Source organism: Ceratotherium simum, chromosome 16 (assembly GCF_057802395.1).
Source record: "Ceratotherium simum simum isolate JZ-2026a chromosome 16, ASM5780239v1, whole genome shotgun sequence".
Taxonomy (NCBI): domain Eukaryota; kingdom Metazoa; phylum Chordata; class Mammalia; order Perissodactyla; family Rhinocerotidae; genus Ceratotherium; species Ceratotherium simum.
In genome coordinates, this window is record NC_141915.1 from 60,252,538 (window position 1) to 60,726,711 (window position 474,174).

The window sequence follows — 474,174 nt, forward strand, 5'->3', positions numbered from 1 at the left end:
GGCTGTCCTGCTGTGGTTTGACATCTCCAGCCCTGAAGACCCACAAAGGGACAGCCTCTGCTATCAGGGACCCTTGAAGGAGAGCCAGTGCCCGTGCCTGTGTGCTTCCCGGACACACTCAATCTGCCTTCTGAGAGAAAGACCCCTCAACACCATGCCGCACTGTGTCATCTGGCCCCAAGTGGCCCTGCTCATGCCAAGAATCCCCAAGTCCCCCCAGTCCCAGCTCTTTCGATTGGTAACCTCCCCCATCTAAGTTTGGACTTAGGTCTGCTCCAAACAGCTAGGAGCAAATACCAGGCCCCCATCCTCTTCACCTCCTCTGTATTCCCAAATTAAACTCTTCCCAACTTCCTTGGTTTCAAATAGCAGCTCCCGTGTGGCTGCAGAGCACAGAGACCAATGGTGGGAGCACCTAGAAGCTGGGATGCCTCCTGGCCTGTGTGCCCTGGGCCTAGACTGGTGGAGCCAGAAATGTGGGAGTGCTCTCTGAGTCCCCCTCTCCCCTACCCTCAGCCAATCAACTGCTGGGCCCCCATCTCACCTCCCCAAAAGCTCCAGACCCCGCCCCCTCTTCCCTACCCCCAGCCAATCAACTGCTGGGCCCGTGTCTCACCTCCCAAATAGCTCCAGACCCCGCCCACTCCCTCCTCCCCCACCCCATGCCCAGGCCTGGCCCACCTTCATATTTTACCCCGATTACCTCAAGGGACTCCCAAACTGTTGCTGTTAGCTGTGGACAGTAGGAATGTTTTGATTTGGGGATGGGGGAGATAAAATTGGAGGGCTGGCATTCTTCCCTCCTCCACTCATCATTGGATCCAAGACTGATGGTCTCCCTTCCTCCTGGCTGCCCTCTTTAACGGCCATGCTGTGGCCACAGAAGTGACTGGGAAACTCTGGTTGGCTCAGAGAGGCTTCCCTGCTTAGGGTCCTCCCATCACTTCCCCTTGCCCTGAGGACACGACCACACTCTCCACCTCCTCAGGCCCACTTCCTCTCCAGCAGCCTCCCTCTCCTCCCCTCCCAAGCAGAGCCACCTGCAGGCTTCCCAGACCCCCAGTTTGGTGAGGTGCCCATCTTTGGCCACCCCAGACATGCACTGTGGCCCTCCTCACAGTGTACCACTAACCCCTCTCCCCTCTGGACAGGGGCCACGTCTGACTTGTTGATGCTGCGTCCCTGCAGCAGCTTCTCAGGGAAGCCTGAGGGACGTGTGCAGCACCGTCGTGCTGACTGCCAAACTACTGGGGCAGGCCTGGTCAGAATCTTCTCCATTTTGTGGGGATTATTTTCAGCACCCCAGCTGCTCCATGCCCCATCGGTCATTCATCCAGCAGATACTTACTGAGTGCCTACTCTGTGACAGACACCAGGGCTGGAGCCAACCAAGACAGACCAAAATTCCTGCCCTCACCAGGCTTACCTTCCAGAAGAGGTTACAGGCAATGAACAAATGAATGATAAATGTGAAATGTGCCAAGTGGTAATGAGGGCAACAGAGAGAGAAAGCAGGATGAAGGGACAGAAGTGGACAGATGGTCAGAGATGGCTTCTCTGAGTGGTGACATTAGCAAGGACCCTGAGGAAGTGAGAGCATGAAGCATGCTGGCATCTGGAGTGGTGTGTTCCAGGCAGTGGGAACAGCAAGTGCAAGGCCTGGAGGTAAGAATGAGTTTGGCTTGGGGTGTCCCAGGAGGAGCACAGAGGTCATCGTGGCTGCAGCTCAGCGGGAGACCATGAAGGACATGGTCAAAGAGGTAACAGGGTCAGATCCTGTAAAGCTTTGGGGGTGATGTGAGGACTCTGGATTTATCCTGAGTGAGATGGGGCTGTTGGAGGCTTTTGAGCCCTGTATGGTCCCTAATCTGATTGAAGCTTTAAGAGAATCACTCTGCCATGTTCCTTCTAAGCCGTATCTCATTGCATCCTCACAACTTGGTGCCCTGGGTTATCTCATCTTTCCCCATTCCACAGATGAGAAAACTGAGACTCAGAGAGGTTAGGTAACTTGCCCGACAGTGGCTCAGAGCTTGTGAGTGGCAGAGCTTTGCTGGAATCCAGCTCTGTCTCATTCCAGAGGCCCTGCTCCGGCCCTCCTGCAATGCTTTTTCAAAGGCCAACAGACTGGATAGTGTCAGGCTCAAAGTGAATGGTTTTAAGGTCCTCATGTCTCTATGGAAGATAAGTTGGCTCACAAAGAATTCAGCCTTCTCACCAGATCTCATTTCCTTTGAGATGTAACCAAGTGCTTGGGGGGAATTGTGTGGTGGTCATGTCTGTGTTGAAAGGCTAAGGGAAGAGGGAGGCACAGGTAGATCCTCTGTGCAGTAAACTTGGACCCGAGATACGGGGGGTTCTAACTTTTATTCTGTTGTCAACTTTGGACAATTTAGGTCAGTGATGCAGCCTCTGGTTCCAGAAGTGAGTCTCTAAGTCTACCTATAGCCCACCTCCAATCCCTCATCATAAAGATCTTTAATTCAGTGGAAATCAGCTTGACAGTTACATGCTTTTTTTTTTTTCTGTTTCAATTTCATTCTATCAACTGCCCTGCTCTGATGATAGCTGAGGTTCTCGGGTTTACTTGGGAGTGGTGGAGGGGATTCTTTACCCACCCCACAGGAGCAGAAAAGAGAGACTGTCTCTTTGGGGACGCTATGACAGTGACAGTGTGCTGCAAGGTGAGAAGCAGGCTCCCCTGTGTATCCCAGCTGCCCCTCCCACCTCTTTTGGGAGTACGGATTGAAAGATGGATAAAAATTCAGACCACACTCGAAATAAATGAAAGGAAAATATATATTCAAGAAGGAGATAACCATAGCAATCACTTTCACTCAAAGGTAATAAAAATACGTATCATAAACATAAACTTGGAGATTCGAGGCTGCACTGGCTGCCAACATTGGCTGCCACAAGAGAGAGCACATTGCCAAGGAAGGCGAAGACTTTCAGATTCACTCTTGACATATCCCTCTGATTAAAAACTCGAGAAGGGAAAATATGGGAGGAAGATGGAGAGTTATGAGGGAAAAATAATGACCCAAACTATGACAAAAATTGAGAACACAAATTACATTTACAAATTTTTCCCTGGCTGACATTCTGCCTGGAATGTGATCACATATCATAAGGTGGCTGGTATGAATAATTCACGGAGGCGGAGGTTATTCTGGACTAAGCACAGAGTGTTCTGATGTGCGGCGGCACCCGTAGCCTCCAGGAGCTGCTCTGTGGATGGCTTACTCTGAGCGTCTGCGGCCACGTTCGTCCCCTGCAACCATCAGACCGAACCTGCCACTGTGACAAGCAAACCAGACGAGACTCTCCCAACAGCGGCAGCCGGGCTGTCTGCAGAAAGCCATCCAGTCCTCCTTGCTGGAAACATTAATTTCAGATGGATAAATGGAAATTTTTGTCCTCTCTGCCTTCTGATATCCACTTTCTGCAAGAAGAGAACCATGAACTCAGCGTCTATTACTGCCAGCTGAATGTTCCTAAATCCCTGCTTAGGCTGCGTCCTGTGATGGCCACTGCCTGCCCAGCAAACACAATCCAGTGCCCGAGCCTGCACCGAGGGCTCCGCACACACTGGCCAAGGGCTCTGCCCCAGCCCTCGGTCCTGACTGTGCGCCATCCTTCAGTTGTAATGGATGACGTGAGTCCTGAGCACTTTTACACTTTTTGCATCTCTCCTGAGTGTCTATCAAAACAAAAATGAGACACCATTGTTCACTTATCAAATTTACAAAAATCAAGATAATAAAACTAAGGAAGAAAACCAGAACCCTGCTACTTAGTTTGGGGAAGGTAGAATGGTACCTATACTCGAGTGCGCTTCTGGTTTGTATGCACATTGGAATGATCTTTTCGGACGTAATGTGAGAATGTGTCAGAGGCATGACTCAACCCATAAGAAACACAGGGCATGAAACCTCGGCTTCCCTCCCGCCACTGACTGGCTGGAGCAGACATCTAGCAGAGGACCCCAGGGCCCTGGTGGTGGGACCCATAAGTTGAAAAGTGTGTGTGCCCCTGAGGTCACCCCATATACCTGTATCGAACTGTTGTGTGGGTGAGCAATGACCTTCTGTTGAGGTTGGAGGGCGCCGCACTGAGCATAGCTTGACTAACACAAGGAAATAATCAGAGACGGAGAAAAGCAAAGATTCACGGGCAAGGATGTTCCCATGTCCCGTTTTACTCGCTTGGGGGTTCACTTTTCATATTCAGGTCAGCATGGCCCCTAGTCTTGGCCCTTTAAGTCTCTGGGCAACCATTCTTAGGGTGGGGATGGAGTTCTCAGGTGTTCCCCAGGTATGTCCTCTCCCACTGCTCACTCCCTCCAAAGGGTCAGTGGCCACTGCTATGGCCCTACCGTTCGGGTCAGTGTGCCTGTGCCCTGAGGCTCCTGAGCAGAGCGATCTGAGCTGTCCACGCTGTGCCCTGGCCCTGTTTCTGCTTCTGGCGGGGGCTCCCTGGGGTCCTGCTCATCTGAATCATTCCACAAATACTCCCTGTGTGCCCGCTGCTCTACCAGGCTCTGTGCTCTCTGCGGGGCCGAATGAGAAGACACAGTCACTGTTTTCATGGGGTTTCTCTTTAGCTGGGAAAAGGGACATTAGGACAAACAGATGTTTGATTGGAACAATGATGTACGCAATGGGTAAAAAGTATAGGTCTCATGAGAATGGGTAAAAGGTAGGTGACTATAGTTTATTATCCAAACCAGGACATTTTCGAGACTGTAAGAAGGCACCATTAATAATGTCAGTGCAGAAGGTGAAAACCAGGACTGCCCCGGGACGCACGGACACCTGGGGAGACCTAACCTAGCCCACCATGAGCCTTCTCTGACCAGCTTGCTCCAGCTTTCGACCCAGCCTCGCCCACAGCTAAGTGCAAGATTGCACAGCCTGGACGAGTCACCACAACAGCACGTTTCTCCAAGACGCGATGAAGCTCGCTTTTCAGGAACCATGTCACCCACCTCCACGTGCGTCTGGCAGGCTGGAAACAACCTCCCTGTGTACGATCAGCACAGTGGTTAAGAACACAGGCCTCAAAGCTGTGGGTCCCACTGCCCTGGCATTGGGAGCGCCTGGGATTCCAGGCTACCATCCGGCTGTCATCCCCTGACATTCTACTAGTGAGGGTGCGGCCTGGGTTTCCGGCCTTTGAAGCCCCCCTGGTGATTCTGATGTACAGCAAAATTTGGGAACCTCAGCTTTGAATTCAACCCGTTGGTTTGAATCCCAGTTCCACCACTTACTAACTGTGTAACCTGTGGCAAGATACTCAATCTGTGCCTCAGCTTCCTTACCTGTAAAATGGGGACAGTAGGCTTGTTGTGAGTATTGAGTTACTACGTCTGAAGTGCTTAGAACAGGGTCCGGTTCACAGGAAGTGTGCTAGAAGTGTCAGCAATTGTTATTACAATAATTATTTTAATTAGCACTCAGTCGAACACTTAAGAGCCTTCCAAAGGCTCTGCATGCATGTTTAAGGTCCCTCAGGATGTTTTCGAAATGAATGAGAGGGTGTTCGCCTTACATCTTTGTAACCAAAGGTCTAGCCTGTTCAATTTCATTAAACCAAGCGACGGTCACAGCTTCATGGAGCAGCCCCAAAAGCTGTGCCCACAAAAAAAAAAAATTAACAATGAAAATCTTTCTCTATGGGTCACTCTTGCAGTTTCTCTCTGCACTAGGGGCACACATAGCCTCTCACGGTGTTGATGTGGAGAATGCTGGGAAGTGAGGACACGGGAAAATGCTCCTGCTGTTAATGAAAAGATAAGACACAAATGAAATGTTTTGTTAAATAGCATTGTTTATATAAGATTGAATGATTCTTTTTCGCAAAAACTATACAGATAAACATGTCTATAATACATATTTATAATATATACTGGAAGGCTATTCAAAGAAATAGTAATAGCAGTTATGTCCGGGAAATGGAATTAAAAGTGTTTTTTTGTTCTTATCTTCAAAATAATGTTTCAGAATAACGTTATTTTTTAATGTAAAAGGCAAATAGATTTTTAAATATATAAATGCCAGAAAGAAAAGGCAGAAAGGAAATACACAAAATGGGAGCAGTGGTTAATGTGGGACTGTCGGGACTGTGGTTTGAGGCGTCATTTTTATTTTTTTTCTTCATTCTTTTTGACATTTTCCAATTTCCTCCGGTAAGTATTAATTACTTTTTATTTGTTAAATTTAAGAAAAATTGTCAAAGTACTAGGTTATACTGTTGAAAATGTAAAATAATATTTCTGGGATTATAAAGCAGGGAAGGTGGCAGTCCTTGGCCCCCGTCCCATGTCACCCACCCGCTGGAGCAGCTGGTCCATGTGTTTGGCTGTTTCTTGTCATATTCGCCTCAGCATTTCTACACGGCGTGTTTACAATCTCTTTCTTCACTTTTTAAAAATGAGTTTACGGCCTTATCCACTGACATCTCCCGTGAAAAACCAGACATCCCCTCTTACATCTCCCTCCCACCCCACATGTAAGGCTTTTATTTAGAAAAACAATTAGAATTATTCAAAAAAAGGAAATCCATTTTTGAGGCTCAGGCACACATGCTGTGTTTTCCGTGAAGACTTTTTAATCGACCCAGATGGAATTTATCTTTTACAGCAGTTTGTTAATAATAATAGCCTTTCCTGAGTGTTTGCATGTGCCTGGCATTAGCTCATTGAATACTTACAACACCTCTATGAATTAGAAACTATTAATTTCCCTATTTTGCACATGCAATTAGCACCTCTCCCAGTGTCCCAGGACACGAAAAGGCCAGAGCAGGGATTTGAACCTAGGTCGGCGTTACTCCCAGGGGCACGAAGAGGTGCTTGTGGGCTCCCGGGTCCTCGCCCCAGGCTGTGCTGGTTGGTCTCTCCCCCAGCCCTGGCCAGCAGAGAGATCTTGAGAAAGCTCTTTAATCGTTGTGTGTCTCAATTTCCCTACGAGTAAAATGGACCCAAAACAGGAGCCTTAAATGGGTTATTAGGAGGATTAAATGAGTTAATTCTCATGAAAAGGGCTTGGCTCACTGCAAACATTCACTCTCCGGATTATACTATTTTAGTTACAGGCACAGTCTCTAATCCGCCTTATTAAGGCAGAGGCAATGGCTGTGCTGGCCTGGGCTCCCCCAGGACCTCGTGTTCTCTGAGAACCTGAGAATCATTGATGAGATGTGAATATTATATAAAATCACAAATGAGGAGTTTAAAACGAGACAGCTGGTTATATTATTTGTATTTTCATAAAGGTAGAATCTTATTGTAGGCAATGCTATTAAAATAAAAGATTATAAAATTCAGTTTGCGTATTTTTTTTTTTTTTTAAAGATTTTATTTATTTATTTTTTCCCCCCAAAGCCCCAGTAGATAGCTGTGTGTCACAGCTGCACATCCTCTAGTTGCTGCATGTGGGACGCGGCCTCAGCATGGCCGGAGAAGCAGCGCGTCGGTGCGAGCCCGGGATCCGAACCCGGGTCGCCAGCAGTGGAGCGCGCTCACTTAACCACCAAGCCACGGGGCCGGCCCCTGTTTGCGTATTTTTTATTGGATAACAAATTTTCTCAATATAGTCTCTATCATAAAAGCTTTCCTTTTCTTTTCTTTTTAAACGCTTTGTCTGCACTGGGCGTAGACCACTTCTCAGTGAATTCTACCTCCAGGGTCCTGGGGGAGGAAGGAGGGTCCTCACTCTAATGGAACTTGTGACCTGGGAGAGACACTGGCCTGCGTTCCCTCTCCACAAAGAATTCCCGAGGGCCGTGGACATCGGTGTCTGATCCAGTGAAGGTATGGAGCTGGGTGCACCAGGCCATCCAGACTGACCACTCGGAGGGCCTGTGCCGGAAGCCAGGCTCACTGGGAACTGGGCCTGGAGCACTTTTGCTTCAGCTCCGTCACTCCCCACCTTGCTCCAAATTCTAGGCTCCCCAGCAGGCTCTTCACTGCCCTACACAGAACAGCCGTCTGAGCGGGGAGGAGAGGGCTAGGGGTGCAGGCACAGTCCTGTGAAGACTCCACTCTGTTCTCTTACCTTGTGCGTTTCCTGATGGGCTCTGCCTTGCGGCCGGCTCTTTAAGGCTGAGGCTATGCAAAATTCTCAATTCTGAAAGAACTGTGGATAGTGGGTGAAGTTAATTTAATGAGCGGTGCTTTTTACTATAGTCCCATGCTCCTCAGGGGTCACCCCCTTTTTAAAATGGAATAACATTGTTGTTTGTTTCTGCTTATCAGAACCATACATGCTCAGTGTAAAAAAAAATTATAAATAAAATAGAAAGGTATACCGTAGGGGTGACAATCACGTACACAAATATCACTATATTTTTAGATGGATGAAATGGGAGGAGAGGGAGGCAGACTCGTTGAGGCCTGTTATTTCCCTTTCTTTCCTCTCCTCACTTCACTGTCAACAAAACATCTGACCTGCAGAGGGGGGTGGCTTGGAATTTGCTAAAAACAGAAGTAATGATGCTCAGACAAAAGCAAAGTACTTTATATCTATTTTGGTTTCTTTTAAGCTAAGCACAGATTTCTCTGGAAAGAACGGAGCTGGCTGGTCTCCCTGTGTGGAAAACAATAGCTCAGCGAAGCACCTGGTTTTCTCCAGTTGCTTGACCTCCAGTCTCGCTCCTGATTCTTGATGACAAAACACATCGAATGCCCTTGATTGATTTAGCAGAGAAACTGCAAGATTGGAGGAGGACGGAACGCAGCCGGTCCTGCCTGCAAATGGAATACCTTGGCTGTGATGGTCTTGTGTTTTGAGAGAAGATAAGGTCGGTTGCGGGTGGGCCAACAGCTGAGCTTGGAAGCTGTGAAAATCCAGCCACCATAGTTCTTCCTGGGCAACATGCTCGGTACCCAAGGCATTTATTCAGACCCTCTCCCTGCCCCAATTCCCCCCGCCACGTTTACCCCAATTTCTGTTGTATTTGTCCAACACTCTTAGGTTTTTATATTCATTCTCTGCTTACTTTGCTTTATCTTTGCCAAATAGCCAAAGTTTTAGGGCTGGAAAGGGCCATATGGTCTCCTTCACATTTCAGGAACAGGTCCCCGCCTCTCTGTACTGGCAGGTCAAAAATTGTTCTGCTGTTTCAGATCAGAGCTGGCCCTTAAAGCCCTTCCTCTCTTCTAGTTCTACATCTGCAGCCTGGTGTTCACCACCAGGAGGGCATCAACACCCTCCCCCATTTTCATAATTTGAAAATCAGACCAGGTTTTGTGCATTTTTTGAAATTCATAAAACTTCTTTTCTAGATTAAATTATTTTATTTAGAGGTTTTGTGGAAAGCAGGAGCTGTCCTTGCTTGTGAAGAACTGGAGACATTGGAAATCGGAACTGCAGGCCCAAGTGGCCAGCAGATCACACAGCGTGGTAATGAGATCACCCAGGTGAGAAATATTAACCCTTGATTTTCCAGCCTATCATTAGTCACAGATGCTCACTGCCCTCCAGAAACCTGGAGCTACACTTCCAAATGCTTATGTGGGGGGCCAGCCCAGTGGCGCAAACGGTTAAGTGCGCTGTGTGCTCCGCTGCGGCGGCCCGGGGTTCCCCGGTTTGGATCCTGGTGCGCACCAAATGCTTATCTGGGACTTGAATAGAGTCATCCAGGACACACTAGAATGAGGTTTCTTTTAAATGTCATGATGCCGTGAAATGATTCAAGCTCAATCTTGAAACTTCTAGTTGGGAGCTGGGCTGTCACCAGCCCCTTTCTGGTTTTTACATGAATCACAGAACTTTGAACCTGAAGTGTCCTTAGAGATTCACCTTCTTCAAGTTCCTCCTGTTACAGATGTGGAGACTGAAGATAGAGAAGGGCAGAGGTGTTGCCCATGTCTGCAGGATTTGGTGGTGGGCTGGGGACTGGAATATGTGTATGCTGACCCTCAGTTCAGGACATGGACCCCAAATGGCCGCTTGGTTCTGGGGTCACATTGTAAAACAGTAGAGGGTGTGTTTTGTTCTGTAGTTTGGGGGAGAGGGTGAGTCTTGTTCTGATTTATTAGATGGAAGATTGCATAATTGCTTTATAGTATTCATTTATTCAGTACAAATATTAATTGAGGGCTCACCATGTGGCCGGAATGGAATCATTGGAGGAGAATATTGTCTAATATCCCTAGAGAGACTATTGTCCAATATTCCCAAATCTGGCTGATGTTAAGCTGTCATCAAGGTTACCTGACTAAAAAATATAGATCCTGAATGCCTGTCTTCCCACTCCCTGTGGTTCAGTAGGTCTGGGGTGGGACCTGGGCATCTTTAGTTTTAGTTTCCCAGGTGATTCTGATGACCTGCCAGGTTCGGGTTCCATGGGCTCCTTTACTCCTTTCACTTGGAATATCAGACAAGGTGAGTGGATTTCCCAAGGTGACACACACTTTACAGGTGAGGAAACTGAGTCTCACACAAATTAAGTGGGTTTTCCCAGGTCACAGAGCTAGTTAGGAACGAGCGGGTTTAAGGCTGTTGCTTTTCTGTAGCTGTGGCTTCCTGCGAGAGTGCCTGGAGCAAGGTTCTCTGCAGCCCAGGGGATCATGGTCTTCACTGCTGTGTGCTGCAGGGGTGACAAGGCAGCAACAGGAGTTATGTTATTGACTTCAGGTGAGAATAGGGTCTTCTCAGGACCCTGCAGTCCCACAGCCTCTGCTGGTCACTGTGGGGATATTTTGCCAATACAGAAGGCAGGGAAAAGCAAGGTTTTAGCCTCCATCTGTGTTTTGATGAATTTGCTCTGAGTTTTAGTGGGAGAATTGGGTCCACTGCGATGTAATAACTGAATGTTTGGGATGATAATTATTTAACCCAAGAACTTTTATTAAACACTTGCTATGTGCTAGGTGGGAAAGATCTGGGATTGCACTATTCACTTGGATGTTGAAAGGAACACAAATGCTATCAGGATTTTGATATGGACTGCCCCTTGTGTCAAAGCCCTGTTAAACCACAGTGAGAAACAGTATCTTCTAGAGCCCAACCTGAGGTTTTAGATTAATAAAGCGCATAGGGTTGCTAAGTTTCAATGGCTACAGAACCATCACTGCTAGCATTGTATTTGGCGCTCGCTATATACTAGGCACCTTCACGGGTTAATTTTGTCCTTCAAGGTGGGTATTATTACCCTAGATTTATAGCTGAGGAAATTGAGACTGAGCTAATTAAGGGATTGACCAAGGTCACAGAGATGGAAAGGATACAGCTGAGATTCAGAACCAGGTGTGCCTGACACCAAAGCCCAAATGCAGAGAGGAAGGCGAGCCTCTTTGGCCCTGCTTGGCTTTATCTAAAGGTCACACGTGCATTTCACTGGATACTAAGTTTATTGAAGGCAGGCACTGCATGCTGCATTCATTCGGTTTTATAATCCCTCTTGCACTGGACACAGTTCTCCACACATTGTAAATTAGCAGTGTTTACCGAATAGAGAAAAAACGCAGGAGGCATGCCTCCACGCATAGAAATCCGCAGGTTTTAGTTGTTTACACATGAAGCTATCTCAAAACAAAAATCAACTGCTGAGAAAATAAGGTGGATTAAACAAAAAATTGTAATCATTGAAATTAAAATTTTCACTTGGTGTTCCCTGAAAAAATCAAAATCTGATTGATACTGTAGAGGATACTACGTGCAAAACAACCCACAACTCTATCTTTTTTTGTAATATTATCAATGATTCTTTCTGAAGCTTTTCCTGCCTTTTCAAAGTCTGGAAGAAACAAGAGGCTTGATTCCTTTAATTTCAGAAGCATGTAGGTCCATTTGTAATAATAAAAAGATTTTATCAAAATTAATTAAATGAATATAGTTTCATTTGTAGGATTGACTTTGATATTATGGATCTATTGAACGAATGGCGACAAACTCTGGAAAGCTAGATTGTGGCAGCCATGGTAACGGGGGACGGGGACTTCTCTCGCCGCATCCTGGGAAGCGCGGCCAGAACGCTCTGAGGAAGGTTGGCCTGTTAGCCACGCCGTAGATCGCGATGCATGCCGGGTCTTGGCAATATGGCGTCCTCCTTGATGTGCTGATGAGAGAAGTTTCACTGTAGCTTCAAACCAGAGGGCAAAACTCCCCAAACCCAGTAAGCCTACATTACTCGTTTTCTCCGCGGCTCCAGGTCGCTCGTTTCTCAGGACTCGTTCTCGGGCAGGAGGGAGCCACGGGGCCGAAGGCCAGGACCGGCGAGACCGCGCGGACCTGGGGCTGAGGAGCCGGCTGCGGGCGAGCACGATGGGCCGGTCCTGGCTCTGGTTGCAGCAGCTCCGGCGATTGCGGGACCCACAGGGCTGAGAGTGGCTGGAGGAGACCCGAGGCGCTCTGAACTTCTTCCCCTCGGCCGGATACCTCAGCCCAGTCGGCGAACCGGCACCAAGAGCGGGCGGCCTGCCTGTCCTCGAATCGGCTGAGGCGTTGGAGGCCGAGAGCAGGGTCATCGTGAGGCCTGGAGTCTCACACGCCTTTGACAGCTCCGCTCGCAGCCCCTCCGGGGACGTACAGCCTCAGAAGCAGCCAGTGGCTTGGGATCTGGGGGCGTGTGTGTACGTGCGGAGCTCCTTGGGCTGCCCCATTTCCCTCCAGCTTTTCCCAGCCCCTCCGACTTCCCGCGCAGAGTTAAAGAGAAGGATCTCACACTTTTTGCCTGAATAAGGGTCTCCGCATACTCTCATTTCTTTTTCTACTCCCTCTTTTTCTGTTATTTCACCGATTCTGGTATACGCTAGTTTTTAAGGCTGGAGGTTCTCGAGCGCTTGCTGCCAAGGACTCCACCACCCCCTCCCCCGCTGATGGAGTCCGAGATGCTGCAGTCGCCTCTTCTGGGACTCGGGGAGGAAGATGAGGCCGACCTTACAGACTGGAACCTGCCTTTGGCTTTTATGAAAAAGAGGCACTGTGAGAAAATTGAAGGCTCCAAATCCTTAGCTCAGAGCTGGAGGATGAAGGATCGGGTAAGTGGATTCCAACTGCGCCCCTTGGAACCTGGTAGTCTTTTCACGGAAGAAAGTTCGGAGTTAGAAGAGTGTCCTTGGGAAAGCGGCGATATTTTTCCCAGCCACATGTTGCAAGTTAACTAAAAAGCACAAAAACCATTTCAGACTCCAGTTTTTGGCTGTAAATGGAAAAGCGTGTTTTGGTTAGTAGTTATTCACTGGATAGTGTTAATTCCGTTCAAACTTAGTTCTAATTCAGATAATAAAGGTTAAGTAAGTTCGAAAATACCGCACTGCAAGTATTTACACGCTCTTTGATACACTTAGTGCTGTTAACACGTGGAGGAAAGACAACTTAAGATATAATACTTGTGTCCACGTGGTTAGTCTACTTTTGTGGTTAGTTTACTTTTTTTGTCCATGCTAGGTGAAGTGCAGAAGTCTAATATAGCATGCTAGGAAACGAGATTACTGACAAATGTTTAGCTAGTAACAAATTAATGCAAAGTTGTTTTAAAGTTACAATGAACTTTATCTAGCCTTCTAAACAATTTGTCTTGAATCCAGACTTTCCTCCTTTTATGTTGTGTTATGTTGCTATAACTTGGAGACAGAATTTCTCCAATCTCTCACTCCCGTAGTGGAGTGAGAGTATAATGGGTTGGAATTTGAATCCAGCTTTTAGGAGGTCCCCATGGTGTTGGAGTGTGGACAGTGACTCACAAACAGCTAGTAGGAAGGAAAACAGCCAATTTTGTTGAATCTTCGCTTAATCAACCACCATCTATTTCCTGTTCTCCAAAAGAGCGGAGCTATCTCGTCTATGCACACTTATAATTTGTCTTTTTATGAATTATTTTCTCCTTCAAAACTGTCTTTATTTATTTGAACGTTTTAGTGGTATCAGAGGGGTAATTGGTGTTACAGTACAGTGTGATTGCTCTGGGCTTATGAATATGTTTATGTAAGATTATTGTTTTTATTATATGATGTTGGACATATATAAGATTACTCTATGGTAATTCTAGTTAGTCACTAGTAACCAGTGCTTCAGTTAGTGATTTGGCTTACTTTTAAAAGGTTAGGAAAATTTGTTTCCTCCAAAAGTAGTTTAAGGAGTAAAAGAGGTGATCATTGGAAGAGATTGTATAAAGTCTGTCTTATGGACATCTTGAGTACAGATTATATAGTTCAAAACTTTTGTGGTTGCTATGCATATATGAAAAGAAATTTATTTTAAAGTAACCATCTAATTTTTTTTTCATTCTATTAGGAGGGCATTTTTTTTTCTTTTGAAATGTGATTCCCTCTGCTACCCTAAACCCATGCTCAAACTGTCCAAAACTGATTAATGGATATATTTTTGACCTTTTAATTAAAGCATTAATTTGTTAATGATCAACATTCCCTGATAAGCTCTTCATAGGTTAAGAGAAAGAAAAGTTCTATGAGTCTGAGTAATTACTGAGATTACTACTTAGAAAAGAGCCAAGGGAGAAAGTTTGCTGTATATGACCTTTGCAAGTTGTTGAATAAAGAAGAGAATCAGCAGCTAATGTTTTTAGTTAAGTTTGTGAGAGCATGGCATCTTCACAGTCTTTGGAGACTCTTTCCCCTGGTTAGACCCTGGGGGTACCTTTTAGGTACACCCAACTAGGATGAAGGTTGCAAATTCCAGTGATGCTAAGAGTTGGAAGGTAGCATAAATGAATGAAACAGGCAGGATATAAGAAGAATAATGGCACAGGTTCAAAGCCGACATTTGATTCGTGTGTGATTTTCTGGAGGGTGTGAACAGCAGGGCTCTGACGAGCACATGCCGAAGCAGCTAAAGGGGCAGCTGGGCCTCGGCCAGATTTCTCTCCCTTTCTCTTGCTCTCTTTTTCTTTGAGAAGCCAGAAAACTTTTTTTTTTTTTTTTAATGTGAAGTCTTTCAATTTTAAAATATTGGCACTAATTCAGATATTACAAACACAAAGTAGTCCAACACTGTAGGCCAAACAAACCCAGTTTGTGGGGTTGGTTCTGGCCGGTGGGTTACCCGTGTGTGACTTCTGCTGTAATATGGCAGCTCCAGGCAGCTGCTCTGACTCGAGGAATCTTGAGCACACAGGCTTTCAGGCCAGATTGTCTCCCTGTGCTGGAGGTGGCCTCTAGCAGTCTGATGGAGCAGCATCTTTGTAAAGCAACACGTGTGGGCCCAGTTGTCCTGTACTAGGACCTACACAGACCACTTTTCTTGGTGGGCTGTTGACTGCTCTTTTTTTTTAAGAATTTTTTTTTTTTAATTAATTTATTTTTCCCCCAAAGCCCAGGTAGATAGTTGTATGTCATAGTTGCACATCCTTCTAGTTGCTGTATGTGGGACGCGGCCTAGGCATGGCTGGAGAAGCGGTGCGTCGGTGTGCGCCCAGGATCCGAACCCGGGCCGCCAGCAGCGGAGCGCGCGCACTTAACCGCTAAGCCACGGGGCCGGCCTGGCTGTTGACTGCTCTAACTGAAGTCTGCTCCTTCCTGTGATTGATGTACAGATCCATGTATGTTTATTTTGTGTATATATTAGTGGTTACCTTCTGGTGTCCTATTTGGTGGAGTTGTTAAGGATTCCTGAAATTGACATCTTTACTGAAGTTGACTGATGACGCCAAAATGTTTTCTACCACTCAACATTTGGCATCCTTATAGAGCTACAGCACATGCCCACTCTCAGTGGGGATTCCCATAGTCTTTGTTTTGAACCAGTCCTGGTTTTCAAATGCCACTATTTTTGCGTTTTAATTACTAAGTTACTGTTAATTTAATACTGTTACTATAAAATTAGTTTGTTGTTTGGTTAATTCCTCTGTGTATGGTGAATGATACGTATATGCATCAATAGCATTTTTGTCTTGTAATTTTCAAATAACTAAATTACATGAATTACAGTTCAAAATGAGTCATTCATAGACCTATGGCTGAAACAGATGTGTATATATCTCCCCCATTTGTGTTTTACTGTGATACTTTATAGTTGTCACAGAGTTCATTTTCCCATTGGAAAGTGGGCATGTGGGGATAATTGGATGGATCTTTTGCCTTGCACATATGGAATGGAATCACGGAAGCTTGAGAGCTATTTCTCTGAAAGAAAACCATCGACAGACACACTATACCTACATGTGTGTAGAAGATGTAGCTATAAAACGATGAAGCCATTTCCCAAACCAGTCTCTAGGCTTAGTTGCCTTGCTTTGTAAGCTGCACTTCAAATAAACCACGGAGGAAGCCAAGTAGATACATTAAACTAATATATGGACCAAAAAAGGGTAAATAGTAATACTTTATAATCCAACGTTACTCCCTCTATAGATTCCTTACCTTGCACCGTCTAGCAGTCTACTCCAGTTAGGCTCCCTTCCTGGGCTCTGAAACCACCCCCAACATGGCCATAATTTGTTGCTAAATATAAAGGTCACTTCTCTGTCATTATCTTATTCGATCTCCCAGCAGCATTCCACAGTGGACCACTCCCTCCTTCATGAAACTCTTTCCTCACTTGATTCTGTGTCTTCCCAGAACTTCACTTCTTCCTCTGAGGTCTCTAATCGCTCTTCCTCAGACTCCTTTGCTGTTGTTTTTTTTTTTTTTTTTTTTGAGGAAGGTCAGCTCTGAGCTAACATCCATGCTAATCCTCCTCTTTTTGCTGAGGAAGACTGGCCCTGAGCTAACATCTATTGCCAGTCCTCCTCCTTTTTTTCCCCAAAGCCCCAGTAGATAGTTGTATGTCGTAGTTGCACATCCTTCTAGTTGCTGTATGTGGGACATGGCCTCAGCATGGCTGGACAAGCGGGGCCTCGGTGCGCACCCGGGATCCGAACTTAACCGCTAAGCCGCGGGGTTGGCCCTCCTTTGCTGTTTGATGGCTGAGTGTGGATTGCTCCGGGACTTGATCTTGGACCCGTTTCTCTTTTCTATGTACGCGCCTTGCTAGCTGATCTCATCTAGGCTCATGATTTTAAATGCCATCTACATGCCAGGGACTCTCAAATCCCCATTCTTGATTCTGCCCTGCCCCTGGAACTCCTGTCTCAGATACCTAATTGCCTGCATTTTCTCCATCACAGCACACCGCCACCACCACCCAGTCAGTTGTTCAAGCTGTAAATCTAGAATTTATCCTTAATTCTTTCTTCTTCCTCTCCTCATTGCCTTGTCACCAGTCACCAGTAGAACCTGTCAACTTTACCTCCAAAGCGTATCTTATGTTGGACCACCTCATTTTGTCTCCACTGCTGCAAGCCCAGTCTGGGCAACTACCATCTTTTGTCTGGAAGACTGCAGTTGCTTCCTGACTGGTCTCCCTATGTCCACTCTTGCCCCACAATTGATTCTTCACGTAGTGGCCAGAGGGATCTTTAAAAAGTGTAAATCAGATTTCGTTACTTCCTACCGGCCCTCTCCACTGGCTTCCTGAGTACTTGGAGTAGAATGCAAATTCCTCACCCTGGCTCACGGAGCTTCATGATCTGGCCCTGCCTGCCTTTTCTGCTTCTTGAGTGGAAAGGCCTGGAATGCTCTTTCCGCTGATCTTTGTACACCTGGCTCCTTCTTGTCCTTCGCACTCAGCTGCTTGGTCACTTCCTTAGAGAGACCTTCCCCATCTAAAGCAGCTCCCCAGTCACTCATGATCACTCTTTATTTCTCTGATATTTTTCTTTATTTTCACACCTCCAGAACTGAGCTTTTCATCATAAAGCAAGGACTTTGTTTATGTCGGTACAGAGGACAGTGCTTGGCACATAGGAGGGATTCACTGAAAACATACTGATGAGAAAATAGATAGTTTACAAAGGCTTGCACCTGGATTATGTCTCTTAAGCCTCCATAGCACTATAAATTAGTTAGAGATCCTTATCTCTATGTGACTGATGAGGAAGTTGAGGCTTTAATTAAATGGTTTGCCTACAGTGACATAAGTTACATAACTAGCAAGGAGAGGAAGTGGAACTTGAGAAACAAAGCCTGGTTAAAAACAAACAAAACCGTATCACAGTATCTTGACTGAAAACTTCATATTGAGAGGCCATGGAGTCTAAAACAAAATGTATGGGGAGATGACTCGGCTATGGTGGCAGGGCTACAAAACCAGACGGAACAGTGCTGGTGGCACAGCCCAGCTGTTTGCTCCTGGGCTCCAGGGCTTCCCTCAACACTGTCAGGGGGTCCACGAAGTCGACACTGTTTTCATAATAATGGAAGATGTCATTGGCCTTTTCCACTGTGTTGAGATCTGCGCTGATGGTGCAAAAGCCACGGTGGGTAAAACTGCTGGTGCCTTAGCACGAATCAAGATGGTGACACCAAACTGTGCTGGTAGTTATTGTTTTCTTCACTGCCATGCACTCGCAGTAAAAAAAATTTCAGTTTCACTTGAGAATGCCCTTGATAAAGCAATAAAGTTTATTAGTTTTATTAAATCTTGGCTCTTTAGCACATGCCTTGTTAATACTTTGCTTGATGACTTTGCACAATGACGCTCTGCTGTGTGCGTGGTTGTCTTAGGAAGAGCACTCGTGGGCTGCAGGCTGAACTAGCTGTTGCTTTTCATGGAACACAAGCTGGACCTGTAAGGTGCTGATAGGCCAACTCTGGGCACTCAGAGGCTTGGGTATTTGGCAGACATTTTCTCGAAAATGAATGAAGTGAGCTATCACTTCAAGGAAAACAACTGACAGTATTTGTTGTCAGTGATAAAATTTGAGCTCTCAGTGAAAATTAGAGTTTTGGAAAACCTGTATCTGCCACTGTGAGCTTCACAGCTTCCCAGTTCTCATAGACTTTTCTCATGAGCTCATGGTGATACTAATGACTCTGATTTTTTTTTTTTTTTTTTTGATATTGTAGAATGAAATGTGTCCCCATTTGGAACATCTGCATAATTCAGTGAACCAATATTTCCAAATGACCAATCCATGTTATTACAAAATCATCCATGGGTAAAATATCCATTCAGAGTTAGGCTAGTGCGTTTTAACATAACAGGGTACAAAAAGTTCATTGCTGTGGTTTCAGATAGATGAGATATCCCGTTTTATATTCTATTCAGATAGATTGCAGCAAACCTTTAAGAAACTACAATTTACTGAGTTTTGACGTCGCATCAAGGAAGGTTCTCAATTATTTGGACATTCTGATACCTCTGCCCTGTCCAACTACATGTCTTTGTGAGGCCAGATTTTCCTCATCTACTTTAGTCGAACAACATATCACAATAGATTCAATGCAGAATATGAGAGGCCATCTGTCTTCTATTGAGGCAGACGTTAAAGAGATTTGTAAAAAACAGTGTCACTCTGACAATTTTTTGAAAATATAGTTATTTTTCATAGAAATATTTATTTGAATGTGTAATGAGTTTATAATTTTTAAATGAATTAATAAAGAAATATGTTACTTTTTTTGTTTTAACCTCCAATATGGAAAATGCTGATAAATGTAACTCTTTGGTAGTCTTCAGTAATCTTTAAGAGTGTAAAGGTGTCCTGTTATCAAAAGTTTGAGACTTGTTAGTGTAGTTAAAAGAGAGTGGGCATCAAACTTAAATTAGGAAGAAGGGCTTGAGGATGTCAGGTGGTTGGCCAAAAATATCAAGCAGTGACTTGACCAGAAATTAGGTAACAGACCTAAAAGTGATCTGTTACAATTTTTCCATTCTCTGAGCTTGTGCTGGGGAAGCGCCTATGTGATTGTGTGGGTAGCTGCCTTCTGTGTAGCCATATAGCCATCAGTAGGGCCCCCTGTTGCCCCAGACTTCTTCTTCTTTTTTTTTTTTTTTTTTGGTGAGGAAGATCAACCCTGAGCTAACATCCGTGCTAATCTTCCTCATTTGGCTGAGGAAGACCAGCTCTGAGCTAACATCTATTGCCAATCCTCCTTCTTTTTTTTCCCCCCAAACCCCAGAAGATAGTTGTATGTCACAGTTGCACATCCTTCTGGTTGCTGTATGTGGGATGTGGCCTCAGCATGGCCGGAGAAGCGGTGTGTCGGTGTGCGCCCGGGATCCGAACCCGGGCCGCCAGTAGTGGAGTGCGTGCACTTAACCGCTAAGCCACGGGGCCGGCCCTGCCCCAGACTTCTAGTGTGTGTCCTGTGAGTGGAGGAAATCGATCCAGTATGGCAGGTGAGGGTAGCCAGAGGTCTTTACATCAGTTCAACAAAGGTTTATTGCTTACTTACAGTGTGCTGTGCTCTCTAGGACTCTAGTGTCTAGTATGACAGACAGACAAGTCAACACCTAATTATAATACACTGATATATGTGTGTTTACAGGTGGGAAGGACATGATTATTGGGAAAATCTTGAATTTATATCAAATAAGTAAATCATTTGCATTGAACTACATTTATGAAATGTATAAATCAGTCACACTGACCCAGCATTAAACTCTCAGCACTAATGACTGTTGTGGTCGGTGATGGGGAGCTGCTTAAGGATTTGAGCAGGGGAATGTCATAATAGATTTGTGTTGTGAAAGATCTTTTTGACCGTGGGTGGAGTGGAGGGTTTGGAGTTGGGTGAGACTGAAGGTGGGAACACCCACTGGAGTGCGGAGTTGTAATCCAGGTGAGAAACCATGAGACCCAAAACCAGGCGACTGCAGGAGCGGTGGAGAAAGGGCATGGACTCTGCTGATGCTGAGGAGGTAGAATCAGTAGAGTCTGGCTCCATGTGGGGGTTAGAGAGTGGGCGGAGAGTGTGGACCGAGCGTGAGTGTCGGCTGCAACAGTCTCTCTCTGCGCTGGAAGCGAATGAACTTTCTGCTGGCATTCTTCATGTGAGACTCAGGAGCCACAAAGGGACTGTCTACATGGATTTTTTTTTAACCTGCTTTAAAAAACATGCCATGTTCCATTTTGAACAACGTGCTGTGGAAGAGTCCTGAAATGGATGAGAACATTTCCTCCTCATTATCACCTTGTAGAATTCTAAAGCTAGAGTTTTTAACAAGATAGCATGTGGATTATATATAGGTGGTATCCTCCAGGTTTCTGACCCCATCTTCTTATTCAGAAGACATTACCCAAGTACTGCAAGTGTCTACCATGCTTGTTTCAGTAGGGCTGATGCTGGACACCTTTTTCTTTTTGTAAATCTAATTAAATGTATAGAAAATACCATTCCTGTAAATATTTGGCATGATATGTTAATGCTTTAATCTGCATTAATTTAATCTTTAATGTTCTTGAACCTTAAACTTGACAGGTGGGTGCCACCGCAGAGAGTGTCTGGCCTTTAGAGGTGGGGGAGGAGATGAGCATTGAGAGTGAGTTGTACTTTTACCCAGGCAGCACTCTGCTTCTCATCTGTGCCTTTTGTCCTTGACTAGTACTATTTTGTATTTTTTAGTTTTGATATAGTTTCAAACTTACAGAAAAACTGTAAGAATAGTATGATGAATTCCCATATATCCTTTACCCCGATTCACAGTTGTTTATATCTTGCCTCATTTTTTATCATTCTCTCTATTTATAAATGTAAATATGTATTTTTTTCCCTGAACTATTGAAGAGTAAGTTGGAGACACTGTGCCCCTTTATGCTTTAATGTGTCTATCTCCTGAGAACAAGGACATTCTCTTACATAACCACAGACAGTTGTAAAAATCAGGACATTTGTCAATGATATATTACTATTATTAAGCTACAGTTCACATTAAAATGTTGCAATTTGTCTCAACGATGCCCCTTTATTAGCAATTTCTGCCACCCCCCCAGCATCACTCATTGTGTTTACTGATTTTGTCTGTGTAACCTCCTTTAATCTAAAGGAGTTTCTCAGCCTTTCTTAGAATTTCTTGACCTTGACAATTTTTGTTATTGTGGTAAAATATAAATAATATAAAGTTTACCATTTTAACCACTTTTAAGTGTACAATTCAGTGGCATTAAGTACATTCCCATAGTTGTGCAACCATCACTGCCATCCGTCCCCAGAACTTTTTCATCTTGCCAAACTGAAACTCCATACCCATTACACAACAGCTCTCTCCCCTGGCCCTTGGTAACTTCCATTCTACTTCCTGTCTGTATGGATTTGTTGACCTTGACATTTTTAGAGTACAGGGCAGTTTTTTTGTAGAATGTCCTCAAGTTGGCTGTGTGTGTGTGTTTCCTCACACTCAGATTCAGGTTCTGCATTTTGGGTGGGATACTATTGAAGTGATGTGCTTTTTTCAGAGCATCATATCAGAATATGATAGGATGTTGCTTTGTCCCAGTATTGTTACCTTTGATCATTTGATCCGTTACTGTCATTATTTATTTTCTTTTTTTTAAAGATTTTATTTATTTATTTTTTTCCCCCCAAAGCCCCAGTAGATAGTTGTATGTCATAGCTGCACATCCTTCCAGTTGCTGTATGTGGGACGCGGCCTCAGCATAGCCGGAGAAGTGGCGTGTCGGTGCGCGCCCAGGATCCGAACCCGGGCCGCCAGCAGCAGAGCACGAGCACTTAACCACTAAGCCACGGGGCCGGCCCAATTATTTATTTTCTTGCTTCGTAGAGGGCCTCTTCAAGTTGTCGCCTTTGCCCTTTTGACATGCCAGGATTTGCACTCTTCTTTACTTGATGCTCCAGGCTCATCTTATATTTTCCCTGCCTCAGCCCTGGAATCAGTCTTTTCTCCAAGGATCCCAGGTTATTTTTAGTGGAGAATGGAATTTAGAAGCAAGATCTGGGCGTTAGGTTTGCTTATTGCTGCTGGAGTGCCATTGTTTGTAGGCCCCCTTGGCAGAAGAGATAGGGTGAAGACATCCATGTCTGTCTTTATTTATTTCTCTATTTATTGCTGTACATTGAAAACCATGAATGCACAGAGGTGTCTCCAGAGCTGGTGATTGCCACAGGGCACATTCTCCTTTTTCCTCCTTTTCAGGTTTGTCACTTCCTTCCCAGGAGTGAGAACCTGGCTCCTTTGTCCTCATTTAGTCATTTGCCCAAGGCTGGAATGCACAGAGGGGAGTTTCTGAATTGCTAACCCATAGCACTTGGAGAAGTAAACCTACTAAGAAGTTGATTACATTGTTGTTTGAGGCAAACTTTACACAGAGTGAAATGCACAAATCTAGCTGTTAGTGTATGCTACCTAAAAGTAAGTTTCAGAGTTTCCCAATGTTTTAAGGGGAAATAATGGTTTTTATAAGCATTTAGTACCATTTTCATTTATGACACTGAGCTTGGGATTTTGTGGGCTATAAGGAGACGTAAGACATGGACAGGGCCCTTTTAGAATTTATATTTTATTAGAGAAAAATGACATCCTATGCAAAGTTTGGTAAAAGCACAATGCAGTAATTATGTATCTGTGCTTGAGTAACAAGGTAGTGATTTAAGGAATTCTGCTTGCTGGACATTTCTATGGTGTCTGTATGCCCGAGGCACTCGGCCCAGCCCTGTGCTGTGTGTACCTTTTAGGGTGTCCCTGACGGGTAAAGTCAAGTGGTGGGGGCACAGGGAGGGGAAAGAGTAGTTAAGTCACAAACAACTGATTTAGAGAATTCACTAATTCAGCTAATATTTGTTGAGTGCCTCTATGTGCCAGGCACCATGCTAAGTGTGAATAACTCCTGTTTTTAAGGCGTTTACCAGTTTATTGGGGAGGATGGGTTGACTCAACATGGGAGGCAGGGCATTAGGGTGGTGGTGGCTGCATGCAGAGCATGGAGAAGGCCTCCCGGAAGATGAGCACTCAGGGTCAGTACCTGAAAGAGAATACACATTAGCTGGCAAAGAAGGAGAGGGTGGGAGGGCCGGGCTGAGAGAGCAGGGTGTGCAGAGGTGGCGAGGTGGGAGGTCATGGTCTTGGGCGAAGGCCCAGGTGAGGGCTTTCCTCCTTCCTCCCCAAGGCAGTGCTCCAGCCACTGTGCAGCCTGACCTGCTTTATTTGCCCTAGCACTGCCACCACCCTCACACCAGGCTCTGCTTTTGTGTTGTCTCCCCCACTGAAACAGGGACTTCGTGTTGTCCACTGCTGCGCCCCCAACTTCTCAGAGTGACTGTGCTCAGTAGATATTTGTTGAGTGAATAGGTGGAGCAGAGAATGTGCGAAGAGAAGTGCTGAGAGATCCATGAGGGTGGAGGGGTGAACCCGGCAGGTCCTGAGAAGCTTTAGAAGGCCCTAGGAATTTGGATTTTGTCTTAAGGACAATTAAGAAAGGTTTTAAAGCGGGGTCATGACATGATCACGATCGCATTTTAGAAAAATCCCTCTGGCTGCAGAGTGGGGAGAGAGAGAGAGTGTGTGTGTGTGTGAGAAAGAATAGGTGTGTGTGTGAATAGTTGTGTGTATGTGTGTGTGTGAATGTGTGTGAGGGAGGGGGAGTGGGTCAGGAGCATCCTGAGGATGAGGAGGTGGGAGCCGAGGAAGAGCTGGCTGCCCTTTGAGCTCAGGTGGTGTCAGTGAGACTTGGGTGGCCTGAGAGCTCCCTGGAAGGAGGGTTGATCGCAGTTGGTCATTGATTGGGTGCAGGAGGTGGCAAAATGACTTGCAGGCTCCTGGCTGCATGTAGGAGAGAGAGGAACAAGCTGCTCTGGGCATCTGGGAAGGGAAAGAGCCCGTATCTGGCTGTGGGAATCAGAGAACATTTTCCTTAAGGAGTGTTTCAGTGGGAAATGTTGACAGTGTTGCTTAAAATGGTTCCCAAGTCCCCTCTCCCCTTGGTGTCTGGTCTTCATTCATCCCTGCCCGGAAGTGTTGGTGATGAGCTGTGCACAGTGAATATCGTTCAGTTTGGTGTTTTCTTGGATAACTTTTCTTTTATCCTTAAAAATTGACCAGACAAGCGGTTTAAAGATATACCAAAATTAAAAAGTACTGTTGGGCTGGCCCTGTGGCTTGGTGGTTAAGTGCGCGCGCTGCGATGCTGGCGGCCCGGGTTCGGATCCCGGGTGCGCGAGGCACCACTTCTCTGTCCAGCCTGAGGCCGAGTCCCACATACAGCAACTAGAAGGGTGTGCAGCTGTGACATACAACTATCTACTGGGGCTTTGGGGGCAAAAAATAAATAAAATCTTTAAAAAAAAAAAAAATAAAAAATAAAAAAATAAAAAGTACTGTCAAAATGTTAAATCAAACTTTTCCTTTTTCTCTGTTCCCTCTAAACAAGTTTAGAGGCCTGGCCTTGGTCCAGATTTGATTTCTGCAGAGGTGAAATCATCACACAGATACAAGGTGTCTCTGTTTCTTTGCTACAGCGGATGTCCTGAATACCTAGCCTGTTGGTGCGTGCCATCTCGCTGAGTAGATGACCATGATGTGTGAGAGGAGACTATGAGTTGTTTCCAGTCTGTGGCTGGCCTGGCTGGTGGGTTGTGGGGCCCAGATTAGACCCGAAGTCTGGCTTCAGGGCCTGGCTCCAGAGAAGTGGTCCTCAGTCTTTGATGTCATACACACAACTTTTCTCCTGAAAACTTGGTTTGACTTGGTCAGCAGGCATGAATATTTTCTCTCAAGAGTTTTTGTTCTTTAAGTAAAACTTTATACTGAAGATGGTCTTAGTACTTGAAAAATATTTTAACATTTTTTATTGGAGTAACTGAATTCCTTGAAAATTTGTTGTTTTCCTTCAGATTATAAAAACAATACATCATTGTAAAATAGTTAGAAAATGTGGAAAAACATAACAATGAAAATAAAAATGATATAAAATCCTGCTATGCCACTGTTAATATCTTGGTGTATTTTCTACTACTCCATCTTCCTTTTCCCCCTTCTTCACAACCAGGATTATAGTGTATGTGTCGTTAAAGGATTATTTTGAATTATCTACTTTTGATATCCTTGCCCTTGTGAGATCTGAAGCATGACGATAAAATAAACCCTCGGAAGCCCCACCACACTCAAGATCTAGCTCAGCATCAGTGCCAGTGTGGCCTCCGGCTTTTAACATCTTCCCTGCCTCTGGGAATATAAGAGCAATACTTGCTTAGTTTTAAGTCGTACTGACTGTGTGCCAGGCATTGTCCAGGCTTTCCATATTGACAATCCCGTTAATTCCTGAATAACCCTGTGAACAGGTGCTGTTATACCCATTTTACAACTGAGGAGACTGAGGCGAGAGAGGTTGGATAGTCTCTTAGCTAGCCAAAGTCCCATAGCTAGTGAGCAGTGGAGCCCAGATTTGGGCCTTGGTGTCTGTGCCCTCATTATGCTCGGCTATCCTGCGTCTGGAGAATGTGAGCATTAATGGAGAACCTGGAGACCGCAATAATGCTGACATCTCAGGAGTGCCATCATTTATTTACCTGCTCACTCATTGTTTATTGACTACCGAGTAAGTGCCTCTGCTGTACTAGCTCCACTGTGGGGATGAAGAAGGAGTATGACCCAGTCCCTAACCCCAGGAAGAGTTGTAAAATCAATGTGAGTGCAGGCCAGCTTAGGGGATCAGAGAGAGAATCTTGAAACATTTAACTAGTGGTTCAAGACTGTTATCACTCAGTGAAAAGGAGCAGTATGGCTAGTAGCTGGTGAGGGATTTCGGAAGGGGAGTCTGGTTGAGGAAGTCTTCTGGAGGAGGTAGGACCTGAGCTGGACACAGAGACGAGAAGGATATGGCTGGTTGGAGTGTAGAGGGAAAGACCTTCTAGGGAGGTGGATAGACGGTGGCTAGTTTAAGTGAAAGGATGGCCTTTTCAGAATACCGTGGGAGATAGTGCTGGGGGTGGGGGAATGGTGGCATACTGTGATGCTTTGAGTGCCCAGCAGAAGGCTTGGCCCTTTTCCTTTAGTTACAGAGTTGTGAGGAGGATGATAAAGGTAGCGTTCTTCAGAGGTTAAGTGGGCATTTTGTAGATTGACACACATTTATAGAAATACCTGGCAGTCTAGAGCTCCGCCTCGAGTAACATGAGTTGGGTCTAGTTCAGACTAGCCTCTGCTCTTAAGCAGCTGATCCCCAGGAGGGGCCAGTGGAGACTAGCACACAGGTGAGATAGGCAGAAGAAAGGACCCTAAGGGAGGTTCACATACCTGGTGGTTAGAGGTAGGTGGGTGTCAGGGGACTGTGGAGGCAAGAGGGGTTTGGAGGATGGAGCAGGATCTTAGCAAGTGGAGTTGAGAGACCAGCATGGAGGTGGGAAGGGAAGGATTTGCCCAGAGTAAGGAGGAGGCCTCTGGTCCAAGGAGTAAGAGGTACTTGGAGCCAAATCTTGAAAGACCTGAATGGTAGGATGAGGAAATGGCATTTATTTGGAAAGCAACAAAATCTTTGAAGGTTTTATAGTAGGGGTGGGGTGTGGAGTAGTAACATTCTGAGAGAGATGGGGAGAGAATTGCGGGATTTGGTGAATAGTTAGGAGGAAGAAAAACTGGTGGTTTTTTTTTTGTTGTTTTTTGAATGGACTCTATTTTTTAGGATAGTTTTAGATTTGTAGAAAAATTGAGAAGGTAGGTAGAGTTCCCATACACTTGGTACCGAGTTTCCCCTATTGTTAATGTCTTACATTAGGGTAGTACATTTGTCACGACTAATGAATCAATATTGATACATTATCATCAACTAAAGTCCACACTTTATTCGGATTTCCTAAGTTTTTATCTGTTATCTTTTTTTTTGTTCCAGGACCCCATCCAGGATCCCACATGACATTTAGTCATCATGTCTCCTCAGGCTTCTCTGGGCTGTGACGGTCTCTCAGACTTTCTTCTTTTTGGATGACCGTGACAGTTTTGAGGAGTGCTGGTCAGGGATTTTGTAGAATGTCCCTCTGTTGGGATCTGTCTAATATTTTTCTCATGATTAGACTAGGGTTATAGGTTTTCAGGATGGGGAATATCACAGAGGGAAAATGCCCTCCTTAACACATCGTGTCAAGGGTTTATGCTGTCAACATGACTCATCTCTGTTGATGTGACCTTGATCACCTGGCTGAGTTGTGTTTGCCAGCTGTCTCCACTTGTTATCCCCCTGCTTCCATCCTGTGTTCTTTGGAAGGAAGTCACTCTGCCCAGCCCACACTTAAGGGGTGGGGGATTGGGCCCTCCCTCCCTAAGGGTAGGGTATCTACATACATTACTTGGGATTTTTCTGTATGGGAGATTTATCTATGCTCCCCCGTTAATCTATTCAATCGTGTACTTATATCAGTATGGACTTCTGGATATTTACTTTATGCTTTGGGTTATAATCCAGTACTACTTCATTCTGTTCCTTAAATTGCTCCATCTTTGTCCACTGGGAGCTCTTTCAGTTGGCTCCTGGGCTACTTTGCCATAGCCCCATCATTGTGGGTTTTTTTGGAACACCTCCTTACTTTCTGGCACTATGGGATGCTCCAGGCTCATCTTGTACATTTCCTGTCTCAGTCCTAGAATCAGCCATTTCTCCACGGAGCCCTGGTTGCTTTTGTTGGAGAATAGTGTTAGAGACCAAGATCTGGGTGATGGGTGTTGGAGTGGTCATTGCTACTGGGGTGTCATTTCTTTTAGGTCCTCTCAGGTGACAGAGCAAGGAAATATATGTGTGTATACTGACCCCTGTGTATATACACATGTCTATAAATTCTATATGTAACCATCTCTATCTACATTAAGCTAAACATACTGCATTCATAGTGATGTCTTCAAGTCTAAACTGTTTCGTTTTTTCTGTTTTTTGTTGTTGCGTTAAATCTGGAACCAAGACATTAGTAACATGAAGTGAACTCAGAGAAAGGGGTGCTTCTGGAGGAAAGCTAGTGAGTTTGGTTTTAGACAGGTTGAGTTTGAGGTACACTGAAATCTGAAGAGATGAGTCAAGTTTGGAGAAATAAATTTGGAAACTGACTGCATGGGGCGGATGTTAGATGGTAGAAGTTCTTGGAGAGTGAAAAAGGGAGGTTGTCCATCAGGGGAAGGCCAGTCAGAGATGAGGAGGATGAGAACCACGTAGCTTAAGAGAGGCTAAGGAAGAGAAAGGCTTTTATTTATTTATTTTTGAGGAAGATCAGCCCTGAGCTAACATCCATGCTGATCCTCCTCTTTTTGCTGAGGAAGACCAGCTCTGAGCTAACATCTATTGCCAATCCTCCTCCTTTTTTTTTTCTCCCCGAAAGCCCCAGTAGATAGTTGTATGTCATAGTTGCATATCCTTCTAGTTGCTGTATGTGGGACGCGGCCTCAGCATGGCCGGAGAAGCGGTGCGTCGGTGCGCGCCTAGGATCTGAACCCGGGCTGCCAGTAGCGGAGCGTGCACACTTAACCGCTAAGCCGTGGGGCCGGCCCCAAGAAAGGCTTTTTTGGGAAGCAGTTGACGCATAACATTTCGTAAGTGCTGCGTTTGGTGTCTGCCAGTCCATAGCCCCTTCCAGTGAACCTTTTTGCCCTTTTAGTCCTTGTCCCTCCTGAAGGGGCAACCCTTTGTGGACCACAGCATCCTGCCTTTTCCTGACTGCAGCCAAGTGGACCAGGGTTGGATGTCTGACCCAAGGGTATCCACTTCCCAAGGCCAACAGTATATCGCTTGGTGGGCATGGGAAGATGAGCTGGACCAATCTGGTTCTCTTGTAATAATTTGAATTGGGACACATCAGTGGGAACAGAGTTAGGTCTGGGTTATAAGGGGTCATGGCATGCTCTGAGTTAGTTATGGGTAAACATGACCTGTGAAGAAGCAGTTGGTTCAGGGACAGAAGGCAGGAGATGCAGCGTGGAGCTGAGTCATGGCAGCAATGCAGAACGATGGAGCAGCTCATGCCTGGGTCCTTTTGCTGCCCGGCCCTCATTGTTCCTGCCCTTTCTGAGGTTGGGGCCTTTTGTTTTTTTCTGGGTCCTGTGCTAGGTGTCCTGAGAAAGCATAGTTGCTTAGGGTCACTTAACTGAGACTCACATTTTTAAGTTTATTTTTAGTAAATTTCATTGAAGCCTAACAGAAAACTTCACAGCTAAAGTGCGCCATGAATTGCCACAAAGTGAACACATGTGTGACCAGCACCCAAATCAAGAAACAGAATGTGACGAGTGCTACCTGCCCCACTGAGGTTCCTCTCCTCTGTCCTTCTTGTCACTTTCCGCCCCTCCTGCTGGGATGCCACCCTCCTGATGTCTGCAGTTAGACAGCTGGACTCTTGTTTCTGCTTTCTTTCACTTAGCATTGTCTCTGAGATCCACTCCTGTTGCTGTCTGTAGCTGTACTCATTTGTAGCTGAGTGTAGTGCTAAATTTTATTCTTCCCCTGTTGGTGGACATTTGGGTGGTTTCCAGTATTTGGGCTATTAAAATTGTGCTGCAATGAACATTCTTTTACATGTCTTTTGGGGAACATGTATACTGATTTCTCTCGTATATAGAAATCTAAGAGTGGAATTGGTGGGTGTTAGAGAATACATGTAGTTCGCCTCAGTAGATGTTGCCACACAGGTTTTCAAAGTAGTTGTGTCGATAGACATTCCTGCCAGCATTGTGTGAGAGTTCCAGTTCCTCCATATTGTTGCTGACACTTGGAGTACATGTTATCTTGAAAGCTTTGCAGAAAAAACACATACAGTCCTCCCTTATAAGGAGCTGACTTCCTAATGTAGAGGGCGCACCCTGGACAGATAGTGCTAGGAGATATCTGTTACATAGTAGAGACTTCGTAAATATTTGTTGCATGACGGAGCCTGGGCCATTGGTGACTTTTGAGAGAGAGATATCTTGGTCCAATAGGGAATTTAGTAGAAGCTGAATTTCTGGGGAACAGTTGTCAAGGAGGTGAGAGGAGAGCGAGGCAGTGGTCACATAGCTGGGGGTTTGGGAGGAGAGGAGTGGTCAGCATTGGGAGCAACAGCAAATAAATGTTTGCAAGGCAGAGGAGCCAGCAGAGGGAAAGATGGAACTCAGTGGAAAGGACAGTGAAGGAAGAGGCCCTGTGGGTGAGATGCACAGGAGGGCCCAGGGAGGGGAGGGAGGCAGTGAAGGCAGGAACTCTACTGCTCCCACTTTATCACTTTACGATTTGCAAACATTTTTTTCACATGGATTAGTCTATTTAATCCTGATGACACCCCTAGCAGGCATCTGTTGTTACAGTTGAGTGAACTGAGGCTACGTAGAGAGGGCAGTCAACCCTGCGGAATTCATTGGCTGCTAAGGAGCGGAGCCAGGAGTCCAAGCCTGTGATCTGACGACTTAGGAGTCCCGGCCTCCACCTTGCTTCTTACCCCATTGTCAGGGCGGCCTTGTGCGAGATTTCTTGTTGGTTTAAAGTCCTTCCTTGTAGAGACTTAGAGAATCTTTTTTTTTTTTTTTTGATTTGGCATTAAAAAAAAATTTTTTTTATTGATGTCATAATAGTTTATAACATTATGAGTTTCCAGTTGTACATTATTATTTGTCAGTCACCATATAAATGCGTCCCTTCACCCCTTGTACCCACCCCCCAACTCCCTTCCCCCTGGTAACCACCAAACTGTTCTCTCTGTCTGTGTGTTAGTTTATCTTCCCCATATGAGTGAAGTCATACAGTGTTTGTCTTTCTCTGTCTGGCTTATTTCACTTACCCTAATACCCTCCAGGTCCATCCATGTTGTTGCAAATGGGATGATTTTGTCTTTTTTTATGGCTGAGTAGTATTTCATTGTGTATATATATACATCTTCTTTGTCCAATCATCTGTTGATAGACACTTGGGTTGCTTCCACTTCTTGGCTATAGTGAATAATGCTGCAATGAACATAGGGGTGCATAAGCCTTTTGGGATTGTTGATTTCAGGTTCTTTGGATAAATACCCAGAAGTGGGATAGCTGGATCATAAGGTATTTCTATTTTTAATTTTTTGAGGCATCTCCATACTGTTTTCCATAGAGGCTGCACCAGTTTGCATTCCCACCAGCAGTGAATTAGGGTTCCCATTTCTCCACATCCTTGCCAACATTTGTTATTTTTTGTCTTGGTGATTATAGCCATTCTAACAGGTGTAAAGTGATATCTTAGTGTAGTTTTGATTTGCATTTCCCTGATGATTAGTGATGTTGAACATCTTTTCATATGCCTATTGGCCATCTGTATATCGTCCTTGGAAAAATGTCTGTTCATATCCTGAGACTTAGAGAATCTTGATGGACTTTTTCTAAGAATTGAAAAGGCATGAGTTTTTATCTAAGAGAATGGACATGGGTGTGAGACTGACCTCGGCCCAAGGTGGTTCCTTCTCTGGCTGTCTGCTCTTAGCTAAATCTTAGTGTTTTCATCTGTCAGGTGGGTCGAGGCTCCCTACCTCGTAGTGTGGTGGTGAGGAAATGTGAGAATATTGTGAAGCACTGGGCCTGCTTGATACAGGTCAGTGCTGGGTGGATGACAGCTGTTCTTGTTTTGAGGGGGTAACTTGCACACCTGTGCATTTCCATCTACATGCTCCTTACTGCAACAGCTACTAAGGAGTTATATCCCATCTTTGTGTGGTAGCTTAGATTTTGCAAATGATTGACTATTTGGAAGAAAAAGAGCAGAAATTGCCCCCTGTCAGGACAGCAAGCTGTGCTTGCAATTTTCATCCATTGGTAAGGGGCAAAAGTTGTTCAGGTGACCACTATCCTAAAGGGCTCCAAACTGAGCAGGCTTAGATTTCTTTTTTGTTTTTAACCCTTTACAAAGCTGACCCTTTCATACATAGGATGTGAGCCCTCCTGAGATCCATGCTCCACAGAATTTGTTTAAGTGAGGTTCTGGTAAGTGTAGATTTATCAAAAACTAGACTTCATGACACAATTTCCATAAATCAGCGTTTGTGAATCCCACAGAAAATGAATTGATTCTTGCAAGCCATCATGGCAAATATTACGTGTTCAATAATAGCTCTTACATTTTTTTAGACATCAAATCCATTTAATTCAGAACAAATATTCTCATAAAAACAATTCTGGGAATCTACCAAATCAGAATGGGAAGGAGAGGTTGTTGCTTCTCCTTCTTTCTGGTAAAAGTGCTCTGAAGGTGAAATGCTTTATTCTGTTGTTATCTAGTCTGTGAGGCAGACTGCTGGATTTAGCAGTAGCTGCTGTGAGAAGTTCTCTGAACATGTGCTGGCTGCAGAGTCCTTCTTTGCTGCTGGTAACATCCCTGACTCTCCCTCCGCTGCCTTCCCAAAAGTGGGCTCACTGGCCTAGCGCTGTCCCAGGTCCCAGGAGAAATGGGCCAAGTAGGAAGCCCTTCAGCTCTCCTGGGGCTCTCTTTCTCTTGTAAGGATATGGGGCTGACCCAGAAGTTGGGGGCTTGCCACTGACCACTGGACTTTGGAATTGTGCCTGAAGCCACATTTCCTGCGACCCAGATTTGGTTCTTTGTCTCTGGATGCTGATCTCTGGGCTCCTTCTTTATTCTGTTCAGTGACTCCCTGCTCTAACAACAAACTAGGCACTTGCTGTGAGTTCCAGAGCTTGAGTTTCCTCTGTGAGTTCTGGTTTGCTTCACATTCCTCTGAGTTTCGGTTTTGGGCACCTGACTGGCTCTCTCTTCTTGGATTTGGCTGGGTCCTGCCGCCCAGCATGATCCAGCAGTGACCCCTGAGTGGTGTTGGGCTCCACGTGCTGTGTCTACCTCAGATACTATCCAGGATCCCAAGTGCCGAGAGTATGCCTGAAGGGGGCTTGGAGATTGCCTGACTCCCTTGGCTCTACCCCAGTGCCACCCTTGACTCTCATCTGGTCCTCCTGGGCTGGGTATTGACCATGAGCGCCTCTGCCCTTGTTATTGTAAGCCGTACCAGGACACGCTAGTTTATGATAGATTTACTAGTGCCATATTAATGGCTTATGTTACTACATTTAACTTTAGACAGTGGATCCTAATTTGTTATCTATTTTATTGCTTTATTAAAGTTATTGATAGTTTTCACTCAGCTAAAATTTGTTTTCGCATAAATAAATATATTTGAGAAATAGTTGCCAGATTATCCCTGACAGTATCTTTTTTCTTTGAGAAGAATTTCATGCTAAGTAGATTACAGTTGATTCTATAGATCGTTTTTTCCTTCATTTAATGGCTTCCATGTAGAGATGTGTTAGGTTATGCTAATATTTTCACAAATGAAATGACTTTGTGGAATTGTCTTTGTAGAATTATGAGCGTATTTTAAATCTAGGAATAGTAAATCCAAGCAAATGTAGAAAACTGTCATTTTAAGATTATCCCAGTTTTCCAGAAGAATATTCATTGCAGCATTCATTCACTCATTCACTTAGTATAACCTAATGTCCATCTGTAGAGAACTGATTAATTAAATTATGGCACATTGCACACTAGACTTGCGTGCACCTAGTAAAGACAGTGAAGTGATTCTATATGTGCTATCATGGGAAGGTTTTCAAGATATATTCTTAAGTAAAATAAACAAACCCTAAACCCCCCCCAAAACAAGGGACAGAACAGACTATATGATATGATCCTATTTGTGTTTTTAAAAAGCTATATATACCTACAAAAATAAGTGCTTATCTATGTAAAAAATTTACGGAAAGGTACACAGTTATGGACAGGGATGGGAGGTAGGCATAGGTAGAATTATATTTATAAAAATTTATATTTTGTACTTAATACTATACTTAATTTTTAAACCTTCTACATGATTATTTTAATGCTAGTTTTTTTTTTTAAAAAAAGATTACGCTGATGATATGTCCTCTCTGGGTTTATTAGCTATAGCTCTTTGTTTTATTTTTTTGGTGATGGTTCTAAGGTTTGCAATATTACATCTTGAACTTATCACAGTGTATCTTCAAATAATATTGTACCACCTCATATGTAATGTAAGAACCGTACAGCAGTATATTTTCATCCCCCCCATCCTTTTGCTATTAATGTCAGACATCTTACTTCCATATTATAAACCCCATACAACATTGTTATTATATTTTTTAAAAAGTTAATTATCTTTTAAAGAAATTTTAAAAAGAAGAAAAACATCTTTTATATTTACCCACATATTTTTGTTTCCAGCCTTCATTACTTTGGGTAGCTCTGAGTTTGAATCTGGCATCATTTTCCTTTAGTCTGAAGAACCTTAACTTTTCTTGTAGTGCTAGTCCATTGGCAACACATTTTCTCAGCTTTTGTTTGTCTGGGAATGTCTTATTTCACTGGATATAGAATTCCAGGGTCAGTTTTTTCTTGTTGAAGATGTTCTGTTGTCTTCAGGCTTGCATGGTTCTTGATGAGAAGTCTGCTGTCAGTCTTGTTTTTGTTCCCCAGCGTATAATGTGTTTCTTTTTTCTTCCAGCTACTTAAAATTTTTATTTCTATATCATTGGAATGTAGCCGTTTGATTGTGATGTGCCTTGGTGTAGTTTTCTTTGTGATTAGCCTGCATGTGGTCTATTGAGATTCTTGGATCTGTAGGAATATAGTTTTCATAAAAATTTTGGAAAATCTCCTGCCATTAATTTTTCAGTTTTTTCTATCCCTCTTCCTGCTCCCCTTCAATCTTCAGGAACTCCAATTACATTTATTTTAGATGTTTGATATTGTTCCACTGAGGCATTCTCTCTCTCTTCCCACCTTTCTTTTTCCTCTTTGTGTTTCAGTTTGGAGCGTTTCTGTTGTAATGTTCAAGTTCTCTCATCTAGTCTTCTGCAGTGTCTAATATGTTGTTAAGCCCATCCAATGTATTTTTCATTTCAGATATATTTTTATTTTCTAGAAATTCTATTTGGGTCTTTTTATAGTTTATCGTTCTCTCTTCTTTATGTTTCTGTTCCCCTTTAAGTCCTTGAACACATTTATAATACCATTTTAAAGCTCTTGTCTATTATTTCTACCATCACTGTCATTTCTGGATCATTTTCTATTGACTGATTTTCCATCAACTCTTATCTCTAGCTCCTCAGCTCAGGGACCCTACCATGTTCTGCTCAGGGCAGAGAGGCTTGGTGATCGTGGGGCTCACCTCATTTGTTTGCTTTCTTTCAGGAATTAGGTTTCCCTACTGCATGTTGTTTAATGTCTGAAAAAGTGTTTTATATATTTTGTTCAGCTCTCTAGTTGTGTATGGTGGGAGTACTGGTCTGGTACTAATTATTCCATCTTTCTTGAAAGTGGAGGTCCTCCTAAGTATGATATGGAAGAGCCAAATCGAAAGACAGGAAGTGTTGGAGAGGTTACTGATCACAACTGGCTTACCTTTTATTAAATAGATTTGCGTAGTTGATAGTTGATTCTTTACAATAATTGTTATGTTTTGGAGATGTTTTTTCGCTGAACCTAATGTTTCCTCCAGTGGAGTTTCACTTTCCAACTTAAATGTGGCATTAAAATTTAAGATTACAGGGGCTGGCCCTGTGGCGTAGTGGTTAAGTTTGGCACACTCCACTTCAGCGGCCCAGGTTCACGGGTTCAGATCCCAGGCACGGACCTACACCATTCGTCAGCCATGCTGTGGTGGTGACCCACATATAAAATAGAGGAAGACTGGCACAGATGTTAGCTTGGGGCTAATCTTCCTCAAGTAAAAAAAGAGGAAGATTGACAACAACTGTTAGCTCAGGGTGAATCATCCTCAGCAAAAATAAATAAATAAATAAAAATAAAATTTAAGATTACAAATCTTCCTGGGCTTACCATGGGTTTACATCCTGATAAACCCATCATAAGTTGAAGATATTATAAGTCGAAAATGCATTTAATACGCCTAATTCACTGAACATCATGGCTTAGCCTAGTGTACCTTAAATGTGCTCAGAACACTTACATTAGCCTACAGTTGGGCAAAATCATCTAACACAAAGCCTATTTTATAATAAGATGTTGAATATTTCATGCCATTTATTGAATACTGTACTGAAAGTGAAAAACAAAATGATTGTATGGGTACAGAATGGTTGTAAGTGCACTGGTTGTTTACCCTTGTGATCATGTGGCTGACTGGGAGGTATGGCTCGTTGCTGCTGCCCAGCATCACAGTCAAAATTCAAAATTTGATGTACGATTTCTACTCAATGCATATGACTTTTGCATCATCATAAAGTCAAAAAATTGTAAGTTGACCCGTCGTAAGTCGGAGACCGGACCATCTGTACATTGGTGTTTCAAATTAATAGTACAGATTAAAGTTTGGAAGAGTTCAGCTTGCGTGATCCCTAGACAAGTAATTTACAAGTCTAGATTTAGAGTTCCTCCTTCCTCTGATAGAACATTTGCATTTCATTTGGGCTTTATAAAGCAAGGTAGGTCAGAGGTTGACGATGAAATAATTGTTAACATGTAAGAGGATTTAAGAACAAAATCCTTTCCTGTTTTGGTGTTACAGATCTAAATTGGGCACTTTGTCATGCGGTCTTAGAGTACCAGATTTGACTTGCTAATGGCAAAGGTTTAGTTATTATACAGAAGTCCTCTTCAGGTGTTGATAATCATTAGAGCCCTATAAGGAATTGTCTAATTACTCTTTTCATTTAGCTGTTTTATTTAAGAAGGTTCTTTCTAGTCTTATTTGATTATTTTTCTTTTTAAAAAAATTATGAGGTAAAAAAATGCATAAAGCATCTCTTTACAGTTTAATCAATATTTATAAAAAGAACACTTGTTTACCCCTACCCAGGTCAAGAAATAGACCATTTCAGCACCCTGGAAGTCCTTGATGTGTCCCATCCTCATCACAGTTACTCCCTCCCTCTGAGAGACAAATATTATTCTTCCTTTTTTGGGTGTATTTATTTCTTTGCTTTTCTTGATGGCTTTCCTATGTATGCATGCATCTCCAAAAATTGTACTTTAGTTTTGCCACTTTGAAGTTTATATGAATGATATACTGCATTTATGTTTTGTGTGTTGCTTCTTTCCTCAATATTACATTTGTAAGATTCACGAAGGTTGTTGAGTAGATGTGTAATTAATTCATTTTCACTTCTGTATAATATCTCATTACATGTATATATCACAATTTATTTATCTGTCTTACTCCTGAGTGATGTTGAAGTGAGCATTCTTATATATTCCGGTACACCTATGCAGGCATAGGGTACAGGTGTGGGATAACTGTATATTCTCTCTCTTTTTTTTTTTTTAGTAAAAAGCCTGTTCAGATCTTTTACCCATTTTTCTGTTGAGTTGTCTTTTGCTTTCTGATTCTAGGAGCTTTTGTATATTTTGGGTATGTACTGTAAATACCTTTCCATGTGAGGCTTGTCTTTTCACTCTGTTTGTGGGGTCTTTTGACATTGTCAGTTTTAATGTTGTCAGATTTCCCTCTTTCCCTTTAAATTAAGTGCTCTTTTACGTCTTGGTTAAGAACTCCTTTCTCACACTGATGGATGAAGGTGACCTCCTGTGTTACCTGTGGAGGCTTTGGACTGTACCTTCCCTGTGTCGGTCTTTATACACTTTGTGTGTCATATAAGGTAGGGGACCAATTTCCTTTTGTTTTTCCCACATGGATATCTAGTTGTCACAGTGAATTTTGCCGAAAAGCTCATCCTTTCCGTCAGCTGCAGTGCTCTGTCGTATGTCAAGCGTCCATGTCGCTGTAGGTCTGTTTTGGGCTTTCTGTTCTTTCCCATTGGTCTGTTTGTCTCATTGGTCAACCCTTGCACCACTCCCCTATCTTAATCACTAGGGTCATTGGAAATCATGGGAAGGAAGTCCTCACACTTGTGTTTTTTGAGTGTCTTGGCTCTTCTTCTTCTTTTGCTCTTCATGAAGTTTAAGAATTAGCTTGTCAAGTTCAAAGAAAGAAAATTTGTTGGATATTTGATTGGGATTGCATTGAGCCTGTACATCAGTTTGGGGAGATTTGACAGCTTTACAAAATTGAGTCTTTTAGTTCATGAACCTGGCATGTGTTCATTTATTCAGATCTTTATTTTCCCTGAATAACGTTATATACTTTTCCCTGTAGAGATGTTGCCTATCTTTTGATGGATTTCTTTTAGGTACTTGATGTTATCTTGATTCTTTCCTAAATAGCATCTTTTAAAAATGTAATTTTTTGGTTGTATTATTTTTTTTGCTGGTGTATAAGAGTGTAATTTATTTTTGTATATTGTGTATATGCAGCATTCACAGCATCTACCATCTCATTGGCAGCCCTGACAGCCCATGCACATGACTTTCTGCCCCCTACCTTCCTCCACCTCCACCCTGTGCCCCGTGTGTAAGGCTGCTGGGGATGAGATGGGGGTGTGTGTGGACACAGAGAAGCCGTGCCTTGGTTTCTTACTGGTTTAATGCCCTTCTAGTCACAAGGCTACTTGACAGCTCTCCTGTTTCAGGTCCTGTTCCACAGATAGAAGAGTCGCAAGAACCCGGACAGATAGCCAGCTCCTAGAACCAGCCTTCTCCATTTATCTTACTGGGTACATTTCCAGGGAATCGGTGCTGGGAGAAGTCAGCCCTACTGAGGTGTACCTCACCTCGTGGCTCTGGGTTCAGGCTGTATGGTAGCTCTCGAGCCACAGAGAGTGATCCTTCAACATTGGAATTATCTGTTCCGTGACTGCTTGGTAGAACCTGCCAGTGAAGCCATGCAATCCTAAAGTTTCCTTTGTAAAAAGATTTTTTAAAAGTTATGATTTAGGCTTTTAAAATGATATATATATATTTTTAAGTCACTTTTGCTAAGTTATATTTTTTAGAGAATGTTGTCCATTTCATCTAGGTTTCAAATTTATGGGCTTAGAGTTGTTCATGATATCCTCCTGTGATCTTTTAAGTCTATAGAATTGTAGTAATGTTCCCAGTAAGATTCCTGACATTGAGTATTTGTACGTCCACTCTTTTTCTCAATTCTTGTTAGAGGACTGTCCATTTTATTAGTCTTTCAAATAACCAGTTCTTGGCTTTGTTGATACACTATAGTATGCTTGTTAATATTTCATTAGTTTTTTCAAAATATTATTTCCTTTTTTCTGATTTCCTTGGATTTATTTTATTGCCTTTACCCCCCATTCTTGAGGGGGAAATTCTTGAGATGGATACAGCTTATTAATTTCCAGTCACTTGTCTTTTTTAATATAGGCATATTATAAATATTTAAATTATAAGTTATATAAATTAAATGCTTACCTACATTCAAAAAGTTTTGATATATATTTTTGTTATTGTTTAGTTCAAATTATTTTCTAAATTTCATTTTGATTTCATTAATTTATGTTATTTAAAAATGTGCTTTGTAATTTTTTAAACATAGAAGAATTTTCCTAGGATTGGTTCTTGATTTCTTGCTTAATTGCATTTTGATCAGAGGACATTTGTATGATTTCAGCAGGGCAGTAACAGATGCACTGCACATCTATAGGGGAGCTATTTACATTATTGTTTTGTGTGAATGGCGCCCCCTAGTGTTTTGGATCATGCGGCTTGCACAACGCTGCGTGTGCACCTGTTTGTCTTTACACACTCCAAATTGCAGTCCTTTGAAATTTGTTGAGCTTTGCATTATGGAGCTGTATATGGTCAAGTTTTGTAAATGTTCCCTGTGCGCTTGAACGTCATGTGTACCTACAGTTGCTGGGCGCCACATTCTGTATGTGTGCATTAAGTCAAATATTTTATTTGTGGTGTGCAGATCATCTACATCTTTACTGATTTTTTTTATTTCTCTCGGTAACCGAGAGTGGTGTATTAAAACCTCCACCATGATTGTAAATATGTCTAATTCTCCTTATAGTTCTGATCATTTGTGCTTTGTTTATATTTTGAGGCTATATTATTATGCCATACAGATTTAAAGCTGTGTATCTTCCTGGCGAATGGGAGTCTGTGTTGTTAATGAAGTCACTCTCTTTATCCCTAATAATGCTTTTCACTTTAACGTCTATTATGGCTTATTAATACAGTTACAACAGTTTTCTCTTGCTTAGTATTTGCGCTATTTTTCTATTCCTTTATCTAAGTCAATCTTTCTGTGTCCTTATGTTTTTTATATGTCTCTTGTAAACAGCTTGTAGATGGAGGAAAAAAAATCTAGCCTCGGATTTTTGTCCTTTAATTGGAGCATTTAGTCTGTTTACATTTATTTGGGCTTAAATCCGCTGTTTTATGTTGTGTTTTCCATTTGTTCTGCCTGCACTCTGTGTTTTTAAAATTTTATTATTATTATTATTTTTTGTGAGGAACATTAGCCCTGAGCTAACATCTGTTGCCAATCCTCCTCTTTTTTTGCTGAGGAAGATTGGCCCTGGGCTAACATGCATGCCCACCTTCCTCCACTTTATATGGCACGCTGCCACAGCATGGCTTGATAAGCGGTGCATATGTCCACTCCCGGGATTCGAACCTGTGAACCCCAGGCTGCCGAAGCAGAGCGCGCGAACCTAACCACTATACCACCGGGCCAGCTCCTGTTTCTTTTTTTTTAAAATGCCTTTTTAGAGATTGAAAATATTTACTATTTAATTTCCTCCCCTTTACTGTTTTTAAAGTAACATACTGTTTCTCTTGTAATAGTTTCCTCAAAATTACAGTAGGAATACTAAAAAAAAATGTATGAAGTTAAGACCTTTATCCTTTTCCTGGACGACTTAAGACTTTGGAAAATCCACGAGCCCTTTTGTTTCTGATGTGTTAGTATTGTTGTGTATTTTATTTCTGTTTTTTCAGCACCACAAATAATTGTTGTTATTCTTGTTTTATGCAGTCAGTGCACGTATTTATGACTTTGTTCTTCATTCATTTTGGATCTCAGGTATTCCATATGGAATCACTATTATTTTGACTGAAAGATTTTAGAATTTCCTCTTATGAGGGTCTGCTGATGCCAAATTCTCTTTGTCAGTCTGAAAATGTCTTTATTTAGTCCTAATCATTAGTGAATATTTTTCCTAGGCGTGGGGTTCTAGATAGACATTTTCTTTCATCATTTGAAGATATCATTCCACCACCCTCTTGCTTCTATTGTTGCTTAGGACAAGTCAGCTGCCAGTCAAATTGCCAATAGGACCCCCACACACTATTTTTGAAACTCTAGTTAGATATTTGTTCACTCTCTTTTCCATATTTCTCTTCCATATTTTCTTCCTTTTTGTCCTTCTGGGCTGCATTGTGGACAGTTTTATCAAGTTCACGTGGTCTGTCTTCAGCTATGTCTAAGCTGCTAGTAGTCATCCACTGAATTTTCCCACATTCCGTATTCTGTTTAATTCTCTCAGTCCACTGAGTTCTTAACATTATCTTTTGTGTTTTTCATTTTTTAGAACTTTATTTGGTTTATTACTTGGTCACATTAAAAAATTTCCCATTCTCTTCAGTTATTTTCAATTTGCCTTTTAGTTCATTTGAATATATAAGTATAGCATTTTATTATTTGCTTAGTATTTCAATTTGAAGTTTTTTGGCTCTTCTGTTTGCTGCTTATGTTAATCATTGCCCCTGGTAAGGTGTTTACTTGTGTGCTGTGTTATTTTTTGTTATTTGCTGCTTTTGCCTTGGGAAGTTATTTGTGAGGACTGGGCAGGCCCCGGATGAAAGCACCTTCCTCCAGGGTGGGTTCTCGTTGGCTTCTGCCAGGCAGTTGGTCCCAGTCTGTGACCACTTTAATTCACGTTCGTTGTTTGAGGTTCACTGGGCCATCGAGGGCTGGGAACCCAGCTTGCAAAAATGCATGAACGATGCAGAAGACCACATACTATGTGATTCCATGTGAAATGTCCAGATTAGGCTGGGGTAATGTGATGGAGAGTGACTTCAGATGGGCACGACTGTTTCTTTTTGGAGTGATAGAAATGTCCTAAAATTAGATTGTGGTGATGGTGGCAAAACTCTTTAAATATTCTAAAACCCTCAGTTGTATACTTAAAACAAGTGAATTTTATGATATATGAAGTATAACTCAGTAAAGCTGTTTAAAAAATGCATGAAGGCCACCTGTGGCTGTTAAGTCCTTAGGGCTATGTTTTGTTCCCGTTCTTTTCTGCTCCTGTCTTTGCCAGGTTCCCTGGGGCTGGTTGTGGAAGGAGGGGAGGTGATGCCTAGTTTACTTCCGTGCCTTGTGGGTACAGACCATGGGGCTCCCTGCTTCTGTGGGATCCTTGCCTCTTAGTCTTCTGCTCTGTGCTGCCTGGGCTCCTTGGCTTCCCTCCCCCTCACCTGCAAAGCCCTCTGGTTCGCCACTGCCTCGGGTCCCCACTTTCTGTGAGATGTTGACCTTGTGGTTTCTCACCATCTTGACAGCTCCTCAGTGCTTTTAAGGAGATTCCAAATCAAAAGAAGGCAAAACATTTGACCCAGGTTGCCCCTCCTTGTGTGCATTGCCCGTCTCCCCACACTGGAAGGCTAGGTCTGGAAAACCTTGCCCTGATGTGGAAGTCCTCCTTCATTTGCTTGTTTCCTACACTCCTATTAAACATTTTTGGTGCTTTTAGGCCCCTTTCTCTTTCATTATTAATCCAACTAGTGATATAAAATAGTTCCTTGATTTCAGTGGGTCTTGATACTGGGGGTGATGGCTGGTGCCGGAGACTGGAGGCAACCTGTCTGATTCTGAACTTCTGCATATTATTTTTACCAGAATAGTTTTAGAAATTGAGTTGATTTTGGGGGATAGGGAGTGGGGGAGCATTTGAAATAATTTGATCACGTTTGTATGCTAGAATTTTTTTAATAAGGAAAGTAATTGTTGGAGTAATTATTTTTTTAAACAGTTATTTATTTATTTATTTAGTTAGTTAGTTAGTGAGGAAGATCAGCCCTGAGCTAACATCCATGCTAATCCTCCTCTTTTTGCTGAGGAAGACCCGCTCTGAGCTGACATCTATTGCCAATCCTCCTCCTTTTTTTTCCCCAAAGCCCCAGTAGATAGTTGCATGTCATAGTTGCACATCCTTCTAGTTGCTGTATGTGGGATGCGGCCTCAGCATGGCCGGAGAAGCGGTGCGTCAGTGCGTGCCCGGGATCCGAACCCGGGCTGCCAGTAGTGGAGCGCGCGCACTTAACCGCTAAGCCACGGGGCCGGCCCATGTAGTAATTATTATTATGGATAACATTATTTCCATTCTTTTTGTTTCTTAGAGTTTTTGCTTAGATACGTTAAGCTTTGGATTTTGTGACTCGCCCATAGCTATTTGCTTTTCTTAGTAAGGACAGGAAAGGAGTGGATATAGCTTAGTAAAGACACCAGATGTATGAAAAGTGAGATGGGAGAAAGATCTCAACTTAGACATTAACAATAAAATATATTAAATAATACTTTTGCTAAATTAAAAATACAAAAAGGCGGGGCTGGCCTAGTGCCGTAGTGGTCAAGTTTGTGCACTCTGCTTTGGTTGCCTGGGGTTCGCAGGTTCGGATCCCAGGCGCAGACCTATGCACTGGTGATTGAGCCATGCTGTGGTGGCATCCCACATACAAAATAGAGGAAGATGGGTATGGATATTAGCTCAGGGCTAATCTTCTTTAGCAAAAAGAGGAAGATTGGCAACGGATGTTAGCTTAGGGTCAATCTTCCTTACCAAAACACCACTACCACCACCAACAAAAAAGGCCGTATTTACTGAGTTAGTGAATTAAAATGAGGATAAGTATTTGAGTTCAAAATTTATAGTGCATTAACTTGCATATAAATAGTCATGATTTTAAAAAGTGGTATTACTTTTTTATTTGCAGTCTTTTTTTGTTCTAGGCTTTCCACTTATTCCCCAAATTTATATCCCTGTGTGGCAAAAGGTCATAGGGTTAGGAGTTAACATGACTATTGATAAGACACATACATACACACACACACACCCCGTTTGAAACCACAAAGTATATAAAAATGTGATCACAGAAGGTCGTGTCCCTGCTTCCCAGCCCTAACAAACCTGTAGCATCTTTCAAGTCGATTTCAGATGCTGACATGTTCCTGAATTCTTGTCTCCACTTCCTCCTCCTTCAATCCCATGGCATTTTGTACCTCTTTGTAACCTAGAGCATATATTACCTTCATTTGATAGTTTGCTGTTTTATTAGTTTTACCTTTTTAAAAAAAATTTATAGAAGAAAGCAATATCATAAAAGATTTTGAAAAATCAAAAAATATATAATAAAGTAGTAGAAGTAATAATAATGAAATAATACTAAAGGCTACTTGAATGAATTTTGGAGTTTCCTTCTGGATTATTTTTCAAGTGCATATATGATTACATTGTTGCCATCATGATATTCATACAGTTTTATGTTTTTTTTTTTTTAAGATTTTATTTATTTTATTTTTTTCCCCCCAAAGCCCCAGTGGATAGTTGTATGTCGTAGCTGCACATCCTTCTAGTTGCTGTATGTGGGACTCGGCCTCAGGATGAACGGAGAAGCGGTGCCTTGATGCGCACCCGGGATCCGAACCCAGGCCACCAGCATCGCAGCGCGCGCACTTAACCACCAAGCCACAGGGCCGGCCCTATGTTTTGTTTTTTGTATTTACTTTATCATATGCAGTTTTTCCATACTGCTAAATATTCCTTTTACTAATTTTTAGTGGCTCCTTGTTAGGCCATACTGGAACTATTCGCCTGTTGTTGGATTTTCAGGTTTCATCTTGTGTAGTTCCCTTCCCCGCGTGTTAACGGTTATTTCATTGTGTAGATTCGTGGAACTCAGGTAACTGGGTGAAAGGACACAGAGACGGAGTGCGAATGAAGGTAGAAGAGACCCAGGCCCTGAGTTCACATCTCTGCTTCTCTGTGCTTGGAGTTTCTGCTGGCCCTGTCTGTTCTACCTGAAACAGTCTCTCTGTTTCCCAGACTGTTCTCATTAGCACACTTCTTCCTTTCACTTTTTTTTTTTCCCCAGAGGTGGGGACATGTAAGCTAGAACCCATAGATTCATGACAAGGTGCTCCTGTCAGAGTTTGCAATGAAAAAGTATTCATACTTACATTTTCAGATAAAAAATGTTTTATTCATGGAATAACAGCTAACTCATGCTGCTATGCAATACCACTTTTTAAAAGTCACCTTGCAGCTGTGCGGCCAGGAGTGCAACTGTGATAGTGGCTTAGTGCTTGCCCTGGGGACTGAATGAACTGACAAGTGAAGCTGATGTTGGCCCAGAAGTTTTTGGACTTTTAAGTTTTTGGCCCAAAAGTTTTTTCTCACTTGTTAGTGTATATTCATTTACTTGGTTTTTATCATAGGAATTCTTGCCAGGTCTTAGTGGGAATATTTACTAAATATTCTGAAGTGTGGATATTTTTCTGCCCTTTCTCCCTACTCCCAGCTCTGTCCCTAAGTAAGGGAGGTGGCATGATATGAAGTCACAGTGGCCTGGGGTGGGGGGCCAGCTTCACATCTTGCATCTACTACATAACTAGCTGCCCAGCCTGAGCCTCAGTTTTTCATCTGTGAAATGGGCATAATGTCAACCATGCAAGTTTGCAGCAAAGTTTGTTCATTTTAGGACAGGGGTGGTTGTGGTGTGTAAGCTAACTTGTATGTTCTTTGTATGTCTTAAAGTGAAGAAAGCAGACTCGAGGAATATGTATAGTGTCATTTAAATTGTGCTTAAGCTACATGTGTGTGTTTGTGTGTGCGTGTGTTTGCACAGGTAAGGCAGGGAGCCAGGAGGAGCACACCAGATAGTCTACATGAGGGGCACGTAGGCTGCCTTCACTTTACTTTTACACACTTCTCTATCATTTCAATTTTTTACTAATCATATTTGAGATATTTTCCAACCGAAGTACATTTTTATGTTAATGTAATCAATACCGAAAGCTCTTCATTTGATCACTAAATTAAATAAATGTATTTTTCCTTAGTGTGCATTGTGTTTACACACCACTGATTTTGCTGTAACTATTTTCACCTTTCAGGTGAAAATAACTTTTCCTAAAGATTTTGATTTACTTTTAAAGACATAGGAAAATGCTTACAGCATGACTAAGTGAGAAAAAGTTGGATCTAATACCGCCTGTACTGTGTGGTATAGAGAAAATAAGAGTAAAACATGAATATACAAATGGTGGTTATTTCTGTTTTTTCTTTTATAATCAGAATTACTATAAAATTATTTTAGAGTTATTTGTAAATATAGTGATCAGAACTGAATGCCACACTCAGGTGCTGGTTTACTGGAGAAGAGTAGGTGGAGTCACTGCCTTCGTCTGGGTCCTGACGTGTCTCTCGAAGCAGCCCAGAGTCCCTTCATCTGCCTTGGAGGTCTCCTCCTGCTGGGGATTCATGGTGTGCTTTCTACCAAAAAACTCCTGAAGCATCATTTCACACCTGTCCCACCCCTTCCCCATACAGTTGGTTTCTGCTGGGTGCAGAACCTGGGACTTAATCTTAAGTTTTATCTCATTAGTTTTAGTCGCTTTGCCAGATCTTTTTTGGATTCCTGATTCTTTTATCCAGCTTACTTACAATCCTTTCCAGCTATGCCACTCAAGAATTGGATAAGCATACATTCTAAACCTTTCATCAAGTAACAGATAAAAATGTAGCATCAGGGGCCGGCCTGGTGGTGTAGTGGTTAAGTTCGTGTGCTCCGCTTCTGCGGTCCGGGGTTTGCCGGTTCGGATCCTGGGTGCGGACCTACGCACCACTTGTCAAGCCATGCTGTGGCAGGCATCCCACATATAAAGTAGAGGAAGATGGGCACGGATGTTAGCCCAGGGCCAATCTTCCTCAGCAAACAGAGGAGGATTGGCAACAGATGTTAGCACAGGACTAATCTTCCTCACCAAAAAAAAAAAAAAAGAAAGAAAGAAAAAAAAATGTAGCATCAGGCATGGCCGAGGTATTATGACTTCTGGAAACTCCCTTCTATAGTCTCAGCCCTTTGGGTTCCAGTGTAATCATTGCAGCACGCGATCTCAATTTTTAAATTTTGTCCATAGGTTAGTTTGAGAAAACTTGTCCAAATGTTGATGGAAATGGCAGTATTATTGGTAGCTCTCTTTCTAGTTAAGAAGAACCAACATTTTTGTAAACTAACTATCTGCCAGGCACTGTTTAAGGGCTTGGTATATATGAATTCATTTAATCCTCACAGTAACCCAGTGGGGTGGATACCCATCTTACAGATGAGGAAAATGAGACATGGAGCAGTTAGGAAACTTGTTCCGGATCACTCAACTGGTAAGAAGTAGAGCCAGTGTTCAAACTGGAAGTCCGTCTGCAGAGGCTGTGCTTTCGTTACTGTGCTGTAGTTCAAAATCACGTCTGTCTCTAGTGCCATTCTCAGAAGGGCCTTGAGGGTAGAGCCCTCCCAAGAGCGAGGGGGAGAATAGCTAAAATGCATGGTTTTCATTCATCACCTGGAAGACATGCACTTAATAAAATGGTAGTCAGTTTGAACACCTTTCATGCCTCTGAAAACATATTTAGGTGTTTTAGTTGATTGAAGGCAAAATATGTCTTAACGCTGTGATGTGCTGCCGAAAACAAGCGAATCAAAACTTGAATGTCATCTTTTGGCTGCAGTAATAGAATGCAGTGTCCCGAATGAGGGAGGAGATAGTTTTCCTGTTTATGAGCTGTTCTTTACAAGCACTATCTTTAAAAAGAACGTACATTAAATTGGAATTTATTGCAGGTGTGCGGCTGAGATTGTGAAGGGGTTCAAAACGATGTCAACTGACGAGCTTCAGTCAAGGAACCATATGTGTAGCCTGGAGCAGAGTGTTCTTCTGTGGGAGAGCGGGGAGGGAGTGAGCGCCATCATAGGTGTCAACAGTCCTATGCGATGCTGACGCCGCTTTTATCCCAAGTTTACAAAGGAGGGAATTGAAGGTGTGAGAGGTGAAGTAATTTGTACGAGGTCCCTTGAACTCAGGCCTGGCTCTCTCCCCAAGTGGCTGGTGAAAGAGAAGGGACATCTTCCACTTACAGTTTCTGATCCGCAAACTGAGCAGCTTCTCGATGTTGCCAGGCGACAGGACAGACTTCGGTACATTCCGCAGTTTCTGTAACTCGCACGTGATTATATGCGTCTTTTCTCTTTGAGATGAAGGTGTATCAGGCAGGATCCAGTGAAGGAAAGAGAACACATCCTGAGTATTTCAACAGAGGGGTTTAGGTAGAGAACTGGCTTCAGAGGAGCAAAAGGGCAAACAGGAAAGCTCAAGGTCTCACGGATAGGCAGTGACCCAGGAGGCAGCCAGCACCCCTGGGGCTGGGGGATAAAGAGAAGGGGCCCAGGGAGCTGGAGCTCAGGGTACTGAGGTAGAGATGCGGGCTGCTGGCACCTCTGTGGGGCACACGCTGAGGCAGGTCCTGGGAGTGCAAGCAGAAAGAGAGGCTCCATCTTCTTCCTGTCGTCTGTCATCGCCCTCTAGTGTCCCTAATGGAAGAACCTGAGAGAGCTCCTTGGGGAAGGAGAACTGGGGCTGGCAGCCCTGGTGCCTGCATCCCAAAGCAGAGGCCAGGAGGCTGGGTGTGGAGCTGAGGGCAGCAGCTTGATCTCCAGCACAGGCCACTCCTCAGGGGTGTTCAGCCTTTGGTCGTGCCCTTCTACACGTATTTGAACTGCCACACACTAACAGTGGTTTTAGGATTTGCTTTGTAAATATGCAGCTGTTCTTTATCTGAAGTCATTCTGCAGTTGGTTATTCTTCGTATGCTGAATCTTGCTCAGTTGTAGTGAGCGTATTAGCCTCCCCTAAATAAGAGGCCTCAAGAACTTTGTGGACCCCTTCAAGTCACCACCCCCACATGTCACCCATCCAACCAGAGCCCTGGAAGCTTGAGGTCACTGTGGATAGGGGAGGAGAAAGATCTAGCCCTTTCTCTCCAAAAGAAGTGGGAGTCAGAGCCCAACCCGATATCTGTGTCACCCGTAGTAAGCCTACTGGCCTTGCCCAAGTGCTGTTGTTTTAAAGTGAGAGAGAAAATTGAGCTATTTCAAAGAGATCTTTAATCTACGATCAACCTTCGTTGTAAACCATGTTACTAGAATCAAGAGCATTTCAGTACAACTTGAAGTTTGAAGTGTTTGAAGTTTTTAGGTCGTTAACTCTTTATTTCTACTCATGGTTTTCATTCCAAGATTATGTCTGTGGCATCGTTTCTGACGCAATGCTGCCCGGGAAAAGGACCCACAGCTCTGCATCGGTAATTGGCTATTTTGCTTCTGTAATTTTAGAAAGATAATCTGAATTTTAAAGTAGTTGACTTGTAAATGTTTAGAAAAGAATTGATCACTCAGAAAAGAATTGATCACTCGGTGTGAGCGTAGCTTCCTTAAGCGCAGGCTGTGTTTCCTGATTTTATTTCCTTTTTCAGGAGAATTACACACACATATTTTTCTTCCCCCCCTTTATACAAAAATTGAGATTGATATTCTAGATACTGTTTTGCATCCTGCTTTTTTCACTTAACATCAAATTGTATTTCCCCTTCTCATTTATTTACACATTCCTTGAAAACATGATTTTTACTGGTTTCATAGTAACCTAAAGTTATTTAAAGTTATTTAATATTAAAGTTTAAAGTAACTGGGATGTACCTATAATTTAACTACTTTTCTACTGTTATTTAGGCTGTTTCTGGTTTTTAGTATTATAAATGTTATGATGAGAATCTTGGTATATAAATCTTTGTCCAAATTTCTAGTTATTTTCTTAGTATAAGTTTCTAGAAGTTATAACTACTTGGATATGAACATATTAAGGGGTATTGACACATTTTGCAAAATTGCTGTTCAGGAAGGTGTTTTAAAATATAGTGTATTGATGGAAAATTTAAGGTATAGTAGGAGATCAGGAGACTATCTTTGCCATTGAAAAGACAGTTTATTATTCATAGTTCCCAAGAGAAGGGGGCCATGGGGAAGCACTGGGGTTGATCATGCCATGCCACAGGGGGCCACGTGGGGAAGCACTGGGTCGGTCAGGAGGCAACTGGTGGGAACTGTGGGCAAGAGCCTTTCCTGGAAGGAAGGGGAGAGGCAGGTAAACAGGCTTAGGATTGGCCAGTGTGGGTAATTTCAGCAGGCTTTGTGGCATAAGGGCTGTCCTGAGTTGTTGGATACCTGGCCCTGAGTGTGAGAGATGATGAAGGAGGTGGTTAGGGGTGTGAGCTCTGAGGGAGTTGTGGTTGGTTTGTATTTGAAAGGCGAGTTTACTGTTTCCAGGAGTTGGCCAGTCCGGGGAGGGGCAGTGGCTCCAGTGTTAGTGAGGCCCCAGAAGTCAAAACGTTGAACATAGAAAATAAAAGAGGTGGTTGATACAGGTTTTACTGTCTTATGTGCCCACTGGTGGGTCTGAGAGTGCTGGTTTCCTAGTAATGCTGCCAACTCTCGGCATTGCTGTGAAAAATATCTTTGCAATTAAGTAGATGCCTTATCATTTCATTTTTAAATTACACTTTCGATTACTAGTACAGTTGAACATGTTTACACATGTTTATGGGTCAGCTGTATTACTTCTTTTATTGATTGTGCCCTTTGCCCATTTATGGGTAAGACAGTGCACCGGGGCACTGCAGGGCATCAGTACTGGGCAAGTCTGCTGAGCCACACTCTGAGGACTGTTCTGAAACTCTCCTACAGCCTAGAAGGAGGTCCCCATGGGAGTGTGGCTCAGGCTCAGGCATTGACCTTGTCCTGCTCAGCGTTTTTGTCAGCGCCTTGGATAAAGATTTGGAAAGTGTACTTACCAAGTTTTTTGATGGTACAGAATTGGGAAGGACAGGTAATAATGTAGCTGACAGAATCAGGATTGAACATGATCTTGAAAGGATGAAATGCTGGTGGAATGTGATAAAATGGAACAGGGATTCATTACAAGTCCTGCATTTTGCTCCCTCCCTCCTTCCTGCTGTCCCTCCTGCCTGCCTTCCTCCTTCCTTCCTTTCCTTCTCCTCCCTTTTTTCCATTCCTATCTTTTCCACCAGTTGCGTAAATTCAGATGAATGTTTAGCGATTGATGTGCAAAGACCTAGGATGTAAAAGAGCTGGCTGTTTTACTGCCTTAGAGATTTCCATTCATGGGCCTGTGTGTGCCTCCTTTACTCTGGGCATTTGAGACCACCACATGAGGAGTATCTTAATTCTGGATGTTCTGTCTTGAGAGGCATTCACAGACCAGACCAGACATAGGATGGCTGGAGGAAAGGAACTAAGATCCTGAGAGACCTGGAAGCAGAGGTGCCTTAGGGTGAGTTGGAAAGAGTGGGGATGGAATGAGGAAGGGAAGGCCGAGAGGGACTTGGCCTGCTCCCTTCCAACCCCAGAACGGCTGCCTCTGGGCATTGGAGAGGGAGTAGACCAGCCAGCAGCTCCTGAGGGTTACTGGGGACAGACCCCAGTGGCCCAGTGTGGCAGAATTGTCCCTCCGTGGGACAGCCAGCCTTGTCATCTCCCTCCTATTAGAAACATTCCGGAAGTAATATTATGGCCATCTCCTGGGATGTTAGGATTTCTGTGTTGCTAGGAGGATGCCTCATGTAGTGGAAGAGGGATATCAGATGAACTGAATTCATGGTACAGCTTGCCGATTCCTGGCTTTGGGGCCTTAGAATGATTGATTCTTTAATCACTCAGAGCGTCGTTTTCTTGTACAGTGGGGTACCGATACCTGTTTCTCGTGATGGATGTGAGTATCTAAAGAGGCACGCTGGGAAGTCCCTGGAGTGCAGCTCCTGTTTCCTTCCTGGAAAAGTTGCACTGTGTGGATCTAAGACCCCTGTAGCTCTAAACTGCCACTCTGTGATTCTCTTAATGCATCTATATGTATGTATATCTGACACACACATTTATTATGAACGTGACAACAAGGCAGATGGGTTGTTTTAAATCTGTGGTTGTTAAATATTTTTATTAGACAATTTTTCAGAATTTTTAGCTTCACTTATACTTTCAATGCATGTAAGAACATCTGTCAATAAAAAAACAATAACTGGTCATCCTTGTCCATTGCTTCTTCCTGAGGCACATTTGGTACCTAGTGAGGCGTCTTTAGGGTCGAGTGGTCAGGGGCCTGTTCTTCTGACTCCCATCGCTTGTGCTTATAGGAACCATTTAGCTAATCTCTTTTCTTCAGAATTTTCATCTCAAGAATAATAATATTAGACTCCTAATTCTGGTAGTGAAGCGGAGGAATAATTAGGTACTCTCTGGAAAGTGCTTTGAGTTGCTCAGAGGAAGGAGACTGTATAATAGAAACCAAGAGGGAGCTGGCACAGAGACGGAACAGTTAAGTTGGCACATTCTGCTTCGGTGGCCTGGGGTTCGCGGATTTGGATCCTGGGCGCGGACCTACTCACTACTCATCGAGCCATGGTGAGGCGGCGTCCCACATAAAAGAACTAGAAGGACCTACAGCTAGGATATACAACTATGTACTGGGGCTTTGGGGAGAAAAAAGAAAAAGAGGAAGATTGGCAACAGATGTTAGCTCAGGGCCAATCTTCCTCAAAAAAAGAAAAAGAAACCAAGATATCAGCATCGTAATTGGCTCTGCTGATGAATTCATGATCAGATGTTTTTCAGCCTGTTGTTGGTCATGGATAAGCAAAGGACATTTAATTTTTTCTTTTTTGGACCATATTGTGGAGAGAGTTAGACCTTTGCCTAGTATCTGTTTTACTGAAGGGAGCAGCCAGAGAGGATGTTTTCTTAATTCTGAGGACCTGTTGTTCACTACTTCCTGTCTTTGCTAACCTCTTGGACCTTCATGGCTGGACACAGCTTCCTGCTGACTATGAGAAGAGGAGAAAGTGCTGTTCCATTCTTTTTATTCCTAACACCTCTGGAACATGGCCCTGACTCATTTTGGGGTGTGTGTATAAGTCAGGTTCTCCAGAGGAATAGAACCAATAGGATATGTGTGTATAGGCTCACTTGATTAGGGAGGCTGACATGTCCAAGATCTGCAGGGTGGGCCAGCAGGCTCAGGACCCAGGGACTAGTGTAATTCAAGCCCAAAGGCTGTCTACTGCAGAATTCACTGTTGCTTGGGGGAGGTCAGTCTTATTGTTGTAGTTAGGCCTGCAACTGATTGGATGAGGCCCACCACATTATGGAGAGCAATCTGCTTTACTCAGAGTCCACTGTTTTCAATGTTAATCTCATTTAAAAACACTCTCACAGAATAATGTTGGACCATATATCTGGGCACTGTGGCCCAGCCAAGTAGACACATAAAATTAACTATCACAGGGAGTCTTTCTGCAGAGTGTTAGTTTCTTTTAGCTGTTGGGCCTGGTGAGGAGGCTGCCTGGAGGCTGTGTGTTTTGTGCCAGGTTAGATGGAGCCAGGCAGATCCCCATTTTTACATCTTTAACTTTTTTCGTCCCAAGTGCAGTGTTCTTTCTAAGTTGTAAAGGGGAATAAATTAGCATTGTGAGTTGCAGTTTAATGAGGTTTATTTTTTGTTGGTTGGGATTTTACCGAGAGCTACAGAAAAAGTACTCACCTAGGGGTTCGGAGAAGGGTTGTAGAGTGCTGAATTTTTCTTTGAGCTTTTAAGGTCAGAACTCATGGGAACTAAAAAAAATATGTAAAAACATAAACATTTAGTCTTTATAGGGTGACTCATAAATAACTGCCTTTCAAGATGAGTGGAATTCTTGTGGGAAAAAGCACTGTAGAGTTTTCCTGCCCACATAGAACAGAGGGCCGCTACTGCAAGACCCTGTCTGACCTTCCCTGGAGTGAAGAGTCTAGTCCTCTGTGTGTTACTGTATTTACCACGTCCCACTGAAATGACTAAGTCCTTTTCCATGGTTTCATTTTTTTCTTAGCGTTCTCCCCCACCACCCATTTCCTTGTAATTTCTCCCTTTTCCAATGATGCGCTGACTGCAGACTCTGTCGTCTCAGTTCTCTGCCTGTGTGGCGTATGGCGCCATCAGTGTGGTACTACTTTGATCTATTATTTATTTAGAAAAATTTTTTATCATGAGAAAATGGGAATTATGTTTTGAACTTGGAATTAATTCAATTCTTTGGTAGCTCGTGAGTCATGAAACTTTATTAAAATAAAGGATCTCAGATGTGTTGGATATTTATTGACAAGATGCCGCCAGAGTTCAAACTTTTAAAAAGAACCACATATTATTTATATCAATTCAGAAATGTAGAAGGAGCATGAACAGGTTGTATAGCTGGATTTTGTGTTCTTTCCCCCGAATTCTTTACACTTTTCCAAAAGAGAATGAGAATTTGCTTTTATGTGAATAGTAATACAAAGCTGGAGAAGGGGGTCAATTGGAAATTGAATTAAAACCAAGTTATGTAAGAATGTTCTTAGTTTTATGATACCCTGTTATTGTTCCAATGCTTTAGTTTATTATTGTGTTCCTTGGCATTCTGAAGCCCACGGAGCTGGTGTGTCCGTACAGCTCCAGGGGTGCCGTTTATGTCATTTGTATGCGTTGCTCTTGACACCCAGGTTTATGTGCTTTAAAGAATTGTGTAGTTTAAGGACCATGGTGTTCTCAAAGTGAATCTTATTTAGGGTTATTTGCATAAAGTTTAGAAATAAGCCATTTTTATCATGTGTAATTGTGAAGAGGAACCTGGAGATTTACTTCATCTAGAAATTGTTTTTGGATTGGGCTTTAAAATATTTGAATGCCTGTTAAACAAATTCTATAGTGACTAGAGTTTCAAAAATTGCAGTATTTATGAAAAATGCTCATTCTAAATCTGCTTCCTTTTACACTCCAGGCATATACGTAGTCTATTCAGAATCCTTCAGTACAGTGCATTAAATTTTCTTTTGAAGTCTTCTGAGTCCCCCATTCTCAACTGTGGTTGTGAACTAACGTTTCCAGCGTACATCCTAATGTTGTTTGCAGTTTGTCAGCAGGTGCTGTGCAGCCAGGCAGATGGAGGGGCCGAGAGGCAGGATGCTGAGAATCTGCGAGGGCATTAATCCTCTGTTTCTGGCACAGATTTAATTGTTTGGTTCAACTGGGAAGCCATACGTTAACTTTTACTTCAACCCATCCTGGTCTCTTCTACAGATGCTAGTTTCATACAGGCCTATTTTTCTTTGAAATTGAGCCTGAGAGACAAAAATCCACACTTGTGTTGTCATAGATTCTGCTAAATTGAGACTTGTGGAACTGATTGGATGCTTTCTACCTGCCCTGGTGCTCCCTTATGTAGTAGTCACGTCACGATCACAGGTGACATACTAGGGAGAGTTACCTTCCAAGATGTGGATGTCTGTTTTCATTCCACTTTTTTTTTTTTTTGTGTGAGGAAGATCCGCCCTGAGCTAACATCCATGCCAATCCTCCTCTTTTTGCTGAGGAAGACCAGCTCTGAGCTAACATCTATTGCCAATCCTCTTCCTCCCCGCCCCCCCCAAAGCCCCAGTAGATAGTCGTATGTCATGGTTGCACATCCTTCTAGTTCCTTGTATGTGGGACGCAGCCTCAGCATGGCTGGAGAAGCGGTGCGTCAGTGCGCGCCCGGGATCCGAACCCGGGCCTCCAGTAGCGGAGCGCGCGCACTTCACCGCTAAGCCACGGGGCCGGCCCACATTCCACTTTCTATATGGCCAGAATTGTGCACTGAGGTTTCCTTTTTGAGAAAGTAAGAATTAAAGAATGAAAAGGAGAAAGAACTGTGAAAAGGTTTGGGCAAGCCTAGTGCTATGGTGCCCTCCTATATGTTTCTAAGGAGTTACTCTGATCCCTGGCTCTCCCTGCTTTGTCAGAACTCTCCTCACCTTTAGCCTTCAAGGGCCTGTGGCTAAAGCTCCTGGGTGGGTACAGGAGAGCAGCTCCCGGTGATGTCACATGGGCCACCCTCAGAACAGCTGAAAGGCCTGTCCCAAGGCGGTAGCCCAGGTGCTTCCAGCTCTCTAAGGTCTAGCTCAAATGTCCAGTGTTTCCTCTGCTGAATTTTATGTTTCTTATGATCGTTATCACCTTTTGCCATGTATTATAGTTGCTCACGTTCCTCAGATTAGATTTTAATATTCTCGATGGTGAGAAAGTCCTCCCTCTCCCATGACTGAACAGAATGTTTTAACTGGTCTTTAGAAGAACCAAAAACTGGTTCTTGGAGTTTTTGTGTATTATTTAGAAAGTGTTTGTTGAGTAAAAACATGAGCCAGTCATGTACACTTCATCTATGTTTTCTTTAACTTTCATAAGTTTTTAAAATGTGCTATATATACAGAAAGATATATAAAACAAATATATAGTGAAATGCATACCCAGAAGGCAACACTGGTACATCAGGTCCGGAAAGGTGCCTTGCCAGCCCCGTGTCAGAAGCCCCTGCAAGCGGAACACCTGGGATAGGTCCATGCCATTAGGTAGCAATCGTTGATTCCTTCTCATTCCTGGGGTGTGCCTGTCACTGAAGGAACAGACCACAGGTTAGTCATTCATGCCACAGTTGTTGAGTATTCCGGTTCTTCCAGTTTTTGTGTATTATGAACAGTGCTGCTGTGATCTTTTTAGATACGTCTTTTGGTTAGCATGTATATGGATTTTTTGTGGGGAGGTAGATGCCTAGGGGTAGAATTGCAGGCTAATAGGCTATACAAATGTTCAGTTTTAGGAGATACCACCGAGTGGCTTTTCAAAGGGGTTGTTACACTTGTGCTAGCAGTGTATGCAAGTTCTGGCCAACACTGCTATTTTCATTTTAGTCATTCTTGTGGGCACGTATTTTATCGTGATTTTAATTTCTTTCATGACTAATGAAATTGAGTACCTTTCATATACTTACTGGCCATTTAGTTAGCCTCTTTGTGAAATGCCTGTTCAGGGTTTTTGCCCATTTTTCCGTTCAGTTGTTTCTTACTGATTGTAGGAGTTCTTTGTATGTTCTAAATTAAGTCCTTTTTGAATGTGTTTGGTGTGCGGCACTTTGCTTTCCCTACTCTTTAAGGTGATTTTTCAGTCTTTTTATGGACTCTTTTTTATTTTGGTGAGGAAGATTGTCCCTGAGCTAACATCTTTTTGTTTGAGGAAGATTGTCGCTGAGCTAACATCTCTGTCAGTCTTCCTCTATTTTGTATGTGAGACTCTGTCACAGCCTGGCCTGATGAGCGATGTATAGGTCTTTGCCTGGGATCTGAATCCACGAACCCCTGGCTGCTAAAGCGGAGTACGTGAACTTAGCCACTGCACCACTGGCTGGCCTGGGACTTTTCTGATAAACAGAAATAAGTATACTATAATTGAATGTATAAATATTTTTCCAGTAGTTCATGCTTGTGTTGAAGGCTTTTCCTACCCTAAGGTCAAGACTTTGTCCTATAATGTATCCTAAAAGCTTTATAGTTTTGCTGTTTATATTTAGGTCCGTAAGTGGGGTGATCATAAGTCCCAGTGTGCTGAGGGCAGTCCTAGTTTATACCTACTGTCCTGGCATAATTATTCATAGCATCCTTTTTCACTCTCCAAAGTGTCCAGCTTAGATGATAAATTAAATAATCAAACTGTCTGTTGCCTACCCAGCATTGGTTTTTGCATATGTGTGAGGTAGGGGTCCAATTTCCTTTTGTTCCTATGAACATGAATATATGAAAAGGTCCCAGCATCTTTTATTGCCGAGGACTACCGTTCTCCTCTCAGTGCTGTCTTTATTGTAAATCGAGTGCTGTGTATGCTTGGGTCTGTTTCTGGTCCCTTGATGTTGTTCTGGGGGTCTGTTTGTCTCTGCACCAGCATCACTTTGTCTGTCTGTCTGTCTGTCTGTCTGTCTCTCTCTCTCTCTCTCTGTGGCTTCGTGGAATCTGAAAAGCAAATGGTCCCATCTTTTTTTTTTTTTTTTTTGTGAGGAGGATCAGCCCTGAGCTAACATCTTGCCAATCCTCCTCTTTTTGCTGAAGAAGACTGGCCCAGGGCTAACATCCGTACCCGTCTTCCTCCACTTTATATGGGACACTGCCACAGCATGGCTTGACAAGCGGTGCATCGGTGTGTGCTCGGGATCCGAACCCCGGGCCACCGCAGCAGAGCGCGTGCACTTAACTGCTACGCCACTGGGCGGGCCCCAAATGGTCCCATCTTGATCCTCCTCAGAATTATCTTGGCTCTTCTCGTCCCTTTACATTCCCATATAAATTTTAGAATCAGTGGGTCAAATTCCACTGAGGGGGCAAAAAGACCTGTTGAGATTTTGATTGCGATTTAATCAGATCTGTAGGTCCATAGATCAATCGGGCAGAGAACTGACATCTTTCAGTATTGTTTTCTAATTTTCCATATAGAAGTCTTTTATGTCTTTTGTTGAATTTATTCCCAGATATTTGAGTTTTTAAATGCTGTTTTGATGGTATCTTAGACATTTTATATTGTTTGTTCAGGTGCATGGGAATGCAGTTCACTTGATACACCGCTTTGGTATCCAGCAGCCTTGCCGAGCGCTCTTCTTAGTTTGAATGTTTATCCACGTATTCTTTTGGATTTCTGTAAACATAATCATAGTCTTCTGCACATAATGACATATTTGTTTTTTCTGTTCCAGTCCTTATACTTTTTCTTTTCCTTTTCTCTTTTTAACTGTGCTACACTGACTAGGACTAGTGTTGAATAGAAGTGAGGCATCTTGAGCTTGCTCCTTTTCTCAAAGGGAGAGCTTTCAACCTTTCACTATTAAATATGATTTTTGCTATAACTTTTTGTAGATAATCTTGATCAGATTAAGGAATTTTCCTTTTCTTGCTAGAAGAGTTGTTTTTATAATGAATGGCTGTTGAATTTTATTAAATACTTGTTCTGTATCTATTGAGATGATCATGTGCTTTTTCTCCTTTAATTCGTTAATTTGTTAATGTGGTGAAGTGTGCACACACACACACACACAATGTTTTAATGGTCGGACCTGTCTTGCATTTCGGATATAACTCGACATGGGCATTGTGTCTTAGGCTTGTTATGCATTGCTAGATTTGGTGTGCTTCAGATTTTTGTAGGAAATCTGTGTTCTTAATGAGAGTGACCTGTATTTTTTTCTTGTACTTTTTTTTTGCTGTTGGATTTTAATACCAAGATTAAGCTACCATAAAAATATGTGTTTGGGGGATTTTTTTATTCTCTGCCTTTCAGTAAGATTTGTAGAACTTTCTGGTTACTCATCTGGATCTAGAGGTATCTCCATGGAACAATTTTTGGTTATGATTTGTTTTTTAAATGGTTATAGGAATTTCATGTTTTCTATGCTTTTGTGAGTCAGTTTTGGAGAGTTGTTTTTTCCTGGGAATATGACTTTTTATCTAATAAGTTAAAAAATTTAGTGGTATAACATTCTTCAGAGTGTCCTCTTGTCTCTTCAGTGTCTGTGGAGCTTGCTTTTTTATTCCTGATAGTGGTTATTTGTGCCTTTTCTCTTCTCTGGATTAGTCTCACTAGACATACATTCTCCACAGGGGCGGTACTGCCTCAAGGGGGGAGTTGGTTCTTGGTGGAGGGGACAGAGGAATTCTTCCTCTTTATGCATACAGCTCAGATGTGCATACAGTACACAAACAGATACGCAGTGTACCTGCAGTGTTAGAATTTCATGGGGAGGGCCATTAGGGAAAACTGTCTAAAAAGCTCCGTAAGAGGGGCAATGAAGGAAAAAACTGGAGAGACACTGCACTAGAGGTTAGTCTTTTTTAGAGAACTAATTTCTGGCTTTGTCGATCTTCTTTTTTGTATGTTTTTTATTTTTCATCAATTTCTGATCTTTATTTCCTTCCTTTTCCATTCTTTGGGTTTACCTTCTTTTTCCCTAACTTCTTGTGATGGATGCTTACTTATTTATTCTCAGCTTTTCTTCTTTTCTTCTCTTTGTGTTTATGGCTATGTCTCCCGTGTGGCTTTACTCTGTCCCTCCACCTGTGATCTATCCATTTACTTCCCATTTAAAGGCCCTGAGGCCAGAGCAACTGTGGCCCAGGCGAGGAACAGAAAGAAGGCTGGATTAGCTGCAGTTGGTGAGGAGAAGGAGGGAGAGGCCTGGGCTAAGTCATGCGGTGGCTGCAGACCCGGCTAAGGAGTTGGGTTTTATTTGTTGGGTTTTATTTTACGTGTGTGAGGGATCCATCGTTGGGTTTTATCAGGGGAGTGGTGTAGGTTGACTTCTGTTTAAGAGACTGGAGAATGGATTGTAGGGGCAGCGGTGGACAGGAGAAGAGACTCAGAGGCTCCTCTGGTCTGCAGGGAAGAGGGGCTAGTGGCTCACCCTGGGGTGGTGGTGGCGAGACGGCAAGAGGGCAGGGTCAGGATGTGTACTGTGGAAGAGGTAACAGGACAGTGCTGCACAATTGAGCAAACTGTTTAAAAATAACCTTTATTGGACAGACCATTAATTGCCATCTCTGGCCCAATATCTTAGTAAGCTGTGGCGTTGTAACTTGTTATTTACCTCCGTGATTATTTAGTGTCCTAATAGAATAGGAGATTTATTGGGGCAAACAGTTCCCTCAGAACATTTACTTTCACTATTCCTGCAATTCTCATGATGAATAAAGAAGATTCAGTGCTGTTTTCACATTCCTATAAATGCAGTAGTGCAGTTCTCAAAGTGTGTTTGCAGACTCCTGGAGAGTCTCCAAGACCTTTCAGTGAGGTCAGTTACTGAGATGTTGTTTGCCTTTTCCCTGTGTGGACATGTGCACAGACAGTGCAGAAGCAACAGTGGGTGAAGCCACTGGCCTTAGTGTAGGTCAGGCAGTGGCTCCACCCTGGACTGGTCATTGTGTTCTTCATAGCCTCACATTTGCAGTAAAAGCTAATGCCACTTTCAGTTAAGATGAGGCAGGAAGAGATTGTTAGATCTTGACTGTTGAGTTCACTTCTTTACAAGATGCTGAAGCACTTCTGTTGCATGTTGAGATCCATGGTTGTCTCGAGGAAAAGCGCTTGTGCCATCAAGTTGTGAGCTGAACTAGTTTTTTTTTTTTATGGAACGTTGTTTTTCCTTGAAAGAACAACTGTAAGAATTTTCTCAAAATTGAACGAAGTGAGCTGTCACTTCAAGGAAAACAACTGATGATATTTGTTGCCAATGATAAAATTAGAGCTTTTGACTGAAAATTAGAATTTTGAAAAACTTTTATCTGTCACTGTGAACTTGATAGCTTCCCAAGGCCTAAAGCCTTTTCTGATGGTACCAGTGGTGACGTAATGAGTGTGGCGGTTTGATATTGTGGAATGAGATGCATCAACATTTGGGAGGTCTGCATAACTCGGTGAACCAGTCATTTCCAGAGGATCAGCACGTGGTGTCACAAAATCACATGTGGGTCAAAGAGCCACTTAAAGCACAAGATGAGGGCTGGCCCCGTGGCTTGGTGGTTGAGTGCGTGCGCTCTGCTGCTGGCGGCCCGGGTTCGATCCCAGGCGCGCACTGACGCACCGCTTCTCCGGCCGTGCTGAGGCCGCGTCCCACATACAGCAACTAGAAGGATGTGCAGCTATGACATACAACTGTCTACTGGGTCTTTGGGGGGGAAAAAAATAAAATAAAATTATAAAAAAAAGGACTCTTTAAAAAAAAAAAAAGCACAAGATGAAACTCTAGATTTTAATGTAACAGAGTATGAAAAGGGTCTTCAAATCAGTTCAGATTCTACACTGCAAATAACCTTTGAGAAACTACCACTTGTTGAGTTTTGGTGTAGTATCAAAAATACTGACAATTATTTGAAAAGACTATGTATAGATATGCAACTACATATCTCCATGCGGGTGGATTTTCCTCCTATACTTCAATCAGAAGAACATAGTGCACAGACTGAATACAAAAGCAGATATGAGAATCCTGCTGATCTAGTCAGTCAGACATTAAAGTGATTTGCAATAATGAAAAACATGGCTACTCAGTAAAGTTTTTTGTTTGGGAAGATAGAGTTTTTTATTTTGTAATAAATGTACATCATTTATGTTAACGTGTAACGGGTTTGTAATTGTTAACTTTATTATTTATTTATTTTTTGTGAGGAAGATCAGCCCTGAGCTAACATCCATGCTAATCCTCCTCTTTTTGCTGAGGAAGACCGGCCCTGAGCTAACATCTATTGCCAATCCTCCTCCTTTTTTTCCCCAAAGCCCCATTAGATAGTTGTATGTCATAGTTACACATCCTTCTAGTTGCTGTCTGTGGGATACCGCCTCAGCATGGCCGGACAAGCGGTGCGTTGGTGCGAACCCGGGATCCGAACCCGGGCCACCAGTAGCGGAGCATGTGCACTTAACCGCTAAGCCACGGGGCTGGCCCCCTGTAATTGTTAATTTTAAATGAATTAATAAAAATGAAAAAAACTCTCAGTTTTAACTTGTAACATGATAAATATTGATAGTTATAATTGGCAAAGTCTCTTTGAGATCCTCCATAATTTTTAAGAGTGTAAAGGGGTCCTGAGACCAAAAAGTTTGAGAACTGCTGGTTTGTAGAAACAAAAATGATATTTAGTAATCTTTCAGTTCTTTGAACGTGGGAGGTGAACCTTGGCTTCTCAGTTGGGCACTAAGTTTTCCTACCCTCAAAGGCAGACTTCTTTCTGTGTTGATGTTTTGCAATGTGATGTTTTACATGAAGTATTTGCGTTTGGGCAAAATCATGCCACTTAGCCATGTGCAACCAGCTTGGGAGCAACAGTGTTACAGTATTTTCCTTCTGCTACTTAAATCAGGAAAGTATTATGCCCTCTCTGTGGGTGAAAGAGCTTGTCTGAGGGCTGTGAGCACAGCACAAGAATAAAGCCTGTAAAAATCAGCAGAGAGAACCAGCCATTACTGAAAATTGAACATTTTAATTAAAAATATCCATCACGAGGTGGCTCTTCTCTTCCCTTATTTCTCAAGTGTGGCAAATGTTAATAAACAGTGGTTGCACTTCGTTCTGTGGTAAATTGCCAGTTGGTGAGTGGGATTTCTTCCCAGGACGCACTTAGAGATAAAACCCTGCAACTTCTGTTCTTGTGACAACCATCCCTTTTTTATTTTGGCTTATGTATATTTCAGAAGTTAGAGATAGGAGGTTATGGGAATCTTCAGGAAGAGCTCAGTAAATGCTGCTCTGTTGTGTGTGCCTGCGAGTCAGAGAAAGAGGAAATATGCACCCAGCACGATTCATTGGTCCTCCTCTCTGTTCTCCTTGCTTTCACCTGGATTAATTGGATTGAATGGTTATTTGGGAGTGAGAGGCTCCCAGGTGCCACCACAGGCACTAGTTCTGTGCCTTAATCTTCTACCTTTGAGAGCATGTCAACTTTTTTTTCAAAATTATTTTATTGGAATAGGCAAAAGGGTTAACGTCATGATTCTTTGTTCTCCTGTTCATATAATTTTTTAAATAAAATAAGGTAGAAGTTGGGCTTGGTCTTTCTGCCTTTGAAGATCTTGTAGCCTAAAAGTTACTCAGATTAGGGGAGGGATGCTCAAATTTTAAAACTTTTTAAAACTTATTAAGTGGGCTGATTTGGGGTTTCTACTGCAGTGGAACAGTGGGATTCAGATGGACTGTCTGATAGTATAAAAAGAAATCGACCCTTATATACTAGCCCCCAACCTTTTTCTTAAACATCTAGTTTTATTAGATAGCAGAAAAAAAGCAAAAATGCAATAAATAGAAGACTGGAAACCTGCGGTAAACACTAATTCTCCGCCAAGAATACTAGCAGTGTGATAGCCGGTCCTTAGTACACATGGGGTGTGGGGTGATTGCTGAGGTGGCAGCACCTTCTGGGCAGAAGTGTTTTTATAAGTATGGACATCCCCTCTGCTTAGAAGGCGTGTGGGATTTGGTTTGGGTTTCCATGTTTTCACCACTATTGTCAAGCTATTTGGATTTTTCTCGTAAGGGTTCTAGCCATCAACCAGCTGTCCTGTCCTGTCAACCAGCTGTGTTTTGGGGGTGCATTGTTTTGGGGAGATCTTGCTGGGGACTTACTAAAATATAATGGAAATATTTTCTTTTGGACTGATGAAAGTTTAAGTCTTGATAACTTTTATGGTTGTTACAGTTTTCATTTTATTACCATTTAAAACTGAAGGCTGGGGAGATTAGTTTGAGTGTTAGTGCATGCTTTCTTGGGTTGAATGGATTTGTTAATGTGGATGCGTGTTGGCAGAAAAGCGCATTGGAAACCATGGTCTTCTAGGAGCAATTTGTGTGGGTCAGCTATTTTGTTTACATTTTGTATCATTGATATTTACATTTATGGAAATCTGCTTATTCTTGCCATGTCCTCATTCTCACATCTTCCTTCTTGGGATTGGAATCAATAATAGAGGATTGACCTATCAGTACTTTGCAAAGTTAAAAAAATAAGTCAAAAAGAAGTATGTTTATCTTTTTGGCTACATCTGTTATAAAGTTTTCTTCTTGAATTTCCCTTTTTCCTCTCTTTCCCTAATTCTCCAAAGGCTGGCAGCCACTGTTAAGCCCCAACTTTTTGTTTTAAATGTTTGTCTTAACAGCTACGGTCCTCTTATGGGCTGGCACGATTGTGGTCATTGAGAGGGATGTGGGATACCTAGGGTTTATGGCTAGTTATGGGACCATATGTAGTGCTTTTCTGTGATAGGGAGGATACTCAAGCTTATAGTTTATTTAACTTATTTCTTAGATTGTGTAATTTTTTTTCTTGGTGAGGAAGATTGGCCCTGAGCTAGCATCTGTTGCCAATCTTCCTCTTTTTGCTGAGGAAGATTGTTGCTGACCTAACGTCTGTGCCAATCTTCCTCCATTTTGTATGTGGAACGCTGCCACAGCATGGCTTGATGAGTGGTGTGTAGGTCCGCACCCGGGATGCAGACCCTGTGAGCCCTGGGCCGCCGAAGCAGAGCACGTGACCGTAATCACTGTGCCACTGGGCCGGCCCCTGTAACTTTTTAATTTATACTTTTATCCTTGATGATGGTGTTGGTATTTAGGCACTCCTGTCTAGAAAGCATTTTGGAGGAAAACCCCACGCAATTTTAATTTTGATGATGTAGATACCTTTTCCTCTTATTTAAATAGACTCTTGCAGAGGTTGAGTTGGGATTGGTGGAGTTCAGCAAGGGACCTGGTCATTATATCACAGGTTTATCAGATGTTTTCTCAAAGCACAATGTAATTTGCTCTTACAAGAGGATGAAGATTCTGGCATTTTAGCATCTCTTGTTTTGGGCCCCGAAGCTTCGGTATTCCTGGCTCCTTTTGAGAGGCACTCAGGTAGTGCAATAATAACAGTTCAGATTTCTGCAGTGTTTAACAGTGGATTCATTCAGCAGATATCTATCACATGCTAACTTTTGTTGGACACTGTGTTTGGGTTGGGGGGGGATTGCAAGAAAGTTAAAACATAGTTTTATGTCTTGGAATCAAGTGAAGGACTAACGCACCCAAACCACATAAGCAGAAACATGTAAGGCAGTTTGTGACTGAGCCTTGGAATTTGCAGCAGAGACACTAAAGCTGAGGTGCTCAGCGGTAGGAGCAATGCAGAAGGCTGGGTGAGGCTGTGTGGAGGAGTGGCACTCAACTGGGGCCTGCAGAAGGCTAAGCAAGGGAGACACAATGCTAGGTGTCGGAAGGACATTGACAACAGTTTCCAGAGGAGACAGAGCATGACGTTTACATGGGACAGTGTGAGGGTCCATGTGGCTGGGAGTGGGAGCTGGGTAACATGAATGGGTAACCCCAGGCCAGACTGAGTCTGCTGGAGGACCAGGTCGAGGAATTTGGCCTTATCTTATAAAGGCCTTGGGGAGCAGTGGAAGTTTTTGAGCAGGTGAAAGCTAGGTTTTCTAAAGATTAATCTGAGTGGGGTGTGTGGAGTGAAGTGGTGCCAGTAGATACGATCAACCAAAGCATGCCAGGTAATCCAGGCATTAGATGGTGACATTTTGACATAGAGGACTAGAAATGGGAATAAAGATGAAGAGACTAATGTAGAGAGGCATTTAGAAAGAAGAAATCAAAGGCTTTGACAATTTGTTTAATAGAAGTGATAGGGTGTGGGGGAGCCTAAAGGGACTAAAGTTTTCCTACTTTCAAAGGAAATTCATCCAGGGAAGAAAAATAAATTCAGATTTCTGGATTGAACTGTTTTTGATATTGTATTCTTCCATGATCATTGTTTCTTAGTAGGAGCCAAAAAGGAATTTAAAAATTAAAAGGCCATGTAGTTTATTGGCAGGAGAGAATCCTCAGTAACGTTTTCATATCAAGATGCCTAGGAGTGTTGAGTCAGTGATTGCTTATCTTTTCAAAGCTTGGTTCTGCCATATTTTTTTAGTCCTGATTTCTGAGGTCCTTTAAAATTCAAAAGTTCAGTAATCATGCTAACTGACAAAATGAGTTCTTTCCGCATTTGGAATTTGTGTATCCCCTGCATGGAGCAGTGAATGAGAACACTGAAAGGTGCTGAATGAGGAGGCTGATGGAGTCACAGCAGAAATCCAGAAAAGCTGTTCAGTAAAGCAGTCTCCACTAAACATTCAGAGGTTAGAAAAAGCTTGTATTACTTATTGACCTTAAACTTTGTTTAGAAGCTGTTTTCATCGAGTAATTAATGAAAAACAGGACTCGTGTTGTGTACCGATGTACTTGTAATGAGATTTCTTGCTGCAATTGTAGGACTTAGAGGTGAAAAGAGAGACAGCAGAAAATAGTGAAGACCCTGCTTCCGGCAGGTTGTGTTTTCTCCAGCCACAATGACTTGACACTTCTCCCGTTGAGAGTTGGGATCTCTGTTCCCTTCCCTTGAATCTGGGCCACTTGTGATCATGGGCCGTGTAACTTCCAAGGCCAGGTCATAAAAGGCTTTCCCCATTTCTGCTGGGATACTTGTTCCTGGAGCTGCCACCTTGCTGTGAGGAAACCCTGCAGCCGTGGAGAGGCGTGCAAACGGGACCTAGCCCCCAACTGATGCTCATTCCGAGACTTAAGTCTTCCCAGCTGAGGCCCCAGACGTGCGCAGTGGAGATAAGTGGTCCCTGCAGGGCCCTGTCCCAATTCTTGAGCTGCAGAACCTGTGAGCATAATAAAATTGTGGTGGTTTTACACCACTACATAAGGGGAGTTTGTTAAACAGCAGTGGATAACTTGAGCACATTTTGGAAGCTGGAAACGGGTGTTGCCATAATAAAATCCTAAAGCCTTTGGCATTGGCTTTGAGTTATGGTGGAGGGCAAAAACCTAAGAGCCTCGAGGAAGCTGCTAGGACTGGGGGGTGGTCCATGGTGTCTGTCTCCCCTCCTCTGCCTTGATGGCTGAGGAGGAGCTGTGGATGATAAGTAAGCACATGCGCGGGGCCGGATTTGGCCAGCACCCCTGGAAGGAAAGGAGGGAACATGTTATTGCCACCAGAGGAAAGGGGTCCCTTGTTATGTGGTGGTGGCAAGTTTGGTGTTACTGTTGTTGTATAAAGTGGAAAGCACACAAGACGTATTTCATGAACCCAGTCATCTAGTTCAGGAGATTTCTAGGCGGAATATTTAAAGTGCCACCTGGCTTCTCCTTCATGCCTATGAAAAAATTTGAGGGGAGACAAGTGAGCTAAAGAACAACTTTTTGGTATAAAGAGACGGGACTTGCGGGGTTCAAAAAGAAAACTTTCTCATTCCCAGCCTCTTCTCGAGGCACAGGCTCCTCAAATGAAGAAACAGCTTTAGGCGGGTAGCAAATCTACCCGGTCTGTGAGAGCCTTTGCTCCCCTCAGATCTAGGGTGCTGCAGCAGCCAGCGTTTCCAGTGGATTCAAGGCCTCCAAGGATGCGCCCTGCAGATCCTTCCATTCAACAACCGGTCCTCTGAGGATCCGAAGGGCACTGTCCTTCAGCTTCTAAAAGGGAGCAAGGGAGAAAAGGGCTTGTCTCTTTATAGGTGGGGTTTTGTCTAATGGAGTAGATTATAAATTGATACACAAAAAGCCCACAAAGTTTGTAAAGAAACTATGCATCTGCTTGGACTGAAGGAAACAGAGATAGTACAAAATGAAAAAGGGCCTTTGGAACCTTCAGTGGGCAGTAAGCAGGAGCAGTAAGCAGGCTGAGAAAACTACCCAGCTTCAAACATGGGCTACTTTTTATGGAAAATGTAGTATATTTGAGAGGGTGGAACCAAGAGCTCGGGAGAACAACCGCCAGGCAGCAGGCCACAGCCCTAGTCAAAGTGCTTTCCTCTGTGGGCCCACCATGCAGATGGGCTGTGCATGTCTCTAGTTCACAGGTCTTTAGATTGGAGGGAAAACATGAGAAGCCTTGTCCTCCTCTGGACATGATTTAGATGATAAGATCCTGGTCTTCAAGTTGAGGTGGTAATCCTGTGGGCCATGGGGAGGTGTCAAGTGCATTTTGTGTGTGGAAGGATGTGAACTGTGGTCAGAGGGTAGACTGGTGGATTGTTTTTACCGAGGAGGACCACACAGCATCTGTCATCCCACATGGTGACACTGCACTGTGGTAGTGACACTCTTCCCATTGAGAGGCCATGTCCCTTTTCCCTCCCCTAGGGTCTGGGCTAGCTGTGACTGTGGTAGAAATGATGCTCTATGTCTTGGAGGCTAAAGATGACACAGCTTTGGCCTGGTTCTTTTGGGGATGCCCACGCTTGGAACCCAGCCACCAGGCCATGAGGAAGCCCAGACCAGCCGCACTGGGGAGACCACAGGAAGAGGCCATGCATTGGTGTTCCCATCCACAGCCGAGCTGAGGTCCCCACCCACAACCACCATTGACCACCAGACATGTCAGTGAGGGAAGCTTCCAGCACAAGTCATCACTGGCCTTTGTATCTTGCCAGCTGAGGCCCCAAACATTGTGGAGCAGAGACAAACTGCCCCCTCTGTCCGTTTCAGAATTCCTGACCCGTCAAATCTGCACTGAGTGGGGTAGTTTGTTGTGCAGCCGCAGGACCTGGAGCCCCCCTCACCACATGGCAGCAAGCACTCGTGTATGGGTACTGGAGGTGGCTACTGAGACTCTGCAGAGATTCAAGACGTTTTCATCTCATGCATTCCAGTTTTCTTTAAACTTCTCTGGCATATTATTCCATAGTCCTGTTGCTGTTGGTGAAGACCACTGAGTTTTCTTGGGTTGTTACATCTGGTGACCATCACAGGTGGGATGCTTTGTACTTTGCTCCTTTCCATATTTGTTTGTTTTTTGTTTTTTTCCTGAAGCATGGTGAAAGGTAGGAACTGTTATGGTGGTTGGATTTGCTACCTGCCTCACTCATCATGCTGTTTATTTTAGTTATGAAAAACATTTCTATCAACAAGAATCATCTCACTTTTATCCAGGCAATCTTATCTCTGGACTTTGTTGAGTAAATTTAAAATGATATTAAACCTAATTTATCCTGTTGTCACACCAAGAGAAACCTATTAAGAAACTGTTGAAGCAGTGAAGGCTTACGATGAGGAGGATTTGGCATAAATGGTTACTTTTCTGAGAGCTTAAGATCTAGTTGAAGATCTGATTTGTAATCAAGTACTAATATGCATTAAATTTAGAGGCCTGGGGAGGAAGATACATTTCTGACCCATTCAGTGCTATTTGTAGGAAAGCTTGTAATTGGTAGGCATAGGTGTATCCTTTGAAGGGTTGAGAGAATGATGGGGAGAAAAGTTGATTATTGTTTCGTTGTACAAATGTGGTACCACGTCACAGGTCCCCAGGACCACCCCCTCCTTCGATGGTTTTCTAGGAGGACTCGCAGGACTCAGCACGTAGTATACTCGTGGCTTTGATTATTACAGTGAAAGGAGACGAGCCAAACCAGACCAGGGAAAAGGCACATGGGGTGAAGTCTGGGGGGAACCAGGCACAGGTGCCAGGGGTCCTCTGCCAGGGGAGTCCCACAGGACACACCCAATTCCCCCAGGAACAAGTTAGGGCCACACGTGTGGAATGTTGCCAACCAGGGAAGTTTGGTAGAGACTTGGTGCCCAGGCTTTTTACTAGGGGCTGGTTGTGTAGGCAGCCACTGCAGGCTGGACAGGTACCAAAATTCCAGACTCCCAGAATAAAAACAGGTGTTCAGCATAAAGCCAGTTTCAACTGAATACTGAAATATAATATAGTTGTAGCCACAAAAGGCAAGTAGCAGATATGTCGGGAGAAGAAAAGACTTAGTTTTTTAGAATTTCACATTAAGAATTGGATAGAAACTGAACTTTCCTGAGTTTCTGTTTTGTGCAGGTACTAAATACTGGCAGAGAGTTGCTTTTATGAGAACAGGATTGAATTTTAACTAAATATTAAATACCTATAACATATATTTGCATTACAAAAGTGGTTAAAATAATTTTCTCTATGTTCGTCAATTTAGAGAATATCATTGAGCAGAGGAATGAGCTAGTCTTTTGATGGAAGAGAAGCAGAGTTGCTCCAGGAGTAGGGTTGCTAATGATGCTCTTCCTCTTGGTCCAGAAGGTAAAACCCTGCATGCTGGCCTTGCACTCAAGGCTTCTGTGTGCATAGGAAACACCCACATCCGGCCACGCACGGTTGGGGTTGGGGTAGCCCTCTGCGAGTTCTGTCAACCTCTTCTGTCCTGCTCATGCAGGGCTTCCCAGTCTGTGCCTGAAGTGGACGTCCATTCTTGGTGTGGGGTCTAATAGAAACATGACTTTGGTGGACTTTTTTTCTTATGGATTTGAGTAAAATATGGCTAAGTATATTTTACTGAGTACTTTTAGCTCAGTATTTTGGAGTGAGGTTACTGACAGCTTGGGATTTGGTCTTACTCTTCTACTAAATAATAGTTTTGTGATGAAAGTTACATAACCTCTCAGGTTTCATTTTTTGGAAGTTAAGAAAAAAAATATAGGGAGGTGGTGGATGACAGAGCAGATGATATGTAAAACCCTTTCCCAGCTGTTAAGAGTCAGTGAAAATAGGTTGATTGGCTCTGGAGAGCATTGGGCGGGTCCTTCTGTAACTGTGCCCCTTAGGGGTTACTAGAGAGGAGGCCCTGTGTTTGGATCCAGGGAAGGAATGCCTTAAGTCTCTTATCTAGTGATGACTCAAAACAAATGGGATGTGCTGCCTGCAAAATAGATAGCATGAGGTTTCAATCCTGGTTGGGCTCATTTGGGCATTTCTCTTCCTGAGCTACAGTTCCTGAAGTGTAAAATAGAGGCGATAATATTCACCTTCGTTTGAAAATAAAAAGTTTTGTACATACAGCACCCAGCACAGCACTGACACACAGTGGGCACTCTCAGATCATCTGTTCAGTTGTTCATGATGAGGGCCTGTCATGTCCCAGGCCTTGGGTCCATAAGAGTAAACCAGTGGTAGCTAAATCAGACAGATGGTGGGTTTGCTCTTTGGGAACTGGTATAACTCTGGATCTGATTGTTCTCCGTGTTATCCAAGTTTTTGAAATGCAAATAGTTGTGTGAAGTTCAAGGTTTTCGTAAGTAGGAGGTATGTCCAGCGTGGTGCTGTTGTTTTCTGTGGGTGTCTCTTACCAGTACATTTTTTAAGGAGGTGGTTTCCTTAGCTACTAAAAAATTTTCACGTGATCTTTAAAAATGGATGCGGTTATGTAGCAGTTTTCTTAGTGATTGACAGTTTTTTCTCTTATCTTTCTTTAGTCGAAGCCCTTGATTAATTTACTCTGGGAGTAGTCCTGTTATTGCTTGTGTATTTGCATGATTTGTTTTAGTGATGACACTGTTGAAAATTATTTGCCTGAGGCAAATTTCAGGCTTCTATTTGAATCCATCTATCTGTCTGTCTGTTTATTTTACCTACTTACCTACCCAGCCATTTATTTACTCATAATCTACCTTGTCTATCAATCTAATCTAATCTAATCTAATCTAATCTAATCTCTTTACCAAGTCACCCACTTATTCATTCATTTTCTATTTCTCTATCCACCTACCTATCTCCTCATAAGCTATTTACCTACCTACATATCTACCTGGCCATTCATTCATTCCTTTAAAGGTCTTTTTTTGGAAGAGAGGATTACGTTGCATATCTACCTATGAATATTACTCTTAGCAATCAGTACGGCCATTCTCTGATGGAAACTCAGCTCTGGATTTCTAGAGGGAGCTACTGAGGTTAAAGATTCATTATCTAACACGGAAAATGACCCATTAGAGATGAAGCAAATGAAAGAAGGCCACAAATTATATATTGGCAACCGAGTAGGATGTGTATGCAGCATAAGGTGAGATGCCTGCAATCCTGGGGTTTTCTTCAACTTTTTCCTGTTGGAAACTATGTGAAAATTTTATTACTCTATGACTGTTGACAGTATCATATTTTTGTTATAATTGAAGGCAATTTTGGGTCTAAAATTATAGTTTTGATAGTGTTTAAAAAATCTTCGATGGTTTTAGTCTCACATATCAATAAAATGTTTTCAAAGATTTTTAAAACATTTGCTATATATTTTGGTCTACTTGTTGATTATTTTTGTAACCTTTCCTGCTTTAATCTGGCCACTTAGTGGTTGGATCAGGATTCAAACTCAGTATGCCTGACTCCAAAACCAGTGTTCTGCCCATCACTTTCCTCAGGTTTCTTTATGTATGTATGTATTTGTGTGTGTGTGTATGTTTTTTTTTTTTTAAGTTAAATTTGATTTTGTATCCTCCCCAATCTTTTTGGCATTGCTTGGTTGGGGAATTGGGCAACATGTTTGACCCCTGGATGCTACAGAACTGGGGGTAGATGTCAGTCACTTGGAGACCTCATCCTCATGGGGGGCTGCTGCTTGCACTTCCCTGTGTCACACATATAAGTGCACTCCATCTTTGATTTTTTTTAGGTTAATCAAACCGTTGTTTAGAGTAAGAAAATGTATTTTTTTTATAATGCTGCTTAAATACATAAAACCTAAAGCTAGGTGTGAATTCCTTATGGTTAAGGAATTTTATGCACCTATAAGTCCAAAACCAGCATACAAATGAAATAGAAATCCTACTACAAAACCAGCAAAATCCAAATGAACACCATTAATTTAATATGATAAAATGATGTAGTTTTGCTGATGGTAAATTGCTAATGTTGTGTTTAATGGTAGAAAGATCATATTTGTATTTAAAAATTTTTACTTGTTGTCACTTAATTCCTTTGATTTTGAAAATGATAGACAATTTTATCAGTTTACTTTTATTTTTTTGAATAGGTAATACATTCATGTGGTTGAAATGTCTAGATGCTATGAAAGGGTAAACTGAGAAGGCCCTCTCCTGTGTCTGGCCCCTCCCTCCACCCTGTTCTACACCATGGTACACAGTTTCTTGTGTGTCCTTCTAGTGCTTCTTTGTGCAAATGCAAGCAAATAAGAATATATAGTCGCATTTCCCTCCTTTTTTTTTTTTTTTTTTTTTTTTTGTGAGGAGGACCAGCCCTGAGCTAACATCCAATGCCAATCCCCCTCTTTTTGCTGAGGAAGACTGGCCCTGGGCTAACATCCATGCCCATCTTCCTCTACTTTATATGGGACGCCGCCACAGCATGGCTTAACAAGCGGTGCGTCGGTGCGCACCCGGGATCCGAACCGGCGAACCCCGGGCCGCCGCAGCGGAATGTGCGCACTTAACCGCTTGGGCCACCGGGCTGGCCCCTCCCTCCTTTTGTTAGGCAAAAAGTAGCATTCTACATACGTTGTCCTGCAGTTTCCTTTTTTCATTTAATGGAATATTCTCAAGATCTTTTCCAATCAGTTCATGGAAAACTTTGTGGACCATCATTTGAGTTGCCATCCTCACTGCTGTTGTGCTCGTCTTTAACCTCTTATCCACGGTTTTTCCCATTTGGCCCTCACAAGAACCCTATGAAGTAGGTGGGGGCGGTAATAGAGGAAGAAAATGAGACTCACAGAGGCTGGCGGATGCGTCCAAGGCTAAGCACTGATGCGTGTGAGGACAGGGTTTGATCGTAGGTTTATTTGACTCTACAGGGTGTGGTCACTGCTGCCTTCTCACGGCCACTGCGGCCTGCTATGAGTACTGCAGTGTCTGGGACTTTTCCTCCCCTTTTGGCAACAAAGTCCCAGGGTCCAGCCACAACCAATTGCTGACTGTGTTTCTCTTCTGATTCAGTGTTAAAGTGTCCTAGGTTACAGGTGAGGAAGCTGGTGCTGCTTCATGTGGTTTTGATGGGACCACTACACTCTGCAGATGACTTGTAGTCATGGTCAAGTGCCTATAACTGCTAGAATTTGCTGCCTTTTATGCAGTGGTTTATTGCATACAGTACAGTCGCTGTTTCTAGTTGTTGTTTTCTCAGCAACATTGGGGTTACTGAGATGGGGTATAGTAGTTCTTCTGGAAGGGTAGAAAGCTATCCTGAAGTGCTTGATTCAGATTTTCCTGTGTACCGCCTGTCCCTGCTGGCCATATTCTGTGATGATTTCATGGGTGGGATACTTGGCTTCCTGCAGTCAGAAGAGTCAATTCTTTGTGCTGCCCTTCACTTTCATAGCTTTAGTAACATCTCCAATCTTTGCATTCATCTGAAAACACATGGAAATATTTAGGGCCTAATTGATATCTTGTAGAAATCATTCATTCATCACTTGTGGATAGTGTTCTGCTCTGTGAACATATGACACATTGTTGGACATTTAGGTCGTTTCTAATTTTTTTACTTCTTAAGGCAGTCCTTCTGCATGCATTCTTTTGCACAAGTGTGTGAGTTTCTCTAGGGTGTTCGCCTGAAAATGGAATTGAGTTGTAGGGTGTGTACATTCTTCAACTTTATCCTGTTGCCAAAATTCTCTCCAAGGAGGTGGTACGTTTATGCTCCCACGTCCAGGAGTGTCTGAGAGCTCCTGCTGAACCACAGCCTTGCTGATATTAGGTATTGTCAGACTTGAAAAATTTTTTCCATCCTACGATGTGAAATGGTATCTTGTCTGTATTTCCCTGAAAATAGTGAGGTTGTCTGTTTTTTAGTATATGTGTTGGCCATTTGCGTTTTTCTTTTGGAAATTGCTTGTTTGTATTTTTTGTCCTTTTTCGTATTTTTTTTTTTTTAAGATTTTATTTATTTTATTTAGTTTTTCCCCCAAAGCCCCAGCAGATTGTTGTATGTCATAGCTGCACATCCTTCTAGTTGCTGTATGTGGGACGCGGCCTCAGCATGGCCGGAGAAGCGGTGCGTCGGGGGGCGCCCGGGATCCGAACTCGGGCCGCCAGCAGCGGAGCACGCGCACTTAACCGCTGAGGCACGGGGCCGGTCCATTTTTCGTATTTTTTGATTTTTGTCTTTTAATTTTTATTTTAAACAAAATAGATGCTAATACTTTAGTTATGCATATGGATGGCTATTTTCCCTAAATCTCTATGCAGTGTGGGTGTGTATTTGTGTTTGTCTTATGAAAGTTTAAACTTTAAGTATAGTCAGCTTTGTCGTTTTTTTCCCCTTATGTGCTGTTTATATATTTGTGGATTCTTTTTTCATGTTTGTATATCCTTCCCTACCCTGGGGTCATAAAGCCTGTTCTACACTATATTCTTCTCAATGTTTTGAAGTTTTGCTTTTCACACTTAGGTCTGTAATCTCTCTGAGGTATAAGGTAGGTCTAGTTGTATTTTCCCCACATGTATGGTCAGTTATCAAAGCATATTTTTCTGCTTGGCTTTATATTGCCACATCTGTTATATCTACCGGTTTCTCACACATGTGTGGGTATTTCTAGGCTTCATAATTTTCTAGAACACTTAAAGGTCTTAGAGTAGATGATGTGCAAATGTAAAACCATAATTTATAACCCCACTGATAGCTATCAAAGTGGTCATCGTGCTAAGTGACCTGTGACTCTGGCCTGCTTTGTGCACAGTATGGAGGGATGTCCAGCCCCAGGCCTGGGTAGCCCTTCTCTGCCATGGGGCATGTATTCTGGCCTTTCCAGTGGTTCACCAACTTCTCTCTCCATAGTGTGCTGGGAGACTGTAGTGTGCTCCCAGCAGTAATAATAGCTCCTGTGCTGTGAGTCTCATGGGTGTGTGCATGCATGTGCACACGTGCATCATAATCTCTGGAGAGTGGTGCTTGTATGTAATTTGTACAGAGTCTCTGTCTCCAGCAGGTGCTCTGCCCCCAGCACACCAGCATGGCTCTCTGTGCTCCAGTGTGGATCCAACATGGGCTCACACGTTGTGCTAGGGCTTCGGGGAGAGTCGTTGCTTTGGAAGAACAGACCAAAGGCAGAAACTCAGGCTGGGCAAAGGTTTTCAGGAGTTAGTTAAGCAGATGGTGAAGCGAAGGGCATTCTAGGCGGAGGAAAGGCAGGGAATGTGAGAAAGCATTGTATGTTTTGGGAATTGTCAGCAGCGCATATAAATGTAAAGGTGTGATGGCAAATGAGGCAGAAGCTAACTCTTGTAGGCTCTTAAACCTCTCCAAGGAGTGCTTTCCAGGTGATGGGGTTGGTATGGTTAGACTGTCAGTTTAGAAGGCACATATGGCATTGAGATGGAGATGCATTGAAGGGGGTCAGATTAGAGGGGAGCAGTTAAGAATGTGTCGCAGTCATGGAGGAGAGACACGCTGAGGCTTGAACTCAGGGGGTGGAGAAAGTGCAGAGTGGATATCAATTTGGAGGTAAAAGTGCTAGAACTTGGGGAAAATTAGATTGAGCTGAAACCTCCAGATCTTAGAGCTGGGTGATCGGCAGTGCCCTTCACTCACGTAGGTGATGACATGAGTGGAGCAGATTTGGGGTGGGTGGGAGGCAGGGGATGATGACAAGGACAGGTCAGAGGACGGAAGGCACTAAGCCGCAGAAGAGAATTTTGAGGAGGAAGTGGGCTTTCCGCCTCCTCATCTTCCCCCCGCTCCTCCCTCTCCCCACTCCCCTCTACCCCCTTCTCCTCCTTCACCTCCCGCCCACTCCTTTCCCCTCCTCCTCCCTATATTTTTTCAGTTTTACTACTTTCATTATACAGTCAGCTAAGCAGAATGTAAAACATTTCCCATTCCTGATAGGTACAGCAAAAGCTCAATTATATAACATGATATAGACGGAAAGCATTTCTGAATTTTGTTCATGTAATGTATAATGTTCCCATTGTTGTCAATTATCATAGCTCATTAAAGTGAGCAAGTATTTTGTTGTTGTTGGTAGGAAGGGTTCAATGGGCTTTTCTTGACTAGTAATTAAAAAATGATGGGGCGGGGCTGGCCCCGTGGCATAGCCGTTAAGTGTGCGTGCTGCACTGCTGGCGGCCTGGGTTTGGATCCTGGGCGTACACTGACTCACCGCTTGTCAGGCCATCGCTGTGGCGGCGTCCCACATAAAGTGGAGGAAGATCGGCACGGATGTTAGCCCAGGGCCAGTCTTCCTCAGCAAAAAGAGGAGGATTGGCACGGATGTTAGCTCAGGGCTGTTCTTCCTCCCCCCCCCCCCAAAAAAAAAAAAAAAATGATGGAGCTATAGTGCTGCCTGCCCTCTCGGTGGCGTGGTCAGTTAACAGAGCAGGGAGGGAATTCATTTGCCATTTTGGCGTGGAGGGGCCAGCTATGAAGTCTTTGCCTGGGGAAAGGGCAGAAGATAGTGGTCTCGTAGCTGTATTCCTGGATGGTTCTTGTGTGGCTGCTGTCACCGAGAGTAAGTGAATGTGAAGTCATTTGGCTGATGACAGAAGCACACAGAAGGAGCGCCCTGTATTACTGATAAAGAGAAGGCCAAAGGAAGCATTGCTTTCCCTGACCTGTTAGAATTCACTCCTGCAGGAAAACCCAGAAAGTTCTTGGACTTACAGGCTTAGTATTGTACTGAAGGTGCTGTCATGCTCATACCAGTTTAGCAAGAATGGCAGAAAGTGTGTCTGACATTTGGGTGTTGTTGCCCCTCTGCTTTTCTGTTGATTTTCGGGGCGGTGCAGATGTTTGTGCCGTCTACTGCGTAGAATGGTTTTCAGAACTTGTCCTTTTGTGGAAACTAAAATACCTTTTATTACCTGAAAAGTAGCTTCAAGCAATAGAATATATTTTTTGCTTGGATTCTTATTGTGATCAGTTTTGTTTTTTTCAATGTAGGTTGCCTCCAAGTCTTTAGTCTGAAAAACTTTTGTACAACTAGAAGAGTTGAAAGAAGGGTACAGTGAACAACTTTCTATCCTCCACTAGAGCCAACAGTTGTTTACATTTTGCTGTATTTGCTGTTTTTCTTACATTTTTGTTTTTGAATCATTTGAAAGTAAGTAGCACACATCATGACTCTTTCCTCCTAAATTCTGCGTACATCTCCTTCCTAACCCCAATACTGACATCACTCCTGAGAAGATCAACACCACTTCCACAGTATCACCTAATATCTAGTCTGTATTCATATTTCTTCAGCTGTTCCATTACATCTTTTATAGCGTTTTTTTTTTTTTGTTAAACTAAGATCTACCCATTACATTTGCTTACGTCTCTTTAGTCTTTTCTACATTTAGAACTTTTTTTTAAAAAAGCAACGTTGACTTTTTGAAGAAGGATCCAGGCTGGTTGTGTTGGGGAATGTTTAGGTTTTGCTGATTGTTTCTTCCTGGTGTCATTTAACTTGTTTCTCTATCCCCTGCAATTCTTACAAACCAGAAGTTTCATCCAGAGAGAGGTATGATTATATTCAGATTAAGCCTTTTGGGCAAGAATGCCTTATAAGTGTTGATTACTTCATGTTGCATTACTGAGGTGATCAGTTTTTAACTTAGAAAAGAACTCTCTATCATTCCACCATAGGACAGTTTTCTATATGAGTCTTAATTTTACTCTGTCATCACCCTTAACTGACTGTCTAGTTCTTAAATTCTAGGTTGGAAATCTTCCATGTTGGGAAATCTGAAGCTGATTCCCAAACTTCTCTGTGTGACTAATGTTTTCTCTGAAGCCTGTGTCATGTTATAGATAGAAGTGCTTTTCTTTGAACTTTTACTTTAAGCTGATTTGAAAATCATTGCCAAAGATGAAAGATCATAATTTGGGTGGAAATTTTAAGGGGGAAATAATATATATTAGTGCATGTGTGTATTAAGAACCAAAAAGCACTCAAATTTCACAGTACATAAACATCACCACGATTCCCTAGAGCCAGGGACCCTCCGTGGACCCCATTCCTATAGATGAAGCACACCTCTTCTGTGTGGCACGCAGCCTTCTGGTCACCACTCCTCCCGGGGAGCCTGGCCATGTGCCCACCTCTGCTCCTGTTGGCCTGTATTGCCTGACACTTCTTATTGGCCTGTGAATTCTCTCTCCAGACTCAGGTCAAAATGTCACTTTTCCTTGCTTGGCCTTCTCCGGTTCCGTCAGACAGGGTGAGTTCTAAGCCTTTCTGTTGGGCATTTCTGGAAGGAAATCTTACGTGTATCTCCCTTTCCCTGGAAGAGATACTTGTTTATTGCAGTATCCCCTGAACCCGTGACTACCTCTAATGCTACAGGTGTTTGATGAAGACATTTTGAAATGACTATTCAGAGCCCCTATCTCTTGTGCCTTCTTTTTTATAAGCATAAAATATGCATATAAAATATGCTTATAGCATGCTTATAGCATTTATATATGGACACTTTCAAGAAGAAAAAGTGGATCTGGGTGATTCTCTGTGGTTTCACAGTGGTGAGCATTAGTGAAGTGGTATTATGATTTCAAAGCTGATGAGCTGTCCATCTCAGCACTCATCCCCCTGCCCAGGGGTGGCTGTGTTCCTGGATTTCCTGTCACAGAACTTGAGGAGGATGTTGACTTTCTTCCTAGTGTTTGTGGAGGGCCCCTCAAAGATACTGCTGGAGTAGCAGAGGGGGTTCTTGATTGACATTTAGCTTCTGAAAAAGCCCAGCACTCCCTCTCTCCTTCCCACGTTTATCCAGGACCACCTTCTTGTCAGCAAGGGCCCCAGGTCCTGGGGCTTCAAAGATGACGATGCGTGGTAGACACGCCCGCAGTCCAGGAGGGGACCACCCAGGAATAAATACTCACTGAGCCTGGTGCTGCTCTCTGAGAGGCTTGCTTGGTGGGCAGTGGTTGGGACAGAGTGATGGCCTCCCTGAGGAATGGACACACTTTCAGTGGTTCAGAAGCCTCGCCTTGATTCTTGTTTGAAATGTTTCCTGAAGGATGTCATTTTTGAAATTGTTTATGCTGTTTGTTTTTTTAAAGAAAAAATAACCAATCTAAATATATATATATATATATTTTTTTTGGTGAGGAAGATTGGCCCTGAGCTGTCATTTGTTGCCAATCTTCTTCTTTTTGCTTGAGGAAGATTGTCACTGTGCTAACATCTGTGCCAATCTTCCTCTATTTTATATGTGGGATGCTGCCACAGCATGGGCTGATGAGTGGTGCATAGGTCCGTGCCCAGGATCTGAACCCACGAACCCTGGGCCACTGAAGCAGAGTATGCGAACTTAACCACTACCTCCAGCAGGCTGGCCCCTGAAAATTTTTTTTTTTTTTTTTATGAGGAAGATCAGCACTGAGCTAACATGATGCCAATACTCCTCTTTTTTATTTTTATTTTTTGCTGAGGAAGATTGGCCCTCAGCTAACATCTGTGCCCATCTTCCTCTACTTTATATGGGATGTTGCCATGGCATGGCTTGACAAGTGGTGCATTGGTGTGCGCCCGGGATCAGAACTTGCAAACTCCGGGCCGCCGAAGTGGACCACGCTCCTGACTGCTGCGCCACCAGGCCGGCCCCCCCAAATGTATTTTTGAGGCTCTGCGTGGATTTTTCTTTCAAATTACTATATCAAGAAGAGATTTTTTTTTTGTCACTGGCACTAAATCTAGTTTGCTTTCTTTCCTTTTCTTTTAAATAATAAGTTTTGTTGGAATTACTAATGATTTTTATAGCTCCTTCGGGAATATTTGATTCTTATGCTTGGTTGTCTTTGGAGAAAAACCCATCAAATCTACAGACCCCTGTTTATAGATGAGGTTTTGCTTTGTTCAAATGTGGCACCAAGGTGTTGATGAAATGTGGCCTTCTTCATTTGGGTGTGCTTTGTGTTTTTGCTTTTGTTTCTGAGATCAGAACAGATAGAGAATGTTAAAAAAATATTTTCGGCAGTCAGAGTTCTCAAGAGCATCAAGAAGAAATGCACGTGGTGAATGATGATGGTGGGAATGGTGATGCTGGTGATGGCGGCTGTAGGAAATACCTCACCACTCAGATCATTACAGCTGCAGTTTCCCGAGGCTTTGAAGCAGCTGATGAAGAGGTTGTGAGCTGCACTGCGTTTTGTTAAATTCTGGGCCATAGGCTTAACTATAGACCGTGGTTTGCTGTCAGCCTGGTTTAGGAGTCGATAATTCCTAAAGGGTATTCCTATGTGCTGTCACCTTTATCAGCATGACTTTGAAAGAAATTGAAATGTTACTATTTGTTATTTCATGTTTATAATCTTTTCCACCTTTGGCCCTGTGCTGTGGTAATTTCTCATTTAGAATTCCTTTGAATAATTGGGCCGTGGGAGGAGTTCTGACATTATTTTCTTAAGATGAGGTTTGCTCAGCTTTTGTTCTTTTGTAGGTGGCAGAAAAAGCCATTGACGGCCTGCTGCAGGCAGCCTGTGGCCCCGCTTCTCCCTCCCCCGGCTGCTGCCTCTGTTCCTGCTCCTGGAGCTTCAGGCCTGCTGTTGGCTCTCTTGGATGTGACTTGGCCCTCTTGTAGGAACCTCCTGAACCTTCCCACCTCCAGACCTGCCATCCAGAAGTAAAGGAGTTGCCAGCACCAGTTTTAGATCCAAATTAGCATGAGGTCAAGATGCTACTTTTGGTTCTCTCAGACTGAGTGTGTTCAGGACCTGGGAAGATTCTTGATGGCGATGGTTCAGTGATGGTTCAGCTCTGACCTTTCGTTTCCTTCTTCACTTCCTCAGACATAGTCGGCTAGTCTGCATGAGACTGGAGGTAACAGTCCCACTTGGTGGGATAACAGCATCTTAGCAAAATCTGTGTGTATCTTCAGTTCCCTGGTTTGACAGTGCCTGAGTTGGTAATTATTACAAGATTCCCATACAGTTAAATCCAGCGACAATTTTGGTTTCTGAATGTTTTCTCCCCGAAAAACCCTTAGGGATTCTTAGCTACAGACTTACAAAATCCATGCTGGCTAGGTTAAGCAGAAAGGGAATTTGTTAAAGGCTCTCTGGGAGGACCCAGAGCCAGACCCTGAAGTTACGAAGACCCCAAGGGGGCTTCTGTAGCTGCTGAACAACTGGGACATTGGGAGGAACCTAGAAGTCCTCCTGCTGCCACCCTCAAGAGCCAGGTGCCTCTGCCATGCAGCTCCCTGTGGAGCGGTGGCCCAGCATTGCCGGATTCGCAGCCTGATTCTTGGGCATGTGACTGGAGGAGCCCAGGCCACATGCTGGCCCCTGAGCTGCAAGAGAGTCTGAGACACTACTGTTTTTCTTTTCTACCTTGGGAAGGTAGGACCTGTAGCGTAGGAAGTGAGCAAGGTGTACGCAAGGTATTAAAGAGGTTATAGGGAACTACAGGTGGCAGGTGTCTCCTGCAGTTCCCTGTGGGCGCTTATTACGGAGTTTCAGCCATGTGGGAGCTTTGATTTACTTGTCTTTCAGCTCCGATACCTCTTTAGCAGCACATGCTATCACCTATTCTCTTTGAAATAGGGGCTTCTTTCTTTCTTTCTTGTCCCTTCCCACTCTTGCCCCACCTAGTGCAGCCCTTCTTATATCACTAAAACAGCTTCCTGGCTAATTTCCCTGCCTCCATTCTCTTCCTTCCCACGTAAATGTTAGCGATTGTCATGAGTCTTCTTGAAAACTTCCGTTTAGCCATGCTTCTCTCTTGACAACTTTAGTAGGGCCTACTTGCCAGCTGGTTGCGATCCTCTTCAGGGCCTCTGTTATCAGAATCCACCTTACCCCTCCACTTGGAGCTGTGGGACCTTTGAGAATGCTTCATAAAATAGGTTAGCCCACCCAAGAGGGAAGCAGAAGAAAACAGCCACACTTAGCATCCTCAGACTTGTACATTGTGAATTGCCTGTTATCAAGGTGGTCCAGTCACCGAGGGTGTATTTCTTCAGCCAACATGGGAGCTCTGTGTGGTTTTATTTGCCTTGGGATTGTTTTTTATGAAGTCTGTACCATGGGTAACATATTGCTGGATAATGAAGAGTGGAAGAAAAATTAGTCCTGAAAGAATGACTCAGTCCCATGCTGTGGCTGCTAATTTTCATTTACATTAAGAGTAGTAAAGCAGTGGTCCAGTGTTTTATCAAATAAGAGATGTCTCTAAGCAGCCTTGAAATCAATCCATTTATTTTTTTTTATTATTATTTTTTTTTGTGAGGAGATCAGCCCTGAGCTAACATCCATGCTAATCCTCCTCTTTTTGCTGAAGAAGACCAGCTCTGAGCTAACAACTATTGCCAATCTTCCTCCCTTTTTTTCCCTAAAGCCCCAGTAGATAGTTGTATGTCATAGGCGCACATCCTTCTAGTTGTTGTATGTGGGATGCCGCCTCAGCATGGCCGGAGAAGAGGTGCGTCGGTGCGTGCCCGGGATCCGAACCCGGGCCACCAGTAGCGGAGCGCATGCACTTAACCGCTAACACACGGGGCCAGCCCTCAATCCATTTATTGAATTGGAAAATCTTGTTCCCTTGAAAGAAATTTTAGCAATGGGCTTTATGTTGTGTCCTACCTAAACTGTGAAGGAGTGGAGAAAAAAACAGATTAGAGCCCTTTGCTGTACTTGTTTTGCCAAGACCAAGTATTTGTTGATTATGAGGGCTGTGTTCAGTTTGATGAGGAGCGTTCTCAGGAGGAAGTAAACACATGGTTCTGTCTCTGTGAGCCTCTTGGAATCACCTGCACTGCATTTCCTCACATCAGCCCAACTCACTCATTGCCTTGGAGACTAATCTAAGCTTTAGCTAACGGAACAAGTTATTTTCTATATCTTAAGAATATAATAAAAATTATATATACATACATGCAGACATATTAAAAAAATCCTTGACTATTGTGATAAATCATTTTTATAACTTTTCTGCCTGCTTATAGAAACAACATATGTTTATGGTAGAAAATTTGAAAATATTCATACACAAGGGCCAGGTAGAAAGAAGAGAGGAATCATCCACATTTTCTGTTCCTCAGAAATCACAACCACTTGTGACATCTTGTTTTCTCATTCTGTGTCTTTTTTGTTAGTGCCGTCAGGTGGATTCCAACTCCTAGCAACCCTGTGTACAGCACAGTGGAACCCTGCCATTTTCATGTTCAGTTTTTTTGGAAGTGGATGGCCAGGTCCTTCTTCCTAGTGTCTTAGTCTGGAAGCTCTGCTGAAACCTGTCCACCATAGGTGACCTGCTGGTATTTGAAATAACTGTGGCATAGCTTTCAGCATCACTGCAACATGCAGACGCCACAGTATGACAACCAACAGATGAGTTGGCTGATTCACTGACCGGAAAACGAATCCCTGCTGAGGCGGCAAGCGCCAGTTCTTAACCACTGGAGGACCAGGGCTGGCCCTGTGTCCTTTGTGTATGTATATTTACACATTTGGAAAAATAATTATGGATACGGTTTTGTACTCTCCTCTTTTCACTCAAGTTATATTTGGGTACGTCCCATGCCATTTAACATTCTTTGAAAACATGTCTTTTTTAACAGCTTAGTTGTGATATAATTTACGTACCACAAATTTCACTCATTTACCAACAGGGTTCACCAATAGACTTGTGCAACATGAAAATATGTTTGTAAAGACGGTATAATATTCCATCATATGCCATCATTTAACATATGCCATTTAATTATGCCTTTCGAATCAAACCCTTAGGCTTCAATAGAATAAAGTTTACCGTATTTAGACTTTATATTATCGAATTATTTAGAGTTAATTTGTAAGTATACATACAGTCATGCACTGCATAACGATGTTTAGGTTGTCGACGACTGCATATACTGCGGGGGTCCCATAAGATCAGTACCATGGAGCCTAAGTGTGTAGAAGGCTGTACCAGCTAAGTTTGTGTGGGTACACTCTGTGATATTTGCATGACCACAAAATGGCCTAATGACACGTTTCTCAGAACATATCCCTATTGTTAAGCGATGCATGACTGTATCTTCATATCATCCCTCTGTGACAAATAAGTATTTTTATTTTCACTTTTTAGGTAAGGAGACTGAATAGTTGTGTGTTTTTTTTTTTATTTCACCTCATAAGGTGTTAACAAGAAAAGGCAAAGAAGTCATTCTTGTCCCTCACTCAGCTCATTAGTGTAAGTAGCCTGGCTTCTCCAGCTGAGCCTCGAGGGTGTGGGCGTATCCTTGACAGAACCCCTGTCACAGCAGGCCGGGTTTGCCACGGTGGTGCCAGGGAGGCTGTTTGTTTCTGGAAGGAATCACAAAAAGATTCAGTATAGACTTCCTTTAGGAAGGGATTTCTTTAGTTTGCTTAAAACAGTTTGGATCTCTCTAGTAAATCTATTTTGTATGCAGTTCTTTAGTTTGGTTTTTAGAAACCTAAATTTCCCTGTCTGTGATGTTAGTGTCCTGAGCAATTTGGATGGAGTAGGAAGGAGTGAGAAAGGGGGAACGCTACATACATTTGAGAAGATAGCAGTAGACGAGACTTTCTAATTTTCACTGTTGAGAAGTTACCTCTCATCTCTTCCCTTTTACAGGAATGGAGGTAGATTTTAAAAGCAGGGAAATCTAGACAGAATTTGGCCTCAAAAAAGAGTGCTTAAACCTAAATTAGGCTTCTGGCTCAAGGTAACAAACTGAGCTCATGAATTCCAGAACCGCTCCCCTCATTTCCACTTCCCATTGAAGTGAACAAAGAAATATACAAATGGGGAATTGCCCAGGTTCTCCAATAGCTGTTGGTGATGAGGATCTTGTTTTGTATCACAGATTTTGGTTGCAAAAATTCCGTTTGATGTGCTTCTTGCTAGGTTGACTGTTCACTTCTTTCTGGCAGTCTTTGGGATGGGAGAGAAGGCGAACCAGTTTTTCCTTTTCTTCAACAACTTGATCTGCCTGCCTCCCCGCCCCCCGCCCGGCGCCTCCTGTGGTGTATCTGCTCTGTCTGCTATATGTGCTAGTTTCTGACTTTCTTTATAAATTATGCATTTGTATAGCTTCGGCTCTGCTCAGAGTTTTTGCTTGATGCTCAGAATCTTAATGAGCACTGCTGGGAATTGGGTGGCTTTGCCTCAGACAAACGGGAATACAGAACATTGTGGCATATATGGCAAACCCCAGTCTTGCTTTCTGTTTATTTTCTATTATGCTCAGTTGTTTATGTTGGGAGGAATAAGGAGTGAGTCACGCTCTCAATATGGGGAGCAGAAAGCAGTAATTGACCGGCGTAACGTACGTAATTTCTTCATTTTGCATAACAACTTGGATGTCACTGCATGTCAGCCTGTGAATTTATATTCAGGTTTGGTTGTGCCACTTGATCAATTGTATGTTTTAAAAAATATATGGTTTATCAGATCGATTAAGTAGGAAGAAAATAATAAAGGAAACCCTTGTGATTTTGTTTTGAATCCTTTGAATGGTGACAGCATTAATGTATTTTTAATCAGTGAGGTGACAGGCGCTTGAGTATACTGGGGCTTTCAAGTACCAGTGGTGATCTGGGTCCACAGGCCCTTCTCTGCAATTCTGAAATGCAAAAAGCTCTGAACACCGGAAATGTTTTCACAACTCATTTGGTGGCAAAACTAGACGTGGACTGGTGTGAGGCTGTTGGTAGTCTTTATTTATTCCATGGATAGTGGATATTTTTGCGTCTCCCTGTGGAAATTTTAATGGTTTTGAATACTGGATGTTGCTCTGGACCCTCCTGGGTGTGTTATATGAGATATAGAATATGTACCATATCATCCTTTTGTAAATCTGAAAAATTCTGAATTTCAAAACACAGTTGACACCAGAGGATTATACGGGAAACTGCCCAGGCTGTTAGAATAGCGTCAGGCCTCTGCTGCCTGACTGTCCCCAGCCTCTCCCAACTCTTATGCAAGGTAGTGTGGAGACCTTTGGGTTGGGCCCAGAATCATAGGGCAGCATGCTCCATGCCTTTAGGAGTGCTTCCAGCACAGCTAAAGAGACCGGTCCTGGAGTTAAAACTTTAGGATTGGAGAAATCCTAAGGGCCCAAGATATCACTGCACCCATCCCTCTCTTTCAGGATAAGGAAATTGTTCAGGGGAGATTGGAGTTAACTGACATGTCCAAGGTCACACATTTTCGGTGATCGCTTAATGTTATATAGCTTCTCAAAATGATACTCTTTTCAAATTCCAAATTAACCTCTGGGGATATAACTCTGTCATCTTCAATTATATTGCATTGGAGAAGAAATGTTTTAGAGTCCAAAATGGTTATTTTATGTACTATTAAGCAATTTTTGGCACATTAAATTTGATAGCTCTTACATTTTCTTAATGCTATAGCTGTATTATTAAAAAACATTAATCCAGAATTTTTGGAATGAGGTTACCAAAATAAAATACCAAAAAGACACGTTAAGGTATAGCTAAGAATTTAAAATTCAGGGGCTGGCCCAGTGGTGACGAAGCAGTTAAGTTCGTGCGCTCTGCTTTGGCAGCCCATGGTTCGCCGGTTTGGATCCTGGGAGTGGACCTACTCACCGCTCATCAAGCCATGCTGAGGTGGTGTCCCACATAGAAGAGCTACAACTCTACAACTATGATACACAACTATGTACTGGGGCTTTGGGGAGAAAAAAAGAAAAAGAGGAAGATTGGCAACAGATGTTAGTGCAGGGCCAATCCTCAAACAAACAAAAAAAAGAATTTAAAATTCACCACATTTGAAATCAGGCCAACACCGTTACAATTTGCAGGGGACACAAGGCATATTTGAGTGGTTTAAGGATCTTTAGTGGTAATGTCTTTTGTTCACTTGTGGGATTAAATTGGTAGTTAGGTGTTAGGCCAAATGTATTTTTCTAGTTCATGTGTCAATATATTCTTGAGACTTTTTTTCTTGCTTTCTTAAAAGGTATAATGCAGGATGTAGAGTTTGCTTTTTTGTATAAGCAAGCATGAATCAAATGAATTCTTTTCATGTCTTCATTTATGGAGGGTAGCTGATTTCACACTTTCTGACTGAGGGCCATGCTCTCCTTTAAAGCAATCACCAAGAAATGGTTGCTCTGAGTAGCACTTGGTTAGTAATGAAGGCCTCACATGGAGACAGGAATGGGGAGGTGAGGCCCTTTATAGCCATCTCGTAGGACTAAAGAGTGGTTCTTGTGCTTCCATTAGTATTTCTGTCTAAGGACTTGGAGAGCTTCAGAGATAATAGTTTTTATAATCAAATCAGAAATTATTTATTTTACTGAGAATTTTTATTTGTTTATTAACTGCAGCTGTAGAGGTGGAGGGAATGCAATTTGTCTAGCGTGTCAGCTGAGGTAGAAGAAATAGGATTATGATCAGAGATCTTTGGAATGCTGCATAAGTGCCCTGCCTCATCCTGTACCGCCTCCCTGACCCCAAAGAGGTTAGGAGGAAAAAGCAGATACGCCAGCAACAGAGCTGTGAAATCCCAGGGACCTGGGTTTAGTCCTGGTGCCTCCACCCAAATTCCTTCCTCCCTCCATGCCTCCGTAAAGTGGGGACACATCCACCTAGTTCGTGGCCTTTTAGTAAAGCGTTAAAATAGACGGAGAGCTCCAACGGCATGGCACAGTGCCTGTTAGGGAGTAAGCATTAATAAGTGGGGGCCATTCTTACTCAGAAATGATCAGAAATGACCGAGCATGAGACCTGGCCGTAAACTTCCTGGAGGTCCGAGAAGGAGAGAGTGTGGTGAGTTACTGAGCACTCATAGCCCAGAAGCCCCTCCCTGTCTCCTGGGGTGCTTATGGGGATACCAGATGCAGATGCAGGGAGAGAAAGCACTTCCACGCCAGCTCCACAGTAGGTGTGGAGGGCATTAATGCAGCGAGACGTAGAACTTGACCTGAGGAGTAGCAGAGTAGGCTGTCCCTTAAAGTAGACCTTCTACTGGACTTTGTGAAAGGAACATAACAGTTTAAGAGTATGTTCTCTTTGCAGATTCAGGACAAAAGAAACTTTGGAAACTAGTTAAGCTATGGTAGAGCAGACAGTCTGTTTGAAAATTAGGGAGACCTGCTCAGTATAGATAATTTTCTCCGTGGAAGGCTTCCCTTCCACCTAGAGGGGCCCTAGGGATGACTGGAAGCAAAGCAGCTTTTTCCTTAGGAAGCAGCTTGGAACTTGCTCCAGAGTTTGCATCAATGCCTCACTGAGACCTGAAGGTTTCCTGTTACAGAGCATGGAAGAAACGCCCTTCATTTAAAAATGGTGTAGGGCATGTGTTAATAGTTATTTGCCATGACCACAGGAAGACCACAGAAATGTTTCCACGAACTTCTAGTTTAAGCAGCTTGTCTTCCAAGGCTGAGATTTCAATAAAATGATTGATCAGCTGTGTGTAATTATTACCGATCACTGAAATATTGGAAAATGGCTAACAAATACAATAACTTTTGTTGTTCTCTGATCTCAGCCTTTTCTCCTGACAGTAGGTAAAGGGATTACTTGTTTCTTATGGTTCATAAAAAGAAGATTCTGGCATTGGTATATGGGAAGATATTGCTCTTTAGTTTGTCTCTGGAGGCAGGGGTACAGTTCCTTTAAAAAGTGATATTATCATTAATAAATACTTTTTTTTAAGTGTTGATAGAGGAAAGAGTAAAATACTTCCCTTTTTCCCACACACAACTTTATATTCTGTTTTGAACAGATGAATCTTTTCTTGATGTGGTAAAGATTATATTTCAAATCAGTAGCCATCATCATTCTTAATTATGAACCATTTCTGACAATTTCATTAAACAAGTGCAAAGATCACTACTGTCATCATTTTGTAATTATTAGTAATACTATTTTGGAAGTTCTGGGCAATGCCATAAGACGTAAAACAGAAAAAGAGGAATGGTCTATTGGAAAGAATGAGATAGACTCATCATTATTCATAGACACTATATTTTTATTTTTATTTTTATTTTTATTTTTATTTTTTTATTTTTTAAAGATTTTATTTATTTTATTTTTTCCCCCCAAAGCCCCAGTAGATAGTTGTATGTCATAGCTGAACATCCTTCTAGTTGCTGTATGTGGGACTCGGCCTCAGGATGGACGGAGAAGTGGTGCCTCGATGCGCACCCGGGATCCGAACCCCGGGCCACCAGCATTGCAGCGCGCGCACTTAACCACCAAGCCACAGGGCCGGCCCTATATTTTTATACTTATAAAACCTGGAGAGAATCACCAAAAAGCAATTACATTTAATTAAGAATTTAGTGAAGTGACTAAATGAAGATATCAGCAATTATCAACAAGAAACTTTTATGGGGAAAATACGTGTATAGAACCATATTTCCCCCAAATATTCATGAAGTATCTAGGAATAATCTTAAGAGAAACATACAAGACTTGTTGGTGAAGAAAACTTTAAACTTTAATTGCTGAGAAAAATTAAAACAGAGGTTCATACTATGTTGCTGTACAGAAAAATAGAATATTATCAGGTTGTCACTTCTTCCCAAACTTAATTTATGTTTAATGCAATTTTTTTGTATTTTGAATTTATTTTTATTCATTTAACATTATAAGAATTTAATCTAAGCATCATTCCATTAAGAGTATATGTAATGCTATGCTTAAACATTCCCTTATTTGCTCAAAATTTAGGTTGTTTCCACTTGTTTTCCCTGGTGAGAAATGCTGTGAAGGAAATCTTTACGCATTGATGTTTCCCCCTTATTATTATTATTTTTTGTATTTTCTATGACAGAGTCTCATATGTGGAATTATTAGATCAAAGAAGACGATTTGAAATTCTCAGTCTTATCATATGCAGTTTAATGCAACTTGAATCAAAATCTCTATGGGATTTAAAAGCTTGAGTAACTGATTAATTTGGGAAAAATTAGATGAATATAAATATAACTAAGTAAAAGTTAAAAAAAAAATTGTGAGGAAGAAAAGCCGGCCCTTCCAAGTATTGTGAAATGTTGTAAAGATAAAGTATTTAAATCAATGTGGTACCAGTAGAAGTATTGGTTGATAGGCTAATGGGATAAATTTGATTATCCAGAAATAGAATTTTGTGTCTATGGGAATTAATATATGCTAAAGGAGTCATTGCAAACTTGTGAGTTTGGGGGACATTATTTAACAGGGGGAATTGGCATAGTTGGATAGTTTTTTGAGAAAAATTGATCTTCATCTTGTATCATGTACCAAAACATCTCGATGGATTAAAGGGTGAAATGTAAACCAAATTAGAACTCTAGGAGAAATCCACGTATTCACTCACTGAGTGGATAGGTACTGAGCCCCAGTCTGTGCCAGCTGTTTGCTCCCACGAGGCAGCCCTAAGCTTGGAGGAGCCGTAGGTCCCCGGAGGAGTGCGGACAGGCCGCAGCTCTGCCAGGAGGAAAGCACAGATGGCGTGGTAGCTTTGACAGAGGGCGCTGCCCTGACTGGGATTCAGGGAAGGCCTCCCTGAGAAATGGATATCTGAACTGAGACCTGGGGAGAGAGTCCGAGTTGGTGAAGCTGGAGGAGGGAGCCTTCCAGTTGTTGGGAACTGTGTGTTTGAAGGCCCAGTGGTCATGCCGAGTGGACCGAAGAAGTGACCAGAGTGGGGAGCCGCAAAGTGGAGCACCTGGCAGGAATTGGATCTTACAAGGCTATACTAGCATGTTGAGAAGTACCAACGTAAATCTTGAAGGTTTGAGGACTGATTGAAAACCAGGCAGTGAGCTGATGTGTTTAAAAGCATGGTTCTGCTGCAGCATGGAGCCTGGAGAAGGGAAGGCAGACGGCGTCCCCGGAAAGCGAATTGTAGCACAGGTCACACTTGATGGTGGTTTGGAGTAGGGGGATAGTGAAGTGGACTAGTCAGGAGGCTTTTAGGATGAAAAAGATGGAGTGCTGAGTCAAAGGTGGGCGCTAGTGCTCAGGAATAGGGTGAAGGAGGAGTCAAGGCTAGTAACTCTTGGCTCAGATAGCCCTCGCGCCTCTTTGCTTCTCTCTGCCCTATCTGAAATGGTATCTTTCCTCTCCCTGCAAGGATTTTTATTTCTTTGATTTACTGATGTATCCTCAGCACCTAAAAACAGTGATTGGTACCTAGTAGTGCTTGGTAAGTGTTTGTTGAGAAGTGAATGAATGAAGGATGAGTTCTAGATTTCTGGCTTGAGCAGCTGGGTAGGTGGGGCGGACATTTCCTGAGGCTGGGACACTGGAGAAGGAGCAGGTATGCAGGAAGGTGTATCCAATGATGGACCCAAGGCTTTGGTATGGAATGAATCCAGTGGCAAACTCCAGACTAAGGCAATATTTGCAACAAATAATGTGGACACAATCTTTAATATGTAAAGAGTACATGAAAATTAATCAGAAAAAATCACTAATGCCAGTAAATGAACGGCAGTATAAACGTGAGTAGGAAATCCACAAATGATAAAAGATACAAATAGTGAATACATATTTGAAAAAAATATTCAGCCTTACTAATACTGAAGAATGCAAACTAAATCCATATGACAATTTTTCTCTCATCAAATAATTAATGATTTTAAGTAATGAGAATAGTGATAAGCTAGTCAGAGAGTAAATTTGTGCAAAGTTTTTGTAAAGGAATTTGGCAGAATGTATCAAGTGCCTTAAAATGTTTATGTCTTTTGATCAAATAATTTTGCCTCTGGAAATGTATCATAAGGAAGCCTGAGAAAAGCCTCTGCTGCCATGTACCCCTCCCCATCTGCCCACTTTACTCTGAAACCCTGTCTTCCAGGAAGGAAGTGACTCATGAAATAACACTGGGCGGCACAGGTAGTAGGTGAGTGAAAGAATGGCTGGAGAGGCATTGGTATGTTCCAGAAACATTTTAGAAACAACTGCATCAGTGAGTTTCATATTGAAATATTTGTTTTTTCTGTTGTGTTTCCAGATGAAGACCGTCAGTGTTGCCTTAGTTTTGTGCCTGAATGTCGGTGTGGACCCTCCAGATGTGGTGAAGACCACCCCCTGTGCACGCTTAGAATGCTGGATTGGTAAGCACAGGTCCCTCCTTACGACCTGTCTCCAAGGTCACTGTGTAGCGATTCTAGGCTTGGCAGGGCTTGCCTTCCACTGTCCTGGGCCAGTGGAGGCCTGTCACTGGTTTGTGTAAATCTGAGGATTTTATTTCTTTTTGGAGTTAGGTAACATTTAAGTTATTTTAGGTGCGTTCACCTATGATTTGTAGTGGAGAAAGTGTTTCAAGGAAAATTAATAAAATAATGACTATTGGATTATATAATTTTCTCCTTTAAATTTGCCCTGTATCTAGCACATAATAGTAGCTATATACACTTAAAAAAAATTTAATGATGGATACCTGCATGCAGGTGCCTCACCTCCACAGCAAGGAGTCCTAGTTCTTTCCATGAGAAGGCCTGCCCAGTTCTTTGTCATCCTCCTCCCCGGAGCATCTTTAGTCCAACGTTGAATGGAAGTGATGAGAGTGTGTGTAACCTTCACTTGTTTCTGATCTTGTGGAGGAAGCATTAGGCTCTCACCATTAAATGTGATATTAGCCAGAGTTATTTTTCAGATGCCTTTTATAAGGTAAGAAGTTCACTTCTCGTCTTAGTTTGCTGAGAGTTTTTGTCAAGAATCAATGTTGAACCTTACAAAATCCTTTCTCAACATCTCTTGAGATAATCACCTGGCTTTTCTTCTTTAGTCTGTTGATGTGGTGAATTAGATTGATTGAATTTTGGTTGTTGAGCCAACCTTGAATTTCTGGAATAAAGCTCACTCGTATTATCTTTTTTCTATATTGCTGGATTTGATTGCTAGTATTTTGTTAGAGAATTTTGTGTCTCTATTTATGAGGGGTATTGGGCCATAGTTTCTGTTTCTTGCAACATATTTGTTTGGTTTTGGTACCAAGATAGTGCTGGCCTCATGAAATGAGTTGAGAAGTATTCTCATCTATTCTGTTTTATGGAAAAGTCTGTATTAAATTGGGTATTTTTTCTTCTCTAAATTTTGGTGTAATTTACCAGTGAGGCCATCTCTGTGTGGATTTTCCTTTGTTTCCATTGTTGATTCTTTTATTATTATTATTTTTTTTTGTGAGGAAGATCAGCCCTGAGCTAACATCCATGCTAATCCTCCTCTTTTTGCTGAGGAAGACCGGCTCTGAGCTAATATCTGTTGCCAATCCTCCTCCTTTTTTTTTTTTTCCCCCCAGAGCCCCAGTAGATAGTTGTATGTCATAGCTGCACATCCTTCTAGTTGCTGTATGTGGGACGCGGCCTCAGCCTGGCCGGAGAAGCGGTGCATCGGTGCGCGTCCAGATCTGAACCCGGGCCGCCAGTAGCAGAGCGTGTGCGCTTAACCGCTAAGCCACGGGGCCGGCCTTCTGTTGTTGATTATTTAGCTTCTCTTGCTGATAGGATTGGGGGCAACATCCCTCCGCCTCTTCCAGCGTTCTCCATCCTAAGCAAAAGGGGGAATTCCCTTTATCTACTTTAAATAAAAATTACAAATTATTCTAGTCTGAATTGAAAAAAAAAGTTGTTTTTCCCACTTTACTTGCCTGTCTCACTATTTGGAGGTGTCTTAGGATGACAGTCCCAGGCCACTTGTCCCCCTACTCAGTGACAGTAGCGTGGCCGATTTTCTTAGCCACTTTCTTGGCCCTCTGCCATGTCCTGGTGACTATGCCCATTGAAATTGATGTCTCATTAGCCACCACTGGCTGTTTCCACTTCATGTATCCCTTGTCAAGCTGAATTTAATCAGTTTTCTATTTTCTCCCTCTTTAACTACTCCTGTGTTAGGTTTTTTAAAATAAGGCTTCTCCGGGGCTGGCCCAGTGGTGCAAGCAGTTAAGTGTGCATGCTCCACTGCGGCGGCCCAGGGTTCGACAGTTCGGATCCCGGGCACGCACCGATGCACTGCTTGGCAAGCCATGCTGTGGTGGCGTCCCATATAAAGTGGAGGAAGATGGGCATGGATATTAGCCCAGGGCCAGTCTTCCTCAGCCAAAAAAAAAAAAAAAAGAGAAGGATTGGCAGATGTTAGCACAGGGCTGATCTCCTCACAAAATAAATAAATAGATATAGATAGATAAATAAATAAATAAATAAAAATAAGGCTTCTCAACCTGGATCCCGGTGTGTGCTCCTAGGGATGCATGAACCCTCTGGAATTGTCTGGGTGGTGGTGTCTCAGTATAGAATTGCACCTTTCAGGTTGAGGACCCTTGGTTTTTATTAGATTCTCTAGCAGTCCTTCACCCCCCCACCCCAAAAAGCATCAGATGAACCCTCCCTCCTACCTCACATAGTCTCTTTGATCAGTATTTATGGGACAGTGTTAATGAAAATGAAAAGAATTCCTACTTCTTTCCTGGTGTGGAAGATCCAGCAAATGAATAGATTTTTTTTTTTATATTGTGTTTTAGAAAATTTTCTGCAATTTAAGAATATAATCTACTTTGTAATAATTTCAATGGATTTTGAGTTTGGAAGGGCATATGCTTTTTCTAATTCCCTTTGGCCTTTATTAAAAAGTGGGTAAGGCTGGTCCTTGTGATGGTGATTTTAACAATATGTGTAAGAAAAAAAAAGAATCCTAGAGATTTGATTCAGCCAATTTGCAGTAGTATCTAGCAGTTTATATTTTAATTTTTATTTTGAAAAAAATTTCAACAGTTGCAAGTATAGTACTAAGCAGTTTTTTTTCCTGATTCGAGACTAAGCTGCTGAAATGATGCTCCATCACCTCTGAATCCTTTAGTGTGTAATTCCTACAAATGAGAGTTTCTCTATCATAATCACAACTCGGTCATCAGAATCAAGAAATTAACATGCACACTCTGCTACCATGTAAGCCTCAGACTGCATCCAGGTTTGCCAGCTGTCCCAGTAATGACCCTGCTCAGTATCATGCATTGCCTTAGTTTAGGCTCATTCAGCCTGGGACAGGTCTTCAGTCTTTTCTTGACCTTCATGACCGTGACACTCAGCAGGTCACAGGCTCTTTGTTTAGTGGACCGTCCCTTATGTTTCTTCAGGATTAAATCTTGGTTATGCCTCTTTCTGCCTTCTTCCCGTGGTATCCTACCAGACGGCATGTGATTTTGATTTATCCCATTACTGGTTATGCAACTTTCTTATCACTTGATTAAGTTGGTGCCTGCTGGAACTCCTCGCTGTGAAATCTCCCTTTCTTCTTTGTAGTTAATAAGTATTTTGGGGACCAGGTGCTTTGGCTGTGTAAATATTCCTTTCCTCATCAGACTTTCAGTTTATTCAGTTTGAATTCATTGTTCCTTTTTTATTCAGTGGATTATAATCCAATATTATCGTCATTTATCTTGGTGCTCAACTTGTTTCCCATTTAGCCAGCGAGGACCCATTCCCATAGGCTTATATGGCCTTCCATCTTGCTTCCATTATTCTTTGAGTACTTCCTTACTCTGGCTTATCTTATTATTTCCTGTCCCATTCCCGGTATCAGCCTTTTCTCCAAGGAGCCCAGTTCCTGTTAGTGGTTTATGGAATTTAGAAACCGAGATCTGGGTGCTGGGTGTGCTACCTGGAACTAGTGTTGCTGCTCACAGGACCTCTCTCATTGGGCAGAGCAGGAGGATGCTTGCGTGTGCATAATATGTGTATGTGTTTCTATGTGTATACGTACATTCTTGTCTATATTTCTGTACTATCAATATACGTGCATTTACACTCATGCCTCTCATTCCAACCCAATAGGAATTTTCCATGTTTGTAACTCCCTTCTCTTACAGTGAGAATCTTGGTATCCTTTATCTTTAATACATATCCTAATTTGATGAATCCTCCTGTGGATTCTCATCCCTGCCATCAGCACCCTCTCAGTCTCCTTTATCCTGCACCAAGCATTTCCCCACAGGTGTCTGTCCTCCTCACTGCCTGGGCTCCAGCAACCCATACGGGACACCTCTCCATGGACATGCCTTCTTTCCTTGACAGCTCATTCCAGGCCACTGCAGTTCCCCTCATCCTGGAGCAGATGCCAACCTTGCCCAGACCTACCTAATGGCTTTAGGATTGTTCAAAAAGGAATTTCAGCATTTTCAACAAGTGCTTTAGGTTTCAGGTTTGGCCAGCCCGAGGGATGATATACCAGTAACAAAGATTGAGAGTTGGGGACCAGCTGGGGAGATAATGGGATTAAGCTGCTTCCGGGATGCTCAGAGTAGAGCCAACTTCCAGAAGACAGCTGAAAAGACCTATCTGGTTGGAGAAGGGAACTTGAGGGAGGTCACCTGCTGAGAATGAGCAGTGACCAGAAGGAGAGGAGCAGAGCCAGGGCCCTGAAAGTGTGGGGAGGGGTGCCGCCTGCGACAGAGACCCCGCTGGTTGGGCAGAGGTGGGCTGGGTGGTACTGGATGAGGAGTTTCAGGTCGGCGTTGTCAGAAGCTGTGGCTACAACTGAGTGAGAGTTGGGGCCGGGCAGGTTGTAGAGGGCTGGAGCGTGCAGGGGAGACAAAGAAGTGAAGGCCATGAAGTGGCTTGGCTGATGAAGCAAGGAGACCCAGGCTCAATGTCGGGTAGTTCTGCCTTTTTCAAGATGCGAATGGCCAGAGCATGCCATGGCTGGGGAAGGAGTCCTGAGGAAGACCCCCTGCATCGGTTGGTGCAATCAAATAACTTAAAAAGATGCTCCCATTTAGAAGGCAGCCAGTTGATATTTTATACCTGGTCTTAGCATGTTGTGCTCTATCACCAGAAATCAAAAGGTTTTGCATTCACCAGCTTTATTCATTCCAGCTGTTCCACTTCAGCAAGTTACTTAACTGTTTTGGGCTGTAGTTTCCTCATCTGTGAAATGGAGCTAATGATGGCAGCCACCACTTGGCTGGAGGGAGGATTAACTGGGAGTGTGAATATGGCTCAGTGCAGAGACTACCTGTAGCAAGGAGCAGCAGCCACATGCCTACACTCTCCTCCCCACCCTAACTTCTCCCCTGCCCCCAGACTGCCCCCCACAACTTACCAAGGTGCTAGGTGGGAACTTGAGCTGCTTCCTGCATCTGTGCCTCTTCTGCTCTGTTCTGAGTGCTCCCTCCAAAAAAGGGGAAAGAACTGTGCCTTGTGCGCCCAGTTATCCCGTGGGCCCACCTAGCGGGACAGCTGCTCCATCCAGGCTAGAGGTCTCTAGCAGGTGTCTGATAGTAGAATGCACAATGTTTCTCATTTTATTTTACGAAGTAGACATTAAAAACATCAGTTGTGGGCCGGCCCCATGGCTTAGTGGTTAAGTCAGCGCGCTCTGCTGCTGGCGGCCCGGGTTCGGATCCTGGGCGCGCACTGATGCACTGCTTCTCCGGCCATGCTGAGGCCGCGTCCCACATACAGCAACTAGAAGGACGTGCAGCTATGACATACAACTATCTACTGGGGCTTTGGGGGAAAAATAAATAAATAAATAAAATTATAAAAAAGAAAAATAAAAACATCAGTTGTCAACCCGAGAGTCTCCGTGCTTTACCTTAGGCCCGTGCGTGTGGGGGGCCTCTATGGGGGAGGTCTCTGTGTGTGGGGTGGGGGGATTAGGAGTTGATTGCTTTTCGGCTGCAGATACATGTCCAACCAATGGAGACTGTACTGGTTGGAACTGCTCTGATCTCAGGGACGAGGGCTGTCGATAGCTTGAGAAATAGATTCCTACTTTTCAGTCTGTTTTTGTGTGCCTGTGCCTGCATTGCCTCCACACACAGTGGAGAGAGTACTGCTTCCAGAGGCTCAGAGGATGTATGCATAAGTGTTCATCCAGTAGCCAGGTAGGTTTTCCGGTGATGACAGGAACCTTTGTTGCCAGAATAAACAAGTGGAAGATACACTGTGCTCCTTAGAAGCGACTGCATGGCCTCACTGAGAGCCAGCCATCCCTCCCTGCTGTGACTGTTGCGTGGGAAGACCCAGTTTAGGAATTCCGGCGGAGTAAGGAATTAGCACACAGGCCTTAGTAGTGTGTTGGGAGTGAGTGAAGATGTGGACGTTGAAAGCTGTCAGGCATTTTCCAGGCTCTAGCATGCTGTCAGTACCTCTCCCCACCCCTGCCCTCCATTCCTCTAGGTAATAAGATGATGTTTTATTTCATGGAAGTAACGCTCGTCTCTTTCCAGAGAAGCAAGGGAGAGGCTGTTTTGTTTTATGGCCCGACATTAAATGCTACAACAGTAATACTGAAAACAGTCCTGCCAAAGAATGGTGCATGCCCCATACCTGTTGGAGAAATATCTGTGTTTGAAAGCAGAGTATTGCTGAACGGAATGCTGCGCGGGAGAAAGTCTAATTTAGCTGAGATTTTTTTTGTGTGCTAGCTAGTGGTAGCCGTGTATCCTAAGAGGTAATGATGCTAAAGGTTTCTCAGATGCTTGGAAATTGTTACCCTCCGGAGATGTTTGGGAGGCTCTTTGCTTTGTTTTTTCTCTTATTCCTTAGAGAAAAGCATTCTCTTCTCCCCTCCCCACACGTGGGTGTTAAGAGACCCTGGGTAGATGAGCTGAGAATAGTGATGGTTGACCTTTGCGTAGCTCTAGAGTCTACAGAACTTTCACAGATTCTGTTTGATTCTGTTCTGGCAGACTTGGGATTGATAGATCAGTCAGGTTGGTGGTCAACAAATGTTTATTAAGTGGAAACTTACTATGAAGCACAGTGGTGTACACAGAAGAAATGTGGGTGGTGCTCCTTGCTTGCAAGGTGCTTGTGATACGGCTGGGGAGATAAGGTTGGCACCCATGAGATACCTCCACCTTGAGTGGCCTAAGAGTTCAGAAGATGCTGCGAGTGGAGGAGTCAGGCCAGGCCATGGAGGGGGTGGTTTGCAGGGGGAGGCGAGAGTGAAGAACCCAAGGAGGAGGAGGAGGAGCTCAGCTGTGGGGTGCTGAGCACCCAGAGCACTCGCTGGGCTCTGCCTGGGTATGGGGGGGTGTCAGGGCACTTGCTGCTGTGTGCTCTGGCACACCTCTGTGCTTGTAGCCAGAGCCTTTGCTCTTAGGGGCTTCTGGTTTAAAACCCTGTTTTCTCTGTCCAGTGACTCTGGCCTCTCATAGTAGTATCTCTGTTTCCCCTGAAGGAGGACTGTGTAACTGCTTGGAGCCTCCCTCCCTCTCTACTATCCAAGGTAACTTTTTTGTAAATGTTGAGGCCTGTATTATAAAGCAGGGGATCCTAACCATCCCCATCATTTCTGTTGAAAATCCATCCAGCTCCTGGTGCTTGTGTAACACCAATAGACAGCACAGGGACTTAATCTATTTTGTGGATATGTGGGGAGTGATGCTGAGTAGTTAGGACAGGGCTGGATTGTAGAAAAGGCTCTTGTAGGGTTATGGCTCCCATCCTAAGACCCACAGGCACTGGGAGGGCTGCGGTCCAGCCGTTAGCCAGAGTGTTACTGCCATGGAGCCATCCAGCTAGGGGGCTCCCACCTCTGCACTCGAGCTCGGTAAAATGAAATGCCTCTCACTATATGTGCTGCTAATTATAAAATATATGTAGATGATATTATGGCTAATATAATACAGAGCCATTAAAAACCATTTCTAATTTCAAAGTGGCCCTTATGCCATTATGTATTTTCTCAATCAAAAATTAGTTGCTCAAGGTTACACACGAATTAGTGGCAGAGTCCTTGAAAGCCATGCAGAGAAATTTGCATTTGATCTAGTAGGCAGTACTCAGTTAGTTAATAAGTCAATTAACAAATACTTATGAAATGTCCACTAAATACAAGCTACAAAGAAGTACAAATGTTCTTTGAGCAGTGAGCTCTGCATGTTTAATTTTAGATTTGTACTGAAGTGTTGCATACATACAGAAAAGCGCACTTGAAATTCAAGTGTGAAGTTTATAGCTTTTCTCAAACCGATCATACCCAGATCCAGAAAGAGTATTACCAGTGACCCAGAAGCCCAGTCTAGTCTCTTGTCGTTTTCCAGTCACCCCCTGTCCTCCAGTTGTCCACTCTCCTGGCAGTTATGTTAGTTTTGCCTTTTTTGCATGTTAGCTAAGTGGGAGCATGCAGGAGGCACTGGAGGCTTTAGGGGGCGGAGTGACATACAGGAGCATTACTTTAAAAGGGTTCACCTATGCGCATCTCAGGGTGGATTGAGAGGAGACTAGGTCAGTAGAGCCCTGCTCCTGCAGGAACCCAGCAAGGAGGAAGGAGAGTCCCAGTAGTGTCAGCCCGAGGTGCTGTAGTTTCGACCAACTCGTTAGTAGTTGATGATGGAGCGCAGGCCCTTTTGAAGAAAAAACGGATGGAACATGGTGATCGAATTGTGTGTGTGAAGATGATGGGGAGGTAAAAAAATGCTCCATTTTTCAGGTTGGCTCAATGTGAGCACCATCAATAGCCTTTGTGATCTTGGACCAAGTCATTTGACCACTTTAAACTTCAGCTTTCTCTTCTGTGTTATGAGGCAGGTTGGACTAAGTTTCTGTCAATGTAAAATTCTAAGCATCATGAAATACAGAGGGGTTATGCCAAAAAGCATGCAGATGGGAAAATTTATGAAAAGCTAAAATTTTATACAGATGCCAGTTACCATCTACTTTCCCTTCCATCCATCCTTCCACCCACCCACTTCATTCATTAAAGAGAAGCCTATGAAGGCATTAGCAGACTTTTATTAAGACAGAACTACAATTTTAAATTTATGTTCTGTCCGCTTCACCCCACATCAGATTGATAACATTGTTAGCAATATCCATCCAGGAATTTAATTTTAGTTTATTTAAATTATTTAGTTTTGTTCATTTTAGTTAATGTGGTATTAAACACATCATTTTAGTTGTCCTCATTCTTTCCCTCTCTTCCCTTCTTTTATTTCTTCCCCTCTCCCACTCACTGTCATATTCTTGGGAGGAAACCATAAAATTAATTGACCTCAGGGATTCCCAGTAGATAGAATGTGACAGCCCCACTTAGTTGATCACAGCCTGATGAATGGCCAGTGGCTGCCCCTGCCCCTTCCGTGGGTGGGCAGGTGTTTTGATCCAAGACCAGGGAAAGAAGAGCAGGTGCTGCTGTCAGCTGCCACTACTAATGAGGGTTTCTGGTGTCTGCTGGAAAGTTGGTGAGATGCACAGAGAAGTATGGCAGCGGCTCTCTCCAACTCTGGGACGCTTTTGACATGCCCTCTTTGGGAACACCGGTGAGAGGATGGTGTGGGGGTGGAGGGCCTGGGCTTTCCAAGGGGCGAAGTTCAAGGAGGAGGTGGAGCTTTAGTCCCTTTGGAACTCCCTCCCTCCCTTTGTCGTGGTTTCTTAGAGGGCATGCATAAGAATTGCCACTGATCAGTGTGATTTCTGGACAAGCCTTTTATCCTTTTACAGAGGAAACCATTTCCTTTCTCTTAAGCGTGGATTACAGTCAGAGCACTGACCACATGGGTGCTCCACAGAATTGTAGGTGGATGAATTAGCTGCTTTCAAACCAGCTCTTGCATTGACTCTGCTGGTCACCATGCACAGGGCACTGCCAGCTGTTTGCATGGTTTCTATTTGTTTAAGCTATGTTCTGCTTCCCTTTGCTTTGTTTATGCACTTAGGTGACCCTCAACTTTTGTTTTTCAGATCCCAATTCATTCCTGTCTCTTGCCAATTTTGTGATTCAGATTATAGCAGAGTTGATTGGGGTCATTATAATTCTTGAGAGACTGTAGCAGTCTGTTCCTACCAGAACAGAGATGAAGACTAATGGCTAATTTATTTAGTTATGGATTAAAACAAGTTTACCATACTTCTTCCAGATAAGTTAGTTATAACGCGATTTTCACCAGGTTCTCCTCAGCCAGAGGTGCTCATTAGCTGACTGGGCTCTCCTGAGGCTATTGATTTAGACGCTCTAGGGTAGGGCCTGGCATCTCTATTTTGAAAAGTCCTTGATGACTTTGACATACCCATGGTAAAGGTCCCTTCTAGCTCTAAAATCCTGTTACTTAATTTTATAATTAATTTTTATTTTTTTATCAAAGTAACCCATGCATGAGGCTTAAAATCAAATAGTACTAAAAAGTAGATTAAGAAAAAGCTGTCTTGCGCCCCCACCCTTCCCAAAGGGGGTATTCTGATTGATTCTTTTCTTGTCTATATATATAATTTTTTTTCCCTGTAGTTACTACAGGGAAATTTGCTAGTTACTTTTATTTGCTAAATTTTCTGTGAACTTGAGTTTATTTTATTTTTTATATATATTCCAGTAGATCTGTCAAATGCTATCAATAATTTTTTCCAGTGCTCAGATAATCTATTAGTTTTTTTTTTAAACACCCCTTTAGCTCCCGTTGGACTCCTTGGTCTCTAGATCTGGTACATGGGCATCTTGTGGACTCTCCTCCCCCCGCCCCACCCCATCTTTCTCTCTTCCTCTTTCTCTCTGTCTCTGTCTCTCTCTCGTTTCCTGGATCCTTTGTTGCCTTCTTTTGTTTATTTCCCGAGAATAGGAACATGAGGCACAGATTTTGTGAGTGTTTGCATGTCTGAAAAGACCTCTGTTTTACCCTCAAACCTGAATATCAGGTTGGAATTACTTTCACAGAAGATTTGAAGGCACTGCTCTATTTTGTCCAGTGTTCAATCTTGTTGGGAATCCCTGAGCTTTTCTCATTCCTGATCCTTTGTTTGTGATCTGATTTTTCTCTAAGGACTTTTCTTTGTCTTTCATTTTTAGCAATTTGATTATGATGTGTCTGGATGTGGATTTCCTTGGGTTAATCCTGTTTATGGTTCACGGAGCTTCTTGAATCTATATGTTTATGTCTCTGGCCACATTTGGGAAATTATCAGGCATTATATCTTCAACTGTTTTTTGAGCTCTGCACTTAGTTTTCTCATTCTGAGATGCCGATGACACAAACGTTAGACCTTTTGTAATCGTCCCCGGGTTCCTTGAGACTCTTTTCTTGGGAGCTGTTCCATTTCCACAAAGAGGAGTCTTACATTCTCTGCCAAGGTGGGATTGTACAGTGGGTAGCCAGGGAAAGGGAAGAGATTAGCTGATATACTTAACTGCGTGGAGGACAGTATTTGAGAGGGGTACTTTGGGGGAGTTGGGGCAGAATTAGTGTTAGTGCATGGAAAACAAGGAGACTGAAACACAAGACAGGAAAGGTGTCATTGAGTATGCTGACTGGCTCAGCACTGAGTGGTGTTTCCACAGGCACACCAACGTGGACACTGGATCTTAATTTAATAAAAATGTGATGTACTCTGTTGGGAGAGGAGGGAAAGGGGCAGTAGGATGGGGGTGGAAGAGAGGACAATCCTGTCCTCTGTAGAAGGGTTGTTGCTGATATCTACAATGAAAATAAAAAATAGCAATATAAGCATATTTTTAGAAAAATGGTGGTAAATATCAGAAGCAACGGCTCATGGAGTTGAAAGTGGTTGCTTCTGAGAAGTGGGGCTTGGCATGGGGATAGGGCGACAGGGGACTGCTACTGTTTTGTTTAAAGGCTTATGATGCTATTTGACTTCTTAAACTAAGTATATGTGCATAACTTTGAGTTTAAGAAGCCCCATGGTGGGCCGGCCTGGTGGTGCAAGCAGTTGAGTGCGCACGCTCCGCTGCGGCGGCCTGGGGTTCGCAGGTTCGGATCCTGGACGTGCACCCACACACTGCTTGGCAAGCCATGCTGTGGCAGCGTCCCATATAAAGTGGAGGAAGATGGGCACAGATGTTAGCCCAGGGCCAGTCTTCCTCAGCAAAAGAGGAGGATTGGCAGATGTTAGCACGGGGCTGATCTCCTCACAAAAAAAAAAAAAAAAAAAAAATGCCCCATGGGAAGGCTCTGGTTAAGAGGGAGAGGTTGAGAAACCTCAGGCCCCACTGTGCCATCTTTAGTCAAAGGTGGCTTTGAAGTGAATTATGTAAGTGGGAACTCTGAAGGAGAGGCTTAGCAGAGGAGAAAATGCACATATGAAGAACTTTATCCTTTTCTTTGCTTCCTCAGATCCTCTGTCAATGGGTCCTCAGAAAGCTCTGGAAACCATTGGTGCAAATTTACAGAAGCAGTATGAGAACTGGCAGCCAAGGGTAAGCATTCTTTACTTGCTTTTCTCTTTGTTTCTTACGGAAAACTTCAGTTCCTTGGTTTTAAGTAGTCTTTGAATCCAAGCGAGCACTTTTTACAGATCGTCCCCTCATCTCATTGAGTTACTGGATACTCTTCCCTGCACACCTGCATGTCCCCTTCTGGTCTGTTGATGTGCTCTGTTGTTTCCTAATGACAGCACAGGAACTAATGTGAGTCAGGAATTGGCTAGTGTGTTATTTATTTTGCCTGTTTTCCTCCAAAATCTTTAAAAAACAAAAAGCATTTTTTTCATGTTACTCTTAAATCATGATGGGTCTTTTTTGCACAGGAAATGTATTTTCAGTAACTTTTCTGCAATCTCAACTAGTTAGAGCTATTTTTCCTGTCTTTCAAACAGTTGAGAAAAAAAGCTCTCAACATTCAAAAGATGACACCTATTTATGCCTTGTCTTTGATTCAAAAGGTAAAGTTCTTTTTAGGGAGCCAGTTACCAATTACTATGTCTTTTGTTGCTTATATCGTACAGTTTTTTTTTTTTCTTTTAAAGAGAAGTGGCATGGAATATGATAACTGTGTCAAACTGCCTTTAAGATCTTAAGTTATTTGTAAACCACCCAAAGACCTATTTCTTTTAGCCTTTCTCATTAACTGGTTTGAGGATTTAATAATTTTAATAGAAAATTAGAAATTTGGCGTGTTTATGGAGGTGCCTTTCCATTCAACTTTATGTGGTGGGCTGGGTCTGGAATCATCTCAAGGGCATGATGGGGAAGGCTGGTTTGCGTTGCCTTGCCTGCATGCCTCCTGTGAGCCTTTGCTCTTCCTTTTTGGGTGTATGCCTCATAGAAGCAAATGCCCTAGAGACCCCGGTGAACACTACCTGCTTGGGATTTTCATATGTGGATCATTTTTCCACATGATCTGGAATTTAGGAATTCTTTGTACATTATTTACATTCTAAGAGAAGAGAATAGCCAGAAATGATTTGTTCCTACCTGTAACGGTGCCCTTAAGTAATTTCTGCCATTGCCCATAGTGCTGGGGTGACTCACGGTTATGAAACATCTTTGTATCTCGGGGTGTAACTGTGCTTTGCATTTCTAACTTGTCAAATCAATAATAATAGGCTCTTATTCCTTTAGAAGGCAGTTTCTTAGTGGCGATTTTGTTCTATGCCTAAAGGCTTGCTTTTTCCTCCATCAAATTCGTTACCTCTTGATGGTTTATATGAAAATTCAGTAGCCTTTTTCTTGAGAATGCGATGTGTCTGGGGCTTGGATGAGGACTGGAGAGATATTTTGATGGTGTATTCCTTTACAAATAGTTGAGGTGCCTGGTGTTATCAGTAGTAAATATCTTCTTTGAAGACTTTGAAGGTACTCCAGGATCTCACCAAGGCTAGACAGGCACTTAAGGGTGAGTGAGTGGCGCCAACAGCCCTTTCAGTCCACGTGGGACGACACGCACAGGTAACATCGGAAGACATGACGTCACTGGCATCTAGAAGGTTGAGAACCAGCGCTATTTAAATTTAAAAGAATGCCTTTCTGACTTAGCTACTTCTGCCGGTCTCCTGGGTTTGACTTAATGCTTTTGCCTTTTGCTGGATACATTTGTTTGAAAGAGATTGTAACCAGATAAATTCAGATCTACCAACTGTATTCCTCATAGAATGTGTCTCTGCTGTTTTAATTACTTTCTTCCTTTTAAAGAATTATTACATAAAAAGATACAGTCTTTCAGAATACATGTTTAATATTTCAGGATATTGTATGTTTATTCCATTTGGCATGATTTATGATTTTTTTTGAAGTGCTAAGAGTTGACATACTGCTAGCTTTATTATTAGTTTAGCTTGGGTAGGTATCAGCTAGTTCACACCAGCTGACAGTAAAGGGAATCTTGTAAAGTAGAAGATCTGTCTAAGAGCAAATCTCTTCCATGGCCTCTGGAAGAGGCATTACCACGTAAGGCAGGCAACGTCTGTATAAAGGGAAATGATTGCAGATCCAAAAATGACAGTGTAGGATCACATGTAGAATTGAAAAATTACCTTCCCATGAGAGTGGGAGGGCTAACCTCAGGTGGTGAGCATCCATATAAAGGAGTGCAGTCCTCTGGGTAGACGGTTAGTCTGAGAAAATTTGTTAAAGTCAGTGAGATTTCAAGAATGAATCTGCAGGGCTGGCCCCGTGGCTTAGCGGTTGAGTGTGTGCGCTCCGCTGCTGGCGGCCTGGGTTCGGATCCCGGGCGCGCACTGACGCACCGCTTCTCCAGCCATGCTGAGGCCGCGTCCCACATACAGCAACTAGAAGGATGTGCAGCTATGACATGCAACTATCTACTGGGGATTTGGCGGGGGGGCGGGGGGGCGGGGAATAAATAAATAAAATCTTAAAAAAAAAAATCTTCTTTAAAAAAAAAAAAAAAAAGAATGAATCTGCAAAATAACTTTTTGAAGGAGAGAGAGTTCAAAGGGCTGGTGAGATTCCCTGTTTGCAGATTACAGGGTGCTTAGGGAAAGGTGTTGGTGTACCAGTGCAGGTGGGATTCCATCTGGGTTGGTTTGTAAAGTGGAATTGGAATAAAGTACAGCTGCAGCCTAGAAAGAAGCAGTTCATGCACATAGAGTGGGGTCTTTTGCCTGCATTCAGGCAGCAGAACCACAACAATGAATACTTAATATTTTCTTTTTTGAATGCCAAGACCATTGCATTCATTTTTAAGTATGATAAAAACGTTTAAAATTTTGCTGCTACAAACCGTTAGTGAGACTTATCTATCTTGGAAATAAGCCTGAGGTAGTGGATGCAGCAGGAAACCTGCCTGCCGCTGATGTCAGTCATGGGACTGTGCCATGTGCACTGGGCAGTACTAGTCCATGCCCTGGTGCAAGTGGCTCACTTCTCTGCTTTGCTAACTTCACGTGGGTTATAGGAGAGGGAGGGAGGCCTGGCATCCCATAGTGTGGTTCTCAGTGTGTGACAGGCCTCATGCTGCCTCACAGAGTTTGCACATAACATTAGGCAGTTACCAAGCTCAGATGTTTGTGTGCAAGGTGCCTGGTTCCTGACTGTAAATCAGGGTCCTTTGAAACATTGCAAAGCTGAACACATACCACGTTATTGCACTCTACAGGGCTTTCGAGGTTTCCGCAGTAATAAAGAGAGGTTGATGTGCATCTGCAATAAAACAATGGGAACATTATTAAATTTCTAGACCTTTGATGTAGATGCCCATAGATCTGGTTTTCTCTTTCTCTCTATCCTTTATAGCAAGACTCACAAAGGTTGGGCAACTGGAAATGAAGTTAGTTTCATTAATGTTTGTGGAAATCCTCGCATGCCTCCACGTTGCTGTGGGTAGGAACAAGCTAGGGAATCCCACTATCTCAGTCCCATCTAGGAAGTGCAGAAGATCAACCACTGAAAACCTGGCCACGTCATAGGAGTAGGGCCTTGACCTGATCTCCTTCCTGGTGCTAAAATGCTTCTACTTTTTCCTCCTTACTTTTCTAGCTTTAACTATTCAAGATTAAACATTTTGATAAGGTGATTTGGGGTTAAGAAGGAATGTAGAGAAACTATGACAGTGATATTTTTTCTGAAGTGACCAGACTTGGGCCCAGCTTTCCCTGCCAGGCCAGTTGAGCCCTTTTCTAAATAATGTATCAGTTTGCCACTGGTGAAATATTTCTTCTGATTAAATTTAAGACTCTGCGTTATTACTTTGTAGGCACATAAATTTGTGTTCTGCAGGAGATTGAAGGAAAAACACCAACAGTTGTTTCAGCTGAAAATTCTGCAGTTAAATAAACTTCACTCATTTCATCATAAGTCTCAACTGAAAGCTTTATTGGGAGACGGGAGTAGGAGATTATAAAGCTGAGTGTATACAGTGAAGAATTTATCTTTTTAAGACTTTCTCTAACAAATTGGTGGTTCTGGCAGTTTAGTACAAGGTGTAATTTAGGAGCTGGAGCCGGTGAAAGACAGCAAAGGGAGGGGCTTGTCTCTCTGTTGTTCTTTCCCCAAAGAGTGCTCCAAACCACAGCGGGGGCCATGGCTCCTTCCTTGGGCTGAAATGCAGTTCTCCTGGGTGGCTTAAAAACAAATTTATGTGGGAACGTTTATAACTTGCTAAGATAGGTGAAGACATTTACTGATACTTCTACTGTTGGCAGGTACCTGAAGCGACCTCCTGACTGAGTCCCATTTGTCCAGTGTGCCTGTCTATGAAAGGAGACAGAAGGTGCCCTTTAGTGCATTGTTATAATGCCCCGTGCTGCAGGAGCTCATTCTCTCCTAACCAGTCTGTGAGTGACCAAGGCAACACGTCCTGTATAGTAGCTGTGGGATCTACAGGGAGTCCAGATGCTGGCAATTCCCAGTTAATCCACATGGGACTCTTCTTAGTTATGCACACACAGTGACATTTTGTGGATTACATTTAGCAGATTCTAAACTTCAGCCTTCCCTTCAGTTCATCTTGCCTCTCATGTCTGTCACTGTGGATGTGTGGTCAAGGGATGAGAGTTGGTTTTGCTCTCAGACAGACATGTTTTTATGATGCTTCATGCCAAGCAGAGTGTACTTAGGGAGAGGTCTGTCTGGGACAAAGCTCAGCTCCACCACACAGTCCCTTAGCCAAAAAGAGATAATTGTTGCATTTTCATTGAAGTGAAATGCAACTTTTCCTTTGGTATTGATCGTAGAGTTGTTTGCATGCTTCTGAGAGCATGCTTGAATCAACTGAAGCTGATGCATCTACCTCATGGTAGTGATACCCATCCTAGGTTCTGGGCTTGTGGCCCCTGCACCTGCCCAGTAGGTCCAGCACGGTAGTGTTGCTCACTACCGCCACCCCAGGAAGGTCGTATAGTCATCTCAAGGCTTTGTGCGCATGCGGGAGTTGGGTTGACTCCTTGGAGCAAGTTTGGAGCAAGTTTTGTGGTTGGAAGATTGCTTATCTTGACTTCAAAAATAGCTGGGCTGGGAGGTGCCAGACCTCGTGGTTAAGGGTGAGGGGCAGAGTCCCATCCCTCTTCTGTCTCAGTAGGAGGAGAGAGGTTGGGGAGAAAGGGGATTTCCAAGGCCAGTGGACAGTTTCGTTCATAGTTTGAGCATTCATAGCCTTGTCCTTTGGGTTTTAGGCACAGGAGTTGTTTGCAGACCCTAAGGCTTGCGTGTAACAGTGTGTTATGGTGGGGTTGTAGTGAGGATATCAGAGTCAGACTCCTCGCCTCCTCCCTGAAATGGGGACTGCTTGACCTGTCCACCTTGGAGAAAGAATCCAGTGGCCTGCCTCACGAGCTGCCAAACATTCAGGATTGACCATTGAACTGGTGGGTGTTAGGGAAAGGGCTCTGTCAGTCCAGGTTGCTGGGTGGGGCTTGGGAGCCCACTGCACCGCTGGGTGACTTTCCACTACTGGCCTGTGGGTATCCTTCCTGGGGCTGGTCACAGTGCTTGTGACCCACAGCTGTGATGCCTGCCTCTGCTTTGGGGCTGGGAGTGGGGGCAGAGCAGCAGGTATTAATACTGACCACTCTCCTTACCTGCCCCCCTCAATGTTTTGGAATGAATTTTATACAAGACCCATAAGTAAGTGGATTCTACCCTTTCTTGGGATTTTCACAGTCAGGTGTGGAGAATCAAAGAAACCTAGTTTGCTATAGGACTGTGTTCCCCACCTGGGAGCTACTCTGGGGAGATTTGTGGAATAGACCAATGTGGGTTTTTTCTTCTAGTGACTCTTGCTTGGGGCAGTCACATTATGACCTTAGTCTCAAACTGACATTGCAGTTCAGCTGGTAAAAATGGCCCTCTAAGGGAGATTGGTATTGTCACCTGAGTGCCACCCTGATGCCATTGTCATACCATCATCCTTATTCTACTGTTTTCCCAGGCCAGCCAGATCTCCTTCTGTGTGTGTGTGTGTGTGTGTGTGTGTGTGTGTAAGACTGGCTCTGAGTTTACATCTATTGCCAATTCTCCTCTTTTTTTGCTTAGGAAGATTAGCTCTGAGCTAATCTGTGCCCATCTTCCTCTATTTTGTATATGGGATGCCACCACAGCATGGCCTGACAAGTGGTGTGTAGGTCTGCACCCAGGATCCAAACCTGCGAACCCTAGGCCACTGAAGTGGAGCGCGCATACTTAACCACTACGCCACCGGGCTGGCCCCTAGGTCTGCTTGCCTTCACCAGCTGTGTTTCCTTCTCTGTGGGTCCTAAGGTGGGCTTCATCCCCCTTGCTTGTGTTTTTGTGACAAACTGCAAATGAGAACTCATAGCCAAAGGCAGAATTGCAGATGGATAGCTCACAGTTTATATAAGTCAGTATCTGGTTTGAAGCACTTTGCATCAGGTACTCATTAAATTTGCATGACAGTATAGAAAAGTCTTCTGGTTATCTTGGGGTTAACTGTCATGGTTTGACAGTTTCACTTAACTGCTTTCTGCCCAGAACGTTAAGATTTGTACCTGTGACAAACATTTTATTTATGTTTTTGCTTTGGCCTTAATCAGGTTCCCATACTTCATCTCTACCCCCTCTCTTCTATCACTGCTCACCTGACAGCTTTTCCATGCACGAGTTCACTGAGAATTCTGATTTATGTGCTGTCAGCTGAAAGTTTCTTTTTCAGCCCTGCCCATGCACTACCTCTCCTGCCTTGTCCCCAGAGGCCATTGTATTGGATACAGCCTCCTGTATGTGGAGGTTAGATTCTGCTAACCAGTTTACAGCAAAGTCTTCATTCTAGCTCCACCTCCCATTGCATTTCATAAGAGAGTGTGCAGCCAGTGTCATCCCTCTGCCGTCACTCAGAGCAGCTGAGAGACACGACCTATGAATTCTTTTGAAAACACAACAAACACATTAAGAAAGAAGAAGAAGAAAGAAAGACATCATTTTGCAGCCTGTCTAGAGGACGAATATCTATCGTGCGACCAGAACTCTAGGCTCTTTGGGGCTCTCAGTCTGGGGGAATTGGCCTGGGAGGCCACACCGATTTGCCGTCACTGGGTGGACTCCTGCCCTCTGAGGCAGCTGAGATGGACTCATGAGAGAGTCCATTTGGGATTTAAGCCCACACCATTGTGAGTGGTACATCGACGAGCATAGTTTCAGACCATCAGTCACTGCTCAGAAAGAGTTGGTTTTATCAGGCTCTTCCACTGCCCCCTCTGTGTCCGAATGGTTGTGTTCAGCTGGTAGCTCATTGCACCTTGCCTTCCTTTGCAGGCGTGCCCCCCTCACTGGCAGGGACAGCTTCCCGGGGGGTGTCTCCTTGACACCAGTGTGCTGGTGAGAGGTGAGGGCGAGGTCATAGCCTGATAACCATAGAAAGAACATGGACTTGTTGAATTTTAGCTTTGCTGCTTCCTAGAAATGTAACTTTGAGAAGCTACTACTTTTAAGATTTGTAAATGTAAAAGGAGAGTTAATGGGGAGAATAAATGAACTAAAGTGTTTGTACCCGGAGGGACCCATCACAGCCTGTTGGCTGATCCCTACTCCCCATCCCTACCGTTCGCTCCTAGGCTACCTGGTGAAGGCCACACTTAGAAGCACTCCGCTTGCCCGAGTTTTCCTGCTCTCTCTCCAGCTCCATCCTCTGCCTGGATAACTCCATTCCCAGCTCTCCTCTATGAATTGACCTACTTGAAGTATCGTGTTTTTAGAGAGAAATAAGGACTTAACTCTGTCCTTAACAAGCCTCGCAAGGATATCGTCTCTCATCTTCATGTTCCTTTTAACAAGAAAGTTATCCTTGTGTGTGACAAATTGCAAATAAGGACCAAATGCTGTCAGTTTGAGGACTAAAATTGTAGCTCAGATGTCTGGCATTCACAGATTTCATGTGCAATGTTGATTTCCTGAGTTAACCTGGAAGCCCATGGTACAGAGCGATGTGTAAACAGCTCTGGAGGACGTGCTAGGGATAGAAATAAAGATGTCTGAGGAAGTGCTGCTTCTAAGTCAGAAAGTAGAAGATACGGTGCGTTAAAGAATGGAATGCAAAATTTGGAGGTGGCGATGAGGAGCCCACCGTATGCTCACCATATGTGACTGAGAAGAGCTGTCAAATTATATTCCAGCCACATGAGACAGTGCTGATCAAGGGGGAAATAATAATGGTTTGGAGGGGAATGGCCACTTCTGTTTTACTTGATTTCATTTTACAGGGGAAACTGTATGTCACAGTGGCATTTGTGAATTGGAGGTTCACAAAGGCTTCTGGATACCCCTCTCTGAAATATCAAGGATTCACTTCTTGGTGTGATATATAATGGAAATTTTTTAAAAATTTGAGATAAAATTCACATAACATAAAATTATAAGTAGAATCCTACAATACGTGGCATTGTGTGTCTCACTTCTTTCACTTAGCATAATGTTTTCAAGATTCATTCATGTTAGGCCGGCCCAGTGGCTTAGCCGTTAAGTGTGTGCACAAGTTTTTATGTGGACATATGTTTTCAGTTCTCTTAGGTTGGAATTGTTGGGTCATATGTAACTATGTTTCCTTTTTGAAGCACTCCCAAATCGTTTTCTACAGTGGCTGTACCATTTTCCTACTGGTAGTGTATGAGAATTCCAGTTTCTCACTGTCCTCGTCAACACTTGTTATTTTCTGTATTTTTTAAAAAAATTATTATAGCCATCCTAGTGGGTGTGAAGTGGTATCTCTTTTTGGTTTTGATTTACATTTCCCTAATGTCTAATGATGTTGAGCGTCTTTTCATGTGCTTGTTGGCCATTTGTATATCTTCTTTGGAAAAATGTCTATTCAAGTCTTATACCATTTATTGTCAGGTTATTTGTCTTTATAAGAGGTCATAATGGAGATTTTTAAACTGACTAAGCTGTAATTTTTGTGAGGACTTGTTTCCTTTCCAAATAATGTATGTGATGTCTGCTGAGAACTTCATAGTAACATTTAATTGTTAAAATTGTCCTAGGCCTGTTAGATTTGTTCCATTTATAAAATTAACATTAAGAGGTTCTATGACTGTATTGATACATTTACTATATAATTACATGTTTTATTATCTATTCCATATGATTTGTTCCGTGTTTTTGGTTTCAAAGAGCTGTGATCCACTCAACCTGGATTATATAATATGCAGAAACTTCCTGTCAAGGTCAATACATGTGGGGTGGTAGAGGACTGGACTTCTGTGACAACCCAGGTACAGGTCTGGAGGGTCAAGGTGGGCAGGGGACCTCAGCAGTAGGTGGTGGTGCATTTTCATTCTAGTGGCTCATCACTAGCGTATCTGTGCCCTTGTGTGTGTCTCCTCTCTACTTTAAGTTTGCTTCTGCTTTACTCTGAAGATCTTTTCTGTACCTCTTAATGCACGATGACTTGGTTTTTACTTTCTGATGTATTCATCTGTTGAATACGTATTTGTTGATTGCCTGCTCATGTGAGGCCCTGCTTGGGCCCAGGGTCTTGGTGTGAACCAGACACAGCCCTGTCTTATGGGACTCATCTTCTAGTGGTTCTGACTCTGAGTCTTCTCATCTTAATAGTTTGTCATGCCATGAACCCCCATGGTTCTACCATCACCTCATGACCTTTCTTCTGTATATTTCTTCAGCTTCAGCTCTCTGTTACCTGTATTTTTTTGTTGGATTTTTAAGATTAAATTTACCCCCAAAAGAGTGTTTTACCATTCACTGGGTGGTCAGGCTGTGCAGCCAAGGTTATAAGGCAAATATGTGCCACCCAGGGGAGAGACCAGTGCATGATCTGAGGTTGCTGAGAACAGACAACACACACACCAGGCTCACGTGGTGCAGCATTTACTTGCAGCAAGAGGAGAGCGGGAGAGTGCACCAGATCCAGCCCCTTGCAGTGTGTCTGTCTCCACAGCCTGTGGATCCACTCCACAGCCAATGCCGGCAGTGTGGCTGCTCCCCGCCCCACTTCGTGCTGCAGTGGAAGGACCCCCCACCCTATGGGCTCTGAAATACAGAAAGCTGGGGGCATACCTGAGGACCACTGACTGGTGTGCGTAAGCAGAACAAGGAGCAACAGTGACTCTGAAGCAGACCAGCTATTCCCTCACTAGGCGATAAGCCCGGGCAGGCAGGCTTTTTATCTGCCTGTAAGGAAGTGTGCCAGGCCTGTTCTTATGTGGCGTGTTCCGGACTGCCTTTCCCAACAAAGACAGACTATGATTGGCCCAGCTTATCTTTTATTTATTTATTTATTTTGCCATGGTCCTGCATGTAACTGGCCAATCTGTGGGTTGATCCCACAGAACTGAGGTTCCCACCCTGTAATCAGCTGTGACCAGGGGGATGGTTGACAGGATTTAAAGCACATGGCCGAACTGAGAGGATTATACATGACTTGTGTCAATGTCATTAAGGAAATTTCTCTTTTGAAGGGCTGTGTGTATGGCAGGTTCCTTGATTGACATGTCTGGTAGCCCTGGACTATAATATGTTCTAAGCTAAATTCATCTTTGTGTAGGATTTTTAGTTACAAGTTTTGTTTTTATAAAAACTTAGTGAAATTTCAATAAAATCCAAGGAGAAAGTACAGATAATTAAGGAGAAATAACTCAAGATTTGAGGAAGTCGAAAGAGTCGTAAAGAAGTGCTTTGCAAAACTTTGCAAATAAATTGGAAAATCTGCATGAGGTGCATACTTTTCTAGGAAAATATAAATGACCATAATTGACCTCAGAAAACATAGAAAATCAAGATAAATCAATAAACATAGAAGAAATTGAGAATGTTATCAAAGGGATCGTCTCTCATTCCTCCTCTCTCCAAAAGATTTCAAACTGTGGAGGAACACAGAATTCTAAGGCCATTTAACTTTTGTTGTGGGAAAATATTCAAAATATGTTAAGTTTAAAAAGCAAGGAGCAAAAGAAGAAAGTGTGCTCAGCAGTCTTAGAACAGGCAGGTGTAACTTATAGAAATTCAGCTATTCCTGCTTGTCAAATTAATAGTGTAGATGTGTATGATATATATGTATATGGAGATGGATGGATGGAGGAGTAGACAGGTAGGTAGGTAGGTAGGTAGATGTGCCTGTCTTTCTACTCAAATCAGATGCCATGAGTGAACATGCAGTGGGAGACTTGAGCCTGTGGCTTCCTCAGTCATTCTCAGTTTCTGTTTGCCTGTGGTGTCTTGCTGTGTTGATTAATTCTAGTCCCACAAATGTAGATACACAGATAATCCCTGAAATGATACACAAAACGTTTGTCACAGTGAGTTTGGGTAGATGCAGAAGACTTTTACCCTAAATCCTTCTGTATATCTTGCATTTGAAAATCATGAGTATTTATTACTTTACTAATAGGCAACTGATTTAAAACACCCATTCTTCAGGTGTCACCTTAGTGTGGGAATGAGACTGTGAGGCAGAAGGAACCACCTTTATCCGCCTCTCTCGTTTGTCTGCTGTGTGTATGTGTGTGTGTGAGAGATGGCTAGTTCTGTAAGACCAATTGTATCGACTCGAACCACTGCAGTCTGGAGCGCCGCCCTGAAACAGTGGAGAGCCGGGCTGTAGGGTTCTCTGCTCAGCAAGCCTGTTCCCTTCGACTTTGTTTACCAACACCAAGCATTAAAACAGCTAAACTTAATGGACATTTTAACCCAAGGAAGACAACAAATGGTGAGAAATTAGATTGTTGTCTTAGTAGAAAGAAAAGTGTTATATTGAATACTCTCTTTAAGAAAAAAGAAAGATAAACATCTAGAAAAAATGAATATTGGCCAAGCATAGCACCCTACAAGGTTAATGTGAGGGATTGCGTAGTAAGAAGATAACAGCCCTGTCTTAAAGGGATTTACAACCCAAAGAGTGGAAAATGACTAATCGTCTTAAAATTAAGCAATATATGTACCTGTCAAAGTGGCCTAGGTGCTTTGGTGGTAGGTATGTGCCGTGTAGACTCCAGCTGGCCGTGGGCCACAGGTGTGTAAGGGACTGTGTTGGCACAGAACACAAGCATGAGGGTGGCATTTCTTTTTTTTTTTTTAATTTTTTGTTTATTGCAGTAACATTGGTTTATAACATTGTATAAATTTCAGGTATACATCATTATACTTCTGTTTCTGCATAGATTACATCATGTTCACCACCCAAATACTAATTACAACCCATCACCACACACATGTGCCGATTTATCCCTTTCGCCCTCCTCCCTCCCTCCTTCCCCTCTGGTAACCACCAATCCAATCTCTGTCTCTATGTGTTTGTTTATTGTTGTTATTATCTACTACTTAATGAAGGAAATCATATGGTATTTGACGTTCTCCCTCTGACTTATTTCACTTTGCGTAATACCCTCAATGCCCATCCATGTTGTCACAAATGGCTGGATTTCATCGTTTCTTATGGCTGAGTAGTATTCCGTTGTGTATATATACCACATCTTCTTTATCCATTCGTCCCTTGATGGGCACTTAGGTTGCTTCCAAGTCTTGGCTATTGTGAATAACGCTGCAATGAACACAGGGGTGCATGTATCTTTACGCATTGATGTTTTCAAGTTCTTTGGATAAATACCCAGCAGTGGAATAGCTGGATCATATGGTAGTTCTATCCTTGATTTTTTGAGGAAATCTCCATACCGTTTTCCATAGTGGCTGCACCAGTTTGCACTCCCACCAGCAGTGTATGAGAGTTCCCTTCTCTCCACATCCTCTCCAACACATGTTGTTTCCTGTCTTGTTCATTATAGCCATTCTGACGGGCGTGAGGTGATATCTCATTGTAGTTTTGATTTGCATTTCCCTGATAGTTAATGATTTTGAACATCTTTTCATGTGTCTGTTGGCCATCTGTATATCTGCTTTGGAGAAATGTCTGTTCAGGTCTTTTGCCCATTTTTTGATTGGGTTGTTAGTTTTTTTGTTGTTGAGATGCATCAGTTCTTTGTATATTTTGGAGATTAAGCCCTTATCAGATGTATGGTTTGCAAATATCTTCTCCCAATTGTTAGGTTGTCTTTTCGTTTTGTTGATGGTTTCCTTTGCTGTGCAGAAACTTTTTAGTTTGATGTAGTCCCATTTGTTTATTTTTTCTATTGTTTCTCTTGCCCGGTCAGACATGGTGCTTGAAAATATGTTGCTAAGACTGATGTCGAAGAGTGCACTGCCTATGTTTTCTTCTAGAAGTTTCATAGTTTCAGGTCTTACATTCAAGTCTTTAATCCATTTTGAGTTAATTTTTGTGTATGGTGTAAGGTAAGGGTCTACTTTCATTTTTTTGCATGTGGCTATCCAGTTTTCCCAACACCATTTGTTGAAGAGACTTTCTTTTCTCCATTGTATGTTCTTGGCTCCTTTGTCAAAGATTAGCTGTCCATAGATGTGTGGGTTTATTTCTGGGCTTTCGATTCTATTCCATTGATCTGTGTGTCTGTTTTTGTGCCAGTACCATGCTGTTTTGGTTACTATAGCTTTGTAGTATATTTTGAAATCAGGGAGTGGGATACCTCCAGCTTTGTTCTTTTTTCTCAGGATGCCTTTACTTATTCGGGGTCTTTTGTTCCAAATAAATTTTAGGATTCTTTGTTCTATTTCTGTGAAAAATGTTGTTGGAACTTTGATAGGGATTGCATTGAATCTATAGATGGCTTTAGGAAGTATGGACATCTTAACTATGTTAATTCTTCCACTCCAAGAGCATGGAATATCTTTCCATTTCTTTGTGTCTTCTTCAGTTTCTTTCAGCAATGTTTTATAGTTTTCCGTGTACAGCTCTTTCACCTCTTTGGTTAAGTTTATTCCTAAGTATTTTATTCTTTTTGTTGCAATTGTAAATGGGATGGTATTCTTAATTTCTCTTTCTGCTACTTCGTTGTTAGTGTATAGAAATGCAACTGATTTTTGTATGTTGATTTTGTATCCTGCAACTTTACCATATTCATTTATTACTTCTAAAAGTGAGGTTGGCATTTCTTTAATAACTGTAGGTTCTTGGTGTAGCCTCAAATTAGACAAAATAGTGGTTTTACTTATAATTTTAGTAATGTTTTCATCAATGTGAAAAATCATTATTTTTAATACATAAAAATAGATAGGTGAATACCCCAACTCAGTGATGAAGAGCGTTGCAGATAATGGAAGTCATCATTAGTTTACTGTCCTCTTTTCAGGAAGATGACTTTCTAAATAGTGGGGGTCTAAACAGATTTCCATACTTTCCCTAGACTTGTAAATGTTTAAAGCAGGTGCACATAGAACTTGGAAGGAGAGCTGTCTGGGATAGTTTAGGATGGGGAAAGGGTGTTCAGGGTGTTCCATGCCTTAATGGCCCTAAAGAAATTTCTTTGTTTTACAACAACTGTTATTTAATTAATGTACTTAATGATGACTGAACAATTATTATGTCAGCATTTGCCTGGGAGTCAGGAGACCTGTTTTAATCCCACTAAAGACTTGTGACCTTGGATAAATCTCCAAAATTCACTTCAGCTGTAAAATTCTCTAGTTCTAAAAGGGGTTTATTCTCATCTATTTAGTAAGACAGAAAAGTTTGTATCTTTTGGAGGTGAGTATTTTCAACAATGTTTGGTCTAATTTCTCTAGGACATATAGGATCTAGGACATGGGAATTATATGATTTCTCTCAGTGTTTTTGTTATTTTGAAAATTAGAAGTTCCTTTGTTTTCACAGCTCTACTGTTAGCTTGTTTTAATTTGAATATGTTTCTACTCATTCAGCTGATATGAATTCTTCACCTTTTAAATTGAGGGAGGACCTTGTGGGATTCCAGTAGGCCCATGGACCCTTGTAAGGGAGGACTTTGGGCTAGTGGGCTTGCGTAGGACCTGGAGACTGCCTTAATGGCAGAAGTAGGCTCCAGGAAAGAGCAGGCTCCAGCTTTGCAAAGGAACATTGGAGAGTGGACATTGCACCACAGCAAGGATTTCTGCTTGTGAAGGAAGAGGGAATTCACATTTTCAAGATCTTAAGACCTGAACTTTTTAATTCCTTTGGCTCATGTCTTGATCTAAGTCTTTGTTTTTTGATAGCCAGATTTAACCAGCTGACTTGCCTTCATATCCCAGAAGTACTTGCTAGGGATTCAAATCATGCATAAAGGATGAGCAATGGCTCTTAGTTTACTGGGGTGACTCGAGGCTGGTTCTGTCACACGGCCACTCTTGCTCCTCTCAGCTCTGTTTGGAGATGCAGTCAGGAATGTGGATGCCAGAGGAGGCCCTGAGCTTGAAGGGGCTCTGAAGGCTGCATCCCCTACTGGTTAGAGGGGATTTTTGTCTTTTAACTAGTTTTTAGTCCATTTACATTTAATGTAATCATTGACTTATCTGGGTTTAAATCTATCCTCCTATTTATTTTATTTTTGTCTCATCTGTTCTTTATTTCTTTTTTCCTTTTTTTTGACTTCTCTTTATTAATCATTTAAAAAATTATTTCATTTTTCCCTTCTATTGGTGACATATTAAGAATATATGTCACATATTAGTTTAGTGGTAACCCTGTAGGTTACTATATACATGCACTGTACGTTAGTACTTGTATCACTTTTCAAAAGTGCAGGAACCTTAAAACACTTTACCTCTTGCCTTTACCCACTTTCCCTCCCGACTGTGAAGTCACTGTCATGTATTTTAGTTCTATGTATAAACAAGACAGTATTACTGTACAGTCAATATTTGTTTAGATTTATCCACTTATTTACCTTTTTTAGGGCTCATCATTCCTCCCTGCATTTCTCTCCTTCTATCTGGGATCATTTTCCTTCAACTTGAAAAACTTTTTCATATTTGTTTTAGTGAGAGTCTGTTGGCAACAAATTTATTTAAATTTTGTCTGAAAATGTTTTTATTTTACCTCCATTTCATTTTTGAAGGATATTTTTGCTGAGTGTAGAATGCTATAGCAATTTTTTTTTTCAGTTTAAAGATGTTCTTCAGTTTAAAGGAGTTTAAAAGTATTTTCTCCTCATCTTCAGCCTTCTATCCTTTCTGTTAAAAAGTTGGCTATGTCTTAATATTGGTCCTTTGAAGATACTCTGCCTTTTTCCCCCCCCTTCTGGCTGATTTGAAAGCTTTTTTCCTTCGTTTTCATCATTTTACTGAGATGTTCTTAGGTGTGGTTTACTTTGTATTTCTCCTGTTTGATGCTTCTTGACCTTGTGGCTTGGTGTTTTTCATTAATATCACTTTGAATATGTGTTCTGTCCCATTCTGTCTCTTCTATTCTGGAATTCTAATTAGACTGTATTAAACCTTTTCACTGTGTCCCAGGTGTTTCTTACATTCTGTTCATTGTTTTTATTTTTCTTTCTGTGCTTTTGTCTAGATATTTTCTACTGACCTATTTTATAGCTCACAAATCCTCTTCTGTTATGGTGTCCAATCTGCTATTTAGCTGACCTACCAAATTCTTGATTCCATTGTATTTTTCTATTCCATAATTTCCATTTGATTCTTTACTGATTCCTGGTCTCTGGTAAAGTTTCCACCTTGTTATCTATTTTCTTGAAAATATTAGCTATCAGTTCTAAGATGCCCATTCTTTTCACATTAACGTCTCTGAAATAGAGCAGTATATTAAAATCAGTGCTGACTGCTGACATAGTCTTGATGTAGCTATCATTGCTTGCATGTGTGAACTCAATGGCATGACTGGACAGTGATCAGTTTTTCAGCCAATTAGCCGTAAGGCCCACTTGTGGAGGGAGTATGAGTCCTGATTGTAGAATGCCAAGGGCAGCATCAGATCCTGCAAATGGAGGTCTGTGACCTGGAAGAACCCTCCAGAGACTGCCATGGAGATGTCACAACACCCACACTCTTGGCCCACAGGGTGATGCTGATTGAAAATGTGGACACTGATGGCTCTGAGAGGCAAGTTGGCTCAGAGAGTGGGCTTCTGCATGTGAAGAAGAGGTATTAGGAATAACTTAACCAATTTCTATGGCTTATTTTTTCTTCTATTTATATAAGGGCGATAAATGATAAACTTATCTGATTAAGTTCACAATAGCTCTTTTATTAAGTATCAGATAAAAATTCCAGTTGATGAGAAAGCATTGTCACTGTTCAATTGGCAGCATTTTTTTCCTTAGTGATCCATAGAGCAATGATGTATCTTACAATCTTTGGCATTTATATTTATGCACAAATAGCATCTCTTTTATATAAGTTATAGCCACATTTTTGAGGAGCAGACTTGGGAACAGAGCGGGGCTCCGTGAAGTTTAATACTGCAGAGAACCCTGCAGGTCTTCCTGAGCCCACTCCTACCCCGTGGCCAGCCTGCCCCACTTCCCATTCTCTGTGCTCTAGTCTGCCTCCGCAAAGGGCTTACAAAGACGGACATATATGGCAACATAGGCAGTCAGGTCCTTCCGTGAGGTCTTCATTGATCCATATTTGCAACACTCACAATAAGTGAAGGAAGATGCAGGTTAATGTCCTGTTAAAATCCTGGATCCAGCCGGTCCCTTGATCCCATTCCCAACACGGTCTCAGTCCCAGCCCTTCCTTCCACTCCCATTGTCACCAGCCCCATGTCCTCACCCTTCCACTGCAGCAGTGGCTTTTTTCCAGGCACCCTCCCCTAAATACTGTCTCTGGATTAACCTTCCTCAAGTGTTGCTTTGGTTCTGTTACTCACCTGCTTAAAACAAATAGAAAAAAAAACCAGCCAGCTCTCCAGTCTAACTCTCCTTCCTTGGGCAGTCAGCCCCTCACACGGGTGTTTTCATCTCTCTTACCTCTGCCTTCCCCCTCTTCTGCCCCTTTTCTGTTGATCACATCTACCTGCTGACCTTTCTTACGTTCTAAGTCTGCTGTTTACCCATGTAACTTAAGTTTCTTTCCGGGGCCAGCCCGGTGGCGCAGCAGTTAAGTGCGTGCTCCGCTTCAGTGGCCCGGGGTTCGCAGGTTTGGATCCCGGGCGCGCACCAACGCACTGCTTGACAAGCCATGCTGTGGTGGCATCCCGTATAAAGTAGAGGAAGATGGGCATGGATGTTAGCCCAGGACCAATCTTCCTCAGCAAAAAGAGGAGGATTGGCCTCAGATGTTAGCTCAGGGCTGAGCCTCCTCTCAAAAAAAAAAAAAAAAAAAAAAAGTTTCTCTCCTTCATGCATCTTCTGTGTATCAGCCCTGGGCTCAGGAGCTCCTAGCAGGTTTGGAGAGGGTAAATGGTTAGGCTTGAGTCCAAGTTAGGGATTGACTGTATGGCCGACTTGGCATATGTTAAGATTTGGCAGAGATTAGAAGTGACTTGTCGTCAGAGTCAGCATTGATCCTGGAGTCCAGCTGCACAGATCAGGAGGGCAGAGTCGTTCTGAGTCACAGCCTGAGGGGAGACAGTGAGGGGCGTTTGCAGGTCAGTGTCTCAGAGGCGGAGATGAAAGCTGAGTAAGGTCATCTCTTTTCAGGTCTCAGCAGGGAGCTGAGAGGGAGCCCCAGAGCTCTCCTTGCTCCCGGCAAACCCACCTAACACCCATGTTTTCACTATTGTTTGGTTGAGATTTTGATTGGGATGATATCGAATTTATAGACCAGTTTGAGGAGAACTGGTGTTTTTACAACCGTAACTATGTGTGCTTTTCTATTCATTCTGCTCTTTTTTTTTTTCCTGAGGAAGATTAGCCCTGAGCTAACATCTGTTGCCAATCTTCCTCTTTTTTTTGCTTGAAGAAGATTAGCCCTGAGCTAACATCTTTGCCAGTCTTCCTCTATTTTGTATGTGGGTTGCCGACACAGCATGGCTGATGAGTGGTGTAGGTCTGTGCCTGGGATCCGAACCTGCAAACCCAGGCTGCGGAAGCAGAGTGCACCGAACTTAACCACTAGGCCATGGGGCCAGCCCCTTTTCTGTTCTTCTTTTTATGTCCTTCAATGAGGTCTGAGAATTTCTCCACAAAGATCTGATGCGTTTCTTGCTAAGATTCTACGTAGAGTTTCTGTTGCTCTTGTGAAAGGGATCTTTGTTCCCCCGTACATTTTCTGGTGCATTTTTAGAGTGAGGTAAGAGAATGTTGTTTATAATTGTGTGTTGGTTGTCATATTGTCACTGATTTCTCAGGTTCTTTCAGTACAGGGCTCTGATTCTGTGGTTCTAAGGTGATGGCTGTGATAAAGGATGTTGTGGAGATCCTGGGGTATTAGGACTGGTGCTCTATACCATTAGAGATTCACAGCCCGGCACATGAGGGCTTCCGTAATTCACAGTCAAAACAACAGATTTGGAGGTGTACAGAAAGGTCTGTTCTATTTTCAATTTTATATATTTCATGTCTCTTTAAATCTTTTAAAATTTAGAACATCCCTTTTTTATATGCCATTCTATAAACTTAAAACCAGGTTTTAGATGTCATTTACATACAGTAAAATGTACAGATCTTAAGTATTTAGTTTGGTGAATTTTGAGAATTGTATACTCCCCTTTTAATTACCGCTCAAAACAAGATGTAGACTATTTTGATCACCCAGAAAGTTCCCTCATGCCCCTTCCCAGGCGGTTTCTCCTGGCCAAGGGAAGCCACTTTCGGGAAGCCCTCTTTCACCATAGATTAGTTTTGCCTATTCTTGATCTTCATACACGTGATCATACACTGTGTATTCTTTTGTGTCTCCCTTCTCTCACACAACAAATGGTTTTTGAGATTCCCCCATATTGTTGTGTGTATCACTGGTTCGTTCCTCCTTATTACCGAGTAGTGTCTCATTGTATGGATGTAACAAAATTTGCTTATCCATTCTCCTGCTGATGTACATTTGGATTATTTCCAATTTTTGGCTGTCACGAGTAAAGCTGCTATGAATGTTCGTGTAAAAATCTGTGTGGGCATATAGTTTCATTTCTCTTGAGGCAATACCCAGGAACAGGATTGCAGGTCAGGGGTAGTTGTATGTTTTCCATTATATTTTGTAAGCAGCTCTAAATTGACAAATGACAAAAATCATCTGTTTCTCTTTGCAGAGCCGAGCAGTCTGCTGAGAAATCTTATTTACAGTTTTCTCCATATTCTCTGGAGACATGAAAACATGAACATAAATGAGCTAGGAGACTTATGGTTGTCTTTGAATGAATTCTTAGGTTAGGTTTTGGGCATTATTTTCCTCTCAAATAGTACACATTCCCTAGTGGTGAGGAATGAATTAGGCCATTTGTGCTTATTATGGAAGCAAGCATGTAAATATATGCACAGTTTAGAAAATAATCAAATTAATTGCTTTTACTCATTATTGGGCTTAAGAAAGAGAGGGCAACTTGTGGCTTTAAAACCCCTTCTGAGCCCTTTCCTGGTGACAGCCCCCTCCTCTTGCAGAGGTAACCCTATCCTGACTGGGCTGTGTGCCTTCCCTAGTTTTCTTTAGAGTAGTCCTGTGTGTGTGCCCGTGTGTGTGTATGAACAAGACCCTGACAGACCCTGGTTAGCTTGCCCTCTTTTTGACATTTCTGTCCTCCTTTGCTCAGCACTGTTTTGGGAGTTTATCTTGGCTGATGTGGGTTCTCAGGTTTCCGCTCCTTTATATATTCCCTAGTAATGAGAGAATGGAAATTTGGCTCTCTACAATTTTTGGGTTCACAAATAATCCATTGAGGAGGACTGGCACACGTCCCTTGGTGCCAAATGCAGGCACACGTCCCTTGGTGCCAAATGCTTCGAGGCTCTGCTGGGAAAGGACTTGCTGGTTGTTGAGTAAGTGCATCTTCACCTTCACAAGTGAAGGCCAAGCTGCTTTCCCTGTGGTCTGGTGGTTCTGCTGCTGGGAGGGGGCGGCCCCACTGAAGGCTGCATTTTCCTGCCTGCAGTCTCGCTGCAGGAAGGCTGCGTGCTCGCTCTGGGTAGGTAGACTTGGCTTCCCCGCTTTCTGAAAGCAGAGTTCAGAGGCTTCTCATCCTTCTCTCTGAATGATAAACAGCAAGAAATACAGTCCGATTTAAATTCCGAGTACAAATGCATTTAGCTGTGTTCATCTTTGTTCCCTTTTTAAGTAACAGAAACAAAACCTCAGAAAATCATTTTTATGCCCAGAACTGGTTTCTGCTTCAGGTGCTGGGGTATTCTGAGGGCCGGGGTATTCTGACGCCCACCCACAGCTGCCGCTTCTCCCCTGCTCTTTCTCCCCTGCTCTTCCTCTCAGCCTGCCTAGCTCCTCCTCCCCTCTTCCATCTTTCCGTGCCCTCCCCACCCCAGTCTTTCCCCTCCCCTCCTTCTCCCCCTCCCCTCCCCTCCTTCTCCCACCCCCTCCTTCTCCCCCTCCTTTCTTGCTCTCTTCCTCCTCCCATTTCCTCTTCCCCTCTCCCAGCTGGTCTCCTAAGAAGCACTTAGCAGTACTCGGAATCTTTGACCTTGGCAGGTTTGGGAAGTGTTGGTTAATGAAGAGATGAGAAAGAGAAAGGAGCCCAAGTCTCTAAAGGAATCATGCCTGTTCGAAGCTGGCTGGATAAGAAGAGGGAACATTTATAATAATGTGGGTTGTTAACTGTAAAGTGCCTGAGATAAATTTATAGTGTTCATTTGCTTCAGAAGGACCTGGAGTTTTTTTTTTTTTTTTATTGATGTTTTAATGGTTTCTAACATTGTGAAATTTTGGGTTGTACATTTTTGTTTGTCCATCACCATATATATGACTCCCTTCACCCCTTGTGCCCACCCCCCACCCCCACTGCCCCTGGTAACCACAGTCCATTTTTCTCTGTCCATGTGTTAGTTTATATTCCACATATGAGTGAGATCATACGGTGTTTGTCTTTCTCTTTCTGGCTTATTTCACTTAACATAACACGCTCCAGGCCCATCCATGTTGTTGCAAATGGGACCATTTTGTCTTTTTTTATGGCTGAGTAGTATTCCATTGTATATATATACCACATTTTCTTAATCCAATCGTCAGTCGAGGGACACTTAGGTTGCTTCCACTTCTTGGCTATGGTGAATAATGCTGCAATGAACATAGGGGTGCATAAGCCTCTTTGGATTGTTGATTTCAGGTGTGTTGGATAGATTCCCAGTAGTGGGATGGCTGGATCATAGGGCATCTCTATTTTTAATTCTTTGAGGAATCTCCATACCGTTTTTCATAGAGGCTGCACCAATTTGCATTCCCACCAGCTGTGTATGAGGGTTCCTGTTTCTCCACATCCTCTCCAACATTTGTTGTTTTTTGTCTTGGTGATTATAGCCATTCTAACGGGCGTGAGGTGGTATCTTAGTGTTGTTTTGATTTGCATTTCCCTGATGATTAGTGATGTTGAGCATCTTTTCATGTGCCTATTGGCCATCTGTATATCCTCCTTGGAGAAGTGGCTCTTCATTTCCTCTGCCCATTTTTTGATCGGGTTGTTTGTTTTTTGTTGTTCAGTTGTGTGAGTTCTTTATATATTATGGAGATCAACCCCTTGTCAGATGTATGTTTTGCAAATATTCTCTCCCAGCTGGTTGGTTGTCTGTTCATCTTGATTCTGGTTTCATTTGTCTTATAAAAGCTCTTTAATCTGATAAAGTCCCACTTGTTTATTTTTTCTTTAGTTTCCCTAGTCTGGGTAGGCATGTCATCCAAAAAGATTCCTTTAAAACCAATGTCAAATAGTGTGTTGCCTATATTTTCTTCTATGAGTTTTATAGTTTCAGGTCTCACCTTCAGGTCTTTGATCCATTTTGAGTTAATTTTTGTGAATGGCGATAGCACATGGTCCACTTTCATTCTTTTGCATGTGGCTGTCCAGTTTTCCCAATACCGTTTATTGAAGAGATTTTCCTTTCTCCATTGCATGTTCTTAGCACCTTTGTCGAAAATTAGCTGTCCGTATATGTGTGGTTTTATTTCTGGGCTTTCATTTCTGTTCCATTGATCTGTGTGTCTGTTTTTGTACCAGTACCATGCTGTTTTGATTACTATTGCTTTGTAGTATGTTTTGAAGTCGGGGATTGTGATGCCTCCTGCTTTGTTCTTTTTTTTTTAGGATTTCTTTAGCTATTCGGGGTCTTTTGTTGCCCCATATAAATTTTAGTATTCTTTTTTCTATTTCTGTGAAGAATGTCATTGGGATTCTGATTGGGATTGCATTGAATCTGTAGATTACTTTAGGTAATATAGACATTTTAACTATGTTTATTCTTCCAATCCACGTGCATGGGATATCTTTCCATTTCCTTATGTCATCATGGATTTCTTTCAATAATGTCTTGTAGTTCTCATTGTATAGGTCCTTCACCTCCTTGGTAAGATTTATTCCTAGGTATTTTATTCTTTTTGATGCAGTTGTAAATGGTATTATCTTTTTGAGCTGTCTTTCTGTTAGTTCATTATTAGCATATAGAAATGCAACTGATTTTTGTAGATTGATTTTGTACCCTGCAACTTTGCTGTAGTTGTTGATTGTTTCTAATAGTTTTCCAACAGATTCTTTAGGGTTTTCTATATATACAATCATGTCATCTGCAAATAGTGAGAGTTTCACTTCTTTGTTACCTATTTGGATTCCTTTTATTCCTTTTTCTTGCCTAATTGCTCTGGCCAAAACCTCCAGTACTATGTTGAACAGGAGCGGTGAGAGTGGGCAGCCCTGCCTCGTTCCTGTTCTCAGAGGAATGGCTTTCAGTCTTTCCCCGTTGAGTATGATGTTGGCTGTGGGTTTGTCATATATGGCCTTTATTATGTTGAGGTACTTTCCTTCTATTCCCATTTTATTGAGAGTTTTTATCATAAATGGATGTTGTATCTTGTCAAATGCCTTCTCTGAGTCTATTGAGATGATCATGTGGTTTTTATTCTTTGTTTTGTTGACGTGATGTATCACGTTGATTGATTTGCGGATGTTGAACCATCCCTGCGTCCCTGGTATAAATCCCACTTGATCATGGTGTATGATCTTTTTAATGTATTGTTGTATTTGGTTTGCCAATATTTTGTTGAGGATTTTTGCATCAATGTTCATCAGCGATATTGGCCTGTAATTTTCTTTCTTTGTATTGTCTTTGTCTGGTTTTGGTATCAGGGTGATGTTGGCCTCGTAGAATGATTTAGGAAGTGTTCCATCTTCCTCTATTTTTTGAAATAGTTTGAGAAGGATGGGTATTAAATCTTCTGTGAATGTTTGGTAAAATTCACTGGAGAAGCCATCTGGTCCTGGACTTTTATTTTTTGGGAGGTTTTTGATTACTATTTCAATCTCTTAACTTGTTATTGGTCTATTCAGATTCTCCATTTCTTCTTGGTTCAATTTTGGGAGGTTGTATAAGTCTAAGAATTTATCCATTTCTTCTAGATTGTCCAATTTGTTGGCATATAATTTCTCATAGTATTCTCTTATAATCCTCTGTATTTCCATGGTATCCGTTGTAATTTCTCCTCTTTCATTTCTAATTTTATTTACTTGAGCCTTTTCTCTTTTTTTCTTAGTAAGCCTGGCTAAGGGTTTATCGATTTTGTTTATCTTCTTGAAGAACCAACTCTTTGTTTCATTAATCCTTTCTACTGTTTTTGGTCTCAATTTCATTTATTTCTGCTCTGATTTTTATTATTTCTCTCCTTCTGCTGGCTTTGGGCTTTGTTTGTTCTTCTTTTTCTAGTTCTGTTAGGTGTAATTTAAGGTTGCCTATTAGGGCTTTTTCTTGTTTGTTAAGGTGGGCTTGTATCGCTATGAGTTTCCCTCTCAGGACCACTTTTGCTGCATCCCATATGGTTTGATATGGCATATTATCATTTTCGTTTGTCTCCAGATAGTTTTTGTTTTCTCCTTTAATTTCATCAATGATCCATTGGTTGTTCAGTAGCATGTTGTTTAATCTCCACATTTTTGTCACTTTCCCAGTTTTTTTTTCATGGTTCATTTCCAGTTTCATAGCCTTATGGTCTGAAAAGATGCTTGTTATGATTTCAATCTTCTTAAATTTATTGAGGCTTGCTTTGTTTCCCGACATATGGTCTATCCTAGAGAATGTTCCATGCGCGCTTGAGAAGAACGTGTAGTCAGCTGTTTTTGGATGGAGTGCTCTGTATATGTCTACTAGGTCCATCTCGTCCAGTTTTTCATTTAAGTCTACTATTTCTTTATTGACTTTTTGTCTGGATGATCTATCCATTGCTGTAAGTGGGGTGTTAAGATCCCCTAATATTATTGTGGTGTTGTTGATTTCTCCTTTTAGGTTTGTTAATTGTTGCTTTATGTACATTGGTGCTCCTATGTTGGGTGCATATATATTTGTAAGTGATATGTCTTCTTGATGGAATGTCCCTTTTATCATTATATATTTCCCTTCTTTGTCTTTCTTAACCTGTTTTATCTTGAAGTCTACTTTGTCTGATATGAGTATGGCAACACCTGCTTTCTTTTGTTTGCCATTAGCTTGGAGTATTGTCTTCCATCCTTTCACTCTGAGCCTGTGCTTGTCTTTAGTGTTAAGATGTGTTTCCTGAAGGCAGCATATTGTTGGGTCTTGCTTTTTAATCCATCCTGCCACTCTGTATCTTTTGATTGGAGAGTTCAACCATTTACATTTAGGGTAATTATTGATATATGAGGGCTTAATATTGCTGTTTTGTCACTTATTTTCTGGTTCTTTTGCATTTCCTTTGTTTCTTGTCCCATTTGTTTTGGACTGCCAATTCAGTTTGGTTGTTCTGTCTTATGACTCTTCTAGTTTTCTCTTTGTTTATCATATGTGGTTTTGTTTTGATTATTTGTTTAGTGGTTACCTTGAGGTTTGGGCAAAAAATCTTGTGTATGAGATAGTCCATTATCTGATGGCCTCCTATTTCCTTATACTAAGTCAATTCAGTCACTTTCCTCTTCCCCTAAGTTGTTCTTGTTATACCTTATTCTATCTTGTGTTGTGGCTGTGTGTTTACAGTGATGAGGTTAAATTTATTTTTGGTGAATTTCTTCCTTTGATCTTTGAATTTAGTATTTAAGTGGTTGCTAACCTATTCCGGTAAAGATCTACTATTTTTCTGAGTTTGTCTACCTACTTTTCTCCTTGCTCCAAGCTTTGTGTTCCCTTTCTCTTCTTTTTTTCAGGCCTGAGGGCCTTCTTGAGTATTTCTTGTAGTGGGGGTCTCATGGCCATGAACTCCCGTAGCTTTTGTTTATCTGGGAGAGTTACTATTTCTCCATCATATTTGAAGGATATTTTTGCTGGATAGAGTATTCTTGGCTGAAAGTTTTTGTCTTTCAGTATTTTGAATATATCATTTCAGTCTCTTCTAGCCTGTAAAGTTTCTGTTGAGAAATCCGCTGAGAGCCTGATGGGAGTTCCTTTGTATGTTATTTTTTGTTTTTGTCTAGCTGCCCTTAATATTGTTTCTTTGTCGTTGACCCTGGCTAGCCTTACCACTAGGTGTCGTGGTGAAGGCCTTTGTCTGTTAATATATATAGGTGTCCTGTTGGCTTCGCTTACTGTTATTTCCTGCTCCTTCCCCAGATTTGGGAAATTGTCAGCTATTATTAGGACCTGGAGTTTTTCTTACAAGGAGAAATATGCTTCTATAAATTTTGTGTCCAGAATATTGATATAGTTTTAATCTGCATTACTCCTCAAAAGGAACAAAAAATAATTTTGTTTTCTGAGCTATGGAGGCCTCCTAGATTTTTTTCCTCCTATCCTTCTGTATTTTCCCATTTCTCCCTCTTTTCTTTCCTCTTTTTCTCTGTCAGTTAAAATATTTGAAAGGAAATCTCTGAAGTACTTTTGCTGTTGTTGACCGTGGGTGTTGCTTGGGGCCTGCATTTCCTCCCTGGGATTCCTCCTGTCATCCTAATTAGTTTACTGGCTGCTCCACATCAAGGACTTCCAGGTTTCCCAAGGAGAACCAAGTAAGGCATGGAAGCTAATTGAGGACACTGCCTGATTATGGGGGGCATCCTAACTACTGTTTTCATTTCTTCTTGAGAAGTTTTTCCTTTAAAAATGATATAAAATATTAAAAACTCTAGGAAAATATTTGTAGGAAATATGGAAGAGGCCTTGCTTGTCTGTTAACCTTCGAAACCATTCATTATCCTTTCTAGTCTGTTTTTTTCCATGAATTCTGTGCCTGTTGTAATATTGTTCCTATCCTGTTCATGGGACTTGTGGGAGTGAAGAGGGAGGAGGATATGCTTTTTGTTTTTAGTGATTCTCTCCAAAAAAGAACTGTATTTTCTATCTCTTTCAATATGAAATATTAGAAATATTACCATTTGGTGTTATCTAAAAAATTACGTTTCAAGTTTGGCTTATGAGAATAGATTATTGTTATTATTCTCTCTTTCTGTCGGGAATGAATTTGAGAAGAGTCTTGTTTCCATTCCCTCTGTCCAGCCTGCTGGAGATGTAAAAGATGGAGGTTAGAAGAGATCTCACGACCAAGTCCTGGGGTCTTCAAGATGAATTAGAAGACTTAGGGTCATTGTTGTGGGTATAAGTGAGGCTGCTCTAAATCGAATCGCCACGCTGGTCAAAATACAGAATGACGAAAGCATAGAAACTATTTCTACTTGGTTCAATGCAACAAGATATGGTGGAGTGTTTGCCACATATAAGGCACTTTGCTAGTTGCTGTGGATGTAAAAATAAGATGCTTCCTACTGACAAAATACTCCAAGTCTTCCAGGGAAAGTCGACATTGATTCATTGATTGATTCATGCATTCATCAACGTCTTTGATGTTTTATTGGGATCATGTTCTGCTCAGACTGAGCAAAACCAAATGTGGTTCCTGCCATTGTGGAGTGTGGAATCTAGTGGGACAGACAGATGGCAGTCACAGAATCATACCACGGGATGGGTAATAGCAAACCGAGAGGAGTGCCTGGAAGCAAGGAATCCATTCCATGAATGTGGATATGGCTGTCCTGACCAGAAGTCATGTGGAATTCCTGGTGTGTTCCTTAATAGGCCGCAGTGCTCTCCCTATCCCCCAAAGAAGGCTTTAGAGCTGTGCCAGCAGCTCCCCATCATTGTAAGCTCAAAGAAGTGGGAGGGGCGGCAGACGCCATTTGTGGGTGCCTTCTATGTGGTTAGGGAACTGGTTAATTAGGGCGCGGATTTTCACAGTGACCTGGGAAGGTAAGAATTACCTGCATTTACCTTTCCCAGAGTACCAGCCCTGAGAAGAGATTCTGCTCAGTTCCTCCCCAGGTGCCTGTCGATCGATCTTGCCAGTACATCTCGTTGTCTCCCCAGTGTGTGCAGGGTGTGTGAGGCCACCCCGAGTGAGAAGAGTTATTAGTCTTCAAGAGGCGGGAAGAGAAGCAGCTCAGGGAAGCTCCACAGAGTTGGCAGTGTCAAAGCCAGGAGAAAAGGGGGCCCAGACCTGGCCAAGTGGTTGAGGTGAGGGAAGAGCATTCCCTCGAGAAGAGGCCCTCCCAGGCTGTGGTTCGGTTGTGTACCTGAAGAAGGAATAGTTCCTTGAAGAGACGTTGAATAAGAACCAGGTCATCTTCCCCACTGAAAATTCATCGTACGGTGTCGTTTTTTTCTACTCGTGCCGTTTTCAAAGTTTATTTCTCTTAGCTATTTTGACCAAGATGTACAGAGTTAATAGTTGAATAATTTATTTTCTCATTTTAAAGATGTTCTGTGGAAGTTCAGTGCCTCACTTGTTGGTGACTAATAGCAAGCTCTTCTTTATCTGTGGCTGTGTCCTTCATACACCGCGACCTTTGTTTAGGTGAGTCTCCAGGGGCCAAGATAACAAGTTGTTGACAAATTAGAGAAAATGTTAATATTCTTTCAGGTTTCATGGGACAAATATGGGGCTCCTTGATTTGCTTTACCCTGATTGCAGTTTGGACGCAAGACCACAGAGATGATTTGAGAGATTTTAGTGAAATGAGCAATATAATTGTGATTGTGATAATGCGTATAAAGCCATCAGTTGGTAGCTTTTTATTTATTTGATTCCCACCAGTGGCCCAATATTCTGAAACAGGTTAACCTTTTTGTGAAATCATTTTAATGGGAAAATCCTCAAGGATCTGCCATTTTGCTGAAAACATAAATGCCTTGGGCAGAATGACCTCAGTTGGGAATCCGAGTCCAAGGGAGATTAGTGCCAACGCATGACATGGAAATCACATGGCAGAAACATCTGGTTTTCAAGTGGGCCTGTAACCTGGGCTGTTCCTCAATACAGATTTCAAACACTGTAGGAAAAGACCGGTTTATTGCATTTCCCGTAGTATGGCAGGCCTGAGGGGTGAGGTGAGAGGGAGGGTGTACCCTCATTAGACAGACTTATCAGTAATCAGAGAGTCTGTTGATCTCAACATGTCGAGCAGGGTGGCTACTAAGGTTGCACCTAGTAATTTCCAAAGTTCTTCCCAATCCATCTGTTTCTACCAATTACTAGCCTTTATAAAGTATTGCGTTAAATTTTTATTATTTTTATAAGCTGTGAGGCCCGGTTTCTAACAGTCCCCTGGGTTTGTAGAGCAGACTTCTGTTGTTTGCAGGAGGTCTGCGAAAGGAGGTGGCGGTAGCTCAGGAGGTCTGTCCCCAGGGGCGTTGACCCAGTGAATGTTTCTTATTATTTCACACCGTGGCGCACGCTGGTTCTCCTAGACGGAGCTCCTGGCCGTCCTCCTTCCACACTGCTGGAGAGAGGACTCCCTCACAAGTGGACAGCAAAAAGACAATGACAGTGTCAGCAAAGATGACCCCTCCCCACGTTCACACGCCTCAGCAGGTCTCTGCTCTGCGCCTTACACCTTTAAAAATGAGCAACGTTGTACGTGGTATTTGCATTGTAATGGCGTCCCTGTTTATGTCTTAAAGGTTTATCATCAGTCTCATAGTCCCTTTCCTCATTTATTTTGATAGAGAGAAAATGAAGAATTTGATGCATCCTGTCTCATAGTTCTTTTCTGTCTGGCTTCCTGGCAACCTTTTTTCCTCACTATTTATTTTCCTAAACCTTTTTTCCAGTGTTATGTGCTGCTGAGCAGCCGCTTGAGAGATTATGGGCAGAGTGGGTCCTGTTGTAGATCTGTCTGAGGAAGTGGCTCCTCTTCCTTTCAGTCAGAGTGTTGAACATGTTGAACATGTTCAGAACAGCCATTTTAAATGTCAAATTTCACTCCCTGGCCAGTGTTTGTAAAGGACAAGTTGAGTATTGGTAAAGGGAAGAGGTTTAATCCTGGTGGATGCTGCAGGTTAGTTCACTCAACACAGTGTGCCTTTGCATACTGTAGAGGCTGGAGCACCAAAAGCTGTCTTCCAGACTCTCGTGCAGCTAGGGCCCTGTTAATCAGCACTTACATGAGGCAGGAGTCTGTACCAGGTTCCTGCAGAGGGAAGTAGGGTGCCAGCTACCCCATCTGCTGGCTGAGTGTGAGCTTCTGGGGCTTTCCGGAGCACCAGGGGTGTTTCTCAGCTGTTGCTTAGGCCATTTGGTTCTGGCACTCATTGTTCCAGGAAGCTCAGTCTACATTCTGCTCCTCTCGTCCTTCCCAGGGTTCTGCAGGTCACGGAACACCTGGTAATGCAGTGCTTTCTGCCTGAACTACTCAAGTGGTTTCTGCTGAGCCCCGCTGAACCCCATCCCTGTTCAGCACAGTCTTTCATTCTTAAAATGCCCCATGTGTTTCTCGTCTATGCCCTGATCAGCCCCAAACCACCCTATGGCAGGTGAGTGTTGTGGCGCCTCTTACATCCACCCCTGCCAGGCCTTTGTCTTTGACCAGCCAGCCTTCCTGCTCTGTGAGTCATTGCTCCCTTTTTTTTTTCTTCTTTTTTTGTCTGACACTAATTCAAAGAAATTATCTGTTTTTTTCCCTTCAGTCCTCATGTCTGTGTTTGATTTCTGAATGCCTCTTTAGGCCTGACCTCTTATCTCTCTCAAATTGTCTGTCTGTCACAGTCTACAGCATTACTTCATTTCAGTATCTTTAGAGTCATCTTGTCTAAATGGAATTCATCCTAAAATTGGATAGCTTTAGATCTAGAAGGAAGGTAAATAATGATTTAAAGCCATTACCCTCATCTGTTAGATAAGGCAATGCAGGCTGGACAGACAAAGTGATCTGCTCAGTAAAATTGACTCAGGATTGGGACCCAGATTTCTTGATTTGTTGCTCACTACGAGCAGAGTTTCCCCTTAAACCAGTTTCTTGTCAGGGCACCATTCTTGTTGTCTCTCAGGCTAGAAGACGTGGAGCATCACCTTTAAAGCATCCTTGATCTTTTGGTCACTGTCCACTTAGTCATCACGTCCTCTGGTTCCTTTCCAGGGTCTCCGGAATTTGCCCTTCCCAGCCAGCCTCCTCAGTCTAACTCTAGGTCTTATGCGTAAGACCTGGTTTCTTGCCATCTTTTCCCCTTAGATTTTCCTGTTTCTAACTTTTTATGACTTTAGTCCATCCTGAACTTTGCTGCTGGCACTTGATGTTGGTGTTCCACTGAAAGAACTTGCACTTGTCACCTCTAACGTGCTGTATAATTTTTTACCCCATTTTTTAAATTGTGGTAAAATACACATAACATAAATTTTACCATCATAACCATTTTTAAGTGTACAGTTCAGTGGCATTAGGTGCATTTACATTGTTGTGCAACCATCACCACCATCCACCTCAAGAACTCTTCATCTCGTCGAAACTCCATCCTCATTAAACAGTAACTCCCAGTCCCACCCCCAGGCCCTCACAACACTATCCTACTGTCTGCCTCCATGGTCTTGACTCACTGTGCAGTTTTTATACTTATGTTTGATGTCTAGTTCTCCTCATCAGACCATGAGCTCCAGGAGGGCAGGCATTGTTACCTGTCTTGATTATAGATGTGTCTGTAGCTCCTGGCACACAGTAGGTGTTTATCAATTGTTATTGATGCCGAACCCTCATCTTGACTTTGAACCTGGATAATCTGACCTTACCCCCCTTTTTTCTCATACATTTCTGGTTACTCCTAAGCATAACCCTTCGGTGTAGCCATGAGGGTCTCCTCTGTCAGGGGAGCACCGCTTAGGCTCGTGTGCAGATACCAGCTCCTCTTTCTCTCCGGTGGCAGGCCATGTTCTCCATGCTCAGGCCAGACAGCACCTGGCCAGGAGGTGGGGGGGGAGGGGGCGGGAGGGCAGCGGGAGCGTGCCCATTGTTTCACTTCTGTTTGGCTGCCTCCTGAATTTCTCTCCTCTGTTCTTTTTCTGTCATTTTTCAGAGTCCAAATCACATTGTGCTTTCTCTAGTGTCACACTCTCTGCCTGCTTTATTCCTTTCCTTTAGTGTTCCCTGTGGTGCCCTGTTCTTCTATCTGCTCAGCTTCGGTTCCACTTTCCATCTGAGCCCCTGGCTGTGGCGTGGGCCTTCATCCCTCCTGGTTTCTGGCACAGTAGGTGGCTCCTGGTGTTCCTTGATAATCACATTTATGGGGGTGAGTGTGTGAGAGAGAATGTGTGTGTGTGCAAGAGAGAATGAGTGTGTGTGAGCGTGTGTTCCTGCTGAGGCATCTGGGTTAAATCAGAATACTCGCTAATTGCTGGTTTCTTTTCTCTTCTGACACTTGCTGTGTCTGTTTGCCCTCGTTGTCAGTAGTGCTGAGTAGAATACTGCAACTAGAGTGATGTTTGTAGTGACTTCAAATAGGTTAGGATTCCTTTAGAAAAGACATTTAAGAGAAGGGGTAGAAAGGAGGCCTGCTGAAATGATGAAGGGGTGTTTTCATAGACCTGACAAGAACGAGTGGTAAGAGGAGGAGTGCTGCCTCGTCTGGAGGCAGTGTGAGGCACACCCTAGGAGTTACACACGTTTGCAGGTTATCCATTGTCTTTTTTTTGTCATTAGTCATTCTATTTGGCTATGGAATTACCTTCTCTCTCTTGAAATAGATGTAAACAATGGGGGAGAAGAATTTTAATGTGCATGATGTACTTTGTGCACAGAGATGACCATGGAATTTATGAAGGGGCAATTGTATCATTGTTCAATACTTAACTGTGGGCTTAATTTCGTGGTAGCTGCTGTAGCATTACATTCCCTTGGCTAAGTTCCAATAATTACTCCCATTGTATATTGAATCCATTGCTTCTTTTTAAAATACGATGGTTAGTAGATGGATTTATCTTTGGAAAAAAGAAAAGGCTGATACCACAAAATAGGTTTTTAAGCAGATACTTACTTTACTAAGAAATCTGTTCAGATTCAGACAGTGAAGGGGACAAGTGGTGGCCCTGGGTACTCCTTCTATGATTGTTACCTTAACATCTCTTTATGCTCACTGTAGTATTAGGATTTGGTTTGGCTAAGAATTACACGGGGAAAAATAATAGTAGTGTAAATAAAATTGAAGTTCGTTCACATTAAGATTATCTAGAAGTAATCATTCAGGGCTGTTAGGCACTCTATAATATCAGGACCTCTGGCACCTAGCAAGGCTTCTATTCTTTTGGTCACCTCATTGGCCAAGATGAGTGCTGGAGCTCCAGCCATTACGATGCATTTCACCTTGCAGGAAGGAAGAAGGCCCCCCTCTTTACCTTTAAGGATGTTTCTTAAAAGTTACGCTTAGTACTTTCACTGGAGACTGGGAAATATGGTCTGGGTGGCCCTGTACCCACATGAAAAAGTGGGGGTTTTGTTATTCAGGAAAACAGTGGAACGGATATTGGAGAAAACTTGCCGTCTCTGGCTTAAGCACCATCCTGGCAGATGCTTAGCTGAAATCTTGCCACTATGCCAAGAAGAGAATGGTTTTGCTTTGGAGTATCTGTTAATTCTTCTGAATTGGTTCTAAGGGTACACTGTCTTGGGCTATGATCACATGGGCACTGAGAATGCGAGAATGAATTGTCCTGGTGATAAGTGCCTGAGGAACTTGGAGGTAGAATACCCAGTGACCGGTGGTGCTTTTGGTTAGGACGCAAACCCCATGTGGAAGGGGAGGAGCCGAGCTGTGAGAAATGTGGGACATTCGGGGTGATTCACAGGAGTCGCTGGGCACAACATGGAAACTGGTGCCACATTTGAGAGGACCTTGCTTTTATATTTTTCTGATTTAGGTCCCCACAAGATTGTTTGTTGCCTGTAGACATTTTGTGTTATATTGCAAATTTGGGAAAATTACCCTAAGTCTTGGTTTCATCCATCTCTTGTCATTTCTGAGAAGAATTCTTATGGAAAGAGATTGCTAAGAGGCTAATAGAATATTCCCAGATGGTATGTATAAATACTAGACTTTCTCAGATGAATGTCAGGAGCAGTGCTTGGAGCATTTCCCTGGAATGAAAGGATCGCCTTCCTTTCACGAGGGGAGCAGTAGGGCCTGGGAGTGGAGTGTGTGCTCGGCCGACTCTGCCTCTCACAAGCAGCGGGGCCCTGTGCACAGGGCTTTTGCTCATTGTACCTCAGTTTACACCTCTGTAAATGAGGATAATAATAGCGTTCACCTCAGAGAGTTGCTGCAAACGTTGAATGACAGGGTATATGTGAAACGCACTCATTAAATATTAGCTATTAATATTTTTATTCGTACCCTTTATATGTAAAAGCTATTAATCTTTTTCATTAATATTGGGTTAGGTTTTCCCAGGGATTCAGAAGGAGCTGTCAAAAAGTAAAATTGAGGTTTAGGTCATAGTAAAGTTCTTCATTTGAAATTCAGTATTTCAGAAGTTCTGCAAAACTTTGTTTTTCCATAATTTGGTGCCAACATTTCTTTGGCAGCAAACCAGACCTGAATGACAGGAGGCTATTTACAAAATTAAAAAAGAAAAGCCAGCTAATATAACTGTTTATCGTTTTGTCAATAGAAAAATTTATGTGTTTGTTTATTCACCATTATTATCTTTCTATGATACAAAGGTTTGGAATTCTGGACCGTGTCTGGCCCCAGGCTTGTAGGTGAGGGGCTGTGACCATGGGTCCTCTTGCCCTTTCCTCATGGAGCCCAGCTTGCCGTTCCTTGGTCCCTGCGTCCTGCAGGTAGGGCTTGGGCCTCGCTGGAGGGCTCCAGGAACAATTCAGAAACTGAGGGGGTCCAGGCAGAGAATGTCCTGTTGGCAGCTTTTGTTCTGAAGCAGCTGCATGGCAATTAGGAACGTATCTTACACCATCCTTTTTCCCTCCATTTTGGGAAAGGAGGGTGAATCCTTCTTGCTTCTGTCTTGAGATTCTTTTTTTTTTAAATTTTCAAATTTTTGTCGCTGGGTTCCCTTGTTTACTTTTGACTTTGTCAGGTCCTTTCCTGGTTGCTTTGTTGCTATATGTGTACTCGTGGTTCTGGGACTCATTTTGTTATTTAAAACTTGAAAATGACATAATTTACCAAGGAAATGATTTTAGAATTACTATGTATTTTTCTGTTTCCTCTTGATATATCTATATGGTTTATAATTTGTCTGTATGATTTACAGCTGAACTCCTGGTCCAACACTGGAGTTGCCAACCTATGGCATCATTGCTAAAAATGAGACACAGGTAAGGTGACTCTTATAGAAGACTGGCTACCACCTTAAATCGTACTTTTTTTAAACTCTAGATAAATGCTAAGGAATGCCCAACAATATTCTGTGGACAATCAATTCTAGATAATAAACAATATACATAGGACACTCCTAGCCTTTTCCTGAGAGGAGACTGCCACTGTGGCCAAGAGTAGAATGTTGTGCTTTAGAGTTTTCTGTTGATTTGCTAATTCTGCTAATTTGGCTCCACATAAATGCTAAGAATAATCTCACTTTTTTCTTTGGATAATGAATTCCAAAGGTGTTTGTTTCAGTTTTCCATGGCTGCATAGTCGAGTGCTCCAGAACCTAGTGGCTTGAAACAAGCATTCATTTGCTCACAGTTGTACAGTTCTGACTGGGCCTGGCTGGAAGTTCTTCTGCTGGTTTCTCCTGAGGTCATTCAGGTGGCTGCAATCATCTGGAGGCTTGACAGGCTGGAAATCCAAGATGATATCATTTAAATGTCTGGTGTGCATCAACCAAGGTGGCTGGAACATTCTGGGCTGGCCATACATCTCGCTCTCTCTCCAGGTTTCTTTCTAGCAGATACCTGGACCTTTTTTTTAATATCTGGTGGCTTGGGGATTGAGGAGGGAGCGTTCTAAGAGGACAAGCTCCCATATGCAAGTGATTATTACACCTCTGTTTACATCACATTTCCAAATGCCCCATGGGTCAAAGGAAGTCATGCGGCCAAGTCCAGGGTCACTATGGGAGGGGACTACACAGGACATGAATATAGGAAGGCATGGTTTATTAGGAGCCACTGATTTCTTTTTAGTGTCATTATGAACTTACAGATTTAAACATATTTGATGCGTTTTAATTCATTGCAATTTTCATTATTATTGAAGCTCAAATTGTCCTGTCTTTAGCTAATGGGGGCTTGGCTCCCAAGTCCTTGTCCCTCATTTTCCTGATTAGCTTCCTTGCTATCTGATATGACAAGATGATTCAGGTTCATCTTGTATGTTTCCTGTCCCAGACCTGGAGAAAGCCATTTTTCCAAAAAGTTTTGATTTCCTTTAGTGAGAAATTTGTATTTCAAGACCACAATCTCAGAGCTAGGAATATTCATCACTACTGTGTTGGACATTTTTTCTAGGCCTTTTCAGAGGATACAGCTAGAATTGTATTGTTATTCTCTCTACATTTGTAGAATTTGTTTGTTTATATTTACAGCAGTGTTTACCAATTCCTTTGCACCTCAGACCTTCCATTTTCCTCTTGTCTGAAGCTTATCCTTTAGAATTTCCTTGTCTGTATTATCTCTTTTGGGGATAAACTTTCTCAGTTTTTGTCATCTCAAAATATTTTTATTTTACTCCTGTTCTAGAAAGGTATTTTTACTGGGTATAGAGTTGTTTGATATTTATTTTCTCTGAGTACATCAAAGCTATAATTGTACATCTTTTGCCTTCTAGTATTGCTTTTGAGAAGTCAGCTGTCAATCTAACTGCTGCTACTTTAGGCTAGTTTGTCTCTTCTCTATGTCTGCTTTTGAGAGCTTCTCTTTGCTTGAGGTTCTGTAGATTCATTATTATGTGTACAGTGTAAATTTCTTTTATTTATTCTGCTTGAGATTCAGTGGGATTCTAAAATTTAGGTATTGGCATCTTTCATAAGTTCTGATAATTTTACAGCCATTATTTATTCAAATATTGCCTGTGCCCCATTCTCTCTTCTATATGAATCTTATTAAGACTATGTTGGACCTTCTCACTCTGTTCTTCAAACTTTTCCTATTAACTCCTCTTTCACACGTTCCAGTATTTCATCTCTGTGGTTATGTTCTAGTTAATGTCTTCAGATCTGTCTTCCAGTTCATAAATTCTTTGTTTAGCTATGTCTAATCTGTTATAAAGCCTTTTCATTTCTATTTTAAGTTCTAATAGGACATTAAAATTTTTTTTACAAATTTGTATAATTTTTCATATCTGCTTATCTTTGTCTCGTATTTTCAATTCTCTTTCTTAAGAGACATTAAACAAAGTTACTTTATTTTATGTGTAATTATTTTGATATCTGAAGTCTTTGTGTACCTGATTTAGCTACTATGATTGTTGGCTTTCTATCCTGATGCCTCTTTCCTAATGTACTGTTAAACTATTAACAGTGAGTTATTTTCCTTTGAAATTTAACTATGTAAAATCTTTGAAGCTTGAGATGAAGTTGTTTTCTTTTTTTCCAGAAATTATTTAGATTTGCTTCTATCAAGCATTTAGGGGCCATAACAGTCAAGGTTATTTAAAGTCCTGGCTTAAGGTTTTTATAGCCCACTCAGGTAACGTGACTTTGCAAACCCATGTCAAGACCAAGTTTTCTCTTTCTCCACTTATTACTAGGGTTAGAGGCAGATAAATTTCTTTGGAGCCCCTTCGCAGGGCGGTTTTACTTTTGGTAAACCTTACTCTGAGTCTGTGGTCTGTTGCAGGCTCACTTTTCTGGAGGAACATCTCTTGGACCCCCACCTTACCTGGGCCTTGTGCATTGTCTCCTGTTCCTCAAGCCACTTATGGCTGCAAATGCCCACGCTCCAGCACAGGGCTTGGCAGTTGCCATTCAGGAGAAATCTGGCTTCTTTCTCTGTTCACATGTCTGGGTTCCCAACTTTAGTGTATGGTCTGAGTATTCTTTACTTTAATACCATCTCATCCTTGTATTTAAGAAGGCATCCATCCACCTGCCTGCTCACTTGCTCCCCAACTCCAAGCATTTTCCGTCGTTTGTGTTGTGAGAGGAGCCCCAGAACCCGAGTCCACCACGTTGCTGGGTGTTTTCTCATCTGTGTCTTTTTATTGCCACAGATGTGATTTCCTTGCTTGTTTCTTCAAGGGATATAACAGTCCAGGTCCTAATCTTAAAATTGAGTGATATAATGAAATATTTTTGCGAACATGAATTGCACTAAATCACAGAGTCTGAATGACACAACCTGACAGTTCTGAAAGAAACAGAAAAGGGACCTGAGTGCCTTATATCAAGTATAGCTATTTTCAGTGATAAATTACCATACACAGTAGGTGGTTGGTATTAATTCACCTAAGAATTGAAGGTAATACTGGAAAGTTATAGGGCAGCGAGCCTTGTGTTAGTGAGAGGCAAAGAAGTATGTAGGGTTTGTGCAAACTTGTAATGTCCTGCTTCTACTTTGTTGGCACAGAAAGTTCCAGTAGATAAGAAGGGGTTAAGTAAAGATGATTGGTTTATGGAATTTGATTACACTTAAACATTTCTGAGGGAACTGAGCCCCTGTGGAGATGGAGTCACCTCCAGCTTTGATTGAAATCATAGGAAACAGTATCCAAAGAAAGAGAAGATGGCTTGTGTGTCAAGAAACCAACAGCTCTTCTAGTTTCATGAGGAGAAAGGCCAGGGTGCTTCCTCAGATTTTTGGGTAGCAATACCCCTTGTCATTGTCTTTGAATGGAAGCCTCAGGAGAGCAGGTGAAATAGCAGAAGTTGTCATCCTGTGACTGCGTTAGTCTCTGCCTTCTGGGACGGCCCTTCACTGACCCTGGGCTAGGCGTGCTAGTCAGTGTGTGGAAGATCAGCAGGGTAGCTAGTGGCAAGTTTGAATAAAGTTGAATTTGGAGGCAGAGCAGTAGCTAATTAAGTGCAGCAAAATGCAGGGTAGCATATGGAAGGGGATATTTTCAGTCCTTGGGTGCCTGCGTGACTGCTGGAGGGGCCCCAGATGACAGAACTGGTCAGGCCTCAGAGGGCTTCTGGCTCAGTTTCCTCATGGGTCTTATGAAGAGTGGAGGCCCAGGGAGGTACAGGCGCTCACCACTAGTTGGGGCAGAACCGGCACCAGACGTCCTGATTTAGTTGGTGGTCTTCAGTAACACCACTTCACATTACATAATTAAAAAGTCAACACTGTAGGGAAGATTTTTTTAATAATCTGTTTAAGGCGGATCTTGAAACCCAAAAGTGGTAGAAAGATGACAGACTCAGATTACAAGCCCCTGAGACACGGTCTGACGTCAGTGGGCCCCGGCGTGGTCAAAGGCTACTTACTGGGTATTAGGGAGTAGGATGAGTGAGATGGTGCATTATACGTGTTACTCTTTTGCTTGTTTACTCATTGTGAAATGCTCTTATTGTGATAAGAAAATAAGCATTTTCTTATTCTTAGCAATAAATATACCTCTTTCTTTCTTAACTGTCCTCTTAATGTTTGCCTTTTACAGTGTGCTCTTAGAGATACTTAGACATCCTATGCTTTTCAAACTGACATAACTCTTCTCTATGTTTTTGAAATGCAATAAAGAAAGCGTAACCCTAAAACTGTACAGTAATTCCTAAACTTGGCACTTATTCTTCACTCCGGGGACATTGTAGGTTTCATTTCAGAGGGATTTTAGCCTGCTTAACGCATTTTCCTGGCTTTTTATTGGCTCCAGTACGAAGTCTAAACTCTTCAACTGGGCTAAAAAGTTGCTTTTGATCTGGGCGCTGCTCTCCACCGCAGCTGCGGGCTCCCATCGCGCACCAGACTCCAGCCCGGCTCTCACCCTCTCAGTGTGCTTGACCTTTCCTCCCACTTTTTGCTGGGCAGTTTTCTCTTCCTCTGCCTGTTGGACTCTGTTCATGCTTCAAGTCTCATCTTGGATGTCATTTTCTTTGGAAGCCTTTCCTGAACCCTTAGTCTTTACCAGCTGAAAAAAGAATAATAAAACAAAGCCTAGGAAAGATGCCTGCTCCTTTATTCTCTCATAGGACGTTATTTTTACTCCATAAGATGAAGTATACTGTAAGATATATTATTATTATTATCACCATCTTGATGTCAGTATTGATATCAGCATTGCTCATTGGTCTCCAGGCTTCAAGAAAACAAGGAATGGAGACTTCCAGGTAGCTGATGACAATGGTGGTGTCTTACATCCCTGTCTCCAAATATTTTCTTCCAAACAATGTAGAAGAACAAGAAGGGGAAATTAAATTATATAAAAACCATGCCCTTAGCATAAAAGACATAATATGCCCAAACTTGAAAATAGGGAAAAACCCATATCCCAACATGTAATCTCTAATATTCCCTCCCCATTCCTGCCCCACTACAAGGCTCTGCAAAGGCAGACCAAGAAAAATTGCAGGGAAGTGAGAAGAAGGGAGCGAGTAACAGGGCCTGAGGTTGATTTGAAACCACTGCCAGAAAGACCAAGTCCACCCGGAGTTTGAAAACACTGAAACAAGTATTCAGGTCAAGCAGAGCATGGACTACAGGTGGTGGGCTTAAACGTATGAGTAAGAGTCTGCAGGAGAAGAAGACAAAAAGGGAGAGATTTGGCATTTGGGTAGTGAGGGGAAAAGAGGCAAAAGGGGAAAATTTAGGGTCCTATAAATAAAAGAGAACCAAAAAATTGGAAATCACGTAACTTTTCCTCTTACCACCAAAACAAACAGCATTCATAAAAGCGGGAGTTATCAGACTAATGCCCTGGGCTTGTTGCCTTTCTTCCAAATAAAGGTTTATTGGAACTTAGCCACACCCATACGTTTATATATCGTCTCTGGCTGCTTTTGTGCTGCAACAGAGTTGTAGAAATAAACAAGAAATGTGCAAAACTCTATAAGGTAAACTGTAACACACTCCTAAAAACCACAAAAGTTGACTTAACAAATGGAAAGCTGTCGCCTTCTTAGTGAGCATGACTTGGCTTTATGAAAGGTTTCCGTTCTCCCTAAATTCATTAATGAATTTTGTGCAATCTCAGTAAAAGTATTAAATTTTTTTTTAAATGGAGTTACAAAGTTGATATTAAAGTTGATATGGAGAATGGAGAATAGCTAGGAGAAAACTGAAAAGTAAAAACTACAAGGGGTGACTGGCCCTACCAGGCATGAAAACATCCTAAAAAGCTTCCCTAGGGGCCGGCCCAGTGGCGCAGGTGGTTAAGTGCACACACTCTGCTGAGGCGGCCCGGGGTTCGCCGGTTCGGATTCCAGGTGCGCACCAACGCACTGCTTGGCAAGCCATGCTGTGGCGGCGTCCCATATAAAGTGGAGGAAGATGGGCACAGATGTTAGTCCAGGGCCAGTCTTCCTCAGCAAAAAAAAAAAAGAGGATTGGCAGATGTTAACACAGGGCTGATGTCCTCACAAAAAAAAAAGCTTTCCTGATTAAAATAGTGTGCTGCTGGCTCATGAAGAGACAAATAGACCAGTGGAATAGAGTTAAAATCCTAGAAAGTAGACCTAAGTACAAATGGAAATACAGTATATCATATATATGACATCTCAAGTGAGGCAAAGATGGACTTTTAAATAAATGGTGCTGGGGCAACTGGATAGCCGTTTGGAAGAAGATAGAATTAGATCCATACCTCACACCACACAGAAGAATACGCTATGAACGGATCAGGCACATGTAAAAAGTGAAACAGCACAAACACTAGAAGGAAACACTGGTGAATTCCTCTAACCTCAGTGTAGGGAAAGGCTTTCTAACTACAAGCTGGGAGAAACACTCAGAGCACATGCCACAGGCACAGGGCTGGTAACCGCAGTGTACAAACGACCAATAATATCAGGAGATCTAAAGCAGGGTAGAGAACAAGAAAAAGATGTGAGTGGATAATCCACACAAACAGACAAGCTATGAATATGGGCCTTAAAATATGAAAAAGCATTGAAGCTCATAATTGAAGAAAAGTAACACTGAGATGTCACTCTTCCCTTATCAGCCTGGTGAAAATTAAAAAGGATGACAACCCATTCTGTTGGCAAGGCTGTGGGGAGACAGGCCCTTTCATAGGTTGCTGATGGGAATGCAAACTGACATTTCACTTTGCAGGGGAATTTGACAATTCTGAATACAATTACACATGCACGAACCTTTTGGCCTAGTGATTCCACTTCTAGCAATCGACCCTGAAGATACACCTCCACAAGGTCATTCATCGAAGTCTTGTTTGTTACAGGCAGGAATTATTGACAGCCTTGGAAGGAATGTTGAGAAACAAGATAGTTGAAGAGTCTCGAAGTTTCTCCTCAGAAGATGCTTATTAAATACAAAGGGAAAAAGAGCAACTTTTCAGTGTAGAAACTTGGCAGACTCCACCTTGATCAAGTTTTCAAAATTGTCATCACTAATAACCAGATATTGGCCCACTTGATTATGCAGGACACCGATCAATCACTTCTATAGTATTCTTGACAAAAATATATAATATCAATCTGATGATGATTAAACATCAGAGAACCCCAAACTGAGGAACATTTCTACAAAATAACTGCCCAGTGTTTTTCAAAACTGTGAAGTTCATGAAGGACAGGGCCTGGGGACCTGCCACAGTTTAGAGGAGACTAATGAGATATGAGGACTGAATATTATGTAGGATTCTGTATTGATTCCCAGACAGGAAGGGACCACAGTGCTTAACTGGTAAAATTCAAGTGAAGTCTGTAGATATGCTAATTGTATTGTAGTAGTGCAAATTTTCTGGTTTCAATAGTTGTGCTATCGTTATGTAAAATGCTAACCCTGGGTGAAGGCCAGACTGGAATTTTGCTAGTTTTTCAATGTTTCTGAGGGTGTAAAATTATTTCAAAATAAAAATTTTAAAAAAAGGGGAAAAAAGCAGGAATTGTGTCTGTTCGTGGTTGTGCCTAGCACAGTGCCTGACTCATAGTAGACAGTCACTCATTTATGCTTTCTAACTCAAGATACGTACCCTTAACGAAATGTGTGAAGAGGGTGGAATGAACAATGGACTGGGATTCCAGAATTATGTATTTGAGTTGCCACAGACCAAGAGCATCATCTGGTTCAGTGTCTCCTCACTCTGTATGGATTGGAACCTTCCAGAGACACTTTCTGTTTGCATATATCAGCAGCCGTCTGCTTCCTGGCCTCGCAGACAGTAGTTTTATTGCTATAGCTGGTGGGGGCGATTTCTTCTTACTACTTTTTCCAGCAGTGGCTTTGTTCATCTCCCAGGACATTTCTCTCCCACTTCACAAGAACTGGCCTCCGCTTTTTCTGATTATCCAGTGTTCCCTACTGATGATTCCACTTCTCTTTCCTTTCCTCTGGATGAAAGTTTGATGTCTTGTGAATTAACGATAGGAAAGGAACCGTAGGGACACATTTCCTGGATGAAGAGGCACGGCTGACCCTGAGGTCCACCACCATCAGCTACACGTCAGTAAGGAAAGACGCACCCAGTGTAGCAATTTTCTTTTCTTTACTTTTTACCTGAGTTAAGATTTTTGGGGGGTGGTGGTTAATGATGTTATTATAAGTTTTTGTTGCCTTTTTCCTCAGTATAGGGCTCAGGAATATTAAGGTGCCTTTACAGACCCACTTGAATGCTTTTAAAATTAAGGATTTCTCTCATTTCTTCTTCCCTTTTGTTTCTCTTAGCCTAATTTTTGAGCCTGCATGTTATTAATTTTTGCTATGGTGAAAATAACTTATTTACTAACTTAAATCCTGTTTGGAAAAAGGCAGGTTATGAAAATGTAAAACATAAATAGTCTATAAGGAATTAAAATGTCTTCAGAATTATTATTATTTTTTTTGTGTGAGGAAGATTGGCTCTGAGCTAACATCTGTTGCCAATCTTCCTCTTTTTGCTTGAGGAAGATTGTCGCTGAGCTAACATCTGTGCCAGTCTTCCTCTATTTTGTACCTGGGATGGCACCACAGCATGGCTTGATGAGTGGTGTAGGTCCGCGCCTGGGATCTGAACCTGTAAACCCCAGGCCACTGAAGTGGAGCGCTTGAACTTAACCACTACACCACTGGGCCAGCCCCAATATTTATTTTTTTGAAGCTCAGTGTAATTGGAATCATTCACAGCTCTGTGTCAAGTATACCCCGACCTCTTCAGTTACATGACCTTACTTTTTCTCCCTTCTTTTACCAGCAGTCTCTTCTACCATATTGAGAGAAGGGGTTCATAGTTGAAGTTACAGGATAAGGAATAAAACTTGTGCCAGTCTGTCTCGATTGTTTTCCCAAAGCTCCAGAGAGAAGGAAGGAGATAAAATGGTCACTGTTCTGGAGTTAAAAACCTCAAGTTATTCTTGGTGAGACATCAAGACCCCTGGGAGTGTTGTAGTCATCTTATTTTTCCTGCTCTTCACTTTAGAGCACTGGTTCATCCACTGCAGGACTTAAGGCTGTGCATGCCCAGCTCTCCACTTCTAGGTGCATCATTTTGCCCAAACTTCGGCTCTGTGTTTCAAACTTTCTGTTAAGTATTTCTGCTGAGTACTTGTGTCAGATCTAGGACTGCTTTCTTCTCGGGGGACTCTAGTACTTGAGAAATCTGGGGTATCTAGGGTAGGAATTTCTGTATTGGGTTCATGGCTTTGTCTTTCAACTCCTATTTCTCAGTCTTCTTCCTTCCTCTCCTCTAAATGCTCATTCTTTCCCAAGGCTCAGTCGTGACTTCCTGCTCTTGATTGCATGTGGGGTCCCTAATCTTTTCCTAAAGAGAAACAGTTTTGATTTCTGTGAAATCCCTTGATTGTTCCAGATGGACCTCCGTTTGGCGAATGATAGGGAAGACCAAGCATGGTAATACTGTTACCCAGCAGGGCTCGAGGCCCAGCTCACCACTCACCAGAGGTGCAACCTTGGGCACGGGACATCCCCCTCCTGCGAATCGGTGCCATAATAGTAACACCCACCCATCTGTCCTCTTCAGTTGGCTCTTGTGCAGATTTTAAGGCAGTATTTGATGAGTAAATCCTCTGCCTTGCCCAGCACAGCTCTTACTATGTGTAGGTTAGATAGAACCCCTCAACTCAACAAATGGGGTTAGAAGTGTGGTTTTCTCTTCTCTAGCTGCATTTGTTTTTTGCCATAATTTCCCATTCAGATTTAACAAAATAGGAAGAAGTAATGGAGAGAGCAACACACCTCACCCGTTTCCGTTGTCAATGGCTGAGCACTTTGTGGGCATGTCGGAGTAAGTGGCTAACACACTGGATTGCAGCTCCTAGGGGCAGAGGTCTTTATAGTGACCAGCACGACTCTGTGGAAGGTCAATTAAATGTCAGTCAGTAAAACATGATCTCTAAATGCTGGCAGTAGAGTAACTCCTTTTATTTTTTGATTCAGATCAAAAGGTGATGAGTTTAAGAGTTGTCTTTAAGAGTTGTCTCAAACTAAGTGAAAAAAAGTCCCTGTGCTTGTGGAAATGTCAGTGTTCTTACCTAGGCCTGAAGGTTTCAGGTTGCTCAGTGCAGATTCCATTCAGTTTCTCACGCTGCCATCCCAGAGCATGTGTGTGTTATATGTAGTTGCTTTACCCCATGTGTCGTCCCCAGACAAGTAACAGTAAATCCGACACAGTGGGTGAGTCCTGTTTCAACACCATCCAGTTAAAAACAGGCTGTCAGAGTGCTGCCGGCACAAATAGAAGGGAAGGCCAATAATATCCAGTTTTGAAACCAATTTTGTGTGTATGTTTAGTTATAAAGACCAATACCATGGAAGTTTGTTACACCTTTGTGAGATTAAATTTTATTTTATTCATTTTTATGAAATGTTTGGCTGAATAGTTAGATAATAAAGAAAAATTTTATTGTAGTTATGATCTTCTTTCCTGTCATGTGAACAATGGGGAAGAACGAATTTTCTAAATACTACTGTGTCAATGTATTCAAATATTGGTCAGTGATATGGGATCTTCCTATATCTGGTGTGACATAATTCCATCAGTCATTTAAAATGTGTGGTAGGCTGAATTGTGGTCCCGAAAAGATTTGTCCACATCCTAATCCCCAGAACCTGTAACTATTACCTTATATGGCAAAATAGTAAATATTACTTTATATGGCAAAATATGTGATTAAGTTAAAGATCTTGAGAAGAAGAGCTTATCCTGGATCAGCTGGGTGGCCCTAAATGCAGTCATGCATCTTTGTAAGAGACAGGCAGAGGAGTTTTGAGACAGACACAGAGGAGAAGGCCATGTGAAGACAGAGGCAGGGGTGGGAGTGATGTGGCCACAAGCCCAGGAATGCCGAGGCATGCCAGCTGCCACAGAACCTGGAAGAGGCAAGGAAAGGATTCATGGCCAGAGCCTCAGAGGAGTGTGGCCCTGCCGACATAATGATTTGGGATTTCTGTCCTCCACAGCTTGGAGACAATAAATTTCAGTTGTTTTAAGCCACCAAGTTTGTGCTAATTTGTTACAGAAGTCACAGGAAACTAATACAAATGGAATATGAAGAAATCTTGTTTTTCACATATAGACACAGTTAATTAATGTGACTATAGAGCTAACGAAGCTCAGTTTTATTACCACTCTTCACTACCATATGAATAAAAGCCAGTGGTTCCTTTGTGACCTATGGAAGAAAACAAAGATCTGGATTCCTCTGTGTTCTTAGTGTAGATATGACTCTTTCAATGTTGTTAGCTGGTCGTCTGGGTGCGTCACCTTCTCACCTGTAATCATGGGGGACTGTGAGGCCACTGAAGGTATTTCTGGGCAGGTTAACTTCTGACAGGCCAGCTAACTTTGTCACGTGTGTAGTTAGTCCAAATGGTTAGCAATCATCTAGAGGGATGTGACTTTAATATGTACTTCTGAATTAGGCCTCATATGAGAAGTTGGTAAACGTCCAAAATAACTTACCTTATTTAATCTTCCACATCTGCCCCTCCTCCAGTACTTCTTCTCTGTACTATCACCACCTTCCCAGCTGCTCAGGCCTGGAAACCTGGGGTCGCGTGACTCTTGGCTTCTCTGTTATCTTCCACGTTTAGTCCATTATCCAGTCCTGTGGATTCCACCTCCTCGATGTCTCTCCTGTTTATCCTCACAGTCTCTCACTGGGTTTAGGCCATCGTCACTTTTTGTCCAGGTTACTGAAGCGTAGTTCTTCACCCCTCAGAAAGTCTGTGCACATCCCACCACTGGTACCTCCTAAGGCCATGTTCTGCTCCCCCCCTCACATGCCGTGTAAGGACCTGCTCCACTGAAGTGTAAGAACTTGGACACCCTGTGGAAAATGTACGTTTTCTCTTGAAGGAGATGGATGCTACTTACATATTGTTTATTGTTCGTATATCTTCATTATTCATGTTTTAAACAAAAATTTACTATACACGTACCATGTACCAGGCACCTCTAGGGGCTCGGACAGGGCACTGACAAAACAGCATTCCCGTGGAGCTTACTTCTGTTGAAGCACTGTTATGAAATACAGAAAACTCTGAACTAGCATATTGACCTGTTTCCTTTATCATTCATGCTTTCATATATATATATATTTTTTCCTGAACCATTCGAAAGTAATTTGCAAACATCATGTCCCTTTATCCATAAATACTTCAGTGTGTGGTTTTTAATAACAAGGACTTTCTCTTACATAACCACAGTACATTTATCAAAATTAGGAAGTACAACATTGATTCAATACTATGATCTAATTTGTTTCATAATCACATTTTGCCACTTGTTCCAGGAATGTCCTGCATCCCCGCCCGTCTGGGCTCGAACCCAGTTTCACACGCTGTGTTCTGTAGCCGCTCACTCTTCCTCCGCCTCACTCTGTCTCTCGTGACCTGGACATTCTTCCCATCCTTCTAATCCTCAGCTTGCATTTTCCTCTTGTTTTCTTATGATTCCAGTTGGGGTGAGCATTTGTGGCCAGAGTATTGCAGAAGTGATGCTGTCACCTTCTCAGGCACTGTCCTTTTGTCCCATTACTGGTGATGTTAAGTTTGATCACTTGGTTTAAGATGGTGTCTGCCAGGTTTCTTGACTGACTGGTTAGTACTTTTTCCCTTTGTAAGTAGTGGGTACTTTCTGGGAATACTTTGAGACTACGTAAATATCTTGTTCCTTGTGGTTTTGCAGCATTGATGATTCACCTAAGTCAGTTATTACTGTAATGGTTGCCTAATGCTGATTTTCTTCTTTTCTTTTTAATATCCCCATTACTTATTTATTTTATAACTAGAAGTTTGTACTTTTTGACCCCCTTCACTCATTTCTGATTTTCTAATTCTCTTTCCTTCTGCATTTTTTAGTTGGTATTCTATAAGAAATGGCTTTCTTTTTATGCTCATTCATTCATTTATTCTTTTATATCATCATCAAGTAAAAAACTCGTTTTTCCTTCTGACGATAGTGTGCTACAGTCATTACTTATTTTGATGCCCCACTTGTCCTAGATGTGGCTCTTGGTTACCCCTTCAAGCTCACTCATTTTTTTTACACGTCCTCTTCAGCACTTACTTGCTTTCTGGTGCAACAAGATATACCAGGCTCGTACTTCTCCTGTCTAGCCCTGGTGCTGGCCGTGTCTCCAAGGAGCCCGGTTCCTTTCATTGGAGAAAGGTGTTTGGAAATCAGGATCCAGGCTCCGAGTGTACACATTGCTCTCGACTCCCGTTATCCTCCATATATTTACTCAGTTGGTTACTCCTGCAATACACAGAAAGTAGTTTCAGAGTTGCTGTCTCATACCATTGTGAAAAATAAACTTTGCAGGCTGAATTCAGCATTTGTTTACAGTTCTGTTTTGTCTGTGGACTGAGGACCTGTAGTCAAAGCACTGTGTTCATCAGTCACTTGGGTTCGTTGTTTTCCTCTCCCCTCTGTGCCTTTAGACTCGTTGTTTGCAGGTTGCTTACATTCATCTGTTCTTGTTTGTGTTCCATTTTAGGGCTCCCCCATTCTTGGTTTTTAAAAATTTTTTGAGTATGTAAAATCTTAGTGTAATTCCACAAGTCAAAACTGTATAAAAAGTCATACTCAGAGTAGTGTCATCTCCCCACAGTCATGCCCATTTCCCTCCTGTAGGTGACGAGTCTCATTAGTTTCAGGTTTAAAATAAGGAGATACATGTTTATTTTCTTCTTTCCTGTTCTTCTTTACACAAAGGGTGTTATACTACATACTCTTTTCTTTTTTTAAAGATTTTTTTTTTGTTTTACAATTAACCTTTTTTTTTTTTGAGGAAGATTGGCCCTGTGCTAACATCTGTTGCCAGTCTTCCTCTTTCTCTTTTTTTCTCCCCAAAGCCCCAGTGCATAGTTGTATATCATAGTTGTAGAGTTGTAGCTCTTCTATATGGGACACCACCTTAGCGTGGCTTGATGAGCAGTGAGTAGGTCCACTCCCAGGATCTGAACCTGCGAACCCTGGGCCGCCAAAGCGGAGCACGTGAACTTAACCACTATGCCACCGAGCCAGCCCCGTCATACTCCTTTCTTTGCTCTTTCCCACTTCCTAGTGCATCCTGTAGGTCACTCCATGTCAGTTTCTAGGGGCCTCTCTCTTTCCTTTTCAGAGCTGCATCATACTCCACTATGTGGATGTACCATTATTTTTTCAGTCAATCCCCTGCAAATGTCATTAAGATGGTTTATAATGTTTTACAGTTACAAACAGTACTTTATTGAATACCCTTGCTCAGATGTGTTTTGTATTGTTAAGGGTGTATCTTTAAGGTAAACTTGTAGTAGTGGTATCACTGGGTCAAAAAGTGCATAGATAGTATTTGGGGTCACTGTCAGCTTTCCCAACCCAGGGATTACACACCATTTTACATTCCTGCTGGCAACGTGGAAAAGCACCTAACCTGCAGGGTGCCATGTGGAGCTTTATGCCAGTGGGTGCCAGTGGATGCAGTCTGTGAGGTGAGAAATGCCATCTCAGGGTGGCTTTATTTGCCTTATTTTTATTATAAGTGAAGTTGAACATTTTTGTATATTTAAGAGCAATTTCCATATCTTTTGCTGTAAACTGTCCAGGTCTTTTGCCCATTTTTCTCACAGAATATTTTTTATTTCCGTAATTTTTAACTTGATGGATGATAGCCCTTATATTCCATAAATTCCCAGCTACCTCTGGCTGCTGAATCCCTTCTAGGAGTGAGGGTAAAATAAATCAGCAGAGTCATCCTGGATAGCAGAGCAAGGAGATCACTCATGAGGAGCACGTTTGTCCCCATGTGGAAGAATTTCTAGTCATCAGTGCTCTTTCGGGATGGCACTGGTGGTCTCTGAGCCATCCTGTGCCAAGAGAGAGATGAATGTTGGCAGGACACTGTTTGTCATGGGTTTCATAGAAGGTTTCAAACCTCCAAGCTCTGTCAGGCCACCTGAGCCGTCTAGGGCTGCTTACTTCTGAGGTTCTGTGTCTCTGAGATAAAGAGCTGGGTGGGTACATCGCGGCTTACTAGTGGTGGTCATTGAGAGCTTGTGTCCAGGCTTGAGTTGCAGCCCTTGACATGTGTGAACTCCCGTCCTCTTCACAACAGCCCCTGGAGGCTGATGCAGTCAGTGTTCCCAGAATACAGATGAGGAGACTGAGGCTTTCATGCCTCCTTATCCCTCATACACTTGTGGCCACGTTTCTGCCTCATGAAATGAAGAGAAAAAGAACTCTGCTCCTCATCTTCCTTCCAGAACCATTTGCATAATTCGGATTTCTCTGCAGTGAATCAGTCTCCTTCAAAGTCTTCCTCCTGGGAAGCTTGGAAAGAATGATTGTCTGCTAATGAGGCCGCATGTCTCGAGCACTCTCCTGCATAGAGGGAGGTACTTGCTGTGCTTTTACAAAATCAGATGTCTAAGAGGATAAGTGATGAGGTCCCCAACCTAGCCAGAGGATTCCGAGCGTCTGCGGTTCAGAGTTAGGCCATTCTACTTTGGACTCTTAAATGTAATTTATTTTAAATCTTGAGTGAGATTTATTTTAATGGGAGTCCAAAAAGTGGAGGCTGTGAGGGTTAAAATCACATAGCTTATTGAATCTGTCCATTCTAGTTTGAGCTCATGGCCAACTCTTGTTTTTTCAAGTCAGTAACCAAGAAGTGGAGTCTGTTTATCGTTGTCTTCTATGACCAAAGTGCGTCACCACATGCAGGGCTCATAATGACTGAGGCTGGTGGCCGGATGCACCTTTGCCTGCCCCTGTGCCAGCACATTGCTGTGCACTTAGTGAACACTCATGAACTTTTTTGTGTGTGTGAAGTATTGTGGAAAACAAGTGCCATAGCATAGCCACAGAATTATCATTGGTTTAGAAAAAGGGGGATGAAAAGAGTCTTCGTGGTTGATGTTGATTATTTCTGTTTTGAAGCATCCCTTTGCTGGAATGAGGGAATAGCTTTATAATGTAATGTTTAAGCTTTAAAATGTGAAATGAAGTGTGAGGTTAATAGTGAATTCTAGGAAGCTCAGAAATGGAATGTTTGCACCATTTTCAGTCTCCCCACAACCCCCAACATCCCTTGTAGCTGGTTTCCTGAGTGCCTGGCAGCCAGCCTTCATCTCAAAAGGTGGGGCCAATTTCGCATCATGGCGCTTCCTGAGGCTTCACCTTCTGTGCCATCAGCCTTCATTCTGCACATGCACCCCTTGGTTTGGCAGCCCATCTCCAAGCCCAGTGCCCAGAGCTTCAAGCTTAGGGCTCAATAAATACTGGTTAAATTGAACAGATAAGTAGTCTAGACCAGATTTATTATGTTTTCATTCTTCATTACTCTTTTGGTTCTAAACATTGCATATTTGAAAGTTTTAATTTTATGGAAAATTATAGACGTTTTAGGATTTTATTGACATATATTATAGCCAACAGTATTCATTCATTTACATATGTTTCATGTTAAGTGGCTGTTCAGTATGTGTGAGTCAATGTGTTCAATGCTGTAAGAAATGGAAAGAAATAGGGAAGTCAGAAGGATGCACCAATTTGGAGGAAACAGCATAATGTGGAATTAGTGCTGGAGCAGCGTGCGGTGGAAATGACTAGGAAGAGAGGTCAGGGCTGGTGGCCTGTATTTCAGAGACATCCACGTAAAAGTGGTAGAGACACTTTAAAAGAAATGAATGGTCTTGGGGGCAAAGCATGTGAAGAGAGCTGAGGGCGGAGAACCCTGTGTCGGGCTGGGAGGAGGAAATGGATTAGTTGGGATTCTTCTGTTTACAAGTAATAAGGTACCTGCTAGATAATATTAGTAACCATTCACATCATGGGTACTGTGTGCCAGGCTCTGTCCTAAGTACTTTTATGTATTAACTCATTTACTCTTCACAAAAACTGTGAGCTCAGCCTTCTCCCCTGCCCCTCAATTTTACAGATGAAGAAATGGAGGCATGGAGAAGTTTAATTCCAAGATCACAAAGCTAGTATAAGCGGGAGTTCTGTCTTTCCCCAGAGTTCATGCTCTTAGCCATTATACCGTACTTACTTTTTCTTTGGCTCAAGAAGTAACAGTTTATCATGAAGTCTGAAGGTAAATGGTTCCAGGACTGGTTATGTAAGTGGTTTAGTATTGTCAGGATTCTAGGCAATTCTGTTTGTTTGACTTCACTCTCATGATGGGAAGATAACTGCTGCAGCTCCAGACATCACATCCTTATAATTGTATTCAAAGGGAGAAAGAAGGAGGAACAGCCGTTCTCTATTTATCAAGGAGAACACTGTTCCAGAAGCCTTCCAGCTGGCTTCCCTCCCGTCTCCCTGGTCAGGCTTGATGCCCGGGATACTTTCAGCCTCTCCAGTGGGACAAGGCATGCTCTGCTAGAGGGATGAAGGGACGTGGAAAGGCAGCCAGTGTCACTCCTTACCCTGTCCCTTTTCTGTTAGTTTTGCTGGTACCATTACTGAAATTGTATCTCTAGGGCAGTGGAAGAACAGAGTGTGGTCTTTGGCCAGCTCAGTGCTGCAGCCTGACTGGGGCAAGTGAGTGCTGAATCCCAGCTTCTACTCCCCCGGCCCGAGCCCTGTGGCTGTGTGGGCTGCCTAATTCACACAAAGGCACCTTGAGGGACGAGCCAGCCCTGTGGTGGCCTCTTACGCAAAACAGCAGCTGGTCTGTTGCAGTTCTGGGGGATTGCAAGATTATTTAAAGATTTTTTTTTTTTTTTTAATTTATTTATTTTTCCCCAAAACCCCGGTAGATAGTTGTGTGTGATAGCTGCACATCCTTCTAGTTGCTGTATGTGGGACGCGGCCTCAGCATGGCCAGAGAAGCAGCGCGTCGGTGCGAGCCCGGGATCCGAACCCGGGTCGCCAGCAGTGGAGCGCGCTCACTTAACCACCAAGCCACGGGGCCGGCCCTGCAAGATTATTAAGAAAGTGACATTTCCGATTTTGGATATGACTTTGCATGCAAATGTTACTTCAAGCATTTCTAAACATTTATCAGATGATTTCACGTTTTGGAGTCTATTTACGTGCGGCCTTTTTAAAGCGAGTAGGATTACCTTACGAGGCCAGTCGATACTCTCATGACTCTGGAGCAGCGGAGGCTGGTGAGCAGGTGAACACGTTGCTTCTGTGTTCTCCATGGCAGCATTATTCTTAGAGAGGTCGCAGCATATCCCTCAGTCTGCACCGTAAGTCCTTCATTTACTCACAGAAACCATGGACTGCTGGGCAGGAAGAGCGGCCTGGAGCGGAGCAGGGCCACTGTGCCCTCATAGTCTTGTCTCCCCAAGGTGGTGCTGGGCCTCTGCCTAAGCAGGGTGCAGTGCAGGCCTCTTGGCCTGAGTTTGCCTCTGGCACAGGACTGTTCGTGCTCTCTAACACAGTCAGGAGCTAATGCAGCCAGAACGCGTTGTCAGCCCCAGATACCCGGGTGTGAGAACTGGCTGCACATTACAGCTTTCATCAGTGACCCGCGGTGAAAAATCAAACACTTAACTGGAGACAAATCTCCTAGCTCAGAGTAAGTGGAATGTATCTTACACCATTATTATACTTTTTTTGTGTGTATAAAACTTGAGAGGATTTCTGAGACATATCAATATTTATGAAATGTATTTTTTCTAGGTGTGTTACTTTCAGATTATTGGTATGTATATCTTACCTGTGCCAAACACACATTTAAGATTTTTACCTATCAGGACACCTTCTTAAAATGTCTGGCCAAGCCTTGGAAAAATGCTTCATGTAAGCAAATTTTAATAAAAATTAGCCCATTTTGACTTTACCATTAAGTTGTTCCTTTCAATGATGGAAACATTTGAAATGCTGTTTACTTGTTTGTCTCTTTATTTGTTTTTTTTTTTTGCAAGGAAGATCAGCCCTGAGCTAACATCTAATGCCAATCCTCCTCTTTTTTGCTGAGGAAGATTGGCCCTGGGCTAACATCTGTGCCCATCTTCCTCTACTTTATATGGGACGCCGCCACAGCGTGGCTCGACAAGCGGCATGTCGGTGCACGCCCGGGATCTGTACCTGTGAACCCCGGCCCGCCAAAGCGGAGCACGTGCAGTTAACCGCTGCGCCACCAGGCTGGCCCATCTTTATTTGTTTCTTATGGCTTATTCATTTGTTAATTTTTAAACTCTTTATTATGGAAAATTTCCACATCTACCTATCATCTGTATTCTGTAGTTACCAACTTGTTCCCAGTCTCCTTCCATCCATGCCACCACCTCCCCTCCCCTCCCCTCTCCCACCCACTCTCCTGGCTTATTTTGAAGCAAATTCCAGACATCACATAATTTCATCTGTAAATATTTCAGTGTATCTCTAAAGATAGTTATGACTTTAAAAAAATACACCGAGTTTATTTGAGTCAGGACAGAAGTAAGGTGAAGACATTGTGATTGGTTGATCTACCCTATTAATCCACAGAATTAATCAAAAAGTTGGTCCCCCACCCCTAGCCTGCTCCATTCATCTGTCTGTCTGTCTCTTCTTACCATTTATTGCTTGAAGAAACCAGATCGTGTGACCTATAGAATTCCTTATGGTCTAGATTTTGCTGATTGCTCTCCCCTCTTGCTCTGAGTAAGCCACACTCGCCTCTGTCTTTGACTTTCCTCTACATGGTAGATAAATCTAGAGTCTTGACCAGATTCTGGTGCGACTGGAGGGGGTGTTCAGGGTGCACGCAGTGTTCCATGGGCGGTGGTATGTACCTCCTATAGGATGTATGTAAGGACTGGTTGTCTTCTCTCTGTGAAGTCAACAGCCATTAATGATCATTGCCTGGATCCATCCATTAGAGATTGCGAAAAGATGGTGTAGTAATTCTTTCATTCCTCGTTGTCTGTTAACTGGGATATCTCTATAAAGAGAAACTTCCTCTCATCAGTTATTTGGTTAGTTTGAGGTACAGTTCATATAGGAAAACCAGTATCAACACTTTATTTTATTTACCACTTTTCAAAATAATGAGTGGACTTCTCCCAAAGGTATCCAGTAGGAGGTGTGTGTGTGACTGTTCTAGTTAATGTGCAGTAAAAGTTTAACTGTTGCGTTTGTTAATCATTGATGCTCACGTTGTTTCATCTTTGGCCAGTGGGAGTCTCTTTAAGTTGGCTCCTGAGTCTTTTTGATACAGGTCTAGTAGTCTGATTGCCTCTTTCCTATCTGGTATGACAAGTCAGGATGTTCCATACTCATTTTGAACATTTTCTGCCCCAGGCCTGAAATCAGCCAAGTCTCCAAGGAGTCCTCCTTTCTTTTAGTGGGAAATGGTATTTAGAGAGCTTAATCTGGGCCCCAGTGGTGCTGATTGCTCACGCTCAGTCTGTCTCGTGCTGTTTCTCTCTGTGTTTTAAAGATAAAATGCATTATGAGCTCTTACTGATTCAGTTTCAGGACTGCAAGGTTTTAACTTAATCCTATGGGTCTTACACCTGTATCTGCTTTCTCCCACACTAAGCATTCGGATTTTTCGTGAACACCAACATAATTACTCATTTTGTTACCACCCAAGGGGGGTTGTCTGCTCACTGCAAGACATGCCAGTAGTCAAGAGGCAAAGAGGTAGGAGAGAAAGGACTTTTTTATTACTGCTTGCTAGCAAGGGGGAAGATGGCTGACTAATGTCCAAAAGAACCATCTTAAGGGGACACTAAATCTTATAGCAGTTATATAGGCCCGTGAGTTACAGGGGAGAGGGTTAGGAATGTTGACCCTCTGGTGTTACAGACTGGGATTCACCATACCACATCTTTCGGTTTTCATGGATGATGGCTATCAGCATAGACTCACTGTTCGGGGGTCATCACATCCCTAAGGAACTCAAAAGAACAAAGTTATGATCTTATTGCAGCTGGGAGGTACAGGCACAAGCAGGGGTCATAAAATCTACAGAGCAGTTAGATCTCCTGGAGGGTGCATATCCAGCTGGGATAGTTAGTTAGAGGTCATTCAAAGTTACATTAGGGTTTCTTTTGTACAATATGGCTTCCCTCATGTCAACCTTGTGTTGAGCGGTATCAATTTCTTTTATGCCACACTACAGTCAGCACTTTCAGAAAGTAACATCAATACTTCCATCAATATGATTACTGAAGACTGTTCACGAGGTATTTGCAGTTCTTTCTGACATCAGGTCATAGATGTAGAGTCAAATTACCCTGTTTTAAAGTCACATGTAAGAGTTCCTCTCTGGTTATAAGTTCATTTGTTTCATTTTACTTTTTTTTCAAAAATTTTCATTTTGCTTTATAGTTATGTGAAATATTTCATGCATCCAAAATAAATACACAAAACAAGGTATATTCAGAGAGGTCTGGTTTCTGTTCCTGTCCTCTCCACCCTATGTCCTCCTTTCTTCTGTAGGTAACCATTTAAACATTTTAACAATATATGCTTTATATAAATATATGTGTATTTATACACACATTTGTTTCCCTTTCTTCGATAAGTGGGAGCATATTATACACATTTTTCTCTACCTTGCCTTTTTTCACTTTGTTGGATTAGAATCATTGTGTCCTCATTAGAATCAAAACTTGATTTTTTCCTCTAAAGCAAGGTTTCTCAAACCCAGCACTATTGACATTTTAGGCCAGGTAATTCATCTTTGTGGCAATAATGTCCCTACATGCTATGAGGGTAGTTGTAGGATGTTTAGCAGCTTCCCTGGCATTTATCTATCAGATGCCAGTAAAACACTCCTCTCCTTGCCCCATTGTGCTGACCAAGTGTCCCCTGGGGGGCAGAATTGCTCCCTGCTGAGAACAGCATTTCTCAAGCAGGTCTGCAGAGACCACATGAGCACCTTATTTCAGAAGTGGAATCAGACCCCATCTAGAAGCTGTGGTTTCTATTTCTGGACTTCAAATACTAAACCAGCTCTTCTAGTTCTCTCTTGCCTCTTTTGCAAATTAAGGAAAGAAGGAAGAGTTGTTATTGAATAATACATAAAGGAAAGAGAGGAAGTGATTTTACAAATTTCATATAAAACTGCTCTTATTGGGAAGCTACATGTTGAAAATACCAGGAGTTACTTTGACCTTGTACAGTGGTTCACGAGTTTAATCCATCGTGCCAGAGGCCCCTTCAGTGTTAGTGTTGGTAATTTCTTACCCACGAGTGTATGCCAGTGGGGCTTTGCCAGCTTTGAGACCTCGCATTGAGCCATGACCTGGCTGACACAGGGTGGAATCCTGGTTGTACTGTTGGGTGACAGTGGAAAGAAGCCAGGGCATTTTGCCAAGGGCCAATGAAATTATCCAAACTAGTGTCCCAGAAAGCCTCCCGTGGAGCAGAGGAGCACGAGCCCTGGAAGGTGGACTCCTTAAACATGGAGCACGGAGGCTGGGGGCATGCTGAGAGGATGCAGGTCCTCGGGTCCCATCCTGTCGTGTCACTGTCACTCCCAGATTTCTGATGCTCCACACACAGATCGGATTAGCTCCTACAGAGAGGATCATCATCAACATTAAAAGAAACCTAGTAAGAAATTAGAAATTTCTTTGGAAAGTAAATAAATGGAATTAGCAAGAATGTTGCTGTGACAGCAGAGGATTGGAGTTTACAGACCAAATGGAGATGGACTCTGATAGTTGGGCTCTGTTGTTGGCTGCTTCTGGGCCCTGGGCAGCCCTGTTGGGGCTTTACTCAGAGTGGACTCGGGTGATGGAAGGTAGAAGGCAGCTGTCACTTTCTCATGAATTGCTTTGGTGACCGTTTCTTGGAATGAATTCAAGTATGGTTCTAGGTGATGGTGTGCCCGGGGCGCCGCCTTAGCAGACTGCTTTGCTGGCTTGGTTTGGCGGCCATTAACGAATACCTGTTTCCTGCTCAGTGTGAGGCTTTGCGCTACATATCTGTTTATTTCCTTGTTCATTTTGTTACTGGTAAAGATCACATATAAGACAGTAGAGTGAGAGCTGTTTTCAGAAGTTCTCTGCCAGCTGTGGCAGTGGACAGAGCAAGCTTGCAGATCTGGAATGCCCGTGTCCTTGTGTCCAGTGGATGCTCTAGTCCTGGGGACAGGGTCCAGTCTCCCCACCCCCTCCTGTCTGCTCCATCCAGCTTATTAAATTCTGAGTGTTCTCCTTCTCTCCCCGCTAGGCAGCTTAGTAAATATCGAGTGTTCCAGGTAACCAGCAGTTATTGATCTCGCTTGGAGGTAGGCAGCGTTAATGTAAGGAGGGAGCAGTTTTTTCAGTGCTAATGCAGTATTCTTTGGAAATTGGCAGAAATCGGTAGCAGTGAGTGATTTAGGCTCTTGCTTTCTTGTAGCTCTGGGAGAGACTTGCTGTCCTTCAAGCGGTTCTCAGCTTCACTGCTCAGTAAAGACGAGCGAGATCTTGGGATTGTGTTGAGATTTCAGCCCTTCTCGAGAGGAAGGGATCACCTGTTAGTGGTGTGCCAGAGCCCAGAGGCCGCATGTAAGAAAGACAGGATCATCAGCACATTAGGGTGGCCAGAGATGGCCCTTCTGTCTTTCAGCTCCCTTCTTGTCCCCAGTTTGTGAAAACCCGAGAACCTCACCATTAGTCTCCCGGGTCTCCGTTGATGTCCTCAGGGTGGTGAGTAGTAAACCGTGGAGTCTGGAGCCGGGCTGCCTGGCTTCAAACTGGGCCCTACCACACACAGCTGTGTGACCTTGTGGTAGTTACCGAATCTCTCTGTGCCTCAGCTTCCATCTGTAAAACAGGGATGATGATAATACCTACTTTGCTTGGTGGTTGTGAAGGTAAGATGAGTTAATGTAAAGGAAGGGCCTAGAACTGTAGCTGGCACGTCTGAAGTGCTCTGTGAGTGCTGGTCTTCATTCTCATCAGTCTTCAGATGTTGAATGTTTTCCAAGTACTGTGACATGCATTTCCTCATGTAGTCCTCACAGCTGGGTGAGGTAGGCAGGGTCAGTGTTATTTTAGTTGTTTTACTAAAGGAGGAGGAAATTGAGTTGGGTTTGGTTCATGAAATTTCCCAGGGCGAATGGCTGGTAAAGCGTTGGTCTGTGGCTGAACCGCAAGCCTTCCATCTCGGAGACCATAACTCTTGTAGAGGTGAGAGACTCACCAGGGGCACACCTGACTCACTCCTGTGCAGCTCACCTCCAGCATCAAGAGGGAAGGGGTGGTGCCACCCAAGGGGGTGGGACCTGTCACAGAGCTGTCGCCTGGACGTGGAGGGCTGGGAGACGGGAGATGGCCCAGGAGGACTCCAGAACTCCTTGGAGGGGCTTGCTGAGACTAGGTTTGCTCACAGCATGTCTTTCTCTGGAGGTGTGACGGAGTGTTGGTGGCTGGCAGCATTACTGTCAGCCCTCAGAAAGGGACTGGAACTCTCTTTCAGGGTGGGCCACAGCCAGGCAGCCAGTCACCTGTCTCAGCCCACTTGAAGTTTCCTTTGAGACACCACTGCCCTTGGCAAATCTTGGCAGATACCTGAAAATGTTTGTGTCGGCTACTAAGCTAACACTGTGAAGCAGGCCAAGCCAGTTGCTAGAACAGGACGTGCTGGAGCCTTGGCAATTGTGCTTCAGGAAGAGGGATTCTTCAGAAGACAGAAAATGTGTTTTAAAACTAATTTACTACTTAATAGTAGAAGGGGAGCCCTGGATTGTTGAAGCAGACATAGATCTGAGTCAAAGCAGATCTCTCTGCAGCCCGAACGTGGTGAGGCCTCAAGACGTACGGCGTTTTACTGTAGCGACGGCCCACGTGGGGGAGACGCCCTTTAGCTGTCAGCCACTCTCAGAGCCAGGGTCCTCCTAAGAGTCATTGTCAATGAAACGTAGTTCTGTCTCTGTATGTCACCTAAAATTCCAGAATAATATGAACAGATACTGGAACATAGTTGGACAGTGATCCGTGGCTTCTGTCTTTCCAGACTTCTTCTAAAGGTTACCCCTTTTATTTCCAAAAAACAAGTGAACTCAAGTCTACCCTTGCAGAGTGACCAGAACTCAGGTTACACAGATGAAAAGCGAGGCCGTAGAAGAGAAGGTGAGGCCTGCACCCTGAGCGGGCTGGGGTGGGGTGGGATGTGGGGGGCTCTGCTTTCACCCTTCCAGGTGGCTTTGGCTTTTTTTTTTTTGGTGAGGTGGTTTTGGTTTGTCTGAGATCCGTCTTTCAGTGATGCGTTCGTAAAGGATATTGATCACATTTTAGATGAAAATGGCAGCTGTTTCCATATGTGTGACACTCAGAGCCAGCGTGGTGTCTGCGATTGGCATTGCGACTGTGAATTCTCTCAGGGCAGCGTAGAAGCTCAGGGAGCTTTACAGACTGGAACACTGGCTTCTTTTTTCCTGTTTACACTTCAAAGACACAAGTGTTCCATTTAAACTTAAAAGATAAGTAGTAGTTTGTTTTTGTTTTATTTTTTAATTAGGGGATTTTGGGGGAAAAACCAATCTTATAACATCAGGACATCAGGAAAAATTACCCAGGATAGCACCTTACTATGAAATAATAAAAACATTTAAAGAGAAAATAAAATATGCAAATGGAGTGGGCCAGTGAATTTGTACCACACAGCAGCTTGTCTGCATCCTTCCTGATAACAGATGAGCTCTGAAGCCCATGTTGGGATGAGCAGAATTACATTGGGATAGTGGAGATCTACTTCTGTTAATTGATGGTAAATGATATATTAATAAAGTCAGTATAGTTCAGAGAAACACCCATGAGTCCTTCCCTACACTACTCTTGTGTGACTTCTATGCATCCAGAGGTCGGGATTCAGGGGAACTTCAGAGGGGTTCTGTCCTCAGCAGCCTGTTGTCTGGAAGGATCGCTATCCCGTGTGATACGTGCAGAGGAGAGTAGAGCGGCACCTTGTGAGCCGCAAAGAGCTGCAAAAAGCCCTTCTCTGTGTGCGAGAAGCAGGGAGGGCCATGGGGAGAAGATGAGAATGGGAGCTTGCTCACACACGGTTAGGGAGATGAGGAGAAGTCCAGACAGAGGAACTGTGTGTGCAAAGTCCCCGAATTGTGAAAGGGCACGCTTAATTGGGACCCTTGGAAAGGACACGGTGGCTGAGTGGAGGGCAGTGGTGGTCGCATGGCCGAGGAGGCTGTGACCATGCTCAGGCATGGTGGTGCTGTCTTAGGGGCAGTCGACGCTCCCACTGATGATTTGTTTTTAGGAGGCAAGCGGCCTGATCACTGTGTGTTTGAGAAGGAAAGCTCTGACAGAGTGGAAAGATTTGGAGAGAGGATGGTCTGGAGGCCTGAGGCTAGTTGGGGGGCGTTTGACCCCTGATGAGGCAGAGGCTGTATAGCCATGTGTGAGGAATGTGTCACAGGTCCACTGAATGAGGCTTCATGACCCACTGGACGAAAGGGAGGTAAGAAGGAGAGCAGAGCGAAGGATGGGCCCAAGGTGTGTGGTTTGGGTGACTCAGTTGGGCTCATACTAGTGATTAAGGTAGGGAGTCCAGAGGAGTGGGCATGCATGGAGCAAGGCAAAGAATTCCATTGTGATTTGTTCTTGAAGCTGCCACCCAGGAGGAGCATGTAGTGTGAAAAGAGAAGGGAGGCTGAGTCACAGCCACATTTGAGGATTGATGGAGGAGGATGGACCAGAGAAAGAGGTGAGAAACAGCAGTTAGAGCAGTCTGAGGGAGGAGGAGAGAACAGGAGACAGAGCTGTAGAGTGGAGAGGAGAGAGGAGAAGAGAGAGGGGAGGAGAGAGAGGAAGAAAGAGAGGAGGAGAGAGGAAAAGAGAAAAGAGGAGAGGGGGTGGAGAACCAAGTGAAGGCAAGGTGGGGATTGGCTTTCAGGAGAGTGAGGAGCTGCATTTGATGCTGGAGACCTGGCTGGTAGCAGGAACCTCAAACTCCCCCATGGGTTTGGCCATGAAGACCTCATGACTGCAGCAGGAGCAGTCTACAGTAATGACGTGTTGGAACAGCTTGAAAATGGACGAGGTGAGAGCAAAGAAGTTCATAACATTCTTCTCCCAGGGGATTGTCAACATGCGCGTGTGGGACGCTGTGCAGCCACTGTTCCACATACTGGTCCTCAGGAGTAGGAAGGAGAAAACATGTTACACACCAAATTGGTCATTCTTTCTTCTGCCATGTCACCATTCAATTTTCACCTTTTCTTCTTTTCTCCTGAATCTTTAAGTTTGCAAAGATCCCTTGTAGCCCGAGACCAGGCGTCTGGCAGAGGAGGCTGCTGCTTCTCCATCCATTCTTCTCCAAGTAGCTGTCCTGAAGAAAGGAAATGTCTTTTCCTTACCTTTCATGTGTTGTAAACCTTGAAAGACACATATATTTGCCAGTGAAAAAGTAAATCTTTCCTTTGCCTCTGCTTGAAGATGGCGCTCCTGGTTCCTCATATCAGACGAACAGCACGGCTCTTGGGATGGTCACTGGTCCAGCTTGAGCTGACACCCAGTTGACGCACTTTCCCTGCTTACGGAAACTGTCAGCCAGGCTCACTCCACTGCATTAGCTGATGCTTCAGTGGGAGTTTGAATTTCTTCCAGCATCCTCCCCGAGCTTGTTTAGAACAGTAGATCAGTTTGTCAGGGCAGGAAATCATCTCCTGAGGGTCCTGGGTGCTGTAGCAAAAGGCTTGCTTCACCGCTGCACTCCATCTCAGCAGAACTGAATCTTTAAAAATCTCAAAAAAATGAAAATAGAAACACCAAGCCTCTGATATAACAGCCCTTTTTGGAAAAACTCATTGGGCTTTGCAAACTCTACTAGGAAGTATTTATTCATCATTTGTTCATGCACAAATATTTAGCAAGCACCAACTTATGTGCTAGGCTGTATGCTTACCTAAGGATGCCATGGTGAGCAGGGACATCATCATCTCTGCCTTTACAGGGCTTTAATCAGGGCACGAGGAAGATGGAGGGAGGAAGATAGATGAGTAACAAGCAGATAGAGTCAAGGGTCATAAATGTTATGATAGGGGACCTAGAAGTGCTATGGGAGCATTTGGCACAGGGGACCTACCCAGTTTCTGGGTGGGCACCCGAGAGAGAGTTCCAGAGAGGTAACATTTAACATGATATTTGAAGAAGGAACAGGAAATGTCCAGGTAAGACTTGGAGTTGGGGATGGGGAAAAGTAGGAAGAGGTTCTGGCAGAGGGCTGGAAGGTAGATGAGAATATAATGAGGCGGAAGACTTGGAAGATACTTTCTTGTGGCTGGAGCGTAGACTCTGAGGTTTTATTTAGAGACAAGGCTAGAGGTCTTGCAGGGATTTATGGGCCATTCTAAAGAGTTTGCTAAGTCACTGGGAAGCTGTCCAAGGGTTTCTAGCAAGTGAGACATGGTGAGTTTTGGAGAATGGATTTGGATAGAGCAAAGGAGGCTAGCAGATTAGTTGGGAAGTTGTTGTAGTAATCTAAGAAATAGATAGTGGTGGAGGTGATGATGATGACGGTGGTGGTGAGGATGGTGATGAAGATGATTGGGATGATGACAGTGACGATGAGGTAGTGGTGGTGATGATGATGGTGATGGCGGTAGTGATGGTGATAATGATGGTGATGAAGATGATGGTGATTGTAGTGGTGATGGTGGTGGTAATGACAATGACAATGATGATAGTGGTGGTGATGATGATGGTGATGGTGACAGTGATGGCAGTGGCTTGGCCTAGGTAGTGATAGTGGGGATGGAAAGATCTTTAGCAAGAGAAAGTGTGTTTTGAGGGGTGGTGACATAAAGCCCCTGAATTGCCAGGGACCTGGAGCTTTCTCTTATGGGGCTACCACCTAGGACAGGTGTCATTTGAGCAGACCTGACCTTTCTCCATGCCCAGCATTTCCCTGGAAAACCTTGCTTCCTACTTGGGAAGGAGAGGGGCAGGGGTAAAAATTCTGCCAGACCCCAGACCCGGGGCAGAACTGGCCCAAATTCTAACGTTATATTTGTTCTTCCTGGAGAGTTCTGAGAAAATCTCTCATACTTTTCAGCTTTTTGGATCTGAACTTGAGATGTTATCCATTGCCGTAGAAGGATGGCAGGACAGAAGTAACATTATTCATACTCACATTCCTAGTCGAGTCAGACAGCAGTAGTCTTTACTAGAAACCTCGAAGAAGCACAGGCAGTGCTGTTGCTGCTGCACAGGGTTTCCTCGTTATGGGATTCTGTCAAGAGAGAAGACCCACCAAGCAGAGGCCCCAGCTCCTCCTCCCTGCGCTGCCTTCCTCTCCTCCAGTCACATTAGTAGCTCTCTGTGTGGCTTCAGCAGACTAGGAAAGGGCACAGCTGCCAACCTTGGCTGCAGGGAGCATAGCCCCTCCTGCACCCATGCTCTCTAGCCTCTGAAATCTGTCCTTGCGTTAGGAGGAGGCTGAGGGGAAATAAAGCTATCCACAGGGAATGCAGAATCTGATTGCAGGGAGACTGCATAGACCTTATTAGCATATAGAGTCACCAGGTGTCATTTTGGGGCAAGAGACCATCACTGAGAAGGAAATGAAACTTGGAGCCGCATTTTCTGTCATTAAGCCAAGGGGCAGCCTTTCTTCCATTGTTCATTCTTTTATTCTCTTCTTCTATTGCATCCTCTGGAATTTCCATGCTTATATTTTATCACATCTTGAGATTACGTAGTAATGCCTAGCACAAGAGGCAGTATTTTAGAGACTTGCTTTGTCATTTCACACCCCTGGCTAAAGTTGTCATAAATCTCCCAAATGATTAGATGCTTCCTCTGCCACTCCTGTCCCTCAAACTGTTATCCCAGGCTTTCTAGTTTTGAAACAAAACCTTAACATGGTGTGGTGACATTTAATTTAGCAGGCTTTCTAGTTTTGAAACAAAACCTTAACATGGTGTGGTGACATTTAATTTAGTGCTTCTCATTTCAAAGCCCTTAAAAGTATTAATTCCTATAAAGCCCCAGGAGGCATATTATTAATATCTGTAGTGCCTTTCATGCTAGTCCATTAATGTGTTGTTTCTGTGCGATAGGGAAGAAAATGAGGCTAAGTCATTTTTTCGCAACCCCGCAGGAGAAGACCTTGATGGAGCCAAGGTCAGAAATAACAAATCCCTAATTTTATTGATGTCTCTGAGTAATGTCAACCCTCTGGCCTTGTGTGTGGTTTGGAAGAACAACACTCCTATTTGGGACTAATCTCTGGGGACAGCGAATGGTCCTTCAGTGGAGCTGGGGCTTCACAAATCCTAGCTCAATAGCTGTGTGGGGAGGGCAGAGCTGAGAAAAACTGGGTGGTAGCAGTAAAAGTGGGATGCAGACTAGGCAGGAGCAGGAGGCACTTGTCATTTCCACTTGAAAAGCGCCTGGAGGTTTGTGGACTGGGAAGTGAATCCAGACACCACAGCGCAGACAGCCTGCCACTCCTGGGAGACAGTGTGTGGGTGCATAGTGCGGCTTGTTCTTATTTTGGGGTACTTTGTCTTTGAGCAACTTCTTCACTACTGAACGTCGGGGTTTCTGTAGCCTGAGGAGCAAGAAAGCCACTACAGAGGGATGCGTGAAATCAGGTGATTCCCCGATACCTGGGTTTAGTTTAGGGCCCTTTCCCTCTGGGTATGTCTCCCTTCCCACTGCCTTGCTGTCTGGCGAGTTCTGTACTTACTCTTTTCTCATCTGTCCCTGCAGCTCATGACTTCAGAAGTGTTTCTGACTCTGAAATGTGTACCCAATGCTCCTTAAGGTTAAGTGGCTTTAATGTGTATGAAAAGAGGAAAGTCTCCACCAGATCAAGGCAACGTGGTGAGCGCACGACTCCTGGGCGAGGGGGCGGAAGATGGTCATGAGTGTGACCTGGGGTGGCTTGCTTCTCCTGGCCGGGCTGTGAACACGAGGCAGTCACACCCTTTCCACCTTCTGCGTGAAGCTTTGGGAGGCTCAGGAGAGATGGTGCTTATGATTGCTTGCTGAAGAGTTGTCAAGGCTCTGCCCGTGTCAGCTGTTACTACCCCGGTAATAGTTATGAGTAGTAAGGAAGGTGGTACTCAGGGTGGGCCATGATAGTTGACAACGGTGATTTCTGTCATGCTTACTGGTAGCAGGAAGTTTCAGGAAATAAGGCCTTTGGGTGGGTGAGTAAACACTGCGCACTAAAGATTTATTTGCCCTTTTCTTCATATTGTCTGATAAAACCATCAGTGAATTGAAAGTTATCAAAGATCCATCAGTGTCTTTGTCACCACGTGGCAGGAGCAGCAGGTGTGAGAGGGGCACAGTTCCGTCACTGTTCCCTCCTGCCCTACCTCGCCTGGCACAGACCATGCCTTCTCTAAACACTTCCCCTCTACTCGCACTGCTCCTGGTCATCACTGTGGTGGAAAAGGAAGGGCGCATTCTCAGCCTGGCTATCCTAGGCCCCAGTACCCTCTGAGTGCGCAGGAAGGAGGCCCTTTCCCTCATTTCCTCCTAATGCGTTGATTTGATTTGAGTGGAGAGGTGTCCTTCTGGGCGGTTTTCTCACACTCATTGTGGAAATGCTTTGGTTTGGGAGAGGGTCCGAGGCATCTTTAGCAGTGTGTCTGTCGGCACACACCGTCTTCATAACACACGTTACACAAAACAACTAGGGCCAGCCCTGCCTGCTGAGAGCTGGCCACCCTGGGGCCGCCTCGAAGGGGCGGCTCCTTGGAGAGTAGCCCCATTTGAATGAGGTTCTCTCCAGTATAATTCCCTGTTACTGCTCTTGGCTGTAAATGAAAATGCTCTCAGTTCTGTTGTGCTCATAGGGAAAATAAATAGTGAATTCAGAACTCCTTTTAGCGCCCATTAAAATTACTTTGTGATTCAGCCTCTCCATCTTTGCTCTTCTCTGCATGAGCCACCTGCAAGCCTTCCTGGAAGCAGGAAAAATACACACCCAGTGTTTTCTAGCACCCCTCCCACTCTGCTCCAGCACAGCCCAGAGCGAGACTCAGTGTTGCGCTTGTAATAACACTTGTGAGAGGCTGCTCCCTCCCTTCAGCCCGCGGGCCCTGTAGTTGTAGCTCGTGGTGCTAAAATGTTCTTCTGAATACCTCTGGCTGTTTCTACCCACCCCGCCAGGATGCATTTTAAAAAGTGCTTATATCAAAAATGCATAGGTATTTATTTTAATTTACATAAAGGCCCAGATCAAAATGTCTACCAAGATGGCCTGTGGTTTGCTGCCAAGTTTGGTCATTACAGCAGCTGTGATTCAGAGAAAAATCTAAATTCTGAGTTTATACAGGTCATGTCACAGTGGCTGAGGTGTTGTAGCTGAAACTGTGGTTTGCCTGGGTCCTCTACTCCATCAGGTGTTTTTGTTGGGAGTGGGGACTGAGGAGGCAAAGAGGCGGCTGCTGCTGTGCTGGTTTGAAAGCGGTCTCCACAGACTGACCCCATCCCACTCGTCTGTAATTCTGTGTATCCTACCCATTTGAAGATGGAATGTCTAGATAACTCTACTTCACACTTATTTTCTAACTTCACAATATGCTGGTGCAGGTGTGGTTTTGGAGGACATGTGTCCAAAGTCATGACATCTCAGTAAAATGTTTCCTTCTTTGCTCCCAGAACTGGATTTTCATTTATTAACTGCCTTCGTCTTGTTTAGTGGGTTTAACCAACATTCAGGTATTTAGAGCATTAAGACTCAGTGCCCTTTTTCTATCCTGCCCAGAGCACAAATAAGCAGTTTATCAGTGATGCGTCAAGAATGTTTTTCTGTATCGTTTTCTTAACTGTTTAATATGCAGAATTCCAAATAGCAAAGAGGAAAGAGTTGTTGATAAACATCTTAAGTACCTACAACCTAGACGCAACAATTTTTACATATACACTTTCTAATATTACGTTGAAATTCACTTATGTCACTTCGTCAGATAGGATTCATCATTTTGATTTGTCTCATTACCCATTATTGTAATCAGTGTCAATAAAACTCTGATTGTCACTCAACAACTAATTGCTGATAGCCAAGCATGTTGTGAGGCCATGCAAAGGATATAAAAATCAAGCCTGGTTCTGAAAGGCACACATGGCAGTGCACACCGTGTCTGTCCTCGCAGGGTTTACAGTCTCAGTGGAACTGAGGCAGCTGCACATGAACATACAACGAACAGTATAAGTTGGTTCAGAGAAAGAGAAGATTAGTCCTGTAGGGGTCCAGGAAGGACTTTTGCACAAGAGCTGGAAATTGAACTGGTGCTTCTAGAACACGTGCTTTAGGTGGGCTGCTTCAGGCCGAGATGCCAGCCTGGAGGAGCAATGACAGGACTGCTGCCTGGGCTGGGCATCGGCTCTGTGCCTCTCTGAGTGCTACCGTGTCCTCAGCCCCTACTTCCACATGGACCCTGTCTCCCTGAGGGCCAGCTCTGCTCTGGGAGAGCCCCTGCATGGATGCTCCACAGCCCTTCTGTCAGTGTCCAATTAATGCACATTGCCTCGATGGTGAAAATGAACTTGAAAACCTCGCATTATATGTTAGTTAGCTTTCCTGAGTCTCCTGTGACACTATTTATTTCACGAGTAGCATTCCAGCCTGTATGGAGGAAACACTGGGAGGGAAGGCCACTTTGTTAGACCCTAGCCTGCTATTTCTGCACAGGGTTCTACAATTGTTCTGCAATTGGGTAGGGTTGCTATCCTTGGGTTAGTTTGCTTACAGGTGCAGAAAATGTCAGCCGTCTGGAAAAACTTTGTTTTTGAATTTCAACATTCTAAAGCTTTCATATTGATGCATCCACTGATAACTTTCAGAGTACAGGATACAGTATATCACCAAGGATTTTATATTGTTATAAACTGCATCATTAGTATATATTTAATTAGATGAAAGCAAATGTTGTATCTCATATGTAGCGGGACTAATACTGTGCTAGCCGGGCTATGTTTTCCTGCTGTTCTGACATGTAACACTTCCTTTTCCTTAGAAAGGGTAGGAAACCTTTCTTAAATATAAGTAGTGTGTCGTCCTAGGCCTTCTCAATGTCTGCTTTTCATCTCTGCTCCTTTCTTCTCCCTGCTTGTCTTCTGAAACAACATCAGCTGGTGCTTGCTGAGCGCAGACTGTGTGCCAAGCCCTGTGGGAGGCGCAGGGCCACAGTGGGACCCTGACGCTTCTGATGCAGGCTCTGCGCTGCTCATGTCCCTCCTTCTCACCAGTGTTTCTCTTCAGGTGATGTCACGGCATTGTCCTCACTTTTTTATTTAGCTTTTTAAATAAAGTTTTAAAAGTGTATCAAAGTAATAAACACATACATTATTTTTTAAAAATCAGAACATAATCCTCACCTAGAGGCAAACTCTTTTAGCTGTGTTTTTCTAGTAGATACAGCCATATTTTAAAAGAAAATGTCTATGCTGCTTTTTATCAATTTAGGGCATTTTGATTGACTTCCTGGTGTGGTTTTCGTGCTTTTATACACATCACTTCCACTCTGCCATGCAATATGGTTATAGATTTACTTTTTCAGTTCCATTGTGAGTTTACCATTAAAAGTTCTTTGAAACCAGACAAGGAGAGATGAATACAAAGTGGAGAGACTCCTCTGTTGAGCCCCACATACCAATCGCCCAGCTTCAGCATCCTCGCCACACGGCCTTGTCTCTGCACTGGTCTGCCCTCCACGCTCAGAGGATCTTGAAGTTTGCACAGTTTTTAATGAAATAAAACCAGCATTTGTAACGTTATGACTATGTAAACACTGTTCACCAGAAAAGCCAGGAAACGTGTTTGGATCTAATTCTGGACTTTGTACCAGCTCCCTGGCCTGCTGGTCTCTCCAGGCCCCGAACTTCACCACTTTGACTAGTGAGATTCTATGGGAGACCTGGGTGTGTGGGAGGGCCAGATCCCAGGGTTTTCCTTTTTCAGTGTTTTCCTGGCTGTTCTTGTGTATAGGTTTTTCCACGTGAACTTCAGTAGCAACTTGTCTAACTCCATAAAATAGCTTGTTGTTATATTTATTGGGCACGCTTTGAATTTGTCGGTTAACTTGTGGAGAATGGAAATTTTAAGAATGTTGATGCATCTACCCCAGCAGGGAGCGTGTTTCTATGTTTCAAGTCTACTTCCATATTCTCCAACAGAGTTTTAAAAACTCTCCTTGTATGGGTTTTGTACATTCCTTGTTTTGTTTATTCCTATGTATTTAATCTTCTTTGTTGCTTTGTGGGTGGGAATCCTTACGTTTATGTCCTCTAAGCATTTATTGTTTGTATATATAAAGGCTATTGATTTTTGTATGTTAATTTTAGGTCCTGCTAATTCAGTGAATTCTTTACATCCATCCGCAAGGGACCAGGCAGGAGTAGGTGGGAGGGGGTTTGAGTAGGGCAGATATGATGGAGCTAGAGAGGGCAGCTTGTTTCCTTACTCTGTTTTTTTTTTTAGCTATAATGCTGTTGCTGCCTTGTATCACAGGTTCCTGTATTTAAGCAAATTGTCTCTTCTATGTTCCAGATAGTTTTTTCAACAGGATTCAGTGTTTCTGAGAAATGCTTTTGATATCACAGGGGCACTGCCTTTTAGTTAGTGTTCCCAAGTGACTGGCTTTACATACTTATCTCATGTGATCTTCACAGTACTCAATAAATATTTGTTAAATGGATGAACTTTCACAACCACTCTGTGAAGTAGTCATTATCCCAGTTTGTATATGAAGAAACTTGGGGTCACTTGTCCAGGGTCAGGCAGCTATTAAATGTAAACTCAGAGTAAGGAATGGAGTATGTACTCCAGGTATTCATTCCCGTGAATCCATCATAAGTTTCTTACTTTCTTCTGCAACAGGCCCGGTACAAGCAGAGCCTCGATCCCACCGTGGATGAAGTGAAGAAGCTTTGCACATCTTTACGCCGAAACGCCAAGGAGGAGCGGGTTCTCTTCCACTACAACGGCCACGGGGTGCCCAGGCCCACAGTGAATGGGGAGATCTGGGTCTTCAACAAGGTGGGCATGCCATCAGAGGTTCCTGGGAACCAAATTCATTTCTCGTTCTGCCAAAAAATTTAAGTTTTGGTGGTCAGCTGCAGATCCTGTTCATCCGTAGCTTTAACTGAACCATTAATGTTTAATCCGTTTCCACAATCCCACATGTAGGAAGATTGAGTAGGACAATGGGCCAGTTATCTGGTGGGAAGTTTTGGAATCGTTTCTATTTCATTGTAAAAGCTGAAAAATAGGCACAAGGAGTTGTTTCTGCTGTAAAATATGTTAATGAAATGACTGTCTGGAAAGTCATGAGGTATGGGTGTGTGATTTATTTTTCCCTGTGAGGATATGAGTTCTTGTAGTTCTTTGAGGAAAGACCTCAAGAATATCAGCCTTCTAGTTTGAACAATTACAAGATTTCTCAATTTAGTTAGAATCTTCCTTTGAGAATCAGTGATTTTCTTAGAAAATAAAATGGTGTAAGTATTCCAAAGAGCTAACAACAAGCAACCTTGCAGACAGAGCCTCAGCTCTGCCCTCTCCAAGGTCGACGTTGCTGGCCTCTTGCAGTTCCTTAATCAAAAGACTGTGGGTGAGGGGCCGGCCCGGTGGCGCAAGTGGTTAAGTGCGCGCTCCGCTGCGGCGGCCCGGGGTTCGCTGGTTCGGATCCCGGGCGCGCACCGAAGCACTGCTTGGCAAGCCATGCTGTGGCGGCGTCCCCTATAAAGTGGAGGAAGATGGGCACGGATGTTAGCCCAGAGCCATCTTCCTCAGCAAAAAAAAAAAAAAAAAAGAGGAGGATTGGCGGATGTTAGCACAGGGCTGATCTCCTCACAAAAAAAAAAAAAAAAAAGACTGTGGGTGAAAGCAAGGGGTAGATGACACCCCTTCCGCCATCTTCCTGAGCTGTGAGTGGCAGGTTTCATCCCCTGTCCTACAGTGCGGGAACTTTGGCCCCCTCAGAGTAGCCAGGCTGCACTGCTCTTATCACATTGCTCGTGAAAGGCACTACCTGGAGGTGTGCAGGGCCCAGCCTGTGGCCACTCCTTACGTGCTTAAATTTATATACAAGGGCATTGGTTTTGGGATCCAACAAACTTGAGTTCAGATTTTGGCCATACTGCTTTATTAGCTTTAGGACCATGGACAAACCATTAACCTTCCTGGACTTCTGTTTCAAGAAGCTGCTTCATAGTGTTGTAGTTAGGATAAAAGAGATGTAACGTATAAAGTACGCAAGAAACCACTCAAATGTCCTCTATCTGCTCCTATTTGGCGCAAGTGGCCATGCAGTGTAGGCAGATGAAACAATTGGAGCGGCTAGAGGAAAAGGAATGTAGAAGGGTCTAGACCTAGCTCCTCCCTCAGAGGTAGTGCCGTCTCTTCCTTGTATGTATCTAGATAACAACTTAATTTTAATTATTTTTATTAAATACTGTATAGATTCAAAACTATAATTATAAAAGAAGTAGAATTTAAAGAAAAACAATATAACGAACCACCAGATATCGACCAGCCAGCTCAGAAAATGAACTTTAGGAGTCCCTCTGTGCCCTCTTTGATCTCATCCCTTTCTCTCCCCTTCCCCCCAAGATAAGGGGCACAGTGAGTTTTGAGTTTATCACCACCTTTCTTTCCTTTAGAGCCCCTCCTTGTGTGGCTCTCCAGACACATGGAGGTTGGCTGTTTTCTAGTTGATGGGATTGGGATCATTCTGCGCATGCTCTTCCCACTCAGTGTTATCCTGGGAAGATCTGTCCCCACTGCTGCTGTGGCTGAGTTTCCTCCCTTGCTTCCGCTGGCGGGGGTGGTGATGTTTCAGGACCCTCTCTGTGGATGGACATTTGGGTTGGTTCTCATTTTTGTCCTGATCTAAACGCCTGAGTGTTTCCATTACCCAGCCTCCACGCCAACACTATCGTCAGGATTTTTTTTATCTGTACGAGTTTGGTGGGTGTCAAAGGATATATGGTGGTGTAATTCGAGTCTCCCTGCTGACTGTGAGGGTCACGCACGTTCTGATTGCTGTATTGGCCGTGTAGCCTTCCTCTTCTTGAAGTGCCGTGTCGTCTCCGTTTTTCACTTGGGTTGTGTGTCTTTTTCTTATTGATTTGGAGGAATTCTTGATATTCTAGACACTAATCCTTTATCATTGTTATGAATCGTGAATGTCTTCTCTGAATTTATGGCTCCATTTGTTGGTTGGTTTGTTTCTGTTCTCTTTATGGTGTCCCGTAGTGGACAGAAGTTCTTTATTTTGAAATGCTCAATATGGTCAGTCTTCTTTTATGGTGTGGACATTTTGTATCTTCTTTAAGAAGACTTTCCTTATGCCAAGATTGCAAAAGTATTCCACCGTATGTTCTTCTAAAAGTGTTATATTTTTGTCCATTACATTTAGGTCTTTAATCTACCTGGAAATGATTTTTGTACATATTGTTAGGTAGAGGTTCAAATTTATTTTTTTTTTGCAGGTGGATACCTACTTGTTCCATTACCATTTAATGCCAGCTTTGAACTAAATCAAGTTCCCACAGTGTGTGGGTATGTCTCTGAGCTCTCTGTTCTGTTCCATGGGTCCACCTCTGTGTCGATGATTTTACTGAGTGCAGGTTTTCAGTGATTCTTGCTATTTGGGAAGCTGCATTTCCCCCTTTGTTCTTCAGAGGTGTCTTGGCCATTCTTGGCCCTTTGATCCTCCATGAAAATATTGAATCAACTAGTAAATCAATGGATTAGTGAGGGGAGACTCAATATCTTGACAATGTTGAGTCTTCCAAACTTTGCTCTTTTTAAGTGTCTATCAAGTGTATTTTATAATTTCATAAAGGTTTGTATAATTTGTTAGATATATTCTTAGATACTTTATATTTTTTTGATATAGTTATAAATGTTTACCATAAAAATTATATTTTATAAGTTTTTACCAGGGTGTATGGAAAGGCAGTTGATTTTTGTACATTTATTTTATATCTACTAATTTTGCTGTTCTCTCTTGTTGATTCTAATAATTTATCTGTACATACTTTTTGATTTTCTTAATAGACTGTCTTGTCATCTGCAAATAGTGGCAGTTTTCTTTCTTTCCTTCCAGTCTTGTACCTTTGATTGCTGTTCTTGGCTCACTGTGCTGGCGAACCCCTCCCAAGGAGTGAAGTCATGACTGGGGCGTCTTTGTTTCAGTCCTCATTTCCAAGGGAGTGCTTTAAAAGAATAAAAGATAAGAAAATCCCTTATCAGATTAAAAAATGACCTTCTATTCCTAGTTTATTTTTTATTAAATCATGAATATTGTTGCTGTTTTGCAAGCCATTATGTGTGTCTGTGTATAAGATGATCATGTGATTTTTCCCCTTTAAAGTGGCAATGCATTGAATGATATATGATTTTCTAATATTGAATACACCTTTCATTTGTAGGATAACCCACAAATGTGTCATTATGAGTTATCTGTTTCATGCAGGGTTTAGTTTAGTTTGTTGGTATTTTTTTTTTTTTAACAGGCTTAATTCACTTCATTTTTCTTGTATAAAACTATGTGGTGGCCACAGCTGGAGCCTGGGTCCTCTGTACGGAGACTCGAGTGTGGTTCTTGACAAGATGGTCAGTGAATTCCTGATAGGGAGACTTGGTGAACACAGTCTCTTTCCAGAGGTCAGGGGTGAGATAGCTGTAGGTCTTGGAGATGGCATCAAAGGTGGCCTTGGCGAAGTTGCCCAGGGTGGCAGTGCAGCCCCTGGCAGAGGTGTAGCAGTCATCAATACCAGCCATCAGCAGCAGCTTCTTGGGCACAGGGGCTGAGACGATGCCAGTGCCCCTGGGAGCAGGGATGAGAGGCATCAGCACAGAGCCACAGCGACCCGTCACCTTGCAAGGGACAGTGTGGGGCTTGGCGATCTTATTCCCCCAGTAGCCTCGCTGCACGGGGACGATGGAGAGCTTGACAAGGATGATGGCCCCACGGATGGCAGTGGCTACCTCCTTGGAGCACTTAACACCCAGACCGACATGTCCATTGTAATCCCCGATGGCAACAAAAGCCTTGAACCTGGTCCGCTGGCCAGCACGGGTCTGCTTTTGCACCGGCAGAATCTTCAAAACCTCGTCCTTGAGGGATACTCCCAAAAAGAAGTCAATTATCTCAGACTCCTTGATGGGCAAGGAGAACAAGTAGATCCCTTCTAAGGACTTGATCTTCATGTCCTTGACCAAATGACCCAGCTTGGTGACGGGTCTCCACTCCTTGTCCTCGGCCTTGCCTCCGCGAGCTCCGCGGCCTTGGCCATGACCCCGGCCCGGGACGCTGCTGCCGAAGCCTCCGCGGCCTCCCATTCCAGGGCCCCCGGGGCCTCTGGGGCCTCCGGGCCCTGCCGCAGCACCGGCGTCATCCGCCATTTGGTGTTTTTCCTCAGAAGAAGCTGTTGATATTTTGTTTAATGTTTTTACCTCCTTGTTCATGAGTGAGATTGGCTTGGAATTCTTCTTTCTCTTGCCAGCTATGGATAATCAGTATAACTGTGGCCTTAGAAAATAGGTTGAGGGAATTTTCCTTTTTAGATGCACTGGAATAGTTTTCGTGAGATTTGAAGTATGTGTTGTCTGAATATTTGGTGGAATTTACACATAAAGCTGTCTGGCTGACATTTTGTTTGTGGAGAGATCCTTGACTACTGATTTAGTTTCTTTCATTGGTAAAGGGCTATTCGGATTTTCTATTTCTTCTTGAGCCAGCTTTGCTAACTTATTTTTGTAGGAATTTGTCCATTTCAGCTTAATTTTCAAATTTGTTGACAAAAAGTGACTCATAATATTCTGTTATTAATTTATCAAAGTCTGAGTTAGTGATGTTACCTTTTTCATTCTTCATACTGATAGTTGGTCTTTTTTCTTCTTGATCACTCTTACCAGAGGTTTCTGTACATTTCATTAGTCTTTTCAAAGAATCAACATTTGACTTTGTTGATCCTCCAGCAGGGTTGAAAGAACAGTAGAATGAATACTTCTATACAGTCGTGTGCTGCGTAACAACGTTTCAGTCAGGGACATATGGACTGCACATCGACGGTGGTCCCATAAGATCAGTACTATGGAGCCTAGGTGTGTAGTAGGCTGTACCAGCTAGGGTTGTGTGAGTACGCTCTGTGATGTTTGCACGATGATGATATCGCCTAATGATGTGTTGCTCAGAACATGTCCCCGTCACTGAGTGACATGTGACTGTACCTTTCACCTGTATTCAGCAGTTAGCACTTTGCCACATTTGCTTTATGTCTTTCTATAGATAAACATTTTTTACCTTAACCATTTGAAAGTTACAGACATGATGACACTAAAAACAATGATGTTTTTGTACATAACTTAATATCCTTAAATTGCCGAAGAAGTTTAACATCAATTCTGTAATATCATTTAACATAGAGTTCGTATTCAAATTTTCCCAGCTGTCTCAAAAATGTGTGTTAATAAGCACTGTTTGTTTGTTGATTTTGCTTTACATTTAAGATCCAATCCAGGTTCATGCATTGCATTTGTTTGTCATCTTTTTCAGTCTCCTCGAATACAAATCAGTCTCTTTGCCTTTTTTTCTTTATTGACATTGACATTTTTTTAGTGAGGTTATTTTATTGTCTTCCTATGAGTTAGTGTAGTGTACTGAGTTAGTGTAGTTTTAAATCACTTTTTTCTCTTTATTAATAGACTTTTTTTCTAGAGCAGTTTTAGTTTTATAGAAAAATTGAAAAGAAAGTACAGAGAATTTCCATACACTCTCTTTCCCTACCCAGCTGTCAATTTCTCCTATTATTGACATCCTGCTTTGGTGTTCCTACGTTTGTTACAATTGATGATCCAGTATTGATACTTTATTATTAACTAGAGTCATAGTTTATATTAGGGTTCACTGTTTGTGTTGTACAGTTCCATGGGTTTTGCCAAATACATAATGTCATGTATCTACCATTACAGTATCATACAGAATAGTTTCACTGCCCTAAAAAATCCTATGCTCCACCTCTCTCCCTGCTCTCCTCCCAACCCTGGCAACCACTGATCTTTTTACTGTCTCTACAGTTGTGCCTTTTCTAGAATGTCATATAGTTGGAATCATATAATATGTAGTCTTATCAGACTGGATTTTTTCAATTAGGAATGTGCATTTGAGGTTCCTTCATATCTTTTTGCAGCTTGATAGCTCATTTCATGGCTTTTTACTACGGAATAATATTCCATTGTCTGAATGTACCACTATTGAAGGACACCTGGGTTGCTTCTGGTTTTTGGCAGTTAACAAATAATGGTATTTTAAATTTGCATGTGCAGGTTTTTGTGTAGACACGAGGTTTCTACTCATTTAGGTAAATTCCTAGGAGTGCCATTGCTAGATCAGATGGTACGTTTAGCTTTCTAAGAAACTGCCAAACTGTATTCCAAAGTGGCTGCATCATTTTGCATTGCCACCAGCGATAAATGTGAGTTCCTGTTGCTCCGCATCCTCCTAAGCATTTGTTGTTGCCAGTGTTTTGGATTTTAGCCCTTCTAAATAGGTGCATATTGGTATCTCGTTGTTTTAATTAGCAATTCTTTAATGACATATGCTTATTTGCATATGCATATATTTTCATATGCTTATTTGCCATCTGTATAATTTTCTTTGATGGGGTGTCCATATTTTTTGCCCACTTTTAAATAGGATTATTTGTTTTCTTATTCAGTTTTAGCAGTTCTTTTTATATTTTGGATACAAGTCCTTTATCAGATAGGTGTTTTGTAAATATTTTCTCCTACTCTGTGACTTGTGTTTTCATTCTCTGAACAGGGGGAATTGACTTTTTGAAGAGTTTAGACCAGTTATCTATCCTCTAGAATGTCCCACATTCTAGTTTAATTTCTTTGTTTTTTCATGAGTTTATATCAGACTGGATAAAAAGCAAGATCAAACTTTGTGCTTTCCACAAGAGATGCACTTTATTTTTTATTTTTTGTGAGGAAGATCAGCCCTGAGCTAACATCCATTTCCAATCCTCCTCTTTTTTGCTGAGGAAGACTGGCCCTGAGCTAACATCCGTGCCTATATTCCTCCACTTTATGTGGGATTCCGCCACAGCGTGGCCTGGCAAGCGGTGTGTTGGTACGCGCACGGGATCCGAACCCGGGCTGCCAGCAGCAGAGCGCACGCATTTAACCGCTGTGCCACGGGGCCAAGATGCATGTTAAATACAAAGACACGTGAAGGTTGAATGTAAAAAGATATACCATGGAAATACTACTAGTTAGGAGAGCTGGAGTGGCCATATTATTAACCAGAAAATAGACTTCAAGACAAGGAGCGTTGCCAGAGATGAAGAGGGACATTTCATAGTGACACACAGGTCAGGTCATCAGGAAGACGTAAATCATCCCGAATGTGTATATGCTTAATATGCGAGTTCAAAATACATAAATCAAGAGTGCCAGAACCAATGGGAAAAAGAAACAAATCTGTAATTCTAGTTGGATACTTGAATTACCATCTGTCAGTAATTGGTAGGTTAAAACTGAAGTTAAAATTGATAGATAAAATTGATAATTAAAAACTTTCTCACAAAGAAAACTCTAGACATAGTATACTCTATTTTTTTCTAGAAGAAAAAATCAGTTACTAATACAAAAGACCAGAACAATACTATCAATTGCTCTGACTCAATTAACATAAAACACTCCACCAACAACTGCAGGACACACATTCCCAAGTGCAGGGGGAGCCTTCGCCAGGACAGGCCATATGCTGGGTCATAAAAATGTCTCAGTGAAGTTTGAAGGATTGAAATAATGCAGAGTGTATTATTCTCTGACACAGAATTGCAATTGTAGGCTATCTGGAAAATCCTCAGATATTTGGAAGTTAAATAACACATATCAAAAAAGATATCACAGGAGAAAATAAACATAATTTGAACTAAACGATAATGAAAATATGACGTCAAAATTTGTAGGATACCCCTAGAGTAGTGTTTACATGGAAATGTGTAGCCTTAAATCCTTGTACAGAAGGGAAGGAAGGTTTAACATTGAAATCTAAATTTATGCCTTTAGAAACTAGAAAATGGTGAGCAAACTAAACTCAAAGTAAGTAGAAGGAAAGAAATAATAAAGAGCGTGAATAAGTAAAATAGAGCACAGGCAGTAGAGAAAGTTAACATAGCTAAAATGTGGTTTTTTGAAAAGATCAGTAAAATTGACATGTCTCTAGCTAGATAGATCAAGAAAAAAGAGAAGACCCAATTAATCAACATTTAGGAATGAAAGAAGGAATATCACCACATATCCTATAGACATTGAACAGATAGGAAATATTAATAATTTTATACCAATAAATTCAACAACTTAAATTATATAGAAAATGTCTTAAAAAATGCAACTTAGCAAAAGTGACCCAAAATGAAGTAGAAAATCTGAATAGCCCTAAATCAATCAAAGTAATTGAACTCATAGTTAAAAACCTTCTTACATGTTTACTCATGGATGAATGGATATTTTTATTTAAATATCTTATCGCGAAATGTTTCCTGATCAGTCTTTATAAACTGTTAAATCTTAGATGGAAGAAAAAGGGTTTGGGAGATGTTATTCATAATGCATAAAATGTACAAGTGACACCAAAACTGGAAAGTGAATGTCCTCTATTTGCATCACACACTTGCACTGTCTACACCAGGGGTTCCTCAAGGTGTGGGTCCCAGACCAGCACCAGCAGTAATTTCTTGGGACTTATAAGAAATGCAGATTATTAGATACTCCTCCACCCCCTAAGACTGCAGAAGCCTGTTGTGGCAAGGGCCCTGCGATCTGCAATTTAACAAGCCCTGCAGGGCATTCTGATGCAAACTCGTTTGAGAACATCTGAAAAATTAATTAAGATATTGTCTAAGGGTTTATATCTCTTAGCATCAAGGAAATAATATTTTTTAAAAACTTTGAAGCTCTTAGATAGTCCAAAGTTTTCCAGCACTTCTCCTGAAGAAATAGAATTTTTACTGATAGTCTTCACTGTCGTAAGCAAACATAAAATGCTAGAAATCCTCAAAAAAGAAAGGTTGTGTTTACAGTCAAATTAACAGCTTTTGTTTTGGTCTCTGCTGCATTCTCAATATGGATAAAGTAACAATTATAACAAATGATAAATGTGGTCTGGCACAAATAGTGCTTTTAAAAAATCACAAATATATCTTTTTAATAATAGCACGTTTAAAAACCTTTATGATCCATCTTTCAACAGAATTGGTAATGCGCTGTATACTAAACCAGAGTAAGAGGCATCTATTTGCTAGTGACATGCAATTTTAAAAAACCAATAAATTCTATTATTTAAATAACATTTATTTAGAATTACTTGTGGAGTAAACAGTTATTTAACTGGAATAAAGGAAAGGCAGAGGAAGTATCAACAAAACCAATAAAGGGACTGAAAGTTTGTGCCGTATGTACGGACGATCATACGTCTGGAGTTGCTGACGGCTGCATTTGGCTCACAAGCACCTCTCCCCTGATACCTAACATTTCTGGGCCATCTCCTCCTGCTGCCAGCTGATGTGTGTTCAGAGAACACACTTTAGAAGGAAGGTGAATCATCTTCTAGCCCACACTCCTCTGCTCTCCTCAGAGAACAGCTGCATGCATCACCTTTGCAGTCCAGGGAAAGCCAGGGTGACACATCCAGGTGTGACTGCAGTCCCTGTCTGTGAGGTGACAAGAAAGCCTGCGTCCTTAAGGGGCTCACAGGAAGCCCTCAGGAGGATGCCATTTTAACATGGCTCAGACTTCCAACTCACATTCTGAGTTCTTTGGCAGAAGATGTACTTAGAATCTTCTCGGAAAGGGGATGTTGCTTCTTTAGAGGTAGACCGCGTTACCTGGAAAACAAATTGCCCTTCTTTTCCCAGCTCTTGTCGCAGTGCTCGACTGCCTCTGTGGTTAACTCAGTCTGCAACGACAGTCTGATGAAGCAAGTGGACTTTTTTTTTTTTGATGTTTATAAACCTGACAGATAAAGTGGATTGTAATGAATAAATTATCTAAAAACCAATTCTGTTTCTTTGTTTGAAATGAAAGCATGGCTTTGAATATGTTTTTTCAAGAAAAAGGAGAGGTGCTTTGATTTGGAATTCTCTGTACTTGTAGTTTTTGGTGAGGGAGAAACCAAACCATTGCCTGAAAGGCTCTGGGGTGTTCCAGGCGGCCTTTGGTGCACATGGGGGCTTCTGAATTCCCCAGCTTGTAGAGGTTGGCTCACCTGAGGCGTCATAGGCACATTCCACAGACAGAGAGAAACAGATGCACTTTGGATGCTGTTTCTGTCCTCTGCTCCTGCGTCTGCAGGCTCTTCCCTGCAGCAGCGAGGCTGTATTCTGTGGGCTGCCCTGTGCAGTTTTGCAGGGCTGTAATTCTGGCCTGAAGCTTGACAAACTACCCAGGATCTTTCTGAGATGGGAAATGAGGTCTACACGTTCTTGTTCTGATAAGGATGAGTTCTCAAAGGTGATTTTCCTCAGTGTGTTTTATAGAGTTGATTTTGTATTCCCGAGGGGATACAGACTTCCAAGCTGCTGCCCTCTTACTAAACTTACCATGTACGGCTACTGCTTTCAGTGAAATGGTCTCTCCTCACAGGCAGGGGACGTTTCCCTCTCAGGGCACATTTGGCAGTGTCCAGAGGCCTTTTTGATTGTCACAACTGGGCTAGGAGGGAGTTCAAGTGCTGCTGGCAGTAGTGGGTCGAGGCCAGGGACGCTGCCAAACATCTTGCAGTGCCCAGGACGGCCCTCACACCGAGAGATTGGCCCCAGGTGCCCACAGTCCCAAGGCGGAGGAAGCAACCACAGAGGCATTTGCTTCTCAGCAGGCACTCCAGAGGCTGCCACGCACCACACAGCCTGTCTGTGTGGAGGTGCATGGTGCATTCAAGCCGTTCTCTGGTGGAGCCTCACTGTGGATGGTATAGGATGCAAGTCCCTCTCATAACTAAATATCATGAAGCCGAAGACCAGTTCAGAAAGTCCGAGGCTTCTTGCTGTGCTGTCCCTGGGATGAGCATTAGAAAATGGAGAACGTTCTGATAGCCAGTCGGATTGGGTGGCCAAGGATTCCACTTGAACCCTGTCAGTGGCCAGTGGTCACAGAGAATGGAAGGAAAAGTTGTTAATGGGTTTCCTAATGTATTAGTGCTTCATTATTTTAATGAATCAGCATTAATTAACTTTCGGAAATTTAAAAAGTAACTTTTGTTGTTTGAGAAATATAAAAATTGCATTTCAGCTCAAAAGACAAGACCTCGGAACACAGTATGTCAAAATTTATTTTGTGCTTCTTTGCTACCTTTGGGGCCTTGGGGGCCTGTACCTAGAAGGCAGCAAAGATAACAGCTTCCACTTTTTCCTGACAATCATGCAGATGATGTGGTGGTGGGAATGTGGTCAGAACTGCACCAGCTGTAATTCAGTGTTCCTCGCTGAGCCTAGAACATGGTGGGAGGTAAATAAACAGCAGACAGAGTGTTGCCAACGTATAAAAATGCAATGGTTTCCCAAGCTGGTGCTAAAGTCCTTTTTCCTCTGAGTATAGAGGTGTTCCTGCCCAATTTGGCCCTTCTCTTCCCTAGCAGTGGGGGCTGCATGGCAACAAGTGTGTGGGAGGGTGCTGGGGGGAGGCACAGAGAGGGGCTCTCTTCCCCACTGTGTCTGGGGATATGGTTATTCATGTTTTGCTCTGTCTAATGGAGCATTTGCTGAAGGCTTTTTACTTATACAGATGATATGTAATACCTGCTTGTTATAAAATATTGAATGAACCTAGAAATATGGTAAACCCTGGAGGTTACCCTTTCCTCGCTCCTTTTAATAGTTTGTGTGCATTTTGTCTTTTTAAAAAATACAAGTAATATCTATTGTAAAAGATTCCAAAAGATTAACGCAGAGTATTAAAAGAAATAGATATGATTCCCTCACACCCTCGTGCACACCTCCACCTCCCTAGACGGGGTAAACAGCCCTCAGCGGTTTGATATTTATTCTTTCAGAACCAGTTATGTGACCTAGTCATTCAACACACGCTGACTGAGTTCTCATTCTGTGTAGAGCAGTGCTCATGTGCGAGTGGTGTGATGCTTTACACACACAACTTTTCCTTTTCTTCCCATAAAATGGGATCATATTATCTGTGATGTTCTAAAACTTGCAGTTTTAAAATCATAATAAGCCTCTGACATCTTTCCATGGAAATACATATGAATAACCTCTGTCTTTTATGGCCGCATGGTGTTATAATATGGATGTGTGGACCCTCCTTTGCGTAATGATTCCTTCGTATTGGATAACATATTGGATAAATTAGGATCCAGAGTAGGCTGTGATAGTTCGCGTGGGCCATCTGGGCCTGCTGTGGCGTTGACATGACGTGGGACCCGGGCGCCTTCCATCACACAGCTCTACTATCCCTCTGCTCTTGTCTTCTCCATGGTCAAAGATGGCTCTCCATCTCCGCATTCCCTCCCCGGGGAAGGAAGAGAGGAAGGGGTGAGCATGAGGGCAGCACTTATAATTTGGACACTTCACTTCTGATCATGTCCCATTGGCCAGAATTTGGCTGTGAGATCAGACTTAGCTGCAAAGACAGTGGGAAATGTGCTCAGCTAAAACTTCCATTGGTGAAGAGGAGGGAGAAAATAGATATTAGACCAGTAGCCTCTTCCCCAGTGGCATTTAGATAGGTTACAGGTTTTACCAGGAAAAATATTGTTCGTCCTTGTACATACGGTTCTGTGTACAGATGCAAGTCTTTCTATAGGATGGACACCTAGACATCAAAAGGGATGTACATGTAAAATTTTCAAGTATGCCAGATTGCCTTCCAAAAAGCTTCCTTAATTGACTTTCCCACCAACGATGAACCAGTGCCCTGTGAACACATCCTGGTCAACATGAGGTATTATTCATCTTTATATTTCTTCCCAGTTTGCTGGATGAAGGTAGATAGATAGATAGATAGATGATTCTTATTGTTTTAATTTGCGTTTGCATGATTAATCGAGAGGATGAAACTTTTCATAATCATTGATCATTCATGTCTTTTCTACTGTGAATTACCTGTTTGTGTCTTGTTTCTTGTTTTTGTTTTGTCTTTTGTTGATCTGCAACAGAAGCTTATACACACACATGCGTTCTAAATATAAATCCTCCATCACATATGTTGTACCTACTTTATTCTTGGTATATATTTTTCTCAGAATTATATAATTTTTATGTTATTATATTTTTCTTTAAGGTTTTGTGACTTGTTTAAGAAGGACTTTCTTACACCAAAATAAATAAAAGTCTTTTATTCTGCTTCTATATTTAGTTTTTAAATCTATCCTGATTTTTTGTGTGTGAGTCTCAGATAGCAAGAATGAACAGTTAGATTTTGTAGTATCACTTACTGAATTGTTCATTCTTGCCTTTACTGCATTCAAATGCCACCTTCATTACAATTATCTATGTGGGTCTATTTCTGGACTTTCTCTTCTGTTGATTTGTTTGTCTTGCCCTCCCCAACATCATCCTGTAATTACCATAGACTTATAGTATATTTAATATCTGGTAGTGCGAGTCCCTGCTCATTATTCTTTATTAAAAAAATTTTTTTTGTTTGCTATTCCTGTGCATTTCTTTTCTGCACCAACATTAGAATCATCTTGTCAAATTCCATTAGAGAAAACGCCTGCCGGTACTTCGATTGGGCTTACCGTTGCCTCTGTAGCTTCACTAGGGAAGAATTGACGTCTTTAGAATCCTTCAGTGAGAGTTCCTTGAGAAAGGGCATTTCAGGTGCTCTCTCACATCGTGCAGTGTTGACAAATAAGCACCAAAGGAGGGTGGTTCAGTAGCGTGAAATGGCGTTGTGTAAGTAGAGTCGGTCCCCTCGTGGTGCAGCTGTCTGCGCTCCGCGCACACCCATGCTGCTGGCACGTCGCCTTGTCCTGTCCGTGATGGCTCTTCCATCTGGTGCTTTGCTCTGCACGTCGGGAAACCTCTGCCGTCTGGCTTCCTCGACGCCACACTTCCCTGGGCCTTGTTTGGTCCTCTCGTCTTCTGACTTTTTTCCTGTTGCGTTGTAAACAATCTTCTTGGCAACACCAGAGGCAGTGTTTGTGGCTCAGCTGCTGGGAAAGGCAGTCCCCTTTACTGTAAGTGCACAGCGTTGATTTCTGCCAGAGTTTCAGCACTTAAACTATTGGTGCATAGGAGGGTAAATAAGTGATGGTGTTCTGTGCAGAAGAACTGCTTAATAATGTTACCTTTGAGTGAAAATTTTAGTAGTTTCTCTGGTGAGATGAGGAACGTTCTTTTCTACATTTACCAGTAATCACTGGAGTGTTTTCGAGTACTGAACAGTACAGTGTGTCCAGAAAAATATTTCACTTAGTGGATTCGTGTTAATAGATTATTTTTCTGTGATTTGAAAAAAAATCACAGGGCCAAATCCACTTGTACCCCTTAAGTGTGATTTTTAAAAACATCATCTAGAGGATAGAGTTCTTATGGGTATCTCTGAAATGAAAGGGACAATGGGGCAAACATGTAAATTTGAGGACCTGATCAACTCTTTAGAGCTCGTCTCCTTTATAAGCGAGGTGCACGTTATATTACCTGAGCACAGAGAAGTCACAGAGTAAAATGGTGAGAAGGCAGTGGTGCACATAGTACGCATGTCCATAGGTTTATATGAGAAAGCTGTGGTTTGGTGGTGAGGAGGTGGGAGAGGAAGAGTAGATAATGAAGGTCTCCAATAGGATACGTGGAGGGTAATTTCACAGTGGGAATAAGCCACGTTCCCAGGAGACAGCGAGCCGCTGAACTGGGTGGCAACTGCAGAGGCGTCTGGGGCTGGGGATTGAACTGTGTCAGCCGTCCAGCACTCCCACTGCTGGGCAAAACAGCATATGGGCCGAAGGTGGAGAAGCTGTTTGCTGTTATTTATGGTGAGTAGAAATGATAGCTCAAGAACTCGCTCTGCAGCCAGGCCCAGCATGTTGTCCCTTCCTTGACGTGCAGGTGCTGGTTAGCAAGGCAGAGTTCTCAAGGTATAAGTGACACGGTGCACTGTGTTTTGTTTTCCAGAACTACACTCAGTACATCCCTCTGTCTATATATGACCTGCAGACATGGATGGGCAGCCCGTCAATATTCGTCTACGACTGCTCCAATGCTGGCCTAATTGTCAAGTCCTTCAAACAGTTTGCTCTGCAGAGGGAGCAGGAGTTGGAGGTGAGGCACTTAAACGCCCAAGGATTGGGGCCGAGTCTTTGTTTTGTTTTCTCTGGGGTGGGGTGGGGTGTTGGGCTCCGTGTGGTGCTTCCTTTCATTCTTAGAGTGGAGAATTGTGCAGTGTGCCAGGTGTTATATTCGATGACAAAGAACTTGGGAGGTCCTGGGTACAAGCTTGTAGGCTTATTTTTACATCTCATTTTACTCAGTGTCTTTTTTAATCTGAACATTAATTAAGTGATAACATTAATAGAGTTGATTTGTGCTCCATTGGTCTCTGCCTCTGAGATATATGTTAAAATAAAGCAGACACATTCATTTTAGGAGAAATGGACCCACATCTGGGCACAATCTTCAGTTCCACTACCAGCTTTGTTATTGCCCCAATTCTGTTTTCTTTTGTGTTAAAAAAAAAAAACAACAAACAAAAACCCACTAAGCTAAATACAGAAAATAAACCAAAACAGCTGCCATTGGTAGCTTCTGTTGAAAGAACTAGAGAGCCAGTCCAGTGCTCTGCTCGTGAAGAGACGTTTTACTTGGTTGTTTTAATTAATATTTGATGTTTGAATTAAACAGTGAATTCTAAAGAGAAATTGAAGAGGTGGTTTCAATTAAGAGGCCTCCATTCTGTGGCCTGCACAAGAGTGTGAGAATAAAATATTCCTCAGCCTCAAGGGGGTCATGAATTCCAGTTGGTTGCAGTGCAGAAATTCTCAATTCAGGAGCAAAAATGGTCCAGAGTGCATGTTTCCCCAAGCCTTTTTGGGTCTATCCAATTTTAATGTATTGTTATGTTTTTCACATTTCATCAGAGGATATTGTTGTCATACAGTTTAATGTTTTATGTTTATAAATTAAGTCCTTATGCAGAACATTGCATAAGAGTAACTGATGTATAAAATGCCCTTTATCCTTGAAAATGGAACCAAGCACCACAGTTGTTATTTTTGCATTCTATAAGAAGAGAAAGGGAAGATCATATCATCAAATTTTTACCTTGCTTTTGGGCATTTCTTCCAGGTTTACCCAAGGGATAGGTTATCTGATGAGCACTAAAAAAAAAACTCAAAGCACAGAGAGGTAATTTGCTTTTTCTTACATCAAGTAATAAATATTGCCAAAAAAAATTTTTTTTTCATTTATAATACGTAAATAAAAATGCCAAAGAATCCTGCCTGATTTTTATACCCAATTTATGAGCTTCAGGGTGGTTAAGAAAGACCAATAAGTCAGGCTTAGTTAATTAAAACATGTTAAATATGGCCCCTCTCCCACGCTTTTCAGCAGAAAGAGAGCATTTCTCTCTCGTGCATGAGACTAAATATTTTCTTTCCAGCACTTTGAGTATCTGCTCCATCAGTCCTGTATATGTTCTCTCTATGTTGCCAAGGATTAATCAGCCTAGGAAACAGTTCATTTATTAAGTGCAACAAAAAAGATTTCCATGAATCTTTTTTAGGAAAAAAAAAATGTTTAATTGACTGATTCCTCATGGAGGAGAGCAAATAAAAAATTTATTATCTGAAGTGGCAAAGAGACAGCAATGCAAAGTTCCACCATATGTTCTATAATTAGCTCTGACTTTTATCTTCATTCTTTTTTTTAATTACAGTGTAGATAAGTCTTATATTTTTCCAGTACACTTACTGTTATTGGCTGTTTTCATTTGGTCTCTTGCATAAACAGCGGAAATTAAAATGATAAAATTGGCTCCCAGCACATATCTTAATGTTCATGTTAGTCATTTTATTATCTGCTGTAGAAACAGCAATCCTATGTAGCTTCTTAGGTTTATTCTTTTAAAAAATTCTTTCGCTCTCTACAGTTGGCCAAATTCTATGTAAATTTACAATACATTTTAACACTTTTATTGGGTAAATTATAACTTGTGAATTGAAAGAAGTTGGCAGGTAAAATGGTTTGTGCCGGTGTTTAAAGAATAAAGAGGGTAAGAAATGATTAAATATAATGCAAGAAAATGGTTACTTGGACTAGAAAGCCTCCAAGTAGTAAACATGAACACAAATATGACTGACGTGATTATCAGCTTTGTATTCTTAGTCGCACAGCACTTGTGCTGGGACCAGGAGGTGTAGTTATTGTGGACACCCATCTCAGAGGAACGCGGCAGGTGAGGCAGAGGACTGCTTTTTGAAAGTGCAACGTAATTGATCGCACATAACTGAAACTTCATCCTAGCCAGGAAACGCACAGCTGTCACTCCGTAATCTTCTTTACGTTTCTCATTGTGTCACATTGCTTTGTAATTTGAAAATTAAGGAAAATCTTCAAATCTCTCTGCTTTCAATGTTCTTTTTAAAATAAGTATTTTTATTTTTACCAAATTAGTATGCCATGATTTTAAAAATCAAATAGTACGGAGGCCTTACAATGAATGAAATAGTTCCTGGCCTCACTCCTCCCTAGCCAAGACTGCTACTGAAGAGAAGCTCCTTGAACTGTTCGTGTTTCTAGTTCCTCCAGTGAGTATCTCTACAAATATAAATAAGATGCTTATACTACTACTTCTTGACTCATAAATTTTAGGTTATCTGTGGGCTTTCTGTTGTCATACAATCCAAAAACAGAGCTGCCGTTAGTAAATTGTATTTAAAGAATTGGAGAAACTATATAGAACTTTGATAGTAAAGAGACATGTTACATGGTAGTTTTAAGTCGTATTTGTTGTTTGCATTAAATAGTGAATTATAAAGAGAAATTGAAGGGGGGTGGGCCACTAACTACTCCCTCCTATTTCCTCACTGCCACTTAGTTATAATACTCTGTCTGGATTCTCTAATACTTTGCAATTTTAACTATGTTTTTATTTCTAGTTTCATCAGTGATCAGTAGTATCTTTTGGTTTTTATGCTCTTAGCTTGCTTGGACTTGCTTTTTTTCCCCATCTTTTTTTTTTTGGTGAGGAGGATTAGCCCTGAACTAGCATCTGTATCCATCTTCCTCTGCTTTGTATGTGGGACGCCACCGTAGCATGGCTTGATGACCAGTGCGTCAGTCCACACCCGGGATTCAAACCTGTAACCCTGGGCCACCGAAGCGGGGCTCGTGAACTTAACCACTATGCCTCCAGGCCGGCCCCCTTGGACTTGCTTTTGCCTCTCTACCTTTGAAACTCTGTCATCTGCACTTTTACTTTTATGACTATCTTCTGTTCTTTGACTAAAATTAAGCCTCCATGCTTGTGTCTGGGTTGGTTCTAAAAAATGACAAACATTAAACCTCGATTTAACCTTGATTATGACCATGTAAATATTGTTCATTGAATGACTAAGTAGGGTGCTATGACTTCCATTTTAATCACAGTTTTTGTTTGTTTCTTTTATTTTATTGGAAATTTTCCCTTTTCTTCTTGACTTAGATCTTTAATAAGGATAGCATCAAATCTCAGAAAATGCCCTTTTCCCAATGTGTCTTCCTCCCCAGCTATCAACTGCCACATCCAGGTGATTGTTCTAAGCAGACCTGCTCTGTAGCCGTCAACCTGGGATTTCCCTTATGGCTCTCCTGGATGCATCCACTATGTTCTAGATCCCACCTCCTCCTCTCTCTTGATTTTCTCTTTTGTTTTGCTACGGCATATCCACAAATAACAACCTCAGGAAGGATGTATAGGAGTAATCTTTCTCAGACCTTAGATGTTTGCATTTGGAATGCTTTCAGCTATAAGTAATGAAAAATCTCACTATAGGTTTTTAAACAAATAACAGTTTGTCTTTTTCACTAAAATCTGTGAGGCAAATGATTTAATTATTCAGCAATGCCACTGGGGACCCAAGCTGTTTTTATCTTCCCACTCTGGCTTCCTTAGCGGGTTGATGTTTTGTCTTGATGGTTACAGTGTGCCCACCACAGCTCCTGGCATTTCATCTGTCTTTGAGCAGGAAGAGGTGGAGAAAGGCAGTGCCAGCGCATCTGTCTCTCTCACGAGGAAAGCAGAGCTGACGTCCCCTCTATCTCTTCAGCTAGAGCTGGACCACGTGGCCACCCACCTGTAGTTGGGAATGGGAATTGGATTATCTGATGATGAGTGTCAGCCAGGTTGCGTGTGTAAAATGTCTTCATTCTAGCCACATGCATTATTGACAGTTTGGGAACAGAATTTTAGTCTATTTCCACTAAGCAATATCATTCTTACTTCTTGCAGTGGATGAGTAGATGTACTTGAAAAGTCTGCCCCCTGGCCTCGTTGTAACTGTAACCAGGAATCCAGAGGTACAACTACCTACATTCAGATAAAAGCTGTAGAAAGATATTTATATTCGTGGTACACAATATATATGTTGAATGAGTTGGAGAGAGAGAGAGAAAAAGAGAATTCACATATTTTTGAAGCAACTTTTATCTCAGATATTAAATCTTTGGTCTATAAACTAGAACGGATGACTAAGTCTCAAACAGATTCTCTTTGAAATGGTCTTTATGAAGTTTTATCCATCAATTCTGCTTCTAGTGGGTGTTTCCCATGGGCAGTTATAGCGCTTTACTAAAGACAGCAGTAAAGCATGGAGTCAAATCTAGGCAATTTTTCTCCTTTTCTTTGGAGGCAAGTGAGTGAGTTGATGTCTAGTGGTAGGAACAATAGTGCCTCTTCTTGTACAAAGACAGATTGGCTGAACCATGCCTCAATAACACTTGGTCCTGAACATAACTGTCTTCCCTGATGTAGGACTAGAGCACAGACAGTTTCTTGGTGGCAGCCATGGCAGTAGTATGAGAATTCTACCCCAAGAATTGTTGCCATGTTTTAGGAAGGGGCTTTTATTAAAGTTTAGTCCATCACCCTGGTGGCATCATTCTCGTCTCTTACTACTTGTTTGCACTTTGCAGGACTTTTCTCATGATGCCTCCAAGTAAATCATGTTTTTATCCGACATTCTCTAAACATTATTATATGACCCACTCCTATTAGCTCTAGCAGTACCATCCAGCATCACAGAAGCTTGTCAAACAGACACTTGTTTTATTTTTTTTATTTTTATTTTTTTTTACAATCACCATCATTTATTGAGCACATACTAAATTCAGCTTTCTGTTTTAATCACTTTGCTATATTATCCACCTTATTCTTATGTTACTATAAGAAAGTCATTGCTCTTCTGAAACAGAACCCTACAGAAGTTATTGAACTGACCTGAGCCTTTATTGCTAATAATTAATGGCTGATGTGATTCAAAGCCAAATATATGATTCCAAATGCTACTTTCTTAACCATTATACCCTACTGCTTTGCAAATATTCTTGACAAATATAAAGATTAAAAAGCAATCATTTTAATGTGTTGGATATTCTGTTTTGTAACAAGATTCCTTTGTTTTTAATTTAATTTAATTTTTTTGTTTTTGTTTTTAAATTTTTTGTTTATTGCAGTAACATTGGTTTATAACATTGTAAAAATTTCAGGTGTACATCATTGTACTTCTATTTCTGCATAGATTACATCATGTTCACCACCAAAATACTAATTACAACCCATCACCACACACATGTACCGAATTATCCCTTTCACCCTCCTCCCTCCCCCCTTCCCCTCTGGTAACCACCAATCCAATCTCTGTCCCTATGTGTTTGTGACACTTGTTTTAATATTGAGAAACAAACTTGGTTCTGCAGCATCACTGAATCCGCAATGACTTAACCACCCTATTTTCCATTTTGAAATTCTGTATTTGAACTGATGTATAATACATTATCCTCATGTACCCATCACTGTGACTAAACTTTGTCAGATATTTAAACTAAGTAATTCTGACAAAAATGACTAACAGCAGAATCTTCAGGTTTCTTCAAAAAATGTTAAATGTGCATCCCATAGAACTAAAGAATTCATATTTTGAAATCTTATGGTTCCTTTGCTACTGCTATAGACAACATGTTGCATGGGTGTCCATGGAATTTGCAACAGAAGTCAACTCTGTGTTAAAAATGTTACTATTTGTAGTGTTATGATGTCTGTCTGTGATTTCACAGGGTGGTCCTGAGGTTATCTGTAGGAAGGTATGTGTCTTGCTCACTGTTTACTAGATGGAATTTTCGGGCGTGAATTTATCCCTCGTCGACTTGCTGTTGTCAGGGTGTCTGTCACTTTAGCATAGGGATCCATGGTGCTGATTCTGCAAGAGCTCAAGGCTTGTCCATCTGTATCTTTCACGTTATAATTTTTTTCATATCTCCTATTCTTTTTTCTTCTGAAACTTTGTGGTTATCACTTGTGGGTGGTAGGGAAATGAGAAGTCTGTCCTGTGATAACTTTATTCATTTTCTCCTTTAATTTTTAAATGACACAATATGTGGGTTTTTAAAAGATGTTCTCCTCTTTTCTAAGTCATCTCCATGTCCTTCAATGTAAATTTTTCTCTTATGGTTTATTTGGATTATTCTCTTTTATACTGGAGGCTTATGTCGATTCTTTGTTGTTTGTCATATTTAAGAATGAAGAGAAACTCCCCACTGTTGTGTGTGTCTGTGGGTGGGAATTGTCACCAAAGGGAAGGCAGATGGGGAGCTGGCCGTACATGGGGTCCCCAGAGTCACAGTGCAGAGGGTGTTATTTTACTGAGATGTTCACAACTACACCAGCTACCCTAGTTTTCCTCAGATACATCAGTCAACTCTATTTAGAGAAGAAGACCTCTGAGTGCTTTCTGGGGAGGGGGTGGTGGGTAGTTGCAGGACACCTGGCTTCAGGCACACAGGTAAGCAGTGGGCTGTCCTGGTGGCAGGTCTTCAGGCACCCCGATCTTTCTGCCCAGGCCACTCCAGGCTTTGGCCGGTGCACCCCCTGCCCCTTCTGCTGCTCTGCACACACTTGGGACAGGTTCACGGCCTCTTTTTAATAAAGGCTGGCCAAGTTCACCCTTCCATACCTTACATTTTATGAATAGTAAACTGTAAGAAGTCATAATAGTGAAAGTTTTCAAAACAAAAATTGCTAAGAAACATATAATGTAATTGAAACTCTCCCTCTCTTTCTCTTTCTCTCTCACACACACACAAAAGAGAGTCACATTTGTATTTAAGAAGAAATCCTACCATTTCAACTGTTTGTAGGAGAGTAGGGAGGGGTTAATCTAAAACAAATACAGCAGAAATTCCTTTAATTGGGATCCACACAGCTACCCCCACAGCGGCTGGCTGGGGAGAATAAAGCAATTATGGAGGTAAAGAATCCGGTAGGGGTGGCTGGTCCTTGAGTGCTCTGGTGAGCTGACTTGCTAACCAGAAAGTGGGCGGGGGTGTAGAAAAGCGGTAATAATCGAAGCAGCCTCCAGAAGATCAGGGCCCTTCCTGCAAGTGAGAGCTGGGAGGAGAGGGGCAGCACAGGGTGGAATGGAGGCCCCAGGGGCGGCACAGGCAGAGCATGGGGCCAGGGCCCCACGCTGGGGCTGAGTGCCTGGCATGGCTTCCGCTGTGGGTACTACTACCTGTCACTCGTGTGACGTTTTCTACTCTGTAGCATGTTTTTACATTTTATCCATCGTCAGCCTGCACAGTGGAATGGTACACAATCAGTCTCCCAGCTCTTGACCGCCACTGTGCGCCTGTGCACCGTCCCTTCTGCAGCTCGTGTGGGAAGATTGAGTTCTCTTCTCTTGGCACCTTTTACCATTCCTGGTCCTGTAATTTAAAGTCTTGGGGAGAAAGAAAAGTGATTTCTCTGCATAAAAAATTTAGGAACCCTCACTGCTGATGGTATTAACTGAAATCCACAGACAAGCAATGTGTGTCGTTAGTACACTCAACTTTCAGGGTGTAACTAAAATTCTACTTCCTTCATGGACACTTCCGTGAGCCTGAACTCTTTCTCAGTGGCCTCATATAGCAATTTTTTACATAATTAATTTGACAATTAATTTATGTTGTCTTGCAGTATCCTTCTATTGGGGTTGTCAGCTGTAATTTAAATCTATTATGTAAACCTGTCAACATGCCTCATATGAAGTGGATGCTCAGGAACTATTTACAGATTTAGTCTGATAAATAAATATACATCTGAATGAACTACCTTTATTTGTCTTCTTTAGATGTGTCTGTGATTCATTGAATATGTTTGACTTTTGATTGGTTTGTATACAGAGATGTAAAAAGAAACAAAAAATTATTAGCCCAAATACATGAATATAATATACTATTTGCAGCCATCATAAAACTGAGAACTTCTCCGAAGTTAAGTCTTAGAGTTTAATCCTTTTTTAAATATACCAGAAATTGCTTAATGTTCAGGACCACAGATTATGGACAACACCATGGGATATGGTACAGGGCACTGTGGTTTCCAGCAGGACCCATCTGCTTGGCTCTGCTTGCTGTCAACCTGCCCAAGCTGGCAGGCTTCAGTATTCCCCTGAGCTGAAGCTAGAGGATACTGGGGTAATGGCCAGATGTTCTCTCTCAAAGGATCTGTGGTGGCACGGGGTGGTGGAGTTTCTGGTGGCAACCAGAGAAATGGCTACACTAAACTGGCTGAACACGGAGCCCTGCCAGAGGAGAAGGGCCGGTGGGAAATTACCAACCCACTGGAGCAGAGGGACAGCAGGTCAGTGGTTTTCTTACCACTAAGGTCAGAAGCAAGGAAAAGTTGCTCATTCTTACTGTTTCTCTTCAACATTGTACGGTAAGACTTGGCCTGTGCACTAAGGCAAGGGAAAGACACAGAAAGCATACACCCTGGAGAAGAAGAAATTAAACTGTCTTTTTTTTTTTTTTTTTTTAAAGATTTTATTTATTTTATTTTTTCCCCCCAAAGCCCCAGCAGATAGTTGCATGTCATAGCTGCACATCCTTCTAGTTGCTGTATGTGGGACTCGGCCTCAGGATGGACGGAGAAGTGGTGCCTCGATGCGCACCCGGGATCCGAACCCGGGCCGCCAGCATTGCAGCGCGCGCACTTAACCACCAAGCCACAGGGCCGGCCCTAAACTGTCTTTTTTTTGAAGATGAAATGATCATCTATGTTGAAATGTCAGTCATAAGGATCTAATTGACATTTATAGAACACTCCACCCAGCAGCAGCAAAATACACATGCTTTTTAAGTGTCCATAGAGCATTCAAGATACATCATAGCCTGAGTCATAAAGCAAAGCTCAACAAATTTTAAATAACTGAAATCACACAGAGTATGTTCTTTGATCATCCTAGAATCAACTAGAAGTCAATAGTAGATAACAGAAAAATCTCAGAAAAAAATTAACACCACATAATTCATGGGTCAGAAGTCTGAAGGGAAATAAAAAAAATACATTGAACTGAAGGAAAATGAATATACAACATGTCAATATTTATAAGATGCAGCTAAAGCAATTGAAAGGGAAATTTATAGCACTGAATCCTTATGTTAGAAAAGAGAAGTATCAAATTAATAATCTAAGTTCCTACCCGCCTTAGTCCATCTGGGCTGCTATAACAAAATACCACAGACTGGGTGGCTTATGAACAACAGAAGTTTATTTCTGACAGTCCTGGAGGCTGGAAAGTCCACGATGAAGGTGCCAGCATGGTCAGGTGAGGGCCCTCTTCCTGGTTCACATCCAGCACCTTCTCACTATGTCCTTACATGGTAGAAGGGGACGAAGGGGCTCTCAGGCTTCTTTTATAAGGGCACTTTTATAATCTCATTCATGAGGCTCCACCCTCATGACCTAAGCACCTCTGAAAGGCCCCACCTCCTATACATCACCTTTGGGGGTTAGGATTTCAACATATGCATTTTGGGGGGACACAAACACTCAGACCGTAGCACTACCTCAAGAAACTAGAAGAGGAGAGCAAAATGAACCCAAAGCAATCAGAAGAAAGAAAATGATGATGGTAAGAGCAGAAATCACTGAAATTGAAAACAGAAAAATAGTAGAGAAAAATCAATGAAACAAAAAGCTGATGCTCAGAAATAATCCATAAAATGGATAAATCTCTAGGAAGAATAACCAATAGAAAAAGAGAGAAGAATCAGGATCCTGCAACCATTAAAGGAATAATAAGGAAATACCAGGAACAACTTTACGCTCATGAATTTGACAACTTCAAAGAAATGGACCAATTTCTGTAAAACCACAAACTACCAAATCCAACCAAGATAAAATGGATGATATGCATAGTCCTACAACCACTAAAGAAATTGAATTTGTAATTTAAAAGTTCCTGAAAAGGAAATCTCCAGGCCCAGATAGTTTCACTAGAGAATTCTACTGAACATTTAAAGAAGAATTAACAGCAATGTTACATACTCCCTTCCAGAAAATAGAAGAGGGAGGAAACAATTTCCAGTTCATTTTTTGAGGTCATTATTACCCTGATGCCAAAAATGGACACACCATGCAAAAGAAAAAAAAAAAAACCACCAAAAACCGCAGACCACTATCTCTTACAAACTTAGGTGCAAAAATCCTCAACAAGGTAATAGCAAATCGGTTCTAGTAATATGTAAAAAGAATTATACTCTACAGCTGAGTGGGATTTATTCCAAGTATGCAAGTCTGGCTTAATATTAAAAAAATCAGCTAAGGTAACCCACCATACCAATAGACTAAAGTAGAAAAATTATATGATCATATCGATTGACATAAAAAAAGCATTTGATAAAATCCAGCACCCTCTCATGATAAAAAAAACTCTTAGAAACTAGGGATAGAGGAGAACTTCTTCAACTTGATAAAGAGCATCTATAAAAAAAACCTATAGCCATCAGCATGCTTAATGCTAAAAGACAATGTTTCCACCTAAGATCAGGGGCAAGGTAAGGATGTCCATTCTCACCATTCTTATTCAACATAGTACTGGAACTTCTAGCCAGCGCAATAAGGCAAGATAAGGACATCAACAGTCACTAGGGAAATGAATCAAAACCACAGTGAGGTGCAATTCACATCTGCTAAGATGGCTAGAATAAAAAAGATGGATAATTACAAGTGTTGGCGAGGATGTGGCGGAATTGGAACCTTCACACGCTAGTGGTGGGGATGTAAAATGGTGCAGCCACTTTGGAAAACAGTCTGGCAGTTCCTCAAATGTTAAGCCTAGAGTTACCTAGAGTTACTATGACACAGCAGTTCCACTCCTAGGTTTATACACAAGAGAATTGAAAACATATGTTCACACAAAATATTGTACACAGATGTTCATAGCAGCATTATTCATAATAGCCAAAAAATGGAAAGTCTCTTCTTTATGTAAAAGGTCACAGGATTTTTAAGTATCTCCTTTTCTTTAGTTGCTGACTATGTAAGAGTAACTGGGGAGTGGAATTTGGTTATAATTTCTTATTAAGCATCTTCCCTGAGTTATAGAGTGATTCTAGAGCATTTTAGAAACTATTCAGTTGCTAACAGCTAAATGGCTTTAAAACAGTGGATGATGCATTTGGGTAAACTCTCAGGGTAATTGTGGCAAACTATTGCTATAAGAGGTTCATTGCCCTTTGAAGATCGACATTGAAGAGTTTTTCGATATCATTACAAGTCTTCTTCCTACGAAAGGGACTCTTTCTTCTCTCTTGGCCTAGATTCCATAGTTCTGAGCAGTAAATACCACTTGGTTTTCAAATTATTGTTTAATATCAGATATATATAAAATTATATAAACTATTTATAAAAAAATTCCTACTTCTACTTTGTATCTACTGTTTTTAGGTACAGTATCAATCACGTGATAGATGCTCCATTAATACCTTTGAAATGAGCTGGTTAAGCAGTACACTGATTTGTTTACAGATCTTAGTCTCTCTCTGATCTTTGCAAAAATGTCCATTGTAAGGAGGTGTTATTGACTTGAGAATAAAAGTTGCTTTAAATTAGAATTGGAATTATTACCAAGTAGATGCTATTTTCAGCAATCCACTTGTTAAAGATGCCTCTGAAATTATCAGTGCCATTATCTGTTTATAAAGATGTCTCTTGTGTGTATATGTATATGTGGAAAAGCAGCAGCTCAAGGTCACAGTTTTATTTAGAAAATGAGAAATGCCAGTGCTCCCCCTGCGACCCCAGCAGCAGTGCTTTCTGAAGTGAGTGGCTCACAGGACTTGGGTGAGCTGCCTGGCCAGCCTTCTCTTGAGCTCTGAGCGCATGAGCTCCATGTTACCCACGCATGTGGAAGATGTAACAGATGTCTTTTTTGGATCTGGTTGCTATGTATCGCATCTGAAGATTTTTCTGAATCCCTCCCAAATCCCCCAGAGGCTCTAGTGAGCTCTTTTTTTTGTTTGTTTAATAAAGATTTTATTTATTTATTTTTCCCCCAAAGCCCCAGTACATAGCTGTCTGTCATAGCTACACATCCTTCCAGTTGCTGTATGTGGGATGCGGCCTCAGCATGGCCGGAGGAGCGGTGCCTCGGTGCGCAGCCGGGATCTGAACCCGGGCCGCCGGCAGCGGAGAGCACGCACTTAACCGCCAAGCCACGGGGCCGGCCCTCTAGTGAGCTCTTAAAGATGAAAATTTTCCTGGTGCTTGAGTCTCCAGATTCCCCAGGAGAAACCCTTTTGGGTAAAAGTGCATCTCACCTGTGTCCTTCTGGATGAAAGATGGCTCCCAGCTGGAACTGTTCACCTCTACACCTGGGCACCTTTTAAAAGGGCTGTGACTCACTATAGTTAGCCTTACACGCGGGCTATTTCCAAAGAGTAATTTCAATTATAAGGTCACTATCACAGATAAATACAAAACCAAAACAATGTATGGGAAATAACTCATCCCTAAAATAGATTTTTTTTGTATTCCTGGGTTAGCAAGCCTGAAAAATAATGATTCATTGGTGGAATACTTTGTCTTGAATGTCATTTTTTAAAAAATGTTACTGATTCTAATTATCCTTAAAGCAGAGCTCTCATATGCCTTCTGTGCACCCAGTGGTGTCATGGGAAGGAAGGAATTAGAACACTTCCCGCTGAAAGGTGATGATGGGTACCATACTTAGGATTACCTGCAGCTAGACGTGATGCCTTCTCTTTGTTTGTACTCCAGCATACTGCAAGGGGCCTATTAAGTCGTTAGGATTTCTGTCGTCGACGATTTTGAATTGGGAAATTTAGTTCCTAATAGACATATTTGGGATAAAGATTTTTCTACATCTACCTGTCTCATTTCCTCATTCGGCATTCACGGAGTGCCTCCCATGTCCCAGTACTTTGCTAGGCTTTGGGCCAAGTGCTAGTGGACCACGAGGTGCAGTCTGAGGCAGGCATACACAGAGATACTGAGTAAACTCGCTACCTAACAGTACTGCATGGCTCTCTCAGGGCTGCGGGAGCATCACCTTGGGCTGACAGCACGCAGACTGGAATGAGAAATGCCCTATAACAGGAGCAGCCTTCGCTTTCTTGGCCCACCTACTGACTGAGTGACTGACTGTTCACATCATCTCTTGGAGTTTCTGTTTCCTCATCATAAAAGATCTTTAAAAATGGAAATAAAACTTACATCCTGGGGATGTTGTATAAAACAAATGAAATAGTAAATGAGAGAAAGCTTTGAGAAATATCAACAACCATGCAAACAGAGGCATTATTAGTAAGGAGCAAAAACTGAGACACATAAACATTCTTTTCAAGTCAGGAAACAAATTAGTAGCCATGGGTGATTAAAACTTATGCCTTTCTGACCCATTCCGCCCTCCTCACTGCTCCTCGTCATCTAAAACATCCAGCACCTCTTCATGGAGCTCTGCTCTGGTCTGCATGGAAAGAGAATAGTCGTGCTTTACAACCCAAGGAGTTGCTTATGAAGCAAATAATTTAGAGGCTCTGGAGGTGGAATAATCCGCATTCTGTTTCTCTGATTCTCCAGATCCTTGTTGCTGAATGGCATGGAGGAAGTGTGTTCAGTCATTAAACTTCATTTTATAAGGTTTGAACTGGAGCTGTGTTTTGTAAATCCCTAAGCAGAACGGGCTGGTTACATTGGGGCCCAGTGGTGAAGAGCTTTTCATTCTGGGCAAATAATGGATATTTGTAGATGAGTGAGTGATGGGGTCCTGCAAGTTGTGTGGACCTGTAAATCTGTATTTTCTGGGTTTTATTTTATGTTATTTTAGTTACCTAAATGTTATACTCAAACATCATGATTCAGGGCAACTGAAGAAGAGGAAACGCAAATTCTCTCTCCAGCAGCCTGGTGTAATCTTCTTGTTTTGTCTATTTCCTCTCACACTGCCACCCCGCCGTCCATCTCCTATCTACTCAGCCTTCTCAGCCCCGAGGGAGGTGCCAGGGGCTCCCAGTCCTCCCTTCCTCTCCTTCCTACACCAAGCCCGATGCCTCATCATGGCATCTTTGTGCATCGCTGCCCTGCTTCCCTAAGCGGAGCTGAAGGCGCTTTGCTGGGGAACTAGTTCCGACGTGTCCTGCCTCACTATTTCCAGGAGCAGGCAGAGCCGTGGGTACACTGGTTAAATTGTACTACCCCAAATGCCGTAAATTCTCGTACACCTCATATTTCTGAAAATGGCAGCAAAACCTGTTGTGGAAAATTGTCACATACATGCAACGTGTAGTGAGGGGAAGGGAATCAAAATCCGCAAAATGCTAGAGTGATTGTGTTTGGTTACATCAGGGTTCTGGGTTTTGTTGAATACTGCTCTTTTTCATGACGGTGTAGTGAAACCACATATCTGGCGGTCCTGTGATTTTTTTTTTTTTAACTGTTGAATGCATTGCATTAATTTAAAAAAAGATTTACACTTTTAATTAGATTTCATTCAGTCAAAAATGAAATTTTGTGTGCATCCTCACAGTATACAAGAATTACTTTGCTGCTTTTCTTCCTAAAATTCAGTGTGCTGTCAGCTTCATGTCTGGCACCCTTCCCTTACCAAAATCTCACTGAAGCATGTATCAAGCAAGTATTACTGTTCCTGCTTTAAAGAGAAATGAAATTTTGTATTAAACAAAACCTTTCTCCTGATTACCAAGGTAATGCATATTTCTTTGTAGGACATGTAGAGAAATCAGATAAGGATATGAGAAGATGAAATCACCCTTGACCACCACTAGGCTGGGAGCCCCTCTGCATCTGCTTTCCAGTCTTTCTGGGTGTGGTAGGTCAGCACCCACACTCAGGTTCTGCCGTCTGCTTTTTGGTGGTGACGTTAGTGGTGGCGGTGGTGTTCACTTTCTAACCCTGAACGTCGTTCTGTGTCACCAAACACACCAACATAAGGTTATGCTGGGTTAAAGACCGAATTTTAAAATAAACAGTAAGACACCATAAGGGACCTAGGGGGAAATATATGTGGACACTGGTATAATCAGAGATTAAGTAAGGACCTTAACACAGGAAAACCATAAAAAAAAACTCATTTACCAGAGACCAAGCCTTGTGGTGTCATTGGAGGGACCTTGTACAATGAGAGCTTGTAGTTATTCTCCAGGAGAGAATTCAACAGTGTGCTTCTCTCCAAAGGACTTTGCAGGGACACCCAGAGCCTTAGACCTCAGTTGATGGATTCTCTCCTTCGGCATTACATTCCCTACTTACTCTTCACTTGTGCACAACAACCAATTCACTCACTCTTCCTTAATGTTACCCTGCAGGTCGCTGCAATTAACCCAAACCACCCACTTGCGCAGATGCCTTTGCCCCCGTCGATGAAGAACTGCATTCAGCTGGCAGCCTGTGAGGCCAACGAGCTCCTGCCCATGATCCCCGACCTCCCAGCCGACCTGTTCACATCGTGCCTCACCACTCCCATCAAAATCGCCCTGCGCTGGTAAGTGGCACCTGCTGTGTCTACCCAGTGACCCCACTCCTCTGGGGTTTCTCACATTCGGGATCCCAGATTACACAGATCCAAGGAATCTACCCAGGTTTTGGACCCACGTTATAGACGTGGACTCAGGATCCTAGGTAGATGCTTGGTCTTTCCTCTCGGAGAGTTAAAGCCACTTCCTCCCTCCTGGATCAGTTGCGTGTGGAGTTTGCTGCTTTTGTTTGTTGTGGGAGTGTTATTAGATAGTACCAAGATTGGTCATACTGGAAACCGGACTTTCTTTTGAAAAAAGGAAAGGCTATCCTGAAAAGAGAAGTTATTTAATTCCTTGCTTGAGTTGAAGTATAATCTTTCAGTTTATTCTTAGCAGTAAAAAAAATTACGATTTTTTTCTACCACCATTCTCTTTAGAAGTTCAGAGCTCTTGCAGATATGACTGAGGAAATGTATGGGATATTCCAGGGCAGTAGAACCTGCATGTAAGATCCTCTACACTGGCAGGATTCAGAATGGGACGTGTGCTTCCTGCCTCCAAATCCAATTTTCTCCCCTAGACCATCCTGCCACCCCTGTAATATCTGCTTTTCCGTTTTATGTTTTGCTGAAAAGCTTGTATGTAGTAGCTATTATCCTGCTAGTAGAAAAAGGGACCTCCGGTGAGGTGCGGGCGAGAATGGTGCAGCCATGGTACGTTACCTGTCTGGGTGGGGGCCCTCTCCTGGGCCTTCTATCAAGATGCCCTAACAGCACAGATACACAGACTCTTGATTCCGTCCCCCACAGCTCTGGAGAGACTACTGAGTCAAGTGTGGACTCTGGGGGCTGACAACACAGGGACCAGCCCCAGGGCAGTCCCCTGCGAGGGACTGCAGCCTGGGCAGGGTTGCCTGGGGGTGCCTTGAGCTGCTGCGTTGAAAAGAAAACTTGGACTTGCTGCTTTGCTCTGCAGCAACATTCCCAATCCACCCAAAACCCTGGGGTGAGGGGGTAATGAAACTGGGCTGACTGAACAGCTCCCCTCGGCCATGTATCTCCCCACCTGAGCCCTCCCCAATCCCAGGGCTGTGGATTACCCTCAGGGAGAGGCCTCTTCCAGTGCAGCTTGTCCCTAAGAAGTTAGGAGGGGGAGAGGAGCTGCCTGCAGACCAGCAAAGGGCGTGATGGACAGTGTCCCTCAGCTGCCTGAGCTCATCCCCCTCAGCTGACATAGGCCACTCCCCCTGCACCCCGTGAAGCAGAGCTCACATGGGAAAAGTAGACCTCCGGGGGGCACAGCCACCACAGGAGAGGGCTGAGCTGCATGGTGTGTGAGGCAGAGCTGTCATAAGCAAGCATGATGCTCACAATGGGGAGGTGAAGGTAAGAAGACACTAGTAGCAAGAAGTGAGACCACAAAGCAGGAGTATAGGAAAGAACCACATCGAGATCCAGGAGGAAACCAAGAGTAGGAAGACGGGATTCGTAGCAAGAGTGAGACTGTTGCAGCCTGCGTTCGTGAGTCGGAAGGTGACAGTGGGGTGCTCAGGGAGGCAGCAGGAAGGACAGAAACAGAATGAAAAGCAGCAGACATGGAGAGAGATGGGAGTCCCCACGTGCAGAGAGAAGATGACTGTGGCAGAGGTGGGAATACCTGAAGGTAACAAGCATAAATTCCCCAGAATCGGAAAACAGAAAGACCTCAGACTGAGGGCTCATGCCCGACAGGAGGAAACGGGAGAGCTCTGACCCTGCATCTCAGAGTGAGGCTGAAGACATCGTGGAAGCCACACTGTTTCTGAGCCGCCTCCACCCATGTCTCTCATTTCTCTGTGGCTGCAGCCCTCTATGAATGCAGGTCTTTTTATTCATTAATTTATAAGTGAGTTCTTCTTTTTTAACTGTCTGCACTCTCTTTGATCGCTGTCAGGAAATGTTTGTGGTGCCATTTAACATGACCCCAGGAAGATCGTTGGTCCAGATGACTCAGGAATTCATTCATTTTATTCATTGTCCAAGAAATAATTTACTAAGTACCAACTGTGTGCTTAAAACTGACGCTAAGCACTATACATATGCCAAAAACGCATGTTGCCTTCAAAAGCGTATAGTCGAGGAGATGAGATGTGGCCTGAAAATCTGTCATATAAATGGGTGATTTATGCCAGGCCAAGGAAATCTGAACGTTTCAGACAATACATGATCAAGGACGAAATGAATTTATGGCACCAAGGGCTATTGTATTTCCAGAAGACAGGGAAATCCCTAAGGGCCAAGGGGATCAGAGAAACCTTCTTGGAGGAGATGGAACTTGGATCAGGGTCCCGGCAGATGGCTGGGATTTGCAGAGGAGCAGAGCGAGCACTGTAGACAGGTGGCGCTCAGCCTGAGCAAATGTGCGACAGCAGGATGGGCATGAGTTTCTGAGAAGAGTGAGAAGATCGGCTGAATTAGAGAGGAAGATATTCAAAGGGTCACCGAGGTCAGATTGTGGGTTGCTTTGAACACTGGGCCAAGGACCTTGACTTCTAGGATTGGCAGAGGAGAGCCCCTGAAGGAGGCTTTATGTGGGAAAATGACTTAAGAATAGTGTTTTAAGAAGATAACGTAACGTTGGGGAGACCTTGGTCGTAATTAGGCTTTTATCACAGCAGTGCAGTCATGATCTGGTCAAATGAAAGCAGGAAGTTAGCAGGGGCCGTGGGGCCCATGGGCAGCAGCGCCCGCAGATGTACCTCGGAATCTGCTGTGGAACAGGCCTCATTTCCACTCATTTTCCCGCCTCTCCCTCCAGATTTCCTGCCCTTACTGCTTCTGTGTACCCTGACTCCAGAATCGACACTGTGTGCCAGCTTTGCTTAGGGACTCCACCCAGCCTGGAGTATTTGATGGGACTCTTACAGGGCAGTTATGCAAATTTCCAGGCAGATGGGTGGAGGTGCAGGGAGGGAGTGAGGAAGGAGGAGGCAAGAAGAGCACAAATGGAGCCTGAAATGAAATCTGTACCTGCCAGCACCCTCTGGCCTCCCCACTCCAACACCCCTGCTGCCAGCGCAGTGAGTTGATACGTTTCTCTCTCCCTGTCTCCACTGTGAGTCGAGAGGGACTTGGTGACCCTTCCCTTACATCTGTGTACCCCTGAAGAAGCTGCTTTCACCTGGGGGCCAGTCAGCCCTCTGATGAGGAAACGGGCTTTCACTCTCCATGACGTGATGCAGTATCTCAGTAGCCATCTGAAATCTTTTTTGGAGTTAGGATATAATTAAATTTTTTAAATAGGAGGCATTTGGTAGGAAGCACAGTGAAAAACAAATCAAACTAATGCAGTTACCATAAGATGGACTTGGAAATCAGTACAGCACAGTTGCAGATGATAGTCATCAGATGATCACTGCCTAGAACAATGAAGTGTCTCAGGTGGATAGATCTTTTACAATAAACCACTTTCTGCCATATTGAGGTGTTGAAATTAGATTGAACATAACGTTTTGCTGAGGTGTCCTTAGCCTATGAATGGCAATAAACCATATTCATTGGAAGAATTGTCAAGTGAAATGTGCACTTCTTTGTAATAGCTGAGTTAAAAACCACCAGCTTTTTTTTAAATGGAGAAAGGAAACAGTTTGGCAGACAGTACTTATTTATTTTAAAGGATTTTGGTGGGGGGGAGGGAGGAGATTGACCCTGCACTAACATATGTTGCCAATCTTCCTCTTTTTCTTTTTTTCTCCCCAAAGCCCCAGTACATAGTTGTGTATCATAGTTGTAGAGTTGTAGCTCTTCTATGTGGGATGCCGCCTCAGCATGGCTTGATGAGCAGTGTGTAGGTCCACGCCCAGGATCCGAACTGGTGAACCTGGGCCGCTGAGGCAAAACTCGCAAACTTAACTGCTATGCCACCGGGCCAGCCCCGACAGTACTTATTTATGCTTGTAGTGTTAAAGTTTTGTTTTTTCACTTAAAAAAGTCAACTTAAGGGACCAGCCCCATGACCTAGTGGTTAAGTTCGGTGTGCTCCACTACAGCAGCCCAGGTTCAGATCCTGGGCGTGGACCTACGCCACTCATTGGTGGCCATGCTGTGGCAGCGACCTACATACAAAATAGAGGAAGACCGGCACAGATGTTACTTCAGGGTGAATCTTCTTCAATCAAAAAAGAGGAAGATTAGCAACAGATATTAGCTCAGGGTGAATCTTCCTCAGCCAAAAAAAAAAAAAAAAAAAAAGTCAACTTAATATTTTCCTGTTAAAAGTGGAATGTATGTTTTTTTGTAGAAAATTTACTAAAAAGTGAAAAGAAGAAAAAGATTATCCCAGATTTTACCATCTTTACCACAATTACTCTTAACTTTTTGGTGTATTGCCTATCAGTCTTTTTTTCTATGCAATACATTTTTACATTGATGTAATTAGACTGAATTTACAATTTCATATACTTAATACTTAGCATTATAATAAATTTATCCTAGACCATTGGTAACTCTTAGTTAACATCATTTGTAACAATTGCATAATATTTCACTGTATTGATGTTCCATGTTTTATTTAACCAAAGTTGAGGGTTTTAGGATTTAGGATACAGATATGTCAAGGTAGGAAAGCTCAGAGTAGCTCTAGAATAGGTGTTCGAAAACTTTTTCTCTAAATGTCAAGATAGTAAATAGTTTAGGCTTTGTGGGCCAGAGAGTTTCAGCTCTGCTGTTGTAGCACAAAAGAGCCATAGACAGTATGTAAGCAAATGAGTGTGGCTGTGTTCCAATAGAAGTTTATTTACAAAAATAGGCAGTGGGCTGGATTTGGCCTGTAGGCCATAGTTTGCCAACCTCTGTTTTAGAAAATGAAACCAGGATTTTAGCTGCAAATTGATATCTGGCATGGGCTCCATCTGCTCGCCGCAAGATAAAAGGCCAAGCAGGCAGTGGCAGAGAAAGAACTTTGATAAGGGCTAAGCTAGCATGTCAGAAGATGGTGGACTTGGCCGGCCCCATGGCATAGCGGTTAAGTGCATGTGCTCTGCTGTTGGCGGCCCGGGTTCAGATCCCGGGTGCACATTGACACACTGCTTGTCAGGCCATGCTGTGGCAGCGTCCCACATAAAGTGGAGGAAGATGGGCACGGATGTTAGCTCAGGGCCAGTCTTCCTCAGCAAAAAGAGGAGGATTGGCATGGATGTTAGCTCAGGGCTGATCCTCCTCACAAAAAAAAAAAAAAAAAGAAGATGGTGGACTATCGTCCCAAAAAACCCATTTTAAAGGGAACTGATTTGGAAGTGACTTATATAAGGCAAACGGGGTTGGGGAGGGGGCTCAGACATGTCAGGTGATGGATGACTGCAGAACGTGGAGTGCCTCTCCGTAGAGGATCTGCCAAAGGCAACATTCCTGAGGAATCTAAGAAAACCTCAGTTACTTCCTTATCTAGGACAGAAGGGACAGCTAACAAGTTATTCTTTCTACCAGTCACGGATTAGCTTGCCTACGTGCAGTTCTAAGCATTTATCCAAAGCATATTGTGAGAATAAGACAGGGAAGGGAGCATGTGGCCTTGGGGGCTGAAGTTCTAAGAGTCCTCTGCACAGGGGCCGCTGGCTTTCATATTTCTTCATGGGCCGCATGTGCAGATCTGGGGGGGGTTCTGGGGTGTTGCATGCCATGGATCTTTAGTCTACAATATGTAAAGCTTACGATCAGTTACGTTACCGTCTCAATGCTGCTTGCATGATGCTTAGTCAGGTGGAGGGCTGTCAGCAAGCTACTCTCTTATCAGCGGTCCTCCTGCTGTTCTGCAAGGTAAGCTCAGAAACTTTGGTTACTTTGTTTCCCACGTTACCCTTGTGGGTACAGGCGCAGTTTCATCCAAATCCAGGGAAACTTGAAATCTTTCGTTCTCGGTTTCAAAATGACTGCTGTACCTATCTACTGGTCAGTAAATAACTTAGAAAAAGGTTTTGGTCAAGAAGATTTCCTTCCTTCCTTCCTATGTAAATAAGAGGATGGTTTTTAACACTACTGTGCTCATTATATAAGGCACAGTTGCAAAAGTATGTTATATGCTTTGTAAATATAATACAGCCTTGCTTTATATGTACAACATATGTATATGTGTATTTTGGTGGCAAGTATATTTATGAATCTTATTTGATGATGAAGTAGTTTTTGGAAAACGTTGTTCTCTGACTGTTCTTTCATTTTTGCCTCAATCTTTCTAATTTTTAGAAACTGATAATTTCAATAATTCTGAAATGAGTAATTACATTATTCTCCATATAAGTGATTACCTTACTCACCATATATATCAGTCTAGTATAAGAATCCAAAATATATTTTTTCCTTTGGCTTTTTTCTCCTCCTTTGAGTGAGTGGCAGAACACCATTTTAAATTTATTATGGGTATATTTGTGTACTACTGAAAATTATAACTCACTGGTACTTAATTTACTGTGGGGCTTGCTATAAAATAGATTGATGCCTATTGCGTTGTGCAGCAGGCAATCGTATTGTCTATTAGTGAAAGTGATAGATGTTATTTTGGATTGAATAGGGGTCAAGAAGCTTGTTTCCTTCCTTTCAATTTAATTGAAGAATTTCAAGTAGTTTAAATGTTAATGACATAGTATTAATGTCTATTTGTCAGCATGGAAAGTTTTGCCCTCATATTTACCCAGCAAAGATGGCAGATGCACAGACATCCAACTACACAGGTGGCATGTGAAGCTCTTCATCGTTTATCTGGCTGGGCTGAGCAATGTGTAGTGCTTGTCTCATCTCAGACACTTGCTCTGACATTTGCTCTTTATATTTTCCTGAAGACTCAGCCAAGAATCAGTCAGAATTACTTTGGAAACATAAATTCTTGCTGGTGTTTGATGATGGGATTAACCATTCGTTCTCTGTAGAGTTTTCTAAAATATGGCTTCTTTGCTAGAGAACAGACTGTCTGCCTACCATGCAGTGCTCTGTGTTGTGAACTTTTTCAGCTTCTTTTAAAAAGCTGGATAAAATGACTGCCTTACTTCTTGTGTTTGAAGGCAAAGTTCAGGGACCCTCCCAGACAATGAAGCAATCTGGACACGTTAGTGAATAAAATTGTCTTACCAGTTTACTTTTTTTTTTAATTTATTTATTATTATTATTATTTTTTTTTTTCTCCCAAATCCCCAGTAGATAGTCGTATGTCGTAGTTGCACAGCCTTCTAGTTGCTGTATGGGGGACACGGCCTCAGCATGGCCAGAGAAGCAGTGCGTTGGTGCACGCCTGGGATCCGAACCCGGGCTGCCAGCAGCTGAGCGCGTGCGCTTAACCGCCAAGCCACATGGCCGGCCTGTCTTAACAGTTTACTTTGTAGTAGTGTCACACTTTGTGTCTTAGGCCTCAGTAGTAGGTAAGTTTAATTTGGAATTTCTTTAAATGGTTTTCTTATCTGATGGTCTTCATAATATGGCCTCGGCCATAATCTGGTCCTGCTGCATAAATTCCAAGATGGTTTCAGGGTAATTTCCAAAGTCTTTCAGGTTATGTAATTTGTCATGTGCCCACTCTGAGGAAAATATTTTTTCTCCCCAAACTGGATGATGTACTCTCACTGTTCCAGTCTCCTGACACACACTCAATTAAGATAAATATCATAATGTATTGTAATAGAGCTCCTTTAAAGAAAGTTGACATGCAAAATCCTGATTTATGCTGCTAAGAAGGAGAATTAAACCAGACAGAATGGCGCGGGCTGCTGACTCCCTCCCCTAACCCAGTCCTTGGGGTGCCAGAGGAGAGAGTAAAACTGATGTGTCCTACACTGAGTCCACTCAACAATGAAGTCAGAAATGGTGTGGAACCCTGGGAGAGGGCTGAGTCCATTGAGGGTGGGGAGAGGAGGCAGGAATGGAGACGGTGGAGCAGGTGAGAACCAGAGTGTGCAGGTAAGGGTGGGTGGAGGGCTGGGCTTCCTGATTGCGCACATAGCTCCCCCTAATTGCCCCGGATGGGTACAGCTTGCTTTGCTGTATCTGGGGCTCAGAAAGAAGGGAGGAGGGAAGGAAAGAAAGAAGGTATACCACCTCTCCTGTGTGGAATAACCTACACCTATGAAAAGCAGAAACACTACACCAGGCAGAAAAAGAATTTAGAGTGAGAGTAACAAACATACTCAAAGTGATAAAGGAGGATATTGGAAATATGAAGAAGAAACTGGCAGTTAGGAAGAAAGGTCAGTGGGAGATATTGATCATGAAAAATGTAAATGATGAAATAAAGAATTTAGGAGATAGATTGAAAAGCAGCATTATGGATATAGCCAAAGGACAAATTCAAGAGCTAGAAAGTTGGGGCAAGAAATTCACACCAAAGAGACAGAGATAGAAAGAAGGAGAGAAAAATGAGAGACCAGAAAGACAGAATTCAAGTTTGAATATCTAAGGTATTAATCATGAAAAATAAGTATAAGTATAGATATCAACATATTAGAGAGTACCACCAAAAGAATGAAAATAGGATGTGTAATTTTCACATGAGAAAAGAAAATTTTTCTCCAGAAGAAGGTAGAAAAAGAAAAAACAAAAGCATAGTAAATAGAAAATGTGAAACAAGATGGCCGAAATGTTTTGAAATGAAAGTGATTATCTAACTATAAATGAGCTGAATTCATCTCTCAAGGGACAGTGGTTCTCATGTTGGATAAAAATCATCATGATATAGCAATCTCTCATCCACAGGACATGTGTTTAAAACAAAATATGGGAAAGGTTGAAAATCAAAGGTTGGAAAAAGAGAAATCTGAACTCAAAGAACGCTGAGGTGACAATTTTAATATGGGTCAAAGCAGAATCTCAGATAAAAATTATTGAAAGGAACAAAGAAAAACCTTTTATGGTGGTGAAAAGAGCAAGAGATCAAAAAGATATGCTGCTCAGGACTCTATATGCATCTAACAACATGGCCTTGAAATATTTAAGATGAGAACTAAAAGAACTAGGAATAAAAGTAGATAAATCAGGAATGTGGATACTGAGACACCAAGTTGATAAAAAGTAAGCAAAATAGATAAGATTTTAATAACAGGATTAATTAGCTAGATCTAACTGAGGCATAGAGGACCATATACACAACAAACACCGAATACATGTTATTTTTGAGCATATGTGAACCATTCACAAAAATAAACTGTCTACTAGGCTACAAAGGAAGCTTTAATAATCCCAGAGAAGCAACATCATATAAACTGTATTCTTAGACCACCATATGATAAAGTTGGAGCTCAATAATGAAAGGATAGCTTTAAAAAAGTCTGAAAACTAAAAATCTTACTCTTAAAAAGAAAATTGGAAAAGAGGAAATACTTTTAAAAAATTGTGAAATACTCAAAGCTGAATTACAGTGATAGCACAACTTTTCATATCTGTGGGATATAACTAAAGCAGGCTAGGATTTAATACATTTAGTCAGAAAACAAAGATTTAAAAATAAAAGAAAAATCAAAATTCCCCTTCAAGAGCCAGGGGAAAATGCAGTAAACCAAAAAAAACTATGAAGACAGGAAATCCTGAAGATGAAGGCAGCCCTTAGCTGTTCGTAGTGCCTCCACATCCAGAGTACCTCTGGTTAATTTCTCCAGCATTCCACCAATGAGGAAGAGAAATCCTAGGGCTCTAACCACTCTTTATACAAATTTTGGACCAGTACTCTCATTTTCAGTTCCTCCTTCATGGGAGCGTGGTACCTCAATTCTTTATCCTTTCTGAAATTCTGCATTATGAGTTGGCTTGCTTCTTTTTGGCTTTTCCCCTTCCAGGTTTAAGTTTCAGGTTTCAGTTCTCTCTCCTCTGCTGAGTCATTACGACTTGTCAAACTCTTTCTTATATTTGGTTGAAATTTTTAAATTACGGTAATAAGAGTAGTTAGCGTTTATTGAGCATCGTAAGTGCCATTACATGAATTAACTCATTCAGCCCTTACAACAGGCCTGTGAGGCATGGATTACCGTTAGCCCTGCTTTCAGGATGAGGAAGTTGAGGTTGCATGGGTCGTAACTGGTAGAGCCAGGACTCAAACCTAGTGCCTCGACCCCAGAACTCCCACTCGTTAACTGCTTGTGTGGTCTGCCTGTCTGCATGGTGACCAGCTTCTCACCTTTGCCGTAATTTTCTCTCCGGTACTCTTTGTCCTTGTCTTACTCCTTTTCTTTCGCTTTGGTGAAGTTATGGAGGGAGTGGAGATCTTTGTACATGTTTAATCCACCATGTTTAAATAGAGGTCATGAAGACTTACTTAACTTGGTAAAGGCTACATGAAGCTCTTCAGCAAACATCAGGCTTAGTGGATAAACTTGAGACACCTTCCCTTTAAAATTGGGAATAGGCAAGGATTCTCTCTGGCGCGACTGCAATATTAGAAGTCCTGGCCATTATTAAGACAAACAAAAAGAGGAAGATTGGCCACAGATGTTAGCTCAGGGCTGGTCTTCCTCGCCAAAAAAAAAAAAATTGTAATAGGTTTTATAAATTTTAATTAGAAAAGTCTAAAATTTGTCGTCTAAGCTTTCTGTATAAAACCAGAAAAAGAGAAGCACATTAAACGCTAAGTAAGTAGAAGAAAGGAAATAAAGAGAAGAGCAAAAATAAAGTAGAAAATGTACCAGAACAATCTAGAAAACCTATGAAATCAAATGATAGTTTTTGAAAAGTTGAATAGAATTTTTTAAACTCTAGCTAGAATGGTCAAGAAAAACAGAAAGAAGATACAAATTACCTATATCAGAAATGAACAAGGGAGCATCACCACAGATCCCACAGGCATTAAAAGGATAATCAGGGAATCCTTTCAAGTATGAAGGACTTGATGCCAATGAATTCTACATCTTAGATGAAATGAATGGATTCTGTGAAAGACACAAATTACCAAATCTGACACAAGTAGAAAAAGAAAATCTAGATAGTTTATATCTCATAAAGAAATTGAATTCCTAGTTAAAAGCCTGACAGAGAAAACTCTAGGCCCAGGTATCTTTGATGATTTCTCAAACATTTAAGAAAGAAATAATACCAATCCTTATGCAAACTCTTTCAGAAAATAGAGGAAGGGGAACATTTGCTATCTCATTCTAAGAGGCTAACTTTTTACCCGGAAAATCAAAATCAAACATTTTGCGAGGAAAAAAAAACAAAAAAAGAACCTACAGACCAAGATCCCTCATGAACACAGATATAAAAATTCTTAATAAGATATTAGCAAATGAAGCCTATCAATATATAGAAAGGATCAAATGTTATGATCAAGTAAGGTTTATCTCAGGAGTACAGCATTTGTTTAACGTGAAAATAAATGTAATTCATTCTATTAGCTGAATTAAGGAGAAAAACCATATGATCATCTCAATAGATAGCATAAAAAGGATTTGTCTAAATTGGACACCCATTCATAACAAACACAATTCAGCAAACTAGGAATAGAAGAGAACATTCTCAAGCTCATAAAAGGCATCAAAGAAAAACCTATAGCTAACATTGCATTTAATGGTGAAAGACTAAATGTTTTCCCCAGAAGACTGGAAACAAAGTGAAGATGTTCACTCTCACCAGTGCTATTCAGTATTGTACTAGAAGTCCTAGTCAATGCAATAAAGCTAGAAAAAATAAAAGGGCATGCAGATTGGCAAAGAAGTAGAACTATTGATTCACAGACAACGTGATTGTCTGCATAGAAAATCATGAGAAGTGTACAAAAAAGTCACTGGAACTAGTAATTCATTTTAGCATGGTGTCAGGATATGATCAATACCTAAAAATCAGTTGCATTTCTATATAGTAATAACAAATAGTTGGAAATTGAAATTTAAAAAGTATGATTTGCTGTGGCATCAAAGTTCTGAAATACTTGGAGATGAACATGACAAAATATATGCAAGACCTGTGCACACAAAACTACAAAACATTGCAGAGAGAAATGAAAGATCGAAATAAATGGAAGCTTATATACAGTGCTTATGGAGTAAAAAACTCAATATTTTAAAAAGCTAATTCTACCCAACTTGATCTGTAGATTCAGTGAAATCCCAGTGAAAAATTCCATCTTTTTTTTTTTTTTTGAAATTAACAAGGTGATTTTAAAATTTATATAGAAATGCAAAGGGCCTAGCCAAAACAATTTTGAAAAAGAGGCACATTGGTTTATTTTAAGACTTAATATAAAGTTACAATAATCAAGATTGTGGTATTGGTATAAAGATAGCCATATAGATCAATGGAACCAGAATATAGAGTGCAGAAGTAGACTCACACATATATGATCAATTGATTTTGGACAAAAGTAGCAAGATAATTTGATGGAGAAAGGACTGTCCTTTCAACAAATGGTGCTGGAACAACTGGCTGTCCATTCAGGAAAAACAAACAAACAAAAAAACAAAACCCCAACCCTTATTGTACTTATTGTCTTTACTGTACTTATTGTACAGAAAAATTAATTTCTGATCTTACACATATAAAAGGTAAAGCTATAAAACTTATAGATGAAAACATAGGAGAAATTGTTCATGATTTTTTAGACATGACACGAACAGCTCAAACCATTAAAAATTGATATATTGAAGTTCATCAAAATTAAAAACTTCTGCTCTTTGATAGACACTTTTAGAAAATAAAAAGACAAGCCACAAACTAGTTGAAAAGATTTACAATACATGTGTCTGACAAAGATCTGTATCCAGAATATATAAAGACCTTTAAAAACGCAATCATGAGAAGACAATACAAATTTTAAATAAATGGCCAAATGATTGGAATAGATGCTTTACAAAGAAAATGTATGAATGGCTGATAGACACATGAAAGGCGCTTACTTGTGTTGGCAAGAACGTCAAGTACCTGGGACTCATACATCGCCAGTGGAAATGCAGAATAGTACAACCACTTTGGAAAACAGTTTAGCAGTCTAATAATATTGAATATACACATAGCACACAACCCACCAATTCCACTCCTAAGAGGAATGAAAACGCGTCCACACAAAGATGTGCACAAGAATGTCCATAGCAGCTCTATTCATGGTATCCAAAACCTGGAAATGACCCAGATGTCTGTCCACAGGTGAATGGATAACCAAATCATGGTACACCCGTATAATGTATCACTACTTACCAATACAAACGAACGAGCTGTTGACACACACATGAATGAGTCTCAGAAACATTATATTGATTGAAAGAAGTTAAAAACAAAAGAGTACAGTTTATGATTTTGTGAAGTTCTCAGACTGAACTATGATGAGAGAAAGCAGATCTAGCTTGCTGGAGCCAGATATAGGGGTGGGATTGACAGGAAATAGGACGAGGAAGCGTTTTGGGGTGATGGAATTTTTCTACATGCAGATTGTGCTGGTGGTTACACAGATACACATTTGTCAGATGCTTCAAACCATAATGTTAAAATGGGTCCATTTTATTGTATGCAAATTGCACCTCATTAAAGTTGATATAAATGTTTTTAAATGCAAAATGTTGCGTGAAAAAATAGGTTTAGATTTATATCATGATTCTTTTTTGTAAATTAAACACAAAAAATACAGTTTAAACTTAAGTTTACACATATACTTAAATAAAAATATGAAAGGGCATACATACATTTACTAGATGTGTGTGCCTATGGAGTGTTGAGAAGGGTTAGGGACATGGGGGAGAAACATAGCAGAAGAGAAGGCACACACACCAGTGATGACATGTGCCCCAATGAAGGGCTGTGCACAGCTTCTCTGGATGCCTGAGATCTTAAAAAGGTCACATATATGAAACAGGCCAGACAGACGATCCTTTGCAAAATACTTGTATTTTAAAATCATATCTGCTTTTATTTTTTTAAAATATCAGCTGAACATATTCAAAGTGCTGTCCCAAGGCTCAATGTAATCAATAATGATAAAAGCTAAGAAATAATGTTTGCTGAGTTACTGCCTAAAAATTGACCAATTTGACCAAATTTTAGGCACCTAGGGCCTTTTGAAAATCAGCGTATTTGCTAAGAAAAAGTATTTTCTTAAATGGAATTTTTTTAAAGGACAGGCTGCCTTTTCATTTTTGGTTCATGTTGGGGCTTATTTATCTCCTAGTAATTTACTGTTGGCTCACGTTTTCTCTTTTCCTCCAGTGTTTATCTAACATGAGAACCATAGATACATTATCTCAGATGAGATCTTGCTAGGCAGTTTACTGAATCCAAGAGTCTTTTGTGAGAGTTTGAATGCGTCAGTATGTAATGTGCGTGGAAGACTCAAGGGTGGCAAGCGTGAGCGGAATATTCTTTTAACATAACAGGAGTGCTCAGCAGAGAATGAAGATGATAGGTGGTTTAGCTCACAGTGGGCCTCTTACAGCCACTGAGTTATTAATATCATTCCAGGAAATCAACTTTGGGTGAAATGATGCTCATCAAATAGTGTTCCGCCCCTGCCAGCCTCATCCCTACCTGTCCCAATCCTCCTGATTATCTTGGCTAATGGGAGGAAAGCCATTTGTCCTCTGCTGCTTTGATACCATCTTCACTGTGTTCCAAATTAGTTTTAATCCCTGTTTGAAATCATACCTGCAGAGCAAGTAAATTACATCACTTTTTATAAAACAATTACTTGTTAACTATTTATGTGCCTATTTGTATCTTTTTATTAAACTTCTGGGCATTTTAATGGTACTTTGACTTCTTATCTGATTTGTGTGCCTAAGTATGCACGTGCCTACATGTGTAATCAGTAATATTAAGTCGTATTACTTTCAAAAATGGTTAATGCATACAGCTGCATATTTAATAGTGGACATTCACAACCCTTATGGAATGAGAAAGCAATCATTTAGTGTTGCACTGGGCAGTGTATCGCATAAACCATTTTCTTTCTCATTTTACTTGTGCTAAGATGAAATTGATGGTCTCTCTTAAATAGCATCTTCTTTTGAATACCAGAACCATGTGACCACGTAAAACCCATGCAGATGGTAGGGTAGTGTCTGCAGCGCTGTTTTAAAATGGTGTAATTAAGCCATGAGATGTCAGCCTCTTCTTTAGTTTTCTTACTTCTTGTCATTCGCACCCTTGGTGTCCACATACTTGATTCAGAACCATTTAAACCGGCTGCAGAGGCCACAGTAAGGGACCACAGGGCTGGGCTTTAAACCTCGCTTTAGTGATAAGTGCTGTCACCATACTCACTGGAACAGCCTGATGTTTGCTTCTTCTGAGATTGAATTGACCCTGTGAAAGAAAAGTTATTCTAGTCAGGTAGCCTCATGAGTATTAAATTATAAAGATTTGTGAGTCAAAGTCCCTGTCTGCCAGGAAGAGAGAGACCTACACACTTATCAGTGCTGCTCCTGGAGATGGAGAAGAGAGTGACAGATTCCTTGTGTGTGCCTTGGAGGCAGGCTAGATCTTCACTGTTGGGGGTGTCATTGGTTCTAAACCTCCTACGATGAGTAAGGTCTCACTGAAGCGAGAAGGTGGAAAAGGCATTCTGAGCAGATGATCTGATCCTGGCCTGAACCCATGTTTGGGTGATAGCAAGCAGTCCAGTGTGGCAGAGACCCTGAAATCTCTGAAGGAAGGGATAGTGACTATGAAGAGGTCCATGAATGTGAAGCTCGGAGATGGGCCTTATTCTGTAGGCAACACCTGCTTTGTGATGACAGGTGCCCTGCCAGGTCTGGGGTCTGGTCTCCAGAGCCAGTGAGATATGTTGATCTCTACCCACAGGAACGTAAAGCCTGATTCAGAAGATATGTACATAGAGCAGCAATAGGGTGACACGGCTGCTGCTAGAAATGTGCGCAGAGTGCTTGGGCGCACCGAGGAGCAACCCACACCTGCAGGGCAGTCTCCCCAGTGTGGGCCAGGCTTGGAGTGGCCATGGCAGTGGCTCTCTGATGGACACAGGGGCTCAGGACACATGGGAGCTCCCAGCTGGCTTCTACTCAGCTCCACCCACCATCAGAGCGAAGAGTGGCTGAGTTTGCGTGTATAACTCAAAAAGGCTTTTCAGATCCTTCTGATGCCCTCCTCCCATTAACAAAACAAAAATAAAGATCAACCGAGTTAAACACATGGGACTGGGATGGAGAGGTGGCATTGCAGGTAGAGGAGATATGAGGGCTGAATAAAGAGTGAGGAGAGGCTTTGACGTAAGCACTCTATCATGACGCTTAGCTAAGTCCAGAGGAAAGAAAGGATGGGAGCTAGACAGCAGGTCGTGGGGGAGGGTGGTTCTAGGTTGATTGTGTGAGTTTTCTGTTGTTGTAGTCATCATTTGGTTTTAGGCATGAGGGGCTTACACAGGTGTGCGTGATGAGAGGAAAGCACTTCACGGGGAGAGCTTGAAGCCTTCAAGAGGAATTATTTCAGTGGCTTATTCAGGAATTTTTCATTACCATGGTTTTGATGCGATTGAGGTTACTCACAGAGAGCATGTAAGTTGAGAAGAGGGCCAAGAATAGGACAGTGGGAGGGTGCACGTCCAAAGTAGTGGATGGAACCAGCCAGAGAGTGAGAGCAGATGGGAAGGGAGGCGTTCAAATAGGAGAGCATACCCGGTCACTTAAATCCCTCAGTGGCTTTCCAGGGTGAGGATTGGGAAAGGACATTCAAGTTGACAGGAGGTCATTGGTCACCTCTGACAGTTCTAGAAAAACTGTGAGAGCAGTCAGTGGTCAGAATGCAGGGGTTGACTTGAGGAAGGAGAGGCAACACATGCATATGTATCGCTCTAACAGGAGCTCACTGGTAAAGGGAGAGAGAGTTAGGACTCTCATTAGGGAGAAGATGTGAGATTTAAGGAAAGGGGGTGTTTGGTTTAAGTTAGGTATTTTTTGTGAGTTCTTTTTTCTTTCTTTCTTTCTTCTTTTTTTTTTTTTTGTGAGGAAGATTAGCCCTGAGCTAACATCTGTTGCCAATCCTCCTCTTTTTGCTGAGGAAGATTGGCCCAGGGCTAACATCCGTGCCCATCTTCCTCTACTTAATATGAGATGCTGCCACAGCATGGCTTGACAAGTGGTGCGTAGGTCCACGCCCGGGATCCGAACCTGCAAACCCTGGGTCGCTGAAGTGAAGCAAGCGAATTTAACTGCTATGCCACTGGACCGGTCCCTGTGAGTTCTTGTTTTTAATAGGCAAACGTGTAGACTGGAAGGTGGGTATCTTGTAGAGAGGAAGCAACTGAGGAGGGTAAGTCAGAACCACAGGTTTAAGGCCTTCAGAGCAGGGCGTATTTGAAGAATGCAAGCAAGCTTTGAAACGGAAGATGATGCCATGGAAGTTCATGGTGGTGGCCTAGGTAAGGCAGGTAATCTGCTGAGATGGCGTGGGGGGCAGGGACAGGGAGGCCTTTGAGAAGAGTGAGGTGGGTCAGGATAGGTCCCTCACGGAGACTGCTGGGCAGCAGTGAGGTTCTGCTTGAATCTGGAAGCCCCAGTTGTATTGTGAAGTCAGTCGGCATAGTCACATGATACAGTGGGAATTATGAAGCACAAGTAGAATAAGTGTAGAAACCCAAACAAACAAAACTTAGATATTTGGGTTGCTCTGTGGGTGACAGTTGGTCAGAGGGTAAAGAAATTGTGGACTTTGGTGAGAGTGTCACTGGAGTGGTTGAGGGGGGTTCTAGGCTGAATTGGGCTGAGAGAGACAAGCCAAGGGGGACCGATTGGTTTGGAATCCAGAAGAAGCCAAGGATTGGAGGTAAGGATGAGATGGGGTAGGGGCATGGAAGACAAAGTTGAGGTGAGAGAAATTCAAGATCTTGGGATTAGAAGAGTTCCAATGTTAGGATGTGGCTGGCCTTGTGTATGGGTTTCAGGGTCTTTGGAATGAGTCCTGGGAAGTGGGCAAGGAAGGAATTGTGTCAGATGGGTCCTTGATGTGGGTGTTAAATTTGAGAAGGATGATGGCAGGACATGGAATGGAGAGGAAGTAAATGAGCCAGACTCTAGTGGCAGGGAATTATGCAAGTGACTTGGAAGGAGGAAGGGGGGATAGTAAAAATGAGCAGAGGATGGTAGTATGATGGATGGCATGGGCTCAAAGGAGGCGATTATTTTTTAAAAAGAAAAGCAAGTTGAAAACCTGTGTTAGAAGTGGCAGTGGGAAGTCAGGAGAACATTGACCCCACCTACTGCTCCTGAAGTATTGGGGCCCACACTGTGAGCGTGAGAAAAGTCGTGTCGCTAGGAAAGGGAAGCCAGGGTGCAGTCAGACACTGGAGAGAGTTCTCGGGGTGTAGGGAACATTGGCAGCTGTGTAGGGATTGCAGAGAGCAGTCACCATGCTATAAGAAGCATTGAGGGCCAGGGCCAGCATGCACAGAAGAGTATGGGAGAGCACTGCTGGCCACAGGAGCTGGTTCTGGGCCCAGGGATTAGGCAGCATCCTTAAGAGACCTGTAGAAGCTTCTAGAGAAGTTGACAGTCAGGGCCACAGAGTCTGCCTCCCCCAGGCTGGGGGAGGTGTGGTTGAGCTGGTTGTGACTGAGGCTGATTGAGCTACTGCTGGGCTGGCATAACCAGGGAGGCCCCCATCTCCAGGGGATGAGCAGGACTGCCCTGTGGATGAGGCTGGCTGGTGATGTCTTCAGGTACCCTCTCCCATGCCATCTCTTGGTCTTCACATGGATTTGTAACTCTTTACCAGTAGATGTTTGGTGCAAATCTTTTAAGTTTTTGCTAAAATTAATTACAAAATGAAGGACTCAGGTATTTTTGCCATTCACCATTTTTGTTTGAGGATAACATATCATCAGTTGTGAATACAGCCTCTCTATTTCCTATCGTTCAGGAAGGTATGCTGCGGTACACAGTTGGTACAAAGCTCTTAAGAGGTCTGGACTCCCTGCAGGAAGACGTTGGAAACACGGATTACTCGCATCCCTCTACCGGATGAGTACCAGACAGGGCTTCGGGTTGTCTTGAGTGTTACACATGGTATCAAGGAAGAAAATACTCCCTGATCAACTGTCTCTATTACTTTCATTCCCATTTGCTCCCCTTCCCCCCTGCCCCCCGCCCCGCCAAAATAAGTAAAAAGAGAAAGAAAAGGAGTCTGTGGAGTCGAGAGAGAGGAGGCAGCAGGTGTAAAGCAGTGGGAATGGCCACTGGAAGACAGGCGGACGTGATCACCTACTGTAATGTGCAACACGAGAGAATTTTCCCTGTGAAATCTGTGCAGGTCGGCTGTCTCTAGTCACTCACGGAGAGAAGGGCATGGGAGGATGACCCAGTAGAGAAACGGGTTCCTCTGACTTTCACTTCCAAGTGTGTGAATGCGGAAGAGCCAAGAGGTCATAGTTCACCTGTGCTGCAGAACCAAAATTGCAGACCTGCATTTAACACACCACTGTTGCCTCGAGGTGACTAAGTAAATGCTAGTCTTTGTCTTTGACTTTACTTCCTAATATCATATCCAAAACCCAGATAATTCAGTTTTTCTGAAGCCCTCCTTGGAACGGGCAGCCCTTGGAATGCCACGGTGTCTGATTTCCTGGTGCTGGGTTCACACCGCTCATGCAGTGACGGCTCGTGGCAGCATGCACTCAACCGCGTTCCTTTACCATGTGCTGCCCCTTCCCGAGGCGCCCTGTTTCCCCTCGCTGGCTGTCAGGACCTGGCCCAGTGTTGGTTCCCATCTGAGCTTCCCCTCAACCGCTCCTCCTCAGCCGCCTTTGTTGTTCTGCTTTATGGCTTCAGCTGGCCACAGTGCATGAGTGCTCATCAGAAGGCGAGGGACCTTATTTTATTCCCCTCAAAGCACCCAGCCCTAGCACTGTGACTGAGTATAGCAGAATGTTCTGGAAGTTATTAAATTAGTGAGCAAAAATCTTTTTCTTAAGAGGAAACTAATATTTATTTCATTTTTATTATGTGTCAGGTACAAATTAAGATGTTTTGTTTTTTTAATCTCGGTAATTCCAATTTTATAGGTATATTATCCTCATTCTGTATGTGAAAAAAACTAGACGTAGAGAAGTTAAGTAACTCACCCAGACCAGAACAGTTAGCAAGCGGCAAAACTGCAGTTGGAACCCAGGATTTCCCGACTTGAGAGTTGTGTGCTTTATTGCTGTTCTGCTTCTTAGTAATTACCCCTTAATTGGCTTAATAAATGAGGTCTTTTGAATCAGATGTTCTCAAAGAGCAGAAAGCCCTCGTAATGGGATACTAGAAGGCACGGAGAATATTTCACGGGTCTCTCGTGTCAGAGAAAGCAGCACCCGGTCGGTGTGTGTGGCCAGATCAGTGACACTTGGCAGCGCTCCTCCCCCACCACACTCGGGACAGGCGGGCGTGGACGCCATTTATTGCTCTGGACATTAGAGCTTCACGTGCAATTTGTCCCCTAAACCCTCTGAGGGATTGCGTTAGAGATGCAGCCTGTGGGGATTTTTCTGTTAACACAGAAACTCTGCAAAATGTAATAGAACGTTGCAGTTGCGACTAAATTATGCTGTGGTAAATAGTGTCTTCTGGCAGTAGGTTTTAATATCTGAGTTGGTTGTTGAGGCAATATATTCTGTGAGTGCATAGAAAAGCAGTCATTTAAAATGTCTCTTCTTTTTATGGGTCAGTTTTTCTTGTTCTTTCTCACTCCCTTGCCAATTGTTGAGCTTGAAGTTTGTTGGAAAGGACCTCCCTTTATTTTGATTTATGCCAGTACTTTGCTTGCAAGGCATGCCACTGGGGGCATTTTCCACACCAAGGATGTTGTTGGAACATTAACTGATGCTGGGCCAGGAGTCTGGTTTGCACACGGAATTTAACACAACCCTCCATTCTGGGCTGGTTGCTGCTAAATGTCGTTTGGTTTTGCTTCCTCTGGCACAAGTCACCCTTCCTAGCGGGTGCTCTGAACAGACCAACAGGACTGATATGTCGCCCGTCCGGGACATGTTGTCATTGTGAGGCTGCCAGTAAGTCGTTCTTTCTGGAAGACACAGGCTTGGCAGCTCGTTGCACATTGTGTGTGTTGCTGCACAGTGGCATTCTCTCAGACAGGTTGACTTGGCCACGTCCCCTCCAGACAGCTCTGGCGGCAAGGCACAGTTGTCTGTCCTGAAGCTCTTTCCTGTCCTGCCACACCAGACCATGGCAATGGGCTGAGCGGCTGCCGGGACACAGGCTCTTCTCAGGCTGTAATTCACACCTCCCCTCTAGTGTTTTCCTGCCTCTCCATTCAAAGAAGCACAGACTATCGTGTTTATTAGAAACACCTCAAGTTTTTAAAAGGCTTTTATCCTGTTGGTGTAAATTGAGGATACTATGATATCCTGAGAAACCAGAGGCTCTGGCTATCTGAAAACGATTTTGGTCCCGTCCCTCCCCAGTTAACAATCTGCATCTCTAATTCTCAGTGTTCTGAAAGACAGATGTAGGATAATGACATTCTCCTTTCCTTGTGATAGAGATGACAAGTGAAGCTGTATGTGAAAGTGCTTTTGAAGTGGAAACTGCAATATAAATGTAAACCTTTATAATATTAATTGTAGAATGCTTTGTAATTTACAACGTACTTTCCCACATAGCTTCACATTTGCTTTCACTAATAACCCTCGGACTAGTCAAAGCTGACGTGATGCATAAAACATCACTGTGTTATTGATAAAGAACCAGATGCTCGGCCTGTGGCTGCCCAGGCTTACAGCTTAATTTATAGCAGAGCCCAATGGAAACCTGGATCTTCTGATCCCAAACCCTGTCTTCTTTTCACCAGTCCATGCTGCCTGCTGTACACATGTGAACTGGTGTTACTACATGGCATCATTTTAATAGACGCTGTTCCACAGTTCACAGGAGAACCAACTTTCCTATGGGGACGTTACAGACCTTCCGGTACCTGGCAGAACAACGTGTTGCCCTCATGAGGCTGTGTGACATGCCGTTTGCCTTGACTCAGTCCTGCAGTATTTACTGAAGTCTTACCATTTGCAGGGAACTCTAAGGTCCCACAAAGAAATGAAAGAGGACTCAGACACAGTGTCTGTCCTCCAGACATTTAGATTTCCCCTCCTCTTCCCTTCTCACATGGAAGGGTTTCAAGTCGTTAGACTGTTTCCTTTAACATTCAGCTTTCCTGACCAAATCCTCTGTCAGGGTCGCTCTGTGCCTGTCCTCACACTTGCTCATGGACTCAGTGTCCATCCCTCTCTTGCTGTGTGCACCCCCTGGTGTAAACCTACCCCTCAGTCCTGCCTAGCAACAGGTGTAGGCCTCTCCCTTGGCTGGGCCATGGGCCCCTGCCACCAGCCCGAGCCGGGTGCATGGTGACATCCAGCCGCGTGCTTGATTGAGTCCCCAGTTGAAGGACGTTTCCCTTCAGAGTAGGAAATGGAAAATATTTTTTTGCAAAATGTTCATTTTCTTCTCTTGTTTTCAGCCATTTTCTGTTTTTCAGATTCTTTCTTCTTTTGATTTTTCTTTGCTTGTTTGTAGTCTTCTATTCTCTTTCCCTCGATTAGGCCCCTGGAGTTGTTTCTCTTTTCTGCCTCTTCAGGGGGTGCTTGAGAATGTGGAAAGTAGCGAAGGTACAGCAGAAACAGGGGGCAGGGTGGGCCCTGTTTTTATGACTAAACACCAAATTCACTCTCAACCTGGAAATGTTAGGCTTATAATTGCCCCCGTCAAGAATGCAGGACCACCAGGTTCAGAGTGAAAAAAGGCACAAATGCCCATGTTTTGCTCTTCAAATTGAATGACCCAGAAATACATGTCATTGTAAGAACACTAGATTGAGCCTTTGTTTTCTTTTACTTTATTGTACAAACAATATTGTAGTAGTAAACAATGAGAAGGAAGAAATGAAAGAATAACCACTCCGAATTCCACGCGCTAAGTCAACTTTTTTTGTTTTTCCATATTCCTTTAGATTTGTCCGTATATGCACATAACTTTGCTAACTTGGAATTATATATATTTCGCATTTTTTTTTAAATTTTAAGATTATCATTTCATATTGTTACCTTATATTTTATTTTTTAAATTTAATATTCCATCAAATTTATAGACAATATTAAACCATTTCTCTGTTATAAAATTAAAGTGTTTGCAAGTGTTGTGTTTTTTTTTCCTGTTCATCTTTGCTATGCATCATAGAGCTTTTCCTTAGTTTGGATTATTTCTTAGAATATATTTCCAGGAATGGGATCAGTAGATCAAAGCGTATAGCTCGTGGTATCAGTTGCCAAACTTTTTTTTTTTTTGGTGAGGAAGACCAGCCCTGAGCTAACATCTCTTACCAATCCTCCCCCACACCTTTTTTTTTTTTGCTGAGGAAGATTGGCCCTGAGTTCCTCTACTTTATATGGGGACGCCGCCACAGCATGACTCAGCAAGCAGTGCGTCCGTGCGCGTCCGGGATCTGGCCAACCCGTGGCCGCCACAGCGGAGCACATGCACTTAACTGCTTGTGCCACTGGGCTGGCACCGGTTGCCAAACTTCTTTACCAAAAAGTTGAACTAATTTACACTGCCCCAAATCACACATATGTGAAAGTATCATTTTCAACACAACTTTATTTTCAGAGGCAGATATCCTGTGGGTCCAGTGAGTCACTAAGAGAAAGGACTAGTATTACAGGTCAGGTTATGAAGATGGCATCATCTGCCACCAGAATGTTGGGAGGTCCTCAGTGACATCTGGACCAAATCTCGTGTAGACAGAAGTGCTGAGTTACTGATTATAAAGTAAGGGGGTGATCTGAGTCCAGTGCTGTAAGCCGTGACAAAAAAGTCTTTTGGACAGCATCACTCTAAGTTATTAGTCACACATTATTAAGAAATTCTAAATTGGTGTATATATCAATTTCGTGTTATTTCCAAATTCACTGATAATTATTTTTAATACAGTTGAAAACCATTAAAAACTTGAGTATACAAGCAGGTCTAGGACAAAAACATTTTTCTCCTATTCTTGCAAAGACATCATTTATTTTACTATTCTTGAATTCAGAGAGAGAGGAGGAGGCCTAGAGAAGTGCATATACAGTTGACGTAGAAGTAACCTCACCTAACTACACATGCAAACTCCATCCCCTAACCATTCAGGCCACATTATGCGTCCCTGTAGAGTAGGTTGGATAAGAGTGGGGACAGGGCTTGTCTGTAGTCTCCCCAGGTATCTTGACAGCACCAGAGGCTCCAGGTCCATTTCTGGTCTTGTCATAGCTCATAACATCATACAATGGCACCTTGTCCTGTTGCTTTGCTGCCCTTAGGAAGAGGGATTAGTTTAAGGGAATCAAGTTACATGGAGCCTTTATAGTATGACTGTCTGTAGTGCTTCTCCACAGCCGGACACCTGAGCAGCAGCCTGCTCTGCCACCACATCCCAAGTCTGTCTGGTCATCACCCAAGGGGTGAGATACCACTGAGAGGTAACCATCCTCTTCTTCTCTGGACTCAGAAGGATTTCTCTCCATTACCTTTTCTAAATCTTAGTGCCCTGAAAGTTGGGGAACTTAGACCTTTTCCATTTTTACTCAACTTTCTGCGTAAGTAGAGTATTAAAAGTCTTTTTTTTTTTTTTTTTTACCATTTTAAAATTGGGATAAAATTCACATAACGTAAATTCACTATTTAAACCATTTTAAAATATAAAATTCAGTGTTTTGCCTGTTCTGGACATTTCATATACACGGAATTATATAGAGCCTTTTGTGTCTGCCTTGTTTCACTCAGCATAATGTTTTCAGGGTTCATCCATGTTGTCGTGTGTATCAGTACTTCATTGCTTTTCATGGCTGAATAATATTCCACTGTATGGATACATCACATTTTGTTTATCCGTTTGTCTGTTGATGGACATTTGAGTTGTTTCCACCTTTTGGCGATTGTGAATAGTGCTGCTGTGAATAGTCACATATACATTCTGTGTCAACACCTATTTTCAGTTCTCTTGGGTATACCTAGGATTGGAATTTCTGAGTCACATGGTAACTCTATGTTTAACTTTTTGAGGGACTGCTAAACTGTTTTCCACAGTGGCTACACCATTTTATATTCCCACCAGCAATGCATAAGGGTTCCGGTTTCTCTGTATCCTTGATATCACTTCTTATTATCCATCTATTCAAATCCTTTGCTTATTTTTTCATTGTGTTATTTGTCTTTTTCTTGTTGAGTTGTAAGAGCTTTTTATATGTTCTAGATACTAGACCCATATCAGATATATTATTTCCAAATCATATTTGCAAGTATTTTCTCCCATTCTGTGAGTTGCCTTTTCACTTTCTTGATAGTATCCCTTGTTTTAGGAAAATTTTTCATTTTGATGAAATTCGTTTTATCTGGTTTTTTCTCTTGTTGCTTATACTTTTGATGTCATATTTAAGAGACTGTTGCCTAATCCAAGGTCATGAGGATTTATACACCTGTATTTCCTCCTAAGAGCTTTATAGTTCTAGCTATTGTGTTTAGGTCCTTGATCCCCTTTGAGTTAGTTTTGTGACTGGCATAATGAAGTCTTAAAAGAAGCCTGCCTTGGCCTTTGCGTCTGTTTTTTACATTGAGAGTGTCTCCTACGGGAATGACAGATGTGTTACTGGAATGACTTTGGAATTGTGTAGAGCAAAGGTGAATTCTGGAGGCTGAAGAGCTCTCTGCTTAGCATGGTTGTGTAGGGCAGCATTTGATAGACTCTAGCTGGGGGTCGTTTATTGTGTGGAATTTAAAATACTAATTCATTATGCAGCTTGTCACATTGGGAAAAGGCAAAACCTTGAGACTGCTGGTACCTCTTCTATAAATGTTTGCAGTTTTAATATGATGATTATATAACAACTCTAAAAAATATATTTTCTTTTATGGATTAATCGAACTACCAACATAACTTTAAAACCACACAGAGTGCACTTTTTCTATGTCACAGGATGTCAGGGCCAACCACTTCTTTGCTTTTTATATCGGGAACAGCTATCAGGATCCTGTTTTTTTTTTTTTTTTTTTTTTTAAGATTTATTTATTTATTTTCCCCCCAAAGCCCCAGTAGATAGTTGTATGTCATAGTTGCACAGCCTTCTAGTTGCCGTATGTGGGACGCGGCCTCAGCATGACCGGAGAAGCGGTGTGTCGGTGCGCGCCCGGGATCTGAACCGGGGTCGCCAGCATCAGAGAGCGTGCACTTAACCACTAAGCCACGGGGCCGGCCCAGGATCCTGTTTTTAATGGCAGGTGAAAATTGGTGTCAGATAGAAAATTACCCTTCTTTAGGTTAGATTCTTCCTCAGGGAACCAGAGACCCAGGCCCAAGAAGGAGGAAAATTGCAGGACTGTTGTATGCTTGGTGCCTCCTGGGAGTCATGATTTACCCACCTCATTCGAAAATAGCAGTTTACAAAGCACAAAGAAATCATCTTTTTAATGTTTTTCTTTCTTCCCTTTTTCATGTTATGGTGTTTTTTTCTTCATCACATACTGCAAACAATGCTAAAAGAATGTTGACTCAGGATTAGGATGGTAAAATCACTGGACTGGAGGGAGGACAAAAGCACTAACTGAATCTAAAGCACACGTGGCCCATGAGGCAGGTGAACACGCTGCTCTTCGTTGGCCTCAGGAAGAACCAAACTGTGGTGCGCCAACTTCGGATTGGCCATTGTCCAAAGCTTGGACCATATTCTTGTCTCTGAGTACAAAAACAAGCCTTACAGTGGCACCTGCCTCAGTCATGGGAGAAGCAGTGCTGTGAATTTGTGCCGAGGTTCAGTGATGGGCTGTGATAGACTCCATCCCCATGCTGCCCCCACCTCTGCACAGATCACACCCTGAACAACCTCGTCAGACTAGGCATAGCAGGCGGAACTCTTGTTTGCGTGGGTGTGTTATGGTAAACTGGCTTTCCATTTACAGATATAAACTTCTTCCCATAAAAATACCAAAATTATCCACAAAAATAAGTGATGATAAATCACTGGACACTATTGCTGTCCTCAAGATGTCTGGTGTCTCTTTGAGGCACCTGGCCAGGAAAACAGGTACTTTTGTGGCCCATGATGAGCAGGCATGTGCACGGCTTCTGGCAGCACTGAGGAGGGAGACCTGGGGTCAATGAGGGACACCTCTCATTGGAGGGGCAGCATCTGTATCTACTCGTTCCTCTTCAATGCTTATGCATTTGGGTAATAGAAGGAGGGGATAAAATTCTGATGTCATTGAAGTTTTCCTGTGTGAACAAAGAAATTGGAAATTCTGTGCACTCAGAGGCTGCCCCTTCCTAACAGCGGGGTTCACCTGCTTTTGGGAGCTGCAAGGGCAGGTTTGGAGAGAATCTCAGTGAAGGATGAGGTCCTGAGGCTGCTGACCTAATATCTAAACTGTGGACCAGGAGCACAAGTAGATAAAATCAGCAAGAGTGACAAAATGAACACACTCATGGCCTGATTTCCAAGCTTCCTACATCGTTTAGTAGTACAAGGACAAACTATATATCAAGCATATTGAGGAACACAATTTTGATTTCAGAGGTAATTGGAAAATCAGTGGGAATGGACTTGTTTGCTACCAGATGGCCAAGAATTCACTCAGTTTCTCAACAGTGCGCTTCCCCAGCCCCACCCCCTTGGGAACTTTTTTCTGATGGTTCTAATGCTGTGAGAGCCTGGAAAAGCCGATGGAATATCTGGACTTCATTTCCTTTTCCTGACTCAATATTGCTACGCTTCTTGTTTACTAACTTGCTCTCTTGTCGAAGTTTTTCGTGCCTCTGGCTTGATTTCCCCCACACAGTCCTCAGAGCAGCAATGTTATCTTCATGTCCATCTGCTTCTGTTAAGTTAATGGGCACAGACTCACGGTTCATAAAGCAGCTGAAGGATCTGGTACTTATCAGTCTACTTCACAAGAAATTTAAATCATTTTGGTGCTATTAATATTTGGAAATATATTTTGGGTGTTTTATTTTCCTTAAGTATAGTTGGACACACGAGTGGAGAAAAGCATATAGGGAGAACTTAGGTGTTAGAAGGGAGCGGGATGTGTACAAAGTCGGTTTATCTTGAACTATGAAACATGGAAACCACTAAGATTGAAATCCTGAGGAAGATAACTGCATAGACAGTGGCTTCTAGCCCAGGTCCTAAACTTGTGCAGCCCAGCACCCAGCTGTTTAGACAGCTGGCATGTCAGCCATGATCCAGGCTAGAAAGAGACTTGGGACATGGTGTACCTGGAAGGCTCTTAGCAAAGGTGGATTGATAGCATGTCGGACCAGAACTGTTATCTGAGATATTCACACTTTTCATTCCTTTGCTCTTTCTGCTACTTCTCTGTTGTCTTTATTTTGCATTTTAGAAAGGAATGTACAAACACTTCCTATCGGTTGGCTCCTGAGCTGATTGCTGCATCACCCACTCTGCTCCCTGCTCCCACCCCGCCCTGCAGGCCTCACTCACACAGCTAGGGGCCTCTCTTTTTATAAGCTTTCGTCTTGCCCTCATTTCCTCTTTTCTTCCTGCTCTCCCTGGTTGAGTTTGCGATGATGCATTGAGCACATCCTCTGAACTGTCGAGAGGACTACTGTTGTACGTTATTGTGAGTTAGAGTGCTGTTGCCTTAGCCTGCATGAGAATGCCGTGGCACGTGGGTCCGGAAGAGGCTCTTATGCTCGGCTGCTTAACTGGCTGGGTAGTTTCGGAACCTTCTGAACCTTGGCTTTCTCTCCTATGTAATAGCATTAAGAACAGCAAACATATCAACTGTCTGGCCACAGAAGATACTTAATAACGATGTTGTCCCGATCTTAATCTTCCTCAAATCCTTAGCAGACACTGCTGGATGGACTGAGCGAGGAGGAGTGGAGAGAACCTAGGCAGACAGAGGAGTACATGTTTCCGTTTGTCTTTAGTCGCCTAAATCTCAGGGTCAGCTCACAGCTTCCGCCCTGAACAGCAAACCCTTTTCCTCATCTCCTGTTGTGCACTTCCTCCCAGAAGTGATTCAGGAATTAAACCTGGTGCTACTGAGCAGTAACTGAGTCAAAGAATTCAAATTTTTTAATAGGAAGAACTTTCCAGGTTTAAAATACACTGGACTTATTCAAAAGAGCCTCCTTGTGGATATTTTTAAGAGTAAATTTTGCCACGCACTGTATCAAGTGGGAGCTCAGTAGCAGCTGAGAAGTTTGGCATTCTCTGTGAGACTTGGAGTGCAACCTTGCCTGAGAAGGAGCTCTCGTAATTGATTCTAAACTGACTGGGCTTGGACAACCCAACTGACTAAATTTCTAACCCAACTCTCAGCTTTCAGGAGTCTCTTTGTAGGGAGAAGTCTTGGTATAGGCAGGAAAGAGAAATTAATGCCTACATTATTCCAGTAAAGCTCCTATAATGCACAGGAGGATTTTTTGTGTGTGTCCTTTAATTGCAGAAGGAGCTGTGATACTGCACAGCTTATCTTCGTCTCCAGTCCTGTTTAAAATTCCTTCCAGTCGATTTCTTCTCTCACTTGTATTTTGGAGTAGAGTCAGGGCTTGGCTTGAGGCCATCAGATGTGCAGCGAATTCAGTTCTGCAGTGACATCCGTTTCAGTTCCCTGTGATAGGGACTGACTGATTCTAAAGTGATCCGCACAGGTTGGCCGTGTAGCTCACAAGCGCTGCTGCTCTCTGCATATCACAGGCTTGTGATTTTAAGTAGAGTCAGCTCTTCTGAAGTTGTCACTTGAATGGTAAGTGGTAAGGAATTTGGTGCAGCTGCAGCACCCTCCTGTCACTCATCCAGGCAGGCGGTAGCCTCTTGTTGGCCTATACTACCTCCATCCTGGTGGACACAGGCATGAATTGACACGAGAGGGAACTTTGGGATGTAGAGGAAGGATTGGGGGTCAAGGGCATAGCTTCTTAATACAGAAAGAGCAAATCAGACAGCAAGAAAAATATTATGAGAATAAACGTGGTAGAAGATTGCAATTTAAGTGTTTGGTTCTTTAAAAGAATCATTTCATTTTTATACAAATTTAACTTCATAGTTCTGCCACAAGGGCATCCTACATCCGAGACAAAGATAGATGAGAGCCCAGCTATTGTGTGTGAAAATGAACAGGTGCATTTAGTGGGAAACGTTCCCTTTCAGCCGTTCGGCACTGCTTTTCCTTTATGCTAGAGCACCTTGGTCCCCAAGCATCACAGCCTCAGCCACCCCTTAGCCATTTCACAGCACCACCGGCAGGTTTTTAATGGCACTGGAAGACGCCTACTAAATTAGAGCTGCGTGGCCAGGGCTCTTGAGGGATCACTGGGTAAGAGGATCAGAGCTCTGCGTGCGTGTCTTGCGAAATCCCTGTCCTCTGTGGCTGCCCCCTTCCTGGCCCAGCTTGGCTTCCTCCAGGCAGGTTTAGTGTTTGTTCACTTCTCATCTTTGTCAGAAGGTAGTGTACACACAGTCCTTGTTATTTTTAGTTTATTAGGTAAAAACACCTTAGGATTTGAATCAGATTGAGGAGCCTGAAGAGTGTGAAGTTGTCCTGAGCAAGTCTAAATTCGCAAGGTGGCGTTCCATGGAAACAGGCCCCCGAAGGGTTTGGAAGAGCTCCACTGAAGCTTGTGTGTGTTTGTTTCTCTTTCCTTTGGTTGGTGGTTGAGAGAAATTGCCTTTTTACAAAAGTGTATTGGTTTTCTGCTTTTGCACATCAGTGTAGTGGCTTCTCTGTCAGAACCAGCCCTTAATGATCACAGAGCGGAGAGGCCACGAGCCCCTCTTTAAATCTTGGCATTCTTCACATATAGAAACAAACTGCTAACCTTTCTAAAAATTAAATCTTTCCCTTAAATGTTTTCCTGACATTGACTCATCAGTGTAGGAATGTCTGTATTGACCCTCTGTTTACTTTTTATTATCGTAGTGTTACTGCCCAACGTGGGGCCTTCTGCTTGCCACAAGACATGCCAATAATCAAGAGGCAAGGTGGTAGGAGAAAATGGACTTTTTATCATAGCTTGCTAGCAAGAGGGAAGATGGCCGACTCATGCCCAAAAGAACCATCTTAAGGGGTCACAAAATCTTACAGCAGTTATGTAGGCCATCGGGTTATTGGGGAGGGGGTTAGGAATGTTGACCTTCGGGTGTTACACACTGGGAGTGCCACACCATATCTTTGAGTTTTCACTGATAATGGCTGTCAGCACAGATTCTCTGTTCGGGGGTCATCACATTCCTAAGGAACTCAAAAAAACAAAGTTATCATCTTATCGCAGCTGGGAGGTACATGCACAAGCAGGGGTCGTAAAATCTACAGAGCAGTTAGATCTCCTGGGGGGTGCATATCCAGCTGGGTTATTTTGTGAGAGGTCATTCAAAGTTACCATAAAGTTTTTCTTTTCTACAATGTGGCTTCCCTTATTTCAACCTTGTCTTGAGCCAGTATCAATAGGACAATTTTCAGCCATTCTATAAAACAGTTGAGAGAATAATAAAATGAACCCCCCATGTACTCATCACCCAACTTTTGCAATCGTTATTTGCTCTATTTTATTTTTCTGGCTATTTTTAGTAAATTACAGACATTATGTTTACTACCAAATACTTAAATATGCATTTTTTTTTTTTTGCTTTAGCTGTACAGGGTCTTTTGTTGCCCCATATGAATGTTAGTATTCTTTGTTCTATTTCTGTGAGGAATGTCCTTGGGATTCTGATTGGGTTGCATTGAATCTGTAGATTGCTTTAGATAGCACGGACATTTTAACTATGTTTATTCTTCCAATCCAAGTGCATGGAATATTTTTCCATTTCTTTATGTCATCATTGATTTCACTCAATAATGTCTTATAGTTTTCATTGTATAGGTCTTTCACTTCCTTGGCTAAATTTACTCCTACATATTTTATTCTTTTTGTTGCAATTGTAAATGGGATTGTCTTCTTGAGTTCTCTCTCTGTTAGTTCATTGTTGGTATATAGAAGTGCAACTGATTTCTGTAAGTTGATTTTGTACCCTGCCACTTGGCTGTAGTTGTTGACTATTTCTAATAGTTTTCCAATGGATTCTTTAGGGTTTTCTATATATAAGATCATGTCATCTGCAAACAGCGAGAGTTTCACTTCTTCGTTGCCTATTTGTATTCCTTTTATTCCTTTTTCTTGCCTAATTGCTCTGGCCAGAACCTCCAGTACTGTGTTGAATAAGAGTGGTGAGAGTGGGCACCCTTTCTTGTCCCTGTTTGCAGAGGGATGGCTTTCAGTTTTTCCCTGCTGAGTATGATGTTGGCTGTGGGTTTGTCATATATGGCCTTTATTATGTTAAGGTACTTTCCTTCTATACCACTTTGTTGAGAGTTTTTATCATAAATGGATGTTGGATCTTGTCAAAAGCCTTGTTGTCTGCATCTATTGAGATGATCATATGGTTTTTAGTCCTCGTTTTCTTAATGTGTATCGCATTGATTGATTTGCAGGTATTGAACCATCCCTGTGTCCCTGGTATAAATCCCACTTGATCATGGTGTATGATCTTTTTTTTTTTCTTTCTTTCTTTCTTTCTTTCTTTTTTTTTTGTGAGGAAGATCAGCCCTGAGCTAACATCTGCCAATCCTCCTCCTTTTTTTGCTGAGGAAGACTGGCCCTGGGCTAACATCCATGCCCATCTTCCTCCACTTTATATGGTACGCCACCACAGCATGGCTTAACAAGCGGTGCATCGGTGCGTGCCTGGGATCTGAACCGGTGAACCTTGGGCCACCACAGCGGAGCCCGCACACTTAACCGCTTGCGCCACCGGGCCAGCCCCTGGTGTATGATCCTTTTAATGTATTGCTGTATTCAGTTTGCCAATATTTTGTTGAGGATTTTTGCATCTATGTTCATCAGGGATATTGGTCTGTAGTTTTCCTTCTTAGTATTGTCTTTGCCTGGCTTTGGTATCAGGGTCATGTTGGCCTCATAGAGTGTTTTGGGAAGTGTTGCATCTTCCTCTATTTTTTGGAATAGTTTCAGAAGGATAGGTATTAAGTCTTCTTTAAATGTTTGGTAAAATTCTCCAGAGAAGCCATCTGCTCCTGGACTTTTATTTTTGGGGAGGTTTTTGATTACTGTTTCAATCTCTTGACTTGTGACTGGTCTATTCAGGTTCTCTATTTCTTCTTGATTCAGTTTTGGGAGGTTGTATGAGTCTAGGAATTTATCCATTTCTGCTAGATTGTCCAATTTGTTGGCATATAGTTTTTCATAGTATTCTCTTATAATCTTTTGTATTTCTGTGGTATCTGTTGTAATTCCTCCTTTTTCATTTCTAATTTTATTTATTTGAGCCTTCTCTCTTTTTTTCTTGGTGAGTCTGGCTAAGGGTTTGTCAATTTTATTTATCCGCTCAAAGAACCAGCTCTTTGTTTCATTGATCCCTTCTACTGTTTTTTTAATTGCAATTTCATTTATTTTTGCCCTGATTTTTATTATTTCCCTCCTTCTGCTGACTTTAGGCTTTGTTTGTTCTTCTTTTTCTAATTCTGTTAGGCGTAGTTTGAGGTTGCTTATTTGGGCTTTTTCTTGTTTAAGGTGGGCCTGTATTGCTGTGAGTTTCCCTCTCAGGACCACTTTTGCTGCATCCCGTATGAGTTGGTATGGTGTATTTTCATTTTCATTTGTCTCCAGATATGCTTTGATTTCTCCTATAATTTCATCAATGATCCATTGGTTGGTTAGTAGCATGTTGTTGAGTCTCCACAGCTTTGTCACTTTCCCGGTTTTTTCCTTTTAGTTGATTTCTAACTTCATGGCATTATGGTCTGAAAAGATGCTTGTTATGATTTCAATTCTTCTTAAATTTATATAAGCATGCCGTGTTTACCAACATATGTTCTATTCTTGAGAACGTTCCATGCACGCTTGAAAAGAATGTGTAATCTGCTGTGTTTGGATGGAGTGCTCTGTATATGTCTATTAAGTCCGTCTCATCTAGCTTTTCGTTTAGGCCCATTATTTCCTTATTCATTTTCTGTCTGGATGATCTGTCCATTGATGAGAGTGGTGTGTTAAGATCTCCTACTATTATTGTGTTGTTGTTAATATCTCCTTTTAGGTTTGTTAATAGTTGCTCTGTGTACCTTGGTGCTCCTGTATTGGGTGCATATATATTTAAAAGTGATATGTCTTCTTGGTAGAGTGTCCCTTTTATCATTATATATTGCCCCTCTTTGTCTCTCATTACCTGTTTTATCTTGAAGTAAACTTTGATATAAGTATGGCAACACCTGCTTTCTTTTGATTGCCATTAGCTTGGACTGTTGTCTTCCATCCTTTCACTCTAAGCCTGTGTTTGTCTTTAGAGCTGAGGTGTGTTTCCTGGAGGCAGCATATTGTTGGGTCTTTTTTTTTAATCCATCCCACCACTCTGTGTCTTTTGGTTGGAGAGTTCAGTCCATTTGCATTTAGGGTAATTATTGATATATGGGGGCTTGTTGTTGTTATTTTATCGCTCATTTTCCACTTCTTTTTCATTTCTTTTGTTTCTCATCCCATGTGTTTCGGACTACCAATTCAGTTTGGTAGTTCTGTATGGGGGTTCTCTTTGTTTTCTCTTTTTTATCGTGTGTGATTCTGTTCTGATTATTTGGTTAGTGGTTACCATGAGGTTTGTATAAAAAACCTCATGGATGTGATAGTCCATTTTTTGATGGCCTCTTATTCCCTTAGTCTAAGTCAATTCGATCCCTTTCCTCTTCCCCTTCTAAGTTATTGTTGTCACATCTTATTCCTTCTTGTGTTGTGAGTTCATGTTGAACTTGATGAGGTTATATTTATGCTTGGTGCTTACCTTCCCTTGATCTTTGGTTTTATAATTAAGTGTTTGCTAATCTATTTTGATAGAGGACTGCAATATTTTTGGTTTTGTCGACCTGTTTTCCTCCTTGTTCAAAACTTTGAATCCTTTTCCTCAGGGATGCAGGCCTTCTTCAGCACTTCTTGTAGTGGGGGTCTTGTGGCAATGAACTCCCTTAGCTTTTGTTTATCTGGGATAGTTATTATTTCTTCATCATATCTGTAGGATATTTTTGCTGGATAGAGTATTCTTGGCTGAAAGTTTTTGTCCTCCAGAATTTTGAATATATTGTTCCACTCTCTCTTAGCCTGTAAAGTTTCTGTCAAGAAATCGGCTGAGAGCTTGATAGGAAATCCTTTGAATGTTATTTTTTTTGTCTAGCTGCCCTTAATATTTTTTCTCTGTCGTTGACTTTTTCCAGCTTTACTACTATATGCCTCGGAGAGGGTCTTTTCATGTTGATATATTTAGGAGATCTATTTATTTCATTCACTGGTATTTCCACCTCCTTCCCCAAGTTTGGGAAATTCTCAGATATTATTTCTTTGAACAAGTTCCCTGCTCCTTTTTCTCTCTCTTCTTCCTCTGGAATACCTATAGTCCTTATGTTGGATTTCCAAATGAGTCAGATATTTCTGGGAGAGTTTCTTTTCATTTCTTTTTAGTCTTAGTTCTCTTTCCTCCTCCATCTGGAGCATTTCTGCATTGCTGTCCTCAATATTGCTAATTCTTTCCTCCATATTGTTAGCTCTGATGCTTAAGGCTTCCACATTTGTCTTTATCTCCTCTACTGTGTTTTTCATCTCTAAGATTTCTGATTTTTTTTTTTTTTTAATAGTTTCAGTCTCTTTTGTGAAGAAACTCCTGATTTCGTTGACTTGTCTGTCTGGGTTTTCTTGTATTTCATTAAGCTTTTTTATGATGGCTGTTTTGAATTCTCTGTCATTAAGGTTATACATTTCTGTGCTTTCCAGGTTGACTTCTGGGTGCTTGTTGTTTTCCTTTTGGTCTGGAGATTTAATATATTTTTGCATGGTGCCTGTTGGTGTCGGCTTACTTTTCCTCATAGTGAAAATATATGTTCGCAGTTTCCTCTTGCTGCCGCTGGGTGGGGGTCAAGGGCTGTGTATTCTGGCCCGCCTCAATCCGCGGGCACTCTCGTCAGTCCCTGGCTGATCTCAGGCGTGGCTGAGTGGAGGCTGCTGGGGCGGGGGAGCGTGGGAACAGCTGGAGCTGGAGCGTGGGAACAGTTGAGCCTGGAGTGCAGCTAGGCTGAAGCACCTGGGGCTCGGGTGCGGGTGGGTTGAAGCAGCTGCAGCTGAAGTGCCGCTGGGCCAAAGCAGCAGGAGCTAGAGTGCTGCTGGACTGAAAAAGCTGGAACTGGAGTGTGCTGTGCCGAAGAAAGAAGAGCTAGAGTGCCGCTGGGCCAAAGAAGCTGGAACTGGAGTGTGCTGGGCCAAAAAAGCTGGAAGTGGAGTGGGCTGGGCTAAAGTTGCTGGCGCCAGGTCAGCTGGAACCTGTGCACAGGCCAAGCCGAAGCAGCTCCTTCCACTTGCTCTGGGGATTCCAGCACCTCAGTCCTCGTGTGTACAGCTGTGTGGGTGCCTCAGACATCCCCTGCATTGTGTGAATAGCTTCTGATGCGTGTCCTGCCCCTTGCCATCGCGCTGCATTTTGCATTTCTTTTTTTTCAGACATTTTCCTTATAACCACATTGTCTTTTTAATCTCATCTGAACGAAAATGACAGAACCCTTGCAAAGGTAGCATTGTTCCCTTGAAACTTGTTTCCTGTGCCCTGCGGCTCATTCACTCCGCGGCTACTTACAGGGTGCTGGGACTCCCGCCGTCTCTGGCAGTGGGGCTGCAGTCAAGAACGGGACAGACAGGGCAGCTCATTTATTGTGTGGCAGAAAGCTCAGATGAGGTGCTGGTCTGTATTTCTCTGACTAATGACATAATTAGTTTTTCATTTAGCTGGCTGGCTTCTGAAGCATAGAGGGCAACCCTTAAATAGCAAACCCCTGAACTTCATTTGTGTCTTATCCTGATTACTGGCCTAGAAGCTCCAAAAGAGAGGAAGCTGTTATGTACATTTAAAAGTGGCTGCTATTTAAAGTTTATAAATTAGGAAAGGGTCTTCTTCTACTTTTTATTCCTAATAATACCAAATGGCATACTTTTTAATTTAGTTGCAAATACCAGATGATTGGCATACTAATTTCATGTGGGGTTTTTTGTTTGTTTCTTTTTTTTTAAACCTGGATGAAATGAAATGCCAAGGGATTTGCTTGCTTTGCTTTTAATAGTGTATTTATTGCCACTTTGAACTATCTTCCAAAATTCCTTTTAAAAAAGGAATATTTAAAGCCTGACATCTCTGGCAGTGTACTTCATGTTCAGAAGGACTAGGTAAAATAGTCCCATCTGTGAAAGCTTCCACGGCATCTCCATCGGTAGAAGCACTCTGTGAAGAGTTCCTGTGCCAGCCCATGAGAAAGAAGCGGCTGCAGCTTATCTCCTCCCCAAGCACAAGCTCTGCTCAGAATACAGAGCGCAGCTACCTCAGGACTCGGGAAATTCAGCAAGCACAGGGACTGAAGTCTAGGGACTGAAGTCAAACTTTGAATGACAAGCCGTGGTGGGAATGAGTTCTGCCGGTCATTGCCTCTGCTGGGTCTCCCAGCTTGGACCCAGGTGCAGGCCACATGCTGCACAGGGAGTGCTAGACCAAGACCTCCGGGAAGCCACGTCTTTCTGGCTAGAGGAGAGGGGCTCCTGCATGTTGGACAGAGCAGAGGTGCGCCACCCCCCCAGAAAGCACACTGATGTGTTCACCAACCTGGCGGCTCTCCGAATCTCCTTGTTCAGGAGTTCTATAGAGCTCAGTCTCCAGCCCCCTTCACTCTGGAGTTGGAGGGCGGAGGGCGGAAGTTGGCATGGGGTGGAAAGTTCTCACTCTCCAATCTAGTGCTTGATCTTTCTAGGGGCCCCACCCTGGCTCACCTCATCAGCATAAACTCAGATGTGGTCAGAAGGGGCTTCTTATGAACAACAAAAGACACTCCAGAAAAGAGGCAGCACATGCTTTGTACCCTCAATGAAAGTATGTAAGAATGGGCCGGCCCCGTGGCTTAGCGGTTAAGTGCGTGCGCTCCGCTGCTGGCGGCCTGGGTTCGGATCCCAGGCGCGCACCGACGCACCGCTTCTCTGGCCATGCTGAGGCTGTGTCCCACATACAGCAACTAGAAGGATGTGCAACTATGACATACAACTATCTACGGGGGCTTTGAGGGAAAAATAAATAAAAAACAAAAAACAAAAAAAAACAAGGGACTAAAGGAACAAATATTTAAAAAAAAAAAAGTATGTAAGAATGGTCTCTGTGAAAAAGGAAAGATAAATATTGACATGACAAAATAATACATCAAGATGAAACGAGAACTAGCAAAGAGAAGGAAAAGTTTAAGAAATCAAATTTAGTTTCAAAATTTAAGTGACCTTAAAATCAGTAAGTTGAGTGGGTATTACAAGAAAGGGAAAGCAATAGAAAAATAATGGAGGCATGAAAAATAAAACAATGAAGAGTCAATCTACAGATAATTATTTTTGAAATATAGAATAGAACAAGTGGTAACAGAACAGTATGTAAGCATACGCCGCATTTCAACAAGGATAAGCTTTCTGATTGTTTCATAAAGTTACCATGACTGGCGTACCAAGCCTGACAAATATAGTGTGCATGCACGCACACATACACACACACAGGCACATAGGCACACACATACATACACACACAGCTGCTACAGATGAGTTCAAAATAAAATATTAGCTATGAGAATCCTGCAGTATAGTAAGAGAACAATAAACTTTGCCCGAGTGAGATTCATTTTCCAAGATTGCTTTGATGACTTTCTATTAAGCTGCCTGTTAATATAATTCATCATCTTAATAGGTGAAAGGAGAAAAACTATTTGATAAAATTAAAAATGAATTTTAATAAAAATAGAAGACTTCCTTCATGTATGAGAGATTTTCTTCTAGACTAGCAACCATCATCATACTCTAATGCTCCAACATTGTTTCCATTAATGTAGTTAGAACTAAGGGGAGGATGTACACTAACTTTAATTCTTTCAACAAACTGCTCTGGAAGTGCTAGTCAATATAATAATTGGATGAGAAAATGAAATGAAAGGTATACATATTCTAAAGAGAAGGCAAATTTGCGTTATTTATGTATGATCTGAATTTCAACTTTGTAAAAAAACAACCGATAATATCCATTGGAAAACTATTAGCAATAGCATAAGTGTTCAGCAAAAGGACTGATTACTAAAGGAATATGTACATACAAATCAATAGCATAAAAGTCAGAGTGGCTACCTCTGGAGAAGGGGTGGGAGCAGAAGCCATGAGGGGACACATGTGGCCATTTAGATTTTGTAATGTAATATTTCTTAATCTGAGTGGTAGTTATATTTACTTTATTATTCCTTAAACTCACATCTGTATTTTCTGTGGGCTTCATATTATGGTACTTCACAATTTTCTAAAAATTGTTACCTTTTTTATGTATTAAAAATAGCTAGCAAGGAAATTTTGGGAAGGGAAATAAATCTGATTCTCAATAGCAACTGTAACAAATAATGACAAAAGCATAAACTTTTAAGAACGTGTTGGGATGTATATATAGAAAACTGCATAAAACTGTACTGATTGATATGAAAGAAAGTTTGAATAAATGGAGGGATTGACCACATTGTTATTATGGTGAGAGCTAGTAAATTAAGGATATAAATTCTCCCTAAATTAAACCATAAATTTAACACAATATTCACAAAGTGATTTTAAAGGTCAAGTGGAAGAATAAATGTTTGAGAATAGCCATGAAAATTAAAATAAAAAAATGATTTGTGAAAGAAAACTTGTCCTACCAGTTATTAAAATGCATTTTGAAGGTACAGTTGGAATAGGAGTAGACATTCAAGTCAGTGAAACAGAATAGAGAGTTCCAGAAACAGAATCTGTGTATATAAGGATTTATCATTTGGAAAAAGAATATATTACTCAATATCTAGTATTTAGGGCGCGTCACTAACCATTTGAAAATTTTAAATCCCTCCCTCTTACCTTAATAAAATAAATTTCAAATATACCAAGATTTAAATGTAAAAAAGAAAACTCACAAAAGTACTGGAAAATTATCAGTTGGGAGAATTAAAAAGCCATAAAGGAAGTGATAGATTTTTTAAAACACAAACTTTAAGTTTTGTATGGCAAAGAAGACAATAGAATTTAAAGTAAAATTATAAATTGGGAAAAATTGGGTAACATGGCAAAGGGTTACTTCTGTTAATATGTAAAACACTCTTAAAATCAGTGAGATGATGAGTACTCCAGCAGAAAAATGCAAAGGGCATAAACAGGCAACAAACAAACAAACAAAAAAATGCAAAGAACCAAAAAAATTATTAGCTGGCATTTAACCTCAATAATAATTAAAGAAATTCAAATGATGTGTCATTTCTCACCTATCAGTTGGGCAGAGGTTTTTTGTTTGTTTGTTTTTATGTTGATAAACCCAATGTTGGCAAGAAGTAGAAAAATAGGTATAGTCAGCCTTGATGTGACAGTAAATGACACTTGCCTTCTGGAGAGCCATCAGACAACAGTCATTCAACACATGTGCACCATTTATCAGGCAGTTCCACTACTAAGTATGCATCCTTAGGACAACACACTTAGTGTTCATACAAGCAGGATTCATTCAAATATTGAAAAAAGGTAACATTCTATGTATTAGTTTTTATATTGTCCGTGATATACAGTGCAAGTTATAAAACAGCATGTGTAAACTGCAGTATATTCATATAATGAAATACCAGTTAGCAATAAAACAGAATAAATTCATGATACAAACAAAAACGTGGATAAACCTCAATAACGTTATGCTGACTGAAAGAGGCCTTCTGTAAAAGTTCATGCTGGACGACACCGTTTATATGAAATTCTAGAACAGGAATAAATCAGTGATAAAATCAGAACAGTTTTTGCCTCTGGGGGCAGTGGGAGGGAGTAGGAATTGGCTGGGAAATGGGGAGAGAAAACTTTCTGAGATGTTGGTAGTGGTCTCTGTAGCAGTGTGGGTTACGCAGGTGTATGCATTTGTCAAAACCCAAAGAATGTACAACTAAGATGTGTGCACTTCACTGTAAGTGATTTTACATCAGAAGACAAAAACAATACACAATACTGAGATCTAGAATTTGGAGGAAAGTGTACCATATCTTCAGTTGCACCAAAAACAGGATGTATTAATGGATGGAGAGGCAGAGATGTGGTAAAGCAAATGTAGTCAGATGCCAGCGGTGGAGCCTAGGTGGTGGGATGCTGCAAAATTCTTTCAAGTTTGTCGAATGTTTGAAAATTCTGGAAAAGAAATGTTAAAAAAAAAAAAAAAAGTGTAGTGTGTATGACACAATTCTCTTGCGGTAAGAAACAAAAACCTAACAAAACCTGAGTGAAGATATTGGCTGTACACATTCGCTGGGCACAGGAAGCACAGGGGTGTATCAGCTGTCAGCCATGGCTGCTTCTGCGGAGTCAGTGGGGGAGGCACAGGGCAGACTTTCACTTTTCCATTACATGTGTCTGTATTGTTTGGGATTTTACAGTGACTGTGATTTCCTTTATCCTAGAACAAAATCAGCATGATTCAATTTTTTGTCAAAGGTAAATATGAAAATGTTAACAGTTATCTTAGGATTTTGGGTAATTTTCACTTGTAATTTTCTGTACTTTTAATTTTTATGGTAAACACATTTTTTTTTTAATTAGGAAAAAATTTAATATATTTCCATTCTCAGAAACAGCAACAGCATCCAACAGTTATATGATACTTTATAAGGTTACAGTTATTGTTTTTTTAACATTAATTAATTTGTTCTTCATAAAAATCTTGAAGACACTCACTTTCAAGAGTGACAGGAAAAAAAGAATATATGTGAAATATTAGAAATCTATCAACACTACCAAATCAATCTTACACCATATTCGCTGTTGACATCTATTTATTGAGTAACAAACTACGTGTTAGGCACCTTTCTGAGCCCTGGCGATGTAGTGATAAAATAAGGGAGATCCGTGTACTCATTGAACTTGTCTTCTCTGATGAAGATGAGTAATAAACAAACATATAATGAAACATCAGGGAGTAATAAATGCTGTTTTTAAAAAGCAGGATAAGGGGATAGAGAATGGAGGTGCTATTTTCCTTAGGCTGGTCAGAGAAGGTAGAAATTTAAATAAAACAAAGGAGTAAACCTTACAGTTATCTGTAAGAATGTTCCAGACCAATGGAACAGCAAGTGCAAAGGTCCTGAAATGAGGCAGTGCTTGGTGTGTTGAAGGAACAGAAAGTGGGTCAGGATGAGGGGAGTCGGTGAGCAAGAGTGAGAGAGGAAATGAAGTCAGAGCAGTGGCTGGAAGCCAGATCCTTGCAGGGCCTTGGTAGGCCTAGATAAGGACTTTGCATTTCCTTTCGAGTAGTAGGAAGCCTCTAGAGGGTTTTAAGCAGATGAAATGACTTATTCCAGTATTTCCTCTTAAAAGGTTTGCTCTGGCAGCTGAGTAGAGAATTGGCTAGGAGAGAGGTAGGGAGGGCAGGCAAGAGTGGAAGCAGAGACTGTTCTGGAAAACATGAAAGATGCTGGTGCTTGGGCTAGCGCTTTGGCTGGGAGGGTGATTCTGCCCCCCCCCGGGGACATTTGGCAGTGTTGGGAGCCATTTTTGCTTGTCACAACTGGGGTGGGGGTACTGCTGGCGTCTCATGGGTCGAGGCTAGGATGCTGCCCCCAGTGACAAAGAATATCTGGCCCCAAGTATCCATCGTGCCCGGCTGAGAAACCCTGGCCTGGAGGGTCAGCAGGCAGGAGGTGAGCAGTGTCAGGTGCTGTGTAACTCTTAACATAAAGCAGACAGGGTTCCTCCACTGTTTGGAAATGGCGTGTCGGACAAAGAGGAGTCCAATGGCCTGAGCCTTTTTATGAGCTCCATCACCAGCACCAGGCAGTAAGCACTCAATAAGTACCAGCTGTTGTGTTGATTGTTGTAATTGTTACTATCCGGTTTTGTGGAATTTTTGAGCCATTTTTATTACCTCTTATTTTGCCTGCTCTCTGGCCTTTCATTGCCTGGTAACACTCTTGTGTAGGGGAAGGAAAGAATAGTGTGAACAACCAAACCAGTTGTTAGCAATTCTGGTGCAAAGGGAATTGATATTATTGCTGATGTAAAATTTTGGATCATCAGTGACTGATTTATCCATGCTGCTTTTATGCATATAACCATACATTGAATATTTTAAAGTTGCATGATGTCCCTATTTAATGGAGTTTTATATTTTCAGTGGATTTATAATAATGCTTATTTCCCAGTCAATAATTAAGTTATTTTTATAATTTTAAAGTCTTTGTTAATTCCAAAATCTAGACAACTATGAATCTGGTTTTACTAACTTTTTTCTCTTGATTTTAGATAGGATACTCTCCATTGTGGATGAGACATTAAGAAACTCTGGATTCTGTTATCTTCTTCTGAAGAGTGTTTAGCTCTCTTCTCCCAGGCTGTTTAATTGATCTTGTGCTTGCTTGCTTGTAGGACTGGTCTCCTTTGGCTTTGCTCTTAGTTCTGGAGTGTGGCTCTGAATCCTGGAATGTGGTTGTAACTAAGGCATGAACCCTCTGGGGTGTCAGTGGAAAGCTCCTCTGATTTGACAGGCTGGCTCTCCCTGTCTGTGTGTACACTGGTGAGCAAGCGTTGAAATCTCTGCTCAGCATGTTCAGCGTTTCAGATGTTGTGTCCGCAGGGCTCCTCAGAGTCTTGTCTCACGTGTGTGCAGAGCGGGGGTCAGCCCAGGACTCCAGGAGAGCTTGCTCGAAGATTTTGACACCTTCTTTCCTAATACTTCCCCCCGAAGTTCCCGGCAGCCTTCAGTTCTGATCTCTAACTCCTCACCCCCATAAGGCAGTTGCTTTTCAGTTGAGCACCACCCCCACGTGCCGTGTGAATTGGGGAGTACCTGTGGGAAAAGCTGGATAAAGGTGGATCTCACCCCGAGTTGTTATTCTTTTAAGGGTAATATCCCTTTCATTTCTGCCTGTATTTTTTGTTCCTTCCTGCTTTCAAATGGTTGTTTTTTTATATTTTGTCCAGAGCTTATTATTGTTATTGGCACCAGGATTAGTCTGATACAAACTGTTCTGTCATTACTGGAATCCAGAAGTCCCAGTCAATAAGTACGTTATAGACAAAAAGACAAACCACCATGGTCTGCATAGGACTCAGAATTAGACTGGAGAATGCGTTTCCTGTAGAGCATTTTATCCACTGAGATCCTGATTTACACGAGACTGTGCTGCGTGTGCATGGTGCAGGGGTGCATGGGAGCGGGCCAGCCAGAGCTATCTGAAGATGGAGTTGACAGAAGGATTCGCTCTGAATGGAATGGACTCGCTGATGGAGCATCTCGGCAGCCGAGCCTTTGTGCTCGTGGGAGAGGGCTGCTCTCTGAGTCAGGCAAATGTGGCCCACACTTTTGTTTCCTCTGCTCTGTGAACGAGAGAACACTGGTACTGCTGCCTCAACCAGAGACGTCACTTCCTGTCTGCTGGCTGAGCGAGGCATTGCTTCCTCAGGTAGTGAGCCTGGCTGGACTTGGTGCCCAGGGTCCCCGACAGCCATCCCCCATCCTTCAGGGCTGCCTTTCGGGAGCCAATTGCCCGTGGTATGCTGTCTTCAGCCTTGTCTGTTGTCTTCCCACCTCTGGGTCTCTTGACCCTCCCATCTTTCTTTCACCTGCCCACCTCACACGTGTCACTCCCTGTCTCCCTGAATGAGGCCTGGTCCTTGTATTTGTCCCCTCCCTTGGGCCCACTGGCCTTCTTCCATCGTCTTCCCCTTCTCATGTCCAGCCAATGATAGATGGAAATGCATTTTGTAGGTGGGAGTATTTGCTGTGTGCCTGCTGCTGTTCTTTAGAGGGGGTTATTTGTTCTAACTTTGTAAAGCAGGTGAATTAAATGCTTTACATTTCTCCCCCTAAAAATACTAAGTTGCCCTTTTCTTCTGTGTTACCATTGATTCTGTCTTGGTGGTGCCAACAGCCCTGACAGGAAGGAAGAAGGATAGTTGCCAGTCCCATCCTAGCTCTCCAGGATGGCTCCGCCTGTGGATATTAAGTCTCTCTGCTCTGACTCCTGTGATTTTAGGATAATTAAAATGATATGATTGAATTCACTTTTCTTCGTCTTCTCCTATAAATTTCTTTTGTGTGCCTGGAGGTTATTCACTGATTCTTCCGTTATTCTCCTCAGCTTACTTTCTTAAGAAGGAAAAAAAGAGGAAAAGTCCAGTCTGTCCATTATTTGAGGGGGAAGCTTCCTTTCTCATCGCCTCTTGACGCCGTCTCCTCCCACCCATCCCCGTCCCCGGGTGGGCTCTGCCTCATGTCGCTGCAGACTTGTTCTGTCCATCTACTGAAAACTCACTGTTGCAGCTCTGTGGTCTTGCCGCTTTGACAGGCTGGCAGTGAGATTTTCTTCATAAATCTAAAAGCTGCCAGAATTGAGGAAATCCGGTTTTCTTTTTCACCCTGGCAATCCCTACCACACCTTTGCCTCTTTACTTTTTCTGTGGGCTTGTTGCATTTTCCTGTTAAATTCACTCTCTTTTCTTTCTCCTCAGGTTTTGCATGCAGAAGTGTGTTAGTCTGGTGCCTGGAGTCACACTGGATTTAATAGAAAAGTAAGTAGGATTTGTAAGCTCTTGAGGCTTTCTGGGTCTGAGGGGGAGTCTTCTCCTTTTATCACTTGAGGTTCTCAGAAGTACTTCCTATTAGCATGAGGCCATCTCCCTTTCATGTGAGTATGTTCTTTTGTTCTCTGATTAAGGCCATATTTGTGATTGTTACATTAGTGCTTAGCATAGGACATAGCTAAATGTGGGGCCATATTAAAAGAAAAGAATAAAAGGCTGAATCCTTTTGAACATTTAAAAATACTCCCAACACTAAGCTGAAGCAAAAATGTATCACGGCACATGCAGATCATCTCTGCTCCACGGCTGCAGAGGCCAGATCGTAGCTCAGCGTCTCCCTGATTTTCAGCTCTCCGTTTAATACTCTGCAGCCTTCCATCCCCACCCATTTTATGTTCTATCTCAGGGCAAATGGGGAGGAGCAGTCAGGAGGTGTCCTTTCTGGCGCATTTTAGCTGCAGTGCTTCTCCTTGTCCTTCCAGGTCAGTGGGCCAGCTTGTCTGCCTCCTGTTGTGAACCAGTTTGGGTCTGAAAGACTATCTCATGGCTCTACACTTGACCTGTATTCTTTTGTTTGTTTGTGTGTTCATTTGACTCATTCTGTTTGTCTAGATAGTGGTTCTTAAACCTTTCTGCTCTGAACCCCATTTCTTCTGGAATTAACATACAAGATAATTGTTTTCTAAGTCTTTATTTTCAAAATCATGTGTTAAACAGCTAAGGCCTAAATTTAATTAAATTAGGTAGAAAAAGCAAATCTACTTCTAGGTTTCTCTCCTAGAAAACAACTTGCCTGTGTATCAGGGGAGATATACAAGAGTATTATGCCCAGATGTCCACCAATAGAGGCCCAATGGACTCGATTGCAGTACATACCTACTGGGGATTGCTCGCCAGATGGCAAGTACAAGGAGAGTCTAGCTACACTTGTACTGATGTGGGATGGTCTGTCAGATATGTTAAATGAAAAAGGCAAATTGAGACCATTGCACACAGTAGGATGCCCAGAGTATTTTTTTATTGATGTCTTAATAGTTTATAACATTGTAAAATTTTAGTTGTACATTATTGTTTGTCAGTCACCGTATAAATGCCTCCCTTCACTCCTTGTGCCCACCTCCCCATACCCCTTGCCCCTGGTAACCACCATACAGTTCTCTCTGTCCATGTGTTAGTTTATCTTCCATATATGAGTGAAATCATGCTGTGTTTGTCTTTCTCTTTTTGGCTTATTTCGCTTAATATGATACCCTCCAGGTCCATCCATGTTGTTGCAAATGGGACGATTTTGTCTTTTTTTATGGCTGAGTAGTATTCCATTGTGTATATATACCACATCTCCTTTATCCAATCATCAGTCGAGGGACGCTTAGGTTGCTTCCATGTCTTGGCTATAATGAATAATGCTGCAATGAACATAGGGGTGCATAAGCCTCTTTGGATTGTTGATTTCAGGTTCTTTGGATAAATACCCAGAAGTGGGATAGCTGGATCATAAGGTATTTCTATTTTTAATTTTTTGAGGAATGTCCATACTGTTTTCCATAGAGGCTGCACCAGTTTGCATTCCCACCAGCAGTGAATTAGGGTTCCCATTTCTCCACAACCTCTCCAACATTTGTTGTTTTTTGTTTGGGTGATTATAGTCATTCTAACGGGTGTAAAGTGATATCTTAGTGTAGTTTTGATTTGCATTTCCCTGATCATTAGTGATATTAAACATCTTTTCATATGCCTATTGGCCATCTGTATATCGTCCTTGGGGAAGTATCTGTTCATATCCTCTGCCCATTTTTTGATTGGGTTGTTTGTTTTTTTGTTGTTTAGTTGTGTGAGTTCTTTATATATTATGGTTATTAACCCGTTGTCAGATATATGATTTGCAAATATTTTCTCCCAGCTGGTGGGTTGTGTATTCATTTTGATCCTGGTTTCATTTGCCTTGTATAAGCTCTTTAATCTGATGAAGTCCCACTTGTTTTTCTTTTGTTTCCCTTGTCCAAGTAGACATGGAATCTGAAAAGATCACTTTATGACCGATGTCAAATAGTGTACTGCCTATATTTTCTTTCAGGAGTTTTATAGTTTCGGGTCTCACCTTCAGGTCTTTGATCCATTTTGAGTTAATTTTTGTGAATGGTGATAGCAGATGGTCTGCTTTCATTGTTTTGCAAGTGGCTGTCCAGTTTTCCTAGCACCATTTATTGAAGAGACTTTCCTTTCTCCATTGTATGTTCTTAGCTCCTTTGTCGAAGATTAGCTGTTCGTAGATGTGTGGTTTTATTTCTAGAGATACCCAGAGTATTTTTAAGATAATGCATAACTCTGTGTGTGTGTGAGTACACATAAAAAAGTCATGAAATGATATATTTGTAGTTCACTCTGTTCTGGGTACAAAAGTGGAATTTGGAGAAAGGAGGGGGGAGGAGCAGTGTTAATTGACTTTGATTTTTTCCACCTTTTTTTTTTTTTTAAAGATTTTATTTATTTCCCCCCCAAGCCCCAGCAGATTGTTGTATGTCATAGCTGCACATCCTTCCACCCGCTGTATGTGGGACACGGCCTCAGCATGGCCGGAGAAGCGGTGCGTCAGTACACGCCTGGGATCCGAACCCGGGTCGCCAGCAGCGGAGCGCGCGCACCCAACCGCCAAGCCACGGGGCCGGCCCTGATTTTTTCCACCTTTAAAAATTTTTTTTATAAGAATATAGACAAGTAAAATACATGTGCAAATAAATTTAAAGGAGGGAGTCAACAAATATAATTAGGATACCTGCGAACAATTCTTTGAGTATAATTTCTCCTTTTAAATTTTGAATAAATATCTAAGGAAATTAGGTGACTGGTGACTGCATCTGTTTATTTCAGGATGCATTTGTTCACCAGCAAAATGGGATATTGTGACAAGAAGGAATTAGCATAATATTGATTGGTGCTAGCAGGACAAATGGAAAGGTTTGGAGTCCTTCTGCTCAAGAGTAGGTCTTGGTTATCACAAAACCAGCCCATAGTTGACAGAGACTTAAAAGTCTTTGTTAGAAAGGCAACATTGGCCAAGGCAGAGATTGAGGTGCATTGACAGGTTAGGGTGCTGGCAAGCTGGATTCAAAGTAACGGGAGCTTTGCAGGTTGTTATTGAGAACCAGTGCTAAAGCTGCGTTCAGGGGAGCCAAGTGTGTTACATCAGAACAGATACGAGGTGATTTGGCCTGGTGCAGATGTGGTGGCCAGAGCAGGGACTGCAGACCACAGGCTTGTCGAGTTGACGGTCATTGGTGAGGGCGCAAGTTCCAGAGTCTCGTTGGACATGCGTCACCATCCATCTCCCCTCAGTATGTAGTGTAACACACAACAGTAAACCAGTTGTCTGCTTTCTTCTTTTCACAACCCTTTATTGTGTACGTGCTGCTCCAGGCACGTGCATTTGCTAGTTCTCTACAAACCATGGGCTGTGGTGCAATCTGGTGATAGACGGTTTTGAGAGCACTGTTGTTCACCAAGTGTAAAACATGGGTAATCCACACGGCAAATTTCCACCTTCCTGTCTGCTGTGCAGTCCCCACTCACTCGGCATACTCGTGGTCGGGAAGTAGAGGGCCATGCTGTGGCACACGCAGGCCGAGCAACACAGGTGTTAAGGTGTTCTCTTTTAAGGAATCTTCCGTGTTTGCCCACGTTGTGGCCAGACTCGCACAACTCTCTTCTAGAGACACGCAGGCTCAGGGCGCCACTGCTCGTGAGAGCTGCTCCTCCGTGTTCTAAGCCGGCTTTACCTCCAAGAAAGACTGTGACCTGGAAAACCATTTCCAAGTGCTAAATAGTAATGTAATCATCAAGAAACAGCACATGGAAAAGAATTTTAAAAAATAAGAAAATAACTAGATCTGTCGGGTCAGCCAGTCTGTTTGGTTTGGTTCCTTGACGAGATTTCACAGTTTTGCAAAGCTGTTGCATTAGAACTCCCTTTACCAGTCTTTGCTATACTCTCTCTTTAGGGTCTTTATTTCCCCTCCATTTCTGAGTTATAGAATGCCCAATTACCTGTACCATTACCTATACTGTGTATTGCCACATACATGTAATTTCTGAAATAAACCATATCCGTTAAAATTTCTACAAAGTTACAGTTTATCAGAGCTAGGTTGTTTCTGGTGGCCTGTTCAGACAGTTCTTGGTTTAAAATATTTTTGGTTTTGTTTTATTTTTGCCTCCCTGTGACTGTTTCCAGAGTTCCCTATGGAGGGGCAGAGTTGTTACTCGTCTCCCATCAGGGAGGGCAGCAGGAAGCATGAACCCAGCCCCCTCCTCCATCTCCATGCTGGATGGTGTCCCAGCGCTCTCTCCATCTTGGATGCCCAAGTTTGTGCTGTCCTCTGCCCTCCTGGTCACTCAGCACGATTCTGGCTGCTCCAGACTATGCTCTGCTCGTGTTTGTTGAGCCATATGTGCCCAGACAAAGAGCCTGACATGTTCTGAGTCTCCAGAATAAAAAGAGCTATTAAAAATCACATAATTTTCAGAAAAAAATTAAGTTATTTAGTCAAACCCCCTAATTTTACTGAAGAGGAACCTGGCATTGAGTTCAGTTCAGCTTCCTGGTGGCATTTTCCACCTGGCAGTGCAGGGCTGGCCCTGCGGCCAGGTCTCTGGGCATCTTTCTGTGGTCCTCACATACACAGGCCCTCCCTCTGCCCAGACATCGGTGTCAGGACAACCAACTCTTGTCCTCTCACTTTCTCAGACTTGAAATGTACGCAGCGATTTGATACCCTAAGCACGATGCATAAAATAATAAAATTGGTAAATTGGACTTCATCAAAATTTAAAATGTTTACTCTCTGAAAGGCACTGCTAAGAGAGTGAAAAGACAAGCTACAGACTTGGGGAAAATATTTGCAAATCACATAGCTGACAAAGAACTTGTATCCAGAACATATAAAGATATCTCAAAACTCAAAAATAAGGAAATAAAACAACTGGATTAAAAAATGGACAAAAGAGGGGACAGCCCAGTGGCGTAGTGGTTGTGTGCAGCGTGCTCCGCTTCGGTGGCCCAGGTTTGCAGGTCCAGATCCCAGGCGTGGACCTGCACCACTTGTCAAGCCATACTGTGGCGGTGACCCACATACAAAAATAAGAAGAGGATTGGAACAGATGTTAGCTCAGGGCTAATCTTCCTCAAAAAAAAAGAAAATGGACAAAAGACAGAGAGAGAGCTCATTGAAAAGGATTTCAGGATGGCCAATAAGCACATGAAAAGATGCTCAAAATCATTAACCATTAGGGAAATGAAACCACAACAAGATACCACTACACACCTGTTAGAAGGGTTAAAACAACAAAGACTGACAATATGAAGTGCTGGTGAGGATGTAGAGCAGCCAGAACTCTTGTACGTTGCTGGTGTAAATGAAAATGGTGCAGCCATTCTGGAAGGGCATGGCAGTTTCTTATGCCTCTAAATATACCATATGATCCAGCAGTCCTACTTACTCCCGGGAATTTATTCTAGACAAATGAAACTTAATATTCACACAAAATCTTATACAAGAATGTTTATAGTGGTTTATTCATCATCACCAAAAACTTAACCAAAATGTCCTTCTGGGGTGAATGAAGAAACACACTGTGGTGTGTCCATACCATGGAATACTAGTCAGCAAGAAAAAGGGAGGACGTTTGATACACAACCACGTGAGTGATCCCAGCAGCACTGTGTGGACTGATTCCATTCACGTGACATTCTGGAAAAGATAGAACTGTAGGGTCAGAGAACAGATCAGTGGTTTTCAGGGGTTAGGAGACTGGAGAGATGTAGCTATAAAGAGCCACCCAGAGGGAGTTTTGGAGTTGATGGAATGTTCACTGCCCTGATTGTGCTGGTGGTTCCACAGATCTCCACATGCTAAAATCATAGAACTGTACACCAAAAAAGACAATTTACTGTATGACAACTTAGAAAATAAAATAATACATAAGTTGGGGAAATAAGAAACCTGTGTGAGAGTACAGTTCAAAGTGACTGAAGGGCAGCATAGCAGACATGGCCTGGGCCCAAGGAGCCTGGACTGGAGGAGCAAACTGAGACCAGGATCTGAGAGAAGAAGTGGTGTTTCCTCTTTGAAATGTGCTCTGTTGTTTCTTGGGAAGAAACTTTCACTCTCATTACTTATACTGGATAATGAGGATTGAAAAATAGAAGTAAACACTATATATTAAGATTTTAGTATTTTTTTATCAAGCATTATTTTTCTCAATCATGACTTCAGAGTTTGCAACCCTTGGTGTCCTTCCCAGAAACACTTACTGTTTACCCCCCTCCCCAGCACTAAGTGACTTTGTCAGCTAATAAACCTACACTTTAGCTTCTGACAGTTAAATTCCCATTGTCCTCTTCTTTCTCCTGTGCCAAGTGATGCTACAAAATTGGTGAAATGCTTAAGAAGAAAAACATAATTAACTGTCATTAACAGCAGGCAGTTTTCAAAATGCATCCTGAGTGGGGATCGGGGGTCAGAGAAGGGGGTGTGGTGGAGAGACTGTGGACGCGAGTCAGACAGACGTGGCTGGAATCCTGGCCTCACCCCTTAGACGCTGCACTTGCCGGACGTGCGTCTTTCACCTCCGTGTCTGTCCCCGTCCTGAAGAGTGGGCGTCATGGTGGTCTGACTGAGGAGTGAATGGTACTGATGGGCATCATGCTCCCTGATGCAGCATCACCTTTGTCGGCTCTCAGTGGATGTCAACTTGCCCCCACAAATGCTTCTGTTCTCTTAGCACTTGCGCTGAAGCTACAGTACGGAAAACCGTTAATATTACTTCACATTTCTGAAGCCATTTAGATTTCAGATAAAGACTAGGGAGGGAAATGTTTTTCATACACCTATCTTGTTCACCATCAGGCAAATGCCATCATATGTCCTATGAAAAATTGTATATTCAAGTCCAACTGTGCAATTAAAAAGAGATAATTCTGACTTCAGAGAGGTTTGCATTTTAGAAGACTTGCTGTCCAGACTTACTGGGACAGGCTATGAGTGTCCAGAATGAACCACACTTTTCTCTTAGGGCATTGAGGATAGGGCTTCTTGGGGGGCTTGTGATGGTGGTGACAAAAAGAGAATAAGAACAAGTCGTTTAAAAACCTCAAGTCTTTATTATGAATAACTTTTTAAGGTATGTTGATTAGGGTCTGAGTCACTGATCTCTGAATACAACTCAGCAAAAGTGTAGTTCAGTTGAGAGACACAAATCAACACACACAGTCATTTCCAGGTTGAAATACCACCGGGCTGCTCTCCCATGTAGCCTGGCAAAGGTTAGATTGAATGTGAGTGGTTGAATTATATTTGTTTTCTGTGCCAGGACAAACTCCAAACTTTAGAATTACATAGCACTAGAAAAATCTAGATGTTTCGCTCCAAAAGATACCTGGCCACAACCACCATTAGGTCTGTTTATGAGTAGGTGCAAGTTGTTAATTTCTATAGCTTATTCAAGAGATTTTCAATTGAAAACAAAAGCTATTCTATTTAAAAAATTTTTAGATTTCTTTCCAATTATACTTACAGTCTATAAGAAGAAAATTTTTCAGCAAGCAGATTTGATTTTGCAGTTTGAAGCTAGGCAGCATTACAGCACATCTATGTTTAATAGACTCTTTCAGGCTGCTGTGGTTTCTATATTCAGAGAACATTCCTGGAAAAAATGTCTCATTATTTTCACCTATTTCATTATCATTTTCTGGAGATTTCTTCTCAGAATACATAACTCTTGGTTACAGTGAGTTCTATGGCTTATACCCGTCTGGGGCCATGTTTCATCTTCACTCACTGCAGTGGGGCCACTTGGGGTTCTCTCAGGACTGGGGTGTGGCTCATTGTGATGTTAACCCACACATCAGTGAGGGCAAGTCCACTTGGACAGCTGTCGTGTGACATAGTGCAGAACCAAACATATTATTCATTTGTGAGACTCGCAGCTGTGCAGAACGATTTCTGCCGCTATCCCACTCCAGGCAGCTGAAGCCTGTTGTCCCCTGTTTCCCTCATTATGTCAGCAGTTGACTCATTTTCATCAGCTGTTTTCTAAAATGTTGAGTGCCCTTTGTCTGTTTGGCTGTACTACCTCTGCACATCTCTAGGACTTGGTCTGTAATTTGCCCAAAGAGGTGCTGAGTGACTGTCTAATCAAGACATTCTGTGGTGCTGTTGTGTCCAGAGTGTTTTCCATGCAAGGGCGTGTAGGTTTCAGCTGCCCTCAGTAACAGGAGTAACCTAGGAAGCTGAGCCTTAGGAGGCCAAGTGATTTATCCATAGCCAAGTAGCTGAAAACCAGACTCAGACCCAGGCTTTCGTCTTGTTGTGTTGTGTTTTAATTCAGATACAAGTTGAAATCCTTTCATCAAGATGTGAAGGAGTAAGGGAAACAGAGCCTAGAGGATTGAGGGAAGATGAGCAGCTGCGTGGTGTGGGACATGGGTGTAAACTGGGGCTGTCTCTCCAGCTGCGCCCAGCAGGCCTGGTGGTTCAGACGAAGCAGAGTGTGTGAGGGACACCACACATCTCCACGGTGGCCTTCTAGCTGGTCTGGTCATTCTAGAAGCCACAGCCCAGCTGTGCTCTCACATGCAGTCCCCGCCATTCTTCATCCTACTTGCATCTGTCCCACCAGTCTTGGTGTGGGGCAGGTCTATCCTTGCCCTGTGCAAAATGCCAGAGCCACTGTGCTACAGGACGAGGCTCTCTCCAGCTCATTCCAGGGTGAACTTGTCACCAGTGTGCCTATGGGCAAGTGGAGTCACCTCCCTGACACAGAAGCCCAGAGAGATCAGTCTCTGAAAGTGAGATCTTATGGCCAAGTCCCTTCTTTCCAGTGCTCCAAGTGTGAAAATGCCCCACTCCCAGGGCGACAGCTGACATGGGCAAAGCCTTTTGAATTTTTTTTGTCTTATTTTTCAAAACTTGCCTAAAATAGAGTAGTCAGAAATTAGTTCATGGGCCGGCCCCGTGGCTTAGCGGTTAAGTGCGCGCGCTCCGCTACTGGCGGCCTGGGTTCAGATCCCCGGCGCACACCAACACACCGCTTGTCCGGCCATGCTGAGGCTGCGTCCCACATACAGCAGCTAGAAGGATGTGCAGCTATGACATACAACTATCTACTGGGGCTTTGGGGGAAGAAAAGGAGGAGGATTGGCAATAGATGTTAGCTCAGAGCAGGTCTTCCTCAGCAAAAAGAGGAGGATTAGCATGGATGTTAGCTCAGGGCTGATCTTCCTCACAAAAAAAAAAAAAAAATTTAGTTCACTGCTCCTGCTCAGGTGGACCAGTCACTTCGGTTGATTTAGAATCATTCTTCACAGACTCTGTGGGTTGGATTTGGAATGTCGCTGTCTGTCCCCTGCATCAGATTCAGCAGGAGGGCATTCCTCCTTTAGAAGCCATGTCCTACCCAGTGACTGCCATGGGGGGTGGGCTTTCAAGCAGCATCCTGTGATACATGTTCACCCCAAGATTCCCCTTCCTGGCCACGTAACTGAGCAAAATGGGGGCAGAGGCACCACTCTACCAGCCTCCCCACCCCAGGTAGGACCAATAAGTGTTGCTTTTTTAAAATTTATAAGTAGCTGATGTTTGGAGAAGCCACAGAAGATTTCAAAATATATAAATTTTTGAATAGTTTGAGAGATTTTAATAAAACAATTGCACTATATTGACAGAGCTGTCAGAGGGTTGCCGAGTGAGATCTTGGGGAGCCTGGTGGTGGGTTGGGTGATGCTCCCACATGTCCCTGCTTGCTGTGACTGATCTTCCTCTTCAAGAGGAATGGGGCTTCAGGTTCCTGGAATCGTGTCCGCATTAAAGCTGACAGAGGGCATCCATCACTTGGACTTCTCTGCCAGCGTTGACTCTTAGGGGGTAGTTTGTGGCTGTCCCTCTCCCCAGTCTCTCCTGTGGGGATGCGTGTGGCCATTGTCCATGGAGCTGTGCGAACCTTATGTGGGCGTCCAGTACAGCTTGTTGGATGAACTGATCATGGTCCAGGTTAACTGGTGAGGTAACTTGTTTTTAATTACAGTTATGGGACTAAACAGAAATGAGGTCTTTTGCTCAATTCCTTGATCCTGTTTCATTTATTCTTTAGCAGTTCTTTATTCTGAGCAAAATCCTAAGCACTGTAGATTCGTGGGGAGGAAGGAGGAAACCCCATCAGCAAGGAAGCCCCTAAAAAGTATTTATCTTTCTAGAGCAGTGTGAGCTATGTAGATCGCGAGGATAGACAGACGTTAGGAACTTCTTGTGATGCATAAACATAAGGTGAGCTAGGCTGTCACTTGATACATTATTGGTTTTTGCTAGCTTTTAAGGATTCTCAACACTTAGCTTTGCATACAGTTTATTGTCTTATTTCAGCTCACCACATGAAAGTTCTTGCGTTTGAGAACCCCTCTGTCACCTCTGAGTGTGAAGGCGACTCTGGTCACTATACCCACCTGACAGAGTGACCAGACATAATACGGAGATGAGACAGGGAGAATTCAGGCCTGTGTGGTTGGGTTTTATTTCCTTCAAGTTTAATGACCTGCAAAAAATAAGAAGAATGTGCATCTCATCCTCTGCCTGCTGTTTCCCTCCTGAGGCCCTTGCTCTCTGTGTGAAGGGTTGTCCTGGCACGAGTCTGGTGAGTGGCCATGCTGAGGCCTGGCTGTGGGTGCCCAGGCAGCGTTTGGCGTGCATGGACTGGATTGGCAGGCATGTGTCCCATGCCCACATGCCCTCATCTGCTGCTCCCTCGAAACTGTCCTCCCACCGTGTGCAGCTTTGTGTGTCCCAATGCCTCCAGGGCCAAAGCTCTGTGGGATCAGAGCTCGGCTGTTAATGTCAATGTCAGCTGATGAGGAAATCCTACCCTGCAACCTGCATGGCAGGTGACTTTGTGTCCAAGGAGCCCCCACAGAGCCCCCCGGAAGCCTCAGGACCTGGAGCAGTAGGGTGTAGGAGCTTGAGGGTGGCACTGAGCCCCACTTCCATGACCTATCTTTCCAGCCGTCTTTATGACACTAGTGTAACCAAACTCAGTGGGTCCATCTCTTGGTGAGTGGGGAGCAGAAAAGCACAACTAAGGCTGAAGTGGGTGAAGAAAAATGTTTATTGCTAGTACAAGCAATGGAGAACATCGGGGACAGCTCCCAAAGCAGTGTCCGCCCGAGCTTGGTGCAGTTGGAGACTTTATACTCCAGAGTGCAGAGGATATGTTACAACTGTATACAGCTGGTCCTAATCAGGGTGCATGTGCAGGCCATTACATAACAAGTTCGCTATAACATGCCATTACATAACAAGGTCTAGGTATCATTACATAACAGGTTCAGTGCAACATGCTATTATGTAACAGGTCCATGGTAACTTTTGGACACTTAGAGCTGGAGCAATTTGCAGGGGTCCTGCTGCAACTCTGTAAGTTTCACCGTAGGATAGCAATAGCTGCAAAAACAAAGACAGCAACTTCTGAAAAACAGCACATTTACTTTTCTCCTTGTCTGGAAAACATTTGACAGACTATGTTTAGCTATGGATCAGATTTTCAGTAACCCTTTCCTTGCCTGGTTTCTGAGGTGCCAGAGCCTTCCCCTGCTGCCCATAGGTGGTCAGAAATCCCGCCTAATTGTGTCATAGGCCTCCACTTTGCCATCACTGGAGAAACTGGTAGAAAAGTTTCATACTTCAGAATTACTGCATGGTAATTCTATAATAAATGTGGTTTGTTTCAAACAGTGGCCTCTGTTTAACTGCTCAACACAAGGTTCCCAGGATGTCGAGTATTAACCCCTTACCAGCTTCTGCCACCTTTGTCAGATGAGTCTCAGCACAAGACCAGAGAGAAGATATGGGTGGTGTTTGTGTCTTATAATTATTTAGCAATCTTTAAAGCTACAGAAGGAATTTGTTTTCTAACTAAGCTGCTGTATCTGGAACTAAACTATAGTGAACCTTCCTTGAGCACCCCCCGATTTCTAATTATCTAAGCAAATCTAGCAGCCTGATAAATAAGCATGTTGCCACTGCAGCACATATTTATATTCTGAGTCCTTTGAGAGAGTGGCAGTAAGATCCATGCTTGGAAATTAAGGGACATTTTTCAGCCCTGAAGCAAAGTGATGAAATGCTCACACAGTGCTGGAAATCTTAGGGTACTCAGAAAGCTGCAGGGGATCGGAAAGACTTGAACCTGTTCCACAAGGCTGTTAGTATTGTGATCACTGGAGGCGCAGAATGCACCAAAAATTATTCATGAGTAACATCTATGTGTAAACAGCATCTTTGGAATAGCTAACAATCCTGTGACTTGGGTGAAATGAGTTGCTGTCCTGCTTCCTGTGAAGCCCGAGTAGCAGTTTTGAGGTGATTCATGATTCTTTTGGTTGACAATTAAGAATAATAATCATAGGTAACATTTATGGAGCACCTACTGTGTGCCAGGTACTGTGTAAAGGGCTGTACAGATATTAACTTGGCTAGTCCTTGCTAGAACCCTTTGAAGGGAGGTGCTGTTATTATCCACAGTCTAAAGAAGGGGAAACTGAGGCACAGGGCGGGCAAGCAGTCTGCCCAGTGTCTCACTGAGTGGGCATGCTGGAGCCGGAGTTTGCCAGACAGACTGCCTGGAGCCCGCGCACTGAGCCACGCCGTTGCCCTGACCCCAGTGAGTGCTGCAGGACAGGAAAGCAGTGTCCTCCAAGGGCCGGCTCAGGCAGAAGGTCTGCGAGGGGCTGGCAGCAGCCCGCACTTGCCATTACATGGGCTCCGTAGCTGTGACTACAATTTACCCTGCTGTCAAGTCAGAATTGTAAACATGTATTATGTTTGAAAGGAAAACTATCAAAAGATACCAGTCTTGATTCAAAAAGTACCTTTCTGGGGCCAGCCCCGTGGCTTAGCGGTTAAGTGTGTGCGCTCCACTGCTGGCGGCCCGGGTTCGGGTCCCGGGTGCGCACGGACGCACCGCTTCTCCGGCCATGCTGAGGCTGTGTCCCACATACAGCAACTAAAAGGATGTGCAGCTATGACATACAACTATCTACTGGGGCTTTGCGGAAAAAATAAATAAACAAATAAACCTTTAAAAAAAAAAAAGTACCTTTCTTTCCAACATTAAATATATTATATTGGCTGATTGAAGGTGAAAAATCAGTAATTCGTTAACACCTGCCAGTCACTGATAAGATGAGAAATGATTCACTGGAAGCTAATTGAGAAATGAAGTGGGGAAAAACAGAAACCCGAGAGACTGCACAGTGGAGAGAATGTGAGTAATTGGTGGAAATGTGGGAATGCTGTAATGTAACAGAATAACAGACCCTCCCTGGCCCCCAGAGCAGTAACCACTCAGCCTTGCTTGCGAGCACCGCCCTAGGGACTGAGTGGCACTGGGCTAGGTCCAGGCTTTTCTGCTTCTCGCCTCCCGCTGAGATCCCTCTGAGGTCAGAGGGGAGCATGAGGGGTGCTGGGCCCCCTTTCTGTTGGACACACACCCCATCATGGCCTCTCTAGTTAGTCCTGATAGCCAGTGTGCAGGAGGCTGAGCTCTGAGATGAAATTGTGGATGAGCTGCCGAGGGAGAGCGTGAGAGGTTTCAGAGGCCTCCATAGGGGCACCTGCACACAGCACAGACAGTTTCCATTTCCTTCACAGTGGGCCCCAAATCCTGGCCTCTGTCTTTAAACCAAAGGCCTGCACAGCACGGCATGATGTGTTTTAGCATCTGCGGCACTAATTTCATCTCTCCTTGCCGCCTGATGCCCTCACTGCCCTCCTGGTGTCCTCAAGAAAGTGTGTGTCTACCAGTCTCTAATGGATGCCCTTGCTTGGCCAAGATTCAGGGATGCAGATGGTTTTGCAAGCGGCTTTTCTTTGTTGAAGGCAGGCTTCAGGTGGTGAGAGGGGAAAGGCCGCAGTGAGGCCCAGCGAGGGCCTACCAGTCACTCTATTGGCCTTTCTGGTGTGGTGCTGTTGTCTTCTGTGAATTGCTCTGTCTGGCTGGGGATGCTTATCACAGCAGTCACGTGACTGAGAAGATGAGGCTGTGGGCTTCTGTCACCCTCCTCTGAACCAGTGCCTCATCCCACTTTTGTCCATATTGAAGCAGGCAGACTTTCCCTCCTTTCTCAGTCTGCTCTGAGAGTGTGTTGTTCAAGTTCTGGCTGCGTAGCACTGTCCTCTTCTTCACAGCCCCTGGTATTGGCCCTGTTTCATTCGGCAGAGAGGGAGGAAGACCAGTTGCATTAAGCAGTCGTTCTTCAGATCTGTCCATTAAAGGAGTGCTTAGAGCTTCGCTGTCATTCATATTTGCACAGCCAGTACACTTGCGATCAGTGATAGCAACATAGGCCTTGGTGTGCCTTGCACTGTTGGAGGCCCTGGGTGTGTATTAGCTCTTCTGGTCCACACAGCAATCCAGGGAGTAGCTACTGGCACTATCTCTCTCTCAGACTCTGGAAACTTAGACAAAAGGAAGTTGAGTGACTTGCTCAGAGTCACTAGTAAGTGGCAGAGCCCGCATCTGCCCCACGTCAGCTGGCTCCTGAGCTTGTTCCCGTCTGCTATTCTGTCTGGTCACTGTGCCGTGTTGCCTTTCCAGAGAAGGAGCTCACCCACTCTCATTCGAGTATGTCACCTTCTGATCTAGAAGCCGATAAGTCATATATGAGATGCCAGCTTTGAGAGGTGCATCTATGTTCTAAGCTTCAATGCACTTAGGAACTGTGCGTCTGTTTCCTGGACCTCTCATTCATTCATTCAACAAATGTTTGTTAATGGTTGATGTGTGCCAAGTTCTGCTCTAGGTTCTGGGCAGTAAAAAGACCTTCACAGTCCTTCCTTTCATTGACCTTACAGTCTAATCAGGAGGAAGAAACATCAAAACATAAATAAGAAAATATAAAATTACAAAGAGTGCTAGATGGAGCCATAATATAGTGACAAGTACTTCTTTGATTGAGCAACCAGGAAGGCCTCTCTGAGGGCGACACTTGGACGGAGATCCACTTGGCCAGAAGGAGCCAGCCAGGCGCGGTGGGGGAAGGTATTCCCAACTGGCAGCCGTGCAAACTCTGAGTCAGGCACAAAATTGGCTGTATTTCAGGTGCAGTCCTGGAAAGAGGGCATACGTAGGTTTAGTATTTAGAATTAACACAACTACATTGGGAGCAATTAGTGGGTTCACAGTGGCCTCTCGGAGTCTGACTCAGGTCACTGCATCAAACAGGGAGACTGAGGCATTCAGTAGCTTGGTCAATACCTAAAGTGGAGATGGAGCCAAATTGTTTGCAATTTCAATTCCCAGGTTGCTGCGTGGCTGTGAGGTAACGTTTACTCTTCCATGCCATCCATCAGCAAGTGTTTGAGTGCTGGTGTACGTAACACACCGGGGGCTATCAGATGATGATAGGAAAAAGACAGCTACTAGAAGTATATTAGATGATGTGTCCCCAAGAGCTTAAATCTAATTGGGGTGCTCAGGTTAATATCTGTGGAACTGTTAACAAGTAAGGCATTGGCTCACTGGCCCACAAGTCTCTTAGAGCTGAGAGATTGGCCTGAACGCTCGGTGAGAGGTTGGCCTCCTCTCCTGCACAGTCAGTGTGTAGTGGTCATTCACTCAATGCCTGTGAGTGGGCAGTAGTGCAGAGAGGGGAGGGCCCTGGGCGAACTGGAGTTCTAGGGCCAACTCCTTGGAGGAGGAACCGGGAGCTGGGCTTCAAAGAGGAGGCAGTATTTGGATCAGTGGCGAGGAATACAGCCGGTGTTTTGTTCTGTAGGTCAGTGGTCTTGGTCTGTTGACCGCAGCCTTCCACCAAAGGGAGCAGGTGGTACAGAGCCTGCCTAACATGCTCTGTTTGCAAGAGGGAGAGTGGGTACAACTGGCATCCACAGGGAGGGCTGTCACTGGTCTTCCCTGAGGAAAGTGGTCAGCTGGTCCTTTTGCGAGAAGAGTTTAAGAGATCTTTAAGTTTATTTCCATGCACGGTGACCCAAACCAATTTGGTGTGCTGTGTGTCGTGTGTCTTGGAGCTGTAAAGCATTTCCTTTTACTACTGGGATTGCTGTCAGAATGCCCCTCTTTCTGCTGCAGGTAACCGAAGCCTATTTAGCATGTGACAACACCAACAGCCCACCTCGCCTTCGCAAGACCTTCATGATGACACTATTCTTCTGCCCTAACAAAGGTTCATTTAATAATTAACCATAGAAAGTAGAGCAAAATGATGCAAAAAGTTTTCAGAAATTTAGATCAACAATAATGGTACTGTTATTTGAAGTATTGAGAGCTGAAGTAAGAATTGGCTCATGTTAAGAAAACTTTGAGGTGGACCCAATACCAGAATATGAAAAGGTCTGGACAGGCTGAATAGCTAAATGCAAATGATCAGAATTATGTATATAGACCTCTCAATGGTCCAGAAAAAATCACATGTACAAGTCTGGGATTTGGGAAATTTGGTACAACACTACCCTCTGTGAAAAAACCTGGAGATTTAGTAAACTGAACTTAATTTGAGTCAACTCTTCAAAATGACTGCTCCAAAAACAGAAAAATTCTAGGGGAAGAATGTGATTGCCCCTCTCTCAACTTGATGCAGATGTGGCAGGATGTGGAATGGGTGTGTCAGGTGAGAAACACTTTAAAGAACTGGGATGTTTAGCCTGGAGGAGAGAAAACTGGAAAGACACAGTAACTGTTTTCAGATCATTGAAGAGCTATGAAATTGCAGGGGTGTCTATCTGGTACCAACAAGTGCCAGCCTCAGAGCTGCCGGGCAAAAGCACTGGGGAAGGCGGTCTCAGTGTAACGAAGAACTTCCTCATGGTCAGAACCACCCGAGGTGAAATGGGCCACGGGGAGCGCACACCAGGCCAAGTGTGAGTTGTGACAGATGAGGCTCCGCAATAGGAGGGTGATTGGGCTAGAGGTGATGAAGATGCCTCCGACCCAAGCAGCATAAATTTTTGTGATGCTGGGAGAAGCAAGAAATGTCTGACTTTGCAAGTGGAAAAAACTCCTTGGTTTATTAGGGAAAGAAAGGAAAAATGTGAAGGGAGAGAATTCTACAGCTACTAAAAAGTAGAATTTTAATATAGCAAAATTAAGTAGCACAACAACAAACAGTTCCTTCCACTCCTGCCTTTTATTGGGTCAATGCAGAAAACATGAAATTTTGAAAATAAAGTGAAACATATACAGTGGGTTTTTATAGTATCACTTATGTATCCAATTAAGGCATTTTGGGGTTGTTTTTGCCATATTTTTTCAACAACTTTATTGGGGTATAATTTACATACCAATTATAAGTGTACAATTCAGTGATTTTTAGTAAATCTACTGACTTGTGCAGCTATCACCATAATCCAGTTTTAAAGCATTTCCATCACTCTAATAAGATCGCTCGTGCCTCTTTGTAGTTAATTCCATTCCTACCCTCAGCTCCAGGTGACCACTAATCTATTTTCTTTTCTGTAGATTTGTCTTTTCTGGATGTTTCATATAAATGGAATCATACAATGTGGTCTTTTGTGTCTGGATTTTTTTTTTACTTAGCATAAGTTTTCAAGGTTCGTTCATATTATAACATGTATCCGTGTTTTTGTCCCTTTTCATTGTTGCATGGTATTCCATTTTATCTGTCTATTTATCCATATCATTTATCATCATTCATTGGCTGTTATGAATAACATTGCTAGGAAGATTCATGTACACGCTTTGTGTGGACATACATTTTCATTTCTTTTGAGTACATACCTAGGAGTAGGATTACTGTGTCATATGGTGAATTTATGTTTAACTTCTAAGAAACTGTCAAATTATTTTCCAAAGTGGCTGTACCATTTTACATTCTGATCAGCAATGCATGAGAGTTCGGTTTCTCACATCTGCCAACATTTGTCATCCTCTGCCTCTTTGATTATAGCCATTCTTGGGGGTGTGAAATGGATCTCATTGTGGTTTTCATTTGCAGTTTGCTAATGGCTAACCGTGTCGAGCAGGTTTTATGTGCTTATTTGCCATCTATGTATGGGGAAGTGTCTGTTACAATCTTCTACCTGTTCTTTCTTTAGGTTGTCCACTTAATACTGAGTTGTAAGAGTGCTTTATATATTTTGGATGTAAGTTCTTCTCAGATATGTGATTTGCAAATATTTCCTCTAAGGCCACTTTTTAAATTACAACATGAAAATGTGCTGCATGTAACCTAGGTTGCTCATAAACTTAGCGTGTTTGTTATATTAAATTTAGGAGTTCAGTTTATTTGGGCAGTTCCAGCATTTCTGATTTAATTTACTTTAGAACTTGTGGGGTTTTTGTAACAAATAAATGGGAGCGGCTGTACTTCCTGAGCCCTTACAATGTCCCAGGTTCTGTGCTAACTTCTTACATGTTAACTCATTTTAGTTTTCTGTCTCCCTGTGGAGTTGAGTAGTATAGATGAAGTGGCTGAGTCTCGGGGAGTGTAAGCAACCTGCCTAAAGTCACACAGCTGCAGAGCCTGGAGGTTCTGCAGCTGAGTTCTGCAGCTGAGTTCTGCATCACTCAGGTCTGTCTGATTCCACCCTCTTGTTTCTGCACTGCGTGTAACGTTGAAGGATCTCTTTGACGTTCTGCAAGTTCATGTGTAGATGTTCAGAAGGAAGAAAGGTTAATTTTGGTTGGGGACATATCAGGAAAGGTCTTTGAGAGAAGCATGAGTTTTGTGCATCTAGGTGTCTGATCTCCAAGGGCAGGTTAGATGTGGACAAGATGAAATGAGGGGATGTCTACAGTGTGGGAGGAGTAACCAATCAGTTTGGCCAGGACACCAGGTACCCGGGAGTAGGAGCAGGAGCTCACGTCTGTGTAATGCACCCCTGCCAGGAAAACCTCAGAGGAAAATTATCCCAGAAGATCAAGAACAACAAACACAACCTGATTGTATTTGGCAACTATTGTTTCTGTGGTGTTTTAACAAATTCACAGGAGGAGACAATTTACAACAAAGCTACCAGCAGTTCTGCTCAGCACAAGTTGTGGAGTGACCCTGGCATTTCATTCTCTTCGTGGACTAGAAAGATTAGGATGAGCTAAGGAACCATCAAGGGAAGTTGGTAGCAATCTTTATTACACAATGGATGTGTTACATCCAAGTTTACTGCCAAGGAGGCCAGCTCAGCCCCTCCACCAGGTCCACACTCGCCCTCCTCTCCTCCCACCTTCTTTTTTTTGTGTGTGAGGAAGACCAGCCCTGACCTAACGTCCGATGCCAATCCTCCTCTTTTTTTGCTGAGGAAGACTGGCCCTGGGCTAACATCCGTGCCCATCTTCCTCTACTATATATGGGACGCCGCCACAGCATGGCTTAACAAGCGGTGCGTTGGTGCGTGCCCGCGATCCGAACTGGCAAACCCCGGGCTGCCACAGCAGAGTGTGCACACTTAACCGCTTGTGCCACCAGGCCGGCCCCTCCTCCCACCTTCTTTAGACTGGATTTTTACGAAGAAGCTCCCTGGTGAGGGTGCCCCAGCGCATTCTAGAAGAGAGAGCTGGAGAGACAGAGTCAGAAAGTAGCAGAGTGCCTCAAGAGGGAAGTGCTTCTATTACCAAACCGAATGGGCTCACCTCCTGGTGAGTTGAATAAGACTCTACACCACTGGAAGTTGTCTCACAAAGTGTATTTGCAGCAAATAGGAGGCCATGAGGAATCATTTCCAAAGTCATGGCATCCCCGAACAAAGGGAAGCAGGAACTTTTATTTGGTTGGGGAATGAATATTCAAAAGGGAGAGGCAGGGTATTGGCTTGCACAGGCTCAGTTGGAAAACATGCTTCCACATAATGAGGCCTAAGCTCCTCCTGGAGAGATCTTTGCATTAAAAATAAGGCGGAGTTCATGGGCATAGCTCTTGTGGTGAGGCTTGGTCAGTTTCAGGATGGCTGGTGGTTACATCTCCTTAACATACAAAAGGAAAAGAAACAACTTGGAAAAACAGTTAATTGCTTCCAAACCCACCTTTGAGTTTCTCGAGGCACCTAGTTGGTGACACTTCCCTGGGATTCGTCTGGATCAAGAGGGAAGTACTCCCCGGGATTCATTTGGATGAAGAAGGAAGTGCTTCCTGGGATTTGTCTGGATCAAGAGGAAAGTACTCCCTGGGATTTGTCTGGATCAACAGGGAAGTGCTCCCTGGGATTTGTCTGAATGAAGTGCTCCATGAAATTTGTCTGGATCAAGAGGGAAGTGCTGCCTGGGATTTGTCTGGATCAAGTGGGAAGTACTCCATGGGATATGTCTGGATCAAGAGGGAAGTGCTCCCCAGGATTCATTTCGATCAAGAGGGAAGTGCTCCCTGGGATTTGTCTGGATCAAGGGAGAAGTGCTCCATAAGATTCAGCTGGATCAAGGGGAATTGCTCCCTGGGATTTTTCTGGATCAAAGCAGAAGTGCTCCATGAGATTGATCTGGATGAAGAGGGAACTGCTCCATGGGATTGATGTGGATGAAGAGGGAAGTGCTCCCCGGGATTCATTTGGATCAAGAGGGAAGTGCTCCCTGGGATTTGTCTGGATTCTGTCCCTTTCCCTCATTTTAGAAGCTGCCTTTCCCGTATGCGACAGGCTTTTTAGCAGCTTCTCAGAAAACTCTGCTTCGAGGAGACTTCTCCTGCTAGGTGTCTGTGACTGTAGCTCTCAGGAAAGGATCTGTCTGAAGATCAGTCTTGACACTAGAAGCCCAGAGAAAATCAGCTTTTTCAGGAAATGCTTCAAAAATAAACTTAGACTCAGATTTATTTCCTAAGGGTTTGGGAATCTGCACTATTTAATAAAGAATCTGTTTTTATTATGTCATAAACATGTTGACTAAGCGAATGGAGACACTGCTCCTTTCCTCTCTCTGCTCCCGGGTCTCCCTCTGCTTTCTGTTTACAGCCACCAGAGGACTCATCCCAGTATTTAGTGTTGTTGTTGGCTGGCTCCAGGGATGGGCAATAGTTTATCATCCTGTCATAAGTTCGGTAAAAGGCAGATTATCTCCAGTATTAGATTAACTCCTGCTCACCGCTGAGCCATGGAAATCATCACTCCCTTTCCTTCAGAATTTTAAAATACATTTTTCTGCATTTCCGTTACAAGTGAAGATGAGCAGGGTTCTGTTCTGTGGGAGCTATTAAATGCAGAAAGAAAGAGGTCCAAGGGGGAGCAGCACTGCACACGTCCACCATTTGATTTAGAGACTCAGTTCAGATTCTTAAAAATCATTAGAAAACAAGCTGCCTGTCTGAGTTTTTAAAAAAAGATCAGTCAGCTTACTCAGAGGTAGAATTATGTAATTTTCTAGTCTCTAACATCGTTCAGGTGCTGTGTTCACCATCAAACCATTTTGATAACACTGAGCCGGTATCCTCCTGGAGAAATTACCAAGAGCTTCATTTAAATCAATGTTTTTTAAACTGCAGGTCATAGTTTATTAGTGGCTGTAAAATCAGTTTGGTGGGTCACAGCCTGCATTTAAAAAAAAAAAAAAAAGCTAGAAAATGTCATTGTTTTCCTGGTAACATGAATGTTCTTTTATTCTATTGTTCAAATTTGTATATTTACATGTGATTGTATATGTGTATATATCAGGTCACCATGCAAAATGCATATCTTACTAGGAGCTGTGATCAAAAAGTCTGAAAGCTTCTTATGTTCAATGGGGACCTATACATACTGATTCCTTAACTGTCCATCCTTTAGTTGTCAGTCCCGTTAGTGTCACTGCCATTAGATAATCTTTTTCTATTTGTAGGCCCACATCCTTGTTCTGCCATCAGCCTAATGCCATGTTATGGTTTCCTATAAACTGCCCCATTTCTAATTAGAGATGTTGCTGATACATGTATTCCAACTTCCTCCTCTCTTCTTGTTTAAGGAATAATTTTGATGATTTATTACCATTTTACTTTAAAAGCCCATTCCTCTTTTCACCACATGCTTTGCCCTTCAGAACTGCAGAAGGACAGATTAGCGGTGACTGAGTCTCCCTTCCTGGTGCAATGAACTGAACCTTTTGTCATCAAGAAACTCACTCTTTGTTTCTGATAATGCATTTGCCATAGACTCCACTCTGTGGGATAGTAGTGTAGCTATACAGCTGTCTTTTGGTTAGTGTTTGCAGAGTGTATCTTTTTCATATATGTCTATATGAAAGGCATCCTTATATATATTTCTGCATCTTTATATTTACCGTGTATCTATTTTTAGCAGGATATAGTTAGATTTTGTTTTGTTTTGTTTTTAAATCCAGACTGAAAGTTTTGACTTTAATTGAAGTATCTGGTGTTTTTATATTTAGTGTAGTAATTGACGTATTTGGGTTTAAATCTACCATCCTATTTGCTTTCTTGGTTCCCCCCTGCATTTCTTTTTTACTACCTTCCTTTTTTCTCCTCCATTGCCATCTTTGGGGTTGATTTAGCAGTTTTGCTGCTCCTTTCTCCCCCTCTATTGGCTTGTTAATTATATGTTCTTTTCCTACACTTGAGTGGCTATTCCAGAGCAATAGTCTACTTGTGTTTTCTATTAAGGGCCAGATAGTGCACGCTGTAGGCTTTGCGAGCCACATAAAGTATCTGTTGTATATTCTTCTTTATTTTTTTACAACCCTTTAAAATGATAAAGACCATTATTAGCTAGCAGGCCATATAAAAAATAAGCCGGTGGCTGGATTTGGCCCTCGGGCCATAGTTTTGGCAACTCCTGATGTAGAGACTACAACGTGCATCTCGGACTTACTAAAGTCTACTATCAGTCAGTACTTTTACCACTTCCCAGCCAAAGCAAGGACCTTAGAACACGCTAACTCCATTTACTCCCCTCCTGACTAGTATGTGAATATTGTCCTATATTTTAATTCTTCATGAGAGGTTGAAGGTGTTCAACGGGGTTCCGTGGGGATACATTTTACAAGCAGATGCATCTTAAAATGAGGAAGTCAGAGACAGATGCTTGTAGGTCACTGTGTGAGGGCTGGCAGGGGGGATCCTCAGGCTTCTTTGCCCAGTTTTGATCAGAGGTCTAGTCAGTGAGATTGGGATTGGGTGTCCGGAAGAGAGGCTTATAGTACTATGTGGTACCCGGTAGGAGTGTCTCTGTTTAGGGTGGGCATCGGCCACACCTAACAGTCTTAGGATGTGGATTCACAGCACTAGAAAGAATAGCCACGTGGTTTAGGGTGGGGGCTTTGAGTGTGGGATCAGTCCACCTGAGGCTGAGATCAAGCAGCTAGTCAGCCAGCCCAGCCTCCATGGTGGACACCAAGGCCCCAGGGGCTCCCTGGTTGGCAGAGCTCTATGTATGTTGCCACATATGGATGCCCGGAGGGGACCGCATCCTGACTCCATGGGGAGAGGACACAGAAGTCCCACAATTGGTACTTTTCCTGAACTCTGCCCCTGAGTCCCTCTCTGGACTGGTTTGAATCTCTATTTCTCTGTAATAAACTGTAACTGTGAGTATAACAGCTTTCACTGTCTTCCGAGAGTCCTTCTAGTGAATTATCAAAACTGAGAGTGGTTTGGGAACCCCCGAACTTGCAGTTGGTGTGAGAGGTGAGGGCAGTTTTGGGGACTGTATCCTCTAGCCTCACAGTTTGGCTAACTCCAAATATGTTTCACAAGAGAACCTGTGACAGATATTCAAGATAGGCATTTTCTCGAGTGCTTATTCCTCACACACTTTAGCTCTTGGTATGTTTGTTGATCCTAGACAACATGGGTCTTCAGATGTGCTGTGTTCTCCATCCAGACTGCTTTCCAGATGGGAGGGCAGGCAACGCATTCAGCAAGAGTCCTTAAACTATAGAAGGTGCAGCGTTTTTGCTGAATTTTGTTGTTGACGATCTTGTAAATCATTTTATTGAATAGGGTTTCAGTGCATGTGTTGCTCATCTCCCGTAGGACCCGATACACAGGCTAATTAATGTCCACCCTCTGGCCCTATCCATGCCCCCCAACCCCGTTGTTTCCCAGTGACATTTTCCTTTAGGGCCAGCAGGCAGGGGGTATCCACAGGCATTCCAGGGCCAAGAATGAGAATGCTGGTCAAATGTCTTCTCGGGCTGTTTGTTTGCATTTCGTAAAGACATATGTTCTCTTGGGAGGTACACCCCACCCTCAGCTAGCCACTATGGTGCGAAGTCTGGTACAGCTTGTTAGAGAGCAGGGGATCTTGGCTCTGCTGTGCTGTTCACGGGTCTGTGCTCTTCTTGCTGGAGAGAGTTGGGTGGAGATAGGAGCAGTCCTGCAGGATTAGGAAACCCGGGAGCCCTGCTGTCCTTGTGCCAAGTGTTTACCTAGAAGCCTTGACTTCCTTTAAAAGAGGCCCAACACATAGCCAATTAAAATTGCTTTTTAAATCAGCCGTACCATGATCAATAACTTGACTGTGTTTGCAAACGATTCAGTTTGGGTAACCCAGAGTCCCCCTGTTGAGGTAGAAATTTTTTCTTGTGTTTGGAAATGTTTTTTTTGAGACTTCTGACATTCATTGAGCAATAATGCTATGTTCAAGTATTCTGCTGATGCCTTGTCTCTTATTTTTTTGTCCTGTCACTAAGCCTACTTGAGGAAATAAGAATTTTTTTATTCCTGAAGGAAAAGGTGTTAAGTGACAAGAAGGAGCTATGTGCCGCAGAGTCATCCTAGGAAGTTAGCTCAGCTCCTCTGCGCCTGTCCTGAGGCCCAGCCTCTTTGAATATTAGTCATGTGAAGACAGTGCCATCAAATGGGTTACTATAATGGGAGTTATTAATCTGTTAAATCTTATAAATAGCAGGAATCACACTCTAGTCTCTGAACCAAATTACTGTGAACATTTTCCTTTGGGGAGAAAAAAAGAGTTTTCTGTCAGATATAATTAAACTTGCTACACAGCAGAGACAGTGAAGCTTGTACAGTGACAGAGACAAGCCCGCAGCTCAGGGCTCTGCACCTGCTGCCCCTCGGCCTGCCTTCTTCTCCCTCTGCTGTCCACACACCCTGCTCCCTGGCTTCCTCAAATGCTGGCCCCTCTGCTGCAACGTCATCTTCTCAGAGAGGCTTTTCTCAGCTGCCCTAACGACACGGCCACCCTTGTCCCTCCCACCCCGTTCTCTGTATTCTCTGCGTCATGACTACCCCTTCACGTATTGCATAGGTACTTGTCCTTACCACCAGACCATCAGCGCCATGAGAGCAGGGCCTTCGCGGATCCTGTCAACCGCTGCATTGCAGTGCCCAGTTGTAAGGGCTCAAAACAGTTGTTGAACGAATGGAAGGTAAGTCGGCCTTAGAGGACGGCTTTCCTTCCTCGGCTCTCAGGTTGAAAGTGCACTTCCGCAGGCAGGAGCCACAGGGACGGGGCTGAGATGAAGAATCGTAGAATGTGGTGCCGACTCCTTGGTAGCAAGTGCCACTGGCTGCCCTTTGGGCCCAGTCCATGGCCTATCTCTCGGGCGTGGAAACTACGAAATGGTGTGTGTTGCCACTGGGTCTGGTCCACACATCTGGGGGCACCCAGAGAAATTGCTTTTGTGTAGATGTGGAAGGGGAGGAAAGTGGAAGATGGAGGTTGAGTCTTAAGATGTGAGGTTAGAAGTATAGGAGTATTGAAAATCATGCGCAAAGGCCAGGGTGTTCTCTTGGTGTAGCCTAGCCTCTCCTGCCTCTGGTCTGAAGCTTTTTGTCTTCCTCACCTCTTTTCTTCCCACGGTCTCCTCCCTCCATCCCCTATTTCAGTGGTTACTAATGAAAACGCACCGTGTTTCCTAGGATTCCCGGCCGGCTGAACGACAGGAGGACTCCTTTGGGCGAACTGAATTGGATCTTCACAGCGATCACAGACACTATCGCATGGAATGTGCTCCCTCGGGGTGAGGCTGCCTGGGCCGGTCAGCGTGGGGCCAGGGAGGGCTGCTGCCTCGAGAATCAGGAGACACTGGCCCTTGGCCGTAGGGGAGTCAAATGGAAGAAATGAGTTCTCTCAGTGAGGAAAGCTGAAGGGGATGAAAAGGAGAAGGCAAGAACCTAAGGAGATGTCTTGAGGATGAAATAAGTTACCGTGTGTCAGGCACTAAGAACAGTGGTGTATCGTGAGCTCCAGACGCACATTTGCTCTGATTGTCAGTACATTACTCTCTGGGCAGATTCAGGGCTCGTCTTTCTTCATGACCATTGGCACTATCCGTATTTCTTAACACCAGAATTACTATTATAAGACTTGTTTGTATTTTTTCGTTATTGATGGGTTGGGTTTCGGTGTTTGTTCATATTTATGTAGGTATGTATATATTGCAATAGGAAATGTGCATACTAGTCCTAACTTGCTTGTAAAAATTTTTGATGGAAGTAAATTTGTGTATTTGGCTTTAAATGCTGGACACAAGTCACTGAAGATACCTTTTTATCTTTTATCTGCCCTCAGATCTCTTCCAAAAGCTCTTCAGACAGGACCTGTTGGTGGCTAGTCTGTTCCGAAATTTTTTATTGGCAGAAAGGATCATGAGGTCGTATAACTGCACCCCAGTCAGCAGCCCACGCCTGCCCCCCACTTACATGCATGCAATGTGGTAAGTGTCTCACACTGGACAGCGCCAGACTGACAGTTAAGTTCTCTAAATAGTGTGGTTTTTTTTCATTTCTACAGTAGAACAAGTTTAATGGAATTACATGAAGCAAAATAGGAAGACTTGCCACCAAACTTGGAGACCTAAGTGGTGTTGACAAGTAAATAAAATCATTCCTCCAACTCTCTACAAATGGGAAATGTGAGTCTCCTTCAGAAGCACAGACTCCTCTGAGGGTCTTTCCAGACTGAGCGGGACCAGCACCTCCAGAGGCCTTACAGTTGGATAGCTCAGGGACAGGAGAGGGCTTGCAGACGAGTTTCTGACTCTGTAGAGTCTAGTACAGAGAAAAGAAACTGCCAACTGAGTTTATGAAGTGTGTCCAAGATTGCTCCAGAGAATTAAAACCCTTGGGTTCATGACCAGTTAATTTGTATGCTTATTTCACACATGCACAAGCACACGTGCATATGCACACGAGTGTGATCTTTTATGACTGTTGATCACAATTTACCCCCAAAACTGGATCACTGCTACGTATGCTACCACTAATAACAGTAACAGTAATAATACTGTAAACTGCCTTTAATCTAGATGTCATGTCCGAAGGCACCTGGCCTCTTCCTGTTTCCTTGCTTTTGTAATGTAAGTGGAGTTTGAGGAAGTGCTAAAATGGGATGATAACCAAGGAAAAATAAGTCTTAGTTACATCCATCAGAGGGAGAAACCCTAATACAAATATTTAAAAAGAGCAATTCACTTATGTTTAGCCTTAAAAGCCGTTTTATGGTGTATTTTCATGGTCAGGTTTATATCAGCTAGTGATTTTTTTTTTTTTTTTTTAAATATATGCATGACCACTTCCCCCCGACACTGGAAACCCAGAGACCCAAGAAGGAATTTGTAAACTCACTGCCTCTCATCCACTCCAGGAAAATCAGGAACTAACATTTCTTATCTGTGAGACAAATCAAGATGCACTGGGCTAGCCACAGCACCAGGCTGTAAACAGAGTTAAAATTTGCATCAACTGTATCCTTTTTAGGAGTTTGTAGAATAAAATAGAGAACACTGATATGGAGAAACACAAAAGTGGGATTAGACCCTAAGAAGAATCAGTGACGCAGCCATTTACATCATGTAGAAACAGAGTCGCAGACCACAGCACATTCCGTTTCCATTCTTCCAGAAGACTGCAATGGGAAGAGAGATGGTTATTTGAAAAGCCTTTTTGATACTTAGAATGAAGACCCATGTTTCTGGAAGAGTAGATTCCAAAACTGCCTTATTACCTTAAGAAAAGTGATGCCTTAAATCCTGTCTATTTCTTCTGAACCAGGTTTTTATAAAATATCTGTTATAGGGCTGGCCCCGTGGCTTAGGTTAAGTGCGTGCTCTCTGCTACTGGCGGCCCGGGTTCAGGTCCTGGGCACGCACTGATGCACCACTTCTCCCGCCATGCTGAGGCCACGTCCCACATACAGCAACTAGAAGGATGTGCAACTATGACATACAACTATCTACTGGGGCTTTCAGGAGAAAAAGGGGAAAAAAAAGGAGGAGGATTGGCAATAGATGTTAGCTCAGAGCCGGTCTTCCTTAGCAAAAAGAGGAGGATTAGCATGGATGTTAGCTCAGGGCTGATCTTCCTCACACACACACAAAAAAATCTATTATAAAAAAGGAAAGAAGGGCCGGTCCCGTGGCTTAGTGGTTAAGTGCTCACGCTCCACTGCTGGTGGCCCGGGTTCGGATCCCGGGCTCGCGCTGATGCACCACTTCTCCGGCCATGCTGAGGCCGCGTCCCACATACAGCAACTAGAAGGACGTGCATCTATGACATACAACTATCTACTGGGACTTTGGGGAAAAAAATAAATAAAAAAAAAAAAATTTGAAAAAAGGAAAGAGAAAGGAAAAAGAGCTGCCCAGGGTCAGTGCTGTATCTGGTCATGGATGAAAGCATGTGTGAAGTAATAAGAGATGGGCACCACAGCAGCTGCCCAGTGTGAGGGCCGCTGGGCCGAGCAGGTTCCTCAGGGGAGGAAACATGGAGTGAACTCGAAGCACCGACTGTTAGCGAGAAGCAGCCTGCGTCCTCCTATCCCCGTCCACCTGATCACTCCAGCAATGAGTCCACTGAAATAGTTTTATTTTTCATGCATGTTTCTCTAGGTGTGAAAATGCCTCCTATAACAGATGCTCAGCTGCTGCACTGGAGAAGATAGTAAAGGCCAGAGCCAATCAGAGAGCAAAGAGGACAGACAGGGCAGGTGAAAAGCAGGAGAAAGGGACCCAGGGAAAGGAAGCACATGGAGACGATGGCACCCATGTCTTTTCACCAACCTAGGGATCTTTCTCTGATATTGGCCTCTTAGAATGTTTCTGAACTCTAGAATTTGTGTAAGTACCGTTTCATGTAAGGCGCAAAGTGCCAGCAGCGTCTCATAAACCCGCGCGTCTCTGTTAGTGATACCCTTCCGTGCCAGCCTGGAAACCTAGGAATGTGGCCCTTTCTCCTGCAAATTAGCTGCCCGTGAATCTCGTAAAGCAGATCCTCATTTGTATTTATTTGTTGTGCGGAGAAACGTGAGATAACACAGCTCTCCACGAGGCCCAGGCAACGTGGAGAAAGCCTCGTGGGTATTCCAAGGCATGTGGAATTGCTAGCAGTCATCCGTGTCCACTTGGGTTTTTCTACTTTCCTGGTTCCAACCTCCCTGAGTGCTTCAAGGCCCCTCTGCAGCTAATATGCACCCTGAAGGCTTGAGTATAATCTAGTCACTCAGCCTTCCTGGTCCCCCCGCATCCTGCAAAGTGCTATCTATGGCCTGATATTCTCCCTGCTCCCTTTTGGGCGAATTCTAGTTGTTGCAGGTTGTGTTCCATGGGAAGCAAACTCGGAGACAGAGGTTAGTGGTAGGATGCTGTTAGGGAGGGCTCCTGGGATCACGCCCATGGTTGGGGAGGTGGTGGGACTGGGCAGAGAGGAAAGTCAAGTGGCAATACAGTCTCAGCAGTCTCCTCAGCCAGCCCTCGGGAATTTTGAGAGTGGTGACCCTTCTGAAGTGTCCTTGTTGACGTGAGAGGGCCAGACCGTTATCCTCCCTCAGCAAGCAGTTGTAGAAGCAGGCCACCCGGGGAGGGGGCAAGAAAACCTTTCTTCTGAAGGGGCACCCAGCTCCCAGCATGCTGGTCTGCTTCTTGCTGTAAGAGAGATTCTCACCTGCCTTGTCCCAGGCTTCTGATATCCCATTACTGTCATTTCAACAGGTCTTTCAGAGGTTCAGAAGCACAAAACGGAATTTCTCTCCTCTGAGTGTCCAGCTTTCTGGCTCCCATCCAACCTATTTCCAAGAAACACATTTCCTTTCCTAATCCACAAAAGAGATTGTCTTTCCAGTTGGTTTTGCAGAGCTTGTCACCAGACCCTGTTGAGGTCCATTGTGGTGATCACAGAATGGACTAGAATAAAGTGGTCAGCAGCTCCGTGCCAGCAGCACAGGTGAAACCCCAGTACTGCCAGTGCCCCAGGACTACAGACCATCCTATGTTCGGTGGAAGTGAATTTTGTTAATACGAGCGTGACCTTAGACATCAAATGGTAATATCGCCATTCCCAGTGCTCCCAGGCTGAGTTGAAAGATGCCACCCTGCTGCTCTGTAATTGTCCCAAAACAGGAGTCCTTCCCAGCAGAAAAAGGAGGAGGAAAGAGAGAGATGCCTCCGCTCCTGGCCCTTCTTGCTCCAAACTCCTAAACCTGTTTTGCTGTGCTTTATGGCTTTTTCATAATAGTAGTATGGATTTTTCATAGTAGTTTGGTAGACATTTCAGAGGAAAGATTTAAAGTAAAGCAGGCTGCATAGAGATGAAGTGTAAATGCTACTTGATGGCTGGCTGTAAGGATGGGAAGGGGTGGACCGGCCACACAGACTCTGTCATCTCCAGTGACTGGGCTGTGGCGGGCCTGATGCGGGAGCTCTGGGCCTCAGGATGGTCAGCCTTGCAGGCTCGAGAGCCGAGGAGCTGGGAAGCACCCCTCCTGTGCACGGACGGGTGAGGGTGTGGGTTTTATGTCCACATGGCTGAAAGAACGTTATGTGCTTCGGATTTTTTTTTTTCTCTTTTTCTTTTTTGAACCCAAACCTGAAGCATATATCTTGTGTACCATTCTGGCAGTTCATGTGGCAGTGAAGAAACCATTTTGTTGGTCCTTCAGCCTTAGGACTGAAGGAGTAGTTAAGATGGCAGTAACTGACCCTGAACCTGGGCTTAGGAAAGAACAGTGAATTCTAGAGCCCAGGGAAATGTGCTGAAATGCAAAAGATTATGTACTGAAAGAAAAAACAAAAAGTAGCTTACTAATTAAATACACATTATAAGAAAATCTGTCGGCTTTTTTTCTGATGGACATATTACTCTATTCAGTAATAGGGAATCCCTCCAAGTATCACTCAGTGAAAAATAGAAATTTTGCAGTCTGAAAAAGAATTGGGGACTGTATTAGTTATCCCTTGCCGAATAACAATATTACTACAAATTTAGTGGCTTAAAACACACACAGTTATGATGTCACGGTGCCTGTGAGGCAGGGTCTGGGCTTGGCTCATCCGGGTCTTCTGCTGAGGGTCTCTGCTGACATCACAGACAGCCATCACCTTCGCTGAATTCTGTTGTTAGAAGTAAGGCACAGGTCCCGCCCACGCCCCAGGGGAGGGACCCACTCTGGAGGCAGGTGTCCTGGGAGCTACTGTTAGTCTCCACCATAAGCAGCATCTTGTCATAAAGTGTTCGTTAACTGTGCTGAAAGCAGACAGACGGAAAGTCAGCAGGGAAATAGTGCAGAAGGCTTGGTGGGGGTGAGGAGAAAGTGGAGCCTGAAAAGGTGATTTGCCGTGGTTTTTACTAAGGCAAAGGCATTATCTTTGGAAGCAGACAAGTCGTGGTAAGTGATCAATAGGTAGTAAATATAAAAATAATGCCAGCGACTTATTAAGTACCTACTGTGTCAGGCATGTTCTAAATGCTTTACATGTATTAAGTCATTTGCCCCTCACAATAATGCTGTGATGAAGGTATTATTATTATCAATAGCCCCATTTTACAGATGAGGAATTGAGGCACTGAGAGGTGAGTGAGTAGCCCACGTGGCAGGGCTGGGCCATCGCTGGGCAGTCTAGCCCCAGATTGCTCCATGCTGACTCATCAGTACGAGTGTGTGTATGTACATAAGCTTCTAGACTTGACTGAACATGTAGACACATCCAGGACAGGAGATCACCCACGCAGACATGATGTGTGGCAGGGGGCACACGTTAGATGGTCTGGCATCTCTTGTTACTAGTGGCGAATGTGCTGCAGGGTCACAGCGTCTCTGACATCTGTCAGGAAGCTTTCACGGCACCTGAGAATGCATCTAATCAGACGCTGTGAGCAAGGGGTGGCACTGCCCTGTCAGGTGAGGCAAGGTGACATGGGTTCTACAGGAGGGACACTGCTATTCCACCCGAATCCCTTCGGCAGTTCGTGTGCCTTGCACCTGTGTTTCAATGAGCCCCACTCCACCTGCGGGGATAGAGCCTTGCGTCTCTCCCTCCAGCTGGACATTGGAGTGGCAGAGCAGTAGCGGGCCCTCTTCTGCAATCTGATTCATCTTGGTGAGTCCTACCTACGGATGCCGTGTCTCAGAACCACCCAGCTCTAGACCTCTGCCCCTGGTTGTGGCCCTGCTGGCCTCAGGCTCCTTGATCCCTGGCCCCTGCCTTGACCAGCACACTCCCAGCTGGCAGTGCTGGACCCCGACATCTCCAGCTTCACTGCCTGCCCCTACCTGCCCTGTCCACTTTGCCCTGAGGCAGGCTGTGACCCGGCTCAGGAAGGTGATTAAGCAGGCAGGTTGCTAAGGAAGAACCAGGGAACATGACTGATGAGACATTCTGAAACACTTTGACAAATAAAGCCATTTGTCAGACTCTTAGCTATAAAAGGGAAAAATTGGGAATGACTCTGGTACCTAACAGAATAAGGATATAATTAAGATACATATACTTGAAAGAATGTAAGCAATCTTAAAATTAGGTTTATGAAGATTATTGATTATTATACAAAATAAATGTTAAATGGCAAAAACAACACCAAATTGTATCAGCAATAATAATTACATCTATGTTAAAATATATGTTGTGCACAGAAAAACAGGCTGAATAGAACTATAGCGAGATGTTATATGGTGCTAATGCCAGGATCATGGAATTGGGGTGAGAGGTCTCCATTTTCAGAGTGATAGATAGTACTTTCATAATTCAAAATCTGCATGTAGACTTTTTAAGCCTTTGAAACACTAAAAGCTATTTTTTAAAATTGAGTCATCATGGTGAAGGCGTTATTTGTCAAAAACACAAACATGGAGATAAACAGAAGAAATCATTGAATCCTTCTTTGCATGAAAATAATGTAACTAGTAGAGTTCCCTAAGGTTTAATACCTGGACTTGATCTCATTTTATATTTTTTAAGTGTTGTGGAAAGAGCTTATTAAAATGCCCAGTTGGAATCGTTCACGTACATTAGACTCAGTCCTGTATCTGATGCTGTACGGCAAGCAGAGTTGTTACCGAGACACCAAATTGCAGAGAGAATTTAACATGTGGTTGCTTGCACACCCACTATACAAAGGGCAGTGGGTAGGCTTAGTAAAGACCATAAAAAGCCACTCGAGAAAAGTATGAGGTAATGTCTGAACACTCATTGAATATCAAGTTATGGGGACCCAGCCTGGGTGAGACCAACATAGCCTCTGTCTTCATGGAGCTTGAATCTAGCTGAGAAATGCTCTTACAGAAACGCAGTGCAACCTCCCTACAAAGGGATGGCCTCTGATCAGCAAAGAGCCTGAGGGCTCCTTGGCCACTGTGCCTAAGCAGAGCCCGGGGCGCTCCTGGCACTGGAGCAGATGGCTTGCTGATGTTGCTGGTGTCCCAGGGCAGCTTCCCAGCTAGAGCTTTCGGGTCGAGGTCCTGAACTGCTGCCTAGTTAGCTCTCGCGGCCCCGGCCTGGGATCTCTGCAAAGCCTGTGGGCCTGCCTCACAGGGCTCCCTCCTCCCAAGTATCCCTGCAGATCTCAACCTCAGAATAAAACCATGTAGTTAGACATTGTGAAATAACAGCTGTGTTATTAAAGGGGCAACTTTTAGCACACAAATTTTCAGATAGGCAAATTGTAGGAACACGGTCTAATACGGCAGTTTGCACCAAGCCTAGCATATCAGTCAGCCATCCAGGTCCCCTTTTCTCATTCTCCATCACGCCTTCACTGCCCCTTCTAGCACAGAGCCCAAGTCAGTTCCCTGTACTATAAACATTCCTGGTCCTGGGCCAGACAGCTCATGTCCAGTGTGTGGGGGTCCTCTCCTGCATTCCCTCCTCCCGGTACTGTTCTGTCAGCACAGGGAGGCTGAGGTGGGCAAAGCGCTGGCAGTGTGCAGGTTCAGATGTGGGGATACACAGATACCAAAACTAAGGTCTCAGCCCCCCAAGGGGATCCCAGCCTGGAGAAGAGGGTCATTGCACAGTGTGTTCACTGGTAAGTTAGAGGGAGTGAAACTCAAAGGAAAGAGCATCCCGTGACTTAAAGAACTAGAATGGCTCCCCGGAGGATAGAATGCTGGGGCCACATCTTAAAGGGTGAGAAGGAGGGGTGGGTAGGGAGAGCGCTCTGGGCCTAAACAGCAGGAGCAGAGGCACGGAATCCCATAGAGGCCCCGGGGAGCAGGGGAGGGCTTGGTTGTGGCTGGAGCAGCGGCAAGGAGAACGGGATTGCAGACTCCACGGCCTCGTGTGCTGGGCCCAGGGTGAGCTCGGCCCTGGAGCAGGAGCCACTGGGTCCTAAGCAGGGATGCAGAGCAAGCAATGGCGAGGGAGGGGCTGGTGGCAGGGAACCATGTAGGAAATTGCTGGGGACTAAGTGACAGATGATGCACCTGGGGGCCTGGGCGGTGGCAGTGTGGTTTGATGTGAGGAGCCAGATTTCAGAGTATTTCCTCTGCTGAGATTGACAGGACTTGGTGGTGGATTATATCCAGGGTATGAAAGAGAGGCTGGGCACTGGGATCTCTGCAGTGGTTTTGCTGAGAAAGCTGAGCAGATGATGCTACCAATAACCAAAACTGAGAGCAGGCACATTGGTGAGTGGGAGGCGAGCTGGGCGGGAGGTGGAATGAGCTCGGCCGTAGGCCTGTCAGGTGTGAGGGTTCCATAGGACTCCAGGTAACATCCAGTGGACCATGGGAAGTCAGGCTGAAGACTCAGATTCAGGGGTATTGGCGTTTAGTTGAGAATGTAAATGCCTGTATTTTTTGAGTACCTACTTAGCGCCAGGCTCTTTACCAGATGTTTCGAGTACATCTCACTAATCCTCACCACACATCCTTGAAATAGCCCTTCTCTTCTTCATGTTGTGCCTGAGGAAACTGAGGCTCAGAAGGCAGATATGATTTGTCCAAAGCTGCACAGTCCCTCCTGGCTGAGAGAGAAGATTTGGCATCTCCAAAGCCGGTGTGCCTGTGATGCCTGGAGGTGGGACGAGATGCCACAGCCCAGGCTGAGCTGAAAGTGATGCCCAAGGGCGTGTGAGCAGCTACAGGGCAGGTTGGAGTAGATTATGGGCAATTGATCCGTGCCGGTCGTTCAGAGAAATGGAACTGGGCAACATGCTTCTGGCTTTTGCAGGTTCACCTCAAGTCTTTGCATAAACGGCGCCACATATCACCAGCAGATACAGACTCTGGGTTGCATAGACCAGCATTAGGACTGCGTGGGGCTTGGTGGTGTGTCCAGCAGCCACTTGTGGGAAGAGCCCCTACTGGCGGCGTAGAACACGAAAAGATGGCTTTTCAAGAAACACGCAGCAGGGTGCAGAGTGGCCTGACACCCAAAAGCGCGTGATGCATTCTCCATTTGGGCAGAATTGAGGGGTAATCAGCCTCGAAGGGCTTCAGACACAAGGAGTCTGTTTGTCCCTCATTCACTCCTGTAGCAGGCACGGCTAGGGGTCTGCACGTCCTGTGGGGGCTTCCATGAGGGGCACACGTGGTGGGGGAGGCTTTCAGACCTCAAAATGAAAGGAGGAGGTGTTGTCAGGAGGGCCATTGGTAGTGCGGTGTGGTGAGAGCAAGGCTGCATCATCTGGACTCAGCTTCAGCCGCGGCTCCACGTTTTGGCCCACAGTAAATTTTTAAGGAATAGCCAAAAATTCTTATTTTCTTTTATAATTTCCTTATTCTAAAATATTGATATCTAATATAGTATTTAAAAAACAAAAAACATTCTGAGGACCAAACCAAACCCTCGAAGGACCAGACACAGCCAGCAGGCTGCCCACTAGGAACTCTGCACGAGCCCGTGAATGCCCTGAGGACAGAAATGGGGCCTTCAGCTCCTTGGTGCCCTCAGGACCCCTGAAACGCGTGGTGACCGTGTGCAGTGGGGAGGGGGCTCCACGGCGACACCGGCCCCTGAAATGCGTGGTGACCGTGTGCACTGGGGAGAGGGCTCCACGGCGGTGCCGGCCTCTGAAACGCGTGGTGACCGTGTGCAGTGGGGAGGGGGCTCCACACCAGTGCCGGTCCCTGTAACACGTGGTGACCGTGTGCAGTGAGGAGGTGGCTCCACGGCGGTGCCGGCCCCTGAAATGCCTGGTGATCGTGGGCAGTGGGGAGGGGGCTCCACGGCAGTGCCAGCCCCTGAAACGCGTGGTGACCGTGTGCACTGGGGAGAGGGCTCTACGGTGATGCCGGCCCCTGAAACGCTTGGTGACCATGTGCAGTGGGGAGGGGGCTCCACGGTGATGCCGGCCCCTGAAATGCCTGGTGACTGTGTGCACTGGGGAGGGGGGCCCACGGCGATGCTGGCCCCTGAAACGCGTGGTGACCGTGTGCAGTGGGGAGGGGGCCCCACAGTGGCTCTGCCCTGTCTGAGTCTTGGTACAGTTGCCTGGGCTTTCCTTTCGTGAGCCTGGCTGGCTTCACCTGTCCGCTCTAAATGTCCTCTCCAATTTGGGATCTTTTTCTTAAAGGTCTGATATCATGGCTTCCTACATTTGTTGCTGGGAAATGCCAAATAAGTAAAACTAAGGAGTTCTTCTTACAGAAATCAGTGGTGATGAGATTTCAAAGGAGGAAAATCACGTGCATAGAACACATGTCCTCTCTGGAAGGGCCTTTTTCTAATTCAGCACCAGCATGAGTCTGTCGCCAAAGAGTAAACATTAGCCAGTCCCATGAAACGTCGAAAATTATACCATTACCTACCTTGTTCAGGAATCAAATGTAAAATCGGCTTTAGATTTCGAGAAGAAACCTGGTTGTGGGAACATAAGCCGGAAAGGGGAGGAAAGGCTGGACATGTCGCCAGGTTGGGCAGAAGCCTGGATGGCAGGTTCCTGAATGGAACTCCCTCTGGGCTCCAGCTTGTCTGTGGGAGCGGCACCACAGCCTGGCTAGAGGATGACCCCACCTAGGTGGGGCCCACGACCCGGCTCTCCAGAGCCTGTAGCCTCTGCCCCACTCCCCCCATTCTCCTTCTTGTCCTCTCGCTGCCGCCAAGAGCACATGGAAACATGGGGGTTCTGGTCAGTGTGAGTTCGTTAAGCACACAGAAAGTTCCAGGGGGCTAGTTTAGTTGTAAGTAGGCCCCCACCCAAATTACGAGTGATTGCAGTGTTTTAAATGCTGTTCCCAAACTCTGTATCACAAGTGACCTGAATCCATGTCTCCTCGTGCTGACTGGCTTCTGGTCCAGCTGCTGCTTCCGCCCGGGCCACCTTGCACAGGCCTTTCCTCTTGTTCACATTCACATCCCAAAACAGCTAGAAGACCTCACACCTCTCCTGAGGGGCAGTTTCGTAGTTGAGGTCAGATCGTAGATGGGAGCATTCTTGAGGAGTGCCCCTTCCCAGCACTTCAAACGTCATTTGAAGAAGGTCTTCCCTTCCCAGGGGAGTGTGCACGGTGACAAAGCCTTGATCCCATACGTGCTTTCCCTCCCACTAAAAAAATACCGAGCTTAAAGGAGGGAAGAGAGGCAAGCATGAAAATTCCACTTTCTTTCCCGGGTTTCAGAGAAGTGTTCATTTGTACTTGCATTGCCCAGAGACTGAGTATCAGCATAGCTTCAGCTCCAGAAGACTGGACGCCTCATGCCTTCTTGAATGTGAGCAGTTGTTGAGGATCCTGATGGACTTGACACAGCAGAGTGGACTGAAGAGCACTCTGTTTGGGTCCCTCGGAATCCCAGTTGCCCGCCGACCCTGGAGGCTGACTGACATTTAAGGCTCTGTTGACAGGTAGCTTACGCCAGAGGGACAGCGCACTTCCAGGAGTGTCATGGCACTCGAGCTAAAATTTCACAAGAAGCCTTTAATTCAGCCATGCCACCACGCTGTGGATCTGGGGAAGAGAAAACCAGTCAGTTGTTAATAACCTTTATTTATTTGTAACGTCATCCAGAATGGTTTTATGCGAAGTCAGAGATCAGAAATACTTGGTATAAATAGTGGGTCACACAGCCGTGAGGCATGCAGCCACAGCCCGTCAAGGGCCACTGACTTGGTTAGAATGAAAAGACTGTCAGATGGTTTCCCTCCTCCTCTGGAGGTAGGTAGAGGTAGTGGTTGAAATACAAATTAGTTGATAACCCAAAATCCAGTGCCTTTCCCATGTAGCTGAGTGGGAGCAGTTGGAGACTCAGGCTTCCCCTGTGTTGGAGGCCCACCACTCCCTTGGTGGCTCACCTTCAGGGGCACGGCGCATTTCCCCTCTCGCCCTGTGGCGGTGTCTATCGCTCCTCATCTAGGGATGCTGAAGATGTGGTCTCCATCCTGGGTAGCAGGTGCCCAGCTCAAACTCCTGTCCTTAAAGGAGGTGGGAGAGCAGCTGTGAGCAACAGGAGGCGGGCTCGCAGCAAAGACAGGGAGAAGGTGAGGCCTGGAAACCAGGAGGCTCGTGCTCACCTGTGCTTAGGTTTTGCCAACTGCCCCTGAGGTCTGAGGCGGCCAGGAAGCTCAGCGCCACTGTGGGCTCGTGCCGCTCAAGAGTTACCATGGAGAGCTCATTCCATGATGAAACACTTTCAAACGAGGCCATGGCTTTCTCCCCTCCTCATAAATAGAGCAAAGTTTCTACATCCCCTGGGAGCACACAGCCAAGGTAGTCAGAGCATTTGGAATAAATAATTTACCATCTAGTGATTATGTTCCTGGGGTGATGATGGCGAGGTTGAATTTTTAGCAGGGGGAAGAAGGGAACAAAGCTAACAAAAATTGAGGTTAAAACAAAGTAATAAACATTTACACTTTGCTTCAGGTGGGGGTGCTAATGATGAAACGCTCAGAGCCTAGCTCCTGTTTAATTTTTGATGCGAAGCCATCAGGGAGTCATTCTCCTTCACTTTCAATTTCAGCGGGTCCTGAAACCCTTGCGTTCTCCACGGTAATGACCTGTGCTTTCTGTTCCCATTGAGGGTGCTTCGCCCGCTGATGGATCGGTGCAGATGGAGGCCATGTGCTCTTGGAAGGCTTTCTCCCGGCCTCCTCCTTGGGCACCTGCCATCTTAGGCTTGTTTCCTGAAATCCCCGGCTCTTGCCTGGATGGCACGTTTTCTAGGCAGTGATTCATCTAGCAGCCCACAGCTCAGAGCCCCACTGCTCCCAGCTGCCGAGGGGTGGGTTGCCCCACGATTCAGATTAGCTGATCACGCTAATCGCAGCTCTTCTCTTCCCAGATCTGCTCTGAACACTCGGAACCTGCTTCTCCCTCTCACGGGGAGCGCTGCGGGCTGTGGGAAGTGCGAATGCAGACACCTCCCAAGTTGAGCACTTGCCTGGGTGCCAGAACGCGCAGAGAGGCAGCTCCAGCCCGCCACCATGGCCTCAGGATTCTACAGGACTCACTTTCCCACTTTCCCTTAGTGAGAATCCCAAATTAAGACTCCAAGTTCATTTTAATTTTACCCTAGAAAATGCAAGTAGTTTTAATCAACTGATAAAATGCTCAACAGAGAATACTGCTGTGTGCTGTTAAGAAGGTTGCCATATAATTTTAGAGTTTAATGGGAACTCTGAGGTCCTCTAATCTGACCCTTTCCTTTTGTAAAAGAATAAACACCCAAAGGCCCAGAGAGGGGGTGGGCCACTGGCCACGGTGCCCAGCTCTGAGCTTGCCCAGCGCTGCCCGCCGCTCTCCCCTGCCCTTTGTCCAGGGTGGACTGACCTTCACCGTGTGCTGGTGATCGTGTTTGACCATTTGGTTTTCAGTGGGTCTTAGAATCCTCACACGTTCTTTCTCCTCCGTCCTCCTGTGAACCTTGAACAAGTCCCTCGTCCTGTCTCACTAGAAGGCTGCGCCCTCCAGTCCCTGGCCCTGCACAGCTTCTCTCCGCTTCCTCCCAGTGACCCAAGCGATCCCCCTTCTCCGCGCTTCCTTTCACATCAGTCTCCACTGAGCCACCATGTACAAACAACACTACCATCTTGGGCTGCTGTCCTAGCACAGAAATGTGTGACTTGTTGATGCGATCTCCCAGTGGTTGTGCCTGGGTGGGGGCAGCCTTTAAGAGCTGTCAGGCCAAACGGTGACCGTGTGGGTCACACTTCTTAGGATCGTCACCCCCTGGCCCTGCTGCAGATTCCTTGGTTTTTGTCTCTCTCTTGGGGAAGGGCTGAAGGGGCACCGTGGACCACGATGGAGGGGTCTCTCCAGGGCGGCCTGCTTCTAATAACTTCGTCTAGAACACCCGACCAGGACCGCAGAAAATGGGGGGGACGTTTTTAACGAGTTATAATTCTTTTTGCTTCATGATTTTGAAGAGATGGGGCTGCGAGGGGCCATGTAAACCTGCTTCACAGAGGGCACAGCCCCAGAGGTGCCCGCCGGGCAGCAGCTGTAGCCAGACCACCCGGGACTCAGAGCGGGGCTTGGTGGCCACCAGCCCCACAACCCCCACTTCACTCCTCACCTCCTTCACTTTCTTCTTCTGACTCCTGAAGTTGAAACTTTTTTGATTAAATTCAAGGAATCTTTATAGAGCTTAATTGCAATAATTGACTTTGCTTCTGTCTTAAAGAGTAAATACCTCCCTCAACGCTGCTGAATAACCATTTTGCCTGCAGTCTGGGCACTTATTGAGCATATGGGAGCTATTTATTGCCCGTACTTTGAGGCACTTTTGATTATCTCCTGATTGCCTCTTAATTAGATTGGTGGGGGAAGGGCATGCTTGTGCAAAGGGAGCCAGTCTGTGAAAAAATGAAATGTATTTCATACATTTGAATAATGAAGAAGAGTTCTGTAGTCTTTTTGTTCATCTTAAATGTTTACTGTTTTTCTGGATTTTTAAGTTTTTCACTCTTGTTTTGATCCTTTATGAAGACATCATGGAAAGGTGCCCTCTTACAAACAAACCCGCACTCTCGTTAGTCTAAATAAACAACGTGGAATCCTTGAGTCTCTCAGGAAGTTGCCTGGAAGAAGAGAGTGCAACACCAGACACTAAATCCCTTGTATTGATCGTCACTTTGTTTCCACAAGGAGCACATTTCAGAAAGAAAGGGAGAGTCAGAGTGAAAGAATCGTTGTATCTGGGGGAATCTGCCCTTTGGTCTGTGGCGGCAGAGAGAGAAAGTGAGGTGATTATTTGTGTCCAGTTTAGAATTAACATCAAGTGTTACACGGCAGGAAACAGTAGCTCTCTGTGAGGGTCCCTCGCTCTGTGTCAGCAACCCTGCCAAGGCCTTCCTGTTATCTCAGGGTCTCACGAGGACCCCGTGAGGGACACACAGTCGTTAGCCCATTTCACAGATGGTGAAACTGACCCTAGGGAGATGAAGCCGTGAGCACAAGGCCTCAGAGCCAGGCTGTCGAGTCAGCAGTGCCCACTTTGTAAGGGTGCTGAGTCAGGTCCCGATGCCATAAGAAATCCGTGGAGAAGATAGCCAGGTCCACTCATCAAAGAGACTGTTGCCTTTCCACTTAAACAAGCAACGCCTGTGCTGTCCCCCAGTGGTTTGTGTTTGGCACAGGTCCAGACCACACAGGGAGGGGTGCTGGGGCCTAGTGGTGCTGGCGACGCTGGGGGTGGGGAAGCCAGTCCTGACTCTGGGTGGGATGAGGGTCCACAGGCGACCCCCTTTCTCCTGGCCCCATACTGGCCCATTTCTGATAAAGTGCCTTCGCCTGACCTCAGCGTTGCGTGGCGCATTTGTGTGTGACGCTGCCACTGTCCAGCCACCATGGTGCCACAACTGCTCCATCAGCATGGGGAGGTTGCCAGCTGGATGCCCTCAGGTCGGGGGCAGAAACTACATTGCAAAGTGGGATCAGTCCCTTTTTTTTCCCTAAGCTTTTTTCTCATTTTAATTTGAAGAGAAAAGATGTCACAAACGGTGGTTTTAGTGTGCTGCCAGATGCATGCTCCTACTTCTCCCTTGCCCTCTGCCAGTGGCGGGCCATGGCTCTACCCAGCCTCAGCCGCCCGTGGGCACCGTCTGCTGCTCTGTGCTGTCCAGGGCCCCTCATGGGTAAAGCCGGTCAGTAACGCTCTGTGGGTGTTCGTCTCTGTTCTCTCCTCAGGCAAGCCTGGGACCTTGCTGTCGACATTTGTCTCTCTCAGCTGCCGACAATCATTGAGGAAGGCACTGCATTTCGGGTGAGTCCCTCTGAGGGCATCCTGCACGGTCCACTGTGGTGGCTACTTCTCTGAGCACTTGGTCTGCAAAGCCCCCAGTCAGGGTGTGGCGCCCAGGACTCTGGGGTGTCAGAGATTTTGTTCACTTGCCTGGGAAAAGATGCAATTAGCCAGAAGTTTAAAAGATTGCGTCAGCCAGGGGTTAAAGTGAGATTTTGAAATGGTCAGCTCTTAAAAAATATCTTCTGGGGCCGGCCCCGTGTCGTAGCGGTTAAGTGGGAGCGCTCCGCTGCTGGCGGCCCGGGTTCGGATCCTGGGCGCGCACCGACGCACCGCTTGTCAGGCCATGCTGTGGCGGTGTCCCACATGAAGTGGAGGAAGATGGGCATGGAGGTTAGCTTAGGGCCGGTCTTCCTCAGCAAAAAGAGGAGGATTGGCACGGATGTTAGCTCAGGGCTGATCTTCCTCACACACACAAAAAAAATTTTCTCTTAAAATGTTGCTGTGGTAGATCTACTTTTCTTTGTGCGCACCCTGGTCCCAGCTTCATGTTCTAGCCTTTTAACTGTGAATGGATTACGGGTTACCCCAAGGCCTGTGACTCCGCCCTGCCGCCCAGTGCCGGTGCCTGGAAACCTTGAGAGTATAATGCTCAGCCCTTAGGGAATATCTGCTCCGCAGGCCGTGTTTTGCAGGCCAAGTTTCATAGGTGGTGGTCTGGGGGTGGTTGAGTGAATCTCGTTTTACTCACAGCGCCTGCAGGGAATCCACTCCACCCAGGGTCTTCACAGCAGCTCACCAAGAGCCCCTCTTTTTCTGCCATGCAGCTCCCTTCTTTTCATTCAAGATTCATTTACTGAGTGTTTGTTGTGTGTTAGACACCAAGTCTCAGGGGCACATGAATAAGACCAGGTCCCTCCTGCAAGAAACCCTTGAGAAAAGAGGAGAGTCACACCCATCCGAGTTAGAGACCAGTTAGAGACAGGTGAGGGGCGTGGGGAGCAGAGGCACCTGATGGCTTGCCTGAGGGCCCGCGAAGGCGTGCAGGTCTGGGTGGCGGGGGACGGACCATGTCCACGGGGGAGCAAGTGGGGCGGCTCCAGGCCGTCCAGTGTGGCTGAAGTAAGTCAGAGGCTGGGGCTTGAGGGTCACAGGCACCTGGCCTTTTCTACCCACACCTTCATCTCTGGCTCCACTCGAGAGGCTCCAGTGGGCAAGTTAACCCCCCGTGCTTCAGTTTCATCATTTTACAAGGGCAATTACAGTGGTATCCTATTCATGGGGCACGCAAGGACTGAAGAGTTAAGATAGTTCAAGTGCCCAGGACAGAGCCTGGCACGTGGCCTGTGCTGGACGAGTGTTCCTGACCCTTAATGTACACAGGGATCACCAGTGCCAGCATATCATGCCCCTTGAGCCAAAGTCAGAGGCACCCACGTCCCAGAAAGGTTAAGCAAAGGTGTTTAGCTTTTAGTGTACACCACAACCATCGGGGAAGCTTTTAACCTACTGAATCAGGGGGTGTGGGCGTGTGTGCGTGTGCGCGTGTGCGCAGCGGGGTTTGCATGTACATGCGTGTACGTGTATGTGCCTATATGTGGGGAGGTGTTGTGTATCTGTGGGGAGTGTGCATGCACAGGTGTGTGTACATGTGTGCGTGCATGTGGGGTGTATTGTGCGTGTACATGTCTATATATGTGGGGGGGTGCACCTGTATGTGCATATATGTGTGTGTGTACATACCTGTGTGTTGGGGGGGAGTGGTGTGTGTGTTAACTCCTCAGATGATTTTGATGACCCCTGGGGCTGGGCTAAGAGGCCTTCCCTCTTTATTGCTTGAATTTTTTCATATTTTACTATGAAAATTTTCAAGCCTACAGCAAAGTTGCAAGAATTTTACAGTGAGCACTCATTTCCCTACCACTTAGTTCTACCATTAACATTTACCATACTTGCTCTAGCATCTCTGTCCCCATCTCCAGCCCCCTGCCATCTCCCCTCTATCACCCCACCATCTCCCCTTCATCCCCTCCTCCATCCCCACATCCCCCCATCCTCCCCTCCATCCGCCGTTTTTTTTTTTAAACGCCCTTACCGGTCAGTCTTGACCCCCTTGCGTTTTAAACCCTTAAGTGGGAGCTGGCAGGGTTTTCACTTGGCTCTCACCAGTGTGTTTGGCACTGCCCCTTGGGTCCTTCCCCACTAAACCCTAGACTCTAGGAAAGGGCAGGTCTCGTGCACAGTCACAGACCTCTGTGGGGACAGTCTTGGCCACCGTCTCTCATGCACTCCACCTTTACTCCACCAGGCAGCCCTTCTGCGTGCCTAAGCTCTCAGACGGGGGACAGGGCCTGCCGCTGCAAACACGTGTTTGGAAAACCTCATGGGACTTGGGCTTTTTGTACTCTGTGCGTGGTTTTACTGTGTACTGTTAAGGGATCAGAATTATATACTCTTACATAAAGCAATACAGTTTCTGTATTATTATCCTGCTGCTCCAGTGCCAGCTGTCTTTCCAAGGATCTTGATACTTCATTTCTAATCTACTAGAATCAATATTCTGCATTTGGGAATAATTTCACCAAATTGTCATGGGAAAGGGGTAACTAATGTAGACCACACGCTAGCTTTTTTATTTTGTTTTCACTTTTTCAGAAGCATAATATACATGCAGAAAAGTGCATGTATCATAAATGTACAGCTTGATGAATTTTTGCAAGTTGTAACCAGCGCACAAACCAAGCAGCACAACATCAGCAGTCCTCAGAAGCCCCCTTCCTGCTGCCTTCTGGCCACTGCCTTCCCCATGGGTAACCCCCTGTGACCTGTTCGTACTTAATAAATGGAATCCTACAGGGTGGAGCCTTTGTGTCCGACTGCTTTCACTCAACATTAAGTTTGCTCCATGTAGTTGCAGCTCACTCTTATTGCAGTGTGGAATACTCCAAAGGTCATCTGTCTGTCCTGTGGCCAGTGGGCATCTTGAGTTTCCAGGTGTGGCCCTCACCAGCGGTGCTGGCTGGTGCTGGGCCGAGTCACTGGAGCCTGAGGCAAAAGGAGAGATCAGTGATACTGAGCCTGTCTTCATTTGACATTTTCATATTTTGTTCATTATGGATTTTTGCATTAATTATTATTTTTTAAATACTGCATTAAAGTATTTTTTATCTCGATTACTGAGTTTTTTGGTGCCCCCTTAAATTTTGTGCCAGAAGCGAATGCCTCGCTTGCTGTGCCCTGGGTGCTGCTAATTCCTTATGTGGCTTTGGTGCATTGGTGTCAGGTGTCTACACTAGGAGTGAAACTGCTGGTCACCAGGTACGCATATGTTCAGTTTTTGTAGGTACTATACTGCCGGTTGTCCAAAGTGCTTGAATCAGTTTACATTCCTGCCTGCAACGTATGAGAGTTTTGGTTACGCTATATCCTCATCAGTACTTGATATTTTCCATCTTTTATTTTCCTTTTGGCTGTTCTGGTTCAGTATGAAAAGAATTTCTTTGAGATTGTATCTTGTATTTCCTTGATGGTTAATAGTAATTGAGCACTCTCTCGTTTTTTGTTTTTTGTGGGATTTTTTTTGGTGAGGAAGATTGGCCCTGAGCTAACATCTGTTGCCAATCCTCCTCTTTTTGCTTGAGGCAGATTGCCAATCCTCCTCCATTTTGTATATGGGACGCCACCACAGCATGACTTGACAAGTGGTGTAGGTCCACACCTGGAATCCGAACCCGTGAACCCAGGCCACTGAAGTAGAGCACGCCAAACTTAACCACTACACCACTGGGCCAGCCGCTGTTTCGTATTTTTATTGGCCATGTGAATATCCTCTTTTGTAAGTTGCCTGTTCAAGTCTTTTAACCATTTTTCTTTTGTGTTATCTGTTTCTTACTGATTTGCAGTGGTTCTGTATATACTGTACTCTGAATACAAATCCTTTGTCACACATGGTGAATATCTTTTTTCACTCTGTAGACTTCATTTTCACTTTTTTAATGTTTTTTCTTGCTGGACAGAAGTTTTTTGTTTTAGCATAATCCAGTTTACCCATTTTTTTCTTTTATGGTTAGGGCTTTTGGTATCCTGCTTAAGAAATCTTTACTTACTCTGGACGAACATCTCTGAGATGATGATGTTCTCACCTGCTGTCCACCTGGAATTTACTGTATATGGTATGAGGTCGGGGTCAAGATACATTTTGTTCGTGCATGGATGTCCAGCTTACCCAGTGTTGTTTACATCAAATCAGGTGGCCGTGTGTGGGGCCGTTTCCAGGTTCTCTGTTCTGCTCAGGTGCTCACCTTGTCCTTGCACCAATACCAAACAGGCTTGACTGTGAAGGCAGTTTTGATCGAGATTATGATAGATACCTAGATTGACTTGGGAGACATTGACATCTGTACAATATTGAGTCTTCTAATCCATCAACATGGCTGTAAATGGTATTTTTTTAAATTTCATTTTCTTTTTCCTCATTCTTTGCATATATATTGTTTACAAGTCACTTTGTATAGCAACTTTACTAAATTCACTTCTTTGTTCTAATAATTTTCCCATATAATACTGGCCTTATCTTTGTGTATCTTTTCAGATACACAAAAAGAAAGCCTAGGATGTATGTTAGTCTTCCAAAGTCAGCAGTTGGAAGTGATAGATTTTAATTAACAACGAAATAGAGCCCTATCAGAATTGATGTTTGCTGATGTAGGGAGAGTGGGGAGGAGGAGGATTCGCACGCAGTGGGAAGTTTGGGTAACTGACTTTCTCAGGGGTGTTTACAGAGAGCCCTTCTGTAGGCCCAGTGGTCTGACAGATGGTTGGAATTTGAATGCTCTTAGCCACTTGGCAGTATTCTTTTGTCCCCTGTTTTAAGCAGTGAAATCATTGTAAGTAGCGAGTATATCAGGACAGACACAGCCAGTGTCAGTGTGTTTGGACCAGGGATGGCACATGAGAAGAGTGAGAAGTGTATAGACATTGACTAGCTTCTCTCTCTTACAGCAGCAGCATAAATCTGGGTAGGTTAGCCCCAGTGGTCAAGCGTGGCTCTGCACCCAGAGCTGGCCTTCCCGCTTTCTGTGCATTGCACTCGGCGCCTGTTCTCAGACCCCTAGACCATCTGACACGTGGGCTGACAACAGAGCAGACCACCTGGCGTCAGAATTGTCCTGGGAGGCCCTGGATGCGTGGCCACATCACTCACAGCCTCCACCCACAACTCTCCTCTGGAACATTCATCCTGGGTTCCATTTTCTTCTCCCAAGAATCTGAACGGTAGCTCTGACACACTGTGGAGGGAATCTTGGAGATCTGGCCTAAAACATCAGCTCCGTGAGTCATCATTAGATGCAGAGGGGGCAGCTCCTGAGCTATTTTGTGTAGCGTTATTTAAAATGCTGAGCTGTGCTTGGGTTGGGAGCCTGCTCTAATTTGTCAGTTCCCCCATGGCTTTAAGAAGCATGGCAAACCTCACAGTGTACTTTGATGGCAAAGGCTGTTCCTTCTTTGTTAGTTTTAGGTGAAAAGATCAAGAAGATTTGTCTTTTTTTCTGCATGGAGCAATATGTCCAGCAATGAGCAACATGTGAACATTCATGAGGCGAAAATTATTTTGAAAGGAAGGGGGAAGAGATGGAATTACCTGAATTACCTGGCTTTGAAGATTTTCCCTAACTCAGTATAACTGTATTCTCACCAGATGTGGGGAGGGGGCACTTAACAAGATGATTGTTTTTAAACCAGTTTATGAATAATTCACACTTAAAAACAGGAAAACCACTTTGGGGGCTCCATTTCAGTTCACAGGTTGCCCTCCAGATTTGATTAACTTAATGTAAGCTGACTTGGCAAGAACATGAATTCCTAAGTGGTAAATGTCCTCTGCTGAATTCTCACGTGACACTGACATTTTTATGAGGGGCATCATGGCCCCGACCACCAGGCTCCTCTGTGGAAGGCTTACATGTGTCCTGAGGCCCCACCCACGGCTTAGAGTCGTTTATACACACATGCCCGAGCCTGGGGGTCATAGCCCCCATCCCTGCCCTCCCACTGTCCCTTCCTTACACGCCTCTAAAATGCAAACACCCACTTTCCCCCTTGGAAACAGAGAAAGTAGAGGATAGTGGATGGGGGCAGAGATTTGTAATTTGGAGTTCTTTTTATTTGGGGCTCAGGAGAGGCAGCACTGTGTATGAAGTGGAAAGGATTCTCTGAGACAGAAAAACCCAGCAGTCCTTCCACTTGCTTGGCTTCTCTGTTCTCAGACCTCCTTCCAATGGCCTGGTCCCCCCTCTACCTGAGCCGCTTCTTCTGTGGTGTACCTGGTCCTTGTCATCCCCGGTAAAGCACCCCTCCACAATGTCCTCTGTGTAAGGACAGACCAACCTCGACTCCCCCACCGCTGCTATCTAGCTTGTCCCCTCCTTCACTCTGACTTCGCTGTGCTCCAAGCTCACCAGCACCAGGTCCAGTGACTATTGCCTGCTGCCTCCCTCCCCCCACTGACCCCAGGCCAGGGGTTCTGTCATTCTCACAGGCACTCTGCTCCCTTCACCCACTCCATGGTCCCGAGTCAATCCACACCTGTCCACTCTGAGCCTGCACCCACGCACTAAGCTGTCCTGGGGAAACCCACTGGACCCTGCTGTGCTCACTGCCCTTGAGGGGTCCTTGAATGCTGCCCTATGGTCTGACCCGACATTCTCCTCCATTCCTTCCCATTCCTGCTCTCCCGTTCCTCTGCGCTCTGTCCAACTCCAGCACCTCCTCCCTGATGATACCTAACTGGGAAATAGAAGCAAACCTCTGCACAACCCCCAGCATAGCTGCCCTCGTCCCTGCGCCAGGCCCATCTGCTTTCCCGTCCCCTGTTCCTAGAGAGCTGCTCATGCTCCCAGCAACACCAGCCCTGCACCTATGCATCAGGACCTGCGCGAGGCCATTGCCCAGTGGCCTCCCTCCTCCATCAGCAGCCCCACCCTTTACCAGATCTCTCTCGTCAGCTTATAAACATGCCGTATTCTCCCATCTTTAAATAAAAACTCCTGATCACTTGATCCCCTTCCCTGTACTCCCTCTCTGTTTCTCTCCTTCCTCTTTGCAGCCAGATTCCTTCAAAGAACTGTATATATGTGTTTCCAAATTCTCTTCTGTTCTCCTTTGAACCCACTCCAGTTGTGCTTCTGCCTACTCCCACCCTGAGACTGTTCTTAATTGTCTCCAGTGACCTCTGTGCTGCTGAGCCAGGTGCGGTTGGTTCTGACTCTTAGCTTGCCTGACCTACCACCAGTCTTTGACACTGTCCACACTTCTCCTTTTCACACTCTGCCCTCTTGTGGCCTCCTGGCCACCACCCGCTTCTGCCCTCCGTCTGCTGGCCTGGCCCTTGCTGGCTCCACGTCATCTCCTTGACCTCTTAACTGGTAGAGTCGCCAGGGATCAGCCCAGAGTTCCTTCTCTTTCTTACTTAACTTTAAACTAAGGTTACATCTCCAGCCCAGACCTCGCTCCTGAACTGCAGACGCACGCAGTCCATCACCCTCTTGATGTCTTCACTCGGGTGTCCAGTAAGCATCTTAAACTTGATGCATCCAAGGCTGAATTCCCCACATTCTCCTCCCAAACATGCTTCTTCCACAGTCTTCCCACCTCAGTTCATAGACCCCACCCTTCCTGGTGCTCAGGCCGAGAGCCTCGGAGTTATCAGCTCCTTTTCTCTTACCACCTCCACTCTGTTCACACATCCTGCTGGCTCTACCTGTGTAATGTATCCAGAGTCCAACCACTTCTCAGCACCTCCTCTGCTACAGCCCTGGCCCATCCTCTCTCGCCTGGATGGTTGGGGTGGTGCAGAGTTGGTGCCTCATGAAGACAAGGGGACTGAATTGATGGGCAGGCTGGGTGTGTAAAGGCAAGGCTGAATAAGAAATAGTGGGTTCCTAACTAACTCCCCACCCTGCCTTTCCCACAGCACAGTCCATTCTTTGCTGAGCAGCTGACTGCGTTCCAGGTGTGGCTCACAATGGGCGTGGAGAACAGGAATCCACCTGAACAACTTCCCATTGTTTTACAGGTGAGTTTCTTCAGATTGGGCCAGATTGGCTGAGTGTATCCCACAGAAGGAAGCTAGAAAACTTCACAGTCTCCTGGGGACTAGTTTATCCAGGGATGTGTGTGTGTGAGTGTGTGACACACAGCCCTCTCCACTGTCCTTGGCCATGCCCTGGACCAGATGGCGTTCGGGGGAAATAAATCACACAAAGCCATCAGCAGTCGTTGGAGCTGACTGCATCCTTACTCCTATAGGGCTTTCCCAGTAAAGTCATTGAATCCCTGCCACCACCCTCAGTTCAATCCTAATTGGAGTTGCAGTCAGCCACTCTCCCCATCTCCCTGTTTACGCTTTAGGGGACATTGATGGAATGCTGCTGCAGACGAGCTTCGCTTCATTCCAATGCGGGCTATCGGCATCAGTGACCCTTCTTTTTGGAAGGACATGAGATGCCAATCAGTCCTGGGAGAACAGAGATGAGGAGCACTGAGCAAATTGCAAATGGGCCGTGTGGGCTCCAAACCAGGCATCTGTGGGTTATTGATGAAGTGGCATGACCGCCTGGACCAGGAGCCATCCCCCTCCCTCTCCCTAAGGGTGTGTCGGTGTGGGGGCTATTGCACTTTCTGGGAGTGCTGTCAAATGCCAGTCACTCACATGGCCGGTGTCAGTGTCCACACTGCACATTGTGCCCCACTAGTGGGTAAGGAGATAGTTTTGTGGGTCTCGCCCAGATAATTTTTTAGTTAATGAGATCAGATGCGATGGCATGGCAAAATACCGAAGTTTGTCACAGGTAGGAAGATTATAAAATTTCCACAGAACTTTTGTTTCCGTTAATGTGTATTTATGGGAGAGGTGTGTGGACTGGGTCGTGACATAAGGAAAGCTGTTTTACTCTGGGACAGTGTCAAACGAGTTTTAAACCCATTGGTCAGTGTAGACACCAAGGTCTAATAACTCACTTTAGAAGCTGGAAAAGATTTTCTGCAGTCGGGGTGGGGCAGTTGAACTTGGGCGAGAAGCTGTGGACAGTCGTGGGGATGGGTTGCGCCAGCAGCAGAAGGGGTGTGTTTCCGTCTGTGTTCAGTTGTGGAGTGGAGAAGGTGCTCCCCTGCTGGGTTTGGGGTCTTAAGTTCTGACTGGCAGGGCGGGATCATCACCTTCCCCCGAGAAAGCTGGTTCGGTCACTCTGCCTCTATGAGGCAGGAGCATGAGCCTCGTCGTCCACCTGTCCAAGGACATGTCCTCGTTTCCTTCTAGGCAGGGCTGTGCTCTCTCACTCAGGCTGCCCACCACATCACAGTGGAGGCACTGTCAGTCTCCACTAGGCCAGATGCTCACCCAGAGCAGCTCCCACTGCTGAGACTCATCTGAAAATAGGTGAACAGTGTATCTCTGCCACTACCATAGAGTATGCAGCGCTTCTCCAGGTGCTGGTCTGCTCGGCCTCCATGTCGGCCACACGACAGGCTGTGAAGATCGTTTTCTTGCAACAGAGCTGAGGTTTCCCTGGTTCAGGACTGTGTGCCAAGAATCCCAGACAGCAAAAAGAGGAGTTGAGAGAAGGAGGAGTGCCTATGAATGTTGCAGAAATGCAGCAATAGCCCGTTCTTGCACACATTAATAACGAGATGGGCGACAGAGAGTAACTGCACCATGATGCTGCACGGGAGATGTTTTGGTGCTTCTTGTATATCATGATTGCTGCTTTTCTGATGTTATGAAAAGAATGCAGAAATTATTACTGTTCCTCTTGTGTGCTTCCAGATTGCTTTTAGACTATCCTGAGTTTGCAAGGTGAGCTGTAAACAAATAGACAAATTTTCAAAACCGAAAGAAAAAAATGCAATGACAACAACAAAACAGAGAAAACTGGCCATTTGGCAGAAGCCAATGCCCTCTCATTCCGTGAGTGCCGCAAGGTGGCTGGGTGTGAATGAAGGGTGGGCAGACAGGATTTCGGGGGACGGCAGTGGTGCAGGTTGGACCTGCTGTGCTCCGAAGCTCCTTCTGGGTCACCAGAATTTTCAGCAGAGGAGCCTGTGGCCCTCCCACTGACCTCCCTATTATTTCAGCAGTGTGATGGGGTAAAATCAGTGCTCTCCAAAGCAGGGGCACGATGCCAAGTGTGTTAAATCCTGTTCTTCTAGGTCTGGCAAACAATCCTTTGTAAATGGCCTTCTATTAACTTTTTTTCTTTTAATGTTCCATTTACAATCCACACTCCCTCAGGGAAAGAGAAGACTAATAGAGCCAACTGTCTGAGGCTGAAATGAGGGAAAATAACTGGGACAGAAAAGAAGGGAGGCATTTTCTGTGTGAGCTCTCAAACAAATGTAAGCCACGGATTCTTCCTCGTTCTGGAGGAGTCTGTCTCTGGGCTGTGCCCAGCCTGCATCTAGGCGTGAACTATGCTGAACAGGAACACAAGGGAGACAAAATGCAAAGGAGCACTGGCTTCATTTGGTGCCGCCCACAGTGTTGGCCACTTTCTTGTTAATGCCGTTAACTTCACCATGCTTTATCTAAAGAAATTTTATTTTTGCCAAAGGCTGGACCCCATTATCCATGAATTATCCTCTGGTGCCTCAGCGAGTCAGAAAGTATTGCTTCGTAGATTTTCTAATCCCTGCTACTTTTTCCGCAAGCCAGAGAGGATGTTCTCCGTCCAAAGAGTCAGAGGCATTAGCTGGTGGCCATCAGGGTCACGTGAAGCGTCTCCTTGGGCTGGCTGGTGTGCAGCTTGTTGAGTAACTGTAAACATGGAAGTATGCGTTTTCTGACCAGCACCGATGTCCTTTTTTGCCTTTTAAAAATATAATTCAACAGAAGGGATAGGAAGGGAGATTCTGGAGCCCCCAGCCCTACAAGGCCTGGTGCACGAGGTCTCCTGGTCTCGGTGGCTCTGCCTGGACTTGACGTTACTGTCTGCACTCCCTCAGGTGGCGTGTGCATGAAGAAGCCCCGGGCAGAGAAGGAAAAGTTGATGTCATAGAAAAGAGGGGAAGATGGGGTTTTATAAGGATGTACTTTTAGTGCCTTTACACAGATCTTGCAAGTCAATAGGGCATTTCATTAGGAAAACCCTGTTTGCTTTTATTGCGTCATTCTATTTACAAATACAATTTTTGGTCTGAAAGTACAGGATTATTATTAGGTGACAGCGGGATAATAACTGGGGTGTTATTATGTACACCTTAGCAGCGGCTCCAGAATCTTTGATCGTCAGATTCCCAGGCGCCTGGCCTGCAGGGTCCACCATGCCAGGGCTGGAGCTTGGGAATCTGTTTTTTTTAAGCAGCAGCTCTACCAAGAAGTCTCAGCCCAGAAGCCTGAGTGCCCTCTTTGTACACAAAGCAAATGAAATGTACTTATCCTAGCAAGCTCTGTTTTAATTCAGGTATTCATTCACCATGATTAATCTTTGGGTTGCTACAAATGAAAAGAAATCCCAGCAACTCATTCAGTTCACCAACATTTATCTCTGTCATTTGTGCAGATCCTGGGGCAGTCTGAACCAGGAATTAAAAAAAAAAAGTTCAAATCCAAACAAACAAAAGCCAATCCTTATTTTAAAGTAATTTTAGTTTATGTTGGACTTCGCTTTTTTTTAATATAAATGAACAGAAGGAATTGGAAAATGTAATGTTTAAAAAACCCCATACTTGACATTTTCCCTAGGACTCTTGATTGACAATGTGTATTTTCCAATAAAACATTAATAATAGCAGCATGAAATCCTGCACTGCCGACAGTCTTCAGACTCTGAGTCTCTGAGACAAGGGGGCTGTCGATGCCCCAGTGCATATTTTTTTTTTTTTAAAGATCTTTATCTTTAAAAAGATAAATAATCTTAAAAAAAAGATTTCCCCCCAAAGCCCCAGTAGATAGTTGTGTGTCATAGCTGCACATCCTTCTAGTTGCTGTATGTGGGACGTGGCCTCAGCACGGCCGGAGAAGCGGTGCGTCGGTGCGCGCCCGGGATCCGAACCCGGGCTGCCAGTAGCGGAGCGCACGCACTTAACCGCTAAGCCACGGGGCCGGCCCAACCCCAGTGCATGTTTCATCGACCTGTTTGGCATGGTCAGGCAGACCCTGTCACAGTGGTGACTGTGGCCAATTCCCTTTATTTACTTTCCCATTTGTGGATAAGACGTTGTAATGGAGATCTCTTACTGCTGGTTAGTGCACTCCCCTGGTTGGGAGGGTCTTAGCCCCCTGCTGCCGTTGCTTCCATTGCAGACTGCTCTACTATTTACCTTAAAAAACAGCTTTATTCATGTTGACAGTGTTTTAAATAACAAAGGGAATCAGAAAACAGAATCTTCACAAGCTTTAGATATATTTGAAGTCTTTGATTTTTTGACAGATTGCAGCTGCTTTCACAGACCTAGTAAACAGAAGGTTCTGCTCACTCTGGATCATCTAGAAACTTGAACCTCAGGCAGTTTCATTTCCTTTAAAAACAAATACAGTCAATCAAATTGCTTCTGAGGGATGGAGACCTCCTGTAACTGTATGCTGAAACTGCAGCGTTAATATTTATTACGCACCCTCATGCTAGCTGCTTTCATAGACTTTATCTCATTTAATTTTGAAAATAAACCCAAGTCAAATGTTATTATCTCCACTTTTCTTGATGAGGAAACAAGTTTCCAGAGGTTAAGTAATTTAAGACACTACTAGGAAGTGACAGAGTCAGGATTAAAATCAGGTCAGCTGGACTCCAAAGCGCACATTTCCCAGTGTCTGTCTGCCCCTCCAAACCTACATGTCAGACAGCAAGGGTGTGTGATAACCCATGAGTTACATGTGGGAAGGGGATCAGGTCTCAATTCAGATATGCTCCTGTGAGCAGCCCCCACATCATCTTTCTCAGCTTCTTAATCAGAGAGTCTCTCAACATCTCCAAACACAAAACATACCACTCATACATCCATCTTGAGACTGTGATGTGGAAATGGGCTTCAAACCAGTGGAGATGAAGCGAGATGACATGCCTGTGGCGAAACCTGGTGGCTCTTTCTCCTCCTCCGCTTCCGTGACCCCTAGGCTGCCCAGCACAGCTGGAGACACCCTTTCTTGACTCCTCCCAGAGCCACGGGCTTCCCCATGGGGAACTCCCTATCCTCCTCCTCTGGCGTGTCCTTGTCAGGAACCCTGTGCTGTCAGGACCCACTCCTTCCTCTCCTTCCAGCCTCTCTCTCGCTGCCACCTCTGTGCCCACCTGGAGATCCTCCCTGCACCCCCCGCCTTCCTCCCGCCAGCCTGTGTTTGCCCCTTCACAGGGAAGCTCCTTAAACACTGCTCTGGCTGCCCCATTTCCTCACCTCCAACCTGTCCCACCCTGCTCTAGCTTCCATCCCCACGAGTCCACCAAGATCCACACCCTACACCCAGTGGGTCCTCTTCACCACTCCTGCTACTGTGCAGGTGGCACAGTTGAAACCTTCCCTCCCTTGAGTTCAGTGCCGCCTCTCCCTCCTCCACTTCTCCTCCCACCTGTCCCTGCCCTCACCCTTCTCTCTCAGCTCAGCTTCTCCCCTTGCAGACCACACCCGTGTTAGCACTCCTAGCCCCAACCTCACTGGCCTGGCCATCGTCCTTTTCTCTTGCCTCATTCCAAACCTGTCTTCCAGAGTCTCCTTTTCCTGACCCCGCCTTGTCCCTTGCAGACAAGTTCTGTTGCTCACACCTCCCGCCTGTCTTGGAGTCTCTTCCCCACCATCAGTCAAGGCCACCGTCAAGGCCACGCCGTTCCATCCCTCCCTCCGGCCTCCTGCCAGTCCATTCTCTGCAGCAAGCACATTGGATGGTTCACTCTGCTGCTTCATATCGGTCAATGGCTGCTGCTTCTCTTAGGAAAAACAACCTCTTCACCTGGTCTGCAGGGCTGGCTGGGTATGGAGCCCCTCCCCTGTCAGACTGGCCACCCACCCTTCCTCAGACATCCTGAGCCTTCCCAGCCTCCTCTGCCTGGAACCCAGGAACCCCCAATGTTGCCCTCTGGGATCTGGCTGCCTGCTGGGAGGGAAAACCTTTGAGACCCCTCAGAGTAGGGCACAGACCCCCAGGTTATGTTTATTCACAGCACTGCTCACCATGACAGTGGATTATTGCAATGTGGCTATCTAGTGTCTGTCTGCAACTAATTGATGACAGGAAGGGGGCTCCCTGCTATTCCCAGTCACCCTGCAGCACCCAGCATGGCACCCACACAAAGCGAGGCCCCGTAAACACTTGTTGGATGGCTGGGAACATATGTGGACAGAAATGCTCCACATCAGAGGGACTTAGTTGGTACACGTGACCTCGGGTGTAAACACCATGAAGGGAAAGTCAATATAAATGACTCCATTAGAAATCTAAAACTTTGATGTAACAAAGAAAAAAAGAGAAAAATATGTGGCAAAGGTTGCTATTTTTAACTTATAAAGGACTCTTTCATATCAATAAGAAAAAGCCAAACATTTAAGTAGGAAAATCAGGACTTAAATGACCACTTTACTAGAGAAATAGGCAATTAACCTATGAGAAAAATATCTAACCTTACTTGTCATCAGAGAAATTTGGATTGAAAGGATATTTTATTTTTGCCTATCATATTGGCAAATAATAGTTTAATATGGGCTAGTATTGTCCTGGGAGCTTTTAATTTGTTATTTCATTTAACAAAACCCTTGTGAGTAGGTTTTGTGTTATCCTTGTTTTATGAATTAAGGAATTAAGGTTCAGAGAAGTGAAGTAGTTTGCCCAAGGTCACATAATCAGTGAGCACCCCAGCCACTCCACATCCTCCTGCACTGTGCTCGGTGAAGGCTGGAGGGAGAGAGCACCATGTGCATCTTGTTGGAAGTGCAAATTGGTTCGGCTGGAGGGTAGTTTGGTAATATAAGGATATGTGCTCTGACCCTGTAATTTTACTTGTATTTATCCTAGGGAAAAATCGTGTAAATGTGCAGAGATATACCTATTAGGATATTTATCACAGCATTGTTTATAATAGCAAAACTTTGATAATAATGTAAATATCTAGCACTGGGGAAATTGTTCAAATGAACTATGCACATTTATATAAATGAAGTCCTGTGCTGCTGTTGGGAATGATATGGCCAGATGTATCTAGTGATGTGGAATGAGATTCTCAGTATATTGTTATTTAAAAAGGGAGACAAGAAATAAAATACTATACTATCTGGTTTAGAATAAATAAGGGAACAGTGTCTGGAAGTTTATATACCAAAATGTCATTGGTGAAATTTTTTTTTCAATGCAGTTAAAAAGCATTTGTTCTTTCTGTAGTGTGCGTATTTTACCTGTTAATGAAGAAATAGAGTGTTTTCCTAACGCTAAAAGCGTCAACTGTAGGGGCTGGCCCCGTGGCTTAGCAGTTAAGTGTGCGCACTCCACTACTGGTGGCCAGGTTTCAGATCTCGGGCGCACACTGATGCACTGCTTGTCCAGCCATGCTGAGGCGGCGTCCCACATAAACAGCAAATAGAAGGATGTGCAACTATGACATACAACTATCTACTGGGGCTTTGGAGAGAAAAAGGGCAAAAAAAGGAGGAGGACTGGCAATAGATGTTAGCTTAGGGCCGGTCTTCCTCAGCAAAAAGAGGAGGATTGGCATGGATGTTAGCTCAGGGCTGATCTTCCTCAAAAAAAAAAAAATTTTTTTTTAAAGCGTGAACTGTAGAGAAAGGAGCACTGGCTGTAGGTAAATGAATGAACGAAGCAAGGGAGAAATCTGAGCTGCTTGGTCAGACCCCTTGGAGTTAGCAGCTCAGGCAGAAGCTTTGCCAAGGGCTCCACATCACACGGTCTTGGCAGTGATGCCAGTCTTGCAGTGACGCCGTCTGCTTCCTTCTTCCTCAGGTGCTGTTGAGCCAAGTGCACCGGCTGAGAGCCCTGGACCTGCTGGGAAGATTTCTGGACCTGGGTCCATGGGCGGTGAGCCTGGTGTGTGCCTTCTGCACTGACTTGGGGTGGGGCGGGGGCCAGTGAGACTCTGTGCTACAGTCTGAGGACTTACTTCATCACCCAGAAGTGACCATAGCCCTGCAATCAAGGGTGACCGTGGGGATGACCAGTAAGCCCGTGAGGCCCTCAGAGAACATGTGCTGGGCGGCCTTCATTGCCACAGCATTTGGGGGTTTTGTTTGGTTTTGCCCTCTTTTCTGTCTGCTCTTAGGCTTCACCTTGCAGGACAGAAAGTGTTGCTAAGGCCACTTTTTAGGGAGTGGCTCGCCCCTGCCATGGGCAAGAGGCTGGGAACCTGTGAGCTGATGAGGCCTGGGCCACACATGGCAGGTTTTCTCCCAGGAGCAGCCTGTGAGCCTCACTCACTGTTTTTTCACTCTGATTTTAGACACAGTTCTGAAACGCTTTTCTGGTTACTCATTCTGTAGAAGAGTAGAAACGCCACTTAAAACAGAAAAGGCTGACGAAAATAGAATCAGAAAGTGGTCTGGGGCCAGCCCCGTGGCTTAGCAGTTAAGTGCATGTTGTTCCACTACGGGTGGCCCAGGTTCGGATCCCGGGTGCGCACTGACACACCGCTTCTCCGGCCATGCTTAGGTGGCGTCCCACCAGCAACTAGAAGGATGTGCAACTATGACATACAACTATCTACTGGGGCTTTGGGGAGAAAAAGGGGAAAAAAACGAGGAGGATTGGCAATAGATGTTAGCTTAGGGCCGGTCTTCCTCAGCCAAAAGAGGAGGCTTGGCATGGATGTTAGCTCAGGGCTGATCTTCCTCACAAAAAAAAAGTGGTCCATTTTTTCAACAAATCACAAGAGAAAGCAGCTGAGAGAGAATCTGTAGATTAAAGGAGAGTTAAGAGACTTATAAACCAATTGCAATATATGGACCTTATTTGGTTCTGTTTGCAAATAAAAGTTTGAAAGTTAAAGTTTGAAAAATTAATATTAATGGAACAATTAGAAATTTTATGTGAACTGAATATTTTATGTTATTAAAGACTAATTGTTTATTTTTTTAGGTGTGGTAATGGTATGTGGTCATGTTTTTATAAAAGAGATCTTATTTTGTAGAGATAACCACTAAATGTTTACAAGTAAAATCATGTGATAGGTGAGATTTGTGGGAGAGGGCAGTGGGCGAGGTAAGAGGAGCAGCGAGTGGTTTGAGCTGATGTGGTTGAAGCTAGTGATGAGCACATGGGAGTTCAGCACGTTATTCTCTCTCCGTTTATATATATTTAAGTTTTTTCATTGTATAATATCAACAAAGAGTGATAATTGATAGTCCAACATTGAAGGAGAAGAGAGAAAATCTGAAAATTAGGAAGAAGGATTCAGCACTCATCGCTGGACTGTTTTCACTCCTGGGTGTCTGAGGCTGTCATAACTGACAGCTGGTAGAGTCATCGGTGATGGGCTTATGTAACTCTTCCACTGTTTGGTCTGTGTGTGTGCTTGTGCATAATGATGTCACTTAGTCGTCGTGGAAAAGCTTATACCCTTTAAGATGACAGGGAAACATGGGGCCGGCCCGATGGCGTAGTGGTTAAGTTTCCATGCTCTGCTTCAGCAGCATGGGGTTCGCAGGTTTGGATCCCAGGGGCAGACCTACATACTGCTTATCAAGCCATGCTGTGGCGGCGTCCCATATAAAGTGGAGGAAGATGGGCACGGCTGTTAGCCCAGGGCCAATCTTCCTCAGCAAAAAGAGGAGGATTGGCAACAGATGTTTGCTGAGGGCTAATCTTCCTCACAAAAAAAAAAAAAAAGGAAGACAGGGAAACATATTGATAACATTTTAGAGAGATTTTAATTTATACAGTTAATTTTTTTAAAACTAAATTCAGCCCTTTAAAGAATCAAGCTTATGCTAATTGGAAATTTTGCTAGTGTTTGAACAGATGCTGGATAAGTGAGGTGTTATGACAGGTACAGATTTGGCCTGTAGGTGAGGGCCGACTTCTTGAACTAGTGGAATGCATGCTTGTCCCTCGTTAAACATGGCCTTTAACAAGAAAGGGACACAGGCCCTGCCATTGGCCATTGGCCTGGGTCGTACCCTCCACCTGGCCTGGAGGGGGACACTTTTGGGTTATCTTTTGTTGTTTTGTTTTGTTTTGTTTTGTTTTGTTTTGGGGGGGTTATCTTTTGAATTGCAACAAATTTGAGATAAGGACAGAGCAAAAACTGAGGTGATTGGCATCACCAGACTTTGCCCAGCTGTCCTACACTGAGGTACCCACCCTCTCTCTTATTTCTCTGCCTGAGAGCAGAGAGGCCCCCCAGGATGATGCGCTACCAGGAACTGGGCAGTGGGAAGACCCAGAGCTGCTCCCATCTTAACCGCCCGCAAACTGGCCCATCCCAGGGCGAGTCTTTCTCTGAAGGTCCGTCTAGTGCAAAGGCAGATGTTTGAGCAAGTGGGCAGGCGTGCAGGGAGAGCAAGGTGCGGTTCCGTACGTGAGGATCACAGTTAAAGGGCCTCATGTTTTGTTGCTGAGAGCAAACAAGGCCACTTGAGGGTGAGGACGGTGGTTCCCAGTCGTAAGCCCCACGTCCTCATGAGGGAAAGCTGTCCTAGGTTACCTGTGGCTGTAGACCAGGCAGGGCCAGGAGCCAGCACCCTCACGCTCTCTCCTCTCCTTCAGGCCTTGTCTGTGGGCATCTTCCCCTACGTGCTGAAGCTGCTCCAGAGCTCGGCAAGGGAGCTGCGGCCTCTTCTTGTTTTCATATGGGCCAAGATTCTCGCCGTGGACAGTGTGAGTAACCTGTGTGTCCTCCTGGGTGTGAGGGGGTCTCTGCGCGCTCACTGACCACACTTCTCTCCGGCTTTTCTCCTTGAACCCCGGACTGCCTGGCCTCTGATGGGAGTGGCTGCTGACGTGGGCAGGGCTCACTGAGTGCTATGGGGCTGGTTTGCCCCAGTTACCGCTTTCTCCTTTCTCCCTTCCACTTCTTGTCCTACCCTTCTGCCAGCCTCATGCCTTCAGTTGCCATTACCTCCTTCCCTCCTCCAGGCACTGCTGGTCCCTTCCTTTCTCCCAGAATAAAGGAAATGCTGCCCCTCAGGGCCCAATCCTGGTCTCTGTCCCCCAGCCGTTGGCTCACCCGTGCTGTGTGCACGCCACTTGTTGTCCCTCCTCCCCGTCCCTGTGCTCTGCCTCCTCCCCGTCCCTGACCACCCCTCCCGCCAGTAAATGACCCTGACTACTTACTTTCTTCTTGAAATTTGGCCCTGCGTTGTATGGACCCCTATCGGTCTCTTCTGTCTCCAGCAATTCTTTTCCCTCCCCTGCCCTGACTGTGAGAACAGGAGCACGGAGGCCTGGCCTGTAGGGCTTGGCCCTGCAGCACTAGCGGTAACTTCTCCACCGTGACTGCCTAGCCTGCATCTCGAGCTCTGCCCTGCAGTAAGCATCTCCCCCACTCCTCATGCCTGCTGGGCCTGCAGTCATGTGTACACTCCACAAAGATCTAGGCAGGGCCCTATACTCAGAACTGTACAGAAGGCTGTAGGGGACGCAGAGGTGAGCCATCTCTGCCCTCAACAGGCTCACTGTCCAGTGGGGATAAAACCCCCTGCATGAGGCCAGAAGTCACACATCCCATCGGAGTTGCATGCCACAAGTGTGACATTTCAGAAACAGGAGGACCTGAGAAATCTTATGGGCGGAGCTGCATTTGTGCTGGACTTAGTGAGGGGTATTGAGGAATGTAGATTTCAGGTAGGGGAGGTGGGAGAGTGGAGACAGCTTGAGCAAGGGACAGAGGAGGGCCAGCACAGGGGACACTTAGAGGAGGGCAGACAGCCCCGCTGGGCTAAGGTGCTGGAGATATATGGGGGCCATCAAAGCGGAAGCTGGTAATTCCAAATTTAAGAGTTCAAATTTCATTTAGCAGGCATGAGAAACTATTACAGATTTTGGAACAAAGAAACAATAAGAACCAAGGTGTGGTTTATAAAATGTCTGGCCTCGGTGTAAAGTAGATTATAACCAAGGGGCAGGGAGCCACTGAGGAGACTGCTCTAGTAATTCATGCCGGATAGGTCAGGGTGGCTGGGGAGGTGGGGGCGATGGGCAGGAAGCGCTGTGGGGGTGGGAGGATGCAGAGTTAACAGAGGGCCAGGTGGATGTGGGGGAGAAACTGTGCCTGAGTTTGAGCCTGTGTGGTGGGAAGGGTGGCCGTGTCAGTGATAGAGAGGGTAGCCGGGAGAGGCGGACATGCACAGGAGACCACTGGTGGTGAGGCCCCGTGGCCTGAGAGATGGAGACTGGGGACCTCGTCCACCCAGCGATGGTGACAGGGGAGCCCTCAAAAGGAAACGTAGAAACAAAGGCTCAGGGGCTGAGGCTAGAACTCCGGGGCTTCTCTCGGGGAGGATTTTCAGAGAAGGGAGAGAGGCTCGGAAAGTCAGATTTACAGAACACAAAGAAAGAGGCTCCAGGATAAGGGTGAGTGCTGGGTGCGGGCAGACACATCACGCTCTGCAGCCCTGTGGAGACAAGTCACCTCAGAACAGGCTATCGTGTTTGGCAGTCAGCATTCAGAAGAGCATGTGTGTGTGATGCAGAGATGAGGAAGAAACTGGATGGGCAGGGAGCGCTAGGGAAGAGCGTAGCAGAGCGAGAGTCCACTTGCTTGAGGACTTTGGTAGGTGAGGAGGAGAATCAGCATCAGCGCAAGGATGGATGGATTTGCTTGCTTGGTTTGAAGCCAGTAGTGACCTAAACGGTCTCTATTTGGGAGAAAAGAACCAGTGGAGAAACAGAACGGTATTTCAAATGGAACGTTGACCAGCCTGTTGTGTGTGTGCCCATGTGTACATGCTGCGTGTGCACATGTGTGCATGTGTGTGACGCCCAGTGGCAGGAGCTCTTGTGTGAGGTCTCGTAATTCTTATCTTAACTCTGTGCAGTAAGTGTGATTTTGCAGATTATTTACAGATAAGAAAATGCTCATTTAAAGTGAGCTGCCCAGGATCGCAGAGCTAATCTGTGAACAAAACCTGCCATGAGCTCAGGGCCTCTGAGGCTGCGTGGAGCTCTTCTGCCCCACAGAAAGGGGGCATCAGCAGTCACGGAGAAGTGGGGAGGAGGCGAGGGCATCCATTCACTTCTCTGAGAGGTGAGTGAAAGCAGGGTAGGAGGGTCTTAACACAGGGGCCTGCTCTGTTCTGCCAGCCCCTCCTCGGTCACCAGAGCTTCCGCCAGCCTAAGCCTCTTCCTCCACAGCCATGCCTGGTCGGTCAGCAGGGCCGTGCGCCAGTGAAGTAGCCCTGCAGTCCGCCCATTACCTTGTGCTCCCACCCTCTGGGCACTGGCCGGCCTGGAGATGCCAAAGCACCTCAGGCAGGTCCTGGAGCCAGTCCTGTCCTTGCCGCCGCACTCGTCCCTCAGGCCTGCACGCTGCTGCCCGGAAACCTCTGAGCTGCCCCTCCGCTCACATAACCCTCTTTGCTCAAGTCCCACTAACAAGCCCTTGGCAGCTCAAGTCCGCCCGCCCGCCCGCCGTGTCTCCCACCTCGCTCCCTAGGGACCTGGCTCCTCCTCTCTCACTTGGCCACTGCGCTTACCCCCCACAACCATGTCTTTGAGTCCCCACAGCAGCCAGGCCTTCACTGTGAGGGGGCCAGAAACGGAGGGAACAACCACCTGAGGATGTGAGTGTCACAGGCGCGTCCCCCTGAAGGTGTTGTAGTGTGTGTGTGTCTACCGTGAAGGCTGCTTTAATTATGTTGTGTTTGCTGATTGTTGATGTATGAGATCCTTGCTGTTTTTGTTTATCCATTGTGTATAGCAACCTTGTTGAGTCTTACGAACTCTGAGAGTTGACCTGTAGGTTCTCTTGGCTTCTCTGTACAGATGACCACATTGTCTGCAAAGCCAGCCAGCCCATAGGCCTCACTCTCTTCCTGATCTAGTGGTCCTGACCAAGGCTCTCACACAGTGTGAAATGGAGGCAGTGACTGACACGTCCTTGGATGTTCCTGGTCTTCATGCTCTTCTTGATGTTGGAAACTGCCTCCTTCCTCCTTAGTGCATCCAAGGCTGACTTTGACCTCAGTTTTACCTTGACCCTTCTTGGGCCCAGGGCCCTGCGCATGGCTGTGTCCAGTGAATGTTCTGTTGCTTGTCCGCTCCAGAATGATGACCAGAATATTATATATTTCAACAAAAGATTTATCTTCCTATCCATTGAACTAACTTTGGGTGAACAATGACTTCTTTAAAAGATTGTCTAAAACACTGGATTTAAGAGTTTAAAAAAAAACTAAATTTCAGGGCCAGCCCAGTAGCGTAGTGGTTAAGTTCGTGCACTCCGCTTCGGCAGCCCGGGGTTCGCAGGTTTGGATCCCAGGTGTGGACCTACGCACTGCTTATCAAGCCATGCTGTGGCAGGCGTCCCACATACAAAGCGGAGGAGGATAGGCATGGATGTTAGCCCAGGGCCAGTCTTCCTCAACAACAACAACAAAAAAAACTAAATTTGAGTCGTGTCGCCCTCATTTACTTTAGCAAGCCATTTTCACTTCCCATAACCATCATCTGTACCTCTGTGACATAACGGCAATACTGCCTCTAGTAGCAAGGTTGCAGGGTCAGAAGCAGATGTGTGCAGCCGCCTGGGGATTTTGGAGCAAAGGGAATAAAGGCACACACCCCTGTCTCCCCTGCCGTGGCAGTTGCACTGAGCCCTTCATTACTGAGCTGAAAGCTCGGTTTTGTGGACCAGGAAGCTATACCTCTTGGTCATCTCTATTTTGCTCTTCTTCAAATTTCAGTGAAGAGCCAAGATATAAACAAAAGGGCTTTTCTCGGGAAGTTATTTTGAAACTTTGTCTCTCTGCTGCTACAATACCTTGTCATCTGTGTCATGCATTTAGAAATTTATTGACACCGTTTTTGGTACCTGGCCATTAAGGACCAGGTGCAGAGATTCCTGGGTGCATGAAACAGAGACTAATGTGACGCAAAGCCCTACAAAGGAGAGGGACAGAAAAGCTGCCACCCACAGAGGAGAGGGGCTGCCATCAACCACCCCAAGCCTACCTCCCCGGGGCCCACCAGTGCTGCCTGAACACGTTGAAGCCAACATTGATTCTTGAGCTTATCAGTATTTTTAATATCTTTTAGTACCTAGAAATAGATGGTGCCTTTAATTTTAGGCCACTTGGGCCACTTCAGCCACTTCGTAGTGGCTATTTCTGCTTTATTTTTTTTTCGTTACATGAAAGTGGATGACCCTTCTGAACTGCACTTGGCTGTTAGTCTCATGGATTTTACAGTTGATCATCATATTTCAGCATAAGGAATCTTGTTAAAACTGCCCCTTGGTCACCTTTGTCCACAGGGACCTGTTTATCTCCAGTGTCCACATGGGAGGGCTCAGTCATGGGCACAGATGCTGTGATGGTCCTTCAGCACACCTGCCATAAGAAAGGCTCAGGGCCCTGTGTTTCATATCTGCACGATGCTGCAGGAATTATATGTTTCATAATGCTTGAGGAGCTGTTCTCCGGCCCAGCTGGAAATGCCCTCTCCTGCAATCTTCTTGTAAATGCCTGCAGGCGCTGGGCATCATCCTGTGAATTCATTTCTTCACCAGCTTGGTGCACCTGTTTATTTAAAGGCAGTCATCCCATTGAGAGACTTGTTGAAACGTTTCTGGTTGAGACGGCATTATTCACCTCTTCTTTCCTTTTCATGACCACCGTGGCCATAGTTTCCCAGAGACTGAAGTTCCATATGCTTTTGGGGAGTTATTCCTCCGTCCCTTCCTCGCATCTGGCCGAAAATCATGCTACATTGCCAGCCATCCTCTGCAGCTGGCCTCCACATGCTCCCATGGTGTGTGTCTCCTGCAGACCTCAGAGCTCCCTGGAGTGGCTCCTTGACATGGCCACCGTGAGGGTCAGGGCGCACGTTGTTTACGGACAGGGATGCCCACATTAAGATAAAAGGACCTGGGCCGGCCCCGTGCCTTAGTGGTTAAGTGCGCGCGCTCCACTACTGGCGGCCCGGGTTTGGGTCCCGGGCGCGCACCGATGCACCGCTTCTCCCGCCGTGCTGAGGCCGCGTCCCGCGTGCAGCGGCTGGAGGGATGTGCAGCTGTGACATGCAGCTATCTACTGGGGCTTTGGGGGGAAAATAAATAAATAAAATTATAATAAAAAAAAAAAAAGATAAAAGGACCTGCCACAGAGGCACAGACCAAGGCTGGCCGGTGCCCCAGCACTCTCTGCTCTCCCCGTGCCAGAGAACTGCCTGGCCCTTGGGGCACTTCTCCAAGACTCAGGCTGGACCCCCAGCGGAGGGGTGAGCCTGGAGCCCCTCTTTTCCCACAAGCATATGTTGAGCACACACTATGTGCCATCATCTGAGGGGCTTCTAAAGGATTTGGGGGTGCGGGGGGCAGGAATTTCCTCAGCCTTAAAGAAGGTGGGCTCTGTCTGGTAAGAAGGAAGGAGGACGATTCCAGGAAGAAGAACAGGCTCAGGCCATTTGACTGAGGGGGCAGTGTACGCTATAGAGACACTGACGTGACTTGGGACAAGGAAATCTAATAACAACTCATAAGGAAAGGCCTTTCCTGTTGTCTCAGAGCCCTGATCTTCTCCGAGGAATTGTCGCAGAGAGTCTCTTCCCAAACCACCCATATGCCATGTTACTCTACACTCACTGCTACCAAGCAAAACTTAGCAGCCGTGTGAAGAAGCAGGATGGGGCTGGCCCGGTGCCTTAGTGGTTAACTGTGTGCGCTCCACTGTGGTGGCCCGGGATTCTCCGGTTCAGATCCTGGGCGCGCACTGACGCACCGCTTGTCAAACCATGCTGTGGCGGTGTCCCATATAAAGTAGAGGAAGATGGGCACAGATGTTACCCCGGGGCCAGTCTTCCTCAGCAAAAAGAGGAGGATTGGCATCGGATGTTAGCTCAGCGCTGATCTTCCTCACAAAAAAAAAGAAAAAAAGAAGCAGGAAAATATGATCCATAATGAGGAGGAAAAATCCATCAAAACCTATTCGGAACCCTCGCAGATGTTGGAATTAGCAGATAAGGACATTAAAACAGTTATTAGAAGTCAGTTCCACTTAAAAAGCTCTATTGAGAGATAGAAGATATTAAAAGGACCCAACTCAAACTTCTAGAGGTGAAAACTGCAATCTGTAACATGAAAACTGTACTGGATGGAATTAACAACCAATTAAACATTGCAGAAGAAAAATTAGTGAACTTAAAGACACAACGATAGAAACTATCCAAAATGAAGCACAATGACAAAAGAAAAACTAAAAAAAAAATAAAGGAGCATCATTGAGTTGTAGGAAAACTGCAAATGACCTAATATATGTGTATTTGGAGCCCCTGAAGGGGGCTAGCAGAAAAATATTTAAAGAAGTAATGGCTTAAGAAATTTTCAAATGTGAGGAAAACTATAAACCCACAGAACCAGGAAGCTCAAGAACCCCAAGGACAAGAAACATGAATAAAACTACACCAAGGCACATCATAATATCACATTGCTTAGTAAACAATGATGAATTAAAAATCTCAAAAGCAGCCAGTAAAAAAAGGAGCAGAGGAGCAAAGATAAGGATGACAGTGGGTTACTTGTCAGAAACAATGACAGCAAGAAGCCTGCGGGGCCACAGCTTTAACGTGCTGAAGAAAAACTGTCAGTTAGATTTCTATACCCAGTGAAAATAACTTTATAAAATGGAAGCAAAATAAGGACTTTTAAAGACATATAATACTCGGGGCCGGCCCCGTGGCTTGGCGGTTAGGTGTGCGCGCTCCGCTGCTGGCGGCCCGGGTTCCGATCCTGGGCGTGCACCGACGCACCGCTTCTCCGGCCATGCTGGGGCCGCGTCCCACGTGCAGCAGCTAGAAGGATGTGTAGCTATGACATACAACTATCTACTGGGACTTTGGGGGAAAAATAAATAAATAAAATTTAAAAAAAAAAAGAAAGATTTCCTTTAAAAAAATAAAGACATATAATACTGAAAGAATTCATCACCAGCAGATCCCCACCCAAGAAATGTTAGAGACAGTCCTTTAGGCAGAAGGAAGATACCAGAAGGAAACATGGATGTACAGAGGGATGAGAAGCACCAGAAAGGAGCACTCCACGGATAAGTATATGATTTTTTCTTCCTATTTAAGTCTCTTTCACAGATCATTGACTATTTAAACAAAAGATAATTATAGTATACTGTGGAGTTTATAGCATATGTAAAAGCAAAATGTGTAATAACAATAGCAGAAAGGTTGGGAGGAGAGAAATTGAAGAAATACTGTTGTTAGATTCTCTTCTGTTCTTCATTCAAAGTGATATAATATCACTGTGATAAAGATGTAGTCCGTAAACCTTAAAGCTATCACTAAAATAAAAACATTCTACCTAACTATCCAACAAAGGGGATTACACGAAATTATAAATACATACAAACAACACAAAAGAAAGAAGAAAAGGAGGGAAAAGGAAACAGAGACTACTTGAAACAAATAGACAAAAAAGGCTGATAAGTTTACACCTAACCTTGTTAGTAATCACAATGTAAATAGTGTGAATATCCAGTTAAAAGGCAGAGGTTGTCAGATTGGATAAAAAAGTAAGAACAGGGGCCGGCCCGGTGGCGCAAGCGGTTGGGTGCGCGCGCTGTGCTGCGGCAGCCCGGGGTTCACTGGTTCGGATCCCGGGCGCGCACCGACGCACTGCTTTGGCAAGCCATGCTGTGGCGGCGTCCCATATAAAGTGGAGGAGGATGGGCACGGATGTTAGCCCAGGGCCGTCTTCCTCGGCAAAAAAAGAGGAGGATTGGCGATGTTAGCACAGGGCTGATCTCCTCACAAAAAAAAAAAAGTAAGAACAAACTATATGCCACCTACAAGAAGTGCACTTTCAATATAAGACACAAATAGATTATAAGTAAAAGATATACCATGATACCATGAAGCAAAAGAGGGCTGGATTGCCTAAGTTAATATGAAAGTAGGTTTCGGAGCAGAAAATATTGCTAGGGATAAAGAAAGTCATTTCATGATACCAAAGGAGTCCATTCATGACGAGAATATAACCGTCCTTAATGTTCATTCACCTACAAACAGAATTTCAAAACACAGAAAATGAAAACTGGTGGAACCACAAGGAGAAATAGATATCCATAATTATACCTGGAGAATTGAATCCTTCTTTCTCAATAAATGACGGAACAAGTGGAAGGGAAGGCAGTAAGGAGGGAGAACACTGGAACAGCACCGTCCACCATGGGGCCTTCATCGACTGTTAGAGGATGCTCACACAGCAACTGCAGGGTACACATTCTTTCTGTGTGCCAGGAACATGTACCAAGATAGGCCATATCCTGGGTCATAAAACAAACCTGAACAAACTTAAAAGAATTGAAATCGTACACAGTATGTTCTACAACCAAAATGGAATAAAACTCAAAATCAACAATAGATAATAGGAAAATCTCTAAACATTTGGAAACAGAACAGCACACTTTTAAATAAATAATTTTTATACTTTTTTAATTATAAAATAAAATTTTAGTAAGTAATATAAAATATATACTAAAGTATATAAATATTGTAACAATAAATTGTATAAATAAGTATATAAAATAATATTTATAATTATAAATATTTATGTATAAAATAAATAAGAGACTACGTCAAACTAAAAGGCTTCTGCACAGCAAAGGAAACAATTAAATGAAAAGGCTAACTTGGGAATGGGAGAGATATTTGCAAACCATCTATTTAAGAAGTTAATATCCAAAATATATAAGGAACTCATGCAACTCAATAGCAAAAAAACAACCTGATTTAAAAATGGGCAGGGCCGGCCCCGTGGCTTAGAGGTTGAGTGCACGCGCTCCGCTGCTGGCGGCCCGGGTTCGGATCCTGGGCGTGCACCGACGCACCGCTTCTCCGGCCATGCTGAGGCCGTGTCCCACATACAGCAACTAGAAGGATGTGCAGCTATGACATACAACTATCCGCTGGGGCTTTGGGGGAAAAAAATAAATAAAATAAAAAATCTTTAAAAATGGGCAAAGGGAGCCAGCCCTGACAGCCTAGTGGATAAAGTTCAGTGCACTCCACTTCATTGGACCGGGTTTGCTTCCCAGGCGCGGAACCACACCACTCATCTGTCAGGTGCCATTGCTGTGGTGGCAGATCACATGGAAGAACTAGAAGGACTTACAGCTAGAATGTACAGCTGCATCCTGAGGCTTTGGGGAGGAAAAAAAAAAAGAGGAAGATTGGCAACAGATGTTAGCTCAGGGCTAATCTTTCCCAGCAAAAAAAAAAAAAAAAGTTTAAAAATAAATAAATAAAAATGGGCAAAGGACTCGAATAGACATTTTTAGACATTCATTGAAAGAAGACATACAGATGGCCAACAGGTACATGAAAAAATGCTCAACATCACTCATCATCAGGGAAGTGCAAATCAAAACCACAATGAGATATCACCTCACACGTGTTAGGATGGCTTTTATCAAAAAGATAACAGATAACAAATTCTGGCGAGGGTGTGGAGAGAAGGGAAGTCTTGTGCACTGTTGGTAAAAAAAAAAAAAAAAAAAGCAAATATAAATTGCTGCAGCTACTATGGAAAAGAGTGTGGAGGTTCCTCAAAAAATTAAAAATAGAACTACCATACAATCCAGCAATCTCACTAATGGGTATATAGCCAAAGGAAGTGAAATGAGTTTCTCAAAGATATCTGCATTCCCATGTTCATTACAGCGTTACTCACAAGGACCAAAATATGGAAAGTGTCCATAGATGGATGAATGGATAAAGAAGATCACACACACACACACACACACACACACAGGATATTATTCAGCCATTAAAAAAAAGAAAATCCTCCCATTTGTGACAACATGGTTGAACCTGGAGGACATTATGCTAAGTGAAATAAGCCAGACAGAGAAAGACAAATACTATATGATTTTATTCATTTGTGGAATCTAAAAAAGTCAAACTCAGAGAACCAAAAAGTAGATGGTGGTTACCAGGGGCTGAGGGATGAGGGAAATGAGAAGATATTGGTCAAAGGGTATAAACTTTCAGTTATAAGCTGAAACAAATTCTAGGAATCTAATGTACAGCATGGTGACTGTAGTTAACAATACTGTATTGTGTACTTAAAAATTGCTAAGAGAGTAGATCTTAACTCTTCTCACCACACCAACAAAAAGAAAAATGGTAACTATGTGAGGTGATGGATGAGTTAATTAACTTGGTTGTGGTAATCATTTCACAATGTATACTTAAATCATACTGTTACATTTTACACCTTAAATATATATACAATTTTTATTTGTCAATTATACCTCGGTAAAGCTGGAAAAATATGTATAATTTATGATATAATTTATATATATATGCTTTATTATAATTTATGTATAATTACAAATGTAACTATACAAACATATTAAAATATAAAATTATGAAATAAAACTTTTTTAAATAAATTTTTTTCATAAAGGAGGTTTCAAGGGGGGTAAAAAATACCTTGAACTGAATGAAAATACAACATATCAAAATTTGTGGGACACAGCTAAGCAGTGTGAGAGGGAAGTTTATAGTACTAAATGCAAACATTAGAGAAGAGGAAAGATTTCAAATCATTGTCCTCAGCTTCAACCTTAAGATTAGTAAAAGAAAAGCAGATTAAACCCAAAGTAAGAAGGAGGAAGGAAATAAAGATTACAGTGAGAATCAATGCAAAAAAAACACAGAAAAGCAATAGAGAAAATCTAACCAAAACCTTGTTCTTTGAGCAGATCAATAAAATTGATAAACCACTGCCCAGACTGAAAAGGAGACAAAGAAGACAAAAATCCCCAAATCAGGAATGAGAGAGGTGACATCACTGAAGGTTCTAGAAACATTAAAATGATAATAAGCTAATATTATGAACAACTTGATGCCAAAACATTTGATAACTTTGATGAAACACATTCCTTGAATGACACAAGCTTCTCACTTAAGGAAATAATCTGAACAGCACTATATCTATTAAAGAAATTGAATTTGTGGTTTAAAACTTTCCTATGAAGAAAATTCCAGGTCCAGATGGCTTCACTGGTGAATTCTACCCAAACATTAATGAAAAATGTATCAATGGCAAATAAGCACCTTCCCACATCATTCTATGAGACTAGCATTACCCTGATACCAAAAACCAGACAAGAAAAGAAAAACACAGACCAATATCCTTCATGAGCATAGATGCAAAAATTCTGAACAAAATCTTAGCAACTCAAATTCAACAATATATAAAAAGGATATTACATTATGACTTAGTGGGACTTAGTTCAGGAATGTAAAATTGTTTAACGATTGAAAAATCAATGTAATTTATCACCAAAAGAAAAACCATATTATCATCTCAGTAGACACGAAAGCATTTGATGAAATCTAAAATCTATTCCTGATTTAAAAAACACTTTCAGCAAACTGGTAATAGAAGAGACCTTCCTCAACCTGACAGCTTCTACAGTAAATATTACAGCACCATCACACCTATGTCGAAAGTCTGAACACGAAGGTCAGGAACAAGACCAGGGTATCTGCCCTCATTGTTTCTTCAGCATTATCCTGGAAGTTCTAGTGCAGTGAGGCAAGAAAAAAATAAAGATGTCTAGGTTGGAAAGGAAGAAGTATAACTGTCTTTATTTTCAAACAACAATTATCTATGTAGAAAATTATTCAGACAATTCAAATATTCAAAGTATTCAAACAGTTATCTATGTAGAAAATCTGATTGAATCTACAAAAAAGAAATACTAGAACTAATAAGTGAGCTTAGTAAGGTTGCAGGTTACAAGATCAATAAACAAAAATCAATGCTGTTTATATATACTATTAATCAACCACTAGAAGTTGAAATTAAAATAAAAAACATTTGCAATGGTATCAAAAATATGAAAAACTTAGGGATAAATTCTGGCAAAAGATATACAAGACTTGTACACTTAAAACCACAAATCATTGGTAAGAGAAATTAAAGAAAATCTAAATAAATGGAGAGATATTCCATTATCGTGGGTCCTGATTCTAAAATCCATATGGAAATGCAAAGGACCTAGAATAGCCAAAGCAACTTTTAAAAAGAACAACAAAGTTAAAGGACTAATACTACCTGATTTCAAGGCGTCATAAATCTACAATAATCAAAACTGTGGAAATGGCATCAAAATGGACGAATACATCAGTAGAATAGAATAGAAATTCAAGAAATAGACCCACACACATATGGACAACTGATTTTCAACCAAGTTGCAGAGACAGTTCAATTCAATGGAGAAAGAAGGATCTTTTCAACATGTGGTGCTGGGACAACTGGACATCCATATGCAAAATGTGAACTACAATCAACACCTTGTACCATATACAAAAATTAAAATGGGAAAATATTTGCAAATCATTTATCTGATAAAAACTTCTACTGAGAATATATAAAGAACTCTCAAAACTCAATATGAAAAGAAACATGCAAACCAAAAAAATGGGCAAAAGGTTTGAACGGACACTTCACTAAAGAAGGAGGATGATGGCAAATAAGCACAGGAAAAGATGCTGAATGTCATTCGTCTAGAGAAAAGCAAGTTAAAACCACAATCGATACCTGTTAGAATGTCTAAAATGGGAAAGACTCATGATACCAAGTGTCAGCTAGGATTTGGAGGAATTGAAACTCTCATACATTCTAGTGGAAATGCAAATGGCACGACCACTCTGGAAGGTTATTTTACAGTTTCTTATAAAGATGAACATACACACGTAACTCTACAATCCAGGCGTCCCACTCCTAGCTATTCACCCAAGAGAAACGAAAGCATATGTCCATACAAAACTGCACAAATGTTATAGTAGCCTTATTGTAATAGCCAAAAACTGGAAATCGCCCAAATGTCCATCAACAAATGAATGAATAAACAAATGGTGAGTTATCCATACAGTGGAATACAGTAGCCCCGCCATTCACAGTTTCACTTTCTGCAGTTTCATTTACCTGCAGTCAACTGCGACTCAAAAATATTAAATGGAAAATTTCAGAAATAAACAATTCATAAGTTTTAAATTGTACACTGAGTAGCATGATGAAATCGCGCACTATCCCACTCCATCCTGCCTGAGACATGAATCATCCGTTTATTGGATCTCTGGCCATCAACATCATCTGCTCCTGACATCCAACTATCAACATTGTCATGGCTCGGTGATGCCCCTTCTGACATGTAGGTTAGAAGGTCATAGTAGCCTAAGGCTATGTCACAGTGCTTACGTCGCTCATTTCACTTCCTCTTATCCTGTGGGCACTGCATCCATCTCACATCATCACAAGAAGGGTGAGTACAGTGCAATAAGATATTTTGAGAGAGAGAGACCATGTTCACATGACTTTTATTACAGTATATTATTATAATTGTTCTATTTTATTGTTGTTGTTAATCTCTTACCGTGCCTAATTTATAAATTAAACTTTATTATAGGTGTGTATGTAGAGGAAAAAACATGGTACAGTCGTCCCTGGGAATCTGTGGAGGATTGGTTCCCGGACCCCCCACAGATACCACAATCTGCGATGCTCAAGCCCCTTATATAAAATGGCGCAGTATTTGCGTATAACCTACACACATCCGCCCATATACTTTGTCATCTCTAGATTACTTATAATACCTAATACAATGTAAATGCTATATAGATAGTTGTTATACTGTATTGTTTAGGGAATAATGACAAGAAAAACGTCTGTACCTGTTCAGTACAGACTCAGCCATCATAGACCTTTCTGTCCGTGGTCGGTTGACTCTGCAGATGCGGAACCCACAGATATGGCGGGCCGACTGCGTACACAGAGTTTGGTACTATCTGTGGTTTTAGGTATCCACTGGGGTCTTGGAATGTATCCCCCACAGATAAGGGGGGACTACTGTGCTACTCAGCAGTAAGAAAGAATGAACTAATCCCAAAATAATTATGCTAAATGAAAGAAGCCAGTAAAAGAAGGGCACATACTGTATGATTCCATTTATTTAAAATTCTAGAAAATGCAAACTATAGTCACAGAAAGCAGATTGGGGGAAGGATTCCAAAATTTGAATAAGGAAACTTTTGAGGGAAGAGATTCATTACCTTGATTGTGGGGATGGCTTCACAGGTATATACATTTTTCCAAAATCCTCAAACTCTATCCTTTAAATATGTGTAGTTTTTTGTCTATCACTGATAACTCAGTAGATCTTCTAAAAATTCAAATTGTGGAACAGTCTACCAACAACTGTACTGGTCCCTTCTAGATTTTCAATTCAAGAAAGCCCCCAAAAATGTGGGGAAAATTGTTTTAGATTAAGACTAATGGTCCCTTAGTGCAGGCCTTGACTGGATCCTGGATCAAAAACCAAAGGCTACAAAGGACATTTGAACAATTGGGAGAAATTTGAATATGGACTGAATGTCAGATAATGTTGTATGAATGTTAAATTTCTTGAGGGTGTTAATGGTTCTGTGGTTATATAAGAGAATATCCTTTTCCTTAGGAAAATATGCTACCTGCAACTTTCAAAATGTGCCGAAAAATAAAGGGGAAGGGAGAGGAGAAAGCAAATGTAGCAGAATATGTTTTAAAATTGTCCTTTGGGTCGTGTGATGGGATCAGAGATCAAGAGCAACGTCGCATGTGGATAGAAAGTATGGAAAATGTGGCTAAAACTACAGTCTCTGCTGGCCACACTGTGGGAGGGTGCTGGTGGTTGTTTTTTAATAAATTCCTTAAGTCGTTTGTTATCATTTGTCTTTCTGCTAATAAGATTAGGAGAGGGGAGACAGTTAATTAAACATTCCTATAAGCTAGGTTCCAGTTAATTGAGGTTTTTTTCATAGACACAGTTAATATACAATTCAGGGAAACCTTCCCAAGTTACAGTTAATAAAGTTTTATTTATAGTGCCACCAGAGAACAGCAAGGGCACAATGTCAATGAATTTGGAAAAACATTCTGTGTTGGTATATATGAAGTAAATCCAAATTGGGGATACAGAGAGCTTCACCATGTGTCCAAGCCGTCCTGGTCCCAAGAAACAATGTTGTATGAGTAAAAAGTGGGTAAGAGATGAGCAGAATGTTATTTCTGTAGCCCTAACACCTACGTTAGTTCTCCTTCCCAGTCTCAAAATGTCTACTAATTTCTCTGCAAAGTAATTTCATCACAGCTCATTGGCTCTGACATTAGCAGCCTCTCCTCTTCCTGTATCTCTCCTTTGTTCCTCCCTCCCCACTCCTAGCTCACACAAAACTCAACTGAAAAAATGAGCAGGGTTAGTTTTCTCTACTGTCCAGTGATCACTCATGTCACCAAGATCTGAGTGTGATCAAGTGGGCCAGAGTTTTAGCAGGCCAGGTGCCCTGGGAGGGGCTGGTCTTGTGAAGACCCAGGGCAAACATGACCTCCTGTGCTGGGCGTTTGTCTGTTTGTGTTCTGGACGCCTTGTTCCTGCAGTTTTTATTTTAATAAGCTGTATTTTTTAGAACGGTTTTACAGAAAACTTAAGAAGACAGTAAATAGAGTTCCCATAAATCCCACACCCAGTTTCGCCTATTGTTAATATCTTACGTTAACATGGTACATTTGTCACAACTAAGGAATCAACGTTGATACATTGTCATTAACTATAAGTCCAGGCTTTATTCAGTTTCCTTAGTTTTTACCCAGTGTCTTTTTTCTACTCTGGGACCCCATCCCGGATCCCACCTGACATTTGGTCATCCTGTCTCCTCAGGCTCCTCTGGGCTCTGACGGTCTCTCAGACTTTCCTGGTCCCGGATGACCGAGATAGCTTTGCGGAGTGCTGGTCGGGGACTCTGGAGACTGTCCCTCTGCTGGGATTTGTCTGGTGTTTGCTCATGATGAGCCTGGGCTTGTGGGTTTGGGGGAGGAAGAGCACAGGGTCCAGTGCCGCCTCCTCACGTCCTGTCAGGGGTCCGTGCTCTCTCAGGACTCGTCTCTGTTGACGTGACCTTGGTCACCCAGCTGAGATGTGTTTGCAGGTGTCTCCCCTTGTTATTCTTTCCTCCCTTTCCATCCTGTGCTCTTTGGGAGACCATCACTAGGATGCACTGAGGTTTTTTGTTATGTGACCTGCTTTATGTCTGTTATTAAATACTATTCCTTTATTCACTTTCGTTATCTTTTTAAAATCTGAATATCGTTCTTTTAATTTCTTTTCATTATTATTGATTTAGGCTTATTTTATAAGGTTTAGTATTGGAGTTGTTTTGTTTTTGCATTTCTGGGGTTTTCTAGGATTCTTTCTTTCAGTTTGCCCCCTATTGAATAACCTTCCTGCTATATCATCTTGCAGCTACCTACAAATGGACAAAGTGGGATAGCTAGCTGTAGCTTGCTTTGTCAGGCTGATGAGCAGCAGTCAGGCCTGTCTTCATGTGAAAACCCCCAGCCCAAAGTCTGGCTTGATAAATGTTACTTATCCGTTCCACTCGTCATTTTAACATAAATGATTTAATTGCTTTCATGGTCCATTTAATTTCTAAACTGTAGGTTATAAAACGCAGAAAATAAACAAAATTGCAGTGTTAGGGAACACAAGTTTACAAAGACCTATGTTTACACAGAAGCTGTAGTCAGCAAGGATGTGCTGCTTAAGTGATTCCAGGTGCCATTTTTATTGTTTGGTAAAATAGAACTGTTGTGCAGGATGGCCTCTCTTTAGCGGTCATCCTAGTTAAGTGAGGTGGCTGCTGAATTTCAGAAGCCCTCGGAGTGGGTTTTACTTTGGGAGGAGATTCAGATCCACTCTCATGGCATCCCTGGAGAACTATGGACCAGGAAAGTAGTCCCCTTCCACCCCTGCCACGTCACCAGAGCTGGGTCTGCCTGTCCCGGCACTAAGCCAGGCCTCAGGAGACCACCTGCCTGGGAAGAGGCCAGGCTCAGCCGGATGTGCACATTGGTGACAGGCCAGGTTGCAGGTGGGTGTGTCTGTGCATCTGTGTGTGGCAGGAGGGAGGCAGTGGTTTTCAAATGCCTCTAGGTTGCCAAGAGTGAAATGAAAAGCTGAAGAAAGAAGCAAGAGGCTGTCCCCTGCTGCTCTCGATGCAGGCGATTCGGCCCCGCTCTGGGCAGACTGGACTGAGTGCTGGTGGGGAGGTGACGGATCGCCCTTTTGCAGGATGAATGTGCTCAGTGGCTCAGGCTGCAGGGGACCTCTTGGAGGGTGGAGGTGAAGCGTCAGCCCAGTGCCGAAGGCAGTCCAGTGTGATGACTGAGGGTCCGGTGATTAATTGTCAGGTTGTGCTGAATCACCAGCTCGCAGTGCTGATTGCAGCGATTCCAACAAGGGTGAGGGGATGGGGGGGCAGTCAGCCCAAGAGCACAGCCCGCACGACTCCAGTCTGACAGCTGTGGCAGCTTTGTAAGTTTTATGAAAAGAGCAACCATGATTTTGATGTGAGGAATCAAGGCTGGTTTATTGTATGGTCCAGAAAGCGCCAGCTCAGACACCTTTCCCACCCAGGACTCACAGGGCTGCCTGTACACCTGGCAATGACCTGGGTTCCCAGGTCTGGGTGAAGCCCACACAGCACGGTGGAGAGAGGCTGGGCCTCAGCATCCAGGCTCCGCCGCTTGGCAGCACTGACCGAAGGAGGCTCATTGCCTCCTCGTTTCACGGGTCGATCAATGGATTTAATTATCCACATTGGATTTAATCATCCACCCAGCAGTTACTGGGTGTGATTAGTGTACCTGATGAGGAATGATAATGCTTCTCCTCCGTGCTCACGGTTTGTTTATGCATTCAGCAAACACTGAGCCTCTGGTAGGAACCAGGCTCTGCTGTATTCTGGGACTATAAAGAGTAATAGTACAGGGTTCTTGTCCTCAAGGAGCTGAGAGTTTAGCAAAGAAGGTGGAAGGTGTAAAGAGCTAACCCAAAGATGGCAGCCTCAAGAAAGAGCAAAAAAGAAGGCCAAGGGCTGGTTGGGGAGGCTTCCAGAGGCTGTGCCTGGAACACTCAGATGCCTCCAGTGGGGAAAAGAGGGCACTGAGAGCGCAGACGCAGACGCACAGACGCAGAGAGGCAGGAAGGTGAGTGCTGGCAAAGACAAGTCAGTGTGTGAGAGGCCATGTGTGGCAAGAGAGAGGAGGCTAGCAAGGGGATGTCTTCATTCAACACTGTTTCTCCATCACCACTACTTGTCGTACTGCTGGGTAATTGGCACCAGATGATGGAGAACCTTGTGTGACGTGGCTCTGCGTGACCCTCAGGGACAGTTTTAGGGCCTGGCTGGGAGAGTATTACATCTCTGCTACAGAAATAACTCAGACAGTTCAAGTGAGTTCTAGATATCGCAGATGAGTTCTAGGAAGCAGGGGGTCCAGTCCACCAGAAAGGCCAGCTCCAAGGGTGAAGGCTGCTCATTAGGCGTGGACCAAAATCAGCCCAGGGCAGAGCCGAGGGGTCCCCTGGGCCCTGTGGGTGGAGACACAGGAGCTGACCAGTTATCCCATAGGTTTGCGCAAGTGGAGAATCTAATGGAGAGGTTGTGAGATGCAGGGGAAGTGTTACAAAAATCAACACGTGAAAACACAAGGTATACAATAGAAAAATGTAATCAGAGTACACTGCTCGGCTGTCAGTGAGGAAGATTTACTGGATATATGTCAGCCCTGAATGCTGAACTGGCCCAAAACTGTGATCTGCTCATCGTGGGAAGTTGGGAGGGTGGGAACTAAGGAGCTGAGTCCTCGCTTCTGTAATGAGGCAGCACCTGACAAAGTCTAAAATTGCGAAAGAAAGACATAGCAATTATTTTGAAATCTGGAGGTAAATTCTTGAAAAACTGTCCACAGAATTGAAATTGGCTGCCTTTGGGGAGCTGGACTTCGGGTAGGGAGTGTGGGGAAGAGAACAGGGAGTTACTTTTGCCTATAATAAGCCGTTTAGTGCTGTGTTACTGTTTTATCTCTCTCCATGCATTAATCTGATAAAAATGGAAATTAATTTGTCTATAAAAGAAAGTGTGGGAGTGGAGAAACCACAGGAATGCAAGGAGGGAGGAAGGCTCAGCTGCCACTTTGGGTGAGACGAGTTAAACCACTTCCACCCGGGGACAACTCATCCTCCCAGCTCGCCCTTCTGCTGGAGCCGAGGCCCAGAGAGTTCAGTGCAAGCTGGAAAGCCCCTGTGTCCCCCCTCCCCCAAGAAAATGAGTAGAGGGTGAAATTCGCACTAAGTAAAGTGATAAAGTGCTGTGTGATTTGAAAGGCCTTGGTTTTGATTCTTGCTCTGTCACTGAGGGACCGTGGACAGGTCATGACACTTATTCAAATCTTCACTTCCTTATATAAAAATGGGAGTTATGATAACTTCCTCTCAAGGTGACTATGAATATTCAAGGGTATAATGTGTGTCACTTGCCCAGAGAGTACCTAATATAGCCGAGGCACTTACAAAGTGTTGTTGCTGTTGCTATTAAAAATAACATAGACCTACCATGAGGTAGACCTAAAGAACATGTACTGTACTCTGTGTCCTAGTTATAAACATTACTCCTTCTTTTAAATGCCTGTTCCTAAAGTCTGACCATGTATTAGGCCACAAAGGAAACCTTGAGAATTTCCAACAAATAGAAGTAACATTGGGCCGGCCCCGTGGCTTAGCGGTTAAGTGTGTGCGCTGCGCTACTGGCGGCCTGGGTTCGGATCCCAGGCGCGCACTGACGCACCGCTTCTCCAGCCATGCTGAGGCCGCGTCCCACATACAGCAACTAGAAGGATGTGCAGCTATGACATACAATTATCTACTGGGGCTTTGGGGGGGAAAAATAAATAAATAAAATCTTTAAAAAAAAAAAAGAAGTAACATTATGTGTATAGTAGAACCAGAAATGAATAACAATATCAGAAAACAAAAGGGACCTTCCAACTGGAAATTTATTTTTTTAAGGAAAATGACTATCTTAAATCTTGGGTCAAAGGAAAAATACAAAACAAAATTGTAGAGTTTCCAAAATTAATGATAATGAAAGTAATGTATATCAGACCCATGAAATAACTAACACCATATTCAGAAAAAAATTCATAACCTTAAATTCTAATGTCAATATAAAGGAATAAAAATACACTAGGCAGCCAACTAAAAAGATGAGAAAAGGTACAAATTAAACTGTAGGAAAGTAGAAGAAAGGAATTTAATAATGATAAAAGCAGGACTTTTTCTAAGTTAGCAAACAGAAACATATAAAAATCAAATAGTAAATTAAAAGCTGTTTCTTTGGGGAAAAAAATCAACTCACCTAATTAAGGGGAGAAAGTACAAATCTAGAAATGACAAGGGAGGAATGACTATGGAAAGAATAAGATGTTTATTATTTATTTATTTTTTTTTTGTAAGGAGATCAGCCCTGTGCTAACATCTGCCAATCCTCCTCTTTTTCTGCCGAGGAAGACTGGCGCTGGGCTAGCATACGTGCCCATCTTCTCCACTTTATATAGGATGCCGCCACAGCATGGCTTGCCAAGCAGTGCATCGGTGCACGCCCGGGATCCAAACCAGCGAACCCCGAGCCGCCGCAGCGGAGCGCGCACACTTAACCGCTTGCGCCACTGGGCGGGCCCCAGAATAAGATGTTTAATCATAAGATTACGCTGCATATTGCTGTGTAAATACACTAATAACTTGAATATAGAAAACTTATATTTCTAGGAAAATATAATGTATAAAACTGATTCCAGAAGAATTAGAAGGCTTAAATAGACCAGTTTATTAGAAGGAATAGAGAAAGTTCTTTAGAAAGAAAGCTCAGAGTCCCCCACAAAGAAGCCACTAGGCCTGGATTCTTTCCCATGGAAATTCTACCAAACCTTTACAGGGCAGTTAATTCCAATAGTATTGAAACTCTTCAGAGCATAAAAATAAAGGAAAATGTCTCAATTCTTTTTATGAAGCAAGTATAACTTTGATGCAAAAACCTGAAAGGCACAACAATGTGAATTACCTAACGCCACTGAACTATATACTTAAACTTGAGTAAAATGGTAGATTTTCTGGTATATGTATTTTAACACAATTTAAAAAAAACGGGGCCAGCCCAGTGGTGTAGTGATTAAGTTCTCACACTCTGCTTCGGCAACCCAGGATTTGCAGGTTCGGATCCTGGGCACGGACCTACACACTGCTCATCTAGCCATGCTGTGGCGGCATCCCACATACAAAATAGAGGAAGATTGGCACAGATGTTAGCTCAGGGCCAATCTTCCTCACTAAAAAAAAAAAAAAAAAAAACCCAAAAAACAAACAAAAAAAAACCTTGAAAAAGTTTACACTCAAAAAAGCAAACTACATTGCTTTCACATTTGTTAGTATTTAGAAATAATCCAGCAGAACACTGAAAGGATAATACACCATGACTGAATGGGTTTCCAGGGATGTGAGGTTGGTTCAATACTGGGAAAGCTATTAAGGTAATCTATTAATAAGCGTAAGAAGGCTAACATTGATCTTCTCATAAAGGAAGAAGACCACTCAATAAAACAGGCATCAATAGCTACTTCTCTAACACTTAAAATATTTTCATATTAGTCTAAAAGCCAGCATCATGCTTAATGGGGAAAAACTAAAAACATTCCGACTAAAATAGGAACAAAATAAGATGCCACTATGCTACCAGCTAACACAATTAGTCAAGAGAAAGAAATTAGAGGCATAAAATCGGAAAAGTAGAAGTGAAACCTGTTACAGTTTGCAAATGATGAGTATGTGCCTAGAAAACCCAACGGAAGCAATTAAATACTACTAATAAGAGAATTGAGTAAGTAGAAGACTTAAAATTAGTATACAGAAATTGAAAGAAATAACCAGTTAGAAGACAAATGCACCCCATTTACAAGAGAATCCTAAATCTAGGAATAAACTTGACCTGAAACATGAAAAGCCTCTTGTGAAGAAAACTTTAAAGCATCCTGAGGAACACAGAAATCAACCCAAGCAAATAGAAACACACCATGTTCATTTATAGAAGGATTCTCTTCCTAAATAGTGTTCCCTAAATTACAATTGCAATAAAATGACCAGCAGATAATTTTTTTTCTGAACCTGGACAAACATATTCTAAACTTCCTATGGAGAAATAAATAGAAATACCCAGGGAAATTATGGATAGGAAGAATAATGACAGTGAGCTAATTCTACCAGATATCAAAATTAACTATGAAGCTTCAATAATAAATAGCACTGTAGTGCTGTATTATGGACAGACAGACCGACCGACCAATGGAGCATAACAGAAACAGACCTCAGTACATACAGGATTTTGTGTGTGGTCAAGTCAGCATCTCCAATCAGTGGAGTAAAGATGATGGACTCCTGACCTTTTGGTGTTAGGATAGCTAGGTGTCTAACTGCACATCCTGAACACCAGCATTAACTTTAAAGAGAGAGATTATTTAAATACAAAGAATGAAACCATGAAAGCACTGGAAGAAAACCCAGGCAAATTCTATTTTAACCTTAGAGTAATGAAAACCTTTTTAACTATGACTTAAAATCTAGATGTCTTTGAAGATTAATAAACTTGATTGAATAAAAATAGAAAACTTTGCATGGAGGAAAAAATACCATGAGCAAAAGTTTTAAAACAAACAAGAATCGGGAGAGGGGAGTGGCAATTAAAACTCCTATCACAGGTAAAAGACTAGCCTCCCCGACATATAAAGAGCTCCTAGAAATCAAGAAAAACACTAACAATCCAATAGAGAAATGGTCAAAGGACGTGAGCCAGCAGTTCACAGGGAAATACAAATGGCCATTGCATATATGAAAAATGCTCAGCCTTTTATAATAAGATAAGTAAGTGCACAGTAAGACTACACTGAAATACCATTTTTCACTTGTCAGATTGGCCAAAATTCAAACATTTTACAACACACTCTGCTGTGAAATTTCAAAAGGATAATATCTGTCAAAATTATGAATGCATTTATCCTTTGATCTAGCAGTGTCACTTCTGGGAATTGACACTACCGCTTTACCTGCGTACATATGAAATAACATAGAGCAGTTTATTCATTGCAGTGTTGTTTGTAATCATAAAAGCTTGGTTCATCTTAAAGGTCCAGTCATCCATAGGAGGCTGGTTAAACAGCAATGCTGCCTCCGCCCGATGGCATATTATTTGCTAGCTGTGAAGAGAGAGGAACTCTCCGTGAGCGGATGTGGCAAGATCGCCTCAAGAGAAGAACAGCAGAGTACAGGACTGCAGGTGTGGGGGGTCCTTTGTCTAAGAACCGGGTGGCTCAGTCTACATTCACATTTTCTTATGTTTACAAGAAGAAACACCAGAAGAATAAATAAGAAACAAACAAAGTGATTACATATAGTGGTGAAGGAGGAAAGCAGCGACTGGGGAGGGAGGAAAACTTCTCCATCTATACCTTCTGTAGCATGTTTACAGAATATATTTACACATTTAAATCTATTTATTTTTGGGCCGGCTCCGTGGCTTGGCGGTTAAGTGTGCGCGCTCTGATGCTGGCGGCCCGGGTTCGGATCCCGGGAGCGCCCCGAGGCACCACTTCTCCGTCCAGCGTGAGGCCGAGTCCCGCGTACAGCAACTAGAAGGATGTGAACCTATGACATACAACTGTCTACTGGGGCTTTGGGGGGAAAAAACTGAATAAATAAAATCTTTAAAAAAAAAAAATAAATAAAATAAAATAAATCTATTTATTTATAAATATATTTTTATATATCTACTTTTTAAAATATACTTTTAGTATATATATACTTTAAATATATTTACACATTTTAGAACATGTGCAAGGGGCCGGCCCCATGGCTTAGTGGTTAAGTGCGCGTGCTCCCCTACTGGCGGCCCGGGTTCAGAGCCCGGGCACACACCAACACACCACTTGTCCGGCCATGCTGAGGCAGCGTCCCACATACAGCAACTAGAAGGATGTGCAACAATGACATACAACTATCTACTGGGGCTTTGGGGAAAAAAAAGGAGGAGGATTGGCAATAGATGTTAGCTCAGAGCCGGTCTTCCTCAGCTAAAAAAAGAGGAGGATTAGCATGGATGTTAGCTCAGGGCCGATCTTCCTCACAAAAAATAAAAAACAAATAGAACACGTGCAAAAGGAAGATTGAAGTCATCAAAGCATTCATACATGCCAGTGATTCTCCCACTGATAACAGTTACTACAACATGCACGGTGTCTTTTCATTCTGAAGTTGACTTTCCACACAAGAGCATCTGACGTGAGAATAGCTACAAGGCGTTTTGAATATTTAAAATAATCAACCATTTGTTGGAAAATGAAAATCTCTTTATATTTAAATATCTTGCTCCACTTGGCAAGTGGGCAGTCAGCTGTGCTGAGGGGTCGAGCCATGCCAGGGGAGGTGCTTCTAACTGCTGATGCGTGTGTTGCTGAGTCTGAAGGGCAGTGAGTTCCTGTGACCCAGTAGCCAGAAAACTCTGCTCTGGGGTTACTTTCTCCGGCAGCACTATTAGTTACATCACGCACTGTTGTTAAATCTTGGGCATATAAACATCCCCACCTAGTCCTACATCTGTCTCCAGATGGATTCCCCTGGGCATCTCGTGTTCTGGTGATAGTGGACCAGAAGCTCCCTCTGGTGCTCCTCTCTTGTTGGAGACTGCCCTGCCTGTCCAGCACTGCCGCATCCTTTTCTCATCACAGGGAGTGAACTCTGTGACCCATGGACAGGAAACGTGACCTCCGTCTGTGTGATTGTCCCCGTGATCACATGAGAACGTGAGTGGGTGCGTCCATTGGTGCACAGGACTGTCCTGTCAATTGGACCTCATTTGACTCGTCATGCATGCTGGTCCGTTAGTCTTTGTTCAGTTTGCTTCCTGTTCCCCCATAAAATAGACTTTATAATCTGCGTTAAGGAAAATGAAGGCAGAGTCTCTTCCCACAGCATGCTTTGCTAGAATATTCCGAGGAGGAACACCTGCTCTCCCCTTATAAACTTACCCCCACAGAAACCAGAGTCTTTGGTCAAGTTCCTCCTGGTCTCTGCTCCATCCTTATATCTGTTTGCAAACCGCATCTTTACTTGCTGCCACAATGAAATATGTGCTTGCTTCCTTCTTCTCTTTGTTTGCTTTTCTTCTCTTCCTCTCCTCCCTCTTCCCCATTTTAAAAATTTAATTCCCTGAAATCCTGAGACAGAAGAATCAGAGCTGTCGGGAGAATTAAGACAAGTCGGAGCTGGTTTCGGCGTGTGTGGTGAGGGAGGGGCTTGCTTGGGTAAACCCTTCATGTTCATGCTTTTCCTCTCCCCCCATTCCTTTCACTCTTGCCTTCATATGTCATACCTGTAGCTTGATCTGGGGTAAAAAACAGACAAAACAACAGGGTAGAGCCCTTGGAAAGCAGCTGCTTTGGAGGATTCTTGGCTGCCAGAGTCCCTGAGTCTCTTCGGGTACTTTTCCACCGAGCCTGTGCTTGCAAAGTGTGTCATCTGTTGGTCACATTTCTGTGCCTGTACAGTGCGAGGGCCTTGTTTTCCTTATAACGAGGCACTTTGCCTGAGTCAGGAAGGCAAGCAAGCGGCCAAGAGCATGCGTCCCAGTGCCCTTAGAAGGCAGGGCTGCAGAGCCTGCGGGTGTGGACGGGAGGGCAGGAGTGGGACAGTTGACTGGCTGAAAGTCAGAGTGGATTCTAAACCAATTCGTAAACGACACCTGCTGAGAATTGAAAGTGAAGGCAGAAAGATGGCATTATTGGGGGTTCCTTCCTGGCATGACAGATTCATCAAAACACAGAGTTTTTAATATAAACAAAACAATCACCAGGCTCCAATATTGAAAGCATGTTGAAGTTATAGTTTCAGATCCTGTGACATATGTGCCTCAAATTCAGAATTAGTAAGATATGAATTAGTGACACTTTATTGCTCTATGATGAGACACATTTAAGGAGCTACACTCGAAGAGTGTGGGCTTTGATTTGACTTGTCGAATCTCTGGTTTAAAAACAGAAAGGTGCCTTTATTCTCAGAATCGGGTGCCTAACCATTGTTCTGGGGCATCAGCGCTGCGCTGGAGGCGCTGACTGGATGCTCTCTCCTGATCTCTTCTGGACTGAGTCTTTACGGGGAGGACATCATGTTGATGCCTTTTAGTTCATTTGTCAAAACCTCCATTCAAAGCAAGGAGTCTCTTCTGGCTATTACTTGAAAACTGCATGCTTAATTGGCTTCCCTGGCTCTTCGGGAATTAGCCTGCTAACCTGAGCCCCTGGTGCCTACCGCTTCCTGACCACCCGCTCTCCGTCTTGCTTAATTCCCACTTAAACAGCCAAATCCAGTAGCCTTCCTTATCAGTTTATTGATGTGAGGAAGAAACACCTAATTATCAGAGTGCCCTTGAGAAACTGGCCAGTGTGGGGCGGGCATGGGGGGTCGGGGGTTCTGGGCTGCAGTAACCAGCACATTCCATCTGCAAAACCACTCCTGCCTCTGTGAGAAGAACAGAAGCTCCTGCCTCTCTGCTTCATGCAAGAGAAACCCCAAGCCAGTGGGTGCTCTGGTGAGCTAGGAATATATTGCAGTACGTAACTTTTCTCCTTTTATTCTCAGAAACTCAGTTCTTAAAATTCTAATCCTTACTTCTTTAGTGGCCTTCATCCTCCAGAGTGGAGCATGCTGGGAGCTGATGAAATTTAACGTCTCTCTGTGGATGCATTACCCTAAATGTCACACTAATCAGTTTTTCTGGGTATTGATCTAGGAAGCCCAGTTACCATTATGACCATATTCCATGGGTCACCCTCTCCAAGAATAAGAGTATTTATAATTAGTATGTCACTCTCCAGTTTTCAAATCGCTTTTACATATGTTATGTATTTAATCTTTGATTCTGCTAATTGAGCACAGATTTCTTCAGCTTTGCTGGGGTCCCACAGGTAGCAAGAGGGCGACCTGCCCAGGAAACCTAGTTCTTCGTTCCAAGTCCTGCCCCTTGTCCTCTCCTCCATGCAAATACAAACCTTTTCCTCAGCACTGTGGGCCTGCAACCTCCCCAGATGTTATCCTCAGCCCCGGAACGTGCAAGGCACGATCATTTAAGTCCCTTGAAGAACCAGCAATGGCAGAAATGCCCCCCAAATCGGCCAGCCTGGTATGAAGGCAGGGCTTCTGGTAATACTCATGGCTGCCTCAGAGGCAGTTCCTTTCCCCCAGGATCCCCATGACTCCTCACTTCTGCAACCACCTGTAAGCCCCTTCCACTCGGGTGCCTGTCCCCCTGTCCCCCAGGGCCCTGTCTTCCATGCTCTAGAGCACCCTCCACCGCTGCAGCCTTGGGTTCCCGCCCAGTTCATGTATAACTTCTAATCTAGAGGTTCGGCTTGGATCATGCTCTGCACCTCACATTGTGTACGTCCTTCTTCCTCCTATAGCTCTGCTTGGGTGTCTCAGAGGTGCCTCAAGTGCAGTGTACTACAGATTGAACTCCTCATCCTCTGCAGTCCCCCGTAAAACAGCACCCCACCTCTTGAGTGGTCTCGCCCAGCCCCTTCCGCCCAGATCCTGCCAAAACAGTCTCCTCTTCTCTCCGGGATCATCCCTGTTCCCCTCTGTCTTTGCTGCACGTGCCTCCCCACTTCTGGTCCGGCCCTTCTGACTCACCCCCCCCTTGCAGTTCCAGCATGACTTCCGGACCAGTGGTCCGAGTGCCTTCACCCTCCCAGGTTTCAGCCCCTGCAGGCCTCTTCAAGGCCTGCTCAATGCAACATTCGAAGCCCCGTGCCATCTGCCTCCCCCAGCCCTCCCCTTCACCTCTGTTACCCCCATCTGTCCTTCCTCCATGGATAATTCCAGCTGCTCTTCAGCTTAGATGTCTTCTCCAGAAAGCGTGCAACCCCCTCTCCTCTCGCCCAAGCCCCAGGTGTCTCCTCACCAAGTGCTGTAACTGCTGACTCAGTAGCCTCCTCCTCAGCTGTGAGCAGGGCACAGGTTGTATCTCTGTCTCCAGGACCGAGCCAATGCTTAGCACCTAGTAGGTCCTCAAAAACGTGTGAGGAGCAGATGAACACAGAGACGTGATGGTGCTTACAAGGGCAGCATGATTGAAGAGTTGGAAAGAACTGCATACCTGACGGCTCATTTAGCATTTAAAATTTAAATTCCCACCCTAGAGCTATTCCTTTGGAGTAAGGAGTTGGGCCTCTAGGAAGCACCTGTTAAAATATAACTGTGTGACACAAGTAATTTGTAATTATTCACAGATTATTGTTTTTCAGTATTTTGTAAGTCCAAGCAAAATCCCAAGAAAAGCCTCAGCAGGGGCTGAGATCTGCAGAAACCAGGGATGGTTTCAAGCATTGGGCACGTCCCAGCTGGGAAGGCAAGAGGACAGGAATGGGCCTCAGGAGGACGTGGGAAGGGAAGATGTGAGTGGAGGCCGCAGGGGTGAGGATGGCCCTCCAAAGGAGCCGGCCCAGCAGCCAGGGCACCGCCACCCATCAGTACCCAGAAGGTGTTTTCAGAGAATGTCTTGAAGCAGCTGCACTTCTGAGAATGTGCAAGATGCCAGCCCTTTTCCCACAGCCAGGGAAAATGGGTCTGCAAGCAGCCATTCTAGCTGTTTTTTCAAATGAAAATTGGACTTGAGAGGAGAAAATGATTAAGGCATAAAATATTCATTGCATATTCATTTGTTCATGCAGCACAAGAAGCAAAAAGAAACCCTTCCAGGTAACTGCACTCACTGTTCCTCCTTTTGTGTCTCTTTTTTCTCTCCAGTCATGCCAAGCTGACCTGGTGAAGGACAACGGTCACAAATATTTCCTTTCGGTCTTGGCAGACCCTTACATGCCAGTAAGGACTAAACATCATTTCTCTTTTGGACAGTCTCAAAATCTGTATCATTTGTCTCTGCTCACATGTTATGCTATTGTGATGCCTTTTACGAGGGCTCCAGAGAAGGTTGCTCCTCACTGCTCACCCATCCAAGTGGAGGGGGCCACGGCGGGGGTGTGGGCCAAGCTGTGGGAGGCCACGTTTATACTTTCAGCTACTGCTCTTTGCTTAATAGCATATTATTTCAGTAGCTGTTTCATGTCTGTCTCTAAATCAGAGTTATAGTTAACCTTGACGTACAAGTTGGTTTGGTTTTGTTTATGTTAGTCTATTTTCCCTGGAGCATCTTTGCAATATAGTAGAATCCACTCTCCCTTGCATGCTGTCAACTGAATTAGATTAATGAGTGCTTGTACGTCTGGTATATGTCAGTTCATGTGCCTAGAGAAGGTTCTGGAACATGACAAGATGCTCATGTGCCTTATGAATCCAGATAGAAGGGAGAGAAGGAAAGAAGAGATTGAAAGTTTAAACTTTAAATATATTTTATTATATTAAATTGCTTTAAAATTCATAATCTATGAATAGCATTATAGTAATTCCTGTAAATGTTTTATTTTTATTTTTTTTATTTTTTTATTTTTTTTTTGTGAGGCGATCAGCCCTGTGCTAACATCTGCCAATCCTCCTCTTCTTGCCGAGGAAGACTGGCCCTGGGCTAACATCCGTGCCCATCTTCCTCCACTTTATACGGGATGCCGCCACAGCGTGGCTTGACAAGTAGTGTGTCTGTGCATGCCCAGGCTCTGAACCGGCGAACCCTGGGCCGCCACAGTGCAGCACATGCACTCAACTGCTTGCGCCACCGGGCCAGCCCCTATAAATGTTTTATAATTAATTTCTGTATTCCCTACTTCCACCTCCTAGCATAGTAAAGACAACAAAGTACACATCCTAAATAATTACTTAATATTACCAGAATATTTAATTAAGTATAACAGCTCATTTACATAGTGTTAGGTGGCTTTGGTTGTATAAAGGAATTTTTGTATGTGATTTCACCCTCTAGTTGATTTTCTAAACTAAATGATGATAACAACAACAAAAACAGAAAACATTAAAAACAGCTTTGTTATATAAAAGGTAAATAGTTAAAACTTAGGAGTTTTAACTTAAGTATGGTATTTAAACATCATCATAGGCAGTTAAAGTTTATACTTTATATGAGTTTTAGAAATAATCACTTCCCTGTTCTTCAGGGTAAGAATACAAATCAAACGAATGAAAAATGCCAAACTGATAAAATACAGTAAAATGCTGAGCTGAGCTGACATGAATGGGCCCCACTTCAACTATAGACGCATTGGAGTTTGGAGGACTTAGCCAAATTTGGAAGAAAGAAGAGGAAATCCCCAAATGCCAAAACCTGAAGAGAGAAATCAGCAGAGAACCACAGTGGGAAACAAGCACTGGGGTTCCATGTGGCACACAGACCCCAAGTCTGCCCAGAGGACGGGCGCCTGAGAGGCAGCATCTGGGAAGCTGACACCTCTGCTGGAAGCCAGGAGCCCATGAGGCGCACCCGGCCCCACTTGTTAACAGAAGCCAAAAACAGCTGCTCCCGTCGTCCACGTCTGGGCAGAAGGTTAAAAGAAAGGCCTCCATGAGAAATTGAAACCTCCCCATCCCACATGTGGAGTAGGGTCTGCGGTTACACTCGTCCCTTGGGTGAGAGCCACCAGCAAAGAAGTGCATGTAACACTCGTTCAGGGTCATTGAAATCTCCAGGGGCCTAGAAGAGGCAAAGGCGACACCCTTCTGCAGGGACGCTTACACAACCCAGGCACAAGAGACGCATGCAAGAAACACAAGCCTGCTCCTTCCTACTCAGGTGAGCCAGCCTGAAGCAGGACAAGCAGGGTCGGCACAGAGGAGAATTAGCACTTGAGAACTGAAACTAATAGAATTCTCTGAAAAAGCCTATAAAAGCAATACAAACAAGTATGCTTAAAATGATTGAATAAAACGATTTGTTTTAAGTATGTCCAAAAATAAACCATTGTGTTTTTTCTTCAGAAGTACTTTTGCACCTATTGTAGGAAGACAGTGTATGCTCTCCTTTTTACTCACCCTCAAAAGTGACCAACTAGATTCTTTTAATAAATAGGCAGATTTAGGGGGGAGAAAAAGAACCTGTAATGGAAGACATGATTGCTGCCCTTAAAAGCTCCACAGATGAATCGAACAGCAGAGTAGACACAGGCAGTGAGAGACTTGGTGAAGAAGTCGCCTGGGATGAAGCAAATGGGAGATACGAAGGGGAGGCTCGCTATACCCAACAGGATGAAAGAGCAGAGGGACTAGGGGAGCAATATTCAAACAGGTCGTGGCTGAGAACTTTCCAGATTTGAAGAAAGAGATGAGTTTTCAGATTTAAAAAGCACAGTGAATCTTGATCAAGTTAAATAAAAACAAATCCACACCCAGACTCCTTGTGATGAAAGTAGAGCAGGTCAGAGGCCGAGGGGAGAATCTAAAAGTAACCAAAACAAAAGGAAAGATTATTTTCAAAGAGGAACAACAACTACACAGGCAGCAGACTTTTCCTCAGCAGTGACAGAGGACAGAGGACAGTGGAGAGACCTTGAGAGCGCTGAAGGAAACTGATGGTCACCCTGGAACTCTGTGCCAGCTAAGTGTCCTTCAGGAGTGAGGGTGAAGCCAGCACGTTGCAGAGACTGACAGCTGACCATGTTCTGACCACACCCAAGAGAGCTGTGAAGACTGTATTTCAGGAGGAAATTGAAGCCCCAGGGAAAAGTAGGATGCAGGAAGCAGCAAAAAGCTAAGAAACTGGCAAATGTGTTGGTATATCTAAATAAGCATTGGCTGTAAAAATAAATCCTAATAATCACTAATTTGAGAAGTTAAGACTTGAGGAGGAATGTCAAAAGTAAGGCACCCTAAGAGTCTTTCATTCATCCAAGTGAGATAGAATAATTAACTTTAGACTTTGGTCATTGTGGGTGTTAAAACATGAGGCACCATTAAACAGTTCGAAACAGACTGATTTCCAAGTCAGTAAAGGCACAGAGGAAAGGAAAGAATGCAAATTGATCCCTCCTCTAGAAGACCAGAAAGAAAAAAAGGAAGCAAAGTTAGGACGCAATAGTCATTCATTTTACTACCAATATGCTTGACTAGGGGCAGTCTGCTTCCATAGACTTGGGCAGGAGTGAGGGGTGATTGGTCAGGGACCTTCCTGTTAACAGCACGGCCTTGTGAGAGGAAAATCGTAGCAGACTCGCACCTGTACTGTAGCATGAGTACTCAAGGAACAATCTGTCCTCTGAGAGGCCAGCCCAAAGCTGTCAGACCCTCTAAAAAAGGCTATTCTGAGGAGGATTGGCAATAGACGTTAGCTCAGAGCCGGTCTTCCTGAGCAAAAAGAGGAGGATTAGCATGGATGTTAGCTCAAGGCTGATCTTCCTCACAAAAATTAATTAATTAATTAATTTAATTAAATAAAAATAATAAAAAAGATCTAAGCTCTAAAAAAAAAAAGGCTATTTTTTGTAGACTCAAATCAAAAGACAGTAAAGCAGGTTCTCGTTACTTTAATCGTGCATCAAGCTCATCATAAAGATTTTTATTTTTTTTTTATTTTATTTTATTTTTTTCTTTCATTATTATTATTTTTTTTTAATTTTTTGTTTATTGCAGTAACATTGGTTTATAACATTGTAAAAATTTCAGGTGTACATCATTGTACTTCTATTTCTGCATAGATTACATCATGTTCACCACCCAAATACTAATTACAACCCATCACCACACACATGTACCAAATTATCCCTTTCACCCTCCTCCCTCCTCCCTTCCCCTCTGGTAACCACCAATCCAATCTCTGTCCCTATGTGTTTGTTTATTGTTGTTATTATCTACTACTTAATGAAGGAAATCATACGGTATTTGACCTTCTCCCTCTGACTTATTTCACTTTGCATTATACCCTCAATGTCCATCCACGATGTCACAAATGGCTGGATTTCATCATTTCTTATGGCTGAGTAGTATTCCATTGTGTACATATACCACAGCTTCTTATCATAAAGATTTTTAAAGGATAACTTCGTTGTGCTTGGGAATGATGAGTTTCCCTCATGGGGAAAATGTAAAACCAGGGGTGATATTTGTTTTCCAGGCTGAACATAGGACCATGACGGCTTTCATTCTCGCTGTGATTGTCAACAGCTATAATACTGGCCAGGTGAGTGTCCTGGCTGCTTCGCCACTCCTCCAGAGCTTCCCTCTGGCATTCAGAGGCGCAGCACCAAGCTACCATATTTGGGGATCAGAGGAATTGTTGTTCTGAATGTCTGAATGTCTGAGGAAACAGTCAACCTCAGATGGGTGGGGGGGTTACCGGAGCACACCAGCTCCCAGGGGACACCACGGGAGGAGTGGGGACCTGGACCCTTCACTTAGCTAGCCATTTGCAGGGTAAACTGAAATTGGTGGGATTTAAAATGAGGGAAATTGAGCAAATCTTGCAATGTGATTAAGCAGGGTTTCCCCACGAAATGTTGGGGGCTGTGATCCCAACCCAGCACCCCTCCCCAGGTGCCCAGGGTCGGCAGGAGATCCACTGCGTGTTGTCTGCCTTCTCGTAGGAAGCCTGCCTCCAGGGAAACTTGATTGCCATCTGCCTAGAGCAGCTCAACGACCCCCACCCCTTGCTGCGCCAATGGGTGGCCATCTGCTTAGGACGGATCTGGCAGAACTTTGACTCGGCTAGGTGGTGTGGAGTGAGGGACAGTGCTCACGAGAAACTCTGCAGCCTCCTCTCCGACCCCATTCCTGAGGTGAGTCCGTCCCCACCCAGTGGCTTCAGGCTAAGTGAGGTCGAGGTGCCAGCAGTCCTGCCTGGAAGCTGTGTATGGAGGGCCAGCGTGGAGACAGCATCTCCAACAGAGGCCTGCTCGTGCTCATGTGCTGCCTTGCATCAAGAAACCATCCACCTCCACAGCCCGTCCCAGCCCAGCCTTGTCCCCCAAACCCCCATCTCACTCACTGATGGATTACGGGTGCCTCATTTGATCTTTTGATTCCAGAACTTCCCACCTCTACAACTTGTCACCAGCCCCTCGAGTTGGGACCTTGAGGATTCCTCCTTTTGTCTATTCCCCCATTTCTGCTCTGTCAATACAAGTAGAACTGGGCTTCAAGGACTGTGTAATGAGCACTCATGGAATTGAATTGAACCGAACTGAATTGGATTACCTCGAGGGCGGCCCTGGCAGAATTCAGATCCAAACAACCAGCAGTGGGCATGACTGTGACCCCATCCCCGTCTTGCAGGTGCGCTGTGCAGCGGTCTTCGCCCTCGGCACGTTTGTGGGCAACTCTGCAGAGAGGACCGACCACTCGACCACCATTGACCACAATGTGGCCATGATGCTGGCCCAGCTAATCAACGACGGGAGTCCCGTGGTCCGGAAGGTGCGTGGTCCCCCAGCTCTGCAGGGAACAGCAGAGTGCCTTGCGGCCGATCTCCCACGGTGCCCAGGGTCTGAGCCAGTGACCCTGACTGCCACAGTGCGTGCTCATTTCCCACTGGCATGCATCCCTTTGAGAGCAGACCTTTAAATGTTTGTTTACTTCTCTCCAAAATGCATTACTTCACCAGATACTCGTGTGTTTGCTTCATTTAAAGGCATTTAACAGGCTGCGTCTCCTGGCAGCTTGTATAATAGGCTCCTTCCTGCCTGGGAGCAACGCACACACACATCACGGAGATTCAAAAGAGCAGTAGACACCCACAGACAGACGGAAAGGTTTGTGTAGTGTATTCCCCTCCCCACCCCCACGTTTGTCAGCAACTGAACAAAACAGTTTTATAAAGTTGAAAACTTTTACTTGTCTGTTTAGGTGTATAAATATCACGGATTTCTGTCCAAGATCTCACATCCCTGTTGGAAGTGGGCTCAGCACAGCTCAATTCCCCCTCCCCTCCCTCAACCACAAAGGGCCACTGGGGGAGACACTGGTGGTTTACTGGTCGTGTTTCGTGGTGAACTTGAAATGCTGCCCTTGGAGCAGAGACTGTTCTATTCGGTGGCCAGGAAAGCAGCACTATCCTGGAGGTGACCACGAGCTTACATTTCACGTCTCAAGGTGTTGGGCTGCTTTCCCAGCATTGCTGAGGTCACTGTCCTGCAAGAGGGAGGCTGGTTTGTCAGAAGACGGGGGTGGTTTTGGGGGTGGTTTGTGTTTGGAGAGTAGGCCCCACTGATTTACTGGGGAGGGACGTTATCTCAACAAGTTTACTTCAGCCAGACTCAAACGTGGAATGGCTGGTTCTGTCTCATGTTCCCTTCAGAGAGGAATTAACCAAGTTATTAATATGCCAAGTTACCTAGGGAAACGTTACAGATGCGAAATGAGTCCTGGAGATCCCTTTTCCTTGGTGCTGGCACTGTTATCTTGAGGTTCTTGTCATCCGCCATCTGTCTGAAGCTGGCTCCCGCTAGCCTGAGCCAAGGTCTTCTCTTTCCTGCGTCAAATTGCCTTTATATGGACGTCACTGATCAAAGCAGCAAATCAGTACTTTGTTTAATTGTCTGTTAACATTCATTTAGAGAAAGGAAAGCTTTTCTTCTTCTTTCCAAAAAACTTAAAGAGGAATGTTAATAAAATTAAAGATAATGTTCCTCTGAGTTCCCAGTATCAGGAGAGTGGTCACTGAAGTCACCAGGAACCACTGGGACCACTCTGCTCTCAAGTACGTCCCAAAGTGCCTTGATGTGGCCCCTGGACTCCCATTCCAGCTGTAATCCACTCGCTGTACCTTTGCAGAAGTGTGGGTTCTGGGTACCAGAGTGCTCATGTGTCGCTAAGTCTACTGTGGGCAAGATGGTATTCGCCTTGCCTGGGGGCTGCATGCTGTGCCTATATCCTAGAGCTGCAGGCCGCGTGTCAGGGCTGTGTGTCAGAGCCCATCCCACTGACTCGGGATGCGACTTCCTCTGGATGCTGAGAAGTCTCTTCCTTCCACTTCTTCATCCCTTCCCGGGCTCAGTATTAAGTTCTCCTGCATACCGGGCCCTGGAGCATAGAGTGGAAGACAGTCCTGCCTTCGAGGAGCATGCAGTCCAGTTGAAGAGGCAGACGTGGGACCAGTAGTTGTGCTGAAGCACTTGTAAATGAGCGGTACCTCAGAGGGAGGCCCGGAGTTCTCCAGAATGCGTCGGAGTGGCGCCTGCCCCGACTCGTTGTGGGGAGAGTGGTCGGAAGGCTTCCACAGGAAGGAGCTTGTACATTGATTATGAAGGATGAGCAGCCAGGAGCCAGGGAAGTAAGGGGCAGGAGAGCAGGTAAGGCAGGAGGAGCACGTACAAAGGTCCAGGGGTGTGAAAGACCATGGTGCGCCCAGGGGCTGCTGTCGTTCCTGTGGCTAGAGCGTGGAGCAGGCAGGAGGGGCTGTGAGGGGATGAGGCTGGAGGGTGGTGGCTCCTAATCCTGAGGCCAGTTTGTCAGGAGTGCGCCTTCCATAACAGCGCTTGAGTACTTCATTCTTTGAACAAATGTTTGAGTGTCTGCCGAGTCCCAGACAGTGAGTGCATCAGGCCATGACCCATTGCTGCCTTCAGGGAGTTTGTGCACTAATGGGGGAGGGCAGCGCGGGGGGGCATGGACAGCCAGCCAGCAGCAGGCCTGCTAAATAAGTGGACGAGGCGACATTGCTGCAGACACGCAGGAGACACGGAGGTTGAGAAAGAGAGGGCAGCGGCGGGTTGGAAAGAGGCTGCAATCTTTAATAGGGTGGGCGAGGAAGGCCTCCTTGAGAAGGCGACACCGACTCAGAGACGTGAGCCTTCATTCTCTTTACAGAATCCTAACACAGTTGGCAACTTCTTTTCTTCCCTTTTTGCAGAGCCATGAGGTGGAACTAGCGCTCTGCTGGTCCAGGAGACCCAGCGCCCAGGGCCTGAGGGTCTTGAGCAGGACTCAGACTTGGGCACCAAGCTCCGAGATCTGACCTGCCTCTTCTCACAGCCTCCTCTTTTACATGGGCCCGAGTGTGGCTCTCACCTGTAGCTAAGGCACTGAACAAATCCCAGTCTGTAGCCACCTGCTGCTGTCCTCCAGCTCGTGGCAAAATGAGAAAAATAGGCTGTTATGGCAGGGTTTTCATAGTCACATGTATTTGATATAAAAAAGATTACAGAGAGATTACATCCGTTTACTTTTTAATGATATAAGTACCCTTTCCTGGATGAGGCGATAATGGTAGCAGAGGGTAGGTTTTTGTTTGTTGACTTGTTTAATGAGCTTATTGATAAAATCAAAAGTCAGCAAATTCACATCAGCCTCCCAAATCATTTTGACCTTGAACTTGTCCACGAAGTCAAAATCCAGACTGCCCAGTCAGCAACCCACCCCCACCTCATTGGGAAGGGCCAGGCCACGGGTGCAGGTTTGTGACCTCCCCCACCGGTTGTCACCCCTGCCTTTCTCGAGTCCTCACTGGTAGGAGCGACACAATGCGGGGACCAGTCCAGCCCCACGTCCGTCACTCACAGCTTACTCGATATCCTCCACCTTAGCAAGGAAAGCAGGAAGTGTTCAAATTTTTAATGAACATTTATTTGTATTTAGTAACCACAGACTCACAAAGGAACAGCAGCTGGCGCCCCCCCCTCCCGTAACTGCACATCTGACTCAAACTGATTCAGATGAAAAGCATCAGAGGCTGTTCCCTGTCAGCGCCCTGGGACCCAGGAGACAGTGGGGGGACAAGCCACCTGGGCCCGAGTGCCTTCTCCTGGAGACGAACCCAGAGGGTGTCCACATTGGAACAAACGTGCTCCCTTCCCTGGAGCGCTGCCCTGTCCCGCCACGGTTATGGGAGCCAAGTTTGACACTCCATGACCGTGGGCCACAAAGCAAATGTCAGCCAGTAATTTGTTGCTGGAAACATGGAGTTGGGGCAGCCCTCAGGGGAGGAAACGAGGAGGTGGCGGTAGGTGTACAGAGGCCACAAGGATTCCACATGACCACAGAGGAGCATTAGCTGGACTCCCTTTGGGGTAATGCGTGTGCCCAGGCGTGATGTCCCTGAATCCTCTGACAACTCTACAAAATGAACCATGTGTTAGAGATGATAGTGTATCTGAAGGGAAAGGCTTCATCCGTTCAGCAGATACCTGTTAAGCCCCTCCTGTGTGCCAGTCTCTCAAGAATGTGCACTTGGAGATGGGGCTGGTTGGCGACTAAACAGACCAATATGTGATGTGGCAGGTGAATCTTACTCAGAAGGAAAGTAAAGCAGGTGATGGTAGAGTGTCTGGTGGGGGCATGGGCGCAGGTGGGGCGCTCAGGGGAGGTATCTGAGGGGAGGCCTGAAGGAAGCACGAGGTGAACCCAGGACACTTGGGAGGCCTTTCCGGGCGGAGGAGCAGTGAGTGCCAAGGCCCAGAGCAGGAGGTGCGGCTTGTTCAAGGGGCCATGCCCATTGAGGGCAGTGGGCACAAGGGGCCAGGAGGTGGCTGGGACCTGGGCGAGCAAGGCCTTGTTTTGTTCTGAGTGTGAGCAGAGGGTGGAGGTTTGGAGACTCTCTGCCGTGAGAGCTGAGGCCGCCCAGGTGAGAGACCTGGCCAGAGGGGACGGGTCGCCTGTCTAAGTGCTAGAATGCTGAGTTGAACCGTTTTCGAAAAGCTGAGACTCCAGCGCGCCTCTATGCCCCGGCCTGTGCACCCATGCCAGACCACTGATTTGTTCTGCACCAACATCCCAGGGATATGCACACATTTGTGTTCTGTGGTCAGAGTAAAGCCGGATAGGTGGCCTGTCAGTTGCGACAGGATCCCGTGGCTGGCAGCAGCCGCCCTCCGAGTGGCCCGCCTCGCCAGCAGGAAGTGCTTAGTGCACAGTCACTTGGGTGTGGCCACACTCTCATGTCACCTTTATTGGCTCTCCCTGAACCAAAGAGTCCAAGACCTAGGAACGAATTCATCTGTTTCAGGGCCCAGCACAAATAGAGCAAAGGGGAAAGTACACAGTGCTTTTCAAAGATGATGCAGACTTCATCTTCGCTGGGAGGGGCCCAGTGGGTGACCCGTCTCAGCAGCACATTATTCCTTCGCAGAGGAAAAGGAGGCTGGACACTGGTTTGCAGGAGGACCTGGGCAGTCATGTAGGCAGCTGGAGACGAGTGCCAGACTGGGGTATCGGCAGTGGGCACAAAGAGGCTCGTCAGGCGCTGGAGACTCACACAGTTAGACTTGGGCACCCATTGGATGGGAGGCAGAGCTGGGGTGGAGAGGGGCAGGACAGGGTAATTTTAACCTAAGCCTGTGGTTTGTGGTTCCCCGGACACAAGCCGAGAGGTCCCTGGCAGGACCTGAATGGAAAGGGGTGCTGCCAGCAGTTAGAGAAGGGGTTGAGTTTGGGGTTCGGATGAGCAGTTAGGTGGAGATGCACGGCCAGCACTTGGAAAGGCCTGCCAGGAACTTGAGGAAAGATGGGACAGGGAGGAGTGGGCTTGGGAGCAGTCCACAAATGTGACAGGAGAGGGCAAGAAGTGTGTGATGTTAAGTGGGAGAGACCTTCGAAGGAGAGAAGGGGGGCACCTGACGAGAGGACCCTGGGGCCCCCCATCTGGAGCCTGGCTTGTCCAGCCGCTGCAGAGACCTTGGCCCCTCAGCAGAGCTCTCCCGGTCTTGGGGCCCTGGGGGAATTCACATAGCAAGCAAGGGTTTTCATAGACCTTGGCTTTCTGCTAGGTACTTTTCAAAAAAAAAAAAAAAAAGCTGATAAAGTTGAAGTTATTGGAACTATTTGAATAGTGATGAGAAAAGTAGTATAAATCTACATTCCAATTTTGTTTCCCTATGACTTGTAGGATCTCCAGGCACTCATGTTATAGCATTAACTGTCCTAAAAGAGAGATAAATTGTGTTCCTCTCCTAGGACTGAGGCAGTTGGACCTAAAGATCATGTTTACACTCTAACATGAGTGTCATTCCTTTTTAGGGACTAGAAACTAAAATATCTTTGAAAGTTTTGCATTTAGTAAAAAGCATGCTTCAGCTTGTCAGATGTGTCTGCTTTAATGTGCCCAGGATTTAGATGGCTCAGCAAACTGTCCGTCTAATCAAGGGGTGTCTCAGCACGGGTCACAGGACTGACAGGACACAAGAGGCTATAGGGTCTCTTCCTTTCCCGCTATGAGGGTGTCATCCATACTTGTGTCCTTATGAAACCTTCCAGCTGTGTCGCTCATATCTAGCGGTCAGCAGTCACTGCCAGGCATTCCGGTGCATTCCTTGAGGTCCCTTGTAGCCTGTGGCCCCTGATACACAGAGTGCACAGTTTGGTTTAACCTTCCTTCTTCTTGTGGTGACTCAAGCATCCAGCATTCACTTTTAAGTCTCGTGATTTTCTGCAACCATCCTCCAGCCATCAGTAAGTGTTACTGTCCTTCCTCCCTCTCGGCAGGAACTGGTGGTGGCTCTGAGTCATCTTGTAGTTCAATATGAAAGCAATTTCTGCACCGTGGCCTTGCAGTTCATGGAAGAGGAAAAGAACTACCCCTTGCCTTCTCCAGCAACCACAGGTACGGCATCTGAATTTGTGAAGCCTTGAATGGCTCGCCTGGCCGGTTCTGGTAGACCAGGAACCCTGCATCAGAACTATCAGCAGGCCCCTCAGTTTTGCCAGAACCTGGGCTCAGATATCAAGTCCTTGCCACTCAGATATCTGTTTCGAGTGGCCCCTGCAACTCCTGTCTTCCCAGGATTTAGCAGAATAGAAAGGGCAGGAAAAGGGGCCACATAGACCCTCTGACTCTTTCCCTTCCTTTTCACCCTTTTTGGAAATCTCAAAGGATGGCATGACATGTGCAGTAGGGGCTTCCAGAAAAGCACGTTGCCTCTCTTCCTGTGATGAGTAATGTCGGCACGTTGTTGTCGGTTTTGTGTTTCAGTGAGTCACATTAAGCATCTCCTTTTCTCACATTTGTCCTTTTTCCTGGGTTTATATTTCATCATCATCCCTCCCCCCAGAACATAGCCGTCTCTGCAGGAAAGAGGGCTCGTGATCAATAAGGAAAGCATGACTGCTTTTAGTACATCAGGGAAGGGAAACGAAGAGTGAACTTGCTTAATGGGAATAGCCGGTGCTCTGGAGGGGAGCACGGAGCCCACAGATGGGGGTCCTACAGGGCCGACTCTGCTGTGCTTCCAGGATGGCAGCGTGCAGCCGCATCACAGAGCACCTGATGCTGCCCTTGGAGAGGCCACCGTCACCAGCCCTGCTCCGTGTGCTCTTTCTTAGTTGAACTCGCACAGAGTGACCAGCATCTGCTCCCTACACCACCCCCCTACCAGGTCACTTTGTCCAGCTTTGTCTAGCTGACCCTGACCCGCGTGTGTCAGAGATCCTTGCTGAGCTGTAGGCCCTGCTGGTAGCTTCTGCTCGTCCAGGGACTAGCTGCTGTCACCTGTGGTTGTAGCTGCTGTCCTCCCACCTGAAGCCCGCCATTAACTCTTCTTTCTCCTTCTGTCTTACTAGAGGGCGGGAGTTTGACCCCAGTGCGCGACAGCCCCTGCACTCCCAGGCTCCGTTCTGTGAGTTCCTATGGAAACATTCGCGCAGTCACCACTGCTAGAAGCTTGAACAAATCTCTGCAGAATCTGAGCTTGACTGAAGAATGTAAGACACTGGGAATTGGGTTCTTGGGTTGGAACAATTGTGGGGTTTATTTTCTGAAACTTTTTATTTGCACAAGTGCCCCCCCGCCCCTTCTTGACCATGAGTGTGTGCCCTGTCGTCACATCTGCTGACCTAGTGATTAGCAAGTGTTTGTACCAGAGAAGTTGTAGTTCAGCCCCCGGAGCCGCCAGGGGTCACCTGACAGGCTTGCAGAGGCGGCGCAGGCACAGCGAGGCAGTCGGCTCCCGAGGCCCAGCCTGTATGCCTCCCGGCAGCCTGGCGGCGTGCTGGAGAGCGAGGTTGGCTCCAGAGGAGAGTAGTGAGGGGTGCGCGTGAAGCCCACGTTTCATTCATATGCCATTAATTGTGAGACCAAAAGGAGGGTCCTGGGAGCTCCACACTGACTTTCTTTCGCCATGGTGTTGGGCTAGCCGGCAGCTCGGTGGCATTCTCCCCCGGGAACCTGAGCACCAGCAGCAGCGCCAGCAGCACCCTGGGTAGCCCCGAGAACGAGGAGTACATCCTCTCCTTCGAGACCATTGACAAGATGCGCCGCGTCAGCTCCTACTCCTCCCTCAACTCTCTCATAGGTGAGTCCCGCCGCCCTCGCTCTGCTCTCTGCTTCCTGGTCTGTTCTCAGCACCCACGGGTTCTCTCTACCCCTCAGAACAGCGTGGGCCTTAATGTTTGTCAGGTAAACAGACGCCAAGGCTATCTCAGTGGAGAATAAACATTAACTGTAATATGAGGAAGTGAGAGGAATGTTTTGCTCTGGGAAGCAGGAAAGTTTCGGTCAATTTAATTTTGATCTGATGATATTTTTCAAGCCGTTCCAGGGATATCTGGGCTTGCCAGCTTTGTCATGTGGGAAGGCTGCCAGAACCTTCCATCTGTCTTCATGTGTGCTGAACTCCCAGTGCCATAGGACAGTGGTTCTCAGCCGGGGTGATTTTGCCCCAGGAGACACTTTGGTTGTCCCAGCTGGGGCCCTGGGGAGCTGCCAGCATCTAATTGGCAGCATGGCACCCAGCAGCTTGAGCCCCGCCCCTGACCCCCCAGAGAACACAGGTGCCTAAGTGGAGAGCCCTGCTCCAGGAGGAGAGAGGGCTCCTTCCCTCCTCAGGTTTCCCTCTGCCAGACCCCCCCGGCAGGGTCTCCTCTGTGCTTCCACACTTGCCTGTCCCAGTGATTTCACACCCAGCTGCCCAGGAACTGAAATTTGAGTTCAGAGTTAGTTTCGTCTCTCATTCTGCCCTGAGTGGTGACCCCTGGGCTCCACTGCCAGGATTGTTGAGATCAGCAGAGGAAGTAGAAATTCACCGTCTTTGCTCACAGTGTAAATGTCAGTCTTCACATGGCTAGTAACAAATTTAGGCCCTAACTAGACGAGCCTCCTCTGTCTTGTTCTGACCACCCAGAGTGGTTTGCCAGGCCTCATTTGGAGTTTTATTTAATATTAAGAAATATTTCAGACATATGGAAATTTGGAGAGACTAATACGACAACGTGCCTGTATTTGTTTTATTCCCAGCTTCAGGAACTACAGGTGTTGAACCCCCAGGGCCCACCTCCTCACAGTCCTTATACATTCACTCTGTCAGTGAACCCCCCAGAACTCACGGTGGGCCCTTCTGTGGGCTTTAGCTCCACACAGACGGTGTCAATGGTGTCATCTGTGAGGCCGCTCTTTTCTCATTACTCTCAGGTTGATGTTTGGCACGCTGGCCACCCGAGTTTATTCATTCATTCTCGTCGTCTGCTGTAATTCAAGTGTCTGTCCTTTCTCCTATTGATGGACAGTAAGGCTGGCTCTCATTTTCCCTTCTTTTGTTCTCCTTTTTCTATATGCAAACTCAGGAGTTGGGCCTGCCTTCACCCCCCACCTCTGGGCTCCCTACCCCTTTGCCTCCAGAGCTCTGCTCCCAGACACTCCTGGGCGGCTCTCGGGTCAATCAGAATTCTGCCCCAATGTCACCTTGAAAGAAGCCTCCCAGCTCCCCACCCATAGTCTAGAACAGTCCTTCCACAGTCTCTGTCTCATTCTCTGCCCCCTTTTCCAGTTTTGTTTTTCTCCTGAGAACTTTTTACCACCGGACTTAATATGTCCTTGTGTATTTGGCCTGGTTGTGTCTCTCTCCCCAGGAATGTAAGAGCCTTGAGTCCAGGAACTTTGTCTTGTCAACTACTGTGTCCTCCCCCAACATCCAGTGCTGGTACATAGTAGGTACTAATAAATATGAGTGGGAGCGTCCTGCAGTGGACAGCCTCCAGCACGGACACACATGTGCGTCTGGCCAATGTCACTGGGAGTGAAACTGTGCACGAAGGGTACATGCGTGTCTGGCCAGTTCACTGGGAGTGAAACTGTGCACGAAGGGTACATGCGTGTCTGGCCAGTTCACTGGGAGTGAAACTGTGCACGAAGGGTACATGCGTGTCTGGCCAGTTCACTGGGAGTGAAACTGTGCACGAAGGGTACATGCGTGTCTGGCCAGTTCACTGGGAGTGAAACTGTGCACGAAGGGTACATGCACATGCAGCCTTACCAGCCATGGTCAGTGCTCTCCAGACGGACGCTGCCGCTTTCTGCTCCAATGAGGACAAGTTCCTTTGCTGCATGTTCTCTGCATACTGGGTCTTGTCAGGCTTGTTGCCCATCGGATACAAGAACCAGTATCTCGTTGTGGTAGTACTGCACTTCCCTGGATTACAGCGAGGTAGAGCTCACGTGCTTAGTGGGCTCTCGTGTTTCCACGTCTGTAAATTACCCGTTCAGTGCTCTACAGATTTGCCATTGCGTTATTTGTCCTTTTCTTATGAAATTTTTAGGAGTATAACACATTCTGCATACTAATCAAGATCAAAAATATTCATTGAAAATACCTCTTCCCGTCTATGGTTTCATTTATCATATCTTTTGCACCATACAAGTTTTATATTTTGATTTCTTTTTCTTTATAACTTGCACCTTTTTGTGTCTTGGATTCTTTCTTTTTTTAGTGTCTTCAAGACATTCTCCTATATTTTCTTCTAAAATTTTATTTTATTTTATTTTATTTATTTTTTTTTTTTTAAAGATTTTATTTATTCAATTTTTTCCCCCCAAAGCCCCAGCAGATAGTTGTATGTCATAGGTTCACATCCTTCTAGTTGCTGTACGTGGGACTCGGCCTCGTGCTGGACGGAGAAGTGGTGCCTTGGGGCGCGCCCGGGATCCGAACCCGGGCCGCCAGCATCAGAGCGCGCGCACTTAACCGCTAAGCCACAGAGCCGGCCCTCTTCTAAAATTTTAAATTGTTATTTTTTATGTTTATGTCTTAAAATATATCCTGAATCAAATCTGTGTGGTGAAGTATAGGAAACCAATTTTATTTTTTCCAATATGGGTCACCACTTGTGCCCATACCCTTCATCAATAGTCTGTCCTTTCTCCAGTGATTTCCTGCATCACCTCTCTCCTAGATGGAGTTCCCATTACAGTCTGTGTCGAGGTTCTCTGTCCTGCTCTGTGACAGCACATGCCACATGGCTGTGATGGCTACAGTCTTGAGCCAGGTCCTCAATTTGTATTTTCTTCAAAATTGTCCTGGCTATTGTTAGCCCTTTGTTCTGCTATATAAATTTTATATAATCAGCTTTTCTGTTTCCACAACAACCTTATTGGGTTGTTATTTGGAATTGCATTGAATTGATAGATTCAGTTGGGAGAATTGACGTCTTTGTAATATTAAGTCTTCCTATCCCTGAACATGATATATCTTTCCACTTATTTGTCTTCTTTAATGTCTTTTACTATGGTTTATAACTTTCTACATAAAAATCACAATCATTTTGTTTGAGATACCATATAGTTTTTGTAATTTTAAGTAATAATCTTTCTTTTGACCATTTGTCACTGGCAAAAAGGAATGCAAGTGGACATCTTTGTTTCATTCCGGAGAGTAAAGGAAACATGTCCAACTTTTCACCTTTACGTATGATGTTTGCTGTAGAGTTTTTGGTGGATACTCTTTATCAGTTTGTAGAAATTCCCATTCTATTCTAGTTGGTTAAGGTTTTTTTTCATAAATGAAGTTAATTCAATGAATTTTATTGAATGTTTTTCTACGTCTCTTGCATGATCCTATGTTTTTGCCCCTTTACTGTATCAGTGTGGTGAACTGCATGATTGGAATTTCTCATCAAACCATCCTGGCATTTCTGGATGAACTCAACTTGGTAATTTACTTTAACATTGTGGCATTAAGTTCATCAGTATTTTCCTTAGAATGTTCTCTATCTGTATTTATGGGTGAATTTGGCCTATAATTTTTTATCTTGTACTTCCCCTCATCTGATTTAGATACCAAGTTTATACCAGCCTCATAAAATTAATTATAGAGCATGCCCTCATTTTCCATTCTCTGGGACAATTTGTGTAAGACAAAGGTTATGTGTTCTTTGGGTGTCTAGGTAGAACTGATCTCCAAAACTGCCTGGACTTAGTAGGGTTTTGTGTGGGTAGGTTTTAATTCAGATTCCATTTCTTTCAGAGGATCAGAGGATCATTCAGGTTGTCTATTTCTTTGTAAGTTAGCTTTGATCTGCTGTATTTTTCTAAGATGTCCATTTCAGCTAAATTCTCTCATTTATTTCCATGAAGTTGTTCAGAGCATTCTCATGATTTTTAATCTCTGCTGTCTGTGTAGATATGTCTCCTTTTTCGTTCCTATTATTATGTATTTGCTTTTTCTCCTTTTTCTTGATTAATCCTACAAGACATTTGGTAATTTCTTTAGTGTTTTAAACTTTTGCTGTGTTGATATACTTCATTATTATACCTTTATTTTGTGTTCCAGTAATTTCTTTTCTTGTCTTTATTTCCTTCTATTTTCTTTAGGTTTACTCTCTTATTCTTTTTCAGTTCTGGAGTTGAAAATAAAAATATCTCATTAACTTTCAGTCTTTCTTCCTTTCTAATATACATATTTTAATCTGTAATCTTCTCTCTCAGTACCACTCATCTACATCCCTCAAGTGTGGTAGGTACTGTTTTTATCGGTGTTCAGTTCTAAGTTATTTGTTCTTTCCGTTATGATCCCTCTACCTTAGAGCTTACGCTTTCTCTTTGCGTCACATGATAGTGTTAAATATTTCTGACTTGTGGGTGCCATGACCTGAAGGAGGAGGGCAGTCCAAACATGCTTGGCATTGGTACCTGTGTGAGCCACAAGAGACTGGTCCTCTACTAGGCCTAGAAAGGGACTCAGGACGTCTGCTATAATTCCTAGGGGGTGAGTGTGTCTGGTGTCCTGTAAGAATCTGGGTGGACTGTAGGATCCAAAGGTGGCCGCCATGCACCCTCCAGGGTGGTAAGAACCAGAAAGAGGAGTCTTTGCTCACCAAACACACTCACACAGGACAAACAAAAATGCCAACTTGTCCTTTTAAATTGAGAAATAACATTGCAGGTTTGTGCATTTGGTTGTCCCAAGTGCCAGAAGGCACAGGGTTGGCATCAGCTTGAATACAGGTACTGCTAAGTCACCAATAAAATATATTCCACATGTCACCTGCAAGACGTTTGTTTTAGACTGGAATACATTCCTTTAATAGAATTAATGTTGTATATAGTGGCTAAGTTGCCAGGCTGGCCCACCTTTTATTTTTTATTTATTTATTTATTTATTTTTTTAAAGATTTTATTTATTTTATTTTTTCCCCCCAAAGCCCCAGCAGATAGTTGTATGTCATAGCTGCACATCCTTCTAGTTGCGGCATGTGGGACTCGGCCTCAGGATGGACGGAGAAGTGGTGCCTCGATGCGCACCCGGGATCCGAACCCGGGCTGCCAGCATTGCAGCGCGCGCACTTAACCACCAAGCCACAGGGCCGGCCCCAGGCCCACCTTTTAAAACCTAAATCTATATGAATCTAAATTCATATTTCTATTTACATTATGTCTACAATGAAAAAAATGTGTATTAAATAATAGAAAATAGAAATAAAAAGATGTAGTGCTCTGTTTCAATCACACATTTCTCCCCTGGCCCTGTGCTGCTCCTGTGAGTGGTTCTCTGGCAGTCTCAGCCGCTGAGCTCCACCCCTGCCCCTGCCCCCTTCTCCGCCCCAGAGTCAAGGTAACTGCTGCCTTCCAACTTTTACATTAGAGCAGGGATCAGCAAACTTTCTCTGTAAGAACGGATAGTGAATATTCTCAGCTTTGAGGGTAGTACAGTCTCTGGGGGGCAAAAGCATCCATACACATCCATACACAGTGTGTGAACAAGTGAACATGGCCAGGTTCCAATAAAACTTTATTTATGAACTGAAGTTCGAATTTCATAAAATGTTCACATGTCACAAAATATTTTCTTTCTTTTGATTTTTTTCCCCAACCACTGAATAAGTATAAAAACCGTTCTTAGCTTGCAAGCTGCACAGAAACAAGCAGCACGCTGGATTTGGCCAGGCCATAGTTTGCCCACAGGCCCACAGGAACCTGACTGCCGAGCATGCCCTTCCTGCTCCTCCAGTCTCCAGGAGGATCCCCAAGAGTGAAACAGCAAACACCCTTCTGCCTGCTGTTTCTCAGAACATGGAGGTTCGTTCATTCATTCAACAAATATTTTCTAAGTGCCCCCACTGCACCGGGCATCAGGGGCACCAAGATGTGGAAGAAGTAAACATATAAATGCTGCAGACTTTGAAGGTGGTACTATCAACACCAGGAATCTCCATTCCCTCCCCCAAGAGCACGCATCCCTCCCCGTCTCAGCTTAGGGGACCACGGTTGACTTGGGTCCTTGGCCTAAGGCTTGGTGTTGTCTGTGACTCCTCTTTTTCCCTCACCCCCAGGTCCCAGCCCTCAGCACCTTCAGAGCATCGACCATCCCGTCTCTCTTCCCCAGCCTCGCTGCTGCTACCCAAGCCGGCATCCTCTTTGGCTGGCGTGTCGCAGGGTCCTTCTGACTAGTCCCCCTGCTTCCACTGCTGCCTTCCTCGGGTCTTGTCCTGACTGCATCCTTCCACTTCACATCCGTCTGGGTGCCTGGTAGCGAATGCTGTCCAGCACCACCCTGTGTTCTAAGGGTGTTATTAATCCACTTTGCAACCCTCTGTTCAGATGCATAGCTGGTCTTCAAGAGAAGAATCCCCAAAAAAAGTCAGACTTGGTCTTCTGAGCTTGCAGAAATACTGTGCCTTTCACTTATCAAATGGAACTACGAGCTGAGAAGCATTGAAGTCATATAGTTGTCATAGAACCATTGAGAGCTTTCATCAGGAGGCCCTGTTTCCTGCGGCACTCCCCTCTCTCTGGATGCCTTAAAACCACGTGGAAGTCTCCTGGTGTGCTGTTGAAGACTATGGGAGGTTCACACCATGGGGTTTCCATTGTTTGACTTGGTGAGTCCAGTGTTTGGTGCTGCGTGTCTGAGGTGCACCTGGACATGCCCAAGGTGAGAGAGCGCGCCTCAGCCAGCTGGGCCATGCAGCCCGACTCCTGTGTGGAACACAGCTCTAGTCTCCGATGGGTAAACAGCATTTTTGTCCTTGGTACTGGATTGGGGAAGCCAGTCTTGGCGATGTAAGGGATGGAGAGTCGATACTTCATTTGCAGCCTCATCAGGTTGGAGAGCACAGCAGCTGGAGAAGAAGCAGGATTTTCTGTCTCCATGAGTGAGCCACACAGCTCTGTCCTTCTACCTCAGCCCTTCCTTGTCTTTCTCCAGAGAGTAGAGAGTCATATCACTGATAACGTTCTTTCTCACAAAATCTGACTCCTGCACATGTTTTTGCTGGAGAAAACTGAATTTTATCTGCATATTATTCTTTGAAAACTTGAGTGGAAAAGTTTCAAAATGAGCTGGAGTTAGAAGGAGCGTTAAGAAGACAAAGTAGCTGCACTCCAGAGTCACCTCCTTCATGTTCGATAAGGTAGCGCTCACGGCCGCCTGGAAACCACAGCACTCACATAAGCGTGTGAAATTCATAGCCTGCACAGAATCCCATTACTTGCAGCATTTGCCTGTTTAAAGCCAATTTTTTCTTTCCTTTCAACCAAAGAACAGCAATCTCTTTAGCCATTTTCACTGAATATTTCGAAAGAGGTTTTCAAAACCATGGCAACCTAGAATGTCCATTTAATCCCGTCTTCTCCCACAAAACCAGCCCTGCTCCAAAACCCCCTCCCCTGACCCCTCCTCTGCTCTGCCTCCAAAGCACTGGCCTGGTCTCACCTGCTGTCCCATGTGCTTAACTGTGTATCTGCTGTCCCCCACTGGAATGAAGCCCTTGGGAAGAGGCCTGGCTTTGATCGCTCGTGGATCCCATGTGCCTAAACCATGCCTGGCCCCATGTTTGTAAATCTACATTGGAACCCAGGTCTCCATATCACCTCACATTCTGGAATCTTCTTTGATGTCTCCATCCTGCTTGTTTCTCACTCAGCTTTCTGGCCTGACTTCCTCCTGGATCCCCCCATCAATTCTTTCCATTTCCAGGCTCCCAGCCCCAGGGCCGGTCTCATCACACTGCATGCCAGGGCTTCTCCTCAGATCTTGCTCTCTGCCAACCCGTCTGCAGACTGCCAGCAAGTCTTCTCCAGAACAGCTCTGCACAACCACTCTCCACTGACGCCTTCATTACAACCTGCGTTTCCTGTAAAGTCCAAACTGTAGCCAACACTCAAGGCCTTCCTTTCATGAACAGCCCCCTGCCTTCATCATGAGCCCCTCCTAGTGAGCCCAACAGCTGCCCCCAGACTGGCCACTGGCCCCTGAGTGAGACCTGGACAACCCGTCTGCCTTTATACCCCATTCGGTACCCACTTCTGCAAACCAGCAGTAATTTCCCATTCCTCTCTGCCATCCACGTTCTGCAGTCTCACAGGGAGGCCTTTCCTGACCCATCAGGACATTGTATTACGCACTTGACCCAGCTGCATCAGGACATGAAGTGCCGTCTTAATTACCAGGTTTTAGAAAACCTTCCTTATCCCGTCCATCTCCCTCCCGCCCCTCCCTCCCTCTCTGAGCCTCACTGGTTTCCTGACGCCCAAAGGTGGGAGGAAGGGGTCGTGAAGAGAGGGCCTGATGCTTGTGCCAGATGTCAGGGGTCCACCTGTGATGTACCTTCTCACTTCCCTTTGCCCAGTGACCTGCCCTCCCTTACCAGGTCACGCCACACTCCTCATCCTGGTCCTGGCTCCAGCTGGGCGCTAGCCCCTCCATCGTCAGTGGCCACCTGTGTATGCCATCTTCCCCTATCATGTCGTTCTGCTTCTGGTCAGAGTCTAGTCACAGCCATGCTGAGGGAGCCAGGTGGGACTTAATTTCTGTTCTGGGGACTTGGTACAAGAGGGGCATGGGGACAGGTGAGTGCATTTCCCTGCCAAAACATTCTCGTCCCCAGGGCACTTGCAACGAGGTAGATCAGAGGCCTGGCCAAGGTGGGCCTGCTTTTCATGTCTCTGCTAGATTCGGTGACAGTTTATACCATTTAAAATGTGATACAATGATGGTGAATCCAAGGTGGAGCTGATGCTGCAGAGGGGAAGAACCAGGATTCAAAGGTGACTCCTGGCCGGGAGCCCTGCCCTTCACCTTGGTCTGTGTGCTCTTGACGCCAAACCTGGATTCAGCATGAAGCTGAGTTCAAGTTCCAACTCCTCCACTTTGCTGAGAATCCGAGGGTCAGGACAACTCCCTGCAGAGAAGAGATTGGAGCAGGGAGACCGGAGCTGGCAACGCGGACGCTGCCCGGATCCCTGGAGGCCCAGCAGAGCAGAGCCATCTGCCCACACTGGGGCCCCTGTGGTCATCTCTGGCCTCCGCCCAGGCCTCTAGGAGCCTTGCACGGACTGTGGCCACATGTCGCTGCTCCATCGACGTCAGCAGAACCAGCCAGGAAGTAGCACCTCCCTCCTTTCTCTCTCTCCCCTCGTTGCAAAGAAGTCCCAACAGAAGGGTCCTTTGCCAGCCCCCCGCGCAGCTCTGGAGACCCCACAGTCGTGAGCTCGGGACCTCAGGGGGTGCTGGTTTCTCACGAACAGTAGAGGAGCTCAGTCAACAAGAAGTGGGGCTGTTGCCGGAGGAACCGTGCGCGTTCTGAGGGAAGGTTTTACAGTCCATTAGTTTGATTTCTTCTTGTCAGAAAAGGGTGGTGAGAAAATGAACAGCATTTTCTGATGCCACAAGATTAATTATGTTTTTATAGCCAAAACCCTTGATTAAAGGCCCTCATTAAGGGGGTCTCGTAGGGAAACTGAGGAACATCGCTGGAAGGATGATGCAGACATGCCGGCCGCCCTGGTCCAGGTGGTGCTCTGTCCTTGGGTCCTCTTGGCACCGGGCCCGGCCCACGCCTCCAGCAGGCAGAGGGAGGGAGGGAGGGAGATCCTCCTAAAGGAGCTCAGAGTCATGGGCGCAGCACCTGAGCAGACAAGAGTCACCTCTGGGCCCCCGGCAACAGGAAGGGCGTCACAAAGAGGACAATTGCAGAAGCCCCAGTCCTGGTGAACTGATTCCTGGAGAGGGGCAGAGGCTCCTGGCCCCACGTTACCCAATAGAGGGTCAGAATAGGTGACCCCTGAGACCCTGGTAACGGGGCAGCTCCCGCCACCAGCGGGATTGCAGCCCTCTTTCTCTGAGCTGCTCTGCCAGCCTGAGGGACTCCTGGGATCCGGAGTTGGCCACAGAACTCAGCAAATTTTCCTACATCTTTTGCTATTTAGAAAGTTGTGGCTGTTGCTCTGAAATATAGTTCCTAAAACCATTAGTTACTTTTATTTTTTATCTTTTATTACTTTAGTCTAGACATGAAAATAGGTTCTCAGGCCTTATGGAGAGTTCAGCGAGTGCCAGACAGGCGCCCTTCTGCGCATTAACAGCCCAGAAGCCTCCCGGGCTCCCTGTCCCCCAGAGGCTGGCCCCGGGCATCTTGCGTCCCTCCCAGGGGACTCCAGTCTCTGGGCTGCACAGATTCAAAACGTTCTGTTTTGGAGATAGCAGATTTCAAAGCAGGCGGTTCATATAACGGAGGGTGAGAGAATAACTATGTAGCCAAACCGAGGAAAGAAGTGAAATAAAGACAGCAATTCCATGTCCCAGTGTTATATTTTTTACTAGTCAATAGTTATACCATTCATTGTGGTCAAAGGCACTGGCAAAAATTAGATTTTTTAAATTCCCTATTGAATCACAAACAGTATTATATCAAAGTCGAAATCTTCTGCAAGAGAATCAACAACAGTAATAATTAAAATGTAAAGTAAAGGACAGTGAGGGCTGACAGGTGCCACCCCTCCTCTGTGCGCAGCGGTGCCACTCCTGGTGGTGGTCTTTTACACCCACAACCCTACGCCACCTCCCCTGGGATCTGCATCTGCCACCCCCACTCTATGGCCCGAGGTCACACAGATGGGAAGGGGCAGACCTGGGAGCCCACACAGCACCCCTCTTCCTCACATTCATACCAAAGGCAGCGCTGATTCAGGCTCTCGTTGCCGGGAGTCTGCTCTGAGGTCAGTACTGACAGCGAGTCCTGAGAAGCCCATTGTGAGCGCGCTTGTTCCCGCCCCACCCCCTGGTGCAGAGATCTTCTCCCCACGCCCGTGTGTAGTGATGAGGGTCCACCGTCCACACTCCAGCTGATTTATTAGCCATGGGCATCACTCTCCCTTCCCAGCCTGCTATCGCACCCAGCCACGCTTCACTTTGGGAAGCTGCTTCCCATGCCTCACTCTGAGCCCAAAAATAATGGAAGGGAAAGAATTTCGCACAGGGGTTGTAATGAGTTTGAGGAGCCTTTGTAAGAACTTCCGGTGTGGGTTTGTGACGAAGAGGGACTGCTTCACTCCGCGTGTGAAGGGCTGGTCCTCCTCTCCTGAGTGAGCTGCGCCCGTGAAAGCTCATCACCTTCCTGTACGCCGTAAACTATGAGCTGTCTGAGCGATAGAGCCACTTCTCCCGCCCGCCCCCCCTCTGTAGAAGAAGGAAAAGCAGCATTGCCTGGTGGTCCTGACATAGCAGACGGCACAGTTCCTATTGGCAGGCAGTCTGCCTGGAGAAAAAGGTCGATTTTAGGAAGTTTTCCCACAGAGATTCTGGACTGATTTTTACCAAACATTTCCTTCGACTTTGGTCATGTATCTGGACCACTGTCCTAGAGCCGTGGAATGTGAGAGTTGAAAGGTTCTTGTTCTGTTCCTAAATTAAAGAGTGCGGGAGGACAGTGGGAAGGAAACAGTGTGTTTTCCTGTGGATCCTTCCCTCGAACTCAGGGTCCCCTCCGAGCAAGAGTGTGTTTGCCTGACACATTTCACCTGACGTAGGTCCAGATTTATATTAAACCTGAGTCTCCTGACACATGCCGTTCCTGGTTCCTGTGGGCCACAGGCCTGTGGCAGCCACTGTCCTCGCACAGTAGGCTCTCAGAACTGGTTGCTGAATGCGCACACATAAGAGTGAATACATGAAGGGGGCGTTCCTCTGAAAGAGCATTTCCTACCGTTAGGGTATTACCTCACCCTGCAATGGTGAGAGAAATGCCTTTTCAGGCCCCAGCCTCTCAGTGATCCGCCCTAACACAGCAGCTGTGTTTCTGCGTAATCGTCTAGAGACAGGCGGCTATGAGCATCTCTTCTCAGAGCGATGGCTGAGCTGGTGAGGCCGGTGTGCTGCAATCTTTGTAAGCGCTTGTTAGAATGTATTTTTTTCGTGGTGGTTACCTCAGGAGAGAGGCTGTGCCCACATGAGCTGGGAGGATGGGGCCATCATTCTGTGGACGGTGGGATATGCTTGAGCAGGGCAGCCACTGGACAAGCGTAAATACACACTGTCCCCATGTGAATGGAGGCGAAGTGGTGCGCCTTTCTTTTTTTTTTTTTTTTAAGATTTTATTTATTTTATTTTTTCCCCCCAAAGCCCCAGTAGATAGTTGTATGTCATAGCTGCACATCCTTCTAGTTGCTGTATGTGGGACTCGGCCTCAGGATGGACGGAGAAGTGGTGCCTCGATGCGCACCCGGGATCCGAACCCGGGCCACCAGCATTGCAGCGCGCGCACTTAACCACCAAGCCACAGGGCCGGCCCTGGTGCGCCTTTCTTTACGGATTAGAGAGTGTAGGTTGAGGTGAGCCAGGGTATATCCATATACATCTTCGTTGAACTGATTCTCGAAACTGACTTTTACTCTAAACCTTCATCCGGTTCTCTTTTCTTTAATTTGAGTGTATTGTATAAAACCCATTCTGTTTGAACAATTGTGTTCACCAAGAAACACTTTGTCCTCTGACGGCACTTCTGATACTTAAACTCCTTCATAAACCCTAGAGGGAACTTCACTAGGAGTTGGCCAATTAAATGACATGGAATCGTGGCTTATCTGAAATCCTCTTTTAATCTCTGTTGTTGAACAAGCACTTACTTTTCAACAAACAAATTGTCCAGCTTCTCCCAAAATAAAGGATGCAGTTATATGTGGCTGTGTCCCCATTTGACCATGCACTCCTTGGGAGCAGCACCACCTCTGCTTCCCGGCCTAGGTTCGCCCCAGGAAGGAGTGAGGGTGCCACGTCGGCACCCGCTCTGCTCATCCAGCTCAGCCCCTCCTTGTCCTGTGAACAGCCTTTGCTCAAACCGCTTCCTCTGCCAGGAACGCCTTTTCTCCTTCTTTGCCTGTCCAGACCCAACACGGTGTGGATGCCAGTTCCACGGCTGCCTCCTCCCAGAGGCCTGGACCCTTGCCTCAGCCTGCACTGTCCTCGTACCCCGGGCGCTGCTCAGCCCTGCTACCTGCTCCTCCCTGCTTAGTTTCTGAGCACTCACTGCCCCATTGTCACCTCTGATTTGCGTGTCCAGGTTTTGGTGGGCTGCTTCTTCAAATGCTCCATGTGTCTCCATCACCTCCATGTCAGTTGGTTGTTTGCTCTGCTGACCTTCCTTCCAGAAAGGTCTTTGCCAGGAGAACAGTCTGACTTGCCCTTCACAGCCCACCTCTGTGCCTCTCTCTAAGGCCTTCCTGGCTCCTCACCCTCCCAGTCCCACTCCCAACAGAAGGAATTGCTCTCAGCATTTATCCTCTTTGTCGTAGCTGCCCAAGGCAGCACGGTTTCATGGAACCAGCAATGGCTTGAAGGTCAGACAGGTGTGCATTCGAATCCTTCATCCTTTGGATGCTGGGCCTCACTGTCCCCCTCTGTAATGCCAGGGGTAATGCCTGCAGCTCAGCTTGTGGGGATTAAATAACACTGAGCAGGTTTCACTGGGTAAGGCCCTCAGTATATGTGCCTTTCCTTTTCTTCATGTCCACGATTTACCACATTTATATTCCGTCTTATCTGCCTTGGCATCCAGGCATGCAGACGGGACCTTGCATAGAGAGCACACTCAGGAAATATGGGTGCCTTGGGAGATCCTGGAGAGTTCAGGTCACATCATGCACACCCTTTGTGATCTCCTGGGAGCTCAGGACAGTGCAGCATGTGGTGTGTGGGCAGAAGACTCAGTGAGTCACAGAGCCCAGATCATGCCTTGAATGCAGAGTAAGGTACGGACAGGGGCTCTCACCCAACCTGCACTGCTCCTGTGGGCCATGACGGCTCCTAGAAATTGGGATGTTAAATCGAATGCTACTCTGGGAGCAAGGTGGTACTCTCCAGTCAGCCAAGGCCTTCAAGGAAATCCTGCCCTTTTCTAACTCACCTTTCCTTCTAAGAAGATCCAGACTCAGAAGATGAAATCATGTAATCAAGCCTATTTACGAGGGCTCAGGATTCCTGAATCTCTGGGCTCTTTACCAGAATAACAAACAGGAGCTTCCCACAACCCCAGCTCTTGAAAGCTTCCACTCCTGATAGCATGGTTAGGTTCTCGGAAAAGGCAGCTACCTCAGAAGCCACCCAAGTATGCAGAGGCAACTCTGTTACTAAAACGTCTTCCTTTTCTCTTTCCTAGGAGTTTCTTTTAATAGTGTTTACACTCAAATTTGGAGAGTCTTATTGCATCTGGCTGCGGATCCCTATCCAGATGTTTCCGATTTGGCTATGAAAGTGCTCAACAGCATCGCCTACAAGGTATGTGGACAGGGTGTTCTCGACGAAACTCTCAAGTTCTTGATTTTTGGTTATGAATATTCAAGCAGGGAATTCCAGGCACATTCAGGTCTATGTTGTGGTTTAGAAACTTTCAATGGGCGTTTTGAATCCAGAGATTTACAACATACCCTGAACTCTATTGACATAGCTTCAGCTGGGGCACACATTACTGCTTCTGCTTACCCACATCAAGGCATCAGGAAGTGAGGTAGGATTCTCATTATTTCTCATAATCCTCTCAATGTCTGTAGGATCTGTAGTGATGTCCCCTCTTTCGTTCCTGATAGTAGTAATTTGTGACTTCTCTTTTTCATGACCATTCTGGCTAAAGGAAACTTCTCAAAGAACCAGCTTTTGGTTTCATTATTTCTCTGTTGGTTTTCATTTTCCATTTTATGGATAGCTGCTTTTATCTTCATTACTTCTTTTCTTCTGCTTACTTTGGGTTTAGTTTGCTCTTCTGATTCTAGTTTCTTAAGATAGAAGCTAGGTCATTGACTTTAGTCCTTTCTTCTTTGGGGACTGTAAACTCTCCTAGTCCTTTTGGTGAGCTCTGGGAATTATTGGCCTTCTTGTGGTTCTTTCCTCAGCCCTTGTGGGTTTTCACCCCACCCAAGAACAGAGAGAACTCAAAGACTTGAGGGGCCTCCCCTGCAGACCTCAGAAGCCCTCTCCCCTCTGTACTCTGACCTGCCAGTTCCAGCCACCTCGGCTTCTGTGGAGCTCCCGTCTGTCTCCTCTGCTCACTGGACCGCCAGGCTCTGTCTGGGGCCCCCGCCCTGTGCAGCAGCCTGGGACTGCTAGGAAACGCCTGCCAACCACCTGCAGGCCATGAGCTGGGCCATCGTTTATCCCCTTCCCTCAGAGATCACAGGCCACAGGACCCAGTGGCCAATGCCTGAAAACAGCTGTTTCATCTATTTTTTTCTGGTTTTCCCATTGTTTATGGATGTTAGACAATTTACATGGCAGTTAATGTTTCATGATTGGAACTAGAAGTCATTCATTATAGCATTTTTTAAAATTTTTGTAACTTTTTGGTAAAATTTTGAGCTTACAGACAAGTTTCAGGAAGCATACAGGGAAACATCATCACGTTACGATTTTCGTGGTGTCGTCTCCGTCTGCATGGACCCTGATCACCACTGAGGGGTTGTTCCCAGGGGGCCACTTGCCTGAGGTCACATGACTTAGAAGAATATTTGCTAGGGTCCAGGGTCTGGGTGTTTCATTCCTAGTCCATTTTTTGCAAGTTAGTCATCAAGCCATCTCGTGTGCTGTTGCCTCGCTGGTGCTGGCCCCCTGCGTGGCCTAAAACTCCTGCAGCACCCGGTCTCCTTTTGGTATCATATTTGTGTGGTCTTCAGTTCCTTCACTTAAGTTATTTTTTATTGGTCTAGTTATGTCTTTTTCTGAGTGATTGAATCTCTCATCTCTGTAGTTGCTGCTGCTTTGGCTCCTGGTAGTATCACAAGTAATGGTAACAGCCTCATTGTGTACCTAATTGTAAACCGCTATAGTGATCAATTTCCTCTTTCTCTTTAAAGATGCAATAAGAATAATGCAGAACCACATTCTGGGTTTTAACCTCAGGAGCTGTGGTCACCTGTGTGGCTCTCTCTGGAAGCAGAGACCCATGGGTCCGTGGGTATTTCACTGCACTTGCTGCCTGCTAGAACTGCCAGCCTACTGCTAAAACGTTAGGCATTATTCTTGGCCAACTCGGAGCTATCCGGGTTGTTTAATTCTACACTGACCTCCCCTCACCCCCCATGAACCCTGCAGCCCCTGCCTTCATCGTCCCACTGTGTGACTAGCTATAAAGGCCCCTGAATGATGGTCCATCCTCGAGGAGTGGGGAATCTCTCGGTTTCTTTTACGTGTCACAGGCCTATAGAAAATAGGCAGTCAGTTAAGTTAATTTTTTCATTGTGTAATAGAAAACTAAGGAGTAATTCAGTCATCTGCTTTTTCAACTAAGAACAGGATCTATTCAAAAATAAAACTTTGTAAAAATATATGTTTATTACAACATATTATGGTCTGTGACCAAGGAAGGGAGGAAGGGGAGAAGTTCAGTAGCTGGGGCAGGAGATAGAGAGGGAAAGGAAGGTGGACCCAGAGAAGCGTGCCCCCGGAGAGGCGGCAGGGTCTGAAGCCACCCTCGAGACGGCCCCTGGCCAAGGCCACACTGGAAGCCAGTGCTGTTGAGGTGGTTTGATCATTTCCCCCCAGTTAATTTAGCTTCTTGGTTATTTTGGTCATGATAAACCAGTATTCAGGCTATGTAAGCTTATTTTTCAGTGGCTTTATTTATTTAATCCTACCAATAATCAACCTGAATTATTTAAAAATATAATCTCAGTGCCTAATTGTGAAATTTGACAACTATAGGTTCATCACAGTAGACCTGACCTTGGGTTGTTAAACACATTCCTCTTAGGACTCTCTCTCTGGCACGTGAAGCACAGAAACCATATCTCCATGTCCTTTTGGATTATGTGTCAAGTGTGTAGCTATGAGCCAGAAATGCCCCTCACCCCACTTTAAGGTAAATAAATATCTTATGTGTAATCTCTTGTACCATGCAAAGCTACACTAGCAAATTACAGCAACCTAAAACATAGCCTTTTGTTCCTTTGGAACAACACTCTCTAACCATGCCCTAGAAACCCCCATTAAAGTGGCATGTGGCTTTCTGCCTGCTGCACTGATCTGGACGTCACACATCCCAGTGTGCACATGCTGTCATGCCCACAGGCACACCCATGCCAGAGGGACGGAGATCAGAGTGGGCCTCCTCTGGAGTCTGTGCTCCCCAGAGACCTTGCCTGTGTGTGTATCTGTGTTTTTGTGTGTGTGTATATATATGTGTGTGTATATATTTTTAAGAGTAAACATTGCTACTGAAGGGTTTGGAAGCATAAACATTAAGGAAATCCTTTCTTCAATTTAATTTAAAAAAATGTGTTACTGGGGCTGGCCCCATGGCCTAGTGGTTAAGTTTGGCACACTCTGCTTCGGTGGCCCGGGTTTGGTTCCCAGGCGTGGACTTACACCACTCCACGGCAGCCATGCTGTGGCAGTGACCCACATACAAAATAGAGGAAGATTGGCATAGATGTTAGCTCAGGGCAAATCTTCCTCAGCAAAAAAATTAAAAAATAAAGGTCTTACTTTCTGCTCTAGGAACTAATGAGGGGATTACATTTCAGTTTACAGAGAAATGGGCCTATTTTAGATATTTAACTCTGCAGCCAAATTTTTGTTCATCCTAGTCAAAACAGCCTTTTATTATGGAATGACCCGTAGAATTCTATATTCATATACAGAAGCTGCCGCCAGCTATGTATGGAAGAGCCCACACAGCTCACGAGCCGTGGCCTAATTTCAAGCATTTATATCCCCTTCCACGGGCTTGGGGTTTGCGTTTTGCTTGTAGTTTTTATTATGGAAAATTTCAAACTACGTAGAAGTAGAAAGAAGAGTTTAATGACCTCAGGAAGCCACGTCAGCCCCGGAACCTCCCCTCAGGGCCACTTCTGCCAGCCCGCGCTTTGGGGTAACACCGAGCAAGAAGTTTCAGGCTATAGGTGTTCAGATGTCGAGAGTCATGTATAATACTAAACACTAGTTTTAATATTTAAGAGGAAATTTATAAATGACATATAAACTCACCTAAAAATAGTACCACAGCCTCCTGATACCATCAGGAGCCAGAACATTGGTCACTGCTGTGGGACGTGGGCAACTAGACACACTGGAAATTAGAAATTAATGCTTAATTAAAGGTAAAAGGATTTACTTATAAACCAAAGGCCTGAGTGACTAATAAATAAAATAAAGATTGAGATACCCAGAAAAGCCTATTCAAAAATACCATTAAAGCTGTAATTAAAATCTAGCTTCACACTTTCACAGCATTGGTTACTTATCACTGTTTCTTTTAAAATCATATTGTCATGCAAGAATTTTCTCCTCCTATTTAACAGCTTCAGTTCGAATCCAGAGAGCCACTTCTGTTCACCCCTAGTCTGCATTCCCTTAAGTTGGCTGAATCACTGAATCATAAGGATTTAACTCAGCAAGTTTGCAATTAGCCTCTAAGCCAGAGTAGTGCTGAGTGCCTAAAATGGCTGAAATTCTCTTTTCAGGCACCTTTGCACTGTTCTCTCAGCAGTCTTAGTCGATATGCTTATAAATATTCTGATTTCTTTTTAATTGAGTCAAAATGGCCTTTAGTCCACGGAGTCAGAGGGTTCTCTGTTGCTGTCATTCTTCCTTCTAGAAACTTCCATTTGCTCTTTGAAGTCTTCCAGCTCTCCAGCTCAGCCCCTCCTCCCTGGGGAAGTGGGGGGCATGAGCTGTGCCCTCTAGCACCAGGAGACCCTCAACTAATGTCCCCTACTGCCTTGATTTGGAGGTGGCCCTGTGCATGGAAGTGCTGTCTGACAGCCTCTCCCAAGCCTCACCTGTCTCATGGCTTCCTGCAGCCTCCACCAGGAGGAGGGACACCCAGAATTGTCAGAACAGAGCACGTCACTGGGGACAGGAATCACAGCAGTCCTAGTGAATAGCAGCAGTTAGAGGCATCTGTGTTTCGAGTTTGGAACTTTCATGCTCACTGCAGAGCCAGAGGTGACAGACATCACTACTTGGACTAGCTTAGCTTACAGAATTAGACGTACCCCTGCCTTACCGTCATGGCCCACAGGCTCTGCCAGGCCAGCGCAGGCAGCCTCAGGAGAGCTGGTCCCCTGGGGATTTGGACTCGGTGACTCTGAGGTGGCCGCTGTGAATCTGTTTTCACTGACACTCTGCTATGGGCTCTCGCAAGTGTCCCATGCGGGGACTCATGGCCACGACGTAATGGAATGGCTCTCCAAGACCGTGGCTCCCTGTGGAGCAGCACACTCCAGCCTGGCGGGGGCAGTACAGGCTTTGGCTGTGGGTCCCATTCTAGCTCCACCAGCCTTCAGCCAGTTACTTCACATCCACCAGCTTCCATTTCCCCGCCTGCAGAGCTGGGATCATTGTAGGCTCTGCCTTCGAGGGGTGTGGTGAAGAGTAAGTGCAGTAACCCCACAAAGCCCTGGTCACCGTGTGTGGCCTGCACGGGGACTCCCCAAGACAGCAAAACTAAAGTATTAGTGTCATCATCTTCTTCCCCGTCCTCACTATTCTCTGTGAAAATGGAGCCTCTCCATGGTGTGCGGGTCCTGAAAAGAGTAGGGGGGTCTCACCAATGCCAGGTTCTCTTCCCGTGGGGCCAAGGACTGAGGGCACCAAGTGCCCCTGGAGTGAGACTTTCCCAAGCCCATTAGTAACCATCGGGCAGTTCATCATAGTCACCATTGTTTTAACTGAGTACTACCTAGGATTTAGAGTCCAAAAGGAAAGTTCATTTATCTGGGAAATGAAGTTTACAGAAAAATTATTACTAGATAAATAGAATTGTGTGCTTTTACGGTTCTCAGTGATCACGCAACCAGTGGGCTCTGCATCACACTTAGCCCAAAATACCTCTGGATAATCCTTTTGGGAATCACCTTCTCACACATGAATCCGGATGCTTGATATTCAGTTACCAGGGACATTTCTGAAATACCCCATTTCCCCCAAGAATGAGCAGCCAGAAGCCTATGTTGGTCTCCTACACCCTGACTAAATCCAGACCCAGTTGGGAGATTCACTGCCCAGTCACCCACGTTTCTTTCTGGCATTTTTCTCCACATTGGATCAGACTTTCCTGTGTCCTTGTGAGGCGACATATTCTATTGAAGAATCAGAGAGTAAAGAAAGTGCTCAGGGAGCTGGAGACAGAAGGGGGTCTTACTGCAGCCCTGGCCCCTGTTACAGAGACCCTCCACCATTAACTGCATGGGGCAGGGAGCAACGGTGGGGCTGATGTGTGTACATGCGTGAGTCCCTGGGGGGCTGATGTGTGTACGTGCATGAGTCCCTGCAAACTATTGCTAGGAGAATACATCTGACCTGGACAACATGATGTTTGCCACCCTCTGAAAAGTTGGCCTGTAGCCACAACCTTGACCTCTCCCTGCTGCCCTTCCTCTTCTGACTCAGCCACTGGTTAGGAAGGGGACTTCTCTCAGGCCTTCCTCAGGGTCCAGTGGTTTCAGTGCAGCGTCATGGGGGGATAACAGGGAGTTGATGCCATAATAAGACAGGCAGGGGCTGTGTGTGCTCAAGGCAGATGGGCACTCACAGCGGGGTCCTGGGTCTCACAGACCCACGCTCAGTCCTCCTCAATTTATAGCCCAAACCCTGAAATCCAGCAAGCGCGCTAGTGTTTGTTAACCTTTTCTGATGGTGTGCTCGCTATTTAAAATGACAGCCGGTGGGCCGGCCCCGTGGCTTAGCAGCTCCGCTACTGGCAGCCCGGGTTCGGATCCCGGGCGCGCAACGACGCACCGCTTGTCCAGCCATGCTGAGGCCGCGTCCCACATACAGCAACTAGAAGGATGTGCAACTATGATGTACAACTGTCTACTGGGGCTTTGGGGCAAAAAAAAAAAGGAGGAGAATTGGCAATAGATGTTAGCTCAGAGCCGGTCTTCCTCAGCAAAAAGAGGAGGATTAGCATGGATGTTAGCTCAGGGCTGATCTCCTCACAAAAAAAAAAAAAAAAAAAAAAAAAAAACGGCAACTGGGACTAGCGCAGAAATAACCTCCCGAGAGCCTCTCCAGCACCCCGCCTGCACCCTGAGTGACCTCTGTCCCCACACCCATTCCACAGATAGGTGGTCTGCTTGGTCACCTCCCTGAGGGTCACCTCCCGCTCACGTTCACGGGTGCAGCCCCACCCTGACACAGGGTCAACGCCAAGTAAATGTTTGTGGAATAAATAGGAATTGTTAGGCTAGAGAAAGCTTCCTGTAGGCCTGAATCCCTGTGCTCACCAGTGTGCAAGCTACAGTCATGGAAGTCTCCTAAGCCGGTGGTGTGCCCACCTCTCAGGATATCCAGAATTGATAGGAAATTAGAGTGGTGTGCCAACAACCGTCAGTGTGAATCTCATTAAAGTGGGACTGTCTCCTTCGCCCTTCGGGTCCTGACATCAAGCCCGGGGCTGTATTAGTTCCCAGCCGCAGAAGAGTGAGTAGAGCAAAGAGTTAGTCACCACTGGCTCCCACTCGCTTTTTCACATTGGAGCCTCCTGGAAGGGTGGCAAGTGGGCGGGCGCACAGAAGAAAGAGTCAGAGCAGGAGAGTCTCGGGGAAACCGGCCATGCAGGCTCCTGAGTCACTGAGTCGCCGCTCAGCTTGGACCCCAGCCGAGCCTCTGTGCTCCTCGGGCATTTGAAAGATTTGTGGATTCTGCTGAAGTCTTCATTTCAACCGCAAAAGTTTCCTGTCTTCCCCATCACCTCCCACCTTTACCATCAGAAATTTTGAGGAGGCACATATTAAGTTTATAGGTTCTTAGCTTAAATTTGTTTTTTCTTTTTAGAGTTTTTAAGAGATCATTTGGCTCTCAGGTTTTGTGGGTGGGTGGGGGTGTGTGTGTGTGTGTGTGTGTTTAGGTTTGGCCAAATAATTTAAATACTAAAGCGAAAGCAGGTTCTCCAACAATATAACTTTTATAATTCAAAAATAAAAAGCATTTTTAAAGGCTGATTATGGTTCAGTTTTCTTGCTATTTTTATTTCAAAGGGGAGGGTTATCTGGGAAACACTGATATTATATAAATGAAGAATTTTATGGTTGTCATTTTCTGTAATTATCTGTCTGTTGGCTGAACGTCGGTACAGTATCCCTCTTTGCTGAGTGAACAATCAAAAACGTGAGGGTCCCTGTAAGGAACCAGGGCCAGGTTCCACTGGAACATCACCCCACGAAGGTCGAGGCTTGTCTGTTTCGCTGGATGGCACCCCGAACTTTGAGAACCAAGTCTGGCAGCAGCCACACTCAGGGAGAGCTTGGTGGCCGTCTTCACTGGCCCCATGTCCCGTCTCTTCACGCAAGAGGAGCACTCCCCTCCCAGCATCAGGCCCTTTCTGAGTCCTCTCACCTCGGATGCCCAGAGCCAGCAAGCCCGCCCAGCTGCCCAGTGTGCTCAGAGCAAAACGTCCACAAAAAGACTTGGCCAGTGTGGGCTTGCTGACAGACGGGCAGTGGACGCCTGGGTGTGCTTAGTGTTTCCTGAGCTCTTGTTACTCCAGCAGGCATCTGTCTCCAGATCTACATAAGTCCTGTTTAACAGAAGCAAGACAAAACCACTTCCCTCCTGAATGCGGTCTCAACTGGTGCACATCCTTTTCTGTGGTCAAGTGTCAGACCCTGCAGATGTTTGTGGAAGGCAGTTTACAGAGCCCGCTCTCTTGTCTCCATCCACGAAGTGCAGCCTCTGAGGAAATTGCTCGGAGCCTGCCCCGAAATAGGAAAAACAAAGCAGAGGCTGGAGCAACGTTCTTCCCAAGAGGGTGGGAGCTCAGTCCTCTCAGCAAAGGGGGAAAGAAGGCGAGGATTCGCCCCAGGAAGAATCCAGGAAGATTCTGCTCGCAGGAGAGGGAAGGGTGGCAGTGAGGGCAGGGGATGGAGGTGGTGTTCATCGTCCTGAGGGAGAGAGCCCCATGGATAGCTTTCTCCCGACTTCCCAGAACCCCGACTCGTCGTCAGCCCCTGGCATGGTTTTGTGACTGCGTTTTGGGGATGGCAGCCCCAGAGCCTCACTGGACCGGGCGAATAACTTCTAAAAAGCAAAAGAATCTCACTGTATCTGCAGGGTGACGTGTGGGGGCAAATTTCAACTGGGACCTTCCATTGGCGTGTGAGGTTTCCTCCTCCAAAAGGCCGTTGAAGCCACACGAAAGCAACCACCAACCGGTGCTCCTGTCCTTGGCCTCAGAGGTCATCACCAGCTGACCGTCCACATCACTTGTCCTTTGCTCTTTCAGGCTACAGTGAACGCCCGGCCTCAGCGCATCCTCACCACATCCTCTCTCACTCAGTCGGCACCCGCCAGCCCCACCAACAAGGGCATCCACATCCACCAGGCCGGGTAAGTGGCCTGGGCCTTGTCTGAGAGCAGCCCATCCACTGAGGTCTGTGGGTGAGGTTCCCTCGGACGCTCCCTCTCCCGCTCTCTGCCGAGCTCTGCACTCACTGGCTGTCTCTTCCCCACTTTTCACCTTCTTCCCCCTGCTGCTCTCTTCCCCCCTCCCTGCTTCCCTCACCCTCTCTGGCGAGCATGTTGTCTCTGTCTCTCTCACACACACCCCTACATCTGTCTGATCTGAGCCCCTTCCTAAAATTCCTTCCTGTCTTCCTCTGCACACATTCTAACAGCAGGAGTTGAACTGAGCCTGACTTCTGTGGCCCCTCAGCATTTTATAGGAGAGGGTCTCTGTCCTCCCCGTGGATAACCAGCAGGGTGGAGGGTGGAACACTCCTCTTATGTCAGCATTCACACCACAGGAAGTGGCGGGGCTGTGCACTAAATTCAAGGAGAGCAGACTCGTGCACTGAGCCCTTCCGGTGCCCCTGGCTGGCTCACTTAGTCCTGACCTAGCTTGCCTCGCTGCGTTAGTTTTCAGTGGAAGAAGGTTCTTAGAACCTGCGGGCAGAAGCTGGAAGGGGCATTAATTCAGCATTGGCAGGTGGTGTTGGGAGGACGTTCTGCCCTGATGACCTGGTCCTTTGGTGGTGTCCGGAGCTTGGGCAGAACCAGGAGAAGTGGCTTAGTGTTTGGTTTCAAAGTAACAGGCTCTGGGTAAAATGCAGTGTTTCTTCTTTCCCGGACGTAGAGGCTCCCCCCCAACATCCAGCGCAAGCAGCTCCAGCCTGACTAACGATGTGGCCAAGCAGCCGGTCAGCCGAGACCTGCCTCCAGGCCGGCCAGGCACCACCGGCACCACGGGCGTGCAGTACACACCCCACTCCCACCAGTTCCCCAGGACACGGAAGATGTTTGACAAGGGCCCAGACCAGGTACAGACACTGGACTGTTCGGTGATTTTTAAACACTAATTCTAACAAGTTTAGATGCCGAGAGCTTTGCTCCTCAGATGTGAGCCAAGAGCTCGGAATTAGGTGGTTAACGTTGCCTCGCACCTTGTGCAGGACACAGGGACCATTGTCCTCTTGTCCCAGGTGATGGCTCTTGGCTCGCTCACCCTGTTTGCACAGTCACGTCTTTGCGAATATCACAGGGCTCTTCCTCTCACTCCTGCAGCCTCTTGTTCTCAGTTCACTATTCTTGGCAACTTCCATGTAACAAAATAAACACATGGAGCTCATTTGCTTTTTTTCTTCTTGGGTAAGTAGCATTTTGCCTCCACTTGGCATGGCAGCCACTCCACAGAGGTGTTTGTTCTGAACGGGTTCTTTGCTTTATCCATAAACGTTCAGTTACGCCACATAAGTAGGTACGGTCTCTGCCCTTAACTAAGTTGAAAAAGAAATTTCAGGAGCGAGAGGAGTTGGTTTCTTCATTTGCCAGGGCTATGAGAATATGTAACAGGGGAACACAGAAGCTGGGCATTTGCTGTCTTGTCCAGACTGCTGCTTTCTGGGCCAAGGATGTGCGGTCTAGAGAGGTTCTTCAGGATGCACCAAGGACGTCTGGCTGCTGTGGGTGCCTCAGAGCAGCCACGTGTCTCAGCTCACCAGTAACCAGTGATTTTAACAAGAAGTGCACAGTAGGCTGCAGGGGACTTTGTAGCAAGAGGCACATGTTGGTGACGAAGAGGCTTCCACACGTGCCGCCCAGCCCCTCACCCACCCTGGCTTTCAAGCCTGCCTGCTCTCCCTGCCTTGACAGCTGTAGAGCAAAAACGGCCACAAGCTCCCGGTGCGAGGTTCTGCCTCTTGGCTGGACCCTGACGTGGGGCGGCCAGGCAGCAGCAGCTCGGCCCAAGGGGTGCTCAGTGTCCCTGCGGCCACCATCCCTAGGGTCCTGGTCCAGCAAAGCAGCTCAGTGGCAGCAGGCAGCATGGGGTTCCCCTACTAGGTGGGAGATGAGACCCTATCACTGTGTCCCATCTGTGGGATTTGCCACCAAGCAGGCCTCCCCGGATGACGAGCTCCTCTCTGAGGGCTGCCCCAGCGCCATGCACCACGGGGACAGCTCGTGCCCAGCCACATGCAGTGAGGTGAGCTCCTACTCTGACAGCCCTGGCCACCGTAGGTCCTGCAACGGGAAACAAACTGACGCATCGCCCTGTGTCAAGTATTTTACAAGCGGCATCAAGTATTTTAAGTTTTAATAGAAGTCCCAGTTGGCCTGTGTTCTGCTGCGCTCTCTGTCCAGGAGCCCCTGCCCTCCTCCGGGTACCTGTGTGGCTGGCCTCGTTGGGGCAGCAGCCCCAGTACTAGGTGGCAGAGGCCTTGTGGGGGTGGCTGACTCGGTGCTGATGGGCCTGTGCAACCAGCTCGGCAGAGTGACAGGGGCTCTGCAACCCAAGCCACCTCGGCCAGCCCCAGAGGGACGCAGTTCCCTGAACGCAGACTTGGATGGCCCTCCCTAATGTGGGTTCTCTGGAGCCCTGTCCAGACATTCAGGGTTCCTTAGTCACCAGGACACAAGAGTGAGGGGAGCCCAGAAATGTTTCCTTAGAAGCAGACCACTGCCAACCACTGTGCCCTTTGGCCCCAGTTATGAACTGTTTCAAGCATACAAAGAGCTGTGGGGAATGAGGGGACTCACTGTTGTTTCTGTTCTCTTCTCCTCTCCTCCTTTCCAAACGCCCGGAAGACCACTGACGATCCAGATGATACTGCTGGACACAAAAGTTTCATCTCAGCCACAATGCAGACAGGATTCTGCGACTGGAGCGCCCGATATTTTGCACAGCCCGTCATGAAGGTAGCTACACATCATTACCTCTGGGATTTAAAGCGAGAACCCCTGGCCGAGTGCCTGCTCCTCCTGTCCTCCAGCAAACACTCACAGTCCTTCAGAGCCTCCCCCTCTGGCTCCATGCTTCCTTCCCCAGGAGCCCGGCCTCAGGCCTAGGCTGTCTGAACCCCTCTGCTCCAGGTTGATGGTCTGAACCCCACTGGGTTTGCGCACTCTGAGCCTCAGCTGGCTGCTCACTGTGGCTCCCTCTAGCCCAGGTGGGGCCGTGCAGGCCACTTCCGGAGCTGTGGCCTGAGGCAGGAGGCCAGGGCTGTGTAGGGTCCCCGCTGTGCCATCAGCCTGCACTGACCCTCCAGGGATTCTGTCCCACTACATTTGCAGCTATGAAAGGGTGGCGCCAGATTGATGTCATGGTGGCTGATGTTAATAGTTAAAATAAAACAGCAAAAGAAACAGACTTCATTTACTTTCCTGTCTTCTCACAAAAAAAAAAAAAAAGAAGCCTGCCTTTTCTGAGGTTGCCGGTGTAAAATGTATCTTTTTGTCCTAATTGGCAAAGTCACTCCAGGCTTTCAACTCCCTCCTGTCCCCAGGCATCACTTGGGCAGCTCCGCATGTTGGGGACTGTTGGACTAAGCTAGCTGATTTTTTTAAAGACCCATCCACTGGGGCTAATTCTAAAGCATTCTGGCTTATTCCGGGAGACTACCTTCCAGGTTTAATTCTGCCACAGTCATAACATGAAGTGTGTCCTGTTGCCGCAGATTCGAGCACACATTCAGGTGACAAGTTGGGACGGCGACACTTTGTCAAGCAGAATCTCTCGTGCCCGTCTTTCTGCAGGGAGCACAGCAGGGGTCATTTTTAGACTTTCCTGGCCTAAAGCACATTCTTAGAAAACCTTCTTCCTCTTCCCTCATATAGGTCATTGAAAATTGCAAATTGCAGATTATTCTTAATTGTTTATCAAGCTACACGTCCTGGAATGTTCGTGAAGAGTGTTGGGCTCTTTATCATAGCTTTTTTCTGCTTCCCCATAGTCAGTAAAAACACAAAATAACAGTTGTCAGCGCCTGAGACAGGTCATCAGGTTCTAATTTATTGAACCCCTTTGCTGAAAAGGGAGAGGAGATCTCTCTTCCGTTTTTTAACTGAACCTGACTTTTCCAGAAAGCATTCTGGCAATAAGTATCAAGTGCCTTGAACAGCCATTCTCTTTGACCTACTAATTCATTTGCTAAAACTTTAACAAGGAAATAATCAATGTTATGGATGATCTGTGTATTATCCATACTAGCAGAAACTAGGATTCACTTAGAAGTCCAAAAGAGGGAGAGTGGCTAAAAAATCATGAAATATTTGGTACAATATTATTGGAGCAATTAAAAAATTGAGCTTTAAAATTTATGTCGTAAGGAGATGCTCAGGATAACATTTTTTAAATGGAAAAAAAGCAGGACATGAACTGGCTGCAAAACAGGCATAGTTGTAAATGCCGTGTGCACACACGTCTGTGTGTCAGAAAGAGACTGCAGGGAAACTAATCCTGGTGGTGGGATCTCAGGTGATGGTGGTGGTGCTGGATTTATTTTTTTCTTATATGTTTCTATCTTCCTTACGTTTTCTACACTAAGCGTGAAGTACCTTCATAGTTAGGAGAAAAAATATTAAAGAAACAAACCTCCAGAGATTATTGAGACTCGTGAGTTAAGTTATGGTCAGCAAAGCTTGTTGCCCCAGACCAGCTCCTGCTTACATTCAGGTGGCCGTCAGTGTGCTGCCCACCTGCAAACTGAGGAAAGAAAGAGTAGTGAGCCCTGGAATGTGTACCAGGAGACAGGTGGATGCTGGTGCCTGGGGTAGCGAGTCGTCCTTTAGAACCATGGTACAGTCTGCTTAAAAGTTAAGTAGGCTTTAGTTTAATATTAACAGAAGTTTGGTTTCCTTGATACTGTCTCCTACTTAAGGCGAGAGAGGTCAAGCAATTTAGAACTCTAGATGGCCTGGCCTTCCATCTTGCTGAAATGGCAGTGGCTCTAAATTATGATAATTTCTTGGTATGGTAATGAGCAGCTTTTCTTGAAGTCTTTGAAGAATGCCTGTTCTTGGTCATCTACATATGGTGACAGGGAGAAGTGGCATTGATAATCCGAAACTCATTTCTCTTATTATTTTTGTGTGTGTGTGAGGAAGATCAGCCCTGAGCTAACATCTGTGCTAATCCTCCTCTTTTTGCTGAGGAAGACCGGCTCTGAGCTAACATCTATTGCCAATCCTCCTCCTTTTTTTTTCCCCCAAAACCCCAGTAGATAGTTGTATGTCATAGTTGCACATCCTTCTAGTTGCTGTATGTGGGACGCGGCCTCAGCACGGCCGGACAAGTGGTGTGTCGGTGCGCGCCTGGGATCCGAACCCGGGCCGCCAGTAGCGGAGTGCATGCACTTAACCGCTAAGCCACGGAGCCGGCCCCAAAACTCATTTCTCTTAAACTTATTAAAAATGAACTTGATTTTTCCCCCAAGGATTGGCTTTCCTCCACTCAGTACGGTGTGCCTACGCTGCCGTTAAAGTGAGCGAGCCCCCCGGAGGGACACGTCAGCTGTTTGTAGGAGGCAGTTCCCGAGGCACTGGAGTGGAGTGTCAGGCAAGAGTTGGGGTTTCGTCAGGGACGTCTCTGTCTGTCCATGTTTTACCCATGTGCAGACCCAAAGCCAGATCTGCTCAATGGCTAATGCCACACCTCCCTTTTTTCAGAACTAGCAGCAAATCCATCTGCCTTTGTGTTCTTCTGTTTGTGTACCCGGAGTATGTCTGAGAATCCCCGCCAGGGAGGGTCCCGTGTGTCACAGCGTGGAGGAGACAGGCCATCTGGCCTATTAGGTCAGTGTGGGTCCCAAATGTGGACACAGCAGTGAGAGTAGGGAAGGAAGGGTCCACAGAGGGTGTCCTTCCACTCCTTAGCCTACGGAGGCAGTCAGGAAATCTCCAGTAACTAAACGATGGTTTCCTCTGACCCCACCACGTTTGTGAAAACAAGCTCTCCTTTGGTGGCAGCTTGAAATGACGAGCTCTAGGTTATGACTGAAAATGAGTTTTTGTTCTGATCCGTTTTGTCTACAGTTCCTGGTAGCAACTAAGATGTTGGGTGGTTGAAGGACATGAAGTGATTTTCGTTTTATGTTAGAGACCTTTTCTCAACTTGAGAAGAGAAGCAGGACATGTTTCATCTCGTTGTTATTTTAAAATTTTCTCCTACTTTTTCCTGGTGATGTTCACAAGCATGTTTTTTAATTAATTTAATTAATCATCTAATGACATGTTTGTGCAATAAAATGCATTAGGAACTTTTTTTATTAGCCAGCTTCACATGTAAACTAAAAATGGCTCTAGGCTAGGATTGTACCTCAAAAAGGACAGAACCTCAAACTCTAAACTCCTTCAAAGGTAAGTATAAGAAACTAAAATATTCACCAGGTAACAAAATTATACCCAGTACTACAGTCATGTGCAACTAGTGGTTAGTAGGATTGAGTACCTGAAAACAGGATTACAATGGCAATGTTTGCTAGCTTTTTTATCAGTTCGCAGTCAGATTCTTTACAGGTCTGCGACTGAAAAGACCTGTGTTCTGGACATGGTTCTCCTTTGATTGATGAAACAACTTTGTCTCTTCCCTGTGTTGGTTCACAGACCTCACATCTGCTTTAGAAAGAATGTTAAAATGGTCTGTCATGTGCTTAAAAAAAAAGATATTGAAATTTATTCTGATTACAAAAGTAATACAAATTTCTTTCAGTCTCAGGTTGACAAATTTCAAAGATTGATTTTATGCAAAGGTTGTCTTACCAGAGCGTGGGGAGATGCTCTTGGTGGAGGTACAGAACTAGCCTGGTGTAGGGCAATTCAGCAGTAGCTATCGAAACTACAAATGGGTGTACCCTAGAAACCCACAATCCTGCTCTGAGAAATAGATCCTGAAACCAGTGCTGTACATGTATATGTAATGATATATGTCCAAAGATGCTCATTACGTTATCTATAATAGCAAAAAGTTGAAAACAGAAAAAAAGGAATATTAATCAGGAGGAGACTGAATTAAAAATGCTGCATCCTTGCAATAGAACCCTGCACAGCCATTAGAGTTGATGAGTTCTGTCTCTGTGAGGACTTGGTTGATGTCCTTGGTATAGGGGTCAAATCATCAGATGGTCCAAAATGCTTGCACAAATGCTATGCTTCTATAGATCTGAATAAGCATTGGAAGAAGCCTGGAAGGTTATGCATCAAGCTATTCATGCAGTTAACTTCTAGAAGGTGGAATTGAAATCAGGGACAGAGACTATCCTTTTTATATTGTACACTTCTGGGTTGTTTGAATTTTTTAGAAAGAATGATTAGTTTTGTAATTAGGAACGTGTTAAAATATAATGTTTAATTACAAAAAGAGCTTTAAAAGAGTCAAACAGATTGTTTTAAGACATCACCTGCAGAGTGCATATCAGTTTACTTGCACAGAGCCCTTAAAGCTAAGCAACGATTTACATTGCGCAAAGAGCGCGGGTCCTGTTGTGCCGACTCACGTGTAGAAGAGTGGTGAACATGCTCTACACTTTATTAAATTTTCACATCTATGAAGCTTTTCTCTTTTTGCTGAGGAAGACTGGCCCTGGGCTGACATCCGTGCCCATCTTCCTCCACTTTATATGGGACGCTGCCACAGCATGGCCTGACAAGCAGTGCGTCGGTGCACTCCTGGGATCTGAACTTGGGCTGCCAGCAGCGGAGAGCGCGCACTTAACCACTACGCCATGGGGCTGGCCCTCTATGAAACTATTTTTAAAGTGTACTAAACTATTTTTTTAAAACTCAGAAAACAAGAAAAAAAATAATAAAATTGAAATCACCCATAGCACACACGCTCGCTTACACACACTCTCGCTCACACACACATTCGCTCACAGACACACACACACACAGATTTCTCTCCACCGTTGAGATTATTCTGCATGTATAGCATTGTATCCTGCTTTTTTCCTTTACATTATTGTGAACATTGGACATTTTCTCATACCATCAAATATTCTTCCACAAAAATGACTTTTTCTGCTTTTTCCTTTGATAAATGATGCTGTATGTGACATTCTTGTGCATAAACATCCAGGAAGACAGCCTGAGAAATTTGCTTGGTCTCACCTTCAGACTTTTCCACACCAGCTGAGTTTATTGTGGGCTTTTACTATGTTAGGAAGCCAGCCAGTGCCCACTGTCTCCAGTCTCTAAAGTGGATGCTTCCAGTCCTTTCCTGGAAAGTTCAGGAGGAAAGCAAAGAGACAGGTGGACTCCCCCCCAGGAAAACCAGACGGAATGAGCGTTTGGGTTTTGACAAAAGCTGCATGGAGTACACGGTTAGGTGGAAGGGGAGACTTCACCAGCATTCTCTAACCTGTTCCCACTTAGCCATGCCAGGAGGACGGGTGTGCTCCTGCTTGTTAGGCACCTGCGGGCCGCTTCCTCCCACTCCTCCTTCCCCTGACGTGCTGGCCGTGACGCCAGCCCTCGTTTATCTTATAAATCATTGCTGAATTGTAAACAATCAGAGACCAAGGGATCGTTGATTGAATCAGCTGTGTTCTTTCTTTAAACATTCTTTAAACAAAACAGTGTTGAAAGATATTAAAGAAGACCTAAATAAATGGAAAGAAATCACATGTTCATGATCAGAAGACTTACTGTTAATATGGCAGTACTCCCCAAAGAGATCTACAATTCAACACAATCGCTATGAAAAGCCCAGCTGCCTTTTTTGCAGAAATTGACAAGCTGAGACTAAAATTCAGATGGAAATGCAGGGGACCCAGAATAGCACAAAAGACAAAAGATGTTGTAAAAGACAAAACAGAATGACTCATACTCCCTCATTTCAAACCTTACTGCATAGTTGCGCTAATCAAGACAGCATAGTGCTCGCATAAGGACAGACCTATAGATGAATGAGCTAGAACGAGTCCAGAAATACACCCTGACATCACTGCTCTGTACCCATAAACTCAGCCACTCAGATGAAATAGACAAATTCCTTGAAAGACATAAACTACCAAAACTCACTCACTACGAAATAGAAAACCTGGATAGTCCTGTGTCTGTTAAAGGAAATGAGTCTGTAGTTAAAAAGCCTTCCAACAAAGAAAAGAAAGCTCCGGACCCCAAGAGTTTCACTGGCAAATTCTACCAAACATTTAAGGAAGAATTAATACCAGTTCTGTACAATGTTACAGAAAATAAAAGAGAAGTGAATACTTCCCAATTCATTGTGTGAAGGCAGCATTATTCTGATGCCAAAACCAGTCAAAGACTTGACAAGAATAAAAAAACTACAGACCAGTATCCTTCATGAACATGGACCCAAAATCTTCAATATAAATTAACAAATCAAATGCAACAATATATAAAATGGATTATACTCTGGTGACCAAGTGGATTCTATCCCAAAAATGCAAAGTTGATTCAACATTTTTTAATCAATCACATAATTGAATATATCAACAGACCAAAGAAAAGCCACAGGATCATCTCAATAGCTGCAGAAAAAGGATTTGACAGAATTCAACAGCCATTCATGATAAAAACTCTCATCAACTAAGAAGAGAAGAAAACTTCCTTACCCTTAGACGGGGCACCTACAAAAAACCTATGGTTAACATCATTCTCACTGCTGGAAGACTGAATGTGTTTTCTCTAAAATCAGGAATAAAGCAAGGATGTCTGATCTCACCATTGCTATTCACCAGCCTACCAGAGGTCCTAGACAGTACAGTAAGGCAAGAAAAGGAAATAAATGCATACAGATGGAAAGGATGAAATAAAACTATCTCCATTCACAGGCAACATTATTGTATATATAGGAAATCCCAAATAATATGCAAAATGCTACTAGAATAAGTGAGTTTAGTGAGATGGCAGGATACAGGGTCATTATACAAAAATCAATTGTATTTCTATATGAATAATTGGAAATTGAAATTAAACATCAGTATCATTTACAATAGCACCAAAAAAAACATGGAATACTTAGCTGTAAATCTTAAAAAAAAATACATGTGAGATCCAAGTGCCGAAAAATACAAACACTGGTGGAAGGAATCAAAGAAGACCTAAATCAATGAAGAACATGTTCATGGGTTGAAAAACATAATGTTAATGTTACTGCAATAAACAAAAAATTAAAAAAAAAAAAAAAGAAAAAAATAATGTTAAGATGTCAGTTCTCCCTAAATTGATGTATATAGATCAATGCAATCTCAATCAAAATCCCAATAGGTTTTTTTTTAATTGACAAGCTCATTCTAAAATTTATAGGAAAAAGCAAACAAACTAAAGTAACCAAAACAATTTTGAAATAGAACAAAGCTGGAGGCCTCGCACTGTCTGATTTCAAGACTCACTATAAAGTTAAAGTAATCAAGATGTGTGGAATTGGCAAGAGGAGAGTCACATAGATCAGTGAACAGGATCAAGTCCAGCAATGGTCCCCATCAGTACGTCCAGTTGATTCTCAACAAAGGTGCAGAGATGATTCAGTGGAGAAAGGATGGTCTTCTCAACAGGAGGTGCTGCGGCAATCGGACATCCGTTTGCCCCCGCACCCCCACCAAAAAAAAACCCTCACCCATCCCTCAACCTTATGCAATAACTAACTCAAAGTGAATCACAGCCCTAAATGTGAAACCTAGAACTATGGAACTTCTACGAGAAAATCTTTCTAACCTTGGGTTAGGCAATGGTTTTTTTTGTGTGTGAGGAAGATCAGCCCTGAGCTAACATCCATGCCAATCTTCCTCTTTTTTTCGCTGAGGAAGACTGGCCCTGAGCTAACATCCATGCCCATTTCCTCCACTTTATGTGGGACGCCCCACAGCATGGCCTGACAAGCAGTGCGTCGGTGCCCGCCCAGGATCCGAACCCGGGCCGCCAGCAGCAGAGCGCTCACACTTAACCACTATGCCACGGGGCCAGCCCCGGCAATGGTTTCTTTAATAAGACACAAAAAGCACAAGCCATACAAGAAAAAATGATAAATTAGACTGCATCAAAATTGATAACTGCTTTTTGAATGACACTGTTAAGAACATGAAAATGCAAGCCGCAGACTGAAAAAAAATTGTAAAACACATATCTGATAAAAATCTTGCATCCACTATACATAAAGAACTCTCAAAATTCCATAATAAGAAAACACGCAACCCAATTAAAAACAATGGGCAGAAGATTCGCATGGATACTTCTCCAAAAAGATGTACAGATGGCAAATAAGCATGTGGAAAGATGGTAACATTAAGGCAGTCAGCCATTAGGAAAGTGAGAATTTCCATGATGAGATACCACCACAAGTTGACTAGAATGGCTAAAATGTTTAAGTCTGTCAATACCAAGTGCTGACAGAGGATGCAGAGCAGCTGAAACTCATACTTTGGTGGTGCAAAGGCAAAATATTACAGACACTTTGAAAACGTTTGGCTGTTCTTATAAAATTAAACACACTTACTATATAACCCAGCAATCCTCTTCCTAGGTATTTACCCAGGAGAAATGAAAACTTATGTTCATTCAAAAACCTGTATGTGAATATTTATAGTGGCTTTATTCATAATCACCAAAAATGAGAAACAACCCAAATGTCCTTCATCTGGTGAATCAACTGAGATAGAACCATATAATGAAATACTAGTCACCAAACAAAATTTAAGTAAACTGAAACACACAATACGGATGACTCTCAAGTGCATTGTGCTCAATGAAAGAAGCTGGACTCAAAAGGCCACATACTGTGCGATCCATTTATACAACATCCCAGAAAAGGCAGAACAAAACTACAGGACAGAAAACAAATGGGTGGGTGCTGGGCCTAGGGCGCGGGAAGGGCTGACTACTGAGGGGCATGTGGTGGTTACAAGACTGTAAGCACTTGTCAGAACTCAGAACTGTGCCCCAAAAGGGTGACATTTACTGCATGTGAGTTATTTCTCAGTCAACCTGATACTTAACGAGAAGTGTAGTCAGGTGATGAAAATGCCCATATTTGGGTATCACTACATGTGGTGAACTCTGATCTTCACCTTGGTGCTTTTTACCCATCAGTGGCCTGCAGTGTTGTCACTCGAAGGGCACCCCTTAGGTGTCATGCACAGAGGAGGCTTGGTTGAATCAGATGAGCACCGTGTCACCAGCACACGACTCCCAGCGTACGCTCCCCGACTCTGTGCAGAGGGAGGGCTTCAGTGTTTGGGGAGGTGTTGCTAAACAGAGGTAAAAGTAATAAAAAGTGTCCAGGTGAAGAGCAAGCACAGAGGCACGTTTACTCTCACTTCATGTCATCAGAACGTGCTTTGTTTCTGGGTAGAAACTGACAGAGCTTGGCTCTGGGAATTTAGCATTGAGTTAATGAGCCTTTCTGGGGTTCCTCTCCCCTTTTGCCTTTGTCAAGTCTTTTCCAATCTTGATAGCCATGTACTTGTTTCGTATTTTATCCTGGGCACCTTGAACCTCTTTAAATTCAGAGGTATTGAAAGTAAGACTCAGCCCTATGATTCACAAATTCGTCGTATGAGGATTTACTCCGTGTGGAAAAGCCCCAGGTTGCTGCTGTCTGTCAGGCTTCTGCAGACCCTCTCATCTTCCTTTGTTCCTGAGCCCCAGGTTGCCCCAGCGACAGGCAAGGAGCTGAGGGAGATGCGCCTCATCGCTTTCGGCCGCTGTGTCTCCGTGGGAGGCTTCAAAATCGTAATTGGTTTCTGTCTGAGTAGGAGCCAGGAGGTGTGGAATGGACAGCATGTCATGATCCTCATCATGTAACACTGTCCCCCACGCCCACGTCCCTCCAGCTCTGTGTAGAAGATAGCTCAGCAGAAGCTGGGTCTGGGCTTTTGTTTACTCAGAAGCTATTATTCAGCTGCAGGGAAATAGGTGGAGAGGGGGAGACAGCGGAATGGATGATGAAGACGACTGTTAAATGGGAAATGACCTACCGAGTGGCTCCATTTGGTCCCTCCATCCTGAGTGGCAGTTGTCACGGCCCAGCGGTCTGATGCCTGCTGCCTTTTCACGGCATCTTCTCTCTCTTCCTTCTCCTTGTCTCTCTCCATCCGCCCACCATCAGCTCTGCCTTTCACGCTGTACCTGCCGCCCTCCATTCCTCCCAGTGGTTCTTAGCACATGGTCCCAGTTCAGAGCATTGGTCCAGTTCGGTTCTGAAAGTCCTTTTGTGAGCACAGCGGGGCCTATGAGGGAAGGCTCAGTGGGTGCCCCCGGTGCTGCTCCCCGGGGAGTGCCATGCTCTGCTTCTTAGAACTTAGCACAGGGGAGCTGACAGCCCCTGGCTATGAAGCACAGGTCCTGTGGTCCGTCTGTGTGAGACACCCAAGCTGCCTGCATGCCCTACACCACCACACGCACTCTTCCCCCTGTCCTCGCAGTCATTGCCTGTTTCCTTTGGAGCCTCCCAAGTCTGCCCCGCCTTCCGATTCTTCACTGGCAGTCCCAGAACTTAGTGCCTGTCCTGTCCCTCCCCCTTCAGAGTCTTTCAGACCTCTTCCTCTAATTTACTCCCACAGAAACCAGAGTTCCACTAACGTGCAATGTCTCAATTCTTGCACGTGCTCTGAGTCTTTTACCTGGGATTTTCCTCCTCTTCTTGCTCTACGTTGTCAGTCATTTGTCATTTCTGATCAGCTCTGGATTGTCATAAACTGAAACCAACTGTTAAAAACCACAGTTGAAACCATGTCCCATCGTGGGGTTGTTTCTAAACCACTAAACGTTCTGTGGAGGGATTGGACACCTTTTCTTCTTCTTCTTCTTTTTTTTTTTTTTTTTTGAGGAAGATTGACCCTGAGCTAACATCTGTTGCCAATCTTCCTCCTTTTTTCCCTTTTTTTCCCTCCCCAAAGCCCCAGTAGATAGTTGTATGTCATAGTTGTACATCCTCCTTGTTGCTCTGTGTGGGATGCCGCCTCAGCATGGCTTGATGAGCCGTGCGTAGGTCCATGCCCAGGATCCTAACCAGCAAACACCGGGCTGCCCAAGCGGAATGCAAGAACTTAACTGCTCTGCCACTGGGCCAGCCACAACACCTTTTCTTCTTGTTGGCTCGTGTTTGGGTGTCCTTGTTGTTGTTTTGGTGGGTGTGGTTTTTGTGATTTATAAGAAAAAAACCTTGCATAGCAATAAAAAGCTGGAAAACAGACCTCCAGGTCCCCTGTGCGTGAGCACCAGGAGTGACATTTGGGGTTGTTTGTTTTTGCTTCGTAATCAAAGATAACATAAAGTGTTCAAGGAGGAAACACAAAAATGTCCTGTTAGCATTTTCACATAATAACCACCTAAAAGGTGACCAAAACTCTTGTCCATGTGGAAATTACCTCTTCTCAGCCACATGCGTGTTACCACGTTCACTGTTCTTCATCCCAACACTTCTCTAGCAGAGAAGACAATTTTACTGCATATGGGCCCTCTCTGCCTAACTGGTGTTCTCTGGCTAATAGATGGCAGGTTACAGCAAGCTGTGCTGTCTCAACTCTCGGCCGAGCGGAAGTAGGGTTTTTTCTAATTTAGTTAATTTCTTTTGTATTTTGGAACTTTACAACTCTGAGTTTCAAGTAGGGAATCAGAGTCAGCCAAATTTACTTGATGAAATGTATCATTAAGGAAATACATCTTTATTACATAAACAAGTGGTTATATGTCTGAATTTTTTACATCTGAATGAAGTAGACTTAAATCCCAGCTTATTATTTCCTAAGTGTAGACCTCTCTTAGACACTGGTTTTGCACACCTATCTGTAGCCACAACCCGCATGCACACATGTGCACACACACAGACCATGAAGCAAGAAAGACCTTGCTGAAGGAGTAGAGAAAGGGCAATTTGTCTGACATTCCAGCATCCACGTATTTCCAGGGGAGATACGCTCAGTCTCTCTGAAGCTGTGCTCATCAAGGAGGGCAGCAGAGTTCTCTTGAGGGCAGCAGAGATGGCTTGAAGTGACCCAGGTTTGCAGCACAGCTCTTTCCTAACTTTCCAGCCCCGTGGAGTGCTGGGCAATAGCTCCCTAGAAGGACCCGGCGCCCTCTCAGGACCCAGCCTGCCTTTCACGCAGCCACAGAGCAGCCTTGCTCTGCTTGTCACTTCTGTCACTTCTCATAAGCTCATTTGTCCTCTAACCAGATGCCCCAGTTCCCTTTGACATCAAAGAAAGAATAAATGCAGGGTCTCTGATCATGCCCCATCTTTTTCTGGTTTTGCATTTTAAACCTGTGAAGTATCGGCTCAGCCCAGTGTCTGGCATGGGCCACTGTGTCCCCTCCTGCAGAAAACACGCCTGAGTCCTTACTCCTGAACCTCGCCTCTCGAAAGCACCTTGTCTGCTTTGAAAGCGGCCACCCTGTTGCTCCTTGTCAGAACTCAGTGGCAGCCCTCAGCTTCCGAGGTTGGGCCTTGAGGAGCAGGACAACGTGTGACCCTCAGAGATCTGGGGTGTTTGCTAAGTCTCCTCTCCGTCAGCCTCGCACAAGGCCAGCCAGCCCTCCACTGGGTCTGAGCCCTCAGAGCCTCCAACTCCGGGGGCCAGCAGAGGGAGGGCAGCCAGGTGCTCCCCGGAAGGCCAGGGGAGAGGCAGGGTGTGCTATGGGGACTCAGTTACCGATGCTCTGCTCTGTACCTGTCAGTGGGGCATTGGGCACTCTGGCCAGACCAGAGCACCCAGATTCTTCAACATTTGGGGAAGAGGAGTCTTTTTATCTGGAAAATAATTATTTTTTAGTTCCTGGACTTAATTTGGTGTTTTTTATTGTTGAAGATCCCGGAAGAGCATGACCTGGAGAGTCAGATCCGCAAGGAGCGGGAATGGCGATTTCTACGCAACACCCGCGTCAGAAAGCAGGCGCAGCAGCTCATCCAGAAGGGTAAGCAGCATCCCCAGCTGTCCCCACAGCTCCATCATGAAAGAGAGGGGCCTCTGCCAGCCCTCGGTGATCAGGCCACTCCCCCCTACACACCCGCGAACTGAACGGTCTCCTTGGTGCTGGATGCAGTCCTTCCTCAAGGCTGTGGGAGGGGAGGGTTGGGGAAGGGAGCTAGGAGGGGAGCCGGCATGGGGGTGGGTGGTGCGGAGGTCGGGAAGCACCTACCTGGGCTGTGGAAGCCCACCCGCCTCAGGGAAGGCCTGGTCTAAGGAGAGGAGCCGCCCAGGCTCTTGTATCCTTGCTCTCAGGAGATTCAGAAGCCCTCTGGGATTATTGCCCAAGGGAAGCTCCCATCTGTCTGTCTGTCTGTGCGACCTCTTGGACAAGCACGGCTTCTGCATTTTGACATTTCCAGAGGAGAAGGAACAAGCCCTCTGCAGGTCCTAGAAGTCCGCGATAGAGTGGGCCCTGTGCTCTGCCCCTGGGGACAGAAGACAAAATACAAGGCCCTGGTTGTGTTCACTTGGCCCCCACCTGTCCTCAAAATAATCGCTGTCTCTGTCATCCAAAGCCGTATGTCAGGGCCGGCCCCGTGGCTTGGCGGTTAAGTGCGCGCGCTCCGCTGCTGGCGGCCTGGGTTCGGATCCCGGGCGCGCACTGACGCACCGCTTGTCTGGCCATGCTGAGGCCGTGTCCCACATACAGCAACTAGAAGGATGTGCAGCTATGACATACAACTATCTACTGGGGCTTTGGGGGGAAAAATAAATAAATAAAATTAAAAAAAGAAGCTGTATGTCAGTCACATTTTCACCAAACCTTTTACCAAATTTGCCAACAGATGCTAAAACTACCCCCTTTGCATGCTTCTCAGCCTCACCCAGTGTGAAGTGGCGATGAGCAGCCGAGGACACAGTGTGTGCCCCCGAGGCACTGAAGCAGGGAGGGAGGGGGGCAGCACAGGCCTCTGTTGTGTGGTCAGGACAGGGATGAGGGCAGCCTTGCCCCAGGGACACCAGACAGAGCCTGTCTCCTCTTCTCACTCTCTGGGAGCGTGGGTCAGCCATAAAGACCCGGCTCCCACCCCAGGGAGCTGACCCAGTCCCTTGAGTGTACAGAGAAGTAGGACGGTCTCACACCTCTGACTGAGTGGCCTACGAGGCCTTAATCACGGAGCTGGCTTTGGGCGATGGACCTAACACTGCCCACGTTCCTGCACAGAGTGGATGATCAGGCTCTTAACTAATCTGTTGATTTGCTATTTTGACTGTACATCCCTGTCCTGTAAAATTCTGAAGGTTATTACAGGTTACTTTTTTTTTTTTTTCTTTTCCCCCAAAGCCCCAGTAGATAGTTGTATGTCATAGCTGCACATCCTTCTAGTTACTGTATGTGGGATGCGGCCTCAGCATGGCCAGAGAAGCGGTGCGTCAGTGGGCGCCCGGGATCCGAACCCGGGCTACCAGTAGCGGAGCGTGCGCACTTAACTGCTAAGCCACGGGGCCGGCCCTATTACAGGTTACTTTTTAAAGCTGGGGGTGAGGACCCATGAGACTGTCCCTCCCACTGAAGCAGAAGGGCCCACCTGTAGACAGCGGGGGCATCAGGGTCTCCTCCTTAGCAAGCCTGCCAAGGCTTGGCACACTCCTTTGCCCCACTGAGCGCCACAAATGACTGTTTCCTTCCAGAAGCCAGTGATATGTCTGAAGCACTTCTGTGTACTTCCATCTGCGTTCAGAGCTCTCCCTGTAAAGTGCCTTGGGGTCATGTTTCATTAATGCGCATAGTCACTTCTGCTGAAAACTAATCTTGGTTGTTTATAACTCTTTGTGCCTCCGTGAAGGAGCTGTTGGGAGCTAGAGTTAAAGCACTCCGGTGTTTTGGAATTCAGCGTCTGCTGCCCCAGCCATCCCCACTCAAACATGGGCAGCCAGGGCGGCCGGCGCCTCCAAAGCTTTCTTCAGGAGGAGAGAACAGCTGCCCTGCTTGACAGGAGCTCTCAGAATTTCAGCATCAGGAGGCTGTTTTTTGGGAGGTTTGTAGTTCTTCAGGACCCCAGGCCCACTTGCTGGGACAGCAGGACAGATTGGTTTCCCTGTACCAGTGAGAGGCCTGGCAGCTGAGTTTGCCAACCACGGTTAGACATCTGAAGGCAAACTGAACGGGACAGTGAAGGCCACACTCTGGGCTGGCGTTTCTGGTCGGCATTGAGCAGGGAGTGAAATTAGAGCCAGGCTTTTGAGAAACAACCGCGTTTTCTAGACAAAAACAAAAAAATATCTTTGTAAACCAGAGTCAGGGGTTCTCTTTTCCAGTCTTTGTGGAAAAAAAGAGCAAGATCTGCTTGTCAAAAACACCCTAAGAAGAGCTACTGAACTGCTGGAGACATTAGCCAATGAGATTGCAAAATGGAAAAATCAATGTAAACGGAGATAGCAATGAGAGGATCGGAACATTAATGACCCACCACACCCTCTTCGAGTAACTGCCACGCTCAGAATCTGGATTCAGCGTGAAGTTTTGTTTTTATTTGAGAGGCAGCTGACTACTGGGAAAGATGTAATGATGAGAAGGAGGGGAAATCATGCCTGTAGGTTGAGCAGTTACCGGACAGTAATCGTGGGCCAGGAGACGAGACCTGGCAAAGTAAGTGTCAGTTTTTCTTAGTCCCTGCCCTGCTGCAGCCACCCACCCCATGACAGTCAGGACCTCGGCCAGTGGCATGCACCCACATCTGCATATATGCAAAATGCATTCGCTGACTTAAGAATCTGGGCGTTCCCTTTATCTTAATGGTGGAAATGATGCCTGCTATCTTGGCTCTCTCCAAAGAAACCTGTAACTAAGGGTGAAGGCCTCTAAGGGAACACAGTGCTGCTGCCACTGTTAAAACCTCTGGGGCCTCAGCAGCATGCATAGTGGTTACATGCGTACACACCACTTCAGCGGCCTGGGTTTTGCAGGTTCGGATCCTGGGCGCAGACCGACGCACCGTTTGTGAAGCCATGCTGTGGCGGCATCCCATATAAAGTAGAGGAAGATGGACATTGATGTTAGCCCAGGACCAGTCTTCCTCAGCAAAAAGAGAAGGATTGGCATTGGATGTTAGCTCAGGGCTAATTTTCCTCACCAAAAAAAAAAAAAAAAAAACACCTCTGGGGCCTGTTGGCCTGTTGGTTTAACCCTGTCCTTATCATCAAGTGGTTTTCAGGGTTTGCTGTTTTAACAAAGGGAGGAGCTGGAGGACTGGAATCACTGGTGACGAGCACCTTATCCCTCTTGGCCCCCAGCACGGTGATGAGTAGAAGCTTTTCTTTGCCTCTCTCAAGACCTGCATTCGTGGCCAATGAGAAGTTTGCAATCTCTGAAGACCCTCCTGGGTTACTTGGGGACCCGTCCAGCCGCTGAGGCCAAGAGCATTAGGGACGCTGCTTACCTTCGCCCTCCGTGACCTTGCAGGGAAGGGGGGACTCATGCACTGGCTGCTCTGAATCAGCCGGATGTCATTCACCAGAAGTGTGTCTAAACCCATCTTGATGCTGTTTGCATTCTTAGCCTCCTTTCTTCTAGAACAAACTCTTGCAGAGCCAGGAGGGATTTATTTCCTGGTGCTGGTATTTGGGGACCTGGTGAATAAGCCCGCACTCACCTCCTCTGTGCAGTCTGTGGTATCTGCCCTCAGTCATGTAACTGCGTTGTGGACTGCGGCTGGATTGCGGACAATGATGGCTGTACTGATGTTTCAACCTGGATCTGGGTTACAAGTCACAGCCTTACTGAGCTTTATTCTGAAATCTTCAGCACTTTCTTCATAAAATCATAACCAGATTGCACTCATCTGAAGAGTGCTGATGTGCTGTCTCAATGTACGAGTTCACATGCGCTGATTAAAAACTTGTAGCGCGTCCAGGTAGTGCTGGGAACCGGGGGGCGTCCAAGCAAACGCAGGGGCCCTGTGGCCAGGGAGCCAGGGCCCCTCCTCTGACCCCTGCTTTCCTTCTGTTTCCTCTCCAGGTCCCCAAACATGCGGTATTGGCGTCGGCCTTGGTAAAAATATGTCATCAGGGCCGGCCCAGTGGTGCAGCGGTTAAGTGCACGTGCTCCACTGAGGCAGCCTGGGGTTCGCCGGTCGCCGGTTCAAATCCTGGGCGTGCACCAACGCACTGCTTGTTAAGCCATGCTGTGGCGGCGTCCCATATAAAGTAGAGGAAGATGGGAATGGATGTTAGCCCAGGGCCAGTCTTCCTCAGCAAAAAGAGGAGGATTGGCATCAGATGTTAGCTCAGGGCTGATCTTCCTCACCAAAAAAAAAAAAAAAGTCATCGATATTTATTGTAAATTAAGCCCCATTGTTGTGTGTCCCTTTGGCAGGTATCACGAGACTGGATGACCAGATATTTCTGAACAGGAACCCTGGCGTCCCCTCCGTGGTCAAGTTTCACCCCTTTACACCATGTGTGGCTGTAGCTGACAAAGACAGCATCTGGTAGGCACGCACTGGTCAGGACTTGCATTTCAGCTGGTTTACAGTTAGCCTTCCTCCACACAGTGTAGACAGCACGCCTCCTTCACCTCCCACACGGTACTCGCCCTTGAAGCCCTTTGGGCTGTTGCAGGTGGAAAGGGCTCAAGAAATGGCCCTTTTCTCCTGGCCTAATGTGGCTGCACTCCTCGCCCAGTGCTGCACTCTTGCCCATTACTGAAGGTGGTCCAGAGCCCTGGCCACGGTCCATGTGCGGGGCGGTGACGGGAGCTTCTGGTATTAAGAGGAGGCTGTTCCCGAGTCACGTGTACTGACAGAGCACCTGTGGGCTCGTCAGGACCACATTGTGACAGAGACACGGACAACGGGCTTGCTCTTGTTGCCGCCTCTGCAGAAGCAGGTGTGATGGGAAAGCGCTAACTAGATGGGTTTAATTTATAGCAAGCATTGCCCGTACGCCCTGGAGAGAGTACTCACTCAACGGAGGAGGGCAGAAGGGTAAATCTTTGTATAGCTTATAAAATGAATGTAGTTCTTACCTCTATTTCTTATTTCTCTCTTTTTTATTGTGCTAAAATTTACAGAACACAGAAAATTTACCATCTTAACCGTTTTTAAGTGTACAGTTCAGTGACATTAGATACATTCACATGGTTGTGAGCTTTATTCCTCTCTTATCCCCTTAAGTTTTTGGGACTGGGAGAAAGGGGAGAAGCTGGATTATTTCCACAATGGAAACCCTCGGTACACAAGGGTCACCGCCATGGAGTATCTGAACGGCCAGGACTGCTCACTCCTGCTCACGGCCACAGGTGAGTGGGATTGGCGTGGCCAGAGCCCTAAACCCAGATGCAGAGATGTCAGGGGACAGATGCGAGACCCCAGCACGTGTTTGTACAAAGTTTCCTTTGACTCTGACCATTTCTTCTTGCACAGGGGACTGCTCGTAAGTGAAGGCCACTGGCATTAAGGCATGACGAGGTTTCTGAGGGAAAGGGCTTCACCCACAAACGACGGCGGAGGGCAGAGGGACCAGCATCAGTCAGTGTCCTGGGGGCTGTGTCTCCTTCTCTGTCTCAGGGGACACCAGAGAATGAGGGAGGCAGGCCCCACCATGACGTGCGCGGGGGTTCCAGCCCATCACTGGTGGCTGTGCCCCTTCCTCTCCAGGTCGGGCTCCCTCTTCCTGGAGGACGGCCTTAGATCCTTTAGCAATGGCTTGGGAGTGGTGGAGCTCATGCTTCGTTTTTTGGTCTGAAATGTCATCATTTCACCCTCGCTCTTGAACAATAGCTTTCCAAGTAAGCCACCCTCGCGTAACAGTAATTTTCCTTTAGTGTTTAAAAATATGATTCCACAGTTTCTTGGTGATGAGAAGTCACTGTCCATCTAACTGTGCTTCCTTCAGAGATGACAGACGTGGTGAGGGAGGTGGGCAGGGAGCAGGGGAGCACCAGGTGAGAGGGAGAGAAGATGTCTGGCCTCACTTCCCATGTTACCCCAGTTCTATCCTGTCCTGCCCTGGTCTGTCCTATCCTGCCCTGGTCCTGCTCCTGTCCTGTCCTGGTCCTGTCCTGTCCTGTCCGGTCCTGTCCTGGTCCTCTCCTGTCCTGTCCTGGTCCTGTCCTAGTCCTGTCCTGGTCCTGGTCCTGTCCTGTCCTGTCCTGGTCCTGTCCTGTCCTGGTCCGGTCCTGTCCTGGTCCTGTCCTGTCCTGGTCCTGTCCTGTCCTGTCCTGTCCTGTCCTGGTCCTGTCCTGGTCCGGTCCTGTCCTGTCCTGGTCCTGTCCTATCCGGGTCCTGTCATGTCCTGGTCCTGTCCTGGCGGGTCCTGTCCTGTCCTGTCCTGGTCCTGTCCAATCCGGTCCTGTCCTGTCCTGTCCTGTCCTGGTCCTGTCCTGTCCTGGTCCTGTCCTGGTCCTGTCCTGTCCTGACCTGGTCCTGTCCTGACCTGGTCCTGTCCTGTCCTGGTCCTGTCGTGTCCTGTCCTGTCTTGTCCTGTCCTGTCCTGACCTGCTTCTGTCTTGTCCTGTCTTGGTCTCTCCTGTCCTGGTTCTGTCGTGTCCTGTCCTGGTCCTGTCATGTCATGTCCTGTCCTGTCCTGTCCTGGTCCTGTCCTGGTCCTTTCCTGTCCTGTCCTGTCCTGGTCCTGTCCTGGTCCTTTCCTGTCCTGTCCTGGTCCTGTCCTGTCCTGGTCCTGGTCCTGTCCTGTCCTGTCCTTGTGCTGTCCTGTCCTGGTCCTGGTCCTGTCCTGTCCTGTCCTGGTCCTGTCCTGTCCTGTCCTGGTCCTATTCTGTCCTGTCCTGGTCCTGTCCTGTCCTGTCCTGACCTGCTTCTGTCCTGTCCTGGTCTCTCCTGTCCTGGTTCTGTCGTGTCCTGTCCTGGTCCTGGTCCTGTCCTGTCCTGTTCTGTCCTGTCCTGGTCCTGTCCTGTCCTGTCCTGACCTGCTTCTGTCCTGTCCTGTCTTGGTCTCTCCTGTCCTGGTTCTGTCGTGTCCTGTCCTGGTCCTGTCATGTCCTGTCCTGTCCTATCCTGTTTTGGTCTGTCCTGGGCTTCTGAGTCATTGAGGTAGTTGAACTGATTGCATTGACAACCCGACCTTTCTCTTGTTTCAAAGTGTTCCTGGGCCCCCTGTGAAGGGCATGTCCATGGAGAAAGGTCCCCCAAGCAGTGCCACCTCAGGACCAAATAAAATAAAGTCGAGCCACTGTCAAAGCAGTCCTCCTCCGATGTAGACAGCAGATAAAGGAGAGGACAGATAGCCAGAGAGGTGGTGCAGGAGACCAGTAAGGCTCAGCGGAGGTTTGAGGATAGGTCACGCTGTGCATCTCTGAGCACCAAAGAGGAGGAGCAGAGGGTGACCCCCGGGCACGATGGCACAGGAGAAGGGACCAAAGGTCCTTCACAAGTGGCGTCCTGGTGGAGAAGCAGCACAAGGGCTCAAATTCCAGAGCAAGGAGAGTCATGGAGGTCAGGGGCGGGATAAACAGACGGGGTGGAGGTTGGGAACTCGGCTCAGCGAGCGTGTCTAGCCGTGTTCCCCAAATGACCTGCTCCTCCTTTGGCAGCACAAGGCAAGGCGGTCATCCAAGAGGACGGGTGGCAGTAGGACTGGAAGCAGCTAACGGCTTGAGGTCGCCTTGAGGGCCACGTGTGAGGGGCTAGTGAATCCTGAGAGCAGGGACCCAGGGCGCACCACGCCAGGGGGAAGGAGAGACATGTGGTGGGCACCACTCAGGCTCACCTCGCTGCCCACCTGCCCCGTGCTGAGCCTCCATAGTCAAGGAGGAATGGCCCGCTGTTCCCTGGTCTGGAGACCGTGGGCTCCTCTGTGTATGGAGCAGAGCACAGGCAGGAGGTGGAAGAGAGTGTGGAAGGCCCCAAGGACTTTGTCCCCTCATGAGACTGATTTTTCTTCTCGGCGCAAGATGATTCACTGGGGGAAGAATGGGGGAAATGGAGGTGAAGGAGTGTCCTGAGGCCCGAGGTCAGAGAAAGAACAGGTCCTCTAACTGTGCCTTTGCTGGTGGCTTTCCCTGATTGCCCAGATGTGACTCTGAGGGCACGGTGGAGGAAACCGGCATCCAGAGAACCCCATCCTTCATGAGTTGGGCCGCTAAGCATGGGGGGGAGCAGTGTCGTCTTCGCTGCACCTTCACCAAGAGGTGCTTCCTACTGCACATCCAGAACAGCCAGGACCCAGTTTTAACCTCCTTTTCTTCTCTCCCTAAGATGATGGCGCCATCAGGGTCTGGAAGAACTTCGCTGATTTGGAGAAGAATCCAGAAATGGTGACCGCTTGGCAGGGGCTTTCAGACATGCTGCCAACAACCCGAGGTGGGTCCTCCCCAGAGACAAAAGGAGGTCCCAGAGCTGCTGGGGGGCCCCGCAGTTCCATGTACCCCTAGGCAATGGCTCCTGTCAGGCCATTCTGTTCTCTTCAGATTCCCCAAATTGTAAACCAGCTGGCTTCCCCTAGTTGCCACAGAAGTGCTTCCACCTTGGGATACATGACTTTACCGGGTGGCAGTCTAACCGAGCGCCGACCTTCCTGGCTATCGTCACCGTGGGTGCACCTGCCCCAGCCCTCATCCTGGGCTTGAAACGTGTGTAGTTTGGAGGAGCATCGCCTCCGGGAGGGCCTGGAGGACCTACGTTCCGTGCTCTTTGTGCCCAAATTAACTCCCTTTCGGTGATGAGTGCACGGGGGCGTTCGGTTGTGTCTTTGCATCTGGGCGGTGGAGGCTGTGTGCGCTTGCCTGGCCTGCCCTGGGCTGCTGGAAGGTGCTCTCAGGCTGAGTTGGTGTGGCTGCAGCTCCGCTGGGCACAGCTCTGCATGCTGCCTATCAGGCGGGCATGGCTGTGGGCATGGCTGCCGCTCCACAGCTGAAAGAGAAACTCCAGCACCGCCTGCCGATCCTTCCAGGGACCAGGGTGGGAGTGGAAGGGTCTCCACACTCTCAGCTGACAGGCATCCCAGCAGCATTTACCACAGGCCACGGTGTCTAGATTTCCAGAGCCGCCTGCAGCTGGAGTCCTTATCTCCCTTCAGCGTGATCCCAAAGCCACTGATGCTACTAAATAGACAGGAAACAAAAGCAGCTTCCCCTCTCTGCTCCTCCTTTGCCAGCCTGGGATTTCTACATCTTTGTCCACTTCCCACTCGGCCTCATCTGTGTCCTGTCACTTCCCGCACGGCCTCATCTGTGTCCTGTCATTGCATAGCCATACTCTTCACGACCGGTTGTCTCTGTGGCTCCTTCTGTCTCCTTCTATCTGAGCGCCTGTCCTGGGGAGACTCAGATTCTCAGGTGACTTCATGAGGGAGGCACTACCCAGCTGCTGAGGTGGACTGCTCCGGGGCGGACATCTCCTTGTATATTGTTTTAAAAAATGTAGCCATGTTTTAAAATTTTTTTCAGGAACAAAATAGTCATCTATATCCACCCCACCCCAACCCCCCCAACACGGCCACTTTCAGGTTGCCCAGGCCCCTCCGGGCCGGGTCGTGTGCTGACGTGGGTGACGTGGCTGCAATCGCAATGTCCTTCCTTTTCCCACATTAGAGCAAAAGCCTGTTCTCTGCCCCACAGACACCCCCTGATGCCCCCACCCCCTTGGCCCCCCACCTCCTCAGCCTCCACCCCTTCAGCCCCTACCCCCTCAGTCCCCACCTGCTCAGATCCCCAATGTGCTCAGCCCATACTCTCTCAGCCCACACATCCTCAGCCCCACACACCCTCAGCTATCGAGGAGCACAGCATGTGGGTGTGATGGGTGTTGGGGTTCTCTCTGGGAGAAAGAAAGCTGGGTGAGCAGATTGACAACACAGCAGAACCACCCTTTGGGTCTCAGCCCACACACCCTCGGGCCCACACACCCTCAGCCCACACACCCTCAGCCCCCACACCCTCAGCCCCCACACCCTCAGGCCCCCATACCCTCAGCCCACACACCCTCGGTCCCCTGCGCCCTCAGGCCTCCACACCCTCAGCACACACACCCTCAGCCCCACACACCCACACATACCCTCAGGCCACACACACCCTCAGGCCCACACACCCTCAGCCCACGCACACCCTCATCCCATACACCCTCACCTCACACTAGCCCTCATCCCACACTCCCTCAGCGCATACACGCCCTCATCCCACACACCCTCAGCCCACGCACACCCTCATCCCACACACCCTCAGCTCATACACGCCCTCATCCCACACACCCTCAGCTCATACACGCCCTCATCCCACACACCCTCAGCTCACACACACCCTCAACCCTCCATGCCCTCAGCCCCCTGCTGGCGGCTCTGCTGGGGGCCCTGCTCTGTGTTGGGAGCAGGCGGCCGTGATCACCTCCCCTTGGCATTCTCGGGCCCACGCTCTCAGGTTTCACTGCAGGACACATGCTGCGTGACCTGAATCATCTCCTCAGGACACAGAGCACAGGGTTTTCAATCTTCTGCTTCCTGCTGCCGTCTGAGCAGGCAACACACCCCAGGCCCCAGCCATTCCTCCAGCCCCTGCACACAAGGTGGCCCGCAAAGACCCCTGTGCAAGGAAGGCAGGGCCTGGTGGAGAGCAGAGTCAGGAGGCCCATGGCGAGGCCTGAGAGTGGGAGAGTCAGGAGCCCCCCGACGGCTCAGGATATGTGCTGGTTGTTTAGTTTATTCATCTTGCAATGAATACCTCACTGTCCGCCCCCAAATGATGTGCCTTACCCATAATGTGTGTCTTACCCATAATGCCATCTCCCTTTGCTTTAGTTAAAGTGAAAGAGGCTGTCAGGGAGCACAGCATGTGGGTGTGATGGGTGTGGGGGATCTCGCTGGGAGAAAGGAAGCCGGGCGAGCAGATCGACAGCACAGCAGAACCACACTTTGGGTCTCGGGCCACCCTGTCCTTATCTCCAGCCCTTAGAGGGCCCCGGACATCACCTGGTATGTGGAGAGCTACTCCTGGCCCCAGGCGTCCGCTGCAACCCTGACTTGAAAGCAGGTTCCATCAGTGTAGACGTACGTTTCCTACCAACCCCTCCCTGCTGGACCTGGGTTTTCAGAACTCTCCCAGGAGAGGCATTGTTGGTGGGGGCCAGGGAAGTCGGGGAGGTCTCCTCTCTGGGTCTTGATCAGCAAGTCGGGGGAGGGGCTTTGGGCTGGCATTCTGCACTCTCCCAGCTGCTCAGCCAGAGTTTGTGTGGTCATGGCCTGTGCCATTCAGCCAGGCCACAGTGGGCTTAGCAAAAAGGAAGATGTTATTTCCTTGTTCTCTCTGGGAGGATGGAAGGATAGAAGGGAAAGGGAACCTAGGAGACCAGCTGCTCTAAAGGCTCAGGACAGGGTGGGCTTGTGTGCCTCAGGGTCCGGGAGGGGCAGCTCCAAGTACAGGAGATGCCCCAGAAAGAGCCCTGCACTCTGGCTGCCTCACCAGCCCGCACCCTCCAGCCGCCACAGCTACCCTCTGCAGCGAGGGGACCACAGGCCCCAGTAGGGCCAGAGACAACCCCCTGATTGTAACTTACATTTCAGGATCTTAAGCTCAGTAGCAAGGAGCAGGTCTGGTGGAATCTCAGCCCCTGTGCCAACTTCTAGCTGCCTTCTGCCTCTCAGCAGCCAATTTCTCTCTCTTCGCCCATCCTGGGAATAGTTCTGACCTCTGACATGACAATCACAGAGCTCTGGGCTGTCACCCTGGGAGAGAAGGAGTGGAAAACACCAAGAGCACCTTCCATACTCGTTGCTTTTCGGCATCTCGGGGCACCCCCCACAGTACAAGGCCGTGCCCTTCAGAGTTCTGGCTGTGGTCTCTGGGGACCTTCTCAGACAGAGGCAGTAGCCTCCACTCCCTGCTCCAGATTACCTCCCGGGCACTTGAAGCTCTCTTTGCTCCCTGCACGTGGTTCTCCACCTGGCCCACGAGTACCCCAGGCAGCTGCAAGCTGTCTGAGTGTGGGAAGAGGCACGCTTTTCTGGGGAGGGGCCCTGGCTGTCATCAGCTCCTCCAAGAATCTGTGACTGGAGGGATCCTGCACAGCCGTGCACCCTGTGAAGCTTGGCCCACCATGCCCTTCAGCTACAAGTGCGTGGAGAAGGCTCATCTTCTGTGAATGCCAGCGTGTAGGGTGGGCAGGAGAGAAGGTGATTTGTCAGTAGACCCAGTGGACTTGGCATGAGCCGGGCGATGGAGGGGAGCCATTACCTAAGCAGCTAGAAAGCTGCTCCTGTGAAGTCTTTTGTTCTGAGCTCTCTCAGCTCAGAATCTGCTCACCAAGTTGCTGTCTGGGCAGCTTGTTTGAAAAGAGTTGATTCCGTGGTTTGTGACCAAAGAGAAGACACTGTTTTTTGCAGGAGCCCCACCCCTGCTCTTTGGAAGTCTTGTGAAATATGTGCAGGGTCTCTGTGTCGTCATCTTAAAGTACCTCTGGCCTACATGCACACACGCACATGCACACGTACGCGTGCGCGCTCATACACATGCACACACGTGCACAGTTACCTGGGGACACCCTCCCCTCGCAGGCCCCCAGACCGCCCTCTAGAGCTGAGTACCTCATGTTCTGAAATAGAATCAGTGATGGAACCACCCGTCCTCCAGCCACAGGCATGGGCAGAGATGCCTGCACTCAGGTGCCCCTTCAGAGCCTCCTCACTAACCTCTAGGGCCGCTTGCGGGTAAAGAGCTGAGCCTTATTTCTGAGCACTTGACGCAGGCGCCATCTCCCTCTGTGCTCCCCGCCGCCCCTCTGCTCTTCTCCTGCATCGCCGCCAGCACCACTCCTGCCAGTTTGGCCGCACTAACCGTGTGCATTTCTGGCCACTAACCTCCCCAAACTGCTGCGCCTTCTCCCCCCTTGGAGGCCTCCCTGGCCCGGCCACAGTGGTCTTCACATCAGTGTTTGCGAGTTCTCGGGTGCTTGGAAGTTCCGATCCCGTGTTAGGTCATGTTTCACAGTGAACCACAGTGCTTTCCAATTTCCCATCTAGAAAGACTTTTTCTGGCCAAGAAACCCTGATTATGAAGTTTCCACATTTGTCAGGTGAATCTTGCCAAGGTCAGTAGGCCACCTGGCGAGGTCGGCCTTTCTCTGACTGAAGTGTGCTGCAGTCTGGGCTGCTCCTGTCTGTCTCCCTCTCTCCCGTTTCTCCTTGGATGCTCTTCTAACCCTTTTTGGTTTGTTTGATTGGGTTAATTTTGCTCTGGCTGGCCGGCTTACCTTGCATCAGACCCATAATCCCCGTTTCCTCACAGGTCTGGCCCGAAAGGTCTCGATCTATCTTGACCACAGTAAGCAGGGAGGTGAGTGCCTTCTCTCTTCTCTATGACCACCCAGGCTGGGTGACTGGCACCGGCCCCTCTCCCCTGCTCGGTGGCTCTTGTTCTCGCCTGTGTGCTCTTTGGGCTGGCAGGGGCTGGGGCTCTGGTTTTGCTAACTTGTTCCATCCATGCGGTCCCCTTGATACGAAAGAACATGAGCCAGCAAGCACTCAGATTTTATTGGACGAATTAGGTAGCTGTGTGAGGTTCTGGGAAGAGATCCTAAGAAAGCCGTAGAAAGGAAGCTCCCTCAGATCCAAGGCCCCGTGGTCACACCTCCTGGGCCTCCCAGTTCTGAAGGTGGGGACTTGAGCCTGGCCGCTCCAAGTCCTGTCCCTCCTTCTCTTCTGCATTACCCCATGTTGGGCTCTTACTGCATTCAAGAAGATTCCAATGTCCTCTTCCGTCTCCAAGCCACCTTCCCTTAGCCTAGGATGGAAAATAATCCAAAGTTAAATCTGTTGGAATGAGGATATCGCTGTCACCTCCTCACAGATTCCCATGCCAATAGGACAGCCCAGCTCTGCAGGCGAGACTCACCAGGAAGGGCATTTCAGTTTCAGTAGAACAGGGAAGTCGCTCCAGATAGAGATTTGTTTTCCCACCTAAACTTTCAAAAAGAATCTTTTTTTCAGAATTTAATGCAAAGTCTCTTGCAGCGTCTGTTTCCATCTGAAAAATCCATATATAAATTTGACTGTTACCAAAACACCCACACACAGCTGCCCTCGGAGCTACAACTGTGAAACGGTCAGCAGACGTCAAATACGTAATGCTCAAATGAGTACTTCTTCCCTGTACTCTCATGAGTTAGGTAGATTGTGCGGAGATGGAGCCTGGCAACTCCAGGCAGCAAATACAGTTCTCGACCTTGGGTTTGCAGGGCTCTGGCCCTCACACAGTCTCTCCAAGACAAGAGGCCGGTGCTTGTTTTTCGGGTTGGAACACTGGCGTTGAGGAGGGGAAGTGGCTTTCTTGGCGATGGGAGCTCCGTGTCCAGAGCCGTCCCTCTGTGCTGTGCTTCCCGCGGTCAGAGGGTCAGAGAATGTGGCTCTCACCATCTGTCGGGGGTCTCACCAGACCTGAGACTGTGGGTCCTGAAAGTCATTACAGCGTGGGCTGGGGCCCTCATCATAGGAAGGCAAGCCAGCAGGGCACTTGTGTGTTCCACCTCAGTGCCTGCGGGGTACACAGGACTCAGGAGAACCCAGACAGCTGAGGCACGCACTCACCTGTCTGGTCACACTGGCTCACCGAGCGCTTCAGAACTAAGCTTCAGTCTAAACCATGATTTGGTCAGCATCAGAGAATCTAATTTAAGAGTTTAAAAAAGACTTAGAGGGGCCAGCCCGGTGGCACAGCAGTTAAGTGCGCATGCTCCACTTCGGTGGCCCGGGGTTCACAGGTTCAGATCCCGGGCGCGCACTGATGCACTATTTGTCAAGCCATGCTGTGGCGGTGTCCCATATAAAGTAGAGGAAGATGGGCAGGATGTTAGCCCTGGGCCAATCTTCCTCAGCAGAAAAAGAGGAGGACTGGCAACATATGTTAGCTCAGGGCTAATCTTCCTCACAATAAAAAAAAAAAGGCTTAGAGCTCACGTGACCCATGTCCCCTCCAGGGTGAGAATTCTTGATGGCCAAGTGGGCACACCTGCCAGAGCTGCTGGTCAGGTGGAGACGCTGAGGCCCAGTGAATGAGCTAAGTTGTGTCCCCCCTAAATTCCTGTGTTTTGGAGTCCTAACCCCCAGCACTAAAGGTGGCTGTATTTGAGAGAGGGTCTTTGAAGAGGTGATTAAGTTAAAGTGAGGTCATTAAGGTGGGTCCTGATCCAGGGTGGGCTCGCACTAGCTCTGAACACTTTGTTGAATCCACCATGAAGAAAATGCAGCGAGAAGGAAGCTGCCCTCCGCCCCTCGCTCAGAGGCCCCAGTTGGCCTTCTAGAACAGTATGAAACAAGTCTGTCCTCTCACCCCGTTTGGAGCAGCTGCAGCTTTCCCCTCACTACCATCATAGACGTGAGTCTGAGACCCCTCAAGTCCTTGTGCCTCCCCCCCCCGTACTCTCTCTGGCTTGTCCCCGTGACCCCAGAATGTGGCCCCCTAGATGTGAGTGCCATGTTCCGGATGTAACTTGGGCCACGCTCTTTCATCAGCGGCTCGCTTGTTAATGACACAGCTCCTGAATGCCCTGTGGGGCTGACACGGAGTGTGAAGTGGGCTGTGAAGGACATCTGAAAATACAGGCTGTGCGCTCTCTGCTGCAGCGGCCACCCAGCAGTGGTCCACAGACTCAGGGGTTTGCGGGCCTCCGCAGCTGGGCGAGACTATGCACATGTCCACTTCCAGGAGAGAAACTTTCAGTCATCAGATTATCAGAGCTCTGTCACCACGAAAGGTTGGAGTACTGCTCTGTGGTGGGCGCAGAGGCAGCCAGGCACCAACCCAGGTCACACTTCACTGCGCTCCTCCCCCCAAGGCCACGGCCTACTAGCCATCTCCCGCACACAGACCAGAGTCCAGGGCATGTGGTCTGACCATTATGCTTTCCGATTTGTAAATCTGCTTATTTTTAAAAAACTTTTATAGAGCCTATACAAAGCAAATTGCTTTTAGTTTCACAAAGAATGTTTCTTGAAGTTGGAGCCGTTGCAGAAAACCTAGGACCTCACTTGACCAAGGGGCTCTGAGAGAGTGTTTGCCTGTGGCCAGATCCTAGCTGCCTCCCAAACCCAGCCCTCTGCAGACTGCTTTCCCCTGGGAGGGGCCCTGTCACACAGCGCCACCCTGCCTAGGCACACAACCTGTGCAGGCCTTGCCTCTCTCCAAAACTGAAGTGTATCCCAGAAATTTAGTCCTCTTTTAACCTTTCAGTAGGGAGGCTCGCAGACCCCTGAGTCTGTGGACCACTGCAGGCCCTAGGGGTGTGTGTGTGCACGTGTGTGTGTGCATACACATGTACATGTGTGTAGTTGTTTTAGCTGATCAAACCAGAGAAAATCATTGTCCTCAAATAGAGGAATGTTATGGACTGAATATTTGTGGCCCCCCAAAATTCATGTTGAAGCCCTAACCCCCACTGTGATGGTATTAGGAGGTGGGCCCTTTGGGAGGTAATAAGGGTGAGATGAAGTCATGAGGGTGGGGCCCCCGTGACGGGATTAGTGCCCTCGTAAGAAGAAATATCAGAACTCTCTCCCCTCTATGTGAGGACACAGCAAGAAGGCAGCTGTCTGCAAGCTGGAAGAGAGCCCTTACCAGAATCCGACCATGCTGGTGCCATCATCTCAGACTTCAGCCTCCAGAGCTGTGAGAAATAAATTTCTGTTGTTTGAGCTGCCCGGTCTGTGGTGTTCTGTTGTGGTGGCCCAAGCTCACTAAGACCTGGAACAAGCAGAACTGGGAGCTCTCACACTGTGGCTTGGGGCCTTCCCCACCCCTGACGAGTAGGGTGAAGGCAGAATCCATCCTAGGCCTGCCAAGGGGTCTTGTCAAGTAGCCCGCAAATGGGATGACAGATGCACTCAGAGGTCCCAGTCCTGGAGTGGCCTCAGCATCGCAATCCCAGACAATCCGTGTGTCTCAAGGTGAACACACGAGCTGTCAGCTCAGCCCTGGAGCCCAGTGGTTCCGTCTGCAGATGGTCATGTGGATTAATCGTCCAGGCTGCCCCGTCACTCACGCTCTGAGACGACGTGTTACTTAGGTGTGAGGTGGCTGTCTTTCAGCAGCGAGGCTGTGTCCCTCCTCTGTGGAGTCAGTGGCAGCATTTCTCCTCTGGCCGTGGGCCTCCTATCCCAGCAAGCTCAGCGACTGCATAAAGGGAGCGGACATCAGACTGAACTGGGTCAACCACAAGAGTTGCTGCTGCAGAAACCCCTCACGTGTTCTCAGGTTCACACGTGGACACTCCCAGGCTTCACCCTCTTGACTCCATCTCTATTTATCCCATCAAAAGTCTGCTTCCACATCGTGTGCTCTGCCGTGTCTGCCATCTTGTTTACCCTGAGGATCTGGAGAGGGTTGCTTTGTCAAAGCCTGTTTTTCTCTGTTGCGTAAATAGACAGACATAAATATCATGCCATATGACCTATTCGGGATTCGTCTGTCCAACTTAGTCTTCCTTTCACATTGCACACTGACCTTCCAGCAGCATTTAGACTGAGGGCTCAGGGGCCTTGAACAAGGTTCCGTTTGAGCCCTGTCTGTTACCCGTTATACAAGATTGTCCATCCTGCACTATATAAGGTCATCCGTTCCCTGTTATTCAAGGTCATCCATTCCCCGTTATATGAGATCGTTAATTCTCTGCTGTACGAGGTTGTCCGTCCCCCGTTATGCAAGGAGCCCCAGAGAGAAGGCTTGCAGATGGGCAGGGGTTTGTTTCCCTCCCTAACCCGGCCAGTAGGGGCAGTGGTTCCTGGGATACGGGCTTCGGTACATCATCTCAGTAGTCACCTTATTAGTGCTTCTGCCTCCGTCCCGGGGGCCCCTGGGGGTCCTAGCAGGGTCACTTGGGGGTCTCTGAACTGGTGCCTAAATGACTGCCTGTAATTGACTTGGGGTAACACTAGGTGAGTACAAGTGGTGAGTGCTGACAGAAGAGTGGGGACCGCCCCTGAGATACAAGCACCTGCTGGGTGTTCGACCTGTTAATATGTCAGTGGGGGGGGGGGGGGCGGGTTCACTCCAAAAGGTTACATTCAGAGGAAAAGATTGCTTAAATTAATGGTTAACAGGCCAAACAGAAATTGTGCTCTCCATTTTTAACTTTATCTCATGCTTAACAAGATCTTTACCAAACATGCCAAATCTAGTGAAAATGGGGATCTGACAACAGGAACTTCAGAGATGTCATCCTTCTCCTAGGAATGGGGGGCGCAGCAAATGGGCCTATTTTGGAAGCGGTCAGAAAGCGTGCCCTCACTGGCCTCACCCCACCGTGCTTGCTTTTCTCCTGAATCGGTTCTCCGTCGGAAGAACTTCATCGAGCGGGACGCGCAGGCCCAGGTCTCCCTGCGTAGCCCCTGCCGTACCTGGCTGGGTCCAGGCCATTCCCAGCAGAGCGTCTGTCTCTCTGTCGTGAATATTCCCCACGTCCTCGGGCCGCCTCTCCCCTCCCTGTTGGCCGTGTGCCTGTGGTCAGCCTTGCCTGTCCCAGCGCCCATCTCTGAGTCCTTCCTGACTCGGAGCCTCATGTCCAGCACAGAGTAGCCACTAGGAACGTGTCCTGGAACCAGCTCCATCCAGGCCCTAGGGCCTTGCTTCTGGGGTCCAGGCAGGGGACCATTCGGTCAAGGAGACAAAACTGGAGCAGGGAGCTGCTTCTCTCTTTTCTCTTTTGTCTTTTTTTGTTGTTGTTGTTATTGAGGTAAAATTTACATAACATAAAATTAACCATTTTAAAGTGTTCAATTCAGTGGCGTCTAGTACATTCACAATGCCACGTCTATCTAGTTCCAGAACATTCTCATCACCCCAGAAGGAAACCTTGTCCCCGTTAATTAAGGTTCTCCCCATAGATTCTTTTAAAAACGGCAGGGAACTTGGAAGATTTCTCCTGCGCCAACAGCCACGCCGTGCTGTCGTGCTCATAAATTTGTCCAACATCTCGGCACCAGCCCTTGCCTCCTGCCCTGCTCAGGAGGATAACTGGCGGGCAGCCCTGGGCGCCTCTAGGCAGGACGGCGCTGGTGGAAACAAGCTGCTAAAACGGATACACCAGGAACCTCAGGTGGTGCCTTCGTTGGTGACCTGCTGCCATCCTCACATCCAGGGTCCCAAGTGGGCAGCACGTCCTCTGTAATTCGTTTCCATAAAGGCACACCAGGTGCGTCAAGAGGGAGAGAAAGCAGATTGCATAGTTCTAGGCTCTCCTCATGGGCTGACTGGTCACAGGGGGAGTGGGCTCTTCTGGACTGAAATGGGGAGGTACGTACCCCTCCGCATTGCACGTGCCATTCCTCATCATGATGGCAGCATCGTCTCCCACCGAGGGCAGGACTGAAAGGGCCCTACCTGCAGCCTTGTCACCTTAGCAAATGCCTTCCTGGCACGTGGGGCATTTCTTCCTGCCTGGGGTTAGATGCAGCACAGTAGGGAGACTGTGTCCTGAAAGGTAAAGTGAAGACTCTAGTCCGTTTGTCATGTGGAGTTTACATCCTGGCAGGGTGGACATGGCAGCAGTAAGCAAAACAAAGCAGTGAGCGCAGGGCACGCACAAGGTGGTGCTCTGGAGTAAAGAAAGGACAGAGTAGGTGAGGCTGCAGCATCAATGGTTGAGAAGGAGACTGAACGCAGACATCCAGGACAACTGGCGTAAAGGCCTCGTTTGAGCATGCCCGCCACCGTCAGGACTTGGGGTGCAGTGGGGACCTGCTGCCAGTTACAAGGAACGACGTGAACTGGCTGCATCCTGAGGGACTGCCCTGGTCATGTGTTGAGCCCAGGCCTTGCGGAGGCAAGGGCAGGGCAGGGAGACCCTCAGGAGGCCGTCAGGGTCGTGGGAGTAAGCATCGATGGGCTGAGATCATGGTGGTGAGACATTACTGGCGCTTGGATACACTTTAGAGTAGGGCATGAGGGATCAGAAGGGGTCGATGGCTCCGAGGTTCACACCCAAGCCACCAAGAGGAGATAGTTGCTGCTAACAGAGAGGCTATCAGTGGATCCAGGTGGAATGGGACCGGGTCGGTTTGGGGTGTGGCCAGGCAGACGTCCGAGTCAAGACCTCAAGTGGCAAGTGCATATGAGAGCCCGGGGTTCGAAAGAGATCCGGGACTTGAGGTAACTCCATAGCTTTAAAAGGATACGTTAGGAAAAAAAGAACAATTGAAGGTTACCTCACCCAACTCCAGAGGCTGGGAGAACAGAGCCCCTGAGAAAGCAAAAGAAAGAGACCACAGAGGTGAACACAGGAGCTGCCGCCATGAAAAGCAGAGTCAGGTGAGAAGTTGGACTTCAAACGTCTGTGTGGCCAGAAGGAAAACCAGTTAGAAGGTAAGCGACAGGACAGAAGAGGATATTTGTGATGTACATGAGCTAAGGGATTAGTATCGGAATGTACATTAAAATGTGCATAGGCTAGTTACGTGGGGAGACAGCCAACAGCACACGTTCAGAGTTGGGGCCGTGGCACCTGTGTCCATCGCTGCTAAGACAGCAGATCAGCCCCCACCGTGGGGAGCAGTATGGCCGTGCGGGGAGAGTGAAAATGTGCGACGTGACATGGCTCGTCCCTGTCTGGGGGCCTCCCTCTCACTTGTACACAAGGACAGGTGAGAAGGTCATCAGTTGTGGTGTGGTTTACAAAGTCGGGGAGGAGCTAAAATGACGGGCTTCTTGCCACAACAAATGTTACTCATGTTTAAATGAATTAGCCAGACCTGTATCTATGGGGTTAGATAAATCCTCAAAACATAACATGAAAGGAAAAACCTAAGTTGCTAGAAAAGATATCCCATTTGAAACTGGTGATGTGTTTGAAATGTGGAAGCCGTGTATGCCAGTTTGTGGATGCAGGCACCCGTCGGGGTGCACGCAGGCCTCCTGGGACGATGCCCTCGGCCTGTGGGGACACGGGGCAAGTGAGGCTGTCACTGTGTCTGAAATTTTACTGCTTTTTTCAAAAAAGAGCAAAACTGACAAAAGGTCAGCAACTGTTAGATCTGGGTCGTGGGTATAAGGCTGTCAACTGTGTTCTTCTCTGTGTGTTTAAATATTTATAATTAAACATTTTAAAATTAAGTCTTATTTTAAATAGAGTGCCCCCTGTGAGACTTCAGTGCTACCTTTAGGAATGCTGAGGTTCTGGCTTCCCCACCCAGTCCCAGCGAGAAAGGGCAGCCGTTGTTTGGTTCACAGCCAGCATCTGTGGTCAGCCCCGCGCCCCCGCCAGGTGGCAGCTGCAGAGCTCCTGCCCATCGCCTGGGAACTGCCGTCCTTGAGCTTTGACGTGGCCCAGAGGAGGACTGCATCTCCACGCTTCTGGCGCCTTTCTAAAGTGGCCCGGCCTGCTAGTTGTGCCCTCGGTCTTAGGATCATGCTGTCCCTCTAGCAGATGCCTGGGTACAACGGGGATCTAGGGAAGGCTCCCAATTGTTGCCCCGATCAGGACTTGGGGTGCACTGGGAGCCCCAGCCCAAGCTTGCCTGGGGTTTGGGACCCACCCAATGGGTTTGGGTGGTGTGGTGCTCCTTGGCGCTGGCTGGCTGAGTGGCTGCCCGGAACAGGCTTCTGTGTGACGCTGGTATCCGTCTGTGTCCCTCCAGGAGCCGGGATGGTGGTGGACTGGGAGCAGGAGACCGGCCTCCTCATGAGCTCAGGGGATGTGCGGATCGTCCGGATCTGGGACACGGACCGGGAGATGAAGGTGCAGGTAACCACGCCATCCCGTGCAGGCATGGGGGGCCGGAGGGGGCAGGCCAGTGCAAACCCTGCCCGTGCTCCAGTCCTCCCCAGCTCCTTCCCCTCCACAGAGCAGGCGGGTCACTGAGCGAGTGCAGTTTGTGACTGAGTATTAGTTATCTCTGGAAGGTGCTGGGGGGAAGTGCGGCCTGTCTCCAAAGCCTTGAGAAACTGCTTCCCTCTGGGTGCACAGCGATCCTGACGCTTTGACCTGCACTGCAGTGTGATTAAGCTTGTGCTAATCCTGATTTTTTTCAAATATTATTTTATCTGTGCAAATTGGTGAATATCAGAAAGCAGTAGGGTGAAATTAGAATGCTTAATTATTTAACTGTGTGCTTCGTAAAGCATCTTTTATTTTCAGTTTTAATAAAAAGAAAAAGGAGTAAATTGGTTTTCCTAAGACATCCTGGAAAAGTGACAGAGGGCCAAGGGGACAGCAGGCTGGAGCCGAGCTAGTGCCAACTCTGTTGGGAGCAGCGAGGCAAGACCACAGATACTCTAGGAGGCGGTGCTGGCTGTGGCTTTGGGCCCAGGAGTCCCTCATCCCAGAGTCCCAGGGAGAGCTTCCAGGCCTCTGGTTAGACAAGAACCGAAGGTCCAGAGGGAGGCACAGCACGTGCTGCCAGATCTAACCGAGGAAGGAGGGGAACGAGGGAGCGGATGTGAGATCTGCAGGCACGATGGTTAGAGCTGCACTTCCTCCACGTTAACTCTGTGACCGGGAGGCTGCAGCCCTGGTGGAGGTGACTTCCACTCTGCCCTGTCCTCACGTCCTGTGATGCACAGTCAGCTTTCATCACATTTTCTGAGAAATATGGCTGGCTGGCTGGCCAGCCAGTACAGCCCTCGCTGGCACAGCAGGAACACCGTGATGCTCGAGTCACTTACCTGGGCATTGGTGACTGCCAGCAGCTAACCGACTGGGGTCTCGTCCCCGTGCCCCTGCCACCTGCAAGGCCTCTGACAGGCAGTGTTGCCCAGAGGTGCGGGCAGAGGCCCCTCATCAGGAGTCTGGTTGCCTAGGGCAGAGGAAAAGGCTGGTTCATAGGCCACCTTCGCCTTGTAAACAGATCCAACTGATTTCATTTCACACGTGCTGGTTTCCTCCTCGCTTGGCGACAGCCATAGAACCTCCTGTGATTGGAGAAGCACTTCCTCCCCTCTGGGGGCCCATTTTTTGTCTCCTGCTCTTTCCTGGCACACGTTCATCACTCCTCCTGCCCTTCTCCAGCATTTACAGCTGCCAGGGAGAGCGGCGAGGGGATGGTTTATGGGAGGCAGAACTCCTCCTAGCTCCTTCCTGAACTAATTAAGAGTTTTCAGAGGAAGCTAACAAGGATTCCTCCTGCCGAAATGTGCTTCGTCTTTCTTTTTAGGAAAGAAGGAGACGTTGGAAAGTTTAATTGGCCCCGAAAGCCGGTTGTTACCAGAGGTGTTTGCCGGCTGCGGCCCTGGGGACCCGGCTCTCAGGCCCTGCCCTCTGGGCTGGGGGCTCAGGTGCAGCCAGGCTGTTGTTCAGGCGGATGTGGACCTGATGCAGTTCCCTGGGCCCTGCTGGTCCCTCGGGCTCCTCAGGCCTTTGATGGCTTCCCTGGTGGAGGAAAAGGCAGCAGTCGCACACCAGGGGTGATGGACACACCCACGGTGGAGATAAAAGGGATCCTGGCAGCTGTGGGGTGGGCTCCACACTGCGGGGCCTCACCAGGATCTCTGTGTTCGGCCCTAGGACATCCCCACAGGTGCTGACAGCTGCGTGACAAGCCTGTCTTGTGACTCCCACCGCTCCCTCATCGTGGCCGGCCTTGGGGACGGCTCCATCCGCGTCTACGACAGAAGGATGGCGCTCAGCGAATGGTAATTTGGCCGCACCTTCCCCTCCCCTCTGCCGGGCACAGGCACCTTCCAGACATCAGTGGTCGCGTTGCCACAAGGTTGCTGGGCCAGACGGAGTGAGCCCCCAAAACGAGCTGGGCACTCCCCACAGAAGCCACATTCCCCTGGCACGTGGAGGAGTGTGGCGTCCCCTTAGCTGTGGACAGGCCATTTGAAACACACCCACGGACTGTAATGTGGGAAGCCAGCAGGGTGGGTGTCCTGGAAAGGCACCGCCCTCTCTGAGCTCAGTTTCCCACCTGAACACTGGGAAGGCTGCCGTGCAGCTGAGCAACACGTGTTGTCATGGCTGCCCTAGGCCGAGGGCCAGGTGGGGGCAGGTGCTGTCACCTGTGTGAGCAGGTGAGGAGCTGAGGTCCAGACCTTAGTCCCTCGCCCAAGGCCCCATAGCTGATACATGATGGCGCGCCTTTAGAACCCAGGACAAGCAGTCCTGGGCTCCTGGGACAATGTGTTTATTAAACACCCACCTTGTCAGGAAAATCAGGCCTGGCCTGCGGAGGGCATGGGAGCAGCAAGTGGGCATGTGTGTCAGCCACTGAGAGCTGAGGGGAGCCCGCCTGGGGTGGGGGACAGGTGAACAGAACTGAGCTGCGCCTGGGAGGCAGGCCAAGGCAGCTCAGTCAACACACGTGGGAAGAGAACACACGCCTGTGTGAGCAGTCAGCAGTCAGGCGGGGTCTGGCTGCAGAGGCAGCGAGTGCTGGGACAAGTGCGACAGTCAGGCGGGCAGTGGGGGCCCCGGCTCCCAAGTGTGGGAAGAGTTTGCACCTGAGCCTTGAAGTGGGGATGGGCCCCAGGCACCTGCCCCTCTGCAGCACACCGCCCCTGGCTCATGTGTGTGTTCCCTGCAGGATCTCTGTGGCAGGGTCCCCCGCTGAAAACAGACCCACCCACCCAAAGCAGCCATTGTCGTCAGGGTAGGGGAGCGGGGTTTCTTTTTGGGGTGATGAAAATAGTCTAAAACTAGGTAGTGGTGATAGACACAGACTCTGTTGAACATACAGAAATCCACTGAATTGTATGCTGTTAAAGGGTGAGTTTTATGGTATGTGAATTATACCTCGATCAAACTGTTGTTTCAAAAAGCTACCCTGGGCAGGCAGTAAACTCTGAAATTAACCCAAGAAGAGCCGAGCGTCATGAGCCGCCCTGATGATGGGCCTGGGGTCTCCCAGAGCCCGCTCGCCCTCCTGACACCTGAGGGCAGTGACATAGGGGCGCTCGCACATCGCTGGGCTGCGACTCGTGGCTTGTTGCGTGTGTTGTGTCCTCCGACACCTTCCTCAGACGTCACACTGTGGACCCCGCCTGGGCCAGCCTGGCAGGCACACCCGGAAGTTCTGTGCTCCTGGTCAAGGACCCCGCATCAGGGCTCCAGGAAGGTCCCTGTGTCCCTCTATTTCAACAGCTTTAGAGTTGGGGCTCTCATTCCTGACCATCAAGTCCACAGGGTGGGAGATGCTCCGTGTGAGGTCCTGGTGGAGGGGCTGGCAGGTGACCAGGGCCCTGCAAGGGTCACAGTGGCCTGTCTCTGGGGGGCTCCAGTGTGGCACTGTTGTGCTCCCAGGGCGGCCCTGACAGCATCCCAGGATGGCCCAGAGGAGGGGGCATGTTGCTGGGCTCCCCGCTGCGTCCCGACATCAGGCAGTGCAGTCACTCATGGTGACCGCACGGGTGAAGGCGGCTGACCCGCAGGCACAGGCCAACCCGAGACAGCTTTAATAGATGCTCCGTCCCCCTCTGCTCCAAGTGAATTCACACCACGGCTTCTTACACCCTGTCTGCCAGCCCGCATGGCTCGGAGCCCGTCTGTGAAACCGCACAGTTGTTCCCCGAGCCTGGCAGCCCCTCCCCACATCCCAGACCACCACCACCTTCCCCCGCCCACCCTGCCCCAGGCCTCTGAGTCCACCTTCCTCCCCTGCAGCCGCGTCATGACGTACCGGGAGCACACGGCCTGGGTGGTGAAGGCCTACCTCCAGAAGCACCCCGAGGGCCACATCATGAGCGTGAGGTAATGAGCACAGGATATTTATGAGACATTTTGCTGTAAAAGCATTATTTTCTCCTCCATTTAAAATACGTCCTTGGTATTTAAACAGCTGGGAAATGATGGCATTTCGGGGCAGTAATTAACTTCTGCTCCGGGACTGACCAGAAAGGTCAGGGCCAGTGCGAGAGCAGGGGACACACCGGTCCTCCTGTGGAGAGCTTTGCCCGCTCTGCATGGTGGCTTCAGGGTATGAGGGGAGAGGGGTGGGCGAGGTGCCCCGCAGGGGCACAGCCAGTGTGGAGGGGGCACGGCCGGTGGCGTCTGCCGGGCCTGCTGCTGTGGGGGTCTCTGTCAGTGGGGTCGTCTGCCCATAAATCCATTCCTGCTGCCAGGTAAATCCTGTGCTGAGAGCAGCGAATATTTATTGGCCCGTTAGAGGGACAGCAAAACGTAATTTATTGTCACAAGCACCAGTTCTTCAAAGAGATGCTTTTTTCCTTCTTTGTAATATAAAAACAGAGCTCCCAGAGCTATCTCTTGGAACGAGGCCCGCCAGAAGCCAAGGGCGGGAAAGAGGTGGCCTCCGGAGTGGCATGCCGGCCTCCCGGGCCTCCCCTCCCGTCTCCTCCCTGCACCCCCAGCTGCACGAAATCTAATCTCTGGGACTGGAAATGAAACAGATAATTCACGTCCTCCTCCCGCATTTTGCTTCTCACTGCTTCTCTCACCCCAGGCTTCATGCCTTTGTGGCAGGGCCTTGTCTGGCTCTGGGGAGGAGTCCTGACTGCCGGGGTCGGTGGGACGGCCTCATGAGCCGCCTAGCGGGCCTCACTGGGCACTCTGAGGGTCCAGGTGCTAGCGTGTGTGCAACCAGGCCCCTGACTCCATGCAGCCAGTCCTAGGGGGCTGGTGTGACCTGGTCAGGCATCACTGTGACCCTCTCTTGGCAGCGTCAATGGAGATGTGCGCTTCTTCGATCCGCGGATGCCGGAGTCTGTGAATGTCCTTCAGATCGTGAAGGGGCTCACGGCCCTTGACATCCACCCCCAGGCAAACCTGATCGCATGGTGGGTACCCACCCTCTTCTCTGCCCTCAAAGAGGAAATGAGAGGCCCTTCCTGCCCCTACCAGGTCAGAGGGCCCCAAAGTCAGCCCCGGGCCTCCGGGTAAACAGCAGACGCTGTTCCTCCTATGCCTGTGAAGGAGAGTGGGGTAGAGCAACATAATTGTGGGGCCCCCTTGCTGCTCGTCACTGGCCTGGCCTCCTAGCCCTTGAGACTGGCTGATGGGGCCAGGGGTCAGCCCCGTCTCTGGGATGGAGTCCCACGGCCTGAGTCCTCATGTGAGGTGACTGGAGACGGACCACCTCTCCCTGTGGACACACCCACCTTCCTGACCCGGGCAGATGGAGAGGCCTCGCCACCAGCGCTGAGCCAGCCCTGTCCTGCAGTCATTTGCCTCTGGGCCCATCCTTCTCCCACCCCAAAAGGAGAAAGAGGCTAACGTCCAGACCTTGTTGTCTGCAGTGGCTCCATGAACCAGTTCACCGCCATCTACAACGGGAATGGGGAATTGATCAACAACATCAAGTACTACGACGGCTTCATGGGCCAGCGGGTCGGAGCCATCAGCTGCTTGGCCTTCCACCCACACTGGGTCTGTGCCCGCACGCCAGGGCTGGGGAAACGTGGGGAGACGTGGGGGCCGTGGGGGGCTGGCAGCAGGGAGCGGTGGTGCTGCAGCCAGGCCCACCCCGTGTCCAGGAACATCATGAAACGCGATCTTCTCAGGGCCCCAGGGCCTCCAGGGATCATGGGCCCCACACTGCATGCACTCCACTCCAGAAGCAACACAAATTCCCTGTCACTCGGGAGAGCGGGCTGCGCAGACAGACGTGTGATAGCCGCGCCCTTTCCATCACCTTCAGCCCCTGCACTAATGCCACCCCTGGAGAAACCTTCCCAGGAAAGTCTGCGGGGGAACACCCCTCCCCCTGCCCCGTGCTCCCTGGGGGAGGAGCGGCCCAGATCTGTGTGATACAGTGCCTGTTCTTAGTTATAGTCGGTCCTTGTGGCTGTGGGCTGTTGTATTTTAAATGAGGATCCTGCCAATCTGCCTCCGTGCAGCGTGGGGCTCCACAGGAGCCTGGCGTGCGGCTCTCTTCCGAAACACACATTAGATTCCCAGAACTGTCCCTGTGGGGCAATCCTGAAAAGAAAAATGCAGGGAACTGTGGGTAGTGTGCAAATTCCCTGTGATGGAGTGGGGAGAATGCATCTCTGCTGCAAGCCAGCAGCTAATGGTCCCGTCATTTCTCTCCCGTGCCTGCCTCTCGGGTGGGGTCGAGGGATAAGAAAATCCTGTGCGGCCGGGGCCCCCTCGCCCTCCTCACTCTCCCCCTCCCCCGGGCAGCTGGCTGCTCGCCCCCGCTCACTCCATCTGCTCTCTCCTCTCGCAGCCTCACCTGGCCGTGGGGAGCAACGACTACTACATCTCCGTGTACTCGGTGGAGAAGCGTGTCAGATAGCGGGCGCCCTGCTCCCCGCCAGGCCACGATGTACATAGTGGACCCGCCATGCTGCCCGTGAACACGGGTCCTGACCTGGCTGCTGAGGGCTCAAGGAGGGCCGTCTGTCTGTCTTCACTGTCACGCTCAGGAGCCCAGGGAAGGGGGCCCTGGTAGAGTCCTGTGGTGTGACAGCCGCTTCTTTGCTGAGACACAGCATCCAGGCCGAGGACACAGTCGCAGTTCGTCCCAGCACCCTTCCCATGCTGTTTTTCTTCTGAGATTTTTAAAGGGGGAAACACACTCATTTTATCTTCCTAGTGATCTAAGCATTAGCTCCACAAAAGCTGCCGGACAGAAGCCAGCTTCCCCAGGCGCGGCCACCCTGGTGGACAGGCGGCGTGGGGTGCCGAGAGACAACAAGAAGGTGCAGCCCCCTCCCAGGCACATCCTCCCTTCCGCCACCCACCAGTCCTCGCCTGCTCGGGGCCGGCACGGCCAAACAGGCTCACCCTCCCCACACTGCCCACCTTCCCCAGCACAGGCGTGACTCCGGATTCGAGTTTGGGCCCCTCTCACCCAAGATCCGTTAGCAGGTGGGGCCTGGGCTTTGGACAGCGAGGCAGGACCTGAGCGATTCAGCCGCTGCCTCAGGCCCAGGGCTTGTTTCTCTCCGAAGTGCTGCTCTTCCCCGGGCAGGTGCAGTGACAGCTCCCAGGCCCCGTGATCTCCCCACCTGTGCCTGCACGCAGGCGCACACGCATGTGCCGTCCCATAGCATCCCTGTGTGTGCTTGCACATGCAGTACATGTGCATCACACACATGCACATGTGGAGGGGCCATGGGAGCCTGAGAGTATCTGTGGGTAAACAGTGGCCCACCTCCAGCCCCTTGTACCCAAACACGGGTGCAACTAAAGTTGCACCTCGCAGCGAATAATGCAGAAGAGTTCCTCTGTGATTGCTTTAGCACAGGTCAGGGCATCTGTGCCTGTCTGTGCGTGTGCACGTGCACGGCAGGCGCGCCATGGGGACAGTTTAGCCCCAGGAAGGACCACAGCGAATGTGCTGAGCAATTGCAGACAAAGTGCTTGGAAAACAGAACACAACCACAATGATGATATTTTGAAAAGCATTTTTTCCATTTTCCTTGGGAATCAGGATTATTCAGAGATAGAAGAGTGAGCTGGCTTAACTAATTCTGCCAATAAGAGGCCACTAATGGTGGGAATGTAAGAGCTGTGCCGGAAGTTGAGGTCCCCTCATGCTGCATCTTCCGAGCAGCGAGAGGAACAGCACAGCCTGGGTGGGCTGGGCCGGAATCTGTGCTGGGGCTGGGTGGGGCAGGACAGGGCTGGAAGGGGCAAGATGAAGGAAGCAGCCCTTCTGCTGCCTGTAGGACAAGTATGCTCCCACTAGGAGAAGGTTGTGGGATGAAATTCCCACCCCTGGCTCTGTGATTGCTTTTACCATGTTCCGGGTGAACAAGCAGTGTGGGGTCAGGAAGGCCACAGAAAGTTCCGACCCTCCCACACAGCCACCTGTCAGCTCTACACGGCACTCCAGGCAGTGACGCCGGAACCTTCTGGAAGCTGAGCTCCACCCACAGACACTGAGAGAGCATATGACCCACTGCTAGCTGACTCACGGAGTGATTCCACTCCAGATTCTAAGCTGACATGTGGTTCTGTTTGTTTTGAGACAAAACCATCACCTCGCATCATCAAGTGCAAGGCTCCAGAGGAGGAGCAACGCCCTCCCGCCTCACCCAGTGCCGCCCGCTCCCGTGTGCCACCTAGGGGCTGTGTCCTCACAGGTCTGATGCGAAAATTCAATCATGGAATAACCGAGGCTCACGAGAGCATGACTTAAAGGTTCATTTATCTCTATTTATTTTACCAAAATTAGAATTGAAAAAGACTTTGACAAAACGTGGAATTGTAATGTGAAAGTAAGAGTGATGACAACAAACTGTTAATAAAAAATAAACAAGTGCAGAGATGGCGGCAGGCGGCTTTGTCTTTTAAAAAAACACCTGTCTTCCCACGTGGGTAGTGGTGGCTCTGCGCTGAGGCCACCCACCTTCCCTTCAGCCGGGCAGCATGCGTGAGGCCCCAGGGGATGTTGCCCAGGTCCCCCTTGGAGCAGCCAGGCCCGCTGGGCGCTGTCACAGCCCTGCGGCTCGGGGGCTCTCCAGGCTCTGCTGGCGGCTCCAGGCCCGGGTGGCCAGCGTGTCCTGCAGCCAGCGGCTCTCATTCCTGGTCAGCCTCACTTGACAGAGGAAAGGCACCTCCGTCCTCGGGCACTGCCCCTAGCCCTGTGTCTTGGACAGTTTGTCCAAGAAAAGGCCCTAAATTTGGGATCAAACCTGCACGGTGCAAGAGCCGTCTGACTCCATGTCTGTGAGCCCAGGCAGACTCCAAAAGGACCCCCGCTGCCACTTCCTGTTTCTTGTGAGTGACACATCTGTCACCTCGCTGGGCCACAGTCGAGGTGTCCAGGGCTGGCTGCATTCTTTCCGTTCTGGAAGCTCGAGATGGAAGGTCCGTTTCCCGCCCTCTCCAGCTTCTGGAGGCCGTCCCCTTCCCGCGGCTCAGGGACCCCAACTCCATCTTGAAAGCCAGTGCTCACGTCTCTCTGACCCCAGTCTGGAAAAGTCCTGCACTGTTGACCCCGAGATTACATGGGCTTACTTGGCGATCCAGGATCGTCCCCCATCAGGACCCTTTACCCCTCATGCCTGCAAGGTCCCTCTTGCCATTTCTGAAAAGGCTCCTGTTTCTCCAGGGATTCCACACAGCCCTGCGGGCCCCGAGATCCCTCGAGGCCTTCCTGAGCTTGGGGGTGGGGGAGGGGATGTTCCTGAAGACAGTCAACAGGCCTTCAGGCTGGGGGTAGCTGAAGGGCCAGCTCTTTTCAGTCTGTCTCACACCGCAGGGGTGTGGCTGGCTGGAGATGGCTTAGGGACAGTCTCCTGTCACCCCCTCCAGGACAGGAAATGGGGGCCCAGGTGTAAAGTAACTCGCCCAAAGCCACACGCATTGGGTGGTGGCAGGAACTGGGGTCCCAGCTCAGGCATCCTGACCCCGAGGTTCCACGCAAAGACCTTCACTTGGCCAAGCGTGGTGGGGGCTGGGCGGGAAGGGAGTGGCACGCCCTCAGGACAGGCAGGCAGTGCCCCAGGGACTGGTGGTGCAAGCACCCCAAAAGGAACTTGCATGCACTGGCATGTGGTGAAGGGAGGTGTCCATGCACGCACATCCCCCTGAGGCTGGCTGAGCCAGCCCTGCTGCGGCCACCATGGAGGAGGGGGCCACATGACCCTGGGGTGCGAGGTCACCCGTCACCGCCACTGCAGCCCTCCCCATGAAGGGCTGTCGGCCTCCTGGAGAAATCGCCACGCGCTGAGCTCTGGTCGGTGCTGCTGAGGTGAGGGGTTCTAGGGGCGCTTTATGTGGCTCTGGTTCCTTGTCCAGAAGAGATGCAAGCACCCCCATGGCTGCGCAGGGGCCCGGGCGCCAGCTAGGGCAGGAAAGGACTTGGGAGGCTCTGGGCGGTGCCCCCAGGGTGGACAGCAGCCATCCTGACCGAGGGATGAGGGGCAGCAGCCCACGGCCAGGCATGTGGGGCCAGAGAGAGGCCAGTGGGCCGTGGCGAGGGGCTTGGGGGTGCGGAGCACGTGGGCAAGAAAGGGGCCAGGACGTGGGAAGGTTGTGGCTCCTGGCCCTGGGCCCCGGATTAATGCAGCCCGTGTGGCTTCCTGTGGCAGCTGCCGCACGTGACCACCCACGTGTGGGCCAGACAACACGTCCTGTCTCCAGTTCTGGAGGGTCCATGCACCTCACTGGGCCAAAACCAAGGCGTTGGGAAAGTTCCTTCTGGGGATCTGGCTTCTAGAATCCCCCATATCCTTGGCTCGTGGCCCCTCCCTCCGCCCTCAAAGGCAGCAGTGGCGCATCGAGTCTCCCTCACATCACGTCACTCTGACGCTGACTCTGCACCCTCTTCCACTTCCGAGGACCCATGATGACACTGCGCCCCCTGGAGAATCCAGGATAGTCTCCCCACATCAAAGTCAGCTGATCTGAAACTTCAGTCCCCTTTGCCACATGACCTGGCTCATCACAGCTGCCAGGATCAGGACATGGACATCTTTGGGGGGCTTTGTTCTGCTCACCATGCCCTCTGTCAATAAGACACAGGGCAAAGACTCCCACCCCCACCAAGCAGAGCCCCCAAATGCCCAGGGGGGTCTTCAGCCAAGAAGAGGTGGGTGGATACTGGGATGGGAAGGAAAATGTCTGTCCCTGCTCTCAGTGTAGGGAGAAGACGAGGAGGGGCATTGGGGCATGGCCCCTGCCCTCCAGAGCCCTCTGTGGAGTGGCCAGCTGCCCCCCGCGTCTCCGGGAGGCCCCCAGAGTCCCCAGGAGTGGCTGCACGTGAGGCCGGGCTGTGGGTCAGTGGGCAGATTCCCCAGCCCAGTGCCTGCTCCCGCTTCCAGCCTGCTCCAAGGTGGAAGGGAGCCGTTGCCATGGAAACCCAGGGTCTAAGCAGCTGGAACCCCTGAATTAAATTATGATTTGTTTTAAACAAGAAGGATGCCCAGCATTTACGCGGCTGTGCCCAGCATGCTTTAGTGGATAGACTAATATTTTTCCTATTAGCATCAGCTTCTCTGTCACCGGGACTGGAGCACAAATCAAGTGCTCATAAAAATGAAAGATGGACGCGTGGCAGGAGCTGGCCCCCAGGGCCGAGCCTGGCCCACTTGCTCTCCCAGGCCCAGCCCCACACCCGCCACTCACTACCCCACGTTGCCGCGGCGAAGGGGCCAGAAGGGACAGCCCAGCTGCACCGCATGGCCATGTTGGCCCTCAGGCAAGGGAGGACCACGTGGGGACAAGTGTGCAGGGACAACCATGTGGGGACATGTGTGCAGGGACGGCTGTCCAGCCGAGGAGAGAAGGGATGGGAGCCGCCTCGGGCGGGGATGGCACCTCGTGGGATCGTCCTGCTCAGCGAGGCTCTGCTTGGTGGGTCACCTGGCACCACCACACGGGGCAGCTGTACCTTGAAGGTCTTTCCTGGGCCAGTAGTTTTCGGTACAGGACCATGTGAGAAGCATCCCGTCCTCAGCCCAGTGCCCACGACACACTTCAGCACTCAAGAAGCTCCCCGAATTCCATAGCAAAGACACGTGTTCACCTGAGGGACATGGCGCAGCCGCCACTTTTCCTGCAGGGACATGGAGCACACATGTGTGCGGGCCTACATGCAGTGGTGACTCTAGTCTCAGGACAGTAGGCCCTGCAGGGCGAGTTTGGGAAAAGAAGGTTTTGGGATTCATTTCAGACAAGGGCTGGGGGCAGCCATCACATATACATCTGTCCACCATCTCCCTCCTGGCATTTCAGCAGGTAGCCCTCTGGAGGGGGTCAGAGGGTTTGGCCTCTCAAGGTCGTTCTGCTTCTCACGGTCAATTATAGGTTGGTCAGGGGCCCACATGGCCCAAAAAGTGGCCCATGCCTTACAGATTCGGGCAGGTGAGGATGGGGTAAGACCAAGAGGACAGACAAGGGGGAGGAGAGACGAAGGGGGAGGGTGGCCGCTGTGATGGGCCCTCATATGTTGAGGTCCTGACCCCCGCCCCTGCCTCAGTGCCCCCATCTGGAGGGCCCGCGTGCTGGGCGGACAGTGAGGCCAGAGGGGATCACCGGCGCTGCATGAGTGGAGGACCAGGGCTCTGGGGAAAGCCCCCGAGAGTCACGGAAGCAGGCGTGAGCGGGGACAGCCCCAGCGGACCCATTTCTTCTCAGCCTTTTAAATCACAGTCATTCCTTCCCGGGGAATGGCCTGCGGGCTTGATGCCAGAGCTTTGCCAGGAATTGGAGCCATCAGCTGCCTTCTCCTGGAGAGGGTGGGACACCAAGGCCCGGCGAAGAGCCCTAGTGGGCGGCCCAGCTTCGTGGGTCAGGATGGGGCCGTAGAGAGGTTTAAATTACTGTCTGTTGTCAGCTCCTGAGCTAATTGGTTTCCAGGTGATGCTTGTGGCATTCTGTCAATTTCTCCTCAACAGCATCAGCTAGAAGAGAAAAAACCCTCGGCAATCAATTACAGCCCCTGGACCTGTTTGTTGGGGTGAGGGTTTCTTTGCCTCCACCTGGTGGGGGTAGGACTTCACCCACTCGTGAGGGGTGGGCTTCATGTCCCCGAGACAGGACTGAGGGCGCGCCCTGTGCTCCCCACCACCTCCCAGGCCAGCCTGCACGTCCTGGCAAAGGGCCACCCCTGGGACCCCCACCCGCCAGTCCCCAGGCACCAAGGACTGACACGAAGCCATCACAGGAGCCAGGGTGTGGCACAGCCACCCGTCTCTGGAAGGAAGCAGGCTCTGCTTAGTCGCATCACAACAAGCCTGGCACGTAGGGGCAGCGTCCCCTCTGGTCCAGTAGAAACTTCCAGAACCCAGCAGGTGCCACCTCTTCACAAAGGAGGAGAGTTTCCTCCTCCCATGAAGGTGTCCACACTCCCGCCAGCCCCCCGTCGTGGTCCAAACTCAGATCCTCCCTGGGGTGGGAAGAGGGCGCAGGTGCGGCCCAGCTCTCCCGGGCTCCAGGCAGTCCCCACCCAGAGGGTGGAAGGGCGAGGTGGCTTCAGCTCCCCCCAGGGAGGGGGACCTGTTCTTTATTCCCTGGGGGCATCATGGCTGCAGCCTCCTCCAAACGCCCCTGAGGCCCAACCAGCAAGTTCCAAGTTGGCTCTCCGGGGCCAGAGGGTCTGTCCTCCTGCTGGCAGGGGCCCCTAAGGCCACAGCTGGCCCTCTGGGGCCATCTCTATCACCTGGGCCAGGGGCTGGTGTCACCTGGGGCTCGGCAGCACTGGGGGGTGGATGCCACCCAGTCACAGCCAGGAGAGCCCCCGGGGCCCCCACACCCTGATGCGGCCACATCCGCAGGGCAGGGAATGGGGCTCGGGGGGCAGAGTGACGTCTCGGTGGCTTTGCAGGAATTTCTCCTAGGCCTTCCCTTGACGATTCTTCTTGCCATCCCCCAGCAGGTGGTGAGATGCAGGAGGTGGGCAGGCCTCCAGGGAGGACTGGCCAGCTGGTCAGCCTCAGGAAGTGGCAGCACCAGGTCCACACAGGCCTGCAAGTGTGCAGTTGGGACAAGTAGCGAAGGGTCTGGAATCCAGCTGAGGCATCCGATTCACCAACCCAGGCACTGCCCACTGTGTATAGGAGGAGGATTGCGAGAGAGCAGCGCTGAGATGAGGCAAGACCCCCCGAGGGTGGAGCACTGACCCAGGTGGGCACAGGTCCTGGCCCGCCAGTCTGTCCGGTGGTGTCCCCTCCGCGTGGGAGGCAAGACTGAGGGGCTCCTAGAGAGGCCTTCCCATGGCAGGGAAGAGGAGGAGGCGGGTAGAGGCAGGCCCAGAGCCTGTCACCCGCCAAGCTGTGGCCCTGTGCCGCAGGAGGAAGGGCCTGGGGCTAGGACAGCCCACCCCCATCCTGCACAGTGAGCCTGGCTTCCCCCTAACTGGAGGGCCCAAACCAGGCATTTCCAGTAGCCCCCAGCCATGAGAGTCCCAGCCCCATGCCCAATACCCACCCCTGCGGCCTGTGACATGAGTGACCCCAGCCCCGCAGGGAAGGGGTAGAGGCAGCAACAACCACAACAAAGACAAAGTGGGGTCCATGTGGAATTTTCTTTCTTTTTTGCTATTTACCAGCACTCTTTGGACTGGGGGTAAAAAAAAATGACATACCAGCAATGAACAATCTGAAAAGGAAATTAAGAAGCCAATTCCATTTATAATAGCATCAAAAAGAATAAAATGCCTAGGAACAAATATAGCCAAGGGGATGAAAGACTTGTACACTGAAACATTGCTGAAAGCCATTGAAGGAGACCTAAACACACAACAAGACATCTGCATTCACAGATTAGAAGACAATATTGTTAAATGGCAATACTCCCCAAAGTGATCTACAGATTCAGTGAATCCCCATCAAAATCCCAATGGAAAGACCAACCCCCAAATTCATATAGAATTGCAAGGGGCCCCAAATAGCCAGAACAATACTGAAAAAGAAAAAGTTGAAGGATTTGTACTTCCCTGTTTCAAAACTTTCTACAAAGCTACAGTAATCAAAACAGTGTGGTACTGGCGTAAGGACAGATTTATAGGAATTTAATGGAATAGAGCAGAGAGCCCCCAGCACAGCCAAACACCTATGGCAATCGATGTTCAACAAAGATGACAAGACCATTCAGTGGGGAAACAATAGTCTTTTAACAAATGGCGCTGGGACAGCTGGACATCCACATGCAAAAGAAAAAAGGTGGACCCTTACCTCACACCATATATGAAAACTATCTCAAAACGGATCAATGGCCTAAATATGAGAGCTAAAACTATAAAGCTCCTAGGAAAAAAGCATTGGGGTAAATCTTCATGACCTCAAGTTTGGCAATGGATTCTTAGATTTGACACCAGAAGGACATGCAACAAAAAAAAAGATAGGTAAATTGGACTTATAAAAATGAAAAACTGGGCCGGCCCCGTGGCTTAGCGGTTAAGTGCGCGCGCTCCGCTGCTGGTGGCCAGGGTTCGGATCCCGGGCACACACCGACGCACCGCTTCTCCGGCCATGCTGAGGCCGCGTCCCACATACAGCAACTAGAAGGATGAGCAACTATGACATACAACTATCTACTGGGGCTTTGGGGTAAAAATAAATAAATAAAATGAAAAAAAAAAATGAAAAACTTTTGTGCATCAAAATACCTTATCAAGAATGTGAGGGACTGGCCTGGAGGCGTAGCAGTTAAGTTTGCGTGTTCCGCTTTGGCAGCCCGGGGTTTGTAGGTTTGGATCCCAGGTGCAGACCTACACACCACTTATCAAGCCATGCTGTGGCAGCATCCCACATACAAAATAAAGATGGGCACAGATGTTAGCTCAGGGCTAATCTTCCTCAAGCAAAAAGAGGAGGATTGGCAATGGATGTTAGCTCAGAGCCAGTCTTCCTCACACACACACACAAAAATAACGTGAAAAAAACCTACAGAAAAAAATGCCTGGAGAAAATATTTGCAAATCATGTATTTGATAAGAGTTTAATATCCAGAACATATAAAGAACTCTTACAACTCAACAACCAGAAGACAAACAGCCCAGTTAAAAAAATGGACAAAGGACTTGACTAGACATTTCTCCAAAGAAGCTGTACAAATGGCCAACAAGCACATTATAAAAGATGTTCGACATCATTAGTCATTTGTTATTTTTAGTGCCATCAAGTGGATTCCAACTCCTAGCGACCCTGTGGACAGCAGAGCACAACCCTGCCTGGTCTTTTTGTGCCATCCTCTCACCTTCCAGCGCTGTATCAGACAGTGCTCCACTGCTATTCACAGGGTCTCTGTGGCCAATTTTTTCGGAAGTAGGTGGCCAGGTCCTTCTTCCTAGCCTGTCTTAATCTGGAAGTTCCGCTAAAACCTGTCCACCACGGGTGACTCTGCTGGTACTAGAAATCCTGGTGGCATAGCTTTCAGCATCACAGCAACAGACAGCCTCCACAGTATGACAACCAACAGAGTGGGTGGTGTGGTTCCATGACTGGGAAATGAACTGGGCAGCAGTGGTGAGAGCTCCGGATCTTAACCACTAGACCCCCAGGGCTGGCTCATTAGTCATTAGGGAAATGCAAATCAAAACCACAGTGAGATACCACTTCACACCCACTAGCACAACATCATTCAAAAAAACGGAAAATAATAAGTGTTGGCGAGGATGTGGAGAAATTGAAACCTTCGTACACTGCTGGTGGGAATGTAAGACAGTGCGTCCGCTGTGGAAGACAGTTTGGTAGATCCTCAAAAAGTTAAACATGGAATTACCATCTGACCCAACAATTCCATTCCTAGGTGTATACCCAAGAGAAATGAAAACATGTCCACATAGAAGCTTGTATACAAATGTTCATAGAAGCGCTATTCACAATAACCAAAAGGTGGAAACAACTCAAAAGTCCATCAATGAGTGGACAAATAAAAAGTGGTAAATCCGCACAATGGCATACGATTCAACCGTAAAAAGGCACTACCTGCTGACACACGCTACAGCGTGGATGGACATGGAAAACACGGTGCTGAGTGAAAGAAGCCAGACACGAAAGGCCACATCATGCACAGTTCCTTTTATATGAAGTGCCTAGAATAGGTACAGAGATTGACGGATTACCATGCAGACAGAAAGGAGATCAGTGGTTACCAGGGGCTGGGGAGGGGGAACGTAGAGTGATGACTTAATGGGTATGGGTTCCTTTTGAGGGGATGAAAATGTTTCGAAACTAGATAAATGTGGTGGTTGCACAGCATTGTGAATGCACTAAATGCCACTGAACTGTGCACTTTGATTAATTGTACGTTATATGAATTTCACCTCGATTTAAAAAAAGACAAAATGATGCCGGAGAACGCAGCTCTGGAGCATGTCTTCGGGTTGGTTGGGTTTTAACTGGGGATTCTGCTTGTGGGAAACAGGTCTCTTTAGTCCACGCAAGTCAAGAGGGAGGGCAGGGACGCAGGAGCTGGGCGGGGACAATAAGGCCAGGACTCGGGACATGAAGGGCCAGGAGAATTTCAGATGGGGCCGGACCCAGACCAGGCAGCCCCAGGGCCCTCACGGTAGGTGGCATGAAGCCAGCAGCCCCGCCCGCCAGGCCCCGATCTCTGGCTCTGGAGGAGCCACGTGGTGAGCGGGCAGCCCTGCGGGAGCCCTCCTCCCAACAGACACGAGACCAGCTGGGGAGAGGGCCCCGGGCCGGTCAAGCCTAGTGATGACTGACCCTGGGGCAGCTAAGCCACTCTGGGTGCTGTGTTTGGGGGTGGGTTGTCCCAGTGCACTTGGCGTCACCTACCACTGCATAACAGAGTGCCCCAAACCCAGCAGCTTACAGAATGGACGTTCATCATCTCCCAGCCTCTGAGGGTCAGGAACCCGGAGACACCGAGTGGGGTGGTTCTGGCTCAAGGTCTCCCGTGGGCTTGCTGTCAAGCTGGAGGCCCCGTATCTTTTATGACCCAGTCTTGGAAGTGCCGTGCATCGCGTCTGCCCTGTTCCCCTGGTCACGCAGACCAGTGCAGGCACAGTGTGGGAGGGGACGACCAAGGGCCCTTCTGGAGCCTGGCCATACTCAAGTATCCTGCGGCAGCAGCTGGCACAGCCTCTCCTAGCACTCGACCCCCTGTCCCGGCTTCTGCGCCCCACACTCAGGGCTCCCCCTGCCCTGAAGTCCCCCCTTCTCCACTCTCCCATCCCCTGGCACCCTTCCCGGGCCTCAGACCACCGCACAGCTGCCCTGGGCCTCTCCACCCGGCCGCAGCATGACCCAAAGGAGATCAGCATCCCTGGCTCAGGGTCACCCGCGCCTGCTCACATCCACAGGCAGCAAGCCCTGCCCTTCACCTTCCAGGTGCATGGGGCCCTGTCTGTTCCCCTGCCTGGTTCAGGCCACCATCCCTCCTCCAGGGGCCACTGCAGCTGCAGCAGGTCCTGCAATCCACTCCCCTCCCCACCCCGCGGCCAGGGGTTCAAATCCAAGCTACACCTCGGGCAGATGACAAACTCCTCTGCACCTCAGTTTACCCGGGGCCCCCTTCATGGGCTGCTGTGAGGACTGAGTGGTGTAGACAGCTATGTGTCTGCCGTGATTATCCCCGAAACCACCCCATCCACCCAGCTGCTCGTCCTAGATGGCCCTCCCCTCATGGCCCCCGCCACCCTCCCCCTCCCCCTGCTCTTCCCAGACGACCCTCAGTCTCCGAGCTATTTCCCATGACGACCTCTTCTCCCCACTGGGGAGCGGCCGGAGCCACCTTTCAAAATCCAGGTTAGATCAGCCCCTCCCCGGTTAGGGCCAGCAGCCTCCGGCTTGCAGAGAATCAGAAACAGACAAGCCCAGGGCCCTGTTCCCCCTCCTGCACACAGGCCTGTCCCCACATGGTCCCCTCACTGTCCCTCTGTCTGGGGTGCTCCTGAGATCAGATGCTGCTTCCTCAAGGAAGCCTTTCCTGACCACTGACCCGACGTCCCTCCACCCTCAGCACTCTGTGACCCCTGCCATATGCAAACCCAGGGCAGCAGGGACCCCGGCACCCAGAGCAGAGCCTGCACATAGTAGGTGCTGAATGAGTGGGTAGGTGGGTGGGTGGGTGAGTGAGTGAAGGAGTGGATGGATGGATGAACAGATGAGCAAAGGGACGAATGAGTGAAGGAGTGGATGGATGAACAAACGAATGAGTGGATGGATGGGCAGACCGATGACTTTTCCCAGCCGGGGCAGATCCATGGCAGATCCTCCTGCCCCCATCCAGGTCCTCTCCCCACCAGACCCAGGGTTCTTGGATCCACCTTCCTGCAAGGATTCCCAGGGGCCACTGCCTGCTGGTGCTGGGTCCAGGGTGCTGGGATGTGGGGTGCCAGTTGTTGTGATGCTCAAGTGCAGGGTATAGGGGTGCGGGGTGCCGGTGTGCTGGGTGTCCGGGGTGCTGCCCCTGCAGGGAGCTGGCCCAAGTCTCAGGCCCTAGTGTTGCCCAGCCACCAGGCTGTCCTGCAGCGCCTCCACGTGGCCACTGCGGGGATCGCTGCAGCGTGGCCAAGCGTCCAGCACGAGGCTTCCAGCAAGGAGGTGGACGCCTGCGCGGCCTCCGCGCCGCCCGCCGCCTCCTGCCCCGCATCTCTTCTGCTCTCAAGCCCACAAAAGTATGTCTCAACCCTTGACTCTGCGGCCTGGCATCTCCGCTCACCCGAGTTCCTCGAGAGTCACCAGCAGGCCAGGCCTCCAGGGGCCCCTCCTGGGCCTGCTTGCTCCAGCTCGGGCCCCTCAGAGCCGACGCCCTTCCCCAGCCTCCCAAGGCCCCGGAGGTTGCCCCAGTCTGTTGGTGCCCACTGTAGTGTCCACGCAGCAGACCCCGACAACACCCTCACCTGTGTCTTGAGCACCATTTCCTGGGCTCACACCCATTCCCTGGGAATTTGCCTATATTCTTTTGACTTCTTCTGGAATGTTCCTTGGCTCATCCGCATTCTCTGCTTCTGTCACCGCCTCCTTAGTCTGACCCTCAGGACCCCTGACCAGGCCCAATGAAAACTCTTAACACGCTGTATCGCCACATGTTAAAACTGCATCTGTACCCCACGAGCCCCCCAACTTAGCCTTCTTGCATATGTTCCCCTTACATCTCGCCTCTACCACACCAGCCAGCCCCCCAACTCAGCCTCCCCCCCGGTTGTCCTGGCCCGAGACAGGTATCAGCATGACCTACGCGCTCACACACGGCTTGTCCCAGGGACAACTGGTATTTCGTGGCCCGGAAAAGCACCTGTTAGGAAGGAAACTCCCTCAACTCTGCCAGCATGTGAACGGGAACTCCCGCCTCCTGTGGACCCTGTCCCACCCTCTCCTCTGCGGATTAGCTCAGGTGCGGGCACGATGCCCACACTGGGCCAATCATCATTCCTTACCCCTCACTGCCACAGCGGATGGGTTCAGGGAGGGAAGCCAATCAGAGCCCTTGTCTGGGAAAAATGAATGGAGGCCTGGGAAAGGTGGGCGCCCTGCGAAGGATGCGCCAGAGAGATGGAAGACAAGGTGGACAGAGAAGGAGGGACGCTGGATAGGAAGTCCAGGATGGCTTCCCACGCTGGTCACTACAGCAGCCAACACCCTTTTCCCCAAGTTGGTTAAGGTTCAGCTTAGGTCACCTGCACCCACAAGGCCTGGGCTCACCTCCAAGGGGGCTGCCAGCACCCCTCCCCAGTCCTCCAGCGGCCCTATTGCTGATGACGTCCTGTTTATATTACTGGCCCCCCACAAGGACCACATTTTCACACCTCTGTGAGTCATGTAATGGCCACCCTGAATGCCAGCTCCTCAAAGAAACCTTCCCCAGAAGTCCTCACGTGGGGATTCCAGGGTAACTGCCACCAGCTGGAAGTATTCTCTTGAACTGTGGAGGGTGGAAGGGAAGCAAACTCCACAGCCTCGCTCCTCCGCAATAGCAGGCTGACCGGGGGCCTCAGCAGGCATGGCCACGCAGCACACCCAGGGCTGGAGGCAGTGGCCACCATCACCAAGTATTTCCTGCTCACTCCTGAGTCTGAAAGCTCACCGTGCCCCCAAGATCAGAGATGGGATCCCAACCTTCATTCCTGCAACCCTGTCAAGTTTTGAAGGACTGAATCTCTGTATTAAACACCTTCAGCTTGAGATCCCCAGAGCGGTGCCCATTTTCCTGAACAGACTCTGAGTGATGTGGAAGTCAGCACCAGAAGTCATTCCAGGAAAGAGTCCTCAAGGACAGAGATCCAGAGTCGGCCATATGAACTGATGATCTCATTATTGTGTTATGGGTTGAATTGTGACTGCTCCCCCCCAAATTCATACATTGAAGTCCTAACCTCCAGTATCTCTGAGGGAGATTTATTTGGAAATAGGGTCTTTACAAAGGTAATCAGGTTAAAATGAGGTCATTAGGGTGGGCCCTGATCCAATATGACTGGTGTCCTTGTGAAAAGGGCAGATTTGGACACAGGCCCGTACACAGGGAGACACCATGTGAAGACAGAGGCAGAGATTAGAGCAATGCTTCCACATGCCAAGGAGTTGCCGGCAAACCCCCAGAAGCGGGGAGAGAGGCCTGGAGCAGATTCTACCTCACAGTCTCAGAAGGAGCCAGTCTGCTGACATCTCGATCTCGGACTTCTAGACTCCAGAACTGTAAGAGAATAGATTTCTGATGTTTAAGCCCCCCGGCCTGTGGTAATTGTCACGGCAGCCCGAGCAGACTAACGCAGTCTGTGAGAAACAGAGTCCGGGTGGTCAAGGCGTGCTGTGGCAAATTCTTCTCTGTGATTGCCTGCAAGAAAGCCTTTCCTGACGGGTTCTGGAGCCCGAGAAGCAACTACAAAGCAATGTTCTGGGCGAACTGTGGGCAGGCTGGTGATTTCTGACTACACTGGAAAGATTACATTTTTTTTAAATGACAAGCAAGGGGCTTTATTTTTTTTTATTATTTTTCTTTTTAAAGATTTTATTTATTTATTTATTTTCCCCCCAAAGCCCCAGTAGATAGCTGTATGTCATAGCTGCACATCCTTCTATGTGGGACACGGCCTCAGCATGGCCAGAGAAGCGGTGCGTCGGTGCGCGCCCGGGCTCCAAACCCGGGCTGCCAGCAGCGGAGCGCGCGCACTTAACCGCTAAGCCATGGGGTCGGCCCAAGGGGCTTTAAATTCTCAGTTCGAGGTAGAGTCAGAAAATCAGGAACTATGTAGGACTGCTATAAAAGAATCTCCTTACTTGTAGCAGAACTGTTGTGTCTGGAAATCATTCCTCAAGCTTCACCCCGCGGGCTGTAGGATTATAACGTAAATTGAATTCTCAGCCTCACCAAGTCAGAGCACTGAGTGTGGAAGAGTCAGAACGATGCGAGTTGAGTGGCCTGAACTCGACCCCCGCCACAATAGTCCACTAAGCCTTGCCTGCCAGCAGAAGCAGCCCTCCTCCCTGTCCGAGGCGGCCCCTCTTGGGAAGATCACACCTGAGGCCGTTACCTGTGAGGGAGAGGCTGATTCTCCTCGAGATCCCACCTTGTGAGCCCTCGTTGCCTCCAGGCCCAAAACTGCAGTGAGAGCTCAGCTGACTCCAGGGAGGTGAGTGGCACTCTGTTGAACCCAAGAATATCGAGATCCTCTGACTCAAACTGGAGAGTCGTGGAGGGATTACACAGGACAGTGCGGCAGCCAGCAGTGGCTGAGCCAGACATCGACCCAGGTGCACTCTCCAGAGACTCTGGGCCCGACTGTTTGCTTCCATCTGTGAGAAGTCTTAATGGTTTGCTCCTTTGTTAACAGAAACTTGGACTTAACATGGCCCTGCTGAGCTGCCAGAGGTTCCTGGTATACTGCAGAGGAGAGACCCCAAGGGAGACAAGGACATGACATGAATTTATCAGGTGCAACCCACTTGCTGAGTCCCCATTGTGGCCCCGAAGCACACTCCCTTGACAGAGGCCCTGAGAAACTCTTTGTGGGGATGCAGGTTCTTGAACAGCTCTCCGAGGTGTGCAGGCCAGGAGTGAGGGCAGACGTGCTGCCATCAAAACTGGTCCCCTGACCGGAAGAGGTGCGGCCCAGAGAGGGTGGGTGGGGCTGCCGAAAAGGACAGCAAACTCAGAGCAGGAGTCACGATGGGTGGTACTCAGGGACCCTGGGCACTGGCCAATTGGTCAAGCACCTCTAGAACTGAAAAAGATAGACAGTCCAGGAAAGCTTAAACTGATTATTAAGGAAAAAATCCAGATCTGGCAAATGGAGATCTGACATGAAGCACCTTACTAGTCACGACCTCACACCCAGGACTCGAAGTTCCAGGACAGCAGGCGCGGAACAGAGGGGAGAATGGGTTCCCCTGGGAAAGATTCTAAGAAGTATGCACTGCACACCTGCCCCAGCCTTCCCAAGGTGCCTGAACCATCGTTGTCTGGTTATTTGCTGCTGTGTAACAAACCACCCCAAAACTTCATGGCTTAAAACAACCACCACCATTTACCCAGCTCACGAATCTGCAATTCGGGCGGAGTCAACAGAGAAGGCTAATTCCTGTTCCATGCAATATCAGCTGGGGTGGCCCGGCCGATGGAGGACCGGGATCTCCCCCTCCAAAATGGCACACTCACGAGGGGGCAGGTGTTGCTGGCTGGCAGCTCCTCTCCAGGCAAGCCTCTCCAGGGGCTGCCCGGCCCCTCTGACTTGAGGGCTGAGCTCCAAGAGCAAGCATCCCAAAAGACATCCCAAGTGTTGCCTTTTCCGACCTGGTCTCAGAAGCCATGGAACATCACTGAGTAAAGGCCTGCTGGGGACTCGCCTTCTTTGGCTGGCTTGTGATGATGGAGCCAGACCCTGCAGACATTTCTCCTTTGCCAGCCTGCCCAATGGTGGCTTCATCAGTAGAGCGTTGGGGCGACACCACCAGGCCCCACAGAGGAAGGGGCTTCCCTCTCTGGCTCCAGCACGCTTTCCTCCTGCTATGGTGCAGCTGCCGGTGGTGGGCATGCCACAGACTCTTCAGTGAGTTCCCCTCCCACCCCGTGGGCTGCTTCCTGCAGACCCCCTCCAGTCTGTCCACTCTCCGGGGCCCTGTGACTGAGGGGCCGGGTCCCCTGAGGAAGAACCCTGAAGCACTGCTGCAAGGAATGCTATAAATCCACCTCCACGGTGTCCCCAGAGGGCCCTGCATCTGCTTATGGAAGTCACTGTGCACGGGGGAAAGGAAACACCCAAGCACATCAGGAATTCTGAGATTTAAACAGGCTTTAAACACAGGCTAATGCCTGGGGACCCAACACACCACTGTGAGCCGCCAGTCCAGGGGGCTTATAGTGGTCAGAAGGTATGTGCAATCTTAGCCCAAGTCTGACCAGTTAGCCCACAGACCCGCCCTGCAGTTCTCTCCCCAGTTCTCAAATGTATAATTGGACCAGACACACTTGGCACTTGGCAGTATCCACGTACTGCCTCTCATGAGGGCAATTATGGTAAGAAGCGTTCAGTGGAAGCCACTTCCCCTCCCTGCCAAGACAGGAAACCCAAATCAATACTGCACCCCTGGGGAAATGCAGAGATTGGTGCCCCCACCAAGGAACTGAAAGGCGTAGGTGTGGTGATATCGATCATGCCCCCGATTTAACTCACCCGTTTGGTCCATGCAGGGGTCAGGCAGATCTTGGAGTATGACTATGGATTATTGTAAACTTAATCAGTTGGTGAATCCAATTGCAGCTGCTGTCCCACAAGGAGTATTTTTTCTGGAGCAAACCAACACACCTCTGGCACCTGTCAGCGTGGCGAGTGCTTCTTCCCTCCATCCCAATTTGCAAAGACCAACAGAAGCGGTTTGCTTTGACCTGGCCTGGCCAACTGTACACCTTCACAGTCTTGACTCAGAATCATGTCACTGGCCTGCTGTCTGCCATGAGAGAGTGGCGATTCCACAAACATCTCACTGATCCACTGATGACATGCTTATTGGACCTCAGGAGCAGGGAGTAGCAGGTACGTTAGATGTCTTGGTAAGACATACGCAAACCAGAGGATGGGAGGTAAGCCCACGAAAATTCAGGGGCCCCTCACCTCAGTAAAGGTTCTGGTGTCCAAAGTCTGGCACATGTCACGATTATTCTCCTCTTGAGAAGCAGTTTCTGGCTTGCTGCTGGCCTCAGTAGACTCCGAACACCTAACTAAGGGATATCATTGCAGCTCGAGTGTCACACGGTGATCTGGGTGTTGTCTGACCCATGCAGCCATGAAGCCGGGCATGCACAGCAGCAATCTACCACCACGTGGACACAGAATATGAGCTGCCCTTGGACAGGTCTGGAAGGGACAAGGAAGCTGCATGAGCAGGTGGCTCAGATTTCTTCAACATCAACTCCTCTCCCGCTATCCACACCTGTGGCCTCCTGGGTGTTCCTTACGTCCAATCGAGTGAGGAAGAAAAAACTCCAGCCTGTTTACAGGTGGTCTGCACACTGTGCTGGTGCACGTGGCTGCAGTATTATGAGCCCATTCAGTAGTGACCTTGAAGGGCAGCGATGAAGGAAAATCCTCCCAGTGGATAGAACTTTGAATGGTACATTTGTTTGTCCACTTCATGTGGAGTGAGAGATGGCAAGAAGTACAGATCTGTACTGAGTCACAGCAGCTGCTAACGGTTTCAGTGGATGATCAGGAACTTGGAAGAAACAGGATTAGAAGATTGGTCACAAGGAAATCTGGGGAAGAGGTGTGTGGATGGACCTCTCAGAGTGGGCACAGATATTTGTGTCCCAGGGGAAGGCTCACTAAAGAGCACCCTCTGCCAAGGAGGCTCTCAAAAGCCAGGTGGATGCAGTAGCACGCTCCGTGGACGTCAGCCAACAGGTTTCCCCAGGCCCCCCATTGCTCTCTCCATGGGCCCGTGAACAGAGTGGCCACGGTGGCTGGGATGGAGGCCATGCATGGGCTCAGCAACACAGACTTCCCCTCATCAAGGCTCACCTGACCACCATAACTGTTGAGTGCCCAACCGGTCAACAGCACTGAACCCCCCAAATGGCACCACTCCCTGGGGGGAACAGCCAGCCATCTGATAGCAGGTTGGCTAAGCAGGACCCCTTCCATCATGGGGCAGTGACTTGTCCTCACCAGAATAGACACTTACTCTGGATATGGATTTACCTCCCCATCTGCCCGTGATGCTTCTGCCAGCAGCACCATTGTAGACTTCGAGACTTGCCATCATGTTGCCCACACAACACTGCTTCTGATCAAGGAAGTCATTTCACAGAAAGTGGTGAGGCAATGGGCACATGCCAAGGGTTCCTCATCTTATCATAGACCCACCACCCACGAGCCACTGGGCTGGTAGAGAAGGGGCATGGCCTGCTGTAGACTCAGTTATGGGATCAGCTGTGCTGACCAAACAGGGCTGGGTGCTGTCCTATGAGACACAGTGTACACTCTAAACCAGAGACCCACAGCCAGGACACACAGATGGGAACCAGAGCTGCAGGTGTGAGCAGCTCCCACCCTGTAACCCCTAATGCCCCATAAACATTTCTTACTCCCAAGGGAGGGAGACTTCTGCCAGGGGACATGGAACCGGAAGTTGAGAGAGGCCACACTGGGCAAATGCGGGCACTGACCAACAGGCCAGGAGGACACAGGGGGTGGTGGGAGAACGAAGTTATCTGTGCCGCATGGCCAAGTGGACATGTGCTGCCCAGGAAGCATTTCAGCGGACACTTTTAAGCCCAAAAGGATGTACATAACATCACTAAATGCAGCATTTTATGGTCAGCACCAGCCAGGGGGCAGTGACTCACGCACAAGATTTCTGATGGCCTGGGGATATCGTCCACCCTGTTAACTTGCAAAGATCCCACTTAAATAGGAGATTGGAACTTTTAGTCTCCATCTGCACAGGTGGGGACATTCTGGAAATGCACATGAAATACACCATCTAGAGCATTCTGGGCCCTACCGTCACTTTATACCTGCCACATCTCTGTGTGGGTCCGAGGGGGCCTCTGTGTTGGCAGCCGGCACCCAGGCCCTGGGGGCGGTGGGCTCGAACCCGAGTCCTGACACGCGGCTCCGCCCTCCGCGCGGTTCGCGTTCTGCGGCGCCTGGCCCCGCGCGGCCGCCGTAGCGGGGCGGGTCTGGACTACGGTGGCCGCGAGAGTGGGGGTGCTGCTGGGGCTCTGTCGGGCCGGGGTCGCCATGGGCAACCTGTTCGGCCGCAAGAAGCAGAGCCGGGTGACGGAGCAGGACAAGGCCATCCTGGTGAGGAACGGGGTGGGCTTGGGGCGGGGAAACAGGCAGGACGGCTCAGGGCTGTCCTCCTCCCGCCCCGCCGCGGGCTCCGGCCCCTCCGCTGCCTAGCCCCGAGGGAGGGCCCGCGCTGGCGGCTTCCTCGCGACGCGGTGGTCGCAGCCTCGGAAGCTGCGTGGGGCGGGTTGCCGGCGTCTCGCGTGTGCGTGTTCGGACGCCCGGGACCCTCTCCGCGGGCCGCGCTCCCACGGACCTGGTCGGACTCTACCGCTCGTGGACCGTGGGCGACCCCGAGCGACGGCTCCACCCTGACTCCGACCCCAGGGGGCGGGGGCGAGTGTCGCGTTATTTTGCGGTCCTGCTGTGACCTGGCCCCGGGCTCCCGCCTCGCCGCTCCCGCCCCGGGGTCGCCGGGAGAGGCCCTGAGTCTGCGTCCACGCCTGCGCTGCCGGCGCGGGCAGGAGGTCGTGGGGACCGGGTGGCCGGACTCCCGGGACGGGGATTTAAAGAGGGCGAGACTCTAATCGACGGAACAGGTGGAGCCTGTGATTAAGATTCGGGGTGGCTCAGTGCCTGCCTCGGTCTATGGTCTAATCTCAGCGTCCTGATCAGTCCCTAAGGCACAGCTTGTGCCGCCGCTCCGGGCCCGGTGCTGTGCAGGCCCGCACCCTCGCAGGTCCGTGGTGGTGGTGATGATGGTGATGATGTTCCTACTTGTAGATTCAAGAATCTCTTCCAGGAGACCTCCGTGTAAAAGTTAGTTTCTGTGGAAAGAATCGCGTGATAGATTAAGTGAAATGATGTGTCCAGATGAATCCGTTTTTGTAAAGACAAAAACGTGTTTGGAAGGAGATAGTCCCAGATGTGAGCAGAGTTCACCATTGCTCATGCTTTCTTTTCTAAATTTTCTGCGGCAAAAATACTTTATTTTTATACTAAGAGAGAAATTCAAATGACAGATGTTTATTACTTTGGTTTCTGAAACTGTAAGTTATAAAAGGTTATTAGCCAAAGTTCCCCAGATGAAGAAGAAACAACAGGCTTGTTTGTCACTAGAGAAAATCGGCACAGCTTTGGGTACATTAGCAGTGGGGAGGCAGTGGTTTGCATCCCTCCAGACAGCAAGGCCCCGCCTGGCCCTGCCCCACAGGTGTGCCCAGCCTCCAACCCCCTGCTCCGTGGCTGACGGCGTCTCCTCTGGCAGAGCAGGAAGCCCCCAAGGTGATTCTTTTTTCTCTAAGGACTCACCTTTGGGTTTCTCTTCAAGGAGGCCCTTCTGCTTGCCAAGGATTCACTTAGGTGGGTTCTGCAGGCAATGCAGAGCGTACTCGTTCTCCTCCTTGGAGTTTCAAGTGCCTGATGTTATCCTGGGATGAAAAGCTGAACTGAGCAACTTCAAGGGCCAGCGTGCTGTCCTGTGACCCTCTGCTGAGACCTCATGCTTTACAAAGGGAGCAGCCTGGCCACACCTGCCTCCCTTTGGCTCCTCTCTGATACTTTGTACACAGCCAGCATGGATGATGGCCCTCAGGGGTGGACGCCCGGTGTCCAGGGGAGAAAAGGCAGCCAGAGGTGGGAAGACCAGGCTGGTAGGCTGGCCGTGGGGTCTCTGGGCTGTGGGGCCGGCATAGTGGGCACCTTTCATTGCAGCAAGGAGAGGACATGCAGTCATCACCGAGCCTGAGCCACAGGCTGCGTGGCGCACTGGAACAAACACCAAAGAGAACGTGGTGTGGAGGGAGCTGTGAAGCAGGGTCTTTCAGACAGAGCTGACCATGTCTACACTGTGGATAATTTGTCACCATGTTGAGTCTTAAAGACATGCATTAAATAACTCCCAGTAATAGGCCCTAAAGATATAATCATACATATCAGAAATGCCCTTTGCCTGCAGCTGCTCACCACAGCAGTATCTGAAATGATGAGATTTGAAGAAATATACATGGCCTAAAACAGGAAGGCTTGACTGGCGTGCGTAAATGGCCATGTCTCCTTTCTGGGCCAGAACAAGGGATCCAAGGTGCTGGGCGAGATCACGTAAACACATCACCCGAAGGTGCTGTGCTGTCCACTCAGATACGGTGATAAGTGACAAGAAGGGGAGCTCAGCACACATCAGGAAACGGCTGAAGCCCACCGAGGAGCAATGCCTGGAGGGAAGGCCCCAACCCTCCCACGGCTGGTGGGTGGTGGCACTCGGGTGACGTCGGCAGCATCTTCTGTATTGTCTCTGAGCTGTCGAGGCACTGGCAGGACTCCCTGGCCTGCCCCTGAGCACTCACACTCCTCACAGAGGGCATTTGGGTGGGCCAGTGGCAGGGCCATGGGTGTGGACTCCTGGGCGGCTTCTCCACTCGGCACTGTGGACGTTGAGCCCCGCTGACTCTCTGCAGGGGACTGCCTTGTTTCCTTGCAGGACGTTGAGCGGCATCCCTGCCTCCACCCACTAGATGCCTGTAGTACCCCCTAGTTGTGACAGCTAGGAGTGCCTCCAGACATTGTCCCCTGTCCCCCATGGGGCAGACTTGTCCCCATGGAGAGCACTGCTTTAGAGGGTGCACCCCCAGTGGTGGTGGTTAGGACATCCTGGCCTGTGAGCGTCCCTTCAGTGACCCCTGCAGCCTCCAGGCTGGCCAGCTGGGCGCTGGGTGGCCTGGCGAGGGTCCAGTGCAGCATTGGCTCGGTGTTAATGTGACGCCTGCTCTCTCGGCAGCAACTGAAGCAGCAGCGGGACAAGCTGAAGCAGTACCAAAAGAGGATCACCCAGCAGCTGGAGCGGGAGCGGGAGATTGCCCGGCAGCTCCTGCGGGACGGCCGGAAGGAGTGAGTGCACCCCGGGCTGGGCTGTGCTCCAGGGGGCCTAGAGCAAGGGGTGGGGGGGCCCAGGAGGCCGCTTAGCGCGGGCCAGCCATTCAGGTGCCGCTGCTGGCTGACTGCTTGGGTTCCTTCTGCAGACGGGCCAAGCTGCTGCTTAAGAAGAAGCGATACCGGGAGCAGCTCCTGGACAAGACGGAGAACCAGATCACCAGCCTGGAGACAATGGTAGGCCGAGTGGGGACAGCCACTCAGCCCAGGGGCTGCAAGGCTGTGCAGGCAGCATGAGATCCCCTCGGAGGAATGGAACGTGTCGTTTTCCTTTCCTGAACCTCTCACGGCAGGCTAAGGGAGGGGTCAGGCCTGGTGGTGGAGGAGGATCTTTGATGGGAACCTGATGGTCTTAATGGGTTGGGGCAGGTTGGCTCTTGCAGGATCGTGGATGGGGGGCTGGGCCACTTCTGGGTGGTGAGGGTGGGCTAGGGTCTGCCCTGGTGACTGAAGAGGTGCTGGGATCAGCGGAAGCTCCTGGAGGGTCCCTGGCATTAGGGCCCCGAGCGATGGTTCTGCTCTTTTGCTGACCAGAGCTGCTGATAAGCAGCTGGCGGGACTTTGAGTTCCTTCCCGGACTCTCATCAGTCCTGCCGAGACCCCAGTAGTGGTGAGGGCAATGGGAGAGGACAAGAGGGAGGAGGGAGGCACAGGATGGTCTGCCCTAAGCCTAGAAGCACTTGATCGGTAACAGCATCATCGAAATCCTGTCCGTTGATCTGAATGAGGCGGGAGGCAGGCCCCTGACCACACAGGTCTGGTTCGGTTTCCTCCTCAGGTCCAGAGTATTGAGTTCACCCAGATTGAAATGAAGGTGATTGAAGGGCTGCAGTTTGGAAATGAGTGTCTGAATAAGATGCACCAGGTAGGTCCCCGTGGGGTTGGCAGCCGAGAGGAGGGGCAGCCCAGTGGAACAAGAGGGGGTCTTGTCCCTGAGGCCACGCCTGCACCCAAGCCATCGGCCAGGAGGTGTTTGTGCCAGACAGGAGCGTGGGAAAGCCAGTCACTACTGGGAGAGGGTGACAGTCTAGTGGGACAGACACACTCAGAGATGTTGACATAAGAATGGTGAGATGGGCACAAGCTGTAAATTGGGTCCACAGATGGTAATGTGACTGGAGGGAAAGTCTGGTTATGGTAGCGTAGGGTGTGGTGAACTAATCGGGAGGGCTTCCTCGAGGAGGCGAACATAGCCTGGTCTCAGGAAGCACAATGGAGGTGGATGGTGAAAAGAGGAGTGAGGCCCAGGGAAGCTGTGCCACAGCCCCCACCCCCACCCCCCTTCACTCCTGGGAGTCTGGTGAGTGGACAGCAGGTGGGGCTGGGCAGAGAGCTGAGGTTATGCCGCTTTTCTGAGTGTCAGATGTGGCAGTGTACCTGCCAGTCAAGCAAAGGTGCTTCTTTGCACTTGGCACTCATAAGAAATCAAGTCACCTGCCCAGAGAAAATTTTTTACACTTTTTACTTATTTTTACCTGAAACTGTTAGGGTTGATTTGGGTGCCAGAAGATGTGGTGAGAAGGGCCAGCAGGAATCTAAGGAGTGCAGTTGAGATTCTTAAAAGACTGGTCTGACAGCTCTGTAGCCTCTGTGGGTGGAGCCCTGCCTGGGACAGAAATGACCAGAGACGTGTCATGTCCCATGCCCCTTGGTCTGGCTTCATTTAAACAGGAACAGAGCAGTGAGGCTTGTGCCCTGACAATCCAGGTGGCCTTAATGTGGGCTTTTATTATTTGCCTCACTGACAAGACTCAAAAACTTTGACCCGATTAGGTGATGTCCATAGAAGAAGTGGAACGGATCCTGGACGAGACCCAGGAGGCTGTGGAGTATCAGCGGGTAGGTGTGGCTGGGTCGTTGGGGCTCACTTCCACCAGCCAGCGAGTACGCTTGCCACTTAGTGAATGTCCAGCAGCTGCCCTCAAGAGCTATGCCTGCCCATGCCGTGTGGTGTCCACCTTCTCTCAAGTGAGGGCACCTTCAGCCATGGGCTCGCTCCTTCCTCCACAAGGGGCCACCTTTCCCCTCTGCCCCAGCTGGCCACGCTCCTTACCTTGGCTCCTCATTTTACAGCAAATAGATGAGCTGTTGGCAGGAAGCTTCACTCAGGAGGACGAAGATGCCATCCTGGAGGAACTGAACGCCATCACTCAGGTAATGGGCCCCCCAGGATGGAGCGCAGTCACTCAGGTGATAGGACCACCGGGACTGAGCACAATCACTCAGGTGCTAGGACCCTCAGGACCGAGCACAATCACTCAGGTTAAGGACCCCCAGGACTGAGCACAATCACTCAGGTGCTAGGACCCCCCGGACTGAGCACAATCTTTCAGGTTAAGGACCCCTGGGACTGAGCACAATTACTCAGGTTAAGGACCCCCAGGACTGAGCACAATCACTCAGGTGCTAGGACCCGCAGGAGGCCTCTGCCCATCGTGGTTGTTTGCCTTGGGCAACCACCTGCATTGGGGTTCACTTGAGCACGCAGTCCTGGTTTTGCAGCTGGTTTTCCTTCCTGAAATGACTAACATTTGTGCCCAACTGAGGCTCATTCTCCACGTCCACCTGGCTGACAGCAGGCCTGGAAAGAACAGTTGAGGGTGGTCTACCCGAGTGTTGCAGGCAGCTGGAGTGACCTGTAACCAAGTGTGCCTGGACAGGGCAGAAATGCCAATTCCTAGCCCCTTCGGCCCCTTCCTTCCCCGGTGGACCGTACTGTGGTTTTTGATCACATGGGCGTTTTTTCCACACTTGTGTATGGGTCACTCACTGTCGTGCACCTGGCCTGCACACGTTGGTGCTGGAGGCCCCTAATGGGCTGGACTGTCACGTCCAGGCCCTGAGGTCTGTGTTTACTCCCTGATGGAGGAAGCCTCCATCTCTGGGCCTCTGGCTCAGCGTGCCAGATCCTGTCTTGCCCACCAGCCCACTGTGCCCACCAGCCTGCCATCTCCGTCCTGCAGGCTGACCCAGGAAGAGCAGGTATTAGTGCCGCTGCTCGCTGCCCTTGGTTGTCCCCTGTGCCCCTGCTAATTTACTTCCTCCCAAGGGCCTAAGTGCCTCGTGAGCTGCCAGGGAAGGCCAGCTGGGAGGTAAAAGTGCCACATGTTGCCCGAGAGGCAGCCCAGCGCTCACTGGGACTGCCAGCTCCACCACAGACCCACCCCAGAGTGCTGCCACCTCAGGGAAACCATAGCAGAGGCGCCGCTGCTGCTCCTGGCCCTTTGTGGATGCCAGAATGACCTGGGCGCCTGCTTCAAAGCCCACGGTCCTAGCACCGCCTGATCTGAGCTGAGATCTCCGGGGAAGCCCCTCAGGCTCTGGACCGTAGGGAGAAGCTACCCTGTAGTGGCCACTTTGCCCCCCGGGTGATTCGAGTCTCAGAGCTGCCGGAAACCGAGGAAGATGCACTCTGGGGCTTTTGGGCAGGAAGATTCTGTTTGTTTTAAATCCAGCCGAGAGCAGCTAAGTAAACAGGATCCTTTCCTCTCCTAGAGAAAGATAAAGGTGGACCTAACGGATTGTATCTCACGGCCTTTCCTCTCTGTTTCTTGCAGGAACAAATCTGTTTCTTGCAGGAACAAATAGAGCTGCCAGAGGTTCCTTCAGAGCCCCTTCCCGAAAAGATCCCAGGTATTCTCCTTGTTATGTCTTTAGGAGCACAGTGAATTCTAGAACAAAGCAAAAGGCCCCGGCCGAGGGGCCTACCCTTCCTGCTTGGCAAAGGTAGGTCCCCACTCTCCAGTGTGGTGGGCGACCTTGCTGGCGCCAGCTCAGGCTGAGCTTGGGGCCTTGCCCTGGGTTGGGCGTGGGTTTCCGAGGGTTTTAGGTAACCTTGTAGGAGCTGAACCCCATTTGAAGGGGCGTGTCCCAGAATTAGAGCCGAGAAAGGCCAGTTTAGCAGTGCAGGTTCTCCCGGGGCCAGCCCAGGAGCAGCCGTCTCTGAACGTCACAGCCCTGGGATGACTGTCCCTGTGGCATCGCTTAACACATGCCTGCAGAAATACTCCATGGAGCCTGGCTTGTCGTTCGTAATTCCTTCATGTTTCTTTCTGCTCCTTGGCACCCCCTCCCCATCTCTGGGACCTGTGGGGGGCGCTGGGCCCGCTGTCCCTTCCTGAGTGCATGCACCGGGTGCCTGCTCCTTTTGTTGGCCCTGCCTGGCTTCTGTGTGTAACCTGGCTTCCCCCTGGGCGTGCAGGCTCTTGCCAGAGCATGAAGCCCGGGGACCTGGCTCCCTGTCTCCTCTTGTCCTCTGGAAGCTTCCGCCTTTGGGGTCCTCTGTAGTTGACGAGCATCTGTTTGTTTCCTCCACAGAGAAAGTCCCCGTCAAGGCCAGGCCCAAGCAGGTGGACCCAGTGGCAGCCTCATAACTCAGCCTCCTCGAGTGGGACTCGCAGGGACTCCCCAAGGACTGGGGCCCGCAGAGAGTTTGGGTGTGTGGCCAGCCCCAACTGGGCTCCCAGGAGGCCAGCGCCGGGCCAGGCTGGCTGGGTGCTGACGGAGCAGTGCAGTGCACTCGGGGCTCACTATCAGGATGACTGTGGAGCATTTCCCTGGTGCTGCTGTCTTGCTCTCATTTCTGGATTAAATGGCAACATTCAACTCTCCAGCCAAACGCGGCTTCTGAGGCTGTGGTTCCCACAGGACCACAGCCAGGCCTGACACTCCTGGCCCCAGTCACACTTCCTGGCCCAGCCCCATGCAGTTCTACAGGCCGCAGCTCCGCAGCTCGCTCTCTTCTATTGGAAGGTGCAGCACACCTAGGGCCCCACCCTTTTTACTTCTTCCTGCTGCTCCCATTAGCTGGTGGGGGGCTTTAGTTTAGGGGTCCCTACCTTGGCCTGGCTTCCGGACATGCTCAGTTTCCACGTAGGTTGGGAGGTGGGAACCTCTCTGTGCTTCTGTGTCAGCCTTTGGGGGTGGCGGGCTGGCAGGGGTGGTCCCTGCTGGATCAATGTCTCCAGAAGCCCTGACTGCCCCTCGTCATTGGTGGGTCTGTACACAGAGGCTTGGCCCTGCTGAGAAGGGACGTTCCGGGACAGCCAGCAGGTCCCACTGGGTCTTCCGGAGGTGCTGATGGAACCAGCTCCAGCAGGCGCAGCCCCCTTTTGTCCATGGGACTCCCTGCATCTGGGGCTCGGGTACCTGCTGGAGACCCAGGACTCGTCCAACTGCTGGCTCCCAGCTGTCAGCAGTCAAGTGGAGGCTCCACGGGATGGAAATGACTTCCCTGATTCACAGTTCATTTTGGAATTAAACAATCTCACTGGGATTTCACTCCTGTCTGTGAGAAGCAAGCAGGAGCAGAGGCCCTGGGGTCCTCATGATCCTTCAGCGCCCAGCAAGAACAAAAGGACCCTCCTAGCCCCCCGAACAGGTCAGCTCATTATTAAAGTTGACGCCTGCGTGGCCCGCCACCTTGTGGACTGGGGTGCATGGGAGTGCCATGGTGGGTGAGAGGTGGCTCCCCCTCTGGTGTCCCTTGGCTTTCACGGGGCACTCACTCGAGGGCACCTGCCTTGGCAGTACCACGTGGAGGCTGGGGACCCAGGAGCAGGTGGAGGTTCTTGCTCTGGCTGGGTGTGGGCAGAAGGCAGGCCCGGGCTCCAGCGCTGAGCACACCCTGGGGTCTGACCGTCACCTCTGGGCAGCTACCTGCAACAAGGTGCAGGGCAGTGCTCTGGCCCCACCTCCCTTAGACGGGATGCTGGCAGCCTTTCCTTACTCACGTGGTTTTGTGTGACTCCCAGGGCTGGTGGCTGGTCCTCAGACCCCTCACAATGAGAGAGGGTGGGTATTTTGGTGCCTCCAGGGTGAGGGTTTGGAAGGCTGGTTTGGAGTCCTGATACCCAGGTGGGAAGATGCCCCAGGGAGCGAGCAGGCAGTGGCAAGGAAAGAGATGTTGGGCAAGGGCGTCCCAACCTGAGGGAGTCTCCACAGCCTCCACCCAGAGGCACAATGGGGTGCGGCTATGTTGCCAGGTTTGGGGTTCCCAGAGAGGAGCTGGAAACCTGGGTTTTCAGTGTGACAGTGCCTGACCAGGTGCAGTGCACACCTCAGGCAGGAGGAGGCATTCTGCCAGCTGATTCAGGGGTTTTGTGGGAAACTGGCAGTGCCAGCACCAGTCTGGCTGCTGGGCCCTGCCTTCTTGCTTTTGGTAATGCACCTTCATCTGTCCCCAGGACCGCACGGTGGCCCCGAGGGCAGTTCTCACCTTTGACGAGGAGTGGGCTGCCTCTCTGGGCCGTGACCCTGTCCCTCTGTAGCGACAGGTCCCAGGCCAGGGGTAGGCGCGGAGGCAACAGATGGCCTGAAGTGTTCAGGGGAGGCGCAGACCACGGCCATAGCCTCTCTAGACCCCCACCAGCAGAGTGGACCCCTCTCCTTTCCCTCTGCCTCCCAAGGACCTTGGAGCTCAGGGCTGTCCATGGTGGCCTGCCCTTCACTGCGCACTGACTTGTCTCCTTGACAGTTACACCACTGGGGGTTGCGCAGGGGCCCCACCGCCCTTCTGGTGAGTGCTCCCTGAGGACCACCCGCTCCCTAGGAGGGGGCACTCCCTAGGACGGGGGACGCAACAACCATCCCTGCAGCAGCACCAGCTTCCTCCTGACCCAGGCGAGGAGGCACTCTCATCTGGAACAACCCAAGCAGGGGGGAGGGAAGAGGGGCCTTGTTCTCACTCCCTGTCCAGGAAGTTAGGTCTAACTCGCAGTACCAAGCAGCCTGCCGTTTCTTTGTATAAGTTCATCCCATGGACCTAGGGAGGCTCTGTCCTGACACTCATCAGGGTCTTGAGTTGAGTCCTGGGTTAGGTGTGCGCGCATGTGTGTGTGCGTGCGTGTGTGTATGTATGTGTTGGGGGGAGGGTGGCAGCCCCTCCTGACAGGACAAGACTCCCATCAGTACGGAGCCCTGGTCCTAAAACACCAGCCTCATGAGCCTGACCCAACTTCCTTCTAATCTGGGGGTGCACAGGACTCACGGCCATCACAAACAAGTCAGAATTAAGTGCAAAACCTGGTGGCAGAGCTGGCGTCCTGCCTGAGGTCACTGGGGCCTGGACGGGGGACTTGGAGGAGGAGAGGGTGGCAGTGAGCTGGCCCACACGAGGGCCTGAGAGCAGCGCCCATGCCAGATGGGTGGGCCATCTGACCACAGAGGGGACTTCCTGGGGAGCGGGCACAGGCCTGGGACCCAGAAAGGACAGGCTAGGGGTGGCGGGGAAATGACCCAGGCGCCAGGATCCTTCGCTGGATGCACATTTGTCAATATGAGCAGCATGCAAAGTAGAAAAGCAAGGATGGAATTGGGGGGAGGGTGCACCCGGGATGGGGTTGGGGGGGCACCAGGATGGGATGAGGAGGTGCCTGGGACAGGGTTGGGGGCTGCCAGGGACAGGATGGGGGGCACCCCCCGGGACAGGGTGGCATGCGCCCTGGCCCCACTGCTGTGTGCCCTGCACCTGGCTTCAGGGCAGCAGTGGGGGCCGGGGGACAACATTCTCTAGCCCCGAGGCGTTTGCGATCTCTCCTCCCACTGCTGCCTGTGGGGTCTCCAGGCGTCCCCAGCCCACCCACCCACAGGGAGAACTTGGCAATGTTGGTGGAGTGTGGGGTGTTGTCATGACAACACGGGGCTTCCGGTGGTGCCAGCTCCCCTTCCCAGAAGGCGCCCAGAGTTGGGTCGCTGGCCGCACCCCAAACTCGGGAGGGAGACCCTGCCACCCTGTGCATCTCTGCACGTGTGGCCTTAGGGGTAGGGGCAGCAGGTCAGCAGGTTGGGCTGGGCCTAGGCCCAGGAGGGATCTGGCCTTGCGGCCCCAGGCCAGGCCTGGACCACATGACCAAGACAGCCTGGGGCCTCCCCACTGGACACTTGCACTCTCAGCCAGGGACAGCTTCGACCTTGGCATGTCCCTTGCCCTTTCAGTGAGCCCTGGCATTCTTCCATGGCATTTGGGGATCTCAGTGAGGGAATGGGAATACTCCAGATGGCTTTTCTTTCCTGAATGACCCCACAGACAACCCTATCCTGTCTCTGGTGTCCAGCCCTCACCAATGACCAGATCTCTTGCTAGGGACCTTGGTAACCTCCAGGGCTGCTCTCACTACCTGTGACTTTGTCCCTGAGGAGTGTGAGACCTGGTCTCGGAAGGAAGGAAGGGATGTTCTTTCTCACCTATTCCTGAGGAGGTGCAAGCTAGTCTAGGGAAGGCATTTACGCAACACCGTCCTCTTATCTGGCTTTTGGGGTAAATGAAGCTTGCTTAAGAAGCAGAAGTTCTGAAATGAAGTCAAATGAATAAGAGCACAAGAAACGAGAACCATGGAAGCTGCACTGGGGACATGAAGCGTCCTCAGACGGTGCTCTGGACATCCCCAACAGTGATGGCTTTGCTTGGTATTGTTTTGTATGTAAAAGCTTCATTGAGATATAATTCACATACCATACAGTTCACCCATTTAAAGTGTACAGTTCAGGGCCGGCCCTGTGGCTTGGTGGTTAAGTGCACGCGCTGCGATGCTGGTGGCCCGGGTTCGGATCCCGGGTGCGCATTGAGGCACCACTTCTCCGTTCATCCTGAGGCCGAGTCCCACATACAGCAACTAGAAGGATGTGCAGCTACGACACACAACTATCCACTGGGGCTTTGGGGGGAAAAATAAAATAAAATCTTTAAAAAAAAAAATAATAAAGTGTACAGTTCAGTCATTTTTAGCTTATTCACAGAGTTGTGCAACCATCACCACAATCAATTTTAGAACAATTCCATCATCCCAAGGGAAACCTTGCAGTCATTAGCTGTTGCCCTCATCTCCCCTCCCCCAGCCCTAGCAACCACTAATCTACTTTCCGTCTCTGGATTTGCCTGTTCTGGACATTTCATATCAATGGAATCACACAATGACCTTTTGTGTCTGGCCTCTTTCACTTAGTGTGATGTTTTTGAGGTCCTTCCATATTGTAGCATGTATCAGAACTTCATTCCTTTTTATGGCTGAATAATATTCCATTGTATGGATACACCACATTTTATCTGCTCATCATCTGATGGATGTTGGAGTTATTTCCACTATTTGGCTATTATGAATAATGCTCCTATGAACATTTCTGTACTAGTTTCTGTGTGGACATGTTTTCATTTCCCTTTGTTGTAAACCTAGGAGTGGAATCACGGGGTCATATGGCAACTCTATGTTTAGTCTTTTGAGGAACTGCTAGACTGTTTTCTACAGTGGCTGCACCATTTTACGTTCCTACCAGCAGTGTGTGAGGGCTCCACTTTCTCCACATCCTAGCCAACACTAGCTCTTTTCTGTCTTTTTTATTATAGCCATCCTAGTAGGAGTGAAGTGGTATCTCATTGTGGTTTTGATTTGCATTTCCCTGACTAATGATTTTGAACATCTTTTCATGTGCTTATTGGCCATTTGCATATCTTCTTTCCAGAAAAGTTTATTTAGATCCTTTCTCCATTTTTTAATTAGGTTGTCATTTTATTATTGAGTTGTAAAAGTTCTTTATATATTCTGGATACTAGACTTTAATCAGATATAACATTTTCAGAAATTTTCTCCTGTTCTTTGGGTTGTCTATTCACTTTTTTGATGGTGTCCTTTGAAGAACAAGCATTTTTGATTTTGATGAAATCCTTTTATTTATTTTTTCTTTTGTTGTTTTTGCTTTTGGCATCATATCTAAGAAACCATCACCTAATCCAACATCATGAAGATTTATTTCTATATTTTCCTTTAAGAGTTTTATATTCTTAGCTCTTTGTTCCATTTCAAGTTAATTTTTGTATATGGTGTGAGGTTGGGGGTCCAACTTCATACTTTTGCATGTGGATGTCCAATTGTCCCAGCACCATTTGTTGAAAAGACGGTTATTTCCCCCATTGATTCCTTCGCATTTTTGTTGAAAATCAATCGACTATAAATGTGAGAGTTTATCTCCAGACTCTCAATTGTATCCCACTTACCAAATGCGTATCCTTATATCCTTATTGTAGCTTTGTAATAAGTTTTGAAATCAAGAAGTAAAGAAGCCAGATGAGATTTTGATCGGGGCTGCATTGGATCTGTGGGTCAGTTTGGGGAATGCTGCCATCTGAGCAATATTAAGTCTTACGATCCATGAACACAGGTGTTTTCTCACTTATTCAGGTTGTCTTTAATTTCTTTCAACAAAGCTTTGTGGTCTTCAGAGTGTAAATTTTGTACTTCTTTTATTAAACTTATTACTAAGTATTTTATTCTTTTTGATGCTATTGTAACTGGAATTTTTTTCTTAATTTCACATTATTCATTGCTAGTATGTAGAAGTACAATTGGTTTTTGTATATTGATCTTGAATCCTGCAACCTTGCTTAACTTGTGTATTAGTTTTAGTAGGTTTTTAGTGGACTCCTTAGGATTTTCTATATACAAAATCAGGTCACGTGCAAATAGAGATAGTTTTATTTTTTTCTCCCAGTGTGGATGCCTTTTGTTTTCATTTTCTTGCCAAGTTGCCCTGGCTAGAATCTCCAGTACAGTGTTGGCTAGAAGTAGATATCTTCACTGTTGATATTTCCATTCCACTCCTACGCCCAAAATATTAAAAACAGGAAGAACAAAGTCCATACAAAGAGCATTTCATGCGAAATTCAGCCTATTTCTTTTTCCTTTCCCTTTCATCCCTTTCTTCTTTCTTGCCTCCTTTTTCTTTTTGGGCAGGACAGGGGCAGGGTTGATAGACCAGATCATGCCTGGCCTACCACGTCTTCAGGGGGGAACTTGTCAGTCTTCATGATATTCTTGTGGATTCGATCATGAAACGTGAGCTTGATAATAGTAGGATTGAAGGTTGATTTGCTGTCAGGTGAGTAATTGTTCCCAAAGAGAACTGACTAATGGCTCAGTGTCAGAGGAGCGAGATAGAGCTCTCATTATATGATTCGAAGCTGGGAGGGGAGGCAACAGAGTGAATAAACAACAGAACCCTCAAATAACAACATTCAAAATGGTGGCCACAGTCATGCCAAAGCCAACCAAATGGTGTGTTACAAAGTACATGTAAAGTCCAATAAGGTCAGTATATGGATTCAAAGAAAAAGTTGTTTGGCAGCAATGTATCTGAAAAAGATGTGGTGGCTTTGATTGCCTGTAAACTCGCTGCAGCTAGGATCTCAAACTGGGATGTGGCTATTAAGTCTGTCAGTGTAGCCTTAGGCTTGATTAATAGAATATCTTCCTAATTGGATGCAACAGTCTTTCACTAGGTTATATTGACAATGCTATCCCTGAGTCAGCATAAAAGTCTAAATTATATTCAGAATATTCTGCTTAAGAAATCAGAAAGTGCCATGGAGAAGGGCAGACTGGTCTGACTTGCCTGCTGTGGTATCCCAGCTTCCCAAGTACTGATTTGCTCATATTATAGCAATACAATAGCATATAATATCCCCAAAACTCTGTTAAAGGAGCGAATGATCAACATTTCTAAAGTGTTCACTGGCTAAACAGGTGAACTGGAGAATCCTTATGCAGAACACGTCATTCCCTGCTGACGTCTGCCGGGTAGAGAGTTGCTGTACATCTTTCTTTGTATATTGGTCCTCCTGATGTGTTTAAAAGTCATGTTTAAAAACAAGTTGTTGGGCCAGCCCCGTGGCTTGGCGATTAAGTGCGCACGCTCCGCTGCTGGCAGCCTGGGTTCAGATCCTGGGCATGCACCCATGCATCGCTTCTCCGGCCATGCTGAGGCCGCGTCCCACGTACAGCAACTAGAAGGATGTGCAGCTATGACATACAACTATCTACTGGGGCTTTGGGGGAGACATAAATAAAATTATGAAAAAAATAAAAACAATTTGTTCTTAAGTACAGTATTGTCTTAGTACTGTATTATCCCCCTTGTAGTCTCACTCCACTTATTTCTTTTTTGTGTGTGTGAGGAAGATCGGCCCTGAGCTAACATCCATTACCAATCCTCCTCTTTTTGCTGAGGAAGCCTGGCCCTGGGCTAACATCCGTGCCCATCTTCCTCCACTTTATAGGGGACGGCGCCACAGCATGGCCTGACAAGCAGTGCGTCGGTGTGCGCCCGGGATCTGAACCTGCGAACCCCGGGCCGCCGCAGCGGAGCTCATGCACCTAACCACTGCGCCACTGGGCCGGCCCCTCCACTTATTTCTTAGGAAACATTTTTTCATAAATGATGTAAAAATACACCCATCGAAGTTTCTCTACATTAGTTCCACATCAGTAGCATTTACCTAAGTTTAGCTGTAGATTTAAAGAAGCCATGAGAACACATCTGTCTCTGCAAGGGGAAGTGGGCACTTCCCTATTTCAAGGGCGATGTCCCAGAGGAAATCCCTGCTCTCCCACAGAAAGTCTCCTGGGACCGCCTGTCCGACCCGCTGGGGCACATGTCACATGCCTGTCCACGCACTCTTAAACAGCCTCATGTAGATGAGGCGATCTGTGGTTTACCCTGTCGCCTTCCCTGCCCTCGAGGTGCTGACGTTCAGAGAAGGGCGGGGAAGTAGACACTCTAATTCTGGCTCATGCAGCTCACAACTAGCAGGGGCACTTGGACGTGGTAAAGCTCTGGATAATTAGTAAAGCTGAATCCTCAGGCAAAATAGGAATGTTTACAAATCAACTGTTTTGGATTAACTGAGTCATCTCCAGGTTATTCTTTTGTTTTAAAGTAATGTACAGAAGGCTCCGGCTGTCATGGTAGCATAAGCCCGCTTGAGCCCACTTCTGACGCCATTACAACTAAAAACTCAAGTGAAAATAAAAACCTCCCTAAGGTCTCTGCAAAGTGACCCGAAGCAGGTGGACTATGGAGGCGAGGCAAATGCTGGTGTGACCCTTGTGGGGAGGGAGTTCCTCATTTTATTTTCTCTTTCCTCTCATGGCTTTGCCCTGAGCCGGCCTCAGTTGCAGGGCTGCAGAGCAACACAGAGCTAAAGCTCTGACAGAACCTCTTTCTGTCAAGAAGAACTCGGAAAAGAGGAACTGAGGTCCAGAAAGTGCGGGGGCATCCCAGAGAGGAGACGCCTGGAGAAAGGGACCCCACTCACTGTGTATGAACAAGTCCTGGGCTCCCCTCCAGGTTAGACATGCACGGGACAGACCCAAAGCAGCATGAAGAGACCGTGAAAACTGAACTTATACCAGAACCACTGGCCACCGAAGGCAAGCAGAACTTGTGGTCTGAACTAACCAGGTTGATGGACTGCTAAAACAGAAAAATCAACATTCTCCAGAGGATTATAACAGACCCAGAGTCTACAAAACATAACAGTCAAAATGTCAAATTTACAATCCCAAATTGCTTGACATACAAAGAATATGATCATTTTCCAAGAGAGAAGACAACAGATGCCAACTCTGAGATGATGCAGGTGATGGAATTATCAGACAAAAACTTTAAAGCAATTATTTTAACTATGTCACATAGAGTAAAGTTAAGCACACTTGAAACAAATGGAAAAATAAAATTTCTCAGCTGAGGAGTAGAAACTGTATAAAAGAACACAATGGAAATTTTAGAACTGAAAAATATAATACCAGAAATCAAAAAAATTGCTAAACAGGCTCAATAGCAGAAAGGAGATGACCGAGGAAAGACTCAGTGAACTTGAAGGTCAATAACAGAAATGATCCAATCTGAAGAACAGAGAAAGAGAGGAAAGACTGGGGGAGGGGGACCTGAGCCTCAGGGACCTGTGGGAAAATATCAAAAGGTCTAACATGTTATTAAAATCCCAGAGGAGAGGAGAAAGAGATTACAGCATGAAGAAACATCTGAAGAAATAAGGGCTGAAAATTTCCCACATTTGGTGAAAGACATCAATTTACAGATTCAAGAAGCTCAGCAATCCCCAAACAGGATAAATTAAAAAAAAAAACATGCCTCAACCATGCCTCGACACATCACAATTAAACTGCTGAAAATCAAAGGCAAAGAAAAACTCTTGAGAGCTGCTGCATAAAAGTACAACATACACACCGAGAACCACAAGTGGAATGAGGACTTCTCAACAGAAACCACAGAGGCTGGAAGATAGTGAAACAGTATCTTTAAATTATGGGAAGAAAAGAACTGTCAACCCAGAGTTCAAGACACTCTTAGATGAAGGGAAACTAAGGGAATTCATTGTGCAGAGCCGCTCTGAAAGAAATACTAGAAGAAAGTACTTAGGCTGCAGGGAAATTATACCAGATGGAAATTTGTATCTTCAGGAATGAAGGAAAAACAATAGAAATGGTAAACATAAAAGATAAATTTTCCTTTTAAGTTTTTAAAAATATATATGACTGTTGAAAGCAAAAGTTATAAAATTGCCAGGTGCTTTTCAACGTATGTAAATGTAACATGTATGACAACTGTAACATAAAGGGGGAGGGAGAAGAGCTTATTTGGGTGTAAGCCTTCTACATTTTAATCAAAATGGTACAACATTAATTCTAAATAAACTGTGGAAGGTTACGTATATATATTGAAAATCCCTAGTGTGACTGTTAAAAAAAAAGTACAGAAGGGGCTGGCCCAGTGGCGCAAGCGGTTAAGTGTGCATGCTCCGCTGTGGCAGCCTGGGGTTCGCCGGTTCACATCCCGGGCGCGCGCCAACGCACCGCCGGTCAAGCCATGCTGTGGCAGCGTCCCATATAAAGTGGAGGAAGATGGGCATGGATGTTAGCTCAGGGCCGATCTTCCTCACAAAAAAAAAAATACAGAGAGATACAGCCAAAAAGCCAATAGATAAATTAAAGTGGAATACTAAAAAGATTTTCAAATAATCCAAAAGAAGGCAGGAAAGGTGGAAGAGAGGAGAAAAACAGAAAACAATAAAACAGTAGACCTAAATTCAACTATATTAATAATTACATTAAATGGAAATGGTCTAAACACACCAATTAAAGACAGAGATTGTAAAATTAGAATTTTTAAAAAACACCTTACTATAGGCTGTTTGCAAGAAACCCATTTTAAATATAAAGACAGAAGTAGGTAAAAAGATGGGGAAAATATATTATGGGAACATTAATCAAAAGAATGCTGGAGTGGTTATATTACTATCAGGCAATGTATATTTCTTTTTTTTTTTTTAATTTTTATTTATTTATTTTTTCCCCCAAACCCCAGTAGATAGTTGTATGTCATAGCTGCACATCCTTCTAGTTGCTGTACGTGGGACGCGGCCTCAGCATGGCCGGAGAAGCGGTACATCAGTGCGTGCCCAGATCCAAACCGGACCCGCCAGCAGCGGAGCGCGCGCACTTAACCACTAAGCCACAGGGCCAGCCCCTGGCAATGTATATTTCAAAACAAAGAATATCACCAGGGATAAAGAGGGACATTATATAATAATAAAAGACAGCATAAGAATCCTAAATGTGTATTTGCCTAACAATAAAACTTAAACATACAGGAAGTAAAAACTGACATAACTAAAGGACAAATAGTCTCTTAGAGATTAGACACTCCTCCTCCAGTAAGTGAGAGACGAACAGAAAGTCATGAAGGATACAAAAGACTGGAACAACGTCATCAATCAGCTTGACCTAACTCACATTTATAGAATATTCCACTCAACCACAGCAGAACACACATTCTATTCAAGTGCACATGGAACGTTTACTGAGATATACCATGTTCTGGGCCATAAAATAAACCTTAACAAATCTAAAAGAATTGAAATCATATGAAGCATGTTCTCTGACCATAATGAAATTACTTTAGAAATCAGTAACAAATATCTGGAAAATCCACAAATATTAAATAATTCATGATTTAAAGAGGAAATCACAAGGGAAATTAGAAAATATTTTGAATTAAATGAAAATGAAGACACAACATGTCTGGATTGTAGCTAAAGTTGTACTTAGAGGGAAATTTATAATATCAACTGCATATATAAAAAAAGAAAGTCTCAAATCAATGATCTAGACTTTCACCTTAATTATTTAGAAAAAGAGCAAATTAAATCAAAAGTAATCAGAACAAAAGAAATAATAAATAGAAATCAGTGAAAATGAAAACAAAAACATTAAAGAAAAAAATCAATGAAAGCAAAAACTGGCTATTTGAAAAGATCAGTAAATTTGATAAGCCTTGAGCTAGACTGATCAGGAAAAAAAGATATGTACAAATTATAACATCAGGGATGAAAGTGGGAACATCACTATGGACTCTATAAATATTAAAAGGATACTAAGGAAATATTACAATTTTATGCCTATAAATTCATTAATTTAGATGAAATGGGCAAATTCCTTGAAAGACATGAACTACCAAAGCTCAGTCAAGAATACATTGATAAACTGAATAGTCACACATCTATTAAAGAAATTAAATTCTACCAAACATTAAAGAAAGACTTAATACCAATTCTACATAAACTCTTAGAGAAAGTAGACAAGGAGGGAACACTTCTCAACCTGATTTATGAGGCCAACATTACCCTGATACCAAAACCACAGGAGGTCCTCACAAGAAAAGAAAACTGAAGACCAATGTCTCTCATGAACATAGACGCAAAATCCTCAAACTAAATATTAGCAAATTGAATCCAGCAATATATAAAAAGAGGTCTTTATTCTGGAATAACCTGTTTATCCTGGGATAAATCAAATGGGGTTTATCCTGGAAATGCAAGGTTGGTTCAACCTTAAGTATCTATCAATGTAATTCACCACATCAACAGACTAAAGAAGAAAAACCGTATGATATCTCAATGATGCAGGAAAAACATTTGACAAAATTCAACATCTATTTATGATTAAAAAAAAAACTATTAGCAAACTAGAAATAAAAGAGAACTTCTTTAACTTTATAAAAGGCATCTACAGAAACCCTACAGCAGATGGGCCGGCCCCATGGCTTAGCGGTTAAGTGCACACGCTCCGCTGCTGGTGGCCCGGGTTCGGATCCCGGGCGTGCACTGATGCATCGCTTCTCCGGCCATGCTGAGGCTGTGTCCCACGTACAGCAACTAGAAGGATGTGCATCTATGACATACGACTATCTACTGGGGCTTTGGGGGAAAAATAAATAAAAAAAGAAAAAAAGAAAAGAAACCCTACAGCTAACAGCACACTTGACGGTGAAAGACTGAAAGCTTCCCCACAAAATGGACAATAAGGCAGGAGGGCATCTGCTTACCACTCTAGTCAACATCACATTGGAGGTCCTAGTCAGTGTAGTAAGCAAAGAAAGAAAGAAAATAAAAAGAAATACATGCGTTGGGAAGGAAGCAATAAAACTTTCCATTTGTTGGCAGTGTGACTCTGTACATAGAGAATCCCAAAGGAATCTATAAAAAATCTACTAGAACTAATCAGTAAATTTATTGAGGTCACAGACTACTAGGTCAATGTACGAAATTCCATACATATTTCTATTTACTAACAATGAACAATTAGAAACTGAAGTTAAAATTTTAAACATGGGAAACAGACTTCCACTCCCAAGCAGGATGGAGTAGTGTGTGGCAGATCAGTGCTCCTAGTAAGAACTTGAAAAGCTAGACAAAATATAAAAATCATCTCTTTAAAGGTATCTGAGCTGCAGAAGCAATAAAAATGAACGGGGTTCAGATTCCACAGCGGGCAGAGATGACAGAAAGATGAGCTGACCATCTGCAGGCAGCACTTGCCAAGTGTTTGTTCATGACAGGTTTAATGACAAAACTGGAGATTTAAGAGGCGGTTAATCATGACAAGGATGGAGACTTGAGAGCTGATCTCCTCTTCAAGACTTTGACAACTTTGGGAGATGTGTGAGGATGCTAATTAAAGAACTAACGTGAAAATCTCTGGAAAGTGGGCTTGTCTACGGATCTTCAGTGCTGAGGAGACAAAGACCCACCGGGGAGGCTCCAGTGTGCACACCAGGCTCTCTGCTTAATGTCCTGGAGACCCGCCCCTGGAAAGAGAAGCCGACCAGAGATGGACTTACCAAAACCGCAACCCATCCTCCACTCCGTTCAGTCCTGGCTGGGTTAAGGTGGTCAGCCTCCTTACAGAGGAAAAGGTGGAATCTTACCTGCTGGAACACATCATCTAGAGGAAGAGTTGCCAAACTTTTTCTTAAAGAGCCAGGTAGTAACTGTTTCAGGAGACATGGTCTCTGACTACTGAACTCCGTGGCTGTAGGGCGCCGTCTCCATGGAGATGCTATGTAAACAAATGGGCATGGCTGTGCTGCAATAAACTTTATTTACAAAAACAGGCAGCTGGCCCTCAGGCTGCAGTTTGCTGACCCCCCAGTCCGGCACTTCCACCATCTTTAATACATGACACCAGCATTCAATCAGAGGGCTAGATGACTGCAACCCAAGAGGAAAAACCCATCGATGGCAACAGACCCACAGGTGCTCCAGGCATTGGGGGAGGCAGAAAAGAACTCTGAAAGATCTATGACCAGAATGTTGTGTTTTTTTTTAATAGAGGAAACAATGAAGAAAGTAGATTAAAAGATGGAGAATTTCAACGAGAATTGGAATCTATAAAAACAAACATTTTAGAATCTCTGCATACCTCAAGCTTCCCCACCCAGACGGGTCTGAGCTCCTCATTTCATCCTGGGCGAGAACCAGGTATTTCACCTACTAAACGAAGCTGCTCTTGTAACCATAAGTGACCAGAGGACATTTACTACTCAAGAGTGATGGAGCCCTTGGACCTGTATGGGGGCGTGGAGGGCCCCGTTGGGGCTGAGCCTGTCCTACACGGTCACGAGGCCCCTTTCCTGCCCCCTCTTCTGTGTGCCTGCTGGGCGGGGGGGGCATTTCGTGAGCAGCCTGGCGTGTGGAGATCAAAGACACAGGGCCATGCGGGTGTCCAAAGTCTCTTGCACAGCCCTAGGGAAGGCACTTCTGACCTCTGCCCCTGGGGGAGGGGTCAGCAAGGCAAAAGCTCAGTGTCACCCGGTCCCTTCTGCCCAGCTGAAGGCTGGGGTGGCTGGGGCTCAGCGAGGGATTCGTGTGCAGTGTGACATTGCAGGGATTGAGGGGCCACCATGCAAGGAGCCAGTCTCCGTCCTTGGAGCAGTGGGACGCCACTGCAGTGCTGCATGGGGCAATGGGGTCAGATCTGCACTTGAGATCCTCACTGGGCTGCAGTGTAGGGACCAGTTTGGACCGGCTGGAGGTACTCGGGGATCTGGTGAGGGACCATTGCCCAGGTCTAGGGTGGAGGGGGCAGGTGATGGACGTGTAAGAAGTCGATTGAGAGACGGTTGGGAGCACAAAGCTAACAAGACTTGGGGACCAGCTGACTTGGGGGGGGGGGCAGGTGAAGGAAGAGAAAACAAACTCCTCCCAGGGCCCCAGCCTATTCAAGTGGAGATATGGCAGGGGCATGTGAGCTGAGACGATCCCAGGCGGGGCCTAGCTGGGGGAGTACCAGGTAGGTGGTTGGAGGTGGAACTTAGGGAGGAGGTCTGGGCAGGAGACACAAATTTGGGAGCCATCTGAGTATAAATGGGGGAACTGGTCTGCACCGTAAGCCAAGGGTGAGCGAGGTGCAGATCTGCAGGAGAGGCCCCTGTGCCCAGGCCCACGCTCTGTGGTGGCAGGGAGGCCAGCCTCTAGATCACGGCTTGGGGTCTCCGTCAGCCGCACCTGCCCTCCTTGGGCAGATTCTTTCCTGAGGCCTCAGTTTCTTCATCTGGAAACAAAAGTCACAACTGAGTCGACCCAGGAAGCTGTGGAGAGGTGCCCGGTACAGCACCTGGTGAAAATCAACAGTTGGTATCAGTTCTTGCTGCTCTGAGCTCTCAGGTGCCTCAGTCTGGAAACGAGTTTCTTGTGCTTGTTTTGAGAAATGAATTTGATTCCATACTGGCAGCCCTTCATGGGTGTAGGTGGTCAGAAACCTTCAGGCATCAGCTCCCTTTGACAAACAGCCTTAGGAGGACTGGGGCTTATGGAGAGGAGAAAAGGCCTCTAGGGGTTTCCAGAGTTTAAAAACATCCACCGGAATACGATGTGTGCCTTCCCGCAGGTGCACACACACATCCCTAAGTGTGATCTTGGAGACTCTGTACCATGCAGGGTCAGAGGGCGGACGAGAGAGAGGGGGTCCAGGGGTCAGTAGCTGGCACCGTGGGTGTCAGATCCCCCTTCAGGTGATGGAGTTCCCCGGTATAGGGGGTTTGGCGAGTCAGCCTGCCAGAGGAGCAGGGGCTGGGCCTCGGATGGGCGGGGCCAGGGAGGCGGGTAGAGCTGTGGTGTGGCGGCGGGGTTGGGGGGCGGGGCACGGTGGATGGGCAGAGCTGGCCTCAACAGCAGAAACTCCAGGTCAGGGTGGCAATCCCAGCACTGGGCCACTGTTTGATGAACCAGGTGGCCCCTGCTGGTGTTCTCAGGTAGCTCTCCAGGCCTCCTGGAAACCCAGTAATTTACCTGATCTCCTTTCAACAAAGCCCATTTCTGCTGAAGTCTCTGAGACCTGATGGCCAGGACTGATAGGTGCAGCTGCCCGATGCCCCGGGAAGGGGAGAGGCCTCGAGAGTAGGTGAGGCTCTGGCTCACCCCGCCAAGCCTTGTGGCCTTGGGAAAGCCCCTCCCAACTCTGGGTCCTGCCCCACCTGTCCTGTGGGCTGGTGGTCAGATGCCTCGGGCAGGTTGCTGAGCCTGGCTCCCTGGCTCCTGGCCACCACCTGGCAACACAGTCCTCCTGCCAGGGCTGCAGATGGTCTGGGCTCCCACCCAAAGCGTTTGCAGGCAGCAGGTCAGGATTTCCATTCACTCCATGTGTCCGAGGGCATGTGCCCTATTTCTTCACCAAGAGTACCAGAGAAGGGCCTTCTTACAGACATCTTAGATGCCCGGTCAGCTGAGGAACCCTCAGTTCACACATGCCACCCTCTTCAGACCACAGGGCTTCGTCTTAAAGGCATGCAAGTATTGCTCAACTCAGAGATATAGTTGCGGTGGTCCCCACTGCTTCCAGAACCCTGCCTGGGCTGGAAGATGCAGCTGAACTGGTTCCAGGGAGTCCCTTGTATAGCTAGAGGAGCTGAGTTTTGGTCAAAAGCCTCCGAGAGGAGGCCAAATGCGGGTTGGTTGGCCTCCATGGCATCTGCCAGGCTCACTTCCCTGATGGAGTTCTGAAATGAAGGTACTGAAATTCTAGAGAAGTCTTGTTCCTTTAAAAAAGATGCCATATGCATGAAAGATGCTCAATGTCATTAGTCATTAGGGAAATGTAAATCAAAACCACAATGACATACCACTTTACACCTACTAGGATGGCTAGAATTGAAAAAAAAAAAAAAAGAAAAGAAAATAAGTGTTGTTGAGGACGTGGAGAAATTAGAACCCTTGTGCACTGCTGGTGGGAATGTAAAATGATGCAGTCGCTAGGAAAAACAGCTTGGTGGTTCCTCAAAAAGCTAAACATAAAATTACTATATGACCCAGCAATTCCACGCCTAGAGATATACACACCCAAAGAAACTGAAAACAGGTGTTCAATCAAAAACTTGTACACGAATGTTCATAGCAGCACTATTCACATTCACTGAAAGGTGGAAACAACGAAATATCACTGATGGTGGATAAACACAACGTGGTCCATCCATGCAATGGAGGATTGTTCAGCCATGAAAAAGAATGAAGCACTGACACAAGCTACAACATGAATGAACCTTGAAAACATCATGTTCAGTGAAAGAAGCCAGACACAAAGGTCACATATGTATGATTCCATTTATATGAAATGTCCAGGCAAATCCAAAGAGACAGAAAGCAGACTCATGCTTGCCAGGGGCTGGGGGATGGAGGAGGGGGAACTGACTGCTAATGAGTACGGGGTTTCCTTTTGGAGTGATGAAAATGTTTTAGTACCAGACAGGTGGTGGTTGCACTACATTGTGAATGCACTAAATGCCACTGAAGTGGACTGACTTGTATGCTTTAAAATGGTTAATTTTATGTTATGTGAATTTTATCTCTATTTTTAAAAAAGATATCATAGGACCCTTTGGAAATACCTATCACAGTGAGCAGTTTTCCTTGTGGAGCCGAAGTTGCCAGGGGAGATCACACATTCCTCCACATGTCCCCTCTGCAGGTTCCAGGCACCCTCTGCACTGTGCTGAGTGGCAGCTCTCTCTCACACGAATTATCTTTTATTCCTCACTGGGCCCTGGAAGGAGGGTTTTATTCTTCCCCTTCTGATGACAAGGTGATAGGCTGAGAAGGTCTGTGGCTTTGCCCAGGTCTCACACGTCATAGAAGAGTTCTAGTGCACAGACCCAGTGCCCTTGCAGGCACCTGCCCACTACCCAGGTTCAGGGGCTGACCCGCTCCCTGGCACCACTCCCTCCACTCCACCCCAGCTGTCCTCTGCATGGTCCCTACAGGGCGCCTCTGTGCCCTGGGCCACCACTCTCTGCGCCTGCCATGCATCCACGTCACCTTTCTGGGCTGTCCACCAGGTGGCAGCGAAGGCTCCCCGATATGGAGTCTCTGCCCACCCACCCACGCTGGCACCCCATGCCAACTGCAGACGAGGGGGCGGAGATGCTGGGGTCACTTCTCCTGAATGGCAAAGCTTATTATAAACCCAAATGCCTCTGTGACTTCATGAAGCCGAGCTCCCAACACCCGGGAGCATGAGGGCAGGTGCCTGTCCAGCAAAACCAACCGCAGGGCTATCCGCCTACAATTGACACTCCAGATCAGACCTGACCTGACAGAAGCTGTTGCACATCACCAGCTCAACTTCGCCAGGAAGCTGCATGGAAAGCCCAACGTGGCTTTCCAATAAGTAGCCTGTGTTCCGGCTGGGAAGAGTCTTGGCTTTTACTTTCCTAATGCAGAATCAGGGTCACTGGGGTTTTCCCAGTGGGAACGCTATGAGCCAAAGAATGAAGGAAAATTACAAATTAATCCAACATCACCAGCCCCAGGGGCTCTGAAAATCACTGAGGCCTGAGGCTACACAAAGGATTCTGTTGGCTCCTGTGGCTACAGAGAAAATCCCAAAATGTGGGTAAGAATTAACAGCAGATTCCAGGGGCTGGGCTGCCAGATCTCCACAAGGGCCTCATTGCTGCTGGCAGCAGAGCAACAGTCTGCAAAGGTTGCGTGGAGCCTATGTCTGGTTGGACTAGGGGTTAAATGTCACCCAGATCTGTTTAAATTGTTTTCCCCCATGGAAGGAATATTGTTTTCATTTGGACAACCAGGAAACAGCTCAAGTTTTCCATGAGCCTCTACAAAGATGTCTGTTTCTTTCAACTTTTGAGGAAAAAAACGCCTGATGGGGCAAATGATAGTCTCAAGCTTCACACTAAAATAATTTTTCTTGAAATCGTATTACCTTCTGACCAGATCTGCCAGTAAGGCAACTCCGAAACACTCCACACTTCTTTAGAAACGAAAAGCCCTGGCCGCGTTTTCAATTCTATTCAGAGAACTGCCTGGCTTTCCCCAGAAACGGAACCCCCACCCCGGGTCCCTGCAGCTCCGGCATCAATTCCAGCCCAGTCTCTTGGCTGGACCACTGCGGGGCCTCCTGATGGGACCTGCCCAGCTGTCTGCAGCCAGCTCCCCACCCCATCCCCTGCCAGAGGGCGGCTCTGTGGCTTCTTGGTCTGGTTCCACTGCAGACCGGACTTTGGGCATTGCAGATCTCCACCAGAGCCCCGGCCCCTCTGCTTCTCAGGCTTCCTGACCACTTTCTCCACGAGCTTGTAGTCAGACAAATACATTCCATCTCCCGCAGGTGTCCACCCAGCACCCCCCTCCCCCGGCCTCTGGAGCCCAGCCTGGCCCCTTGGCTGGTTTTTCCTTCTCCCTATCCAGTTTCATCACAGTCCTTCTAGGATATTCTGGTGCGAGCCACAGAAGGGGATGAGGGTAGTTATGTGCTACTCAAAGAGAACAGGACGTCACATTTCTCGAGTGCCCATCACCCCTTGGGCTGGGTCTGTGGGTCCCCCAATGTCCGACGTAGTGCAAATGAACATTTGGATGATTGGCTGGTATTTTTCTGTTAGAGGAGTCTAGTGGCATATCAACACAGCCAGAACATGGAGAGCTCCTCTGGACGTCCTTGATTCCCAAGTACATGGGAAGATGTGGGAGACCTCGATGCCAGGAAGAACAGAGATGGGAGCACACCACAGGCCATCTGGTGCTGATTCACCAGGTGGGAACTGCCGATCTCATCCCTGTCCCACCTCCAGGGGGACACACCTGGTCCGGGAGAGGCCCTGCTGCATTAGGACCCACCCTAGACAAGGGATGACTGGGAAGGTGGCCACAGACACTTCCTCTCATGTGCAAAAACTGGCACCATGGGGATGTGCTCCCTTCCCCTCACCTGAGACCTGCACGCCACTTCTTGTGTCTTTGGGAACCAAGGGCGTCCAGAGGGGTTCCCCCTGTCCTGGCTGTGTTGACACGACACTAGACTGCTCTAATGGGAAACATCAGCTGATCATCCCAACGTTCATTTGTACAACATTGGACAGCGGGGGACTCTTTGTCCCACTGGCAAGCTGACCCCTAGACCCAGCCTGAGTCAGCCTGAAAGTTCCCCCTTTGTGAACTATGGGATCTTAAGTGGGGTTTTAGGATCTGCAGCAAGAAGAAAAAGTTAGATCTCAGGGCTGAAGACAACATTTTCAAATCTGGCTTTAAATAAACATGGAATGAAAAAAAGAGAAAAAGTGGAGCCTCCAGCAGCTGAAATTAGAAGCAGCCACCCTGGGCAGGGAAGCCATCTGCGTGGCAGTGAGGCAGCCTGGAGCGTCTGGAGTCTCACCCGCAGCATTAAGAAGCTGCTGACTGCAGGTATGGCTCTGCCTTCTCCTGTTTGGAGGGAGCCGCGAGAACACAGCCAGGGCTTGCTCTCCACCGTGTCCTCTGATTTCAGATTCCAAAGAACAGATTTCCTGCTCTCCACTCCAAAAATACCTTTCCGATCACTTTCAAGGCAGTTTAAGTCATTTAAGAGGCTGGGTGATAAGAAAACAAAGACAGCATTTCAGGGGTAAGTGAAGAGTGATGGTGTTGGGTGTGAAGCCAGTTCTCTTTCCCGGGGAAGCTGAGTGACCACCGAGCCCTAGGGGTGGGCCAGGCCGGGCACACAGCACTGGCCGTTCCACTTGGCCCTCGGTGCCAGTTGCTGATCTCTCAGCCTCCTCACCTAAAAAACAGTCTTGTTAGGACAGAGGAGGCTTGCACAAGTGCTGACTCTGGGCTTCCTTCACTTCCAGGCTTCATGCTCACCAGCTCACTGAAGAATCCTGTCACAGGCAAGGTTTGCCTGTAAGACGGCAAGTGTGCCCAAGGTGGGGTGGGTGAGCGGGTGGCCTTCCTCTGCTGCCCGGGTTCTTTGCCTGCCTTCAGAGGCCCCCTCCCAAACTTCGCCTTGGCCCCTGAGCTTGGGCCGCAGACCTAGCTTGCCCCACACTCCCTCCCCAGCCCCCCCTGCCCAACTCTAGACCAAGCAGCCAGCTTGGCGCTGGTGTCCTTCCTCCAACCCAGCCCTCCTGGCCTCACCTGGGCGGGTGCAGGAGGCCCAGGTACAGGAGGCTCTGCCGGAGGCCACATCACCTGCCCAAGTTATTTAAATCTGCATTGTCAGTTAATGCATTCTAATAAGCAAGTGGGTGACCGAGTTGGCAGACGCAAGATGACACTGAAATGTAATAAGTGGGGGAGGAACACCCAAGTGAAACTCTGAGACATTCTCGCCCCTGTGCTCATCCCCACGCTGCCTCCCACGGGCGCCTGGAGTCACGCCGATGCCGGTATTATGTAAGGGGGCCGGTTGCAGGGGAACCTCTCCCCGCCCAGCCTGGGCCTGCACCTCTCATGCCCTCCACCCTCCGAGGAAGCCCCATTGGGCCCCGCCCAGCCTGGCCCCGAGCAAGTGGGGAACTTTCTAGGCTGCCTTGCAGATATAGTTGAAGCTAGACCACAGTAACAAACGGCCAGGAAGGGTCCATGGGAGGCCACGCCCGTACTCCCCTATCTGCCTCTGTGGGAGACAGCCTCAGAGAGCCCCTCCAGATAGAAGCCCTTCTTCCCGGGCAGGTGGGGCTCAGACCTGCCTCACAGGCAGGCTCCATGCGCTCCCTCCGAGGACTGAGAAGATAGCGTCACAGATCCCTGCAGGCACAGAGTGGAATCTGTCCTGACTGTGGCCAACATTTTGGTTATAGAGAAGGCAGCCTTTGAACGGTGCTCAGGTCAAGGGTGAGCCAGTTTGGGGGGAAAGGGCAAATCTAAG

General features: G+C 45.7%; 2 protein-coding genes and 1 pseudogene across 7 annotated transcripts; 2 read left to right on the forward strand and 1 right to left on the reverse strand.

The window, feature by feature from the left end:
- Positions 1–12,032: 12,032 nt before the first annotated feature.
- On the forward strand, positions 12,033–426,663 carry RPTOR (regulatory associated protein of MTOR complex 1). Of its 6 annotated transcripts, none has more exons than XM_004432844.2 (34): positions 12,033–12,988; positions 93,680–93,782; positions 105,734–105,816; positions 177,096–177,254; positions 192,365–192,511; positions 208,058–208,233; positions 253,705–253,764; positions 279,590–279,690; positions 280,242–280,386; positions 296,007–296,082; positions 304,034–304,135; positions 311,996–312,079; positions 314,753–314,863; positions 343,942–344,016; positions 348,203–348,268; positions 348,672–348,863; positions 349,360–349,500; positions 355,501–355,618; positions 356,575–356,715; positions 357,147–357,305; positions 371,653–371,771; positions 380,710–380,813; positions 381,559–381,742; positions 383,508–383,618; positions 396,464–396,569; positions 400,941–401,055; positions 401,740–401,864; positions 404,782–404,886; positions 418,133–418,239; positions 419,998–420,125; positions 422,095–422,181; positions 423,111–423,227; positions 423,687–423,816; positions 424,619–426,663. In XM_004432844.2, exons 1-34 carry the CDS (start codon positions 12,827–12,829, stop codon positions 424,685–424,687), a joined length of 4,008 nt encoding a protein of 1,335 aa, XP_004432901.1. In that variant the 5' UTR covers positions 12,033–12,826; the 3' UTR covers positions 424,688–426,663. The 6 variants fall into 6 exon arrangements, with proteins under 6 accessions (XP_004432901.1, XP_087297871.1, XP_087297872.1 ...); XM_087441748.1 differs by lacking the exon at positions 12,033–12,988 and adding an exon at positions 93,492–93,568; XM_087441745.1 differs by lacking the exon at positions 423,687–423,816.
- On the reverse strand, positions 180,741–181,638 carry LOC101393645 (small ribosomal subunit protein uS5 pseudogene; annotated as a pseudogene).
- An 18,261-nt stretch (positions 426,664–444,924) lies between the features above and the next one.
- On the forward strand, positions 444,925–452,520 carry CHMP6 (charged multivesicular body protein 6). Its single transcript, XM_087441749.1, has 8 exons — positions 444,925–445,057; positions 447,759–447,868; positions 448,000–448,087; positions 448,689–448,775; positions 449,684–449,749; positions 449,984–450,064; positions 451,468–451,543; positions 452,228–452,520. Exons 1-8 carry the CDS (start codon positions 444,995–444,997, stop codon positions 452,281–452,283), a joined length of 627 nt encoding a protein of 208 aa, XP_087297875.1. The 5' UTR covers positions 444,925–444,994; the 3' UTR covers positions 452,284–452,520.
- Positions 452,521–474,174: the final 21,654 nt, after the last annotated feature.

Bases quoted from the DNA above. Each gene is read 5' to 3' on its own strand.
- CHMP6 (XM_087441749.1), top strand. From the start codon at position 444,995: ATGGGCAACCTGTTCGGCCGCAAGAAGCAGAGCCGGGTGACGGAGCAG. The intron at 445,058-447,758 runs GTGAGGAACGGG...CTCTCTCGGCAG, and splicing joins AGCAGGACAAGGCCATCCTG to CAACTGAAGCAGCAGCGGGA. The intron at 448,776-449,683 runs GTAGGTCCCCGT...TGACCCGATTAG, and splicing joins GTCTGAATAAGATGCACCAG to GTGATGTCCATAGAAGAAGT.
- RPTOR (XM_004432844.2), top strand. From the start codon at position 12,827: ATGGAGTCCGAGATGCTGCAGTCGCCTCTTCTGGGACTCGGGGAGGAA. The intron at 312,080-314,752 runs GTGTGTGCCTTC...CCTCTCCTTCAG, and splicing joins GTCCATGGGCGGTGAGCCTG to GCCTTGTCTGTGGGCATCTT. The intron at 344,017-348,202 runs GTAAGGACTAAA...TTTGTTTTCCAG, and splicing joins TGGCAGACCCTTACATGCCA to GCTGAACATAGGACCATGAC.